Here is a 522,975-nt window from a genome sequence, read left to right as displayed (position 1 = left end):
GGTTTGATGTTTGGTCTTTCTATACCTGTAGGTATGCAGAAGTGATGTCACATTATGCAAATTAGATGGGCGAATTTATTCCCATCAGATTCCTCTTCCTTCATTTTGAGGAAGACATGACAAAAACAACACAAAACAAAATAAATCTACTGTGTAAATGTGTTCAAAATGTTTTTTGACTGAGATTTATGAAATCCAATATGGCTGCCTGCTGGTGATGCCACAATATGCAAATTGGATGAGTTAATTTACTCCTATCACAAACTTTGAGTCACGATGAATAGTTTTCTCATTTACAGTATGCCTTTATCTGTCACCACTTTAAAGCCACAGCCTTTTGAAATGTTGAAATGAAAATGGAATATTTTCCTCAATTAACTCTGGCACCTAAAGGGTTAAAATGGAGATGCTGCCCCTGTCATGTCTGAATGTAAGATGTAGACACACGCACAGACATCATGTTTCTGTGAGTTTGTGTGTGACAGCGGTTGCCATGGTAATTAAGTAGGCGCACCTGGCAGAAGAGCAGAGAGAGACAGACACCTCTTTTAGTGGAGATTTAACTCCTCGAACAAGTTCTTCCCATTCCCAAACCGTTGGTCCAATCATGAAAATAATGTGATGATGAGAGAGATAAAGTTATACAGAAGATCTGTTTAGTAGCAGTTGAGGTGGCATGTGTGCATCTTTAAAACTGATAAAATAAACGGTGTAGGAGATGTGTTTTCTTGAGACCACGTTTGAGGCGAAATCTTACTTTGAAAGGTCAAATAGCTCACTTCCTGTTGGAATCAGGTCATGGGTGTCAATGCGTGATTTGTAAGTCAAACACACCAGTTTTGGTTTGATCTTGATACGACATTCCTACGGGCTGTAGTGGCCATTTTAGTGCGTCTAGGTGGCGCCAGAGAGCCCATTTTGGCACTGTAAGGGTTAATAATGTGTATTTGCTGTTTCAAATGAAGTTTCTGCTGCTGTAATCTGTCCTTTAAAGATTGTGAGACAGACAGAGAGAGCTGTGTGTCTGTGTGTGTGTGTGTGTGTGTGTGTGTGTGTGTGTGTGCAGCCGTTGTCATGGCGATTAATGACTTGCCTGCGCCTGTGGCACACACAGACAGCTAAGGAGAGCAGCTCACCAAAGGCTGTTTATAATGGGTTTGAACTCCTCAAACAAGTCCTTCCCATACCCAAACCGTTGGTCCAATCAAGAAAATAAAGTGATTGTGAGAGACAGCCACTTCTCGTGAGCATGCGTGTCGCGTTTTATATTTCTACAGTCAAAAATGTGGTCAGAGGAGCGAGTTTAATATGTGTTGCACCTAAGCTGTTTCCAGAAATTTCTCCTCTGAGTTTACATGGGAGTGAATGAGAAAAAAAATCGGTGCTCCCTTCGCTTTGGAGCCACTCAGCAAAAATGTGTACGTGTGAGAGATTCCATGTCAACATATCTGCGAGCAGGACAAATTTTCCTACGTTTTGTGGTATAAATTGTGTCTGTACAGTGAAAATTGTGGCCATGGCAGCGAGTTAAAGACAAAAGTTTTAGACGATTTTTAGAGCCCTCTCCACTCTAGCTCACAGCATTCCATGCAATACACACCCATTGTAAACTGAGAATTTCTCCACTTTTGCTCATGGTACTTTGAGAGGCACAGATCAAAAACGGTAAAAGATATGAAAAAGATGAAAACATGAGTGAATAGATGAGACCTGTGGCAACATTTGAGAGTTGGAATGGAGTCTGTAGCACAAAGTATGGAGACGCTGTAAATGCTAGAAAAAGCCCGAAGATTGGTCTCTTTCTCCCCCCTGCTGCCATTCATTTCCTATGGGACAGCTTTGGAAGATCGTCAGGACGTTTTTCTGACATCTCACCTTATGGAGGCCACAAAATCCAAACGAAGCGAGTAATGAAAAAGGTACGCACAACTTTTGATTAGAAGGAGTTGATCTGTAATCTGTGCAAGTTTGAAGTCGATGGGATAAACGCTGTATGAGAAGATGATTTTTTTTAGGAAAGGCAGTTTTAAGGCAAAATCTTACTTTGAAAGGGCAAATACGTCACTTCCTGTTGGATTTAGGTCAGGGGTGTCAGCGCGTGATTTTTAGGTCTTGATGAGACGAACACGCCACTTTTGGTTTCATGTTTCTACGACGTTCCTACAGGCCGTGGCGGCCATTTTTGTGTGCCTAGGTGGCGCTAGAGAGCCCATTTTGGCATTTTAGGGGTTAATGTCACCATTTTATAAAATTTTTCACCGGTTCTGATGTGCGTGCCAATTTTGGTGAGTTTTTGACCATGTTTAGGGGTTAAATTCCAGTTCAAAGAGGCGGTGGAAGAAAGAATAAAGAATAAAGAATAATTAAAGCTGCAAGCAGCGTTTGGCGGGACCTCGCACTCGCGCCCATTTCCGCCCCCAGCTTATGTCGACATATTGCCACAAACATCAGAAAATCCTTACAGAGCTGAACGTTTTGATGTTTGAATGCTTTCTGCAGCTCTAGGTATGTACAAGTGATGTCACATTATGCAAATTAGATGAGCGAATTTCTTCCCATCAGATTCCTCTTCCTTTATTTTGAGGAAGAGACGACAAAAACAAGACAAAACAAAATAAATCTACTGTGTAAATGTTGGTCCAAACTGTTGGTCCAATCATGAAAATAATGTGATGATGAGAGAGATAAAGTTATACAGAAGATCTGTTTAGTAGCAGTTGAGGTGGCATGTGTGCATCTTTAAAACTGATAAAATAAACGGTGTAGGAGGAGATGTGTTTTCTTGAGACCACGTTTGAGGCGGAATCTTACTTTGAAAGGTCAAATAGCTCACTTCCTGTTGGAATCAGGTCATGGGTGTCAATGCGTGATTTGTAAGTCAAACACACCAGTTTTGGTTTGATCTTGATACGACATTCCTACGGGCTGTAGTGGCCATTTTAGTGTGTCTAGGTGGCGCTAGAGAGCCCATTTTGGCACTGTAGGGGTTAATAATGTGTATTTGCTGTTTCAAATGAAGTTTCTGCTGCTGTAATCTGTCCTTTAAAGAATGTGAGACACACAGACAGAGAGAGCTGTGTGTCTGTGTGTGCAGCCGTTGTCATGGCGATTAATGACTTGTCAGCACCTGGGGCACACACAGACAGCTAAGGAGAGCAGCTCACCAAAGGCTGTTTATAATGGGTTTTATCTCCTCCTACAAATGCTTCGCATTCACAAAGCGTTGTTCCTAGCAAGAAATTAAATTGATTTTGTGAGACAGCCACTTCTCGTGAACGCACGTGCGCGTTTATATTTCTCAAGTCAAAAATGTGGTCAGGAGCGAGTTTAAAATGTGTTGCACCGAATCTGATTCCAGAACTTTCTCCTCTGAGCTTACAAGGGAGAGAATGAGAAAAAAATGGGCGCTCCCTTCACTTTGGAGCCACTCAGCAAAAATGTGTACATGTGAGAGATTCCATGTCAACATATCTGCGAGCAGGACAAATTTTCCTACGTTTTGTGGTATAAATTGTGTCTGTACAGTGAAAATTGTGGCCATGGCAGCGAGTTAAAGACAAAAGTTTTAGATGATTTTTAGAGCCCTCTCCCCTCTAGCTCACAGCATTCCATGCAATACACACCCATTGTAAACTGAGAATTTCTCCACTTTTGCTCATGGTACTTTGAGAGGCACCGATCAAAAACGATAAAAGATATGAAAAAGATGAAAACATGAGTGAATAGATGAGACCTGTGGCAACATTTGAGAGTTGGAATGGAGTCTGTAGCACAAAGTATGGAGACGCTGTAAATGCTAGAAAAAGCCCGAAGATTGGTCTCTTTCTCCCCCCTGCTGCCATTCATTTCCTATGGGACAGCTTTGGAAGATCGTCAGGACGTTTTTCTGACATCTCACCTTATGGAGGCCACAAAATCCAAACGAAGCGAGTAATGAAAAAGTTACACAACTTTTGATTAGAAGGAGTTGATCTGTAATCTGTGCAAGTTTGAAGTCGATAGGATAAACGCTGTATGAGAAGATGATTTTTTTAGGAAAGGCAGTTTTAAGGCAAAATCTTACTTTGAAAGGGCAAATACGTCACTTCCTGTTGGATTTAGGTCAGGGTTGTCAGCGCGTGATTTTTAGGTCTTGATGAGACGAACACGCCACTTTTGGTTTCATGTTTCTATGACGTTCCTACAGGCCGTGGCGGCCATTTTTGTGTGCCTAGGTGGCGCTAGAGAGCCCATTTTGGCACTTTAGGGGTTAATGTCACCATTTTATAAAATTTTTCACCGGTTCTGATGTGCGTGCCAATTTTGGTGAGTTTTTGAGCATGTTTAGGGGGTCAAATTCCAGTTCAAAGAGGCGGCGGAAGAAAGAAAGAATAATAATAATTAAAGCTGCAAGCAGCGTTTGGCGGGACCTCGCACTCGCGCCCATTTCCGCCCCCAGCTTATGTCGACATATTGCCACAAACATCAGAAAATCCTTACAGAGCTGAACGTTTTGATGTTTGAATGCTTTCTGTAGCTGTAGGTATGTACAAGTGATGTCACATTATGCAAATTAGATGGCGAATTTCTTCCCATCAGATTCCTCTTCCTTTATTTTGAGGAAGAGACGACAAAAACAAGACAAAACAAAATAAATCTACTGTGTAAATGTTGGTCCAAACTGTTGGTCCAATCATGAAAATAATGTGATGATGAGAGAGATAAAGTTATACAGAAGATCTGTTTAGTAGCAGTTGAGGTGGCATGTGTGCATCTTTAAAACTGATAAAATAAACAGTGTAGGAGGAGATGTGTTTTCTTGAGACCACGTTTGAGGCGAAATCTTACTTTGAAAGGTCAAACAGCTCACTTCCTGTTGGAATCAGGTCCTGGGTGTCAATGCGTGATTTGTAAGTCAAACACACCAGTTTTGGTTTGATCTTGATACGACATCCCTACGGGCTGTAGTGGCCATTTTAGTGTGTCTAGGTGGCGCTAGAGAGCCCATTTTGGCACTGTAGGGGTTAATAATGTGTATTTGCTGTTTCAAATGAAGTTTCTGCTGCTGTAATCTGTCCTTTATAGATTGTGAGACACACAGACAGAGAGAGCCGTGTGGTTATGTGTGTGTGTGTGCAGCCATTGTCATGGCGATTAATGACTTGTCAGCACCTGTGGCACACACAGACACCTCAGGAGAGCAGCTCACCAAAGGCTGTTTATAATGGGTTTTAACTCCTCGAACAAATGCTTCGCATGCCCAAACCGTTGGTCCAAGCAAGAAAATAAAGTGATTTTGAGAGACAGCCACTTCTCTGAGCACGCGTGCGCGTTTTATATTTCTCAAGTCAAAAATGTGGTCAGGGAGCGAGTTTAAAATGTGTTGCACCTAAGCTGTTTCCAGAAATTTCTCCTCTGAGTTTACATGGGAGTGAATGAGAAAAATCGCGCTCCTTCGCTTTGGAGCCACTCAGCAAAAATGTGTACGTGTGAGAGATTCCATGTCAACATATCTGCGAGCAGGACAAATTTTCCTACGTTTTGTGGTATAAATTGTGTCTGTACAGTGAAAATTGTGGCCATGGCAGCGAGTTAAAGACAAAAGTTTTAGACGATTTTTAGAGCCCTCCACTCTAGCTCACAGCATTCCATGCAATACACACCCATTGTAAAGTGAGAATTTCTCCACTTTTGCTCATGGTACTTTGAGAGGCACAGATCAAAAACGATAAAAGATATGAAACAGATGAAAACATGAGTGAATAGATGAGACCTGTGGCAACATTTGAGAGTTGGAATGGAGTCTGTAGCACAAAGTATGGAGACGCTGTAAATGCTAGAAAAAGCCCGAAGATTGGTCTCTTTCTCCCCCCTGCTGCCATTCATTTCCTATGGGACAGCTTTGGAAGATCGTCAGGACGTTTTTCTGACATCTCACCTTATGGAGGCCACAAAATCCAAACGCAGCGAGTAATGAAAAAGTTACGCACAACTTTTGATTAGAAGGAGTTGATCTGTAATCTGTGCAAGTTTGAAGTCGATAGGATAAACGCTGTATGAGAAGATGATTTTTTAGGAAAGGCAGTTTTAAGGCAAAATCTTACTTTGAAAGGGCAAATACGTCACTTCCTGTTGGATTTAGGTCAGGGGTGTCAGCGCGTGATTTTTAGGTCTTGATGAGACGAACACGCCACTTTTGGTTTCATGTTTCCACGACGTTCCTACAGGCCGTGGCGGCCATTTTTGTGTGCCTAGGTGGCGCTAGAGAGCCCATTTTGGCACTTTAGGGGTTAATGTCACCATTTTATAAAATTTTTCACCGGTTCTGATGTGCGTGCCAATTTTGGTGAGTTTTTGAGCATGTTTAGGGGGTCAAATTCCAGTTCAAAGAGGCGGCGGAAGAAAGAATAAAGAATAAAGAATAATAATAAACACAGCAAAAACAATAGGGTCCTTGCCTTCGGCGAGGACTGCTCTGTGAGCAGTCCTCTGCCTTAGGGCTCGGTCCCTAATTAAAGCTGCAAGCAGCGTTTGGCGGGACCTCGCACTCGCGCCCATTTCCGCCCCCAGCTTATGTCGTCACTGTGAATTATTTAGAAATATTAAACATATTGCCACAAACATCAGAAAATCCTTACAGAGCTGAACGTTATGATGTTTGAATGCTTTCTGTAGCTGTAGGTATGTACAAGTGATGTCACATTATGCAAATTAGATGGGCAAATTTCTTCCCATCTCGCCCGTTTCGGCCTCCAGCGAATTAATTAGAAAGATCACACATATTGCCACAAAGTGACAAGTGATGTCACAATATGCACATTAGATGAATCAATTTATGCCTAGCAGAGTCCTCTTTATTTTGAGGAACAGACAACAAAAACAGCAAAAAACAAAAGAAATCTACTGCGTAAATATCCTGATTTACTGATATGTATGAAATCCAATATGGGCACTGCCTAGTGACGTAACAACATGCAAATTAGATGAGTTAATTTACTCCCATGACTAACTTTGGGTCATGATGAATAGTTTTCTCATTTACAGTATGCCTTTATCTGTCACCACTTTAAAGCCACAGCCTTTTGAAATGTTGAAATGAAAATGGAATATTTTCCTCAATTAACTCTGGCACCTAAAGGGTTAAAATGGAGATGCTGCCCCTGTCATGTCTGAATGTAAGATGTAGACACACGCACAGACATCATGTTTCTGTGAGTTTGTGTGTGACAGCGGTTGCCATGGTAATTAAGTAGTCGCACCTGGCAGAAGAGCAGAGAGACAGACACCTCTTTTAGTGGAGATTTAACTCCTCGAACAAGTTCTTCCCATTCCCAAACCGTTGGTCCAATCATGAAAAATTAGATGGGCGAATTTATTCCCATCAGATTCCTCTTCCTTCAAGACATGACAAAAACAACACAAAACAAAATAAATCTACTGTGTAAATCTGTTCAAAATGTTCTTTGATTGAGATTTATGAAATCCAATATGGCTGCCTGCTGGTGATGCCACAATATGCAAATTAGATGGTCATGGGTGTCAATGCGTGATTTGTAAGTCAAACACACCAGTTTTGGTTTGATCTTGATACGACATTCCTACGGGCTGTAGTGGCCATTTTAGTGCATCTAGGTGGCGCTAGAGAGCCCATTTTGGCACTGTAGAGGTTAATAATGTGTATTTGCTGTTTCAAATGAAGTTTCTGCTGCTGTAATCTGTCCTTTAAAGATTGTGAGACACACAGAGAGAGCCGTGTGGTTTTGTGTGTGTGTGTGCAGCCGTTGTCATGGCGATTAATGACTTGTCAGCACCTGGGGCACACACAGACAGCTAAGGAGAGCAGCTCACCAAAGGCTGTTTATAATGGGTTTTAACTCCTCGAACAAATGCTTCGCATGCCCAAACCGTTGGTCCAAGCAAGAAAATAAAGTGATTTTGAGAGACAGCCACTTCTCGTGAACGCACGTGCCGCGTTTTATATTTCTCGAGTCAAAAATGTGGTCAGGGGAGCGAGTTTAAAATGTGTTGCACCTAAGCTGTTTCCAGAAATTTCTCCTCTGAGTTTACATGGGAGTGAATGAGAAAAAAATCGGCGCTCCCTTCGCTTTGGAGCCACTCAGCAAAACTGTGTACGTGTGAGAGATTCCATGTCAACATATCTGCGAGCAGGACAAATTTTCCTACGTTTTGTGGTATAAATTGTGTCTGTACAGTGAAAATTGTGGCCATGGCAGCGAGTTAAAGACAAAAGTTTGAGACGATTTTTAGAGCCCTCTCCACTCTAGCTCACAGCATTCCGTGCAATACACACCCATTGTAAACTGAGAATTTCTCCACTTTTGCTCATGGTACTTTGAGAGGCACAGATCAAAAACGGTAAAAGATATGAAAAAGATGAAAACATGAGTGAATAGATGAGACCTGTGGCAACATTTGAGAGTTGGAATGGAGTCTGTAGCACAAAGTATGAAGACGCTGTAAATGCTAGAAAAAGCCCTAAGATTGGTCTCTTTCTCCCCCCTGCTGCCATTCATTTCCTATGGGACAGCTTTCGAAGATCGTCAGGACGTTTTTCTGACATCTCACCTTATGGAGGCCATAAAATCCAAACGAATCGAGTAATGAAAAAGTTACGCACAACTTTTGATTAGAAGGAGCTGATCTGTAATCTGTGCAAGTTTGAAGTCAATAGGATAAACGCTGTATGAGAAGATGATTTTTTTAGGAAAGGCAGTTTTAAGGCAAAATCTTACTTTGAAAGGGCAAATACGTCACTTCCTGTTGGATTTAGGTCAGGGGTGTCAGTGCGTGATTTTTAGGTCTTGATGAGACGAACACGCCACTTTTGGTTTCATGTTTCTACGATGTTCCTACAGGCCGTGGCGGCCATTTTGGTGTGCCTAGGTGGCGCTAGAGAGCCCATTTTGGCACTTTAGGGGTTAATGTCACCATTTTATAAAATTTTTCACCGGTTCTGATGTGCGTGCCAATTTTGGTGAGTTTTTGAGCATGTTTAGGGGGTCAAATTCCAGTTCAAAGAGGCGGCGGAAGAAAGAAATAATAATAAACGCACCAAAAACAATAGGGTCCTCGCCTTCGGCGAGGACTGGTCAGTGAGAATAAACGCGGCAAGAAGTATAGGGGGGGTCCTCGCCTTTGGCGAGGACTACTTTGTCAGTAGTCCACTGGTGTTGGGCCCGGTCACTTATAAACGCACGCAGCAAAAACAAGAGGGTCCTCGCCTTCGGCGAGGACTGCTCCTTGAGCAGTCCTCTGCCTCTAGGCTCGGTCCCTAATTAAAGCTGCAAGCAGCATTTGGCGGGACCTCGCACTCGCGCCCGTTTCCTCCGCAGCTTATGTCGTCAATGTGAATTATTTAGAAATATCAAAAATATTGCCACAAACATCAGAAAATCCTTACAGAGCTGAACGTTTTGATGTTTGAATGCTTTCTGTAGCTGTAGGTATGTATAAGTGATGTCACATTATGCAAATTAGATTGGCGAATTTCTTCCCATCAGATTCCTCTTCCTTTATTTTGAGGAAGAGACGACAAAAAGAACACAAAACAAAATAAATCTACTGTGTAAATGTTGGTCCAAACCGTTGGTCCCATCATGAAAATAATGTGATGATGAGAGAGATAAAGTTATACAGAAGATCTGTTTAGTAGCAGTTGAGCTGGCATGTGTGCATCTTTAAAACTGATAAAATAAACGGTGTAGGAGGAGATGTGTTTTCTTGAGACTACGTTTGAGGCGAAATCTTACTTTGAAAGGTCAAATAGCTCACTTCCTGTTGGAATCAGGTCATGGGTGTCAATGCGTGATTTGTAAGTCAAACACACCAGTTTTGGTTTGATCTTGATACGACATTCCGACGGACTGTAGTGGCCATTTTAGTGCATCTAGGTGGCGCTAGAGAGCCCATTTTGGCACTGTAGAGGTTAATAATGTGTATTTGCTGTTTCAAATGAAGTTTCTGCTGCTGTAATCTGTCCTTTAAAGATTGTGAGACAGACAGAGAGAGCCGTGTGTCTGTGTGTGTGTGTGTGTGTGTGTGTGTGTGTGTGTGTGTGTGTGTGCAGCTGTTGTCATGGCGATTAATGACTTGTCAGCACCTGTGGCACACACAGACAGCTAAGGAGAGCAGCTCACCAAAGGCTGTTTAATATGGGTTTGAACTCCTCAAACAAGTCCTTCCCATACCCAACCGTTGGTCCAATCAAGAAAATAAAGTGATTTTGAGAGACAGCCACTTCTCCTGAACGCACGTGCCGCGTTTTATATTTCTCGAGTCAAAAATGTGGTCAGGGGAGCGAGTTTAAAATGTGTTGCACCTAAGCTGTTTCCAGAAATTTCTCCTCTGAGTTTACATGGGAGTGAATGAGAAAAAAATCGGCGCTCCCTTCGCTTTGGAGCCGCTCAGCAAAAATGTGTACGTGTGACAGATTCCATGTCAACATTTCTGTGAGCAGGACAAGTTTTCCTACGTTTTGTGGTATAAATTGTGTATGTACAGTGAAAATTGTGGCCGTATGAGCGAGTTGAAGAGAAAATTCAAGTATGAGTAGAGGGCTGTGTGTGCGTGTCTGTGTGTGCAGCCGTTGCCATGGCGATTCCTGACTTGCCTGCGCTTGAGGGGCACACAGACAGCTCATGAGAGAGAGGATCAGCAAAGGCTGTTTTTAATGGGTTTTCACTGCTCGAACAAATTCTTTCCATCCCCAAACCGTTGGTCCCATCATGAAAATAAAGTGATGGTGAGAGACAGCCACTTGTCGTGAACGCACGTGTCAAGTTTTATATTTCTCGAGTCCAAAATGGGGTCACAGGAGCGAGTTACAAATGTGTTGCACCTCAGCTGTTTCCAGAAATTTCTCCTCTCAGATTACATGGGAGTGAATGAGAAAAAAATCGGCGCTCCCTTCGCTTTGGAGCTGCTCAGCAAAAATGTGTACGTGTGACAGATTCCATGTCAACATTTCTGTGACCAGGACAAATTTTCCTACGTTTTGTGGTATGAATTGTGTATGTACAGTGAAAATTGTGGCCGTATGAGCGAGTTGAAGAGAAAATTTCTTGATTAATTTTCAGCTGCTCTTCACTCTAGTGATGACATCACCCACTCTAGCTCACGCAATACACACCCATTTTAAGTCTGAGAAGGGCTGAAAACTTCATGGATTTTAAACTGATTTTGTAGAAAAACTAAAAGAGATACTGAAAATTTGAATTAGTTCCTGAAAGTCGACAACAGCGTCAACATTTGAGAGTTGGAATGGAGTTTCTACGTCAATGTATGAATTCGTGATGTGTGGGTGAACATGAGTGAGTTTGAAGGATTTTCTCATTGACTTCCATTATAACAAAGTTTTAGAAAACGCTGAATATTTTTGAAAGTTTAAATGGTATTGAAAAGTTGAATCATATGTAAAATGTCAGCAAAATGACATTCACACCCAATAATAAACGCTCCAAAAACAATAGGGTCCTTGCCTTCGGCGAGGACTGCTCTGTGAGCAGTCCTCTGCCTTAGGGCTCGGTCCCTAATAAACGCTCCAAAAACAATAGGGTCCTTGCCTTCGGCGAGGACTGCTCTGTGAGCAGTCCTCTGCCTTAGGGCTCGGTCCCTAAAAATAAACACAGCAAAAACAATAGTGTCCTCGCCTTCGGTGAGGACTGGTCAGTGAGAAAAAATGCGGCAAAAACTATAGGGAGGGTCCTCGCCTTCGGCGAGGACTTCTTTGTGAGTAGTCCACTACTGTTGGGCCCGGTCACTTATAAACGCACGCAGCAAAAACAAGAGGGTCCTCGCCTTTGGCGAGGACTGCTCCTTGAGCAGTCCTCTGCCTCTAGGCTCGGTCCCTAATAATAATAATATATAGGCTATTTTAATATGATATATTTTAATGCTAAAGCAGTAATCAGTTCTGATATAAATGGTCCAAGAGGCCATCTATATATATATATATAAATATATATATATATATATATATATATATATACAGTACAGGCCAAAAGTTTGGACACACCTTCTCATTCAATGCGTTTTCTTTATTTTCATGACTATTTACATTGTACATTCTCACTGAAGGCATCAAAACTATGAATGAACACATGTGGAGTTATGTACTTAACAAAAAAAGGTGAAATATCTGAAAACATGTTTTATATTCTAGTTTCTTCAAAACAGCCACCCTTTGCTCTGATTATTGCTTTGCACACTCTTGGCATTGGAGGAACATGGACAGGACCGAGCTGGAGGCATCTTGATGCATCTTGATGCTAGGTCCCGGAATGAAAGCACCCGCAGCCTCTGGAGCCCTGAGTCTGGTCGGAGCATCTTGATGCATCTTGATGCTCTGACCAGACTCAGGGCTCCAGAGGCTGCGGGTGCTTTCATTCCGGGACCTATAAACCCCTGCCAAAAGGAGCAGGCCGAGCAACGCCTCCAGCTCGGTCCTGTCCATGTTCCTCCAGTGCTGAATGTTTCTTTGTCCATGGAGATTTGTCATCTCCAGTATGACCTCCATGATCTCATCCGTGAAGAAAAGATCCCACGTTGATCTCACTTCATGGGTGACTCTATTGACAGCGTAGCGTGTGGGTCCTGGAGGCAGACAGGGTCCAGGGAAGAAACGGAGGGTTTCATGATGTGAGGCTGACCATGTTACCTGCCCGCTCTTTGACCGCCACACTGGAGCTGCTGTCTCCTCTGGCTCCTCACTGACCACTGAGCTGGCAGACTCAGAGCTGTCCGACTCCAGGGGGGAAGCACAGTCAGGGGTGGAGCTCTCTTCATCAGAGAGCTCCACCCCTGACTGTGTGTCTCTTCATCAGAGGTGGAGTAAGGAGAGGACTCCGGCGTGGTGGCATCCTCCATCTCTTCCTCATTTTCAAGGACTAGTTTCAAGGCCTCAAACTGGTCAAACCTACTCTGTCTGTGTGCCATGACTGAATGATGAGAAATGAACACACAGCTCTTGAGCTGGTTTAATCCAGTGGTGTTCACAGGCTATGTTTACATTTTGCTTTGCTGTGATTTGTGGGTCACATTATTGTTATTAGTTCATGGGAGCAGGAGGGGGGGTCATGCTGGTATCTGCACTGCCTTCTATGTAAACAAGGACTTTTTTGATCCTTGCTTCAAAGAGACACCTGGATCAGAGTGAATTTAGAAATAATGTACAGTAGCTCATGAGAGCAGTCTTGTTGAGGTGTGTGGGTGTGAGTGTGTGTGTGCTTGCGTGAGTGAGTGAGTGAGTGAGTGATAGTGTGTGTGTGTGTGTGTGTGTGTGTGTTTGTGTGTGTGTTGAGATTTATTGTATTTTTATGTCACTATTTCCTCATTAACAGTCAATGGGGAAATACTCATGTATTATAATGGAAGTCTATGGGAGCTTTTCTTTTAATCTGACATTACCAAAAAACAAAAAATTCCTCCAAATCAATATTGTTGCTAATCATTGACATGTCCAAGCCTGAAATAATCCCCACCCAATAAATCCAGTTTGCATTCAGTATATTGAAAATATCAGCCTTTTTGTGTGCTTTATTAGCCATTTTTTGTCATAGGACCCTATACACTGGCATTTAAAGGGTTAAAAGTCTGAAAGTAATTGAATATTTGGTATGGATCATCAGAGGAGAAGTAGAATAGAAGATCTATGCAAAAAAAAACTGGAAAAAAATATTAACGGATACTATTTTTATGGCATTTTTTCCGTGGACATTTTTGTCCTCATCGGGTAAGAGTGTGCATAAAGTTTGGAAAATGGGATTGCAAAAAAACTAAAAATCCATCCAAATCAAGTGTGTTACTAATCAATGACATGTCCAAGACTGGTATAATCCCCACCCAACATATCCAGTCTGCATTCAGTATATTGAAAATATTGGTCTTTTTGTGTGCTTTTTTAGCCATTTTTTGTCATAGGACCCTATACACTGGCATTTAAAGGGTTAAAAGTCTGAAATTAATTGAATATTTGGTATGGACCATCAGAGGAGAAGTAGAATAGAAGATCTATGCAAAAAAAACTGGAAAAAAAATATTAACGGATACTATTTTTATGGTGTTTTTTCCGTGGACATTTTTGTCCTCATTGGGTAAGAGTGTGCGTAAAGTTTGGAAAATGGGATTGCAAAAAAACTAAAAATCCATCCAAATCAAGTGTGTTACTAATCAATGACATGTCCAAGACTGGTATAATCCCCACCCAACATATCCAGTCTGCATTCAGTATATTGAAAATATTGGTCTTTTTGTGTGCTTTTTTAGCCATTTTTTGTCATAGGACCCTATATACTGGCATTTAAAGGGTTAAAAGTCTGAAAGTAATTGAATATTTGGTATGGATCATCAGAGGAGAAGTAGAATAGAAGATCTATGCAAAAAAAACTGGAAAAAAATCTTAACGTATACTATTTTTATGGTGTTTTTTCCGTGGACATTTTTGTCCTCATCAGGTAAGAGTGTACCTAAATGAGGACCAGACACAAGGGTTAATGGATTTTCACTGCTCGAACAAATTCTTTCCATACCCAAACCGTTGGTCCCATCATGAAAATAAAGTGATGGTGAGAGACAGCCACTTGTCGTGAACGCACGTGTCAAGTTTTATATTTCTCGAGTCCAAAATGGGGTCACAGGAGCGAGTTACAAATGTGTTGCACCTCAGCTGTTTCCAGAAATTTCTCCTCTCAGATTACATGGGAGTGAATGAGAAAAAAATCGGCGCTCCCTTCGCTTTGGAGCTGCTCAGCAAAAATGTGTACGTGTGACAGATTCCATGTCAACATTTCTGTGACCAGGACAAATTTTCCTACGTTTTGTGGTATGAATTGTGTATGTACAGTGAAAATTGTGGCCGTATGAGCGAGTTGAAGAGAAAATTTCTTGATTAATTTTCAGCTGCTCTTCACTCTAGTGATGACATCACCCACTCTAGCTCACGCAATACACACCCATTATAAAGTCTGAGAAGGGCTGAAAACTTCATGGATTTTAAACTGATTTTGTAGAAAAACTAAAAGAGATACTGAAAATTTGAATTAGTTCCTGAAAGTCGACAACAGCGTCAACATATGAGAGTTGGAATGGAGTTTCTACGTCAATGTATGAATTCGTGACGTGTGGGTGAATATGAGTGAGTTTGAAGGATTTTCTCATTGACTTCCATTATAACAAAGTTTTAGAAAACGCTGAATATTTTTGAAAGTTTAAATGGTATTGAAAAGTTGAATCATATGTAAAATGTCAGCAAAATGATGAATATTTTCCATTTTGAATGGAGTTTCTAGCTGAAAGTATGAATGGGTAGTCACAGTTTGAAAAAAGGTGAAATTTTTAGATTTTTGAGGATTCCGTAATGCATTCCAAATGGGAAAAGGATTTGGGAAAAATCGTAAATATCTCGGAAAGTATGAACGTTAGGAAAAAACTGAATACATCCGTGAATGTCCTAATTCAGCTGAACGTTTTCATGTTTGAACGGTTTTAATCGGTTGAAGTTTGTGGAACTAGTAGCGGTCCAACCGTTTTCGCTCCATCCGCTTTAATAGAAGTGGGAATTTTAACGTTGAATTCCCGGGAAAATATGAACGTAAAACATAACGAAAAATTTGAAAGTTTCCGATAATGTCCTAATGAAGCCGAATCAGAAGAAGTTTGAATGGTTTAAATCGGTTGAAGTATGTTGAAGATAATTGATGTTGAAAAACGCGGTGGAAGAATAATAATAATAAGAAAAATAAAGAATTTTGGTAGTAGAAGAACATAGGTTGTGAATGCTTGCAGCATTCACACCCAATAAGAAAAATAAAGAATTTTGGTGGTAGAAGAACATAGGTTGTGAATGCTTGCAGCATTCACACCCAATAATAAACGCTCCAAAAACAATAGGGTCCTTGCCTTCGGCGAGGACTGCTCTGTGAGCAGTCCTCTGCCTTAGGGCTCGGTCCCTAATAAACGCTCCAAAAACAATAGGGTCCTTGCCTTCGGCGAGGACTGCTCTGTGAGCAGTCCTCTGCCTTAGGGCTCGGTCCCTAATAATAAACACAGCAAAAACAATAGTGTCCTCGCCTTTGGCGAGGACTGGTCAGTGAGAAAAAATGCGACAAAAACTATAGGGAGGGTCCTCGCCTTTGGCGAGGACTTCTTTGTGAGTAGTCCACCACTGTTGGGCCCGGTCACTTACAAACGCACGCAGCAAAAACAAGAGGGTCCTCGCCTTTGGCGAGGACTGCAGTCCTCTGCCTCTAGGCTCGGTCCCTAATAATAATAATATATAGGCTATTTTAATATAATATATTTTAATGCTAAAGCAGTAATCAGTTCTGATATAAATGGTCCAAGAGGCCATCTATATATATATATATATATATATATATGTATGTATATATATATATATACATATATATATATATATATATATATATATATATATACAGTACAGGCCAAAAGTTTGGACACACCTTCTCATTCAATGCGTTTTCTTTATTTTCATGACTATTTACATTGTACATTCTCACTGAAGGCATCAAAACTATGAATGAACACATGTGGAGTTATGTACTTAACAAAAAAAGGTGAAATATCTGAAAACATGTTTTATATTCTAGTTTCTTCAAAACAGCCACCCTTTGCTCTGATTACTGCTTTGCACACTCTTGGCATTCTCTCGATGAGCTTCAAGAGGTAGTCACCTGAAATGGTTTTCCAACAGTCTTGAAGGAGTTCCCAGAGGTGTTTAGCACTTGTTGGCCCCTTTGCCTTCACTCTGCGGTCCAGCTCACCCCAAACCATCTCAATTGGGTTCAGGTCCGGTGACTGTGGAGGCCAGGTCATCTGCCGCAGCACTCCATCACTCTCCTTCTTGGTCAAATAGCCCTTACACAGCCTGGAGGTGTGTTTGGGGTCAGTGGTTTCCTAGCAGCTATTTGACCATGAAGGCCTGATTCACGCAGTCTCCTCTTAACAGTTGTTCTAGAGATGGGTCTGCTGCTAGAACTCTGTGTGGCATTCATCTGGTCTCTGATCTGAGCTGCTGTTAACTTGCGATTTCTGAGGCTGGTGACTCGGATGAACTTATCCTCAGAAGCAGAGGTGACTCTTGGTCTTCCTTCCCTGGGTCGGTCCTCATGTGTGCCAGTTTCGCTGTAGCGCTTGATGGTTTTTGCGACTCCACTTGGGGACACATTTAAAGTTTTTGCAATTTTCCGGACTGACTGACCTTCATTTCTTAAAGTAATGATGGCCACTCATTTTTCTTTAGTTAGCTGATTGGTTCTTGCCATAATATGAATTTTAACAGTTTATCAGGAGTTCTTACCTGTCGGGATCCTTCGGGAAACGGTAGAAGGCCAGGTGTGGGGTGTTCCTCTTTGGTAAGGACAAAGAACATGCAAGATGTGAAGGAGAGAGAGGAAAAAAGTAAAAGAAAACGGTGTAGTGCAATTAACTGCAACAACTATCAGTGGAACACCCCGCACCTGGCCTTCCACCATTTCCCAAAGTATCCCAACAGGTAAGAACTCCTGAGGTGTAAGTTTTAAGGTGTTTTAATATCCATTTAATATGCCAGTTTTGGAGGGAAGACAACACTTATAGAAGATTAACTTAATTAGTCCTTCAAAATCACCCCATAAACCAATCTACCAAATATATATATATATATATATATATATATATATATGGCCTATTGGACCATTTATATCAGAACTGATTACTGCTTTAGCATTAAAATATATCATATTAAAATAGCATATATATTATTATTATTATTATTATTATTACTGTCCCCTTACTGTACAAACTGTAAATAAATCTTTATTCCTGACTATGTGATGTTGCCATTAATGTGTTTCTAGCTAAAATATTGATTTTTTTTTTTTTTGTCTGCTGCGGTCTGCTGACAGTCCAATATGGCGGCGGTAGGACGAAACCATGGGCGAGTCTGTTGCTATGGGGCATTCTATTGAGCTTCGCCTCTTGGTATCCATGCTCTTTGTCCGTACTGGCAGGAATAAGAGACATGAGACGGCCTTAGAGATGAACGACTTCCGGTTCAAGTCAGGAGTTAGGAGTTAGCAGTATAAAATAAGAGACTTGGGACGTACCCAGACAGTTTCCAGCAGTCCTACAGGAAGTCAGAGAAAAACTCACATCCTGATAGATTAGTACGGAGACCGGGAGGTAACATGGCATATGTTATTTTACTTTAAAAACACGCGCGCTATGGGGCGTTCTATTGAGCTTCGCCTCTTGGTATCCATGCTCTTTGGTAAGGAGTTAGCGTTAGGAGTTAGGAGGGATCTGTTAGGTGTGATCATAGACTGTATAAAATACTGGATGTAGTCACCGTGACGTCATCCATCCGTTTCTGAAGAGTGGATCTGAAGCTCAAAATACTCCGCTCTGGACGTCGCCATCTTGGCAGTGCCTAACTCCGCCCAACTCCTGGATAATCAAAAATGGGCAAAGAGGCGGGCCGAAGGAAGCCTGGTTGCTTCAACACGCCCACCTCGCTCGGCGCTGCTAAGTTAGCTAAGGCTAATAAGCTAGGCTAAGAAGCTACGCTACTTTGGCTAGCCCTGCCAGCTCCCTCACGAAACTTGAGGTAAGTTGAGTTTAGCTGAAACTAACGTTATACAACAAACCTTGAAACAATGATCCAGCTGTTATCTTAAAAAAAACGCTTCAACTTTTTTTAAAATATATAACGCTAATTTTTTATTCCACTCATTTTACTTTCATATGCACAGTGTGGAGCACTGGTGACAGCTATGTCCGGCGTGGTGTCCAGAGAGCTGCAGAGAACTTGGGAGTCACCCTCTGAATGCCTACTGCCGGGCGTCCGTGTCTGTTGGTTTGGCTGGGGTGGACTGCAGTGGGGAGGCCTTTTCTCCTTCTTTTCCCACTCCCTGCAAGGAAGAGCAGCACCAGATGTCCTCATCATCCACTGTGGCGGCAGTGACATGAGGAAGGTCAGCAGTGTCAAGCTGGTCAGCATGATGAAGGAAGACCTGCACCAGCTTCACCTCCAGCATCCTGGCATTAAGATAATATTTTCTTCACTGGCCCAAAGGTGCAGGTGCAACCTGATCTCACAGAAATACGTGAAATGACCACGACCTCTTAACACCGCATTCCATGGTGGCAGCACGTAATGGGTTGAAATTACGTGCTGCCACCACGAAAACAATGTCAATGTAAAGTCAATTAGGGTCCTCTCCCGTGGTGGACACAGGGATTCCCTGATTCAATCACGTCACATCAACCTCGTTTTCCTCAATGATATCTTGAACATTCCTGTATACACACAAAAACGCGGAAGTGTCCTTGATATTAAAACGGCAAATACATTCCTCTGTTATAATTTCCCACCAATAATAATAATAATGATAATAACGTGATAGTTCGGCTGTTCTAGATATTTGTTATAGCCTATTCAAATATTCAATCACAAAAATGCCGTTTCTAGAGAACTTGCTAAAATATCTGAAATGAACCATCATGCCTACTTTTTCTTAACATATTTCATCTAGGTGCAGTGTCATTACTAGTTCAGCTTTACTAGACATTTGATATATTCAGTAGATGTATCTTTTTACGACCCTGTTTTACAACAAGCCGCAAAAAAACCTACCGTCCCAAAAACGCCGTTTTTAGAGTACTATCTAAAATAGCTACGATTAGCCAACATCCTTGCTTTTTTTCTTAACATAGTTCATCTAGATGCAGTGTAATAACTACTTTGGCTTTACTAGATATTAGATTTATTCAGTAGATCTATCTTTTTACAACCCTATTTTACAAGCCGCAAACGAACCTACTGTCCCAAAAACGCCGTTTCTAGTGTATTAGCTAAAATATCGAAAATTAGCCGACATCTTTACTTTTTCTTACCATATTTCATCTAGGTGGAGTGTAATAACTAGTTCGGCTTTACTTGATAGTAGATATATTCAGTAGATATATCTTTTTACAACCCTATTTAGAGCCCTACTTTGCAAATCAGAAGAACTACAACTATGTTGCTGATATGTATCAAACTGCATGGCGCGGTCCCAGGGAATTGTAGTTTTTTAAAAATCTAAGCGTTTTTCCCAGATTTGGAAGTTGTAAATACTGAATTGAGAGTACACTGTGGACTTTAGGGGGATGGTAAACACATTTGTGAGATCAGAATTTAAATATCTAATTTCTAAATGGGTGAAAATTAATTTTATCCATATCTTATCCATATCTGACAGCACCCTCAGTTGTTGACTACACTCACATGATAGCTGAGGTCAAGAGCTCTCTATAACAGTTGGTCCCATGTCTGTACCCCCTTTAGTTGCTGAGTTATAAGCCCTCAAACATGCACTGAGGTCAAGGTTCAAAGGTCAATGGCTGAAAGCAGGAGCCATGTAGAATCTTCATACTGACATATGTTACTCTCCAGGTTGAGACCTTTCCAATGATGGATTTGGTTTAGCTCTACGACAAAGTTTAGATTTTTTCATTTTTTGGACACAAGTCATGCCAGGTGTAGTTTCAGAGAGCACTTTGAAGGCCCAGTGTATAAAATGAGTTTTGTTTGTTTCTTTGCTTGTTTTTTCTTTTTTTTTTTTTTTTACTGTAGATAGTTATTAACATGAGTCATCCTCAGACAATACAATACTACTAAAAAGTAAAACCAATAATAACAATAATGAAATAAGCAAAAATAATATTAAAATTATATTGAAATTTTAAAATCTATTTACAGAGTGGAATGGTAGCCTAATAGATAACTTAGATAATATTTATTATTGTTTAGACACTTTATTATTGCTTAGATACTATTTAGCCTATTATTGTATTTACTTTTAGCATGTTCTACTTTTGAGTAATTTCTGAGAAGTTATGATAAAAAAAAAAAAAAAAAATTCAGACTATAGGAGACAACCTCTTCAGTGTCTCACGTCAATTAATATATGTATATAGCCTACCTGTATCAAAACATAGGCTATAATTTTCAGCAGCGGTTTGTGTGACAGCTGCCACGGTCGGTGGTATAACCAGCGGGGTCCGCTCTCCCCTGGTGGAGTGGAGGGTGACCGGGTTGCCAGGGGCAGACGGCTCCATGTGATGGTGTTTCCTCTCTGGTTCTTCCGTGCTCAGCCTTATTTTTATCTTCTTATTTATTTATTTATTAGTGGCGTTTGGATTCAGTTATGGCAGACGGATGGCAATCTGAAATGGCATTAAGCCCACAGACGGCAGAGAGCAGCTACAAAACAGTAGTGGAACGCGCCCCATTCGCCCACAGCACAATGCTCTTAAAGCCCTACGCTATCAAAAGCTGGCAAAATACATTTATTTTATTTTATGGCCTTGACATTAACCTGTCATATTGTTGAGTTATCAAGGACACTTCCGCGTTTTTGTATGTATACAGGAATGTTAAAGATATCATTGAGGAAAACGAGGTTGACGTGACGTGATTGAATCAGGGAATCCGTGTGTCCACCACGGGAGAGGACCCTAATTGACTTTACATTGGCATTGTTTTCGTGGTGGCAGCAAGTAATTTCAACCCATTACGTGCTGCCACCACGGAATGCGGTGTTAAGAGGTCGTGGTCATTTCACGTATTTCTGTGAGATCAGGTTGTGCAGGTGGGAGGCTGGTGGCAATCCAGCAAAGATTGATAAGGCCAGGAAATGTGTTTACAGTTAGAAATTATATGTTTTTAAGTAAATTAGTTAATTGTCTTAAAGACCACCTCCAAACGCAGTGAGCTGCTTACTGTTGGCAGTGTCACTGCTTTTGAATTTGGGCTTTAGGACACATTTTGTTAGGCCTGATCATAGCCCAGGCTGTCAAGGCTAATGCTGAGTTTTTGATATTCATCTATAACTTGTTTAAAATGTCAATAAATTCTATTTATATTTGCACTCCTTTTGTCTTAGTTACTGACTGAATGTTGTATTTCACAATCAAATCTGACTGTCAGTTGAAAGGGCAAACAAATCATACACTACAGATAAAGTATTAAGCATTAATGTTTAACATTGTCACTGACAAAAAATTAAGCAGTCCATTTCTGTGTGGGCCTGATTATTTTAACTTTGTACTTGAAGATAACTAAGCACCTTACACCCAGCAGCAGAGCCTGAGAAGATTTTGCAGAGTAACCTTTGTTTGCTGCTCTGTTAGAAGTCTAGTTTTAACACAGAAGAATGTGACTGGATAAAAGGGTTCAGAGTGAAAAACAAAGAATTAGCTGGACACAATAGTTTTGAAGCCTCCAAGGAGGTATCACTTGTTCGCTATGTTGCCAACTCTGAGAGGGTCTTCCTCAGGCAAAGGTACTGTGACGTTTTTATAGTGAGGCAAACAGAAAGATAATCAGCCAATTATGTGTTGTTTTTTTTAGCCTCACTATATAAGCCTCAATACCGAGCAATGCCCACAGAACCTTCTCATATGTCACAACGTCACAAATAAATAATACCTCCTACGGGACTTAAAACTATTCAGTGTGCAGATATTTCCTTGTTTTTCACAAAAGGACAATCGTTTCTCAGTGAATTTTCTTCATTTGTCTTAAAGAAATGTCCAAACAAAACCAGCACATAACATCAGCTTTTCATTTTTTTTTTTACATTCTGCTAAGATAAATGCAAACTTGGGTAAATGTTAAGACATAAATGAAAACATTAAGATGCCATTAATAATGATTATATTTTGTTAATGGTTTAAATCACCACTATATTGCCAATCATCACAGGAAACTGATGAATGACAGCTTTCAGAAAATTTGCTTTTACTCTAAAGTAAATTTTGTTTGATCCATTTTATATAGCAAAAGTTATAACCATTACACAAACAGTTTAACAAAATTAAGTCAAATTTTATTTATAACAGTAATTATAAAACATATGGATTAGGACCCAGTGTCATAATTTGCAAAATCTTAATTTCTTGTGAAACAACCTCTTTACTGTGGAGTAAACATCACATTGGTTGAGGCGTTGTAACTTTCCTCAAGTGTCCTACAAGAGAGAAAGATGACAGGTTAGAAACACAGGTAGAAAACATTGACTACAGCCTGTCTTGGTTAAAAGTCCACTCACCACCAAAATGATCTTATTGCTGAGTAAGTGGCTGTCATTCATAAAATAGTTTTGTGTTTAAGTTCTGTAGATATTCGACTTTATATTTGAATGTGATTTTAAATTTAACGGTACTATCAAGACAAATGGAGTATGAATGTACAGTATGCAATTCATCCACATTAAAATAATTGTTGCTATCAAAAGGAAACTGAACTGTTCTCAAAGCTCACTGCCACTGTGGAATCATGCTATGTTCGGCTGTCTCATTATGAGAATATTTTTTCCATTGGTTTTTCACAGACTGTGAGTGGGGAAAAAGGTAGTAATTCTCACTTTGATAAAGGGTCTTTGCATAAAAGGCACTAAAATGTTAAAGTCGGTAAATACATGTCATGTTCCTTGATTGATAAAATCTTCATTTGGCCTTTTGCATCATGGGAACACTAAACTGCACTGGTGTGTCAGTAATTTCACCTTATCAGTAATAGTACAGAGCAAGCTGTGCCCTAATCGAGTACTTAGTAATGTATGACAATTAGTAATTTATGTAATGCATTTAAATGTATTATGGACAATAATTCATCATTTTAAACTAATAAGTTTCTTGACTCTTTGTGAGGTACCGTATAAAAAAAGGTGTCTTTATCCTGGAGTCAGTGCTGAAGTGATGACTCTCAAAGTGTTCACTGCACAGATGGAAAGTCTTGTTTGGAGTCCAGTTCTGTCTCCTCGTGTTGAGTGTCCACTGGTCCAGTCTCTCTGGGTCACCTAGAGGAAAACTTTACACAGACAAATAGATATTAAAAGTAATATATGTGTTAGGCTACCTACTTCACAGACACCTTTACATGCAAACAATACAACTTAAATTACTTCAGTGTTCAACAGATCATAATCAATTTATTTTAGCAAAACAAAAAGGTGGTGGCCATCACAGTCCTCATATTCTGTCTGTGCATTATCTTTTGTTGTGTAACTACACGCCTACAGGCCTATATCATACACTAGACTTCTTAATATTTTATATGTGACAGTCAAATGTCACATTAGTTTTTTTAATCATGTTACACACCTTATTGTAATTTCACAAAGTTCGCCACTTTTTAATTTACATAACGTTACACAAGTATAGCCTTAATGTTACGTTAACGTTACACTGCTCATATGACAACATTAACATTGCAACACGTTAGCTAACTAATGTGGTGGACCTTTATTTTCAAACCTCACACAGCCTTTTGTTCAAAAATATTCTCCCCCTAAATGCCTACATCCTAACACTTCTCTGTCAGGCTCTGACTTTGATGCATCCCCGGACTGGCGTCTTGCTCGAAGGCTAACCGTTATCTGGCTGGTTAGCTCGTTAACGAGCTAAGCTTGTGTTGTATTGTCTGTGGCTCTGTAACTTGATGTGGACGTTGCTGCTGTGATACAGGTCGCACTTGAAAATGAGACCTCTGGTATCAACATGATTTTACATGTATTAAATGAAGGCTTAATAATATAAGCTGACAAGCTAGGTGGTGACCGTAGTGACCGCAGACACCGATACCCGCTAATTAGTGCTAACATATAAACATAAATAAAATAATACTAGAATTTCTGAATTTCATTTACCGAAAAACCTGGAGCACAGACTTCTTGGACGGTCTGTTGGTATAATTAATCAAACAGCAAGCCATATTACTCCAATATTTGCCTGAAAAAATATCCAAAAGGCACAAACACCGCTGAGAGGACAGGTTCAATGCCTTGAACATGGGCACGAATTGGCTGAGATGATGCCGAGCAGACGGCCGAGTCTGAGCTCAGCTCCGCTGAGCTCTGCACAGCAGAGCCAGTGGCTAGTTAGCATGCTAGTTAGCCACCCGTGATGGTGCGACCTGTCACTCAAAGTGACCACGCCCTTAATTATGCGCAATTTCAAACCTTAATAACATTTAAACGGAAGAGTTAGAAAAAAATCCCCCCCTCACTTCTGGAGCCAGCCTCAAGTGGACAGTCAGTGAACTGCAGTTTTTGGCACTTCCGCATTGGTCTCACTCATCTCCCCCGGAGGCTGGGGCTTGGGTGTGATGAGTAAGGTAACATGAGAGGTTCCTAACAGGAAGTCTTTTTCAGCTTGAGGCTCTGACGTATAAATACCTGCCCCCTACATCTGGCTCATTTGAACGAGATGGCAGAGAAACAGTGCAAGTGTACCCGTTACATGCATTCTTTGCAATGACACACTGTAATTCACATGCCTACATGACTACAGTAACGTTAATGATATTTTGTGCAAGACTGTCATGTTGTAATTAAGTTTATTTCATTCACAACCCGTTGCGTTGTTCAGCAGACTGTCGGTGATGTGTGGCTGTTAGATGTGCAGCTGCTCATGTCCAGAACCACACGTGTTGATATAACACTACGCACGCACACACACACACACACACACACACACACACACGTACTATGTATGTATGTATGTATGTATGCTGGTTTTGAAGCTTGCCCATTATTAATTGTCCTGCATGTCATGTGAGTGGAATGTTTAATAGCTCGTAGGTAATATTAATTAGCCTATTAATATTAATTAATGTTATTACTTTCATTAATGTTGTTGTAAGCTACTGTCATTACCATCTGTCCTGCATCTCTCTCTGTCTCTCTGTCTTCCCCCCCCCCCCCCCCCCCCTCTCTTTCTCTCTCCCTGTCTCATTGTGTCATACGGATTACTGTTGATCTGTTCTGTACGACACGTCTGTCCGTCCTGGAAGAAGGATCCCTCTTCAGTTGCTCTTCCTGAGGTTTCTACCGTTTTTCCCCGTTAAAGGTTTTTTTGGGGAGTTTTTCCTTATCCGCTGTGAGGGTCCTAAGGACAGGGGGATGTCGTAAGCCCTGTGAGGTAAATTGTGATTTGTGATATTGGGCTTTATAAATAAAATTGATTGATTGAGGTAGACTGACAGGTCTGACGTCTTATTCACTCAGCAGCTGACTTGTTGAATGATGGCGAGTGGATTTAATAACAGTGATAATAATGATGATAATAATAATGAACACGATGCTCATCACAGTGACAGTGGCAGGGCTACAGGTTCTTTAATTGCGACAAACTTTGGCAAATGGAATGTGCTCCGTTATGAAGCAGATCCAGCTGTGCCGCCCATAGGTGCCGCCATCATCTGAAAAAGGACGTCGCTTTACGTGAAGCTTCAGAGTAAGGCCGTCTCATGTCTCAAATCAGCAATCCTAAACAGTTAGATAAGGTGGCTAGATAAGATGGTTAGCAGTAATTTTAAGGAATTGGGACGTACCCTCTGACATGACTGCGTTTTGTTGTGACTGCCCCCCTGCTGCTGCCGCCGCCTGATCTCGCCTACTTTCCAGGGGAGGCGCAGTTCATCGGGAACCAGCCTGTCGGAATGAACCCCTTGAACCCAAGCAGAAAGCATTACTTCCTCCTCAACACTGAGGGGCGATGTGGCTGACTGGGTGCGAGCAAGTACCCCCCCCCCCCCCGCTCTCTTCCCGTGTGTGTGTGTGTGTGTGTGTGTGTGTGTGTGTGTGTGTGTGTGCGCGCGCTGATAAGCTTTCAAACTGCAGCTGCTAATCAGTCAGCACCGGACTTAAGGTTACATAAAACGATGCCTTCTCCAATCCCCGTGACCCGCCTACAGCCCAAAGATATATACCCTTCCCTGGAATTCGGGACTTGCAGCAGCCCGCTGACCAAATCCTGCTTCGGCAGCACCTTACAGGTCCCCGTTCAGCGGTTCCACGGCAGAGTTGCCAGCCGACTGTGGTCCACTGTGATCCACTGGAAGGAACTGCGCTCCGTGCAGCCTGTAGGCTCCGGAGGGTTCGGCTCCGTCTACAAGGCAGAATACCTCGGGAAGCTTGTCGCGCTGAAGAAAGTTAAGAAGTGCACCAAGAACAAGCTGGCGTCACGGCAGAGCTTCTGGGCCGAGCTGAACTCAGCACACCTGCGCCACAGAAACATCGTGCGCGTCTTCGCGGCGACCACCTGCGTCCCGCCAGATTTTGGAGATGAAAGCAGCATCGGAACGATCCTCATGGAATTTGTGGGGGACCGAAACTTGCAGCAGATCATTTACGGATGTGTAGAGCCGCTAGAGACAGACAGGTGGCTCAAGTACTCCGCAGACATTGTACACGGCTTGCGGTTCCTTCACTCCCACAGCGTTGTGCATCTGGACATAAAGCCAGCCAATGTGTTGGTGTCCAGTGAAGACATCTGCAAAATTGCAGATTTCGGCTGTTCTCTGAAACTGGAACATGGATGTGAAGTTAGCGTTATCAGCCCGCATCTGAGCCACGTAGGCGGCACGTATACACACAGAGCCCCGGAGCTGCTGAGAGGCGAGGGGCTGTCTGCTAAAGCGGATATCTTCTCTTTCGGGATCACATTGTGGCAACTGATCACCAGAGAGCAGCCCTACACCGGCGACAGGCAGTACGTGCTCTACGCGGTTGTTGCGCACAACCTGCGGCCGTCTGTTGAGAACCATCCGGTGTTTCGGTCGGAGCATGGGCGGCTGTGTAGGAGCCTGCTGAGCCGGTGCTGGAGCGGAGATGGCCGCCGCAGACCTACTTCCCAGGAGCTACTGCCTCACCTGGAGCAGCTGCGTTCCCACATATGAGTTTGTTTTATAGCTGGTGCACATGTGTACTGACAGCTGTGGACAAGGACATGTTTTAGGTACATTTTAGAAGCTACTTTCAGGACCAAACAGTAGACTATCAGTGTCTTATGCTCACAATAATATCAAATCTGGTTTAAAATAGCAAACAATTCAGTGCTGAAAAATATGGTGATCTTAAGTGACCATAAGGAGATGTAATCTTTACCATGACAAATCACTTGTGGTAAAAACTGCTCTGAAGCTGACTTATGCTCACTCCGCCTGGATTGATGCATTTTTGGTTGCATAACAGTCTGAAGTTGAATTACTTGTATAAAGTCTCTGTAATAATGTGCCTAATTGAAGGGGCTCCTAATGATTAAGCATAGACACTGTTGTTTTCCTAGCAGTATGAGGCTTAATTGTGCTGTGTGCTGAGTAAGGCATCTTGAAAATAATTGAGTGGAATTTGGTGAAAAGTTCCTTAAAAACTCTCTATGCTGCTCCAGGTAAAAATATTCATATCTCATCACTTTTAGTCCAAGAGGATTACGTGAAAATAAGTGAGACAGTAAACCATCGGGCTGGTGCATTTGCACATTTTTTTTCAATCTAGATTTGCTATTAGTGTCTTTAAAAAAGACACTCCTTTGGTATCAAGAAAACCAACTTTGACTCAAGGAGGTACGCATCTATCCAAGTTGGTTTGGACCTTTTTTAGAAGCATATTTGAGAGTCACTGTTGGTTAAGGTGTACACTTTGCCAGCACATTATATTACCAGTCCCTAAAATGGTTTAAAATGTATTTAGCCTTCACTGTAAACATATCATTTGTCTTTTCATTTGACAGCTCAAACCTTCCACACTAAGTTACTGTGAGAGCTCTGACTTTGTTTTAGCAATTTTTCTTAAACTATGGAATCAACATGTGTTGTGAATTGAATTTGATTTGCCATGATGAGATTGTAATGTGAGATTTAAGTGTGATAGGTTTTCATTAAAATTATTTTTATACTACATATGTATTTTGCTTCTCAGCTCTTCCTTGCACCATGTTCACAGGTCACTAGTTCATCTCAGGCTAACATGTATAGACAGATATTTTAGAGTTTCTTGTTAACCTGACCTGCATTCAGACTGTGGGAGGAAATCCACACAGCCACTTGAAGAACATAAGACTGGCTTTTCAGATGGGCTCTACCTCCCTTATGTCATAATAATGAGAAGTAAACAATAGCACGAACACTTGGGTTTCCAAGAAGCAGTTCTACAGAGCCATTTAGATCTACTTCACAGAGAAAAACCCAGAGCTCTGTTTAATCTAGAATAATGTAAAAAGACCTACCTGGGTTTCACCTAGCAAAGTTATATGGACAACTCAGTTGACCTGCCTCTTGTAATGGGCGTGATGATCATATTTAATTGATAGTCTTTCTCCCCCAAAATAAAACCTAAAAGAAGGGTCAACCTAAAAGTTTAACATTTCAATAAAATGTTTACTGGTAAATGTATATATTTAGAATAAGCTTAACTGTTGTATTACAGCCTAGCCAATACAAATATTAACACATTTTAGAAATAATATAGATGTATTAAACATCAAGAGGAATCAAATTTACATGTGAATATTTTCATTGTCTTAATGCCAAGTCCATCATGTCAAGACTTTGATAATTCTATCTTTTTATTATATTGTGTGGGTGAGATGGACCCTTTTCATTATTTTTTCAAATCAACTTTTCATAAGATATTTGCAAAAAAAAAAACTTTGTTAAAAAGTGTGCATCCTCTGACATTGTGTGACATCTGAACCTCTGGAACAGTTAGGGAGTGGAGAACTGTCTTAACATTTATGAATGTTTATGCATGCATAAAAATGAAAATTAAGCTTTGTTGAATGCTGTGCTGCTGCCATGACACGATACCTTCCAGAGGCCTATTGGCTGATTTACTACCTGAGGGAGGGAATTATGGGTAGACATGAGTGTAGTTGTTATCAGATTCGTTTAAAGTTACCTTAAACATCTTCATACAAAACTCATCTGATCTACCTCTTACTAAGATTTCTTTCTGACTCACAAGTCAAAGTTTAGGACCATTCTTAAAATTGGCTCAGGCCCAGTCAGTCAATGTATGCCTGTGGATATTCTCATTTATCCAGGTCATAGTTATCTCAAGGCAATTGAATTGAACGCAACTGGAGTTAGTTTTGTCTTAGAAGACATTTCACCTCTTATCCAAGAGGTTTCATCAGTTCATGCTTGACTGACTAGAACTTGTCTGACAAACTGGTGTGGAAACCCAGGTATTTAACCTCTGAGGAGGTTTTCACAAGGCCACTGATGTCATTGGTTCATTAGTGCTCCAAGGTGTGTCAACAACGGTCGTTGAAACTCCTGAGCATGTATATGGTCCTGCAGCACTCCTGGCATGAGGCACGCAGCATCACTACAGTATAATTCCTTAAAATGTTCCTACAGAAGGTTTCAAATATACAAGATTACATATCTAATACTGTGATAGAATATATGTTTAGCATGATCATATGTATAACACAGTAATATATACATACATTTGGTATTTAGAATAATTCCCCATTTAGCCTGGTATGTTTCATTTATCAAAATTACTTAATCTTGTGTTTTAAATCTCATTCCGGTCCTCAAACTTCCCTCTCACTTTGCTATCAACGTAATATCAGCTGAGCTGTAATATATTATAGACAGGTATACTCAACAGAATCACAAAGCCTAAAAAACAGGCCATAAGTTACATTTTTCTTTCATTTCACCTCCTCCACTCAACAATCACGCAGCAATGTCATATTTAACTGAGCTAATATCTAACTCATACTGGCTCGCACAAAATCAGGACTGGAAGCACTCTAACTTCTCAACGTTAGATAAAATGGTTTAGGAGAAGACAATTTAAAACTAACAGGCTGTTCATGGTTAGCATTACCTGTATGGTGTGTACAGTATGTACAGTGTCCTAGCCTAATCTGTTGTCTTATCTTTTAACATTACATAAATCTACTAATTTAATGGGGGATAATCCACTAACAAGCTTTAATGCACGTTAATTTAGATAAATTGTGCTAATAATGTAAAATTTGAGTCTTTGGACATCTTACCCGTTAAAAGTACATCAGAGCCTTTTCTGCTGTAACTCCATTGCGCTGCTAGCATGTGCCGCTTACTTCCGGGAACTACTGAGAGGCTCCGCGATCCGCCATTGCTGTGAAAAAAATGGCCCATTGGAGTCAGTGAACGGAGATGACGCGACTCTCTATTCAAGGGCTCTGGTTCCCAGGCAGCGGCGGACTTACCATTAGGCAAAACTAGGCGGTTGCCTGGGGCCCCAAGTTTTTGATGGCCCCATAAAACTCCTTATACATTTATGGTTAATAGAATTCTTTTTCTTATTTGCACACATTATTTATATTTTTGATTAAAATCCTTTACCTAAAATGCCAGCAGAATGCTTATTGTATTATGTGTGTCTCGGGGCCCCCCCTTCAATCCCCACTATATTGGACTAGTCCATTTTACTGCACATGTGCCGAAAGGATTCAGGAAGACAGCAGCAAGAGAAACGGCTTGTAGTGATGGGAATTCCGGCTCTTTTTAGAGAGCCGGTTCTTTTGGCTCGGCTCACTAAAAGAGCCGGCTTTTTCGGGTCCCCAGTGGCTCCTCAGATTTTTGTTGCTTAAATTAATTTATTACCAACAATAATATAAAATTATGTGTAAAATAAATTACTAATGTAAAAAAAAATAGATTGTATCGAATGTTTAGCCTATTTATATGGCATTATATACTCTACAGAGTGCTACAAAAAATAAATTATAAAGTACATAAAAACTTTTAACTATTTTAAACTTTTAGCTTTTTACTATTAAACACTTAACTATCTTAAACTTGTAACTATTTACAGTGAAACAACATAGAGAAGTTTACAGAATCACACAACAGAATATAACTAAAACTGCAGCAGCAGTTGCAGTAGACACACTGGTAGCTTCATTAATAGCAGGTTTGCTTGCTTCCAATTGCACTGATGGATGAACAGTTCTCATGTGCCTGTGCAGGTTGTTGGATATGAGATTTTAATCTTGCAGACTCTACACTCTGCCCTTGTATTGTCAGTGTAATTGAAATGATTCCAAATTTTACTGCTTTTCCTGCTGTATTCATTTTCTCATCTTTTTACCTTTCCAGCATGTTGTCTCTCTCTGTAGTGCCTGCTCTCTTTCTCTCTCTGTCTCCCTCCCTCCTGTTCATGTGCTCACTGTGCTGTGTGTGCCTGTAACCCCCGCCCCTCCCCCTTCTACTCACCCGGACACACAGAGGACACCACACATACTGACCAATCAGGTGCAGCTTGAACAGAACAAAAAATAAAACCAAAGGGAACCGGCTCCCATCGTTCACTTCAAAGAGCCAGCTCTATGTGCTGTTTCGTTCGCAACCGACACATCACTAACGGTTTGGTGCAGAGGAGAGAAAAGGAGAAAAGAAGACGACAACGATGAAGTTGAGAGAGGCGGTTTTAAAAGAAAGTTACCAAATTTAGGGCTGAATTTATATGGGCTACAACTGGAAAAGGTGAAGGTTTTTAAATTTTTGGGTGTTTGGTTTGAGGAGTGCATGTCAAGGGCTGTGCACATAGGTAAAACAGTGGAGAAATGTGGAAAAAATCATTAACATCTTAAGAAGTCTGGCTGGGTGTGAGTGGGGAGCAGTCAGGGAAACATTGCGACTAATTTACCAGGCCATGATTAGATTGGCTCTTGATTATAGGTGCTATGTGTATGGTGCTGCTTTAAAAACTGTGCTGGCTAGGTTGGACGTCATACAGGCAAAGGCCCTGAGACTCTGCTGTGGAGCCTTTAGAACCTCCCCAATCCCTGCACTAGTTATTGAAATGGGAGAAATGTCCCTATGGTTAAGGCACATTAAGTTAGGATTACAGTACTGGATAAAAAATTAGTAGTAGTACTCAAACCTTCGCTGCTAGGTGTCTGTTACAAGGGGTGGAAGGAGGCAACAGGCATGAGCCATATATTGCCAGAATTAATCAGTAGGCAAGGAAACTGGGCATGGAACAGGATGGCATAGTGGAACAAACAAGCTGGTTATCAATACCACCGTGGGTAATGCAGGAATTAAACATCAAGCTGTGCTTTATTCAAGACAAAGAAGAGGTGAACATAATACAAGAATATCTCAATTCAGTCAGGGAGGAGAAGCTGATAATATACACAGATGGTTCTAAGGATTCAGAGAGTGGGAAAGCACGATTTGGGGTGTACGGAGATCAGTTAAGACTCAAGTTTGATCAGCGTATCTTAGATAGAAGTTCTATTTTTACTACAGAATTACTGGCAATTCTCTGGGCTCTGAGGTGGACTGAGGAAGAAGGACCAAAATCAAATCTGATTTGCTCGGACTCAGCAGCAGCTCTAATGGCTATAGGAGGAGGTAAATCGAAAGCTTGGCCGGATCTTGTTAAAAAAAAATATTGTCTGTATTGTTTCGAGTAGAAAAGAATGGGTGTGAAGTCATGTTTTGTTGGGTTCCTGGACATGCTGGAGTTGAGGGAAATGAAATCGCCGATACTATAGCAAAGGCAACCCTGCAGAAAGAAGTAGTAGACTTCAATATATCTCCAGGAAGAGTGGAAGTGAGAGAGAAAATCAAAGAGGGTGTGGAAAAAGAAAGGCAGGAACTGTGGGAAAAGGAGTCTAAAGGAAGGTATTTTTCTTTACAGCCTTTGGTTAGAAAAATTAGTTATAGTTCTGGAACTCGAAGTGAATCTGTTAAAATCTGCAGACTGATGTGGATTAAATCATTATCTGCATATTATGGGGAAGCATCCTGATGGATTATGTGAATGTGGGCAGTCAGAAACAATTAAACATGTTTTTATGGAATGTCAGAAGTATAGAATAGAGAGGACGTCTTTCTGTAAGAAGCTGGCAGATCTGGGTGTGGAGACATTTTCTATTAAAGCTATTTTTGGCCAGGTTGAGAACCATTAGATGATTACAAAAGCAGCCTTACAGTTCCTGCGTGAAGCAAGGCTGTATATGAAGATTTAAATAGACTCTGTCCAGTGGAGGGCAGTGATATGCCAAGTAGCAGTATCAAAACTGCCGGAAATCGATAAGCAGAAGAAGGAGAAGAAGAAGTTGAGAGAAAAGAAGTTACCCCAGCGGAGCTGAGAAAAGGAGAAAGGAGGAGGAGAGCAGAAAAATTGTTACAAAATTGACAAAAGTCACAAGTCACTAGTTTTTTTTAACTTGTAACTCTGTGGTTTGAATGTTATGTGTTGTTTGTAATTAAGCTGCCGTGACATTTTTAATTTCCTGTAAAGGATTATTAAATTTCTATCTATCTATCTATCTATCTATCTATCTATCTATCTATCTATCTGTCTTTTTTCACTGTCACCACCACCAACAATCAACCGGTAGCAACGACGTCGACATCCGTTCAGGAGGGTCGTGTGGAGATCAAGATGAACAACCAGTGAGTAACGTTATCAAAACTGTACAAGGGGTAAATTTTTTCTATATCGATAAGTATTCCTTTACGGTTATGCATTGAAAACATTATAAAGTATTTAAGTAAATTATTAACAGCTACTCACTCTGGAAAAAGGAAAAATACGAGAGAAAAGGAGAGGAAGACAACAAGAAAAAGGGACAGAAGAAGAAAAAATGGAGAGGGAGACAACGAGTAAATGGGACAGAAGAAGAAAGAAAAAAGGGAGAGGAAGACAATATGTAAAAGGACATAAGTATGAAAAGGGGAGAAAGACAATGACAAAAAGGGACAGGAAGAGAAAAAGAAAAAAGGGAGAGGAAGACAACGAGAAAAAGGAACAGGAAGAGAGAGGGACTAAAGGTAAAAAATAATACACGTGTATTCTGTTAAAATGTATGTATCTGTATAACTGACCTGTTGTTGTTTTGTGTGTTATCTTCTCATTTCAGCACCACAACATAGAGGACAGCATCTACTGGCTGAACCTGCTTGCTGCTGCTGCCCATATTTGAGCTGTGTAAAGGTAAATCATCTCTGTCACATATAGAGTCATGAAAGTACAGCTTATCTAGTGAAATCAATTCTCTGTATTTGACCCATCCTAAATATTCTATCAGAGAGCATGCTAGTAAAAAATAATATGTGAATATTCTGTTAAAATGTATGTGTCTGTATAGTTAACCTGTTGTTATTTTTTGTGTTATCTTCTCATTCCAGCACCACAGCAATGTGTCAAGGCAACACACCTGAGACAAAGAGCAGCTGCCACAAGCAGGTTCATCCTCTTACCCATTCTGTTTGTTGTTGGTTATTTCCTTAAAAACTACGACTACGATGGGCCAGTCTGAGGCATGAAACTCCAGGGCTGAAAATGAGTCCCACTCCGGCCCTCCTTTTTTTTCTTCAATGTGGCCCTAATACTCCTTGTTTTTATCTCTCTTTTGAGGATAAGAGCAATGATCCACTTAAATTTCATGAACATCAAACAACCTTTATCCTAACTCTTGCATGCATCTGGAGGTGCAGTGGAGCCCACTGTAATCAAGAGACCCCTCCCCATAGGGTTTTTTTGGAGTTGGAACATGAAAATTGGTACACATGTGTATGTTGTCCAGACGCACATAAAAGTCTCTGGCACCAATGGTCTACTCCAAACAGGAAGTCGCCCATTTTGATTTTGACTTGTCATTTTGGCATGATTTCCACATGTTGTATTTTAACGAACTAGTCCTTGGGATTTCATGCAATCGACTTCAAATTTTTTACAGATCAGCCACAGACCATGCTGATTAAAAGTTGTGCTCTGCATGTGTGTAGGTCAAAGGGCGTGAGGACCCTATTGTAATCGCGCTGTTTATTATTAGGGCCTGAGCAGGTCACAGACCTGCAAGGTCCCTATTGTTTTTCGAATGATTATTAGGGCCCGATCACCTAGGGGTGTGAGGACCCTATTGAAATGCAAGGATTTTTTATTATTATTATTATTATTGTTAGCGCCCGAGCAACGACAAAGTCGTCCGTGAGGACCCTATTGTAATCGCACTGTTTATTATTATTATTAGGTCCCGAGCACCTAGCGGTACGAGGACCCTATTGAAATGCAAGGATTTTTTAGTATTATTATTATTATTATTATTATTAGGGCCTGAGCACCTAGCAGATTGGCTCCAAACTTGGTGTATGTAAGCATGACTACGTTGTGACCAAAAGTTATCACAGGATTTGCCCAATGTTGAATGGCGCACCTGCTGCTGAGCGTTGAATCTTGAGGTCTCGCCATGAAAAACGAAATTGTTGTAGCTTTGGCAAAAATGGTCCAATCTCCACCAAACTCCACATGATTCATATTAGTCCCACCCTGAACACATTTTCATTACCATATCGCCTGATACTCATAGACCCACCGAGTGGCAACAGGAAGTAGGTCTCATCAAACATGTATCTGAAAGTTACATGCTGTGGTGTATATTTGATGTACAAAAACATGATGTATAATTAGTGCGCTCTCCAACTCCCCCTAGTGGAAAGAGGAAGTGATACAAAATGTGAAATATGTTCTTCCAGCACTGTATCAAAGATATGCTGAGTCACTCCTGCATGCGATATCTAACTTTGATAGAAATGAACTGACGCGTCAGAAGGCATCCTGCCAGCCCCCCCGAGTTGCGTGAAGGTGCGAGGGCCCGTTCATCGCTGCTTGCAGCTTTAATTATCATTATTATTATTATTATTATTCCTCCAAATGAATTGCCTTTTTGGGAGGCTTAACATACCCGAAAACTTTGCACACATCTCAGAAGTGGTGAAAAATTTGATATTTTAAGGGTCTCGTGTGTGGGTTCCAAAAAATGGCTCAGTAGCACCCCCTACAAAAGTTTGAGGAAACAGCCCTTGAAGCTAGTTTAACCTACATGTATGAAACTCGGCAGGCTTATGTAACGCCCAGAGATGTACAAAAAAGCCTGTTGGAGGCATGCTCTAAACCCAGCAGGAAGTCAGCCATTTTGAATTTACTGTGCAATTTTGGTGCATTTTTGGCCATTTTCAGGGGTCATAAATGAACAAACTAGTCCTAGAGATTTCATACGATTGACTTCAAACCTTGGTCTGTCCCATCCCAAGACCTTGAAGATGAAAAGTTATCAAAAGCTTGAGTTTTCGTCAATGCGTGTGACCGTGGGATGGCGTCAAAGTTAGGGGTCTCGCCACTAAACAGGAAGTAGTTTATAACTCCAGCATACATGGTCCAATTTTGGCCAAACTTCACAGGATTGATGACAGTCCTGCCCTGAACACATCTACATGTCAATAATTAGAGATAAACATAGCGCCCCCTACTGGCAATGGGAAATGTCATGTTTTAGACTTTAATGTACATCTCCTACAGACTTGACCAGATCCACTTCAAACTTGGTGAAAAAAAGTCATAAGACGCTGATGATGCTTTATTGTGGAAACTGTGAGTTTTCGTCAAAGGGCATGGCCATGGCCTGGCGGCGAACTTTGATGTTTTGCCGTGATGATAAACGTTGTTGTAACTTGACTCCACGTGGGAATAACTTGCCAAAACTTCACACATATGATGAAAGTCCAGCCCTGAACACATCTACAGAGGAATTTTGAATCACCGCCATAGCGCTACCTACTGGCAACAGAAAGCTACTTTATACATTCTTTGATGTCCCTCTTCTAGCAGGTTAATCAGACCCACCTCATGCAGCAAATGGTTGCAAGCCTACAACCGCTGCGGCGAGGCATTGCCTCTGTACATGGGGCACCGGCACTATCCACTCCACTAGTGACGTCCTCTATGTTTCATTTTTGTTGATGAGATGAGATGTGATGAAAATGTTAGTGGTGGACTTTCAGACATTGAAAGCTGAGAATGGCCGTGCTTGTAATTATCTTCAAATGAGCGTCAGACTGGTAACTCTGCTATTAGTCTGTGCAAGGATGTTTAACTAGCCAGCAAAAACACACACAGTGGAGCAGCAGCTGTTGGTGTGAGTTGTGAGCTGTAATTCAGGAGTAAATAATCAGCCATGTGTGTCTGACTGTGGACGGTGGAGCTGCTGAATGGATTTGTGGAGTTTGTTAGTTGCAGTGGTGGCTGTTGGCAGTTAGCTCCCCTTGTTAGCTGCTGACAGTCCAGACTGTCTCTGGAAGCTTTAAGGTTTGATGCTGTTTGTCAGGCACGTAGGAGGCTCAGTTATCTGTGAGTGTAGCTGTGTTGTAAGTAAACAGTCTGAACTCAGATCAGTTTTCTCTGACAGAGATAAAAGTTTAGTTTTAATCACCAACTCTGAGACATGTGACTTTAAACCTCCAGACTAACATGTTGCAGATTAAGAAGGAATACTGCCACAAATTTCCACATGCTCTGCATTAAGTGTATTGAAATGATGAATGGTGTGCTGGCACCATATTTTTCTAAACAGTTGGTGGATGTTGCTGGTGACTAGAAATACACTTTTCTCCTTGACAAATTAACTGAAATACGCATGTCAAAATACCTTGGTGTTTTGACTGCTACTTTGATGAAGAGAAGGGAAAGGTGCTCTCCACGATTTTAGGGTGGATTGAGTTGTAGATTAGAAATGTCAGGTCAATGACCAGAGTGGTTTTGGCTTTCCTTGAGAAACGTGCCCTCAAAAAACAGAAACAGAAAACTAGGGCTGGGTATCGATTCAGATTTTCCAGATCGATTCGATTTTCAAGGACTCAGTTCGATCCGATTCACGATTCGATTTGATTAAATTAAATTCAGTTCAGTATCGATTCAGTCAAGTATACTTCAATTACGATACAAAATTTGCTTGGATATTAAAATATTTTCTGAGAACTAACGAAGTATATTTAACAAGGAACCCTCTGACCTGGTGCAAAAAATTGAAAATCTTTGCTTCCCAGTTTGTTTCTGGCGGCAGAGCAGAGTGAACCGTCTTTCTTCTCAGAGGATCTTTGTCCCATGATAGCAGGCACGCTGCTCTCCGTGTCTGTGTAAACAACTTTTGCTGGCGATTTGACAGTCACTAGAAGCACATGATGACCCTTTGTAAAAGTTTCTGTGTGGTACCTGTGTTGTACATGAGCTAACGTTAGCGGCTAAGGAAGGACTGAGAGGCTGTCCGGTATGTGTGTGTGTGTGTGTGTGTGTGTGTGTGAGTGTCTGAGGAGCGTCATTACGTTAGCTTGTTAGCTGTAACGTTAGCCTTGTTGTTTGTCATGTTAATGTTATCGTCAGCAGCCCTGAATAGCTTGTAAAGCTTTAGCATAAGTAGTTAACACATTTGTTATCTGCCCATGTATTTACTGCTACAGAAAAATAATAAATCTTTGGGTTTTTTTGCACAACGTTGCCTCTCTGCCGTCTTTTATCACGCTTGCTAACGCTAAGTTAACTTTACCAGCAGATCTGTATGAGGTAGCCTACAAACTGAGACTACAGTTAGCAGTGTGCTGATGCTTAGTGGTATTTCTTAATCTTTTCTGTGAAACTAATGTGCATTTAACAAACATGCGTACATTATTAGCGTTAGCCTATATTTTTAGGGGAAAATGCGAGTGAGAAAAATGTACTGTAGACCCATGCCTTCAGTGGACGTGCTCCCACCGTTATTTGCTGCTCTGTCTTCATTCAGTGTCTGGCCATCTCGCGAGATCTCTTGGCATGACCTCAAGTGCTAAATGCTGATCTCGCGAGACTACCTGGGTTGATAGTACCGCAGGCTGCTGCAGGCTGCTACCGGCTGTACAACACATACACGGAGGAAAATAGTTATAGTAAAAGATCGATTTTTTAATTAATGAATCGATATTGTGCCATTTAACGGAAAATCTATTCGAATCGATTAAATAGATTTTTTCAACCCAGCTCTACAGAAAACCTCCTGGCCACTGGCACAGATAATGCATCTGTGATGACAGGGGTGCACAATGGGGTACACAAAATTCTGAGTTAGATAGAAAATAAATAGTTGGCCCTTTATAAGCTGATAGATGCACAGTATAGAACAATATCTTCTCAGATTCCTTTCTGATATATGCATAAATAGTTTCTGCTTCTCCCTCACTCTCTTTCCAACACACTCTCACTTTGACCTCATATTCACGTTTTAGTTTTGGTCATGGACTTTTCACATCCACATTCGATGTACAAGGTACTCTTGGTGCGTTGGTTGTTGATGTTCTGGGACATTGTGTGAAGTTCTGCCTGTTACATGCATCGTCTTCGTTCAATATACACTTGTGTTTTCACAGTAAATTTAACATTACATACAATCTCTTTCAAAATAAATGCACTATGTTGGCACAACACTGCGAGTTGACTTCTTTTTTTTCTCCGTCAAACACATAACTTTTGTCCTTGTCCCGCCATGTTTCCCCCTGACGCCGCCAGGTGCCATTAAACTATAACAGCAACTGGCTGCGTATCATGCCGATGTTAAAGGAGCCCTGTTTTTGTTGGTTTCTGACGCCGCAAGTCACTGCCCAAACGCTGGGTTTCGATGACTGGGCTCCACTTTCTGGTTCTCTAAATGTTCCTATAGTTTGTAAACATGCAAATAGTTCATTTTTTCAGTAGGAATGTGGATTTATAGGTCATTCTATTTTTATGGTTTGATCTTATACATAATTACATAGTTGGTTTGAGCTTGTAAATATTTATATAGCTGGTTTGATTTTCCCCTCCCTTTTTAGTTTTTCTTCAAATATACTAACAGTGTGTCTCAAATTGCATACTTTTGTACTAAGCATTTTGAGTGTGGTAAGTGTGTTCACACTGCATAGTACAAGAAAGTGCAGTGTACTAATACTAATGCACTCAAAACGGTCCAAAAGTTGAGTGTGGAATGATGGACACTTCTCACCCTCAACGGTCGACATCTTTGTGATGTAGCAAACTTCTCACCTTTTGACAAGGCAGCTGGGGATAACAAGGAGCCTTTTAGATATATGTTTTTTCCAGTACTGTCATCGTTCACATGGGTACTGACGTGCTGGGGGGTATTCCATCAATGTAGCTAAGAATATCCAGATTAGGGTGTAATCTTGAAGTTTACCTAAATGCCAACTCCCAATCTACCCCCAAGCCGTTCCATCAAGTGAAATCAGCTGGCTCCAATTGACTCTAATTCAAGCCTCACCTGTTAAGCCTCAACTCATGCACGCACCCAGGGAAAATAAAAAGCCCAAACTGGTCGAATGCCGAAAATGTTGCAAAATGTCAAAAAGCAAAGGAAAGGAGCGAGTGGAGGCTTTTTCTACGGCGGAGCAAACGCTCCTTATGGAAGTGTATGAGGACTATAAGGACATAATTAAGAAAAAGGCAATACTGCAGCAATTAATAAAGCAAGGCAGGTGGTGTGGCGGAATATTGCAGACAGGCTTAATGCGCAAGTGACAAACAAAATTCAGCATTTCAGCATAATATCATGTTATATAAATCCCGCATCAAAGGGACAAAATATATGTAGATAAGAACACCTATTAAATCTAACAGTTCAAGTATGCCTAATGAAATTCACCAAATGTGTAAATTAATATTAGTGATAGACTATTTATCACATTTATCTACTGATGTAAGCATACATTTCAGATGATGCATTTAATCAAACTATTTTATATCAGTCATCGCATTTATCACATAATTGATTGTAGATTGACATTTCCGAAATGATCAGTTTATAGCAAATAATCACATTACATTAATCTATTGATTGTAGAAAATTCCATTTAGCAAAGCCATCAGTTCAGTGGAGATGAGGAAAACTATTAAGTGAATGCAGGTGATAGTGAATCAGTTATCTATTTCTCATCATTTGGGAGTCAATTGTAAGCTCTATCCTTTATTATATCAAAATAAGGAAAATCCCCTTAAATGTATGGAATGTGCTATAGGATGAGGAACAGACAAACCACAATGGTGTGTGTCATGGTTAATTCATAAATATAAAAGATAACCATATGTTAATGTGAACAAATCAAGCCCTATGCATGATGTATGGTGATGCTAGAAATCATCAAAATGAATAGAAAATACACCCTTTTTACCTCTCTGCAAACAGTTGCCTTACTTAGCCTCTCAGCATCACCAACACTATACAGGAATGTACCGCTAGAAAAGAACCTCAGTGCAATACAGACTGACTGCACAGTTGTCAGAGACTGGCTGCGGCGTGTGACCTTTATAATGTGTGGTTCCAGCTAACTGCATAGATACACTATGCTTTGCTTGCTGAACCGGTACCTCTCCCACAGATAGGAGTCTGTCTGTATCAATGGTTTGGTCCTGTCCTGGAAGACCCTTGGAGCTGGTGGTGGTTGGAAGGCCCTCTGGACAATGTGGGCCTCCTCATCAACAGGATCCTTGATGAAGGGGCATGCCATTATTTCCTAATTTATTCTCTCTTGCTCTGTCTCTGTGTCTCTCTGGGTGTGTCCCTCTCCTCCTCTGGCCGTTGTCAGTTGACCATAATTGGCTGTGAATTTGCTAGCCAATTGGAAACACAGTGGGGTGGGGATGGGAGGGCAATCACATATTCATGTACAATCTTTTTTTTAATGCCTCAGTTTCATTTTATTATAGTTTTGTTCTTATTAAATTGATTTTGGCTTTACTGTTGTAAGTGTTTTTTTTTAATTATCTTATTTTTATTACATTTTAATTTGTTTTTTAATAGTTAATTTTTTATTAATTATTTTATATATTTTATGATCTACATATTATTTTATCATTACATGACAGTTGTGAGTGTGTAAAAGCACTGGCAGAACTGTCTTTTAGGTGTCTGTTCTTGTCTATTGAACTTTTTTTGATGATAGATGGAGCTAATCCACACCTTAATCCTGCTACAGACCAGGATTGCCCAGCAGCATAAGCTACCACGGTTACTAGGCTGGGATTCAGGTTAACCACCTTGATGGAACGGAGTTGTGGCTCAGTTTGATGGAATGGAAACCGGAGTTTAGCTCTGTGTATCAGGCTTAGCCAGAACCATGGTTTCCATGGTTACTGATGTGAGGCTAATCTTAGCCACTTTGATGGAATAGAACTCTGGCTCACATTAGCTAGACTTGGCCATTTAAGCCTGGATTTGCCTTTAGCCTGCTTGATGGAATACCCCCCTGATGTACTGCGGTAAGCGTGTTGTGTTATTTACGATGTTTCTGTGATAGCATCTCTGTGCTGTTCTACCGAACTCTTACCAGCTACTTTTCTGATTTTCCTCACTTCAGCTGCTAAACACCTACTTCACTTTTTAACCCACACTAGCTCCATTTAAGTACTCATAGCTCTCCTCTTCTTTCATCAACTTTATTGCTAATCTTAGCTGTTGTTTACACGCTATTAGCCTTGTAAGCTATGTTAGCTTAACAGTTGCGATGGCTTCTTTTCCTGCTCTCTCTTGGTTGGTGTGCCAGCTGTTTAGTTATTCCTCTTCCTCCTTTAGCGACAGTGATACATGTAACAAATGTTGCAGCCGGGAAGCTGGGTAACTGTCCGAGAGAAGTGTACCACTAAGCCGAAGCCCATGGTTCACCATGAGCCTCTTCACGTTTCCAACCGTTTTCCCCACTCAGTGACGCACCCGCTGAGGAGAAAACTCTGGTCATTGGCAGCTCTATTCTGAGAAATGTGAAGTTAGCAACACCAGGAGCCATAGTCAAATGTATCCCTGGGGCCAGAGCGGGCGACATTGAGTCAAATTTAAAACTGCTGGCTAAAGCTAAACGTAGATTTAGTAAGATTGTTATTCACGTCTGCGGTAATGACATGCCAATCGGAGGTCACAAAAATTAATGTTGCCTCGGTGTGTACATATGCAAAGACTATGTCGGACTCCGTAGTTTTCTCTGGACCCCTCCCAAATTCGACCACTGATGAGATGTTTAGCCACATGTCAGCAAACGACGTGGGCTTCATCGATAATTGGCAAACTTTTTGGGGAAAACCTGGTTTGATTAGGAGAGATGGCAGTCATCCCACTTTAGATAGAGCTGCTCTCATCTCTAGGAACCCTGACAACCCAGAGTTGAGGCCAGGAATCAGAGTCGCAGTCTTAAACGCTTCTCTGAGCTTCTAGTGCAGTTACCCATCCATAGTTTTATACAAATGCTGTCTGTCCCCAGACCACTTAAATGATTTAAATCAAAAGTTAAACAAAGAGGAGGTGTGCATAAAAACCTAATAAAACCTCTTCTGTGACAGAAAGACAAAACAGGAGAATTAAATGTCGAGTGTTAAATATCAGTTCTCTCTCATCTAAAGCAGTGTTAGTAAACAAATTAATATCAGATAAATATACTGATTCACTCGGCCTCACTGAAACGTGACTGTGTCACAATTAATATGTCAGTCTAAATGAATCCATTCCTCCTAGTCATAATAATACCCACATTCCTCGAGGCAGCGGCCGAGGAGGGGGAGTTGAAGCCATTTTTAACTCTCGTCTATTAATCAGCCCTAAACCTAAACTAGATTATAATTCCTTTGAAAGCCTCGTCCTTAGTCTTTTACATCCCACCTGGTTACCTCTAGGCTGGATTACTATAATTCCCTATTATCAGGTAGCTCTAATAAGTCTGAAAACTCTCCAGCTAATCCAGAACACGGCAGCACATGTACTGACAAGAACTCAGACACAAGATCACATTTCTCCTGTTTTAGCTTCTCTGCACTGGCGCCCTGTAAAATCCAGAATTTAATTTAAAATCCTTCTCCTAACTTACAAAGCTCTAAATGGTCAGGCTCTGTCATATCTTAGAGAGCTCATCGTGCCCTATTATCCCACCAGAGCACTGCGCTCTGAGAATGCAGGGCTACTTGTGGTTCCTAAAGTCTCCAAAAGTAGAACAGGAGCCAGAGCCTTCAGCTATCAAGCACTTCTTCTGCGGAATCATCTTCCTGTTTCTGTCCAGGAAGCAGACACCATCTCCACATTTAAGACTAGACTTGAGACTTTCCTTTTTGATAAAGATTATAGTTAGGGCTGGCTCAGGCCTAACTATAATCTTTCCTTTTTGATAAAGATTATAGTTAGGGCTGGCTCAGGCCTGTTTTGGACCAGCCCCTAGTTAGGCTGACATAGGCCTGGTCTGCTGGGGACCTCCTATAATACGCTGAGCACCTTCTCTCCTTCTCTCTCTCTCTCTCCTTTGCTAACATTCATGTCCTGTTACTGCATCTCGCTAACTTGGCTCTACTGCATGTCACTAACTCAGCTTCTTCTCTGGAGCCTTTGTGCTCCTCTGTCTGGCAGGTTAACTCGTATTGTAGCTGTGCCTGGATCGTGTGACGTGGTTGTGCTGCTGCCGTGGTCCTGCCTGATGCCGCCTACTACTGCTGTTATTATTAGTCATACTTCTACTATTATTATACACATATGATTATTATTGTCCCATACATATACTATCATATATATTAACATATACTTACAACATATTGTACCACAATAGTCGCAATTATTATTATAATACTATTATAATAAATTAATGTTGTTGTAAGCTACTGTCTTTACTGTCTGTCCTGCATCTCTCTCTGTCTCTCTCTTAAGTCTCATTTTGTCATACTGCAAATGTATTTTATTGATCTGTTCTGTACGAAATCTATTGCATGTCTGTCCGTCCTGGAAGAGGGATCCCTCCTCAGTTGGTCTTTCTACCATTTTTTTCCCCTCGTTAAAGGTTTTTGGTGAGTTTTTCCTTATCCGCTGTGAGGGTCCAAAGGACAGCGGAATGTGGTTTGCTGTAATAAAATTGAATTGAATTGAATTGTTGAATAGAGGCTGTCAGTAATGTTTGTTGGGTCTGGAATGATTTGGTGCTGCCAACAATAGTGTGAATACTGACCTTTGCTAGCTAACTTACTTGCTCCTAGCTACAGTAGTACATTTTAATTAGCATTGACATTGTGGCATAAGTTTAATTTATTTGTGGGTGGAGATGGCGGTCAAATGTTGGTGATAATGCTCCACCATCTGCAATTAGACTTTTAAAAAGGTGACGAAGAAGAGGTGGTTTGAAAAAAAAAGCTGTTGTCACATCTAGTAAGTGGAAAATGGCAGCGCACGATATGGGACAGTACTACTGTTGCAATTAGTGCACCACGCAAAAAGTAGGTAGTCTACACAGTGCACTACAGTGAAATTTACTAACATATGTATGCAGTTTGAGACGCACTCTAAGTTCCTGTAGTGAGATAGATACATTTATCTACTTGTTTGTATGGCTGCTCTTGATTTCTCCCTTGCTAAATCCAATGTACAGTGACATCATCAATATGTAAATGAATGTGCAGTGTCATCAATAAGCAAATGAGTGTAAGATGCCTTCTGCTGACTTTTGAAGCTAGCGCTAGCTACTGTCATTGGAAAAGAGTTGGCAACACAAACCCAATATTGTCAGTCTCAGTGTCCTGACCTGCTTATGTTGGACAAACAATCCCAATTAACGGCTATAAGCTGTTATTGCAGTAATCCAGATATGTATCTTGAATATAAATAATATTACAGAATATATATCTACATTATTTTGTTATTCTAAATGCTACATTTTTTCATCAGAAATTCTCTAAGTGACCTCCTGATTTTTTGTCTTTTCTACTAGGATTGAAGGCTCCTGTCAAATCACTGTCAAGTCAAAATGTACTGTATGTGACCCCGTTTTTCTAAAAAAAAAAAAAAAAAAAAAAGTACATTTACTGAGAAAGAATGGGTGGGTGGGCTGTTCTTGTCATAGACATATATATGTAGACGCCGCATCAAGTGGGTTTGCCCGCTGCTGCGATACGTCAACGTGGCTGCCATATTGGATGTGGCAAAGCTGCGCTGTAAACTAATACAAGTTCGACTTAATTTCAAAAAGCGCCTTTCTACAAAAACAATGTATTTGATCTTCTCAGATGGCTAAGATAAGAACTTTATTGATCCCACACAGGAGCAAGTGTGTGTGTGTTTGTGTGTGTGTGTGTGTAGTACAGTAGGCCTACAATAAAAATACAAGACACAATAAAAAGACAGACAGATACAAAAATAGCAAATATTTGCATATAAACTAAAACGCCAATGGTTCCAAAGCCTTGAGGTGATCCTAACCGTACTCATGGCAGGATTTGCAAGTACTGAAATTAAGCTGTTTGGTGACTCAGATATCCTACACAATTACACTTTCTGGGGCTTCTGAGGCTTGTGCTTCCCTTCCTTCAGAACGGTACTCCATGCTGGGGAGAGGAGTTGGGGGCATGCTGTCACCCCCAGTGAATGCCAAGCAGGCTCCATCGACCGGGTGCTTCCCTCTCCTGCGATCCCGACTCAGCAGCACCAGCCCCAGCCCCACGGGCCCGGCCGGGCGATCCATGGCAATGGCACCTCTCTAAGTCCGTCATCCAGCGATCCAGAGCCGCAGCCGTTCCCTGGTCTTCGATCACGCTTGCCTGTGTTTCCAACGCTTCTCTCAGAGTGGCAACTTCCTGACTACATATATGTATATATATATATATATATATATATATATATATATATATACATACATGTATATATCTATCTATCTATCTATCTATCTATATATATATATATATATGTATGTATGTATGTATAGGCTACTGTGCATTGTTTTTCGGCACCACCTTGTTCTCTATAGCTGATGTAAGGCGACTTACTCCTGTGTGGGATTAATAAAGTTCTTATCTTAGCCATCTTTGTTTTTGCATGTGTGAATGAATAAACGACAGGCATTAACGTACATTTCTTTGAAGAAAGGCGCTTTATGAAATTAAGTTCATTCACTTGTATTAGTTTACAGCGCAGCCTGCCACATCCAATATGGCGGCGACATTGACGTATGGCTCAGCGCTCAATGCGGCGTCTTTTATATGTCTATAGTTCTTGTCTTACGAAAACCAATGATCCAGTGATCTACGTGGTCATTCTTGTCCTGCGCGGCAGAAACGCCCCGCCACATAGATATATATATATGTATACATAGATGCCGCACCCTGGCTTGTGGGATGCGTCAATACCGCCGCCATCTTGCCTAGGTGCTCTGACGGATTCAGACCCATGTCAGACTCGGCAAAAATACCACATTTTTGCTCTGCATTTGGGTGTATGAACGAAAGAAGTGTTAAAACCAAGCAGAAGGGAATAACATTCCACAGGTAAGAAGTTGTTTTACAATATTTTACTGTTACGAACATGTTTAATGAGATATATATCTCAAAAAGTGATCCTTCTTTTAAGCTAATCAAGTAAAGTAACTGTCCTGATCTGGTCCTAACGCCAAATTAAGCTAACGCTATGTCACACAACTTAAAGACAAAAGGTTAACATTTATATAATATTACTTCTAAAATTATGATGCTTTGTCAAACAGCTATGTCGGTGTATGTGTTATTCCAAATTGTAAACTATCTGTTTCATGGCACCAATGTGACTAATGCAGTATAACGTTAGTAGTTAACTTGTGGCCTGAATTGTAACTACAAATTATGTTGAACTGCGTTTTTCTGACACACTTATTTTGTGTGTAGTTTCCCAAAAAACACAGATCGGAGACGGGCATGGGTAGCAGCAGTGAGGAGAAAGGACTTTGTCCCGAGTGACTCCTCAGTCATCTGCAGCTGTCACTTCAGACCTGAGGACTTCGACAGGACTGGGCAGACTCCTAAAAATAATACTAGCTACTGTACACTGCATTGTTTGTAAATATGACCTAATAATGTAAACAGTTCTGTGTCCAGGCTCCCATGAGCACTGTGGTGTTATGAGATTAAAGCAAAATTTTGTGTAAACATGCAGCTCTAAGTCATTTATTTTCACTTGTACAAAACCAACATTTGTTAATCAGAGTCTACACTGCAGCTCGGCACAACCCTGCTGATACACTGTTTTTTGCACATTGTGTGAAATGTGAATAAACATGTATAGTCAAAATTAATTAAATGACATCATGGTGGGCATTGTACATCTAGTAAGAAAAAAGAATATTTATTACATGGGGAAAGTTTAAATGTGTTGTAGAACTATTACTGTTACTTTATCTACATAAGGTCAAATATTTTGGTATGAAAAGCTGCATTTTTTATTTAACCAAGTATCCTGTATCATAACTACATGTCTGACAATTGTAACAAACCAAACCGCATGAAAATCGGTTGAGAATTCAGTAAGTAATGATGATTTTAATCATAAACAGTCTCCTGCCTCAATAGACATACATGCATTAGGCAGCGCGGCACCACCTGGGCAAGATGGCAGCCGCGTTGACGTATCGCTCCAATGAGGAGCACCGTTGAATGCGGCATCTACGTATATATATCTATGCCCCGCCATGCGCGGTTGTAATCAGACACCGCTGCTGTACTTTGCGGAGTGTAATCTACGCAGAAGACGTTCTTACAGGAAAGCTGCCATCTCCGACCTTCCACACGGGACATGAATGTAGCATGCGTCCAGTCAACGAGAGGTTGAACAGGATGAGAATGGGCGGCTAGCAGCTGGTCTGCATCTCAACAGCACAGTAGCATCCCTGTGAAGCTCGATGACAGGTCGGTAACATATCGTCACACTCAATGTATGCAGTCTCACTGGGGCCGTTCATCTCTCAGTCTGTGAATGTGTGTTCTTGCTGTGTTTGATGTGTTGTTGTAGGCTGTGTGTTCTATGGCTGCTGCAGCGCTACAGGTGCACACAGGCTGCTTGTGCACACACACGGCCGTGTCCTTCACAAGATCACTGTCTCTGCAGACAGAAGGTCATTAGAAGACGCAGCTCCTCTCAGTGGTCTCATGTCTTCTGATCGGCTTTTACCGGGCTGTTTCAGCAGATGATAGACCACACAGCAGCCCGCCTTTTCACCTTTGCGACCCAAAATGTGTTTTTATTGATACAGCCTAAATGATCTATGAAGTATTAGTAAATAATATATTAATCATACAGAAAGCCGTTACTTACAACTTATAAAGCCTTTGTAAGTGGTCCCTTATCAGAGAGTGGCCAGTAGCCTACCAATGTTCTTACTTCAAAACCACATATTTAACCACAACATCTACTGAGTGGACCTTATGCTGAGATTGTCTTTGCTGTTTTCAATATAACATATTTTATTTTTATCAGCTGACAAAACTGGCCACACCTTAGGCCTACATCCTTGGCTGACTGCTGCTGGAAAGATGGTCTTTTCATAAAAATGGGCTGTCTATACAGCAGAAGGCACTAACACTTTTGAAATGGGTGGGGATGCACAACAATATTGGAACATCATTGGTATTGGCCGATATTGGCCTTAAAATGAACTATCAGAATTGGCCAGCATGCTTTTTCTTACTTTGCACAATGAATTAATATGACATACATTGAAAAGCATTCTATTTCATGCCTCCAACTGCTGGCCATCATGATAACAGTATGCATGCATAATATGATGTTAATTCCACTTTAGAAGAGACTTGATGAGCACTAAAATTAGGTGGGGAAAAAGTGGATATATTCAGGGCTTGAAGCAAGAAAATTTTTTTAGAGGGCATGAAGGCAGGGGGGGCTTCTGCGCTAGGGGGGTCCAGGGGCAAGCCCCCCGATAAAATTTTGAACATTTGACATCTAAATGAATTAATCTGGTTGGGGCCCGGCAATTTTAGTCAATTCTGAGCAACAAGAGGCAGAATAGGAAGACAACAAAAACGTCTGCATTAAAATATACATTTTACATCAGTTGAGGCTTGAACTCACGACCTTTGACATCAAGGAGCATCTTCTATCTCTCTGAATTGCAGCCCCCAACCTGTAGCCATTTTTCTCTCTCTCTCTCTCTCTCTCTCTCTCTCTCTCTCTCTCTCTCTCTTTCTCTGTGTGTGTGTGTGTGTTTTCATCTCTCTCGTGTCTAGACCAAACTGAACAAATATTTATAGACGGACAAGCAACATCATAATTAAACAGGCTTTTATTTTTAAAATTTATTTTATTTTGAAAATTGGCTGGATTCTCTCGTCTTTTCTGTGTCTGACTTCCTGTTTGGTATGATCCGCTCTATCCAGCTTAACAGAAGCGCTCGCAGCTCGCGTGAAAAATAGACCAGACGCCGAACTGAAGCACTGCAGTGCGCGAGCCTCCGTGGGTGCTCCGCTTTGCTCAGCGGCCTGTGTGGACAGTCAGTCAGATAGGTTAACATGGGCACCGATTGAAAACTGCCTCCGCTGCTGGGCGCTGCGCTTCGAATATTACTGTGCCGGAAATCCAGCACCGTGCCGGAGATCTTGAATATTGGTATTGGTCACTAGCCAAATCAGTTGTTATATATCAGCATATCAGATATCGGCCAAAAAAATCCAATATCATGCATCCCTAGAAATGGTTGCTTCATGATCAGGGAAAACTGAAAAAAAGGGCTATGGCATTTTTCTTAAAGAGGTTGAAACCTGCAACTACCGGAATACTCTGCGCCACGCCGGACAAATAAACACTCCTGTTGGTGGGTGACATAATGTGAATTTGGCATTTTTTTACACGAAACATATTTCAGCCAGGCGGTAACAAATGATCTAGAATTACAGTTAAAAACCAAGTTAAAATATGTTTTTGAAAACATGGGGTGAGTTGAGAAATAGGCAACGCAGTAACAGAGCTTGGTTCATATTTGATCAGCACTGCTTAGTTCTACCATTTGATCTGTTTTTTCAGCCTTCACTTTTACAATACAAGAAACAGTACACTCTAAAAATGTAAACTATGATTTCAAATATGGAGTAAATTTTGAAGCTGTGAAATTATTTATCTTGTGAAACGAGTTAATGTAAGTTAAAAAAATAAAATAACCATGACCCATAAAACTGAGTAGATATAGTTAGTATTATCTAAAGCCCCCTGCAGACTGTGAATTTTAGCAATTTTGTATGTTTAGTGCAGTTACACTGTGCGACATGGATCTAATGAACTTGGATATGACATCAAGTTTGATGCATGCAGACTGACAGCGCCTACTGAATCACAGACTATGATGTACAATGCAGTAGCTTCCCATACTGAGTGCACAAGGATGCTGCATGGGTTATTACTTCTCCAACTGTGAAGTGCAATATAGAGGGTCACATTATTGAATAACCTAAACTTATTGGCACTATATACTGTGGTGTGTCTGTGTGTGTGTGTGTTTGCTAGCTGCTTGATTGCTCACCTGGCAGCTGCAACTCCGCCTCTATTTCCTTCCATTCTTCGTCCTTCTTGATGTGATCATGGTAAGAGCTGGAGGACACATCATACAGGCAAGGCCTCTGCTGCCACAACTCCATAAGGTTTTCCTCTCTGCTGGAATCCCACATATTTCTTTTAGCGTGTTTTGCCTCCATGGCAAGCTGTTATCCATCTGTTTGTTTGGCCAGTGCATCATTTCATACTGCATTTCTATTTGTTGCTTAGTAGACATAGGTCATAACAGCAGTCACACAGTGACATGGTCATCCCAAATTTCTGACACTGTCAGAATTTTATCCCAAGATTGCAAGACCATGACAACGGCCAAAACTTTATCGGCTGTTTCCAACAGAGAACCAGTAGGCTATTATTAGTGAGGAAGAAGATGTAATAGCCCTATATATACCTACTACTACAGCGCGAACACTGGCTCAGGCTCACGACACACCCTCGTCAGCTTCTGTAGGTAAACAGAGGAATACCAAAATGGTGCAAACTTGTGATTTCCCCAGCTGTGGGAATAAAAGCATCGCCGGCTCGCAATTCCATCGGTTTCCTGTTACAGATGTAACCCGTAGGCAACTTTGGTTAACCCACCACCAGAACAAAGCAGAGACTGGTCATAATCACATATGAATTCACATTTCTATGTGATTGATTACTCATGTCATGGATTTAGCAGTTAGCCTAATACAATAAACTAAATGCCGTGTGCAATGTACTCTCCACAACACAACAGGCTATTAGTTCAATCAAACATTTTGTTTTACAGACAATCAGCTACAGACATCGTTATATAGATTGATATTAGGTAATATATCTCTTTGGGCACAGCAGTGCGGAAATTGCGTTTTCTCTGTCCGTCGGGATCTGTGGGCAGCTGAAGTGAGCTTGACATACGCGCAGTTGCTTCACCCTCGCCAGCTTGGTAGCAAGGTTCATCCCAATTGACACAAGCCCAAGTTGCCTACAGGTTACATCTGTAACAGGAAACCGATGGAATTGGGACCCGCAATGTTTTTATTCCCACAGCTGGGGAAATCACAAGTTCGCACCATTTTGGTATTCCTCTGTTTACCTACAGCAGCTGACGAGGGTGTGTCATGAGCCTGAGCCGGTGTTCGCGCTGTAGTATAGGGCTAGTACATCTTCTTCCTCACTAATAATAGCCTACTGGTTCTCTGTTGGAAACAGCCGATGTAGTTTTCGTTAGCCGTTGCTATCCTGCGCACCGGCACGGCGTGGTGATAAACTGTCTAATTGATTTCTGTTGGCCACTCCACATAAATTTTATCCCGCTCCACTTGCTCACCACTCCGCTCAAAAAAAATGCGTCGTACTACCCTAACCTGTAATCTTCTATTCACAAATAAAACATGAGCTTGGTAGATTCTCCGGGGAAGCCCTCTCCCCTCTCCCCGCAGTTAGGGACCGTTCTCCACGGTACCGCTGTCGGCAGGGTGGAAATAAGTCAAAGTGTGGAGGAGACGGACCAGGTTAAGTGGCTGACCTCCGGGGAAGCCCTCACTTAGGAGATCGGAAATGTATACCATTTCATACAATGAGAGTATATTGTAGGTGGGCCATCTTGTAGTAATCCAGTATCTTTGGTAAAAGCACACACAGAGGCACATTTATGCTGGGGGGCCGACGACTATTTATGCATTGGATTAAAATGTGCTATATCGTGATATGTATCGTTATCGGGATATGAAATGACCTATATCGTGATATGAGATTTTGGTCATATCGCCCAGCCCTATAGTAAGATAGGTTAATCACGGTGTAGCCATGGTTTCAACATTGGCGAAAATTTTGAACATTGTAAATTAAAATGCATCAATCTGGTGCACTCTGAGAGCAAAATCTCAATACCTAGCACCTCATTTTTCAGACCTAAAACTGAAATTTAAGACCTTTTTAGGCCTTAAAAATTGGATTGTTGGATTTTAGACTAAGTCTTTTGAAGACCTGTGTGAGTAGTAGCCTAGATAGCAATAAATAATCCAAATTTTATTTTACATCCTTTATTGATTTGTGTCATTCTTGTTGCTGCTTGTGTGCCTCCAAAACAGACATGATAGCCTACACAAAACAAAGCACTGACTGGACAACCAAATAAGTGCTTGACAATAAAACTAATGAGACAGTAACCAAAAGATAAGACATAAGCCTACAACATGAACAGGATGGGATACAGTACATATGGCTTCAATGAATATAGGCCCGCAACTAGATGGCACTGTAGAGAAATTTCCTATTACAACTGGCACTGTGTACAAATTTTCTATTACAACTAGATGGTATTGTATATAAATTGGAGATGGAGAGAACTCCAGTACTCAAAAAGGCAGCTTCACATTATAAAGTGAGATTTTGCAGGGGTCTTAGAAATAAACAATTAAATCAAGCCTTTGACATTATAGTTTTACTCAAGATCTCCAAGCCTACCGTGATGACTACAGTATAAGTCCCAGCCAAAAGTGAATGAGTGTGTGTGTACACAGGCTGAGAGTGTGTGTGTGTGTGTGTGTGTGTGTGTGTGTGTGTGTGTGTGTGTGTGTGTCATAGACTGTATAAATAATGGACGTAGTCACCGTGACGTGAAGTGGCAAAACTCGGTGCCTGGGCTTGGCCTAGAGGCTCCCGACCTTGTCCACAATGTTGCTTCTCAGTTGTCCTCTGATGTTGATCTGGTACCTTGGATTCAGCTAAGTAATACGCTTCAAGCTTCAACACATACAACTCATCGAGTCAAGCCCCGGAGCTGGACTGAAAACCGCTTCTCAGCACGTCTGCTTTTATGCTGGGTAGTGAGACTGGGTAGTCTCCACCTCTTTCTGCTAATCCATCCTACTTTAATCCAAATGTATTGGTGGAAACCTTTTTCTTTTTGTCCAATCATGAGCAGGCCCGTTTTTAATGGTGTATTACTTTCATTTTGAGCCATTTTCCACCCTTAGCTCCGGATTCGCTTTTAGGGACTTTCTTTATGCAGCCCCTTGTGCTCTCATATGCTCTCATGCAGTATGAACCTTTAATGTGCATGAGGTAATACAGACAATTGAATGTGTGTGTGTGTTATCATTATACAGAACTTGATAGTTTATATGTGTGTTCTTTTAGTGTGGATACAATATCAGCTCATAACTCTATTATTACTATATTGTGAATACTTTGACATGTATAACAGTGTTTTAACACATATGGATGCATCTCACTCAGTTTTATAAGAACTTATCCATAAAACATAGTTATATGATGGTTATATGGCTTTGTTTCTTAATCAACTTATGCAGTATAACACTTTTACTTGATTAGGGATTAACTCTTTAGACTACAGACATCACCCATCCGTTTCTGAAGAGTGGATTTGAAGCTCAAAATACTCGGCTATGGACGTCGCCATCTTAGCAGTGCTTGACTCCGCCCAACTCCTGGACAATCAAAAATGGGCAAAGAGGCGGGCCGAATGAAGCCTGGTTGCCTAAACACGCCCACCTTGCTCGACGTTGCTAAGTTAGCTAAGGCTAACAAGCTAGGCTAAGAAGCTACGAGGCTAACAAGCTACGCTACTTTGGCAAGCCCTGTGGTGTCAGCTTGGTGCCGCTTGGTGCCAGCTCCTTCATGAAACTTGAGGTAAGTTGAGTCTACCTGAAACTAACGTCATACAACAAATCTTGAAACAATGCTTCAGCTGTTATTGAGATTACACAATCTTAAAAAACGCTTCAACATTTTTAAATATAGAATGCTAACGTTAATTATGGTAACGTGACATTGATAAAAGTCGAAGGGGACTGAAATGTATCTGTAACGTTACTGTTATCAACAGCGCATTGCGAGATTATCATCTAGAACATGATAAAGAAATGTAGAAATTGTGAAAGAAAGGCAGTGTTATACTTGTTAAAAGATGTTAATTTCTTTCAGTACATCACCGGTGTTGAGGTCATGGCCACTTGTTAACATTATGTCTCCACCACGCCTGCTACACACAGCAGAAACTGTAAGTACCAGTTTTGGCTACTTGACTTTAGACAGCTAATATTACATTGTCTTCCAAGGACAGAAAGAAAGCATTTAAAAGACTGTCATCTACATTTTGAGGTGTTGCTCCCTGTTTTATTTTATCCTACAGATGTGACATAATAGTATTGTCAACAAAAAGAAGCGATTCACCCTTTATAGTTAACTGTCTGTTTTTAATTACCTAAAGCATTTATTACACTTATTGTTCTTTCATATGCACAGTGTGGAGCATTGGTGACAGCTATGTCCAGCGTGATGCCCAGAGAGGTGCAGAGACCTTGGGAAGCACCCTCAGCATGCCGGGCATCTGTGTATGCTGGTTTGGCTGGGGTGGACTGCAGTGGAGAGGCCTTTTCTCCTTCTTTTCCCACTCCCTGCAAGGAAGAGCAGCACCAGATGTCCTCTTCATCCCCTGTGGCGACAAAGACATGGGGAAGGTCAGCAGTGTCAAGCTGGTCAGCATGATGAAGGAGGACCTGCACCAGCTTCACCTCCAGCATCCTGGAATTAAGATAATATTTTCTTCATTGGCCCAAAGGTGCAGGTGGGAGGCTGGTGGCAATCCAGCAAAGATTGATAAGACCAGGAAATGTGTTTACAGTGTTACAGCTACATTTGTTCATAGTTTAAATGGTGCCATAATTGAGCACCCTCACATCAGACACATTCATCTCACACCTAGGAGAATTTATATGTTTTTAAGTAAATTAGTTAATTGTCTTAAAGACCACCCCCAAACGCAGTGAACTGCCTACAGTTGGCAGTGTCACTGCTTTTGAATTTGGCCTTTAGGACACATTTTGTTAGGCCTGAACATAGCCCAGGCTGTCATGGCTAATGTTGAGTTTTTGATATTCATCTATAACTTGTTTAAAGTTTCAAAAATTCTATTTATATTTGCACTCCTTTTGTCTTTGTTACTGACTGAATGTTGTATTTCACAATCAAATCAATTGAAACGACAAACAAAGCATACACTACAGATAAAACATTATGCATTAATGTTTAACATGGTCACTGACAAAAAATTAAGCAGTCCATTTCTGTGTGGGCCTGATTATTTTAACTTTGTACTTGAAGATAACTAAGCACCTTACACCCAGCAGCAGAGCCTGAGAAGATTTTGCAGAGTAACCTTTGTTTGCTGCTCTGTTAGAAGTCTAGGTTTAACACATTAGAATGAGACTGGATAAAAGGGCTCAAAATGAAAAACAAAGAATTAGCTGGACACAATAGTTTTGAAGCCCCCAAGGAGGTATCACTTGTTGCTATGTTGCCAACTCTGAGAGGGTCTTCCTCAGGCAAAGGTATTGTGACGTTTTTATAGTGAGGCAAACAGAAAGATAATCAGCCAATTATGTGTTACCTTTTTTTAGCCCCACTATATAAGCCTCAATACCGAGCAATGCCCACAGAACCTTCTCAAATGTCACAACGTCACAAATAAATAATACCTCCTACGGGACTTAAAACTATTCAGTGTGCAGATATTTCCTTGTTTTTCACAAAAGTAGAATAGTTTCTCAGTGAATTTTCTTCATTTGTCTTAAAGAAATGTCCAAACAAAACCAGCACATAACATCAGCTTTTCATTTTTTTTTTACATTCTGCTAAGATAAATGCAAACTTGGGTAAATGTTAAGACATAAATGAAAACATTAAGATACCATTAATAACTATTATATTTTGTTAATGGTTTAAATCATCACTATATTTCTAATCATCACAGGAAACTGATGAATGACAGCTTTCAAAAAATGAGCTTTTACTCTAAAGTAAATTTTGTCTGATCCATTTTATATAGCAAAAGTTATAAAACAAAAAACAGTTTAACAAAATTAAGTCAAAGCTTGCATTCATGAAAACATCCATATTAAAAGGTTACAAAAAGTACACATAAAATAAATGAAAAGATTTATAACAGTAATTATAAAACCTATGAATTAGGACCCAGTGTCATAATTTGCAAAATCTTAATTTCTTGTGAAACAACCTCTTTACTGTGGAGTAAACATCACATTGGTCGAGGCGTTATAACTTTCCTCAAGTGTCCTACAAGAGAGAAAGATGACAGGTTAGAAACACAGGTAGAAACCACTGACTACAGCCTGTCTTGGTTAAGTCACGGAGTCCCATGTCAGTCTCATTCACTCTATTGTGAAAAAAATGTTTCAAATGGAGCTGTCTGAAAAATTTGTAAGAGTCAACTTTCAATTTGAAAGCATTAACTTTATTAGTGGGAACAAAAGATAGCCCACGGCTCAAAACATTACTTTGGAGGGTGGTGAGTGGATAATGCTGATGCTGATGATGATGATACTGACAAAGTTTATTCTGAAGTCTAATTACTTCATGTTTGATAAAAAATATTATTTGCAATCTCAAGGCACGAGTATGGGGTCACCTTTTGCCCTTAACTATGCAAATTTGTATATGGGACTGTGGGAAGAAAATCATATATTTAATAACAATCCATTTTCTGGTAACATGTTGGGTTTTTTTGCAGATTTATTGATGACATTGTGATGGGATTTGTAGGCAGTGAAGATGACCTGAAGCATTCAATGTTTACATTAATGGGACATATCCTAACTTCACTATGGAATATAGTCAAAAAGAGACTCATTTTTTAGATCTACAGTACAGGCCAAAAGTTTGGACACACCTTCTCATTCAAAGCATTTTCTTTATTTTCATGACTATTTACATTGTAGATTCTCACTGAAGGCATCGAAACTATGAATGAACACATGTAGAGTTATGTACTTAACAAAAAAAGGTGAAATAACTGAAAACATGTTTTATATTCTAGTTTCTTCAAAATAGCCACCCTTTGCTCTGATTACTGCTTTGCACACTCTTGGCATTCTCTCGATGAGCTTCAAGAGGTAGTCACCTGAAATGGTTTCCACTTCACAGGTGTGCCTTATCAGGGTTAATTAGTGGAATTTCTTGCTTTATCAATGGGGTTGGGACCATCAGTTGTGTTGTGCAGAAGTCAGGTTAATACACAGCCGACAGCCCTATTGGACAACTGTTAAAATTCATATTATGGCAAGAACCAATCAGCTAACTAAAGAAAAACGAGTGGCCATCATTACTTTAAGAAATGAAGGTCAGTCAGTCCGGAAAATTGCAAAAACTTTAAATGTGTTCCCAAGTGGAGTCGCAAAAACCATCAATCGCTACAACTAAACTGGCACACATGAGGACCGACCCAGGAAAGGAAGACCAAGAGTCACCTCTGCTTCTGAGGATAAGTTCATCCGAGTCACCAGCCTCAGAAATCGCAAGTTAACAGCAGCTCAGATCAGAGACCAGATGAATGCCACACAGAGTTCTAGCAGCAGACCCATCTCTAGAACAACTGTTAAGAGGAGACTGCGTGAATCAGGCCTTCATGGTCAAATAGCTGCTAGGAAACCACTGCTAAGGAGAGGCAACAAGCAGAAGAGATTTGTTTGGGCCAAGAAACATAAGGAATGGACTTTAGACCAATGGAAATCTGTGCTTTGGTCTGATGAGTCCAAATTTGAGATCTTTGGTTCCAACCGCCGTGTCTTTGTGAGACGCAGAAAAGGTGAACGGATGGATTCCACATGCCTGGTTCCCACTGTGAAGCATGGAGGAGGAGGTGTGATGGTGTGGGGGTGTTGTGCGGGTGACACTGTTGGGGATTTATTCAAAATTGAAGGCACACTGAACCAGCATGGCTACCACAGCATCCTGCAGCGACATGCCATCCCATCCGGTTTGCGTTTAGTTGGACGATCATTTATTTTTCAACAAGACAATGACCCCAAACACACCTCCAGGCTGTGTAAGGGCTATTTGACCAAGAAGGAGAGTGATGGAGTGCTGCGGCAGATGACCTGGCCTCCACAGTCACCGGACCTGAACTCAATCGAGATGGTTTGGGGTGAGCTAGACCGCAGAGTGAAGGCAAAGGGGCCAACAAGTGCTAAACACCTCTGGGAACTCCTTCAAGACTGTTGGAAAACCATTTCAGGTGACTACCTCTTGAAGCTCATCGAGAGAATGCCAAGAGTGTGCAAAGCAGCAATCAGAGCAAAGGGTGGCTATTTTGAAGAAACTAGAATATAAAACATGTTTTCAGTTATTTCACCTTTTTTGTTAAGTACATAACTCCACATGTGTTCATTCATAGTTTTGATGCCTTCAGTGAGAATCTACAATGTAAATAGTCATGAAAATAAACAAAACGCATTGAATGAGAAGGTGTGTCCAAACTTTTGGCCTGTACTGTACTTATTTCTGTGAATGTCAACAGGAGATTGGAGACATCTATCTATCGTAAAAACACTGATAGAAACACTATTTTACATGCTACTAGTTTCCATCCTCACCACCTCATTAAAAATATCCCATACGGGCAGTTCATAAGATTGAGAAGAATATGCAGTAATGAAGAGGATTACATCATTAAGACTAAAGAAATGGCTGAACGGTTCAAACAAAGAGGATAAGACAAATCCCTTATTGACAGGGCTATTGAGAAGGCCAACAAGAGGGAGAGGGATAAATTATTATATCCTCCACCTTCTCAGCATGAAAATGTAAACAGAACCGCCTATGTGTCAGAATATTCTACAGTTTCGAGGCAAGTCAAACAAATTATTAATAGACATTGGAAAGTACTAGAATGTGACCCGAGCCTAAACAATCTATCTGCCTCCAGACCTCTATTTTGTTTCAAGAGAGGCAGAAATGTGAGAGACACTGTTATCAGTTCCATGTATAGTGAACCAAAACAAACCAACTGGCTTTCTCAGCAAGTTTATGGGAATTATAGATGTGGAAAATGTGCACATTGTGCCAACACATTTGATACAAAAACATTTAATCATCCCCATTCCGGAAAGAAATATAATGTAAAAGAATTTATCAATTGTCTTTCCACTCATGTAATTTATGTGCTTATTTGCCCATGCGGCTTGATGTATGTTGGCCAAACAAAGCGTAATCTTAAGTTGAGGATTGCTGAGCACAAAGCGGCTATCAGAAATAATAATTTTGATTACGCCATCGCAAGATATTATAAAGATAAAAATCATGGTTCTACAGCTTCCCTTAGATTCATTGGAAATGAAAGAGTGTTGCCTAATCCGAGAGGGGGGAACATCATTAAGCAGCTCCTGAGAAGGGAAGCGTTTTGGATTAATGAACTGTCTACTGTTGAACCTGATTGATTGAATGATTCACAGGATTTGAGTTGTTTTCTTTAACCTGTTTTTTCTTCTTTTTTGCCCTGTAGGATACATAAAGGGAAAGCTCAGGAAAGCTGTACTGTCCTACGTAGGGAAAGTCGAGCCTGCACTATCTGCGGAGTAGTGAGTAAAGGAGAGACTTGCAGGATATATATTATTAATGTATATTATTCATGTCCTGTTATATGGTTCCTCTGCATAAAGGTATTTGTATATAGGTACTGGTGGTCTCAAGCTAGGATAGAGTACTTTGTAGTAATTCTACCTCTTATCCTCGCTTTGTGTAATATTGATTATGTAAGTAGACTTTGCTATTCATGCATTGAAATCCTTACGTTTTTAACTTATACCATGGTTGATACATACTTTTTCAACGTCATGATGTATGTAATTGTATTGTTTTTGTATATTTTTTTGAGTCTTGCTTAGACAAACAGAGAAAAAAAGAAAAAACGAAATTGGTCATGTGACCAGCAAGCATTTAAACACACCTGAGAATGCTTAGGTCAGACCTGATGAGGTGAATCTGATGACGCTAAACGCGAAACACGTTCCCTTCATTAAATTTCGATAGTAAAGTTTATGTCAGTGTGCGGAGGATTTTTTTTTTTTTTTTTTTTGCATATCTTGTGATTTTACATGTATTACATAAAGGCTTAATAATATAATAATAAGCTGACAAGCTAGGTGGTGACCGCAGACACTGATACACGCTGCTGACAAGCTAGGTGGTGACCGTAGTGACCGCAGACACCGATACCCGCTAATTAGTGCTAACATATAAACATAAATAAAATAATACTAGAATTTCCGAATTTCACTTACCGAAAAACCTGGAGCACAGACTTCTTGGACGGTCTGTTGGTATAATTAATCGAACAGCAAGCCATATTACTCCAATATTTGCCTGAAAAAATATCCAAAAGGCACAAACACGGCTGAGAGGACAGGTTCAATGCCTTGAACATGGACACGAATTGGCTGAGATGACGCCGAGCAGACGGTCAAGTCTGAGCTCAGCTCCGCCGAGCTCCACACAGCAGAGCCAGCGGCTAATTAGCATGCTAGTTAGCCACCCGTGATGGTGTGACCTGTCACTCAAAGTGACCACGCCCTTAATTATGCGCAATTTCGAACCTTAATAACATTTAAACGGAAGAGTTAGAAAAAAATCCCCCCGCCCCCCACAGTTGTCATGAAAGGGGACATTATGTTGACAACATGTTTATTTCTGCTCTAAAGTTGGGCATTTTAACATGGGGGTCTATAGGAACTGACTCACTTCTGGAGCCAGCCTCAAGTGGACAGTCAGTGAACTGCAGTTTTTGGCACTTCCGCATTGATCTCACTCGTCTCCCCCGGAGGTTGGGGCTTAGTGTGTGTGTGTGTGTGTGTGTGTGTGTGTGAGTGAGAGAGAGAGAGAGAGAGAGAGAGAGAGGGAGAGAGTTCAGTCTGACTTCCGAGCTTCCTTGATGAAGTTGAGCTCGTAGCACCAAATCTCCTAGCGGTAGGCCATGCAGATCTGAGCCACATTGGTCTTGCCGATGTCATTCCCCATTGAGCCCTCTTTCAGGTAATCTGCACTCAAGAAACGGGTCTTCTCCTGCAGACAGAGAGCAATCAATGTATGCTTAGGAGCCAACAACACCACCAATATGTCTTGACAGATATTCACCATCATATCTTGGTCACATTTTGTAATAAACACCTTATTTTGTAGTCTATTAATCTACATACAACCAGTGTGTGTGTCACACGCACGCATATGCATGTGTTGATATAACACCATGCACGCACGCAGGCAAAAGCAAAAGCAAAAGCAAAAAGGAAAAGGAAGAAGGAAGCCTGGTAGAGCTTGACGCATGAAATTCCTGACCTGTAAATAATGGACAAATTACGTTTTGGGCAAATTAAATTTCTTTGAAAGTTCCTCAAAGGAGGAAAAAATGCAACCTTTGAATAAGTGAATGAAGTGATGTCTTTTTTGAAATGGTTGGAGGCAATAGGGCTGAGAATGTAAAATTCTGCATAACCAAATGTTTGTAATAAGCAACTTATTTTGTAGCCTATTAATCTACATACAACCAATGTGTGTGCCACACGCACGCATATGCATGTGTTGTTATAACACCACGCACTATGAGGGGTGAAACGTATCAGCGAACACACACACACTGCATTCACTGCGTTCTTGATACGTGTACATTACATGTGCAACCATCACCGTGTACTTGCTTTGTGTGCACTGCGTGTGCATTCACCGTGTACTTGTTACACATGCAATGCGCGTGCAATGCCTGCACACGCCTAGACGTGTGGTTATTAGACATGCGTGCGTTGACACGTCATGTGATCGCAGGGGTCAAAAGTGTCAGCTTGAAGCAACAACGCGTTGTGTGACAGGTAGCATGTCATACGAAAATTATTATAAATTTCAATAGAATAAACTTGCCTGATTAACTGAAAACAATTATACAATAACGAAAAAAATAGCCTATCGAAAATATAAGTCAAGTAAATTGATCATCTGAAAAAAGCCCATTTTACTGCACTGAGAAGTGCCCAAAATGCGTGTGACAGATCATCTGTTATAATACTTGCAGCTTTATATCAAGGAAAAAATGTCATGAAATTGTTATATTTTTAATGTAAACTGTAAATGTATGTCTATTTAACGTTTAGAGTGATTCCAGCATATGTTAGTCTGAGTAGACTGTTAGCATTGTGACTGAAAATATTTCCCCATAATTTATATGGAGTATTAGATTTTTCAAAGGTATCAAACTATTTGAATGCATTGCAGAGTAGAGAGTTTCACCCTCCTGGTCACAGGTTGAGGTGGAGGTTAATTCAGCACCATAGACAGCTCCACAGATTTATCATTAAACAGTGACCTGCTCCACCTCAACCTGTGATATCCACGGATTTGGGTCATTCAATTTTAACTATTAATTAATAGCGTAATAGGGTACGGGCGGATTAAAACCAGCGGACTTCTGTGTTATACTTTCTCAAACTATAGGCTTTATTGTGTGTAGAACCACTTTCTACAGGTGGCAGCTGGTTTAACTCGCCAATAATGCGCTGAGAAAAATGTTTGAAGTCCAAAAAAAGTAATTTATTACAAAAAAAGTCAACAAAACAGGTTTAAAAATTCAAATTATACTTTGTTCAAACGAAATCTTCAATATGACACCTATCTTTGGTTAATTTTCTGTCAAACATTTTTTTAAAGATGTGAACTCCACAGACAGAAAGCACTGCACGGAGCGAGGATTTTGAGCGCGCTCGGCTTTCAGTTATAACTGACAGGACTGCAAATATAACACAAACACTTAAGATGTCATACTTTAAAACAAACTTTTAACTGGCCGGATCAACGAGACCCTCCCCCGGGGTCTAGGCTTGTGGCGCTGGTCCGACAGTGCAGTGGAGGTTCCAGTGCTGGAACACTGAGCTTCTGACAGCGTGACAGATGCCCGCACACACAATTCTCCACCTATGCTGGCTGTCTTCGCCCCCCTTCCCGGCCGTGAATGCAATAAAGGTGGCTTCGTCGGGCACTTTACAGCAGCTCCGCTTCCCAGAGCCAAACTGTCGCTCCTCGCTCGGATCTCCTTTCTCAGTTCGTGCCCTGCAATCAAGTCCAGCTGTGAATGTCAGATCCACAGGTGACACATTGTCTTTGATTACTTGTCGCTATGGCAACCGGTCCGCTCAACCCCAGTTCATTAGCCTGCAATATGAATAAATATTGGACGGTGACTGGAAAATCCTCCAACATGGTGCAGGTAAACTATTTTTCGGATCGACCTGGGAGCAGTAGCATCGCTATGCTAACTAGCTTGCTATGCTAATCAGACGTGCGTGCGTAGACACGTCATGTGATCACAGGGGTCAAAAGTGTCAGCTCTTGAAGTAACAACGTGTCGTGTTACGGACGTGTGACACATAGCATCGCTATGCTAACTAGCTTGCTATGCTAATCAGACGTGCGTGCGTAGACACGTCATGTGATCACAGGGGTCAAAAGTGTCAGCTCTTGAGGCAACAACGCGTTGTGTTACGGACGTGTGACACACAAACCAGCGGACTTCTGTGTTATATATATATATATATATATATATATATATATATGTGTGTGTGTGTGTGTGTGTGTGTCACACGTCTGTATGTATTTATGTATGTATATATAGCAGCGGAGAGCGCACGTACAAAGACCTGAAAAGCGTCTCCTTTAAATGTGTTAGCTGCTAGAGAAATTATACATAATAAATAATAATAATAAATGAAGACAGTGACATATATTCAATAAAAAACAATGAGTTGAACGTTCATTTCAAGCTTTTGTAGTACAACGAATTTCAGAATTGTGCGAGTGACGGAGAGCGGGCGGCAGTGTTTGATGCAGGAAACACTATATGAACTTGAAAATCAATTTCGGAGTGGGGGTCGTTCAGAACGGCGGGGATTCGGAATGTAACATAATGTGCACGGGCTCGGGCTGAGTCGGGCTGGATGTTTTGGGCCCGATCTAAGCTCTATTAGCCGCTCTCGTGGAAAGGGGGTCAGTTCTGGGGAACCCACATCCACTCGTGTCCCCTGAGCCACCTCAAGAACTGCCTGCTCTCGCCCTGGAGCTACGCGAGTCCCTCCTGATCAAAACGCCGTTCCACCTCTGAGCGCAGCAGGTCCAGGGCCTCTGTATGTAGTCAGGCAGGCTGCATATCACATCAAAAGCATAGATCTATGCATTAATGATATGAAAGAGATAAATGTAAGTCAGAGAAATTGAGCTTAAATTCAGATTCTTTATTTTTTTTTTAAGCTTTTTTAGGCTGATGGGGTGCGGGGGTGATGGATGGGAGGGGGTGCAGCCGCACCCCCTGCAGTCTATGCCCTGATGCGCGATGTGGGCAGCAGGGTCCACCCACCGCTGCTACTGCTGCCAAGTACTAACGGCTGCTAGCCCCACCCGTTGGAAAGAATGTGGGATACTAGGAATGGGAGGGGGGGACTAAATCTATTAAGATTTTAAGGATGTCTAAAAAGCTGTTTCCATAAACAGTCAAATTCGCTAAAGGGCAAAATGCGAAAAAAATATTTATGAAAACACAACCATTGATTAAAATGGTTTAATGATTAAAAACATACAGATGGAGGTTTGCAGCATTTAGGATCCAATTCAATGTGAGGGACATAGGCTATATATTCACAATTAGGCTTTTGTAGCCTATATATTATCTTAGTTAAATATTTTTAAACCACAGCCAGACATCGAGGGTGGTCAGTAGCTCTGATCTGTGAGGATAAAATAAAAATTAAAAAAAATCTTGTGTCTGTGTATATGCAGGCGTATGTCTGCAGCGACTTGATTCATTTATTCATTCCACTCTTGCGAAGCACACACACACACGCCTGCCTGCACGTATAAACTATGGAGACAGACAGTTTGCCAAAGTAATTTGACGCGTTCAGGTGTTAATGATGTGTACATGCACTGTGTGTGTGTGAGATTCACACGCACACGCAGGTGTAGTGTATGTGTAGCGTTTGTAACGCGCTGTGCACGTGTACTGATAAGACGTGTGAGCGCGTCATGTGAGTGGAGCGCACAACGCCTGCGCGTCATGTAGCGGGCGTGTGTGTAACACTCGTGTCTCCAGAGTAACCCTATGTAAAATGTAGGCGTGCGCTCACGCGGTTTGATTAGATCTGATGTGTCCTAAGTAGGCGCAAGTGACGCATTGTAGTGTGGTTGGGTGAAACATTTGACCCCTCATACACGCGCACGCACGCACGCATGCATGCATACACACACACACACACACACACAGACACACACACACACACACACACACACACACACACACACACACACAGAGCCAAACTTTGAGGGAGGGCTGGCTAACATGAGATTCTACTACCATCCTTACCTCTCTTCTCCTACTCCCACCAGAGTCCTGCACTGGGTTCGGATCTGGGTGGAAAAATAACATGCGGGTCGGATCGCGGGTTTTAGATAAACACATCAACACATCAAACACATCAAAATAATAATAAATAAAATAAAAACATAAGTTAGTTCGGTAAACTACAGATAACTATCTTGGTTATTATTTACTCTCTGAGGATCGCTGCCGCTATTTCGCAACGGTCATTGGTTCAGCTGTTTACACGCGTTTCACCATCTAATAACACAGTTTGTGATTGGACGAGAGAATCAACATGGCTGCCACCGTCTAACAAGCGCCGCGTCCAAAACAGTAAATAATTACTTAGGTATTTGAGAAATAAGTGGATAAAATGTACAACTATCACTTTATAATGTTTCTGAAGTGTTTCCCTGATGGATTACTTCTCTCCTCGATGGATTCTAAAAACGTGACGGCTCGTAACTGCTGAATGTCGCTCTGGACAGAAAGTAAGTCTATTATTTGTGGGACTTGGGGCTCATCCTACTCTCCAGTGTGCTATGTGTGAGCTCAGTCCTGCGTGTTCTTTAATGAAGCAATAGGAGAAGATATTCGGTCTCAGTTAATGTAGTTTATTAAGCAGTAAAGGAATAAAATTACAGAGCTCTGGGTCTCAACTTCACGTCCCTGACGAACAACAAAGGTGTGTCAGTTCACGAAGTCTGACCTCCTGTCCTTCCCCTGACCCAGTACATTTGAGCGTAACAGAGTGTCATTGTGCACGCGAGGTGTTGTCCTCTTCTCATTGGCGGTTCCACTTCCTCCTTCGCCACACCACGCCCCTGCCTCGTGTTAATCTGACTCCTTCCCGCTGACGGTGAGGGCGTGGTTCCTGTTTTGAAAGACAAGAGAACAACACAACTCCTTACACGTGCTGTACCTTACTATCTGTACATCACTTTCTATTCTTTTTACCATACATAAAACTAATTATCTAAGCATTGTGGTATATGCTCCTCAGACTTCATGTCTCTTCCTCTCCTGTACTTCTCCACTTCTGCAAAGCAAACACATTCAGATCAGCTGAAATCATCTCAGTATTCTTATTGTTCACACATTTAAAACTTAAATAGTGAAACACAACTTATAGTAAAAACATTAAATCATTCTATTCGATTAAAAGTTTAAAAGCATTAAACGTAACAAACGAGTGCTTTTACACTCAGAGAAGAACACAGAGGGTTGATGATGGAGCTGAAGTCAGGTTTTTATTGTGAGAGCTGCTTCATTCAGGTCGTTGTTCACTCACTGGCACCTTAACTGTGGCGATATGCTGTTCAATATTCAGCCAATATGACCCAAAATGATTACTTTAAATCCGGGTTACAGGTCGGGCTGTGGGTCGTGTTTCAACGGGTCGGACCGGGTTGCGGTACTAATTGGCCTGATGCACGGGTTTGCGGTTTGGGTGCGGTTTTGTACGTCCCTGGGTCGGGCGGGGCGGATCTTGAAAATTGGACCCGTGCAGGACTCTGACTCCCACTCCCTTGACCTTCTCCTCTCTTCCGTTCTCCACACCTAAAGAGATTGGTGAATTAACTGAAACCAACAAAGCTTGCTAATGCATATTTCTAACAGCTTCCTAACACCTTTAATGTCACTGGCATTTGGCTGGGATACTGACGTTACTAGCAAGCTAATACTTAACTTTAAATCGCCACACTGCACACTCAGTAGCTAATGTTAATTTGGGGCCACCGTCAGCTAGCTGGCTTATTACATAGCTAGCTAGCTAACTTAGACATGTCAATCAGTTAAAAAAAACCAGTTGACTATGACAGCAAGGTCAGACAGTATCATACTGATTTAGCTAGCAAGCTAACGCTAGCCAGACATTAGCGATCTGCGAACGGTAACATTAGCCTGGCAAGCGTTAATCATGGCTAGCATAATGTTTAGCTAACGTTAGCTAACTGTTGACTGTTGAAATATAGATGGCTAAATGGCTGGACTGTTGAAATATAGCTAGAACGTAGCTAATGCCGCAGCTCGCTAGAGACACGACACCACCAATGTGTGTGGAAATTTGAAAGACACTATCAACAGCTTCATAACTTACCTCTGTTAGCGACCGTTTGTCACACGCCATTCACTCTGATGATGAAAAATGCAATACGAGTGACCGTGACGAGTCACCGAGCCGCGCGTGCGGGGATGGATCTATAAAGGGATGAATTCCCATTGACTGCAGATGGATTCAGTCATTCAGGGTGTGCAGAGATGCGTTCAGTGAATGGAGCGTGTACTTTAGGAAAACTGTAAGTGTAAACAAACAGATGTAGTGAATATATTGTGTGTGGGGGGGCATTTTGGGCCTATCTGAACATTTGGGGGGGACTTGTACCTCCCAATGTATATGGCGGCTACGCCACAGGGTTAATGTAACTGAAAATAAGACTATTGTTTACTCAATCAGTTGTGTTATATTTACAAAATGTTTTTAACTGAAGTTTTTTAGTTTCAGATCTTTTTTATTATTCTTTTCACAATGAAATACATGTATGAATACAAGTAACAATGTTTCATTGAAGATGAATATCACAACAATAACAAAAATGCCCTCCACAAGACATCCCCAAGGTTGGGCTAGAGTAAGTACAGATGTTGTCAGAAATTTGTTATCCTACAAAACTGACATAGAAAAAAAAAAAAAAAAGATTTGCAGAAATCTTGAGGTAGAACATTGAAACCCCCCCATCATATGGCGCTCAGTGGAAGTCATTTGGGGATCATCATCCCTAGAGGCACCAAACAGAGCAGTCATAGGGTTTGGATCTAGTTTACACTTCAGAATTTTCGAGAGGGTATGAAAAACTTCATTCCGAAAAACTTGAAATCGAGGGCACAGCCAGTACAAGTGAAAAAGAGTGGCGTCCCCTAATTTGCATTTGTCACAGGTGGGGCTGATGTCCGGGTATGTGCTGGCTAATTTGAACTTTGACATATGAGCTCTATGAACTACTTTAAATTGTATAAGGCAGTGTCTTGCGCACAGTGATAATTTTTAGATCGACTTCAGGATCGAGTCCCAGTGGTCAGCTGCTATTGAATGCCCTAGGTCCTGTTCCCATGCAACTTTGGCCCGGTCCAATGACAAATGCGGCAACATGGTGATGTTTCGGCACAATGCTGAGAGGGTGCCCTTTGATGCAGGATTAAATGAGAAAAAAGTGTCAGTTGGATTGGGACTAGGTTTATTGGGGAAGCCTGGTAGAGCTTGACGCATGAAATTCCTGACCTGTAAATAATGGACAAATTACATTTTGGGCAAATTAAATTTCTTTGAAAGTTCCTCAAAGGAGGAAAAAGTGCAACCTTTGAATAAGTCTGTGAATGAAGTGATGCCTTTTTTATGCCAGTCTATGAAGGAAGTATCATGTTGAGATGGGGTAAAGAAATGGTTGGAGGCAATAGGGCTAAGAATGGAAAATTCTGCATAACCAAATGTTCTCCTAAATTGGGTCCACACCCTCAGAGTGGAACGTATGACTGGGTTTTGTATTTGTTGGGGTATTGGATGGTTGAGTGGTGCACCGAGTAGTGCAGAAAGTGACATGTTTTGGACTGAGTTAAGCTCCACGGTTGTTCATTCTGGGTCACCCCAAACCATCTCGATTGGGTTCAGGTCCGGTGACTGTGGAGGCCAGGTCATCTGCCGCAGCACTCCATCACTCTCCTTCTTGGTCAAATATCCCTTACACAGCCTGGAGGTGTGTTTGGGGTCATTGTCCTGTTGAAAAATAAATGATCGTCCAACTAAACACAAACCGGATGGGATGGCATGTCGCTGCAGGATGCTGTGGTAGCCATGCTGGTTCAGTGTGCCTTCAATTTTGAATAAATCCCCAACAGTGTCACCAGCAAAACATCCCCACACCATCACACCTCCTCCTCCATGCTTCACAGTGGGAACCAGGCATGTGGAATCCATCCGTTCACCTTTTCTGCGTCTCACAAAGACACGGCGGTTGGAACCAAAGATCTCAAATCTGGACTCATCAGGCCAAAGCACAGATTTCCACTGGTCTAATGTCCATTCCTTGTGTTTCTTGGCCCAAACAAATCTCTTCTGCTTGTTGCCTCTCCTTAGCAGTGGTTTCCTAGCAGCTATTTGACCATGAAGGCCTGATTCGCGCAGTCTCCTCTTAACAGTTGTTCAAGAGATGGGTCTGCTGCTAGAACTCTGTGTGGCATTCATCTGGTCTCTGATCTGAGCTGCTGTTAACTTGCGATTTCTGAGGCTGGTGACTCGGATGAACTTATCCTCAGAAGCAGAGGTGACTCTTGGTCTTCCTTTCCTGGGTCGGTCCTCATGTGTGCCAGTTTCGTTGTAGCGCTTGATGGTTTTTGCGACTCCACTTGGGGACACATTTAAAGTTTTTGCAACTTTCCGGAATGACTGACCTTCATTTCTTAAAGTAATGATGGCCACTCGTTTTTCTTTAGTTAGCTGATTGGTTCTTGCCATAATATGAATTTTAACAGTTGTCCAATAGGGCTGTCGGCTGTGTATTAACCTGACTTCTGCACAACACAACTGATGGTCCCAACCCCATTGATAAAGCAAGAAATTGCACTAATTAACCCTGATAAGGCACACCTGTGAAGTGGAAACCATTTCAGGTGACTACCTCTTGAAGCTCATGGAGAGAATGCCAAGAGTGTGCAAAGCAGTAATCAGAGCAAAGGGTGGCTATTTTGAAGAAACTAGAATATAAAACATGTTTTCAGTTATTTCACCTTTTTTTGTTAAGTACATAACTCCACATGTGTTCATTCATAGTTTTGATGCCTTCAGTGAGAATCTACAATGTAAATAGTCATGAAAATAAAGAAAACGCATTGAATGAGAAGGTGTGTCCAAACTTTTGGCCTGTACTGTATGTTTATTTTTATGGAGTTTATAAGGCCAGCTCGAGTCAGTGCGAGGGGTGACCACTGTTGTAAAGAAGTTCTAACCTGATTTTGCAGAACTGTCGTCTCTCAATCATCAATGGTATGTTACTATAATCAGCGTCTAGGGCCTCATCGTTTACCGGGAATAGCTTTGTCTTGTGTAAGTTAATTTTGTAGCCTGACAGGGGTCCGAATATGCCAAACAGAGATAGCGCCGCAGTTAGAGCGGCTCTATAGCTATATCAAAAAGAATTGGGCTCAGTGGGCAGCCTTGACGTGTTCCACGGCCTAGTGTAAAAGGTTGGGAAGTTATGCCATTTGTCTGAACCGTTGCAGTGGGGGCAATATGGAGCACTTTGATCCAGCCTATAAACATAGGGCCAAAGCCAAACTTATTAAGAACTAAAAACAGATACCTCCACTCGACACGATCAAACACCTTCTCGGCGGAATTTGGTCGTGAGAAGACGTATATAGCACATTGAGAAGGCGTCGGATATTAAAGAACGAATGGTGGTCTTTGATAAAACCTGTTTGATCAGTGGAAATTATGTGAGGAAGGGCCTCGTCTAGTCTGAGGGCTAGGGCTTTCGCTAGGATTTTAGCATCTGTGTTGAGCAGCGAGATAGGATGATAGGAGGTGCAGTCAACTGGGTCTTTCCCTTTCTTCGCTATAAACGTTATAACTGCCTCCGTCAACGATGGTGGAAGTGAGCCACGTTGGTGTGATTCGAGTAGAGCAGCTGCAAATTGTGATGAAAGGGGCTTTGAAAACTGCTTAAAGAATTCAGTGGGAAATCCGTCTGGCCCTGGTGTCTTCCCAGACTGCATTGAGGAAATGACTTGGGCTATTTCTGCTTGAGTTATAGGAGCCTCTAGCTTCTTAATTAGGTCTGGCGGAATAGAAGTAATGGGTAGTAGGTTGAGAAAGGTGTTAATCCTTGACTCATCTCCATCAAATTCAAAGGAATATAATCGGGAGTAAAAGTTCCTGAAAGCGTTGTTGATCTCAGTAGGGTTGGAAGTGACTTCACCATTATCAGAGCAGATTCCAGCTATAAGTTGTTTGGCTCTGCGTCCTTTTAGCAAGTTAGTAAGTAACTTCCCTGATTTCTCCTCGTGTTCATATATTATGCTGTTGTTTTTTAATAGGATATTTTGTGTTTGATGGGTTGACAAAAGGTCGAATCAGTAGGGCTGTACCCAAATATTTGGATATTCAAATATTCGTTTCTATGGGTAGGTATTCGTTATGAAAATTTGGTATTCAATATTTGTTTTTTGTTTTTTTTTTTTAATTTAAATTTATTTATTTATTTTTTTTACATTTTTTGGGGGGCTAAATGTAATCTTTTTGTTGTTGGTAAATGTAGGTTATCAATAAAAATCAAAACTTTTAAATTGCATTATTAAAAATGTGAAAATATAGTATAGCCTACTGAGCTTGTGCGCACAGCATGCTTGAGCGCATCCGTCTGAGGCTGTGGATCAATGCCAAGTTTTACCACTTCATCACTATTCCCTCTAACTTGTAGCTGTTTTTTCGTTATCTTTTGAATTTAATATGATTTATGGAACCGTTTTTGTCAACGTTTGTTTCCCCCATTTTGTACAATAAATTATTGTTTAAAATTTCAACAAGTTTCTTTTGGAGTGCGTGACACAAGTGTGTGCGGACTGTCACCTGCTCAACGCATCAGTACCTTCGAATGCCATTACAGTGATAGCCAATAATGTCAAAATATCATTTATAGACTGATTTCACTGCTGCCGACCCGCAGGTCCATTTGCGGGTCCCGCGGGTTATGGGTTGACCCGGACATCACTACTCAGCTCAGTCTATAAGGCTGTACACAACAGTAGGCTATAGACATTATATTCTGTTCAGGCCGGCAGAACCAGCAGCGCATCGGCTCTACAGTGCACGGCACTGCTGATTAAGCATTTTATTGCAGCACAGTGTCTGCCAGCAACCAATTACTTGCAGAGGCTTCCTACAACTTGTTTCAACGGTTCCGATTTAATCAGAAGACAAATTAAACAGGATGACTAGCCAATGTGAAAATCAAAAGAAAGCATAGAATAATGTACTGAAGGAGACTGTTGTGCCATCACATCTTTTGTGGTTTGAGAGCAAAGATCCGGTCGCCGCTGTGCAATACAATTAGGTCCGAAAAAACCCCGGAGTCCCGGTAATCACATGAGCTGATCTGAACAATCCTGTCGTCAACAAACAAGTGGTCAATCCTGGTGTACGTATGCTGAATGTGGGAAAAAAAGGAGTACGTCCTATCTTTAGGGTGAAGGAGGCGCCAGATGTCAGAAATTCCGCACTCCGACAAAAAGGATTGGATGTATGAGGCTGACTTAGTTCTTGTGGCTAGTTTGGTAGAAGAGCAATGTAGTTCTGGGTCAAACCAGCAGTTAAAATCCCCCCTCCCAAGATTAAAAAACGTGAGTCCAGCTCGGGGAGCTTGGAAAGCACCTGTTCAAAAAAAGTGACGTCGTCCACATTTGGAGAGTAAATGTTAGCCAAGACAACATTTGTATCAAAAAGTTTCCCAGACACAATTACAAACCTGTCATGAACAAAACCAGAGACAGGACCCAAATGCAAGACTCTAAGACGAGAGTTTCCCAAAAAACGTTGTTTAATAACAGACCGGGTACGGTACACAGGAGGGCAGTCAGACGAGGCAGAGGTATCCAAAAACGAGAGGCAAAAGGCAAGGTCGATAAACAAACAGGATCAAAAAAACTAGAGAGCAAGACAGGAACAATGCTGGAACGTGACATGAAATTCAACGAACTGGCGACGAGACAGAGTGAGACAAGAGGTAAAATACAAGAGGTAATGGGGAGTGATTGGAGACACGTGTGGGGAGACACAATCAGGGGCAGGTGCGCACATGACGGGGGGAAGGGACAGGACACAAACCGAGACATGACAGTACCCCCTCCTCAAGGGCCAGCTCCCGAGGGCCCTGGAGCTTCAGGATGAGAGGCATGGAAATCCTGGATGAGAGTGGGGTCCACAATAAACCTGGAGGGAATCCAAGAACGTTCCTCAGGACCATATCCCTCCCAGTCCACCAAATACTGCATCCCCTGACCACGACGACGAGCTGACAAGAGTTTCCTCACCGTGAAGACAGGGCCCCCATCCACAAACCGGGGGGGAGGAGGGGGTCTGGAAGGAGGGACCAGTGGAGACTCTTTGGCTGGTTTGAGCAGACTGACGTGAAATGCAGAATGGACCCGCATTGACCTTGGAAGCTTGAGCTTGACAGTGACCGGGTTGATCACCTTGGAGATGGGGAAGGGTCCAACGAACCTGGGAGTGAGCTTCCTAGATTCCACCCGGAGTGGGAGATGCTTTGTGGAGAGCCACACCTGCTGTCCAACCTTGTAGTCCGGAGCCGGAGCCCTCTTGCGATCTGCTGCAGTCTTATAACTCCTGGATTGGCGGAGCAGCATCCGACGGGCTCGCTCCCAGGTCCTCCTGCAGCGTCTCACCAAGGCCAATGCCGACGGGACGGAAGAATCAGGGGCTAAGGCAGGAAACAGAGAGGGTTGGTAACCATGAACGATGTGAAAAGGTGACAGACCAGTGGATGAAGAGGGAAGTGAGTTATGGGCATACTCCACCCAAACTATTTTCTGAGACCAGGTTCCTGGGTTCTGGGACGCGAGACACCGGAGACCAGTCTCCAGCTCCTGGTTGAGTCTCTCAGACTGTCCATTGGTTTGGGGATGGAATCCGGAGGACAGGCTGACTGTAGCTCCTAGCTGGTTACAGAATTCCCTCCAGAATTGAGACACAAACTGAGGGCCTCTGTCCGACACCACGTTCCTGGGAAATCCATGGATTCTAAACACATGATTAATCATGACCTCAGCCGTTTCTTTGGCTGAGGGAAGCTTGGGTAATGCAATGAAATGCACCATTTTAGAAAATCTGTCAACAACAGTCAGGACTGCAGTGTTACCTTCTGAGGGAGGCAGCCCCGTAACAAAGTCCAGCGAAATGTCAGACCAGGGGCGTAGAGGTATTGGCAAGGGTTGTAATTCTCCAGGGGGTCTCTGGTAAGAAGGCTTGTTAGCGGCACAAACATGGCATGCATTCACATACTCTGAGATGTCCTTCCTGAGATTAGGCCACCAGAATCGCTGTTCAACTACAAACTGAGTCTTAGCAATGCCAGTGTGGCAGACAGCTTTGTTAGTGTGGGCCCAATGAATAACGTCCCCCCTCAAGTGGGGAACTATAAAGAGTCTGTCATCAGGACAATCCTGGGGAACCTCAAGGTTGTTAATGGCTTCCTTAACCCTAGCTTCAATTTCCCACGTTAAGGCCGAAACAAAGCATGACATGGGTAAGATTGTTTTAGGCTCAGACACTGATTTATCAGAGAATATGCGTGATAAGGCATCAGGTTTAACATTTTTTGAGGCAGGACGGTAAGACAAAACAAAATCAAATCTGTTGAAAAACAGTGCCCACCTAGCTTGCCTCGCATTCAACCTTTTAGCAGTTTTCAGGTATTCTAGATTTTTGTGCACAGTCCATACCATGAATGGACACTGAGCTCCCTCCAGCCAGTGCCTCCACTCTTCCAGAGCCACTTTGACTGCCAGCAGTTCCCGATCACCAATGTCGTAATTCCTCTCTGCCGGGGAGAGCTTCCTGGAGAGGAAAGCACAAGGATGCAGCTTCCCATCTCTGAGGCTTTTCTGAGAGAGGACAGCTCCTACCCCGACATCTGAGGCATCAACCTCCACAATGAACTGCTGGCTGCGGTCCGGAAGAATGAGGATGGGGGCTGAAGTGAAGTGAAGCTCTTCTTTAGTCTCTGAAATGCAGAATCACAATCAGAATCCCACACAAAAGGTTGGTGAGGAGAAGTCAGGTTATGCAAAGGTGAAGCCAGTGAGCTAAAGTTTCTAATGAACTTTCTGTAAAAATTGGCAAAACCTAGAAACCTTTGGACCTCTTTGCGTGACATGGGAGTGGGCCAATTGGCCACTGCTGTCACCTTCCCTGGATCCATCTTTATCTCCCCCTCAGCTAGCACAAACCCCAGAAAAGAAACTGAGGATTTGTGAAACTCACATTTTTCTGCCTTAACATAAAGCTCATTCTCCAGCAACCGCTGAAGCACAGCACGAACATGGCAGGTATGAGTTTCCTCATCGGGGGAAAAAATCAGAATGTCATCCAAATAGACAAAAACATAAACATTGAGCATGTCCCTGAGTACATCATTTACAAGGTTTTGAAAGACACTTGGAGCATTAGTAAGTCCAAAAGGCATTACAAGGTATTCATAATGCCCTGTATCTGTATTGAATGCCATTTTCCACTCGTCCCCCTCCCTTATTCTGACAAGGTGGTAAGCGTTTCTTAAGTCAAGCTTGGTGAATATTTTGGCTCCATCCAGGAGTTCAAAAGCAGTTGACATAAGGGGGAGGGGGTACCTGTTCTTAACTGTGATGTCGTTGATCCCCCTATAATCAATACAGGGCCGAAGGGACTTATCTTTTTTCTCCACGAAGAAAAATCCTGCTCCTGCTGGCGATGAGGAAGGGCGGATGATGCCTGCTGCGAGAGATTCCTCCACATACTCCTTCATGGCTTTTTGTTCAGGAGCTGAAAGAGAGTACAGTCTCCCCCTAGGGGGTGTTGATCCTGGCAGCAGGTCAATAGCACAGTCATAAGGTCTATGGGGGGGCAGAGACTTGGCTTTGGCTTTGGAAAATACCTCCTTAAGATCATGATAGCAGGTGGGAACAGATGAGAGGTCTGGATCTTCGGAGGGAGATTGAAGATTTTTGGTCTGGATAGGAGCTTTAACATTACATGGGTGCTTGAGACAGCTAAGGGAGCAGTTGCTTCCCCAGGAAACAACCTGTCCAGAGGGCCAATCAAACTGAGGATTGTGTAACTTAAGCCAAGGGCGCCCTAAAATAAGGTCATGGTTCATGGAGGCAAAGACATGAAAACTAATTAGCTCAGAGTGAGAGTCTGGAAAACTTAGCCTTAGGGACTGAGTGCGGTGAGTTACGTTGCCCAAAAAGCTGCCATCCACAGCATTAACTCCGAAGGGGCGGTTCAGACGAAAGGTTCTAAGACGGAGCTTCCTAACACGGAGAGAGTTCATGAGAGTAGCGTCTGAACCGGAATCAATAAATACAGGCAGTTCAAGGAGTAGTTGGCAGAGCATAGTTCAATTTTGGGTAGAACATGAGCAGGATTATTAATGACCAAGTTCTGACTCACCGCTACCCGCCCTTTAATGCTGGAAGTGGCACCCTTGGCGTGGCAGTTACTCACGGAATGGCCCAGCTGTCCACACCTTCCATCTCTCAACCTGCGATGACGTTCCTCAGGGGAGAGCCGAGTTCTGCCCAACTGCATGGGTTCCTCCATGCCGGCGGTAGGTGGGATCAAATTGGCGGCTGTCTGTCTGACGTGGCTTGGTCGGTCTGTAGATCGGGTTCTCCATGCGCGCGGTGGGGAGGCGCGCTCCCTCGGGCGGCCTCTCTCTCTCTCTCGCTCCACCAGTCTCTTGTCGATCTTGATAGCGAGGGAAATAAGCGTGTCCAGGTCCCCCGGAAGGTCTAAAGGGACCAAATGGTCCTTAACATTGTCAGAAAGACCTTGAAAAAATGTGTTCATTAATGCATTACTGTTCCATTCACTCTCAGCCGCGAGTGTGCGGAACTCGATGGCGTAATCTGACACCCTGCGTTTACCTTGCCTCAGTTGACGAGAGTTCGTGCTGCCTCACGGCCTGGGGCTGTATGCTGAAAAACTTGCTCAAAAGTTTTGACAAACGCAGCCAGTGAGTAACAGGTGACTGAATTGCGGTTCCATTCAGCGGTGGCCCACGCCTCAGCGCGGCCGGTCAGATGCGAGATAATAAATGCAATCTTCGCTCGCTCTGTGGGAAAGGCCGCTGCCTGCAGTTCAAAATGTAACTCACACTGCGTGATGAATGGCCTGATGTCTCCCGAGTCCCCAGAGAACTTCTCCGGACGAGAGAGCTGTGAGAAGGCTGCCGGTGACGCGTCAGGAGACTGTGTGGAGGCTGGCGTGTCCGGAAGCGGCACCGTGGTGGTGTCAGAGACAGTGGCTGCAGTCTCCCCACTCTGCAGCGCCTGCATCAATACATTTAACTGTGAGCCCAAATTCCTCATCATTGAGTCCTGACGCTCTGACAGTTCTCTCAGACTTAGAAACAGAGCACTGAGCTGCTTGTCCTGCTGGGCGAGCCGCTGGCCCTGCGCCTGGAGGGCTTTGCGCACGGAGTCGGAGTCTGCTGGGTCCATCAATGGCCAGTTCGTTCTGTCATGAACAAAACCAGAGACAGGACCCAAATGCAAGACTCTAAGACGAGGGTTTCCCAAAAAACGTTGTTTAATAACAGACCGGGTACGGTACACAGGAGGGCAGTCAGACGAGGCAGAGGTATCCCAAAACGAGAGGCAAAAGGCAAGGTCGATAAACAAACAGGATCAAAAAAACTAGAGAGCAAGACAGGAACAATGCTGGAACGTGACATGAAATTCAACGAACTGGCGACGAGACAGAGTGAGACAAGAGGTAAAATACAAGAGGTAATGGGGAGTGATTGGAGACACGTGTGGGGAGACACAATCAGGGGCAGGTGCGCACATGACGGGGGGAAGGGACAGGACACACACCGAGACATGACAAAACCTGCCATTACTGTCGGCTGTGATTTGGATTGGTTCGAACAGTACATCTCTTGATATAAGGATGGCCACTCCCCTTGCCCTGGCCTGGAAGGTAGAGTGAAAGCACTGCCTCGCCCACCCCGAGAGAAATTTAGAGTGCTCAGACCGCACTTGTGGTCGCAAGTGGGTTTCCTGTAAAAAAAAAAAAAAAAAAAAAAATATATATATATATATATATATATATATATATATATATCTGCCTTTAATAGTTTAAGTTGGGTGAACACTTTCTTCCTTTTAACAATATTGTTCAGACCCTTGACATTCCAGCTCAGTATATTAGCCTGTCTAGCCATTGCCATTTAGAAAAAGAAAATGCTGAAAGGAAACAAATAGTCTTAAATTTGTGCCTGCATTTAGAAAATAACGATATCCCCACTCATTCCCATAACCCCGCAAGACCAAAGAACAAAGAAGATCAACAACAAACCACCTCAACACGTCCCCAAATGCTGCTAATTTAAACTGCAGTCGCAAACTCTTCCTGATTACTTTCCCATGCATATACTTCTCTGGGTATTATCTCCTCCCCCTGAAATTGAAAGTTTCTGAGAATACTAATAATAATAATAATAATAATAATGATGATGATGATGATGATGATAATAATAAGAAGAAGAAAATAAGATTGGGGACTAGGTTAACTGATAACTCTAAATTGTCCATAGGTGTGAATGTGAGCGTGAATGGTTGTTTGTCTCTATGTGTCAGCCCTGCGATAGTCTGGCGACCTGTCCAGGGTGTACCCTGCCTCTTGCCCGATGTCAGCTGGGATAGGCTCCAGCCCCCCCGCGACCCTCAAGAGGATGAAGCGGTTAGAAGATGAATGAATGAATGAATAAATAAATATTTTTTTTAAAAAAAAGGAAAAAGGGGTAGATTGGAATCTGACGTATAGATAAATAATTTCAAAGATATCAAAAGGAAATGTTTGGACAATTTAGCATCACTCCAGATTTTCCCCTTTCTCCCTTTCCAGAAGTATTCCACTGCTGGAAAGATGGTCTTCTGGCATAACTAGGCTGTCTGTTAGCAGTGTTCAACATAACATTTTTTCCCCCACTGGCCCCCTGGGCCAGTAGTTCAGAGTTTTACTGGCCCCTTGTATATTCTTACTGGCCCAAGTAAAAATATAAAGAGAGAGAGGGAGAAAAATGTCTATAAAACTTCATCTCATTTAACTCCATTATACCTCACTGTAGTGTGTGATGTTATACAGCAGTCCTCACAGAAGCTGATGTATGATGGCAAAGCCTCTGTGTACTCATCCAGACTATTGGTGGCGGTCCTGAAAGCATCCCAGTTAGTCCAAACACGCCTTACAGAGCTTTAACTTCTCCCTGTATGAGGGAATCAGATGGATGGTAACGTGGTCAGCGTGGCCCAGTGCGGCGGGTCAGGGTACCTTCAGGCAGAAACTGAGCCGTTTTTCCGTTTTTGTTGTCAGAATCAAAAAACGACAAAACCAAATTCAAATAACAGCCCGATTTTGTTTTTTTTTTGCAGATTCATTTTTTCATTTATTGTTTTGGACAAAAAGTAGAATGGCGGTGACATCAGAGGCAGAAGTGACTTCAAAATAAAAGACAGGAAGATAAGATTACCTATAAAACTTATATATATCCTATAAAACTTTCCCATGTATCTTTTATTTCCACTTACACCTGATGTTGTGCGCATTTTGAAAAGCTGCCTGCCATTGCTGTGAGGACTTTTTATTCATAAAAATAGAAATAAAATGTTATGATAGCAAATTTTATGGCTACAGTAAAACTTGTTGTTCAACCATAACGTTGCTGTTCAGAAATCGTCATGCATATTGTTCCCATGAAAGACGTATAGGGATTCCCTTAAAGGTTGTGTTTTAATATTCATTCGCTGAATTGTTTGCAATAAAGTAATCGAGGATATAATAAATTATTGTGTGTGCTGCATTGTTAACACTGGTTTTCTTCGTAACGCATCATCGCGTCAGTAAAGTGTCAAGCTGATGTTTGTCCTTCTGCTGGTAGCAGATGACAGTAGGCCTATGGCTTTATTTGCTGTCATTGAATGCCTGGTTTTCTCTGTTGGATTATACAGACCTGCAATTCTTCAGGTTATTGATACGGACAATTCAAATTATATGCAGCACATATTTACTATAGGCCTATGCACTGATGGCAGAGATGGGCAGCATTTTAATTACATGTATTTAAAATGTTCACCTACTATGACAATAGAAATGTCATACAAAAATACATCCTGTCTTTTTTCAAAATCTGATTAATCGAATAAAATAATCAATGATTAATCGATTATTTTTTAAAACAAATATATAAGTTAGTGGCAGCCCCAACTGTATGCAACTCATCTGATTCATGTTATTTTAACCTGTTAATGTTTCTTGCAATGTCCCTCACAAATAAACAGTCAGAGCTACAGGCTACAGTGGGGCTAAAAACAGAGTTCATATGACGTTTTTCGAAACAACTTTTTATGTTGCGGCTGCAGCACACTTGGATCACTATGGATGAACAGTATGGAGGTACTCTGTGGATTCAATTTTGTGTTCTTGGACGTTAGTCTGGGGCGCTGTCTACCATTAGGTGTGCTAGCCGCTCCACCCGCTGATCTGGAGGACTCTAAAACTTCATCAGGGCCTCCGTCGGCATATGGGTGAGTAGATAATGGCTGAATTTTCATTTTTGGGTGCACTATCCCTGTAAGAGGGGCCACGTCAAGGGCCTGTAAAGAATCCTTGCATTTCTGCCAATTTGAAATGAGCGAAAGGGTTGCAGGTATATGGACAAAGTGGACCTGTGCTGGGATAACATAGTCTTGCAACAGTGAGCCTCGACAAATATCCACTTCATGAAAACTGGGATTAAAAAGTACAACTATGTTATCATTTATGACACGGATGTGATTGCAAGTCCATAAAACCAAGCAACTGTATTGATGTGTTGTATTTGTTTAAATAGTCCTATAGAATGATGCTAGAAGCATTGTCACCCTTACGTTCCTCAGTTTGTTTATACTTTGAATATAACTAATCTAATGATTCAAACTGAATAATATTGAAGTGGCACAGTAATGACAGATTCAAAATGTAGTGTGTACCAGTTAAAGTTACTAGTATTAAGGCCAGGCTTATGTTGACCACAACATGCATAAAGTGGGGACCACAAGCAGTTTGATAACAAATCTTTAACAAATCTTTACTTTTCAGTGAGCACAAGAAAAAAAAAAAACTCCTGTTTTGTCCTGGCTGGAATTAAAAATGAAACGGTCAGGAGACCCTCGCTGTGCTCAACGTTGCCGGGGACGTGTCGGCTGGGAGGTTTGGACCGGTGATTGTCAGGAGCAGCACATACTGCGTGGAGGCCCCATCTTCATCCTGCCTGAGCCATGATGACTAGGGATGTGAATCTTTGGGTACCTCACGATTCCATTCGATTTCGATTCTTGGGGTCACGATTCGATTCAAAATCGATTCTTGATGCAAAACGATTCCCGGTTTAAAAATTGATTCTTGATTAATTACATAGGGGTGTTTATTTTCTACTCCAGTCTGCTGTGCACGAAGAGAGACAGTGTGGAAAATTATGGCATGAAAGCAGAGTAAAGTATGTACAAAATTATGTCATTTTTATATTTGAAAAAGTCAACTCAACTGATTGCAGTACTCAAACATACAAAGGCAAACTTAAGACAAAAGGTAACATTTATTCATGCTTAACTTGCACAAATGAAAACTGAATTCTGAGTGACTTCAAGAATAATAGATTCAAGTTATCAAAAAATAAATTAACAGTGCTGCTTAGGGTTGGGCATGGAGAATCGAATTGAACCCGTTCTAACATTTCAGTTTCATCAGATTCATTAAGAAGTTTTAATTTCGATTCCCCTAAACGGTTTGTAAACAATTTTCATTCATGCTTCGTCTTTGGTTTGCGGTCCGTCGACTGCCAGTAAAACAAGGAAGAAGCAGCCACCGAAAACAACGAAGAAGCCGCCGAAAAACAACTCACCTCATTTAGACAATGCAAACTTTTTTGAACCCACCTCTTAAAAGAATCAGAATCAGAATCTCCAGTGATCCAGGCACAGGCCCAGCAGTAAGTCAAGTCAAGTCAAGTTTATTTATACAGTGGTGGAAAAAAGTTTTCGGGCACCCTTAAAATTTTACACAATCTCAAATATTATCATGAAATATTTGTGGAAAAATCTTTTTTGTGTTTCAAAAGGTGTGGCTGCACTAGACAGATACAAACAAATACAAATTATATTTTTTTGTTTATTGTTTACAAGAAAAACTAACAAAACTGTTTCAATATGTCAGTTCTCAACATTGTCGGTATCAAAGTCAACAAATAACAGCGAATGTGTTCAAAACTGAACAAAAAATAAATAAACCATCACATCATCAAATTAATATTTAGTAGTCCTGCCATTGGCACGTAGTAGAGCTCTAATCCTGGCTGGCATGTTCCCCACGAGCCTTTCACACTGTTGAGGGGTAATCTTGTCCCATTCTTCTTGAATTACTGCTTTTAATTCTTCTAAATTCTTTGGTTTATGCTTTGAAACAGACCTTTTGATAATCCACCACAGATTTTCAATGGGGCTCATGTCCGGGGATTGAGCTGGCCACTCTAAGACCTGGATACTGTGCTCCTGCAGCCAAGCTCAACTGGCCTGCGATGTGTGGCAAGGGGCATTATCTTGTTGAAACATCCAGTTTTTACCTTGACGGAACAGTGCACGCGCAGAAGGGAGCATGTGGGTTTCGAGAATGGTACAATACTTGGTAGAGTTCAATGTGCCATCACAGACAGTGAGATGACCAACACCAGCAGCACTCATGCATCCCCAAACCATGGTACTGCCTCCACCATGCTTGACAGTAGGTACTGTACATGCTGGAGATAATGCTTCGCCTGGCCTTCTGCGTACCCTCACATTAGTAGGAGGAAGATAAAGCTGGAAACTGGACTCATCTGACCACAAAATCTTCTTCCAATTCCTGGCTGTCCAGTTCTTGTGTGCCTGGGCCCAACAACGCCGGGCTATCCTCTGTCTCTCATTGATCAGGGGCTTCTTGATAGCCTTGTAGGACCTTAAGCCATGATCTAAAAGTCGGCCACGTACAGTGCGGGTGGAACACTGGACACCAGTTTGGTTTGACCACTGCTGCTGAAGCTCCTATGATGTCATTCGGCGGTTTTGCCTGCACATGCGGATCAGGATGCGGTCATTTCTTGCTGAAGAAAGCCTTGGATGCCCAGATCTGGGTTTGTCTTCCAAGCTGTTGGTTCGTCTGTATTTCTGCAGAGTGTATCCAACTGCTGAAGGACTGCATCTGCACTTCCTGGCTATCTGGCAGCAGCTGTACCCTTCCTGGCTGAAAATCTTTATCTTCAGGCGTGTTTCCTGCGTTAGGTTCCTTGTTTTAGCCATTTTTGTGTCTGAAGAACTTTCAAATGTGCTGGCTTTATGTAGACACGAAGCTTGGCAACAAAAATTGTGTCTTTTAATAAAAAGAACGACCTTCATCACTGGTACCAAAATGACCCAATACCCCAAATTGGTAACGCTTCCTTTTACGGTACTGTAATTACCATGTATTGACATGGTAATTACAAGGTAAGTACCATGTAATAAGGAGTAGTTACTATAAAATTACCATGTAATTACGAGGTAACTATATAGGTAATTACCTAGTACTTTTAAAGTAATTACCAAGTCAATTCCAGGCAAATACCAAGTAACTACCTGGTAATAAGTATTAATTACTGGGTAATTATAATGTAATTATATACTAACTATTTTGTTAATTGCCAAGTACTTACTAGGTAATTGCCAAGTGGTACAATACATGGTAAAAACCTTTTTATTCACACTGTATTTACTTAGTAAATATATAACACTTACCTAATAACTACTCATCAAACACCATGTAATAATAATAATAACTACTAGGTATTTATTTAACAATTACAATCTTACTAGCTTGATCATTGCCAATTACTTACTCAGTAATTAGTATTTTCCTAATAACTACATGGAAACTACAATGTATTTTAAAGTACTTATCAGTCACTTACCAAATAGGTACCTGGTAACTACCAGATAACATACCCAGCAATAACTGCAAAATTACCATGTGAACTACCATGTAATTATCAGGTTATTGACTGTATTTATTTCATAACTACACAGTAACTACCCTTTAATTGTACCTGACCACTACCGAGGAAGGCTATGTATTGTATTGGTAAATACACAGTAAGTACTGTGAAATTTACAAAGAAATTATTATGACACTACCAGTTACTTTCCTATTGGCTACCAGGTGTAATTACCAAGACATTATAAGTTTCTATTAGATAATTACCATGTAATTACTAGGAAATGAAGAGTATTTACTAGGTATTACTAGGTACTACTAGGTATTTACGCCATGTATTTCCCTAGTAGTCAACTGGTTTTTACTACTTACCTGGTAACTTCTTAGTATTTACCCAGTAACTACAACATTTACCTGGTAATTACGGTTGAACTGTACTGCAAAAGGAAGTGAGGCCTGTTTCCATGCTATTACCTGGTAATTACTTATTTGTTACCCAGGAACTAGAAAAATACCTACCTAGAAGGTACCTAGTTATTAAAGTGGAATTGTACTGCAAAAGGAAGTGAGGTCTGTTTCCATGCTATTACCTGATAATTACTCATTCGTTACCCAGGAACTAGAAAAATACCTACCTACAAAGTACCTAGTTATTAAAGTGGATTTGTACTGTAAAAGGAAGTGAGGTCTGTTTCCATGTTATTACCTGATAATTACTCATTCGTTGCCCAGGAACTACAAAAATACCTACCTACAAAGTACCTAGTTATTAAAGTGGATTTGTACTGTAGAAGGAAGTGAGGTCTGTTTCCATGCTATTACCTGGTAATTACTCATTCGTTGCCCAGGAACTACAAAAATACCTACCTGGAAATTACATAGTTATTAAAGTGGAATTGTACTGCAAAAAGGAAGTGAGGCCTGTTTCCATGCTATTACCTGGTAATTACTCATTTGTCACCCAGTAAATAGAAAAATATCTACCTGGAAATTACATAGTTATTAAAGTGCAACTGTACTGTAAAAGGAAGTGAGGTCTGTTTCCATGTTATTACCTGGTAATTACTCAGTATTTAGCCCATAACTAGGAAACTATCACATTACCCAAGACACTTGGACCGAAAATGCCGCAAAACCGACCAGTGTCTATGATACAGTGTCAGAGTACACTGATACAGATACAGAGTCTGATTCTCCCCCTGAACAGCACACTGTATCTGTCAGGAGATAAGAGTTCCCATCAAAAACCACCATCACCAGCCATCAAATTACATTAAGATGAATGCATTATTTTTACACTTCCTCACTCAAAACACCTCGCTGTGACAGATATGCAAAAACAAGTGAGCTGCCAAAGATAAACGTTTTAATCCAATGGATTTCAAATTCTTATAAAACAATTTCAAAAACTGTGCAAATTTTTAACAGTCAGGCACTTTTTTTTTATCAGAATAGACTTCTTTTTCAAAAAATAAATAAAAATAAAATAAAAATAACAGTGATAAATAATAGCTATAAATAATAATTACTAAGTAAACAGTCCCAGTCTTGGGAATTCACATCATCATGTGTTTTCTGCAGACCAGTCTGGCCCCAAGCACTGGGTGGGCATTCCACTTTTTGGTCTCTGAAAAGTGAAAACACCCACCTAGTGCAAGCACCCACATGGGCCAGACCGGTCTGCAGCAGACACATGATAATGTGATATCACCTGGCTGGTGCTTCACCAGGCCCCCTCATTTCGGCTTACACTTTGTGACATGCTCTTATATCTTTAAACAAGCGGCCTAAGATGCCCTCTCTGTGCTCTTTCCCCAGCCACTGGTTTCATTCAATGAACTTCAAGTTCATCTTGAGAGCACTTTCTGATAGGTTCCCCCTGTAGCGGTATATGTTCTCCTTACAGCTCCTCCATGCACGCTCAATGTGTTGTGTATGAGCACCATTCCCAGGGTGAACAAAGTACCACCGATGATTCACCTGGTAGTGAATATATCCATCCCTGGCCAACCTGTCGTATGCACGCCAACAATCACTGATTATTTGGCTTCCAGGTCTAACGTATTTGAGAATTATCGGGTGCAAGATTCTCCTCGATTGGTTTTCTACAAGTTTCAGCACCGGGCATCTACGGGACCCCTTGACCTCCATCATCCCGAATACCCAGGACCGCCGTCGCCAGGTGTTGCCACGTCGTCCGCGTCCATACTCAAAATAAACAAAATGTCATGCTTAATGGCGGCTGTCCACCTAAAATGCACCATTTCTGAATGTTCAAATTAAATTTAAATACATAAAAATACATAAATAAAATACATTTATTTGGGGACTTTTCAACAATTTCGAGGGTCTTCTATTCAAATTAACTGCCCCCACATGGCATAGTTTGAGACATGGATCAAGAGGTGGTATATGAATGTAGTCATGGGTAATGTCAAAGAAAGCCAATAATGCCCCTGATTTCTATATCTCACACACCCAGTACCTGCAAGACTTTTGTCTGAAGACAATGAAGAACAGACTCACTGTTCTTCACACAACATTTTAGCAGCTAAATTGAAGCACTTTAAAGGATCCATTTATATTTTCATAACGTTCTGGCAGTTACATCACCATGGAGATTAACCTTTTATAGGTTGTAGATGTTTTGTTTTTTTCTTCTTTTTAAGATTTGTTTTTGGGCATTTTTGCCTTTATTGGATAGGATAGTAGTCTGACAGCAAAGGGGGAGGGAGATGGGGGGAGAAGTGCGGCAAATGTCTGGCTCGGGAATCGAACCAGTGATGCCGCCTGGGCATCACAGCCCATATAGAATGCGCCTGGACCGGTAACCCAGCAGGCACCCCCCAATCCAACCCTTTGATGCTGAGTGCCTGTGTTTAAAACCTATTGTCCCTGTTTTAGTAGCGTATAAAACCTTACTTTTCTTTTGTGTCGAAACTTGCTCTTGTCTATTGCAACGAACGCTGTTCTCCCTCCGATCCTCATCTTCCGGTTTCTCTCCATCCGCCTCACTGCTTTACAGCATATTTCACGGAGTAGGGTTGTCACCCTGGTGAGAGACTTGGGGCTCCCACACACACCATCTTCTATCATGTCCACATGTCTTCGCCTCAATCCCTGTGCCAAGCTGAGCCAAAAAAGGAGGACAACTGCTATCAACATATTAGCTACAGGGATAGGATAGTTTTGTAGACAGGGAGGGGTCCTTATATAAATAGGTTGTTGCTACAATATCCATTGTGCATATTGTAAATGTTGGGATGGATGAACGTGCGTGATTTCTTGAATTTCTTTAGAATGTGTACTCTATGTCAATGGTTCCAAAACATTGGATCAGGACCCATTTGTGGGTCACGAATAAATACATGGGTCCCCTAATTATTATTATTATTTCAAAACCTTTTCAAAAACATTCTTCAAAAAAGCATACGTAAGTTTTCATGATTTTAAAAAACAAATAAGCACTGATTTCTCATTAACTTACTTAATACATGAAAGAAAACTAAGATTCCATAAATTAGATAACCAATAGAAGTAGTAAAAATAGCTGATCTACAAGTTCACATTGCGGTGCGAACACATTCAGAGCTTGTAAATCTGCTATGTTCATAAGTTTGCGATCTGGGCAAACATATAATTTGGCTTTTGGATTTTGAGATACAAGGTTTGGGGACCACTGCTCTATGTAATATGTCAGTATGCATTTGGCTATTCATGTTAAGAGACACTGTTTACATGTGTTATTTGCATGTACTGTATTAGGTCTACCTGATTGGAATGGTCAAAGCTAAAATGAAATGCACAAAATAATTAATTATTGTGTACACAGCTTATGAGAGAATGAGAGACCATTTGAATTGAAGTGAGGGAGAGAAACATCCAACCTGTGCATAATCTGCATCCATGATTGTAATGGGATGTGTGATCCAGAGAAAATGGATCCATCTCTGATGGACCTCGTTATTGCCCTGCCCCCGTGTGATGACCTTCTGCAGCTCCTGTAACATAACATACCACACCTGTAAATATAATTTTAAGTAGTAACATAGATTCTCAAGAGTAAACCTATATGAGATTGTAAACATGGTCATGACCCTTGTTAGGAGGAAAACATTTACCCCTTTCTACATTTGCCCCTTACATCTACATAAACGTTCATATTGAAATATAGAGTGCTTAACCCCCGGCCACGGAATGTTACAATATTGTACGCTCCCACAGGACTACTCGCATCTAAAGTATAGCTCAATAAAAACAAATTTAATCTGATGGATGGCCATTTTCTGTTCTCCATTTGCTTTCAACAATGAGACTATAGATTGGGAGGTGTATTGCACACTGAAACATTATAGCTTTTTTAGAAAATGGCCAGTTTGGTCACAGACAGGATTATTTAAAATGTGTTATTTTGTGCGATTTTGGCTATTGAATGTCTCCAGAGCGTAATGACGTATGCACATGCGTATGCAACGTCACCAACGTGAAGGGGAAACACGGAACCACAAGTTGTAATCAAACAGCCGGTGACAAGCTGTGTGCGACTGTTTATTTCTCCTCCACTCCTTTCAACCGCGCTACTTGCAACATATCCTCCAACTCATACGACCAGATAGGACGTATGTGGACATACGACCCACGAAGAGCGTTTCAAATGACCAAAAAGAGTGTATTCCTACCGCCAATTTGCGCCCCCTGGATCCCCAGCTATATATTACTTACAAGCGAAACCCAAGGTAGTGACAGTGTGGCGTAACGGGGACGGTGTCCGCCGTCGGTGCGGGAGAACCGGGTTCGAATCCTAGTATGACGTTTCTATTTTCGGGGGTTAGGTGCTGTCAAAAACGATGTGCCTGGTCGTTTGCAGTTTGAGGACAGTCTGGCTACTCGAGTCGTCACAGAAACCCACATTCTCCCGGTGTGTGCTTCGCTTTCCCAACCACGGAAGAAAAACACCTTGGTAAGTGACACGTTGTACCCGAGAAATAACTGTAACATTAACAGTTAATATAAGCTGACTGTGGTTTGCATGCCATGGTTGCTAACGTGAAAATGGCTAAAGCTAACAACATTGGGGAACGTTGGTAGGCTAGGCTAGATCTGAGCACTGGGCCGACTGTTCTAGATTGCTGAACGCCTGTTAATGCGAGGTTAATTTATTCGTGTGTAGGGTTTTACAATTTAATGTGTTTTACAATTTAATGAACACATCAAATGTTACCCCATTGCACAGAGAGTTTGGTTAAGCACTACCGAGCTTTACTTTTAGATCAGTATTTGTGTCATTTGAATGCTACTTTCTGCATAGTACTGCGTTCTTTCTGTATGTTTCTCAATGTTATGAATTTAAAAAAATGTCAATTGAAACAAGCTCAGGCTTTCTTGTGTAATCTCCTTTTAGTTGACCTTGTACCAGTGGGTCTGTACTGTGATGAAACTGTACCTTTTTCTCAATAAACTTTTCAATCAATCAAACAATCAATCAATCAAGTGGTTCTCAACCTGTGAATCGGACCCCCAGGGGGTTCTCAAAAGAGCTTGGGAGATTTAAGTTAAATGTTAAACATTGTTATTTCACTCGATTTATTTATTTCTGTGGTTACAATTCAAAACATGCAAACATGACCCTCTATTACTTCAGTCTATATTAATGCCTATTATATATTTTTTGTTTATTGTATTTGAATTGAAGAAATGAATAAATGTAAATTTTCCCAATTCCAATTCAAAAATAGTAAAAAGAAAATAATTCAGGATTCAAATTAAAAAATGTCAAAAGAAATAGCTGATCTACAAGCTTAAAACGCGTCGACAGTATATGCATTTGAGTGACTGAAAATATTCATGTGGTTAATGTAGATCAAACAAAAATGACAAATATTTGGTGGCCCCCCTGTAGTAACTGTGACGGCCCCCTAGGGGTCCCAGACCACTTTATGAGCCATAAATCAGCTCAAAGTTGATTTATATATCATACTGTATAACAGATACAGCTTTGTTAAATTATCTTAATTTGGTTATTTTACCCCACAGAGTCATGTCTCAAACACAAACCCGAAGAGGGAAAAAAAAAGAAGAAAACAAGAAGAAGACTTTGCCAGTCGAAAACAACTTGGAGGAGGTGGAGTCAGATATCGAAGGTAAGAATTTTATTCAATCATGGTTATACATAGAGTGGTCTCGTATAGCACAAGGTTGTCTGGTGGGGCCCCCCCACCACCACCACAATCATTCCATACCAAGGTGTGTGTGTGTGTGTGTGTGTGTGTGTGTGTGTGTGTGTGTGTGTGTGTCTGTGCGCGTGCGCGTGCATGCGTGCAAACACACACGCCTTGGTATTCTGTGCACCTACAAAGTTCAATGTCCTTGTGGTTAGTCCGCCCTCAGACTGGGAGGTTGATGTTCGACCCTTGGTCAGGACATAACAAATAAATATCCTGGCACTCTGCATCCCGGGTTGGATATAGATTGAGTCCCTGCGACATACTAGCATCATGTCCAGGGGGTGGACTTGTAATGTACACAAAGCTGCCTCATGCTAAAGAAACAGGAAATAGGCTCCTGCCCTATGGGCCTCGTGGCTCGGCAAGGCTTAGTTACAAAGCTTTGTCTAACTGAAATAGAACAGCCTATGACTGTTAACACGTTGAAACAAATACAATCCTAAGTATTTAATACATCTTTGCGCATCTTTTTCAGTTGAAGAGGTTCGAGGCGGTTCTTGTGGAACCATGGAAAAATTCAAGTCGGACTTGAACCAGCTAAAGGGAGAGAACCAGCTCCTCAAAGAGGAGATTCGTCTCCTTAAGGAAGAGAACAGACTACTAAAACAGGAGCGGGATCTCCTAAAGGAGAAGTCTCGTTCCTCTGAGGCCGGTTCAAAAGGTAACTAGACTGTTCCTCCCAAAACCTACATGTCAGGCTCAAACTACCATCTAAAGCAGGGGTTTTCAGCTGATTTTGACCCAGGGACCACCATTCTGACTAGGAGCAACCTGGGGACCACCACTATTGTCAGGTGGGTCCATCATAGACCCATCCAACAATATATTGTCCGTTCTCAAAGCATTTTATTACCAGAAAAGAGCAGTTATATCATTCTATCAAGTATTTTTTCCCCTCAAAATATTTTTATTCACCTGCAAACAAGAAAAAAAGAGTAGCAAATTGAACTAAAAGGAAAATTTAAAAAGGAAAAGTAACTTTTCTTTTCAATGAATGCATGGCCAGGGACCACCTGCAATGCCACCAGTGGTCCACGGACCACCAGTTGAAAACCCACGATCTAAAGCAATGGTTCCCAAACTGTTAAGCCTGTGACAAAAAAAGAGGTATTTTACGTTTGCCTGGGACACAAAAATAGTGAAAACAGCAGACCTACAAACTCACAACGTGTCGCTTCACGCCGTGTTGTGAGCTTGTATATAGGCCTTTTACTTTCTAATTTATGGAATTTCTTCGATTTTCTCATATTTATTCATGAAATAAAATTGCAATCACTGCATTCTTATTTTTATTTTTTTGCTCTTTGGTTCTCTCTTTATATATTTGCTGACTTTAAGGTTCACAGAAAAGGAGCCATGACCTTGGTGAGTCCTCCGACTCCTCTGAGCCTGAGTCCTCCTTTGAAACAAAGAAGGCTGCCAAGAAGAGAAGAAGGAAGCCAGCATCGTCATCATCATCAGATGAGGACTCCCCAAAGAAAAAGCCAAAGAAGGCTTCATTTGGAAAGCGAGGTATCTGGGAAAATAAAGATTTTCATATTGCTTCTGTAACAATGCACACACAAACAGTGCTTTTGCTTACATCAGTGGTTATCAAAGTGGATTTCAGGGACTCTGGGTTTACCTTAAGCGTTCTAAATCGACCCCTAAGAGTATGTAACTCTTGACACAAAACTCTGATGTACAGATGGAACCAAATGAGCCCTAACCAGTCCATTTGTGCACTGTCAGAGTTAAGGGGGGGACCTTGAATTTTTAAATTTTACATCACACTGCAGCATGAAAATGCACTGATTTATTAAGTGACCCCAAAATTTGGTAAATGCACCCCTTTTTTATCGACTACATTGGGGAGCTTTCAGACTCCGTTCACCTTAGCAAGGCCTATGGAAGATTTTCGTCTTAGTAGGAGCATCTCTGCTAAGAGTACTCTCCCTTCCACCCACACACAATCTCTTAACGGCAACATTTGGCATAGTCAGGCTGGCCCTATTATGAAACTGTTATGTATAGACTATCAATTAAACCCTGAAGTGAAAAAGAATAGTTTAAGTACTGATCATCATGTATACTCGGATTGTACAATATATTTGTAATTATGAGTGTGTTTTTTTCCCTTTCTTTTTTTTTCTTTTTCTTTGATCTGTCTTGTAGTCAGTAGCCCAGAGGATGTGGTCCACCGCTATAAGAAGTTGGTGAGGATGTACAAGAGGACCAGGAGCATCCCAGAAACCTGTAGGGCCTTTGACTTGGACCGCAACACCATCGCAGGGACTGCGGTCATCGCAGATGTCCTCATTGCCGGAGAGGGTGGGGATTTTGGAGAGCTGCCCATAATTGCTGAAAAGCAGAGTTTGGCTAGCTTTGCCAAAGTATGCAAGGCATTTTTGGATGCAAACCCCACCCTAAAGGAGAAAGTGGATAAGATGAGGAAGGCCAATGAGCTGCTCACCATCAAATACAAATTTCAGAAATGAGGGGGCCTGGTGAAGCACCAGCCATGTGATATCACATTATCATGTGTCTTCTGCAGACCGGTCTGGCCCATGTGGGTGCTTGTGCTAGGTGGGTGTTTTCAGAAACCAAAAAGTGAAGAATCAACCAGTGTCTGCACTGTCTTAAAGTCCTGACAGACACATCACTTTTTGGTTTCTGAAAAACGGCCACCCAGTGCTTGGGGCCTGACCAGTCTGCAGGAAACACATGATGATGTGAATTCACACACAGACGCACGCACACACACACACACAGTTGGAGTTAATACGTCGTTGTTTTCAGTAGTTTTGTGTCCCGGGCAAATGCCAAATACCTGTTCTTTTTGTCATAAGGTTTAACCGTTTGGGAACCATTGCTTTACAGGAGGGATTTTACAGGTTTTATAATGATTTTTTGCACTATTCTTCTCATTATCATGTGTCTACTGCAGACCGGTCTGGCCCATGTGGGTGCTTGCACTAGGTGGGTGTTTTCACTTTTCAGAGACCAAAAAGTGGAATGCCCACCCAGTGCTTGGGGCCAGACTGGTCTGCAGAAAACACATGATGATGTGAATTCCCAAGACTGGGACTGTTTACTTAGTAATTATTATTTATAGTTATTATTTATCACTGTTATTTTTATTTTATTTTTATTTATTTTTTGAAAAAGAAGTCTATTCTGATAAAAAAAAAGTGCCTGACTGTTAAAAATTTGCACAGTTTTTGAAATTGTTTTATAAGAATTTGAAATCCATTGGATTAAAACGTTTATCTTTGGCAGCTCACTTGTTTTTGCATATCTGTCACAGCGAGGTGTTTTGAGTGAGGAAGTGTAAAAATAATGCATTCATCTTAATGTAATTTGATGGCTGGTGATGGTGGTTTTTGATGGGAACTCTTATCTCCTGACAGATACAGTGTGCTGTTCAGGGGGAGAATCAGACTCTGTATCTGTATCAGTGTACTCTGACACTGTATCATAGACACTGGTCGGTTTTGCGGCATTTTCGGTCCAAGTGTCTTGGGTAATGTGATAGTTTCCTAGTTACGGGCTAAATACTGAGTAATTACCAGGTAATAACATGGAAACAGACCTCACTTCCTTTTACAGTACAGTTGCACTTTAATAACTATGTAATTTCCAGGTAGATATTTTTCTATTTACTGGGTGACAAATGAGTAATTACCAGGTAATAGCATGGAAACAGGCCTCACTTCCTTTTTCAGTACAATTCCACTTTAATAACTATGTAATTTCCAGGTAGGTATTTTTGTAGTTCCTGGGCAACGAATGAGTAATTACCAGGTAATAGCATGGAAACAGACTTCACTTCCTTCTACAGTACAAATCCACTTTAATAACTAGGTACTTTGTAGGTAGGTATTTTTGTAGTTCCTGGGCAACAAATGAGTAATTACCAGGTAATAACATGGAAACAGACCTCACTTCCTTTTACAGTACAAATCCACTTTAATAACTAGGTACTTTGTAGGTAGGTATTTTTCTAGTTCCTGGGTAACGAATGAGTAATTATCAGGTAATAGCATGGAAACAGATCTCACTTCCTTTTGCAGTACAATTCCACTTTAATAACTAGGTACCTTCAAGGTAGGTATTTTTCTAGTTCCTGGGTAACAAATAAGTAATTACCAGGTAATAGCATGGAAACAGGCCTCACTTCCTTTTGCAGTACAGTTCAACTGTAATTACCAGATAAATGTTGTAGTTACTGGGTAAATACTAAGTTACCAGGTAAGTAGTAAAAACCAGTTGACTACTAGGGAAATACATGGCGTAAATACCTAGTAGTACCTAGTAATACCTAGTAAATACTCTTCATTTCCTAGTAATTACATGGTAATTATCTAATAGAAACTTATAATGTCTTGGTAATTACACCTGGTAGCCAATAGGAAAGTAACTGGTAGTGTCATAATAATTTCTTTGTAAATTTCACAGTACTTACTGTGTATTTACCAATACAATACATAGCCTTCCTCGGTAGTGGTCAGGTACAATTAAAGGGTAGTTACTGTGTAGTTATGAAATAAATATAGTCAATAACCTGATAATTACATGGTAGTTCACATGGTAATTTTGCAGGTATTGCTGGGTATGTTATCTGGTAGTTACCAGGTACCTATTTGGTAAGTGACTGATAAGTACTTTAAAATACATTGTAGTTTCCATGTAGTTATTAGGAAAATACTAATTACTGAGTAAGTAATTGGCAATGATCAAGCTAGTAAGATTGTAATTGTTAAATAAATACCTAGTAGTTATTATTATTATTACATGGTGTTTGATGAGTAGTTATTAGGCAAGTGTTATATATTTACTAAGTAAATACAGTGTGAATAAAAAGGTTTTTACCATGTATTACTTAGTAATTACTCAGTAATTGCTATTTATTACCTTGTAGTTACTTGGTAGTTGTCAGAAAATTACTTGGTACTCATGAAATAAGTACATTATTAAATACTATGCAATTACCTTGTAATAACTTTAAGAAACACCCAGTAATTACTAATTATTATATGTAGTTGTTAGGAAATAATATAATAATTACTTAGTGAGTACCTAGTAATTAATCACATACAAAACCCAAAACCAGTGAAGTTGGCACGTTGTGTAAATCGTAAATAAAAACAGAATACAATGATTTGCAAATCCCTTTCAACCTATATTCAATTGAATACACTGCAAAGACAAGTTACTTAATGTTCGAACAGGTAAACTTTGTAATTTTTTGCAAATATTAGCTCATTTGGAATTTGATGCCTGCAACATGTTTCAAAAAAGCTGGCACAAGTGGCAAAAAAGACTGAGAAAGTTGAGGAATGCTCATCAAACACTTATTTGGAACATCCCACAGGTGAACGGGCTAATTGGGAACAGGTGGGTGCCATGATTGGGTATAAAAGCAGCTTCCCTGAAATGCTCAGTCATTCACAAACAAGGATGGGGCGAGGGTCACCACATAGTGAACAAATGCGTGAGCTGATTGTCGAACAGTTTAAGAACAACATTCCTCAACGAGCTATTGCAAGAAATTTAGGGATTTCATCATCTACGGTCCGTAATATCGTCAAAAGGTTCAGAGAATCTGGAGAAATCACTGCGGCGTAGTTTACAAGGCGAAAACCAACATTGAATGCCCGTGACCTTCGATCCCTCAGGCGGTACTGCATCAAAACCGACATCAGTGTGTAAAGGACATCACCACATGGGCTCAGGAACACTTCAGAAAACCACTGTCAGTAACTACAGTTTGTCGCTACATCTGCAAGTGCAAGTTAAAACTCTACAATGCAAAGCGAAAGCCATTTATCAACAGCACCCAGAAACACCGCCGGCTTCGCTGGGCCCGAGCTCATCTAAGATGGACTGATGCAAAGTGGAAAAGTGTTCTGTGGTCTGACGAGTCCACATTTCAAATTGTTTTTGGAAACTGTGGACGTCGTGTCCTCCGGACCAAAGAGGAATAGAACCATCCGGACTGTTATAGGCGCAAAGTTCAAAAGCCAGCATCTGTGATGGTATGGGGGTGTATTAGTGCCCAAGGCATGGGCAACTTACACATATGTGAAGGCACCATTAATGCTGAAAGGTACATACAGGTTTTGGAGCAACATATGTTGCCATCCAAGCAACGTCTTTTCATGGACGCCCTGCTTATTTCAGCAAGACAATGCCAAGCCACATTCTGCACGTGTTACAACAGCATGGCTCCATAGTAAAAGAGTGCGGGTACTAGACTGGCCTGCCTGTAGTCCAGACCTGTCTCCCATTGAAAATGTGTGGCGCATTATGAAGCGTAAAATACGACAACGGAGACCCCGGACTGTTGAACAACTTAAGCTGTACATCAAGCAAGAATGGGAAAGAGTTCCACCTGAAAAGCTTCAAAAATTGGTCTCCTCAGTTCCCAAATGTTTACTGAGTGTCGTTAAAAGGAAAGGCAATGTAACACAGTGGTAAAAAGGCCCCTGTGCCAACTTTTTTGCAATGTGTTGCTGCCTTTAAATTCTAAGTTAATGATTATTTGCAAAAAAAACAATAAAGTTTCTCAGTTTGAACATTAAACATCTTGTCTTTGCAGTGTATTCAATTGAATATAAGTTGAAAAGGATTTGCAAATCATTGTATTCTGTTTTTATCTACGATTTACATAACGTGCCAACTTCACTGGTTTTGGGTTTTGTAGTTACCATATGAATACTTTATAATTACTGAGTAATTACTTCTTATTACCTGGCTGTTACCAGGTACTTCTTAAGAAATTACTTGGCAATTACCTAGTAAGTACTTGGCAATTAACAAAATAGTTAGTATATAATTACATTATAATTACCCAGTAATTAATACTTATTACCAGGTAGTTACTTTGTATTTGCCTGGAATTGACTTGGTAATTACTTTAAAAGTACTAGGTAATTACCTATATAGTTACCTCGTAATTACATGGTAATTTTACAGTAACTACTCCTTATTACATGGTACTTACCTTGTAATTACCATGTCAATACATGGTAATTACAGTACCGTAAAAGGAAGCGTTACTGCATGGGGTGTCCGAAAACTTTTTTCCACCACTGTATAGTACATTTCATGCGACAAGTGCAGACTCAATGGGCCTCATTCACTAATATGTGCGTGGAAATGTTCTTACTTTGCGCACAAAATAAGTGCGTACGCAAAATCCCCGTGGGATTCATGACACCTGCGCATCGGCAATTTTTGTTCTCACCACCTTGCGTAGTATGTATGTGAATCAGAATCATTCTAAATTGACAGGCGCGTGCTGGCAATTTTTGATTAGCATACTACCACGCCCCCATTTCTCTATATAAGGAAACCGCTTGCCTAGAGTTGATTCATGAATGAAGGAAGCAGTTACGCGAGGAGAGAAGTAGTAAATTTCACAGTTTGTTAGAAGCGATGGCGCCGGGTCTTACAGGAATGCCATGCCATTGCAACATTGTGGAGGACACAGCATGCCAGGATGATCTTGCCCACCTTTTCAGGTGTATAGCTAAAGTAGTTTGCCACCAGCTGTATCCAAACACATCCAACGGCCCTTAAGCACGCCAAAAGTGCGCTCTATTACGGCACGTGTGTGGGCACGTATGTTATTATAGCGCACCTCTTGAGGGGTTTCAGGGTTTGCGTATGGTGTCATCAGCCATGTTTTAAGGCCATATCCTCGGTCACCTAAACACTATAACATTTTAGCATTAACGGAATAGAGACTTACCAAAAATGCTAACTAAAAACAATTGAAATAAAAGACCAGAACAAAAAATGCTCACCAACAAGCCATCCACTTCTCATAGCCCCTGCCTCCAAACGCATTCCTACTGTATGTTTTGCAAAATAATGAGTCATGCGTGTCTCCTGGCCAGCGGGCTACAGCGTTAAGGATATGGCAGTCAGCATTACAGATCATCTGCACGTTGATGGAGTGATAGTTTTTTCTGTTCATGTATTGGATTGAGTCAATCGATGGAGCTTTGATGCGCACATGGGTACTGTCTATTGCGCCAATTGTATTTGGCATTCCAGCTATGCCATGGAACCCCCTCTTCACATCGGTCTGATTGTGTTCATCAATATGGGAATTTGATATATTCAGGCAATAGCCTTAGGATGCCATTTAATACCCGTGGGATGACACGGCTCAGGGAGGGTAGTGAAATCCCAGCCCGGTCTGCTATTGTGGCATGGGCTGCAATATCCTCTAGCAAGACTAGATATGCCATCTTAACACTTGCACAGGTGAATCAGAATCATTTATATACCCCGCATGCCCTTTAACATGCTACCAATTAACCAGTTGCCTTTGGCCACAGATGTGTAATTTCATGACACAAGAAATCGTTGGGAGTGGGTGATCATTATAGGCCAAAACAATTAAATGAAAGCCAAAACTGTTCGGCCTACATTTCGAAATGTACATTCTCATATACTCCTTTGTAAACTAGGACTGTTGTTATTGTTGAAAATTTTAATTGTCACAATGATGAAGGTGAAAGTGTATCAATTTCATGGTTATTTAATACATTTGGCCAATATATTAGTAGATTAATGATTTAAAAAAATGTTAATTAAATCTCTTTTTAATGAATGTGGCTTTATAGGCTCTGCATGTACTTAAAATTAGTGCTGCACGATTTGATAAAAATGTGTGATTGCGATTATGGTGGACAATATCGCGATTTGCGATTGCGATTACAATATAATTACAATAAAATATAATAAATAAATGGTATCATGAGTCTTTTTGCTTGATTCAGTGTTTCCCCTACATTATATTAGGGGGGCACTGACCTGACATAGTTATTGTTATTGACGGACAGTGTGTCAATGACCATCAACAGACTGAGCACCATCAAACACGCTGCTCACACAGCAGCGCAGCACGGAACTGTACACACGGCGGAGCAAGCCTGTGTTGCGTTCAGGCTTTGTCATGTAAATGACAAATTCCAGCACGCCATAGCACAACACAGCAGCATGTCAAGTGGGCCGAACCCGAGCAAAATTGCTCAATTTTTCATTTGTTATGGAGTCCATGATTTCCTTGTGATACTTACAAATGTTTGCTTAACTGTGCTTGGATGTTGTTTTATGAGGCTCTGGCGGCTTTCAGTTGTCTCTTTGTCTTTAACGTTACACTGCTCGGCTTTCTCTCGCATGCACTCTTCCTACTTTTCCCTGTGCTGTGCTGTCTCAAGTATTGATATACCCTGCGTTCCAAATCGCATACTTCTGCTATATACTTTTAGTATGTACTGCAGCTGCCCTTAAAAAGTATGTAGTGTAGTATGCAGTATGCATGCAGTATGCATACTATTGGGACACACTACATCTGCTCCCTGAACTCTGACCCTCTTGCTCACTTCCACCGCCGTCCGTAGCGCCACATTTGAATATTTTGTGTTGTTGTACTTCAGAGATGCAGCAAATCTTCTCTCGTCGAGCTCGCCAGAGTCGTGCATACCGTCGGAGGTGCCAGAGAGCTGTGTTGCTGTTATGTCGTCATGTATGTTGTTGTTTCTAATAAACAGTCCCAAGCCTATTATTAGTGACCTGTCTACTAGTCACCAGTAGGCATATTAACCCCCTTCACACACAGCTCTCTGTTGCTGGCAGATGTTTGATGTTAAATATATTTACAGCTATGCAGCTGCTGGCACTATATTCTGTCTGCATGTGAAGCAGCCTTACATTCACATTACTTTTATTTGTAGTGTAACATACTTGCACATTCTTACTACATTACTTAATATGTATTTGACTTTTACTATTTATATATTTACTAGTCTATAGTGCTCATACCTGGCCCATAGTGTATTCATATTTAGTCATATTCATTCATTATTTATACCACACTTACACCACTGCCTGTACTGGTAGAATCTTCTATATTGTAGTCATAGTTGAACCCTAACATTGATTATACTATAATCACAATAAAGTTGAATGTTGTAACCGTGTTCTTGCAAAACTGTATGATATGTGACAGTATATAATCAGACCATTGCAGTCCTAATATCTAGTGTCTTAGTATCTCAAATTAAATAAACCATGTATGAAAGGAAGTGTGGGCGTTGGTTGTACACGCAGCTCAGTAAGTGTGACGTAACTTCCGCTGCGCAAAGGATTGTGAGTCAGAATGGCCAAAGAAGCATGCTGACATGCATACTGCGAAATGTGACCGGATGTAGTAGAACATCCTGGTACTTTTGGCATACTGCATCTGACATACTATGTATTGGGACACACTAATTCTTTTTCTGGCGTACTAAATAGTATGGTAGTATGGGTATTGGAACGCAGGGATAGACTGGTTGTGTTGCCGCGGGACGTGGCGACTTTAACTTTTAAACTTTAACACTCCACGTCTTTCAAGTATGGCGACGTTGGACAGAAAGACGTGCTGTGTAAAAGTTTAAAAGTTAAAGTCGCCATGTCCCGTCTCAAGTGCTGATATAGATTGGTCATGTTGCCACGGGATGTGGTGACTTTAACTTTTACACTTACAGAGCACGTCTTTCTGTTCAGCGTCGCCATACCTGAATCCAAAGTATCGCCATGTAACAGACGTTTTTTTCGCCACCAGCACAGGCTGTTCTTAGTCGAGCTCATGCTCTTCTTCAGCATCTGTGTTGGTTACTGCTGCACGCTGGCTGCACGCACCAAGATAGCTTGTGGGCGTGATGTCAACAAACTCCACACACTACAGGAGAGGCAGTCACGTTCACAGGCACACACGTTAATATTTATTTAGCCTACATTAAATCGCAAATTGCAGCCTTTTATGCGGTTATGTAATCGCACAGCCTGACATCGTGATTGCGATTGCGATTAGATTAATTGTGCAGCACTACTTAAAAGGTATGTGTTTGCATTTTCTCAGTTAGTTCGGCCTTCCTCATTTGTGCGTATGCATGGGGGTTGAGGCAGTTCTAAATTTGTTTGCAGAGTAAGAACAAATTTGAATAAGAAAATATTGATGAATCCCGGATTTGTACGTCAAACGATCGTACGCACAGTTTAAGCACAGATTTGTGCGTATGCACTGTTTGTGAATGAGGCCCAATGTGCTTAAAAACAGAAACAAAGGTACATTGTACATGACAAAACATAAACATTATAATAAGAGTGACTAACATTTATAAAAACACACAATCAAAGGTGTTAGTTAAACAAGATAAGAGGATATCTAGCCTTTTCTCCAGTTCAATAGTAGCTAAGGTGTTTCTATTCATGTATTTATTAGTTTATTTGTGAGGGACATTGCAAGAAACACTAACAGGTTAAAGTAACATGAATCAGATGAGTTGCATACAGTTAGGGCTGCCACTAACTTATATATTTTTTTTAAAAAAAAAAATATATATTTTATTCAATTAATAAGATTTTGAAAAAAGGCACAGGATATATTTTTGTATGACATTTCTATTGTCATAGTAGGTGATAAAACATTTTAAATACATGTAATTAAAATGCTGCCCATCTCTGCCAACAATGCATAGGCCTATGTGATACAACAATATAAAAGAATACTAGTAAATATATGCTGCATATAATTTGAATTGTCCGTATCAATAACCTGAAGAATTGCAGGTCTGTATAATCCAACAGAATCTAAGAGAAAACCAGGCATTCAATGACAGCAAATAAATCCATAGGCCTACTGCCATCTGCTACCAGCAGAAGGACAAACATCAGCTTGACACTTCACTGACGCAACGATGCGTTATGGAGAATACCAGTGTTAACAACGCAGCACACACAATAATTTACTATATCCTTGATAACTTTATTGCAAACAATTCGGCGATTAAAACACAACCTTTAAGGGAATTCCTATACGTCCTTCATGGGAACAATATGCATGACAATTTCCCTTATTAGTCTCTGAACAGCAACGTTATGGTTGAACAACAAGTTTTACTATAGCCATTAAATTTGCTATCATAACATTTTATTTCTATTTTTATGAATAAAAAGTTCCTCACAGCAATGGCAGGCAGCTTTTCAAAATGCGCAAAACATCAGGTGTAAGTGGAAATAAAAGATACATGGGAAAGTTTTATAGGATATTTATAAGTTTTATAGGCAATCTTATCTTCCTGCCTTTTATTTTGAAGTTACTTCTGCCTCTGATGTCATCGCCATTCTACTTTTTGTCCAAAACAATAAATAGCCATTTCTCAATACACAAGTTCAGCAGTTCGGACTTGTGGACTTGGCAAGTTCAGACTTGGCAAGTCCGCGCGAGAGTCCGGACTTTCCAAGAACTGGAGGACGGGAGGACGGGAGTACAGTCATTTCTGCTTTTGGAACAGCAGCGAACTTGATGATGTCACCACCTTGCCTTGGCTGTTGTACTGTGTTGTATACATGCATTTAGAATAAAACAATATAAACACAGCCCAGCCCTGCGTCTTTTCATAGACATTGTAAGACTGTAATGTGTATATGTTTTTAACGTTTCAGCATATATAACTGACACACAAAAACATATAAATAGCCAAAATAGTTTCATAAAATGTCATATAAAACCTTTTTCCCGCAGCTTGATCATATTTAATCTATAGCCTATCCAATTCCCGCACCTGGCCTCTGATAATCAAAAGTCAAGTGCGGGGGGAAAGTTTGTGGAGAATTGGTGGTTATTGTGATCGTGAGCATTGGCGAGATGGAAATCAATAACGGACATGGATTGGAGAAGCTGTTTTGGTGCATGTAATTGCAGCAGGATTGCTGTACCTGCAGGCTGAGGAGGAGGCTGCCCAGCTGAGGAGGCACATCCGAGAAAGACAGCGGAGGATGAGGATGAGACGTGATGAGACGAATGAAATGAATGAATGAAAAGTTAAAAGTACTCATTATGCAGAGTGACCCAATTTCAAGTGTTGTTATCATCATATACATTCTTAGTTACTGTCCATCACTGCATTTGCCTCATCATTATGCTTTCTGTCTACATTTTTATGGAGACTTGACAGTTTACTTGGTAAAAAACAAGAAAAAAACAAGCAGTTTAATCATGTATTAAGTCTAACATTTTACTGAAGTGTTGAGTTGTAGATTGTGGTGCTGTTGAAACGTACTGGATTATACTGACAGCAGTTTCTCATTTAGTCTATCCTCACCAATATAAATGGGATCAAACAGGTCAGATGTTAAGAGGAAAATTTTATTCAGCCACACTTCAGACATCAGGTATACAATTCATATCAGATAATCAATATTTAAAATGCGGTTGAATAAATACTACAATAAATACAATTAATCTTTAAATACAATAAATTAATTACAATAAATTAAAATCATTATTGAATGGTAAAAAACATAAATAAACAAAAGAATACATACAAAGAACAATTACATTAACAATGTTACAACATTTAATAATAAAATAATATATCTTATATACTGAGACTGAATATTACCCATTAGACATTCCCCAAACGAATTACATATTTGTATTCTTCATATTTAACCACTACAGAGATATCAGTGACGAATTTAAATGTACTACCCGAGAGTGGCTGCTCTCGGTGGGCAACACAACAGTAACATATCGGTAATTATGGCTTACAATTGTGCGCCTTGCCCTCACTTACCATTTCTGAAGATTGTTGCAAAATGCATGCTGGGATACTTGGCTGTCTGAAGTCCACACAAGTCTGCTCCGATGCATCCCCGGTAAAAGGGGCATGGCGAGAACACATCCGGGCATTTGGACTGAACTTGGCTAGATGTGAACTTTGAATTGGAACAGTACTTGAGCTGTGACTGATGATGTGTCACAAGAACACAAGTCTGCACAAGAACGCATATTGAAAAACGGCTAATGAAAAAAATGAATTTGCAAAAAAACAAAATTGGGCTGTTATTTGAATTTGGTTCTGTCGTTTTTCGTTTTATGATTCTGAGGAAGCGCTTTATTTTAAGGTCCTTGTAATAAGCGTTAGTTAATATGTAATAAGGCAATTATAACTCCTTATAAGATGCTTATTAAAATTATTAAATGTATAATAAGACTAGGGGTGGGCGATATATATCGTTGACGATAATATCGTCATTGTTTTAACGATGTGCAAATTTACGTTACTGAGTATGCAAATGACACAAAAACAACTGAAAACACACGTTGAAACCAGGTTGAAACCCCACACATTCACTGAACAAGAGTTACGTAACTTGCGCGCAGCAGCACGCCGCACTACGCCTAGGAGGTCACATGATCTCTCACTGGCACGGCCGGCAGGTTAGCCTGCTGCTATAAACATCAGCGAGACAGCATGGAAACACCGCCCATGGATACTCCAGCAGCTTCAGGAGATTTAATCCCAAGACGTGGGTCAACTTCAGCTGTATGGAAGTACTTTGGGTTTGAGAAGACTGATGTTACTCAAAAGACAGTAATCTGCAAAGTTTGTTGAAAAAATGTTGCCGTTTAAAGTAGCTCGACAACCAACCTGTTTCACCACTTGCGGACAAACCACACGAAGGAATACGAAGATTGTCAAAAGCTAGCTGCCCAAGAAAAGCCCAAATCGGCGAAGTAACGTTGCTATCACCAATTATATAGCAAAAGAAATGATGCCATTCAGGTGGTGGAGAGAGAAGGCTTTAAACAACTTGTGAATACACTGGACCCGAGATATACAGTGCCTGGTCGGAAATATTTCAGCAAAACTGCTCTGCCCAACCTGTATGATTCATGTCGCCAAACTCTGATGAATGAACTGCAGAAGGTGCCACATTTTGCAACAGCTACGGACTTATGGTCCAGCAGGACATCTGAGCCATACCTCTCCTTGACGGTGCATTTCATCGACGAATACTGGCAACTTAAGAGCAACTGTTTACAAACTTCATACTTCCCAGATGACCATACTGGCCACATCATTGCCCAAGGTCTGAAAGATGCCCTCGCGTCATGGTTGCTGAGTGAACAACGAATGGTTTGCATGACGACAGACAGCGGAGCAAACGTTGTCAGTGCACTCCGGCTCAACAGTTGGATGAGGCTACCATGTTTTGGGCACAGGCTGCACATTGCCATTGGTGAGTAGCCTAATTTGAATATTAAATGCGGTTGATGTTGAATAGTTATATTGTTTATTTGAACAACAAAAATATGAAGAGAAACAATGAAAATAAGCTAAGCTTTTGCTATAGGCATATTAAGATAAGATAAGATAAGATAAGATACACCTTTATTGATCCCACAATTGAGAAATTCCAATGTTACAGCAGTCAAGGGGATAGAGTAAGATTAAAGATTTCAAAATTTAAACTTAAAACTTAAAAACTAGGCATGCAAAATAAAGTACAAAAAATACAAGAAACGATGATAAATAATAATAATAATAATAATAATAATAATAATAATAATGATAATAATAATAATAATAATAATAATAATTATAAGATAATGAGCAGTGAATACAAACCAGCAGTGGATTAAAGAGCACATTTAGTGTAAGTGATTGTATGTGCAAAAACAGCTGTGGTGTTTATAAATATTAAATTTACAATTAAGCAAATACTACAATAAATTAAAGCTGCAAGCAGCGTTTGGCGGGACCTCGCACTCAAGCCCGTTTCGGCCCCCAGCTTATGTCGTCACTGTGAATTATTTAGAAATATCAAACATATTGCCACAAACATCAGAAAATCCTTACAGAGCTGAACGGTTTGATGTTTGAATGTTTTCTGTAGCTGTAGGTATGCAGAAGTGATGTCACAATATGCAAATTAGATGAGTTAATTTCTTCCCATCAGATTCCTCTTCCTTTATTTTGAGGAAGAGATGACAAAAACAGCACAAAACAAAATAAAATAAATCTACTGAGTGAATATGTTCAAAATGATGTTTTACTGAGATTTATGAAATCCAATATGGCCGCCGCCTAGTGATGTCACAGAATGCAAATTAGATGAGTTAATTTACTCCCATGACAAACTTTGGGTCATGATGAATAGTTTTCTCATTTACAGTATGCCTTTATCTGTCACCACTTTCAAGCCACAGCCTTTTGAAATGTTGAAATGAAAATGGAATATTTTCCTCAATTAACTCTGGCACCTAAAGGGTTAAAATGGAGATGCTGCCCCTGTCATGTCTGAATGTAAGATGTAGACACACGCACAGACATCATGTTTCTGTGAGTTTGTGTGTGACAGCGGTTGCCATGGTAATTAAGTAAGCGCACCTGGCAGAAGAGCAGAGAGAGACAGACAGAACACAGAGACACCTCTTTTAGTGGAGATTTAACTCCTCGAACAAGTTCTTCCCATTCCCAAACTGTTGGTCCAATCATGAAAATAATGTGATGATGAGAGAGATAAAGTTATACAGAAGATCTGTTTAGTAGCAGTTGAGGTGGCATGTGTGCATCTTTAAAACTGATAAAATAAACGGTGTAGGAGGAGATGTGTTTTCTTGAGACCACGTTTGAGGCGAAATCTTACTTTGAAAGGACAAATAGCTCACTTCCTGTTGGAATCAGGTCATGGGTGTCAATGCGTGATTTGTAAGTCAAACACACCAGTTTTGGTTTGATCTTGATACGACATTCCTATGGGCTGTAGTGGCCATTTTAGTGTGTCTAGGTGGCGCTAGAGAGCCCATTTTGGCACTGTAGGGGTTAATAATGTGTATTTGCTGTTTCAGATGAAGTTTCTGCTGCTGTAATCTGTCCTTTAAAGATTGTGAGACACACAGACAGAGAGCCCTGTGGCTGTGTCTGTGTGTGCAGCCGTTGTCATGGCGATTAATGACTTGTCAGCACCTGTGGCAGACACAGACAGCTAAGGAGAGCAGCTCACCAAAGGCTGTTTATAATGGGTTTTAACTCCTCGAACAAATGCTTCGCATGCCCAAACCGTTGGTCCAAGCAAGAAAATAAAGTGATTTTGAGAGACAGCCACTTCTCGTGAACGCACGTGTCGCGTTTTATATTTCTCGAGTCAAAAATGTGGTCAGGGGAGCGAGTTTAAAATGTGTTGCACCTAAGCTGTTTCCAGAAATTTCTCCTCTGAGTTTACATGGGAGTGAATGAGAAAATAATGGGTGCTCCCTTCGCTTTGGAGCCACTCAGCAAAAATGTGTACGTGTGAGAGATTCCATGTCAACATATCTGTGAGCTGGACAAATTTTCCTACGTTTTGTGGTATAAATTGTGTCTGTACAGTGAAAATTGTGGCCATGGCAGCGAGTTAAAGACAAAAGTTTTAGACGATTTTTAGAGCCCTCTCCACTCTAGCTCACAGCATTCCGTGCAATACACACCCATTGTAAAGTGAGAATTTCTCCACTTTTGCTCATGGTACTTTGAGAGGCACCGATCAAAAACGATAAAAGATATGAAAAAGATGAAAACATGAGTGAATAGATGAGACCTGTGGCAACATTTGAGAGTTGGAATGGAGTCTGTAGCACAAAGTATGGAGACGCTGTAAATGCTAGAAAAAGCCCTAAGATTGGTCTCTTTCTCCCCCCCCCTGCTATTCATTTCCTATGGGACAGCTTTGGAAGATCGTCAGGACGTTTTTCTGACATCTCACCTTATGGAGGCCACAAAATCCAAACGAAGCGAGTAATGAAAAAGTTATGCACAACTTTTGATTAGAAGGAGTTGATCTGTAATCTGTGCAAGTTTGAAGTCGATAGGATGAACGCTGTATGAGAAGATGATTTTTTAGGAAAGGCAGTTTTAAGGCAAAATCTTACTTTGAAAGGGCAAATATCTCACTTCCTGTTGGATTTAGGTCAGGGGTGTCAGTGCGTGATTTTTAGGTCTTGATGAGACGAACACGCCACTTTTGGTTTCATGTTTCTACGACGTTCCTACAGGCGGTGGCGGCCATTTTTGCGTGTCTAGGTGGCGCTAGAGAGCCCATTTTGGCACTTTAGGGGTTAATGTCACCATTTTATAAAATTTTTCACCGGTTCTGATGTGCGTGCCAATTTTGGTGAGTTTTTGAGCATGTTTAGGGGGTCAAATTCCAGTTCAAAGAGGCGGCGGAAGAAAGAAATAATAATAATTAAAGCTGCAAGCAGCGTTAGGACCTCGACTCGCCCGTTCCGCCCCAGCTTATGTCGTCACTGTGAATTATTTAGAAATATCAAACATATTGCCACAAACATCAGAAAATCCTTACAGAGCTGAACGTTTTGATGTTTGAATGCTTTCTGTCGCTGTAGGTCTGTACAAGTGATGTCACATTATGCAAATTAGATGGGCGAATTTCTTCCCATCAGATTCCTCTTCCTTCATTTTGAGGAAGACATGACAAAAACAACACAAAACAAAATAAATCTACTGTGTAAATGTTGGTCCAAACTGTTGGTCCAATCATGAAAATAATGTGATGATGAGAGAGATAAAGTTATACAGAAGATCTCTTTAGTAGCAGTTGAGGTGGCATGTGTGCATCTTTAAAACTGATAAAATAAACAGTGTAGGAGGAGATGTGTTTTCTTGAGACCACGGTTGAGGCGAAATCTTACTTTGAAAGGTCAAACAGCTCACTTCCTGTTGGAATCAGGTCCTGGGTGTCAATGCGTGATTTGTAAGTCAAACACACCAGTTTTGGTTTGATCTTGATACGACATCCCTACGGGCTGTAGTGGCCATTTTAGTGTGTCTAGGTGGCGCTAGAGAGCCCATTTTGGCACTGTAGGGGTTAATAATGTGTATTTGCTGTTTCAAATGAAGTTTCTGCTGCTGTAATCTGTCCTTTATAGATTGTGAGACACACAGACAGAGAGAGCCGTGTGGTTATGTGTGTGTGTGTGTGTGCAGCCGTTGTCATGGCGATTAATGACTTGTCAGCACCTGTGGCACACACAGACAGCTAAGGAGAGCAGCTCACCAAAGGCTGTTTATAATGGGTTTGAACTCCTCGAACAAATGCTTCGCATGCCCAAACCGTTGGTCCAAGCAAGAAAATAAAGTGATTTTGAGAGACAGCCACTTCTCGTGAGCATGCGTGTCGCGTTTTATATTTCTCGAGTCAAAAATGTGGTCAGGAGCGAGTTTAAAATGTGTTGCACCTAAGCTGTTTCCAGAAATTTCTCCTCTGAGTTTACATGGGAGTGAATGAGAGAAAATCGCGCTCCCTTCGCTTTGGAGCCACTCAGCAAAAATGTGTATGTGTGAGAGATTCCATGTCAACATATCTGCGAGCAGGACAAATTTTCCTACGTTTTGTGGTATAAATTGTGTTTGTACAGTGAAAATTGTGGCCATGGCAGCGAGTTAAAGACAAAAGTTTTAGACGATTTTTAGAGCCCTCTCCACTCTAGCTCACAGCATTCCATGCAATACACACCCATTGTAAAGTGAGAATTTCTCCACTTTTGCTCATGGTACTTTGAGAGGCACAGATCAAAAACGGTAAAAGATATGAAAAAGACGAAAACATGAGTGAATAGATGAGACCTGTGGCAACATTTGAGAGTTGGAATGGAGTCTGTAGCACAAAGTATGGAGACGCTGTAAATGCTAGAAAAAGCCCGAAGATTGGTCTCTTTCTCCCCCCCGTTGCCATTCATTTCCTATGGGACAGCTTTGGAAGATCGTCAGGACGTTTTCTGACATCTCACCTTATGGAGGCCACAAAATCCAAACGCAGCGAGTAATGAAAAAGTTACGCACAACTTTTGATTAGAAGGAGTTGATCTGTAATCTGTGCAAGTTTGAACTCGATAGGATAAACGCTGTATGAGAAGATGATTATTTAGGAAAGGCAGTTTTAAGGCAAAATCTTACTTTGAAAGGGCAAATATGTCACTTCCTGTTGGATTTAGGTCAGGGGTGTCAGCGCGTGATTTTTAGGTCTTGATGAAACGAACACGCCACTTTTGGTTTCATGTTTCTACGACGTTCCTACAGGCGGTGGCGGCCATTTTTGCGTGTCTAGGTGGCGCTAGAGAGCCCATTTTGGCACTTTAGGGGTTAATGTCACCATTTTATAAAATTTTTCACCGGTTCTGATGTGCGTGCCAATTTTGGTGAGTTTTTGAGCATGTTTAGGGGGTCAAATTCCAGTTCAAAGAGGCGGTGGAAGAAAGAAATAATAATAATTAAAGCTGCAAGCAGCGTTTGGCGGGACCTCGCACTCGCGCCCGTTTCCGCCCCCAGCTTATGTCGTCACTGTGAATTATTTAGAAATATCAAACATATTGCCACAAACATCAGAAAATCCTTACAGAGCTGAACGTTTTGATGTTTGAATGCTTTCTGTCGCTGTAGGTCTGTACAAGTGATGTCACATTATGCAAATTAGATGGGCGAATTTCTTCCCATCAGATTCCTCTTCCTTCATTTTGAGGAAGACATGACAAAAACAACACAAAACAAAATAAATCTACTGTGTAAATGTTGGTCCAAACTGTTGGTCCAATCATGAAAATAATGTGATGATGAGAGAGATAAAGTTATACAGAAGATCTCTTTAGTAGCAGTTGAGGTGGCATGTGTGCATCTTTAAAACTGATAAAATAAACAGTGTAGGAGGAGATGTGTTTTCTTGAGACCACGTTTGAGGCGAAATCTTACTTTGAAAGGTCAAACAGCTCACTTCCTGTTGGAATCAGGTCCTGGGTGTCAATGCGTGATTTGTAAGTCAAACACACCAGTTTTGGTTTGATCTTGATACGACATCCCTACGGGCTGTAGTGGCCATTTTAGTGTGTCTAGGTGGCGCTAGAGAGCCCATTTTGGCACTGTAGGGGTTAATAATGTGTATTTGCTGTTTCAAATGAAGTTTCTGCTGCTGTAATCTGTCCTTTATAGATTGTGAGACACACAGACAGAGAGAGCCGTGTGGTTATGTGTGTGTGTGTGTGTGTGCAGCCGTTGTCATGGCGATTAATGACTTGTCAGCACCTGTGGCACACACAGACAGCTAAGGAGAGCAGCTCACCAAAGGCTGTTTATAATGGGTTTGAACTCCTCGAACAAATGCTTCGCATGCCCAAACCGTTGGTCCAAGCAAGAAAATAAAGTGATTTTGAGAGACAGCCACTTCTCGTGAACGCACGTGTCGCGTTTTATATTTCTCGAGTCAAAAATGTGGTCAGGAGCGAGTTTAAAATGTGTTGCACCTAAGCTGTTTCCAGAAATTTCTCCTCTGAGTTTACATGGGAGTGAATGAGAGAAAAATCGGCGCTCCCTTCGCTTTGGAGCCACTCAGCAAAAATGTGTATGTGTGAGAGATTCCATGTCAACATATCTGCGAGCAGGACAAATTTTCCTACGTTTTGTGGTATAAATTGTGTTTGTACAGTGAAAATTGTGGCCATGGCAGCGAGTTAAAGACAAAAGTTTTAGACGATTTTTAGAGCCCTCTCCACTCTAGCTCACAGCATTCCATGCAATACACACCCATTGTAAAGTGAGAATTTCTCCACTTTTGCTCATGGTACTTTGAGAGGCACAGATCAAAAACGGTAAAAGATATGAAAAAGACGAAAACATGAGTGAATAGATGAGACCTGTGGCAACATTTGAGAGTTGGAATGGAGTCTGTAGCACAAAGTATGGAGACGCTGTAAATGCTAGAAAAAGCCCGAAGATTGGTCTCTTTCTCCCCCCCGTTGCCATTCATTTCCTATGGGACAGCTTTGGAAGATCGTCAGGACGTTTTTCTGACATCTCACCTTATGGAGGCCACAAAATCCAAACGCAGCGAGTAATGAAAAAGTTACGCACAACTTTTGATTAGAAGGAGTTGATCTGTAATCTGTGCAAGTTTGAAGTCGATAGGATAAACGCTGTATGAGAAGATGATTTTTTAGGAAAGGCAGTTTTAAGGCAAAATCTTACTTTGAAAGGGCAAATATCTCACTTCCTGTTGGATTTAGGTCAGGGTGTCAGCGCGTGATTTTAGGTCTTGATGAAACGAACACGCCACTTTTGGTTTCATGTTTCTACGACGTTCCTACAGGCGGTGGCGGCCATTTTTGCGTGTCTAGGTGGCGCTAGAGAGCCCATTTTGGCACTTTAGGGGTTAATGTCACCATTTTATAAAATTTTTCACCGGTTCTGATGTGCGTGCCAATTTTGGTGAGTTTTTGAGCATGTTTAGGGGGTCAAATTCCAGTTCAAAGAGGCGGCGGAAGAAAGAAATAATAATAATTAAAGCTGCAAGCAGCGTTTGGACTCGTGACTCGCTCGCTTCCGCCCCAGCTTATGTCGTCACTGTGAATTATTTAGAAATATCAAACATATTGCCACAAACATCAGAAAATCCTTACAGAGCTGAACGTTTTGATGTTTGAATGCTTTCTGTCGCTGTAGGTCTGTACAAGTGATGTCACATTATGCAAATTAGATGGGCGAATTTCTTCCCATCAGATTCCTCTTCCTTCATTTTGAGGAAGACATGACAAAAACAACACAAAACAAAATAAATCTACTGTGTAAATGTTGGTCCAAACTGTTGGTCCAATCATGAAAATAATGTGATGATGAGAGAGATAAAGTTATACAGAAGATCTCTTTAGTAGCAGTTGAGGTGGCATGTGTGCATCTTTAAAACTGATAAAATAAACAGTGTAGGAGGAGATGTGTTTTCTTGAGACCACGATTGAGGCGAAATCTTACTTTGAAAGGTCAAACAGCTCACTTCCTGTTGGAATCAGGTCCTGGGTGTCAATGCGTGATTTGTAAGTCAAACACACCAGTTTTGGTTTGATCTTGATACGACATCCCTACGGGCTGTAGTGGCCATTTTAGTGTGTCTAGGTGGCGCTAGAGAGCCCATTTTGGCACTGTAGGGGTTAATAATGTGTATTTGCTGTTTCAAATGAAGTTTCTGCTGCTGTAATCTGTCCTTTATAGATTGTGAGACACACAGACAGAGAGAGCCGTGTGGTTATGTGTGTGTGTGTGTGTGCAGCCGTTGTCATGGCGATTAATGACTTGTCAGCACCTGTGGCACACACAGACAGCTAAGGAGAGCAGCTCACCAAAGGCTGTTTATAATGGGTTTGAACTCCTCGAACAATGTCCTTCCCATACCCAAACCGTTGGTCCAATCAAGAAAATAAAGTGATTTTGAGAGACAGCCACTTCTCCTGAGCATGCGTGTCGCGTTTTATATTTCTCGAGTCAAAAATGTGGTCAGGGCGAGTTTAAAATGCGTTGCACCTAAGCTGTTTCCAGAAATTTCTCCTCAGTTTACATGGGAGTGAATGAGAAAAAATCGGCGCCCTTCGCTTTGGAGCCACTCAGCAAAAATGTGTGTGTGAGAGATTCCATGTCAACATATCTGCGAGCAGGACAAATTGTCCTACGTTTTGTGGTATAAATTGTGTCTGTACAGTGAAAATTGTGGCCATGGCAGCGAGTTAAAGACAAAAGTTTTAGACGATTTTTAGAGCCCTCTCCACTCTAGCTCACAGCATTCCATGCAATACACACCCATTGTAAAGTGAGAATTTCTCCACTTTTGCTCATGGTACTTTGAGAGGCACAGATCAAAAACGATAAAAGATATGAAAAAGATGAAAACATGAGTGAATAGATGAGACCTGTGGCAACATTTGAGAGTTGGAATGGAGTCTGTAGCACAAAGTATGGAGACGCTGTAAATGCTAGAAAAGCCCTAAGATTGGTCTCTTTCTCCCCCTGCCATTCATTTCCTATGGGACAGCTTTGGAAGATCGTCAGGACGTTTTTTCTGACATCTCACCTTATGGAGGCCACAAAATCCAAACGCAGCGAGTAATGAAAAAGTTACGCACAACTTTTGATTAGAAGGAGTTGATCTGTAATCTGTGCAAGTTTGAAGTCGATAGGATAAACGCTGTATGAGAAGATGATTTTTAGGAAAGGCAGTTTTAAGGCAAAATCTTACTTTGAAAGGGCAATATGTCACTTCCTGTTGGATTTAGGTCAGGGTGTCAGTGCGTGATTTTTAGGTCTTGATGAGACGAACACGCCACTTTTGGTTTCATGTTTCTAAGATGTTCCTACAGGCCGTGGCGGCCATTTTTGTGTGCCTAGGTGACGCTATAGAGCCCATTTTGGCACTTTAGGGGTTAATGTCACCATTTTATAAAATTTTTCACCGGTTCTGATGTGCGTGCCAATTTTGGTGAGTTTTTGAGCATGTTTAGGGGGTCAAATTCCAGTTCAAAGAGGCGGCGGAAGAAAGAATAAAGAATAATAATAAACACAGCAAAAACAATAGGGTCCTCGCCTTCGGCGAGGACTGCTCTGTGAGCAGTCCTCTGCCTTAGGGCTCGGTCCCTAATTAAAGCTGCAAGCAGCGTTTGGCGGGACCTCGCACTCACGCCCGTTTTGGCCCCCAGCATATGTCGTCACTGTGAATTATTTAGAAACATCAAACATATTGCCACAAACATCAGAAAATCCTTACAGAGCTGAACGGTTTGATGTTTGAATGTTTTCTGTAGTTGCAGGTATGCAGAAGTGATGTCACATTATGCAAATTAGATGGGCGAATTTCTTCCCATCAGATTCCTCTTCCTTCATTTTGAGGAAGCCATGACAAAAACAACACAAAACAAAATAAATCTACTGTGTAAATGTGTTCAAAATGTTTTTTGACTGAGATTTATGAAATCCAATATGGCTGCCTGCTGGTGATGCCACAGTATGCAAATTGGATGAGTTAATTTACTCCTATCACAAACTTTGGGTCATGATGAATAGTTTTCTCATTTACAGTATGCCTTTATCTGTCACCACTTTCAAGCCACAGCCTTTTGAAATGTTGAAATGAAAATGAAATATTTTCCTCAATTAACTCTGGCACCTAAAGGGTTAAAATGGAGATGCTGCCCCTGTCATGTCTGAATGTAAGATCTAGAAACGCACAGACATCATGTTTCTGTGAGTTTGTGTGTGACAGCGGTTGCCATGGTAATTAAGTAGGCGCACCTGGCAGAAGAGCAGAGAGAGACAGACACCTCTTTTAGTGGAGATTTAACTCCTCAAACAAGTTCTTCCCATTCCCAAACCGTTGGTCCAATCATGAAAATAATGTGATGATGAGAGAGATAAAGTTATACAGAAGATCTGTTTAGTAGCAGTTGAGGTGGCATGTGTGCATCTTTAAAACTGATAAAATAAACGGTGTAGGAGGAGATGTGTTTTCTTGAGACCACGTTTGAGGCGAAATCTTACTTTGAAAGGACAAATAGCTCACTTCCTGTTGGAATCAGGTCATGGGTGTCAATGCGTGATTTGTAAGTCAAACACACCAGTTTTGGTTTGATCTTGATACGACATTCCTACGGACTGTAGTGGCCATTTTAGTGCGTCTAGGTGGCGCTAGAGAGCCCATTTTGGCACTGTAGGGGTAAATAATGTGTATTTGCTGTTTCAAATGAAGTTTCTGCTGCTGTAATCTGTCCTTTAAAGATTGTGAGACAGACAGAGAGAGCCATGTGGCTGTGTGTGTGTGTGTGTGTGTGTGTGTGTGCAGCCGTCGTCATGGCGATTAATGACTTGTCGGCACCTGTGGCACACACAGACAGCTAAGGAGAGCAGCTCACCAAAGGCTGTTTAATATGGGTTTGAACTCCTCAAACAAGTCCTTCCCATACCCAAACCGTTGGTCCAATCAAGAAAATAAAGTGATTTTGAGAGACAGCCACTTCTCCTGAACGCACGTGCCGCGTTTTATATTTCTCGAGTCAAAAATGTGGTCAGGGGAGCGAGTTTAAAATGCGTTGCACCTAAGCTGTTTCCAGAAATTTCTCCTCTCAGTTTACATGGGAGTGAATGAGAAAAAAATCGGCGCTCCCTTCGCTTTGGAGCCACTCAGCAAAAATGTGTACGTGTGAGAGATTCCATGTCAACATATCTGCGAGCAGGACAAATTTTCCTACGTTTTGTGGTATAAATTGTGTCTGTACAGTGAAAATTGTGGCCATGGCAGCGAGTTAAAGACAAAAGTTTTAGACGATTTTTAGAGCCCTCTCCACTCTAGCTCACAGCATTCCGTGCAATACACACCCATTGTAAAGTGAGAATTTCTCCACTTTTGCTCATGGTACTTTGAGAGGCACAGATCAAAAACGATAAAAGATATGAAAAAGATGAAAACATGAGTGAATAGATGAGACCTGTGGCAACATTTGAGAGTTGGAATGGAGTCTGTAGCACAAAGTATGGAGACGCTGTAAATGCTAGAAAAAGCCCTAAGATTGGTCTCTTTCTCCCCCCTGCTGCCATTCATTTCCTATGGGACAGCTTTGGAAGATCGTCAGACGTTTTCTGACATCTCACCTTATGGAGGCCACAAAATCCAAACGGCGAGTAATGAAAAAGTTACGCACAACTTTTGATTAGAAGGAGTTGATCTGTAATCTGTGCAAGTTTGAAGTCGATAGGATAAGCTGTATGAGAAGATTTTTTAGGAAAGGCAGTTTTAAGGCAAAATCTTACTTTGAAAGGGCAAATACGTCACTTCCTGTTGGATTTAGGTCAGGGGTGTCAGTGCGTGATTTTTAGGTCTTGATGAGACGAACACGCCACTTTTGGTTTCATGTTTCTAAGATGTTCCTACAGGCCGTGGCGGCCATTTTTGTGTGCCTAGGTGACGCTATAGAGCCCATTTTGGCACTTTAGGGGTTAATGTCACCATTTTATAAAATTTTTCACCGGTTCTGATGTGCGTGCCAATTTTGGTGAGTTTTTGAGCATGTTTAGGGGGTCAAATTCCAGTTCAAAGAGGCGGCGGAAGAAAGAAAGAAATAATAATAATAAACACAGCAAAAACAATAGTGTCCTCGCCGAAGGTAGTCCTTCAGTAGTAGTCCACTACTGTTGGGCCCGGTCACTTATAAAGGCACGCAGCAAAAACAAGAGGGTCCTCGCCTTTGGCGAGGACTGCTCCTTGAGCAGTCCTCTGCCTCTAGGCTCGGTCCTTAATAAAGAATAAACGCAGCAAGAACAATAGTGTCCTCGCCTTTGGCGAGGACTGGTCAGTGAGAAAAAATGCGGCAAAAACTTTAGGGAGGGTCTTCGCCTTTGGCGAGGACTTCTTTGTGAGTAGTCCACTACTGTTGGGCCCGGTCACTTATAAACGCACGCAGCAAGAACAAGAGGGTCCTCGCCTTCGGCGAGGACTGCTCCTTGAGCAGTCCTCTGCCTCTAGGCTTGGTCCCAAACTAGAGAAGCAATTTCTGAAGAAATTGCGGGTGTGAATGCTGCGAGCTGAAGCCACGCTGCAATGCTGCCTTGAATACAATGAAGTTTGAATGATTTGAATGTTTGAAAGTTTGTTGAAAAGCTAACTCCACACTGAATAGCTGCCTTTGATAAAATAAAGTTTGAACAATTAGAATATTTGAATGTTTTACTGAGATTTATGAAATCCAATATGGCCGCCGCCTAGTGACGCCACAATATGCAAATTAGATGAGTTAATTTACTCCCATCAGATTCATCTTCCTTTATTTTGAGGATGAGATGACAAAAATAGCACAAAACAAAAGAAATCTGTTGTGCAAATAAAATGCTGTTTTACTGAGATTCATGAAATCCAATATGGCTGCCGCCTAGTGACGCCACGATATGCAAATTAGATGAGTTCATTTACTCCAATCACAAACTTTGGGTCATGATGAATGGTTTTCTCATTTACAGTATGCCTTTATCTCTCACCAACTTTCATGCCAAGCCTTTTGAAATGTTGAAATGAATATTTTCCTCAAATAACTCTGGCAACTAAAGGGTTAAAATGGAGATTCTGCCCCTGTCATGTCTGCATGTAAGATGTAGACACGCACACACACACACACACACATCATGTTTCTGTGAGTTTGTGTGGCACAGCGGTTGCCATGGTAATAAACTAGGTGCACCTGGCAGAAGAGCAGAGAGAGACAGACAGAACACAGAGAAGAGAGCTCTTTCAGAGGAGATTTAACTTCTCGAACAAATTCTTCCCATACCCAAACCGTTGGTCCCATCATGAAAATAAATTGATGGTGAGAGACAGCCACTTCTCGTGAACGCACGTGTCGTGTTTTATATTTCTCAAGTCCAAAATGGGGTCACCAGAGTGAGTTACAAATGTGTTGCACCTCAGCTGTTTCCAGAAATTTCTCCTCTCAGACTACATGGGAGTGAATGAGAAAAAAAACGGCGCTCCCTTCGCTTTGGAGCCGCTCAGCAAAAATGTGTACGTGTGACAGATTCCATGTCAACATTTCTGTGAGCAGGACAAATTTTCCTACGTTTTGTGGTATAAATTGTGTATGTACAGTGAAAATTGTGGCCGTATGAGCGAGTTGAAGAGAAAATTCAAGCATGAGTAGAGGGCTGTGTGTGCGTGTCCGTGTGTGCAGCCGTTGCCATGGCGATTCCTGACTTGCCTGCGCTTGAGGGGCACACAGACAGCTCATGAGAGAGAGGATCAGCAAACGCTGTTTTTAATGGGTTTTCACTGCTCGAACAAATTCTTCCCATACCCAAACCGTTGGTCCCATCATGAAAATAAAGTGATGGTGAGAGACAGCCACTTCTCGTGAACGCACGTGTCAAGTTTTATATTTCTCGAGTCCAAAATGGGGTCACAGGAGCGAGTTACAAATGTGTTGCACCTCAGCTGTTTCCAGAAATTTCTCCTCTCAGATTACATGGGAGTGAATGAGAAAAAAATCAGTGCTCCCGTCGCTTTGGAGCTGCTCAGCAATAATGTGTACATGTGACAGATTCCATGTCAACATTTCTGTGAGCAGGACAAATTTTCCTACGTTTTGTGGTATGAATTGTGTATGTACAGTGAAAATTGTGGCCGTATGAGCGAGTTGAAGAGAAAATTTCTTGATTAATTTTCAGCTGCTCTTCACTCTAGTGATGACATCACCCACTCTAGCTCACGCAATACACACCCATTATAAAGTCTGAGAAGGGCTGAAAACTTAATGGATTTTAAACTGATTTTGTAGAAAAACTAAAAGAGATACTGAAAATTTGAATTAGTTCCTGAAAGTTGACAACAGCGTCAACATTTGAGAGTTGGAATGGAGCTTCTACGTCAATGTATGAATTCGTGATGTGTGGGTGAAGATGAGTGAGTTTGAAGGATTTTCTCATTGACTTCCATTATAACAAAGTTTTAGAAAACGCTCAATATTTTTGAAAGTTTAAATGGTATTGAAAAGTTGAATCATATGGAAAATGTCAGCAAAATGATGCAATGAATGAAGCAGTAATCAGAGCAAAGGGTGGCTATTTTGAAGAAACTAGAATATAAAACATGTTTTCAGTTATTTCACCTTTTTTTGTTAAGTACATAACTCCACGTGTTCATTCATAGTTTTGATGCCTTCACTGAGAATCTACAATGTAAATAGTCATGAAAATAAAGAAAACGCATTGAATAAGAAGGTGTGTCTAAACTTTTGGCCTGTACTGTATATATATATATATATATATATATATATATATATATATATACATATTAAAAACTAAATAATAATAAAAAAACTAATGGGAAAAATGCAAAACTATAATAACACTGCTACATACTTGATAATGACATTACATCACTAAACTGACTCACAATAAATGATGTTGTTCTGTCTGCATTAAAATGTTTTCCAGAGAGGAGCATGTGTGATCCTAGAGTAGACAGAGCCATTGGAGTTTGCAAAAAGGTTGTTGGAGCTTTTTCCAACAGCTGGAAAATGAAGAGAGCTCTTTGTGAGGCTCAAGATCAGTTCAAGCTTCCATAGCATAAACTGATCACAGAATCGTCAACAAGACGGGGCTCAAGACAGCGCATGATAGAGTGAATTGTTGAGCAAGAAAAGGCCATTCGTCATGTGCTGAGTGAAGACAAAAATTGCAGGCATCTTCTCCCAACATGGCAAGATATTGACGTGCTGGAATCGGTCAGCAAAGCGCTTGGTCCTCTGTTAGAGTTCACAGATGCACTTTCAGGTGAGCAACTTGTAACAGTCTTCTACCTAAAACCTGTCCTGGCATTGTTCATCTCGGAGGTCCTGGCAGTGAAGCCTGATGACACAGACCTAACCAAAAACATCAAAGAAACCATTCTGCAGTACCTGAACACCAAGTACAAAGAAGACAATGTGGGCGACCTGTTAAGTTTGACATCAACCCTTGACCCCCGCTTCAAAAACCACTACAATGATGATGACCAGATTATAGCCATAACGTCAAAAATTACCACTGAACTAATGACTATGGCAACAGAGGAAGACAGTCCTACCCCAGGCCCCTCAACTGCTGCAGCTCAGGGTACAGCTGCAGCTCAGGGTACAGCTGCAGAAGGTGGAGGGAGTGGCGATGATGACACCAGGGAGGCAGCCAAAAAGGCAAAAAAGTCTTTTGGGAGTTACTTCAAAAAGCAAGAAATCAGAGAAGGGGACTCACTGGCCACTTCCATTGAAAATGAGCTGAAGAGCTACCTGATGATACCTGAGGTGGACAGTGATATCAATCCACTTGAGTGGTGGAAATCACAAGAGGCAAATTTCCCCAGACTGGGGAAACTTGCTAAAAAATATCTATGCATCCCTGCCTCAAGCAGCCCTTCAGAAAGGACATTCAGCACTGGAGGGAATGTTGTTACGTGTCACCGGGCTGCACTTAAGCCTGACACTGTGGACAGACTGGTGTTTTTGGCTCACAATTTGAAATAAATGACCTGAAGTTCCAGCATTGGTTCATGCAAGTGTTTCCTGTAATAATAATGTCTGAAAATCACATTTGTTTTTTTTTTTGTTTTTTTTACATTTGTTTACAAACCTCTCTCTTTTTTGTACAGTATTTAAGATAATCTGATTTGAAGTGAACATTTTTGACAAATATTCCTCTTTTGTTTATTTGATTTTTGTGCAATAACTGGACAGTACTTGAAGTTAGACATTGTTCTATATGACTGTAAGCTAGATTTGTTTGTGTGCAATATTTTGCAGAACATGTTGGAGCACGTTGAACTTGAAGTCATTGTTCTATTGACTATAAGTTAGTTTTTTTGTTTGTGCAATATTTTGCAGAACATGTTGGAGCACTTTGAACTTGAAGTCATTGTTCTATATGACTGTAAGTTAGATTTGTTTGTGTGCAATATTTTGGTATGGTGTACCAATGGTGTTTTTTTATTTTTATTTGCTCTTGCAGAAAAATACAAATAAATAAGAACATTTTTCCTTTAAAACATTGTGTCCATTAATATCATCCGTGAGAAACAATTAATGAGCTATAGCTCACACTGTTAAAAACACATATTTAAAAGAATATCGTCTAATTATCGTTATCGTCAAAATCCCCCAAAATATCAAGATATTATTTTTTGTCCATATCGCCCACCCCTAAATAAGACTATATAAGTGTTAAGAATAGCATTATAAACATGTTAATTGTTAGATTATAAGACATTTATAAGCACTTATAAGAAACTTGTTAACAGTTTATAGACTGCTTAAGAACATTAATAAAAGCTTTATGAGCTTTTTACAATTGTTTATAATAGCATTACAAACACATTTATTGAGTTTAACTAACTTGCATATTATGTCATTATTAAACCTTTACTAAGATTTTTTTGTTGCTTTATTAAGATTAAAACATACTTTATTATGCATTTATTAACAGTTAACTATGCACTTATTAACAGTTAACTATGCTTTTTTGGCAGCTCCCGGATCTAAAGCGAGAACAGTGCCTTATTAAGCTTAATAAATCTTTTATTATGCACTTATTAACATCTAACTATGCACTTATTAACAGTTAACTATGCTTTTTTGCAGCTACTGGATCTAAAGCAAGAACAGTGCCTTATTAAGCTTAATAAATCTTTTATTATGCACTTATTAACAGTTACCTATGCTTTTTTGTAGCTACCGGATCTAAAGCGAGAACAGTGCCTTATTAAGCTTAATAAATCCTTTATTATGCACTTATTAACAGTTAACTATGCTTTTTGCAGCTCCCCATTCTGGAATGAGCACTACATGTGGTCAAGGTTGATTAAATGTGAAGAAACAATTGCATAACAATATAATGTAATTTATGCATGAATGGCAGCCACAAAGAGAACATTTTATAAAACATTGCCTAAAGCAGGCCGTTGAAAATAAAAATATAAAAGTACAATCATTAATACTTTCAACATCGAGGTACATTATATATTGTAAAACACATTCTAAAAATGTGATTTAAAACATCAGTAATCACAGCCACCAAAAAGTGCAACTGTAACAAAAAAAAAACAAACATAAACTAATAAAAGAAAAAAAGGACTATTTCGAACTCACTGACAGTCTACTTAACCTATATAGCATGCTGCCCCACATTGATTCCAGTGTGCATTCATGAAAGACTGGATTGCATTTATTTAAAATAATAAAGAAAGAAAACACAAAACAATTACACAAGTACTCATTTCTAGCATAGACTGTAAAAAGTGGACGTAACTACCATGACATCACCCATTGGTTTGTAACATACAAACATACAACAGTTAACTGGCAGATTATCACAGTGATAATACTATTAGACAGTATTCTAAAAAGTGAAAATACTTTGAAAGAATCCTATGTCTTAAATTGAATTTAGTTCAAAAGCATGTTTGCCTGGAAGTTGTTCATTACACTATATGAGCTGTTTCCTTTTTTTGCTTTATTGGTTTGCATCATCACAACAGTACGGGAGAGGAAGAATCAGTGGCACTTGGAGAAGACGGAAATGGGTGTTCGGCATGCTTGGTGTGCAGCAGCAGAGGAGCAAAAGAGCAAAGCCAGTGCTGCGCCTTGTAGAAAGAAGAGGTCGACAAGACCTTCTCCCACTCATTGCACACCATGTCAGGATAGGATCATCTAGGGTGACCATATTTTGATTTCCAAAAAAGAGGACACTCGCCCCGGCCACGAGATAGCCTTCTTAAATGATACTCGCAGTTTACTCAAAGATGCCTTATAATTTTAATATATTTAAAGTCTATATGTATGGATAGAAAATTCAGTTATATTACAAAATAATATCTCTCAAAGACAGAAATTTAGATAGGCTTCTCAGAGGTTACTCAACTTGCTTTTATTATGCCTAAAATAATAATCTTTTTACAAGGTTCAATTGTACAAAAATAAATATAAATGTAAAATAAATGTAAAATCTCTGGAATGAAATAATGATAGAAATAATGTCTCTTCTGTATTAGAAAAATCAACTTGTAAAATAATAGCTATCTTTTCAAGTCTTACTGGACAAATAAATAAATAAATAATATGAAATAATGTTCTAAATAATACCTCTTCTGTATTAGAAAATCCAACTTTGAGGTCCCCGGCACCTTTATTAGACACAGAATCATACAGTGGTGGAAAAAAGTTTTCGGACACCCCATGCATTTGTGAAATATTGCATTAAGAATCACTCTTAGGTCTTCAAGTGCAATTTCTTTTAGTACAGTCACAGCCAAAATACTAAATAAATCCTAAAAAAGCCATTAAAAACTTAAAATTGATTGGTTCCATAAAAATACATAAGAAATTTTGAGTATTGGGTCATTTTGGTACCAGTGATGAAGGTCGTTCTTTTTATTAAAAGACACAATTTTTGTTGCCAAGCTTCGTGTCTACATAAAGCCAGCACATTTGAAAGTTCTTCAGACACAAAAACGGCTAAAACAAGGAACCTAACGCAGGAAACACGCCTGAAGATAAAGATTTTCAGCCAGGAAGGGTACAGCTGCTGCCAGATGGCCACGAAGTGCAGATGCAGTCCTTCAGCAGTTGGATACACTCTGCAGAAATACAGACGAACCAACCGCTTGGAAGACAAACCAAGATCTGGGCGTCCAAGGGTTTCTTCAGCAAGAAATGACCGCATCCTGATCCGCATGTGCAGGCAAAACCGCCGAATGACATCACAGGAGCTTCAGCAGCAGTGGTCAAACCAAACTGGTGTCCAGTGTTCCACCCGCACTGTACGTGGCCGACTTTTAGATCATGGCTTAAGGTCCTACAAGGCTATCAAGAAGCCCCTGATCAATGAGAGACAGAGGTTAGCCCGGCGTTGTTGGGCCCAGGCACACAAGAACTGGACAGCCAGGAATTGGAAGAAGATTTTGTGGTCAGATGAGTCCAGTTTCCAGCTTTATCTTCCTCCTACTAATGTGAGTACGCAGAAGGCCAGGCGAAGCATTATCTCCAGCATGTACAGTACCTACTGTCAAGCATGGTGGAGGCAGTATATCATGGTTTGGGGATGCATGAGTGCTGCTGGTGTTGGTCATCTCACTGTCTGTGATGGCACATTGAACTCTACCAAGTATTGTACCATTCTCAAAACCCACATGCTCCTTCTGCGTGTGCACTGTTCAAGGTAAAAACTGGATGTTTCAACAAGATAATGCCCCTTGCCACACATCGAAGGCCAGTAGAACTTGGCTGCAGGAGCACAGTATCCAGGTCTTAGAGTGGCCAGCTCAATCCCCGGACATGAGCCCCATTGAAAATCTGTGGTGGATTATCAAAAGGTCTGTTTCAAAGCATAAACCAAAGAATTTAGAAGAATTAAAAGCAGTAATTCAAGAAGAATGGGACAAGATTACCCCTCAACAGTGTGAAAGGCTCGTGGGGAACATGCCAGCCAGGATTAGAGCTCTACTACGTGCCAATGGCAGGACTACTAAATATTAATTTGATGATGTGATGGTTTATTTATTTTTTGTTCAGTTTTGAACACATTCGCTGTTATTTGTTGACTTTGATACCGACAATGTTGAGAACTGACATACTGAAACTGTCAAGAATTTAGTTTTGTTAGTTTTTCTTGTAAACAATAAACAAAAAAATATAATTTGTATTTGTTTGTATCTGTCTAATGCAGCCACACCTTTTGAAACACAAAAAAGATTTTTCCACAAATATTTCATGATAATATTTGAGATTGTGTAAAATTTTAAGGGTGTCCAAAAACTTTTTTCCACCACTGTATGTGCCAGTTTTGCACACAGTGCACTCAGCCTCCCATATATCCCGACCGGGTCGGGACAATAAGTTGAGAATTTTTTCTTCAGTTCATCTGTGAAGCTGCACTTGCGCTTCGGCATCTTGGAAGCTTAGAATAATGCTGCGCCACAGGTGTCTGTTGCTTCCTCGTTGTGAGTGTTGGAGATCCGCCGATAAGGCAGCTTCTCGGGGATTATGCGCACACACACACACACACGCACACACACACACACAAGGAAAACCGGACATTATCATCAATTTATAAACACCCCCCAGACGCCCTGGATAGGACGTGAAAAGTGGACATGTCTGGGCAAAAGAGGACGTTTGGTCAGCCTAGGATCATCCATCATTAGCGATAAATGGTGTGCTTATCGTGCCCTACCTGCGCTTGGCTACAATCACATGACTGTAAATCATACAAGATGGTATGTAGATCCCCAAACAGGCGCCCACACACAACACATAGAAAGAGCCTGGCGTAGCATTAAGGAGCAAGTTTGGAGACAAAGAGGCAATCAAACTGAGTGCATACTGTCTGACCATCTTTGTCTTGTTGAGTGGACTGAATAGCTGGGCAGGAAACACAAAGATGGTCCTCTTGGTAGGCTACTACATGATGTAGCTAAGAGGTACAGAGTAGGCTAGAATGAAGGCCAGAAAACAAGCGGGTAGCTCCGTGTCTGAAAAGTGAAGCCAATGCGAAGTGCCTTAAACCTGCATTCTTTCTAATGGCCAGCAGGGGGCGACTCCACTGGCTCCAAAAAGAAGTCCGTTTGTATAGAAGTCTATGATAAAATGACCCTACTTCTCACTTGATTTATTACCTCAGTAAACATTTTCCTGGTGTGTTTATGATCTCAATTGCTTGTTTCAAGTCTTCAATACAGCATGATGTTCATTTTGTAAATTATGGTCCCATTTAGAGTAAAATACACGATAAAAGCAGGGTATGTTTTAGGGCGTGGTTACCACTGCAGCAGGTGATGTACATTACATATCACAACCCCAGATCAGAATAGGAGCGGGTCCCTTCTGGCTCCAAAAATCCAAGATGGCGGCAGCAAAAAATCGCCAGACTTCTGGCTTCAAAACGGGAGTCCACAAACCAATGGGTGATGTCACGGTAGTTACGTCCACTTTTTACAGTCTATGCTAGATAGGAGTACTTGTGTAATTGTTTTGTGTTATTTTTCTTTCTTTATTATTTTAAATAAATGCAATCCAGTCTTTCATGAATGCACACTGGAATCAATGTGGGGCAGCATGCTATGTAGGTTAAGTAGCCTGGCAAATACCTACAGACTGTCAGTGAGTCCAAAATAGTCCTTTTTTTCTTTTATTAGTTTTTTTATGTTACAGTTGCACTTTTTTTGTGGATGTGATTACTGATGTTTTAAATCACATTTTTAGAATGTGTTTTACAATATATAATGTACCTCAAGGTTGAAAGTATTAATGATTGTACTTTTATATTTTTATTTTCAACGGTCTGTTTTAGGCAATGTTTTATAAAATGTTCTATTTGTGGCTCCCATTCATGCATAAATGATATCAATTAAAAAAAACTTTTTTTCAAAAAAGCTGTGTTAAAGTGTGTTTTTGTGTTTCACTGCTGAAACATTATATTGTTATGCAATTGTTTCTTCACATTTTATCAACCTTGACCACATGTAGTGCTCATTCCAGAATGGGGAGCTGCAAAAAGCATAGTTAACTGTTAATAAGTGCATAATAAAGGATTTATTAAGCTTAGTAACTGTTACACTGCACTGCTGTACTGTTCTCGCTTTAGATCCGGTAGCTGAAAAAGCATAGGTAACTGTTAATAAGTGCATAGTTAACTGTTAATAAATGCATAATAAAGTATGTTTTAATCTTAATAAAGCAACAAAAATCTTAGTAAAGGTTTAACAATGACATAATATGTAAGTTAGTTAAACTCAATAAATGTGTTTGTAATGCTATTATAAACAATTGTAAGAAACTCATAAGGCTTTCATTAACGTTCTTAAGCAGTCTATAAACTGTTAACAAGTTTCTTAGTGCTTATAAATGTCTTATAATCTAACAATTAACATGTTTATAATGCTATTATTAACACTTATATAGTCTTATTAAACATTTAATAATGTTAATAAGCATCTTATAAGGAGTTATAAGCACCTTATTACATATTAAGTAACACTTATTACAAGGACCTTAAAATAAAGCGCTTCCGATTCGGACAAGAAAAACGGAAAAACGGAAAAGCATTTTTTCGTTTTTTTCATTTTTAACCAAAAAGGAAAAAACGGGAAAACCATGGTATTTCTGTTTTCTTTAACAAGAAAAAAAAAACGACCTGCCTGAAGGTACCCTGACCTGGAATCCGTGTATCATTCGTTCATTCGTTTTTCAAAATAAAACCAAAAATAAAAAAAATGAAAAAATGACTCATTTTCTCAGTATTTGTTTACAAAACCAAAATGAAAAAATGGATAACAACTCGTTTTTTCGATTTCCGATTTTGTGCTCAAATGAAAAATGGAAAAATCGGATAATGGTCGTTATCTGTTTTTTCCATTTTTGATCTAAACTAAGTTGAGTGACCCGGATATGACCGCAACACCGGAAGTGACCAGACCGCCAAACATCACGTGACCAAACCAGAAGATGTTATGACTGAATTCCGGTGTGCGCAGTGAGTGCAGTCTGTCAAATGAAATGGCGCAGACATTCAATTTGCTTGATAATTTTTAACATTTCTTCTAACGTTCAATGAGCTAAAACGCGATAATCTGGTAATTAAGAGGACCATGACTGTCTGCAGTAGACATTGGCTGCGGTCGGAAAGTCTGTTTTGCTTAGGAAGGTTCCTAGCTGAGTGAAATGACCTGGAAGTATTTTAGTGGCCGCCATGATAAGAGCTGTTCGAATTCTCTAAACACTAAGGAAAGGAGGTTCAATGCTTCCTTTCAGATCTCCTTTAGCATAGGATACATCGGACCTTCCTAAGTGATATGAAAGGAGATAATTTGGCTGACTTATCCCACAACTTTGATGATGCTGACTGGACTGAATTATGTGAAAAGGCCCAACGCTTTTCCCATAATAGCAGACACATATTATCCCAATGCAATTTGATACATAGCACCTATCTCACCCCGGAAAGGCTACATAACATAAACCAGACAATCTCTCAATATTGTCCAAAATGTAAATCTGAAGTCAGCTCTCTCATTCATATGTTCTGGTCATGTACACAGCTGTCCAACTACTGGGAAACAATACTTAGAACTATATCCAAGATAACAAAGATAAATATTCCATTTGAACCAAGGTTAACACATTACCCAAGGTAATGTGTCGATGCTACCTGTGAGGGGCAACAAAATCAGATTCATAAGAATAGCTTTGACAATAGCCAATAAGTGCATAACTCTTAAATGGAAGAATGAACATTCACCTCCACCCTCTCTTTGGCTCAGTGAACTAATCTGTTGTACTACCAGTGAGAAAATAATGTATAATCTAAAACAACGGCTGGATAAATTCGAGGGAATATGGGGTAATCTGATTGAACATCTGAAAACAGCAGACATAGAAGACTGAAGAGTCATACCAGTTGCTGACTAGAGAAATCCAACTGATATTTTTATTTACAAAACCCAAAACCAGTGAAGTTGGCACGTTATGTAAATCGTAGATAAAAACAGAATACAATGACCTGCAAATCCTTTTCAACTTATATTCAATTGAATACACTGCAAAGACAAGATGTTTAATGTTCAAACTGAGAAACTTTATTGTTTTTTTTGCAAATAATCATTAACTTAGAATTTAAAGGCAGCAACACATTGCAAAAAAGTTGGCACAGGGGCCTTTTTACCACTGTGTTACATCGCCTTTCCTTTTAACGACACTCAGTAAACGTTTGGGAACTGAGGAGACCAATTTTTGAAGCTTTTCAGGTGGAACTCTTTCCCATTCTTGCATGATGTACAGCTTAAGTTGTTCAACAGTCCGGGGTCTCCGTTGTCGTATTTTACGCTTCATAATGCGCCACACATTTTCAATGGGAGACAGGTCTGGACTACAGGCAGGCCAGTCTAGTACCCGCACTCTTTTACTATGGAGCCATGCTGTTGTAACACGTGCAGAATGTGGCTTGGCATTGTCTTGCTGAAATAAGCAGGGGCGTCCATGAAAAAGACGTTGCTTGGATGGCAACATATGTTGCTCCAAAACCTGTATGTACCTTTCCGCATTAATGGTGCCTTCACATATGTGTAAGTTGCCCATGCCTTGGGCACTAATACACCCCCATACCATCACAGATGCTGGCTTTTGAACTTTGTGCCTATAACAGTCCGGATGGTTCTTTTCCTCTTTGGTCCGGAGGACACGACGTCCACAGTTTCCAAAAACAATTTGAAATGTGGACTCGTCAGACCACAGAACACTTTTCCACTTTGCATCAGTCCATCTTAGATGAGCTCGGGCCCAGCGGCCGGGCGGTGTTTCTGGGTGCTGTTGATAAATGGCTTTCGCTTTGCATTGTAGAGTTTTAACTTGCACTTGCAGATGTAGCGACGAACTGTAGTTACTGACAGTGGTTTTCTGAAGTGTTCCGAGCCCATGTGGTGATGTCCTTTACACACTGATGTCGGTTTTTGATGCAGTACCGCCTGAGGGATCGAAGGTCACGGGCATTCAATGTTGGTTTTCGGCCTTGTCGCTTACGTGCAGTGATTTCTCCAGATTCTCTGAACCTTTTGACGATATTATGGACCGTAGATGATGAAATCCCTAAATTTCTTGCAATAGCTCGTTGAGGAATGTTGTTCTTAAACTGTTCAACAATCAGCTCACGCATTTGTTCACTATGTGGTGACCCTCGCCCCATCCTTGTTTGTGAATGACTGAGCATTTCAGGGAAGCTGCTTTTATACCCAATCATGGCACCCACCTGTTCCCAATTAGCCCGTTCACCTGTGGGATGTTCCAAATAAGTGTTTGATGAGCATTCCTCAACTTTCTCAGTCTTTTTTGCCACTTGTGCCAGCTTTTTTGAAACATGTTGCAGGCATCAAATTCCAAATGAGCTAATATTTGCAAAAAATTACAAAGTTTACCTGTTCGAACATTAAGTAACTTGTCTTTGCAGTGTATTCAATTGAATATAGGTTGAAAGGGATTTGCAAATCATTGTATTCTGTTTTTATTTACGATTTACACAACGTGCCAACTTCACTGGTTTTGGGTTTTGTATTTTTATTTTATTTTATTTTATTTTTTCTCTCTCTCATTCCTTTCCCTTTCTACCAATGTATCTATACATTCTTACCATGCATTTCTTATTTTTTAGGTTATTCATTTTTGGTATCCTTTTTTTCTTAATTTTATTTTATTTATTTAGTCATTTATTTATTTTACATCTTATATTTATGTTGAGGTATATTTTTCAGGTTTCAATGAAACTGCTTTAGTTAAGTAAGTAAATATGTAAATGTATTTCTATAAACATATGTACCAGTAATGGGGTGTGTGTGTGTGTGTGTGGAGGGGGGAGAGTAACGGATTGTGTTCACACTGTTCACTGTTGTATTACCTAAATATTTGTAACACAAAAAACTCAATAAACACAATGTTAAAAAAACAAAAAGGAAAAGAGATAATTTAATCCCACAATGCTTTGCGGGAGCAATATTTAAAGCGACCGATTGTTCACGGAGACAAACAAATAAACCCGAAGAAGGAGGAGAAGAGGAAGAACGAAAGAAGCGACGAAAGGAAAAGAAAAAGAACAACTGGCTCTCAACATGACTGAAAAGTCACGGAGATTACCATGTAAGTCACCGTTACATGAAGCTTTGCCCATCTCATGCCATAACTTGATAATATGTGTAACATTATATGTTCCAAACTCTCAACAATATGTTAAACCCATACGAACTATAAACATCACGCTACTGTTGTAAAATTACCCAATTCAAGTTCATACTGTGGTGTAAGATATGCTCAGTGTGCATTAATCATGTCGCTATTTGAGCGTTGTTGAATTGCCAGCTTTTAGCAATATCATTAATTAATTTTTCTTCAGTCACAGATGCTGACATCTCTGCACTCATACGGGCACGTGTGCGGCTGGAGCACCTCTTCAGCAGGAGGAGGAATGCGGCCAAAGCCAGCTGGGAGTAAGTAGTCATACTTGTGGGTCAAAATGTTGATATAGCCCAATGAATGGTGGTAAATTAAGCTAATCCTGACCTACAGGCAGGTGGTGAAAGAAGTAGGGTTGGAGGGGCAGGTGTCACCCATCCAGGCGGCAAAAAAATGGGATAACTTAAAGACAAAATACAAGGTAAAGCAAATCAGGTGGCTGGGAACTGTGGTAGGCCAGTGTCTGTGGGTATTATGTTGCACAATAAATTGCATTTCTTGTACACTTTGTATAGTATTTTGTTCACACTTCTTAGCTATATTGTAAGCCCATATTCTTTACATTTCTACTTCTTACTATTTCTCACTGTTTCCATATTCATTTATTGTTCATTGCTGCCACAACAACTGACATCTCTGTCATGGGGCTAATAAGGGAATCTTTAAAACTTTAATGGCTAGTAACAGTTAGATTATTCCATTATAGGTCACTATACGTTCTGCCCCAACTGCCCTTTCACTAACATTGTGTTAATCATGTTAATAGGAGCTGAGAAACCCACCCACAGACACGGGCACAGACGGGTGAGGCAACAGCAGCTACCTGGCCATGGTTCAGTGACATGCATGAGGCACTTGGGGGGAGGCCATCCATTCAGCCTCCCACCCACCCTTGTTGCCTCATGCTCAATGCCACACCATGGCCAGGCTGCTGCTGGAGCCTCATCCCTGTCTGTGCAGAGGCCTTGCCAGCCTCCCTCCCCCCTGAGATGGAGAGTGAAGAGGAGGAAGCGTCTTCACCACCATCCACATCCACCTGCTCCCAGCCACCAACCAAGAGGCCAAAGAGGGGTGGAGCCTTCCTGAGGGAGCAAGCCCTCAAAGATGAGGCGAGAGACCAGGCTCTCTATGAGCAAAATGAAAGATTCCTTGCAGCCCTGAAAGACGTGCATAATAATAAAGACAAATAAAAGAAAAGTAAACCTTTGAGTCCTGTTGTGTTAAATGCAAGTGAAAACAAAGGTGTTCAGTTACTGAAAAGATGGAATAGTAATGACCAACACATTGCATCAATCCCCATAATGCCACTTTATTATTGAGGTTCTAGTGGGTGTTGCTGGTGTACTGTACATTATATTGTAAGGTGTTAAATATTTTACCCACTCTGTTCCTAATGTTTTGCCCCCCTCATGTTAATGGAGTGGGCAATATATTGGGAACACTGTTAAATCTAGCACACTCCAGTACACCACCACCACCCACTGTGACCTCAGTTGTAAACAAAGTAGAATTATAACTTTCTGACAATGTCAGAACTGAAAATGTATAGCCTAAGCTTAAGAATAGATTGAGTTAAATTCTGGTTTAAATACTCGGCATGATCTTAATACCTATGAATTATGTCATGGTGTATACTGATTTGGAGAGACTTTAGTTTTCATTGTATCCTCTTAATATCAACTTTATTTTATTTGATGTATTCCCTGTGAAGAAATTTGATATGTGGGGATGTGAGTTCTATGTATGTATACTCCTCAAGCTGGTGATCAAAATATGAAAAATATAAGAAAAAAATAGACTATGGCAGAGTTGTATTGGTTTGCACAGGTGTACCTGATAAAGTCACAGAAAGATCTACTATAATACGACAAACACTGTGTGAAAAAAACTGAAGATGGGTTCACTGGGATGGATAGTACTCAGCTGGGAAGGTGGGTGATTGCCCAGAACTGAATGCAGTGGTGTTGGGCTCTTAATTGCCTGATAGTAGCCTGGGGAATCAACTGTCACATTACATATCCACAGTCTGTATCAGCCATAATAACTTCAAGGCACAATCATGTCAACATGTCAAGGTGTTTACTGAGTTTTGTGGTCATTTTTAAACTATTGTAAGCAAATGACAGATGATGATTGATTGGCATATTAACACAGAAGGTTGTGTTTCAAGAAAAAGGGATATGAAACGTTTTTATTTAGATGATGTTTTTAACAAGTTTGCAACTTAAGAATGATATGTACAGTAGTAGATTTGTAAGCCTAACATATTTGCCTCTCTTGCATACACTTGAACATTTGTCATAAATAATCACAATGATTCAGGAGGGTGAGTGTGAGCAACCATTTTCAGCGTTTCAGTTTTGTGACTGCCTATCTATCTTTTTTAATTCAATTCAGACGTTGGTAATTAAGTCATATTTTTCACTGTGCTGTCCACGTTTATATAGCCTGCATGAAGCAACATGGTAAGTAGGCACAGGGCGGAGTATCTGAGATGCGCTTTTTGTAGTCCATCTTCGGTAAACTGTAGTTTCACCACGGTCGACCTACGTCACTGACATCCGCCGTCGCATGATGACGTAGCCCAGCGTAAGTGCGGTTGGATTCTCTCAGCTCCACGGTTCTCTTTTCCTAAGTCCTTATGAATTCTCCTACTCATCTTTCCTTGACCTTGTGATGTTTCCCACCGAGGTCAAGGAATAGTGATTAGGAATAGATGATAGGGGGAACTTTCCGACCGCAGCCCTGGAAAAAACGGATAACGACCATTATCCGATTTTTCCATTTTTCATTTGAGCACAAAATCGGAAATTGAAAAAACGAGTCGTTATCCGTTTATTCATTTTGGTTTTGTAAACAAATACTGAGAAAAGGAGTCATTTTTTCGTTTTTTTATTTTTGGTTTTATTTTGAAAAATGAATGAACGAATGATACACAGACCGCGGGAGTAAAAAGGTTTGCAGTTGATGAAAAAAGATTCCAGATCAGGAGAGCAGTGCTGCTGGATCACTGTCACGTCATTACACCAGCCACTGTTAGTATAAAAACTGTTACCTCCACCTTTAGTTTTGCCGGAGAGTTCCATGTTACGATCCGCTCTAAAGAGTTGGAAGCCTGGCAGCTTCAGCGCAGAGTCGATCCACACAGCCATGTCTCCATGAAGCACAAAACTGCAGATGTAGAAAAGTCCGTTTTTTACCATTAGTAGCTGAAGTTCATCCAGTTTATTGGTCAGGGAATGCACGTTGGAGAGAAATATAGGCTACCTGGCAGTGGTGTGCGGTGTCTGCGTTGGCGGAGATGCACAAGTGCACCGGCACGTTTCCCCCTCCTCCGGCGTTTCACTGCACGGGCAAAGGTGAGGGCACCTTTGGCCAAAAAGCCCAATAAATCCACTGAAGGCTTGAGAAAAGTGGGATAAAAATCCGCTGGAGTTGTTCCCCTGACATAAAAAACCTTACAGTGTCACTGGCCCGAGTGGGCCTGCAACCGGCCAGTCAAATTGCCTAACATACTTTTTGATTGGCCTCGGGCCATCGGGCCATTGCTTATGTCAAACACTGCTATTAGGGGTGGGGGAAAAATTGATACAGCATAGTATTGCAATATTTTGCGTGGTGATATTGTATCGATACATAGACACCAAGTATCAATCTTTTATTATATGTATTATTCATTTTTGCAAATACAAATTTTAATACAAATTTTTGTACAAGAATAATAAAATCAATTGCTTTTTCAGTCCACTAAATGGTGGTGATGGAGGCACCAGAGTAAGAAATCAGAAATGCACTGTCTGCGTTTGAATCAAACATCTGGACTTATTTTGGATTTTTAAACACTGAAGGACAGGAGGACTCAGATATGACACATGCAGTTTGCAAGCAGTGTCATAAGAGAATAAAATACTCCAGGATCACTACAAGCATGAGGACTAACCTCACACTCCAACATCCAGAGATAGCGTAAGCTGCTGACAGCCAAGCTAATGCTTAACCCGCTCTGCTGAAAAAATCAAACACTGGACACACTTAGCTTGACAAAACTACCATCCAACTGTGTGAGAGCGCTTTTGAAAATAAAGGTGAAAACAAAGGCTTTTGTTACATGCTGAAAACACTGAAACTCAGGTATGTGACTCTGTCCCAACGTTTTTTTCACCGACACAGCCATACCCAAGCTCGACAGAGAAGTAAAAAAAAAAAGTTGAGGAATCTTTGAGCAGGAAGGGTGGCATTAACTTGTGATGCCTGGACTTGAAGGTCAGTGGATTCATATGTGACTATAACATTATCTCACAGACGACTGGCAACTGCTGTTTCACGTTCTCCAAGCTAGAGCTGTACACAAAAGCATTGGAGCAAACATTGCAGACCTCCTGCAAAACACAGCACAAGAATAGGGGCTAGCCTGTCTGAATGAACTGTATTCTGCTAAGTGTGGAGACTATTTTTGTTATCTGTAGGTCTACATCTTTTGTGTGGATTGCATTTAAATAATTTTTATTTGCTTTTTGCAAGCAGGACTTTTGTTGCATTTGCAGTGGCATGATTACTGGCTCTCCGCCACTGTCTGTCTCTCATTCGAGCAGGGTCTGGGCCTTGCAACCTGATCTCACAGAATACGTGAAATGACCACAACCTCTTAACACTGCATTCCGTGGTGGCAGCAAGTAATGGGTTGAAATTACGTTCTGGTACCATGGAAACAATGCCTCTGTAAAGTCAATTGGGATCTTTTGTTGTGGTGGACACACGGATTCCCTGATTCAACAACATCCTGTATACACACAAAAACTCGAAAGTGTTCTTGATATTAAAACAGCAAATATATTCCTCTGTTATAATTTCCCACCAATAATAATCATAATAATAATGATAATAATAATGATAACATGATAGTTCGGCTGTACTAGGTATTTGATATATTCCAGTAGATTTACTTTTTTACGAAACCATTTGACAACTCGACAACCGGTGTCCCAAAAACGCAGTTTCTAGAGAACTTGCTAAAATATCTGAAATTAACCATCATCCTTACTTTTTCTTAACATATTTCATCTAGGTGCAGTGTTATTACTAGTTCGGCTTTACTAGACATTTGATATATTTAGTTGATGTATCTTTTTACTACTCTATTTTAGAACAAGCCACAAAAAACTACCGTCCCAAAAACGCTGTTTCTAGAGTACTATCAAAAATATCTGAAATTAGCCAACATTCTTGCTATTTCTTAACATAGTTCATCTAGGTGCATTATCATTACTAGTTCAGCTTTACTAGATATTAGATACATTCAGTAGATCTAACTTTTTACGACCCTATTTTACAACTCTATTTTACAAGCCACAGAAACCTACCGTCCCAAAAACGCAGTTTCTAGCGTATTAGCTAAAATATCCAAAATTAGCCGACATCTTTACTTTTTCTTAACATAGTTCATCTAGGTGCATTGTGTTTACTAGTTCGGCTTTACTAGATATTAGATATATTGTATATCTATATCTCTATCTCTATCTATCTATCTATCTATCTATCTATCTATCTATCTATATATATATATATATATCTTTTTAGACACTTGTGTAATCAGATTTTAAATATCTAATTTCTAAAATGGTGAAAATTAATTTAATCCATATTTTACTCATATCTAACAGCACCCCCAGTTGTTGACTACACTCACATGATAGTTGAGGTCAAGAGCTCTCTATCACAGTTGGTCCCACATCTGTACCCCCTTTAGTTGCAGTTATACGCCTTCATACATGCACTGAGGTCAATGTTCAAAGGTCAATGGCTCAAAGCAGGAGCCATGTAGAGTCTTCATACTGACATATGTTACTCTCCAGGTTTAGACCTTTCCAATGATGTATTTGGTTTAGCTCTACGACAGAGTTTTGATTTTTTTCATTTTTTGGACACAAGCCATGCCAGGTCTAGTTTCAGAGAGCACTTTGAAGGCCCAGTGTATAAAATAATTATTTGTTTCTTTGCTTGTTTTTTTTCTTTGTTTTACTGTAGATAGTTACTAAAATGAGACATTCTCAGGCAATACAATACTACTAAAAAGTAAACCAATAATAACAATAATGAAATAAGCAAAAATAATATTAAAATAATATTGAAATTTTAAAATCTATTAACAGAGTGGAATGGTAGCCTAATAGATAACTTAGATGCAATTTATTATTGATTTATTACTATTTAGTCTATTATTGTATTTACTTTTAGCATGCTCTACTTTTATCTACTGTAGGCTATATGTTTTAATTTATTTAATAACAAATTTATTTTATGTTAGGCCTATATCTTAATATTTTATGTCATTTATCATAGTTTAGTTCTTAACTCCAGTGTTTCCTTAGTGGGAGCCGTGTGCGCCGGGGGGCGGCCGTTGGTTCTGTGGCGCTGGCTTGGGGTCCACTCTCCCCTGGTGGAGTGGAGGGTGACCAGGTTGCTGCCTCCCAGTGCGGATGGCTCCATGTGATGGTGTTTCCTCTCTGGTTCTTCTGTGCTCAGCCTTATTTTTCTCTTCTTATTAATTAATTAATTTATTTATTAGTGGTGCTTGGATTCGGTTACGGCAGACGGATGGCAATTTGAAATGGAATGAAGCCCACAGATGGTAGCTACAAAACAGTAGTCGAACGCGCCCCATCCGCCTACAGCACAATGCGCTTAAAGCCCTACGCTATCAAAAGCTGGCAAAATACATGTATTTTATTTTATGGCCTTGATATTAACCTGTCATATTGTTGAGTTATCAAGGACACTTTGATGTTTTTGTGTGTATACATGAATGTTAAAAATATCATTGAGGAAAACGAGGTTGACGTGACGTTGACGTAAAAAAAAAATCAGGGAATCTGTGTGTCCACCACGACAATGGATCCTAATTGACTTTACATTGGCATTGTTTCCATGGTACCGGCACGTAATTTCAACCCATTACGTGCTGCCACCACGGAATGCAGCGTTAAGAGGCCGTGGTCATTTCACGTATTTCTGTGAGATCAGGTTGGGGCCCCGTCTGCTGTGAAACAACACCAAAGAGAAGACACTGAGCTGAAATGAAACCAGTGTTCATAAATAAGCTAAACATAAATAAATAATAATAATACATTATACATTATATACTTACATAGCACTTTTCATGACACTCAAAGACGCTTTACAAATTCAGGGATACAAAAAAAAAAAAAAATGAGGAGAAGAAACTTTCACTGATTGTAAGCAGCGTTGAACAGGTGAGTCTTGAGTGATTTTATTGAATATGGAGAGAGTGGGGGAGTCTCGGATGGGTTTGGGGAGTGAGTTCCAGAGGGTGGGAGCAGCAATGGAGAAGGCCCTGTCCCCCCAGAAATTGTGCTTGGTCCGGGTAGGTGGGACAGGAGGTTGGCATCGGCAGAGCGGAATGATGATGGAGGAGCTCAGACAGGTAGGGTGGGGCCTGGTTATTCAGCGCTTTGTATGTTAGGAGGAGGATTTTGAAGTGGATTCTCTGGGGGATGGGGAGCCAGTGGAGTTTATGGAGAACAGAGGTGATGTGGTCACGGGTGCGAGAGTGGGTGAGTAGCCGAGTAGCAGAGTTCTGGATATACTGTAGCTTATTGAGGGTTTTTGAAGATGAGCCATAGAGTAGACTGTTGCAGTAGTCCAGATGGGAGGTTATGAAGGTGTGGATGAGGGTTTCTGCAGCTGAGGAGGAGAGGGAAGGACGGAGGGGGGTAATATTCTTGAGGTGAAAGTAGGCTGTTTTGGTTATGTGTTTAATGTGCTGGTCGAAGGAGAGGGACTGATCGAGACCAGGAGATTTTGGATTTGAGGGGAGGTGGATACTGTGGAGCCGTTTGCTCCAATAATGATAATTTCAAATTTGTTGCAGTTTAAGTGGAGGAAGTTGATTTGAAGCCAGGATTTTATTTCATGTATGCAGTTTGTCAGGGTTGAGTGGGTGGCAGTGGAGATTGTCTTGGTGGACAAGAGGAGCTGGATATCATTGGCGAAGCAGTGGAACTGGAGACCATGACGGTGGATTATGTGACCAAGGGGGAACAGGTACAGGATGAAGAGGAGGGGACCGAGGACTGAACCTTGGGGGAGGGGAGCAGTGGGGGATTTGCAGTTATTGATGGAAATGAACTGAAGTCTGTCAGAGAGATATGATTTGAACCAGTTGAGAGCAGTGCCAGTGATGTTAACAACCGTTTCAAGTCAGGTGAGAAGGATGGAGTGATTGATGGTGTCAAAGGCGGCGTTGAGGTTGAGGAGGATGAGGATTTTGAGGTTTCTGGCATCAGAGGAGAGAGGAGGTCATTGGTGATTTTGAGGAGGGCAGTTTCAGTACTATGGTGTGATCAAAATCCGGATTGAAATGTTTCATACATGTTATTGACTGCAAGGTGGTGTTTCAGTTGGGAGGCTACAGCATGTTCCAGTAGTTTGGACAGAAAGAGTAGGCTGGAGATTGTTATTTGGGATATCAGGGTTGAATCAAGGTTTTTTTAGAATGGGGGTGACAGCAGTGTTTTTGAAAGATGGTAGGACGATGCTAGTAGACAGGGAGGAGTTTATTGTTGCAGTGATTAGTAAGGAAAGAGCTGGAAAGCAGGCCTTGACAAAGTATGAGGGGATGGGGTCCAGGGTGCAGGTGGCAGTTTTCATTCCAGTAGTGGGCTTGGAGAGGTCTGAAGGGGAGACTGGGGTGAACTCAGACAATAGCCCTTTTTAGATAACAGTTGTGCAAATTTGCAGGAAAGGCCAATCAGTCTTTTTTCAGCATTGGCAGTATGAAAACAGAATCGGGGAGTGCGGCAAAATGCCGCCTGCCTACTTTCGTTTATACAGAATGCGCCTTTTTCAGGGCAATGGGGGGCGTGAGCAAGTAACAAAACATGTAGCTCAGCGTGTGATGTAAACAGTGACGTGGGACAGAAGCCACGGCTAGTCAGTCCTTCGGCGATTCTCTCGTAAGTCGGCCCGTTCTTCACCGTTCCTGTTATCTGACGGTTAATGGCCTCTTCATTTGCAAAGGCAAGGAGGGCGTGCAATTCTTTGTCTCCCCAGTTGCTCATCTTTACAGCGACTGTCAGGTTTGTGTTGCCCTCTTGCTACTGGCTGCTCGGTAATTCCTACTATCAGCTGTTTCCTGTTTATCCATCACCAGTTGGTCACACGTGTGGCGTCATCAACAGCTCTCTATTTTAGTTTGGAAAAATGAGAGGAAGGAGGTGCATTTGTGAATTGTAAATGACTGGGTGCTGCTGTCCAGACGGTTGAGGAGTTTGTTGATAGTGAAGAAAAGTGCTTTTGGTTTTCCGGAGCCAGAGTGACTAGGGATGCACAGATATGGAAATTCTGGGCAGATACTGCTACCTATTGTCAGGGGTCGAGTACAAACCCAAATGCAGCACACTGGGGCAGGCAGAAAGTTGGTAATTAGCTTTAATGCACACACCAATATACAACAGTTCTGGGGTCTTTGGGTTTAGCTTGCTTGTAGTCTCTGTGGTGAGTGAGTGAGATGAGAGCAGGCAGCCAACACTCAAGAGCAGTCTGAAAGCTGGGGACTGTACCGTGAGTGCAGGTGGGTTATTTCTTGTGAGGCTGGTAGTGGAGTGAAGACTGAAGTAGCGAGCCGAACCAGGAGAGCTTAGGGAAGCAGGATTGGTGTAGCATCGTGCAGCCACAGAGCTGAGCAAAGAGAACCAGGAAGGAAGCACAGGCAGCATTGGTACTGGGGAATCAAGCCAAGGGTGAATGCTTGAAAGTCTTGCATGAAATCGCACTGAGGGGAAGGCAGCAGCTGCTTATATGCAGGGAGTGCTCATAAGAAACAGCTGCATGCACAAGTGAGTGGAGTTGTCTTGATGAGGGGGATGTGGCTGGCTGGCAGGGTGCAGGTGAATGGAATTTTACCAGGAGCAGGTCAGGGAGAGGAGCAGACTGTGACACAGATGTTTAAAATAACAACTTGGCCAATAGCCAATACTAACGTTTTTATATTGTTAATTTTGTTTTTGTTGCATTTATTCCCCCTTTTGTACCAGGGAAACAAAGACATCTACACTATTAAAAAAAATAATAATAAAAAATAAATAAAAATGGAACAGAACATCTCTGTTCATCCCAAATTTGTTTTTCTCTGTCCTACACTGGACCACGGGCTGCTACAAGCCATCCTGTCACACAACAGTGAGATCACAGAGCCCATTTGTCAAACAGTCATTGGATTCTTCTTGTACCTGCTCATTAATTTAAGTTTGTGGGTGTTTCTGCTTTTAAGCCTCCACAAAATTAATGTGACACAACAGAAAAACAGCCACTGCCACTAAATGTCATCTATTTGCTGATAGGCTGATGGCAGTCAACAAGGTGAATATTGGCCGATACTGATGTTCAGCCGATGAATCAGCGCATCCCTAGTAAAAACACCTGTGTGACAACTGCCATAAAATGAAAGGATTGGATCAGGCTCTATATAGCTCCACTATATAACGGATCACGATCAGATAAAAATTGCCTTGATCAGCCCTAACACTAATCTTTGAGTTCAGGTCAGGACGTCCAAGTAATTAGCTTTATATAAAAGAGGAACACCACCTAAATTAAGAATTCCAATGTTATTTCCATGGCCTAGGAAAGTTTAAACAATATTTTTGAACATCAGCTCCTCTCTCTCAAAGCCAGAAACCAGGGAGGGAAGTGTTACATTTGTGATGTTAAAGAGTATAAAGGCTGAAGCTGCCCCATAGACAGTCAATGGGATCCTGATTTTGTGGAGCCACTGAATGTTTTTTTTTTCTTTTTAGACCCAGATGAGCTTTATTCTATTGTAGTGTTCTCACTTCTGAAACAGAAAATGTATACATATACTCAGAATGTTCCCCTGGGTGTTCTCAGTGCCAGCTATAACATTTTCCCCAATTCACTGTCTGTGGATCAGCTGCAGACTTTATATCACAAAAATCATCACAAAAATGAGTTTTTGGATTTGTGAGAGAGTTCTTCATTTCTCCTCATATTTTTTGGGCTGTCTTAGACTAGGAATAAAATGTATGATTTTTTTTTCAAAATGGGTGAAATTCCCTTTTGATCTGTTCAGACTTGCTTTGAAAGTAAACTAAGATTCAAATATGAACTAGAAAATGTATTTCCCTGCAGAAAATGCAGTGTGAATGCTGACAGCTAAAATGTACTTTAAAAGCATTGCTTGAAATGCAGACATGTGAAATAAATTACAAGAAAAATCTTACAGCCCAAATTCACTGCACTGCAGGAGTCCAGAGTTGAGCCACTGACCATGAATGGTGTGTAGACGTGCTCTGTTGTACAGTAACAACTGCTGCTTTTGTATAACTAACTATATATATAACTAACTCCCCTATGAAATTAGGACAACCCTTTGACACCCTGATATATCATTCATAGTCATCAATGGTGTTAATGTAAATAGACGCGATGAGTGTTGCTGGACTTTGCGAATATGTCTTCTGCTGTGGTGATTCTCTTGTGTGGGCTATGAGCATCCTTTTGCAGTTGTCAGGACGTTTGTGATTTGTTTACAACTTATGTTTCATGCTATTGGTCGATCTAACAAGTCATCAAACAAAAAAGAACACTGCTTCATTAACAAACCACTAGTGGGGCTCTGTAGATCAATGTTAGCAGCCCGTGCTCCTGCCCTGCAGTCTGCAAATATTAGAGTAGCGGTAACAAACAGGGGTATAAATCATGACTTTCATCACGATAAGATATATAGATTCAATATGAACTTTGTCAATATTTCAAAGTCTGCCGTGATACAATTACATTTCAGTGCAATTCAGGGGCTTACGATTGAAAAGAGACAATAGTATCTGCTCAACACAGTCTACTACAGAAGAAGCTGCCACCCCTTTCTTTTTTACATGTGAATATAAAAGATAAATATAAATAATTGTAACTGATTACATGCAGTAACATTTACTTTATACTTCAAAATATGTCAAAATGCAGAACTGAATTCACAAATCAGTAATAAAAATGTAATGTTAGCTTGCTAGCTAGTAAGCTCATGCCCGCTGTCAGGGAGGGTTAAAGGGCAAAGATGACCCTGGCCCAAGGCCAAGGGGTTCCTTGAAAAGGTCTATGGTCGACCTTTAAATGGGATCATGTACAACAATTTACTTACTGACTAATATCACTGACAATACAAGTTATATGTATTTACATGATAAATTAATGTAATTTTATCAGTCGTAGCTAAGGCTTACATGGATGACATGACACTGGTGACCACAACAATGCCATGTACAAGGAGGCTACTAGAGAAGGTAAATAAGAACCTAAAGTGGGCCAGCATGAAGATCAAGCCAAGTAAGTCTAGAAGCATCTCAATATGTAGAGGGAAGTTAAGTGATAGGAAGTTTGTCATAGACGAAATGACAAAATCAATCAATCAATCAATCAATTTTATTTATAAAGCCCAATATCACAAATCACAATTTGCCTCACAGGGCTTTACAGCATACGACATCCCTCTGTCCTTAAGACCCTCACAGCGGATAAGGAAAAACTCCCCAAAAAAACCCCTTTAACGGGGAAAAAAAACGGTAGAAACCTCAGGAAGAGCAACTGAGGGGGGATCCCTCTTCCAGGACGGACAGATGTGCAATAGATGTCGTACAGAACAGATCAGCATAATAAATTGACAGTAATCCATATGACAGAGAGAGAGAGAGAGAGAGAGAGAGAGAGAGAGAGAGAGATGCAGGTAATGACAGTAGCTTACAACAACATTAATGAAAGTAATAATATTATAGTTATAGTTCTGGTTACTGCGGTACAATATGTTGAAAGTATGTATTAATACCTGGCAGTATACATGTGTGACAATAATCATATGTGTATAATAACAGAAGAAGTATGACTAATGACTAATGATGGCAGCAGCAGCAGGAGGCATCTGGCGGGACCACGGCAGCAGCACAACCACACACGTCACGCTGTCCAGGCACCACTGTGATATGAGTTAATCTGAGAGACATTGGAGCACAAAGGCTCCGGAGAAGAAGCCGAGTTAGTGACATCCAGAATGGCCGAGTTAGCTAGATGCAGTAATAGGATACGAGAGAGAGAGAGAGAGAGAGAGAGAAGGGGCCCGGTGTATTATAGAGGGGTCCTCCGGCAGACTAGGCCTAAGTCAGCCTAACTAGGGGCTGGTACAGGGCAAGCCTGAGCCAGCCCTAACTATAAGCTTTATCAAAGAGGAAAGACTTAAGTCTAGTCTTAAATGTGGAGACGGTGTCTGCCTCCCGGACCGTAACAGGAAGATGATTCCACAGGAGAGGAGCCTGATAGCTAAAGGCTCTGGCTCCTGATCTACTTCTGGAGACTTTAGGGACCACGAGTAACCCTGCGTTCTCAGAGCGCAGTGTTCTGGTGGGATAATATGGCACTATGAGCTCTCTAAGATATGACGGAGCTTGACCATTTAGAGCTTTATAAGTTAACAGTAGGATTTTAAATTCAATTCTGGATTTCACAGGGAGCCAGTGCAGAGAAGCTAAAACAGGAGAGATATTATCGCGTTTCTTAGTTCCTGTTAGTACACGTGCTGCTGCATTCTGAATTAGCTGGAGAGTTTTTAAGGATTTACTAGAGCTACCTGATAATAGAGAGTTACAGTAATCCAGCCTTGAGGTAACAAAAGCGTGGACCAATTTTTCTGCATCTTTTCAGGTCAGGATAGGCCTAATTTTCACAATATTACGCAGATGAAAAAATGCAGTCCGTGAGGTTTGCTTTAAATGAGAATTAAAAGACAAATCTTGATCAAATATTACTCCGAGGTTTCTTACGGTAGTGGCAGGGGCCAGAGCAATGCCATCTAGAGAAACTATGTCATCAGATAAAGAGTCTCTGAGTTGTTTGGGGCCAAGAACAATAACTTCAGTTTTGTCTGAATTTAACATCAGGAAATTGGTGCTCATCCAAGTTTTTATGTCTTTAAGGCAATTATGGAGTTTAGTTAATTGATTGCTTTCTTCTGGCTTCATTGATAAATACAACTGAGTATCATCCGCATAACAATGGAAATTTATAGAGTGATTTCTAATGATGTTACCTAAAGGAAGCATATATAGAGTAAACAGGATTGGTCCGAGCACAGAACTCATGGAACTCCAAACAAACTTTAGTACGTAAGGATGGTTCATTGCTAACGTCCAACAAATTGAAAACGATCAGATAAATAAGATTTAAACCAGCTTAGTGCTGAACCTTTTAAGCCAATTAAGTGATCCAGTCTCTGCAGTAGAATTTGATGGTCAATTGTGTCAAACGCTGCACTAAGATCTAATAAAACAAGTACAGAGATGAGTCCTTTGTCTGAAGCAATCAGAAGGTCATTTGTAATTTTAACTAGAGCTGTCTCAGTGCTATGATGCACTCTAAATCCTGACTGAAATTCCTCAAATAAATTATTATCCTGGAGAAAATCACACAGCTGGTCTGCGACTACTTTCTCAAGGATCTTTGACATAAAGGGAAGATTAGATATTGGTCTATAATTGGCTAACACCTCTGGATCCAGGGTGGGCTTTTTTAGTAGAGGTTTAATTACAGCTATCTTAAAAGACTGTGGTACATAGCCTGTTAATAAGGATATATTGATCATATCTAATATATGAGTGTTAACTAAAGGAAAGACCTCCTTAAGTAGCCTAGTTGGGATGGGGTCTAAGAGACACGTTGATGATTTGGATGAAGAAATCACTGCAGTCAGTTCTTGAAAATCCCAACAATTAGGGAAAAGTCAGTAAAGAGCTTAGGTAGGTGGTACAATGTGGAGTTGAATGATGAGAAACAGGTGGTGAAATTAATAAAGGACTGGATAGAATAGATAAATCTGAACTTTCAGGAAAGCTGAAGTTGTGTTTGCAGTTTGGGCTATATCCTAGGTTAATGTGGCCACTGTCAATTTATGAATTCCAATATCCGTTGTGGAGAGAATTGAAAGGTCGGTTAGCACCTATATTAGGAAGTGGTTGGGCACTCCTAGGTGTCTAAGTGGTGTTGCATTGTATAGAAAAGAGATACTTCAGCTGCCAGTATCTAGTTTAACAGAGGAATTTAAATGTACCAAGGTCAGGACAGAGCTGCTCATATCTGGGCATAAGGACGTGGTAATTAGGAGTGTGGTTCCAAATCCAACCAAGGGGAGGAAATGGAAGCCAAGATCGGCAGTTCAGGAGGCAGAAGCAGCTCTTAGGCATGCAGAGATCGTAGGTAATGCTCAATTTGGCCGGGGAGCCCTGGGGCTTGGCTCAGGCAAACCGGTATGGAATAAAGCAGGTCTCAAAGATAAAAGAAAGCTGGTTTTGGAACAGATACGTAGACAGGAGGAGATATTAAGGGGTACAAAGGTAGTGTCCCAGGCTAAGCAGGGACAGTGGTTGAATTGGGAAAGTGTAGAGAAGAGAAAGCTTAGTTGGAGGGACCTGTGGAGTATGGAGGAGAATTGTGTTAGATTCCTGGTAGGGGCTACATATGATGTGTTACCAACCCCCCAGAACCTAACACTGTGGGTAAATGAGGACCCATCATGTCCATTGTGTTCAGGTAAAGCATATTTTGTCAGGCTGCAAAGTTAGCTTGTCACAAGGCCGGTATGGCGACATAACCAGGTGTTGAAAAGTTTAGCTGCAGGCATCGAAGGGAAATGAAGACAGGCAAATTCAGAAGGTTTTAAGAATAGGAGTTTGGCAATTCAGTTTGTCTGTGAGGGGGAGAAATACAGAAGTGATAAGTTAGTAAGGAGGCAAGGGCGTGGCCACCTAGAAGGTGCTTGTTATTGAGAAATGCAAGTAGATTTAGGGGGAAAGCTTGTTGTTCCCCAGGAAATTGTTTGTACCAAGCAGAGGCCTGACATAGTGTTGTGGTCAGTGAGTCAACGGATAGTTTATTTCACTGAGCTGACAGTTCCTTGGGAAGACTCAGTGGAAGAAGCCTATGAAAGAAAAAAGCTTAGATATGCAGACTTAGGAGCAGAAGCTGAGCAGCGAGGATGGAAAACTAGGATTCATCCAGTGGAAGTGGGGGGTAGGGGATTCATAGCAACATCAGCTGTCTCGCTCCTGGGGGAACTCGGAGTGCGGGGACAGAGTTTGAGGAAGACAGTGAAGGAAATGTCAGATGAAGCAGTTAGATGTAGCCAATGGATCTGGAAGCGAAGAAATAATGTCAGTTGGGGGCCAGCAGGGGGAACTACTAAGCAGGGTACATAACTCCTTGAGATCAGGTGGAGAGATCCACTTCCTCTCAGGAGGAAATCCAGGAAGAGGAAGGTTATTTAAGTGTGGGACTGGCCTATTTGAATCCCTTTTGTTTGAGACCATGCTGCAAGGTGAGTGTGTTTGCTGATCCTGTAAGTTTATTTAGCTCCTTGAACTTTAGCTTATATTGTAGTTATGCTATGTAGCATGTGAAATAGAGTATGGTGAATGTGCTAGGAAAGGTAGTATCAGCACTGCTTCTACCTGGAGCTCGCATGTACGGAGCCTGGGTTTGGTTGAAGGTGGCAGTGCTGTTTGGGCTGAGAAAGCCATGTGTAAGTAAGGTAAAGGAGGTTATTGGGTTGGTGGTGAAAGGAGGTTCCCACCCGATGACCCCAAAGACATGTTAGTTATCACTGCTCACTGGTCGAGATAGTTAAACCTTGCCATAATAGCTTATCATAGGGCTTAGGAGGTGATTCACTGAGTGCTGATCCTTTCTCTAGAGCACAAACTTCTTGTGTTTATTTGAATTCAGAACTAGCCTAGCTAGTGACTGCTGTGAATAGGGCAGCTGACAACAGGGGAAAGATCATGTGACTGCTTGGAAAGACAGCTGAAAGGAGGGAAAAGACCCCAAAGGTGCTGGCATGGGTTAGCAACCCATGGTAGCAGTGGTGAGGCCTAGCAGCCTTACTACAACCAAAATTAGCTACAGCCAACATAGGGAAAATACCCCAAGAGTCAGTGAGAGCAGGGGTGGAAGATGACTCACAGGTGGATTACATGGTAACAGACATTGAAACAGACACGACTATGCATTGGATCTGTGACTCAGTGAAGGATAGGGGCACGGACCTATCCACCAGGCCTAGAATTAGCAGCACTCAGGGCAAGGCGAGCGCATCTGTAGAGGATAAAAGTAGCACAGTTGAGAACAACATGCTTCAGATTTGTCCTTGCGGCTGGCAGAAAGTAACATCAGTGAAAGGCCTAAGAACTCAACAGGGAAAGAAGAAGTGTGTGGCAAAGAAAGGGCAGAGTAGCCGCATTGATCAGTGCTTCATAAGAAGTCAGTTGAGTCAGTTGGATGAAGTCCAGCGGCAGGTAGAAAACTACAGTTCGCAGGATATCAGTAACACTGTCACCGAGGAGGAGGAGGAGGAGGAGGAGGTAGTAAGAGAGGATGCAGGTGACACTGAGGCCAGTATGCCAGTCAGAGAGAGAACCATGGAGCAAAAGGTTAGAGTTAGATGGCCTAGGGCAAATGACAGTAAAGAATGGGAGATAGTTAATAGAGATTTGTCAGTAATCTTAAGTAGGCTTAGAGGAAATGCAATAGAAAGGTTAGAACAGATGGGAGATATAATTTACTCATATGATGTAGAGAGGTTTGGGGTGCATGAGAGAAAGAGGAGCGAGAGCGTACAATCAGGTAAGTCTAGGCGGCAAAGAGAAATAGAGAAGTTAGTTAATGAAAGGAGACAGTTAAGAAAGCAGTGGGAAAAGGCTACAGAAGAAGAAAGGGAGGGAATTAAGGTGTTGCAAGAGGAGTTGAGAAGCAGGCTAGCAGTTCTTAGAAGGGCAGAGCATCTCAGGAAAAAGAAGAAGAAGAAGGAACATGCTAGGACAGGTTTTTTTCAGGGACCCTTTTAAGTTTGTTAAAGGATTGTTCAGCCAGGAAAAGGGAGGACAGCTTAAAGCAGAAAGGCTAGAGGTTGAAGAATATTTGAGAAATACATATCAGATTTAGAGAAGAATAGGATAGTAGGTTTCCCACACGATATCCCTCCATTAGGAGGGATAGAGCATGAGATGGATGTCAGGCCACCTAGGTGGAAGGAAGTTCAGGAGGTGGTCAGGCGTGCAAAGGCTTCTTCGGCCCCAGGGCCTAATGGAGTCCCCTACCGGGTTTATAAAAATGTGCCTGATATCCTTACATTTTTGTGGAAACAGCTAAGAATAGTTTGGCAGAAACAAATTATACCAAGAGCATGGCGTAGGGCAGGGGGTGTCCTCATTCCTAAGGAGAAGGAGTCTGTGGACCTTAGCCAGTTCCTGATGATTTCTCTCTTGAATGTGGAGGGGAAGATTTTCTTTAGTGTAGTTGCGCAGAGATTAGCTAGCTACTTAGAAAGGAATAGCTTAATAGATACCATGGTGCAGAAGGCAGGAATACCAGGTTTTTCAGGGTGTTTAGAGCATACTAGCATGATCTGGTACCAGATTCAGGCAGCGAAGATTAACAAAAGAGACCTGCATGTAATATTTTTAGATCTTGCAAATGTGTTTGGTTCAGTACCGCATAGCTTCATTTGGAGTGCTTTTGACTATTTCAGAGTGCCACAGGTAGTTGTTCACTCAAGATATTAGGTTGTGTCCAAGTACGGCAGGTTTCACAACAGGTTGGCAGAGGCTAAAAATAGGCATCATGGCAGGGTGTACATTTTCTCCGTTAGCATTTACAATGGCGATGGAAGTAATTATCAGGGCTTCTAAGTGGGTGGTAGGTGGGGAGAGATGGCAGAACGGCTTGCATCTTCCACCAGTTAGGGCTTACATGGATGACATGACACTGGTGACCACAACAATGCCATGTACAAAGAGGCTACTAGAGAAGGTAAATAAGAACCTCAAGTGGGCCAGCATGAAGATCAAGCCTAGTAAATCTAGAAGCATCTTGATACATAGAGGGAAGTTAAGCGATAGGAAGTTTGTCATGGATGATGAGGAAATCCCAACAATTGGGGAAAAGTCAGTAAGGAGCTTAGGTAGGTGGTACAATGTGGAGTTGAATGATGAGGAACAGGTGGTGAAATTTAGAAAAGATGTGGCAGAAGGATTGGATAGAATAGATAAATCAGAACTTCCAGGAAAGTTGAAGTTGTGGTGTTTGCAATTTGGGCTATATCCTAGGTTAATGTGGCCATTGTCAATTTATGAAATTCCAATGTCCGTTGTGGAGAGAATTGAAAGGTCAGTTAGCTCCTATATGCCTAAGTAGTGTTGCATTGTTGCATATTTCATGAATATATACATACATGTCATAGGAAGGATCTCTCCCTTGGATGAGGTCGGCGTCATCTCCACTGTCGGCAGAATCCGGACCAGATGAGTGGACTGAATCTTCATCCGACGCTGTAATTAGCTTAAAAGCTCTGCGCTGGGAGAAAAGCCATTTCGCGCGTCCGGGTTGTTGCGGTTCCATAAATATATGTGTGCGAGTGTGTGGTGAGCATCTGGTGTGTGTGTGTGTGTGTGTGTGTGTGTCTGTATTGTTGTGAAAGAGTAAAATACAAAATGAGAGCGAGTGTGTGACTGCAAGCTGAGAGAAATATTTACCGCGGAAGACAGAGAGGAATTTCCTGGGAAATGATGTCACTCCTTGTTGCCGCGGGTAGTGTTGCGAGAAAGACACACAAGAAAATAACGTGACAGTTCATGCTCACAACGTGATGACGTTTAGTCCAACATAGGAAGTGCTGTGAATACCCGCGATCAGGATTATAATGTTTTTGTTAGCGCTTTTTACTGTTTTTCTACAAACCTGTCAGTGCAAGGAAACAGCACTCTGGGACATGATGAATGCATGGTAAGTTAGAGTAAGGTTTTAAATGCAAAAAGAATTATTGCTCTATCTTATTTGGTAGCAATTCTACCGGCATTTAAAAATCAATATGCAAATGGGATCGCGGGCGCTTCCGCTGGTTTTAAAGGGTTAAAGCATATTTTGTCAGGCTGTAAAGTTAGCTTGTCACAAGGCCGATATACTTGGCGACATAACCAGGTGTTGAAATGTTTAGCTGCAGGCATCGAAGGGAAACAAAGACAGGTGAATTCAGAAGGTGTTAAGGATAGGAGTTTAGTAATTCAGTTTGTCCGTGAGGGAGAGAAATACAGAAGGGATAAGTTAGTAAGGAGGCAAAGGTGTGGCCGCCTAGAAGGTGCTTGTGATTGGGAAATGCAAGTAGATTTAGGGGGAAAGCTTGTTGTTCCCCAGGAAATAGTTTGTATCGATCAGAGGCCTGACATAGTGTTGTGGTCAGTGAGTCAACGAATAGATTATTTCATTGAGCTGACAGTTCCTTGGGAAGACTCAGTGGAAGACGCCTATGGAAAAAAAAAGCTTAAGTATGCAGACTTAGGAGCAGAAGCTGAGCAGCAAGGGTGGAAAACTAGGATTCATCCAGTGAAAGTGGGGTGTAGGGGATTCACAGCAGGATCAGCTGATCAGATAGATGTAGTCAGTGGATTTGGATGAAGAGGAATAATCTCAGTTGGGGGCCAGCAGGGGGAACTACTAGGCAGTAGTGTTGTCACGGTAACAAAAATTGGGACCCACGGTATGATACTAGTGCAAGTATCACAGTTCTGAGTAGTATCACATTACCACAGCAAAAATTAGGCATATGTGCCTTTTGTCATTTATAAAAAGATAAATCACTTTTCCATAATACATCAATGATATTTCAATGGAATAAATTGCTTACTGACTTATTCATACTTAAAAAACAGCATCAATAAGTGATTAACATAGGGGGGGATCAAAATAAAATAATTAAAAAAAATAAAAATCAACCAAAAATCAACCAGCCACCCTCATCCCCTGACAAGTTAAGAACAGTCCATTAAGTGCAGTGAGGTTTGTGGACCGTTACCTGCCACAAAGAGAGAAATGTGAATGGCTTGTTTCTCCTCCTTCATGTCACATACCTGTGTGCCGCCATGGCTCGGCTGATCAGGTACTACTAGGCAGTCGTGACACCAACAAAGAGGAAATTATTGGACCTGGAGCCGGGCATCTCGGTCGCCGGTAAACCATGTTATCTTCCGGTGGTGTTCCGCCATATACCTGTCTGTGACCCCTGTTCAACCCACAACTGGCAGGATTCGCTTTTCGTTTCTGCTGCTGGTTTAAGTCTGTACTCACACAGCATGCTCCTGAATAATTTCTTTTGCTTGTACAAAACTATTTTTAGTCGCAAATGCGAGTAAAATGCTTGCACCGTAGAGCTCTGTGGAAAACAATTCCATGTAGCATATATAAACAAATCTAGCCTACAAGTAAAAAGAAATAAATAATAACTTTCACTGCTCAAAAATACTCAGTAGCTCAGCTAATACCTGAAATATCACTGGAAAACAAACCATTGCAGCAGCATATTGAGTGCCAGGTGGCCAGCACATGCTGTTATTGGCCAGTGCGTACCGTTATTGGACGGCACATAGACACTCACCCTCTTGCGATTGGACTTTGAACTTATCCCACAGTAGGCCTAGTGGTACCCTGAGGTACTGTAGTACTACGGCACTCCAACATTATGGTATCATATGGTGTTTAAGTACCGCGGTCTACCGTTGGTACCAGTATACCATGCAACACTACTAGGCAGGGTACATAACTCCTTGAGATCAGGTGGAGAGATCCAGCAATCAGTCCTCTCAGGAGAAAATCCAGGAAGGGGAAGGTTATTTAAGTGTGGGAGTGGCCTATTTAAATCCCTTTTGTTTGAGACCATGCTGCAAGGTGAGTGTTTGCTGATTCTGTGAATTAATCTTTTCTATCCCCTTTAACTTTAGCTTTAGCTGGAGCTTGCATGAACGGAGCCTGGGTTTGTTGAAGGTGGCAGTGCTGTTTGGGCTGAGAAAGCCTGTGGGTTTATCTTCTCTATCTCCCTTAACTTTAGCTCATATTGGAGTTATGATATGTAACATGTGAAATAGGGTATGGTGAATGTGCTAGGAAAGGTAGTATCGGCACGGCCACTACCTGGAGCTCGCATCAACGGAGCCTGGGTTTGTTGAAGGTGGCAGTGCTGTTTGGGCTGAGAAAGCTATGTGTAATGTAAGGTAAAGGAGGTTGTTGGGTCGGTGCGGGGAGCAGTGAGGGCTGGCATTAGGGGAGTGTCTCTGGGATGCCAGAGATCACTGTTTAGCCTCCTGGAGGTGTTGTGGGACCAACTAGATGAAATGCTGGTGAAAGGAGGTTCCTGCCTGATGACCCCAAAGACGTGTTAGTTATCACTGCTCACTGGTCTGTATAGTTAAGCCTTGCCATAATAGCTTATCATAGGGCTTAGGAGGTTATTCACTGAGCGCTGATCCTTTATCTAGAGTACAAATTTCTTGTGTTTATTTGAACAAAAATGAAACAAATTTCAATTTGCTGTCTGATACTCCCACCCCCTGCAGGTATTATGGAATGGTGCTGTTGGGAACATAGTTTTAGGTCTCACGTGATCACGTCGTGATCAACACATTAGGGCATGACACGGAGGCACCAATTATGTTGGGGTCAATTGGCTATCGGAAATAATTAATAATTATTAATAATTATTAATAATTATGTTAAATAATGTGACTTAATTAATATTAAATCACCTTGTGGGGCACCATTCCCAGAAAGGGAAAATGATAGCCAGTTAAAGATATCAGTCTCATAAAATACGCTAAACTATTAATTTGGAGTTTTGATTAATAATTAAATTAATGACAACAACCAAAATTAACAGTAACGCCTGAAGGATTTCGGAGTTCTTGATGCAGCAGAGGTTGACTATTCATTCACTCTTGTGCAACATTAAACAGACAGCAGGTATGATTCCAAGTTTCAGTTCCAGTTTGGCCTACAAAACAAAATGGCTGACAACAGAGAACTACAAAATGGCCGAATCAAAGTTGGCTTCAGGTCAGGGGAGGTGTTTGTCTGACTGTGTGGTCAGGACAAAGACAAAGGAAAAGAAGCGGGAACTTTGAGATGCCTGGTTGGGTGTAGCTTTGTTGAAAGCCTATTTGTTAATGAGTCTATGTCAATGTGATTTGTGTTGCAAACAGTCTAGATTAGTGCAGAGATTGTTTAGTTGTGTGCAAGAATCTGTTTGTGAACAGTATTAGCAAACTAAACACTTAGCTTTGGTGAAGCCAACTAATCAATGACCTAACTGCAAACAATCACAACAATAACTCAATGACAGCATTAAACCACATACAACAAGTTAAACAGTCTTGCTTAGCCTGTAAAGCTGTGATAAAGCTATTCCTAGTTGTTACTTTACCTATCCTTGAGTGGATGGGAGAAAGAGTCACTTGGTGGTGTACTGCTTTGTTAGCCGGCAAAAGAAGGCTGGGAAGAGCTGTGGTTCTAGCTGCAGTCTTTGCTGTGTCCTTGTTCCCAAGGTTCTGATCCGAGGAAACCAGTCGCTCGGGGTCCTTGCAGAGTTAGACGCTGGGCACTAACTCACTTCGTTCCTAGTTGCTGGAAAGCTAGTTGCAAACCTTGAGCTTGCAAGTCTAATTTCTCTGGTTCAGGTTTGCCTCAGCCTTGAGTGTGGGCAAGTCATGGTCCAGGAAAAAGAGTCTATAAGCAATTGCCCCACCTTTGATGGTTCAGGGCAAGGAGCAAGGGCCTGAACATCTGGGCTGTTCCAGGCCCAGCAGGAAAAAGGTGTGGGCTGCTCCACAGTTCCAGAGTAAGAGAGAGATTTGTCTGAAGGGAGCAGACCTTCTACAGTTGCTTGTGACATCGCAGAGTCAAATGTCACTGTAAAAGTCCTGTCCAATCAAGTTGTGAGACTTGTGTCTCACTGAGGTGTGAGGTGAGACATCCTGGAGATGGGTGTCAAATAGCTGTCTTTGTTTGGAGAACAAAGAGCATGCAGAGAAGGAAGCCTTTAAATGTCCAGTTTAGATTTTAACAAATGACAAATAATCTGTGGTCCTGTGAATCCCAACAGTGCGGTCCATCTGATAGAGGGGGTGAGATGCCCAATGCACAGAAATCAAAAGTCCTGCTAACAAGAGCAGGCAGCCAACACTCGAGAGAAGCCCAATAAGCCAGAATGCCTCATCAAAAATCAGGAGCTCCTAAAAGAAAAGACAGAGTACAGAGAGAACAAGAAAATGAAAGGAGCAGAGAGGTGATGAACAAATGTCTGGTAAAAAAAAAATTAAAATGTGAAGAGGCAGCAGGTATGACAGGCAGAGCTGATGGTGAGATGCCGACTAATGTCAGTGATAAAAACCTGCTGCATCGGCTCAGCTACAGTGAAGACATAGGTATCACATTAAACTAGAAGACATAAGGCATCCATTGGTACTAACCATGTCTTTCTGTCTTGACAGAAAAGGGGCCAAAAAATGCTCCAAAGTTACACTAAATTTTGGTGAGGGAAAAAGGAATATTGCCATTTTTCAAAATAGTGTTTTTTAAATATTTCTGCATACTGGGGTCCCTAAACAGTCCTGGCATTACATTAATTGGGTATAACTGGCAAACTGAGAGTTGACAACCATAAACTGTTGCCACTATTTTAGTCCTCCAAACAATTTGACCAAAATTTGAATAAATTAGCCTCAAGATTGAATAAATAAATGGAGAAAAAATTATATGTTCACTCCTCACTTGATCTTATGATTTAATTATGCTCCAAAAATCTTTACTAGTTAGACGTTTTGAGCATGTCAGCTCTTCATCAGGTCATCTTACATGTAATGTGTTTTTCACCCATATATGTAGACTCCCACTGGTGACCTCATAAATCATGGGTGGTCATTCACAAAAATATTTACACACATTATACTTAGGCTATTGTAAATGTCTACAATTGATCACTGATGATAACTATATCAAAAATATATTAGGCAACATCAGGTTAAAAAATAATACATATATCACATCAGGTGTTAACAATTATCAACTACAGAAAATGATGAATGGGGAAGTCCTCATTCATGCTTTTGGGGGACAGGGTATCCAAAGGCATGAATGAGGACTTCCCCATTCATCATTAAAACCCCATGTTTTCTCTCTTCCATCTTATGTAAGAGACTCCATGGATATGATAAACACTCTTAAAGGCATTGACAATGCTGATGGGGAGATTATCATGGTTACTCTGGTTGTTGAAAATTTATATACCTGTATCCCCCATGAAGATGGGCTTCAAGCACTCACCTACTTTCTAAATAAACGTGCCCCGCAGTCTTCAACCACCACACTGTGTCAGAGAATTGGCTGAACTAGTCCTCACTAGGAATTTTTTCATGTTTGAGAGTGATTATTTTCTCCAAGTGCGTGGCACGGCAATGGGGAGTCGGATGGCTCCTAATTATGCTGGTCTATTTATAGGTTTATTTGAACAAGACATGGTTTTTGGTTCCAACAATCCTTTCTTGTCCCACATTAAACTATGGCAACGTTATGTTGATGATATATTTTTATTGTGGATTGGAAGTGAACAAGATCTGAATGAATTCTTCCAATGGATCAATAGTTGTAATCAATCATTAAAATTCACAATGTCATTCAACAGGAGAGAAATTAATTATCTCGACATTTTGATTACAAGAGAGGAGACATGTTTCAAAACAATTGTATATAAAAAACCCATGGACAGAAATGTGCTATTAAGAGCCGACAGTTTCCATCCACCTTCTTTAAAACAAAGCCTCCCCATCAGCCAACATAACCGCATTCGGAGACTGTGCAGTGAGGACGCGGACAATGAAGAACAAGCGGACCTTCTGGATATGTGCTTTAAAGAAAGAGGCTATCCGCAGGACTGGCTGAGACAAGCACGGGAAAGATTTAAGAATATAACACAAGGTCAGCGCCTGCAATCCACAAGGAATAACTCTTCCAACAACAGTCCTTTATGCATCCTACAATACATGACTCTAGGAAGGGAGTTTGAACAAGTTATAAAAAAATATTGGTATCTCCTGAGCAGTGATCCAAAGTTATCTACAACATTCAAAGACATGCCCAGAGTGGTATACAAATGCCCCTCTAACATCAGACAAATTGTGGTAAAATCAGATCTTCTCCCCCAAAGATAAGAAACTTTTTTTCAAACGTGTTCCAGATGGAAATTACAGATGTGCAAGTTGTGCACAGTGTAACTTCACCACGAAGAGCCACACTTTTACGCATCCCCTCACGGGGAAGCGTTTTGACATTAAAGGCATTATCACATGTGCCACTACTAATGTAGTATACTTGCTTAAATGTCCGTGTGGTTTGGGATATGTGGGGAACGAATCGAGCATTAAAAACACACATCGCAGAACACAGATGCAGCATACGCAATCAGGACCCCAAGAGTGCAGTGGCTATGCATTTTCTGCGGGCAAAACACAGCGTGGCATCCCTCACATACCAAGGATTTGAACACGTAAAATGTCCGAGACGAGGAGGAGACACAAACAGACTGTTGTTACAACGAGCATCCTTTTGGATTTTTACATTGGATACCCTGTCCCCCAAAGGCATGAATGAGGACTTCCCCATTCATCATTCCTGTAGTTGATAATTGTTAACACCTGATGTGATATATGTATTGTTTTTCAACCTGATGTTGCCTAATATATTTTTGATATAGTTATCATCAGAGATCAATTGTGTATGTTTACAATAGCCTAAGTATAATGTGTGTAATATTTTTGTGAATGACCACCCATGATTTATGAGGTCACCAGTGGGAGTCTACATATATACAGTACAGGCCAAAACTTTGCACACACCTTCTCATTCAATGCGATTCTTTATTTTCATGACTATTTACATTGTAGATTCTCACTGAAGGCATCAAAACTATGAATGAACACATGTGGAGTTATGTACTTAACAAAAAGGTGAAATAACTGAAAACATGTTTTATATTCTAGTTTCTTCAAAATAGCCACCCTTTGCTCTGATTACTGCTTTGCACACTCTTGGCATTCTCTCGATGAGCTTCAAGAGGTAGTCACCTGAAATGGTTTTCCAACAGTCTTGAAGGAGTTCCCAGAGGTGTTTAGCACTTGTTGGCCCCTTTGCCTTCACTCTGCGGTCCAGCTCACCCCAAACCATTGGGTTCAGGTCCGGTGACTGTGGAGGCCAGGTCATCTGCCGCAGCACTCCATCACTCTCCTTCTTGGTCAAATAGCCCTTACACAGCCTGGAGGTGTGTTTGGGGTCATTGTCCTGTTGAAAAATAAATGATCGTCCAACTAAACGTAAACCGGATGGGATGGCATGTCGCTGCAGGATGCTGTGGTAGCCATGCTGGTTCAGTGTGCCTTCAATTTTGAATAAATCCCCAACAGTGTCACCAGCAAAACACCCCCACACCATCACACCTCCTCCATGCTTCACAGTGGGAACCAGGCATGTGGAATCCATCCGTTCACCTTTTCTGCGTCTCACAAAGACACGGCGGTTGGAACCAAAGATCTCAAATTTGGACTCATCAGACCAAAGCACAGATTTCCACTGGTCTGATGTCCATTCCTTGTGTTTCTTGGCCCAAACAAATCTCTTCTGCTTGTTGCCTCTCCTTAGCATTGGTTTCCTAGCAGCTATTTGACCATGAAGGCCTGATTCGCGCAGTCTCCTCTTAACAGTTGTTCTAGAGGTGGGTCTACTGCTAGAACTCTGTGTGGCATTCATCTGGTCTCTGATCTGAGCTGCTGTTAACTTGCGATTTCTGAGGCTGGTGACTCGGATGAACTTATCCTCAGAAGCAGAGGTGACTCTTGGTCTTCCTCGGTCCTCATGTGTGCCAGTTTCGTTGTAGCGCTTGATGGTTTTTGCGACTCCACTTGGGGACACATTTAAAGTTTTTGCAATTTTCCGGACTGACTGACCTTCATTTCTTAAAGTAATGATGGCCACTCGTTTTTCTTTAGTTAGCTGATTGGTTCTTGCCATAATATGAATTTTAACAGTTGTCCAATAGGGCCGTCGGCTGTGTATTAACTTTACTTCTGCACAACACAACTGATGGTCCCAACCCCATTGATAAAGCAAGAAATTCCACTAATTAACCCTGATAAGGCACACCTGTGAAGTGGAAACCATTTCAGGTGACTACCTCTTGAAGCTCATGGAGAGAATGCCAAGAGTGTGCAAAGCAGTAATCAGAGCAAAGGGTGGCTATTTTGAAGAAACTAGAATATAAAACATGTTTTCAGTTATTTCACCTTTTTTTGTTAAGTACATAACTCCACATGTGTTCATTCATAGTTTTGATGCCTTCAGTGAGAATCTACAATGTAAATAATCATGAAAATAAAGAAAACTCATTGAATGAGAAGGTGTGTCCAAAGTTTTGGCCTGTACTGTAGGTGAAAAACACAATACTTGTAAGATGACCTGATGAAGAGCTGACACGCTCGAAACGTTGTCTAACTAGTAAAGATTTTTGGAGCATAATGAGAGTGTGCGGGCTTTTTCTCTCTTTTTTCTTAAGTTTTTCATTCAGCCCAGCACCCAAACTAAGTGATGTGCGTGTATTTCTATATCTCATGATTTAATGCCATGCAGTAATTTCTTCAGTCAATGTTTGATTTGACTTTTCTTAATCATTCACTGGAGGGCTTTTTTTTTCAGCCTAGGACACATATGTGACTACCTCTGCTTTTCAAAATATGAGGTTTTAACACAGATTGGATACAAAATACATGTGGAAACATGATCAATAGGATATTCAAAGGATGTATAGAATTTTGCATAGTGGTGTGTTGTATATGTTTGTTGTGCTTGTTATGAAGAAAAGGACCAAAATACATTAAAACAACATTAAACAAAGACAATATTATGGTTATCATAGTTTTAAAATGTATTAATGACAAAAGTACATGTGTGGTCTATTTTGTTCCTTGTGCAGTCATCTTGCCAATGATTTCTCATAACTCTTTGTCTCTGAAAAACCTTTGTTTGGTGAACTGCGTAGCCCAGACACTTAACCCCCTATCCCAACAAGAATCGGGAAAACCAGATCCCTAGACATGAACAGCATAATAGAGGGGTAAGGGCTAAGTGGTAGGGGCAAGGGGTGCATTGCAAGACTTCTCTGAGGGTTCTTGCCTAAGACAGTAAGGATTCTTCTTGATTTTACTGTATCATAACATTAAACTCAGTTAAACACAATTTAAAATGGATGAAATAACTGGTGATGTAACAGTTATAAATTTTAAGTTCTAGATTACGAGTGATGTCTAAGAGGTTACATCTTAATACATATAAATGTACATGTGCTATCTGCACCACTGAACACACTGGTAACAAGGTGTAGCTGTACCTGTAGCTGTCGTAGTTGCAGTAGTTAAAATCTGAGCATGTGTAGAGCTCATCGTAATTTGCTGAGATGTTTCATTTTAACATTTGTGCCACAGGAAAATAATTAATGGCTAAAGCTGATGCAGAGTCATTCTACTGTACCCCATGGGATGCCAAACATAAATGCCCAAGAAAACCAATTATTTAATTGTGCTTTAATCCTGCCCCTCTTTTCTTTTCCTCTTACCTCACTTAGACCCACTGAAATCCTCCTAAGCAGAAAACCACAGAAGAAGTGAGAGGAAAGAAAGATGGACTCTATCTCTATGATGGGCAGCAGGAGCCCTGTGTTCCTCACAGCCCCATCCTCCCACCACCTCCGACACACGCAGACCTGTTTCCTGCCCAATGGCACAAAGAGCCGAATTGGAGATGCAGAGACTGCCCATCTGCTTGCCCAGCCCACAGTGGCCATCCTGGGCTCAGGTGACTTCTCCAAGTGCCTGACCATCCGTCTGCTGCGATGTGGCTTCCATGTGGTGGTGGGAAGCCGCCATCCCAAACTGGTAGCCCAGTCATTTCCTCATGTGGTGGATGTGACCCACCATGAAGATGCTGTGGGGAAGGCCAGCATCGTTTTCCTGGCAATCCACCGTGAGCACTACTCTTTCCTGTGGGACCTCAAGCATCTACTGGAAGGTAGATAACAACATACATACACACTTAGGACACTACCAGTTCATTTTAACTGTCATTCATTTTAACATTTTCTCTTCATGTTTATCCTCTAGTCAAGTGACGACTCAAATGCATCACCATACAACATAACTTTAAGAATAGTAAAAGTAAACCTCATGTTCACAGTGATGACTGTAGCACATCTCAGTTTCTTCAAACTTATTTTTATATTGCACAAAACAGGAAAGCAGTGGCTGACTGACAGATAAGTATTTGTGTGTAAAAAGTAAAACATATTAAAGGGTCTTTTAAAGGGAAAATACAATGTAGTGTAAGGGCTCTGTATTGTTCCCAGTATAATGACAATAAAGGCACTTTGACTTGACTTTTGACTTTGACTTGACACACCAGGCCGACTGTTGGCTGTAAATCAATGTCGGGCCATGGGTAACCATATGCAGTGTGCTGCAACACTAGAACTATCAATCAAAAAATCAATTTTTTATTTTTTATTATACATGAAATCTTATGAATACATTTTCAGTGAAATGTAATCTGTCAGTTCAATCAATACGAGCATTTAATAATAATAACGATTATAATAATACATTTTATTTATAGAGCACTTTTTAAGGTACTCAAAGATGCTTTACATTGGTTAAAAAATCATGAGATAGAATACAACAAAATACACACAACATCATTCACACATTAAAAGCCGTTTTGAAAATATGTATTTTTAGTAATGATTTGAACTTGGAGAGGTCAGTGCAGTCTCGAATGTGTTTGGGGAGAGTGTTCCAGAGGGAGGGGGCAGCTATGGAGAAGACCCTGTCACCCCAGGTCCAGTGCTTGGTGCTGAGTGGTGGAGTCAGGAGGTTGGCATCAGAGGAGCGGAGGCTGTGGGAAGGAGTGTGGCGGTGGAGTAGGTTAGTGAGTTAGGAGGGGGCCTGGTTATGGAGGGCTTTATAGGTGAGGAGAAGGACTTTGTATTGGATGTGTTGTGGGACAGGGAGCCAGTGGAGGTTCTGAAGGACAGGGGTGATGTGATTGTGGGATCGGGAATGGGTGAGCAGACAGGCAGCAGAGTTCTGGATATACTGGAGTTTCTTCAGGAGCTTGGATGGTGTTCCGTAGAGAATGCTGTTGCAGTAGTCAATTCTGGATGTAATGAAGGCATGGATGAGAGTTTCAGCAGCAGTGGGGGAGAACGATGAGCGGAGATAAGCTATGTTTTTTAGGTGGAAGAAGGCAGTACTGGTAATGTGATTGATGTGTTTTTCAAATGAGAGGTTATTGTCGAAAATGATTCCGAGGTTGCAGATATGTGGAGAGGAATGCAGAGTGGAATTGTCAGTGGTGAGGCAGAAGTTGTGAGAGGTTTTGGTGAGGGATTTGGGACCGATGATGATCATGTCTGATTTTTCACAGTTCAGTTTGAGAAAGTTGGCTTGCATCCAGGACTTGATGTTGTTTGAGGCAGGTGGTCAGTGTACCAAGTTTCAGTGGTGATGTAGAGCTGGATGTCATCAACGTAGCAGTGGAAGTTGAGACCATGGCTGTGAATGATTTTGCCAAGGGGGAGCATGTAGAGGATGAATAGGACGGGGACCAAGCATCAAACCCTGGGGGACGCCTTGGGACAGAGGGGCAAGGGAGGAAGTGCAGTTGTTAATACTGATGAACAGATGTCGGTTTGTGAGGTATGACCTTAGCCAGGAGAGGGCAGTACCAGTGACACTGAGGGAAGATTCGAGACGGGAAATGAGAATTGCGTGGTTGATTGTGTCAAAGGCTGCTGTGAGGTCAAGAAGGATGAGAACTGAGAGGTGACCAGAGTCTGAGGAGAGGAGGAGATCATTGGTGACTTTGAGGAGGGCGGTTTTTGTGCTGTGAGTGGAAGCCAGGTTGAAATGTTTCAAACACACTGTTGGAGGAGAGGTGGGCTTTAAGTTGAGAGGCAACAGCACGTTCTAGTATTTTTGACAGAAAGGGGAGATTTGAGATGGGTCGGAATTTATTCATGTCGTCAGGATCTAGTCCAGGTTCTTTTGAGAATAGGGGTGACAGCAGCCAGTTTGAGAGTTTGAGGGACTGAACCGGAACTGAAGGATGAGTCGATTTTTCTGTGATGATAGAGGAGATGGCAGGGAGGCAGTCTTTAACAAGTTTGGTTGGGATGAGGTCAAGAGCACAGGTGGAGATTTCCATTCCAGCCATCAACTTGGGCAACTCCACTGGGGAGATGGGGGAGAAAGTGAGAGGCTGAGTGGTGAACTGGGGAGAGACAGGTGGAGGGGTGAAGAGAGTCGGGGCTGGGGTAGAGGACAGGTTGCTGTAGATGGAGTCAATTTTTGTCTGGAAAAATTAAAGGAAATAGTTACACTTGTCAACTGTGAAGGACGTGAAGGTGTTCTCGCAGGGTTTGAGAAGTTAGTTTATGGTGGAGAAGAGAGCCTTGGGACTGGTGGAGCCAGAATTTATGAGCTGTGAGTAGTAGGTGGACCGGGCTGTAGTGAGAGCAGTTTTGTACTGCTGAAGATAGTCTGTATAGGCTTGGAGATGTATTGTTAATCCAGTTCTCTTGGAGAGTCTTTTGAGCTGCCATTTACGGAACTTCATTTTGTGGAGTTCAGGAGTATACCAGGGGGCTGAGTGTGTGAATGAGACTGTTTAAGTTTTGAGAGGAGCTAGCTGGTCGAGACAGGAGGAGAGTATGTCGTTGTAGGAGCTGACAAGGTTGGAGGGATTATCAGACAGTGGGGGAGGGGAGGCAGACATTACACTAGCAAGAGAGGCTGAGAAAGCTGAGGGGGAGATGGATTTCAGATTTCTGAATTTAGCATTTTTCTTTTGGGGTAGGGATAGGGAAGTCAATGTCCAAGGTAAATGCCAAGTGGTCTGCAATATGGAGGTTGAGGCTGGAGAGGTGATGTATTGTAAGACCAATGGAGCAAGTCCAGAATGTGACCGCGACTGTGGGTTGGGAAGTTGACATGTTGTGTGAGGTTGAGGGATTGCATCAGTTCCATGAAAACTATGGCAGATTTACAGTTCATGTTGTCAATGTGGAAATTAAAATCACAGAGGAAGAGAATGGAAGGTGAGATGGCACATAGCTGGGTCAAAAAATCAGAAAAGTCAGATAGAAAAGAGAGGTTTTGCTTTGGGGGGTGGTAGATAATGGCTGTTACTAACAGAGTGGGACCAGAGATTTTGAAGGTGATGTGTTCAAATGAATTGGTGGAAGGAATGCTGATGGTGGTTACTTTAATATCCTTTCTATAAAGAGCGGCAACACCACCGCCCCACCCCTCAAGGCGAGGTTGTTCAATGTATGTGTATCCTGTGGGAATGGTTTGATTGAGTGAGAAATTGTCCAGCGGTTTGTGCCAGGTTTCAGTAAGACAGGCTGTTACAAGCGATGAATTCATTCAGAATGAGGCTTTTATTGTTAAGTGAGCAGATGTTAAGCAAGGCCAGTTTCAGGTGACGTTGCTTTGTGATAGGTTGTGAAGACTGAGGAAGGGGATGGAGATTGGACGGATTCACGTTTTGTTGTTTGTTGTGATGATGTAATGAGGAAGTTGCGGTGCGCCAGGACCATAGAGATGGAATGGAGTTTGGGAATGTAAAGTGATATGTAAACTCACAGCCAGAGCCTCTATGTGGAGGACAGCATCTGCGTTGTATTCCAACTTTTGTGAGAATGTCCATGCAGTCTGAGTGCTGGCGGATGTTGTAGAGTTGGAGTTCTATGGCAGAGTACAGTGGCGGCATGGTGTGGTGGTGGCTAGCAAAGGAGAGCATCCAGATTCCGGCGGGTACTGCGGTAAGTGTGTTGTCTCATTTCCGGTGTTTCCTGTGATAGCATCTGTGTGCTGCTCTAGCGAACTCCTACCAGCTAGTTTTCTGTTTTTCCTCACTTCAGCTGCTTAATATCTACTTCACGTCTTAACCCACACTAGTTCTGTTTAAGCACTTACAACTCTCCTCTTTTTAACGACTTTCTTGCTAATCTTTGCTGTTGTTTGCACGTTATTAGCCTTGTTAGCTACATTAGCTTAACAGTTAGCGATGGCTTCTCCTTCTCCTGCTCTCTCTTGCTCGGTGTGCTAGATGTTTAGTCATTCCTCTGCCTCCTTTAGCGATAGTGATAAATGTAACAAATATAGTTTATTTGCTGCATTGGAGGCAAGGCTTAGTGTTCATATTTCCAACCATTTTTCCCCACTCTGTGGCACACCTGCTAAGGAGAAAACTCTGGTCATTGGCAGCTCTATTTTGAGAAACGTGAAGTTAGCAACACCAGCTACCATAGTCAAATGTATCCCTGGGGCCACACTGAGTCTAATTTAAAACTGCTAGCTAAGGTTAAACGTAGATTTATTAAGATTGTTATTCACGTCAACAGTAATGACAACTGGTTACGCCAATCGGAGGTCACTAAAATTAATGTTGCCTTGGTGTGTGAATATGCTAAAACTATGTCGGACTCCGTAGTTTTCTCTGGACCCCTCCCAAATCGGACCACTGATGAGATGTTTAGCCACATGTCATCATTCAATCGCTGGCTGTCCAGGTGGTGTCCAGCAAACGATGTGGGCTTCATAGATAACTGGCAAACTTTCTGGGGAAAACCTGGTCTGACTAGGAGAGACGGCATTCATCCCACTTTGGATGGAGCTGCTCTCATATCTAGAAACCTGGCCAAGTTTATTATGCCTGTGGATATTCTCATTTATCCAGGTTATCTCAAGGCAATTGAATCAAACGCAACAGGACAAAACTAAGTCCAGTTACATTCGATTCAGTTGCCAAGTTTATTAGTAATTCAAAACCCTGACAACCCAAAGTTGAGACCAGGATTCAGAGTCGCAGTCTTACACGCTTCTCTGAGCTTCTAGTGCAGTTACCCACACATAGAGTAAAACAAACGGTGACTGTCTCCCGACTACCTAAATTATCTAAATCTAAAATTAAACAAAGAGGAATTTGCTGATGTCCAGGAGTAGCATTTTGTCCTCACACCAGCAGGTTAGGTCCTCTACTTCTTTCAGGTAGGCCTTTTCATTGTTATCTGTGATCAGGCCCACCACAGCTGTGACGATGATGGTGTTGGAGTCTGAAGGGGCAAAACAGTCGTGTGTGTATAGGGAGTACAGCAGGGGACTAAAAACACATCCCTGGGGTGCTCCAGTGTTAGGGATGAGGGTGGAAGAGGTGTGTCTGCCCACTCTCACCACCTGGGGTCTGCCTGTCAGGAAGTGGAGAATCCACCTGCACAGTGAGGCGTTTTATCCCTTCTTGAGCTTTGTGACCAGCCTGGAGGGAACTATGGTGTTAAACACCGAACTGTAGTCAGTGAACAGCAATTTGACATGGTTTTCCCAGGTGAGTCATGGTGGTGTAGAGGATGTGTGCTGTGGTGTCCTCTGTAGATTGGTTGGGACAGTAGACAGACTGTAGTGGGTCCAGTATGCTGGTTACTGAGGAGCAGATGCAGTCCTTAACCAGTCACTGAAAGCACTTCATCACTACAGAGGTGAGAGCCACTGGGTGGTCGTCGCTCCAGACTCATTGAGTTCAGTGATGTCATCAGTGACACTGATGGTTTTGTCCTGGAACTCTCTCCAGGCTGCATCATGTAGTGCAGACTATAGGGCAGCCTCTTATTGGTCTGACCATTTCCAGACCTCTTTTGTCACTTGGGGCATACACCATTGTTTGTTTACATTCTTTGATCACAGAGCGGGTCGTCCACCAATCGGAAGATCAGTGGTTTGATCCCTGGCTCCTCCAGTCTGCGTGACGAAGTATCCTTGAGCAAGATACTGAACCCCAAATTGAGTGTGTTAAAAACTGAGTAGCAGGTGGCACCTTGTATGGTCGCCTCTGCCATCAGTGTATGAATGTGTGTGTGAATGGGTGAATGTGACTCGTAGTGTAAAAGGTGCTTTGAGTGGTCGGATGACTAGAAAGGTGCTTAGGCTATGCAGTTAATTGTCTGGTGATCGCGATTACGATTTTGAGGTCAAACGATTACAAAATTAATGAAATCGAGGGTAAACGATTTTTGGTCACGGACGCCTAGAGATGTTATTTTGTCTTATACGGAAGCAATTCCGCCCCCTTCTCTCCTCTCCTGTATTCACTCCACGGGCCAGTCAAGTAGATGAACTACGAATAATGCGAAGGGCAGGTGATCGCAGAAGATTTCAAAAACAGCGTGCATGCTCCTCCGAGAACCGTCAGCTTATCGTGGTGGAGGAGTTTGAGTGCCGTAATGACCCTAGGAGCTATGCTGTCGGGGGCATTTTGCCCCTGGTAGGGTTTCCCATGGCAGATTGGTTCTGGATGAAGGGTCAGACGAAGAACGGTTCAAAAGACCCTTCATGATGGATACAAACAAGAACACATGTACCCGGCACGGAGGGTTACCGGGGCCCCGCCCTGGAGCCAGGCCTGGGGTTGGGGCCCGTGGGCGAGCGCCTGGTGGTCAGGCCTTCGCCCATGGGGTCCGGCCGGGCCCAGCCCGAACTGGCTACATGGGCTTGTCGCCCTGCAGGCCCACCACCTGCAGAGGGAATCCAGAAGGGTTCGGTGCAATGTGGATTGGGCAGCAGACCAAGGCGGGGGCCTTGGCAGTCCGATCCTCAGTTACAGAAGTTGGCTCTTGGGACATGGAATGTCACCTCTCTGGCGGGGAAGGAGCTGGAGCTTGTGGAAGAGGTTGAGCGCTACCGGCTAGATATAGTCGGCCTCACCTCGACACATAGTTCCGGCTCTGGAATCCTAGTCCTTGAGAGGGGTTGGACTCTCTCCTTCGCTGGAGTTGCTCCGGGTGAGAGGCAGAGTGCCTGTAAGTTGGGGTTTACCCCGGTAGACGAAAGGGTTGCTTCCCTGCGCCTTCGGGTCGGGGAACAGGTCCCGACTGTTGTCTGTGCTTATGCACCGAACAACAGTTCAGAGTACCCACCCTTTTTGGAGTCTCTGGGACGGGTGCTGGACAGTGCCCCGACCGGGGACTCCATTGTTCTGCTGGGGGACTTCAACGCTCACATGGGCAATGACAGCGGGACCTGGAGGGGCGTGATTGGGAGGAACGGCCTGCCCGATCTGAACCCGAGTGGTGTTCAGTTATTGGACTTCTGTGCGGGTTGCAGTTTGGCCATAACTAACACCATGCTCAAACATAAGGATGTCCATTGGTGCACGTGGCACCAGGACAGCCTAGGTCACAGGTCAATGATCGACTTTGTAGTCGTATCATTTGATCTGCGGCCATATGTTCTGGACACTCGGGTGAAGAGAGGAGCAGAGCTGTCAACTGATCACCACCTGGTGGTGAGTTGGATCAGATGGTGGGGGAAGACGCCACGCAGACCTGGCAGGCCCAAACGAACAGTGAGGGTCTGCTGGGAACGCCTGGCGGAAGAACCTGTCCAGATGACCTTCAACTCCCACCTCCGGGAGAGCTTCGACCGCGTCCCGAGGGCAGAGAGGGACTTTGAGTCCGAATGGGCCTTGTTCCGCACTGCCATTGTCGAGGTGGCAGTTGCGAGCTGTGGCCGCAAGGCCGCTGGGGCCAGTCGCGGCGGTAATCCCCAAATCCGCTGGTGGACACCAGAGGTGAGGGGAGCCGTCAGGCTGAAGAAGGAGGCCTACAGGGCATGGTTGGTCTGTGGGTCTCTGGAAGCAGCTGACGGGTACCGGTGGGCCAAGCGGAGCGCAGCGGCAGCAGTCGTGGAGGCAAAAACTCAGGCGTGGGAGGAGTTCGGTGAGGCCATGAAGGAAGACTATTGATCGGCTCCAAAGAGGTTCTGGCAAACCATCCGGCGCCTCAGGGGGGGAAGGTGGCAACTTGCTCACACTGTTTACAGTGGGGGCGGGGAGCTGCTGACGTCAACTGGGGACATTGTCGGGCGGTGGAAGGAATACTTTGAGGAGCTCCTCAATCCCACCAACACGTATTCCAGTGAGGAAACAGAGACAGGGGTCTCGGGGGTGGGTTGTCTAATTTCTGGGGCAGAAGTTGCGGAGGTAGTGAAACAACTCCGAGGCGGCAGAGCCCCAGGGGTGGATGAGATTCATCCTGGATATCTCAAGGCTCTGGATGTTGTAGGGCTGTCCTGGCTGACACGCTTCTGCAACATTGTGTGGACATCGGGGGCAGTGCCTCTGGAGTGGCAGACCGGGGTGGTGTTCCCCATTTTCAAGAAAGGGGACCAGAGGGTGTGTTCCAACTACAGGGGGATCACACTCCTCAGCCTACCCGGTAAGGTTTACTCCAGGGTGCTGGAGAAGAGGGTCCGGTCGATAGTTGAACCTCAGATTGAGGAAGAGCAATGTGGTTTTCGTCCTGGATGCAGAACCGTGGACCAGCTCTTTACCCTCGCCAGGGTGCTGGAGGGGGCATGGGAGTTTGCCCAACCAGTCCACATGTGTTTTGTGGATTTGGAGAAGGCTTACGACCGTGTCCCCAGGGGCATCCTGTGGGGGGTGCTCCGGGAGTATGGGGTTGGTGGCCCCTTGCTAAGGGCCATCCAGTCCCTGTACCAAAGGAGCATGAGTCTGGTTTGCATGGCTGGCAGTAAGTCGGACCTGTTCCCGGTGAGGGTTGGACTCCGCCAGAGCTGCCCTTTGTCACCGGTTCTGTTCATAACTTTTATGGACAGAATTTCTAGGCGCAGCCAAGTGGTGGAGGGTGTCAGGTTCGGTGATGGGAGGATCTCGTCCCTGCTTTTTGCGGATGACGTGGTCCTCCTAGCTCCATCGCTGGGGCGGTTCACAGCAGAGTGTGAAGTGGCTGGGATGAGAATCAGCACCTCCAAGTCTGAGGCCATGGTCCTCAGCCAGAAAAGGGTGGATTGCCCACTCCAGGTCAGGGGGGAGGTCCTTCCTCAGGTGGAGGAGTTTAAGTATCTCGGGATCTTGTTCACGAGTGAGGGTAGGATGGAGCGGGAGATTGACAGGCGGATTGGGGCGGCGTCAGCAGTGATGCAGGCGCTTAACCGGTCCGTTGTGGTGAAGAGGGAGCTTAGCCAGAAAGCGAAGCTCTCGATTTACCAGTCGATCTACGTTCCAACCCTCACCTATGGTCACGAGCTCTGGGTAGTGACCGAAAGAATGAGATGGCGAGTACAAGCGGCCGAAATGAGTTTCCTCCGCAGGGTGGCTGGGCTCAGCCTTAGGGTTAGGGTGAGGAGCTCAGACATCCGGGAGGGACTCGGAGTAGAGCTGCTCCTCCACATCGAGAGGAGCCAATTGAGGTGGTTCGGGCATCTGGTAAGGATGCCTTCCGGACGCCTCCCTTGGGAGGTGTTTCGGGCATGTCCAACTGGGAGGAGACCTCGGAGCCGCCCCAGAACACGCTGGAGGGACTACATCACCCGGCTGGCCTGGGAACGCCTCGGGGTTCCCGCGGAAGAGCTGACGGAAGTGGCTGGGGAGAGGACTGTCTGGGCTTCTTTGCTGAGGCTGCTGCTCCCGCGACCCGGACCCGGATAAATGGAGGACGACGAGTACGAGTACGTGCGGAAAATGGCAGAGGGAGAGAGAGAGAGGTTGGTCTGTGTGTGTGTGTGTGTGTGTGTGTGTGTGTGTGTGTGTGTGTGTGTGTGTGCGCGTGCGCATTGGGGCCGAACTCCACCATGCACAACAGAGGAGAACTGTAAACACGCGACCATGTAGAGACAGAAATGACATGCTGTTGTGTAAACAATATAAGTCATCACGTGCGCCGCATAATCATTTGCATAATTGTGATTTCAATTTTGACCAAAATAATCGGGATTATGATTTTTTCCATAAGCGAGCAGCCCTAAAAGGCGTTATACAAATGCAGGTCCATTTACCATTTACCAGGTCCAACAGAATGGCTGTATTGTGGCTCTTACCGAATGAGGGTATAATAGTGGTCCAGAGTGTTTGTGTCAGGTAGCCTGACTGAAGCAACAATGAGCATGAATTTCAGGATTACTGGTTTGGGAGCAGTTCAAGTCTTTGCAGAGATCTGACAGAGCAGCATCTGTATTTGCTTGTGGTGGAGAGTAGATTGCTGTGATAATGACTGAAGTGGATTCCCTCAGTAGAAAGTGTGATTTGCATTTGATTGACACTAACTCCAGATTAGGTGAGCAGGAATGGGATAGCATTTTAATATTCCTACTGTGGGACTAATTGTTATTTACCACAAAGGTCACACCTCCTTCCCATATTTTTCAAGGAGTCCTCTGTTCTGTCACATCAATATATGGAAAAAGAGACACCCAGTTAAATGGTGCTGGTTGAAAGCACATCACAATTCTTGATATCCTGCTGGAAACTGATAGGGGCATGGACAGGGTTGGGCTGGGAACAAAATTGGCATTTTTCCTTTGGAATACGCCTCCCATTACTCAGCCAGGGCACATACACATTTTTCCCTCCACCACACATTTACTTGTATCAGGATGTAACAGGATTTAAAGGAATCAAAGCCTACAGCACAATAAGTGGATAGAAATTCACCTGCTTGCCCTCTGACATTACATGATGGACAGATCTACTAAAAGGGATGGGGGGAGGTGATGACTGCCGGTACCACTGAACCTGCCTTACAGTGGGCCTATCAGTAGGCTATTTACAATATTGGGACCGTGTAACTGGGCTGTTCCAACATCAGGTAGGCCGCAGCTGGCGGGTCTTTTTTTTTTCCATACAATTTTTTTGTCCCCAACAGCACTGTTGTTGACTCTGCATGCCACAAGATGGGCTGGCCCATTTGGAATTTGCCAGAATTGCTCAATGGCCAGTTGAGCCAGGCAATCCAGTGCCTGTACGCTGGCTAGCAGGATGTTTGGCAGAGAGTATACATGCATCTAAGATCTTATGTGATGTTAGCTAATGGCTGATGTTAGCTAATATCTCAAAGACCTCCTTATATAATATCAGAAATATATCTAAAGTAAGATGCTTTGTGTCACGGTCAGTTTCTGAAAAGTTGATTCATGCATTCATTTTTAGTAGGCTAGATCATAATGCACTTTTTTCTGGACTACCAAAGCAGGTGTCAAATAAACAACAACTTAATCAGAATGCTGCAGCCACAGTTTTGACTAAAACCAAAAGGTCTGAAGACATCATTCCTATTTTTAATTCTTTTCACTGGTTCCCAATTTAACAAAAAAAGAAGAAGAAGGAAATACTCCTCATTTTAAAATCTGTGAATTCCATAGCTCCTTCCTGTGTTGTTGAAATGCTCACTGAGTACAAACTAGACAGATCCCTTAGATCATCCAGTAGAGATTTCCTCACTATACCTAGAATGAGGTCTTAATCAGCCCGTGCTGCTTTCAGTTACTGTGGTCCTACTCTTTGGAATTCTCTACCACAACAACTGATGTCTGCTATAACAGTGTCTTCTTTTAAAAGCAAACTAAAAACATATCATTCTGAACAAGCTGTTGGCTAGATATTAAATGATTTTCAAAGCTGGTGGCACTTTATTTAAGAATCAGTAATGTTACTGTTATAGTAACTACTATTTTTATCATTAGTATTTTTGTTACTATTATTGGTCAGTTTAGTTCACTTCAGAAAACTTTATTTATGCCCGAAGGGCAATTTAGTTTCTACAGTCCACCAACCATATACAACCATTCATACAAACATAAACATAAATATAAATAAAATAAATACAAATGGATGTATTACACATAATTATATTCTGCTAAAGTACCTCTGTTAATGTAAACCAGTTCAAGACAAGACTGCATTCAACAGCTTGATAGCAGAAGGAACAAATGACTTGGAGTAGCAATTGGTCTTCCTAGGAGGCTGCCTATAACGCCGTCCTGATGGCATTAATGCAAACTCTTTGTTAAGGACATGATCCTGGTCAATAATAGGGGTGTGTATTGGCAAGAATCTGGCGATACGATACGTATTATGATACAGGGGCAACGATACGATATATTGTGATATATTGCAATACTACAAACAAGACAGTATATTGCGATTTTTTTTAAAAGATTTTAATCTTATGAAAACTGTCAGTGTTAAAGCTGTTAGATGCTTAACATCTGGGTGAATGAATACAGCTTACTGGGATCTGCATTTGTATTTATAGAACTTAAGTAAAAAAAAACATTCTTGCAGTATTTCTTAGTTTAGAAAATATAAAACTCTGTAAACAGTGTTACATACAGACAAACAGTTATCAAAAAGAAATGCATAATATGCAGTCCCCGTACCATCAAACATAGCTACTTATTGTGCAATCTCAACAAAGGAATTAACGTACCTCTACATAAGTCAAAAATAAAAGTGCATGTAGCTTTAGCTTAACATGAAGAAAATAAAATTATGTAAACAACATTACATTCATATTTTTAGATACTGCTACTGCAGAGGTCCACAATCAGTTGTAGTATAGAGGAGTTTTTGGTTTCCAAGTAGTTATCAAAAGAAAATAATGGTCTCTGCACCATCAAACATCACAACACTTCTCTGTTATCTCAAAGAAATGAACATGTACCTCTCTATGTCAAAAATAAAAGTGCCAGGATTCTTAAAATAAACATTAACAAAAATGTTCACTGTTATTAACAAAAGAAAATACAAAGCCCTCCAACTAGTGATGGCAGAATGAGGCCTCAAGAAGCATTTTCTTTATTTTTTGAGCCCACTAGATGGCGCTTTTTGTTCATCAAAAGGTTGAAAGCACACTCAATTGCTATTCTTTGAGCCTCTCTCTTTAAACCAAGAGCACCATCTAGTGGGCTCAGAAAATAAAGAAAATGCTTCATGAGGCTTCATTTGACCAGCAACTTCCACCATCATAACACTTTTTCTGTGCAATCTGAATAAAGGAATTTACCTGCATATATAAATAAAAGAGCTTGCAGAAGTCCTAAAAAAGTAAACAAAAAAAAAAAAAAAGCTGCGACAGTCATACTGGATGCGTTATCTGTAACAACAACGGGATCCTTTGCACCCAATCCCCATTCAGTCACAGCCTCATTTAGTAACACTGCAATGTTTTCCCCTGTGTGACTGACATGCATGGCTCGGGTTTGCAGAACATGGGACTTCCACTCGTCAGTTATGTGATGTGCTATAAGAGTTAGGTACGACTCAGTGGCCCTTGAAGTCCAGGCGTCGCATGTCAAAGCGACTCTCTCTGCTGAGCTGAGAGCCCAGCACCGTCGCTTTGACTTCGTTGTACAACTTCGTTAGGGTGATGTCCGTGATGTGTTGTCGGGAAGGTATGATGTAGCGGGGCTCCAGTGTTGTAATCATAATACGAAACCCCTCATTCTCCACAACACTCAGAGGGCGCATGTCTTCACAAATGAAACAGTACTGACTGCGTTGTTTTGGTAGCATGAGTTGAGGTCGCTGGTAGTTGCAAAAAGTGAACCTCTTCCATAGTCCGCTGACCTACATCCACTCGTTGTTGTCTCACGTTAGCATGTAATGCTACGTTGCCATGGTGCCTCAGATATGCTCGCAAATTTGTCGTGTTTGACTCTGGCATTGCAGAGTTTACAGACTGCATGGCTCTTGTCGAAGTCTTTACTGCCTTCCTTAGTTTTGAATCCAAAATGCGTCCACACGTTGGCTTTGAAAGCTGCGGGAGCCGGCTGTAACGTTGTCCCTCTGTCTTCTGCCATGTTTAGCTTGAGCTTGAGCTTTAGTTCTTCTTTTGGAGTGGAGGAGTCAATGGCTGAAGACTGCTGCCATCTAGCGGTGGGAGGTTTAAATGCAACACAAAAATGAACAACCGCTGTGAATATTTGCATGTAAATTGTTAATAAAAAATCAACACTGTACTTTTGAGTATCCATACAATATTACGAAATGAAATATTGTGATATCTCAGTGTATCGATATTTTCTTACATCCCTAGTCAATAATACATTTTGCCTTTTGGAGGACACGTTTCTTGGGGCAGACTTTCACAATTTAGTAGGCCACTGTAATTATTATTATTATTCCCTTTTCACATGAATAATGATAATACCCTTTTTATCTGCCCTGTTTTTAATTGTCCTACCTTCTCATTTTATGTTTTACTTTATGTTTTTATTGTCTTTATACATTTTGTTTTTAAGTGATTTTTGTCATTTATGATATTTACTTTTATCTTAAGGACATTATGTCTACGCCTGTCGCATGAATTGTGCTATATACATAAATTTGACATAACAATAACATCAGTTCACTGTAAATGCAAACATCAGCTGCTGATTCCTTAACTGTAACGTTACTGTAAAAATCAAACAGTCTAATGTTAGCTTACTGGTAACATTAACATGAATACTAAATAGCTAACCTTACTGACTTAGGTTGAATTCCCCCTTGCAGTTGTAGCTGTCATGAGGTCAGAGACTGGCGGCTCTGTGTGTGTGTGCAGCCAGTTTCATTTTCATTGCTGTTCATTTTCATGTTAGCAGGGTGTTTTTATGCCTCCGTGCTGGTGATAATAGTGGTTGTAGGCATTACGAGTTTGGGTTGTCCCTATGTCCTTCGTTCGTATGTACCTAAGTCTGTCCATCCATATATCCACCCATCACATCCTTGTGAACACGATATCTCAAGATGTTTATTTAACTATATATTTGTAAATACTATTGTTTAAATTTCTAATTTTCTTAAATTTTCAGGTATCTTTCCTCTCTGGCAAGGAGCACCTGTAACATAAATAATTTCCCCTGGGGGATCAATAAAGTATTTCTGATTCTGATTCTGACTCTGATTTCTGAATGCCTCAAGGGAATTTCTTCAAATTTGGCACAAATGTCCACTTGGATTGAATAATAAACTAATGAGAATTTTGTGGTGAAAGGTTGAAGGTCAAGGTCAGTGTGACCTCATAAAATATGTTTTTGGCCATAGCCCAAGAATTCATGTGCTAATTATGACAACATTTCACACAAATGTCTGACAGGATAAAATGATGGAGTGATGATATTTTATATCCAAAGGGTCAAAGGTCAGCTTCACTGTGACATCATAATGTTCTGCATAAACCATTTTTTCTAGCCATTATTCAACATATCTCAGGAAGAGAAGGGGAGACATTTGGTCAGATACTGAATTGGTGACACTAATCTTGGATGTCCACCTTGAAACTGTGCTGACTGTATAGATCTTCTGTGTTTGTAGCATCCATGTTTTTATAGACATGGATGTTAACTGTAAGAGAAACTTGACCAGTGTGCGGGGCATTAATTCTAGTTTTGACCTGCGAGGCTACTTGGTTTTGTTTAAAAAACATTTTGAAAATTCATTTTTAAAGAATCCACTGTGATTTAGCCTAGATGGATGCTCACTTAAGGCTTGGCCATGGCCTGGTTTGCAGTAGAGGTGCTCCTCACATGCTTTCTCCCCGACACTTGATCACATTTAGAGCAGACTCATTGTAACGAAGGTAAAAATTGAAATAAAGTAAAAACAGACCACTGACTCAAAAATATACGTAACTAAAGAGCAGAAGTACAGTTTCAAAAAAGGAACGTGAAAAGTACTCACCCACTCCTGATTGTAGCCGATAGTCCAAGCTTAGTATGTATTTAATGTCTTTAAATATGGTGTGTTTGTCTTGTTTTTATGCAGGAAAGATCCTTGTGGACGTGAGTAACAACAGAAGGGTGAACCAGTATCCAGAATCTAATGCTGAGTATCTGGCTTCACTGCTGCCAGACTCTATTACGGTCAAAGGCTTCAATGTCATCTCAGCCTGGGCCATGCAACAGAGCTGCCCCAAAGATGCCAGCACACAGGTGAAATTAAACATATTCTGTTCATTGAAAGAAACAAAAACAACCAACAAACTTAAGGTCCACTTATGAGCTTTTTCTGGAAATTCCAATAAACTACTAGAGTTGTTTGTTCAGTCATTGCCCAGTTATCATCAAGTCACTTAATGACTTGGCAGTGAGGACCCTGGACAGGTAACTGGACGAACAGTCTGTGAATATCAGACCAAAACCACTCTCAGCATCCTTTGGGAAGAGGTCAGAGGTCATTGACCAGGAGTCAGTGGATGGCCGGAGAAAGATCAAGGTCATTAACATTTGACGCCAAAGAATAGGAGTTACCATCTTCACACATATACGACCACTTCCTATCACGTAACTTAAGCTCCACACTTACTGTAGGTCATGTGATGACCCCTTAGCCAGCTTCATGACAACTGAGCAAGCTCCATTTCCAGAAGGAAGCCACAACTTGTGGTTAAAAGTTCCAAAACAATATAGTAAATGATAGGGCTGTAGTCTCCTGGTCGACTAGTCGATTATTTGGTCGCTATGCTCTCGTCCGATCAAATTCTCATTAGTCGAATAATCGCCGTGTTACTTTCATAAGGAGAAAAGTGCTACATCAACAGCTTTCCAGGATTAATCCATTATTTCCTGCGGTGGGGGGACAGATTAAGTTACCTGTGAAAATGGGGGTGTTTTCAAAACACCCCTGTTGTTGACAGAAAGTTGAACTCACCCACCCTCACACTCAGCGTTGTGGCGACGCAGACCTCCTTGTCTGTTTCTGTAAGCTGACACCATTTCCCTCAGTGGAAACGAAGCTTGTATATACTTGTGTTTCACAGATAAGAAACAATAAATTGTGAAGACAGTGAAACCTCCACTAAAATAGCATTTTAAGTCTTGTGTGTGATTTATCCTTCAGGATTTATGGCTTCTTATGAACAGAGAAAATCTCCGCTCATCGCTAGGCTATGTATACCGTTACATAGCCTACCTTTGTTACATGTTGCTGTTGTCCCTGGTTTTATATGAGAAGAGGAAAAGACCTAGATGCTAGGCTAATTTATACAATGTAAAACGCCATAGACTTGTGCTAATAACGTTAGCATGCTGTATTGGTGGGGGAAATGTGTGCAGATAAAGACAAGTGTTTGTCAGTTCTGCGATTTACAGTGATTTGCGTACTTGTGTTTGAAATTGTCCCTATTAAGCCATATTTAATGTGTGTTTTAAATCAACTATATAAATAAAGTATGATTTGAACTAAACTTTACAGCACAACACAGTCCTCCACCGCCGACTGGTGTTTTGGAGGTGTAACTGCAGAGTGACACAGACACACCACAGCAGAAGTAAAAATAACGTGCAGATTTTGTTTTTCCCACGACTAATCAATTAGTTGAAGATTATGTGCGATTTAAGTCGCCCAAGATTTTCTTTGGTTGACTACAGCCCTAGTAAATGAAGTTCTGATTATTTTGTCAGACTTCTTTCCCAATGGTCAAGAATGAATTTGCATAATCAAATATTGCTTTAAAGAATACTGTAGCTGGTTTGTCGGTGTCTAAGCGGGTAGCGCAGGCGTCCCATGTACAAGGCTGCTGCCGCAGCGGCCCGAGTTCGAATCCAGTCTGTGGCCCTTTGCTGCATCATGTCATCCCCATCTCACTCACCCCCCTTCACGCTTACCTGTCCTGTCCATTAAAGGCAAAAATGCCCCCCCCCCCCCCAAAAAAAAATTAAAAAAAAATACTGTAGCTCATTTTGTTGAGGTTTAATGTGTTTGGTCTGAGTAAAAGTTACAAGCAGTCAGTATGCATTGGAAAGAAGTGCAACAGCCTTAGTATATTTCAAGGCTACAAGACATCCTAATATGTTTGGATCTGCGTCTTCTATTGTACTAGGAATTGGAAGCCAACATGCTGTATGTTACAGAGACCAGAGTCCTGCACAGGTCCATTTTTGAAAACCTGCACCTGCCTATAACCGTAAAGCTCTGTACTAGGACCAACCCTTTACCCATCATCATGTCTAAGTCAAAGCCGTACCTGCCCACACTGATTTTGATTTGAAAGTTTATTTTGAACATTTAAAAAGAAAAGAAAGCAACAATTTAATTGTGACGTCAGCTTTAAGCTTTACTGTAGCATATATAACGTTATGACAAAGAAGACCAATTTATCAGACACAATGATGTTAGACGATAATTGTAATACACGCAATTCATCTGCGCAGCATTGATTTCATGGTATTCAAGGGTGTGATCAGTGTCAGATGTACAGGTACAGGTACTGTAGCTACTTGAACCAGTGATGAGTAATTTAACCTACACATCATTTTATTTGCTACCTTGTTTTGTCTTGATTTTTCCCTCTCTCCTCCTCTGTTTCTTCTTTCCTGACCCGTTTTTTTTTTCTTCTCTATTATGTGATTTCATTAGTCAAGGAAAAGGAGACAGTTAAGAAAGCAGTGGAAAAAGGCTACAGAAGAAGAAAGGGAGGGAATTAAGGTGTTGCAAGAGGAGTTGAGAAGCAGGCTAGCAGTTCTTAGAAGGGCAGAGCATCTCAGGAAAAAGAGGAGGAAGAAGGAATATGCTAGGACAGGTTTTTTCAGGGACCCTTTTAAGTTTGTTAAAGGATTGTTCAGCCAGGAAAAGGGAGGGCAGCTTAAAGCAGAAAGGCTAGAGGTTGAAGAATATTTGAGAAACACATATTCAGATTTGGAGAAGAATAGGATAGTAGGTTTCCCACCTGATATCCCTCCATTAGGAGGGATAGAGCATGAGATGGATGTCAGGCCACCTAGGTGGAAGGAAGTTCAGGAGGTGGTCAGGCGTGCAAAGGCTTCTTCGGCCCCAGGGCCTAATGGAGTCCCCTACCGGGTTTATAAAAGTCGCCTGATACCCTTAAATTTTTGTGAAACAGCTAAGAATAGTTTGGGAAAAACAAATTATACCAAGAGCATGGCGTAGGGCAGGGGTGTCCTCATTCCTAAGGAGAAGGAGTCTGTGGACCTTAGCCAGTTCCGGATGATTTCTCTCTTGAATGTGGAGGAAGATTTTCTTTAGTGTAGTAGCGCAGAGACTAGCTAGTTACTTAGAAAGGAATAGCTTAATAGATACCATGGTGCAGAAGGCAGGAATACCAGGTTTTCAGGGTGTTTAGAGCATACTAGCATGATCTGGCACCAGATTCAGGCAGCGAAGATTAACAAAGGGACCTACATGTAGTATTTTTAGATCTTGCAAATGCATTTGGTTCAGTTCCGCACAGCCTCATTTGGAGTGCGTTTGACTACTTCAGAGTGCCACAGGTAGTTGTTAACTTAGTGAAAGCATACTTTCAGGATATTAGGTTGTGTCTAAGTACAGCAGGTTTCACAACAGGTTGGCAGAGGCTAGAAATAGGCATCATGGCAGGGTGTACAATTTCTCCGTTAGCATTTACTATGGCAATGGAAGTAATCATCAGGGCTTCTAAGTGGGTGGTAGGTGGGGAGAGACGGCAGAATGGGTTGCATCTTCCACCAGTTAGGGCTTACATGGATGACATGACACTGGTGACCACAACAATGCCATGTACAAAGAGGCTACTAGAGAAGGTAAATAAGAACCTCAAGTGGGCCAGCATGAAAATCAAGCCTAGTAAATCTAGAAGCATCTCGATATGTAGAGGAAATTAAGTGATAGGAAGTTTGTCATAGATGACGAGGACATCCCAACAATTAGGGAAAAGTCAGTAAAGAGCTTAGGTAGGTTGTACAATGTAGAGTTGAATGATAAGGAACAGGTGGTGAAATTTAGAAAGATGTGGCTGAAGGATTGGATAGAATAGATAAATCAGAACTTCCAGGAAAGTTGAAGTTGTGGTGTTTGCAATTTGGGCTATATCCTAGGTTAATATGGCCACTGTCAATTTATGAAATTCCAATAACTGTTGTGGAGAGAATTGAAAGGTTGGTTAGCTCCTACATTAGGAAGTGGTTGGGCGCTCCTAGATGCCTAAGTAGTGTTGCATTGTATGGAAAAGGGATACTTCAGCTGCCAGTAACTAGTTTAACAGAGGAATTTAAATGTACCAAGGTCAGGACAGAGCTCTTGTTAGCTGGGAGTAAGGATGTGGTAGTTAGGAGTGTGGTTCCAAATCCAACCAAGGGGAGGAAGTGGAACCCAAGATCGGCAGTTCAGGAGGCAGAGGCAGCTCTTAGACATGCAGAGATTGTAGGTAATGTTCAGTTTGGCCGGGGAGGCCTGGGGCTTGGCTCAGGTAAACCGGTATGGAATACAGCAGGCCTCAAAGATAAAAGAAAGCTGGTTGTAGAACAGATACGCAGACAGGAAGAGATAGTAAGGGGTGCAAAGGTAGTGGCCCAGGCTAAACAGGGACAGTGGTTGAATTGGGAAAGTGTAGAGAAGAGGAAGCTTAGTTGGAGGGACCTGTGGAGTATGGAGGAGAATCGTATTAGATTCCTGATAGGGGCTACATCGATGTCTTACCAACCCCCATAACCTAAAACTGTGGGTAAATGTGGCCCCGTCATGGCCATTGTGTTCACGTTCCGGAACTTTAAAGCATATTTTGTCAGGTTGCAAAGTTAGCTTGTCACAAGGCCGATATACATGGCGACATAATCAGGTGTTGAAATGTTTAGCTGCAGGCATCGAAGGGAAACGAAGACAGGTGAATTCAGAAGGTGTTAAGGATAGGAGTTTAGTAATTCAGTTTGTCCGTGAGGGAGAGAAATACAGAAGGGATAAGTTAGTGAGGAGGCAAAGGTGTGGCCGCCTAGAAGGTGCTTGTGATTGGGAAATGCAAGTAGATTTAGGGGGAAAGCTTGTTGTTCCTCAGGAAATAGTCTGTACCAGGCAGAGGCCTGACTTAGTGTTGTGGTCAGTGAGTCAACAGATAGTTTATTTCATTGAGCTGACAGTTCCTTGGGAAGACTCAGTGGAAGAAGCATATGAAAGAAAAAAGCTTAGATATGCAGACTTAGGAGCAGAAGCTGAGCAGCGAGGATGGAAGACTAGGATTTGTCCAGTGGAAGTGGGGTGTAGGGGATTCATAGCAAGATCAACTGTCTCACTCCTGGGGGAACTCAGAGTGCGGACAGAGTTTGAGGAAGACAGTGAGGGAAATGTCAGATGAAGCAATTAAATGCAGCCAGTTTATCTATTACAGAAGAAATAATGTCAGCTGGGGGCCAGCAGGGGGAACTACTAAGCAGGGCACATAACTCCTTGAGATCAGGTGGAGAGATCCACTTCCTGTCAGGAGAAATCCAGGAAGAGGAAGTATTTAAGTGTGGGAGTGGCCTATTGGAATCCATTTTGTTTGAGGCCATGCGGCAAGGTGAGTGTGCTTGCTGATCCTGTAAGTCCAGTTAGCTCCTTTAACTTTAGCTTATATTGTAGTTATGCTATGTAGTGTGTGAAATAGAGTATGGTGAATGTGACAGGAAAGCTAGTATCAGCATTGCTTCTGCCTGGAGCTCGCATGTATGGAGCCTGGGTTTGGTTGAAGATGGCAGTGCTGTTTGGGCTGAGAAAGCCATGTGTATGTAAGGAGGAAATCCAGGAAGAGGAAGGTTATTTAAGTGTGGGAGTGGCCTATCTGAATCCATTTTGTTTGAGACCATGCTGCAAAGTGAGTGTGTTTGCTGATCCTGTGAGTTCATTTATCTCCTTTAACTTTAGCTTACATTGTAGTTATGCTATGTAGTGTGTGAAATAGAGTATGGTGAATGTGCTAGTAAAGGTAGTATCAGCATTGCTTCTGCCTGGAGCTCGCATAAACGGAGCCTGGGTTTGGTTGAAGGTGGCAGTGCTGTTCTGTTTGGGCTGAGATCACTGTCTAGCCTCCTGGAGGTGTCATTGTTGTGAGGGCTCGTCTTGGGGAGGTAGACTGTACAGCCTAACCCGGCGGGGGAGTGTGATAGCCTAACAAGGCTTCCTTCCCTGGGTCTACCTCCTCTGTGGTAGTATAGGTAAGGTAAAGGAGGTTGTTCGGTTAGTGTGGGGAGCAGTGAGACCTGGCATTAGGGGAGTGTCTCTGGGACGCCAGAGATCACTGTCTAGCCTCCTGGAGGTGTCGTGGGACCAACTAGACGAAACACCGGTGAAAGGAGGTTCCCACCCAATGACCCCAAAGACATGTTAGTTATCACTGCTCATTGGTCTGTATAGTTAAGCCTTGCCATAATAGTTTGTCGTAGGGCTTAGGAGGTTATTCACTGAGTGCTGATCCCTTTTTATTTATTTATTTATTTATTTACTTATTTATTTATTTTTTTTTTAGAGCACAAACTTCTTGTGTTTATTTGAATGAATGAATGTTTTGACAGGGGAATTTCTTTGATAAGCTTTTAGTGGCTTCTAACCTCTCCGGCACTTTTCTTTTTTTCATCTTGTAAATTTTATACTGTCTGTTTTTAACATTATGTACAAATAAACTAATCTAAACTAAAACTAAACATTATTCATCCCGTTATGCGTTGCAACGCATGTTTCCTCCTCCTGCAGCTGCCACAGTGTTGGCCTTTTCTGTAATGTTGCTTTTCTCCTCCTCATATTTTAGTACAATTAATCTCTGATCCTCACATGAGAAATACTTTTTTTTCCCTCACATACGGTCAGTGACACTCGGTGACGCTGCGCTTCTCTCATGATTGTGATTGGTCCGCTGCATACGCGTTCACGGCTCTTGATAAAGCAACCCTGGGTTGAGTTACCGAGTTGATATCCAGCGTCGTGATACCGATTATCCTGATTGCCATTGTTAGGGTTAGTCAACCCAGGATAGGTCTGGGTAACCCATGTGCCAAATGTTCAAGTTAAGTTCAGGTATTTCATTAAGGGGCCCAGGCTTCTTCCCATTTATGCTGACAGTTTCGATTATTAAATCACAGATTTTCCATGTGAATGACTGAAACAAGTTCATATAGCCAGTTTCTAAAGCACGGTGGAGTAGGTCCCTTCCAGTCTTTGAGGATAAGTGTTTTTGCTAATGTTGTGCCCAATAATTAAACAGTCTGGATGTGTGGAGGAAGAGATAGTGAGTCCTCTGAACATCCAACAAGAGCCAAGTCTCTGTCTGGGGGGAGTGTCTGATGGTATACGCTAGAAAAAAAATGAAAAAATACTTGACCAAAATGAAAAGATTAATAGGCAGTTCCAGAATAGATGCAGCAAGGTACCATCGTCTGATTTACATTTGGCACAAATAGGAGATACAGAAGGATAAAACCTGTGTAGCATGACCTTAGAATAATGGTAACAATGAATTACTTTGAACTGTATTAACCTGTGTCTACTATTTATTGAGCACTTGTGAACACAGGAGATTGCGGTCTTCCATATTTTGTCAGGCAGTACAGCATTAATTTCTTTTTCCCATGCATTCTTAATACAAAATGATGATTCAGATTCATTGGAAAAGAAATTCATAAATTTAGAAATAAGTTGATTTCTGTGTAGAGAAAGAGAAAGCAGGTCCAGAAGAGTATAACTCTCACATGTACATTCCAACTGGGGGATGTTTTCCCTTAAAAAGTGCCTGAGTTGCATATAACGAAAAAAAAATAGAATGAGGCAAATTATACTTCTGACTTTATTGGCCAAAAGATGCAAATTTTCTGTCTAAATAGAAGTCTTTTATACATTTAAGTCCTTGTACACTCCATGCAGCAAATGTACTGTCCAGCAATGCTGGGGTGAAGGCATGATTATGGCAGATTGGTGTGTAAATCGATACATTAGGAACTTTGTAAACATGCTTAATTTGATTAAGAATCTTGAGTGAATTTCTAACAACAAAACTGTGACTTAGTAATTTCACAGGTGATGTAGTATTCGTGAACAGAAGGGAAGATAGTGAGGCATGTGGCTTTATTAAGGACATAAGTTCTAGTTTTAGCCACAGGGGGGCGGAATTGAATGATTCATGGTCTGGAGAACCCAGTTGCCAGTATGTCATCGCCCGAGCATTAGCTGCCCAATAATACTCTTTAAATACTGGGAGACACAGAACCCCATCCAAAGTGGGCCTAAACAAATTATTAATTGTATCTATTTTTTTTTTTTTAAATAATCCGCCGGTATAGATAGAGATACCATCTTTATAGCATTTACTCTGCCGATCATGGACAGTGGCAAAGTCCTCCAGTATTCTATGCTGCATTTTAGTTTATCAGTGGCTTCAAGGGGATTCAATTTGAGCAAAGATTTGGGATTTTTTGGTATCTTAAGTCCAAGGTATGTGATGTAGTCTTGGACAGTTTTTACTGGGCAATTATGTAAGACTGTATTTTCTCCAATTGACATTAGTTCACTCTTGGCTTAATTTATTGTTTAGCCAGAGATTTTACTAAATACACTGATGTATTTGCGGAGATGAAGGATACCCTCTTCAGGGTTCATTAAAGTGACAAGTAAATCGTCCGCATACAGATTAATGAGACATTCTATTGTATCAGTTGGAATACCCCTAATATAAGGGTGACTTCTTAACCCAGTTGCCAAAGGTTCTAATGCTATGTTAGATAATAATGGGGACAGGCAATCACCCTGTCTCACACCTCGATGCAGACCAGTTGGCTCAGATGATAAATTATTTGTTATGACAAGTGATTTAGGAGAATGATAAATCATTGCGATCCACTCCACAAAAGTCTCTCCAAATCCAAACCTCCTCAAAGAAAGTTTCCAGTAAATACGGCCATTCAATAGAATCGAAGGCTTTTTGAACATCCAATGTCAAGACGGCTGTTTTATTTTTTTTTATCCCCTGTCAGAGTATAGTATATTCAGCAAACGTCGCACGTTGAAAAAGAAAAGCCTGCCAGGGATGAATTCAGCTTGATCTGGATGAATAATTGATGCTAAATGCTTATTTAGTCTGGTGGCCAACACTTTTGTTAAAATTTTGTGATCAAGATTGAGCAGGGATATGGGCCTGTAATTAATAGGATCCATAGGATCCTTTCCCTTTTTCAATAAAACACACACATTTGCCTCATAGAAAGAATGTGGAAGTGTTTTTTGCCATTGAATCATTAACCATCCTGAGTAATAAAGGTGTTAAAATGTCATGAAACACTTCGTAAAATTTGGCACCAAACCCATCTGGTCCAGGGCATTTACCTGTGGGAAATGATTTAATGGCTTCATTTAATTCGGCTATAGAAAATGGTCTTTCCAAAAAGGACTGACTACTCTCATTTATCTGTGGCAGAGTTAAAGAACTAAAGAACTGTGAATAAACCTTCTCTGTTGCAGTGGAGGTAGAAGTATAACGATTGGAATAAAATTCTTTAAACTGATTGTTAATGTCTTGTTGGTCTGTGAATATTTGTCTGACTGTATTTTATGGATGTCAGTTTTTGCCAACTCCCCTTTAAGCTGTCTTGAAAGTAGCTTTTGAGGTTTGTCACTTAGTTTCAAAATGTTTTTGTTTTGTTTTTAACAGTAAACTACCTCCAAGGATTGAGTTGTATTCAGATTTTAATTTCAGAATCTTATTGTAGTCAGACTGAAGTAATGATGTATATGTTTCTTCTATGTGAGTAATTTCCTGTTCAATTTCTTTCATTCTTTAAATTTTTGCTTTTTTCCTTGACGATTTGAAAGAAATAAAAAATCCTCTCATGGTGCATTTAAGTGCTTCCCAGAGGGTGGAGTCTGAAGCCTCCCCATTATCATTAATCTCTAAGAAATCACTCAACTTCTTAATCATGTATTCTTTAAAACCAGGTGATGATAAAAGAAGAGGGTTACATCTCCAGTTGAATTTTGGTTTGAGAACAGATGATTGCAGTTGCACACGGTGGTGTGGTGGTTAGCACTGTCGCCTCACAGCAAGAGGGTTGCCGGTTCGATCCGGGTGTGGGAGCCCCTCTGTGCGGAGTTTGCATGTTCTCCCCGTGTCAGCGTGGGTTCTCTCCGGGCACTCCGGCTTCCTCCCACAGTCCAAAGACATGCAGATTGGGGACTAGGTTAATTGATAACTCTAAATTGTCCGTAGGTGTGAATGTGAGCGTGAATGGTTGTTTGTCTCTATGTGTCAGCCCTGCGATAGTCTGGCGACCTGTCCAGGGTGTATCCTGCCTCTCGCCCGATGTCAGCTGGGATAGGCTCCAGCCCCCCCGCGACCCTCAAGAGGATGAAGCGCTTAGAAGATGAATGAAGATGATTGCAGTTGCATTGTAACAGGACTATGATCAGAAATAAGTCTGTTATGATATTGTGTGTTACTTATTTTGGAGATTGCACACACGTTGGTGTAGACGTGACCAAGATGGCGGAGTAGGTAAACTCAGCTCCTCTCCCCCGCAATTGTTTAAGCAAACTTTCTATTGTTAACTAAACAGACTCCGCTTAGCTTTAACAGTGGTAAATTTAACAAGTTTCATTGTATGATGTGGCAATGACAATAACGCAATTGCGTGGCAAGAAAGAGAAAACGACGAACAAACAAATGGACCCGGTGGAGACTAATAACAGCCAGCTGACAACGGCATCTCTCGAAGCCACACTACAAACATATTTCAACTTGGCCGAGAAAAATACCAATGAAAGATTCGATCGCTTGGAGTCTAAGCTGGTAACAATGCAAGCAACCTTAACCATACACAATGAAGAAATTAAAACCTAGCGTGCAATTACGTCAAAGATGCAGGAGCGCTTACAGAAAATGGAAACAACGGCCACTCAAAACAGTGAACTGAGGAATCAATTTGAAGCTAAAGTTACAGATATGGAGGACTTTCTGCTAACATCCCCAGGTGGTTCCCAGCCCTCGCTAATAATCCTCCTGAGATCATGAGAGCGCATCGCATGGGACGCCAGCGAGAGCATTCATCTGCTACTCGAGTCCTGATCTTCAGATGCCTTCGTTTCATGGATAGAGACCGCATCCTGAAGGAGTCCAGGAAGAACCCAGTGGAGATCGCCAGCCGCACCATCCTCTGTACCGCGGACTTCAGCGACCACACTATGAAGTGCAGACGACCCTGCGAGTGATTATGAATGTGTGACAGTTGTCAATCAAGGAAATAACCAACTAATCAGATAGGGTTAACTTTAAGGGAGGGGGATGGGTATCTGCCTATCTTCTTACACTGTCACAACAAAATGATGGGGGATGGACTTCGGATGGACTTGTTTTTCCATCTGATTTTGGGGTGGGAAGGGCGATACGGGATATGTTTGTTTGATCCTATGTGTAGTTTATTGTTTTTGTTGCTTGGGTTGGTATGGGTTGCCAATTGTGGGGTGGGACCGGACCTTTTTTATGGACAACGATATGCTGCATTAAACAATGGAAATGAAAGCATTTGCAATCAAGGTTTATCTATGTTAGAGAGGAGTAGTGACAGCTGCCTATGTTCTCCTTTTAGTTTGATTCCAATGCACTTTCTACAAATCATCTATGGCTGAGTTGAATATTTTATCTTTGAATGTGAGCGGCCTTAATATCCCTCATAAAAGGGCGAGTATATTAGAGATACTTCGGAAAAAAAGAGCAGACATTGCCTTACTGCAAGAGACCCATCTGGTGACCAAGGATGCAGCTAGATTGAGTAATAGATTATATCATGTTATAGGTTTTTCCTCAGCAAACACAAAGTCTAAAGGAGTAGCAATTGTGGTAAGATGTAACCTTACTATTGGAATTATAGAACAAACCCAAGATACTCAAGGAAGGATTGCGATAGTTAGAGGAACTTGGGGCAGGATCAAGAAATGAGACTCACTGGTGACACGACGACCGCTGCGGGTAACTGCAGCCACCAGCGAAGCCGGCACGGGAGCGCGCACAAACTCTTCACTGTAGTGCAGGTGATGCCTTGACCAGGCTGTGACACTGTTTACTTGACGCTGTTCACGTGACTCCGCTCGTGCCTCATGCAAGCAAGCATCACGTCAAGCGACGAAGTAAGTAACAAACAATATTTATTTTAGTCTAACTTTAGTAAATTTCCTTGACAACATTAGCGTATTCATTAAGCAAAATGACAGTTGTAATGTAAAGTAAGTTTACCTTGCATTGCCCAAATGGTCACTAAATGTTCAAATTTCACCAGCCACTCTAGCAATAGCCATTGTTTTGTTACTGGCGAGTGAAGCTAATTTACCTGCCACTAATGTGATGGTATTTTACGAGCATTTGGCTTTGTGGCTGCAGCTAATTTCTGACTGTGGTAATTACCAACATAGCTAGTATTTATAACATTGGATAAAGCTTGCTAACAAGCTGAAGTAAATGTGCAGTCATTATCATGTAACAGCAATAGTATGATTCAGTGTTTCAAGCCTAACTGACTTGTATGCACATATGTATGTACGTGGGTGCATGCATGCATGTATGTGTGTATGTATGCATGTATATATGCATATGGAAGCATAGGAGCATTATTCCCCGTATTTTTTCTCTTTTTAGTGTGTTTTGTAAGGCTCCTGTATTTTTGTTCTAAGTGCCTTGTAAGCCCATGAGGGCTGCACCTTCAGTGTATGACACTATGATAATAAAAAAAAATAACTAACTCAAGCCACTGACATAATTTATGAAACCATTTCCATTATAAGACAATATGAATGATACGAATATCACTGTGTTATAACAATGTAAATACAAGAAAAACTGAAATGTCAGTGTTGAATCAGAATAAAACCATTACATCAAATAAAATCATAACATCCCTTTGAGGGTAATAAAGTTATTTTTATTATTATTGTTCTCATTGTTTTTGTTTCAGGATTTGGAATCAAGGGGTGAAGGCAGCAGGTCGTGGTCCAGAGCTCCTTCCAGAGCACCAGGGTGCCGGGGCAGGCAGCACACCGAAGCTCTCAGGGAGGAGGACAGAGTCCGGCTCGCACAGCTTAGAGCTGCCAGTATAGCTGAGATGCAGGTTGTTTATAGCTATTTGGTTAAAAAAAATCTTGTTATATGAATGAATGAGTAAAAGAGGACACAGACTTGAAATATGAATCTAGCCATGTAAACATATTTCCTTGATCAGTTTCTAGATGGCTTTACAACATCTGAGCCAGGAGGAGAAAGATGTCATTCTACAGTCAGTGGTGACCCACCTACCAGGGGTGATGCTGGACATCCTGGAGTTCTGGGAGCAGACACCAGGACCACATCTTCCAGATAGAGGGCAGCCTGCGTGGTGCACCTGCCTGAACTGCCGACGCATGCCGACCCAAATGGAAAACCTGTGCTGTCGACAGGCTCCGGACAAGTGCCTGAGCAGGAGTGCCCACCTGGAGATGTACTGTCTGGATGAGGGTATGCTGCGTCTGGTGAGGATGACGTGGGACGACATCTTTGCTCTGGAGGACAGCCAAGATGTGGGAGTCGACAACAAAGAGTTTCGGTTTGCTGCCTACCGCCAGTTCACAATCTGGCAACATGGGCGTCTGGGAAGAGGGAACTGGAGGCCGATCCCAAGCTGCTATGTACTTCGCATCCGTGCAAAATTCCCTGACCCCTTTGGAAACTATACAGGCTACAAAGAAGCTCCATTTAGGGTGGCAGAGTGAAATTTCCAACTGTTCTATTTATCTGTGACCTCAAAATAACAGACTCCACTTTTATCCAAAAATAAAAACAATTTATGTGCAATATATATTTATTTTCAAAGTTTTCAGGGAGTATTTTTCAAATTTGCATTATGTACATAGTTTTATTTTGTTTTTTGTTTTTTACATGTTCCTAATAAAAATGTTTGGAAAATAAGCAGGTCTTGTCTTCTCTCTTGTCTCCTCTCTTTTCTTGCTTCATGAGGCCTTTATGGAGAGAAGAGAACAGTAGCGTTAGAACATATACCAATGCTCCATAATCAAATCTGGTAATTGTTATTTTCAACTCGACCTTGGCATAACAGATGTAAGTAATGGCTTGATGCTGATAGTTTGACTATTACAAATAGAAGTTCCAAACTTTCAAATGAATTAGCAGTGTATTATAATTGGTGATAGTGAGCAAAAGATCTAAACTCTTCTGCAGTATTAGACCTTAGTACAGTACAGCCGGCTTTTATAGAGAATGACTTGTGAGACTGACTTCTATTTTTTTTTATTTCAAAGAGGTATGTTTTGACTTGACCTACACAACAATAACAAACATTATTTGAAATTGATCAGATATGAAATGTGGGATGTAGGTCCATCCATACGCTTTTTTAGGATGCAACAATGCAGCTCAGGGATGTAGCCATAGTCCTTTGCAACCTTTACTGCTTGGACACGGTAATTGTGTGACTTCTTGCTGTACAGTCTCTTGTATCTAAAAGACAACAGTTTAAAGATTTACTGCATGTCCCCCCCTCTCCCTTACCTTTTCTGTCAACCAACAGTACAGCCCAATAATTTATGTAGTGACAGATTATACTAAATCAGCACATTTGACAAGTTATTTTGTAGTACAGATCATGTTCAGTTGTCTTGAAGATCAATAAAATGTGAGACTTACGATTTCTCGTTATTCCAGCCGATGTAATCTGGTCGATGGTTGTGGTGGTTGTAGTCCAATGCAGCGAGAAGGCACCTTGCTTCATAGACAGGAGGAGAGAAGGCAAACCTGTGTGTGTGCATGGAGGGGGGGACAATAGAGGTAAAAAAGTTTAACCAAATAAAATATGCAAGGGACTCCATCCTCTTGGGCATAAGACTCACTTGAAACATCTCTTTTCATTTGTATGGGACCAGGATAACTCAATATTTGCAATAAGTAATTATAATAAAGAGTGAATAATCAAATAAAAATCAAATTACTTTTTTCCAGCAGACATGAGAATGCAATTCTGGAAACTCTCAAGTTCCGAAGTTGACCTGTAATGTAAAAAACAGTTAAAACTTTTGAGGAATATTTTTATGATTTTTTTTACATTCCCATTTTATTATTTGTAATGTGCCAGGTTTCATATTGATACTATAACTGTTCTGCTAATGGAAACAATGTTAATTTACCGAAAGGTCAGATACTTCGCAACATCCTTCAACCAGCGTCTGTTGAACATGACTCGTTGAAGAGCCTCATGTGGTGCAGAGCCTGGCACCATGAGCTCTTTATCACGGGTCGCCTCATCAAGTGGTCCATGGTCACATTTGCCACGGGTCCATTCATGCTTCCCTGTGACATGATAAAGCACCCCCACCCACATATCCTACAACAAAACACAATCAAAACATGTGACAGAAACGCTCCTCCACCACTAGAAGCAAGTAGGGTAGCAATCATCCGAGCAGAAAGATAATTATTTCAACATGTATTGTTGTTGTGTTGACCAAATGATGTCACACTACTTACACTGAACATATCACGATGTTGCTTTCTGGCAAATATACCAAAATTGGTTGACGATGTCCCTCAGCCACACAAGTATGATGGAATGACCCTTTTGAATCCCAGCCTGTGACTCAAAAAAGGAAATAAGACAACAACAAAAAATGTTTTTTCATTATCATTCACAAAAAGTAAAATCGGTAACATCCACTTATAGTATATTTAGCGCATGAAGTTTCTTGGTCAAATTTTTGACCGCATGCCATATGTCCAATGAATGTAGCACACCTTTGTCTTTGTATCTCCCTTTCTTAGGATCTGCAATAAACAAAGATGTAGTAAGGCTTGTTCACAATATTCGATTATTACGTTTTAATTTTGGCAATTGTTATTCAGAGATGAGCAGTGACAGTCTCCATAACCAGTCGTGCAAGTGTCTAATAATCTTTGTAATAAATATACTCACCCATCAGTGCTGCAATCTGCATATGTGCATCAGTGATAATCTCAGTGAAGTTCAGGTTCTCCAAAAGGCTGTCAAACATCTGTATGAAGGCATGCTTCTCCATGATCACACTGTTACGGTTGGTTTGTCTCTTGTCCACAGTGACAACACTGATGATGTCCTTGGACTCATTTTCCATAGTAGTGTAAGTGCAGTACTGGGCAGTGTGTCCTCTAGATATAAATGAGTTGTTATAATATGAAAATCATTTTTGCTTGCAGAAAATGTGTTTAGACAAATTTGATAAATAGAATACTTACCTGGGGAGTCCATCCTTCCATCAGCTGAAACAGATAAAAGCAAGCAAATTATGACCTTTGCAGCTTAAACCAGGGCCATTACATATCCTGGAAGTGTATTAGCATTTATATTTTACTTTACACTAATGTTACACAGACATATGTTGAACAGAGTAATACCTTTCAAAAGCTGGGAAACAATCGTTTCTCAGGGACAGTGAGAAGATATGTCCAGTTGTTTTTTCTCTCATAGGTTTTGCCAAATTGCTTTTGCAAAGATAAATAATGTATGCTGCTGTTATGTACAATGCAGTTCCATACTTACCTAGGGCAACAACACTGTCCTTTGCACGCAAACGGTCAATGATGGCAGCTCTCTTCTTCTCCCAAAACTCTTTTATAGAGTCAATGAAGTAATGGCTCTGCATTAGTCGGAATGATTTTTGAGACACTACGCCGATATTCATATACCGGAAGAAGAGGGCAATCTTTGAAAAGTTATTGCCAGAGAGGAGTATGTTTGTGTGTATTTTTTCACAAATCCTGCCCCAAGTTCCTTTAAAATGCAGGAACATTGCATTGATATCAGTATATGCTCCCAAATCTTTTGATAAGAAATTCTATGATACACTTACAAAAATCCTTTTAGACCTCAGGGATTACTCTCTCATAATAGGAGCAGATTTTAATGCTGTGTGGAATCATAAAAGGACTGGTATATATGAAAGTAGTGAGCAAAAATCTGCATCAGCGCCTCTCTGTCAATGGGCATTTGATCTGGGGGTAATAGACATCTGGCGTTACAAAATAGTTATTCAGATAGCATAGCCATACAAAGAGAGACAGTTAAAAAATAAATAAACTCCCTAAACAGGGCTCAGTCAGAATTTCATATTCAGAGTACAACAGAAATATTATTTTCATGGATCCAGACCGAGTCATTTATTAGCTATGAAAATTCGATCCAGCGATCAATTTGCTGACATTCTAACCATTAATCTAAAGATGGGATGTTGGTAACAGAACCCAAACAAATAAACTCAGTATTTCAATCATTTTATGCTGAACTTTATAAATCAGACGTAGTGTATAATAAATCTGCCTGTGATGCATTTCTTAATAAATTAAATTAGAACTACCTTGCTTATCTGAAGAAGAAGCTAAGAAACTGGCTGATCTTATATCATTAGAAGAATTAGAACAATCTGTGAGAGAAATCACAGACAGGAAAATCACCTGGAATAGACAGGATCACCTGGAATAGATGGGATTCCACCTGAATTTATTTTAACGTTTTGGAATACTCTTGGTCCACTGCTTCTAAATATGATAAATTATTCTATAGGAAAGGGCTCATTCTCTAGGAATATTAATAATGCTTTAATATCTCTATTATTAAAAAGAGATAAGGATCCAACTGAATGTAGTAATTATAGACTGCTGTCATTACTGAACAGTGATGTTAAGATCTTTGCCAAGGTCCTTGCCCGCAGACTACAAGCTCATATGACTACACTTGTTCACTGTGATCAAACAGGTTTTATTAAATCCCGCCTGGCCTGTGACAATGTTAGACGGCTACTACATATTTTGGATTAAGTAGGGAAGAATAATTCAGCAGCAGTGTTGTCTTTGGATGCAATGAAAGCAGTTGATCGCTTAGAGTGGTCCTACTTGTGGTCTGCACCAGAGAAAATGGGATTAGGAGAGGGGTTTATATCAATGATTAAAGTGCTGTATACCAATCCATCTGCAATGGTCTTGACAGGCAAAAATTGCTCTTCTTTATTTGATGTTTCTAGGTCCTCAAGACAAGGTTGTCCTTTGAGTCCACTTTTATTTGCTTTATCACTTGAAACAGTAGCTCAAGCAGTGCGCCAAGCAGACAATATTTGCCCAATCTCAATTCACAATTCTCAACATTCTATATCTCTATATGCTGACAATATATTATTATTTTTGGAGGACATAACTAACTCTATTCCTCCATTGCTTACTATTTTTGATCAGTTTGGTAGAATATCTGGTTTTAGGATTAACTGGCAGAAATCAGCATTGCTACCATTCTCATTAAATAATTCTGGTGTAGCGGCTAACTTACCCATCTCGTTACTGGTAGTGCAGCACTTCAAGTATCTTGGCATAGAAGTATATGCTTCTCTGGAGGCTATCGTCAAGAACGATTTCATAGATACCTTTAAGAAAATTAAATATGATTTGGATAGATGGATGAATCTACTGAACTCATTACAGGCTCGTATAGCTATTATAAAGATGAATGTGCTACCTAGAATTAATTTTGTAAGTTTCATGTTACCGCTTGCTCCCCCAGCGGGAAGTTGGGAAAAATTACATAAAGACATTAACAAATTTATCTGGAAGGGCAAGAGGCCTCAACTGAAAACTCCTACTCTCCAGCGAAATAGAAGGGATGGAGGATTGTCATTGCCTAATTTTAAATTCTATTCCTGGGCTTTACCCTTCGCCCACTCACTATATGGTTTAATCCCACAGCTAATGTCTCGTGGCGTACACTGGAGGAAAACATAGTGCATCCTTGGTCTCTCAGAGAGGTGCTGTTATCTAATTTACCAACTAAAATCTGCAAATTACAATTTGGTTCAATCATAGCTCACCTGATCTCAACATGGCATTGTGTGGAAAAGCTATGTAATATTAAAACTCAGTGGCATCTGAATACCCCAATTTTTAACAATTTTAGCTTACGAATTGGGGGCAGACCCATCCAATTCCCACAGTGGAGAGAGGGGGATTCATCTGCTTAGGGACATCTATGATGGAAATGGCCTGCACACATTTCAAGACATCAAGTTTAGTTTTGATTTATAGAATACATCTTTCTTTTTTCACTTGCAGATTAGGGCTGCACTTAAGGCGCAAGGTGTACCTAATGATGTCAATTTATCTGAACATCTCTTGTTTGTGCTAATAGACAAGTTAAAAACAAGGGGCGTGGTCACTACTATATACCAATATATTTTTAAAAAACCAGAAACCCAGATCACCAGCTTATACATTACCAATTTGTGCACAGAACTTATTTAACACCCTGTAAGCTTTACTGTATGAAGATCCTGGATAATTCTTTATGTACACTATGCCCTCAGAATAAACCAGGGACTTTCATGCATATGATCTGGGAATGCCAACCTGTTGCCAACTTCTGGCAGCAGGTTGCAGCAGCACTATCTTCAATAACAGCATAAATTATTCCAGTTAACCCTCAAATACTTATTTTAAATAACTTATCCACAATTAATACATAACAATGTAAAAAACGAATATTACTGGCTAGCCTAACGGCAGCAAGAAAAATAATTGCAGTAAGATGGAAACCACAACACACACTTAACGTCTCCCACTGGTATTTAACTTTCCTTGATATTATCTATCTAGAAATATCTACAGCCCGAATCCATGGAACACCTGAGACATCCGACTGGCCTTTAATTTATATTCAGTACCTTTAACCTACCTTAAATATCAGACTTAAATGAATTCAAATGAGAAAAAAACCTTTGCACATTTTACATTGTTTCCAAGGCCCCTCACATTCCACGAGGTTATTGTAATTTTATATTTTATGATTTTAGACATTTCAAAAAGCAATACAAATCATTGATGATCAGATGCCCCAGAGTATTTTTATATAATACAGTGGGCCCTGGTTGGTCATGCACAAATAAGGTTGCATTAAGACAGACAAACTGAGCTGAAACTAAACAAAGCGCCTCTCCCCACACATCCACACTCACACACACACACCTACACAACAAGCAAAAAAAAAAAAAGCTGAAAACCGTTCAGAAAAACAGTTCAATGTGAAAACGAAATAATTTGCTGCACAGCAGTCACTCCAGAGTGGAAGGAAAAAGAAATAATGTACTTGATTTGGAACTTAATCCGCCGTCATCAATTCAGATTAAATCAAGAGTAGCCGTAATGAAGTCTCGTAATAAAGTTAATGCTCTCTATGTTTTCCAGTGAAGAGGCCTACATCCCGTTACACCTTGAACTCTTGCTCTATGAAAGATTGAGCCACTCGTGGGGAGGTAAAGACTTTTACCTGATCCTTGTGATGGACATGCAGCTTGGCTGGGAAGTGCAGGCTGTACTTTATGTCCCTCTCTCTGAGCGTTTGGGTCACTTCACGGAAACCTCTTTTCTGTGCCATCACATCCGCGGTGTGGTCAGGGTAGTAAATGTTGACTCGGTGCTCGTTGTTCATCATCTGTTGCTGTCGGCTCAGCCGTAGGATCAGCTCCTTCTCCAGGTAGAAGTGAATCCTTGTGATGATGCTCTCTTACCATCCGTGGGTTTAGGCACAGGGATGCGGTGCGCCCAGTCCACCGTCACAGGCTTTGTAAACTTGCTTACCCCAAGTAATTTAGGCAGCAATCCAGCGACGAACTCAGTGGGTCTGCCGCTCTCTTCGCCCTCCGGTATTCCCACAATCTTAATGTTGTTGCATCTCGAGCACCCCTCTAGATCATCAATCTTTGTTAAAAGTTTTTCATTGGCCTTTTTCATGTCTGTAACTGTGCATTCACACCAAAATCGTCATGAGCGTCATAAGCGGCTGACCAGAAAAATGCACAAATTTCTTTATTGCAAAAGAAAACATAGCCTATTTCAGGAGAGAGTCTGTGTTCAAAGTTAAAAAGATAATATTTGAATATATAGGCTATACATCCTGTTTTCCTGTTCTGTTTCTACATTAATATATGGACAGTTTCATTGCTATTCTGTTGCTAGGACAACTTTGGTCCCTGTTTACTTCCTGTGAGCTTCTGCATTAACATAACATTCAAACGGGAATTACAAAGGGACCCATTTAGAATGTTTATGTTGTCTGGTTTGAAATGGTCTATAGCCATTTTTACCAGCTCAAGAAAAATACATTAAAGTGAGTAATTCATTTACAGTGTGTGTGTGTGTGTGTGTGTGTGCACGCGTGTGTATGCGTGTGTGTGGCGCTTTTGTTATGTTGATTTTTATATTGTAGGCTATTTGTGTTCTAACACTGTGAATTCTTTGCAAAAGTGCTATAACGTTTATCATTGTTGCTGTTATTGTTATTATTAGCTGACAAGGCCAGTGTCAGTCGTGGAGTTGATCGCTACTGTCACAGTGAGGAGGAGGAAGAGACAGATGAGGAGGGACAGGAGAAGGAGAAGGGGGAGATGGAAGAGGAGGTGGAGGAGAAGAAGGAGGAAGAGGAGGAGGAAGAGAAGGAGGAGAAGGAGGAAAGTGGAGCAAGAACCACCAAAAAAACAGTGCCAGGTACAAGTGCAGTGTGCAGGACTGGGTTGGCAATAGGTCTTTGCATAGAATTATGTTATATTCAATACATTTTACTGACTGACTAATCTGGGTGTGTTGTGTTTAATATCATTAGATTGTTTTTATACTGCAAATAAAGTATTCATGTTAAAATTACAGTTCCACTTGCGTCCGTCGTGCGATCAGAAAAAAGGCCTCTCCAAATCAAGCTCCCAGGCTGAATTTCAACCCCAGCCCGCCCCTGCCACCAGTAACACCAAGTTTTAAGGGAGAATAATAACAATATTATATGAGTCACACTGAGCTAAACTGTTTTACATAAACAGTTGTTTTTGTGTCAGTTTGTTAGTAACAAGTTGCCATTAGCTGGAAAGTGCTCTGTGCTTGTTTATAACATAATATTGCTGTGGTGGATGAGAGACTTTGAGACTGATTGAAATATCACTTTTCTACTTGTTTATGTGTTGCTAAACAGGTGTTTTGATAAAGTATTGGCTTTTTCCTCAAGGAGGTTTTATTGTACTCATAGCAACAAGCGTAGCTGTCAGCTCAAGTTATCTCCACCTCTCTTTCTCCACCACGGCATCTTTACTACCTGAGACAGTAGGAGGAGACCCCGCAGCATGATATACACCCAAATGTATAAAAGGTTACAGATAAAAGAGCCGGTAATGTCAGAGCTTCTAAATACTATGGTCGTTCATAACTGGAAAAAGCGTATATTAAAAGATCAATCACGGATTTTATGAATTGATCATTCGGTCATTCCAGTGAAGATCAATTTGAATTTTTAACCCCGCTCTATTTCATAACTCATCTGGCCTAGAAAAGCCTTGGGGTCTGAAAGCGGTGCTGGGTAGACAGACGTCTGGGTGCTTTGTGCTTTGCTTTGCCTGCTGCCCCTGCGACCCGGCCTCGCATAAGTGGATGACAATGGAAGGATGGATGGACATATTTTTACTTGTTATACAGCTTTTCATTGGGTTACCTGACCCAGGGCAGGACTCTGCCTCACAGTTCTTCTCAAAGGTCAATATAGAGTCTACGACTTTCACTTGATAGTTGTAGCTTTCTACACAGTCAACAGTCTGGTCTGTAATTTTACTCTCATGGTTTGAATGATGTGTTCTGAACTCTTTGTCTTGGATATGTTTAGCCCCAAGAAAGACAGAAAATAATACAGAACAATGAATATATCTTTAATAAAAAGTTGGTTCTTCTTCACTTCTAACATTCACCTCCTTTTACTGCATATCGCTAACTCGGCTTTACTGCATGTCACTAACTCAGCTTCTTCTCTAGAGCTTTTGTGCTCCACTGTCTCACAGGTTAACTTGTATCGCAGCTACGCCTGGATCGTGTGTTGAGGTTGTGCCACTGCCGTGGTCCTGCCTGACGCCTCCTACTACTGCTGTTATTACTAGTCATACTTCTACTGTTACTATACACATATGATAATTGTCACATACATATACTATCATATATTAATATATACTTACAGCATATTGTACCACAATTACCGTTACTGTTATTGTAATATTATTACTTAAATTAATGTTATTGTAGCTATTGTTATTACTTTGCCACCTCTCTCCCAATGTATCATTTTGTCATATGGATTACTGCAAATTTATTATGTTGACTGTTCTGTATGACATCTGTTGAACGTCTGTCCGTCCTGGAAGAGGGATCCCTCCTCAGTTGCTCTTCCTTAGGCTTATACCATTTTTTTCCCTGTTAAAGGTTTTTTTTAGGGGAGATTTTCCTCATCTGCTGTGAGGGTCCAAAGGACATTGTAATTGCCACAGGAACTGCCTCCAGCAGCTCAAATTACCTGAAATTTGGTCACACCAGGTGACAAATGTTTTATATTTTTAATAGTTAGTGTTAATAGGGGCTCTATGGTAGAATAATATGTCATACTGTCTCCCGTCTCAGTTCCAACCTTCCTGGTTGTCTTCACTGTATGTCTAACCATCTTCTTCTTGATGTAATCCTGGATCTGTGTAGGTGTTCATCTGCAGTGACTCAGTGGATGCTCGACAGCAGGTTATGGAATTAGCCCGCCAGCTCAACTTCCAGCCGGTGGATATGGGCACCCTGTCCTCTTCGCGGGACATTGAGAACATTCCCATGCAGTTATTTCCTGGCTGGAAGGGCCCTGTCCTTGCTGCTGTGGCCCTGTCCATCTTCTTTTTTTCTTACTCATTTGTACGAGATATCATCCACCCATATGTGAAACACAAGCAGAGTGACTTCTATAAGATCCCCATAGAGATGGTGAACCGGACACTGCCGACTGTTGCCATCACTCTGTTGGCCTTGGTGTACCTGGCAGGCCAGCTGGCAGCTGCCCACCAGCTCTACTATGGTACCAAGTACAGACATTTCCCACACTGGCTAGAGGGCTGGCTGCAGAGCCGCAAACAGCTGGGCCTCCTGAGCTTCTTCCTGGCTGCTGTCCATGTACTCTACAGCCTCTGTCTGCCCATGAGGAGGTCTGAGAGGTACCTGCTGCTCAACACTGCCTACCAGCAGGTCAGAGTGAAGGAAGGCTCCCAACACCATGTCCACACATACTCATACATTTGACATTCCACTCACACAAAGCTGGCATTTTTTAAACCAAAATTAAAGGAATAGCTCAACATTTTGAAAAATATGATTATTTGCTCAAGTTAGGGGATCAACATCAATCTCTTGTCTGTGCTTTAAGTACAGAGTGTTTAGGGTAGCTCAACATAAGGGTTAGGTATCATTTGAATTTTACAGATTCTGATTCTGATTCTTCTTATCAAATCCGCTATTCCAATACTGATAACAAAACATCCTTTTTCTTTTAAGTGTTAACTAAACATTCACAAAGTAATTAGAAATGTATGATCCACTTCCACACGGGCATTTAAAAACATTGTGAATGTCAGCCTGCACTTATTGAACCAATGATGACTTGAGCTTTGATGGACACGCAGTAACTGTATTTTGTGTTACACTGGGGCAGCAGCATTGTGGTAGACAGGTAACGTCACAAAAGGAAACCCACATTCACTCACTCTGGTCATCTTTCTCTTGAATGCCAAAATGAACAATGGCTACGGTTACATGATGGCTTCTCATTCGGAATGAAATAAATCTGAATGAAATCATTCGGAATTAAAGTTTTTCCAGGTAGTTTACATGAGAAATATTCATTCCAAATGAGGGTTTACACGGGAGATCAGTTTAATCACCTTTATTCAGGTCTGTGCCAGGTTTGGGGCAGGGAAGGTTTCTGATTGGATAGGCGGCAGGGCGGATGTTACGTGTTTACGTTTACTGGAAGAAAACACTGTAGTCCTCGCTCCGGATAACAAGATGCTTGACGACGCTGTTCTTAGTGCCTTTTTCGGGTGTGTTTTGCTTATATTCTTGAAGCAGCAGTATGACAACAACCTTGTTCTGCTAATGCTTCATCTGTTGAGGAGGAGAAGGGAGGTAGAAGACCGTGCTGTGGCGAATGGAAACCGGTGAGTGCAACAAGTCCGACTGCTTTATCTCAGCCCTTTGCTATACAGCCCGTTGCTACGCGCGCTATATACGTCATCGCGCCAGAAGGGCAAGGAAACGAGCATGCACAGAGAGACCGGAATAAACTTAAAGAGGAATGAGTGTACATGCACACAAAATTCTTTCATTCGGAATGACAAATGGAATAAACCACCCCCTTTAATCTGATTTAATTTTCAATCGGAATGACCGTTTACATGACCACTTCTAATCGGAATGGCCTTTCGTTCTGATTAAAAGTGGAATTAAACTGTCCATGTAAACGTACTAAGTGTGCCGCATCTTGCTGTCCCTAGCACTACTACATGTGCTTGCAATGTGCAGGTGCTGGTTGAGGCTGACATACTCGGGTTTGGAGACCGCAAGACATGAAACATGGTACACTCTAGGTAGGGCATTAACGACTTTGATTTTTTTCAGGTCGACTTATCTGTCAATAAAGTCAAAGTCGAGTCGACAAGTCATTTGATGACGTCATCACATTGACACGGCGGAGGAAAGTGAAGTATCTTTACATGTGTGATGTGTGTGGCCCGAACATACTCGGGCGGAACGTACACGGAACGGACTCTGTGGAGATCCGCGCGGACTCAAAGTAGACGTCCGCAAGCCCTGTGCGTGCAAAGCTCAGATTTTTTTCACGGACATTTTTACAGGAAGCTACAACGCGGAAGTGCGCTCGACTATACTATATTATCCTTTTACTGATATATTCACTATCCGGAGGGATAGTGAATATATCGGTAAAAGGATGCTGATGTTGGAAGTGCCTGAACATGTCTGAACATATCCAAACCATCTCACTCCCAAAGAGAACCTCACCATCTTCATCTCTGCTACTTCTGCTCTGCCTCCTGTCTTTTCCTCAGTGCCACTGTCTCTAAACCAAACAACATCGCTGGTCTCACCACCGTCTTGTATACTGTTCCTTTTAATCTTGCTGGTACTTTTCTATCACACATCACATCTGACACTGTTCTCCACCCGTTCCAACCTGCTTGCACACATTTCTTCACTTCTTTCCACACTCTCCGTTGCTCTGGACTGTTGACCCTAAGTTCTTGAAATCCTCCACCTTCTTTATTTCTACTCCCTGTAACCTCACCATTCCACTTGGGTCCTTTACATTCACACAGTATACTGTCCTGCTACGACTAACCGTCATTCCTCTCCTTTCCAGGGCATACCTCCACCTCTCTAGATTTTCCTCCAGCTGCTCCCTGCTCTCACTATAGATCACAATGTCATCTGCAAACATCATAGTCCATGGAGATTCCTGTCTAACCTCATCTGTCAACCTGTCCATCACCATAGCAAACAAGATGCAGTCCCACTTCCACCTTAAACTCCTCTGTCACACCTACAGCACACCTCACTACTGACCTACAGCTCTGATACATGTCCTGCACCACTCTATCATACTTCTCTGCCACTCCAGACTTCCTCATAAAATACCACAGCTCCTTTCTCAGCACCCTGTCATATGCTTTCTCTAGATCTACAAAGACACAATGCAGTTCCCTCTGACCTTCTCTATACTTCTCCATCAACATCCTCAAAGCAAGTACTGCATCTGTAGTACTTTTCCTTGGCATGAAACCATACTGCTGCTCACAGATGCTCACTTCTGCTCTTAGCCTAGCTTCCACTGCTCTTTCCCATGGCTTCATCGTATGTCTCATCAACTTTATCCCTCTGTAGTTGCCACAACTCTGCATGTTTCCCTTGTTCCTAAAAATTGGCACCAGCACACTTCTCCATTCCTCAGGCATCCTCTCACTCTCTAAGACCTTGTTGAAAAACCTAGTCAAAAACTCTACTGCCATATCTCCTAGACACATCCATACCTCCACAGGTATATCATCAGGACCAACTGCCTTTCCACACTTCCAGTCATTTGGGAGCACCTCCTGGCCACCCAGAGCCTGTCTCAACTCCTCCTTGAAAACTACACAACTCTCTTCCTTTTCAGCTTCCACCACTTCATCCTCTGCTCTGCCTTTGTCCTCTTCATCTTCCTCACCACCAAAGTCATCCTACACACCACCATCCTATGCTGTCTGACCACACTCTCACCTACCACAACTTTGCAGTCACTGATCTCCTTCAGATAACATTGTCCACACAAGATGTAGTCCACCTATGTGCTCCTACCTCCGCTCTTAAAAGTCACTTTATGTTCCTGCCTCTTCTGGAAGAAAGTATTCACTATAGCCATTTCCATCCTTTTTGCAAAGTCTACCACCATCTGTCCTTCCATGTTCCTATCCTGGATATCAAACCTGCCCATCACTTCCTCATCACCTCTATTCTATGCTCTGACATGTCCACTGAAGTCTGCACCACTCACCTCTCTCACCTCCAGGGATATTCTGCATCCCTTCATCTAACTCACTCCAGATTTTCTCCTTCTCTTCTAACTCATCTCATACCTGTGGGGCATAACCACTAACAACACTGAACATCACACCTTAAATTTCTAGCTTCAGACTCATCACCCCATCTGACACTCTTTTCAACTCCAGAACATTCCTAACAAACTCCTTCTTCAGGATAACTCCTACTCCATTTCTCTTCCCATCCACACATAAAACAGCTTGAACCCTGCTCCTAAGGTTCTAGCCTTGCTACCTTTCCACCTGGTCTCCTGAACACACAGTATATCCACCTTCCTCTGCATCATGTCAGCCAACTCTGTAGCTTTCCCCGTCATAGTTCCAATAGGGAAATAGAATGAGTAAGCAGGGGAAAAATTAAATAATCAGTCAAGATACTACTAATAAATGAACATTGATTAATTGTGCCTACATAGTGAAAATAAATAAATAAAGGATACATAAACATACATGATTGTATGGTTAGGTGTACTGTGATGTTTAGAAGATGGTTGTCATGGCTGGGACATGAGGTCATGTACTTGGCTTTGGTTTTGAGGTGAGTTTTGTCATAAGTATAGCGATATAGGGAGGTTTTTTGAAAACAAATAATTCATCTAAGGTTTTCATTTTAACTGTAGCGGTATGCTATATTGCTGCTGCGAGCTGAATGAAAACGGCGAATAGAGATGGCTAAAGTGGGCATCCTTGAGTGGTGTCTTGGAGGAGTGTGAGACTTGGTGAGGTGACCTCAGGGCAATTGAATCGAACGCAACTGGACTTGGTTTTGTCTTAGAAGTCTTATCCAAGAGGCTTCATCAGTTCATGCTTGTCTGACTAGGCTGGAACTAGTCTGACAAACTGGTGTGGAAGCACCCAGGTATTAACCTCTGGGGAGGTCTTCACAAGGCCAATGATGTCACTGGTTCGTTAGTGCTCCAATGGTGTGTCAACGACAGTCGTTGAAACTCCTGCTGCAACGGTTGTCACTGGAGTCGTTAGAGTCACATGAGGCCATTTGTGAACGACCATTGTTTTTAGAGGTGAAGTTGTTAAGCCTCCTGGGCAAAGATGAAAGGACAGCATTATAGGTGGGGGATAGGTGGTGTCGCAGACCTCCTCCTCTATTGAGAGATGGCTTTTCCATTTTCACATAGATGGCTTCTTTTACACCTTGTTCAAACCATCGGTCTTCCCTGTCCAAAATGTGCACATTGCTGTCTTGGAAGGAGTGTACTTTCTCCTTGAGGTGTAGATAGACAGCTGAGTCTTGCCCTGACGAGTTAGCCCTTCTATGTTGGGCCATGCGTTTGTTTAGTGGTTGTTTTGTTTCACCAATGTACAAGTCTGGACATTCCTCACTGCACTGGACAGCGTACACTAGGTTGCTCTTTTGAGTGTGTGGTGTACGGTCTTTTGGGTGTACCAGTCTTTGTCTGAGTGTGTTACTGGGTTTGAAATACACAGGGATGTGGTGTTTGCTGAATATCCTCCTGAGTTTTTCAGATACCCCAGACACATAGGGGATGACAATGTTATTGCGCTTGTTCTTTTCTTCCTCACCCACCTTGTTCTTTCTGGAACAGGCTGCTGATTTCACAAAGGTCCAACTGGGGTAACCACAAGTTTTTAGAGCCTCCCTCAGATGTTCATGCTCTTTCCCTTGGGCCTGAGTGCTGGTAGGTACGTTATCAGCTCTGTGTTGTAGGGTCCTGATAACACCTAGTTTGTGTTCCAGTGGGTGGTGAGAATCGAACAGTAAGTATTGGTCTGTGTGAGTGGGTTTCCTGTATACTCCAATGTGGAGGCCTCTGTCCTCTGTAATGTGCACGTCACAATCCAAGAAGGGCAAACTATTCTTCTTAACATCTTCTCTTGTGAACTGGATGTTTCTGTCCACTGAATTGATGTGTTCAGTGAAAGCTTGTACCTTTCATCCTTGCCCAGGAGGCTTAACAACTTCACCTCTAAAAACAATGGTCGTTCACAAATGGCCTCATGTGACTCTAACGACTCCAGTGACAACCGTTGCAGCAGGAGTTTCAACGACTGTCGGTGACACACCATTGGAGCACTAATGAACCAGTGACATCATTGGCCTTGTGAAGACCTCCCCAGAGGTTAAATACCTGGGTGCTTCCACACCAGTTTGTCAGACTAGTTCCAGCCTAGTCAGACAAGCATGAACTGATGAAGCCTCTTGGATAAGAGGTGAAACGTCTTCTAAGACAAAACCAAGTCCAGTTGCGTTCGATTCAATTGCCTTGACATAACTATGACCTGGATGAATGAGAATATCCACAGGCATCTTGGTGAGGTGACATATTTGTTGAGCAGCGTTTGGGCACAATCATTGGGGAAAATGTCATGTGTCTGTGATAAACCATCTCATGGGAATGTGCAAAAACATAAATAAATTGAAAAAATAAATAAAGCTTCAAGCAGCAATGGGCAGGGTCAATACTGAAAACATACCACATGCATTGCTACATTGTTTGCAAGTGGGACTTGGCACCCTAGGGATTGGAATACTGAATCTCTGTATCCCCAGAGGAGGTGACTTACTGAATGCACCACTTGGAAGACATTGTTTTTCATATACCTTCTCACACACTGAGGCAATGATATAGAGTATTTGTGCCAATTTAAACTTAAAAAAACTGTAAAAAAAAAAAATGTTGGTTATGAAATTTTGAAAAAAAACCAACTAATCACATCATTCTGATCTGTTTGATGAAACATTTGATGAAATAAAACAGGTGCCTATAGTACTAATTACAGTTAGACACTGAAAATTTAAATTTTGGTAAAATTTGAAGGAAGACCTAGGTTACCAAATTTTGCATTTTTTGAAAAATATAGGATGTTGTTATCTTTCTATAGGTTGCAGTAAGGCAAACTTTTGTCGCAATTCAGTGGATCTGCTGAAAAACCTTCAGTTCTGTAGGTTTGGAATGTGATATATTTAGAAATTTAGATTAGATTTAAGAATTTTTTACCAAATTTTGTGAATGGACTGAGTCTTGACCCTTGGATGTGTAAACCATATTTGGTACAAATCCCTCTTGCTGATTACGACGTATGAACTTTGCATTTGTGGCACAGTGTAATGGCAGAATATCCCAAGACTAGTAGAGGAGCTTGGACCTAGCAACGGTAAACTTGCACCGAGTTTTGTTGCAATCGCTTTAGCCAATTTTGATTTCTGAGCATTTATCTAAAATTGAACTTAAATACACAGATCTAAAAATGTGTCATTTCAAAACAGATTGATGTATCAAGATGTCCTTAATAACTTTAGATCAGCAAAGTCTGTAAATGACAGTTTCACCACAATTTGACTGACTTTTTTTTTCTTTTTTTTTTGAGTTCTCAAAAATAGGAAAAAAGTCATGAAATTTAACATTTTTATAGTGGAAGGCCATTTGAGCAAAAATTATAATAAATTTGGATGACAGAATATTGACTCTATGCCAAGCCATTTTTGACTTTTGGTCCTACAGTTTCGCTGCATGAACACTTTTAGTGGAGAAAAAAAAATAATAAGGTGAAAGCAGAAGAAGAAGAGAGCAACAACAATAAAGCTCCAGCAAGGCGAGCTTAGCTGTTTGGATCCCTAATGACAATGAAAACAATAAGGTTTCAGGCTTCCAGGCCTGAATCTCTAATGATGGAATAGAGTTGAATTATACAGTTATACTGAATTATACATCCATATGGAAAGGAAGTCCACCCCTTTCAGTGGAAACAAATACACGCAGTGTTTGAAATACTCCAATGCATAAACAGTACACATTATTTAAACACAATCCAATTCTGTGCACAATATATTAGATGTCTAGCATACATGGACATCTTCAATACATGCAATCAGCACACTAGTAGGCCTTCCCTGTAGGTACTGTGATAAATCTCTGCAGTCATAAATTCTGTTCCTGAGGGCCCATGTAATGTCTGTAGAAACTTATTCATTGAGCATTTGTGTGGGAATATAAACCACTGAACTGCAATATCAGGTGCACCGGCATCATAATAGCTTTAAGGTGGGTCCAGTTTTAGAGTATTGGGGTAATAAAGTCCAGCTTAAGGACCTCAGTATTTCGCACTTTCATGTTGCATATTCCAGAATATTGTCAAATCAAGTGTAACATGATGATTGTGATGAAATTTATCTTGAGCATCCTCTCTGTTGGCAGGTCCATGCTAATGTGGAGAATGCATGGAATGAGGAGGAAGTGTGGAGGGTGGAGATGTACATTTCCTTTGGGATCATGAGTCTTGGGCTCCTGTCACTTCTGGCCATCACCTCCATTCCCTCTGTCCACAGCACTCTCAACTGGAGGGAGTTCAGCTTCATACAGGTATGAGATAGTTTCGCTCGCCAGACCTTTCTCAAGAAAAGAAAGGCCAGACCTTTCTCAAGAAAAGAAAGGTCTGGCTGGGCCGACTCTCACTGTGAGATTGGAGAAAAAAACGCCCCAGCTGTTTGTACTTCTTTCAACCAATCACAATCGTTCTGGGCGGTGCCACAGCAACGGTGCGCTTGCAAAAATATTGCCAGGGGGAAACAGGTTTTGGTGTAACACGCCCACAAAAATATCACCTACAGGACGCGAACCATGACAGAAAAATGGCTACATCCCCACAAGATCAAACACCACAAAAGTTAGTAAAGGACATGTTGAAAACTGCAATCGGAGGTGGTAGGGCGGGACTTCAGCTGGTGGCTCGTTCCACCCAATGAGAGGCCGATCTCTGCAGCGGACTTCCGCCCACTCAGACTAGGTATGAGATAAACCAGGGCTTTTGAAACTGGATTACTTTGGTACTGCAGAAAACCTAAAACCGTGAGAGTTCTCTGACAAGTTCTGGGGTTAGAAGGACAGTCTTTTTCTATGATTTCAAGTGGATTTCCGCAATGGATACTACAGAAAATGATATCCTCAGATAGGGTAGGTCACTAAGAATATGTTTATCACATCTATATTTTAAGATTTGACTGAGCCGACAATTCATTTGACTAAGGTGGAAACTCACGCGTCTAACATAGCAACCAACTGGAGTGGCTACTGGAGCTGCTGGTCAGACAAGGACTTAATGGTGCATTCAGGTGCACAAAAAATATATATATAAAAAATATATACTGGAATAACCACACATGTTGAAAAGTTCCCTTTTTTCTTCCCATTTTTATTTGTTTAAATACATACATCTGTCATTATTTCTTGTTCTTTGAGTACAGCATTTTTAATAATTTTATGCTGAAAACCAAAATGTGTGGAAAAATCTCAGCACACCCCAAAACAGCAGGTGTGTAGGAGAGAGGCTGCAACCCCAAAATATATAAAAATCAAAAAAGGCTCCCGCACACTGTATCTGAAAAGAATTGTTAGGGAGAAGTGATGCTGATACTTAGTTTCTGGTGGCAACCTCTACAGAATGTCCGATCAGAACACAAAAAAGAAACGGCATCCAGAGAAATGTTTATTGAGTCTTCACACCCACAACACAGAGTAATGAACTGTATGAATGGAGATACAGTGCTTATGTCAGGTACATTAATCCTTGTCTGACATAGATATGATATGTGTGGTTCTGTAATAAAGAAAAGAAAGGAAAGACATTTGTCTAATGTAAATAATCTAAATAACCTTGTATAAACTGGTCTTCAGCATGGGCTATTAGCTTAGCAGTTCTACATGTGACCTTAAACAAAGCTAAACATGTTTAAACAAAGCTAAACATAAAGCTAACACATAGCCCGCACACATACAGCATGAATGAGGCTACACATAGCATTAGCTAGCCCATATGAGGCTAAACTGAGCCAAATCAATATTAGCATGCTAATCGCAATTAGCATCAATTAGCATAAATTAGCAAGTGAGCTAATAATAAAGATTAACTTGGTGCATTCAACTGACAGGATTACAGACTTAAAACTGACATATTAATCATTTCTATGCACAAAACTCACCTTTAGATGCACGCACACCATCTTTAACAGTCAGCCTGCAGCGGCTTGACTTTGACCTTGCTCTTGCTGTAATGACACCGGAAAAGGAAGGGGTCCTAATGAGAGCTTCAACTATATAGTGCCAAGAGATAGGTGGCCAATTAACTGCCTGACCAAATCACAATGAACAATACAAAGAAATGACCAGAAATAAAACAAATGGGCTTTTGTACAGTCTCATTCTCTTGTTTTTTTATTTTATTTAAAGTTACAATGTGTGTTTTTACTTGGTTGTTTAGCAAATATCAACTATTGCTTTCATAAATATATATTTACTAAAGTGTAATGCAATTCACATACAAATGGAAGCTTTCTCATAGGCTTAGAATGATTTCTCTATATATACGCAGGCAGGGCGCGGTCTGCTGGAGGCTGCCCTCTTGCGTCGCCATATTTGAATACAGTGGCCGAAAGGGATATACGCACTTCGCCTTTCGCGTTTACCTAGAACTTGTCGTCACTGGAGACGGTTAAGGTGAAGGTCAATCCAGCGTGCTTCTGCGTGAACCTGCTTTGTACTTTTATGATTCTGTCGCACTTTAAATGGAGGACCACACATATGTTTTGCCCCGTAAGAGGGAAACCACGCCACCAAATAAAAGAAAAAGATCAGATAAGCGAGGACGGGACAAAACGCGAGCGAATATTGGCGTTGCTTATTCCAGGTGGAAAGAACTCCTGAAGGAGAAGGATTTCACAAGGGATGCGGAGGTTGCCTGCTTTCTGAGAGAGGTAATTCAATCTGATATTTTAAAATCATTTTGGCTTCATGTTTGCAACTGCTTTTCCCTCTCGTCTAAGTTCCAGTGACGGCTACATTTACGTGCTAACGTTATCCTAGCCTTGGCTAACGTTATCCCAGAGCTACAGATAAATGGTTAGCCTAGCCTACAGCCTAATCTGTTGATTCCTCTCACGCTGCTGCGAAGGCTGCCACCCTCTCCTCCTTCTCTTCCCTCTAGGTAGCCGAGACACACCTCTTCGCCTGGCCGTTCCTGCAACGCCTCTAACGTTACCCCCTCACCCCCTTCCTCTCCCTGGTCTTCCTCCTCTCCCTCTCCCTCTTCCTCATCTCCCTATGTCTTGTGGAAGAACACTCTGGAAACGCATATATTATAATCGTACCAACCTATATTTGCCGCACTTTGCCGTGACTATCACATAAAACGTGTTATTTTAGCATTACTGTGCTAATGTTTGCTCGTGTTACCAAAACAATTAGACATAAAACACTCCTAACATATATCTCACAGATAATTTATGTCTCACTGGTAAGCTATAACATATCGTGACATGGTTTAGATTCCTAAATAAATATTCACCTCGTCGCTAGATACTCCTGAAAAACTCGAAAAACTCTGCTGTCTGCTCAAGGCTTTTTGTCCTACGTGGCCACCGTCACTTACCTGACGGGAGGGGTGAGTGAGTGAGCACGAGTGAGCGCTGCAATCTAGAATTTGACCGCTGATGTCACTGTTACTCACCATTTTTACACACTGAGGCTTTAAGCAACGTTTTGGTCGGTGTGACCAATCAGAGGACTGGAGGGCTCAACATTTCTGATGAGCATCACCTGTCAGAGAACAACAGCAATCATTAATAAACAGCCACATCACAGTGTCTTGACTTACATTATATGAAAGCATTTTTAAAAAACAGTGTCAAATGACAAAAAATAGAAATATACAAATAAGGGCATTAGTGCCAATTTTCAAAGTTTTTATAAAAACATTAATAGTTTAAAGTACAAAAATATTTTAGATTTTCTAAAGACTGTTGGCAATAGAACAAATAGCAAATATCCACATACTTGTAAGTGAAAAAAATATATGTATCAAGGCTGAAGAAAGGAGAGAATTTTTTCAGCATTTCCAACAGCCCCAGAATGCACCAGGCGGGAAAACAGCAAAAATGTTCCAAATGGCTGACTCTCCCTGCAGTAGACCAATACCAGTTGTACAGACACTACCTGCATACCTAAGAGATTCTACAGATTTCCTGAATAAAATCTCTTCTGTAACTGATTTACCTGAGAATGTTTACCTGTTAACACTAGATGTTTCCAGTCTCTATACCAACATACCACACAGTGAAGGTCTGCATGCATTGAGCGCCTATTTGGAGAACCGAGATAATGCAGAAAATCCTCCTCATCAGTTCATCATTGACCTAACTAGTTTAGTTATGAAGTACAATTATTTCAGTTTTGATAACGATTTCTTTCAACAGACCTCTGGGACAAGTATGGGCACTAGGGATGTAATGATACCAGAAACTCCCGATACGATATGATCACGATAAAGAGTCCACGATACCATATATATCACGATATTTATACAAGGGGAAAAAAAGAGACAATTTATTGTTAAAAATAGCTATTTTATTCAAAAATATTGCATGTACACTGTACAGCATGTTATTTTTAATTTGGAAGTGTATCATAAAGTATCATAAACAAATCAACACAGTTGAACGTGTGCTTTCATCAAATAGAAATAATGTAAACTCAAAAACACACAAAAGACCCTTCATGATGGATACGAACAAGGACATGTGTACCCGGCCCGGAGGGTTACCAGGGCCCCGCCCTGGAACCAGGCCTGGGGTTGGGGCCCATGGGCGAGCGCCTGGTGGTCGGGCCCTCGCCCATGGGGTCCGGCCGGGCCCAGCCTGAACCGGCTACATGGGCTCGTCCCCCTGTAGGCCCACCACCCGCAGAGGGATCCAGAAGGGTTCGGTGCAATGTGGATTGGGCAGCAGACCAAGGTGGGGGCCTTGGCGGTCCGATCCTCGGTTACAGAAGTTGGCTCTTGGGACATGGAATGTCACCTCTCTGGCGGGGAAGGAGCTGGAGCTTGTGGAAGAGGTTGAGCGCTACCGGCTAGATATAGTCGGCCTCACCTCGACACATAGTTCCGGGTCTGGAACCCTAGTCCTTGAGAGGGGTTGGACTCTCTCCTTCACTGGAGTTGCTCTGGGTGGGAGGCGGAGGGCCGGGGTGGGCTTCCTGATAGCCCCCAGACTCTCTGCCTGTACGTTGGTGTTTACCCCGGTAGACGAAAGGGTTGCTTCCCTGCGCCTTTGGGTCGGGGAACAGGTCCTGACTGTTGTCTGTGCTTATGCACCGAACAACAATTAAGAGTACCCACCCTTTTTGGAGTTCCTGGGACGGGTGCTGGACAGTGCCCCGACCGGGGACTCCATTGTTCTGCTGGGGGACTTCAACACTCACGTGGGCAATGACAGCGGGACCTGGAGGGGCGTGATTGGGAGGAACGGCCTGCCCGATCTGAACCCGAGTGGTGTTCAGTTATTGGACTTCTGTGCGGGTCGCAGTTTGGCCATAACTAACACCATGTTCAAACATAAGGATGTCCATCGGTGCACGTGGCACCAGGACAGCCTAGGTCGCAGGTCAATGATCGACTTTGTAGTCGTATCATTTGACCTGCGGCCATATGTTCTGGACACTCGGGTGAAGAGAGGAGCAGAGCTGTCAACTGATCACCACCTGGTGGTGAGTTGGATCAGATGGTGGGGGAAGACACCGCGCAGACCTGGCAGGCCCAAACGAACAGTGAGGGTCTGCTGGGAACGCCTGGCTGAAGAACCTGTCAAGACGATCTTCAACTCCCACCTCCGGGAGAGCTTCGACCGCGTCCCGAGGGCAGAGGGGGACATTGAGTCCGAATGGGCCTTGTTCTGCTCTGCCATTGTCGAGGCGGCGGTTGTGAGCTGTGGCCGCAAGGCCGCTGGGGCCAGTCGCGGCGGTAATCCCCGAATCCGCTGGTGGACACCGGAGGTGAGGGGAGCCGTCAGGCTGAAGAAGGAGGCCTACGGGGCATGGTTGGTCTGTGGGTCTCCGGAAGCAGCTGACGGGTACCGGCGGGCCAAGCGGAGCGCAGCGGCGGCAGTCGTTGAGGCAAAAACTCGGGCGTGGGAGGAGTTCGGTGAGGCCATGGAGGAAGACCATCGATCGGCTCCAAAGAGGTTCTGGCAAACCGTCCGGTGCCTCAGGGGGGGAAGGCGGCAACTTGCTCATACTGTTTACAGTGGGGGCGGGGAGCTGCTGACGTCAACTGGGGACATTGTCGGGCGGTGGAAGGAATACTTTGAAGAGCTCCTCAATCCCACCAACACGTATTCCAGTGAGGAAACAGAGACAGGGGTCTCGGGGGCGGGTCGTCCAATTTCTGGGGCAGAAGTTGCGGAGGTAGTGAAACAACTCCGAGGTGGCGGAGCCCCGGGGGTGGATGAGATTCGTCCTGGATATCTCAAGGCTCTGGATGTTGTAGGGCTGTCCTGGCTGACACGCCTCTGCAACATTGCGTGGACATTGGGGGCAGTGCCTCTGGAGTGGCAGACCAGGGTGGTGGTCCCCATTTTCAAGAAAGGGGACCAGAGGGTGTGTTCCAACTACAGGGGGATCACACTCCTCAGCCTACCCGGTAAGGTTTACTCCAGGGTGCTGGAGAAGAGGGTCCGTCGATAGTTGAACCGCGGATTGAGGAGGAGCAATGTGGTTTTCGTCCCGGACGCAGAACCGTGGACCAGCTCTTTACCCTCGCCAGGGTGCTGGACGGGGCATGGGAGTTTGCCCAACCAGTCCACATGTGTTTTGTGGATTTGGAGAAGGCTTACGACCGTGTCCCCAGGGGCATCCTGTGGGGGGTGCTCCGGGAGTATGGGGTTGGTGGCCCCTTGCTAAGGGCCATCCAGTCCCTGTACCAAAGGAGCATGAGTCTGGTTCGCGTGGCTGGCAGTAAGTCGGACTTGTTCCTGGTGAGGGTTGGACTCCGCCAGGGCTGCCCTTTGTCACTGGTTCTGTTCATAACTTTTATGGACAGAATTTCTAGGCGCAGCTGAGTGGTGGAGGGTGTCAGGTTCGGTGACGGGAGGATCTCGTCCCTGCTTTTTGCGGATGACGTGGTCCTCCTAGCTCCATCGAACAGTGACCTCCAGCTCTCGCTGGGGCGGTTCACAGCCGAGTGTGAAGCGGCTGGGATGAGAATCAGCACCTCCAAGTCTGAGGCCATGGTCCTCAGCCGGAAAAGGGTGGATTGCCCACTCCAGGTCGGGGGGAGGTCCTTCCTCAGGTGGAGGAGTTTAAGTATCTCGGGATTGTGTTCACGAGTGAGGGTAGGATGGAGCGGGAGATTGACAGGTGGATTGGGGTGGCATCAGCAGTGATGCAGGCGCTTAACCGGTCCGTTGTGGTGAAGAGGGAGCTTAGCCAGAAAGCGAAGCTCTCGATTTACCGGTCGATCTACGTTCCAATCCTCACCTATGGTCACGAGCTCTGGGTAGTGACCGAAAGAATGAGATCGCGAGTGCAAGCGGCCGAAATGAGTTTCCTTCGCAGGGTGGCTGGGCTCAGCCTTAGGGATAGGGTGAGGAGCTCAGACATCCGGGAGGGACTCGGAGTAGAGCCGCTGCTCCTCCACATCGAGAGGAGCCAGTTGAGGTGGTTCGGGCATCTGGTAAGGATGCCTTCCGGACGCCTCCCTTGGGACGTGTTTCGGGCATGTGCAACCGGGAGGAGACCTCGGGGCCGCCCCAGAACACGCTGGAGGGATTACATCAGCCGGCTGGCCTGGGAATGCCTCGGGGTTCCCGCGGAAGAGCTGACGGAAGTGGCTGGGGAGAGGACTGTCTGGGCTTCTTTGCTGAGGCTGCTGCCCCCGCGACCCGGACCCGGATAAACGGAGGACGACGACAAAAACACACAATCCCTCACTCACAGATACAGAGAGAGAGAGAGAGGTGGGTAGAGATGTATGTAAAAGAAAATCAAAATAAATAAAGCCCAGCCATTTCCCTGGAAGTCATAGAAAAACTCAAAAACACACATTCACTCAGTTTGTTCACGCCAGGTTGACAATCTTGACATCAAGGAGACCCTAACACTCAGAACAGGAGATAACACACATTCACTCAGTTTGTTCACGCCAGGTTGACAATCTTGACACCAAGGAGACCCTAACACTCAGAACAGGAGATGAGAGGAAAGCTCTGGCAACTGCTTGGCCTTGTCGAAAAGCTACGGTTTTGCTGATTCACTTGATATGCGTGGCTTCTCGCTATGACGAATGGTCGCGGAGAAAATCCACAGAGAAGAACAATCAATCTCCTTACTTTGTTCGCCATTCTAGCATTTTTGTTCACTAGTCTTGTTTCCTCTGGTCACGCACGGGCAGAGTCAGAGGCTGAGATGCTGAGCTGTAGGAGTCTGCTCTCACCTGCGTGCACAGTTGCATGCAAAGGATTATGGGGAATGTAGTCACAGTCATATTACCGGCTCTGTAGGAGAACGCAGCTATATAATTACCGTGGCATTCCCACGACGGTATCGAGAATTTATTTTATCGCGAAATTTGATATATCGTTACATGCCTAATGGGCAATGCCCCAAATTATGCCAATCTGTACATGTTTTTTTTTTGAGAAAAACTTTATTTTCAACCCTGACACCAACCGGCATCTTCCCAAACTGTTAAAATATTACAGATACATTGACGACATTTTCTGCATTTTCCTTTCTTTTTTTTTTTTTTTGTAAATACCTGTCTGCATTAGTCTTCGTAGCTTAGCGCCACAAAAGGGTGTAAGCTTTTTATGAAGATTGATGCGCTGTTAGTCTTGCAGTCAAGTATTTTATACCCATACTGTGCGTGATTGTGACCGTCACCCACCCTCCTTGGAGACTAGCCTATCAGCCCCGGAAAAACTTCCTAATATGAGCCAGAGAGGGCCATGATACACCATAGTGTGTCAAGGGGAGAGTAAGGGGCAAGCAGGGGGGAATTAGGGACAGGTACTTAAGTCCTGAGTTATATAGCGACAGTGCATGCGGAGAAGAAGGAGAAATAAAAAAACAAACAAAAAAAAACACACAGGAGAAACAGGCAGTGTAGCTGATGTATTGTGGCCTTGAGGTTGTTGTGCTCCATACAGATTACCGAAAATAAACAAATAAATGTATAATAAAGAAAAGAAAAAAAAAAGAGAAGTCTATATTGAACACCAGAAATGTGAGAGTCCTGGTGGTGGAGGAAAGCCCGATTGTGGAGAAGAGTTACCAGAGCAGTGTGGTAGGTTTGAGAAGCAGCTAAGCCCCTTTTGAGTGATCCCATCGGTTCTTTGCAATGCGTCACGGAGCTGAAGTATCGAACATGCACGCATGTATTTGAACAATCCCAGTGTGTTTATGAGAACCATCACCAGGGTCCAGGGCCAATGTCCCAGTCCAGCGGGGGAAGGCAGGCGGTAAGGCACCCCAAGGCTGCAGGAGCGACCAGACTCCACGCCCAGGGAGCCACAGAGGCCGCGGGACACCACGCAAGCCCAAGGACCCGGGGTGGCAACGGCCAGCACCCCCAGAGAGCCAGAGACACACCCCAGATGGGCGGGGGAGGGAAGGCCCGCCCACCCACCGCCCAACGCAGACCCCTAGCGAACCTAGCGACACCACCATGATGTAAAGGCCGCAGGAGCGCCCAGACCCCACGTAATAAATAGAAGAGGAAGGACCAGTTGACCTTGTCGAAGGCTTTTTCTGCATCAAGTGACAAAATCATTTCTTTTGTGTTGCCGCGTTGTACTTTACTCATCATATTAAGAACTCTTCTGACGTTATTACTTGAGTGTCTGTCATTAACGAATCCCGTTTGATCATTATGAATTATTGATGCGATTATTTTCTCCAGTCTAGAAGCGAGTGCCTTTGAGATAATTTTGATATCACTATTGATTAGTGATAGAGGACGGTAGCTAGAAGGAAGTGTGGGGTCTTTGTCTGGCTTTAGTAATAATTTGATTGCTGCTGTATTCATGTGAGGTCTTATACCTCTGTTCTTTTTGATCTCTGTCACTGTCCTGAAGAAAAGCGGTGCTAATATTGTCCAGAAATGTTTTATAAATTCGGCAGGGAAGCCGTCTGGTCCTGGAGCCTTACCTGTTGGCATTTTGTCTAATGCGCTCTCTGGGTCATTAATAGTCAAGGGAGCGTCTAAGATGTTTCTGTGTTCAGTGGACAATTGAGGTAAATTTAGGTTATTGAGAAAATCCTGAATCTCTTCTGGGTTTGGATTGATTACTGTTGAATATAAGTTATGGTAGAAAGTATAGAAAATCTGATTAATCTCCTGAGGAGATTGTGTGTAATTGCCAGACGGCCCCTGGATTGTTGGTATCAGAGATTTTTCTTTATTGCGTTGGAGCTGTCCAGTTGCGATTTTGTACACTGTAATTGGCTCCATACTTGATCACTTGGATTGTTTGCATATTCCTGTGTTAGTTGTTTAATTTTTTTCCTCAGTTGTTTTTTCTGCTTGCAATTCCTGTTTCTTCTTGTAGGAGGAGTATGATATAATTTTTCCTTTGATTACTGCCTTCCCAGCTTCCCATATTAAAGATGGAGATAAATTTGGAGAGTCATTATCTTCAAGAAAGTTTGCCCACTCCCGTCTCACCATTTTGTCAAAGTCTGGGTCTTTAAGTAAAGAGATATTAAAGCGCCATGTTGGGGACCGTTTATGGATGGTTTCTATTTGCAGACTGAGTGATATTGGTGCATGGTCGCTGATAATGATCGGGTGTATTTCTGTGGTAATTTTTTGTGAGATGGAGTTATTTAAGAGAAAAAAGTCAATTCTTGAAAATGAGCGATGCACAGGAGAGAAGAAAGTATATTCCCTCTTCGATGGGTATTTGAGTCTCCAGCCATCGCCAAGCCCAAAATCATCCATATATAATCATCAATCAATCAATCAATCAATTTTATTTATACAGCCCAATATCACAAATCACAATTTGCCTCACAGGGCTTTACAGCATACGACATCCCTCTGTCCTTATGACCCTCGCAGCGGATAAGGAAAAACTCCCCAAAAAAACCCCTTTAACGGGGAAAAAAAACGGTAGAAACCTCAGGAAGAGCAACTGAGGAGGGATCCCTCTTCCAGGACGGACAGACGTGCAATAGATGTCGTACAGAACAGATCAGCATAATAAATTAACAGTAATCCGTATGACACAATGAGACGGAGAGAGAGATGCAGGTAATGACAGTAGCTTACAACAACATTATTGAAAGTAATAATATTATAGTTATAGTTCTGGCTACTGTGGTACAATATGTTGAAAGTATGTATTAATATCTGGCAGTATACGTGTGTGACAATAGTCATATGTGTATAATAACAGTAGAAGTATGACTAATGACTAATGATGGCAGCAGCAGCAGCAGGAGGCATCTGGCAGGACCACGGCAGCAGCACAACCACACATGTCACGCTGTCCAGGCACCGCTGCGATATGAGTTAATCTGAGAGACAGTGGAGCACAAAGGCTCCGGAGAAGAAGCCAAGTTAGTGACATCCAGAATGGCCGAGTTAGCAAGATGCAGTAATAGAATACCAGAGAGAGAGAGAGAGAGAGAGAGAGAGAGAGAAGAAGAAGAAAAGGTGCCCGGTGTATTAAAGGGGGGTCCTCCAGCAGACTAGGCCTAAGTCAGCCTAACTAGGGGCTGGTACAGGGCAAGCCTGAGCCAGCCCTAACTATAAGCTTTATCAAAGAGGAAAGTCTTAAGTCTAGTCTTAAATGTGGAGACGGTGTCTGCCTCCCGGACCGTAACAGGAAGATGATTCCACAGGAGAGGAGCCTGATAGCTAAAGGCTCTGGCTCCTGATCTACTTTTGGAGACTTTAGGGACCACGAGTAACCCTGCGTTCTCAGAGCGCAGTGTTCTGGTGGGATAATAACTATCTATTAACTATCTAACTATCTGTCTACTATCTAACTAACTATCCTCTATTACCTTAGCCGATTGTGATTGCTTTGTGTGTACTGAGTTACTAGATTGGTCTAATGATGAATTTAGGACTGTGTTAAAGTCTCCTCCAATTATAGTTGTCGAGCTGTCTGATAGGTTAGATAGTAGAGAGAAGACTGTGTGAAAGAAGGCTGGATCATCATTATTAGGGGCATACAGATTAACAATTGTATAGAATTTGTTAAAGATTGTTGCCTGAATAATGATGTAGCAGCCTTCTGGGTCTGTTACTGTGCTGTTTAAAGTAAATGGTAGTCTCTTGTGGACCATGATAGAGACACCTCTTTGTCTGCTGTTATAGCAGGATGAAAAAATTTGATTAAAATTAGGATCTTTAAGAGATTTTTCTTCTGACTTTAGTAAGTGGGTTTCTTGTAGGAGAAAATATGTTTTCAATTTTGTGACAAAGTCCATCACTATAATTTTTTTCGCCTGTGAGCGAATGCCGTGTACATTCCAGGATATCAAGTTTAACTGTGACATTAACAAAGTGGGGGTTCTATCATACTGTGTGTGGATATGGAGAATAATCTGTGTGTGTTTCTATGTGAGTTTCTATCTGCATGGATTTTGCATGAGTAGATGTAATTGTTAAGTGTATGTATTACAGTCGACCGATGTGTCATGGTGAAGCACCGCAGAGTTATGGAGCAGAGCATTAGAATATATACAAGCATGTTAAACAACCAGAAGTACCTGAGCCTTGAAGTATTCACAAACCTGAAAAACAAAGGGGTTACATGGAGTGAATGTGCGTGTGAGGTGATGGAGGGGGATTGAGTGAGAGGGAAAGGGGGAGGGAGAGGGGGAGGGAGGGAGGGAGACATGGAGGAGGGAAAAAAGAGAGAGGAGAATTCTGGGTGGAGTATGTGAAGTGTACGTTCACACCTTGTGAGGTTTTTTTTTTCTTCCTTTTTCCTTTTCACTGCTTCAGTGTTGTGTTCATTATATATACATATATATCCATATATCCACATGTACATACATATACAGTACAGGCCAAAAGTTTGGACACACCTTCTCATTCAATGCGTTTTCTTTATTTTCATGACTATTTACATTGTAGATTCTCACTGAAGGCATCAAAACTATGAATGAACACATGTGGAGTTATGTACTTAAATAACTGAAAACATGTTTTATATTCTAGTTTCTTCAAAATAGCCACCCTTTGCTCTGATTACTGCTTTGCACACTCTTGGCATTCTCTCCATGAGCTTCAAGAGGTAGTCACCTGAAATGGTTTCCAACAGTCTTGAAGGAGTTCCCAGAGGTGTTTCGCACTTGTTGGCCCCTTTGCCTTCACTCTGCGGTCCAACTCACCCCAAACCATCTCCATTGGGTTCAGGTCCGGTGACTGTGGAGGCCAGGTCATCTGCCGCAGCACTCCATCACTCTCCTTCTTGGTCAAATAGCCCTTACACAGCCTGGAGGTGTGTTTGGGGTCATTGTCCTGTTGAAAAATAAATGATCGTCCAACTAAACGCAAACCGGATGGGATGGCATGTCGCTGCAGGATGCTGTGGTAGCCATGCTGGTTCAGTGTGCCTTCAATTTTGAATAAATCCCCAACAGTGTCACCAGCAAACACCCCACACCATCACACCTCCTCCTCCATGCTTCACAGTGGGAACCAGGCATGTGGAATCCATCCGTTCACCTTTTCTGCGTCTCACAAAGACACGGCGGTTGGAACCAAAGATCTCAAATTTGGACTCATCAGACCAAAGCACAGATTTCCACTGGTCTAATGTCCATTCCTTGTGTTTCTTGGCCCAAACAAATCTCTTCTGCTTGTTGCCTCTCCTTAGCAGTGGTTTCCTAGCAGCTATTTGACCATGAAGGCCTGATTCGCGCAGTCTCCTCTTAACAGTTGTTCTAGAGATGGGTCTGCTGCTAGAACTCTGTGTGGCATTCATCTGGTCTCTGATCTGAGCTGCTGTTAACTTGCGATTTCTGAGGCTGGTGACTCGGATGAACTTATCCTCAGAAGCAGAGGTGACTCTTGGTCTTCCTTTCCTGGGTCGGTCCTCATGTGTGCAAGTTTTGTTGTAGCGCTTGATGGTTTTTGCGACTCCACTTGGGGACACATTTAAAGTTTTTGCAATTTTCCGGACTGACTGACCTTCATTTCTTAAAGTAATGATGGCCACTCGTTTTTCTTTAGTTAGCTGATTGGTTCTTGCCATAATATGAATTTTAACAGTTGTCCAATAGGGCTGTCGGCTGTGTATTAACCTGACTTCTGCACAACACAACTGATGGTCCCAACCCCATTGATAAAGCAAGAAATTCCACTAATTAACCCTGATAAGGCACACCTGTGAAGTGGAAACCATTTCAGGTGACTACCTCTTGAAGCTCATGGAGAGAATGCCAAGAGTGTGCAAAGCAGTAATCAGAGCGAAGGGTGGCTATTTTGAAGAAACTAGAATATAAAACATGTTTTCAGTTATTTCACCTTTTTTTGTTAAGTACATAACTCCACATGTGTTCATTCATAGTTTTGATGCCTTCAGTGAGAATCTACAATGTAAATAGTCATGAAAATAAAGAAAACGCATTGAATGAGAAGGTGTGTCCAAACTTTTGGCCTGTACTGTACATCTACATATACACATACATACATATATACCAGGGCCACATAATTAATCGTATTGCAATCACCGGAATGCTTAATTATTTGTTGCAGGAGAAATGTGTCAAAATACCATTTTGAATTAAATATTAGATTAAATATTGTCATGCTGCAGAGATGTTGTGGGTTATATATTATATTCTGCAGACTTAAGAAGATGTCTCTGTTTTGTACAGATCCCCGCAATAGTCGCACCTTAGTCATTTTGATATGTTTTTCAAAGATAATGAAAATAATGATGTAAAAGTTGCCATTCGCCTTAATATTGCAGATCATATCACTATCGCAATATCAAAGTAATAGCAATTATATATTTTTTTCAAAATAGTGCAGCCCCAATATATATACATGCATACACACATCTTTTGTTCTTTTTTTTTTTATTTTTTATTTTTTATAATACAATTAAGCCATGATTCTACTTTGATTTGTGGTTTTTGGGGTACTTATCTCATTTAGAAGAGCCATGGGGTGGTGGTAGAGTGCCGGAACAGCTGCCCATCTATGTGTAATTTATCGACCACAAGAGAGGTCCTTTTCCCCCTCTGCCTGTGCTCTTTTAGGATGGGATATAACACTTTCCGCCTCTCGTTGATTTCCCTGGGGAATTGATCATATGGTATATATGATATGGTCAATGAAAGGAGACTGGTTACTACTTTGTATCAAAAAGAGTTCTCTGTCACTTGTATCACTACTTACTCTCCTCGTAGTGATATTGTTAAATCTACATTCATGAAACACTGGCATATATTAAAATCAGACCCGGAGCTCAGTTTCATTTTTAAAGATCCACCTTTATTTGTGTACAAAAGAGGACAAATCTTAAAAGTTTGGTTTGGTTCTTGCTAATTTTTCTAACAAGATTAAACATAATCAGCCACAACAAACTCGTTTAAGTCCTCTTCCGAATGGGAATTAGACATGTGGAAATTGTGCACAGTGCAACAACACTTTTAAGTCAACATACTTTGGTCATCCTCTTACCGGAAAAAAGTTTCCTATTAAGAGTATCATCACATGCGCGTCCACTCATGTTGTGTACATGATTCACTGTCCGTGTGGCCTCGCCTACATAGGTAAGACCACCAGGAAACTTAAACAGAGAATCAGTGAACACAAGAGTGCGATACGTCGCAAGGATGAAGATTATCCAGTGGCAGTTCATTTTAATGAGATGCGACATGACGTGGCCTCCCTCCGCTTTTGTGGGATCGAACAGGTTTCGCTGCCACCTAGGGGTGGAGACCATGACTTGCTCCTAAAAAGAAGGGAGGCTCCAATCTTTTCGTAGCTACTAACAAAATCTACTCCTGCTCCTGACCACTTGTAGTGCTTGTGTAAATTTAGTAAGGCACATAAATATTGCTTGTCACTTTTGGAAATTACAATTTTAATTCGTACTACGCTCTGTTATGTACACAATACACAGATGCCTTTGAAACACGTAATCTAAACATGACAAGAATATTAAAAATATAACACATTTAGTTAAATTAGCAATTAGCAGGTTTAAGATCCAGATTAGGTTCATGATTGTGAATTATCTATGTAAATCAACTCAATAGATTACACGTTCTTTCTACATGTTGAATGATGATAATAAAACTATCTGTAAGGACAGCCGGATCACAGCCTCTTCGGCCTTGGTACCTGGGTTCAGCAGGGGCAGAAGGAGCAGCAGGTGGTGGAGCCACGAAGACACGTGCCAGCTCAAAGAATTATCTGAGACAACACAGGGTTTTTTTGTTTGTTTTTTGTGGCTTTTTGATCATTTGAATGAATAAATCTGATTTGAAAAATGTTTAATTTACGTTGTATAAAACAGAGCTTTAGGCTATTAAGATTCAAATAATTTGAAGAGGATGCATACAAAACTGCTATAGGCTATATGTTACCCGTATCATTTGTTAAAATAAATGTTAAAGAGCTCTACATTCCGACAGCCATCACTGATTTAGAGTTTATCCATTACGCACAAAACATCTCTTGTTTCCCTTTCCCACTTCATTCAAAACCCCACAAATGAATCTTCTGTTTGTTTGGTGACCGTTGTATTTTTTTGTGTGTGCTTATTCGTTTCTTTGCCTCCAGTTTCATATCAAACCATTTGCGTTTCACCTCTGACATGGTTCTTTGTACTACAGAGACAACATTAACAGCATCTGTCACCTCCCTCCAGGCCTTCGCTTTGCCTGTCCCTGTCACACCACTACTAACTGAAGAAAATAAAATGTTTTTTCTTAAGTCCACTTCACCCAAAATTATTTCGTTCTCCGCTTCGGAAAAATTCTTTTTTTCCCCCTCTCTTTCTTTCTTTGCGCCATGACTGACAGGTAGCCTGGATGCACCTACACTTCCTTATATGGTGGTCATTGGCTATTCATGGGCAGGGATTTATGCTAATGGATGGATTCATGGATTGGCATTCATGATCATACACACGTGTTTATGATCGAATCTGAGTTTCCTGCGGCGTTCCTGAATCCAGAGTAGGTTTTTAGTAGCGTAGGCTTTTATGTGTAAATCTACACACAGATTTACTAACTTTTCATGAATGAACCCAATGTCTCCAAAAGGACTGAATGATGAGTTATTGTTGAATGTAATGTTGTAGATTTATTGCTTATCTGCTGTCTTACCTGGTTGTTGTATTGGTCTACTGCAGGGAGAGTCAGCCATTTGGAGCATTTTTTTTGCTGTTTTTCCTCCTGCCCCGGTTGGTGCATTCTGGGGCTGTTGGAAATGCTGAAAACATTCTCTCCTTTCTTCAGCCTTGATACATTTTTTTTTCCACTTATAAGTATGTGGATATTTGGTATTTGTTCTATTGCCAACAGTCTTTAGAAAATCTAAAATATTTTTGTACTTTAAACTATTATAATATATATATATATATATATATATATATATATATGTATATATATGTATATATATATAAACTTTGAAAATTGGCACTAATGCCCTTATTTGTATATTTCTATTTTTTGTCATTTGACACTATGTTTTTTTAAAAATGCTTTCATATAATGTAATGATTGCTATTGTTCTCTGACAGGTGATGCTCATCAGAAATGTTGAGCCCTCCAGTCCTCTGATTGGTTAATTGCATCCACTTTGGATATATGTGTGTATATATATATATATATATATATATATATATATATATATATATATATATATATATATATATATATATATATATATATATATATATATATATATTTATATATACATATATATATAAATATATATGAAATGTTGTGATGCTGCCTGAAATGCCTGATGAAGGTCACACTGACTGAAACGTTGCTTAAATAAAATGAAAACAAGAGAGTGAGACAGTGTGCGGGAGCCTTTTTGATTTTTATAATAATTATATGCTAAAATCATAATGATATCCTCTTCAGTTCTACACAAGCAGCAGCCTCTGTAGCTGAAAAAATGAAGCCAACACGGAAGTGCCAAGAACTGCAGTTTTTTTAGTTTTTTGGGCTAAGGAGAGCCCTGCACAAAATGCGATGCCCAATATCTATTTCACTAACGCCAGATCGCTCTGCAACAAGATGGATGAGCTGGAGATGATCATCGCGGCACAAAAGTTGGTTCTGGACTGCTCCCTGATGGTAATAACTGAGACCTGGCTCCACAGTGGGATGAGGCTATCATGCTAGTGGGCCGCACAACGCATTGAGCAGACAGGAACAGAGACTCCGGTAAGAGCAGAGGAGGGGGGCTGTGTCCAATAACCAGTGGTGTACGAATACAACCATCACTAACACACACTGCTCACCAGACCTGGCGAATATTACAGTGAGATGCTGGCCCTTCTACCTGCCCCGGGAATTTACAGTTGTTGTTATGACTACATATATCCCACCTAGTGCCAACACCAAGCTCGCCCTGGACACTCTGCTGTCTGTCATTAGCAAATCAGAGACTGCCTATCCAGATGGGATTTTCATCATGACTGGAGACTTTAATCAAGCCAAATTGAAATCTGTCCTCCTAAATTCCACCAGCATGTGACATGTCCCATGAGAGGTCTAAACACATTGGATCATCTTTACAGCAACATTAAGGTAGGATACAGTCTCCACACTCCCCCACTTAGGCCTGTCTGATCATCTTTCCCTTTTTCTCACACCGGCAGACAGACCTCTCATCCACAAAACTCCATCCACACAAGCCCTGTGTGAGACTGATTAAGACATGGCCTGAGGGAGCTTTCAGCCAACTCCAAGACTGTTTTGAGCGCACACACTGGGATTTATTTGCTATTTACATCCACTGTCCTATTTTGCATCAAGAGCTGTACTGACTGTGTCACTGTGGACAAGCGCATCAGGTGCTTCCCTAACAGCAAACCATGGATGACTAGGGACATCAAACATCTGCTGCAGGAAAGAAATACAGCCTTCAGGTCTGGCAACAGGGACCTATGCAGTGCTGCCAGGTCCAACCTGAAGAGAGGCATCAAGGCAGCCAAGGAGAACTTCAGGCAGAGAATAGAAGGGCATTACAACAAGGAAGACCCACGGAAGACATGGCAAGGTATTGTAGAAGCGAAAATCGGTGCCTGGAAGTGGGCCAGATGGCACCCGACCTCGTCTCCTACTTCTCCTTGCAGATCGTCCTTTGATGTTGATTTAGTACCTTAGGTTCAGCTGGCAAACACTTAGGGAAACACTGGAGTCGAGTAGAATCAGGTGCAATCGAGTTTAATGTGTTCACAAGCAACAACACATACAACTCATTGAGTCAGGCTCCGGAGCATGACTGACATTTCGCTCTCTGCGTTCTCTCTTTTATGCTGGTGAAGATTCGAGAGAATCTCCACCCTTTTCCTTTAATCCTGCCCACTTAAACCCAAACCTATTGGTGGCAGATCCTTTTCTTTTTAGCCTTTTCCCATCTGGTCCAAATCTATTGGTAGCAGGCCCCTTGGGCCGTTGTCCAAACATGACCTAGGCCTGGAAGTCCCCAAACTCTCCCACCATTAGATTCGAGTTTAGTTTAACTTTATTTTTTAAAAATATATAAAACCTGGGGACTTTCCCCTGTGCTTTCAAATAATGTGGGCTTAGAATGTGTGTCATGCAATCCAAATATTAAAGAGTGTGTGTTATTATTAAACAATACATGGTGTGGTGTATGTGTGCTCTTCAATGTGAATGCATAACCTTGTGTTGTGAATACATAAACTTGTGTAACATTGTTTTATCACACATAGATGCATAACAAACAGTTTTATAGGAACTGGTAATATAAAACATGGTTATATGAACTTCACTCTTAATCAACTTATGCAGTTTAACACTTTTATCTGATTAGAGATTAAATCTTACACTACAGTATTCAGCACCTCACTAAATACAAATACGGCAAAGACAAATCCACCACCAGTGACTCTCAAGCAGAGGAACTGAATCACTTCATTGCACACTTTGAGATGACTGATATAGCCACCGGAAACCTGCTGCCTCCAGCCTCAGACAGCCTGGTGCTTACTGTGAGCACAGAGGACGTCAGGAAGGTGCTGCGAGGTGTTAACCCCAGGAAAGCTGCTGGTCCTGATGGCATCCCGGGGTGGACATTTAGAGGCTGCACCGACCAGCTGGCAGAGGTATTCAGCAAAATCTTTAACCTCTCCCTGTCTACATGCACTGTCCCCAAATGCTTAAAATCTGCCACTATAGTCCCTGTCCCCAAGAAAATATCCATCAACAGCCTCAATGACTTCAAACCAGTAGCACTCGCCCCCGCTGTGATGAAGTGCCTCAAGAGGCTGATTCTGAAGCACATCAAGGCACTCCACCCACCCTGGTCTAGCACCAGTTTGCCTATAGGGCAAATAGGTCAACAGAGTACACCATAAACACAGCCCTGCATACTGCACTGTCTCATCTGGAACACCCAGGAACATCTGTGAGGCTGCTGTTTTTGGACTTAAACTCTGCATTTAATACAATCATCCCCAGCAGAATGGAGACCAAGCTGCTGGACCTGGGTGTGAACCAGCACACATGCAAGTGGATTACAGACTTTTTAACCAACTGGTCACAGATGGTCAGGCTGGGGACCCACCACTCTTCCTCCCTGACACTCAACACTGGGGCCCCACAGGGTTGTGTGCTGAGTCCTCTTCTGTTTGCCCTCTACACACATGTACACCAACACACAGCACCAACACAAACACCATTATTAAGTTTGCAGATGACACCACTGTGGTCAGACTGATACAGAATGGAGACGAGTCTGCCTATAGGGATGAAGTCTGTAGACTGACTGAATGGTGCTCCACAAATAATCTGACACTATACACCTCCAAAACAACACTGTTTCAGGAAGCAGAAGGGGGTCCTGCTCTATTATACATCAAATTGTGGAGAGAGTGCCTTTCTTTAAATTCTTGGGGACACACATCTTCCAGGACCTCACACGGACTCACAACACCACTGAACTTGTAAAGATGGCACAGCAGCGGCTGTACTTTTTGAGGACACTGAAAAAATCTGCCATCAGGGAGTACTGTTGCTGTGAGAGGGGGTTACTTAGCCCACAGCATTTAGGTGGATGGAGGGCGTCAAGTGATCATCTTTTCTCCACCATCCGTCCTCACTTATCTATTCCGAATGACATTCTGATGCCATTTCTGTAGATCATGGTGTGGTGGATCAGTGAGCCAGTGTCTCGCTCACTCCTGGCATACAGTTTGATGTCATCCATGTAGAAGAGGTGACTGATGGTTGATATACTTTGGAACAGGTATCTGTAGCCACACGTTGTGATGAATTGGCTGAGGGGGTTCAGGCCTATGCAGAACAGTGGCGAGGACAGCGCATCACCTTGGTATATGCTGTACTTGATGGTAATTTGTCCACAACCCCATTGATTTCTTGATGATTAGTGTCCCGTTGATGTAGATAAGATAAGAGATAAGATAAAACCTTATTAATCCCACACTTGGGAAATTCACGTCACAGCAGCTCAAAGCACAGACAGAAAAAGGAGTGTGACAATGTCACTTTAATAAAAGAAAATTAAAGATTAAAAAATAGAAAATAGACAGTATATATATATATATATATATATATATATATACATATAGGTAAAAAAATAAATATAAAAAAAGTGAGGCACTAAATTGAATTACTGTACGCACAAGACTATTTACAATATATACACAGTATAATATAGATGTGGGATATTGCACGGAGTATGTAAATTGCACAGGGTCTTAGCAGCAATGATTTAAACAGTGTTATGCAGCAGACATGACAGTGCTACATTACATCAGATGTTGCTGTTATAGAGTCTGACAGATGATGGGATAAATGACCTGTGGTAGCGCTCCGTCTTGCACTGTGGGTGCAGCAGTCTGCTGCTGAATGAGCTGCTCAGTGCACGGACTTGTAGGACTTGTCTCATGTAGGGGGTGAGAGGTGTTGTCCATGATGGATATCAGCTTGGCTAACATCCTCCTCTCACCCACCTCCTCGATGGTCTTCAGGGGACAGTCCAGGACCAATCCAGCCCTCCTGACCAGCTTGTTCAGTCTTTTACTGTCCCTCTCCGTGCTTCCATAGCTCCAGCAGACCACTGCATAGAGGATGGCAGATGCTACCACAGTGTCATAAAAAGTCCGTAGCAGTGCCCTGCACACTCCAAAGGACCTCAGCCTCCTCAGCAGGTGGAGACGACTTTGGCCCTTCTTATGCAGGATATTGGTGTTTGAAGACCAGTCCAGTTTATTGTTGAGGTGAACACCCACGTATTTGTACTCCTCCATGACCTCAATGTCCAAACCCTCGATGTTCACTGGAGTAGTCTGGGGTGCTTTCCTGCGGAAGTCAGTAACTAACTCCTTTGTCTTGCTGGCGTTGATGTGAAGACGGTTGACCTCACACCAATTGACAAAGTCCGTGATGACCCCCCTGTACTCCAGATCATTCCCCTCTGACACATGCCCAACAATGGCTGTATCATCAGAGAACTTCTGGAGGTGGCAGCTGTCCGTGTTGTATCTGAAGTCTGATGTGTACAGGGTGAAGAAGAAGGGGGCGAGGACTCTCCCCTGTGGAGCCCCTGTGCTGCAGGCTACCACATTGGACACACAGTCATAAACCTCACATATTGTGGTCTGCTGGGGAGGGTGGCGCAGCCAGGTGGTGGTCCACTCCAGCTCCTTCCAGCTTCCCCCTGAGATGGCTGTATTGTATTGAAAGCACTGGAAAAATCAAAAACATGACTCTCACAGCACTTCCAGTGTTCTCCAGGTGAGACAGTGATCGGTAGAGCAGGTAGATGACTGCATCATCCAGCCCAATGCCTATCTGAAATGCGAACTGCAGGGGGTCCAGTTCTGTTCTAACCAGGGGTCAGAGGTAGTTCAGTATAATCCTCTCCATGGTCTTCATCAGGTGGGAGGTCAGGGCCACAGGTCTGAAGTGGTTGGGCTCCCTGGGGTGTGCAGTCTTTGGTAGAGGAACCACGCAGGGAGTCTTCAACAGGACAGGAACCTTCTCCAGACTGAGGCTGAGGTTGAAGATGTGCAGAACCACCTGACAGAGCTGAACTGCACAGTCCCTCAGCAGTCTGGAGCTGATGCCATCCAGAACAGTAGCCTTTCTCGCTTTGATCTTCATGAGCCCCCTCCTCACCTGGTCAGCTGTTATGGAGAGGCTGCAGTGGGGGGCGGGGGGTGACTCCAGCTGAGGAAGATGGGGGGGGGGGAGGAGGTGTGAAGTGGAGGGGGGTAAAGAGGTGAGGGGAGGGTGCAGCTGATGTCCCTGATGTCCTGAGGGAGGGGGAGGAGGTGTGCTAGAGAGAGTGAGAGGGCCCTGGGTAGGGATGGGTACCGAACTCCGGTATTGAACGAGCCCCGGGGCTACATTCTCCAAGACCGCATTATTGATAAGCTCTGACCTTAACAGTTCTGCTATTGGTCGCGTTTTTTTTTTTTTTTTTTTACAAGATAAACGTTATCTTGCACATATATCTCACCAACTCCGTCCATTATCCGTCATTGTGTCATAATTTTCGCTATTCTCCCTGAAGACGAGAGAAGGGGACGGGGCTGTTGTTCCAGTGACACACACGCACACACACACACACACACAAGACAGCGCACACACCAACTCAAGCTCATAGCATACCTTTAGATAGATAACGGTGGCGTAGAGAGCCAAACGGTCAAAAGTGTGGCTTTACATTATAAGAGGTGATACAGACACAGCGCGTGGTGGCAATGCAAGTAATTTGTCAAAACACCTTGCGAAAGTGCATCATGTTCAGATGTACAGGGTTTCACTGCCCTAGCACATTTACGTCCAGTCCAGGTTTGTAACATTATGCTAGCAGCCAACATGTGGAGTTAATAACCATTAGCTAATTTGCGACCCTATTTACCAAATAGGGTTTCCGGCACAAGATAACGGCTTATCGGCGACGGAGAAGCCTGGCTCCAGGTCCAATATTTTCCTCTTTGTTGATGTCATGACTGCCCAGTAGTATCTGAACAGCTGAGCCGTGGCAGCACACAGGTATGTGGCGTGTCAGAGGAGAAACGAGCCGTTCACATTACTCTTTGTGGCAGGGAACGGTCCACAAACCTCACCGCACTTTAGGGACTGTTCTTTACTTGTCAGGGGAGGAGGGTGGCTGGTTGATTTTTATTTCATTTTTTTATTTTGTTTTGATCCCCCCTATGTTAATCACTTATTGATGCTGTTTTTGAAGTATGAATAAGTCAATAAGTAATTTATTCCATTGAGATATCATTGATGTATTATAGAAAAGTGATTTATCTTTTTAGAAATGACAAAAGGCACATCTGCCTAATTTTTGCTGTGGTATTGTAATACTACTCAGAACCATGATACTTTCACTGGTATCGTACCGTGGGTCCCAATTTTTGTACTGTGACAACACTATTATTTTACCTATTTTACATTTCAAGTTGTAAAAAGTAAAATGTTTTGTTAAAAAACTATTTTGTTGCATAATGAGAATTGAGAAAATAAAGCAATTTATGATCTTAATTTGTTTTTTTCTTCCTCAAAAAGTATCGATAAGAGTACCGTTAAAATACCGGATTGATAAGCAGTATCGATAATCAATCAATCAATCAATTTTATTTATAAAGCCCAATATCACAAATCACAATTTGCCTCACAGGGCTTTACAGCATACGACATCCCTCTGTCCTTTGGACCCTCACAGCGGATAAGGAAAAACTCCCCCCAAAAAAACCTTTAACAGGGACAAAAAACGGTAGAAACCTCAGGAAGAGCAACTGAGGAGGGATCCCTCTTCCAGGACGGACAGACGTGCAATAGATGTCGTACAGAACAGATCAGCATAATAAATTAACAGTAATCGGTATGACACAATGACGGTAACGACAGTAGCTTACAACAACATTAATGAAAGTAATAATATTATAGTTATAGTTCTGGCTACTGTGGTACAATATGTTGAAAGTATATATTAATATCTGGCAGTATACATGTGTGACAATAATCATGTGTATAATAACAGTAGAAGTATGACTAATGACTAATGATGGCAGCAGCAGGAGGCATCTGGCAGGACCACGGCAGCAGCACAACCACACACGTCACGCTATCCAGGCACCGCTGCAATATGAGTTAATCTGAGAGACAGTGGAGCACAAAGACTCCGGAGAAGAAGCTGAGTTAGTGACATCCAGAATGGCCAAGTTAGCAAAATGCAGTGATAGGATACGAGAGAGAGAGAGAGAGAGAGAGAGAGAGAGAGAAGGAGAGAAGGAGAGAAGGAGAGCAGGTGCCCGGTGTATTATAGGGGAGTCCTCCGGCAGACTAGGCCTAAGTCAGCCTAACTAGGGGCTGGTACAGGGCAAGCCTGAGCCGGCCCTAACTATAAGCTTTATCAAAGAGGAAAGTCTTAAGTCTAGTCTTAAATGTGGAGACAGTGTCTGCCTCCCGAACCATAACAGTAAGAGTAGTAGTACCATTAAAATCTTAACAATACCCATCTCTAGCCCTGGGTCTGTGCTCTGGTGGGTGGGGGAGGGAGATAGAGCAGAATCAAACCTGTTGAAAAACAGATTCAGTTCATTCGTCCACCCCGGTCTCCGGACTCTGGGCCCCTTCCGCTGTTGTTGTTGTGGTCAGAGATTGTATTCAGGCCTCTCCAAACCTCTCTTACGTTGCTGTGTTGAAGGTGCCCCCCCCAGCTTCCTCCTGTAGCTGTCCTTGCCCCTCCTTAATTGTCTTTTAAGGTCCCTCTGGACCGTCCTTAGCTCTTCTTTGTCCCCTGGTCTAAAAATCCTCTTCTTCTCGTTCAGAAGCACTTTCAGATCAGGGGTAACCCACGGCTTGTTGTTGGAGAAGCACCGTACCTTCCTGGTTGGTACGGTGTTCTCCACGCAGAACTTTATGTAGTCTGTGATGCAGTCAGTCAAACTGTCAATGTCCTCCCCATCTGGACTTCACAGCACTCCTCAGTCAGTTGTTCCAAAACAGTCCCTCAGTGCCATCCTGGTCTCCTCAGACCATTTTCTCACATACCCAATGGTGGGTTGTTGTCTGCTTACCACAGGTATGTAAGCAGGGGACAGATGAACCAGGTTGTGGTCTGAGCGGCCCAGTGGGCAGGGGGGATGAGTTGTATGCATTCTTGATGTTTGCATACAGTAATTTGTATGTATGTTGTACATTTCCAAGCATTCCAATATCAATACATATATATGTATTTGGGACTGAGTCATAGTGTTTCTTGTAGTCAATCCAGGTGGTGCACAGCTTGGTCTCCCTGGTCTTGCAGTCTTGGGTGACTGTTCTATTGACCAGTAGCTGGATGGGACCTTTTGGGGATCCATCTAGACTTGGACGTTGAAAACGAACCCCGTTTTTTGTGTGGGGGGTTCCCGGTCTAGACCGATTCATGTCTCCATAAACGTTCAAATCAAACATGTAATGTACTCACCTCATAGGCACAGATGTTAGGAAGGTGTACGCAGTGTTATTGTTCAATAAACATGCATTTTATCTCGGATCTTTTTAAATTTTCTTCACCCCTTCTTTGTCTTGCAATGAATAAGTGCACCGGCTTTCTACTGCGCCACAGGGCCACTATAGCGGTTGGGAGGTGTATTGCACATTGGTAGTAAGAGGCTCTAGCCTTGGACCTTACTACCAGTGTGCAATACACCTCCCAACCGCTATTGTGGCGCTGTGGTGCAGTAGAAAGCCAGGGAACTCATTCATTGCAGGACGAAGAAGGGATGAAGAAAATTTCAAGACATCTGAGATAAAATGCATGTTTATTGAACAATAACGGATATACAAACACACGGCAACCCCATGTACACCTTCCTAACATCTGTGCCTATGAGGTGAGTACATTACATGTTTGATTTGAACGTTTATGGAGATGTGAATCGGTCTAGACCGGGAACCCCCACGCGAAAAACGGGGTTCGTTTTCAAGACAACCATCACATATCTACCCTCTTTATCCTCAATTGTTTTTTCCCGACTAAAATAAACTGATTTATTTAGCAGGATGGCGACTCCTCTTTTCTTCCCGTTTTTAAAGGAGGAGCTATGTATCTGATCCACCCATTCTGTCCTTAATTTTAAATGCTCTTTTTCTGACAAATGAGTCTCCTGTATCATTGCTATAGAGCAGTGCAGTTTTTTAAGTTGGTTGAATATTTTTTTTCTCTTAATTGGACTACTTATACCCTTTACATTATAACTTATATAATTTAAACTATCCATGTATTATTAATTTGTGCTTGTTGGTATGCTCTTCTCTCAGCATTTAACAAATACACATAAAATCGAGAACAACTGAAATGATGCATAATGACAATGACCCAAATCCAATCTCAAGGCAGAATAGAACAAATAACATTGAAAAAACAAAATAAAGTGAACTTCCAAATACCCAACTGGATATTTCAGTGTTATTTTGTTGTTCAACTACTTCAAACCTGAACATGAACCAGTCCCTGGTGTAACTGGAGCACAGGAGGGTGACTGCTCCTCTGTTTGGAACACACACACACACACACACACACACACACACACACAGTGTTGGAGCTGCTGACATCCGGCTGGTGAAGCGGTCGTTGCTGCTTGGTATGCGGGTAATACTTGCGGCTTACTGAATTCCGTCCATTGTAGTAGAACTTGGTATTCATCCTAACGTTGATTGTTCATTCATCTCCAATGAGGAAAGCCTTGACATCCATAGCCGGAAGCACCGCTGGGTCTTTCCCTCGTCTCCCGTGGTGCTCCACCTGTAGCGTGACAGCTCGCTCTCCATCCGCTCCCTCTCATCCACCCGGACCCGAATTCCGAGCTCCTGTAGCGCCAGGAGAGCATGTGTTAGCGTCGAGTAGGTCTTTTCACCATCACCAGTGAAGATCCTTAGCTGTGCTGGGTAGATGCATTTGGCGCTGATGTTTTTTTGTTTTAACTGTTTTACTGTATCCTGCACCTGGGCTCTCTTCTTTTGCAACTCCGGGGAGTAATCAAGGTCAAAGAATATTGGCTCTGCTTTGTCGAGGATCTGCCTTTGGCTCCAGGGTTGTCTTAGAATAGCGTCCTTCACGGAGTAATCCAGAAACTTGACAATCAGTGATCTCAGAGTGGCATCGGGGTTCTTTGGCTTGGCTGGTAGGGATCGGTGGGCTCTCTCTATTTGTGAATTCACTTCAGGCATCGGTTGAAGGACTGATTGAATTAGCTCCTTCACAAAAGCCTTCGCATCCTTTCCTTCACTCCCTTCGGGCACCCAGTAAATTCTTAAATTATTCCTTCTTGACCTGTTCTTCACACCTGGCCGTCAGTTCCATCTCTCTATGTAACAGGTACTGTATTGCTCTCTGCTGTCTCATCCCGATATCCTCCGCAGCGCTAATACGTCCTTCTGCTTCTGTAGTTCTTTTTTCAAGTTTAGTCATTTCGCCTTCGAGTTCTTGCATGTAAGATTCAAGTTTTGTCTGCGATAATCTGGTCTGCGTGTGTCTGTCTAGATTTTCTTTCCTTAACTTCTCCAGTTCAGCTAATATTTTGGACACAGGGTCACATGTGCTAGCATCCACCGCACCACTCGGAGTCTATATTAAAGTTAGCTGATTCAAATTTTTGTTTTTGTCCTTCGTGTGCTCCTGTTTTGAGCCTTTGCCTTTCAAAGAAGTTGCCATGCCGAGTTTGTGCAAGTTTGCCGATTTTTAAGTATTTTTGTTAGGAAATTAACAGTTGAACCGACGGAGCTCCGTTTTAAGCTGCTGCCTCCAACATGGCGTCACCGGAAGTCCAGTTTGGAGTGATTTTCAATATGATAAATGCTTAAGACTAAGAGTAAGTGTACAGTATGTTTTTTATTTTTAATCTTAGCGATAAAATTGAGGTACAGTGTGACAAAAATTTGTGTGGCCCCCGGCAACAATCAGGGTTTCTCATGTGACCCCCTAGGAATAATAACTGCCCACCCCTGCTTTAGCCGGTTAGTGTGGATCATGTCAGGGTCCGGTGGCTGTCCAGCTTGTCATACCTGATACTCTTTCTTGGATGTCTGCTGTTGTAATGTTAAGTGGCTCTTGTTCTGGGAGATTGCCGTGGTCTGCTCTTAGATCCACTAGTCACTGAGCATTGGTGTTATGTGATGCCTCCTTCCCCCATATGCTCCTCCAGTATTTTTCAGTTTGAGCCCTGGGTGGATCTGTTCTCGTGTTGTTACTCTGCCACTGAGAGTACACTTTGGATGGTGTGGTGGAGAACATCCTTTCTGTTCTCCTGGCTTCTGCTTCTCCTGTCTATCTCGTCAGGTAGGTAGCCAGAGCTGTGAGCCTTTGCTTGGCAGTCTCCAGTGCCTTATGCCCTCTATACACTGTGCGATTTTAGCAATCTTATAAGACTATTGCCTGACACACTGTGAGACGTGGATCTAATAAACTTTGATACGACAAGTTTGATGTGTGCAGATTGTACAATGGCTGTTTACTACTGAATGGCAGGTTACAACTTATGTAATGTAATATGCAACGTCATCAGCGTGCACCGCATCAGTGTACGTCATCCATCGATGCCACCATAGGTAGCTTGCTCACCTGGAAGTTGCAATTCCTCCGCAATTTCCTTCCATGCAGCATCTTTTTTCTTGCGGTCATGATAGCAGCTGGAGGAAACATCAAATAAACAAGGCTTCTGCTGTCACAGCTTCTGACGCCATCAGAATTTTATCTCAGGTTATCTTTGGTTGCAAGACGTTGACAACGGCCATCCTTGAACCTGTCTCACAGTGTGACGTAAGACCACCATTTCAGAGCCACGACCAAAGATATCGCCACGTTTCTCCCACGATGGTCATCTTTTGTCTGGGACAGCCGAAAATTGCACAGTGTATACCAGCCATTATAGACAGTTTGTTGTACTTATGTATAAATACACACAAATGTGTGTTTATAATGATAATTAAATGAGATGAAAGAAAAGAAAAGGGGTATAACTATACATTTTTATTAGATAAAAAAGGACAGCTTGTGAGAATATAAATTCTTAGTGGCTTAAAATGAGAAAGTGGGAGAACAGGGAAAAGAAAGAGAGAAAGGACACACATAGCATCGCTGGATGTCATATATAAGTTTTAATATTCAGCCAGTGTAATTGTCCTTTTAACGGACAAAAATCTTTGAGCAAAGGTATAAAAAACATGTCTGTCACCACTCTGAAATTCCAGGACAGTTTCAAAATCTGCAGCTTCTTCTGCTGGTGTCACAGCCTGAATATGATTGCCCGAAGATACTGTATGTAGCATTTTCCTTAATTAGCCCAACATGGTGTGCTCTTTCAATGTCCCCTTCCTTAAGCCCTAGGCTCCATTTTTCTTCAAAGATTTAAACTAAAAAGGTTATAATTAATAATAATAACAATAATTACAATAATTTGTATATTCTTTTTTTCCTGCACATTTAGGAGTCTCAAATTGTTTTGATGGTGCAGGTTATCAAGCTGATCAATGTATGTGTGTGCTGTAATTTCTTGTCAACTCAGTGCTTCATTTTCCTGAGAGTCTAACTTAACTCCCTGGTTGTGCATTTTGTCCATCAGGGTCTAGATTCTTGTATGAAGAGCATCCACTCTCTGAACTACAGAATGCAACAATATATTAGTTGAGGAGTTTTGATTCTATTTCATTAAATCTGGCATTGTAGCTGGATCCTTTGCCTGAGGCTTGCATTTTTGTTTGTTGCCTCGTATTCATCAACCACACAGTGAACACATAACATAGCCTAACCACAAAAGAAAATCATTTTTCTCAAGGTTTTCTGAAAATAGCCAGACAATAAAAATACTGTAAATATTATTCAGAATCAAAGTGGACAAATTAAATTGGTCTCAATACCAAATAATGACCTAACCACTTGTTGTGTATATTGCCCTAAAATATACAATCACAACCACATACCAAATTATGTATCAAAACATAGGTATATTTCCTTTGATATAGCTCAATTACTTTGACAGTTGGCTGCTGCTGGATGATGCTGCTAAGGGATGCACACTTAATTAATTTATCTCTTTTCTCTTGTTGTCCTGAAAGCTCCTCTTTCCTCTGTCACAATCCTGAGCCGTGCAGAGAAAATGGTCATCCGTGGTCTTTCTGGTGACCGCTGTCGCAAAGATTCTGTTGGCTCTGGCCTTTGCTGTCCCCTTACTGCTGTGTTAGAGTAACTACTTGTAATTGACAAAAGTAATCGAGTTAATTCAGTAAAAGAAACATTAAAACAGATCCACTTACTGCACTGGGTGTGCACTGGGTTGCTAAAGACCAGCCACTCCAGTAGCCTCTCCATTGGGTTGCTAGGTTAGGCACAAGTGTTTTCCCCTTGGTCAAATAAATAGTTGGTTTCTCATTTCTCACCACCTCTCAGTCACCAGCACTGTCTTATGGCTAGGCAAGGATATAGCCTCTAGCCAGCAGCTTCACAAAGTCTTAATTTGTCAAATCAGTGGGCTAAACTTCAATGACTAACTTCCACCAGCATGCACCTGTCCATTTTAGCTCACAGCATCATTGCCTGACATCAATCAATCAATCAATCAATCACTTTATTTATAGAGCACTTTTCATACATAAAATGTATCACAAAGTGCTGTACATTACAGAACACAAGCAGGAAAGGATCAGGGGGTACAAAATAAAATACAAAATGAAATACAAAACCCCACTCACCCACCCTCCCAGCCCACATTTAACACAGACTTTGGGAACTATTAAAAGACCACTACCTGAGGACCTGAGGGCTCTACTGGGCTCATATGGTAAAAGCAAATCAGATAAATAAGAAGGACCAAGACCATTAAGAGATTTATAAACTAATAAAAGAACCTTAAAATCTATTCTAAAAGATACAGGTAGCCAATGCAGAGATTTTAAAATTGGTGTAATGTGAACTCTCCTTCTGGTCTTCATCAGCATGCGTGCAGCAGAATTTTGCAGCAGCTGAAGCTGTGAGATATTCTTTTTAGGAAGACCAGAGAGGAGGGCATTACAATAATCAATTCTGCAGGTAATAAAAGCATGGATAAGAGTCTCTGCATTAGCTTGAGAGAGAAACTGGTGCACTCTGGAGATGTTCTTAAGATGATAAAAAGCCTTTTTGGTAACATCTCGTATGTGTGATTCAAAACTGAGATTAAAATCAAATGTAACACCCAGATTTTTAACTTGTTTGCAGGGATTAAAAGACAGTGCCTGGAGTTTGTTCTCCAGTTTCTCTCTCTCTGGACCTGTACCGATGACTAAGACCTGAGTTTTGTCCTGGTTGAGCTGCAAGAAGTTGTCTGCCACCCAGGACTGGACGTCTAAAATGCAGTTAAAATGGGCATCACTGGGCCTGGTGTCATCAGGAGACCCGGCCATGTAACGCTGTGTGTCATCAGCATAGCTGTGAAAGTTAATGCTGTGTCTCCTGATGACATCTCCTAACGGTAACATATAGAGATTAAAAAGTGTAGGACCTAAAATTGAGCCCTGGGGAACGCCACATTCCATTTCATAGGTTATTGATGAGCGTTCCCCAGTGCTCACATAAAATTTCCTACCATTCAGATATGTTTTAAACCAGTTAAAAACAGTACCAGAGATGCCAATGTAGTTTTGGAGTCTGTTTAAAAGAATTGTGTGATCCACTGTGTCAAAAGCTGCACTCAGGTCCAACAGGACTAAAACAGAGATTAATCTTTTATCCATGTTGGACCTGAGGTCACTAACAATTTTGACCAGTGCTGTCTCTGTACTGTGATTTTTTCTAAAACCTGACTGAAATACATCACCAATATTTTTAGAAATCATAAAATCATTTAACTGGTTAAAAACAATCTTTTCTAAAATTTTGCTTAAAAATGGCAGGTTGGAAACAGGTCTGTAATTATCAGGTACCGCTGTATCCAAATTGTTTCTCTTCAGAAGGGGTCCGACACAGGCTGTCTTAAAGGCAGTGGGAAAGACCCCTGTCTGAAGAGAATAATTAACAATATTAATAACATCATCCTTAAAAACACTAAAAGAGGTCTTAAAAAGGGATGTGGGGATAGGGTCTAAAATACAAGTCACTGGTCTAAGATGGGAGACAACCTCTTCAAGCTCTGCAGCATCAACCAGGACAAACCTCTCAAGTGTCTCCCCATTTATAAGCACAGGCTCAGAGGAACTAAAATTATCAGGCTTACGGTTTAAAAAGTTTGACCTGATAAAATCAATTTTATTTCTGAAGTGGACAGCAAGGTTTTCACATGATAAATCTGAATTAAAAGGTTGCTTAAAAACAGGGTTTGTTAATTGGTCAATGGTTGAGAAAAGGATTTTGGGGTTATTGTAATTGTCAGCAATTAATTTTGAAAAGTGCTCCTGTCTTGCTTCTTTTACTGCTCTGTTGTAGGTGGTAATATGTTTCCGAAATATCTGATAATGTACTTGTAATTGGTTTTTCCTCCATCTTCTCTCTGCAATTCTGCATTCTCTCTTTAATCTGAGAACCTTGTTTGTTCTCCATGGTGGTTTTATGTTTGGTTTAGTCTTTTTCACCTTTAATGGTGCAACAAAATCTATTGCTGACTTAAGTTTCTGGTTAAAATGATCAACAATGAAATCACAAGAAGAGGGTAAAACAGCCTTTGGAGCATCAGTTAAAATCTCACTAAAATTAGCAGCCACTTCAGAAGTAAGATAGCGTTTCCTGACAGTACGCTCCGGGATGTCCTGCTGGATAAAATCCATTACATTAAAAAACACACAGTGATGGTCGGACAAGCCCACATCCACAACAGAGGACACAGTGGCTGATAACCCAAAGGTTATTAAAAGATCTAATATATGTCCTCTGTTGTGGGTGGACCTTGATACATGCTGGTTAAAATTCATAAAATTAATAAGATTTAAAAATTCAGAGCTTAAAGAATCAGACGGATTGTCAACATGAATATTAAAATCCCCTACAATAATGATTTTGTTGTACTTCGAATGAATGATTGATAACAATTCTGAAAATTCACTGATAAAAGCAGAGCATTTTTTGGGTGGCCTGTAAACAGTTATACAAAATATAGGGGGACTGCTAAAAACAAAGGAATGATACTCAAAAGAAATAAAATCACCAAATAAAACCTTTTTAAAACCATGTGAACTTAAAAGAATTGTTGCAGTCCCCCCACCCCGTCTACCATTTCTAAAAGAATGTAAATAATTAAAACCAGGCGGGGATGCTTCATTAAGTGCTGCAGGTCCATCTGAGCCAAGCCATGTCTCAGTTAAAAACATAAAATCAATACTGTTATCTAAAATCAGGTCATTAATTTAAAAAGTCTTATTTAAAAGAGAGCGTACATTTAAAAGTGCCATGTTGAGTTTTCTCTCTGGTGTTTGTGGGGGATGAGCGGGGGGATGGTGTATTTTTAGGGACCCCGGCCTGAAAGGGCGAGGACCCTCTTGTTCTTGTAGTGTTTATTATTATTATTATTATTATTATTATTATTATTATTGTTTCTTTCTTTCTTTCAGCGTACGCGACTTTCAACTGGAATTTGACCCCCTAAACATGCTCGAAAACTCACCAAAATTGGCATGCCTGTCAGGACTGGCGAAAAATTTTATAAACTGATGAAATTAATCTGAAAAGTGCCAAAATGGGCTCTCTAGCGCCACCTAGAAACACAAAAATGGCCGCTGCAGCCAGTAGGAACGTCGTAGGAAGATCAAACTAAAACAGCCTCGTTCGTCTCATCAAGACCTACAAATCACGCGCTCGCACCCATGACCTAACTCCAACAGGAAGTGAGATATTTCCCTTTCAAAATAAGAGTTTTCCTCAAAAAAAAAAAATTCCTTTAAAAATCAACTAGTCCGACACCGTTTATCGTATCGGCTTCAAACTCGCACACATTAATCTTCAACGTGTCCTTATCAATTATTGTGCGTAACTTTGTCAATCCTCGACTGGTTTGGATGTTATGACGCGTTTCAGGTGATGTGCGCCAAAACCTCCTGAGGATTTGTTGTGCCACCTAGACACACTAAAATGCCCGGTGCGACGGGTAGGAACCACATAGAAAGACCAAACCAAAACTGTCTCGTTCGTCTCATAAAGACCTACAAATGTCGCGCTGCAACCCCTGACCTAACTCCAACAGGAAGTGAGCTGTCGGTCTTTGAATGTAAGATGGCGTTTTTGACAAATTCTGTCGATCAAAAATTATTTGCTCCTACACCGTTTATCATAACTGCTTCAAACTTGCACAAATTACAGCTCTACCCCTGCTGAACATTACTTGTGAAGGACTTTGTCATAACTTGAACGGTTTGGATTTTAGAAGCGTTAGAAAGTGCAGGACACAACTCCTCATGATGATCTCTGGAAGAAAAGATGAGGGCCAACACACTGTAAACTTGTGATTAAGGTGACATTTTTCAGTCCATAGACATACAAGCTTTATATGTTTGCGTTCAGAACAAATTTATCTATCTGGTGATGTTTTCAGATTGAAGATGGGACCCACGGTTTGGCATCTGGAAGCATTTGTTTGAGAAAGTTTCAAGCCATTCTGCTCTGTGTCTGAGCTGCATGCAGTCCTTAATTAGCATAACAAAGGCTTCACTCTGACAGTCTGTGTGTCAGAGTGAAGTGTGTATGTGTGTGGTCACACACACATGAGGTTTTAAATTACTTTAAAAATGACCTTAAAAGTATTTCCATGTATTTTATCAATTTTATATCTCTGAACCCAAGAGACTGACCTGGAGGGTTGCAGTAAATCACCTCATTTCAAGTACAAGTCAGTAACAGTGTTACAAAGATCAGGAAAGAATATACATCTTTGAGGAAATGTAACATTCAACAACACAGTAGTCTCATCAAACACCTTTCTTTTGATGTAACTGACAGAAAAATTAAATGCTGTGTTTTTGATGCATACAACATTATGTATACTTCGTGCAATCTGTAACTTTGTCTGCCACAAACAGGAAGTATGTGAACATGTGAGATATGTCAATATGTCAGCAAACTCTCTCTCTCTCCCTGTCCCCATCTCTCTCTCTCTCTCTCTCTCTCTGTCCTGTTACTGCATGTCAGTATCTCGGTCTCTTCTTCAGAGCCTTTGTGCTCCACTGTCTTGCAGGTTAACTTCTATCACAAACTGTCAAAGTTTCATTAGGTCACATGTCTTATGTCTACAAATTGCAAATATATCACACCACCTTCATAAGAACCCTTTACAGTTTTTAAAATTGAGTTTGACTTATGATTCTGGCTATTGTGGTACAACATGTGGGAAGTATATATTAATATCTGATGGTATACATATGTGACAATAATCATATGTGTGTAATAACAGGAGAAGTATGGCACACACAGACAGAAACGGACACACACACACACACACACACACACACACACACACACACACCAGTCCCTAGCCTCCCTCTCTCTCTCTCTCCCCCCTCTGTCCTCTTTCTCCCTTCTCTCCCTCTCTGCATGTTGAGAACTCGGCCGTCTATGTCTGTCTGTCTGTGTTTCTCATACTTCTACTGTTATTATACACATATGATTAGTGTCACATATGTATACAATCAGATATTAATTCAACATATTGTACTATAGTTGCCAGAATTATAATTATAATATTATTACTTTTATTAATGTTGTTGTAAGCTACATTATGTGCAATAAACATTTGGGAGCTGCTATGACAGATTGCCAGTCTGATCCTTGTGCACAGTGTTATTAAATCAAATAAATATAAAACGACAGAGGTTTGATTTGAGCTGAGGATGAATTTGTGCAGTGTAATATTTGAACGTTAAGACAAAAAGTGATGCTCAAAGAAATGACTGATCTGCAAAAATTCAGTAACTTAAGACAGTCCTGAGTAACAAAGAAATGTGCAGCAGGTTAACTTCTATCACAGCGGTGCCTGCCTGGTGACATGTGAGGTTGTGTTGCTGCTGTAGTGTGAAATGCCTGCTGATTTTGTTATCATTACTTATTAGTCAAACTGAGCTTGAAGTCACCTAATGACATGGTCATTAATTAGCATAACAATGGCTTCACTCTGACAGACACAAGCCTGTGTGTGTGTTTGTGTGTGTGATGTTATTTGAATGTAAGGTGACGTTTTTCACAAATTCTGTCGAACAAAAGTTATTTGCTCCTACACCGTTTATCATAACTGCTTCAAACTTGCACAAATTACAGCTCTACCCCTGCTGAACATTACTTGTGAAGGACTTTGTCATAACTTGAACGGTTTGGATTTTAGAAGCGTTAGAAGGTGCAGGACACAACTCCTCATGATGATCTCTGGAAGAAAAGATGAGGGCCAACACATTGTAAACTTGTGATTAAGGTGACATTTTTCAGTCCATAGACATACAAGCTTTATATGTTTGCGTTCAGAACAAATTTATCTATCTGGTGATGCTTTCAGATTGAAGATGGGACCCACAGTTTGGAATCTGGAAGGATTTGTTTGAGAAAGTTTCAAGCCATTCTGCTCTGTGTCTGAGATGCAGCTCTCATCAATTAGCATAACAAAGGCTTCACTCTGACACACTGTCACTGTAACATTTACCAAACTCATTCCTAAAACTTTGTCATACATATGTGACAATAATCATATGTGTATAATAACAGTAGAATTATGGCACACACAGACAGACACGGACACACAGAGACACACAGACAGACAGACAGACACACTCCACTCCCTTTTATTATACACATATGATTAGTGTCACATATGTATACAATCAGATATTAATTCAACATATTGTACACACACTCCACTCCCTGCCCCCTCCCCCCCTCTCTTTCTCTGTCTCTCTCTCTCCCCCCTCTGTCCTCTTTCTCCCTTTTCTCCCTTTCTGCATGTCTAACTCGGTCATCTATATCTGTGTGTGTTATACTTCTACTGTTATTATACACATATGATTATTGTCACATATGTATACTATTAGATATTAATTCAACATATTGTACCACAATTGCTAGAATTATAATTTTAATATTATTGCTTTCATTAATGTTGTTGTAAGCTACTGTCATGATCATCTTTCCTGCATCTCTCTCTGTCTCCCCTTCTGTCTCATGGGGTCCTGAGGATAGAGGGATGTTGTATGCTGTAAAGCCCTGTGAGGCAAATTGTGATTTGTGATATTGATTGATTGATTGATCGATATTTGTTTCTTGACTCAACAGCATTCAGTGACAGTATTTCAGTTACAGATGTAGTAAATTTAAAGACTCTGCAATGTTGCACCATTGCTCACTCAGAAATATTAACAAATAATTTGCAATATTAGGCTATAGGAATTATGTTCCATCAGTGTGACTAATAACATCATTGATAGAGATTATTAGTCACTGATAGTACGTCTTTGAAGCGTCATAAAGATTTTTAAAATGTAAACAATAAGACCTACATATTATGAGCATTAAACATTTCAGAGCTGATCTGACAGACTGACAGTCTGGTCCTTGTGCACAGTGTTATTAAAACAAATAAATATAAAAATGACAGAGGTTTGATTTGATCATCACACATGTCAAAGTTTCATTAGGTCACATGGCTTATGTCTATAACTTTCAAAATATACGCTCACACCACCTTCATAAGCACCCTTTACAGTTTTTAAAATTGAGTTTGACTTATGATCCTGGCTATTGTGGTACAACATGTGGGAAGTATATATTAATATCTGATAGTATACATATGTGACAATAATGATATGTGTGTAATAACAGGAGAAGTACAAGGACACACACAGACACACAGAGACACACACACACACACACATACACACACTCCACTCCCTAGCCCCCCGCCCTCTCTATCTCTCTCTCTCTCTCTATTCCCTAAGCTTTATTGGCATGACTGTAGATTAACAATATTGCCAAAGACATTAAAATTTACAAATAAAGTACAATAATAAAAGTAAGTCAGAAAACTATAAAAAAAGATTAAATATATGATATATAATACAAAATACACCAATCTACAATACAATACACCAATATATAATATAGAAAAAAAATGAATAAAGAAAAATGTAGATTGTGAGTTACAAGGACTGTAAATATAGACAGGTGTGTCGGGTGTTGTGATGGTTGTCCCTCAGGCTGTGGCATAACCTGACATATGTTGCTGCTGCTAAGCTGCTCTCTCTCTCTCTCTCTCTCTCCTCCCTCTGTCCTCTTTCTCTCGTCTCTCCCTCTCTGCATGTTGAGAACTCGGCCGTCTATGTCTGTCTGTCTGTGTGTGTCATACTTCTAGTGTTATTATACACATATGATTAGTGTCACATATGTATACAATCAGATTTTAATTCAACATTTGTAGGTCTTAGTATATATTTGTGTCTGTTTGCTGCACTTAGATCCTCAAAGCAGCCAGTACATATCACTCAAGCTTTCACTAGGTCACATGATTTCAAATGAATATGGATGTGTAGTTTGTGTGTAGATCATCACACATGTCAAAGTTTCATTCGGTCACATGGCTTGTGTCTACAAGTTTCAAATTATAAGCTCACACCACCTTCATAAGAACCTTGCATTTTTAACCCTGCGGGCCCCCTTATAAAAAATCACACCTGTCCCCTTCGGAACGGTGTGAACAACAGAAAAATATTAAATATTAACATATTTCTCTACATTTTTTTGCTTAAATCTTTTAAGCAACTTGTTCTCAGATTATGCATATCTAATATTCATTCCTTTTGAGGATTTTCACAATATATTTGCCATTTTATTTACATGAAGTCACTGTTACTTTAATGAAAAAACATGAATTAAGATTAACTATATAATAAATGTTGGATGGATTTTTTTATTTTATTTATCACAGTCTGTGATATGTGAATGATAAATAACAACACCAATTTTGATGCATTATCATTTTTGTGGGCAGTTTCTATTTTTCAAATAAAATAGACCTTGTTCCCTTCAGGACTTTTTGTCTTTGTTGAAAAACAACCATAAAAATATTAATTTTTTTTTTCTTTTTTTTATCTCATTGTCAGATTATACATAAAAAATATTGATTGTGTGTGTTTGTTTGAGAGAGAAAGACAGTGAGATATATTATATATATATATATATATATATATATGTAGAGAGAGAGAGAGAGAGAGAGAGACATGGAGAAAAAAAATAATGTAACCTTAAAGCAACCTGCAGTTCATAATTTGCAAATTTTAGCGACACAATTACACTCACACACACACAGACACACACACACTCCACTCCCTGTCCCCCCTCTCTCTCTCTCTCTCTCTCTTTCTCCCCCCTCTCTCCTCTCTCTCCCTTCTCTCCCTCTCTGCTTGTCACTAACTGCCGTACTGCATGTCAGTAACTCGGCCTCTTCTCCAGAGCCTTTGTGTTCCACTGTCTTGCAGGATAACTTCTATCACAGCGGTGCCTGGATAGTGTGGTGTGTGTGGTTGTGTTGCTGCTGTGGTGTCAAATGCGTCCTGCTGATTCTGTTATCATTAGTCATTAGTCAAACTGAACTTGAAGTGCCTGTGCTGTCACCTAAGTACGTGGTCATTAATTAGCATAACAATGGCTTCACTCTGACAGACACAGGCCTGTGTGTGTTTGTGTGTGTGTGTTGTTTGATCATCGCACATGTCAAAGTTTCATTAGGTCACATGGCTTAGGTCTGCAACTTGAGCTGGGGGACGACGGCGGGGGGCCGAGGTCCCTCCCAACGCTGCTTGCAGCTTTAATTATATGTTTGAGGTTGTAATGATTGGGTCCGGAGTATGGTTTTATGGTGTGAGATCTGGTGTTGGTGATTACGGTGATAGGGAGTCCATGGGTGGAGGAGGATGGTGCTGTGGGTGCTGTGGGTGATGTGGGTGGCTGAGGGGCAGAGTCTACAGAAAGATTGTTTGGTATGGTATTTAAAGTGATTTCCTGGTGTTGGGATCAACAGTGTGGGACGGGTCCTGGCTCCTCATAATCAGTTACTGGTGAGTATGAGGAACCAATAATGGTGGTGCTAGGACCGGGGGGACATCAATAGTAGATGGACTGATTGGAGGGGGTTGACGGTGGTGATGTTGATTGTTTACTGTGGTGAGATACACGTGGGTGGTGGACGCTGTGGAAAATGTTTCCTGTGAGCATTTTTGCCCCTAGCCAGTTAGGATGGACTCCATCGCCCCTGAAAAGTTCTCTCCTGCTCCAGAACAGGTTAAAATTGTCAATATAGTTGACACCATGAGCAGTGCAGGCTGACAACAACCAGGTATGCAGCGCCAGCAGCCGGCTGAAGCACCCACAGCCGCGGCCACAGGAGGGGATGGGGCCGGATATGTGGACGTGATTTACTGCTCTCTGGAGTGTAGTGATTAGGTGGACAAAATCGTTTTTGAGGAGCTCAGACTGCTGGATGTCATTTGTACCTGCGTGGATTATTACTGTTGTGATTCCTGGACTGCTTGTGATGAGCTCCGCGGCTTTGGTGGTGATGTCACAGACTGTGGCTCTGGGAAAACAGCACGTTAATGCTGAGCGGGATCGGACGTTCCGGATGATGGAGTCCCCTATCACCAGAGTTGTCGGCTGCAGACGCTGTGGCTCACCTGGCGGCGCGGGGCTCCTTCCCCTGGATGAGCTGGGCCGTAGCGGTGCGCGGTGTCCAGCTGCTCCTGAACGGCGGGCAGAGGCTCCGGCTGGACCCGACGGGAGGCGCCTCGGTGGTGCACGGACTGGGCTGGCGGGAGGCTCAAGGCCGTTGGGTGGGTTCTTGTTCAGCTTTCCCAGCACCTCGAACCTGTTTCCCAGCTGAATGGTCTCTGAGGGAGGAGTAGAGCAAGATGGAGGGGACTGGGAGTTGTTACGGCCGGACTTCTTACCCCAAATGACAGTCCAGGGCTCCGCGGAGGCTGGTGTGGAGCAGTTCCGAACTTTCGGCTTCGCACCGAGCCGAGGCCAGTCCTGGTCATACTCCTGGATGGACCCCACGATGGGCTGCACCGTGTCGGAGAGGTGAGCGGGTCCAGGCCAGGGCAGAGTGGTGTTATTGTCGGCTAGGCAGGAAGCCTCCGCGGCCAACGAGTCCAGTAGGCGTTCAGAGTCCTGGATCTGGTAAAGGGTTGAGATCTGACCCTCCAGTTCAGTTATTTTCTGGGATAACTGAAGGCATCCAGCACAGTCCGGTGGAGAGGTAAGAGGAGGCTTATTTTGTGGGAATTGTTACCGGTTGTCAAGGTAAACAATCAATCTGTCCCTCTGCAAGAGGTCCGCTCCGTGTGTAGGGTCAGATAACTTTAAATCGCGGCATAGATAAAGTGTCACATTTAGTGTCAGAACAGGACACACTATAAGACACTTAGAAAATAACAAAGACCAGAGGATGCTCACTTCAAAACTATTAAAAAGAGCTCAGATTCCGGCACGATCTGTCGTCAGCTTAAACGGCGTGTGACGGCGTCACAGGAAGTATCTGCTTCCGGCTTCAGCAACCCTCTGTAACTCACAACTCATAATTTAAAAGCAATTCATAATTTGAAAGCCCCTGATTTAAACATTAAACGCTGAGAATGCAACAGGAATAGCTTAAATAGAGTAAATGGGTTATGTAGGATGTAGGGTATGGTCACACATGCACAAAACTAACATTGGCAAATATACATCTCCTGTCACCTTCTACTTAATGCAAGCAAAGGGATTAATAAAACATCTGCTTCAAGTGGCAAAGCAAATTTGTTTCTTTGCATGGTAAACGCACCATTAACATCATATTTCGCAATATTTATTTGCAAGCTTGCTAACATTATCTAGCCAGCTAGCTTTCTGTGTCCCTCACACCTGGCACTGCCCACAATCAATACAAATATCGCCTCGGCTGGTGATGGTAACTTGCCTGCATTCACTCATGTGTGACCTTGTCCTTCTACAGAGTTAAATTTGTCACATGGCATTATTAGTGTAGCTGGTGCTGTGTGTCTGACCTGGTTCTTTGCTGTATGATCACATTAGTTGTTACTGTGTACCATCATGAGTCTTCCTGTCTTCGACCAGTCCACGCTAGGCTACATCGCTCTGCTCATTGCTACTTTCCACGGCCTGCTGTTTGGATGGAAGCGAGCCTTTGAGGAGGAAGCCTACCGTTTCTACCTGCCCCCCAGCTTTGTGGTGGCCCTGGCCCTGCCGGTGTGTGTTATCCTGGGGAAGGTGCTGATGCTGCTTCCTTGTGTGGCCAGCAAGCTCCACAGAGTCCGCCGGGGCCTGGACAGCAATCACCACCGGTGCCAGCGCCTGGAGCCAGTGGGCTCAGCTGCCCACGTTTCACCTGAGAGAATTACCATCATGTGATTGCTGCAGCACAGAGCTGTTTGCTCACTCATTGTTTTGATTTACCAGTACTGCCATAATTAGTTGTTTTATTGAAGGAAATGAACAGTATTTATTCATGATTCTCAATTGGGGGGGGGGGGGGGGGGGAATTGTTAATATGTTATAGTAGACAGTTTTTGCTGATGTGAATTGTGTAGTGATTAGCTGCTACTATTCACTTAAACTCCTGACCTTGTGTTGTTATTGCTGGTGTGTTACAGTTTGTCAATCTAAACTGTAAAATGGAATATTCTTCACTTGATTGTATCTGTATTTCACAAATTCTTGTTTTAGACATTACACTGGGCTACAGAGTTTTTGTCATGACTGAACTCTAATTTTATTTGTTCTACTCGGCAGGGGAAAACAGATGCATACAATACATTCTCACTCTGACCTCGTCACATATCAGCGTTTGGTCATGGACTTTCCACGTCGACATAACACATGCAAGGTACCCTGGGTGCATTGGTTGTTGACGTTCTGGGACACCGCGTAAACTTTAGCCTGTTACATGCATTGTCTGTTTTAAAAATACACTTCAGTTTTCACAAGATTTCTTTTCAGTATTGTTTGTATTCTCACAGTTCACAACAAAATAACTCAATTTGGAAATGGGTAAGTCACATAGGAGAAATTATATCAAGTTAGATCAGATTGGGGCACATTACTAGTTTCTGTTACATCCTTTAGTGTTTGAAATTGTTCCTATTTTAGTTAAATTGAGCCTCATGCAAGAGGCAATATAAACAAATTTTCTCTTATTTTTGTTTGTATTTACTGTTTGTCCTTATTTGTTAGTACCCATTAATTTCAGGGATTCATCAATGTTTTATTATTTTGGCTCTTCTCTTTGGTATGAGAACATTTTACAAGTGGTCGTGAGTACTCTGACCAAGACAAGAGAAAAAAAAATCTATTTTTCACAGTGCACAAATTGTCCAATGCAAGAAAAAAAATGTTTCAAATTTAAGGAACAGAAAAAAATGAATGAAAATCATATAATCAAATTTAGATTATTATGTTTTAGGGTAATTATAATGATTAGATTATCAATAAATTCATGGGCCAAATAAAAATTACTATAATTGGTTCACTGATCCCAGTGACTGCATTCTCAGTTACTCCCTCTGCTGTCCGGTGCTGGAATGTGACTAAGTACATATACTCAAGTACTATACTTGAATACAATTTTCTACTTCTACTCCACTATTATTTGATAACTTAAGTTGCTAGTTACTTTACAAATTAGGTTTTTGCACACAAACCATACACAAGTGCAGCTTAAACTATTACTCAATTGGTTAGAAAACTTATTGGCAACTAATTTGATTCATTCATTCATTCATTTATTCATCTTCTAACCGCTTCATCCTCTTGAGGGTCGCGGGTGGGCTGAAGCCAGGTCCATGTCATTGGTTCGACAGCCCATTGGTTCGACATCCCATTAGTCCGACTGTCTGCGGTGCTGAACGGCTCGCGGCGGGCGTATGCTGCACCGCGACCGGCTTGAGGCGGAGCAGGCTCGCGGCTTATGTGTTTGTCACTTTCTTTTTCATTTTAACCCACACCATGATCTTTTCCTGACCCTAACCAAGTGGTTTTTGTGCCTAAACCTAACCAGACCTTAACCACAGGGCATCATGATTATTTCAGAACGGACTTAGGAACAATGAGTTTAATATGGTCGGAACAATGGGATGGCGAACCAATGGGCTGTCGAACCAATGGGCAGTTCCCCTGGAGCCTATCCCAGCTGATATCGGGCGAGAGGCAGGGTACACCCTGGACAGGTCGCCAGACTATCGCAGGGCTGACACATAGAGACAGACAACCACTCACGCTCACATTTACACCTACGGACAATTTAGAGTTTTCAATTAACCTAATCCCCAATCTGCATGTCTTTGGACTGTGGGAGGAAGCTGGAGTGCCCGGAGAGAACCCACGCTGACACAGGGAGAACATGCAAACTCCGCACAGAAGGGCTCCCACACCCAGGATCAAACCGGGAACCCTTTTGCTGTGAGGCGACAGTGCCAACCACCACACCACCGTGCCGCCCCAACTAATTTGATAATTGTTTAAATTATTTTTCCATGAAAAAACATTTCATGGCTCCAGTTTCTCAAATATGAGGACTTGCTGCTTTTCCTTTTACTAAGTTTATTTTTGATTGATTAAATGGATTCAAAAGTTTCTGCATGAATATTGTTACTTTTGATACTTTTGATTGTACTTACATACCTTTATTATTCATTTTTATTATTAATATTTTCAATGCAAGACTTTTACCAGTAACAGAATATTTTTACTGTGTGGGTATTAGTACTGTTACTTAAAGGTCCAGTGTGTGGGATTTAGGGAGATGTATTGGCAGAAATGTAATGTAATATAATAAATATGTTTACTTTAGTGCAGGGATGTCAAACTCATTTCAGTTCGGGGGCCACATACAGCCCACTTAGATGCTAAGAGGGCCTGACCAGTAAAACCACCGCATAATAACCTTATAAATAACACCTCCAAATTGTTTCTTTTCTTTTAGTGTAAAGAATTACAAACACAATATTGAACAATCCATTTACAAAACAGATGATAAGCAGCCTGAGATGTCTTCACAAAAATAACTGCAGTTTCAACAATGTGTCTTATTATTTCCACATTCCGTCAATCTATTGTTCACTTTTAGTTTACATGTGCATTACAATTTACAGATCACAGTGGATCTAAAAAGGCACAAAACATTAGTGCAAAAACATTCTGAAAAATTCACAATTACTGAAAATGGCATTTACAAAACAGATAATGAACAGCCTGAAATTTCTTAAGAAAAATAGTGCAATTTTAACATGTCTCAGTTTTTCTACATCTAGTCGGTCTACTGCTCACAGTCATTAAATGTGCATTTTTACATACATTTGTGCAGTTATGCTGGCTTCACCACACCAAACTAAGTGGAAGCTGTTGAAGAAGCAGGTTGAGTTATCTCCTGCCTTACAGATCAAAAGCTTTGGCAGTACCTTAGCAATAGATTCTTTGACCTAAACCTGCAAATTGACAACATTTTGCACAGTGTTCCATATCTTTAAATATAACAACAATAAGTATTCACTGTATTTTGGTCAGGCTGGAAAAGCCTCTGAAGCAGAATTTTACATGAAGTAGGTTACTCACTACTTAACTTGCTCTTGAGATCTGGCATCTCTTAGCCTTCACAAGTGCATCAATGTTAGGTGTCAAATCCTGAGCTGTTACCATTTTCAGAATTTCATAAGTGCGTGTGTGTGTGAGTCTGGAATGCAGTTTTGTTTTATTGATGCTCATCACAGAAAAAAGTTGTTCTCAAAGGTAAGTGATCCCAAACATTCACAAAGCCTTTGCAGCCAGGGCTGTCAATTTTGGGTACCCTGGTAAAAGATATTGATAAAAAAGTGTCCAAGCCCACCGAGGCAAATCTGTTTTTCAAATCTGAGTCACGCTGCAAGTCAGTTACCTCAAGTTGGATATCTATGGGGTCAGATCAGTCTTATAATGAATGAATTCACGCAGGGTTTTTCACAAATGCACATGCTCTGGTTCACAGTTGTATTTTGGACTCACTAATGCACACGATCTGTTTCACAAATGCACATGCTCTGGTTCACAAATATCATTTTTATGCAAACTTGTAATATAAATTCGGAAATGCGCACGCTCTGCTTCACAAATATTATTTTTATGCAAACTTGTAATATAAATTCACAGATCATGCAAATCGCTGAATGTGCATTTACGAACTGCTTCTCATTTGTGAACCTCTACATTTGTGAGAGAAATCTGTGTGGTGAATTCTGAGACTCCCCTGACGTCACAGGTCAACGAATGTCACCATTGGCTGATAAATCTGTCAATCAAATTTATGATTCTGATTGACAGATTCATCAGTTAATCAGGTGTGTTCGCTTTCAGCCAGTCGTATGGCTCCTTAACATGTTACTTGGCTAAGCAGAACGCTTCAACTCATAATTCAATAACATTGCATGATATACAACGAGGGGATAATAAGATAAATGTGTTACTTACAGGTTGAGACTGATCCATGTCTCTTCCACCGTTTCAGTCTAGCGCGTCTTGTTTGAACACTGCAAACAGTAGCTCAGTAGCTCTGTGATTGGTTTAAAAGTGTGGAGAAAATGTAAGGAGCCATACGACTGGCTGAAAGCGAACACGCCTGATTAACTGATGAATCTGTCAATCAGAATCATAAATTTGATTGACAGATTTATCAGCCAATGGTGACATTCGTTGACCTGCGACGTCAGGGGAGTCTCAAAATTCACCACACAGATTTCTCTCACAAATGTAGAAGTTCACAAATGAGAAGCAGTTCGTAAATGCACGTTCAGCGATTTGCATGATCTGTGAATTTATATTACAAGTTTGCATAAAAATAATATTTGTGAAGCAGAGCGTGCGCATTTCCGAATTTATATTACAAGTTTGCATAAAAATGATATTTGTGAACCAGAGCATGTGCATTTGTGAAACAGATCGTGTGCATTAGTGAGTCCAAAATACAACTGTGAACCAGAGCATGTGCATTTGTGAAAAACCCTGCGTGAATTCATTCATTATGAGACTGATCTGACCCCATAGATATCCTGCAGCTCTGGCACTGGTTTTCCTTTTTGCTCCATAAATTGTCCAATTTCCTCTTGTAATTAAAAAATGTATGAGCACAGCTCCTCACTTTAACCACTGTACTTTGGTGTAGTACGGCGGGCCATGGGTAATGTGTTTATCATTAAGAAGGCTGTCAAACTGACAATGGTTCAGTCCTCTGGCTCGGATGAAATTAACAGTTCAGACAAACCACTTCCATGACGTGATCAGTTCATAACGACTTGCAATACAATGCATCTTTGTGCAAAATACAGTGAAAAGTCCAAAAACTGTGCTCTCCATTTGCAGCCAAATGTCAACATTTTTTCTTTTTCTCTGAATTTTGTCACAACACCTGCCTTTTTACCGATCATTGATGGCACACCGTCCGTAGCGAGGCTGGCAGCATGGGCTCAGTCAACCCCGATCCTGTCCAGCGCTCCAACCAGAGAGCTAAAAATGTAAAAAATTAATGTTAAAAAAATTTGCTGTTGTGGTGTCTGCCATCGGCACCAACTCAAGGAACTCCTTGGTGACAGTCAAATTCTCATCAACACCACAAATGAATCAACACCAGGAATAAATATGGCCAGTTGAGCAACATCAGTAATGTCCATGCACAAACCAATTGCAACTGAGAATGCAACAAATCAATCAATCAATCAATCAATCAATCAATCAATCAATTTTATTTATAAAGCCCAATATCACAAATCACAATTTGCCTCACAGGGCTTTACAGCATACAACATCCCTCTGTCCTTTGGACCCTCACAGCGGATAAAGAAAAACTCCCCCCAAAAAAAACCTTAACGGGGGAAAAAAAAAAACGGTAGAAACCTCAGGAAGAGCAAGTGAGGAGGGATCGCTCTTCCAGGACGGACAGACGTGCAATAGATGTCGTACAGAACAGATCAATATAATAAATTAACAGTAACGCGTATGACACAATGAGACAGAAAGAGACAGAGACAGAGACAGAGAGAGATGTAGGACAGACGGTAACGGTAATAGCTTACAACAACATTAATGAAAGTAATAATGTTATAATTATGATTCTGGCTATTGTGGTCCAATATGTTGAAAGTATATATTACTATCTGATAGTATATGTATGTGACAATAATCATATGTGTAACAGCAGCAGCAGGAGGCATCTGGCAGGACCACGGCAGCAGCACAACCACACACGTCTCACTATCCAGGCACTGCTGCGATATAAGTTAACCTGCGAGACAGTGGAGCACAAAGGCTCCGGAGAAGAAGCCGAGTTAGTGACATGCAGTATGGCCGAGTTAGCAAGATGCAGTAACAGGACATAAGAGAGAGAGAGAGAGAGAGAGAGAGAGAGAGAGAGAGAGAGAGAGAAGGTGCCCGGTTTATTATAGTAGGGTGACCATATTTTGATTTCCAAAAAAGAAGACACTTGGACCACCCACGAGATGAATGATACTTGCAGTTTACTCAAAGAGGCCTTATAATTTTAATATATTTAAAGTTTATATGTATGGATAGAAAATTCAGTTATATTAAAGACAAAGACAGAAATTCAGATAGGGGACACATACACACACTAGAGTGTGGCTACTCGATCCGAGCCCGGCGGTAGGCCTACCTGACGGGTCGGGCCGGTTCGGTCAAAAATGTATAAATTGTATTTGGGCTTGGGTCGGATTCGGTCAGCTTTCAGTGAAAATGTAGTGTAAAAATAAATAAAATCCTATTGTCTGTCCTGTTTATTGCTTGGGGACTGTTATTTACGTGACAACACCTGAACAGAACACACACACACATTGGCTGTTTCTTTCTACCTCTCCCCTCGAAGCCTCGGACCTTCTGTCGCCCGCCTCTGCCTTGATTAAACGCTGAAAATAAAATAAAAGAGGGAGACAAGTTTTCCTATTTTATCTTACTTTGTTATATTTCTCCCTCTTCCCTTGCCTTGGACCTCCTGCCGCCCGCTCCCGTCTCAAACACGGAGGTCTCCCTCTCTGCGGAGCACCCACAGCGCACGCCCGGCCTGTTAAATAGCCTGTAACCATAACAACTGTGTGACACAAACTCAGTGCTTTAATCATTAAATAATGTCGGGCTCAGTTCGGTTTTGGACCTAACAAAACAGAATGACTGTCGGGTTCGGACAGAAATATGCAGCCCGTGCTGCATTGTAACACACACACACACACACACACACACACACACACACACAAGGAAAACCGGACATTATCATTAATTTATAAACACCCCCCGGACGCCCCGGACAGGACGTGAAAAGTGGACATGTCCGGGCAAAAGAGGATGTTTGGTCAGCCTATATTATAGGAGGTCCCCTGGCAGACTAGGCCTAAGTCAGCCTAACTGGGGCTGGTACAAGGCAAGCCTGAGCCGGCCCTAACTATAAGCTTTATCAAAGAGGAAAGTCTTAAGTCTAGTCTTAAATGTGGAGACAGTGTCTGCCTCCTGGACCGCAACAGGAAGATGATTCCACAGGAGAGGAGCCTGATAGCTGAAAGCTCTGGCTCCTGATCTACTTTTGGAGACTTTAGGGACCACGAGTAACCCTGCATTCTCAGAGTGCAGTGTTCTGGTGGGATAATATGGCACCATGAACTTTCTAAGATATGACAGAGCCTGTCCATTTAGAGCTTTATAAGTTAACAGTAGGAATTTAAATTCAATTCTGGATTTTACAGGGAGCCAGTGCAGAGAAGCTAAAACAGGAGAAATATGATCTCGTTTCTTAGTTCCTGTTAGTACATGTGCCGCTGTATTCTGAATTAGCTGGAGAGTTTTTAAAGACTTATTAGAGCTATCTGATAATAGGGAGTTACAGTAACAATTGACTTAACTTTGTCCTTAATTTAACTGTCCAAATCTCCAGCAAGATCCGAAATCCAGTCTGTCACTGAGGTTCTTGTCAGATTGATGTTGACGAAGCCTGGCACTTGTCGGGGCACACGATTCCTGCCACCTTCAGCATGCATGTCTTCACATACTTGCCCTCGGAGTACTGCTTTGATGCCGATGCTATTTTGTTAGCAATAAGGTAGCTAGGTTTTACAGCTGCATCATGGATCTCTACAACTCTACAACTTTAAACAGACTGCTGTTTCCTCAAACCTGCCAGCAGTTCATTTATCTTCTCTGTCCTCAGTTGTCCTTGCAAGTTGTCGTATTTTTCACTATGATTAGTTTGATAGTGTAGTCGAATATTATATTCCTTCAGCACTGAAAGTACTGTGAACACACCAAGCACACTGGCTTCCCATTTAGCTCTGTGAATAAATACAAACTGGTCCATTTACGTCCACTTTTCTCCTTTTTGATGAAGACATTTTCCACCGGAGGCTTCTGCATGTAATGTTTGCTTTATCATTTGAAGAGCGATCCACTGCACTGACTCATCTGAGGGGTGAAACAGGCTGTGAATCCTCTGGGCTTGTATGGATGCGACGACCCTTGTCAACCTGGGGATGCCCAGTCTGCCACTAGACCTCCGCGAGTACAGCAACCCATCGACATGTGTCACCAAACACACCGAAGGAAGGTGTAGATCGCTGGACATGCCTATCACCAGCACATGCGCAGCTACGGAGGGGGCCCGTCGATACACCGCCACTATCAGTGTGTGTCCGGCCAATGTATGCTTTGTTTTAAGTAAACAGTTGGATTCCCCTGGTTTGCACCAGTTCTAAGTCAGCTGCTAAGTGCTGTAGCTGGGGAGATCTGCAAGAAAGGCCCAGCGTGCGTCCGTAGTCGCCGCCACCAACCGCCGTACCTGATCCCCTCTGCCGCCCCGCCTTCCGCATGGCGTCACACACCGCCCCGTGAAAACTTACGGCCGGCGCCACGCGAGGCACTGCGGACGAGGGCCCCGCGAGACGGGCCGCGCACCGCACCTCTGGCGGCGGAGAGAGGTGGGCGACGGGCCGACTGCTCCCCAGCCGTGACTCAAGCCCAGCCCCGCTTCGCACCCCAGCCTGACCGACCCAGCCCTTAGAGCCAATCCTTATCCCAAAGTTACGGATCTGATTTGTCAACTTCCCTGAACTACCTTGATCTAACATGCCAGAGGCTGTTCACCTTGGAGACCTGCTGCGGATATGGGTACGGACTGGCACGAGATTTACACCTTCTTCCCTGGATTTTCAAGGGCCAGCGAGAGCTCACTGGATGCCACTGGAACCGCGATGCTTTCCAGGGCGCGGGCTCGTCTCTCAGGGCAAACCCATTCCAGGGCGCCCTGCCCTTCACAAAGAAAAGAGAACTTTCTCCGGGGCTCCCGCCAGCTTCTCTGGGATCGTTTGCTTTACCGCACTGGACGCCTCGCAGCGCCTATCTCCACCACTCCAGATTCGGGGATATGAACCCGACTCCCTTTCAATCAGCTGGGGGCGACGTAGGCCATCGCCCCACCCACCCATCCATTTGCCCATCTCTTAGGACCGACTGATCCATGTTCAACTGCTGTTCACATGGAACCCTTCTCCATTCGGCCTTCAAATTCTCGTTTGCATATTTGCTACTTCCACCAAGCGGCTCCACCAAGCGGCATATTTGCTACTTCCGCGGTGGCTCCACCCGGGCCCTCACCCTAGGCTTCCGTGCTCACCACGGCGGCCCTCCTACTTGTCGCACCGTAGCCCTCGTGGCTCCTGTCGCCAGCGACGGCAGGGTATGGGCCCGACGCTCCAGCGCCATCCATTTTCAGGGCTAGTTGATTCGGCAGGTGAGTTGTTACACACTCCTTAGCGGATTCCAACTTCCATGGCCACCTTCCTGCTGTCTATATCAACCAAAACCTTTTCTGGGGTCTGATGAGCGTCGGCATCGGGCGCTTTAACCTGGCATTCGGTTCATCCCGCAGCGCCAGTTCTGCTTACAAAAAGTGGCCCACTAGGCGGCTCGCATTCCATGCCCGGCTCCAAGCCAGCAAGCCGGGCTTCTTACCCATTTAAAGTTTGAGAATAGGTTGAGATCATTGAGATCGCCCCAAGACCTCTAATCGTTTGCTTTACCAGATAAAACTGCGAGATTCTGAGCGCTAGCTTGAGGGAAACTTCGGAGGGAACCAGCTACTAGATGGTTTGACCGATTTGAATGTCAGGACCGCTACAGGTCTCCACCAGAGTTTCCTCTGGCTTCGCCCTGCCCAAGCATAGTTCACCATCTTTCGGGTCCTATTGCATGCGCTCACGCTCCACCTCTCCGGCGGTGCGGGCAAGATGGGCCGGCGCACCCGGGGCCCCGCGGGACCGGGATCCCTCCTCAGCCGGCGTGCGCCAGCCCTCACTTTCATTGCGCCATGGGGTTTCGACCAGACCCTCTGACTGCTTCGGACCCCGCGTGACACTCAGCTAAGAGCTTCGAGGGGGCGCTGAGAGACAGGGGTTGGGACAGATGGTAGCTTGCCTCGTGGCAGGCCGTCAGCTCGATCCCGAGATCCAACTATGAGCTTTTTAACTGCAGCAACTTTAAGATATGCTATTGGAGCTGGAATTACCGTGGCTGCTGGCACCAGACTTGCCCTCCAATTGATCCTCTTTAAAGGATTTAAAGTGTACTCATTGCAATTACAGGGCATCGAAAGAGTCCTGTATTGTTATTTTTCGTCGCTACCTCCCCGAGTCGGGAGTGGGTAATTTGCGCGCTTGCTGCCTTCCTTGGATGTGGTAGCCGTTTCTCAGACTCCCTCTCCAGAATCGAACCCTGATTCCCCGTTACCCGTGGTCACCATTGTAGGCACAGAAAGTACCATCAAAAGTTGATAGGGCAGACATTCGAATGAGACCACAAGGGCCAGCGATGGGCGCGAGATTATCTAGAGTCACCAAAGCCGCCGTGGTGCCCCAGGGGACAACCCTCATGGGTTTTGGGTCTGATAAATGCACGCATCCCCGGAGGTCAGCGCTAGTTGGCATGTATTAGCTCTAGAATTGCCACAAGTAATGCTAGAGCGATCAAAGGAACCATAAGTGATTTAATGAGCGGCTGGAGGTCGGCCGCTTGCCCCGGGCCCTTCTCCCGTCTGACAGTTTGGTAAAAATTCTCTTTTCTTTTCCCCACTCCAAGTGTGTTCGACGGGGAGAAGGTCGGGGGGGAGGTGGCTGGAAGTTGGCCGCTTCCCCCGGGCCCTTCTCCCGTCGGACACCTTGGTAAAAATTTTCGTACCCCTGGTACTCCTGCTGCCTTGGTTAAACACTGAAAATAAAATAAAAGAAGGGGACAACTTTTTCTATTTTATCTTATTTTGTTATATTTCTCCCTCTCCCCCGGCTGGCTCAAGTCAGCTTTGGTATGAAGCACTTTTACTTCTGACTGAGTTTTTGTTCTTTGTTGTAATATCACTACTTTTTCTGGGTACTTTGTCCACAACTGGACAAACATACCAAACAATAGAGACATGCAAGCATAGCAGGTCTCATCGTTATCCTCCGCCTCATTCTCTGCTGTCTCTCTCGGATCTGCCTCCTCAGCTGGGCAGCCTCTTCCTCAGCCTGCAGGTACAGCAATCCTGCTGCAATAACTGCACCAAGACGCCTTCTCCGATCCATGTCAGTTATTAGGGACCTCGGCTGAAGGGCGAGGACCTTATTGTTCTTGTAGCGTTTATTATTATTAGGGACCTCGGCTGAAGGGCGAGGACCCTATTGTTCTTGTAGTGTTTATTATTATTATTATTATTATTATTATTATTATTATTAGGGACCGAGCCCTAAGGCCAAAGGCGAGGACCCTATTGTTTTTGCTGCGTTTATTATTAGGGACCGAGCCTAGAGGCAGAGGACTGCTCAAAGAGCAGTCCTCGCCAAAGGCGAGGACCCCCCCTATACTTTTTGCTGTGTTTATTCTCACAGACCAGTCCTTGCCGAATTGTACCGGTTTATTAGGGTTCTAACCCCGAAGGGGTAGAACCCTTCTAAGATTGTACTGGTTTATTATTATTATTATTATTATTATTATTATTTTTTGTTGTCTGCTGCTTGAGCTCAAATTCCCGTGAGCTGGAATGAGCCAGAAACCTGAAACTTGGCCCAATGATTGGAAATGATGTGCATCAACTTTTATTAAAATATGAGCCCAGTCGGCCACATGGTGGCGCTGTAATTAAGGCTTAAAAATGACTTTTTTGGGAGGCCACGCCCCTCACACCATAAGTCTGATTGAGTTGAAATTTGACACACAGGTCCAGCTCAATGTTCTCTACAAAAAAGCCTCTAGGACCATTAAGCTCCGCCTGACTAGATTTTTTGCTAATTTGCATAATTTGAAAAACAGTAACATGACATAAACTTTTACAATTTTGACTCCATCAACACCAAATTTGGTACACCGCTTTGGGGGATGACACGACACATTTCTATTACAAATGAGCCAGATTGGTCAAAAAACATGGCCGCCACGGACCAATGAATCTTGGCTGTGGGCGGAGCTTAGAATTGATTGGCCATAACTCCCACACCCTTTGACCTATCATCACCAAATGTGGTGGGTGGGTCCACAATGAGACTTGAAAGCTGCCTACCAAAGCATTTTGAGCTCAGCCTATAGGGGGCGCTATAAATGCCACACATCTGTATGTCAAAGACCATTCGATGGAAGTACACCAAATTTGGTATGCATGCTCTAGGAGTGGCTATTAACTACTATCTTGAGTGCCATGTTGCTAGGTGAAAGTGGGCGTGGCCTATTCGTCATTAACCCTCATAATTTGCGTTTTATTAATTTATGACCAGCTGGAAGGACCTAGGGACATGAAACGTGGTACATGGACAATAAATGACATCCAAATACTGCTCAAAAAATTTGGTCCCAATCGGCCTTATGGGGGCGCTATAATTATCTCCAGATTTCTCCCAAAATGATCATGATCATGGAACTGTGATTGCTTAAACATTAAAATACCTATTGAAACTTTGAAATACGCATCAACAGGTAAAATTTCAATTTATGTTTTGATGTTCAAATGGAGTCTCTATGTGAAAGTATACCACAAATGTTATTAGCATGTAGGCGAGCTGAAAACCCGATTTCAAGAAATGTGTGACTTGGAAAGAGTATGTATTGCTTGGAGCTTTCAGGGACAGAGTGGGGAACGTCTTGCACTATGGCAGATGAGGGTCACGGTGGGTGGTGAGGGTCACGGTGGCTGGTTTGGGGCGGAACAGGTTAGAACCCGCAGATTGCCGCTCGTGGCTATATTTAGGGTTCTAACCCCGAAGGGGTAGAACCCTTCTAAGATTGTACTGGTTTATTATTATTATTATCATTATTATTATTATTATTATTTTTTGTTGTCTGCCGCTTGAGCTCAAATTCCCGTGAGCTGGAATGAGCCAGAAACCTGAAACTTGGCCCAATGATTGGAAATGATGTGCATCAACTTTTATTAAAATATGAGCCCAGTTGGCCACATGGTGGCGCTGTAATTAAGGCTTAAAAATGACTTTTTTGGGAGGCCACGCCCCTCACACCATAAGTCAGAATGACTTGAAACTTGACACACAGGTCCAGCTCAATGTGCTCTACAAAAAAGCCTCAAGGACCATTAAGCTCCGCCTGACTAAATTTTTTGCTAATTTGCATAATTTGAAAAACAGTAACATGACATAAACTTTTACAATTTTAATTCAATCAACACCAAACTTGGTACACGGCTTTGGGGGATGACACGACACATTTCTGTCATAAATGAACCAGATTGGTCAAAAAACATGGCCGCCACGGACCAATGAATCTTTGCTGTGGGCGGAGCTTAGAATTGATTGGCCATAACTTCCACACCCTTTGACCTATCATCACCAAGCTTGGTGGGTAGGTCCACAATGAGACTTGGAAGCTGCCTACCAAAGCATTTTGAGCTCAGCCCATAGGGGGCGCTATAAATGCCACACATCTGTATGTCAAAGACCATTGGATGGAATTTCACCAAATTTGGTATGCATGCTCTAGGGGTGGCTATTAACTAATATCTTGAGTGCCATGTTGATAGGTGAAAGTGGGCGTGGTCTATTCATCATCAACCGTCATAATTTGCGTTTTATTAATTTATGACCAGCTGGAAGGACCTAGGGACATGAAACGTGGTACATGGACTATAAATGACATCCAACTACTGCTCAAAAAATTTGGTCCCAATCGGCCTTATGGGGGCGCTATAACATAGAGTGTAAAGCTTGAAAGGCTCTGCCCGCCGCACCACAAGTGCTATTGACTTGAAACTTTACACACACATCCTTCTGATAGTCCTCTACAAAAAAGCCTCTTGCACCATGAATGCCGCCCTTACAGAATTTTTGCTAATTTTAATAATGTTAAAAACAGTAAAATGAATAAGCTTTTGAAATATTTGTGCTATCAACACCAAACTTGGTATGAGGCATCGGGGGACCGAGACACTCATTTCTATTACAAATGAGCAAGATCGGACGAAAAACACGGCTGCCGTCAAGCAAAGTGTCCTTGGAAAGGGCGGTGCTTAGCGAATATCGGCTGTAAAATGTTAACCGTTTCTCCCATCGTCACAGAACTGGGTAAATATCATCAGAAGGGGACCAAGAACACACCCAAAAAAAGATTTTGAGATTGGCACATAGGGGGCGCCACCGCCATTCCCAGATATTCCCGTTTTTTCCCCAAACCGTTTTCCCATTGAAAATGAATTACGGAATCTTCAAAAATCACAAAATTTCAAACGGTAACTACCGATTCATACTTTCAGCTCGAAATTCAGCATTTTCTGAAACTTGGTTATAATGGAAGTCAATGAGAAAATCCTTCAAACTCACTCATCTTCACCCACACTTCACCAACTCATACATTCACGTAGAAACTCCATTCCAACTCTGAAATGTTGACATTGCCATCGACTTTCAGTGACTGATTCATATTTTCCATATCTCTTTTAGTTTTTCTACACCAGCTGTTTAAAAATCATGAAATTTTCAGCCCTTCTCAGAATTTATAATGGGTGTGTATTGCGTGGAATGTTGAGAGTTAGAGTGGGTGATGTCATCGCTAGAGTGCACAGCACCTCTGAAATCATCAAGAAATTTTCTCTTAAACTCGCTGGTGCGGCCACATCGTTCACTCTACATACACAAATTGTACACCAAATTGTAGGAAAAGCCGTTCCGGTCGCAGAGGTGCGACCGCTGAAGAAAATGGATTTAGGGTTTTGGCTGCAGGTGGTCTAAAAGGACAACAAGTCCAACCAACTGCCCCATTCACTCCCATGTTAAGTGAGAGCCCAAATTTCTGGAAGAAAGCAGACCATTCCACTTATGTCCATCATGGCTCTGGCCTCATTTTTCACACCACCGAAATAAAATTTACACCTTTGTGATCCGCATCCTGTCCTCTCGCTCACGGTGTGCTTTTTGTAGCTGCAGCACTTACGGTTTTTCATTAAACAGTTGGAGTTTGAGAGGAACTTTTGGCTCAGTTTCTGCCTTTTCTTGGTGTATTTAAATTTGACTGTGCCATTGCCAACTGGTGATTAGCTGTTAAGTTAAGCTGTTTTTCTATCTGTAAGTGAAAATTTCATTCATGAAAATTTCAAATGCTCTGCAGAGATCAGATTAAGGCCACGGGATTTGTTTAAAGCCAATTTCCCAATTGCATAACTTATATCATCAGGCCTTATGACCACATTATCATGAGATACATCGCCAACAGTAAAAACATCACTTTTAACACAGTTAAAAAGCTCCATGTAATGTCTTCTCCATAATTCCATAATATGTACACTGCCACTTACCCCCTCCATACTGGAGGACAAAGGTATTTTACTATGATTCATAATCTTGACTTCATTCCAAAAATCATTAACATCATTTTGTTGCATACTCCTAGCCAATGCATTTGCTCTCAGAGTCAGTTCATTCCTCTTAATATAATGTACTGCATTTTTGAACCTAGCAACAGCTTTCTTTTTAATTTCACTCTCAGGTTCATGCCTTGATTTACCAGCGAGAACCCAATTTTTAGAAGCTTCTCTGGCTTGCTGGTGGAGTTCATCCACATACTCATTCCAGCCTGGCCTGAAGCTGTACTTCTTTGCTTTTCTCTGAATGAGTGGTTTACTAGCCTCATTCAGACCCTGCACAATTCTGTCATATAGTACACATAGCTCTTCTTTGTGATTTGGCTTACCACAGTTGAAATTATCACACATTATGGCATCATATGGAATTTCAGTGTTACCTATGGTCTTCTCAGTCAAGTCATGATAATGTAGCAGGTCGTTTTCTGAGAGTTTAGCCCACTCAGTTTTCCCACCATGATTACCCTGATTATCATCCATGGTCATTGTAGGTAGGTTTTCTACATTGAGCATAATGGAGACAGGCATGTGGTCCGTTGTTGCAAACCCATACAAAATCTCAACTTTATCCACACATTCATGGGCATCAGCTGTGCTTACACGATGATCTAGCCAGAATGTTGTATTCCAAGCCTCACTGACATATGTATAGCTATCTGTTGGCAAATGGATCTTACTTGTTAACAAGAGCTTATTATCATGACAAAATTCAACTAGGTATCGGCCAAACACAGACTTCCTATCAGAGATATCTGCAGTCAAATCACCCATTACATAAATACGGGTACATTCATTTTCCTCAATAAAAGAGCCAATAAAAGCAAGCTTTTGAAGATATTCGTCCTCGTTACTGGAACATTCATAAGGTGTGAAAACATTCAAAATGATAAGAACATTACCATTATAAGAAACTTTTATTGCAACACACCAGTCTACTCTCAATCTAATCACACTGATCAGAGGGTCATATTTTTTATGCCACATAATGGCCACACCTCCAGGTATTCTGCCTTGAACTAACCCCAAGCTCAAATCTGTGGTTGACTCTGTGGAAGTTACTATGAACAGAGTTAAGCTTGTCCAGGTCCTGTTTAGCAAGAAAAGTTTCTTGTAGACAAAGAATGTCAGTTTCCTCAAGGAGTTTGTCAACAACAAGTCGCCGTGCCTTATCCGCTGCATTGTGTCCTAGACGCAGGCCGCGTGTGTTATATGACACAATTCTCATGAGAAGTAGACAAATCTTATGCATGTCACCCAAGTAAAAAGCGATGGACAAAATGATTACTGCATGTCATTTCCCCAAGCTTTCTCTTTACATTATGTTTCTCTCCACTCTCCTTTCTGCTTACATGTATAACTCCTTGTATGTTCACACAGTTGATCCTGGGTTCCAACTCCAATGTAGTTACTCAGTCTTGTTAATCATTAATGATATGGTGCAGATTTTAAGTTTAATACTATTATGGCCAGGACAGTCTGACAGACTGACAAACAGACATTGCAGGTCTCTCTCACTCTGTGAGTTTTGCTAATAATTGATGACTTCCCATCCTACAACATAAGTGAAACAAACATGATGTCAGGACATTTTTTACCCTTGAAGAGGGCGGCACATGTAGGCCTATTTTAGATTTAGTAAAATGCCACAGATTAGCCTATGTTTTTGGAACTTCACCTGGTTGAACAATATGGTAAATAGGCCTACTATCATTTTGATTTCATTTGATTTGGAAACATAAAACATTACATAACATTTTTATAGACTAGTGGTTGTTCAGGTGGGGTTAAGAAAGATAAACACAAAAAGCAATGTTGTAGGAATTGAGCAGAGAAAACAATGACATAGAGTACTGGGCCTATCCTATTTGTACCTAGCTAATGTATCTGGGTCTCGTAATAAAGAAAAGGAGGACACTTTGCTTTTTTTTGGATGTATGGACTGTTCTCTTTAATGCCAGCATTTGCACACAACCACTGCTTTCTGTTCATGTATCCTATATTCGCCACATCGTGGATTATCTAAATATTCTCCATCAGGGGGCGCCATATGAACACAATAGTGTCATAGACCACAGCTCTCCTAGATCTGCTGCTGACATTACACTATTTGGGTGCAGCTCTTAAAAGACTAACCCAACCTAAAAACGCCTGGAAATAGTTCTATATTTTGTCCATATTGAGCTTATTTTTTCAGGTAGTACCAAGTATTATACACCATATTCAGGAAAATCTACCATTTTATCTGATGCAGTGTAAAATCACATTTATGCATGACCTTTGAATGAGCATGCCATATTTCACAAAAAAATTAAATTTCCCAGTAAAGAAAACTTGTGTTTTGTTGAATATTTCAGTCAACCAGGGCAGTTTTTTTTTCAATGTGAAAAGTTGTAATTCGGTGTTTTGAAGCTACATATGAAGTTTTGTGCAAATACCCTTTTTCTTCTGTGAGTTACAGCTAATTGAGGCAGACTTTACCACTAAAGACTTCATATAGACACACAATATACTAAACATCAGCAACTAACAGGAACAATAAATGTAGATTTTGTCAACATTTTCATATACCAACAATAATTAATGACTTAAATGACTTGGGCTCTCATAGAAGTGTTATATATATGTTGGAAAATGGCTAATCTGTTGATAAATGGAAGACCAGATTTTTTTTTTTTTTTGTCTTGAAATGGCAACTTTCTGAAGACAAATGATTCATCATAATGAAGATAGTAATAATAAAACAAATAACAAACAGGTAACAAAGTGCTTCAGAATAGTCACATTAATTATTATAAAAGATGAAATAATAATATTAATGATGATAATAACAATAATAATAATAATAATAATGATGATGGTGATGAACGGAAAAGAGGCCAGCAGAGGATTATCTCACTCCCGTGCCTCTGGCGTCACATGATAATCACGTGATTACACACAGGCTTTGTTGTCAAAAAGGCATAGTTCAGTGACCCTCGGAAAGCAGAGAATCTCACGATTCAGATGCTGTTTATAGCTTGTTTCTATCATAAACGGTTCGGAAGTTGTCATGTTTTGTTGACGTTTTGTGAGACATGTGCAAGCGTCGCGTCGATACCGCGTGCGATCTAGCGTCGGTGTTATGCTTGGTTAGCTCTGTTTCCGTACCACGGAAATACACGGACCCTGTGCCGATACTTCCGGTCGTAGATGCAACATTCAAGGACCCTTGGAAAGCGGAGAATCCGGCGAATCAAATGCCGTTTACAGCTTGTCTCTATCATAAACGGTTTAGAAGTTGTTTGATGTTTTGTCAAACATTGCATCGGTGCAACATTCGTCTTTTGAGGGTTTATGTTTTTCCAAAAAATCTACTCAGCCATTTGGCTACTTTTGCTACAATACCCACTGTAATTAGGAGATTCCACAGAAAAATTGAGAACAGACAGCTTTTGGATGTTATCAAGATGAACTATGCTGTTTTTTGACCAACAAACAAAACCCTTACAACATTTATTTTTACATGTTCTGCTACTAAAATTATCTGTGGAATAATCTTTTTGAGTGAATAAATGTAAGTTTTTCCCACAATAAATTATTATTATTATTATTATTATTATTATTATTATTAGTAGTAGTAGTAGTATTAGTAGTCTTCTATCCAATTAATCTAATTTGACTAATTAAATAAAAATTTGTAAGAAATACAAAATGTAACATGAAAGTAAAAAGGCTCCAAATCCTGATATAATTTGTTCATTGTACTATTGACTAAGGCAATGTTTTAGTATGTAATATTTTAAGTTGAACAGAAAGAAAGAAAGAAAGAAAGAAAGATTTTATAAATAAGATTTTATTTACAGTTTATTAACAGTCACGTGTGGTCTGGATAAACTGTGGCTACAGTCAGATCAACTTCCTTTTTGGACTTGACTTCGAAGAGGTAAGTCGCACATGGCAGTCTTTGCTCTCACAAGATTATACATTTAACCATGCTTGACAAAAATCGCTGGAAGCCACCTATATGATAACGGAGTGTGTTTATGGTGTGTATGTGATGACACTGAAGTAAACCAACGCAGTTGTAAAGACTGTGACGCAGTTTTAACATGTACGACTGCGTTTATTAGCGATAGCATTAGCTTCCTTGCTAACCTAGCTTTATCTTACGTGCTAATCCAGCGTTAGCTTACGTGCTAACCGTAGCATTAGTTTACGTGCTAGCGGTAGCATTAGCTTACGTGCTAGCGGTAGCATTAGCTTACGTGCTATCCGTAGCATTAGCTTACGTGCTAGCGGTAGTATCGCTATGCATACGCCCTGCGAACCGAGTGTCTTCGCCTGGGCAGCTGCCTTTTTAGCCACAGCATCGCTATCCCTCAGTCAGCCCAATAGCTTCACTTAGCAAAGCAGCTGTGGATTAAGCAATAGCATTACCCTGTACCCCCCCCCCCTCCCTGCGAGCAGAAGAGTGTTACCTACAGTGTAACGGAGGGTGGCAGAGAAACAAGCTATGCCAGAAAGCATCAGTATTATTCAGTTAGCTTAATAAGGTTTTTGCTCGGTTATTCAGAAAAAAAACATACAGTTCCAAATACACTTGGGGGAGAAATATTAACTCTTTGTTGAATTAGAATATCAAGATGTCAGCATTTTATAATAGATACCCACTTATGTTATTGTGCCTTTTACTTATTAATGGTAAATAAACAATGTAAGCAAGTGGCTAAATGTTTGTTCCAATAGGGAATGGCTTAACTCAAATAATCTCAATATGTGTTATGTCTCCAAATCATTACACATTCAGTTTATACTTAAATTATAATACATTATAATTATATTAATATGATTATGCACAATCAGCGTTGACTGTGCTTGTCACTTTTGTGTCAACATGTTTTAATCAGTCTTCTTGAATGTGGTGTGATTAAAATGTTACTGTTTCTCATGCTGTTTAATTTTTCAGTTGTGCATCATGTATGGGCTGAAATATGTGCCACCAGAAACTGAATTTGAATCATTTATATCTGAATTTGAATTACATAATTCAAATTTGTATTGTTTAATTTGAATCATTGCATTGTAAAACTGAATCTGAATAGTATAATTTGAAATTGAATTTATTAGTTTGGAACTGAAATCCAATAAGCTTGAAACTGTATGTAAGATTATGAAAGTTCAACTCTATATATTTTCACATTCAGTTCTCAAAATTCAAATTCAGTTCTCAAAATTCAATTTCAATTCACTGTGACCGACATCCGGGTAGTTGAGGAAGAGCAATCGAGCGCAGATACACAGCAGAGCTCCTCTTCGGCCAGTCAGCACCTACGTTTTTGGTCACGTCACTTTTTGCCACCTGCCATGAAACGGAGGAAGAAGCGCTTGACCCACAGACTAGCTTGACATGGATGAGGCTGAGACAAATACGGTAAGTATTAAGTAAGACAGTTTTCCATATATTTTAATGATCTTTTGTTTAACTGTTGTTAATGTTATAGCTATTTTGTAGCATCGTTTCCTTTTGCCAGCGAGCATAAACAACCCTAAAGCAACATAGGCTAACTACGGTTGCTACCTGACTCCCAAGTCTGTCTAAAAAGCGAATGAACAGAAAATATCTAAACATATGGATGCTTGTGTATACACATCTGATTTCAGACCGGACTAGAGTAGTTGCTACTTCACGCCAGTAGATGGTGGTAGTGACTGGTAGTGTGACGGTTGCTGTTTTCCCCATTGTCATGGTGACCACTGTAGTTTAGAGAAAGTCCAGTCAGGGTCAAAGTCGCTACAGTTTACAGTGCACTCACACTAGGGTCAGTTGCTCCATACCGTGGTGAAGTACGAATGTCCCCCCTCCCCAGTCGCCCGCTGGCCTGCACTGACATTACCCTGACTTCTTCTAAACTACAGTGGTCACCATGACAACGGGGAAAAAGTTGCTACCGTGATCTACTGGCGTAAAGTAGCAACTACTCTAGTTAGGGTTCTAACCCCGAATGGGTAGAACCCTTCTAAGATTGTACCGGTTTATTATTATTATTATTATTATTATTAGGGTTCTAACCCCGAAGGGGTAGAACCCTTCTAAGATTGTACCGGTTTATTATTATTATTATTATTATTATTATTTTTTGTTGTCTGCCGCTTGAGCTCAAATTCCCGTGAGCTGGAATGAGCCAGAAACCTGAAACTTGGCCCAATGATTGGAAATGATGTGCATCAACTTTTATTAAAATATGAGCCCAGTCGGCCACATGGTGGCGCTGTAATTAAGGCTTAAAAATGACTTTTTTGGGAGGCCACGCCCCTCACACCATAAGTCTGATTGACTTGAAATTTGACACACAGGTCCAGCTCAATGTTCTCTACAAAAAAGCCTCAAGGACCATTAAGCTCCGCCTGACTAGATTTTTTGCTAATTTGCATAATTTGAAAAACAGTAAAGTGACATAAACTTTTACAATTTTGACTCCATCAACACCAAAGTTGGTACACGGCTTTGGGGGATGACAAGACACATTTCTATTATAAATGAGCCAGATTGGTCAAAAAACATGGCCGCCACGGACCAATGAATCTTGGCTGTGGGCGGAGCTTAGAATTGATTGGCCATAACTCCCACACCCTTTGACCTATCATCACCAAACTTGGCGGGTGGGTCCACAATGAGACTTGGAAGCTGCCTACCAAAGCATTTTGAGCTCAGCCTATAGGGGGCGCTATAAATGCCACACATCTGTATGTCAAAGACCATTGGATGGAATTTCACCAAATTTGGTATGCATGCTCTAGGGGTGACTATTAACTAATATCTTGAGTGCCATGTTGATTGGTGAAAGTGGGCGTGGCCTATTCGTTATTAACCGTCATAATTTGCGTTTTATTAATTTATGACCAGCTGGAAGGACCTAGGGACATGAAACGTGGTACATGGACTATAAATGACATCCAAATACTGCTCAAAAAATTTGGTCCCAATCGGCCTTATGGGGGCGCTATAATTATCTCCAGATTTCTCCCAAAATTATCATGATCATGGAACTGTGATTGCTTAAACATTAAAATACCTATTGAAACTTTGAAATACGCATCAATGGGTAAAATTTCAATTTATGTTTTGATGTTCAAATGGAGTCTCTGTGAAAGTATACCACAAATGTTATTAGCATGTAGGCTAGCTGAAAACCCGATTTCAAGAAATGTGTGACTTGGAAAGAGTATGTATTGCTTGGAGCTTTCAGGGACAGAGTGGGGAACGTCTTGCACTACAGCAGATGAGGGTCACGGTGGGTGGTGAGGGTCACGGTGGCTGGTTTGGGGCGGAACAGGTTAGAACCCGCAGATTGCCGCTCGCGGCTATATTTCTTTATTCTTTATTCTTTCTCCCGCCGCCTCTTTGAACTGGAATTTGACCCCCTAAACATGCTCAAAAACTCACCAAAATTGGCATGCACATCAGAACCGGTGAAAAATTTTAGAAAATCATGAAATTAACCCCTAAAGTGCCAAAATGGGCTCTCTAGCGCCACCTAGGCACACAAAAATGGCCGCCACGGCCTGTAGGAATGTCGTAGAAACATGAAACCAAAAGTGGCGTGTTCATCTCATCAAGACCTAAAAATCACGCGCTGATACCCCTGACCTAAATCCAACAGGAAGTGAGGTATTTGCTCTTTCAAAGTAAGATTTTGCCTTAAAACTGCCTTTCCTAAAAAAATCATCTTCTCATACAGCGTTTATCCTATCGACTTCAAACTTGCACAGATTACAGATCAACTCGTTCTAATCAAAAGTTATTCGTAACTTTTTCATTACTCGCCTAGTTTGGATTTTATGGCCTCCATAAGGTGAGATGTCAGAAAAACGTCCTGGCGATCTTCGAAAGCTGTCCCATAGGAAATGAATGGCAGCAGGGGGGAGAAAGAGACCAATCTTCGGGTTTTTTCTAGCATTTACAGTGTCTCCATACTTTGTGCTACAGACTCCATTCCAACTCTCAAATGTTGCCAGTGGTCTCTTCTATTCACTCATGTTTTCATCTTTTTTATATCTTTTACCGTTTTTGATCTGTGCCTCTCAAAGTACCATGAGCAAAAGTGGAGAAATTCTCAGTTTACAATGGGTGTGTATTGCACGGAATGCTGTGAGCTAGAGTGGAGAGGGCTCTAAAAATCGTCTAAAACTTTTGTCTTTAACTCGCTGCCATGGCCACAATTTCACTGTGCCCAGGAGGTGAACTGGCACCTCTCCAGCTACCAGTCAACGCTCCATATTTTGGTCTGGACGGGGACTTGAACAGGCGACCCTCCGGTTCCCAACCCAAGTCCCTATGGACTGAGCTACTGCCACTCCCTCTGTCCTTAAGACCCTCACAGCGGATAAGGAAAAACTCAAAAAACCTCAGGAAGAGCAACTGGGGTGGGATCCCTCTTCCAGGACGGACAGACATGGAATAGACTGCAATAGATGTCGTACAGAAATCGAACAGTTACCTTTTGAATATGGTTGATATTAACAAAACACAGTTTCAATCACATGCAAATAATCAAAAATCACTAAATGTATCAGGGCTTGACGCTAACTTTTTTCCCAAGGAGCACATGTGCTCCTAAGTTGAAAAAGTAAGGAGCGCACAAAGAACTTTAGGGGCACAATGTAAATTGATCAAATAATGTGTTTTCCGTAATAAACGTGATGCAAATAGACATTTACAAGCAAAATTATTTAATGAATTTGTATACAAAATGTACAGAAAGGTAAAAGCATCAGGTTTTGAAAAAGTAGACTTATTGCAATTTAATTTTGTCTTTAATGTTATTATCTTATATATATTATCTTTGCAATATGATTATCTTATATAATGTTATTACTATCCTAAAACATTCTCCAGGTCCTCTGAAACTCTGCAGAACTTAAGCCTCTTTCACACAGAGCTTTCGCGGCGCCCACCCCAGGGTGGGAACTGCCCATTGGTTTGACTGCCCATTGGTTCGACAGCCCATTGGTTCGACATCCCATTGTTCCGACCATATTAAACTCATTGTTCCGAAGTCTGTTCCGAAATCATCATGATGCCCTGTGGTTAAAGTCTGTCGGACTAATGGGATGTCGAACCAATGGGATGTCGAACCGATGACATGGACCCCTGCAGGGTAGGGTGCAAAGGACAGGATTTTTTTGCGCCGCGGTAGCACATACGTAATGAATGGGTTCATTGGCGGAGGTCTGCGCTTTGCGCGCTCTGTGTGAAAAGGACTTTATTTCCACCCTGCCCAGCAGCGGTACCGTGGTGAATGGTCCCTAAAGACCTCTACACATGATCATCTGTAAAACCGCTTTGCGCTGGCTGTCCCATTGTTTGTCTATGGAGAGGGCAGCAATGCCTGACAAAGCGGCACCGCTCCCCTTGACGTCGTGCACCGCTCTGATTTTCCGCCCGAGCGCTGTGCTCAGAGTTGAAATTATTTGAACTACAGGGAGAACGGAGCAGGCTTCCCCGGAGATCCACCCGGTCCATCTCCTCCACACTTTGACTTATTTCCACGCTGCCGACGGTGGGACTTATATTCATTGTGTCGACAGTGGCTTGGAAAACCGCCCATAACCGTGTCACACGGTGAAGAGGGAAGAGGGAAGGCAGCTGGAGTTCCTCCAACATTTGCGGTTAGAGTATCATATATTTTTACTGACAAAAATATAGGCTGCTTTGGCTGATTTTTTTTATGCGCACATGTGCCCCTAAATATTTTTTACAGTTCGCACACACCTATTTTTAGTCGCAAATGCAAGTGAAACGCTCGCACTGTCGAGCCCTGTGTATAACTGTGGGCCCACACACACACATTCACTCCTTAATCACGAGATCTAACCCTGTTGCAGGCCTGATTTGAAGTTAGGGTGCGGTGAGGCCTAAAAACTTTAATGGCCGCTTCACTCTGACATGAGCAGAAACAAAAAAGCACGTGCAAGTTCAGTTAGTTCAGTTAGTACTCACGAATCCCAAACGAATTGTTAGTGGGGACAGCAGTCACAGGGCCAATGGCAGTCACAGTTGAGCAGTTAGTACACAGCATCACAGGAATCACAGGAAGAAAACAGCAGAGTCCGTCCACTGGGAAGACCGGGAAAACCACTCTGACTACTCTTCATTTCGCCACATCTTCTTTAAGCCTATTAACTCAGTTAAGCCACAATACCAAACGCTATGTCATGGCGAATTAACATGAAGTCTGTTTTAATTGGGAAGCATTACAATGCTACAGTAACAGTATGATATCAAGGCACATTTACATGGTATGCTAAGCTAACTAGCAGGTCGCTAACTAACATCACACATCATGTCTTCACTACAACAGTTAGATACAGCACAGAAAAGGAGGCACACACCTATGTACCTTTTTTCGGATTTTAAAGAAGTTATTATCAGGACCACGAGTAGTCGACCTTGCAGATAAAACTTGAAAATACTCTAAGCAACTCGCAGCCTTATCTCTTTCTCCGGACAACAACACGTCTGCTAGCGAAAACCCAAAACTACCCTGGCCTGCGCCACTTGTCCCGCCTCTTAACGAGGGAATGGCTTGGATTGGCTGTTAATTTGTTAAAGCCCTAATGACAATACAGAAAGGTTAGGTTGCAAGGCTGATTACACAGGCTTTAGATCCAACAAACTCCTTTTCTCCTGAATAACGGATTTTTTAAATGGAACGTAAATCTTTTAACAAATATTTAACTTTTTAAACTGTAACTAGCACAACTTTTTAAACTGTACATATGATATTTATGCATTTTTTAGTATATATTTTAACCAGTTTAGTATTATTAACTTTGGGGTTTTAATACAACTATTTATGCTGTGTTACTGATTTTATGCACTGTAGACTGATTTTACACAGGGCTACACAAGGATGCAAACGCATGTATGATTATCAAAGAGTACAGGATTCTTAATTACAAATGTTTGTCTACCTGACTGTAATGATGACAAAAACATACTGTGGAATAGATATGGTCGGTGATATTTCAATGAAATCACAAATATAGATGAGAACATATATGAATTATCTAAAATGAACAGTAAGTTAACAAATCATGTACTGAAATGTAGTGCATGTGATATAATATAATGTGGTGTGTGCCATCTGCCATGGGTTCATGACTCCTCGGAGTCATCCTGTGGACTCCTCTCGTTGAATTCATACCTACAATGTGCTGCAACATTAGAAGTTCATCTTTTTATTTTTCAAATTTCTCTGAGCTCATTTCACAACTCTTAATCATCTTCTACTTCCAGAGGATCATCAGAATCATCCATGTAGGCAGGGATGGGGAACAAATCTGAATAACTCTCCCCATTCTCTGCCTCCTCCTTCTGATCAAGGTGGATTTGCAATATTTGTCGTGGTGTCATCACGTTCAACATGTGAGCCCATTGGAGACCAGTCACAAGAGTCATCTGTTTGTCCAGAGCCCTCTGGCACTGCCTCCTCAGCATGGGGATGATGCAACATGCCAAAAAGGAAACTAGTATTAGAACTATGAATGCACTGATTCCTGCTTTAGCCAAAACGGCTCCCCATTTCCCTGAAAGTTGGTCTAACCAATCTCAAGACATGCCCCCTTACCAGCACTCTTCCTAAGTTACACTCTCAATTTTGCTATAGAAAATATACCATCAGGTGCAGTGTTATTAGGCAACAGTATTTTCCAAACAATCTCCTCCTCTGTTCTTAGCCATCCCAGGATAGATAGATAGATAGATAGATAGATAGATACTTTATTAATCCCCGTAAGGAAATTGTTGTGTCCAGTGGCTAATGCACATACAAAGTACAACTACAGGTAGGTCAAGTAAAAACCAGGGTATAAATGAGTAATATAAATATAAAATAAAATAAAATAAAGTAAAATAAGAATAAAAATAATCTACATGTAAACAGTGTACACAATAAACAAAAGTAGATGTAGTGTAGTGTAAGTTAGATGGAGTAGAGGAATGAGCTATGTGCTCCCTCCCCCAACTGAGTGTCAGGTTGAAAATTTTTATGACGTTTTTATGGATTTACATTTCTGAGCTTACGATTAGGCCAACTATACCCAAAAAATAATTTAAAAAATGCATCTTCACAGATAAAAAGGGCAAAAATGTGGTGAAAATTGTGGGTTTCTGAGGCTCGCGCCAAGTTTTTTTCATATTTACAGTGATGACGTAGCATGGGGGAGTCGTCCTGACCCTGCAGCATACAGTAAACTGTGAGTAGTAGTTTGGCGGTGTATCAGGGTAGTCATTTGGTAGTCAGTAGTCAGTTGTCTAGTCAATAAGCTATTATTTAGTCAGTAAGGAGTCAGTGTCAGTCAGTATTTAATAGGTTAGTCAGTAGTCTGTCAGTATTCAGTGTCATAAGGTCAGTCAGACTCAGCAACGTTAGCAAGTCAGTCGGGCAGCTGGCAGTTCTTAGCTAACGTCAGTGTGTCAGCTAGCTAGCTCTCTGTTTGTTTGTTATTAGCTAGTTTTGTCCGCCTTTTCACATAATGGTGAAATACTGCGTTTGTGGAGGCTGCACAAACTCTAGTCTATCTGGACACAGTTCATACTTTTCCCACGAATAAGAAAAGTGCCACTTTTCGTGCGTGGGTGTGTTTTGTCCAAGTGAGAAGACGGGACTTCACTGCGGCATCAGCAGCGAACAACGTGGTTATTTGTGGAGCGCACTTTACACCGGACGATTAACGTTATATTCCTGGGGACATGATGGAGTGTGAAATGGGATTTCACCACCACAACTGGATGAGACTGAGAGTGGGTGCTGTTCCCTCTCTGCACACAGCAACATCGTCGGCTCCACCATGAGCAGCACTGCCAACCTGATCTCACAGAAATACGTGAAATGACCACGACCTCTTAACACCGCATTCCATGGTGGCAGCACGTAATGGGTTGAAATTACATGCTGCCACCACGAAAACAATGCCAATGTAAAGTTAATTAGGATCCTCTCCCGTGGTGGACACATGGATTCCCTGATTCAATCACGTCACGTCAACCTTGTTTTCCTCAATGATATCTTTAACATTCCTGTACACACACAAAAACGCGGAAGTGTCCTTGATAACTCAACAATATGACAGGTTAATGTCAAGGCCATAAAATAAAATAAATGTATTTTGCCAGCTTTTGATAGCGTAGGGCTTTAAGAGCATTGTGCTGTGGGCGGATGGGGCGCGTTCCACTACTGTTTTGTAGCTGCTGTCCGCCGTTGTGGGCTTCATTCCATTTCAGATTGCCATCCGTCTGCGGTAACTGAATCCAAACGCCACTAATAAATAAATGAATAAGAAGATAAAAATAAGGCTGAGCACGGAAGAACCAGAGAGGAAACACCATCACATGGAGCCGTTTGCCCCTGGCAACCCAGCCACCCTCCACTCCACCAGGGGAGAGCGGACCCCAAGCCAGCGCCACAGAACCAGCGGCTGCCCAGCTGGTTATACCTCCGACCGTGGCAGCTGTCACACAAACCGCTGCTGAAAATTATACATTTTGATACAGGTAGGCTATATACATATTGCAAAACTCTGTAAAAGTACACCAAAGCATATTTCCGTTTCCAAATATTTATTTGAAAATGAAACCATTCATACGGTCAATATAAAACATTTTGTTAGTAATAAAAAACAAATGTAATCTCAATGTGACCGCGCCAGCTGGCGGGACTGCGGCTGAACCACTTCCAATGTTCATTTATTCATTCATTCATTCATTCGTTCATTCAATCGCGTGTTCACTGTGTGTGTGTGTGTGTGTGTGTGTCAGAGGAGTATCAATAAAAAAAAGTAATTTCGGTGTTTATTTCTTTTATTCTTCCGTTTTTTTTTTAATTAAAATGCGTAATATAGCCAACAATATTATAGACCAAATGTTAATCTAATTATTATTGTAGAATGTATTTAGTAAATCACCACTCTCAACTGGAGACAGCAGCAAAAAACAAAAAAAAGGCATTATAAAAAGCCGACAAATAGTGTTAATTAATTGACGTGAGACACTGAAGAGGTTGTCTCCTATAGTCTGTAATTTTTTTTTTTTTTTTTTTGTTAATCATAACTTCTCGGAAATTACTCAAAAGTAGAACATGCTAAAAGTAAATACAATAACAGGCTAAATAGTATCTAAGCAATTATAAGTGTCTAAACAATAATAAATATTATCTAAGTTATCTATTAGGCTACCATTCCACTCTGTAAATAGATTTTAAAATTTCAATATGATTTTAATATTATTTTTGCTTATTTCATTATTATTATTGGTTTTACTTTTTAGTAGTATTGTATTGTTTGAGGATGACTCATTTTAGTAACTATCTACAGTAAAAAAGATAAAAACAAGCAAAGAAACAAACAAAACTCATTTTATACACTGGACCTTCAAAGTGCTCTCAAACTGCACCTGGCATGGCTTGTGTCCAAAAAATGAAAAAATCTAAACTTTGTCGTAGAGCTAAACCAAATACATCATTGGAAAGGTCTCAACCTGGAGAGTAACATATGTCAGTATGAAGATTCTACATGGCTCCTGCTTTCAGCCATTGACCTTTGAACCTTGACCTCAGTGCATGTTTGAGGGCTTATAACTCAGCAACGAAAGGGGGTACAGACATGGGACCAACTGTTTATAGAGAGCTCTTGACCTCAGCTATTATGTGAGTGTAGTCAACAACTGAGGGTGCTGTCAGATATGGATAAAATATGGATAAAATTAATTTTCACCCATTTAGAAATTAGATATTTAAAATCTGATTTCACAAATGTGTTTACCATCCCCTTAAAGTCCACAGTGTACTCTCAATTCAGTATTTACAACTTCCAAATCTGGGAAAAACACTTTTTAAAAAACTACAATTCCCTGGGACCGCGCCATGCAGTTTGATACATATCAGCAACATGGTTGTAGTTCTTCTGATTTGCAAAGTAGGGCTCTAAATAGGGTTGTAAAAAGATATATCTACTGAATATATCTAATATCAAGTAAAGCCGAACTAGTTATTACACTCCACCTAGATGAACTATGGTAAGAAAAAGTAAAGATGTCGGCTAATTTTCAATATTTTAGCTGATACACTAGAAACGGCGTTTTTGGGACAGTAGGTTCGTTTGCGGCTTGTAAAATAGGGTTGTAAAAAGATAGATCTACTGAATAAATCTAATATCTAGTAAAGCCAAAGTAGTTATTACACTGCATCTAGATGAACTATGTTAAGAAAAAAAGCAAGGATGTTGGCTAATCGTAGTTATTTTAGATAGTACTCTAAAAACGGCGTTTTTGGGACGGTAGTTTTTTTGCGGTTTGTTGTAAAACAGGGTCGTAAAAAGATACATCTACTGAATATATCAAATGTCTAGTAAAGCTGAACTAGTAATGACACTGCACCTAGATGAAATATGTTAAGAAAAAGTAGGCATGATGGTTCATTTCAGATATTTTAGCAAGTTCTCTAGAAACAGCGTTTTTGGGATTGAATATTTGAATAGGCTATAACAAATATCTAGAACAGCCGAACTATCACGTTATTATCATTATTATTATTATTATTGGTGGGAAATTATAACAGAGGAATATATTTGCCGTTTTAATATCAAGAACACTTCTGCATTTTTGTGTGTGTACAGGAATGTTAAAGATATCATTGAGGAAAACGAGGTTGACATGACGTGATTAAATCAGGGAATCCGTGTGTCCACCACGGGAGAGGATCCTAATTGACTTTACATTGGCATTGTTTTCGTGGTGGCAGCACCTAATTTCAACCCATTACGTGCTGCCACCACGGAATGCGGTGTTAAGAGGTCGTGGTCATTTCACGTATTTCTGTGAGATCAGGTTGGCACTGCCGACCTCGCCTTGGCCAGGACACAGCTCAGCTCAACGAAAGCAGGATCTGCGCAGAGTGAGTCATTTTCTAACCATTGCCAACTTCCAAATTGCCAGCAAAATGTAACATTAATGTTAGCTACTAATTGTTGTAAGGCGTAATTGGTAACCGTAGTTTGCTAACATTGGTATAGACTGGTAAACGTCTGTAACCTATACATGTCATCCCCTCAGGCATGCCCGTAGATTATAGCCCAAATGACATGACACCCGTTGGACTGGAAAGCTTGCGAAAATATTGTAGCTAGCTAGCTATATGAGACAACGTGTGCGAGCGAACCCTCCTCCGTCTGTCAATAGGCCCTTTTCCACCGCAGGAACTTCGGGGTAATTTTACAGGGCTGAGGTCGTTGGTGCGTGTCTCCACCGCAGGAACCACACCCGAAGGACAGAGTTCCGGAACTTTTACAGGGGCTAAACAAGTCCCTGCCTCGGAGTAGGTACTCAGAACGTCCCCGAGAAACTCCTGGCTGGGGCTTGGGGATTATTTGATGCTGACTGGATATACTCAGGGCGGGATGTGACATTTTGTAAATAACAACATGGTTATCGTAGATTAGCTGGGCTAACCGTTAGCTGTTAACGGTGCTGTAATAACTCCGGTCACGGTCCGTGAGAAAAATATTTTTTCAGCGGATATCTTAGTTACAACATGATTGAGCTAGCAAAGCAGTTTTGTGTTGCTATGTGTGGTATTTATTCAGTTTTGGGAAATCACAATGTCTCCCGTTGTCGGATACGACATGAAACTACTCCAGTTAGCTCAATCATGTTGTAACTAAGACATCCGCTGGAAATAATATTTTTTTCATGGACTGTGACCGGAGTTACTACAGACACCGCTAAGGGCTAACGAGGTCCCTACGCCTCTACGTTGCCCCGGTCAAAATGGTCGCCCAACGATTACGTAACATAAAGGGGAACTGCCCATTGGTCCGACATCCCATTGTTCCGACCATATTAAACCCATTGTTCCGAAGTCTGTTCGGAAATCATCATGATGCCCTGTGGTTAAGGTCTGGTTAGGTTTAGGCACAAAAACCACTTGGTTAGGGTTAGGAAAAGATCATGGTGTGGGTTAAAATGAAAAAGAAATTGACAAACACATAAACCGTGAGCCTGCTTCGCCTCAAGCCTTTCCCAGCTGACCCAGAGCCGGTCGCGGCGCACCATCAAGGTACGCCCGCCGGGAGCCGTTCAGCACCGTGGACCATCGGACTAATGGGATGTCGGACCAATGGGATGTTGGACCAATGACATGGACCCACATACAGAGCCTGGTAACTTTATAGGAACCTTCCTCCTACTCTGCTCTCTCAGTGGAGACACGGCGATTGAGAGGGCCGAGCGAGAGGACGTTCCTGTAGTAGTTCCTGCCCCCTAAATAGTACCAGGAACGTCTTCAGTGGAAACGGGCCTAAAGGCGATAAGGCGGTGCTACGAATGTGCACGAAGGGCAGGCTCGTGTTTGCTGCAGAGACTAGCGGGTTGCACGGGGCTTTATAGGCTCTATGCACACATCACTTCCGCGTTTGAGATCAGGCCGCCCATCCACATCCGGTCCGCGAGATTGAAAGCGGAAGAAAATGGCAGGATAGCAGAATCGCTCCAGTTCACTCGTTGTTTGCTGGAATTACCTAAATTTACCGTCAATGACGTACAGAGATTAGTCCGGAGGTGCAGTACAACACCGCAGAGCAAACTTGAGAAAGGTTTTGTGTGTCCTCGTATCTCTGTAATTGTTAAAGGAGCTAAGTCTACTACTAGCCACTGAGGTATTTGACCAGGGTTGACACGCCTGTTGCTGGACACGCTACCTTAGTTATCCAAATACTGAATCAAAGTCCATGAAACTTCTTGGGTTGCATCACCGTAACATTTATTCCACAAGTGCATGGCAAAGTCCATCTGTTACATTAACGTTCAGTACAAAACAAACAAACAAAACTGTAGTGTTCTGCGCCATTGTGGTCAAAAACCATTTGCCCTTCCTGGCCAAACACCTGATGACCGCAGTGAGGTCACATCCTAAATACCTGAACTCACCAGGTGACGGTACAGTGCCCCCCAATGCCCACACAGTGAATTACACAGTTAAACACAAAATCTCCCAATAACATATTTGGCTACTATAGTAATTATGAAGGTAAGTAGCGAATACTAGCTAACCGTTGCTACCTGGGCTAATGCCAGGCTGTTCTCTTCATGATCTATCCATCAGCTTTCTAAGTTGAGGCTGCCCATATGAATTGCGTGAATTGCATCACCTTAATCAGTTTAATAGTACTGTCACCCATTTAATGTACGTGTTTGTATTTTTGTCTTGAAGTGTCAGGTAAAAACAGGGCTACAAATGAGGTCTCTGTTAGAGCTAACTGCTACCGCTCTATGAAGAAAGCAGAGACACCATCTTCCCTTTATGTCAAAGATCCTTGAGAAAGTAGTCGCAGACCAGCTGTGTGACTTTCTCCATGATAATAATTTATTTGAGGAATTTCAGTCAGGATTTAGAGTGCATCATAGCACTGAGACAGCACTAGTTAAAATTACAAATGACCTTCTGATTGCTTCAGACAAAGGACTTGTCTCTGTACTTGTGTTATTAGATCTTAGTGTGGCGTTTGACACTATTGACCATCAAATTCTACTGCAGAGACTGGATCACTTAATTGGCCTAAAAGGTTCTGCACTAAGTTGGTTTAAATCTTATTTATCTGATTGTTTTCAGTTTGTTCACGTTCATAATGAATCATCCTTACGTACCAAAGTTTGTTTTGGAGTTCCGCAAGGTTCTGTGCTTGGACCAATTCTATTTACTCTATATATGCTTCCTTTACGTAACATCATTAGAAACCACTCTATAAATTTCCATTGTTATGCGGATGATACACAGTTGTATTTATCGATGAAGCCAGAAGAAAGTAATCAATTAACTAAACTCCATAACTGCCTTAAAGACAAAACCTGGATGAGCACCAATTTCCTGATGTTAAACTCAGACAAAACTGAAGTTATTGTTCTGGGCCCCAAACAAATCAGAGACTCTTTATCTGATGACATAGTTTCTCTAGATGGCATTGCTCTGGCCTCTAGCACTACCGTAAGAAACCTCGGAGTAATATTTTTCAAGATTTGTCTTTTAATTCTCATTTAAAACAAACCTCACCGACTGCATTTTTTCATCTGTGTAATATTGCGAAAGTTAGGCCTATCCTGACCCAAAAAGATGCAGAAAAATTGGTCCACGCTTTTGTTACCTCAAGGCTGGATTACTGTAACTCTCTATTATCAGGTACCTCCAGTAAGTTCTTAAAAACTCTCCAGCTAATTCAGAATGCAGCAGCACGTGTACTAACAGGAACTAAGAAACAAGATCATATTTCTCCTGTTTTAGCTTCTCTGCACTGGCTCCCTGTAAAATCCAGAATTGAATTTAAAATCCTACTGTTAATTTAAGAAGCTCTAAATGGTCAAGCTCCGTCATATCTTAGAGAGCTCATAGTGCCATATTATCCCACTAGAACACTGCGCTCTGAGAACGCAGGGTTACTCGTGGTCCCTAAAGTCTCCAAAAGTAGATCAGGAGCCAGAGGCTTCAGCTATCAGGCTCCTCTCCTATCATCTTCCTGTTATGGTCTGGGAGGCAGACACCGTCACCACATTTAAGACTAAACTTAAGACTTTCCTCTTTGATAAAGCTTATAGTTAGGGCTGGCTCAGGCTTGCCCTGTACCAGCCCCTAGTTAGGCTGACTTAGGCCTAGTCTGCCAGAGGACCCCCCTATAATACACCGGGCACCTTCTCACCTTCTCTCTCTCTCTCTCTCTCTCTCTCTCTCTCTCTCTCTCTCTCTCTCTCTCTCTCTCTCTTATTCTATTACTGCATCTTGCTAACTCGGCCATTCTGGATGTCACTAACTCGGCTTCTTCTCCGGAGCCTTTGTGCTCCACTGTCTCTCAGATTAACTCATATCGCAGCGGTGCCTGGACAGCGTGACGTGTGTGGTTGTGCTGCTGCCATGGTCCTGCCAGATGCCTACTGCTGCTGCTGCCATCATTAGTCATACTTCTACTGTTATTATACACATATGACTATTGTCACACATGTATACTGCCAGATATTAATACATACTTTCAACATATTGTACCACAGTAGCCAGAACTATAACTATAATATTATTACTTTCAATAATATTGTTGTAAGCTACTGTCATTACCTGCATCTCTCTCTCTCTCTCTTTCTCTTTCTCTGTCTCATTGTGTCATGTGGATTACTGTTAATTTGTTGTGCTGATCTGTTCTGTACGACATCTATTGCACGTCTGTCCGTCCTGGAAGAGGGATCCCTCCTCAGTTGCTCTTCCTGAGGTTTCTACCGTTTTTTTTTCCCCGTTAAAGGGTTTTTTTGGGGGAGTTTTTCCTTATCCGCTGTGAGGGTCATAAGGACAGAGCGATGTCATATGCTGTAAAGCCCTGTGAGGCAAATTGTGATTTGTGATATTGGGCTTTATAAATAAAATTGATTGATTGATTGATTGATTGACAGAGTTCCTGGAGGAGGTGGTGAAACTCACCGAGCTGGATGCGCTAATGCACGATAGGGTGAACCCAAAAACAACGGCGATGGTGGTTATCTCAGACCATGGTCGTCAGTGACGTCTTGACGCCCTGACGTCCAGTTGTTGATGCCGAGATGGAGGAGAAACTTTGTGCGGCTACCCGGAGCTATATGATACTACGTATCTACTCTACAGTGTTGAGAACACTGGGGGAACCCACACGCAGGACACAAACAGTTGGTGGAAAAAATAAGGATTTATTCCAACAAAAGGAAAAAATGGTGAATGGTGGTGAGCAGGGTCCAAGGGTCAAGTGAGAAGGGTGAGGGGGATGATGAGCAGGGCTGGCTGGGGAGCAGATGGGTGGATGGCTGGCAGGTTGGTTGGAGAACGGAGAGGCAGATGCGTACTGGTCCTGGAACATACGGAGAATCAGGATTAACAATAAGGCGGAAACAACACGGGGAATCACAAGCAATAAATTGTCCTTTTTTAAAATCTGGCCTGAGAGAACTACCACAGAGGGTTGAACAACATTCTGGCGATGAGTGGGTGAGAACCAGGGGTAGATATAGACTGGAGGTTGATGAGCTTGATGGAAGGCAGGTGTGTGTAATCAGCCAGGTGAGTGTAATCAGCCAGGAGGCAGGGAAGGGAAGCCACAAGACACAGACAGACATTGGGGAAAGGGGCGGGGAAAACACTGGGAACTGCAGTCCAACAGCACACAGCTGCAACATACAGAGACCGCAACAAAAAGGAGCAGGCTTGGGTGAAAGTCGCCGAGGCAACTGGTCTACTTGTTAAGTTCTGTAAATATGTGTCCTTAACGGTACACAAAAATCTCAGTTCGGTACATACCTCGGTACACAAGTCACGGTTCACGGTTTTTTTTCGGTACAGTAATGGAAAAAAATAGACAACTATAAAATATCTTTTACTTATTGGTAACCTTATTAAAACATACCACCACAACAGTTAACTATTTTTACACAATTTTTGAATAAAATAAATATATATATATATATATATATATATATATATATATGCATATATATAAAATTCTGCTTTTTCATATTGTTTGAATGAAAATAGAAATATAAAAGTGAAAAATAAAATCCTGCTGTTTTTTTAACACATTTTTTGAATGAAAAATATAAATATAAATTTCTGCTCTAACAGTTTTACTCAATTAAAATAAAAAGTATAGTGCAGCTGGTCAGCTTTAAAGCCTGTTCAGATTCGGTTTTACTAGGATCTTACTTAGCTTTCCCACTTTGTTAGAGTGCAGTAAACAAAACATGCTTATATCTAAAGTGCAGCTTAAACAATTTTACTCAACTCCAATGGCGCTGGTTATTTCTTTAGCGCGATGGTCAGGGAAACGCTCTTTCTTTTTAAACGATGACGATATCGTAGTTTGCACCAGATTACTTTTTCTAGTTGTGCCGGTTAACGTTCAAACTCGGGTGGTGTCGCTTTAGATGCGTCAGCATGTTGGACGTGTTTCCAAGTACATACCCGACCGCTGTTCTGCAGTGCCGGCACACTGCTTTTGTTTTCTCCACTTGTTTATTTTCCATCTTCGTATTTTACCCTGAAACCAAAGTGTTCCCAAACGGAGGACTTAAGGTTTGCGGGTGGGTCTTCAGGTTCGTCAGGCTCACTTGCCATGTTGTCAAAATGCGAGAATGCGCTGCACAAAGTGAAGGCGGAGATTTACGGGACTCAGTCCGTCACTCAATTATGTCCATCAGGGAACTAGATATTTTAAATGGTTCAGCTCGCAAAAACGGAATTAAAATAAAATAAAACAAAATAATATCCTGCGCCCAATAATTCGGTACAGGGTTGTGCCGAACCCAAAGTCGCGTACCGAATGGTTCGACACAAATACATGTACCGTTACGGCCCTAGTCCTTAATTAGTTCGAAGAATGGTTGTACTATGAATGTTAGCACTAGCCTAGCTCCAGTTAGCGCAGCCGGCTTCCCCGCTACTCGCGCGAATGACGCGATAACGCAAATTAACAAAATGGTCAGGCGTCTAAACTCACTCGTTACGCATGGTGCGTTACTCGCGTTATGAGTGAGTAATTCGCTTTACTAGTACCTGGTGTGAACGCTACATAACAGAGGACGTAGAGACATCAACTGAGGCATTCATCTGCAGGCTGTATGGTGTGCCTGAGGTGGACACTTGCATCAAAGCAAGAGTGAAGTTGTTTTGTGCAAGCTGCACACAGGAGATTCTGCCACCATCCTCAGATGCAGCCAAATTCCACATCATACGGGCACATTATCAGGCCTATGTATGGAATCAAGCTCATGTGCCACGCCCCGACCTCCCTCCAGTGACTGAAATGGAATGGATGCTATTGGATGGTCATTTAGTGCCTCAGCTACTCTCTGTACCACCTTTCCAAAAGCTTGTACTGAGATCACCTTCTGTGCTTGTATCAAGGGGTGCCTGAGTCGACGCTGCAGCTGCAGGAGAAGCGGAATGCAGTCCATACTGCAGGAAATTAGGCAACGGCTGCCGGAACACCAACGACAATGATAGTGAATTGGAATAAATTCTACATACTAAGGGACTGTAATTTTAGCAATATCACACGAGAGGGAGTGACGTACTGTATATCGTCATGGCTGTGATTCAGTCATAGATACGAGGCTGCAGGCCGAGTGCCGAAGACAGTTACAGCTGTGACAATATACAGTACATCACTCCCTCTCGTGTGATATAAGGAAATGTTAACAAAAGGTGATGAAATAAATTATTTAAGTACGTTATGTAGCTCTGCGAAAAAAAAACAGTTCCCCCAGTCTGTTGCCAGGCAACACAGCACACATGCCAGGAACTCACAAGCAACTTTGTATTTACGTTGATCTGCAACTGTGTAACTTCGTCCAGTTTGGCTGATGAAACATTGGCAAACCTGGATGTTGGCACGGCCGGATTCAAACACACCTGGAGGTCTGCACAGAAGAGTCCTGGCTTTCCTTTTCCTCGTCCTCTCCCGACGACCACTCATAATTTAATTCAAATCTAATTTTGACGAAAATGTCTATCTTCTTGGTGTAACGCTATAGTGTCAGTTTGCGTCAATGTAGCGAGTGTGACAGTTGGTTAATTAATGGTTGTATTTGTATTTATAATATCTGTGAGCGGAGTGATTTTACTGCTACATGTCCCAGTGATGTTGTACTCTATATCAGCACTCATGGAATGCCTCTCGTCCAATCAAATTACTCAGTCAGAAGTAACTGTTGAATAATTAAGATATATTAATCATCAGATAGCTTATTATTAATTATTATTTAATTTAATTTAATTAATAGTCAAAGAAAAAGTAAACTTCATTTTTTCAAGGATTTTTTCACAATAGCATGAAAATTGGCAATAAATTATTCAGAATTTAAAAGAAAACATTTTAACTACAAACACTTTCAAGCAGTTTCTTTATAGGTGATTATAAATCTGAATATACAACAAAAAACATTTCACTACTACATATCTATTACACCATTTTAACAAAAGTCCTGGTGTTATTTTAAGACTTTACCTGTCAACTGTTATAGTTAAGCTTCCTATAACAAGAGCAAGATGTCAGGTGCCTCTACTGGTGTTGTAGGTCTGGACTGGGCACAGTGGGATTATGCATGCATAGGCCAATTTGTGTGCATGTGTGTGTGTCTGTGTGTTTGTGTTTGGGGTAGGGGTATGGGGCAACATTTTACCATGGTATAACACATTGAAAATACAAAAATAACACCCAGAAATTAAATATTCCAGTAATAATCAGCAAATTATTCGCCACCCCCCCCCCCCCCCCCCGAGATTTTTACCTACATATATGAATTTTAAGCAGTTTTTCTACATTATATCATAAATTTGAATATGGAATTGAATTCCCCATATATGTAAACCCTAAAAAAGACATTTTCCCTCTGTTTTTTTTTTTATCTTGTTTAGGTCAAAAAAAAAAAAAGATTCCTTAATTAGATTTCAGCCTGGTGATGGCGGCCATATTGGATTTTTCAATTTTGAGTCATTATGGGACATTTTTAAGATGGGCATGCAGCAGATTTGGATTCAGCGCCCCTGAAAAACCCTAAAAACGCTGTATGCCCAAAATTAACATGAAGGCCTCTAGTTTCCTGGCGCGGCGCAGGGTGGTGCAGGGTGGCAAACCCTGCGCAGAGCGTGTTTCGAGCAGGGCAACCCGAGGCATGCTCAATTTGGTAGTTTGGCAGACTGAGGTGTGCTGAGATGGGTGTGGCGGCGCAGCAAGGGGAGGTGTCGACAGATCCAGCTTGGCACAGTGACAGTTTAGTGCCCAAAGGCTTCGCCAAAGGTGTGCTAAAAGCTCACCAGCTGAAACCAGGTCTACTGTCAGCACAGGGGGAGCACAGCCGGTGTAAGCCGAAGTTTGGCTGACTGGCAGACAGTGTGCACACGTCACCAAAACCTCACAGGCAAATTTCCAGAATGTCAGGCACATTAACAATGCAATAAATACCCAAAAAACACTATTCAATGCAACTATCTGCAATCAGCACATAAATGTATCTTTATGTCAATTGTCCCGTCCCATCTGATGTCAGATCAAAGGGGATTGGCACCATTTGGCACGTTTGGCAGGCGTAATGGAAATCCAACCTGATTTGATTAACACAGCTACAAACTAATGAGTTCACATCCCTCTCAGCCAACCACAAACAGCCACAGCATCAGATAGGGAGTATATATTCAGCATCTGTCAGAGGTGGGGCACTCGAGTCACATGACTTGACTCGAGTCAGACTCGAGTCACAAATTTGAGGACTTGAGACTTGCTTGACTAACACTGATAAAAGACTCGACTTGATTTTGACTTGTTCTTCATGACTTGAGACTTGACTTAGACTTGAGACAGATGACTCGAAAGAAATTGACTTTTTTAATTGAAATATTTGCATTTTTTGCAACTTTTTTTAAAGGTAGATTACGTTAGAAATTATGTTTTATTTTGAAACATGATTGGGTGATTTTACAGTGCAATGCACGCAGCACGCTGCATGGACCAACAGCGGTCAGCAGGTCAACACAGGAGCAGCAGTCATGGCGGCGGCTAGACCAAGGATAATTCAATTTGGGTTCAAGGATTATGTTGTCGATGACGGTATGAAGAAGAGAACAGCAGTATGCAAGGTCTGCAGCTCAAAAATCAGTGACACGACCACCACAACATCCAACTTCATCCGTCACTACAAAACCCACAAAGAAAGGTAAGCTATGTGAATGTATCCTTTTAGCTAGCTGTTACGGCTGTTAGAAAGCCAGCATTTGCTAACACTAACATAGCTTAAACTGAACATGGCTAAAAAGCTACCTAATGTATATGTCTTCTCAATAAAATGCGCAGTTGAAGTGTCTTTAGCTAACTTATCGGCTGGTCAAATGGGTCAAACGTTAACTAGAAAGGTAATGTTTGCTAACATGACTGCTAATATAGCTTATTAAGCTAACATTACGTTTAAGATATGCATAAGATTAACGTGACGTTATATGAAGTAATATACAGTTTGATATGATGACCAGGTGGACAGCAGGGCACCAGACACCTGATTTTATCATGGCAGACATTGCTTCATTAATAATTACATACATTATTTTCTGATGATCAAATTCATTGTTAAAAGTTTTTTTTTTTTTTTTCTGAAAGTTTCTGAAAGCCATGAAATGCAGGCCTTGTTAAGGGTCACTTAATAGCATACACATGCACAATAATAATCATCAGGTTTGTAAATGTTTAATTTGAATATGTAATATTCACATATCAAGCTATTATTACATTATTACCTTACATTGTAAAGCAGCCTCAAAAAAGAGGAGTCAATATTTTCTAGGGACACTTAACTTGCAATATTGTTTCTTTTAAACTTGCCATTATGAGCATTTTAATTTGACTTGCCATAAGCCCTATAAAAGTATGCCTATAATCATCTTTGGATAATAATGTAAAAGGACTTATTCAGTGGAGCTCACAGGGGAACGTTGTGACAAACTGTGACCATTTGTTTCACATGCTACCATCTCACATTGCATATTAACAGATTTTGTTTGATGTATGAAAATTTCAGTGCATTTTAAAACAGCCAATTCACAGAAATTGAACAGACTTCCTGATTGTGTCCTAGCTATATTGTCTGCAGTTCCAGGATTAATATTAATCTGATTTGATTCTTGCATTCATAGATCTAAACTATATTTCTAATGATTTACTATGTAATGAAGATCATAATGTAGGCTAAAAATATTTCTCTCTCTCTTCTTTTTACTGTCTACAGATTTGAAGAGTACATCCATACCAAAGCAGCTTTGGATCTTAATCAGCCTCCAATCTCCCAATTCATCGAATGGAGGAGTGTGCAACTATACAACTGCAACCATCCCCAGCAGAAAGCCATTACAAACTTAATACTGTCGGACCTCATTATAAATTGCAACATGCCATTGTCTATCGTTGAACATCAAAGTTTTCATCAGTTTTTGTTAATAGTGGACAACAAGTACTCTCCAGTGAGTCGAAGAACAGTTACTTCAAAGCTTGACATTCTGGTGGCAGATAGGCAAATCAAGCTGAAAAATGAACTAGCAATGGCAGATAATGTGTCAGTGTGGTCAGACCGCAGAATGAAAGGCTTTCTTGGAGTCACAGGACATTGGATCAACAGCGAAGATGACAGTCTTAAGTTGAAATCCCAGTTGCTTGCATGCAACCGCTTCAAAGGTTCCCATACAGGGGAGGATTATTGAGGTTGTAGTGGGTGATAGTGGTGTACTGGAATGTGTTATATTGAAAAGTGTTCCTAATATTTTGCCTCCCACATTTGTGTTAATGAATTTGACTATTGTTTTTGCTTGTTTATCAGACTTGATTCTCAGAGAAGCGGGCACGACCAGTCCAACCACCGATGAGCAGGACCAAATGACACCATCAGAGCCAGAGCATCAGTCTGGGCTGTTCTCAGCATACCGCAAAAAAACAGAGGATGGATTCAAGTTCCATTCCCCAAATTCAGTTGAACCACTGTTTGGACATTTGTGATGGAAGGAGCTGCCTTCAGTTTTGGGCCATGAACAGGCGCACCTTCCCCTCTTTGTTCAAGGTGGCAGTAAGACTTATGGCAGGCCCTGCATCAAGTGCACCTGTTGAACGTGTGTTCAGCCATGGCGGGGTGATAATGCGACCCCATCGTTCACAACTCTGACAAAGTACTATGAAATTTATTTTTTTGCAAATGCAGTGCATTGTAAGTTGACTTATGTTTTGAGGCAGCAAGATTGTTACCAGCTTTGAGGCTTGTGTAATTCCACTTCCTACAGTATGTGTGTGATATTGCTTTTGAAATATTCCTTTTTTTCATGTCCGAAGCCATGTGTGGCAAATAATGTTCTACAACATATAGGGTGATTGACTGATTGACTTGATCTGTTCTCATTTGTATACGGCCACCTAGAGGTCCTGATTGATTCTGTTAATAGGTTGCAGATAATAATCATAAAAACGTATTCAAACGATTCACATAATGGTTTTAGTATGCCACATGCTATTCTTGTTGTTTTGTTCTGTTCATATCTATACTATTTAGCAACTTTGCCACACAGTTAAAAGGATATTTCACGTTAGTATAACTTGTCAAGTTTAAGCAATCTTATCTCCATCTAAGCATATCTGTCTACAAACAAGCTAGCAACTAGTGGTGGCGAAATGAAGCCTCATGAACCACTGTCTTTATTTTCTGACCCCACCAGATGGTGCTCTTGGTTTAAAGCTTTCAGACCTTTGTTGACCAGACAGCGCCATCTGGTGGCTTCAGAAAATAAAGACAGCAGTTCATGAAGCCTCATTTAGCAATCACTGCTGCTAGCAACCACTGCTGTCCCTGTCATGAGGAGCCTGACACCTGGGAGGAATGGTGGTGTTGACAGCAGATGACAGGGACATCTAGCATACTTGTAGATACACTTAGATAAAGATAAGATTGCTTAAACTTGACAAGTTAAACTAAAGTGAAATAGTCCTTTAACGTTGTGGCAGCGATGCTTGCTAGTGTGGATATGAACTGGACAAAATAACATGAATAGCACGTGGCATACTAAAACCATTAAGTGAAAAAGTTTTCATGGTTTGATGTAATGTTTAGTCATGTCAGTAATGTTTACATTTCAGGCAAAATGTTTTTATTTGTTTTTATATACTTATTTTTATTTTATGTACTATTCAGTTGATGATGCAATACTTTTTTGTGCACAGAAATGTGAATGAGAAGCACCTTAGACAGATGCTTAGCAGGCCATGGAGAAATGGCGTGACCCTCCTGAAGGTGGAAGTAAGCAGTTAAGTAAAGCCCTATTTGGACGGGATTAGTTTGGGGTAAAGTAATAATTACCAGAAATTTTAGTCCCGTCCGAATGTGCCATGTCAGTAAAGATTACCGTGACTTTTACCTCCAGGAAAGGGTCCAGGACAATTACCTCAGGTAATACTAATCCCGTGCAAATAGACCAGCAGTAAGTATGTGTGTTAGGCCTGTCAAAAAAAAAAAATCTTAGTTAGAAATATATTCGAATATATATATATATATATTTTTTGTTAACACTTCTTAAGTCAGTCCGCGTTTTAGATTGTACCTCTCGCCCACTTTCCCGGGAGTTATACGCTAACTCCCAGGAACTTACATGTACTTTAGAGCATAATTCCTCCCAGTCACTTACCCCATACTTTGCCAGGAGTTAGAGTATCTCTCGCGGTCACTTAGCACATACTTTCCCGGGAGTTAGAGTATCCCTCGCGGTCACTTAGCATACTTTCCCAGGAGTTTCCCAAAACTTATGGTTTAATTTCCTCATATGAATTTGTATGAAGTGCAATAAAAACAAATGCTTTTGCCCTTTGTTCATGGCAGTTGATTCAGTCACTTTTATGTAGCCTATGTGTCATCAGACAATTTCACCCACACTCCAGGGTTTTAACATTTATGTTTTGTTTACATTTCATTGTATGAGTTTGAATATGACTATGTCAAGAAATGGGTCTATATTCTGAAAATTGCCTAATTAACGGGCAGGCTGGAGTACAAAGCTAACTTACCTCTCTCAAGTGCACATCTATGGAAGTCTGTAGTGCCATCCGAGGACAAAACACAAACAATACAGTAATGTAATAATATAGCCTACATATATCTTAAAATACACAATAATGAGTCATTAAAAGTTATAAAATGTTTTTATTATTTAATTACACAGAAACCACATGGTAGGTGCTGTTCTCACATCAACAGCGTACTTTCACCAAAACTTACAGGGAAACTAGGCAGTACTTTCCGCCTAAGTATATACTAACAAAAGAGACCGGGCTAGATTATGAAGTTTGCACTGTTTGCCTGTCTTTAGTCTGAAAGTACTAGGTAATTTCCCCAAAACTTACAGGGAAACTAGGCAGTACTTTCCACCTAAGTATATACCAACAAAAGGGACCGGGCTGGATTATGAAGTTCGCACTGTTTGCCCGTCCTTAGTCTGTAGCTTGGCACTCAGATGTTAACCTTTTAAAAACAGTTAGTTCAATGCTTCACAAGGTAACAATATTACCAGAAAATAATACACAGACGAATCAAAGTGTCCCTGACAAAAAATAACAGAGTTCCACTGGTTGTCTTATTCAAATTCAGTTTTGTTCCTTCTGTTATAAACTGTTCAGTTTAGTTTTAATCCTTTATTGTGACAAATGCACTTTTTAAGTCACAAGTCAAGTGGAAAAGGTTGTTGTGATACTACTGCCACACTGGAGTGTGATGCTCAAGTGATGGAGACAGAAGAATGGATGGGCTCCTGCAGATAATAGGTGATCTTGATCCAACTCCTTGGGTCAAGGCAGAGATCAGGTTCATGGGTGGCTCGCCTTCTCTCTCGTCAGGTAGAATCTCAAATCCACACGTAATTTTCCATAGGATCTCAAAAACCTCACCTGTGTAGAAACAGAGCTATTACTATTTTGCATCATCAACTTCAATTGTTTTATGGCCATAATCAATATCACATAAATACATCACAGTTACACAAAGTGAGCAGATGAATAACTTTTAACTGTACAGTTTTTCTCAGCATGGAATACTTTATCCTGTCTTTACATTTCACATCATGAATTATTAGCCTTTTAATCCATAACTTGTGATTATTAAGCATATTAATCAATTACAAATAATACGTATTTCCTTTTGAACTACAAAGTTAATGTTTTTAACCATTTGTTTAACATTGTTCAACTTAACTATGAATAACAAAATCATGTATGCTATTAATACACATATTTCGAAACTGTGGGCTACACCAGTACACACACTGTGTTACCCTTGACTATTCATCATTAATAACATCCATAACCAACTCTAATAGTGCAGATGTGTTCAGTACACTACTAACACAAATACAAACGGCAACGACCTCGAGGCAAAACAACTGTAGCACTTTACTGTTAGGAGTAGGTTGCAACGCCACAGTTAGAGGGAAGCACACACTTTACTTTATAAATAAAATAACACTAATAGTAATACTACTACTACTACTAATAATAATGAATTCTAATATTATTTGTTTACTAAATTAATTTGAAAATATTCTAACTCAATTTCATGGTGCTTTGGACAGTCCTATCATACGCACATGATGGCAGGAGGGGACGGCGGAATGCGTGAATGGATTTACCCCTCCCACTTGTGGTAGTTTTACTGATATTTCTTATCCCGTGTGAATCGGCCATTAATATTACTGACGTCCTATGGTAAAGTGACATTACCCCACGTGCCCATGTAAAACTAATCCCGTCCGAATAGTGCTTTTGTTAGGTAATTGTAAGCAGGCTGCAATAGTTTGAGTTATTATTGATGTTGAAATAAACCTCAACTTGTGTACCACTGTCTTTACTGATTTAAATGTGGAAACTGGGGTGGATCATCAGATTTTTGTATGACTTGACTTGTGACTTGCTTGACCTGAGCAATGACTTGACTTGCTTGACTTATAGCAGGGACTCGACTTGACTTGCTTGATTCTCACCACAGAGACTTGGAACTTGCTTGACACTTGAAGGTTATGACTTGAGACTTGCTTGTGACTTGCACATGAGTGACTTACTCTCACCTCTGGCATCTGTACATCTTAGAAAAGTCAAAAGAAAAGAAACAGAATGAGACTGTGAGAGAGAGAAAGAGAGAAACCCAACATTGAGAGAAACCCAACATTGATTTACAATTGTGGTGACCTCCTCCCAGGCTACCTTTGCATCATCAGCCTATGGAGGTCTGCTCGCAGTTCTGTATATTCGGACACTGCGAGCTTGGACCTCCCAGACCAAAACATCAGTTTCCTCCTGGGAGAAGTTTGGCTGTCTGACGCTGCTGCCCACTTCTGCCATGGCGAATTGAGTAAATTCTCATTATGCCTCCGCGCGGCGCATTTAAGGGCGAGGAGACGGGCACATGTGATTGGTGTGATGTGAATCGGCTGTGTAAAACGCACTCCACGCCTTCTCTCCTCCCTCTTTCCGGAGTAGCTGCGCCAGTGTGCACGGTGTGCCAAACTTGCAAAATCCGCCTGGCCACACCCAGTTGGCGAAGCGCAGGTGTGCTGCACCTCCACCTCGCCCAGTCTGTGAAACTAGAGGCCGAAATGCCTTTGGGGCTCACTTTTTGGGGAACTTGACCCTAACTGTTAATTGTCCAAAAAAACAAAAAACTTCAAGTTCTGCTCTAGACTTGCGAGCGCAAAGGGAGGGGGGATCAAGAGAGCTGCAGCTCTAAAAATAACTGTCTATGTCTATGTACTATGAGGAGGAGGACTGACTCCACCCCTCTAACGGCCTGATGGCCCGACAGCTTTTCACACACATATCTGCAACAAACTCAGTCTGCACTGACATTCAGCTTAATACAGCACCCTTGAAAAATTCGTGTTTACATGTTCACGACAACCACTGTCAAATTGGACCAAATTAAAAGTGAACGAGACTTAAACCACACTCTCAACTCACACTTACACTTATAACTTTATCCATGTCCAGAATATCAATACTGTCTGCATCAAGCTTGGCAAGGGTGCCATTTCATTTGTCAGTTGCACACACACACACACACACACACACACACACACACATAAAAACAACAATTCCACACATGGGTATGGTCTTATGTATTGATAGATTATCAAATATGGAATTTATTTCTTTCATTGTTTGTTCTGTTTAGAAGGAGATATTGACTCGGGCCATGCTTACATGTATATACTCATCCACGCTGGCCTACACTACTCCCTTTGCCTATCGTGACTTGTATGGGGGAACCCTGAAGAGGTTGGTGGTGTAATAATAGGATTGTTGTTCCTAGTTGTGTTGTTCCGGGGAACTTTTAGAGTGTGACACACCACACTGAAATGCTGGCTAGAGCTGTATATGCTGTGAAGACTTTCAGCTGTAAAAAAGTTACAAGTGAGCAAGTTAAATGTTCTAACCATCCATTCTGTATGGTTTATTGAAAACGGAGCAGAATGAAACACGGTGGCAGTGGTGTCAATTCAATCAATCAATCAATCAGTTTTGTTTATAAAGCCCAATATCACAAATCACAATTTGCCTCACAGGGCTTTACAGCATACGACATCCCTCTGTCCTTAAGGCCCTTGCAGCGGATAAGGAAAAACTCCCCAAAACAAACCCTGTAACAGAGAAAAAAAACGGTAGAAACCTTAGGAAGAGCAACTGAGGAGGGATCCCTCTTCCAGGACAGACAGACGAGCAATAGATGCCGTACAGAACGGATCAGCATAATAAATTAACAGTAATCCATATGACACAATGAGACAGAGAGAGAGAGAGAGAGAGAGAGAGAGAGAGATGCAGGTAATGACAGTAGCTTACAACAATATTATTGAAAGTAATAATATTATAGTTATAGTTCTGGCTACTGTGGTACAATATGTTGAAAGTATGTATTAATATCTGGCAGTATACATATGTGACAATAGTCATATGTGTATAATAACAGTAGAAGTATGACTAATGACTAATGATGGCAGCAGCAGCAGGAGGCATTTGGCAGGACCATGGCAGCAGTACAACCATACACGTCACGCTGTCCAGGCACCGCTGCGATATGAGTTAATCTGAAAGACAGTGGAGCACAAAGGCTCTGGAGAAGAAGCCGAGTTAGTGACATCCAGAATGGCCGAGTTAGCAAGATGCAGTAATAGAATACGAGAGAGAGCGAGAGAGAGAGAAGGAGAGTAGGTGTCCGGTGTATTACAGGGGGGTCCTCCAGCAGAGTAGGCCTAAGTCAGCCTAACTAGGGGCTGGTACAGGGCAAGCCTGAGCCAGCCCTAACTATAAGCTTTATCAAAGAGTAAAGTCTTAAGTCTAGTCTAGTAGGTAACAAAAGCGTGGACCAATCTTTTCGGGTCAGGATAGGCCTAATTTTCGCAATATTACGCAGATGAAAAAATGCAGTCGGTGAGGTTTGTTTTAAATGAGAATTAAAAGACAAATCTTGATCAAATATTACTCCGAGGTTTCTTGTGGTAGTGCTAGAGGCCAGAGCAATGCCATCTAGAGAAACTATGTCATCAGATAAAGAGTCTCTGAGTTGTTTGGGGCCGAGAACAATAACTTCAGTTTTGTCTGAATTTAACATCAGGAAATTGGTGCTCATCCAAGTTTTTATGTCTTTCAGGCAGTTATGGAGTTTAGTTAATTGATTACTTTCTTCTGGCTTCATCAATAAATACATACAGTCATTTGTAATTTTAACTAGTGCTGTCTCAGTGCTATGATGCACTCTAAATCCTGACAGAAATTCCTCAAATAAATTATTATCATGGAGAAAATCACACAGCTGGTCTGCGACTACTTTCTCAAGGATCTTTGACATAAAGGGAAGATTAGATATTGGTCTATAATTGGCTAACACCTCTGGATCCAGGGTGGGCTTTTTTAGTAGAGGTTTAATTACAGCTACCTTAAAAGACTGTGGTACATAGCCTGTTAATAAGGATATATTGATCCAGCGTTTCCCACAGGATTTTGGGAAACTATTGGGGGGGGGGGGCATCCCCCCCAGAAGAAAATTTTGAACATTGTAAATTGAAATTGAAATGAATTTGTATACAAAATGTACAGAAAGGTAAAATCATCAAGTTTTGAAAAAGTATTGCAAGTTCATTTTGTCTTTAATGTTATTACCTTATATTATCTTTGTAATATGATTATCTTATATAATGTTATTACAATCCTAAAACATTCTCCAGGTCCTCTGTAACGCTGCAGGACTTATTTACACCCTGCCCAGCAGCAGTACTGTGGCGAATGGTCCCTAACTGCGGGGAGAATGGAGCAGGCTTCCCGGGAGGTCCGCCGCTTTTCCCGGTCCCTCTTCTCCACACTTTGGGCTCTAGTTTCACAGACTGGGCGAGGCGGGGGCGCAGAGCACCTGCACCACCTGGGTGTGGCCAGGCGGATTTTGCAAGTTTGGCACACCGTGCGCGCTGGCGCAGCTACTTGTCTGTCCCACCTCCGTCCCTCCTACCTGCGCAAGTCGGAAAGAGGGAGGAGAGAAAGCATGGAGTGGGTTTTACACACATCACACGAATCAAATGAGCCCCTCTCCTCGCCCTTAAATGTGCCGCACGAAGGCGTAATGACAGTTTACTCAATTCACCATGGCAGAAGAGAGCAGCAGCATCAGACGGCCAAACTTTTCCCAGGAGGAACCTGATGTTTTGGTCTGGGAGGTCCAAGCTCGCAGTGTCCAAATACGGAACTGTGAGCAGACCTCCATGGGCTGATAATGCAAAGGTAGCCTGGGAGGAGGTCACCACAATTGTAAATCAATGATGCGTTTCTCTCGTGCGCGCGCTCTCTCTTTTTCTCTCTCACAGTCTCACTCTGTTTCTTTTCTTTTGACTTTACTAAGATGACAGATGCTGAATATATACTCCCTATCTGATGCTGTGGCTGTTTGTGGTTGGCTGAGAGGGGTGTGGACTCATTAGTTTGCAGCTGTTTAATCAAATCAGGTTGGGTTTCCATTACGCGTGCCAAACGTGCCAAACGGTGCCAATCCCCTTTGATCTGACATCAGATGTGACGGGACAGTCGATAGAGAGATACATTTATGTGCTGATTGCAGATAGTTGCATTGAATAGTGTTTTTTGGGTATTTATTGCATCGTTAATGTGCCTGATATTCTGGAAACCTGCCTGTGAGGTTTTGGTGACGTGTGCGCACTGTCCACCGGTCAGCCAAACTTCGGCTTACACCGGCTACGCTCCCCCTGTGCTGACAGTAGACCTGGTTTCAGATGGCAAGCCTTTAGCGCATCTTCGGCGAAGGCTTTTGGCACGAAACTGTCACTGCGCCAAGCTGGATCTGTCGACATCTCCCCCTGCTGCGCCACCAAACCCATCTCAGCGCACCTCGGTCTGCCAAACTACCAAACTGAGCGTGCTCCGGGTTGCACTGCTCGAAACTAGCTCTGCGCGGGGTTCTCCACCCTGCGCTGCGCCGGGAAACTAGAGCCCTTTGACTTATTTCCACCCAGCCGACAGTGGGACTTATATTCATTGTGCCGACAGTGGCTTGGAAAACCGCCGTGCGGGCCGCCATAGTTTCGTTAATTAATGGGAAACACTGTGATCATATCTAATATATGAGTGTTAACTAAAGGAAAGACCTCCTTATGTAGCCTAGTTGGGATGGGGTCTAAGAGACACGTTGATGATTTAGATGAAGAAATCACTGCGGTCAATTCTTGAAGAGAAATTGGGAAGAAGCAATCTAAATATATATTAGGTTTTACAGCTGTGTTTGAGGTTAGATAGGTACTATCTGAGGACAGGAGGTCATGAATTTTGCCTCTAATAGTTAGAATTTTGTCATTAAAAAAGCTCATAAAATCATTACAGCTAAGGGCTAAAGGAATACAAGGCTCAATAGAGCTTTGACTCTCAGTCAGCCTGGCTACAGTGCTGAAAAGAAACCTGGGGTTGTTCTTATTGTCTTCTATTAATGCTGAGTAATAGTTTGCTCTGGCATTGCGGAGGCCCCTCTTATAAGTTTTGAGACTGTCTGTCCAGATTAAACGAGATTCTTCCAGTTTGGTTAATCACCAATTCCTTTCAAATTTTCGCGATATTTGTTTTAACTTACGGGTTTGAGAGTTATACCAAGGAACAAACTTTCTTTGGTTTTTTGACTTCTTTTTAAGAGGAGCTACAGAGTCAAGTGTTGTTCGCAGCGAGCCTACGGCGCTATCAACAAAATGATCAATTCGGGAGAGGTTAAAGTCGGTACAGGAAACCTCTGTTACTGAGGGACTTGGTATTGAATTTAATGACGGAGTAATCTTTTCCTTAAATTTTGCGACAGCACTATCTGATAAACATCTAGTATAGTAGCTCTTGCTGAGTGGTGTGTAATCGAGTAAAAAGAAATCAAAAGTAATCAGATAATGATCCGATAGCGAGGGATTCTGTGGAATGACTTTTAGGTTATCAGTTTCAATTCCATACGTCAGAACTAGATCGAGGGTATGGTTAAAACAATGAGTAGGTTCATGTACACCCTGACTGAAGCCAATGGAGTCTAATAATGAGATAAACGCGGTAGCCAGGGAGTCATTATCAACGTCGACATGAATGTTAACATCGCCTACAATAATAACTTTATCTGATTTAAGAACTAAACTGGATAAAAAGTCTGAGAATTCAGATACAAATTCAGAATACGGGCCAGGAGCACGGTACACTGTAACAAATAAAAGTGGCTGCGAGGTTTTCCAGGTCGGATGTAAAAGACTAAGAACGAGGCTTTCAAATGAATTATAATCTAGTTTAGGTTTCGGGTTGATTAACAGACGAGTTAAAAATGGCTGCAACTCCCCCTCCTCGGCCGCTGCCTCGAGGAATGTGGGTATTATTGTGACTGGGAGGAGTGGACTCATTAAGACTAACATATTCATCTTGACACAGCCAGGTTTCAGTGAGGCTGAGTAATATGATTATCTGATATTAAATTGTTTACTAACACTGCTTTAGACGATAGAGACCTGATATTTAACAGTCCGCATTTAATTCTCCTGTTTTGTCTTTCTGTCACAGAAGAGGTTTTAATTTTTACGAGGTTGTTATGCACAACTCCTCTTTGTTTAATTTTAGATTTAAATAATTTAGGTGGTTGGGGGACAGACACCGTTTGTATAAAACTATGAAAACTATGGCTGGGTAACTGAACTAGAAGCTCAGAGAGGCGTACAGGACTGTGACTCTGAGTCCTGATCTCATCTCTGGGTTGTCAGGGATTTAAATTATTAATAAAGTTTGCCAGGTTCCTAGAAATGAGAGCAGCTCCATCCAAAGTGGGATGAATGCCGTCTTTCCTAATAAGACCAGGTTTTCTCCAGAAAGTTTGCCAATTATTAACAAAACCCACATCGTTTGCTGGACACCACCTGGACAGCCAGCGGTTAAATGATGACATGCGGCTAAACATGTCATCACTGGTCAGATTTGGGAGGGGTCCAGAGAAAACTATGGAGTCCGACATCGTTTTTGCATATTCACACACCTAGGCAATATTAATTTTAGTGACCTCCGATCGGCGTAACCGGGTGTCATTGTCGCCGACGTGAATAACGATCTTACTGAATCTACGTTTAGCTTTAGCCAACAGTTTTAAATTAGATTCAGTGTCACCCGCTCTGGCCCCAGGGATACATTTGACTATGGCCGCTGGTGTTGCTAACTTCACGTTTCTCAGAATAGAGCTGCCAATAACCAGAGTTTTATCCTCAGTGGGTGTGTCGCTGAGTGGGGAAAAGCGGTTGGAAACGTGAACAGGCTGGTGGTGAGCCGTGGGCTTCGGCTTGGAGCTGTGCTTCTGGTGAACCGTAACCCAACCTCCCGGCTGAACGGGAGTTACCGGAGGACAGTTAGTAGAGGCTAAGGCTATGTGGCTCTGCACCGGCTACAGGGGGCTAGCTAACTACCGCAGCTACTGAATGGTTTTCCATGGTGCGGAGCCGCGCTTCTAATTCACTAAGCTTCGCCTCCAACGCAGCAAATAAGCTACACTTATTACAGTTACCACTGTCGCTAAAGGAGGCAGAGGCATAACTGAACATTTGGCACACCGAGCAAGAAAGAGCAGAGGGAGAAGCCATCGCTAACTGTAAAGCTAATGTAGCTACCAAGGCTAGTAACGTGCAAACAACAGCTAAGAGATTAGCGAGAAAGTCGTGGAAAGGAGGAGAGCTATAAGTGCTTAAACAGAACCAGTGTGGGTTAAGACTTGAAATAGACGTTAAAGTTAAAGCAACTGATGTGAGAAAGCAGGCTAGTAGAATTCACGAGAGCAGTACAAAGACACTGTCACAGAAACACCGGAAATAACACAACTCGCTTACCACAATACGTCAGCACAGCCACATCAACCTGTAGAGTGTAATTGCCGTTTGCTGTGGAAGAGTGCTGCTAGCTAGCTGATTAGCCATGACAAGTCGACCAACTGACCGGATCATCACAACCAGATTGCGGTGACAATAGCTGACGTCGCAATGGAAGGACTCAAACCTCCGTCAATATTGGATTTGGACTCCAGTAACTTAGCGAAGACATGGAAGAGTTGGAAGGAGGAGTTTACACTGTACACGGACCTCACCATGCCAGAGGCGGAGGAAAGTACAAAGGTCAAGCTATTCTACTATCTCATAGGGGAGAGCGGGAGAGAGCTACTGGACACACTGGCGAGTGACGGCGCGTCAGCGAGGACTACAGTGAGTTCAATGATGAAACGGTTTGATGAACACCATAACCCGAAAGTGAACGAGACTGTCGAGAGGTACAGATTCTTTGTGCGAAACCAGGGATTGGATGAAAACATTGACAAGTATGTCACGGACTTGAGAGTGCTGGCCAGTAGTTGTAACTAAAACTGACGCTGGAGAAATGCCTGCAAATATGTAGAGCTGCAGAGCTGTCTAAGGAGAACAGCAAAACACTGCAAGGGCAAACAGTGGAGGAAGTTCATGCACTTAAACAGACTGCAAGGAAAAGCAAAGAGGACAAAATTAACTGTAAGTTTTGTGGCAAAACACACGAGAAAAACAAAAGCAAATGTCAGGCTTTTGGCAAAAAGTGCAAGAAGTGTCGAAAAGAAAATCATTTTGCGGTAAAGTGTAAATCAAGAACACTGAACAGCAGTAAACAAGTGCATGTTGTCTCAGAACAGGATAGTGACATATATGAGGACATCATGACCGTAACAGAGGTAAATGGGGACAATGAGACAGTGAACCAAGTGAAAGAGGGCCACAGCCCAGGCCAACAGCTCTTTGCAGGAATGATGATAAACAGAACACTAGTTAAAGCAGCTATGCAGAACTTTTTACCATCAATAAAACTGTCCCTAGTTCGTATCACCCCCCCTTGAAGATCCGCATATTTATTTGAACCCAACAGCGACAAAAAAGCCTTTCTCTATATGGCTATTTAGCGTAGCCTCACTCCAGTCGGACACACAGCGGAAGTCAGCAAACCAGAATGCGAATATGCTTTTCGTAGGTGGAATCTGGGAAAAATTCGCAAAAGTCCCGCCCTCAAGCACTAGGATTGGACAGGCAGCCTGACAGTCAAACTCGCACCCCAGCCAGTGCTACGTCATCATTCTTTCATTCATATCTTCTCTACAGCTAGTCTGCCGCTGCCACTTGGAAATGAAAATGTATGTCAACTTCACGCACCAATCGTTAGGCTGTGTTAATAGGCCTACATTGTAAATAGTTCATCGTTCTTCTTAATTAAGCCATTACTATAATTCTATTATGTAGAAATTATTAATAATTACTTGCATTACTATAATTTAATTATGTAGAAATTATTTATATATTGAATACTTGCATTACTATATTTTGATTATGTAGAACTTATTTATATATTGAATAATTACTTCCATTGCTATAATTCCATTATGTAGAAATTATTTATATATTGAATAATTATTCTAATGTGATTGGCTTAGACCTCGGCTATTTGAATTGTTGTAGGTGATCAGATCAGCCCGCACAGCATTGCAAAACTGGATAATATCATGTCAGATCAGACTCTGAAGTCAAACTAGTAGCCTACATCATGGATATATATAGAACACGGCCTACACAGTCCAACTTCTGCATCACAATCGTGGGTAGAAGGGTAGAATGTGTTCCACCTAGGCACATATTGGCTTCCACACAGTGAGCCAAGCTGTGAGGAGCGGCTGGCTTCCTCCCTGTCCTCTTAGAGGGGTGGTCACACACGCCAATCAGAGAAATTCGTCCTCCCTGTCCTCTTATAGGGGTGGTCTCACACACGAATCAGAGAAATTCGTTTGACTAACGTTAGTTTAATAATAAATATTCATTTCAATCTCCTTACAATCACAGTCTCCTTCCCTGCGATGAAGCGCGAGCCGGCAGGGAAGCGCGAGCGAGCAATGGAGTCACGTGACGGATTTTGGCCTCTTTGGATTGGATCAGGGACTTAACCAACGTGATTGGATAATCTCCGGCTATCCCCTCATTAATATTCATGATTTTCCCAGATTCCATCTACGAAAAGCATATTCGCAACCAGAATACGGCACCCCAGGCGGAAGTGATTCTGCTCGCCCGCAGCAGCCCGCAGCGATTAAAACACAGAAGAAGGAGCCGTGTTTACACAGTTTTTCGAGTAAGCAATATGCAACGGGCATTGCTGAACACATAACACCTAACAGTTTTACCAGAGATGTATCTATGAGGACTTGGTTGTACTTTTGATGTCATGGCGGATAACAAAGAAGCATCATCTAAAATTATCTGTGACTGTGACCATGAACACAAATTTACAGCAGGCAGTTGTCCTCAGTTTATAAGAAATTCAGAGCTACACCAGAACATTTATGAACAGGTCTTACTTTACTACTAATTTGTGTGTAACGTTAGCATGTTAGCATGTTTCCACTAATTACTTGGACTGACCTAACTTTAGTAGCATTAGCTTTGCAAGCGAAGGCTGCAGGTAACAGCTTTGTTGTGTTAGTAATATGTTATGTCTTCACTGTGTATTTTCACATAAAAGAATACTCCGATGATTTGAGAGTTATGCCCTTTCTCTATCATTTTCATATTGAGACAACATGATCGATATTTTTTTTGTGTCTGTACGTCCAGAGGCTGGGTCTCAGCGTTTAGCATTGCGCTTATAGGGGGTCAGTACGTCCTGCTCTGTGATCCGCGGAGGGATACACTGGTGAGCAGGCAGGCACAGACGTAGCTTGCAAACAAAACTCAGCTGTTTATTTAGCCTAGCGATATCTCTGGATTTTAGTAGCTGCAATGGACAACTCTGAACGTGATTTTGAAGAGTTTCTTGTAGCAGACACAGATCCAGAGCCATACCTGTTTGAGCCGGAGTACACAGATGAGGAACTCCATGTGTTGCATGCTGAGCAGACGAGAAGAGAGGCTGAATCCTCCGCTCCCATTTTGCTGCACAGAATGGGACTCGGTGCTACCATCGTTGGGGAGATATATCATCAGGAGGAAAACCGCCGCAGAGAGTGCATCACAAGGAATGAAAATGTTGCAGCAATCACTAATCCTGGCGTGATTTAAACTTTCTTTCATGTTCCTAAGATGAACTGGAAAAAACGCCCCAGGCCTGCAGGAGCTGATGGACAGCTTTTAGTCGGGTGAGTAATATCGTCCGTGTCGTCTCTTTGTTTGCTTATACCGAGTGACCTAGCGTACCTGTCGCAGAGCCAGCTGCAGCTGTTGCTCACTGGTGTATCCCTCCGCACAAGATGTACTGACCCCCTACAAGTGCCATGCTAACCGCTGTCTCAATATGAAAATGATAGAGAAAGGGCATAACTCCCAAATCGTCAGAGTATTCTTTTCACATAATAATGCGGACTCAGCAGATGACTTGTTAACTGTTTATTTCTCCTTACACCGAACGTACATGGCTGCTTCTCATTGTTTCCAGTAGCACAACAACAGTTACTACATTACCCAGAATAACTTGAGGCTCACGCTACTATGGTAGCCTTAGTAGCTCAAAATACACAACAGATTAGATTAGATCAGAACAGAAACACGACAGGAGAATTTACTGAGTAATTTTGCTGTTTCCAGTAATTACTTGGACTGACCTGACGTTAGTTAATCCTCTCGCTCTCCAAAACAAATGCATGCAGTAATTGCTGGCTGCAGTCGGAATTTTACGACACCAGGCTGTGGGTGTCATACCGCTTCGACCAAAGGGGCGCTATAATCAACGAAAACAAAAAGTTCTGCACAGCTGCTTTAACTTCCAGATAGACTGTGGAGCCACCTGCAACATCATCCCCATACATCTCCTAAACCCAGGCACACAGCTGGAGCACACAGAGAAAGTGCTTGTGACGTATAGTAAGACCAGGTTGTGCCTGCTGGGAAAATGTAAGGTCAAAGTCAGAAACCCCAGAAACAACAAACTGTACAGACTGGAGTTTCAAGTGGTGGACCAGAATGGCAAAATCCCGATACTGGGCAGAAAGGCTAGCGAAGCCATGAAGTTAATAAAAGCACAGTACGAGAATATCCTGGCCATTGATGACATAGTGAGAAAAGAACTGAGTCCTGTGACAAATGAGGAAAAATATGACAAACACATGACAATGGATAAAATCAAGACAGAGTTTGAGGATGTGTTCGCTGGTGATGGCTGTATGGAGGGGGAATACAGCATTGAAATAGATAACAGTGTGCCGCCAGTGAAACTACCAAAACGCAGAGTGCCAGTTGCTATGATGACACCCCTTAAAGAGGAACTCAGGGATCTGGAGAAAAGAGGGATCATTGCACCAGTGGAGCGCAGCACTGACTGGATAAGTAGCATGGTCTCAGTGACAAAACCGAATGGGAAACCAAGGATCTGTATAGACCCAAAACTACTGAATTGGGCACTTAAAAGGAGCCATTTTCCCCTCCCGACAATTGATGACATACTCCCAGAAATGTCAAAGGCTAAGATATTCACAGTGTGTGATGTAAAGCACGGCCTCTGGCATGTCAAATTAGAAGAGGAGTCAAGCTACCTCACCACATTCGCCACCCCATTTGGCCGGTTCCGTTGGCTGAGAATGCCGATGGGAATAAACCCAGCACTAGAAGTCTTCCAAAGGAAGCTCACACAAGCACTAGAGGGCTTACCTGGAGTTTACATCATAGCAGATGATGTGTTGGTCACGGGTGAAGGTGAATTGGCAGTAAAAAAATCCAAATGTCTCATGGTGAAAGCAGCAGCTGCAGGACAAGATCCATACTTGGCTATACTGGACCATCACAATACACCAAGCCAAGGTCTTAATATAAGCCCGGCACAGAGACTTCTGAACAGGAGGACGAGGACCCTCCTTCCTACCAAAGACACGCTTTTGGAGCCAGAGATGAAAAAAACAACACACAAGGACTGATACACAATAAACAGAGACAGGAAAAATACTACAACCGCACAGCAAGGGACATGGTCACTCTGAAACAGGGAGACTCTGTGAAAGTTCAGCCGTTTTAGCCACATGGAGTCTGGAAAGCAGCAGAGGTGATTAAACCTGTGAGCCACAGATCTTATGAGGTGAAACTGGAATCTGGAGGTATTCTGAGAAGGAATCGTCGTCACCTCAGACGGAATCTGTGCACGCCCACCTCACCAACACAAACAGGGACTGTTTTACACACACCAAGAGTGGTGGCGGAGCAATGCCCAGTAGGGGACCAACCAACTGTCACTACCAGGTCAGGTTAACAGACCTTGCTACCTGAAGGACTTTACTCACTAACAAGTGATGTTTCAGGACTCTTACAAAGTCATGTGTCATGTTGAATATTTGTGTCATGGAAAAAAATGAAAAAAAAAAAAAAACAAGGGAAAAGGGAGAGAAATGTAATGTATATGCACATTTGTTTTTTTGTTTGATGGGATAAAATATTTTGGTTAGTCATATTGGTATGGAGAACTCAAGAGACAGGAGTCCAGAGAGATACTTTTCTTTTATTTGATGTTTAAGTTAATCTTGATAATTTGATTAATTAATTGTGGTAATTTTATTTGGTTTAAATTGCTAAGGGTTTTGATGTCTTTACTAACATTGAAAATATCGCTGAGATTAAGTGATGTGTTAAGAGTAAGGGAAGTTACTTCAAGAAAATAAAGAAAGATGTAACAATAGGATTGTTGTTTCTAGTTGTGTTGTTCCGGGGAACTTTTAGAGTGTGACACACCACACTGAAATGCTGGCTAGAGCTGTATATGCTGTGAAGACTTTCAGCTGTAATAAAGTTACAAGTGAGCAAGTTAAATGCTCTAACCGTCCATTCTGTTTGGTTATTGAAAACGGAGCAGAATGAAACAGGTGGTACCCCTAACCTTTCCTCATAAATCTCTTTCAATATCTCCCATGCCAGTTTAATTATGTGCCTAATTAACTATTTGAAAACACAGTTTATTTATACTGCGAGGTTCCCCACATCTCTGTGAGGATTATATAGTTATGAATATATTCTAATGCATAGATTATTTATACCCTTCTGGAGACCTTTTGGAGTCCCACAGTCAGTGCAATTGTAACCTTTGTGTTTTCTTACAGTCTGGTCACCTGCCTTTCAACTGCCTTCTCCTTTCTAGTGATTTTCATCACACTGAAATCATTCACTGAAATCTGTTGGGTATTCACCTTTCAGAGCCCTTTAAAGGAGTGTTTAGGATAACAGGCTTAACATAAGCAGACTCTTGCCAGTTCTTCTGACCTTTCAGAACTCCGCTCTGCTCCACAGTGAGCACGTATCCCAAATTTCAGCCTTGACTCCGGCCTCACTGTCGGGTCCACACACAGCTCGGACCAAGCACCGCGGTCATCAACAACAAAATCTGCCAGCACTCAGCTGGCCTGAAACACTCACCTACTGCCAGCCTCCAAGTTCCACGGACATCAACAACAACACTATCTGCTGGCACCCGGCTGACTTGAAACACTCCTAAACTGGGAGATGACCCTGCCGACCTTATACTCTACCCTACTGTCAGCCTCAGGGTCCACACTTGGCCAATTGTTCAGCTGCCCTTAACACAGATTACACTCCATTCTCTAATTAGGCTATCTCTCACAATTTAGGCAATGTGTAGGTATAAATTTTCGCAATGCGATACTCTGCAATGCCAGCAGCTGCTAATGTGCATGAGTTGTTGGCTGTGACTGACCCCCATCATATACAGATTCTTTGTTTTGAGAGAGCCAAAAAACCCAGCCATGTCTCAGCACACAGTGAAAACACATTTTCACCTGTGAGAATCAATGTCTCCTACCTTTAGGTTTGCCATGGCTTGAAGCTTTCATCTGCACTCAGAGACGGACGGGCCCCAGGCCCCCTTCAAAACTGGCTTGCTCGCCACTTTTCATGAAGTGCCTGCCTTACCCACACCCTGATTACACGTATGATTAGAACTGCAGCACAGTTTGGTAAATGCTTGTTATTGCAGCTGCTGTTACTGTATCTGTCTGGCAATCAACTTTTAGTTTTAGTATGCATGCACAGAGTGGCAAATCTCAATTTCAATTGTAACCAATTGTGAGACTCATATGTACTGTGTCACTTTCAATTTCAATTTTATTTATAAAGTCCAATATCACAAATTACAATTTGCCTCACAGGGCTTTACAGCATATGACATCCCTCTGTCCTTAGGACCCTCGCAGGGGATAAGGAAAAACTCCCCCAAAAAAACCCTTTAACGGGGGAAAAAATGGTAGAAACCTCAGGAAGAGCAACTGAGGAGGGATCCCTCTTCCAGGACGGACAGACGTGCAATAGATGTCGTACAGAACAGATCAACATAATAAATTAACAGTAATCCGCATGACACAATGAGACAAAGAGAGACAGAGAGAGATGCAGGACAGGCGGTAATGACAGTAGCTTACAACAACATTAATGAAAGTAATAATATTATAATTATGGCTATTGTGGTACAATATGTTTAAAGTATATATTAATATATGATAGTATACATATGTGCCAATAATCATATGTGTATAATAACAGTAGAAGTATGACTAATGATAACAGCAGCAGGAGGCATCAGGCAGGACCACGGCAGCAGCACAACCACACATGTCACACTATCCAGGCACCGCTGCGATATAAATTAACCTGCGAGACAGTGGAGCACAAAGGCCCCGGAGAAGAAGCCGAGTTAGTGACATTCAGTACAGCCGAGTTAGCGAGATGCAGTAACAGGACATGAGTGTTAGCAAAGGAGAGAGAGACAGAGAAGGAGAGAAGATGCTCGGTGTATTATAGGAGGTCCCTCGACAGACTAGGCCGAGTCAGCCTAACTAGGGGCTGGTACAAGGCAAGCATGAGCCAGCCCAAACTATAAGCTTCATCAAAAAAGAAAGTCTTAAGTCTAGTCTTAAATGTGGAGATGGTGTCTACCTCCCGGACCGCAACAGGAAGATGATTCCACAGGAGATGATCCTGATAGCTGAAGGCTCTGGCTCCTGATCTACTTTTGGTAACTTTAGGGACCATGAGTAACCCTGCCTTCTCAGAGCGCAGTGTTCTGGTGGAATAATATGACACTATGAGCTCTCTAAGATATGACGGACCCTGACCATTTAGAGCTTCATAAGTTAGGAGTAGGATTTTAAATTCAATTCTGGATTTTACAGGGAGCCAGGGCAGAGAAGCTAAAACAGGAGAAATGTGTTCTCACCTCTTAGTTCCTCTTAGTACACGTGGCGCTGCATTCCGAATTAGCTGGAGAGTTTTTAAAGACTTATTAGAGCTATCTGATAATAGGGAATTACAGTAATCCAGCCTAGAGGTAACAAAGGCATGGACCAATTTTTTCTGCATCTTTTTGGGTCAGGATAGGCCTAATTTTCGCAATATTACGCAGATGAAAAAACACAGTCAGTGAGGTTTGTTTTAAATGTGAATTAAAAGGCAAATCTTGATCAAATATTACTCTGAGGTTTCTTGTGGTAGTGCTAGAGGCCAGAGCAATGCCATTCAGAGAAACTATGTCATCAGATAAAGAGTCTCTGAGGTGTTTGGGGCCAAGAACAATAACTTCAGTTTTGTCTGAATTTAACATAAGGAAACTGAAGCTCATCCAAGTTTTTATGTCTTTAAGGCAATTTTGAAGTTTAGTTAACTGACCAGTTTCTTCTGGCTTCATCAGTAAATACAATTGAGTATCATCCGCATAACAATGGAAATTTACAGAGTAATTTCTCATGATGTTACCTAGCATATATATAGAGTGAATAGGATTGGTCCGAGCACAGAACCTTGTGGAACTCCAAAACAAACTTTGGTACGTAAGGATGTTTTGCTTTGTTTTTTCCCGGTTAAAGGGATTTTTTTGGGGGGGGGGGTTTTCCTTATCCGCTGCGAGGGTCCTAAGGACAGAGGGATGTCGTATGCTGTAAAGCCCTGTGAGGCAAATTGTGATTTGTGATATTGGAATTTATAAATAAAATTAATTGACCAATTGATTGATTCATCGTGAACATGAACAAACTGAAAACGATCAGATAAATAAGATTTAAACCAATTTAGTGCAGAACCTTTTAGGCCAATTAAATGTTCCAGTCTCTGTAGCAGAATTTGATTGTTAATTGTGTCAAATGCCGCACTAAGATCTAATAAAACAAGTACAGAGACCTTTGTCCTTTGTCTGAGGCAATCAGAAGATCATATGTAATTTTAACTAGTGCTGTCTCAGTGCTATGATGCACTCTAAATCCTGACTGAAATTCCTCAAAGAAATTATTATCATGGAGAAAGTTGCACAGCTGGTCTGCGACTACTTTCTCAAAGATCTTTGAAAGAAAGGGAAGATTAGATATTGGTCTATAGTTGGCTAACACCTCTGGATCCAGGGTGGGCTTTTTAGAAGAGGTTTAATTACAGCTACCTTAAAGGACTGTGGTACATAACATGTTAATAAAGATATATTTTCTTATATTGATCAAGTCTAACATATGAGTGTTAACTAAAGGTAAGACTTCCTTAAGTAGCCTAGTTGGGATGGGGTCTAAGAGACACGTTGATGATTTAGATGAAGAAATAACTGCGGTCAGTTGTTGAAGAGAAATTGGGGAGAAGCAATCTAAATATATATTAGGTCTTACAGCTGTGTTTGAGGGCAGATAGCCACTATCTGAGGTCAAGAGGTCAAGAATTTTGCCTCTAATAGTTAGAATTTTGTCATTAAAAAAGCTCATAAAATCATTACTGCTAAGGGTTCAATGGTGTTCATTATGTCTTTAGTTTCTGATAATGACTTTAGTTCTTTTATCTCAGACATGAGATGGGATGTTATACACAAAACTACGGCAAATTCTGGTACACCCAAAAGACAAGATCGAACAAAACAATAAATGCAACGCCATATACGAGATACCATGCCAATCATGCAATAAAACATACATTGGGGAGACAGGGAGGAGTTTCAGCACATGTAAAAAAGACCATCAAAAGGAATGCGAGAAGGAGACGAAAATAAGACAAGATCAATTAAAGAAAAGGCACAACAAGAAACCTACAAATCAGCTGTAACAGATCACTGCAAAAGGTAAAATCATCTTATGGACTGAGACAAGGCCAGAGTCATACACATGGAGGACAACAAATACCAGCGCTGGATCAGGGAGGCTATTGAAATAAGGAAGCGGGGCCCAGGGATGATGAACAGGGACGGGGGGCATACATGCTCTCCCACACCTGGAGTAGCGTCCTGGAGAGGTGGTAGATGACAGCAGGTGGCGTGACCATCCTGTCAAAATGTCACGCCTCCCTAATATTGGCTGACTGACAGATCAGCTGATAAAGACGCGTCACAACCACCACCAAATGACACTTTGAGGAAGGCGGAAGTTTCCGCCAAAACATGACAAGGTATGTCACATCCTGACATGTCTGTTGCAGCTGTGTGCTGTTGGACTGCACTTCCCAGTGTTCTCCTGTGTTTTCCCCGCCCCTTTCCCCAGTGTCTGTCTGTGTCTTGTGGCTTCCCTTCCCAGGCTCCTGCCTGAGTACACACACCTGCCTTCCATCAAGCTCATCAACCTCCAGTCTATATCTACCCCTGGTTCTCACCCACTCATCGCCAGAATGTTGTTCAACCCTCTGTGGTAGTTCTCGCAGCCAAACTTTGAAAGACAATTTATTGCTTGTGATTCCCCATGTTGTTTCCACCTTTTGTTAATCCTGATTCTCCATGTGTTCCAGGATGAATACTCATCTGCCTCTCCGTTCTCCAACCAACCTGCCAGCCATCCACCCATCTGCTCCCCAGCCAGCCCTGCTCATCATTCCACTCACCCTTCTCACTTAACCCTTGGACCCCGCTCCCCACCATTCACCGTTTTTTTCCTTTTGTGGTAATAAACCCTTATTTTTTCCACCAACTGTTTGTGTCCTGTGTGTGGGTTCCCCCAGTGTTCGCAACAATGTCTGAGATAAAAGAACAATTAAAGTCATTATTACTGCAAGGGCTAAAGGAATACAAGGCTCAATAGAGCTGTTACTCTCAGTCAGCCTGGCTACAGTGCTGAAAAGAAACCTGGGGTCATTCTTATTCTTCTATTAATGCTGAGTAATAGTTTGTTCTGGCATTGCGGAGTCCCCTCTTATACATTTTTGAGACTGTCTGCCCAGAGTAAACGAGATTCTTCCAGTTTGGTTAATGGCCAATTCCTCTCAAATTTTCGCGATATTTGTTTTAACTTACGGGTTTGAGAGTTGTACCAACTTTCTTTGCTTTGTTAACTTCTTTTTAAGAGGGCTACAGAAGCGAGTGTTGTTCGCAGCGAGCCTACGGCACTATCGATAAGATAATCAATTCTGGAGAGTTTAAAGTCAGTACGGGAAACCTCTGTTACAGAAGGACATGGTATTTTTGCTTCAGCACTATCTGATAAACATCTAGTATAGTAACTCTTGCTGAGTGGCGTGTAATCAAGTAAAAAGAAATCAAAAGTAATTAAATAATGATCTGATAGTGAGGGATTCTGTGGCAAGATTGTTAGGTTATCAATTTCAATTCCATATGTCAAAACTAGATCAAGGATATGGTTAAAACAGTGAGTGGGTTTATGTACACCCTGATTGAAACCGATGGAGTCTAATAATGAAAAACGCAGTAGCCAGGGAGTCATTATCAACGTCAACATGAATGTTAAAATCACCTACAATAACAACTTTGTCTAATTTAAGAACTAAACTGGATGAAAAAATTCAAAATCTGGGCCAGGAGCACGGTACACCATAACAAATAAAGTGGCTGTGAGGTTTTCCAGGTCGGATGTAAAAGACTAAGAACAAGGCTTTCAAAGGAATTATAATCTAGTTTAGGTTTAGGGCTGATTAATACACGAGAGTTAAAAATGGTTGCAACCCCCCTCCTCAGCCGCTGCCTTGAGGAATGTGGGTATTATTATGACTGGGAGGAGTGGATTCATTTAGACTGACATATTCATCTTGACACAGCCAGGTTTCAGTGAGGCTGAGTAAATCAATATGATTATCTGATATTAATTCGTTTACTAACACTGCTTTAGATGATAGAGACCTGATATTTAACAGTCCATATTTAATTCTCCTTTTTTGTCCTTCTATCACAGAAAAGGTTTTAATTTTTATGACTCTGTTATGCACAACTCCTCTTTGTTTAATTTTAGAATTAGATAATGTAGGTGGTTGGGGGACAGACATCGTTTGTATAAAACTATGGGTAGGTAACTGCACTAGAAGTTCAGAGAAGCGTGTAGGACTGCGACTCTGAGTCTCAACTCTGGGTTGTCAGGGTCAGTGGCGGCTCCTGCCAAATTTCTCAGGAGGGGCAGTTGTTGTGATGATGGCTGAGGTGACCCGTTCAATGGGTAAATTTGAATTAATTTGGCTCTACAATGACTGAACAATCCACTGTGGTCATCAACAGACTACTTTTCATCAGTTTGCCCACATAAATACCTTTGAATATAAACAGAGAACTGTTTTACCATTAATCAAATAAAACTGAGTAAGGTATTCACTGAGTCACTGTCAGTCTTAATCAGAAAACATTTTATTATAGCTAGGTGGAAATTAATTTTGTGTTCTGATTAAATGCAGGCATACCCTACAACTTAATGCAATGCTCATCACATAGTATCACTGCTGTTTGACCTGACCTGAACAGGTTTTTTTTTTGTTGTTTTTCAGTTTCAGTTATATATTGGGGGGCATCTTGGGCATTGGGGAACGTGTCCCCCTCAATGTATATGGTGACTACGGCCCTGTCAGCATGCATAATTAGGCTGTAGTTGTCTGGGTGCGCAAAGGTGAAGTGGCTGGTCTTGTCATACAAAGTTTGATGGAGTGCCAACTGGACAATATGGAGATATTTGCATCTTGAAAGCCGGACTACAAATGTGGATAGAGAGGGAGAAACACACGCAAGCCTAAGACGTGGTAAGATACGATATTCTTCACTATATGAAGTGACTGATAACAAGATCTGTATAATGGATTGTAAAGAAATTCCTCAGGTTTTTATTTTGTAGACAATTGGTCTGGATTCATAGTGTGATGGGATGACAGCACAATGATGATCACTGGAAAGCCGCGTCCTGCGCTCCGGTTCCGCTGTTTGACGTGATGTGTGGCTTCTCGCTAATGGTCGCGGAGAATATCCATAGAGAAGAACGGGTGTGAATTTGGGCACACTATGCATCGTTTTAACCTATAAGGTTAAAAAGCCTCTTGGATCAGCTGGAAACGTTAGCCATGTTGATCTTGGATGTGACCGCTACGCAGTGGTGCTGCCTCATATGATATTGGAAAAATTGGAAAATTGAGTTTCCAACCGTAAAGCAATATTTCAGTGGAAACGGTTGACGACGTGTTTTTTTTTTTTAAACATTTTGAGTGATAAAATATAACACATCTTCTTTGTAATTTCCATGATGTCGCCACATTAGGACTTTAATGCTCATGAACACACAATGAAGTAAGAACGACTTCCCGACATGGGAAATCAGACCATCCGAGGAGCACATGAATGATACTTGGTGGTTTACGTATGACGAAAACACGTTGGGGCAAGCCCTCCCGGAACACATAGAGATTGCATTGGAGTGCCTGCATTTAGAAAAAAAAAAACATTTTACATGGAAGTCTATGAGGGTGAGTTGGGGCCATTTCCAGCCAGGCTGATATCGCCCCAAAAGGCCGGAACGTGGCTTCACACTGCCTCTGATTGGATATTCAGAGGCAGGACGAGCTGTTTCAAGTGAAAATGATCAGAATAATTAATATATTGTGTGTATATATGACAATAATGATGATGATGATAATCATACATTTATTATCATCATCTTTCTTTTCTTTTGTGGCTCAAGGAGGGGCGGCGCCATATCGCCTTCTATTGGCCAGCCACCCCTGGTCAGGGTTTTGAATTACTAATAAACATAGCCAGGTTCCTAGAGATGAGAGCAGCTCCATCCAAAGTGGGATGAATGCCGTCTCTCCTAATCAGACCAGGTTTTCCCCAGAAAATTTGCCAATGATTAACGAAACCCACATCATTTGCTGGACAGCCAGCAATTAAATGGTGACATGCAGCTAATTACCGCAGCTACCGAGCGATTTTCCATGGTGCGGAGCCTCGCCTCCAATGCAGCAAATAAACTACACTTGTTACATTTACCACTGTCGCTAAAGGATGCAGAGGCATGTCTGAACATCTGTCACACTGTGCAAGAAAGAGCAGGAGAGGGAGAAGTCAAGCTAAGTGTTAAGCTAATGAAGCTAACAAGGCTAATAACGTGCAAACAACAGCTAAGATTAGCAAGAAAGTCATTAGAAAGAGGAGAGCTATAAGTGCTTAAACAGAACTAGTATGGGTTAAGACGTGAAGTAGATGTTAAGCAACTGAAGTGAGGTAAAACAGAAAGCAAGTTGGTAGGAGTTTGCTAGAGCTGCACAGAGATGCTTTCGCAGGAACACTGGAAATGACACAACTAGCTTGCTGCAGTACGTCAGCATGTCTCTCCCAGTAACTCTTAAGGCCGAATTCCCCAAACCAAAAAATAAGCTTTGCAAAAAACTGCCTTCTACTGAGCAGTGAGGCCACAGAGGCCATTTTCTAAGAGGGCTGAACATACAACACATGCTTTGTGTGTCCAGTATACAGTGGCCCAAATGACCAAAAATTATCTGGAGTCCAGTGATCCCAACATGCTTAATTACACTTACTGGGTGGATAGTTGCCTATTAGGTCCCTGTGGTCTTGGCCTTCTTTTCCAGCACCAGGTCGTTGAGATGCCCATGGATTTCTAGACTCTGGCTGCAGTGAGTGGATGGAATAACAAGGCCCTGCAGGGGGCCTTCCAGAACCAATTAAATGAGGTAATAAAAGATGAACTTGTTTCTCATGATAAGCCCAATTCCCTAGACCAACTCATTTCCTCTGCCACTAAAACTGACAACCGACTCTGTGAACACCGGCGGGAGAGGGCAGCAAAACCACCATCAGCACTCACCTCCGAGACTCTCTGAACATTCCTGAGCCCCGCTGAGTAATCCCGAGCCTGAGGCTATGCAGATTGGTAGAGCCCATCTGACACCGGAGGAGAGGGCTCGTCGCATTAACTCCAAGTCCTTCCTGTACTGTGGTCAAGTGAGTCACTTCATCTTCTCCTGCCCTGTTCACCCAGTAAAAGAGCCAGCTCACTCGTACAGCGGGAGAAATACAAGGGAGCCAAGTTACTAGTGTTTCTCCCTTCCGTCTTCAGCTCCCTGCCACCCTCTTGTGGCGAACCCAGTCATTACCCCTCTCTGCACTTGTTGATTCAGGAGCTGACAGAAATTTCATTGATAGAAATGTGGCCCAGCAGATGGCGCTAGATCTTGAGCCCTTTGACACCCCTCTTAGTGCCAAAGCCTTAAATAGTCAGCTGCTGGCCCAAGTAGCCCATCACACTGTCCCCATCACTCTCTGCTTATCTGGAAATCATCAGGAATGGATCAGGTTTCACATCATGGACTGCCCTCAAACCCCCCTGGTTCTCTGAATTCCCTGGCTCAAGGCACACAACCCGTACATTGAATTGGATTAAAGGTAAAATCATCTCCTGGAGCACATTCTGTCATTCTAACTGTATGCATTCTACCCATACCCCAGTCAACCCAGAGTCAGAGCCTCCACCTGAGCCTCCTGGTCTCTCCTTGGTCCTGGAGGTCTATCATGACCTCGCTCCAGTATTCAGTAAGCACCATGCACTGTCCCTGCCGCCTCATCGTCCATATGACTGCGCCATTGATCTTCAGCCTGGTGCCCCTCTTCCCAGCATTCAGCTATACAACCTCACTCGACCGGAACACTAGGCCATGGAAAAGTATATCCAGGAGTCCCTCGCAGTGGGAATAATCCTTCCTTCCTCGTTTCCGGTGGGCACTAGTTTCTTTTTTGTTGGGAAGAAGGATGGTACATTAAGATGCTGCATTGATTTCCGTGGCTTAGATAACATAACTGTTAGAAACAAGTACCCCTTACCTCTCATCAGTTCAGCATTTATCCCCCTCCATGGTGCCACTCTATTCACAAAGTTAGACCTACGTAATGCATACCACTCGGTCTGCATGAGTGGAAAATGGCATTCAATACTCCGCTGGGCCACTTTGAATATTTGATGATGCCCCTGCAGTTTTTCAGGCCCTTTTGAATGATGTTCTCCATGACATGCTCAACAGGTTTGTGTTTGTATACCTAGATGACATCCTGATCTTTTCCAAGACCCCCTCTGAGCATGAGCAGCACGTACGTTTGGTCCTTCAGCATCTTTTGGAGAATAAGTTGTTTGTGGAGGCTGAAAGGGTGAATTTCATGTCCCTAAAGTGTTTTTTCTGGGCTATATTATTGCACAGAGAAAGGTGCAGATGGATCCTGCCAAAGTTTCACTTGTAACTGAGTGGCCAACCCCCTCCAGTCTCAAACAGCTGCAGCACTCCCTGGGCTTTGCAAACTTTTACCAGTGATTGATCAAGAACTACAGCCACATTGCTGCCCCCCTCACAGCCCAAACCTCCACTTCTGTCCTATTCTGTTGGTCTGCGGAGGCCGACGCAGCCTTCATAGACCTCAAGCGCCGCTTTTCCTCTACTTCCATCCTCATACAAGAAGACCCATGCCAACAGTTTAGGTGGATGCTTTGAATACTGGGGTAGGTGCAGTCCTCACTCAGTGTGTCGCTTCTGACAACAAACTCCACCCTTGAGCCTTTTTCTCCCGCAGACTCTCCCCTGCAGAGAGAAATTATAATGTTGGCAACCGGGAACTCCTCACAGTGAAACTGGCTCTGGAAGAGTGGTGTCACTGGCTTGAGGGAGCAGACCAGTCCTTTGTGGTGTGGACAGACCTTGCCTTGCCTTCATCCAATCTCGCAGTTTGAACTTCACTTCAACCTATTGCCCAGGCTCTCGCAACTTTGATTCTCCTCTTTGGATGTGGCTATGTTGAAAGCCAATCTGTGAGTATATACTGTATGTAAATGAACTATGATGTAAGGCATCTGGATTAGTTGAAACGATGTTTAGTTGCATGCAAGACTCTGTCTGTGTAAAGCATTAGCAAAGTGACTTAGCTTTGGAAGGGCCAACTAAGATAACAAAATAACTCACTGAAAACATCATATTGTGGCAACAGGAGGGGGTGATTATTAATTTATATATTAGGGGATCTCTTTACCGACAACACCACCTTAGGGTAGGGCCCAAGGACCCATATTACAGGTCTCTTTACCGACAACCAGAAAGACACTCAGGTTCGTTCACTCAGGGAGGGCAGGAGATGGAGTTCAGTGATCATAAAAAAATCTTTTATTAGTTAAAACATTGGGGTTTGGCACAATAACCAAAAAGGAGCAGAGAGCCCAACTAAAGGAAGGGGACACAGACTGAGACTGACCGGCTGGAGGAGGGGGTGACAAGGGGGAGTGAAGTCCAAAAGAAAAGGGAGAACACCCCAAACACACAGCAAAAACGTGAAGTGCACACAAAGCAAATCTTGAACAGGGGTCACACTGCACACAGGGGATCCCCACCACCCAGGGAAACCACCACCACCACCGTCGGCCTTCAGCTGTAGGGGAAAAAAGGAGACACAGAGTCAAGGCTCAAGGACAAGAAAGAAAAAAAACAATCTCCCATAACATAAGGAAACAAATTGTAATGAATTAATAAACTGACAAATATGGATTTAGATCAATAATGAATCAACCAAACAAAAGAAACACAAAGAAAACTAAGGAGTCTCTGGCCAGAGATATCAACTCAACAGTTAATCATCATAACTGATATAACACAAATAACTGAGAACTCAAACTGAGGAGTTCCCCTCCCAAATGAAACTTAATTACAATAAATTCCTCAAAACAAAACAAGGAACAAGGTCAGCACGAGCGGCAGCCACACACATCCAGCAGCACCACACTCGCAGAAGCAGGAGAGCGAGCCGACAGCAGGAAGCAGGTTGACACACACGCAGCCGACAGGAAGCCCAGTCCAAGCCGGCGAAGCAGCAGCAACAGCGAAGCAGCAGTAGCCGCGGTAACAGTAGTAGCAGCGGCAGCAGCAGCCGTGGCTAAGAGTAGTAACAGCGGCAGCAGTAGCCGTGGCTAAGAGTAGTAGCAGCAGTAGCAACGGTAGCAGTAGCCGTGGCTAAAAGACCATAATTAAACAGCAATGCTCCTACTTAGCTTAGCGTCCGTGTGTTCTGGTGGCCAGCTGGGTAGAACTGGCATCCACCCAAAGAGGGAGAGGGTTGAAGAGAGTCACTGCAGCAGGGGTAGGCAGCCACCGCGTATCCCATGTGCAGCAGGCTATGCTCCGGTTGGCAGCGATAGACCACCCTGGATAATCACCTCGACTGCAGGTGAGACGCCAGACCTGTGTTCTGCAGCGAGCAGCGAGTGCAACGACCTGGAAGTGGGCGGGGCGAAGAGGCAGGAAGCGAGGGGTCAGGAGGAGGGACACGGCCTTCCTTTATCCCCTTCGCCTGAACAATGATAGGCTAATAGCCCAGAAAGGGCGTGGTGAAGCCGCGACTTGTGTTCAGTGTGGCAGTGGTATCTCATACCACTACAATATCATCATATCAGTACATGTAACACATGCCTTTAGCCCAGCATGAATTGATAGGGCTTAACAGTCCTGCTCTGCTTGTACATCTGCACTAGCTTGCTATGCCCAGTGGTTACATTACCAATCTTTGAATGGAGGGAAGAGTTGCTTTGTGGTGTGCTGCTTTTGGTAGCCAGCAGTTGAAAGCTGGAGAGCACTGTGGTTCGAGATGCAGTCTTTGCTGTGTTCCATGAGGAGGTCCATAAGCAAGAACCTTCTGCAGCGGTTCAGGAGCTGGAGCCCAATACCAAACCAAGAAGCTGAGGTTTGTTGGCCTGGTGACATCACAGGGTCATATGCCACTGTGACAATAGTGCCCAGTAAAGTTTGAAAACTGGGTCGACTGATGGTGTTGATTTTCCCCACATCGCAGCTCATTACATAGCTGGTGGCTCCTGCAGACCAATTTCAAAAGTTGTTGTTCAAATCTGTCACCTACCCCAAAACACATGGGAAAAATGGGTGCATATTGAAAAATGCCAGTTAAGCTTTAAATGTTACTTTAAATACTGGTATGTGTCCATTTTTGGAAAAGAAAACACGTATACATCTATGACCATCTGACATTGTTGGCAAATGTGAATGTCGTCTTCTATATGTGGCATATGTTAACTGTAGATGGTAGATGATCATAGTAAACTGGTGATAGTGTATGGACTAGTGAAACCAGAAGATTGCAGATTCGGCTGGGGAAGAGAAATTACAATGATGGCAAAATTAAAGAAGACTCAGGAGACTGGAGTGTGATTTATAGGTACCATGTATTGACGATATAGAAAAAGGGAAAATAAATAAATTAAACAACAAAAAGAGTGGCCATACAAAAAAATATATTCAGTACAAAAAAATTATAATAAATCAGATTATGCAAAATACCAGTGTGTGTGTGTGTGTGTAACACACTAAAGTTGTCACTGTACAAAGATAGCTTAACATCTGATCAGAAATCTGATTGTTAGAATCTGGTGCACCGATGATTAAATTCTTTGGATCCAACAAGATAAATGTTCAAGGACCAGTATTTTTTTTCTTTCCACTAATTCAATAGATTATTAAACCAGAAGAAAACAAAATGTAAATGCAACCAAAACAACCAATACTCCAACTCAAGATTACTTTGCTTGAGTGGACCTCCTCACACTTCCCCTTGATCAACACAGTCCATATGGGGGAAAAGTCAATTAGTCAATCAGTCACTTACTCCAATTAGTCAATTAGTCAGTCAATGAGAGGTTAATGTGTTGATCCAGGAAATGAGTGTGTGCGTGTGAAGGGGGAAAAGAGATGAATGGGGCTGGCTGCAGTCTGGCCTACCGCCTTGGCAGGTGAGATGCTGGTTGCAGTTCTTCTTGGTCCAGATTAGGTTGGGATTAGCTTGCCATCATGCGTTCTTCATGCTCAAGTTTCTCCATTTTCAAAAAGCCTGGCCAATTTCCCCCTGTCAAGAGCCCTCATGCAACCAGAGTTCCTCGCAGGATTTCACACAGAATACACACAGGATAGCCGTTTGCAGACGCTCCGCTTCCAGCCTCCCCATTCATCTGACAAACAACGCAGCTGCTTCCTGTTTGTAGTGTTGAGCGTGGGTCTGATTGGCTACTGAACCCATGTGATTTTCATTCACCGGGTTAGACTTTAATATTCAAGTTAGTATATATAGATACTCTGAATATAAGGATAAGACACTTAGTTTGACTTATTTCATTTTATTTACCCATTAGAGACCTGGGTTACATATACAATATTGACTCCACAATGGAAAAGCTGCACAAGAGCCAGGGCCCAAAGCTATTGAACCATCTACTGCTGCCATCTGAACAAGGACATGGCAGAGGCGCTGTAAGATAAAAACATAAACGTGGCAAACAAGTCAGTATTCATGCTAGGCTAAAGACTTTGCAGATAAACTCAACTATTTTCTTCACTAATGTCTGTTCCCTAGACAATAAAGTCAGACTACAGCTGACCAGCTGACTAACCTCTTTTCATGTGGACAGGGGTGTCTCATTCCTCTAGTACAATCTGAGAAGTGTTGAAACTCTTCAACAGTCTACAGCCACTGTTTACTGTTTGTAGAACATACGACTGTAAATGCCATTCCACATCCTGGCTCTCTGACCTCACTTTACTCCAGTTTGCATTTGCCCCTACAGGTGAACATGTGATGCCATTTCCTCTATTCTCCACCATCTCTGTCACACCTAGATAAAAAGAACATCCATGTGAGAATGCTGTTTATTGTTTTCAGTACAGCATTTAACACAATAATTTCCCAGAAGCTGATATGGAAGTTTGACCTCCTGGGCCTGAACACCTCCCTTTGTAGCTAGGTCCTTGATTTTCTTACAGAGAGAAGCAAGGAACATCACCTCTGCAGACACCTGCAGTAGATAAATCATGAGAAATAGCCATCTATGGTGGCCCAGTGAGCAATGACAGGTGACACAGTGCCCTCCAGTGGTTGAAACTTTTTCTTTCACAATAACATTGATTTAAGAATATGATGTTTTTTTTCTATTAAACCAGTTTTTACAAAATAAGCCAAACTTGAGATATCCAGTAGTGTTTAATTTTGTCTTGACAAAAAGCAGCTGTGCAAGAACTTTTCTAAAATAAATTCTAGTCTAAAAATATGCAAAATTATCATGCAATTAATGCCATAATGCCACTTTTCTGTATTTGACAATTGCTGATACCCTGCGTTACGGACATTTTTCAGTCAGTACCCCAAAAGTATTGAACTTTGATACCCAGCCCTAGTTGTGGGGGCTGATGTAATTTAAACAGAGTATTGTTAGAATATAATTTCCAGTATTTAAAGGAATCATGTCCATATGGACAACTCTGCACCACATGGTTACCTCCAATGCTGATGTTCAGAAACAATACAGGTAGTAGTGTTTCCTTTATGTAGCAAGGCAAAAAGTACAGGTGTGAAGATTAGGGTGGTAGATGGACATTTAGCACATCTGACTTACATGCTTGACTTTCATCCCATCACAGACCTCCAATCAGCAATTGTATTTTATCAATCACAAGAACAATGGGCCTCATTCACAAACAGTGTGTGCTTACACAAACATCTTAGTAAAAACCAGGGGTTTTACCAGGGGTTCTTACCGGAATTTGTTCCTACTCTTTGAACAGATTTAGAACTGCCTCTGACCATACATATGCACAAATAATAAACACTTGGCTGTTTCACAAAACACACAACACAGCATACACCTTTTAACTAAATGCATAACATATTAAAGCCATAATTATTTTAAAAGGCTTTAACAGACAGTATTTAAAACTGTTAATTGACTAATGCATTGGTCAAATGTATTAAATAACTATGAAACTGACACCCTTTCATCCTCATCAGTTATTAATTCAAAAATCTAAATATGAAAACAGAGTGTTCCTGTTTTTATTTAACATAAATTGCACTTATGTTCATTTGTAGCCAAATAATTAATTGGCAGCCTATTAATAGGCATGCATGGTATATATGCAGGGTATATAAAAGATAATGATTTACCTCAAAGCTGGCCAGCCATTAGGAAATATAGGCAGGGGACAACATTTTCCAAATGGCCTCCTCATCCATGCCCACTGTGAAGTTTGTATCAACTCTGTGTTGAGATCTTATTTTCCTTTTGTGAAAAGCAGAGGTACTCACATGTGTGTCCAGTTAATGATTAGAGAAAATTCATTCATGCATTCAACCACAAGAGGGCTACTTTGATTAAATATTAGTCAAATTGTGTGCAGAACTTACATAGTGTAAAGAGTAAATGGCTGTCATCTCTCAGTTTTCCAGTCATACCCACTTTATGTAATCCCAAGACTGTTTAGGGACCACAGATTGCAGAAATATTTAAATATACTATTTTGAAAAATGACAATACTCCTTTTTTCCTCGCCAACATTTAGTGTAACTTTTGAGCGGTATTTGTCCCCCTTTCTGACAAGACAGCATAGACAAGACCTCACTTCTCACCTTTAGCTTTGCCTGTTTTATCTGGCAACACTTGTGAGCTCTGCGTATTGCACATCTGAACCCCTCTGTCAGGTGGACAGAGTGGGTCAGATGGGACATTGAAATGTGTTTCAATTATAAAATTATATTTATTTAGCATATGAATACACATAACTTGCATTGTCAATTATTTAACTCTAAGTTAATTGTTGTACTTGTTCCCATTTAAGGGTCAACCATAGACTTTTCATAGGCCCCCCCTTGGCCTTAGGCGGGGTCATCTGTAGCCTCAGCTAGTATTGTAGAAAGAAATCAGATTTGTACAGTGTGATGGATGACACAATTTCATCTTCATACTGCACAGAAAAGAATAGGGTATGACAATCTTGATAGGAAAAAAATATAAAAAATGTACTGCATGCTAATGAAAACTGTTTAGGAGGTTACACTTACAAAATCACTGGTATGGCCCTTTAAACCTCACTTGAATATCATGTGTAAGTTCAACATGAAAGTTAAACCCTCAGCTAAGCTAATGACAGAGCTTCATCACAATGTGCCTACACTTCGCCGTGATGTCTGCCGAACAGTGCAATACTTCAGTGTGAAAATATTGTAATAATCACCCCGACTTACAGTCACAACTGACAGCATAGGAATGTTTAATATTCCTTATTGTCGGAAGCTAAAACATTTGAACGTAAAGGTTAAAAGGAGCATATTTCGCTGACTGCACTGACAGAGTGGGCTGCATTTATACTGGAGACCAGATACACAGATCAGGAACACTGGCTGTCAAAAGGAATGGTAGATAAAAGCGTGTGTGTGTGTGTGTGTGTGTGTGTGTGTTGTGTGATGCCGTCAACCTAGTAGCACGATGACACTTCAGTTCCTGAACAGGATTCTTCACAGATAAATAATATTCTTCACAGTATTTTTTCATCACATCCATGCGTGTCATTTTAAGTCATCCATTACACACTTCAAATGACACTTAAAAAGAAAGAAAGAAAGAAAGAAAGAAAGAAAGAAAGAAAGAAAAAGAAAGCAATAAAGAACAGATTGTTTTCATTAACATGGTAGTGTTTAAGGAGGTGTCATGGATCAGATTCAAGGAATGTGTGTTGCCACCTAGTTGTGTTTGTGGGTTGCTGCTGTTTGTTTGAATATAAAATTCCCAATCAGTGATGAGTTGAGTATTTTTGTGGGGGGGCAAATACCATAAATGCACCAGAGGCATACAGAACTAAACCCTGGCAGATAAAAACTTAAGGCCTGTTTCCGGGGGTCGTTGGTGCGTGTCTCCACTGCAGGAACCACCCCCAAAGGACAGAGTTCTGTAACTTTTACAGGGGCTTAACAAGTCCCTGCCTCGGAGTAGGTACTCAGAATGGCCCCGAGAAACTCCTGGCTGGGGCTTGGGGATTACTTGGTGCTGATTGGATATACTCAAGGCGGGATGTGACGTTTTGTAAATAACAACATGGTTATCATAGATTAGCTCGGCTAACCGTTAGCTGTTAGCGGTGTCTGTAATAATAACTAAAGATAATCATAATAATAATAATAATAATAATAAAAATATTTTTTCCAGCAGATATCTTAGTTACAACATGATTGAGCTAGCAAAGCAGTTTTGTGTTGTTATGTGTGGTATTTATTCAGTTTTGGGAAATCACGATGACATCAGGACGTCATCTGTTAAAAGCCTCCTGTTGTCGGATACAACATGAAACTACTCCAGTTAGCTCAATCATGTTGTAACTAAGACATGCGCTGGAGAAAATATTTTTTTCACGGACCGTGACCGGAGTTATTACAGACACAGCTAATGGCTAACGGTGTCCCTACGCCCCTACGTCACCCCGGTCAAAATGGTCGTGCAACGATTACGTCACGTACAGGATCCTTCCTCCTACTCCGCTCTCTCAGTGGAGACACGGCGGTTGAGAGGGCCGAGCGAGAGGACGTTTCTGTAGTAGTTCCTGCCCCCCAAATAGTACCAGGAACTTCTTCAGTGGAAATGGGCCTTTATAGAAAAGCACAGGAAAGTACCCCTGTCTTTCCCCTTTTTTTCATAAACAGACACATAACAAACAAATAAAAACAAATCATCCGACACTGTGAACGCTTGGCAACTGTGAAATCGTAAAACAATACAACAGTGGAAACAAATGACATAATTTTGTTGACAGCCAACGTCTTCATAGAGGCAACACAGTCAGGAGTCCCAAAGTCACTCATAGCAGTACAGTAGTAGTAGTAGTAGTAGTAAGAGTAGGAGTAGGAGTAGGAGTACTAATAGTAGTAAGTTAAGCAAGAGTCCACTCTCCCTGTTTCACTCAGTGTCTACAGGAGACCATTCTAAAGTCTGATTGTTAACCAACCTATAAAGTGCTTTCAAAAAAGAATCTCCTTAACATTATAACCATCCTCATCTGTACAATAAATCAGTTTGTCATTAGAGCCATGTTAGGAATAGAAAGAAAGAAAATAGATCATTAAAAAGGGTCTATTGAGGCATGAACAGAGAGCTCCTCTCTTCCTTCTCCTTTGTTTCTTCTCTCCACAGCTTCCTTTTCCTTTCTGATTTTTTTCTTTACTTCTTGAAAGGTGTCAATCTGCCAATGTTGTGCCAGAAGGTGGAGGTTTTGCGCTTGGGCTCAGCCAGCATGAAGACCTGCTGCTTGGGCAAAGCAGTGGGGAGAGAGGGGTGCTTCTGTCGCAGAAGGAAATCGTAGTAAGGTCTGGTCACTGCTGAGGGGGATAAACAGAAAATATCTTTCTGAAGAGATCTCATATACATTATATATTCCACATCAGTATTTATTATGTGTCTCATAGGCCTAAAATGATGCACATTGTAAATTCTAGAATAAAAATAGGCATTTAAATAATGACAGTAATAAAAGTCAGTTGCTATAGCTTGTCTGCAATCATATGACAATGATAACAAAATTCAAAAGGAGGGCAGGAAGTGATAAAAATATATACTGTGTGGGTTAAAAATAGAGGAAAGTGACAATAAAAAGGGCTGTATGAACCTGAAGGTAGCAAGTATCGTCACAAATTGAAACTGTTGTTCTGTATGAAACAAAGTGAAGTGATGTTTTTTTCCATAACGTGCTAATTTCATTGTGTGGATACAATCCTTATTACAAATACCTTGTTCTCCAGACCTCCTAACGTTACTAACGTTACAAGATGAGCCGATGAAATTGTACAAAAGTCTTGTGGACTATGATTATTTTGTGTGTGATTAGGTCCACAACTGAAACAAGTGCTGTCTTCCTTTTGGTTGGGTAACTGTCATTTACATTTCCACTAATAATATGGATGCACTGCTGTCAGGCTAATGTAACTAGCTAACGTCGGCTACTTTTAGCTACCATTTTCTACCTACTAGGTCAACTGTTCCCAGAGTCTGTTGACATTCTCTTAAAAACACAGAGAAGTTGTCACAGCACATTGTAATTGCATCCAACTTGAGGCATGTTTAACACAACTTATACTTGTGATCCCTGGGGGGAAATCGTGATTCATTACAGTTGCTCTGGTGTCAAGCATAGGGAATTATAGAAGCAGAATAAGAAGTATAGGTACAAAGTATGTAAAAATGTAAACTTAACGATGTACAATATGGTACAACATTTACACTAGTATGTCAAATATTTAAAAATATAAATAGGCAGGAATGACTTCCTGTTGCGACCTGTAGTGCATATGGAGGGAATGAGTTTACACTGAACGCATTCTTGTGTTTCTCCAGCACATCATGGAGTGGGTGGGAGACATTGTCCAAGATGACATGTATCCTAGACAGCATCCTCCTCTCTGACACTGCCACCAGAAAGTCCTGCTCCACCCCCACATTACTGGCCTTATGAATTAGTTTGTTGAGTCTGCTGGCATCTGCTGCTCTCAACCTGCTGCCCCAGACACAACAACAAACAGAGTAGCACTGGCAACCACAGAATCATAGCCAGTGCTATCCTGTTTGCTGTTGTGTGCTGGGACAGCAGGCGGAACATCTGCTTACGTTTCTTGCTTCCAGTTGCCTGCCCTCCATCTAGACAGCACACTAATGTGTGATGTTGTGCAAAAAAGTTATTGAGCATTGGCAAAATTACCTATTCTGGTTTACATTCCCACGGAACTAATACCATCAGTAAAACAACAACAGCAGAGTCATGTCATGGTCACCACATAAAACTGTTTTCTCTTACTAAGGAATTGCAATCATTTCTACTTTGCTGTTCCTTTGCTGTTATTCTATATCATCAATGAAACTAAATACTTCACATTAAGGACATACTAAGGAAGGGGAGGACATTTTCTTTAAGCGGATTTGTGAAACAACTGTGCAGAAAGAGTGAAGTTACAATGGGGTCTGCCCATTGGTCCGACAGCCCATTGGTCCGACATCCCATTGTTCCGACCATATTAAACCCATTGTTCCGAAGTCCCGTTGTTCCAAAATCATCGTGATGCCCTGTGGTTAAGGTCTGGTTAGGTTTAGGTACAAAAAACATTTGGTTAGGGTTAGGAAAAGATCATGGTGTGGGTTAAAATGAAAAAGAAAGTGGCAAACACATAAGCCGTGAGCCTGCTTCGCCTCAAGCTTTTCCCAGCTGACCCAGAGCCGGTCATGGTGCACCATCAAGGCAGAAATATGCCCGCCGGGAGCCGTTCAGCACCACGGAGAGCTCCCCACACAACCCCGACCCCAGAGTTAATAACAGGATGTTATGGTGTTTCACTCTCTTCTCTCTATGGTACTTGTATCTCGACCAGTAACCTACTTTTGTTGCGTTTGCTGATCCTCTATGGTACACAAATACAGTATAGCCTAGTATAATCACATATCGGAACAACGGGACGTCGGACTAATGGGATGTCGGACCAATGGGCTGTCGGACCAATGACATGGACCCGTTACAATAACAGCAACTCTACTCTGATCCAAAGAGTGGCAAAGAAGAATCAACTGAAAATAATTAGTGAATAAAAGCAATATTTCTGTAAGTGAACAGCGTGATAAGTTTGGTATTACTGTTGTGGAAAGATGTGGAAATGCACATGATGCTAAATTTAGTACAGAAAGAATGAGGATTTGAGTTTGCAGTAAAACCAATAGCAGAAGGTGGAGTCTGATTCAGGAGAAAGACTTTCGATCATAAAACTCCAAACCCAAACAAACACAGGTCCTCTTTCAGAAGCTCTGCCCCCAAATTCATGGACGCACATTGCCAAGGCAATAACACTAAATACTTTGTAAGCCAGCTGACCGAATGAGCAATATGGCAAAATCCACAGCCTCACTAAGTAACGCCACACAGGCAAACACATTGCCTGATATTAAACAGGACTGTCAACTCATTACACCCTGTTTCCATCTTCAGTCTGACCTTGCATCCACTCGCGTCCAACTGATTTCCAAGGGGAAGTGGGATTCAATTTTCCCTAACCTAGCAGTAGAGACAAATGTATCCGCCTAAATCTGACAACATTTTAAGACCTCACTGAAGCATAGCCATGCTAACATACTTGTTTTGCTGGGGTTTTAAGAGTGGGGTAAAGTGAAGTAAAAAAACAAGGTTGGGCGGTATTGAGAGGACATGTTGATTTAGAACAGCCTTGATAGCAACATCAATCCTGCAAAGCAAACCCCAGCACTGGGTTCTGATCCAGTAGGACTTCCCTCCTACTGGATCAGCAATTTTCCATTGATGGTGCTGGGGTCTCTGGAGCTGCCATCTGCTGTCCTCCCAGCCAAATCAGTTCAAATAAACACAAGAAATTTGTGCTTTAGATAAAGGATCAGCGCTCAGTGAATAACCTCCTAAGCCCTATGATAAGCTATTATGTCAGGGCTTAACTATACAGACCAGTGAGCACTGATAACTAACACGTCTTTGGGGTCATCAGGTAGGAACCTCCTTTCACCAGTGTTTCTTCTAGTTGGTCCCATGACACCTCCAGGAGGCTAGACAGTGATCTCTGACATCCCAGAGACACTCCCCTAATGCCAGCTCTGACTGCTCCCCGCACCAACCCAACAACCTCCTTTACCTTACATTACACATGGTTTTCTCAGCCCAAACAGCACTGCCACCTTCAACAAACCCAGGCTCCATTGATGTGAGCTCCAGGTAGTGACCATGCCGATACTACCTTTCCTAGCACATTCACCATACCCTATTTCACACGCTACATATCATAACTCCAATATAAGCTAAAGTTAAAGGAGATAGAAAAGATTAACTCACAGAATCAACAAACACACTCACCTTGCAGCATCGTCTCAAACAGAAGGGATTCAGATAGGCCACTCCCACACTTAAATAACCTTCCTCTTCCTGGATTTTCCTGAGAGGACTGATTGGTGGATCTCTCCACCTGATTTCAAGGAGTTATGTACCCTGTCTAGTAGTTCCCCCTGCTGGCCCCCAACTGACATTATCCCTCTACATCCAAATCCACTGACTACATCTAGCTGCTTCATTTGACATTTCCTTCACTGTCTTCTTCAAACTCTATCCCCGCAGTCCGAGTTCCCCCAGGAGCGAGACAGCTGATCTTGCTATGAATCCCCTACACCCCACTTCCACTGGACAAATCCTAGTTTTCCACCCTCACTGCTGAGCTTCTGCTTCTAAGTCTGCATACCTCATATCTCTTTGCTAATTTGCCACACGTCCAAAACCTACTTTTTCGAACTCCTCCCACAGTTTAAGCACCACCTGCATGAAACTTTGCACATAGAATCTCCAGATGTGTTTGATCAAAAGTTATCAAAAGATAAAAACCCACAAACATCAAGTCTCAAGAACAAGATTTGAACAACATTTGGTGAGTATGATGTGGGGTCACTCCTGAGGCTGGACATAAAGTTAAGTAATGATTGGTCAAAGTGGGCATGATTTATTACAATAAATCCAAATTGCCACACATTCAGCCTTTCACACTTCCGGCACATCTCCCATTACAGCAAATACCACGGCTCGGACGTCGGCCCGTGTCCCTGCGCTCGCCCTGACCCCATCGTGCTTCGGGGCCGACTTCCATGGGCTCCGTGGGGCACAGGGGCCAAGTTGCACAGGGAGGCTTGGCCCCCGTTCATAACTGCTTGCAGTTCTAGTTAGGGCCCGAACAACGACCGAAGGCCAGGTGAAGTCCCTGTTGAAACTGAAGGAATTAATATTAGGGCCTGAGCGACGACAAAGTCGTCCGTGAGGACCCTATTGTAATCGCGCTGTTTATTATTATTATTATTATTATTATTATTAGGACCCGAGCGACGACAAAGTCGTCCGTGAGGACCCTATTGTAATCGCGCTGTTTATTATTATTAGGGCCTGAGCACCAAGCGGTGCGAGGACCCTATTGAAATGAAAGGATTTTTTATTATTAGGGCCCAAGCACCTAGCGGTGCGAGGACCCTATTGAAATGCAAGGATTTATTATTATTATTATTATTATTATTAGGGCCCGAGCACCTAGCGGTACGAGGACCCTATTGAAATGCAAGGATTTTTTATTATTAGGGCCCAAGCACCTAGCGGGGCGAGGACCCTATTGAAAAGCAAGGATTTTTTATTATTAGGGCCCGAGCACCTAGCGGTGCAAGGCTTATGTAACGCCCGGAGACGTACAAAAAAGCCTCTTGGAGGCATGCTGTAAACCCAACAGGAAGTCAGCCATTTTGAATTTACTGTGCAATTTTGGTGCATTTTTGGCCATTTTCAGGGGTCATAAATGAATGAACTAGTCCTAGAGATTTCATCCGATTGACTTCAAACCTTGGTCTGTCCCATCCCAAGACCTTGAAGATGAAAAGTTATCAAAAGCTTGAGTTTTCGTCAATGCGTGTGACCGTGGGATGGCGTCAAAGTTAGGGGTCTCGCCACTAAACAAGAAGTAGTTTATAACTCCAGCATACATGGTCCAATTTTGGCCAAACGTCACAGGATTGATGACAGTCCCGCCCTGAACACATCTACATGTCAATAATTAGAGATAAACATAGCACCCCCTACTGGCAATGGGAAATGTCATGTTTTAGACTTTAATGTACATCTCCTACAGACTTGACCAGATCCACTTCAAACTTGGTGAAAAAAGTCACAAGATGTTGATGATGCTTTATTGTGGAAACTGTGAGTTTTCACGGCCTGGCGGCGAACTTTGATGTTTCGCCGTGATGATAAACGTTGCTGTAACTTGACTCCACGTGGGAATATCTTGCCAAAACTTCACACATATGATGACAGTCCAGCCCTGAACACATCTACAGAGGAATTTTCAATCACTGCCATAGCGCCACCTTCTGGCAACAGAAAGCTACTTTATACATTCTTTGATTTCCCGCTTCTAGCAGGTTAATCACACCCACCTCAGTCTTGCTGGTCTAAGTCCTTAGACCTTGATGATGCTTAAAAATGAAGCTTTTGAGTTTTCATCAAACGCTGTCACCGTGGCGCCGCCTTGTTCGCCATCAAACACGATGTTGTTTTGAAGGGACAAGGGATGCTTGAAAACTCACCAAACGTGGCATACACATCGCAGGTCGCAAGTCCTGTTGTCTGATGTGATTTTTGTGCTTTGATGCACCAAGATGGCTCAACAGCGCCCACTAGAACATTTCAATTAAGCAGCCCCCAAAGCTGCTTTGACCTGCATGTATGAAACTTGGTAGGCACCTGTGACACTCTATTATGTACAAAAAAGACTCTTGGAGCCATGCTCCAAACCCAACAGGAAGTCCGCCATTTTGAATTTACTTGTGCCACTTTTGTGCGTTTTTGCCCATTTCCAGGGCTTGTAAATTAACAAACTTGTCCTACAGATTTAATCAGATTGGCTCCAAACTTGGTGTATGTAAGCGTGACTACGTTGTGACCAAAAGTTATCACAGGATTTGCCCAATGTTGAATGGCGCGCCCGCTGCCGAGCGTTGAATCTTGAGTTCTCGCCATGAAAAACGAAATTGCTGTAGCTTTGGCATAAATGGTCCAATCTCCACCAAACTTCTCATGATTCATATTAGTACTGCCCTGAACACATTTTCATTACCATATTTCCTGATAATCATAGCGCCACCTAGTGTTGAAAAGAAGAACTTCTTATCAGACACTTATCTTTGGATTAACCTGAAATTTCAATGCTGTGGTCTATATTTGATGTTCACAAACATGACATATCATTAGTGTCTACATGTGCTGCAGAGGGTTTAATTTTGATGTCTCGCCATGAAACAGGAAATTGCTATAAATTTGGAGTAAATGGTCCATTGTCCACCAAACTTGACATGATTCATATTTGTCCCACCCTGAACACATTTATATGACAATATTCCGTGATAGTCATAGCGCCACCTAGTGGTGAAAGGAAGTACTTCTTACCAGACACTTATCTTTGGATTCACCTGAAATTTCAGTGCTGTGGTCTATATTTGATGTACACAAACATGACATATCATTAGTGTCTACGCGTGCTGCAGAGGGTTTACTTTTGATGTCTCGCCATGAAACAGGAAATTGCTATAAATTTGGAGTAAATGGTCCGTTTTCCACCAAACTTGACAAGATTCATATTTGTCCCACCCTGAACACATTTATATGACAATATTCCGTGATAGTCATAGCGCCACCTAGTGGTGAAAGGAAGTACTTCTTACCAGACACTTATCTTTGGATTAACCTGAAATTTCAGTGCTGTGGTGTGTATTTGATGTACACAAACATGACATATCATTAGTGTCTATGTGTGCTGCAGAGGGTTTAATTTTGATGTTTCACCATGAAACAGAAAATTGCTATATTTTTGCCGTAGATGTTCTGATCTCCATCAAACTTCAGATGATTCATATTAGTCCTGCCCTGAAAACATTTATATGACCATATTTCCTGATAGTCCTAGTGCTACCTAGTGGTGACAGGAAGTAGGTCTCAAACACTTATCTTTTGATTTATTTGAAAGTTAAATGCTGTGGTGTATATTTGATGTATAAAAACATGATGTATAATTAGTGCGCTCTCTCCCCGGCTGGCCCTTGTAACTCACACACCAAAAATGACCAGCAGGTGGCGCTATTTTCAATGCAAAAGCGTTTTTGGCTAATAACTCCCACATAATATGTCGCACATTGTTAAACCTTCTATTTATGTGTTCTTTCAATTCAGCTGAATTGTGTGGTGTAAGCCACGCCCACTTCCGCGGTAACTTTCCATTTGCTAAATTGCGACAAATGAAAAACCTACTTTTTCGAACTCCTCCTAGGCGATTTGACTGATTTGCACCAAACTTTGCATGAAGCATCTGAGTCCAAAAAACGCCCAAAATATAAAACAACAAATTCATGCACATTGTTTTCAAAACAGACAGTCTTTCATATCTTGACCAAATACAGTCCAATTACCACAATACTTTTGCTCATTGTATTCCATGGCCCGACGAGAGTTTGTGCAAAATTTGGTGCAAATCGGCCAATAGGTGGCGCTCTGGTGGCAGTCTAATTAGTGTGAATGGAAGTAAATTGGAAAATCTTCAAATCCTCTTCAAAACTCATCGACTTTCAACCGCTTCTTGTCCCTCATACTTTGAGCTAGAGACACCATGTCAACTTTTAAAGAGTCAGAAGACCTTGAACGCATTAATTATCTATCTTTATCTTTATTTTGGCCATGACCAATATTCGAACTGAGCCCGACATTATTTATAACCAAAGCACTGAGTTTGTGCCACACAGTTGTTATGGCTGAATTATTCATAAATGGTTGTGTGTTGACGTTCACCACGCTATCCCGATGTGCTTTAGGTAACTTATAATTTGTGGTTTATTAGCGTTATAAGCGTTCAGCCTCTAATGTGTGTATAGCGCATCTCACTCGGTTAGCACTCGGCTAACTCCCGGGAGCATTCTCGGTGGTTGATGTTAGCTGAGACATGCTGGTGGTTGAACACTCGCTGAGCTAATGTGGACTAATGTTTGACTCCGTGGTCTGTTGTAGAGCATTGTGTTGTGTTTCGTGCACGTGCAGGTGTACGGGGGTTGCCATGTGTTTGTATATCCGTATTGTTCAATAAACATGCATTTTATCTCGGGATGTCTTGAAATTTTCTTCACCCCTTCTTCGTCCTGCAATGAATGAGTGCACCGGCTTTCTACTGCGCCACAGCGCCACTTTAGCAGTTGGGAGGTGTATTGCACATTGGTAGTAAGTGTGAAATCTGTGACTATGCGGTTAGGAAATTAACTTTACATGTTTGATTTGAACGTTTATGGAGATGTGAATCGGTCGAGACTGGGAACCCCCAAATGAAAAACGGGGTTTGTTTTCAAGACGTTCATGCAATGAATGTATTAGTCCAAGGCTAGTGCAGTATGTAAACACAGGCCGTGTCTTCACATGTCCGTGCTGCCCTCTCGAGACTGCTTCGCGCATGCTCCCAGAGCGCTGGGCTTTCTGGGAGATGTAGTCAATGTGGTTGCTTTGGGTCTTCTGTGTTGTGTTTGTCATTGTTAAATATGTAAATAATGTGGTAGATTCATGTTATATGTATGGCAACAGTCTTGTTTAGAATGATAGCTGATGGAGAAAATATTAACCAGCTTAAAGACTTGTGTTCTATTTATTGTGTGGCAAGTGGAAACAGCTGGCATATGATGCCTGCTTAGGGTGTGTAACCATCTTTATCTATGGAAGCCCATTTTTGCCAGTAATGGAAAAAAAGAAATTGCCATTCCTAATGAAAATTGTGAGATAAGAAGTCATTATCACGAATGTAGCCTAGTTTTAAAATTAATTTGTGGCATGTTGTCTTGAAAGGTGTTTGGCATCACAGTGGCTGCAGATGGGACAGAAGATGAGATGATTCACTGTTTCAAGGCAGGACAACTAGTACACTGTGGTGTAGTCAATAATAAATATTGGTGATTTACAAAAACACCAAAAACTATTTTTACTGTTAATGTAAACGTTGTTACTATAAATAATACAGTACTTTCTTTGTAATACTATATAGAAAATATTCCTTTTTACTGTAAAGATAGGTTTACATAAATATTTTTTGCTGTTTAAATTAAAAAAAATACAGTATTTGTATTTTCAAATTTGGCTGTGATTTTTTTTTTTTTTTAATTTTTTTAATTGAAAGTCTCCTTCAAATAGTAGCCTGCCCCTATTTGTAGCCTGGTCCCAAACTAATTTTTTTTGTTAATAGTAGCCCCGGCTACTATTTGAGGAAATCAGTATGTATATAACATACAGTCACTGGCCACTTTGTGTACACCTGTGTAATCTAATGCAATCCAGTAGAACAACTATACCATGATTTTTATTCCCTGAAGCTTATAAATTTTCAGTTATTGTTGACATCATCTAGAAAGTGGTGATTCTACTTTGTTTATTATTGAGGTCATAGTGAATGGTGGTGATGGACTGGGGTGGCCTCCTAATTTTGTATAATTGAGGAGGACAAAATATTAGGAACACTTTTAAATATATTGCACTCCAGTACACCAACACCACCCACTACGGCCTCAATAATAAAGTAAAATAATCACCTTTCTGACAAAAGCTGAAAATGTAAAAGCTTTGCAAACGTAGAATGTGTGGCAGAGCTGTTGTATTGGATCGTATTAGATTGCACAAGTGTACCTAATAAAGTGGCCAGTAAGCCCCACATTTACACCACCAATCCATGCCTGCTCTGGGTCTCCCCGCAGCCCCTGGTTGCTCGGCAGCCTCAGCCCCTGAGACCATGCTGATCAAAAGTTATTAAAAGCTTTTCTCTATGTCAAGGGGTGTGGCTACTATGATGTTGCCCTCGCCACCAAATATGTTTGGCTTTTTGATGGCTTCAGCGACATCATATTCACATGAAATTGATACACAGGTCAAAAATGGCAAGCTCATACATCTGATAGGGGCGTCGCCCATGGGGGGTGACAAAATGCCTCTATAGCGCCCCCTTGAAATTTTCAACACACCCTTCCCATAGGGGGTGTTTTGGAGTAGGAAGATGAAATGTCACATCACGTCAGGGTTAACGTACTCTGAGTTTTCACATAACCGCTTCAGTGATGCGTGCTGCTGGCCCCCCACAGTGGCGAGGGAGAGCGAGGGCCCGATCACAGCTGCTTGCAGCTTTAATTATTATTATTACTGTTCTTTACCTGACTTCGTGCCCCAATTTCACCCCTTTCCCAAATTTCAAAATACTTCTAACTTTCCACATTCGTCCAGCCGCATCCAAAATTTTTGGGAGGTTGCACATGGTCGACGCGAAATGCTGAAATAGCGCCCCCTACAAATTTTAAAAAACCCCTCCCCATTGGGGTTATTTTGTCGTAGGCCAACGAAATTTGGTACGCACATGTATCATACTGAGACGCACAAAGTCTCCTGACGTCATGGTAAAATCCCAACAAGAAGTCAGCCATTTTGTTTTGAATTTTGTCATTACGGCGATTTCCCCAACTTAAATTTGAACGAACTCCTTGTAGGGATTTTGTCCGATCGACTTCAAATTTGCTACAGATCATTCTGAGAACATGTTGATCAAAAATGATTAAAAGCTTTTCTCTACGTCAAGGGCAATGGCCGCTAGGGCATGACAAATTTTGGCGACTTTCCGTTTTCTTGCCATTGAATTTCGAACGGCTCACCCACCCACATACTTGATTTCAGCAGCTTCAAACTTGCTGGACATGATGATGACTCCACCCTAAACGCCCCGATATGTTAATATCCCACCTTACTCATAGTGCCCCCGGTGGTAACAGAAAGTGACCAGTTTTTACTTTAACATGTACTAATGCCACAAACTTGACTGCATCAACTTCATTCCACTTCTAATGCATGCAGAACAAGTTGATGAAGCAACTTTATGAATGCTGTGAAGCTACGTCTAATGGTGTCAATGTGGTGGCGTGGCGACTATCGATCCCTCGCCACTAAATACATTTGGCATTTTGAAGACACCATGCTGATCAAAAGTTATTAAAAGCTTTTCTCTATGTCAAGTGGTGTGGCCACTATGGCGCCACCCTCACCAGCAAATACGTTTGGCTTCTTGATGGCTTCAGCGACCTCATCTCCTCATGAAAATTGATACACAGGTCAAGAATGGCGAACTCTTTCACCTGATAGGGGCATAGCCCGTGGGGGGGGGGGGGCAAAATGCCTCTTTAGCGCCCCCTTGAAATTTTCAAAAACACCTCCCCATAGGGGTTTTTTTGGAGTAGGAAGATGAAACGTCATGCCACATCAGGGTTAACTTAATCTGAGTTTTCACATAACCGCTTTTGTGATGTGTGCTGCTGGCCCCCCACAGTGGCGCGGGAGAGCAAGGGCCCGATCGCAGCTGCTTGCAGCTTTAATTTAATTTGAGTTTGTCACTATCCAAAACCAAACAGTCACATGTTATGTCCTACCGCAACATAAAAAACATTAATTTAACAGACCTCACAACAGGCACTGACAGTTTCCCCATCATCAATCACCTATGCACCCTGAATCAGCTGGTCTCCTTTTACAATGATGGTCTCCTTTTACAATGATGGTCTCCAAACTCTGCTGAACTCACTCGCTCCCCTCAAAACCTGGACTGTCTCATTCCCCCACTCTGCCCCTTGGTTCTCCCCTCACCTACATCAGCTGAAAGCCAAAGGACGTCAGCTGGAGTGGCTTTCCAGAAAATCTAGACTCACTGTTCACAAGCAGATGTACCACGCTCACATTTTCCAATACAAAGATGCCCTCTCCTCAGCCAAATCTCAATACTTTGCTGAAATAATCTCTGCTGGTGCTGGGAACACTAGGGCCCTGTTCTCAGTTGTCAACAACACACTGTACCCCCCAGATTCCCTTCCCCCACACTTCTACTCCACTGACCATTGTAACTCCCTGATGTCATTTTTCAACTCAAAAATAACTACTATCCACCAGCAACTGACCCCCCACATGTCCAGCTGTTCACCTCCTCTAGTTCTCCACTCCCCCCTCTCTGTACCACTCTCATGCTTCCAACTCCCCTTTGCCGCCAATTTATCAGAAGTCATCCAGAAATCCAAGCCATCCACCTGCCAACTTGACCTCCTGCCATCCTCCCTGGTTATAGCCTCCCTTCCCTCTCTGCTGCCCCTGATAACCGCCATTATCCATTCCTCCCTGACCACTGGTTCTGTCACAACCATCTATTAAATCTGCTGCAGTGACACCGATACTGAAAAAACCTGGTTCAGACCCCAGCAACTACAACAACCTTTGTCCCATCACCAACCTGCCATTTCACTCTAAAATACTGGAAAAGGTAGTGGCACAGGTTCAGGCTCATCTCTCCAACAATAACCTCTACGAACAGTTCCAGTCCAGTTTTTGCCCCCGCCACAGCACAGAAACGGCCCTCCCTAAAATCACAGATGACCTCCTAATGGCAGCTGACTCCGGATTATTATCCATCCTCATCCTCCTTGACTTGAGCACAGCCTTTGACACCATATCACACTCCATTGTCCTTGACAGACTAGCTTCCATTGGTATAACTGACACACCCCTGGACTGGTTTCACTCATATCTCTCTGGCTGTACTCAGTTCATCCAGTTGAAATCATACACATACCATCCATCCCCCCTCTCCTCCAGTGTTCCCCAGGGCTCTGTCCTTATTATCCTATTTATTATTTACCTCCTCCCACTTGAAATGTAATATGTGTATATATATATATATATATATATATATATATATATTAAACATAATATCCATTTCCACTGTTACGCAGACGACACCCAGCTCTACGTTTCCTCCAAACCTACTTCCACCTTCCCGCCCTCCTCCCTCTGTGTAGCAGTAATTACTGCAATTCCCTTCTCTTTGGTCTCCCCCACAAACTCCTCCATAAACTTCAACTGGTCCAGAACGCTGCTGCCCGTATCATCACCAGAACACCATTCATCAGTCACATCACCCCCGTTCTACATCAGCTCCACTGGCTTCCCATCAAACACCGTATTAACTATAAAATCCTCCTCCATACATTCAAGGCCATCCATAACCTCGCTCCCTCATTCCTCTCTGCCCTCCAACACATCAATATCCCCACCTGGTCTCTCAGGTCTGCTTCCTCCATCAGCCTGACTGTCCCCCCAGCCCGTCTGTCCACCATGGGCCCCTCGTCTCTGGAACTCCCTCCCCCCTGACATCAGGAACATTGACTCTATTTAAGTTTTCAAGTCCCACCTCAAAACCTACCTGTTTAGGCAGGCGTATGAGTGTTAATGTTTCCTCTGTCTTTTAATGTTCTGCTGCAAACTCTGCACTGTTTTTCTGTTGTATTTTAGATGTGTTTTAACTGTGTGGAAGGGAAGGTAGCAGGAAGTAGGATCCAGGCAAGGGGCAGAGTCTACAAATGGGGGCGGGAAACTCACCTGGGCCTTTCTTCCTGCACTGAGACACACACCTGAATGTGCAGCTTAGCCTCACATTGTTTATTTTCTTTGTCCTATTGTTGTTGGCTTACTGACTGACACTAATTTAAGCTTTTTATTAAATTACCTTGCTTGTTGTACATTGTCAATAAAATCTCTATTTTTTTGGTATAGCAGTCTCTGGTTCCAGTTTATTCTGAGTTTTAGGTACCTACTATCACTTGGTCACAATTGGCGTTGTCGGCAGGGCTTATTAGCTGTTTTTTTTTTTTTCTTCAGTTTTCTTTGTTTTTGGCCCTGAGTTGTATAGTGTTAACCATAGCTAATTGTAGTGGGAAAAACAGTGGTGGCAGCTGCAATCACGACCAACAGAGGAACAGCTTAAACAACTCCAGGACCTTTCAAATCCTCTCCAGTTAAGACTATTTTGTGGTATGGAGGATGTTGAAGCCATTATGGACCAGGTATGGCAACTTCAGGCTGAAAATGAACAATTCAATCAATCAATCAATTTTATTTATAAAGCCCAATATCACAAATCACAATTTGCCTCACAGGGCTTTACAGCATACGACATCCCTCTGTCCTTATGACCCTCACAGCGGATAAGGAAAAACTCCCCCAAAAAAACCCTTTAACGGGGGAAAAAAACGGTAGAAACCTCAGGAAGAGCAACTGAGGAGGAATCCCTCTTCCAGGACGGACAGACGTGCAATAGATGTCGTACAGAATTGAAGTCACAGGTGGCAAACCAAATGACTGCTTCACCTCAAGTAGGGCCATCTAATGAGCCTGATGCCTCCACCTCAGCAAGTGTCAGCATACCTACTCCTGTTGTTGCTCCAGTACCAACTCAGTTTGTGTATGTTCCAAGAGAGCGAAAGTGTCCAAAATTTTCTGATAAACTGTCGGTTAATTTGATAACTGTTGAAAAAAGGATTGAAGAGGCTCTCAGGTGCCTGGCAGTTAGACAAATGTCCCAAGCTGAATAGGTTCTTTTCCTTTATGACAACTTAGATGGGAGTGCTAAAGCAGAGCTTGATTTTCATAGTCCAACAGAGACAGTTCTGAAAAGATATTTTCCATACTGACTGAAAATTATGGTTGCTCCCAGTCTTATGTTGCTGCACAGCTTCAGTTTTTCCAGCGCAATCAGAGGGAAGGTAAATCTTTGAGAGACTATTCTCATGTTTTGTAGTCACTTATGGATGTGGTCATTTGTAAGACACCTGGTGATGTTCCTAACTCTGACCAGATCTTGTGCAGGGTATCTGCAGGTTTCAGTAAGTTAAGTTTAAGACTTTTTAAGACCTTTTTAATGCCACCTTGAATGGAATTTAAGACCGAAAAAACTATAAATATAAGCGATGGTTGGGGGATCCCGCTGTACTATAACCAGTGCTTAATTTGTAAAATTAGAAGTGGCAGAACACTTTTTTAAAGCGACACCAGAGCCGCTTCACTGCGCAACTCCAAATGGAATGGTTGTGACATCTAGTGTTGTCACAGTACCAAAATTGGGACCCACGGTACGATACCAGTGAAAGTATCACGGTTCTGAGTAGTATCATGATACCACAGCAAAAATGCAAAAATGAGGCAGATGTGCCTTTTGTCATTTATAAAAAGATAAATCACTTTTCTATAATACATCAATGATATTTCAATGGAATAAATTACTTATTGACTTATTCATAGAAAAACAGCATCAATATGATTAACATAGGGGGGATTGAAATAAAATAAATAAATAAAATAAAAATCAACCAGCCACCCTCCTCCCCTGACAAGTAAAGAACAGTCCCTTCATAAGAACAGTCCCTAAAGTGCGGTGAGGTTTGTGGACCATTACCTGCCACAAAGAGAGAAATGTGAACGGCTCGTTTCTCCTCTGACACGCCACATACCTATGTGTCGCCATGGCCCGGTTGTCCAGGTACTACTGGGCAGTCATGACACCAACAAAGAGGAAATTAGGCTACTGGAACCGTTTTTGTCAAAGTTTGTTTCCCCTGTTTTGTACAATAAATTGTTTAAAGTTTATTTTGGAGTGCGTGACACAAGTGTGTTTTGAAAACGACCGCGGACTGTCACCTGCTCAACGCATCAGTACCGTCGGATGCCATGTCAGTAATAGATTATAGATTAATAGATTATAATAATAATAATGTCAAAATATCATTTACAGACCGATTTAACAGATGATCACTGCTGCCCGACCCGCAGGTCCATTTGCAAGTCCCACGGGTTAAGGGACGACCCGTGCATCACTACTCAGCTCAGTCTATAAATGCTCCTACACAACAGTAGGCTATAGACATTATATTCTATTCAGGCCGGCAGAACCAGCAGCGCATCGGCTATACAGTGCACGACACTGCCGATGAACCATTTTATTGCAGCACAGAGTGTCTGCCAGCAACCAATTACTTGCAGAGGCTTCCTACAACTTGTTTTAACGGTTCCGATTTAATCAGAAGACAAATTAAACAGGATGACTAGCCAATGTAAAAATCAAAAGAAAGCATAGAATAATGTACTGAAGGAGACTATTGTGCCATCACGTCTTTTTGTGGTTTGAGAGCAAAGATCCGGTCGCCAAAACGCAATATAATTAGGTCCGGAAAAAAACCTTGGAGGAGTGCTTCGCAAGGAGTCTTTTAAAGGAGCCGAGCCTGGCGTAAAACCGGAGAGAGCAGGCAGCACGGCCACAGCACGCACCCTGCTCGTTTCTGCTGCTGGTTGAAATCTGGACTCACACTGCGTGCTGAATGATTTTTGCTGGCACAATTTTTAGTCGCAAATGCGAGTAAAATGCTCGCACGTAGAGCTCTGTGGAAAACAAATCACTACCGACAAGTAAAAAGTCATAAATAATAACTTCCACTGCTCAAAGATACTCACATGTCTGGAAAACAAACCACTACAGTAGCATATTGAGTGCCAGGTGCCCAGTGCGTGCCGTTAAGCCTTTTTCACACAGAGCGCGCAAAGCGCAGACCTCCGCCGACAAACCCATTCATTGTGTATGTGCTACCGCCAGCGCGCGCCGTTATTGGACGGCGCATGGACACTCACAGAAAAGTGCCGCGAGAATAAAAAAAAGAAAAGAAAGAAAGTCAGATTAAATATTCCTTCCGCAACAATTTTAAGACCTTTGAGTAATGAATTTAAGACCAATTTAAGACATTTCTAATGAATTTAATTTAGGCCTTACTTTTAGATACATGAATTTAAGACTTTTTAAGACTTTTCAAGGATCCGCGGGTACCCTGTTGTGTGATCAGTTCATAGAATACGTACATGATGACATGCTGCGGAGGGAGCTTAAACAGAGCATCAGTAAAAACTCTACTATGTCATTCACCATGCTCCGTAGTATTGCCATCAGGTGGGCAGAAGAGGGATGAAATGGGAGTAGGCAAAGGTCTCGTGCTTTTTCCTGCAATATACACACCTATTCAGGAGACAGGGATGTAGCTGAGACCAATGCTATGACTGTGCCACCTCATAATGACCTAGCTGAGCTCAAAGAGTGCCTTAGGAAACAGTAGGAACACCTAGATGCCATTATGAAACATATAGGCATCTTAAATACAACCCCACACATGCAAAGTTCACAAAAAGAGGGGAGAAACTCAAAACCCTATCGTTTTCAAGCAGATGGTAAATCAATTTGTCTGTGATGTAACAAGGCAGGACACATAGCACAGTTTTGTAGGGCCCAAATGCAGTCTGCTGTAGGTTCCACCAAAAGCTCAGGACACCAAGCAACACTACAAATGAACGATGCTGTGGCCACCTCAGTTTGGCCGCAGGAAAACTAGTGCCCTCTGGTGTGGGGAGCCAGACACCAGGAGGGGGAAGCTCAGGCTCAAGTAACCAAGATGAACGTCCACCTGAACTGATGTCCAGAATGTCCAATAGTGGAAGTTAGCATGGGAGGTTTCACAGTTTACTGGACACTGGGTCTATGGTCTCCACTATTACAGAAGATTTCTTTATAGAGCACTTTCAGTCACAAGGTGAATATAAGTTGCGACAGTGCAACTGGCTGCAGTTGAAGGATGCAAATGGACTGGGAATCCCCTATATAGGTTACTTGGAACTCAAAGTCAATCTCCTAAGTAAGAATCTTCCCCGGATGGGGGTATTGGTCATGAAGAGCCCAGAAGACCCTCGTCATAGGGAGCAAAAGTTGTCTTTGCCTGGCTTGCTTGGCAATCTCATTACTTTCAAACTTGCATGTTGTGTGTATAAGATCTTGAACGGACTTGCACCCCCACCCTTGAGTCAGTTTTTTAAACGTAAATCCATCAACAGTACCAACACTAGAGCAACTACAAGAGGAGACTGTGAAATTTCATTTAGGCACACTTCCTTCTCACAGACTGCTCTATCAGTCAGAGGCAGCAAAATCTGGAACAGCCTGCCAACCTCCATGAGAGACTGCTCTACTTTTCTAATTTTTAAAAGGCATTTGAAAGACTGGCTCAAGGCAAATCAGACGTGTAATCACTGTTAACTGACTGTATATACCCCCCCCCATGTCAATGCACATGACCACCCCTGGACATGTGCAGTGACATGGGTAAAATCAGCACACTCCAACAAGAAATCCTGTTCTGATCTTTGCATTGTTGAACCTTCATTCCATCTATCCACCTTTGACAGCTCATTTCTCCCATTCTAAATTACTCAAATTCAACTTAAACTTAACCCTTACAGTGAAAACTGTTGTGAGCACTGCAGCACTTATATGAGCACTGCAGCACTTTATTACCTCACTAATTATATTCATATGATACATTATGTCAATGATCAACTGTATTATTTTGCACTGTATGTATTGGTTTCGTTGTGTTTCTCAATCCATCTTAGCACAGCTCCAACAAGAAATCCTGTTTCTAGTCCTTGCATTGCTGCACCTCCATTCCATTTATCCACCCCTGACAAGTTACAATAAGTTAAATTGGGAGAGATGAAACTAACAAAATTTTGACTTTTACTGTGACGACTTTTATGGGCACTGCAGCACTTCATAACTTCATATAGGCCTATCATATACACTATGCCAATGATTCATGGACTTGCATTGTTTCGTCTATTCACTATCCATAGCCTGTCGATCAACTATTTTGCATTGTATCACATTGCACTGTACATATCGGTTTTTCGCTATGAATTATTAGCTATCTGTTTGTTATTTGTTGTTTTACATATTATGACTTCTGTGTTCCTGTTTTTGTTTGTTGTTTTATATGTTATGACATCTGTGTTCCTGTTTTTGTTTGTTATTTGTTGTTTTATATATTATGACTTCTGTGTTCTGTTTTTGTGTTTTTTAATGGCCTGAGGTCTTTTTAACATCATGCTGGAGGACTACAGTTGAAAATTAGCCTTTGGCTAACACTGGCACATTTACAGCAATGTTCATTAATGTGCACTGTTCTCTAAATCAATAAAAAAACAAACAAAAAAACCCCCAGCAGGGGTACTTGGGAAAAACCTGTACGCATTCCCGCAGGCTCAATGAAATTTATCTCTGTTGTTTGCCCGAGTTCTGCTACCACCACTCTTCCCTCAGTTTTACTGGAACCTCTTGAAGATGGAAACTGTCTGCCTCCAAGTGTGCTGATTTCTAAGGCCCTGTTGACTGTAAACAAGGGCATAGTGGAGATACCTGTTGTCAATGGGTCCGTCCCAACTCTCTTAAATTACTGCTAGTTATCTTACCTAACCGACTTTGCTAGCTGTTTAGCCCCTCCCACCTAGGAAAAAATGCGAGGAGCTAGCGCTAGGAGCGATGAGCGAGCATTGTCGCTTTAAGAGACATGAGACGTCCTTTCCACTGAAGCATCACATGAAGCGACGTCCATTCCTGATGACGGCAGCACCGCTGGATCTGCTCCGTAAAGCAGCCAGCATCTGGCGTTACTATGGGTACATCCCAAGTCTCATTATATTTGCTGACCAAAACAGTAGCCCCCACCCCCTGCCGTCATGACTCTGGTCACACACTTTTGCATGTATTACCATTGTTATTGAGTCATTTGTCAAAGTTTGTGCAATTACAGAACGGTCTGTAGTCCTGCCACTGTCACTGTGATGAGCATCATTATCATTATTATTATCATCATCATTATTATCACTATTATTAAATCCACTCGCCATCATTCAACAAGTCAGCTGCTGAGTGAATAAGACATATCAGACCTGTCAGTCTGCCTCAATCAATCAGTTTTATTTATAAAGCCCAATATCACAAATCACAATTTGCCTCACAGGGCTTTACAGCAAACGACATCCCTCTGTCCTTAGGACCCTCACAGCTGATCAGGAAAAACTCCCCAAAATCCCTTCAATGGGGAAAAAACGGTAGAAACCTCAGGAAGAGCAACTGAGGAGGGATCCCTCCTCCAGGACGGACAGACGTGCAATAGATGTTGTACAGAACAGATCAACATGATAAATTAACAGTAATCCGTATGACACAATGAGACAGAAATAGAGAGAGAGAGAGAGAGAGAGAGAGAGAGGGAGACAAAGACAGAGACAAAGAGAGATGCAGGACAGACGGTAATGACAGTAGCTTACAACAGCATTAATGAAAGTAATAATATTAGCTAATTAATATTACTTACAGGCTATTAAACATTATTCCACTCACATGACATGCAGGACAATTAATGATGGGCAAATGTGTTTGTGTGTGTGCGTGTGTGTGTGTGTGTGTGTGTGTGTGTGTGTGTGCACGTGCGCGTGCATGGTGTTATATCAACAAGTGTGGTTCTGGACATGAGCAGCTGCACATTTAACAGCCACACATCAACGACAGTCCGCTGAACAACGCAACGGGTTGTGAATGAAATAAACTTAATTACAACATGACAGTCTTGCACAAAATATCGTTACGTTACTATTTGTAGTCACGTAGGCATGTGAATTACAGTGTTTCATTGCAAAGAATGCATGTAACGGGTACACTTGCACTGTTTCTCCACCATCTCGTTCAAATGAGCCAGATGTAGAGGGCGGGTATTTATACATCATGGCGTTCAGCTGAAAAACTCTTCCGGATAGGAAGCTCTCGACCATCCTAGCTTGTAGCTGCTTAAAGCTTGCTGCTATCTCCTAGTGCTAGCTCCTCGCTGCACAAATAAGAGACTTGGGACAGCCTAGAAGATGGCGGACCTCGAATGACTTCCGGTTCAAGCGAGGAGCTAGCAGTAGCACTATAAAAATAAGAGACTTGGGACGGACCCAATGTCGGCTTGCAGGATGCATGGCTTAAACCTAACACCCCATTGGGTCCACTGCATGTGGTCCAAGCAAAGTCTCCTCTGTGTTCAGTTACCTTGGAGGATGAGGATGGAAGCCAGGTGGCTGTGGTGCAATCCATTACTGCTGACTGTAGCTCAACTTTTGATCTCTCTAGTGCCTCATGGCCTACTCTCTTACCAGAGCAGCAGCAGCAAGGGAAAGAGCTATTGGAAAAATATGTAGGAGTCTTCAGCCAAGGAGAGGGAGATCTGGGTTGCACCACACTGGTGGAGCATGAGGTCCCTTTGATGAATAGCATCCCTATTCACCAGTGCTATAGGCGGCTATCCCCTTCTCAGTGTGAGCAAGTCAAGGCTTACATTCAGGAGCTGTTAAGCAGTGGCGTCATTTGGCCAAGCTGCAGCCCTCATGCCTCCCCTATAGCTGTTGTCCAAAAGAAGGATGGGAGCATAAGGCTGTGTGTGGACTACAGGCTCCTTAATGCAAATACAAGGAAATATGCATATCCACTGCCACGGATAGAAGAGTCCTTGGATGTCTTGGGTGGAGCAGAATGGTTTTCCACACTTGACTTGGCCAGTGGGTATAACCAGGTGCCCATTGCCAAGAAGGACAAGGCCAAGACAGCATTTTGTACCCCATTTGGGCTTTTCGAGTTCAGTCGAATGCCTTTTGGTCTGTGCAATGCACCCAGCACCTTCCAGCAATTAATGGAGTGCATTTTTGGTGATCAGTCTCTTCAGTCACTTTTGCTATATCTTGACGACATTGTTATCTTCTCATCCACCTTTGAAGATCACCTACAGTGCTTGGAATTGGTCCTGGAAGTTCAAAAAATGTCAATTTTTCCAACATGAGGTTAAATACCTGGGGCATATAGTGTCAGCAGCTGGTGTAGCCACCGACCCAGACAAGATCAGTGTGGTATCACAGTGGAAACGACCCACTACTGCAACAGAGCTTCAATCATTCCTTGGTTTTGCATCTTATTACTGCCGCTTTGTTGAAGAGTTTTCAAATCTTGCAGCATCCTTACACCATCTTGTGGCAGATGTAATTAGAAGCAAGCATAAGCCCAAGGGCCATGGAAAATGCTCCATTGTGGAGAGATGGAATGAAGAATGTGAGCAAGGGTTCCAGTCCTTCCAGAAGGAGTGATTAGTCAGTGCCCCAGTCCTTGGCTATGCTGACTTTGCTAAACCCTTTGTGCTTGAAATTGACACAAGTCATGCAGGACTTGTCTCAGGATCATGAAGGCCAACAGAGATCTATTGCCTTTGCCAGCAGGGGCCTTACACGCTCAGAACATAATATGTCCAATTATAGCTCAAGGAAGCTGAAGCTTTTGGCCCCTTAAATGGGCAGTAACAGACAAGTTTAGGGAGTACTTGCTGGGGAATAACTGTTTTTACTGATAATAATCCCCTGAGCTACCTGAAAACAGCCAAGCTTGGGGCTGTGGAACAGCGTTGGGTTTCAGAGCTGGCTGCGTTTGACTTCGAGGTCAAGTATCACCCTGGCAGTACCAATAGGAATGCTGATGCACTGTCTCGACAGCCCACAAATGACTCCATTTTCTCAGTGACCCCTGGCATCCAAGTACCCGATATGATCCGGGAACAGAGTGGACCACAGATTCTATCTCAGGACCTTCCTATTCCCTGTCTTGTCACTACAATTCAAGCTCTCCCAACACGGGAAAAAGCAGACTTACAAGCACTCCAGCAAGCTGATCAAGTGATTGGTGCATTTGAGTTCTACTGGCAGCGTGCAACACGTCCATCAAAACGGGAATTGATGACAGGCCCTAGAGATGTCCGCAAACTTGTCCAACAATGGGATAAGATTTGTATGAGAGATGGACTGCTGTATCGCCGTATCTGACCACCAAAAACCGGTGGAGAAGTTTTTCAGCTCCTCCTCCCCAAGTGTCTTAAGGGTGAGGTGCTCAAACATCTCCATGATGATCATGGTCACCAAGAGGTCGAACGGACCATACACTTGGTGAGAGAGAGATGTTTTTGGCCCAAGATGTGGCAAGATATTGAGAGATACTGCCACAGTTGTAATCGCTGGTAGCTAAAGCCAATCAACCCAAAGTTAGAACTTTTCCTGGTAACATGATGGCGTCACAGCCCCTAGAGATTTTGGCCATTGACTTTACTGTCCTGGAGAGAGCAGACAATGGGTGGGAGAATGTCCTTGTCATCACAGATGTTTTCTCCAAATTCACCCAAGCATATCCAACCTCGGACCAGAAAGCTAGCACCACAGCTCAGATTCTAACAGAAAAATGGTTCTACAAGCATGGAGTCCCCAAACGTATTCACAGTAACCAAGGCAGAAATTTAGAAGGAGAGCTGCTAAAACAGTTGTGCAAAATATATGGCATTGAAAAGAGCCGCACCACACCATACCACCCTGAGGGTAACGGGCAGTGTGAGAGATTCAACCGTACCTTGCATGACCTATGTTGGTCACCACAGACAATGACTTGGCCACAGGCTCCACCAATGATTGGGTAGTTGAGCATCAGAAAATGTTGAAGACTGCATACCACCATACTAAGGATCAACTAAAAATGTCAGCTGAATGTAAGAATAGGCAACTTGTTCCAAATATAACAGAGATACTGGCACCAGGAACCCTTGACCTCCGAAAGAACAATCCATTTGGACGTAATAAAATCCAGGATGTCTGGGACCATGCAATTCATGAGATTGTGCGCTGTCTGGATGACAAAGGAAGGGTTTATACAATTCAACCAAGGAACGGAGCTGGTGCAGAGAAAAATATTAATAGGACAGAGTTTAAAGTTCTCCCTTCTACTGCCAGAGTTTACACCCCTGACTCTCCATCTGAACTGCACAGGTTACCCCAAGAAGAGGAAAATGACCTTGATATGTCAGAAGATGAAAGGGGCAGTATGATAATGGTCGACGTGCAGCCTCTAAACTCTGAAAACCCCCAAGTCACACCTCATGACGGGATACATGAAGATCCACCTGCTACAATATCGCCAGAGCCCCAGTTAAATTGCCTGGCAGATCCATTACATGATGAGCCTTCTATGTCTTTGTCTTTCTTTGTTTATTTTTTTTGTCCTATTGTTGTTGGCTTACTGACTGACACTAATTTAAGCTTTTTATTAAATTACCTTGCTTGTCGTACATTGTCAATAAAATCTCTATTTTTTTTGGTATAGTAGTCTCTGGTTCCAGTTTATTCTGGGTTTTAGGTACCTACTATCACTTGGTCACAACTGTATTACCTGTAATTTTTATTGATTGTTGTACGGCGACCTTGAGTGCCATGAAAGGTGTCTTATAAATAAAATGTATTATTATTATTAATTACTAAACTCCTATTCTTAAAACCTTCTGAATTTGCCTGTCTTCGTTTCCCTTTGATGCCTGCATCAATCAAAATAAGATTGTGCAACCTTTTTAGGTCGTTGTGGCTATAAAATCTTTTGCAAACACTGCACAGCATACATATTGAAAAGTGATACGGAGCGTCGGTGGCTTAGTAGTAGAGCAGGCGCCCCATGTACAAGGCTGTTGCCGCAGTGGCCCGGGTTTGTCTCCAGCCTTTGGCCCTTTGCTGCATGTCACTCCCCCTCTCTCTCCCCCTTCACGCTCTTCTGTCCTATCGATTAAAGGCTTCAAAATGCCCAAAACATATCTTAAAAAAAAATAAATAAAAGTGACACAGCAAGTGATGTAACTAATATTAATTAAGCTGTCTGTTAGCATTAGCAATCACACTGTCGCTACAGTTGCTGCTGCGAATATCACATGCTGAGAGGACGAGACGGTTTCCCAAAACCAGCACACCAACTGCATATAGCGATTCTCACAGGTATTCTTTAAAACACCAAAACTAATATTAGCCACCTGTCTAACAGAGCAACCTCTGCATCCATCTTCATGCCTTTCAACTCACTGAGCTCTCTCACTGATTATAAATCCTCTTCAAACTGCACTGTGGATTTCAACACATCAGCATGTGCTGCCAAACACACCGTTCCTCTTGCTCCAGCTGCCTCTTTCTCTTTTTCCACACCCTTTTTCTTGTTGTCTGCATAAGCATTAACACTGTTTCTGTTGGCTACAATAGTGTTGTGTGAACCGGCCTGAGGTACTTTATTTGTTTTCCGTTTACAGCGCCAGGGCTGTGTATGAACACTGAATTTTTTTTAGTGCACCCAGACAGCCAGCAGATTGTGAGATTGTATAATTTGATTTCACAAAAAGTGTCTTGGACTAGAATCACAGACGGATGTGATTCTAGTCCAAGACACTTTATAATTAAAGTTACTAAAGTTATTTTTTTTAATATAGTCAAATTACATTATATATATATTCTCCTCACAATTTGCTAGCTGTGACCTTCAACACAGTAAAAGGTCACAACAAAGACTTACTGTTTTCAATCAGTGTGTATAAATGTATGTGGATAACCCATTTATGAGGCTTGTCACTATTATGGTCATATTCAGGATATGATGTTTACACGAGTACAGAGAAATCAAGTTATTTTTATTCCCTGTAAACATGATAAATATTAATATTACTTTTACTAATTACTGTATTCTATTTGCACAGGCACAATGATGTTTACAAAAGCAACCGGCAATTTTGTAACGATTAATCTGACATTCTCGCATCCAGTAACTGTTACACTTTAAATATTTTCACTGTAGCTTAAAATTAATTTACTCAAGCTTTTATCGATTTAATTTATTCAAGCTTTTATCGATCTTAATACTATTAAATGCCAACAGGGCCTTGTGGACTTGGCTCCTCCACCTGATTGCCGGCAATGTGATATGAGAGCAACAAAAAAAATACACAGGTCCTCAACTTTAAACCAGTGTCTGTCTGTCATTTTTACTGCCACCCCACAGAGCAAGGGAGCAATGGATGAAGACTGGTGGTAGAGAGTTGTCATGACAGAGTTCACTTATTCCGAGTGGAGAAAAAAATTATAGTACAGACTTGAACAGATCAGTATTTTGATACCTTCTCCCATCCAAGCTACCCACTATATTTAAATATTTAATTACAGAAAGACAAAGCTCCTTTTCCTCATCACTCCAGAAGTGAGACACTTTTGCTGCCTCCATTGCTGTTACCATGTAACCAAGGTAACAGCCGCATCTGCAAAGATAGTTGGCAGCCCTCAATAACCGGGTTTATGTGTATATAACCAGAAAAAAATAGATTGAAGAACTGTTATCTTTGTAGTAGTACACAATCATGTCATCAGCAGCATTTCATTTTTGGTTTGGTGGAATGTTCTGGTGTTATAATCCATACTCTGCTGCTCTGCTCAGTTACTCTTTTAAACTCAAATATTGTTTTCATTCACTAATTATTGCCATTTGCCTCCACTTTGCCATTTTCGTCAAGCACAGTTGATGATGATGATGATGATGATGATGATGATAATGATGATTAAACCTAACACTTTCTGGAGATGTTTAATATTAAATCCCTACAAGGAAAGGAGGGGATTTTTGTTGTTTTCGAGTCATTTGAAATCTTTTAATATGAAAACATCTTGCATAAAGTGTTGAGTCAAATGAAAGTAACTTGACATTAATCAAAGTACTGCAGAGTACAGTAACGGGAATGCTGACACTTATTTTCAAAAGGGATAACTATCTTGTTGAGACAGTGTATAGGAATCTTTATAAACAACTGCTGTCCATTTCTGAAAGAGGAAGAGTATATTTAGCCCTAGTCAAACCTTTACATGATTCCTAGAAGTGATTCTGAGGTGCTTTAAGAATACAGGTCCTGATGACATCAGATTTCAATACAGTGCAGATGTATGCATTATAGATCAATGCTTATATGTTATTCATAGTGAGGTTACCCATGTCCAAGCCCAGAGAGAAAGGAATACATCTTAAGACTTAGGGCGACTGAGGGGTATTATATTAGCTGACAAAAGGAAATCAAACTTATGAACAATAAAGCAAATGTAAAGTCTACACTGATACAAACACTACACTGAGACAACTACACTCAGGTACAGGTGCTTGGAATCTCATGTGCCATGACTCAAATCTATGCAATCCAATTTTTTGCCTGACTCTGAACCCTTGGGTGCATACCTTTAGGTTTCCCAGCTGGATGACTTTTGCAGGCATTAAGCATGGCCTGTTTCTTCTGGACTTCTGTGAGAGAGAATCCTAAGAGGAGAAAAAGAAATATATTACTAAGTGAAGTCTAGTCAGTTGTATTTATATAGCCCAGTATCACAAATCACAAATTTAAAGCATACAACACCATATGTCCTCAGACCAGACTTGACTGGACTATCAGTTTTCTTAATTATCTACTCTTGATTTTGTTTGTTTGTTTGTTCTAAAGGGTGTATCCAACAGACTGTCCATCCTCTCACTATAACCCAACAAGCATTTAATGTATGGAAATGTGCAGGACTCAACGTTAGTGAGGGGCAAGTTACTTTAAGGTAACAAGGTACTTTACCATTTTACTGTCTGTGTCGAGGAATATGTTACTGATTACACTACTTTTGTGTTACTCTCACCAAAATAATCTCAGGTGGCATTGTAAATTGGAAGAGGGTCATAGGATATTGTTTCATAGCAGGTGATCAAAGCACAGAAGCTCCTGCAGAGTGCAGATCTGACATGCAGTGAATCCCCCTCTTATTTTAACAACAGTATGATGATACCGAACCCTTAAAAAGCCTAGACCTTTTGAAATAAACAAATAAGTCTTGAACACAGGGAGGGACGGGCAAAGAAAGGATCAAAGTCTGATAAAGCATGACGTAGGGAGAAATATTTGTAGGCCTATCATATGAAACACAAGAAACAAATCCTGAGGCTAGCACAACAAGCAGATAGGTGGGAGAAGCAGTCACACTATGGCAAGCACAAATGAAACACCAGGCCACGCCTGTGGGTTCCCAGTCAGCTACAACAGCAACAGTGAGAGAGTTGTGTATAACGAGGATGGTGTTGCCCCAGCAATTGGACAGGGGCCAACATGCTAATGCACATTTGACTCCAAATGCTTTTTCCGACTGCTTTCAAGCAGCATTTAGACGCAAGAGCAGGATAGGATATGTAATAGGTATGTGAATGGAAACACACTGATCATGGTAATGCACGTTTGGCAGCATCACCCAGCCTAAAATGAAATGATAAGAAACAGAACCCTGAGGGGGATTTTTTTATGGTGGTGCACTGGCTGAAGTGGCACAGTGGATGTAAATGAATGAAAAAAACAAAACAAAACACATAATTTCAGGTGGTAACATATTACATACATAGTAACTGCAATGATATCAATGACTGTGTTTACAAGGTCTTTAGTATCCCGGTTTTGATTGGGTTTTTTAAGTATCCCGTTTTTGTGTTTGTGCATGTAAACACCATATCCCGAATTCAGAAACCGGGTTATGCCCTTTTCCCGGTTTCAAGAAACCCGGTTTTGCCACCTGGAGTACTCCGATAGAAGCCGGGATACTGGAGCATGTATACGCCTTATCCCGGTTTCATGAATGGTTCAACTACGTCACACAGCCGGCTGAAGGATGCCCTACTCATTCTGAAGTTTTCTCTCTACTCTGAATCTGTAAACTCCATGAGAACGATCCTATCCTACCAGTCACAGCTACGTATTTTCATCCACTGTTGCCTTGTACTGCGTGGTGGCAGTGACAGCCGAATACTAGAGCTTGAGATTCTCTGCGCGCCCGGCCTAATAATGTCAAAATATTATTTACAGACTGATTTAACAGACGATCACTGCTGCCACGATCACTGGAAAGTCTGGGTGAGAGGCTTCCACAGAGGAGCGCCCAGTTTGCACCAGCTTTAAACACGTTATTTACTTCACTCAAACTGCGTGTGGCTATTAGCGCTGGTGTTAGTGAATTAGACCTTGTTTATCAGTGAGAATCATTTGCATAGAAATGTCCAATTTTTTTTACAATATTTATTCACAGCCCTTCACCACCTGGATCCTAAAATAAACACCTGTTTTATTACATAATCATGCTTCCGTGTTGCGCCATTCATTAAGATCCTATGTTTCTGTCATTCAAATAACAAGACTTGTGGTTTAATACTCTTAATTATAACAGCCAACTTATTGAAAAATGTCGGGTTTAAATCGGGCTCGGGTCCATAATTACAGTTAATTGGACGGGCCGGGCCGGTCCGGACATAACGTGCACAACGTGCATAACGGGCTGGATTTTTTGGGCCCGATCTAAGCTCTACCAAATACCTATCAAAGTTGGTGACGTATTCAATATTTGTTGTCGCTCTCTCCTCCCATTGCTGAAGATGAAGTGGATGAGCCATAGCTGTAATGCGACGTGAGTATTTACTAACGCTAAGCCCACTAGAAGCCACAGAGGTGTCATTTTTGTCTTACTTCTAACTATAATAAATATATCACATTTCCCGCTCAATCTGTTGTAAACAAAAGACGTAAAAGATGTAACACACGCCTGCGCAGATAGGATGCAGTGATCAGAAAACGGGTTACTGGTATTTATCATGTATACAGGGATATGAATAACCGGGTTTCTCTGTGTTCCATGTAAACATCATATCCCGGATATGCTCAAAACCGGGATAAGCCTCAAAACCGGGATACTAAAGACCTTGTAAACACAGTCAATGATAAATGCTGTTAGAAATTTCTAGTTTAATTAGTTTAATTTCTAGTACTATTCTACTGTTGAAACTAACAGAGCAGTAATCCTGATGCTGTTCTCGTTGTTGCTGGAGACTTCAGTCAGGCAAATTTTGAGAAAGTTACGCCATCAACACATTGGACTCTAGTTTCCCGGCGCAGCGCAGGGTGGCGAACCCTGCGCAGAGCTAGTTTCAAGCAGCGCAACCCGAGGCACGCTCAGTTTGGTAGTTTGGCAGACCGAGGTGTGCTGAGATGGGTGTGGCAGCGCAGCAGGGGGAGGTGTCGACAGATCCAGCTTGGCGCAGTGACAGTTTCGTGCCAAAAGGCCAAAAGGCTTCGCCGAAGGTGTGCTAAAAGCTCGCCAGCTGAAACCAGGTTTACTGTCAGCGCAGGCGGAGCGCAGCCGGTGTAAGCCGAAGTTTGGCTGACCAGCGGACAGTGCGCACACATCACCAAAATCTCACAGACAGGTTTCCAGAATGTCAGGCACATTAACAATGCAATAAATACCCAAAAAACACTATTCAATGCAACTATCTGCAATCAGCACATAAATGTATCTCTATATCGGATGTCCCGTCACATCTGATGTCAGATCAAAGGGGATTGGCACCATTTGGCACGTCTGGCACCGTAATGGAAACCCATGGTTCCCTCCAGGCTGGTCACAAAGCTCACAGAGCAAGGGATTAAACACCTCACTGTGCTTGTGGATCCTTGACTTCCTGGCAGGCAGACACAGGTGGTGAGATTGGGCAGAGACACATCTTCCACCCTCATCCTTCACACAGGAACATCCCAGGGCTGTGATTCCCCTGCTGTACTCCCTGTACACACACAACTGTGTAGCCACTTCAGACTCCAACACCATCATCAAGTTTGCTGACAACACAGCTGTGGTGGGCCTGATCACAGATAACAATGAAAAGAGGATCTGACCTGCTGGTGTGAGGATTACAACCTACTCCTGAACGTCAGCAAAATTAAGGAAATGGCAGTGGACTTTGGGAGAAGCAGCAAAAGAACTACACCCCCCTTAATATCAACGAGTCCTCAGTGGAGAGGGTGGACAGCTTCAAATAATTCGGTGTCCACATCACAGAGGGCCCAACCTGGGTGCTGCATACTGACTCAGTGATGAAAAAGGCAAGGCAGAGACTGTTTTATCTGAGATGCCTGAGGAAATTCTGGGTATCCCCTCAAATACTGAGAAATCTCCACTCCTGCACCATTGAGAGTGTCCTGTCAGGGAACATCACTACCTAGTATAGCAACAGCAGTGAACAGGACCACAAGGCCCTGCAAAGAGTGGTTCATGCAGTTGAGTTCACTATACACCTATAGTGTATAGTGAGCTCTACCCAGCATAAAGGATGTTTATACCAGGTGCTGAAAGAATAAGGCAAGGAGAATCATTATAGATCCCAACCACTCAGATAACTGCCTTTTCACCTTGCTGAGGTGGGGAAGATGGTACCGGTTAAACCAGGCAGTAGTGAGAGGCTCAGGAGGAGCTTCTACCCTCAGACAAAAGGATCCTTTTGTAATGCACACATCAATGGAACTGAGAGGATTTCATTTCACCGAGATTGTATTTTATATAATTTCATGTGATAAATATATTGATTAAGTGAAGTAGCCGGATAATACAGAACAAACAACTGTGGTCAGAAGCCTGGCTGACATTTTGCCTCTCTATTCTTTGGATCAGCATCATAGAAATCCATTTACTGCTGGTAGGCCCACAGTTCTTGACACACCACAAAGTGGGGATATTAAAGTAGTAATGCAGATGTAGTGGAGGAAGAAGAAAGGAGGGCATAGATCATATAGAATCAGCTCTGTGGTTTGCAGAGAATGAAGCATGGCTGAAAGGTTATGGAGACAATGTCAGTTAACTACAAGATCACAGATTTGTGTATCAAACGGTGTTTTTCTTTAAGCATGATCATGAACTGTGCATATATCTGACCTGTCTCGCGGTCATGCTGGACCTGAATCCTCTCATCAGCAAAGGCTCGCAGCCAGCGTTGTTTCTGCTCTGGCTTCTTGGCACACAAGAGGTGGACTTCGTCACTAGCCAGTGACCGCAGCTTCAGGGCATTCCTTATGCTGATGTTGAAGTCCTTCTCCTTGCCATCCTCCACATCTATCACCTCCATGTGGTCCATGTCCATCCGACCCTTGTAGTACAGCATATCCCGCCGCAAGAGGTCCTGCCATGACAAGGATGACAAATTCAGCCAAGAATCCTTTTGAAGAATCCAAAAACTAAGTAATCCACGGTACCAACAAGAGCTAACAGGGCTCACAGATTACAGTAGTAAATGCTGTGTTTCAGTCCACAGATATGAACAAAGAGAGGAAAAAGTGATAAATACAATATAGCCTGTAACTGTGTCTGAATAAAGCCTGTTGTGCTGCAGTAGAGTTGTGCAGTATGTTTTAAGTTTGTTAAAACGAGGGAGTTTTACAAAGTCATTGCTAGATTTTTACACAGCCAAAGTAGCCAACTGTCCTTGAGCCCCAAGACCTTCAGGGTCCAGAAGCACCAAGCTTACACAGTCTTGAATCAAATCTAGTTTTACACATTACAGTGCATACCATTATCCAAAACTATTACTAATTCCTACCTAATACATATACAGTGCACACAAGATTGTGGGAGAAACAGAGAGGTTCTGTAGGGGCCTACAGCTTATTTTTGCACCTTAGTGGGTTAATTCAGCCCAGGTCATTGTGGCTGTTAGTCAAACTGAGTACTATGAAAGAAAGCAAGATAGACGAGCTTTGTAATTAGATACGTGGCCTTATACTGCCATCTGAGTGCTGTTACTCAGACTCAGACATTTTAGAACACCACTTTGGGCCTTGCAAACTATCCTTATTTTTCTCTTTTAACATTAAAAATAATGTAATTTTTAAGGCACATTTTTGACATTATCAAAAATACAAACACTTTATATACTTGGTTAATATTTGGATAATGCCCTAAGGTTCATAACACGTGATTCTTACAGCACCCATCACTGCTACCTTTACTTAAAGGTCGGTTTGCCACATTTGGCTTTGGGGCGGGAAAAGCATTGGTATTTATTTTATAAAGCTTTGATACAGATGTTTCCACCGTATATTTCATCCCATTTAACCTCACATAATCTCACTCACAGAATAGACTGTTGCTTCACACTCCCTTAATCAGAAGAATGTCATTCTCTTACAGTGCTCTATACATGGAATAATCTGCAAGACCTTAAATCTGGATTCTCTGCTATCCTTATGGCTGTTTAAATGCCTTATTTGTAATCTTGTTCTAACTGAGTGTAAATGCTTATAACTACACATCTACAACATATCATGTTTATTATCCTGTATTTCTACTTTTAGCAGTCATTTATTGCTATTATTGTTTGTTTCATTTCATGATTTAATTTCTGTTTTAATTGGTAATGATGGTTCTTTGCTTATTGATTGTTAGTAATGTCTTTGTTCATTCTTGACATCATTGAAAATGCGGGTCTCTTGATTTCTCGAGTCTTAAATAAAGGTTTGGATGAATTAATAATTATTATTATTATTATTATTATTTTCATTCAAACCTTTTTTTCCTTAAAAATGTTAGGTCATTACCACTTAAGGAAGCAATGCCCACTCATGACACCAATACAGCTCTGCAAATGTGAAACTGTGCACAGTCAAAACTGATGGAAGGTGGCCAACAGACTGACAAGTATTTGGAATTTTAGGACTTTTTTTAAACCCTGTTGCACATAATGTGACTAAACGTGAAATACTGGTCTGAACGATCCTGGGAGGAGTCTAAATGTGTCATTAAACATACAGGTTCAACCCCCCCTCCCCCCCCCCGGATGATTCTTCTGTCATAACATCATCAGTAGCAAATAATGTCAGATACAATATGAATTGATAAGGCACCTTTTTGCAGTACACCATCTGATGGTCAAAGAGAAAGAACATTCTCTGTTGACTCTTAGTCTGAGGCTGGGACAGCTTGCTTAACTCCCCTGAAAAGATGAGATCAGAACTCCTGCTGAGGATGTCTTCTCCCTGCATGGATTCACACACCCACATACACACACACACACACACACACACACACACACACACACACACACACAGCTGTTACTTGCTAACCAGCCCTGCTGCTGTTCTATCAAACTGTACAATGTCAGAGACTATTTCAGAACAAAGATGCTTCTTGCCACACCTCCCAGTCTTCTATAGAGCTCTGCCACTGGGCAATCTTGTCAATGTTCTCGAGACGCCGTTTCCTCTCATTGATTAGCCTGGCCACATTCTTCATGGCATTTAAGGCTGCCTCCACATCTTTGTAGTCTCTAAAGATCAGAAAGGGGCATTCAGTCACAGTGTAAAGCTGACGCTTAAAGGAAGCTTAAAGACTTATATATTCTATATTTCTTGTGTAGTCAAGAAATTGGAAAAGACCAACACTAACAATAAATGTATCCTGGTAAATATGTATTCATTGTGTATCTCCAAAGCCTGATATGTCTTCTTCCTTTGTGCCATCAGGCTTTATCATTGTTGAAAAACTATTAAAAACACTTCAGTGAATCACACTGTCACTGGATGACATGCTTCATCATTACCATAAACACACACTGTTGTTTATTTTCACTCAGTCCCACAGCTTGCTGCCAAAAATATTCACTAGCACACCAAATGTGCATTAATCCACTGTTGTAAATAGTCCCCGGCAAATGCACTGTTTTTGTTTTCTAAACACTACAAAGTTCTGCTGTTTTAATAAATCACTGAACCTTTATAAAAAAAACATAAAACTACATTGAGCTGTTCTTGAAAATCTTCAGGAGGAAGTCACAAGGTATTGAAAGACTTTTTTTTTTTACGATGAGAGTTTTGGTGTTTTCATGTAATGTTTGACAGTGAGAGTAACACCAGCTCTATGCGTTAATGAGGTTGCCATTACCTACAAAAACACAATATAACAGTAACAGCAACACAAATATGACCTGGGATGCCACAAGACCCTGTATGAATTAGGCACATTTGTTGAAATTTACCAAATTGTACATAATACACAATTACTTAAGAGATCAATGTCAGGAAGAGAAAGGGGTTTCCAATTGGGATTTATTATCTTACAAAAACATACCTGGAGTATATGATCCTATCAGCCGCAGCAAAATTTTGTAAAGTATTTTAGCTAAGGGCTGCTGTCAATGATTACTAATTGTGTACAGACAATAACTATTGTGTGGGCATATACACTGCTTATGATCTGAATATTCATGGCCTTTGTTTATCGAAGTATTGTTTATTACTATGTGTAAAACATTCTAACGTAAAAAAAAAACTTTATTCATTCAATTTATTGGCTTTTTTCTTTTAAAGTGCATCTTACCATTTTCCACAGCGTCTTTTTTCTTTTCAATATTTTTTATCACCTACTGAAGATAGACAGTTGTGAAGTTGTTGTGTGAAACGCTGACCATCTGTAGCTCTGATGTGACAGTGTCACTACTCTCAACGAGCCTCCTGCTCTGAGAAATCGCCCGGAGGGCACGTAACCAAAAGGTTTTAAGCTACAAAAAAGTATGCATGTGTTTTGTTAGACTATTTCAATAATTTTAAAACATCCCCGCATTACGTCAGACCTTGCTATCAATTGGGACTATTTTCTGGCCAATATCACTCCACTGTGCAGGCCCGCAAGACAGCATGGCAACAGAAATTAGTGTACTAGATGTACTAGCCCTATATATACCTACTACTACAACGCAAACACCGGCTCAGGCTCACGACACTCCATCGTCAGCTGCTGTAGGTAAACAGAGGAATACCAAAATGGTGCAAACTTGTGATTTCCCCAGCTGTGGGAATAAATACATTGCCAGCTCCCAATTCCATCGGTTTCCTGTTACAGATGTAACCCGTAGGCAACTTTGGCTAACCCACCACCAGAACAAAGCAGAGACTGGTCATAATCACATATGAATTCACATTTCTATGTGATTGATTACTCATGTCATGGATTTAGCAGTTAGCCTAATACAATAAACTAAATGCCATGTGCAATGTACTCTCCACAGCACAACAGGCTATTAGTTCAATCAAACATTTTGTTTTACAGACAATCAGCTACAGACATCGTTATATAGATTGATATTAGGTAATATATCTCTTTGGGCACAGCAGTGCGGAAATTGCGTTTTCTCTGTCTGTCGGGATCTGTGGGCAGCTGAAGTGAGCTTGACATACGCGCAGTTGCTTCACCCTCGCCAGCTTGGTAGCAAGGTTCATCCCAAGCAGAGACTGGTCGTAATCACATATGAATTTACATTTCTATGTGATTGATTACTCATGTCACAGATTTAGCACTATAACAAAATAAATGCCTACGGTAAAATGAGGCCGCGTATAATACTCTCCACAACGCAACAGGCTATTAGTTCAATCAAACATTTTGTTTTACAGACAATCAGTTACAGACATCGTTATATAGACTGGTATTAGGTAATATATCTCTCTTAGGGCACAGCAGTGCAGAAATTGCGTTTCCTCTGTCCGTCGGGATCTGTGGGCAGCTGAAGTGAGCCTGACATACGTCAGTTGACACAAGCCAAAGTTGCCTACGGGTTACATCTGTAACAGGAAACCAATGGAATTGGGAGCCGGCGATGTTTTTATTCCCACAGCTGGGGAAATCACAAGTTCGCACCATTTTGGTATTCCTCTGTTTACCTACAGCAGCTGACGAGGGTGTATCATGAGCCTGAGCCAGTGTTTGCACTGTAGTAGTAGGTATATATAGGGCTAGTACATCTTTTTCCTCACTAATAATAGCCTACTGGTTCTCTGTTGGAAACAGCCGATAAAGTTTTCATTAGCCATTGCTATCCTGTGCACCTGCACGGCGTGGTGGTGAACTGTCTGATTGATTTCTGTTGCCGTGCTGTCTTGCGGGCCTGCATGGCGGAGTGATACTGGCCAGAAAATAGTCCCAATTGATAGCAAGGTCTGACGTTATGCGGGGATGTCTTAAAATTATTGAAATAGTCTAACAAAACACATGCATACTTTTTTGTAGCTTAAAACCTTTTGGTTACGTGTCCCCCGTACATCTTCAGAACTACTTTTTCTCCGGTAAGCTACGGGCGATTTCTCAGAGCAGGAGGCTCGTTGAGAGTAGTGACACCGTCACATCAGAGCTACAGATGGTCAGCGTTTCACACAACTTCATGTCCAAAAACCTGAACTATCACTTTAAGACATAATGTGCTGGATGAGTAGATCTCCTGAAATCCTTTCCTGCGGGACCACAGAAAGAGCCTATAGTCACCTGTGCTGTGGATTGGTGTATTTGAGCAGCTCAGCCAGTTGCAGTGGGTACTTGCAGATCTTCTGAACTGGAGTGAGTAGGAAGCCATCCAAGGAAATGTCAATCATCTTCTGGAGGAGTCGGCAGGCCTCAAAGAAGAACACGTATTTGTTGACCTTCATGAGCTTAGAGAGCTGAATGCAGGCATTGGGGTGGTTGTTGCAATACTCTGAATAGATCTGGAAATCTGTTTGCTAAACATTAAGGACAAAAAAAAAGAGAGGCAAGAAAATCAATTAACCCAGAGTAATAAAAGTATGCACTCACATTACTGTAAGGAAATTGTTCACATATGAGACAAGATAAGATAAGATAAGATAAGATAAGATAAGATAAGATACACCTTTATTGATCCCACAATTGAGAAATTCCAGTGTTACAGCAGTCAAGGGTAAAGAGTCAAATTAAAGATTTCAATCTTTAAAAACTAAAAGAAAACTAGGCATGCAGAAAAAAGTACAAAAGATACAAGAAACAGCAATAAATAACAACAATAATAATAATAATAATAATAATAATAATAATAATAATAATGAGCAGTGAATAAAAAAAGTGAGCAATGGATTAAAGTGAACATATTTAGTGCAAGTGAATATTGAATGTGCAAATAACAACATGGGGGACAGCAATGCTTATAGTGGTGTCCATAAAGTAAAGTGTCCATAGTGTCCCTAAAGTGTCCATGGTGCAGTTTGCTGTGAGCAGTGCTGGTTATGAAGGCTGACAGCAGCAGGCAGGAAGGACCTGCGATAGCGTTCCTTCACAGTTCCTGAATCAGTCTATTGCTGAAGGAGCTCTCCAGAGCTTTTATCTCCTCCTGCAGAGGATGGGAGTCATTAGTCCTCAGAGACGACAGCTTGGCTGTCACCCTCCTTTCTCCCACCACCTGTACAGAGTCCAGAGAGCATCCCACGACAGAGCTGGCCTTCTTGATCAGCTTGTCCAGTCTCTTCCTATCTGCAGCCGAGATGCTGCTGCCCCAGCAGACCACTCCGTAAAAGATGGCTGATGCCACCACAGTGTCAAAGAAGGTCTTCAGGAGCGCCCCCTGCACTCCAAAAGACCTGAGCCACCTCAGCAGGTAGAGCCTGCTTTGGCCTTTCCTGTACAGTGCTGTTATGTGGTTAGTCCAGTCCAGTTTATTGTTAAGATGAACACCCAGGTACTTATAAGATGTCAGCATCTCAATGTCCTTTCCCTGGATGTTCACCAGTGTTGGGGGGAGGAGACTGCGCCTGCGGAAATCCACCACCAGCTCTTTGGTTTTACCCACGTTGATCTGAAGGTGGTTCCTCAGGCTTCAGTCCACAAAGTCCTGGTTCAGTTCTCTGTACTCACTGTCGTCCCCATCTGTGATGAGGCCAACGATGGCAGAGTCATCAGAGAACTTCTGCAGATGACAGGTGTTGTGTGAAAAGTCTGCAGTGCAGAGGGTGAAGAGGAAATGGTGCCAGCACTGTCCCCTGCGGGGCCCCCGTACTGCAGACAACCAAGTCTGATACACAATCCTGGGTCCTGACATACTGCGGCCAGTCCGTGAGGTAGTCCACGATCCAGGATGTGAGGTGATTAGTCACCCCTATGTGCTCCACTTTGTCCCTCAGAAGTGCAGGCTGTATGGTGTTGAAAGCGCTGGAGAAATCAAAGAACATGATTCTCACAGAGCTTCCGGGCTTCTCCAGGTGGGAAAGAGCTCTATGCAGGAGGAAGATGACGGCGTCGTCCACCCCAATGCCAGGCTGGTAGACAAACTGCAGCGGGTCCATTGAAGGGCCTACTGCGGGGCGGAGACAAGACAGGATCAGGTGCTCCAGAGTCTTCATGAGGTGTGATGTTAATGCCACTGGTCTGAAGCTGCTGAAGTCCTTGGGGTGTGGAGTCTTGGGCACAGGTACCACACAGGATGTCTTCCACAGCTGTGGTACTCTCCCCAGCCTTAGGCTTGGGTTGAAGATAGTTTCAACTATCCCGCACAGTTGGTCTGCACAGGACTTCAGGAGCCTGGAGCTGATGCCGTCTGGACCCGCAGCCTTCCTCTTTATCCTCCTCAGCTGATCTCTCACCTGACAGGTAGTGAAGGACAAGTTGGAGCAGGGGGGCTGTGTGCTGGGGGTGGAGGTGATGAGGTGGGGGGTGGTGAGATGTCTGGGGGAGCGGGGGTGGGGGAGGTGTCGAAGTAGTGTGCCAGGAGTGTAGGTTGGGTGAAGGTGAGGATGAGGGGGGTTGCAGCCATGATGTCTGGGCCAGGGGAGGGGCAGACTGATCAAATCTATTGAAGAACAGATTCAGATTATCCACCCACTTCTGGTTGCCTCTGGCCTGGGAGTCTAGCTGTTTGTGTCCTGAGATGGTTTTCAGACCTCTCCAGACTCCGCTGACGTCACTCTGCTGCAGCTGTTCCTCCATCTTCTTTTTATATCCTTCCTTTCCCCGCCTGATGTTTCTCCGTAGTTCCTTCTGCACGGCTTTCAGCTCGTCTTTATTTCCAGAGTTAAAAGCTCTCTGCTTCTCCTTCAGGAGAGCTTTTATATCTGGAGTAATCCAGGGTTTGGTGTTGGAGAAGCAGTGTACAGTCCTGGTGGGTACGATGCGTTCCACACAGAAGTTAATATAATCAGTAATGCATGATGTCATACTGTCAGTGTCCTCCCCATGGGAATCACTGAGTACCTCCCACACAGTGGTCTCGAAGCAGTCTTTCAGGGCCTCCGCGGCCTCCTCAGACCATCTTTTCACAGTGCGGGTGGTTGCTGGTTCTCTCTGCACTAGAGGTCTGTAGACAGGCAGAAGATGAACCAGGTTGTGATCAGCTCTTCCCAGGGGGGCAGGGGTGGTGTGGGTGGTATGCCTCCTTGGTGTTGGCATAAAATAAATCCAATGTTTTATTGTCTCTGGTGTGGCAGGAAACATACTGGGTGAAGGTGGGCAGGGTGGTGGATGGACAGGCGTGGTTGAATTCCCCAGAGATCAGAATGAGGGCGTGATGGTGCTGTGTCTGCAGCCTACTTGTAACAGAGTGGAGAATGTCACAAGCAGACTCAGCCTTTGCAGATGAGGGGACATACACTGCTACCATAATGACATGAGAAAACTCCCTTGGTAGATAATATGGTGTCATGCCAACAGCCAGCAGCTCAATGTCCCTGCAGCAATGCTGCTCCTTGATAGTGATGTGCCCAGAGTTACACCACCTATCATTCACAAACACAGCCAGCCCTCCTCCTTTCCTCTTACCGCTGTCCACTGTCCTGTCATATCTGATGAGCTGGAATCCGTCCAGCGCGGCGATCGTGTCCGGTACTTCCGCATTCAGCCATGTCTCGGTAAACACCAGCACGCTGCTCTGCCGGTACTCCCTCTGATGGCGAGTCAGCGCTGACAGCTCATCTTGTTGGGGAGCAATCTTACGTTCCCCATGACGATGGACGGGAGGACGGGTTTGTACGGGGTCATCCCTATATTCCCTGGGTTCTAGGTTCCCCGATCGGGGAACATAGGACCCTTTAAAAACAAAAGGGTCCTATGTTCCCTGCTTTCCCCAAAAGGAAATATGTTCCCCGCTGTTGCCGGGGAACATAGGACCCTTTTGAGAAAACGAGGTTGGGGTTAGGGTTCGGAGTTAGGGGTTAGGACCCTTTTTTAAAAAAAAAAGGGCCTATGTTCCCCGGGTCCTTTTGGGGAAAAGTGGGGAACACAGAACCCTTATTATTAAAAAGGGTTCTATGTTCCCCGGTCCCATACAAAGCGGGGAACATAGGACCCTTTTGGGGTCCCATACAAAGCGGGGAACATAGGACCCGGGAAACATAGAACCCGGGGAACATAGGTACGCTCCCGTTTGTACCGTGTCCTCCGGTGTCGGCGCTGCACTCCGGCGCGACATCCCTGTCTCCTTCTCTGCAGCTCGCCGGGAATGTCGTGCCTCTCCTCGGGCCGCACCGCGGTGTGTTGTGGTGCTAACAGCTGGTCCCGGGTGTAAACAATGGAGGCACGGCTGGGTGCCAGGTCCCCGCACACGATCGTATCCATAGCAAAAAGGGAGAAAGACCACTATGTGCTAAGTGCTAACTAGCCAAACTTAAAAAAAAACACTCAAAGTGAGAAAGTTAAAAAGGAAAAATAGAGAAAAGCTCGGCATGAGCAGGAGCTGCTGTAACAGGCGTCCGCACTAGAGGCGCCATCTTGCCAAGTTTATATATATGTTTTTATATATATGATATAGTAACTACACCAAACTAATATAGTAACAGGAAGAGCAGGATCTCTAGGCTCTTGATGTTTTGATTGATTTCTGTGACCACTGTTGGTGAGTAATTTGTTACATGTAATGCAATTACGTATTTAAATTACAAAATTAATGTTATTGTCAAGGGTTGGCACAGCGGTATAGTGGTTAGCACTGTCGCCTCACAGCAAGAGGGTTCTTGGTTCAGTCCCAGTTTGCATGTTCTCCCTGTGTCAGCGTGGGTTTACTCCGGGTACTCTGGCTTCGTCCCACAGTCCAAAGACATGCAAGTTGGGGATAGGTTAATAGACTAGGCAGAATTTCAGAAAATGTGCTTATTTAAGGTCCCGAAGGCATTTCATGTTAATTTTTGACATACAGCGTTATTTGGGGTTTTCAAGGGTGCTGAATCCAAATCTGCTGTATGCCCAGCGCAAAAATGTCCCATAATGCCTCAAAATGGAAAAATCCAATATGGCCACCATCGCCAGGCTGAAATCTAAGGACTTATCTTTTGACCTAAACAAGATAAAAAACTGAGTAAAATGTCTTTTTGGGGTTTTCATGTATGGGGAATTCAATTCCATATTCACATTTATGATATAATGTCAATAGTATGTCTCTGCAGACCCGAAGACTGCAGATTCAGACCCGCAGTTCTAGACCCCTTGTTTTTCGCAACAGTGTCTCCTACTGGACGGCTGTATAACTGCAACTAAATCAGCATCTCACCCAAACACCACTGTTTGAAAGAAGTTACACTTTTAATGCGTTATTACAATTTACAGTTTTAAAATTTTATTACACCCAAATAAAAATACCAAGATTTAATTGTTGATTAATGCCTGGGTGCTGTTCTGCATTATTATTGTTTGCTGGTTGTTTTGTATGGTTTGATCCAACTATTTTAGTTCTTTATTTCTTAATATTCATCAGACTGCTCTGACTGGCACGCCAAAAACTTACACTGCATTGATCAAACCCGCTACAACATATAATAGGAAATGTCTGGTCTTGAGTGTCCAGTCCTCACTTTTGTTGTGGGAATTTGAAACAAAGGCTGTGAAATACTGAAATGGTTTGAAATGTTTTATTGTGTGCAGTGGTTACATCACACATCAGGGAGATCTGTAGAGAAAAAAAAGAAATCAAACATATCACAAAATTGAAAACAGAAACACTTAAAAAAAAATTAAATACCTATCACAGTCTACACTGAAATACTGAAGATTCTGGAGCATAGTAAATACATTATTATATCAACATATTAGCAACATTACCTACCATTTGAATAGTGCCCCTTCTTTCCTCATCTGCCTTTCGATCCTCCGACAAAACTCCTCCACTTCACTGTAAAGGTAAACAGACAACATAATAATAATACTCAGAAATTACTGCTTGTAAACGTGTGTAGGTGTATTACATGATATACATGAATACAAAATTAACTTTTAGCATAAAGTACACTAATTGCCAGTATGTAAACAGTTTCATGCTTGTATGAAAATGTACATCCACTTCATTGCTTTAATCATTTATTCATGTTTAATTTAAAGCACATGCTAAAATTATTCGTCATCACGCTTCGGTTTCATGAAACAAAATGTGCAGGTCAAACAGTTCATTGCTAACAAGCTAAACTATTACCTACTACTTTAACCCATATTTGACGTGCCTTTCAGACTATCGTGGTAAAGACAGTCATATCATTTTAAACGTATCACTGTAAAACATCAATTTCACTGTCTAATTGAAGTCAACAAAATAGTTTGATGGCATTAAACAAATAATGTGATTCACACTGAATACTCACACTCGGATCATCATCGTCCATATTCAATAGTTGTAATAGTATGTTGGCTTCCAATGAAACAGAGGGCGCTGTCGCGAAACACAAGGGATCTAGAACTGCAGGTCCAGATCTGCAGGTCTGAATCTGCAGTCTCCAGGTCTGCAGACACACCCTCCTCTATAATGTAGGAAAACTGCTTAAAATTCATATATATAGGTAAAAATCCAGTTTTTTTGGCAAATAAATTGCTGATTATTACTAGAATATTTTAATTTCTGGGTGTTATTTTTGTATTTTCAATCCATCAATCAATTTTATTTATAAAGCCCAATATCACTCCCCCAGAAAAACCCTTTAATGGGGATAAAAACAGTAGAAACTTCAGGAAGAGCAACTGAGGAGGGATCCCTCTTCCAGGACGGACAGACGTGCAATCGGTGTCGTACAGAACAGATCAGCATAATAAATTAACAGTAATCCGTATGACACAATGAGACAGAGAGAGAGATACAGAGAGAGAGACAGAGAAAGATGTAGGACAGACAGTACAAATTGGCCTATGCATGCATAATCCCACTGTGCCCAGTCCGGACCTACAACAGCAGTAGAGGCGCCTGGCAGCCTATTTTTTGACCTAAACAAGATAAAAACCTAAGTGAAATGGGTCTATAAAGGTTTTCATGCATTGGGAATTCAATTCCATGTTCAAATTTATGGCATAATGTAGAGAAACTGCTTGAAATTCATATATATAGGTAAAGTCGTAGTTTTTTAGGCAAAAAAAATGCTGATTTCTGGAATATTTTGCTTTCTGTGGCTTATTTATAATTTTAAATGAGCTATGTCATGATAAAATGTTGCCCCCAAACCCTTTTCCCAACCACAAACACACAGGCACTCACACACACACAAATTAGCCTGTGCACACATAACCTGTCTTTGCCCACTCCCATCTTATGACCGCAGAAGAGGCACCTGACTTGCTCTTGTCACAGGAGCTCAACAACAACAGTTGACAGGAAAAATCTTAAAATCAAACCAGGACTTTTATTAAAATGGTGAATATATATATGTAGTAACATGTTTGTGCCATAAAATAACTGTACTCTGTACACTGTTTTATCACTGAATAATGTTTGCTTGCTAACTTTCACAGTTAAGAAAGCGTTAACTAGCTTAGCTACCATTAGCTTGTCATTTCATAAGAAGGTTGATCCACTACAATGGTCAGCAGGTTATGTAGCCAATAAACTAAACCATCATTTGTTTTGTCAAAACAATGATAGAAACATCATATGACATTTTGTATTCATGAGATTGCCAAAATGAATTTGGGAGTCTACCAATGAGTTTGAGTTTGTTTATATTAGCTAGTTAGCTAGGTGTTAGCTAACATAGCTACTCATTGCTAATTGCAAACCTGGCTAATGTTAGCCCACCAGGAAAAAAGTGTAATCGCCTATGTTTTTGAGTAGTGTAACAACTATGTAATAACTTGCCCAATCCACTATATGATATAATATGTGAAAATACCTTTTCACTACTATGAATTGAATGTCGTTTGAATGTGAACAGAGACCTGTTTTACCATGAATAGTGAGTAAGTGAGTCATTGTCAGTCTTCATCAGAAAACATTTTATTATAGCTAAGTGGAAATTCATTTTGTGTGGCATGTCCCCCTCAGTGTATATGGTGACTACTGCCCTGTCACGCATGCATTATTAGGCCACAGTTGTCTGGGTGAAGTGTGCTGGTCTTGACATACAATGTTTGATGTCAGCTGGACAATATCGAGATATTTGCATCTTGAAAGCTGGACTACAAATGTGGATAGAGAGGGAGAAATACACACAAGCCCAAGACGTGATAAGATACGATATTCCTCACTATATGAAGTGATTGATAACAAGATCTGTATAATGGATTGTGTAATATATGATGTGGAGGATGCCATGTCGAGTCAACAACTTTTTTATTCTGTCCTCTCAATGCCAACACAGTAACACAACTGCAAAGTTACAGTGCCACCTAGCAGTCACACTGAGTAATGCACTTCCATTAAAATACACTACATCTCCCTTTCTCAAGTTTGTTTCTTCTAATAACAGTTTCCATGTATAATATGGGCATGACTGCTATGAAAACAAGTGACAGCTTGCATTAAACCTGGCTGAAGCAAAAGGCACTGTAAAAAACATAGTACAGTCCTAATGAGACTCAATTTACCAACCAACGCATATACACAATGGATGCGCATATGCACTACCGTGAGGCGCGCGTAGAGTCAGCTCGAGGAAGGAGAGAAGAGACCTCTAATCTGACCGCGCATGCATCGCTGCAATGATTGACAGCACTTGACATCTGACCAATCACAGGGGTGCGCCGGCAGGCACTTGCAGAGCTGCAGCAAGAAGAAAAAGAGTTGTCAACATGTCGTCCAAAAGACGTCACGAGTCAGGAGCGAGCAAGAGGAAAAAAAGGTAAACAAGAGGAAGCTCATGCTTCACTTGAAGGTAGGTATTTTGTTGAAATAAAACTTTGTGGCACAAACACCTAAGCTGCTACTCATTAGATAGGAATCTCTGCCTCCAGTCTCTGTCTAGACTGGAGAATTTTGTACTTGACCTCAAAACTGTACTTTGTAGACTCATGAGCATTCTTTGTAGTCTGGCTGGGGCACTGAGGAGTGATTTTTTTAAATATTAATTCCAGTGGCTTGTGATCACTTTCTACATGGACATGTCTTCCATATAGATACTGATGGAATTTTTCACAGCCAAACACGATTGCAAGCAATTCTTTTTTGATTTGGGCATAATGTTTTTGACAGTCAGTTAATGCCCTGGGGCCATAAGCTACTAGCTGTCCATCTTGATGTAGCACTGCTTCCAGACCCTCAGAGCTTGCATCAACAGATAAGGTAACTGGCTTGCTGACATCATAGTACTTGAGTACTGGTGCTTGGCTGACAAGAGCTTTTAGTTTGTCAAAACTCTGTTGTTGCTCTGACCCTGAGTGCCATTCCACATTTCCTTCCAACTTCCTCAGAGAGGATCTGAGAGGTTGGGGATGAATTTAGAGAGGTATTGCAGTAACCCTGTGAACCTCTGGAGGGCGGCTTTGTCCTCTGGTGCAGGAATGTTTTGTATGGCTCTGACCTTTTCAGGATCAGGCTTAAGTCCCTTCTCACTGAGCGCATGAACAATGTAACTGATTTCTGTCATCCTTATCTTACACTTACTTTTGTTTAGTTTCAGGTTGATGCTTCTCAGGCGGTCCAGCAGTTGTCTCAAACGACAATCATGCTGCTCTATGCTCTCTCCCCAGACCAGGATGTCATCTATTACGTTGACTACACCCTCTAGCCCTTCTAGATGTCTGGCTGTGCATCTCTGGAACACTTCAGGTGCTGACGCTATACCAAATGGAAGTCTTTTAAACCTGTATCTCCCAGATGGTGTGTTATAAACGTACACAGGTGAGAGCTTTCTTCATCTAGTTGGATTTGCCAAAATCCATGGTTAGCATCTAAAACTGAAAAGAATCTGGTATTTGGCATGTCAGCTACCACTTCTTTGATTGTGCGCAGCAGATAATGTTCTCTTTTGGTGGCTGTATTCAGGTCCTGTGGGTTGATGCAGATCTGAACTTTGTTAGGTTTTGTTACAGTCACCATACTATTCACCCAACCAGTAGGCTCTGTCTGTTTGGTTATTACACACACATTTTCCATTCTTTTCAGCTCTGTTTCAATTTTGTCTTTTAGGGCGACAGGCACTTTCCTGGGAGCATGAACTACTGGAGTGACGTCTGGTTTTGTCTCAATGTGGTATACTCCTGGTATGCAGCCTAATCCAGTGAATAAATCCTTATATTCACTTAGAATGTCACTCTCAGTTTTAAATGCATGCAGTCTTTTGACAAGCCCCATTTCTTCACATGACTCTCCTCCTAGAATTGCAGTTGCATTGTTCCTTATGACCTCAAACTCCAAATCATACTTTTTATCTTTGTACTGACATGTCAACATGATTTTGCCTTTAGCTGGAATGTGGTTGCCTGCATAATCAACAAGCTTGGAGAAAGATCCACCCTCCTTTTTTTCCAGTCTCAGCTCTCTGAGGTCTTTCATGGAAATGACGTTGCAATCGGCTCAAGTATCCAGCCTGACTTTCAAAACTTTCTTGTTGACAATCAGATCTTCATGCCACTTTTCTTTCTTTACATTCACTGCATTGATTTGTGAAACTGAGTGGTCTTGTTTTTGCCTTGTTTATATGGTGCACTCTATGGTTGTTTGTGTGCTTACATGAGTTGCACATTTTTGCATAATGATTTTTGCCGTGGCAGGCTTTGCACACTTGTCCGCAGGCAGGACACTTCCTTGGCTCATGTTTGTAGCCGCATCTTGTGCAATTTCCTTGATTTCTCATCTTTACACTGTGTGCTATGGCACCACTGTCTTTCTGTTTGTCACATTGTTTTTGTTTGGTGATTTTATTAACAGGAATCTCAACCTCTTCATGTAGACTTTTTAGCTGACTCCGACTCAACTCACTGGATCTGCAAATGTCTATTGCTTTGATTAGCGTGAGGTCAGGTTCTCTCAGTAGTCGTCCTCTTACTTGGTCATCTGTGATCCCACACATGATTCTATCTCGTATCAGTGAGTCGGTAAGGTGCTCAAACTCGCAGTCTTTAGCTTTATTCTTTAAATCAGTCACATATGCATCAACAGTTTCAGATTTTCCTTACACCCAAGTGAAGAAGAGGTGCCTTAAATATGTCACATTTTTCCTTGGCTCACAATGTTGGCGGAATTGCTCTTTCAATCTATCATAGTCATCTACATCTTCATCAAAGTCAGGCGTGTTATATACCTTAATTGCTTCGTCTCCAGCCACATGCAGGAATGTGGCTCTTTCACTGCATCAGACTTTTCATCAATTCTGCTGGTGACAAGAAACAGTTTGAATCTCTGCATCCAGACTCTCCAATCTTCCACTAGATTTCCTTCTAGACTCAGTGAGTTCGGAGGTTTCATCCGCTCGATTTTCTTCCTTTCTTTGGTTTCTTCAAGTTTTATTCTGACACCATGTAATATATGATGTGTCGAGTCAACAACAACTTTTTTATACTGTCCTCTCAATGCCAACACAGTAACACAACTGCAAAGTTACAGTGCCATCTAGCAGTCACACTGAGTAAAGCACTTCCATTCAAATACACTACAGATTGTAAAGAAATTCGTCAGGTTTTTATTTTTTTTTAGACAACTGATCTATAGCATGATGGGATGACAGCACAATGATGTGTGTGGTATCACTGGAAAGTTCTGGTCCTGCGCTTTGCGTTCAGAAGAACGAGTGTGAATTTGGACGCACTTTGCGTTGTTACTTTTTAACCTATATGGTTAAAAAGCCTCTTGGATCAGCTGGAAACGTTAGCCATGTTGATCTTGAATGTGGGGCTACCTCATGTGATGTCTGAATAATCGGAAAAATGAGTTTCCAACCGTAAAGCAATATTTCAGTGGAAACAGTTAACGACGTGTTTTTTAAACATTTTGAGTGATAAAATACAACACATCTTCTTTGTAATGTCCATGTTGTCTCCACATTATGACTTAAACGCTCATGAACACACAATGAAGTGCAGAAGAACGACTTTTATGGCTCAAGGAGGGGCGGTGCCCTATCGCCCTCTACTGGCCAGCCGCTTCTGTTTATAGGTCTAATTCTGCTGACGAATGGAAACGTGGCCGGAATGGCCCATTCTCGGAAAACACCAGTTCCACTGGAGCCACAGTTGTGCATCATCTGCTAGAAAGACAGCGTCCAAAAGCTCATGACAGTAAGCAATGAAGGACTCCAGTCAGTTGATACTGTTAGACGACTCTTAGACGACAATTATCAAGAGGCAACCGATCGACTCACTGAAATATTTCAAGCCAATGGTCCCCAGCAGATGTTCTCATGGCACAAAGACTGCCGATCGAATTATATGAGTAGAAGTAAAATCGACAAGTTAATGAGGACTGGATTTAAAGTAAATAAAGACCACGGTTCCATCAAGTCAAATATCAATCAAAATATGTCCATCAGATTGGAAGAAGTACATCTTTTGTCAGCAAGATCAGAAAGAAGCACTTCATCTCATACAAGAGATGAAAGTGAGCACTACTCAAAGACAAAGGCGATTACACTTTTTTCCTGGTGGGTTAACATTAGCCAGGTTTGCCATTAACAATGAGTAGCTATGCTAGCTAACGCCTAGCTAACTAGCTAATATAAACAAACTCAAACTCATTGATAGACTGCCAAACTCATTTTGGCAATCTCATGAATACAAAATGTCATATGATGTTTCTATCATTGTTGTGACAAAAAAAAAAAAATGGCTTAGTTTATAGGCTATATAATATAATTTTAAGATTTTACCTGTCAGCTGTTGCTGTTGAGCTCCTGTGACAAGAGCAAGTCAGGTGCCTCTTCTGCAGTTGTAATATGGGAGTGGGCAAAGACAGGTTATGTGTGCACAGGCTAGTTTGTGTGTGTGTATGAGTGCCTGTGTGTTTGGGGAAAGGGTTTGGGGGCAACATTTTATTATGGCATAGCTCATTCAGAAATAAAAAATAAGTCACAGAAAGCGAAATATTCCAATAATAATCAGCTTTTTTTTGCCTATGATTTTACATATGAATTTCAAGCAGTTTCTCTACATTATGCCATAAATTTGAATGTGGGATTGAATTCCCAATGCATGAAAACCTTTTTAGATCCATTTCACTTAGGTTTTTATCTTGTTTAGGTCAAAAAATAGGCTGCCAGGTGCCTCTACTGCCTTTGTAAGTCCGGACTGGGCACAGTCGGATTATGCATGCATAGGCCAATTTGTGTGCATGTGTGTGAGTGTCTGTGTGTTTGTGGTTGGGGTAGGGGTGTGTGGCAACATTTTACCAGGGTATAGCGCATTGAAAATACGAAAATAACACCCAGAAATTAAAATATTCCAGTAGCCAATTTATTTATTTTTTATTTATTAACCCTAACCCAAAAAAATATGAGATTTTGGTAACACTTTATATTAAGGCACTGTAATAAGTGTTAATTAATGCTTAATAAGCACCAATTAACAGTTAATGAGCACTTATAAGACAGAATAAGATGTTTATTACCATTAATAAGACTATATAAGTGTTAATTATAGCATAATTAACACAGTTATTATTTCATATAGGAACATTGTAAACACTTAATAGAAACTTGATAACAGTTTAAAAAGCTATCCTAAATATTAATTAATAAGATGTCTATTTTCATTAAAGGAGCTATATGTAAGAAATCTAAAGCAAATATTCATAAAACTAAATATTAATTAATAAGATGTCTATTTTCATTAAAGGAGCTATATGTAAGAAATCTAAAGCAAATATTCATAAAATCCTCCTAATATGTCACAGAGACTAAGGAATAATGTTCATATAACATACTGATCTCACCGACAACAATAGTACGGCCAGAATATTCGCATTTAAAATATTTTACGGTCCGCAAATCATGTTTATGTTTTGAATTTGTGTTTTGGCCTGTTGCGCCACCCACCGCCATCTACCAGTCACACAGTCAGTAGAGCCTCAGCATCAGTTACAGTTACGACTGAGCTACAGCAGCACAGCAAGCAGCATTAGCAGTGTCCCAGTACATAACATTAGCAGCTGGCTCCTTCGCTGTATCCCGGCAGCAGTGTTAGCAGCAGAGAAGACTTGCTCGAACGGTCCGCTGGAAAACCGAAGATCACGGACACGGTGACACGGCCCTGCCACGGCAGCCGTCCGTGGGCAAACAAATCAGTCTCCAGTGTGCCGCTGTCCAGCAACCTCGAATCTGTAGGGGAAGGGGGACGGACACGACTCGCGGCAGTATTTTGAATTTGAGTGCAGAATACCGTTTTGGCCACATTCTTACATACAGTGCCTTTAATTATGATTTATAAAGGTTAATTATAGAACAATAACCACATTTATTACTGGTTTATAAGACGCTATAAGACCCTATCAGACCCTATCACCCTATCAGATTAAATTAATAAGGTGTTATCAGAGGTGGAAAAAGTACTGAAAATTTGTACTCAAGTACAAGTACTGTTATATTGCTTAAAGTGTACTCAATTACAAGTAAATGTACTGGTGTTTAAAAATTACTTAAGTAAAAGTACAAAGTACTCTTCTCAAAAACTACTCAGAGTATTAATTACTTTTAACCGATGGATGTTTTACTGTGTCGTCAATAGCAGGCATTCGATTCCATTCACCTGTATAAAATATCAAAAACAGCTCACCTTATACAGTGAAATTACTGCAATGATATGACTATTATGAGGCAAGAGTGTAAACACATGGCACACACATGAATACGCTGACTCTACAACAGTGGCGGTTCTAGGCCAGTTTTAATGGGGGAGCCAAGCTAGGGCCAGTCCTTTTGATACAGGGGCACATACATGTAGGGTCAAATATCTAAGTCTGAACAATTAGATATATATATGTACATATATATGTGTATATCAGTGTTTCCCACAGGATTTTTGGAGACTACACCCAACCCCATAGGGGGGTCCGGGGGCAAAATTTTGTATCTATTTGAATTAAAGGCAACAATCTGATGTATTCTGAGAGCCAAGTTATGATTGCAGAACATGCCTAGATTTCAACATATTTGTGCTTTTTATGTGTGAAAAATGTTCTATTTTTATTGATAAAAACACTAGTGGTATGCTATGGTGATGGGTTACACTTAAAATACGGCTAAGGATTAGTGGTTTAACATTTCAGTAATCAAAAGAAAAATGACTAACATACTAATGGAGGGCTATTTTATTATTTTAAATCATGTGCAGACAAAATCGCGCGTCGAGATTACACACAAAGTCAATGCAAAGATGCGATTAGACGCGAATTCACGCCTGGCGGCACGATGGACCCGTCTAGCGCGATGCGATGGACACGATAGACGCGTAGGCGTGGCGCAATAGCCGCGAAATTCGCACCCATTGCCTCATCGCTCAAATTGAAAATATTGAACTTATGAGGCGAATTCGCGTGACGCTGTGCTGCGAAAGCCAATCAGCGTTGAGATTCTCCTGGCATCATGACGTCAGTGACGTCTTGGCTCCCTGAGGGCCACAACAATAAACTGCTACTCACTGGAGACAGATGGACAGGCGCTCCGCAGCTGAAATAGAGCGCCTGTAGTTGGTGTCCTGCCAGGAGATCCTGGCGCCAACCCTCGCCAACAGGTCCTCAAACTGGGCCCCAGTCAGCCTGATGTACCGCTGAAAGCGGCTATCATCCAGACAGAGTTCCTGGAGGAGGTTGTGAAACTCACCGAGCTGGATGCGCTTCTGCAGGATAGGGTGAACCCAAAAATGACGGTGTTTGGCCCTCTGAGGCATCTGGGACTTCCAGAGCAGGTACAAAGCAGCGATGGTGTGTATCTCAGCCATGGTTGAGGAGAGAATGGCAGGCTAGATGTGATAGTGAAAATGGGCGGGCTCGCTACTCGCGCGACTGACACGATAACGCAAATTAACAAAACGGTCCAGCGTCCAAACTCACGCGTTACGTGCGACGCATTACACGCGAGTAATTCGCCTCACTCGTGCCCGGTGTGAACACAACATTCAGCAGGGGGGTCACAGCGGGGGCCGGACTCCGAGTTACGGGGGCACTGGCCCCTGCTGGCCCTCCCCTAAAATTTTACTCATACTTGAGTACAATTTACACCATGTAATCTACTTTCCTACTTTTAAAATCATAAGTCGCTTCTGAGTACGCCCACAATTTGAATTAATATTCAAACTTTTCATCTGCATCTTTGTAGCCAATAAGGCTGTCCAATCATGACCGTGCCAATTAATCTATGACGTAAGGAAAGGACAACTCCGCTGCAGCAGGCACAGGTGTCTGGCGGTAACATACCTACACAGCGGAGTAGAGACTAATTTATGGACTAAAGATTTGGAGACAAAGAAGCCAAGGGTGAGTGTCCATACGCTCCGCGCAAATCCTGTGAGCTCCGCACCGCAACATAACGGCTTACCAGCGACAGAGAAGTCCGAGTCCAGGTCCAGTAATTTCCTCTTTTGTTGGTGTCATGACTGCCCAGTAGTACCTGGACAACCGAGCCGTGGTGGTACACAGGTATGTGGCATGTCAGAGGAGAAACGAGCCATTCACATTTCTCTCTTTGTGGCAGGTAACGGCCCACAAACCTCACCGCACTTTAGGGACTGTTCTTTACTTATGAAGGGACTGTCAGGGGAGGGGGGTGGCTGGTTGATTTTTATTTTATTTATTTATTTTATTTTGATCCCCCCTATGTTAATCACTTATTGATGCTGTTTTTGAAGTATGAATAAGTCAATAAGTAATTTATTCCATTGAAATATCATTGATGTATTATAGAAGTGATTTATCTTTTTATAAATGACAAAAGGCACATCTGCCTCATTTTTGCTGTGGTATCGTGATACTACTCCAGTAGGGCCAGTGACCCCGTAACGGAGTCTGGCCCCCGCTGTGGCCCCCCTACCGAAGAGTTGGAGGGGCGGAACTAAATGGTCTCAACCAGTTGCCGGTCAGACCACTTAAAACGGCGTACCCACCGAAAACATCAGAAGAGAATTGTGTGGCTGTATTTAAGACAACTCTTAGCCTGCACGGCAACACACAGCACCATTGAAGTAAGCTCTGAAAACTTTTTCTGTCTCATTTGGCGTTTGAGTTTTCATGGGTGTTTTATTGTGAAAATTGACCGGATACTCTCGTCGTTTCTGCACCTGGCTTCCTGTTTCACTCATCTGGTCTGTGCAAATTGACGTGCCGTCGTGCGGCGTCCATCAGAAATAGACCCGGCGCATGTTTTTAGCGGAGCGGAGCACCGAGCCACTTCTAGGCCACGGCTGGTGGAGCTTACAGCTTACATGGACTTGAATGGCCACTATTAGTGCCGGCACCCACACCTCGGCCGGATTGAGCACACCATGGATCCAGTGGGTTGCCATAAATGGGCCTGTCCCAGAGGCATTCAACTACCAAAGGGCTTTTGAAATCTTCTTTTCGAAGCAGTGTAAAATTAAATGCTCTGATTCAGGGTGCCATAGCCTACTTGCAAATCGTGAGGGAAGGAGGAAAGCAGTAATTTGTGTCTGTCGTGTGTAATTAATTGAAGTCTTACCACTGGATTTCTTTTCGTATTGCGTGTTTTGTATGGTTTTGCGTATCTGTAACTGTGTTTGTGGGTGAGAGAGTTTTAAAAGAATATTTTGTCTGTACATGATTTAAAATAATAAAATAGCCCTCCATTAGTATGTTAGTCATTTTTCTTTTGATTACTGAAATGTTAAACCACTAATCCTTAGCCGTATATTAAGTGTAACCCATCACCATAACATACCACTAGTGTTTTTATCAATAAAAATAGAACATTTTTCACACATAAAAAGCACAAATATGTTGAAATCTAGGCATATTCTGCAATCATAACTTGGCTCTCAGAATTCACCAGATTGATGCCTTTAAATCAAATAGATACAAAATTTTCTCCAGGGGGAGCATTCCCCCGGACCCTCCTACAGGGTTGAGTGTAGTCTCCAAAAATTCTGTGGGAAACACTGATATACACATATATATGTACATATATCTTACTGTTCAGACTTAGATATTTGACCCTACTTGTATGTGCCCCTGTATCAAAAGGACTGGCCCTAGCTTGGCCCCCCCATTGAAACTGGCCTAGAACTGCCACTGTTACACACTTGAAAAAAATACTCATAAAAGTACAAGTACCCAAAAAATCTACTTAATTACAGTAACGTGAGCATTTGTAATTCATTACTTCCACCCCTGGGTGTTATTAATAGTTAATAATGATGATGATAATGAGGTTAATAAATTATTAATATGCTCTTAGGGCTCGAAACTAATGGTGTCCCAATGTCCCAGGGACTATAAAAATTGCTACTGGGACACAAAGATGATGTGTCTGGGACAATTCCGGGACAGCAAGAAAAAGTCAAAGCAGTATCGAAATGGATGTTATTTACAACGTCATTACGTCTGGGTATCTGGACGTCGCTTTTGTCGCTTGAATAATTTCAATAAAAACTTATGAACAGCAAAAATACAGTGGCTTTTGCTGCACCTGATCTCGCTCCACAACTCAACTCACTGCATGAAGGTCACGCTGGGTGCCACTCACCACCTATACTTGCCACTCCTCATCAGAGCACAGAACTTAGCAATGCTGAGATGGTTGAAATAACTGATGCAAGCCCCTCCAGTGCAGGTCCAGTTGGAGTAGGATGCGACAATTGGCTTTGGGACTCTGAAGACGATGTTTCATCTGTTTCTGCCCCTGTGGTAAGTTAGTTTGTTAAAGTAGGCTATAGGCTACCGTTAGCTTGTTGATTTTTAGTTCTAGTTCTTTGCGATAGCTAACACTAGCAACTCAGCTAATCTTGTACATGATGGCCTTACAAAGTTATAAAATGTGACAGTGTGTTCTAAATTTTGATGTTTATGATAATGACGGTAACGTTACAGTTAATCAGAAGAGGTGTAACAGTTACTCGGTTCATTCAGTCAGTAATAATTAGGCTAGCAACTTTAGCTACAGAGATGAAGGTCATACTTGAACTAGCAGCCAGTCATGTTTCTAAATTTCCTACAGGTAAGCTGAGTATAATGAACACCCACATAACAGTAGTATGTTTTAGCAGAACCTTAGTGTGGAACTGTGACACTGAGACATTGACTTTGACCGCGATTAAGAGAGTCTGTGTGTGTGTGTGTGTGTGTGTCGCGGCTCATGGAGGTTGCCGCTAGAAATAGCTTCAGTAGCTAAGTGCGTCGCTAATGACATTCTGTGTGAGTTAAAGTGAGTGAAATGTGTGTGAAGATGCATATGGTTGAGATACAAGAGTGACAGTAAATGTGTGAAGCAGGATGAGCAGAGTGAATGTGTTAGGAGCATCGATGAGCTGTCTGTTATGTTGAGCAGGCTAATGGATATAGGCTGCTTCATGTTCATGCTAACTCCTGCTGATTTGCTAACACCATAGCCTGACTTCATTCCTCCCTGTCAGAAAGGTTAAAGGAGCATTTCATAAATTTTGGCAATTGAAGTTTGTATCAGGCTCAGTGTGTAAGTGTTTTATTATCACTCTTGTAAAACCATTGTGAGAGTAATTCAGTACTACGCTGTGGATTAAAAACAAGGGAAGTTAGATTAAATGTGTTTATGGGTTTAATTCTGGGCCTTCTCTTTGAGAGGGATGGGCTAACATTGCAGATGGTGTCAGATGGACTGCAGAAGACGACCCTGGCTCTTGTAGCCATGCAGGTAAACAAACCAAACCATCCACCTCCATCACCCTCAACACCGGCTCCCCCCAGGGATGCGTCCTGACCCCCCTGTTGTACACCCTCCTCACGTATGACTGCTCGGCCACTCACTCCAGCAATCATATTGTGAAGTTTGCCAACGACACGGTCGTGGTGGGACTAATCTCCAACGATGATGAGTCTGAGTACAGACAGGAGGTGGGACTGCTTGAAAAATGGTGCAGAGCAAACAACCTCTTCCTCAATGTAGCAAAAACAAAGCAGGTAATTATGGATTTTAGAATAGGTGGTCACACTCCCTCCCTCCCTCTGCACATCGGAGGATCAACTGTGGAAGTGGTCTCCTGTTTTAAATACTTGGGGGTGCACATTTCACACAACCTCACCTGGACCAATCACACTGCCTGTGTCAGGAAGAAGGCCCACCAATGCCTCTACTTTCTGAGGAAGCTGCAACATGCTGGCCTCAGTGCAACCGTCCTGACTGCCTTCTACAGATGTGTGGTGGAGAGCATCCTCACATCCTGTATCACAGTCTGGTACGGGAACTGCTCCGCCGCAGACAGGAGGGCTCTGCAGAGGGTGGTTAAAGTAGCGCAGAAGATTACAAACTGCTGCCTCCCCTCCATTGAGGACATTTACATCAGCAGGTGCAGGAGCAGAGCCTCCTGCATTATGAGGGACTCCACCCACCCTGCTAACGGATTGTTTGCCCTCCTCCCCTCTGACAGGAGGCTGAGAAGCCTAAAAGCAAAAACATCAAGGCTGAAATCCAGCTTCTTTCCCGAGGCGGTGAGGCTGGTGAACTCCCTATCCTCCCTACCTGCAATAAGCCACTGACTATGTCACCTACCCCCCCAAACTGCACTTTTTAACATGGACACCTGCACTCTTATATTTATAAGCTGCCAGCAACTGACTCACTATATGCACTTTATATATATGCTACTGCACTTTATTGTTATTTGCTGCCATCTTGTGGACACTAGTCTGGACCATCCAACTGCACTGTATGTTTGTATGTGTTTTTAATCCTCTTTAATATGGAGCTTTATCCCTATCTTTATTCAAGAGAGTGGTCTATCAGTTTGAGAGCATTATTTATTGATTTCACATTCAAAAACCCTGCCCTCACACTCAAATAGTCTCTGCTTGCACTTGGATCTACTCTGTTTCTGCTCAAACTGTGTGCTCGTACTGAGACACCATGTTGCTTGCACTCAGATACCATGTTGCATGCACTCAGATACCATTTGCTTGCACAGATTTCCTGCTCGAGCTTCGGCTTTTCTCCTCGCGCTCAAACTGTTTCTGTGCGCTTGTGGAATTTCTGCTCTCAGATTTCTGCCCTGCACTTGGATTTTTTTGTGTAACAACCCTGTCAAAATCCCCCAACCAATAGAATGCCAGATTTACTGCTGACCAATGAAATGATCCCTGCCTCCTTGTGGGCGCGCTCGTCTTAGTTTTACAGCGTCCCGGCCGTGCAGGTACTCTTTAACCGGGTTCATCCACTCCCACCCTCTTCCCCTGTCGGGAGTTATTTTTCAACAGTCATCGACTCACCGTTATCCCTTACATGTATATATATGTATATATATATATATATATATATATATATATGTATTTAATTAAGCAATATCTCACGAGAGGGAGTGACACTGTATATCGTCACGGCTGTGATTTGGTCATGGGCACTGTGGCACGAGGCCGCAGGCCGAGTGTCGAAGACAATTACAGCCGTGTGACGATATACAGCACAACGTCACGACCTCTCATGTGATATTGCTTTTATACAACAGTTCAACAACAGCTTAAACAGCAATGCTGAGTAAGGAAATGTTAACAAAAGGTGATGAAATAAATGATTTAATTATGTTATGTAGCTCCACGAAAAAAAAAAAAAAACAGTTCCCCCAGTCTGTTGCCAGGCAACGCAGCACACACGCCAGGAACTCACAAGCTACTTTGTATTTACATTGATCTGCAGCTGTGTAACTTCGTCCATTTCCGCTGATGAAACGCTGACAAACCTGGATGTTGGCACGGCCGGATCCAAACACACCTGGAGGTCTGCACAGAAGAATCCTGGCTTTCCTTTTCCTCGTCCTCTCCTGACGACCACTCATAATTTAATTCAAATGTAATTTTGGGGAAAATATCCATCTTCTTGGTGTAACGCTAGTGTTAGTTTGCGTCAATGTAGCGAGTGTGACAGTTGGTTAATTAACGGTTGTATTTATATTTATAACACCTGTGAGCGGAGTGATTTTACTGTTACAAGTCCCAGTGATGTTATACTCTATATCAGCACTCACCCCAGATAGCACATCTGGCCGATGTTGGCCCATTGTATCAAGTTTAGATCGTTAACGCATAGCAGGGAGAACGTTTGCTCATTGCCAAGACGTCGCTGAGACGTTGGCCTTTAATCGAAAATGACCACCACACGACGTTCAAACGTATTCATATGCTTCGTTGTCTATGACCATTATTCATTTAGGTCGGACTTTTCAAACTACAAATAGGCTATTTCACCATTCAATGTGAGAAATAAATGCTAACATTCAAAACTAGCTTGACTGTTAACATATTTCGTGTGTAAGTGTGCACAATGAAGAGACAAAAGTCAATTTGACAAACTTTATTTTCAAATTTCCACAAACAATATCTGATGGCCAGTCCACTTCTCCTGGCAGCCTGCAAGACACAGAAAAGATGATGAGCACATAACATCAAGAAACAAATCCCAACTTCACCACTGTATTTTTATTTTTTTTTGTTAGCATTTCAGCTGTATTTTAGCCAGATTGAAGGCTTTGGGTCCATCACTCTCCTTAATTTATTGTTGAAACTGTTAAATAATGGGATCCGGCGTTAACTCCATTAACTGTTAACAACAGCTCAACAATCAGTCCTTCATCTTGGAAAAACAGTGGTTTCAAAACTGCGCTATTACCTGTAGCCACCGGGTCAGTTTGCTTTGCAGAGGGGGAGACCTCAACTGATAAATTGCCCATAAAATCACATTAACAACATACCGAAGGCATCCTTAAATTTCACTATTTGACCTCTGTGGTCCTCTCCGTTCCTCTCACCCACAATTGCAGCAGTTCTAGGATACACAGTGTCGGCCTGCCCGGCCTGACCTCCGCGCTCCTCTCCGCTCCTATATGCCACACTTGAGCATCCGTCTAGGCCGCGGAGGTCAGGCTGGGGGGCTGCGGCGGTCAGGCCCGGGCGGGACCATAGGTGAGTGGATCCCAAGTCTCGAGCCCTGCCCGGGACCACGGGTGGCAGCTCCTGGCACTTCCACTTTAACCCAAAAGGAGTGCTCACGGTAACCGGATGAGCAGATAACGTCAGCTAGGGAAAATAAAATGAAAACACCACAGTTGTAGCCTGTTAGCTAACACGAGCTAAACTAGCTAACAGCTAACGAAAGATAACGTTAGCTGGTGGGGTCCTGTGCTATATACACCCAGTCGTGCCTCACCACTCACCAGGAACCTCTTTTAACAGTCACAGAATAAACAGCAAAGCTATTTTCTGCCAATTTATTCCAGTTAGCTTACCTGAAACCAACTGAGATGAGATGCTGTGTCCCGCGAGCTCAGTTCCAAACAAACACCGCAGAGATGAAATTCCGGCTTCTGTGGCGACTTCCGTATGTGGGCGGGTATATTCTACGGCACTGGGCCGACCCAAAGCCGACATAACAGAAACGTTTGATGAGCTGGGCCAAAAGAGTATTAAATTTAAAGATATCATATATATATATATATATATGTATATATATATATATATATATATATATGGTGCACGTGTGTAAATGAACAGTCCCTTTATTCCAGAAGTGGTAAAGAAAGCAAGAGAAGAACATTTAATTTACAGGGCTTTCCCTGGAGGGTGGGAGTGGATGAACCCGGTTAAAGAGTACCTGCACGGCCGGGATGCTGTAAAACTAAGATGAGCGCGCCCACAAGGAGGCAGGGATCATTTCATTGGTCAACAGTAAATCTGGCATTCTATTGGTTGGGGGATTTTGACAGGGTTGTTACACAAAAAAATCCAAAAATCCAAAATCCGAAATCCAAAGTCCAAGCGCAGGGCAGAAATCTGAGAGCAGAAATTCCACAAGCGCACAGAAACAGTTTGAGCGCGAGGAGAAAATCCGAAGCTCGAGCAGGAAATCTGTGCGAGCAAATGGTATCTAAGTGCGTGCAACATGGTATCTGAGTGCGTGCAACATGGTATCTGAGTGCGAGCACACAGTTTGAGCAGAAACAGAGTAGATCCAAGTGCAAGCAGAGGCTATTTGAGTGCGAGGGCGGGGTTTTTGAACGTGAAATCAATAAATAATGCTCTCAAACTGATAGACCACTCTCTTGAATAAAGATAGGGATAAAGCTCCATACTTTAATTGCCTTTTTTATTGTATCGGGACTGGAGTACACATTTCGCTCTGTAGTGTGCAGACATGTACTGAGTGACAATAAATGAACCTTTGACCTTGATTGAAAATAAACTCCCTAGAGAGGAATTAATATGCTACGGTGTATGTTCTAGCAATCGTGACGGTGAAAGTTTTTTTCTTCTGTATTTCAGACAGTCCCAGGTCAGCATCTGAAACAGGTCCTGGATGAAGTGGGACCTTTTCCCGGAAACACCTTCTCTGGTGTAAAACTGAACAGGAAATTATAGCTGCTGCGCAGCGATGGGTCGGGTCCAGGCATTTTTAGGCAATTCTGAGCAACAAGCAGAAGAATTGGAAGACATTTAGGAATTTAGCAACACAATCTGCCTTTTGCATCAGCTGAGGCTTGAACTCACAACCTCTGAGACTAAGAATCAATTTCTATCTCACTGAGCTAATTAGTCAGTGACAATTCATGTGTAGCTTCATAAATTGACTAAGCCAGACGTGCAGGTTTAGCAGCCGTCCATGCATGGAAAAGCAGATTTCAAACCACTGTAAAAAATTCAATTATCGAAACAAAAATCTGAAAATACACATATTGCATCTAGACAGCATGGAGATGTTGGTAATTTGTTTGTAACAATGATTGATTTGCTCCATAAGTGAAAAACTGATGTTTAACTAGTTGAGCTATGTGCAAAGTGAGAAGCCTCAGATGGTTTCACACTGAAGTATTGACACTGGATCTTTGTGCAAAGTTTGTTTATTTTCAAGCATGAGAAGGCAGATTTTCTAGTAGAAAAACGACTTGAAGATGCTGCACAGTGATCAGTCATTAACAGAAGTCGATTTGTCGACGTGTCGACGTCAGTGGCACAAGTCGACACCCCCCGGGAGGAGTCGACAAGTCGTGTGTTTTTCCCTCTCTCTCTCTCTCTGTGTGCTTATGTACGGAATGCAATCGCTGCCTCTGATTGGCTTACACTGATACTTTTATCCTTGAAGTGAACATACTCGGGCGTACTATTAGCGGAGCAGACTCCGCGAGGAATGTCGGCAGTCATTTGGGCTTTCATAGTCGAGCGCATTTCCGCGTTGTAGTTTCCTGTAAAAATGTCCATGAAAAATCCCCGCGATGTGAAAAATACATGTCGAGCAGTTACTGGTGCGCAGAGCAGAGTCTGCGCGGACCTCCGCAGAGTACGTTCTGCATACATTCCACCCGAGTATGTTCGGGCCTTGAGAGACACACATCACATGTGTTGAGATACTTCACTTTCCTCCGCCGTGTCAATGTGATGACGTCATCAAATGACTTGTCGACTCGACTCGACTTTATTGACAGATAAGTCGACCTGAAAAAAATCAAAGTCGTTAATGCCCTAGTTGTAGCACGTATGGTTGATTTGTTTTGAATTTTCAAAGTTTTGAACTTTAGATGCTTGCTGTAGCACCACCATCAGGACTATTGGATTGAGTTTATAGCTGAGGATATCTGGCATGAGACTGGACCTTTGTGCAAAGTTTGGTGAGTTTTCACCCATGGGAAGTATGATTTCCTTGGAAGAAGAAAAAAGAAGAACAACAAGAAGAATACTTAGGATTACAATAGTGTCCTGGCAGCTTAGCTGCCTGGACCCTAACAAGTGGATGATGATGACTTCCACAAAGTGAAAGATAAACTAATCAATGGCTTCTGTGACAACCTCACCACGTGGTTTGGCAACCTTGATGAGGGTGTCTTGAAGGCCGCTGCCACCATGTTTGACCTAAGCAACTGGCCTGAAGACATCAGTGACGTGGCCACCTTTGGCCTGGCTGATGTAGAGACTTTTGTTACTCACTTTCAGTAAACTGATGGGTTACAGGGAACTTTGTGGAACACTGTATTCACTAACAGTCAATCTAAGTAACAAAACTTTTGAAAAAGCCAAATGAACTCAGATCTGTCTATTTCAATGCAACCACAATAGTGGTTGCATTAAAAATCAATATGAAAAGGAAATATGTCCTTATGTTGTGTTTTCACCACCATTGGTAGGCTTAATTCTCATCAAGAGTGAATAAAGCAGCTAGCTCTGAATCAATCTGCTCAAATTTTTAAGTTCAAATAACTCATGTTTGTCTTAGTATGCCATTTTGAGGAAATGAGATTCCCATGATCCTTTGCTAAAGAAAATAATAACATACTAGAGTAAAAATAACGCATCAGAATTCTTTAATGTTGAAATAATGATTGATATCTGGATGTTGCAATAGGTGCATAAGTAATAGAATTATTAACTTCAGTGAGTGCATAATAAAGAGTTTGTGAATGTCAACAAGTCACTGTTCCCACTTTAGATCCAGTAGCTGCAGAGATGCATTATGAGCTGTTAATGAGTGCATATTAAGAATTTAATAACGTTTATGCGACACTGTTCCCACTTTAGATCCTGTAGCTGCAAAGGATCATTATTTACTATTAATAAGTGCATAAATAAGCATTTATTAACCGTAATATGGCATTTATATTAAAGCCCCTACAAAGAACTTTAATTTTGAGTTGATTTTGGTGACCCTGTGGACAAAAGTGGTAGTGTTTTGCCGGAATGAAGCCTATGTTTCCCATGAGCTCTAGTGCGTATTGTCATAAAGACGCTTACCTGGCTCGCGCATGGGTTTGTTTTGGGGATGAATGAAACAACAAGATGGGAAAACTTTGCCCCCGCTCCTATCGGGGATCCCAGCTCACCTCTGCTGCGCCCCAGCTCCACCTCTCTGGCGTAAGCGCCACCGCCACCGGGGTAAACGCAGCAGTCGGCTGGTAAGGTTGAAGGCCTGTTTGGTAAGCACTTCCACGGCTTCTTGGACTGAGTATGGAGTGGTGCCTCGCCACTTTATTTCTCAGCACTCGCTGGACCCTGTCGACGCCTGGCTGGTACCTGTCATTGTCCCAGACTCTGTGTGTGGCTCCCTGGACAGCTAACGCTGTGGACCCGCCGGCTCCTGCCAGGATTGGGCTGGTAAATGCTAGATCACTAGCGAACAAAACGTATATCCTGAAGGATTTCCTGACTTCCCGAGGATTGGATTTTCTCTGTGTGACTGAGACATGGCTGACTATTGGTGAGTCCAGTGCTTTCACAGAACTTTTACGCGATGATTGCTACTATTTTAACTCCCCGCGGATGTCGGGTCGAGGAGGAGGAATAGCGACTATTTATAAGAGTCTCTAAATGTAAGCAGCTAGGTAAGATAAAGTGTGCTGTCTGAGTGCCGTAAATCGTCCTGGAAGCGAACTGCAGCGGACCCGGACACAGTTTCCTAAAAGTATGGATAAACACTATATAGAAATAGCTTATCTTCACACCGATGGTGCCATTTGCTGTTGTAGGTCATGCATAGACATCAGCAGAAACGAGAGACTTTTGCATATCCAGTTAAAAGTTCCTTGTAGCGGCTTTAACTTTGTATAGTCTCATTAATGTTAATAAACACCTTATTAATTTCATCTTATCGGTCTTATAGTGTGTCATAAACCAGTAATAAATGTTGTTATTATTCTATAATTAACCCTTATAAATTATAATTAATGTAAATAGACACCTTATTAATATTTAGTATAGGTTTATAAACTGTTACCAAAGTTTCTATTAAGTGCTTATACTGCTCCTATAAGCAATAATAACTCAGTCAGTTATGCTGTAATAAACACTTAATCTAGTCTTATTCATGTTAATAAGCATCTTATACCCTATTAGTGCTCATTAACTGTTAATTTGTGCTTATTAAGCATTAATTAGCGCTTATTACAGTACCTCAATATAAGGTGTTACCAAGATTTTTACCTATATATATGAATTTTAAGCAGTTTCCCTACATTATATGATAAATTTGAATATGGAATTGAATTCCCCATATATGAAAACTGCAAAAAGACATTTTACTCTGTTTTTTTAATCTTGTTTAGGTCAAAAGATAAGTCCTGAATTAGATTTTAGCCTGGCGATGGTGGCCATATTGGATTTTTCCATTCTGAGGCATTATGGGACATTTTTGTGCTGGGCATACAGCAGATTTGGATTCAGCACCCTTGAAAACCCCTAAAAATGCTGTATGCTGAAAAATTAACATGAAATGCCTTCGGGGTTCACTTTTTGGGGAAACTGACCCTGACTATAACTGGTGACTCTAAATTGGCCGTAGGTGTGAATGTGAGTGCAAATGGTCGTCTGTCTCTATTTGTGAGTCCTGATGTGATAGTCTGGCAACCTGTCCAGGGTGTACCCCGCCTCTCGCCCATTGTCAGCTGGGATAGGCTCCAGCCCCACTGCAACCCTCAAGGGGGTAAGCGCTTAAGAAAATGGATGGATGGTATTATCATCTGTTACAGTCACTGAGAAAAAAATATATAATGAAATCACAGTTAGTAATGAGATGCCACACTTAATCAGATGCACAGCATCTGCAGTGATGTGGGCGCTGCACTGGACTGTCATGGTAAAGAGAGCTGAGCATGAGGGCAAAGCTTTGGATTTACTGGTCCATCTATGTCCCAACCCATGCCTATGGTCATGAAATATGGGTAATAACTGAAAGAATGAGATTGTGGTTACAAGCGGCCAAAATGAGTTTCCTCCATGGAGTGACTGGGCTCAGGCTTAGAGATAGGGTGAGGAGCTCAGACATCCAGAGGGATTTTTAACAGGGTAACTTGTAAAGTTCAAACACCGTCTATGACTCAGCTTACATGTTCGAGGAAGCAGCAACCAATCTCACTGAGGTGCGCCTGCTCCTTGTTAAATTTCTTCTCCAGGTCTTTCAGGAACTTCCTCTGGAAACGGTAGATCTCTTCAATATTGCCAAAGATGGTACGAAGCTGCTCTTCTGTGAACATGTCTGTCCGCTTGCGGCACTGTTTGATGTAACCCTAAGGGGAAACACAAAATGTATTATAACATGCTGCTTTTTTGTTTGTTTTAACAATAAGCAACAAAACATGACGTACCACAAAACATAACATGAATGAATACATTTAAACATACACCACACACAGTACATATACAGCAACAACATATCATGTTTTGGAGGCCATAAAATGCTTGTTCTGCTGCTAGTATGCCCACACTCTTTAAGCCAGGTATTTCTCAATTGTTTTGCTGCCACTTACAGACATGTAATAAGGCACTGTCTTTGCTTTACATTTACATTCTCAAGTGGTTTTCCAAGTGAATATACCGCTTAACAAGGGAATATGTACATTAGTTATCTCACAGAACAAGGTTGTGTTGGATTTGAACCCAAAAGTTCAGACTCTCAAAGACCACCTTCATAGTGTTGGGGAAGTGGATTGATTTACATTTGCACACTTCTATAATAGTTAATAATAAAGTTTGTATGGACAGAAGGACAATTTCATTGTCTCATCTTTACCATCCCTTGAAATGTGTGATTTAATGTCCTCCACCTCCTCATAAGATCAGATAGAAAATTAAAACTCAAAGTTATGGTTAGGTCGGTTTCAACAGTGAGCTCCTAGTTAATGTGGCATTCAGTCAAAGGTGGTAAAACAGTGGTTACATTGTTGACTAGAACTAGAAAGTTTGAGAGCTGACAGCCAGTCAGAAAAAGGAAATTTGCTGGAGGGATGCCTTTACTGGAGCTTGTGTGTCACATTCATGTGTATTTATCATGAGATCTAACCCAGACCTCACAGATGTCTTTCAGGTGCTTGATGTAGTCTCTTTCTGTGCTCATGATCTCATTGATGACATTGGTTCTCATCTGTTCTTTGCAGGGTAAACCAGGTCCCAGCAACAAGCCCAGGCCTGTGCGGTTCTCCTCTCCAGGCTGAGCCTCCTCCAGGTGGGCCAGATACTCCTCCATGGGCTCATCCTGGTTCACACGTAACTGAGGAGGACACAGGTAACTGTTAAACCCCCAGCAGGGATTCAGCTTTTCCTGCCTCTGCATCTATTTTATTTTCAATTGACCCTTTGCTAAGCCCGCCCCTTTGTGATGGTCTGTAAGGCTGTCAGAGTTACCATGTAGCCCACATTGTAACTAAACTAAATATTATCACTTTTTTTTTTTTTTAAGTGATCTCAGAGAGAGGCAGCCAGGAGGGTCTATAATATGAGTCTAAAGGATATATCCAGGCTGTCAAACTCACTCAGCAGCAAAAACAAAAACAGGTTAAAAAGATCAAGATAGATAGAAGCTAAAGCCTAACTATTGGCTACAGATCACAGTATAAAAGTTGACCAAAACATTACTGGAGATTGAGACAGAAGACAATGAATACAAAGGGAAATGTTGCTGATATTCAACCAGCTGTGTGTCATAGCATGTGCAGTTTTGCTTCCACTTGTGTTGCCAGCTCCTGGACCTAAGCTGACAGATAGGCAGGGTGCTCTGGGGAAAGCTAAACACTGTTCATCCACACACAGTGTAATGACACAGAGCTGGTTGAATATTAGTCAAATTTACCTGTGTCCCTTCACTGTTCCTGTAAAGCAGTTTTGGTGTTTATTTACTGTTGGAATCATTAAAAAGCAAAAGAAGCGTGTGTATAACATTCAGTAGGCCTCCATCTTCAGGGTCTGATTATGGTTTTGGAATGTGCATCTCCTTTCAACCTCTCCAGGTTACTAGTATCATTAATACACAGTGGGTCTCATTCATGAAAAGTGAATAAATCTGTGTTTAGATTTGCATATAAAAGCCTGCTCTTCTAAAAACCTACTCTGGGTTCAGGAACGCTGCGGGAAACTCAGATTTGATCGTTAGCACGTGTGTATGATCATGAATGCCAATCCATCGTAAAGTGACAGCGCGCTCCTGGTAATGAGCAATTAACATAAATCCCTGCCCATGAATAGCCAATGACCACCATATAAGGAGGTGTAGGTGCATCCAGTCGACCTGTCAGTCATGGCGCAAACAAAGAAAGAGAGGGAAAGAAAAAAGAATTTTTCCGAAGCGGAGATCGAAATAATTTTGGGTGAAGCGGACTTAAGAAAAAACATTTTATTTTCTTCAGCTAGTAGTGGTGTGATAGGGACAGGCAAAGCGAAGGCCTGGAGGGAGGTAACAGATGCTATTAATGTTGTCTCCGTGGCACAAAGAACCATGTCAGAGGTGATGCGGAAATGGTTTGATATGAAACTGGAGGCAAAGAAACACATAAGCACACACAAAAAAATACAGTGGTCACAGGAGGAGGAGGCTCACAGTCACAACTATCTGCTGGGGAGACCGGGAACTGCTCATTGGTTCAACAGCCCATTGGTTCGACATCCCATTGTTCCGACCATATTAAACTCATTGTTCCGAAGTCCGTTCCGAAATCATCATGATGCCCTGTGGTTAAGGTCTGGTTAGGTTTAGGCACAAAAACCACGTGGTTAGGGTCAGGAAAAGATCATGGTGTGGGTTAAAATAAAAAAGAAAGTGACAAACACATTAGCCGTGAGCCTGCTCCGCCTCAAGCTGGTCGCGCACCATACGCCCGCCGCGAGCCGTTCAGCACCGCAGACAGTCGGACTAATGGGATGTCAAACCAATGGGCTGTCGAACCAATGACATGGACCTGGGGAGACCTCTCTGTCAGGAATTATTCCTGACAGAGACAGTGACATGCCTCCACTGGAGTCAACATCAAACCCAGACTGTAAGGTGTTGTATCATAATACATTCTGAAAATCATCATTGATAGCGTAGTGGTCACCAAACAAACAGAAGATTCATTTGTGGGGTTTTGAATGAAGTGGGAACGGGAAACCAGAGATGTTTTGTGCATAATGGATAAACTCTAAATCAGTGATGGCTGTCGGAATGTAGAGCTATTTAACATTTATTTTAACAAATGATATGGATTACATATAGCCTACAGCAGTTTTGTATACATCGTCTTCAAATTATTTGAATCTTAATAGCATAAAGCTTTGTTTAATACAACGTAAATTAAATATTTTTCAAATCAGATTTATTAATTCAAATGATCAAAAAGCCCCAAAAAACCCCCCAAAAAACCCCAAAACGTGTTCATTCATTCATTCATCTTCTAACCGCTTCATCCTCTTGAGGGTCGCGGGGGGGGGGGGGGGGCTGGAGCCTATCCCAGCTGACATCGGGCGAGAGGCAGGGTACACCCTGGACAGGTCGGCAGACTATCGCAGGGCTGACACATAGAGACAAACAACCATTCACGCTCACATTCACACCTATGGACAATTTAGAGTCACAAATTAACCTAGTCCCCAATCTGCATGTTTTTGGACTGTGGGAGGAAGCCGGAGTGCCCGGAGAGAACCCACGCTGACACGGGGAGAACATGCAAACTCCGCACAGAAGGGCTCCCACGCCCGGGATCGAACCGGCAACCCTCTTGCTGTGAGGCGAGAGTGCTAACCACCACGTCACCGTGCCGCCCCCCCAGAACGTGTTGTCTCAAATAATTCTTTCAGCTGGCGCGTGCTCCTTCGTGGCTCCACCACCTGCTGCTCCTGCTGCCCCTGCTGAACCCAGGCACCGAGGCCAAAGAGGCTGTGATCCGGCTGTCCTTACGGATATTTTTTATTTTTTATTATCATCATTGTAGAAAGAACGTATAATCTACTGAGTCGATTTACATAGATAAGTCACAATCATGAATCTAATCTGGATCTTAAACCTGCTAATTGCCAACTAATGTAACTAAATGTGTTATATTTTTAATATTTTGTCATGTTTAGATTACATGTTTCAAAGGCATCTGTGTATTGTCCTACATAACTAAAATTGTAATTTCCAATAGTGCAAAGCAATATTTATGTGCTTTACTAAATTTACACAAGCACTACGAGTGGTCAGGAGCAGGAGTAGATTTTGTTAGTAGCTATGAAAAGATCGGAGCTACTAAAATATTGATGAATGCGGACATGCACGTAAATGCGAACAGTTTACACACAAATTCCTTCTGCTCACGTTTCATGAATGAGACCCAATGTTTTCCAGGCACAACGTTCAGTCAGAAAATGAAGGAAATCTGAAACAATTGCATTACAGTCTGTGGAGCATAGCTATCTACTTGTCAAATTCTTTTCTTGGAGCTAGCCAATGCTAGGCTATGACTAGCCAGTCTGTGTTTAAGTGAAGGGTCAACCGAATGTGAGCTGCAGCTCCAGTTTTCTAAAACCTTCTGCTTAACAGTGTTCATGAGACGAAAAGGCATGTCATGACATTTCTCTCAAGTTTTTTTCTCTCATGCTTATTATGAGCCAGGTCTTGGTAAGGATTCACAAAACAATAGAGCCCTAATTTTGCAGAAATATTGATATTGTTATTACTCAGTCTGCCAGTACTGCAGCAGCTGCAGTCATTAATCAAACTGTGCAATTAAAATCTATATGGCCAATAATTTCTGTCTCCTCCAGCAGCCTGGACAGAGTTTATCTCACCCGTACAAAGCTGGCAGGGAACCAGCCCTCGCTGTCCATGATGCGACCCCACCACCACTCCTTGTTAGTGGCATCCACTACTTCAATGACATCACCAGCCTTGAAGCCAAGCTCCTGGTCGTCCATGGTGACATGGTCCCAAAGGGCCTCAGCATACACCACGCTGCCATCACTGATCAGCTGCAGAGGAAGCACCACACAAGGGTCACAGATCAAAATATGCTGTAACGTCATCGTTGCCATAGGGGCACTTGTAGTCATACAGTCAACTTCAAGAGAAGTTAACCAGCCACTAAAAAGACCATGGGTGGACTTTACTGATGCAGAAGTTTAACATATTCTTCAAACCTTATAGTTTAACCAGTTATTTTCTTCAGTCATTTTTAACACAGGTTGACACATGCTGATAAGTGTGTGATCCCAGAAAGTGAGACATCTGTGCCTTATGAGTAGGCTGAATGATGGCATTACATTACAATGACTTTCCCTTGGAAAAGAAGCTGAATAATACTCAAATCAGGAGGCTAACCTGCTGATGTGCTGTTTAGCTGCTCTGATACCTACCATTTTCACCATCTTATTTTATTGTGTTACTAACATTTTCTAATTAGCATTAAACACAAAGTACAACTGAGGTTGATGGGAATGTTTTATAGGCATTTTATCATGTGCCAAAGTATTAAAAACAAAAATTTTGACCTTATGAAAAATCAGAGGACTTAAGTTCTTACAATTCATCCTGAGGGGAAAACAAATGATGAACCACATTTCATAACATTCATAACCACATTTACATGACATTAGAGAAAATTGATTTATTGTGTTAGTCTGAATGAACCCAGGCTTGATTTAATTTTCAGGGCAACTGAAATCATACCTGGTCGAATTTCTCAAAGTCGGACCAACACACCCAGATAATGTGACTGGGAGTCAAATTACTCTTGCATGTACACAGTCAGTTGGACCCAGACTGAACAAGGTGCTCTACGCATGCTCCAGTTTCTGCCCCAGGCTCTGACCCAGAAGTCAAATAGCATTAAATAGATAACAGACAAAAAAGAAGCCGGTAACAACATGCAGTAATCTACATCCAGAGCTGTGCATTTTTGGATGGACGTAATGTACAGAGCTGTAAAGTTGTCCACCATGGTACCAGTTTGCTGCTAGCTAACCATAGCTAACTTGTTTGTCAGTTGTTTGGTCTGTGATGTCAATAGATCAACCACAAAAAGGTCTAATACTAACAAGCTGAAAGGGGGCATATGAAAACGTATTGTAGCAGAGTTGGACAAACTGCGGTTGATGAATCTATTCTCCTCCCATGCTTGTATACTGGGACAAGGATAGTAGGTCCAGTTAAATAGCCTATTCCAGCTATAACCCTAACTTGACTTTACCATGCATGTAAATGTACTGAGTGAAACAGAATATTTGAGCAGTGCAGAGTTACAAGAGGGATTTTTATCAAATCATTTGCATTTGATTGGACCGTTAAAAGTGAGCAGCCTTAGAATCTAGCAGGATAGGGAGTGACAGCAGAGTCTGCTGCTGAGCAGACTGTTGATTTTATACACACCTCCCTCTCTGTTAGAGCAGGAGGAGGACAAGGCAGTGTGTCACAGCATATTGTGCACCATTTCCTCTGAGTACAAAGTATAAATGTTACTAACATCAGCTGGCCCATTCATCGTCAAATAATGCACCGTCAACACTGGTACATAGTGTATGCTTAACAGAACTGGGATCAAATATGGGTTCAGACACAGTCAAGGTGTGTTCAGTGAAGTCTGTTTTGATGTAATTAGGTCAAGGCTGGCCCATAATTCAGCACACATAGTTCACTTTGTATCTTCTAACTTTATCAGTAAGTTTGGATGTAGGCTTAAAAGGCAAAGTTCAGCAGACATTGAGGGCCGAATTCACAAAAGAATTGCGTGGCTTTTGAGGCCGCTAAACCGGCAAAAATGGAGCAAACAGATACCGTCTACTCCACAAAGCATGCGCAGAGGGTGAAATGCTCCACTAACTGTGCTGCCAAGCAGATTGTGTCTCGGTGCTCCGGTGTTATTTGTACATATTTAAATGAGGTAATATGCATATATTTGGCGGAAAACTGGCCCATTTCTATGCAAATGAGCCTCATTGATAAACAACGTCTGATTCACTAACACTAGCGCTAATAGCACACGCAGTTTCAGTGAAGTAAATAACATCTTTAGAAAGGTGCAAACTGGGCGATCCTCTGTGGAAGCTTCTCGCCCAGACTTTCCAGTGATCGTGGCAGCAGTGATTGTCTGTTAAATCAGTCTGTAAATAATATTTTGACATTATTATTATAATCATTATTACTTCAATGGCATCCGAAGATATTGATGCGTTGAACAGGTGACAGTCTGCGGTCGTTCTCAAAACACACTTCTGTCACGCACTTCCAAAGCAACTTTCAATAATTTATTTTACGAAACGGGGGAAACAAACGTGAACAAAAACGGTTCCATAATTCATATTAAATTCAAAAGATAACGAAAAAACAGCTACAAGTGAGGGGGAATAGTGATAAAGTGGTCAAACTTGGTCAAATCCACAGCCTCAACCCATCCAACACTGTTAGACTGACTCACCAGCAGACATCACTACATGAGGGTATACAGTATTCAGTACTTTGCCAAACAAAGTCTGCCATTATTCCAGCATTTATACTTTGCCATGTGTGGCTTATTGCAATCAGGGGCATATCAGGGGCAAACTGCACTCAGCTGCCAAACTTTGTGAGTGTGTTTGCGCTGGTATATCATTAGCGCAATATCCTTTGTGAATAGGACTTTAAGACGGAGCAAACTGCGGGTGCAAATGAAGTGCAATTCAAGGTGCTATCAGTGGCCGCAGTTCATTCTTTGTGAATTCAGCCCTGAGTGTATTTATGTAGTTCTATGTAGAGGACTATATAGCCAGATAGCACAAATACATCTGGCCAACGTCGGCCTAAGGACAACACATGGGCCCTTAATTTATAACGTTGGCCGCATGGGCAGATATTTTTAAATTTAATACTCTGTTGTCCCAGCTCATCAAACATCTCTGTTACGTTGGCTTTGGGTCGGCCCATAACTGCTCACATACGGAAGTCGCCATGGAAGGTGGAATTTCATCTCCACGATCTTTGTTTGGAATTGAGCTCGCAGGTCGCAGCATCTCATCTCAGTTGGTTTCATTCATTCATTCATCTTCTAACCGCTTCATCCTCTTGAGGGTCGCGGGGTACACAGGTCGGCAGACTATCGCAGGGCTGACACATAGAGACAAACAACCATTCACGCTCACATTCACACCTATGGACAATTTAGAGTTACCAATTAACCTAGTCCCCAATCTGCATGTCTTTGGACTGTGGGAGGAAGCCGGAGTGCCCGGAGAGAACCCACGCTGACACGGGGAGAACATGTAAACTCCGCACAGAAGGGCTCCCACGCCCGGGATCGAACCGGCAACCCTCTCGCTGTGAGGCGAGAGTGCTAACCACCACACCACCGTGCCGCCCTCAGTTGGTTTCAGGTAAGCTAATTGGAATAAGTCAGCAGAAAATAGCTATGTTGTTTATTCTGTGACCATTAAAAGAGGTTCCTGGGGAGGCACGACTAGGTATATATAGCTTAGCACAGGTCCCCACCAGCTAACGTTATCTTTCGTTAGCTGTTAACTAGTTTAGCTCATGTTAGCTAACAGGTTACAACTGTGGTGTTTTCATTTTATTTTCCCTAGTTGACGTTATCTGCTTATCTGGTTATCCTGAGCACTCGTTTTAGGTTAAAGTGGAATTGCCCGGAGCTCCCACCCGTGGTCCCGGGCAGGGCTCTAGACTTGGGACCCACTCACCTATGGTCCCGCCTGGCCTGACCTCCGTGGCCCTCCCTGGACGGATGCTCAAGTGTGGGTGAGAGGAGCAGAGAGGACCGCGGAGGTCAGGCCGGACGGTCCGACACTGTGTATCCCAGAACAGCTCAAGTGTGGGTGAGAGTGGCGGAGAGGACCGCGGAGGTCAGGCTGGGCGATCCGACACTGTGTATCACCTGGCATGTGGCAGACGTATTCACCTTCCATCTCATGGTCTCACTCTGCCCAACCAATTCTCACGCTGGAAAAAAGGCTGGCACCTGAGTATTTTAAATTAATTTCCAGGTGGGCGGAGTTGAAGTTTGCAGCCAGACTTAAGAGAGGGGAGAGGAGAGGAGAGGAGAGGGGCAGACTCCGCCTGACCGGCATACCGGTTGAGTGAAATGGAGTGAAGCCAAATGTTTCTGTGGAAAACTGCTCTCTGAATCGCTTGTTTGCTAGTTTCAAGGGAAAAAAACCTCCTTCTTAATAAGACCTTGTGCTCACCATTGCTTTGCACATATTTTTTTAATCTTTATTGCTACAATAGAAAGAGCAGGTTCAGGGAGGACAAAGTGGACCAATAAGATAATAAGATAAGATATACTTTATTGAGGCCAACAAGGATGATCATGCAGGGTCTTCACAGGTGAGGAGAGATTATAACTGGCTGAAAGAAAATATCTATAGCATAAAAGTGACTTTGAGGTTAATTTTCCACAGCGATTTCACTACTACTCTTCCTAATTCTATTTCAAAAGGGTGACTTTGAATGAATGTAGGTATTGCCGATCTCCAGAATGCTACCCCTAAACCCACCAGAATGCAGAAAATCACATCTACCACATCCAAAATTTTCTGGGGGAGGTCCCCCACACCCCCACTATACCACCATTGTCTCTCTATGTACAGTATTTGTATGTAAGGTTTTAGGCCCTATCCATCTCCAGCAGGCACCCCAAAAATCCATTAGGATGTGTAGGGATCAGGATCACATCTGTCAAATCAGTTGACAAACAAAAATTTTATGTGTCGGCTTAAACAACGAAATTGTGGTTGGCCCCGCTGAATCTCACTCCAAGGTTTTTTGAAAAGTTGGCAACCCTCTACTGGAAAAGATCGACTGCTGATATATTTTTATCTCTTCAGGGACTGACAACTACACATTAAACTGACAGTTTATTACATGGCAAAAAAATGGTAAAACAAACTTCAATATGTCATTGGAAGTTAAACATGTTGCTCTCTCTCCTCTTGTCCATCTCGGTGCCCGTCCTATACAGTCCTGTCGTTTGCTGCATTGCATGAGGGGGAATAGTGCTTGGTGAGTGACCATCGGTTGTACGCTACTTTTCATGCTGTATTGTGGGATATTTTGAGTCCACTATATAGGGTATAATAACTCCCACTATACACTGGGACAGCACTACAAAATGGCAAACTCACTATATAGTGAACTATTTAGCAAATACTGAGTGATTTCAGACATAGCCATGGACCTGAATAACCCATTTATGACTGGGTTTTTTGGAGTATACAACATATGTGTTTGAGCAGTGTGTTTGTAAAAAGCCTCATTCCAGTTATGAGAAACCTGAATATGCTGGTAAGAGTACTCCCAGAGGAACAGCACACTATTACATGTTAACATGTTACCCCAGTTATTGAGGACTGCCACAGTTGCAGCGTCTCACTTGTGGGGTGATGAAGAAACAGTGTTCAGTCTTTTGGTAATGAAAGAGACTGTGTATGTTCATGCGCTTCTCCCTTGTCACAAGCAGTGATAGTGACTGGCCTCAGTGTGGATGACAGTGTCGTGAGAATACCGTAACTGCTTTCAGTAATAACATTAACTCTGCATGTATGTACGGTAAGTGGGTGTTGAGAGAGACATGGATTCACTCAACAGAGAGATGCTGGTGATTGGAGCAAAGAAAAGAGTAGTGTCACTGAAAAGGGGTAGGAAATGCACAATACAGTGTAGACTTTAATATTTCTTCCAGCACTCATCTACCACTGTCACCTTGTTTTTGTAAACATCACAGGTGCTGGCGCTGGGCTGTGAATAACCTGATTGCTTTGTGCTCATGTAAACAACATATCCTTAATAAGATCATGACCAGATAAGCCTCATAATGTGTTTATTCATGGTCATGTAAATGCACTCATTGATTGTCCTGAATTATGAGTGCAGAAGGAGAATTGAATGAGGACCTAAGGTGGACGTTTATTGAGACAGAGATACAACAGGAAAGAGGAAGTGTGAGAGACAGAGGAAAAGAAAGCATAAACATGGAAAGAGCAGAAGGAAATGAAGCCAGTGTTATTGATGAAGACACTGCAGTGGTCATATTTCACAGCACCCTGTACACACTGCTAATTTCACTGCGTCAACATGGCCCCAGGCTCTACAGAGGCCGACCATTGTGCTGCTCAGCCTCTCAGTCCTGCAGAGACAACAGTCTTTCGCACTACCTCACCCGTGTTGCTAAAGACAAAGTGGTTTTAATTTTCTGCCTGCGATCTGGCTCTTAGCTCAACTGATCCATCATGGGGATGAGGAAAACAGACGATATGGCTGTTGCTAAGCAACACACCCACACCATCTTGCCTCTCTGCTGCCCTTCTCTCCAGAATCCTGTTTGACTACATGACATCACAATATCCTCGCATTAATGTTATGATAGGAAATGGCGACATGCAGCTTGGTGTAAACAGGTCAAGCATCATGACAGCACTCACAGAGCATGACTAAGGGTCACTATGGCAACAGCAATGGCTAACACACACACACACACACACACACACACAATCAAACACATACTTTTGCAGATCTGCTGCCCTGTGCATCACTGAAATCCAGCTTGGTGAACAAATTCTGGACACTGCCACTCCATCTACCAGGCTACCAACTCCTACAAGCGCACCATGTCAACAACAGGAGAAGTGATCTACTTCTACATAAACAAAGGTAGGTGTATAGATGTCACAGTGTTCAAGAATATAGCAGGCCTCATCTAAAAACTCATTTAATTGAATGTATACCCTTTTATTCAATGTGGGTATAGAGTATCTCTTGTTAATATGTTAGTGTTACAACACCTGGCTGACCAGATTACTACCATGGAAAAAAAACATACCAACTCTGTGCTCATTGTTATTGGGGTCTTTAACAGAACAAACCTCAGCCACGAACTGTCAAACACAGACAACATGATAAAATGATAAGTGTCCCACCAATAACACATTGGACCACTGCTTCATCAGATTAAAGGATGCAGCTTTGGGATTCTCTGGTCACTTTCTTGTTCATCTCCTCCTGATCGACAGGCAGAAACTAAAATCTGCTAAGCCTGTGGTAAAGACTGTGGGGAGATGGACCAATGAGAAGAAGCTAGAGTTACAAGTCTCCTTTCACTGCACTGATTGGAGTGTTTTTGAGGTTGCAGCTACAGACCTGGATGAACTCACTGACATATAAGACAACTCATACAACAACAACAAAACTTTTTTTTACACCAAAAGCCAAACAGCTTCATTAGGCCAAGGAGGAGGCCTACAGAAATGAGAACAGACTTCTGTACAATTGGGCCACACACATTCTAATGAAGGACATCAGAGGAGCTACTCCAAAAACAGGTCTTCAGCCAGTGACCCTGCATCAGTGGAGGAGCCTGCAGGACACCACCAGCTACAGGAGAACATGGCTGACAACCCCAGTGTTTCGTACTGCAGGTTTGATAAGCCCACCTTCACACCCCTCAACTGACATCACACAACCACCATGAGGATCTGTGAAGAGGATGTGTGTCCACTATATCACAGACAGGAGATCAAGTGGGCACCCAGACCAGACGATGTGTCTCCTTCTTGTCTGAAAGTCTGTGCTCACCAGCTGGCTCCGATCCTCACACAGCTCTTCAACAGATCACTGGAGCTGTGTCAAGTCTCCTCCTGCTTCAATCACTCCACCATTAACCTGGTCCCAAGGAAACCTACCAAAACAGGACTAAATGGCTACAGGCCTGTTACCTTGACCTCTGTCGTCATGAAATGTTTTGAGAGACTGGTGTTGGTCCACCTGACGGACATCACAAGACCCCTGCTGGACCCCCTGCAGTTTGCCTACCTGGCAAACAGGTCAGGGCTTATGGGGTCAACATGGGACTGCACTACATCCTGCAACATCCCGACTCCTCAGGGACATATGTAAGGATCCTGTTTGTGGACTTTACCTCAGTATTCAACACCATCATCCCAGACATCGTTCACACCCAAACTCAGCCAGCTGACTGTTTGGACCTCCACTTGTCCGTGGATCACTAACTTCTTGACAGACCAGGGGCAGCAGGTAAGGCTGGGGAAAGCACCCGGTCCATGAGCACCATGGGTGTAACGCCTCACAAAATTCATGGTTTGGTTCCATTCAATACAGTGGTGTCATAGTTCAGTATATTTATGATACAACAAAAATAGAAACACCAGAGAAATTTCCTTGATGAATGAATAAACATCTTTGTGAAATGCCACAGTCATATCAACACAAGCAAAACAGCCATCACCCTAAGGTACCTTCCAGTATTTCTGGTCGAATCGGCTATGCGGCCCGCCAGCATTTACTGCTCACTGCTATGGGTGAGGTGCTTTGTGCTAACCTTAGCTGCTATTAGCTGGCAAACAAGCGGCTATAGCCACACAGTGGCTCGTTCCTCAGCTCAGGGATCGTATGTTACTGGGCTATTGTGTTAGCTGCTAAGGAGAGTCTTCAGCTGTGCAGCGGCTTGTTCTTCGGCTTGCTGTGTTGTCATCCACCACTCTCTGTCTCCATCATCCCTCGTGGGTGAAACCAAAGTGTCTACAAACAGCAGAACTGTAGGTTATGAGACAATCTTCTATTTTTGGTCTGGTAATGGTGTTACTAACCATCTTGTAATGAGCTAGCTTAACATAGCTGCCTCCCAGTGTCTTTCACTGGAGTAGAATGTTCTGGTTTGGCGAAGGGAGGGGCAGACAGCATGTTGCCTGTTCCATCCTGTGGGCTGCTTTGTTGAGCGCAGTGACACTGAGAACATTAAATCAAACACAGTTTAAGCTGTATATTTTGTTTTTCAAATGTAATAGGATAGTTAATTGTATAGTTCAGTTTGCAGTGTGTACCAAACTGATAGCCTCATACCAAACAGTTCAATATGAATATATGTACTGTTACACTCCTAATGAGTACTGGTGTCCCTCAGGGATGTGTGTTTTCCCCACTGCTCTTCTCCTTCTACACTAGTGATGGCACCGCAGGAGATTTGTCAGCTAAACTCAAAAAATGTGCAGACAACACAACAGTCATCAGCCTCATCAGGGATGATGAGTCTGCATACAGACAGAAGGTTGGACAGCTGACCCTCTGGTGTGGTCAGAACAACCTAGAGCTGAACACTGTTAAAACTGTGGACATTACAATGGACTTTGAGATGACCCCTCTAACACTGCCCCCACCCCCAGCCCCCCACTGTACTCAGCAACACTTGAAGCCATCAGGTTCTGGGATCCACCATCTCCCAGGGACTCTAGTGGATGTTCAACATTGATGCCATCACGAAAAAGACTTAGTAGAGGATGTGATTCCTGCACCAGTTCTACACTGCAGTATTCAGTGTTATTTAAATCATCCACCAAACAGGACAGGGACAGACTACAATGCACTGTCAGGTCTGCAAAAGAAATTACTGGTACCAGCCTGCCCTCCATCCAGGACTTCTACACCTTCAGAGTCAGAAAGGCCACAGGTAACATCACTGCAGACCATCACACCCTGAACACAACCTGCTCCACCCTCCCCTCTCCCCTCTGGGAGGTGCTACAGAACACTGTACATAAAAAAAACAGACACAACAAGGCTGTCACTATGATTAACACTTAGCACCAGTCCATAGCGTCAGGAACACTCTCTGTGCAATAGCCCTATAACCCTTTAACACCAAGCACCCACCCTTTAAATTCCATATCGTCAAAGTTGCCATATCCACCTACCACCTATCTGTACATAAGGCAATGTTACATCTGTCCTTCCATATTTATTCCAGCACCATTTGCACTTTGTACCACTGTTTTACATTACATAAACGGTAAATGGACCTGCATTTGTACAGCACCTTTCTAGTCATCCGACCACTCAAAGCGTATTTTACACCACATGTCACATTCACCCATTCACACACACATTCATACACCGGTGGCCGAGGCTACCATTAAGGTGTCACCTGCTACTCGGTTTTTAACACACTCACACACCGATGGAAGCATCATCAGGACCAATTTGGGGTTCAGTATCTTGCTCAAGGATTGGTGGATGACCCACTCTACCTCTGAGCCACAGCCACCCCACATACATGGTGTTGTAGATGTTTCTATAGTAGTCAAATGTTTATGGGAGTAAAGTGTTTGTGTTTACCTAGTTCAGCTTTATTGTTCTTGTTTTCAGCTGTATGTCTATTTTGTATATGAATGTTGAAAGCAAAATAAGACCAGAGTCAAATTCAAATTTACATATACTTGGCCAATAAAGCTGATTTTGGTTCCTCTGATTGCCAAATTCCCTTTCTAGCATTAAGCCCTGAAGGCACATTTCTCCCAACAGTGCATCTGCTGCTAGCTCACCTAGCACCACTGAGCTTCCTTCTGCACCGTAATCAAGTTGGTGGGTGTAGTTTGGCAAAAAGAAAATAGTTCCTACATGAAACTGCTCACAACAAGATCTATGGATTATCTTGACTAACTGGGTCATGATTTCTGGAAAGACACGTGAATTTCCCAAGTGTAGGATTAAAGTTTTTTTTCTTTTTTTTTGCGCTTTGGGCACGACAAGCTGAGTGCCATCTAGCTCTATTGTATTGGAGGGAAGGCAGGCATCTTTAATGCAGATATCTCCATCGATGGGCAACTAACACCAAAACAATCTACAGTGGACTGATTAGCAGTACTACAGGTGAGAGTTCAAATATGTATTTTTGATTTTGGATGAACTGTCCCTTTAAAGCAGCCTCCTCTATGTGACAACACCTGATCAGTGGCCAACAAGCAAATCTAAGACCCCTGATTTACTGTAGCTTAACTATCAGAACAGTTGCTATTGTTGCTGCAGTCTGTGCATGACATTAGAGAAAACAGATTTATTGTGCAAGTCCAACCAAAAACGGACTTTTACTCCTGCATGTATACAGTCAGTCAGACCCAAACAGATAAAGAAGCTGATAACAACATGGGGAAATCTACATCCAGAGCTGTGTTTTTTTAGACAGACAAGGAAACAGAGTTCATACTGTGTCAGCTGAAAGAGTTAAATATTTTTGGGAGGAAAACAGGGAATGGCGACCTATTCAGCAAAGGGGTGGAACAGCTGGGTGACGCTCGATTGTTTGGTCTGTGATGTAATAGGTCAACCAGAAAAAGGTCCAATACTGAAAAGCTGAAAGGGGGCATATCACCACCTATCGGAGTAGTGGAGTCAGACAAACTTCAGTCAATAAATTGATTCGATTCCTCTCCCATGCTTGTATACTGGGACAAGGACTGTAGTCCAGTTTAATGGACTACTTGAGCTATAACTGTAGCTCGATCTAACTGTGCATATAAACGCACTGAGTATCATCATGTCAAATTCATGTAGAACAAACACCTGTGTCAGAGGAGAGAGGAATCAAATCAGTTGTAGTTGGTAATAAAAGCAGATAAAACATCTTTGGAAGGTATTATGGGCATTAGTCCACAGCACTACTTTCATCAGTACAACAACAGAGTCATGTCATACTCACTAACAGGTTGAATGATATTACATTATGTTACATGTTTTACATTAATGTTATAATACATGACACTAAATTAATCATTGTAAAATAGGTAGATCAAATCAGCACACAATAACCCTGTCTATGGTGTTCAGTTGAAACAATTGTATGTTCAGAACACAATTAGTTCTAATTGATCATCTATGAGTTGAGATGCCACAGAGTGTTAGATCACCTGAAAGCTCTCTGTTATATTACTGCTGCTTCTCAAAGGGTCCCATCGTCCAAACCAAAAAAACATTTTCTCAAACTAGAAGTGCTCCATATCAAAGTGTGTTCTGTGGATCATCCAAACTAATTGTGGACACCATGTGTAGAAGATAATCAAACAATAAATTAATCCTGCAAACAATTCTTATGTGTGCATCCAACGCCTAATCTATCTTATTTCTTCGTGCCAGAGCTCCACTGTGAAAAAAACATCTATTAAATATACATCAGTAAGCCCACATCCACATGAATGTTTCCTGACATGCGCACTCTAACACCAGATGTGTTTTCATCTGCCACTGAAAATAGACCCCATCAAATTTCTTCCTGTCTGAATAATGCTAGATAAAGACTACAGCCACAGACAGGATAGGGAAATCAGAGGGTATTAAGAGACAGACTAATTGTTGGTTTGGGTCTTTTTATGGAATTTGTTGAAAACTAGTAAAACATAGAATAACATAAGCTACCTTCAAGCATCACAACCTGAAGTGCATCACCATCATTATATTGGGGTGTCTAAAATCACAGAGAGTGATACCTGAAAACCTGATGAATGAAACCATCTGCATTAGTACACATCACTTTTGGTATTAAAGAAAACAATGTTTCTCTACATTCTGACAAACTCACTCTTTACAGCTCATATACAACAAACAGCTCTGGTGTCTCTCATGTTTCTGATGACATAAATATACACAATTTACCTATTTTCAAACAAAATTATGTTGGTTCTCCTCCTGATTGTACCTGTGTTCTGCTTCTGCAATGTTGGACCCCCATCAATCTCAGCCCCGCTCATCAACAGGGCAGTCCTCCTCTGCTTCTTGGTCCTTCTGTGTTTCACTTCATCTGGTCTTTGTGTGTGTGTGTGTGTGTGTGTGTGTGTGTGTGTGTGTGTGTGTGAGGAAGAGAGAGAGACAAAGAGAGAGAGACAGAGAGAGTATTGGTCTGTGTGTGTGCGCTCTACTGGAAGGCCAGCAGGAACATGAGCACCACATTGATGATGATGAGCAGCATCATGATGAGGAACACCACCACTTTCTGGGTCTCTGGGGGGAGGTTGCAGCGCAGCATAGTGTTGAAGAATCCCAACCTCTGCCTGCTCCACCTTCCTGAGCCGCTGCCGCGAGCCATCAGTCCCCTGGCTTCCTCCTCTTCCTCCTCCTCAGCACCACTGCCCCTCCCCCGTCGTCTTTCCCTCAGCGCCGAGCCTCCACACCACACCACGTCACCTCGTCCTCCTCCTCGGCTATCTCCGTCGTTGTCCTCTAGTGTTGCTCTCCTCCTCCGCTCTGCCCCAGCGGTTGCCTCCTCTGCTTCTCCTGCCACTTTGCCAATGCCCAGTGTTGCCCCGGCCTGCCAGTGGAGGCTGGGTGCCTATCTGTGTCAGCGTGTGTGTGAAGCTGCGCGCTGTGAGGCTTCTTGTGTTTTATGTGCTGAGCACCCCAGCCTCCCCTCCCCAAACCCCCTTCCTCCTTTACTCCTTTTCTCCTCTTTGAGGAACAGGCACCTCCCCTCTCTTTCTACTTTCGATCTTCCACCACTCTAGTTTTTTTTCCCTTTGGTTCCTCCTCTCCGTGTCTTAGTCAGGATGTCAGAATAAAAAGCAGAGAATGGGATGCTGCATCTCTGTTGTTCGTGCTCATGCCTCCTTGTCTTTTCCTTCCTCCCCTTTTATCCCTCTGTCCCTTTGTTTTCCGGTCCGCTCTTCTCTCACTCTTACCTACATATACTCAGTCATTTTTACCTCTCAAACCAACTGGCCATCTGTTCTTCCTCTGGTTTGTTTTTTTCCTCTTCTATCACTCCGTCTCAGCCCACGTTTTCCCCGCTCAGAGCTCTTGCTAAAATGGTGCTCGCTGCTCTGCCTGGAGCTGTGCTGCCTCAGCCATCCATCTAAGCATCAGAAACACCCTCTTTTATTTTTTTCCCTTCCTTCCCTTCCTTTTTTGTGTGCCCACCCTTGCATAGCTGGCAGCCAATCAGGATGCAGAGTGTGTCACCGTATCCTGGATACCAGAGTAGTTGAGGCAGGGCCATAGCAACCCCTGGGTGGGTGGGGGATTGGAATGTTTGAATGAGAGGAACAGAGGGTGGAGGCCATGCAGAATAATGGACAGATGTCAAGAATAAATGGATTGTGTGCATTTGTGTGCATGCATTTGCAGGGCTTTAAGGTTGAGTGCTGTTTGCTGCATTCACATACTGTTCATTTGAACTGATCTAGCAAGGAAATAGCAGATTGATATGAAATCTGGCAATAGTCTCAGAAGAAAAATCTAATTACAAAGTAATTTATACATAAGACAAGATAAGAGATTAGAGAGAGGTGCAGTGCTGTACTTAGAGGGAGGAAACTGTTGCTTCTAATCTGTGGTGCAAAACAAAGAGAATGAATGATGCAACATTCAGTGGGAGTGAAGGAACCATTCAGACAAACAACAACATACAAAACAATGTACAAACATGCCGTGCATGGCTCTGTACTTGTCATGTTGAGCTGATGGACAACGGAGTGTGGAGCAGTCTGACAGTCTGGGGGGAAAGGCGTTTGCTGAGTCTGGAGGATCTTGCCTGGAAGCTCTGATACCTTTATTCAGACAGCAGAATGAGGGTTCCATGGGAGGGGTCCTTTATGATCTAAGTAGCACTTTATTGATCCCTTACTGGGGAAATGCAATTTTTAAAATTTGTTATTATTCATTACACACACACACACACACACACACACACACACACGTGCCTGGAGTCTTTCTGATGGGTGTGTTGTTCATGGCTACCCAGGGTGCACTGAGGTCAGTGCCTCAACAGTGTCAACAGTGATGGCCTACAAGCCCTGTCACATCCTGCACGTGTTGTTTTTGTTAGCTCCATATTGTCTGTGCATATGTGTGTGCCATCTCCCTGGATTCAAGGCACTACCATGGGTTTTTAGCCAACATATTCTCACTCCAACGTTGTCACATACAGACATTTAGTCATGGACTTTCCCATAGGCGTAGCGGACGCAGGGTACACGTGGGACATGTCCCCTGCACTTCCTGTATCTGTGCCCTCCGTCCCCTGCACATTTTACAGCTGTTCCATCGTTCAATTTGTTTTTAATATGTATTAACATGTTTTTCTGAGCCCTCTTTAAATGTTTTGTCGTTAAATGTCTTATTTTTTTAATCTTTATTGCTACAATAGAAAGAGCAGGGTCAGGGAGGAGACAGTGAAGCAGAGGCCAGCAAGGATGATCATGCAGGGACTTCACAGGGGAGGAGAGATTATAACTGGCAGAGAAAAAAATATCTATAGCATAAAAGTGACTTTGAGGTTAATTTCCACAGCAATTTCACTACTGATATTCCTAGTTCTATGTCAAAATTTTGCTTTCCTCATATTTTTTTTTAACCTTTATTGCCACAGTAGAAGAGAGGGAGGAGACAGTGGACCAGAGGCCAGCAAGGATGATCATGCAGGGTCTTCACAGGTGAGAAGGTGATTTAACCGGCTGAGAAAAATATCTAGAGCATAAAAGTGCCTTTGTGGTCAATTTCCACAGCTATGTCACCACTGCTATTCTTAATCCTATTATAAATTTTACTTTGCACATTTATTATCTATATCACTGCAATAGATAAAAAAGGGACAGGGAGAAACCAGGCAGGTATCAGGACAGGGACCTGACAGCAACACCAATTATCAGCCCAAGGCTTCACGGGTAAGGAGAAATTATAACTGGCTAAGGAAATGTCTATAGGATAAGAGTGACTCTAAGATTAGTTTTCACAGCTATTTCAGAACTACTTTTATTTATACTCTAAAACATTTTTGTCTGTATTGCAATAAGTAGCACAGGGAGAAGGCTTAAAAATATTTGATTAATTTTGCACATCTGTGCTGTCATATTTGACTAAAATGTAAAATACATCTTGATGTTGATATGTTTAGTGTTGTGTCACTTTCTGTCTTCATGCCATTAAATTAAATTATGTGGCTTATTACCCTTGTCACTTCCATTCCATTTTGTGTGCTAATAACTTGCTAACAGGAATGGTGTTTTACTGAACTTTACGTGTTCAGTGTTGTCATTTGGCACTTAGTTATCTGGCTACTTACCCTGTAGATGCTCGAGGGTCATTCTGTGTCAACTCAACCCAGAGGCGGTCCTGGCTAGTTTTACGCCCTGGGCGAACCATCCCTCGGCGCCCAAGTAAAGAACAGTCCCTCCATAAGTAAAGAACAGTCCCTAAAGTGCAGTGAGGTTTGTGGGCCGTTACCTGCCACAAAGAGAGAAATGTGAACGGCTCGTTTCTCCTCTGACACGCCTAGGGTTGGGATCCAGATCCCGTTCTTTTTTGGAACCCGGTCCAAAGTTCCGGTTCCGGAACCGGTTCCATCACATTTGGAGTAACAGTTCCTGCAAACGGTTCCTAGATTGTAAAAAACAAAACAAAAAAAAAAACTCACGTGCATTTCCATTAGAGTGCGGCACTGGCCGCATATTTCTGTCCGAACCCGAGCGAGCCAAACGTTATTTAATTACTAAAGCACTGAGTTTGTGTCACACAGTAGTTATGGTTACATGCTTTAACAAGCTGGGTGTGCACTGTGGGTGCTCAGCGGAGAGGGAGACCTCCGTGTTTGAGATGGGAGCAGGCGGCGCGAGGTCGGCTTCCAGCGAGGGGAGAGGGAGAAATATAACAAAATAAGATAAAATAGGAGAAATTTGTCTCCCTCTTTTATTTTATTTTCAGCATTTAATCAAGGCGGAGGCGGGTGGCGGGAGGTCCGAGACTTCCAGCAAGGAGAGAGGGAGAAATATAACAAAATAAGATAAAATAGGAGACACCAGTCTCCCTCTTTTATTTTATTTTTAGCGTTTAATCAAGGCGGAAGCGGGCGGCGGGAAGTCCGAGACTTCCAGCAAGGGGAGCGGTAGCAACAAACAGCCAATGTGTGTGTATGTTCTGTTCAGGTGTTGTCACGTAACTAACAGTGGTCAAGCATTAATGCATATAAGTATTTTTTATTACATTGCTGTGGTTAATTTGAGGTAATAGTGTTACTGTAGAAATCAGCGAATCACTTTTTGTTGTTATATATTCTCAGGGAGGAGATATAAGTTCTAAATCTGAAATACACACCACACACAAATGTGTATCCTCATCTAACTGTACTGTGCAACAGTCAGAATAAAGTTTTTGTATTTGTATGATTGCATTTGTGTTTATTATATACTTGTTTAAGTATAGCAAGTATAATGAATATAATGTAGGAATCGGTAAGAGGAATCGGTAAGGAATCGTACCGTTAAGAAGGAATCAGTAAGGAATCGGAATCGTTAAAATCCTAACGAGTCCTAACCCTAGACACGCCACATACCTGTGTGCCACCACGGCTCGGTTGTCCAGGTACTACTGGGCAGTCATGACACCAACGAAAGAGGAAATTACTTGACCTGGACTTGGACTTCTCTGTCGCTGGTAAGCCGTTATCTTGCGCCACAGAGCACTATGAGCCTCCGCTGTATTCCTGTCTGTGACCCCCGTTCAACCCACAACCGCCAGGATTCGTCTTTCCTTTCTGCTGCTTTCCCCTCTTTTTTTAAATTTTTTTTTAATTAACCCCAAAACATATTTCAATTACTTTTTACTCTCATGTATTATTCAGTAATTAGTTATCATTTACTGGGAGGTGTGGTTATTTTTTCCTGCTAAGCATATCATTATTAGCAGATAGCCCTCTAGAGCATCAGTAGCTAATGCCATGTAGTCAGTAGGCAACATGATGAGTAGGCTACAGTATGCACAAGTGACGAGACAGAGAGCGGACATAAATATCCTACCAGGTAAACTGACTGACTATGTACAGACAATGGCCACGTTTCCCAGTTAAGAGTGATCTTAAGACTTAAGAGCACAGTTAAGAACATTTTTGGTAAGAAGGGTTGCTAAGATACGAGTGTTTCCCAGATGCGTTCTTAATGCCCTTAGGATCGCTCTTAAGATCGCTCTTTAAGAAGCTCTTAACAGGAGCTGGCCACTACCGCGGTGCTGAAACTATCGATGTTAGGCAAATGGATCACCCAGCACTTAATCAGCGCATAAGTCACACACAGTGCTGCTACCTAATGCACCAGTTCCCTGCTGCTGTGTATGTGTGTTCTAATAATTCTAATGAAAAACTACGATAAATATTTGTTGATGACCTATTTTCATGATGAAAACAAGATAAGAAGTAGTCTTGGTAAGAGAATCATGAGGAAATGTATTATATTTAAACAACAAAACACAGACGCCTTGCTGAGGCTGGTGCTGTCTCCCACCACGTCCAAGAAGCTCCCCACTGCGTAAAAACGCAGTGGCCAGGCATTGCACCTCCGGGCTGAGGGCAAAATTGCACCGGGTTGCCCTCTGGATGCGTGGAGTTGATGAGGCATTGTATCTCGGTACTTCATTTGGACAGCCCCGTCTGACAGCATGTCGAGTGGGCTGAAGTGCTGACGCACAAATGCATTTACATGTATGGTTTGGCTTTGCAGGCCTTTATATAGAGTAGCGGGTGGAGCGTCCCTTGATGAGGTTCCAGCTGAGCTTAATTACACCTGTCAGTTGCCTGATATCTGTGAAATGTCGCAGGTTTGGAGGGTCGATGTGTTTTTGTTGTGCCCTGACACATTTTTTGGATGCATGATGATTCATTTTATTTGTGTGCCTGATGTGTACAGCACATACAGGAACGCACTTGTTATTCCTAATACTTATTTTTCTTCTTATTATTATTTTTCTTCCGCCACATTTCGGTGCGTAACTTGTGCCACAGCTTTGAGTGCACATAGGGTCTTCATAAAACATGGATTCAAGATTCAAAGTGTTTATTGTCATATGCACAGTAAGGACATGCGTTTCCCTGCAGAATGAAATTCGTTCTTTTCTGTCACCAATTAATGCTAAACAATATAAATCTGATCATTGACCACTGACCATTGATCATTGACCAGGTCAATGATCGACTTTGTAGTCGTATCATTTGACCTGCGGCCATATGTTCTGGACACTCAGGTGAAGAGAGGAGCAGAGCTGTCAACTGATCACCACCTGGTGGTGAGTTGGATCAGATGGTGGGGGAAGATGCCGCGCAGACCTGGCAGGCCCAAACGAACAGTGAGGGTCTGCTGGGAACGTCTGGTGGAAGAACCTGTCCAGATGATCTTCAACTCCCACCTCCGGGAGAGCTTCGACCACATCCCGAGGGCAGAGAGGGACATTGAGTCCGAATGGACCTTGTTCCGCTCTGCCATTGTTGAGGCGGCAGTTGCAAGCTGTGGCCACAAGGCCGCTGGGGCCAGTCATGGCGGTAATCCCCAAACCCGCTGGTGGTCACCAGAGGTGAGGGGAGACGTCAGGCTGAAGAAAGAGGCCTACGGGGCATGGTTGGTCTGTGGGTCTCCGGAAGCAGCTGACGGGTACTGGCGGGCCAAGCGGAGTGCAGCGGCGGCAGTCGTGGAGGCAAAAACTCGGGCGTGGGAGGAGTTCGGTGAGGCCATGGAGGAAGACTATCGATCGGCTCCAAAGAGGTTCTGGCAAACTGTCCGGCCCCTCAGGGGGGGAAGGCGGCAACTTGCTCACACTGTTTACAGTGGGGGCGGGGAGCTGCTGACGTCAACTGGGGACATTGTCGGGCGGTGGAAGAAATACTTTGAGGAGCTCCTCAATCCCACCAACACGTATTCCAGTGAGGAAACAGAGACGGGGGTCTCGGGGGCGGGTCGTCCAATTTCTGGGGCAGAAGTTGATGAGGTAGTGAAACAACTCCGAGGTGGCGGAGCCCCGGGGGTGGATGAGATTCGTCCTGGATATCTCAAGGCTCTGGATGTTGTAGGGCTGTCCTGGCTGACACGCCTCTGCAACATTGCGTGGACATTGGGGGCAGTGCCTCTGGAGTGGCAGACCGGAGTGGTGGTCCCCATTTTCAAGAAGGGGGACCAGAGGGTGTGTTCCAACTACAGGGGGATCACACTCCTCAGCCTACCCAGTAAGGTCTACTCCAGGGTGCTGGAGAAGAGGGTCCGGTCGATAGTTGAACCTCAGATTGAGGAGGAGCAATGTGGTTTTCGTCCCGGACGCGGAACCGTGGACCAGCTCTTTACCCTCGCCAGGGTGCTGGAGGGGGCATGGGAGTTTGCCCAACCAGTCCACATGTGTTTTGTGGATTTGGAGAAGGCTTACGACCGTGTCCCCAGGGGCATCCTGTGGGGGGTGCTCCGGGAGTATGGGGTTGGTGGCCCTTTGCTAAGGGCCATCCAGTCCCTGTACTGAAGGAGCATGAGTCTGGTTCGCGTGGCTGGCAGTAAGTCGGACCTGTTCCTGGTGAGGGTTGGACTCCGCCAGGGCTGCCCTTTGTCACCGGTTCTGTTCATAACTTTTATGGACAGAATTTCTAGGCGCAGCCGAGTGGTGGAGGGTGTCAGGCTGGGATGAGAATCAGCACCTCCAAGTCTGAGGCCATGGTCCTCAGCCGGAAAAGGGTGGATTGCCCACTCCAGGTCAGGGGGGAGGTCCTTCCTCAGGTGGAGGAGTTTAAGTATCTCGGGGTCTTGTTTACGAGTGAGGGTAGGATGGAGCGGGAGATTGACAGGCGGATTGGGGCGCCGTCAGCAGTGATGCAGGCACTTAACCGGTCTGTTGTGATGAAGCGGGAGCTTAGCCAGAAAGCGAAGCTCTCAATTTACCGGTCGATCTACGTTCCAACCCTCACCTATGGTCACAAGCTCTGGGTAGTGACCGAAAGAATGAGATCGCGAGTACAAGCGGCCGAAATGAGTTTCCTCCGCAGGGTGGCTGGGCTGAGCCTTAGAGATAGGGTAAGGAGCTCAGACATCCGGGAGGGACTCGGAGTACAGCCGCTGCTCCTCCACATCAAGAGGAGCCAGTTGAGGTGGTTCGGGCATCTGGTAAGGATGCCTTCCAGACGCCTCCCTTGGGAGGTGTTTCGGGCATGTCCAACCAGGAGGAGACCTCGGGGCCGCCCCAGGACACGCTGGAGGGATTACATCACCCGGCTGGCCTGGGAACGCCTCGGGGTTCCCACGAAAGAGCTGACGGAAGTGGCTGGGGAGAGGACTGTCTGGGCTTCTTTGCTGAGGCTGCTGCCCCCGCAACCCGGACCCGGATAAGCGGAGGACGACGAGTACGAGTACGAGAATATAAATCTGAAGTATAAAATAGATCAAAATATATACGGTGCGCACTACTTCAATATCTCCTTGCTTAGTGTAATATTAATGTGCCTGCCGCGGCTGGAGCTATGAGCATTTGGTCGCTAAAAAGACTGTTAAGAGTGGGTCAGCTCGATCTTACAACTCCTTCTTAGTGAAAGATCTTCTTAAGCTAAGAGCGATCTGAAATGCGTTTTTCTTTCACAGGAGGCTTAAGAGTGTTCTTAAGAAGCTCTTAGTGCTAAGAGCGATCTGGAAAACGCAGACCAATATAAGTATACTTGAGTAGAGCCTTAACATGCAAATTCATTGAATTTGATTGTAGCTGGGAATGAGTCTGCCTAGTTAGTTAGCTAGCTAGCTTCTCTGGTAACAAAAAAAAAGCACTGATCAAAATAATTCTACTAGCTAAACTAGAAGACAGTCTGGAACATACATGAGCTGAAGTCAGTTGAATGATTGAACAGTGCATGTTCTAGAGATTTCAGCTCCGTAATTTGTGTGAAGTAGGACTGTAGCTGAATTAATGGTAATAGCAAAGTAGCCTAGTTCAATACTGTGTCGCCGGTATCAAACAGGCTTGAGAGCTAATAGCTGGCATGTAAATGTAGACGTGTTATTACTGATTTCAAAGCAAGTTTCAGAATAAGAAGCATAGTAGGTCTATTGAAATATTGTAAGTAAATACATTTTTAATGATCATTATCATTACTGTTATTATGTTGGAAATAAACAATCTTTTTACACCCTTTATCTCACTCCATCTGCATAATTTGGCCATGACTTTGACCTAAATGCATTTTCTTGATTTCTGGTGATTTCAAAAGTATCATCAACTGAAGAGGCACCCTAAATTTAGTTGGAAATGACACCTTAAATGTTTTCTACTGTGTTTGGTTCCAAAGTTAAGCATATTTGAATATTATTGGTGGCCATCTTGAATTTGACCTCTCCTGGGCCTCACAATCAAATCTGACTTCCCTCCACATCTGAAAATAAACCTTATGGCATGTACTAACTATGGTAGAAATTTCATGCTTTTTTTTGCAATTTATCTCCTAATCCGCTATACTATCAGGTCTTCAGGCAGGCTGTTCCACAGATGTGGACCATCGTAATGAAATGATGCCTCACCGAGGGTTTTTGTTCTATCTTTGGGAATGAATAAAAGGCCACTGAGGGTTCTAGTGGGTTCATACGATAAAAGCAAATCTGATGAATAGGTAGAACTAAGACCGTTAAGAGCTTTATAAACCAATAAAAGGATAAAATCAATTCTGAAGCTCACAGGAAGCCAATGCAGAGACTTTAAAATTGATGTAATATGTGCTGACTTTCTGGTCTTTGTCAGCACACACTGAAAAAAACGATTTTGAGGTGTAGTAATATTTATTAGGTTAACTGTCACATTTTATTTTCTAACTGTAAGTATCAGTGAGAACTGGAATTATTCAAGTAAAACTATATATGTCATTCATGTAATAAATAAACTGTGTGGGAAGAGTAAGTTTTATTATGTATTTTCATATAATATTCAAAGGTTTCATAGTCATTCACATGAACTTAGAAATACCAAGTAAGTTTCAATAGTGGTGTGCGTGTTTTGAATCCGCGCATGCGCATTGTGACGTGCACTTCGTTGTCCGCCAAAACACACAGTGAAGAAGAAGAGGACAACGGTGGTCAGGTTTAATGGAGGCAGGAGCAGCAAAATCATCTTGAAGGTAAGTCATTCAGGGTTTTTCCTGCATAGATGCGGGGAAGGGAGGAGAAATAAACATTTCAAATATCCGCGGCGTTTCTAGGTCGGCTTGGAGAGGCCGAGAGCTTCACAGCAGCCTCCGCCAGACCTCACCGCTTTCCCGCAGTCCGCTGACAAACTTGAGCATCTGGCTCAGCTATAAACTAGAAAGCTAACGTTAGCAAGATTCAGAGTCAGTAACACAGCGTATGGTCAGACAAACAGTGACCATAATTATAATTTGACAGTATATTTAAATTGAGAGGGGCAGCACCTTTCCTACAACGTGTTGTGTGTTAACGTTACGCTACTCTGGCCATCTTGCGGTGTTCTTAACAGTATGTTGTGTGTTACTCAGCACTGAAGTAAAGTAGGAAAAGCCTGACCCAGATGAGGCTTTGATGTATCCCTTTTTATTACGGAAAACACATTATGTGATCAATTTTCATTGTGCCCCTAAATTTCTTTCTGTGCTCCTAACTTTTTCAACTTGGGAGCACATGTGCTCCTTGGGAAAAAAGTTAGCGTCAAGCCCTGACTTACTCACTACCACAGTCTGCCAGTCAGTCTGGTGACAAGCGAGATGACTTTAATCTTGTTAACTGCATAGCCAATATCAAATGCAGTTATGCTTAATACATTTGCATGATCTGTAAATGTATATCCCCCAAATTTTGCGACGCGTGTGCCACAGACATCACCGCCAAATCCCCTTTCTGAGCCAGGAAAAACCCTGATGCTAATTATTATAATTAAGCTAATGAGGAAGCTATCATTTTTGTTATTTTGCAGAGTACTCTTAGTTTGCCACAAATCTAAAATCTTACTGAGACAGACAGTCCATGCATCTGCAGAGCAAACAGAAGACAAGAGAAATGTTCATTCCCACAAAATTTCACTGGGTTTATCAAGTTAAATATGATTTAATTTATTGGCATTTCAGATTTGTTTCTTACTGTGGCTGTATATTTTTATTCCATATATGAAAATAATGTCTGTGTGTTGCATTTATAAATCCATTAAGAAATAGTGTTTGTGAAAAAGAAAAAAGAAAATAGCATAATCATACCTCCTTTTTTCAGATCAAGGAGGAATTCAAAAGAATCACAACGGTTCTCTTGGAAAGAACTTTTCTTGCTATGCTGGACCTCTACACTCCAAAAATGCAGGAGATATTCAGCAAAAAAGGCGGAGTAGCTGGGACCAAAATACGACCACTTCTGGATTCACTCAGCCAGGTAAAGCAGCAAGACCAATTACAGAAATTTGATGTCTTGCTGGGACCCAAACCTGATCTTTCTTTGTCACATGTGCACACATACACACGCACACAGGGAGAGAAAGAGAGAGGGGGGGTGGGGGGAGGAAAGAGAGAGGGGGAAGAGAAAGAGGGAGAGAGGAGAGAGAGAGAAGGGGAAGAGAGGGCGAGAAATACAGGGAGAGAGAGAGAAAGACAGGGAGAAAAATGGAGAGAGGGCAAAAAAGAGCGGTAGAGAGAGATGCACGTGAGCTGAACAGACAGTGAAAAATCATGCTCTCTGTCTATTTTAATTTGGAAAATAAATTCACAAAATTGACATTTCACTCTGCTAACTGGCAACCCAAGCAAAATCGGTCGGCGACCGACTTTGGATCCTGACCCAAAGTTTGGGAAAGGCTGAGGTAAAGTTTCAAATGCATACAGTTACTTTGAACTGGATTAATCTACAGCAGTTAAGATTGAAGCCCTCAGAAGACCAACCAATGTAGATCCAGGATATCATAGTTTTGTATGAAGTTTGATGTTGCTTCTATTGACAACATGTATAGATTAGTGAATTCATATGGTACTTCCTACACAAGTATCTTCTGTCTGTTAAAACAGCAACACGTTGAAGCAAGACAGGAGGCCATTACTCGCGCCCTGATTGAATTCCTGGGGGAGTCTTCAGGGGAACTTATCAAGGACTACAAGGTAAATTCAAACATTTTCAGATCACAAAGTTCACTTGCGTACATTATATTGAATTCTTATTCACTTCCCCTTTAAATACAATTTGCTTGAACCATCAAATAATTGTCAGAAAATTCAGATTTTTGAAAATTTAGCCTTTATTGGTCCCTTTGAACAAATTTTTTTTTCTTCAAATATTTTCCATGATGAATGATAAAATAAAATAAAAAGACTATATCGCTTGATGAAATTTTTTTGGATGCTTGAAAAGCAAAACAATGAAAATTGACAGAATTAAGTGAAGTACTGGATACCTAAGGCTGATCATTGGCTTTTTATAACAACTCAGTAAAAGAAGCAAAATGCATCCTTTCACTTAGTAGTCTTTATTGTAAGTGCATTCTGGTGGTTCTTTCAGTTGGAAATGACGAAAAAGATATTTTCATAGATGTAATTAAACTATATGGCTGTCAAGTAGGGCTGTCAAAATTGCTCAAAAATGACGTTCGAATATTCCTTCTAAAAATAACTCATAGGTTCGAACCATTCAATTTTTTTTTTTCGCATTATGTCCACAAGAGGGCAAACTAATACAAGGAAACATACTTGTATATGTATTAATACAAGGAAACATAACTACTTGTAGGTATTTTTATTTCAACATAAACGTCTTTGAAAACATTTACATACCTACACATTTAAACACATACAACAATTATCTATAACATTAGGTTATAAACGACCGCGGACCTCTCACTCGCCCCCCCTTTCTGACCCATCACGCCAGGGCCACACCGCCCACAGAAGCGCTGCGAATAGCCTCGAAGTGCCGAGAAGCGAAGCCAGTTTCCTTTCGGCGCCCATGTTAACCGATTGTGTCATCCACACCGGCTGCACTGCGCAGCTCCGTGGCCGACTCATGCCCTGCAGCGATTGTTTCGGCATCTGGTCTATTTTCTGCGCAAGCCGCGAGCGAATGTGTCGGGTGCCGGAGACAACAGCTGGGAGCAGAACCGCTTGTCAAACAGCGTGGAGAAATGCGCGTCTGATGTGAACGGAAGTGCTCCGGCTCGTGCAAGACTTTCGGTGCGCTGTGCTGCGCAGCACTTCCGCGGGCAGTGTGGCCTTATGCAGTGCGTTCAGTGCAGCGGCCCAGGCCAACACCCACTCACAAAGAGGACAGCTGCGGTAGTGTTTTTTTTCCCTCCACAATTGAATATCAACTTTCACATTCAAAGGTCCATTGTTTTTTTTTCAAATTTAAATTTGAATTTAGAATATTCGTTGACAGCCCTGTTACAAAGTGCATGAGTGGGAATGCATTCCTAAATGTCTCTAAATTAACTTATAAGAAATAAATCTAAAATGTCAGTGAATTAAATCATATTCCTGGCATGAAAAACGGAGTGAAATTTGAGGTAATGATTATCTCTCCTCGCTTCTCTTTTCCCCTCTCTCCTACCTTTTCCTGTGTTCTTTTCTCTCTCCTCCCCTCTCCTTTCTCCTCTTCTTTCCTCTCCCCTCCTTTTTCTTCCACTCTCCTCTCCTTGATTCTCTCTTCTCTGCTCTCCTCTCCCATTTTCTCTCTTCTCCTCTGTCCTCTCATCTCTGCGTGCTACATGCATCTGTATTATTCAGTGTTTCCAATAATGAGAAACAGGAAATAAAGTTCAGGAATCACTAGAGTTCTGCATAAGGTCCATAAGGCCTGATTTACTACAGGTTGTTTGTGTGTGTAAAAATGAGTGCAAACTTCAGCTGTTATTGGTACTGTGGAACAAGAATATTTTCAGAATCAGAAAAATTTATTTAAAACTGAATATTCACAAGACACCAAATTCCGCAGCAGACAGTACATAGTACTACAGCAATTTGAAAAGGGGTTGGAATAAGCAAAGCTTATGTTTCCAGACCCTAACAACACAAATGCATACACAAAAGAGACGAATAACAACAACATCATCATCATATAGGACGCACTCTCTAGTTCTCTGCTACCCCCTTTCCTCCTCAGTTGGCAGTCTCCTCATTTTTGTATGATTGATAGACTCAGTTTCTAAACTTCCTAAACTTAGTGAAATTATTTCAAATGTTTAGGATCGATAGGTATTGAAATATTGATATTTTTGACACTAGTCTATAACTTGAATAAAAAAGAATGCTGTACTATGCACCTAAACATGGATTCACATATATTTTACAGGATATTAGCAGAGAGGCAGCTCAAGAGGACCAGGCTGAGCAAGTCCTGAGGATCTATGTCTTTCACACAAGTGAAGAAGATGAAGGTGCATCCGACGCTGATGTGTCAATTGTCGTTGAAGGGACTGAGGTACCAAAAGCGAAGTACACTTTTGAAGTCGAATAATAAGCATGTCTTTTAAGATGCACTGAAGGTTCTTGAAGCATGTAAAATGTTTTTTTTTGTTTGTTTGTTTTTTTTTTTTAGTTTAAGGTTAAAAAGGATTCAAAAGATAGGCTATGTATGCTCTACGCAAACAGTTCCTGAACCTGTCCTTGTGCCTTTAACAAGTTTGACGAGATATGGATCTGGATTTTGTGGATCTGGATCAAACTTGTTGTAAAATGTTTTAGTGAAAACACCTTTTTTAAGGTTTAGTTGTGAACAGATGTTTTTTCACTTAAGAAAAATAAAGATGTTAAATTAAACAGTTGCCTCATTTTTTTTAAAGTCATTGTTTCAATAAACAAAAACATTAAGAACAAATTTAGGCAATTTAAACTGCAGAAAAATTATGTAAAATGTTGTGTAAATGTTACTTAAATATAGTCCATAAATAAAAGTTAGAAAAGGTATTTTAAAATTACCTTGAAAAGCCATTGGTTTTAGGTGAGATTTTTCAGTTTGATGCAGTCAAGAGTCTAAGTAAAACTTACAAAAAGGAGAGAGTAAAATTCAGTGACCATATTAATAATCATCAGTATATTACCTGAGGTTTGCTAGTAAAAGAAACTTATTTTTAACTGTAAGTAAAGTTTACTTGATGTTCGCCCTTGTAGAATTTACTTACAGTTTCTAAGTGCAAAAACTTTCCTAGGTTTTCCCAAGTAAATAACACTACAAATTTTTTTCAGTGCACGTGCATCTGAGTTTTGTAATAACTGTAACTGAGCAATGTTTTTCTTAGGAAGACCAGAAAGTAGAACATTACAGCAATCAATTCCGCAGGTAATAAAAGCATGCATTAGTGTCTCTTTGTTGGCTTAAGAGAGAAACGATCGCACTCTGGCAATGTTCTTAAGATGATAAAATCCAGTTTTTTCTATACCTCTAATATGTGTTTCAAAAGTAAGTTTTGAATCAAAGATAACTCCAACATTTTTCACTTGCCGATAGGATTTTAGTGCCAGTTTTTGGAGTTCTGTGTTGAGTTTCTCTTTCTAAGCTTCAGGACCAATAACTAAGACGTCATTTTTGTCCTGGTTGAGTTAAAGAAAGTTTTCTTCCATCCAGGACTTGATATCTAAAATACAGTTCAACATTCATCCACTGTTACATAAAATTCTCTATCAGAAAGATAAGATTTAAACCAGTTAAAAACAGAATCAGAGAGGTCAACCAGATTATGAAGTCTAGCTAAAAGAATAGAGTGGTCGACTGTATCCAAGGCTGCAGTGAGATCGAGTAGTACTCGTATGGAGAGTTTTTTCATATCCATATTTGACCTCAGGTCATTAACATCCCTGACCAGCGCCGTCTCTGTGCTGTGATTAGCTCGAAAGCCAGACTGGAATTTTTCAAAAATGTTGCAGGAGGTCATAACATCATTTAACTGAATCAAAACAAGCTTCTCTAAAATATTACTTAAAAATGGCAGATTGGACACTGGTCTGTAGTTGCTAAGTACTGAGGCGTCTAAGTTATTCCATTTCAAATGAGGCTTAACCGTGGCAGTTTTAAAAGCAGTGGGAAAACACCCATCTGAAGCGAATAATTTACAATGTTGAGAATGTCTTCATCTATAAAGCTGTGTTTTCAAAAAAGGCTGTGGGAATGGGGTCTAAAAAGCAAGTTGCTGGTTTTAATTGAGAAACTAATTTTCCAAGCATTTCAGCATCAACCAGGACAAACTTCTTTAGTGTTTTCTCACATAAAAACAAGGGGTCGGGGGTGTTAAAATTCATCAGCTGGGATTGACTTAAATTCGATCTAATTGTTTCTATTTTGCAACTGAATTGGACTGCGAATTCTTTACATTTTAATTTGCTTGACATACTGCTGGACTTCATAAAAACTGGGTTGATTACACGATCAATGGTTAAAAAAACAATTTTTGGGTTGTTGCGGTTCTCAGTGATCAATCGAGAGACGTGTGCCTGTCTTGTATTTTTAACTGCTTTATTGTAGATGGTGAGTTGATTTCTGAAAATCTGGTAATTGATCATTAGCTTATTCTTTCTCCATCTTCTTTCTGCTATTCGAAAGTTTCACTTTAACCGTTTAATTTCCTAATTTCTCCAGGGGGGGTGTCGGATTGGTGGCAATCTTTTTCAGTTTTAGTGGGGCCACTTTATCCAGAGTTAATCTAAGTTTACTGTTCAGCTCTCTGAGCTTGTTCAACAGCACCCTCTACGGGTGCCTTTGCACATTACTTACCCTAATAGTATTTTCCTTTCAGTTTCACTTTCGTTTTTGGCCATGCAACAACAAAGCCGTGTGCAGCTCTCATTTCTAGTCGACAAGGCCGGGCAAATATACGTCTGTAAGTAGTAATTCATTGTCTCATTAATGTTTATTGATGGTACCTGTTTCAGAGTCCAATTGCCTTTTCACTCTGTGTTAGAAATGTCATGTTTGCTGCTAATCAGCTCTAGTCATGTAACTCATTCTGTTAGCCTTTAACATTAGGCTGCATTTTACTGTTTGTGATGCTGGCTTATATGCTTTTGTTGTGAGCTAATGCTGATTTAGTTCTCCTGTTCACTCGCGTGATTTATTTGTGCACTTTGAGAGTGATTTGTGCATTATTATTTTGGGAGAATTTTCAGTTCATGCCCATTACAATTCATGTGATTCATAAAAACGTTTTATTATATTTGGGGTAAATTAATTACATGTCTTGTGCACTTTATCTTTAAGTTACATTTCTAAGCAATTCATGTGGTTTATCTGCAGTACTCATTCCATTTCATTACAACTGTGTGAATGTTTAGCAGCTAAATTCATGTTGGTGTTAATTCATGTCTTTAAAAAGTATTGTTAAAAAGGTTAAAATATTTACAGTGGAAGACATTATTTAGTTCACATTATAACATTCATTCTATGTGCATTTCATGTCATTGCAGTTCTACAAAAAATTAAAAGGAGTAAAGAAAAGAGAATCAAAAAACTAAACAAGACTTTGCCTTCAAACGGAAATCAGTCTCCTCCTGGTCTTTTTTCCCCACCTTCTGATGTTAACTGTCTGCCTAGCTTTGCAAGGGTGGCTTTACGCACAGTGAGGGCACAACATTTACTGTTAAAACTATCTACAATAAAATCAAAAATCAAAGCCCAATATCACAAATCACAATTTGCCTCACTGGGCTTAACAGCATACGACATCCCTCTGTCCTTAGGACCCTCGCAGCGGATAAGGAAAAACTCCCCCCCCAAAAAAACTTTAACAGGGAAAAAAAAATGGTAGAAACCTCAGGAAGAGCAACTGAGGAGGGATCCCTCTTCCAGGATGGACAGACGTGCAATAGATGTTGTACAGAACAGATCAACATAATGAATTAACAGTAATCCGTGTGACACAATGAGACCGAAATAGAGACAGAGAGAGAGAGACAGAGACAGAGAGAGAGATGCAGGACAGATGGTAATGGTAATAGCTTACAACAACATTAATGAAAGTAATAATATTATAATTATAATTCTGGCTATTGTGGTACAATATGTTGAAAGTATATATTAATATGTGATAGTATACATATGTGACATAATCGTATGTGTATAATAACAGTAGAAGTATGACTAATGATAACAGCAGCAGCAGGAGGCATCTGGCAGGACCACAGCAGCAGCACAACCACACACGTTACACTATCCAGGCACCGCTGCGATATAAGTTAACCTGCGAGACAGTGGAACACAAAGGCTCCGGAGAAGAAGCCGACTTAGTGAAATACAGTACGGCCGAGTTAGCAAGATGCAGTAACAGGACATGAGAGAGAGAGAGAAGGAGAGAATGTGCCTGGTGTATTATGGGAGGTCCCCCGCCAGACTTGGTCTAAGTCAGCCTAACTAGGGGCTGGTACAAGGCAAGCCTGAGCCGGCCCTAACTATAAGCTTTATCAAAGAGGAAAGTCTTAAGTCTAGTCTTAAATGTGGAGACGGTGTCTGCCTCCCGGACCGCAACAGGAAGATGATTCCACAGGAGAGGAGCCTGTTAGCTGAAGGCTCTGTCTCCTGATCTACTTTTGGAGACTTTAGGGACCATGAGTAACCCTGCATTCTCAGAGCGCAGTGTTCTGGTGGGATAATATGGCACTATTAGCTCTCTAAATTTTCACAATATTGCGTAGATGAAAAAAATGCAGTCCGTGAGGTTTGTTTTAAATGAGAATTAAAAGACAGAACTTGATCAAATGTTGCTCCGAGGTTTCTTACGGTAGTGCTAGAGGCCAGAGCAATGCCATCTAGAGAAACTATGTCATCAGATAAAGAGTCTCTGAGTTGTTTGGGGCCAAGAACAGTGACTTCAGTTTTGTCTGAATTTAACATAAGGAATTGGTGCTCATCCAGGTTTTTATGTGTTCAACTGTGCGTTCACACCAAATGCATTGGACGCAATGTCATCGCTCGTAACGCGAGTATCGCATCGCTTGATCACAAATGTCACCTTTTTGATCATCACTTTATCGCTTCAATCGCGATGATGCAACCCTCCTCCCACAATTTTCTTCACCTACCGCTATTTTCTCGTCAACCATGGCTGAGTTAACTACTGTAGCTGCTCTTTATCCGTTGTGGACATCTGATTTGGATCGGAGACCCAAACGGCGACTCCAGAAATGCACACAGCTGGGTGAATATCATCACCTCCTGCAAGAGCTGCATCTGGATGACGGTCGTTTCCAGCGGTACTTCAGGCTGACGCTGGCCCAGTTTGAGGACCTGTTGGCCCATATTGGTGCGAGGATCTCTCGCCTGGACACCAACTACAGGCGCTCCATCCCAGCTGCGGAGCGCCTGTCCATCTGTTTCCAGTTAGTTGCCTATAATTTCTTTATGAAAATGAACGAAATACATAGAATAAATTCAATGTAACAGGTGCTAAGTGTTTCTAATTAAAGAAACTGTTGAATTTTTTTTTTTGTTTGTTTGATTTTAGTATTCTCTGTTTTCAAAGCACTTTGCAATTTTCTGGAAACATGAACAAATCACAATAACAAAATATAGCCTATAGAAAAAAAACAACATAGATAGTATATGAAAACAAAAGAAATGAGTGATTTCTGTCTGTTCAGAAAGTATAAACTGAGTCCTACCCCTAATTTTTTATCATATAATAATAATACTAATACTAATAATAGTTTTTCATGTATAAATTACTTACCTTAATTATATAAGTCCCTATATATATGTAAATATATTGCTAATGTTTGTAATTTTTAATTTCATATGGTGCTATAGGAAAAAAGTTAATATATCATTATTTTTGTGTTGCAGATATCTAGCCACAGGTGACTCATTCAGGACCATTGCGGACAGCTTCCGTGTTGGAGTCTCCACTGTCTCCAGAATAGTGGAAGATGCGGTCAGTGCTATATGGGACTGCTTTGTGGATGACTTCATGTCTGTGCCCACAACAGAAGAGCGGAGGTCCATTGCTGGGAGGTTTGAGGAGCGGTGGAACTTCCCTCTCTGCTGCGGAGCAGTGGATGGGAAGCATGTTGTGCTGAAGGCCCCAGCAAACTCTGGATCTCAGTTCTTTAATTACAAAGGAACTTATTCTATAGCTCTCTTGGCAGCTGTGGATGCTGAGTACCGGTTCCGGGTCATTGATGTCGGAGTCTATGGGAGGAGTAGTGATGGTGGCATTCTGGCCAACTCAGCCTTTGGTCAAGCACTGAGATCTGGCACCCTCCATTTGCCTGTTGACCTGCCCCTACCAGGAGCTGAGGACAGAGGACCACAGCCACATGTTTTTGTTGTGGATGAGGCCTTTCCTCTGCGCAGAAACATGATGAGGCCATTTCCCCGGGCGACTTCTTCCCAGAGAGCGTCGCATCTTCAACTACCGTCTCTCCAGAGCACGGATGGTTGTTGAAAACGCATTTGGAATCCTGGCATCACAGTGGAGGATGTACCGGCGTGCTGTGGAGGTCCAGCCAGAAGTCGCAGAGAGGTGTGTAAAGGCAACCTGTCTTCTCCACAACTTCCTGCGACGGACAACTCCAGCAGCGTCCCAGGTGGTGAGGTGGAGCCTCTGCCAGGGCTGGGAAGACTTGCGTCCAACAATGCAGCAAGAGAGGCCATCAGGGTGCGGGAGACCTTCACCTCCTACTTCACCAGTGAAGGAAAAGTCCCCTGGCAAGAGAACGTCTAGTGCACAAGCACCCCAAAACGGCTCTTTTAAGAGCCACCCAACATTCTAATAGAGCAAAAGTCCTGCAATATCAAAATATTATTTTCCGGTCCCATTTTTGTTGTTGTAATAAACTATATTCTCATAATTATAAAAAAAACTTTACTTAACCAATGCATGCCATATCTTCTATATGAGACAATAATTTGTTATTATAGGAGGTGTTCCGGCCATGTCCTGCCGGGAGTTTATTATACAACATACAAAATACAGATGATTATTTATATACACACCAGCCTGGTTCCTTCCCTGAAGAATACACACACACACACACACACACACACACACACACACACACACACATACACACACAAACCTGGTTCCTTCCCTGAAGAGGTTGTCAACCAATTAGCTAATCAGCTATAGGTTCCAGATTGAGAGTGTATGTGCCTGCTTCGAAAATAATTTTGTGAATTTGAAATTTTACATATTCTTTTTGTGTTGGTGACAACCTCTTCAGGGAAGGAAGCAGGCTGTTGAGGAACTGCGCATCCTCACACGCTGGTGGAGGAGGAGGAGGTGGAGGTGGCGCCTGCTGCCTCTCAAGAGAATGGATGAGGAGCTCCTCTATCCTCATCCTCCTGTCCTCGTCCCTCTCCCTGGCTCTCTTCCGGGACCTCCAGCCAACTGTAAATTGAAAAACATTACTTGTGAAAACACAAACATAGGAATCAAAAAGTCTAAACTTGATTCTGCTCATGTTATATGCATACCGTTGGCAGATCTGCCTTGTAATGAGGAGGAGCCAGCAGCAGGGCCTCTGGCAGCAGCAGAAGGGCCATCAGCAGGAGGGTCAGGAGTGGCAGGAGGAGCACTGTCACTCTGCTCATCTGAGGACTGATCTGTAGTTGTGACATACATAACTTACTGTATTTTTATTTAAAACACGTGAATGATTTAGATCATTCCAGTTTATGACACAGTGTTCAACATTTTGCGATACCACAATATAATTTTCAAGTATCTTACCAATTTATAACATATCCTACTCTAAAATTAATGCAAGGTGTCTCCTAATCCTCCAGGGTTATAAGATATTGGGGAAAATACAGTGTTTTTTTGTGTGTCATATACTAGTCAACCAACCTTGGTGCTCAGTCTCGACTGATGATGGCCCTGCTGCTGCCTCATCATCTCTGTCATTTCCCTCCAACACCATGCTTTCCTCTGCGGCCCCGTCTTCCTCGACCCCCGGAGCCATATTGCTGCTCGTTTCCCGGGGTGTAATGAAGGGGTCGAGGAAAGACAGGACCGCAGAGTACTTCCACTTCTTCACCTGCCCAGCTGCTGACCCACTCCTTTTCTCTCCCTCTTTCTTCCTCTCCCTGAGGTAAGTATCCTGGAGGCTTTTCAATTTCCTCCAACATACGTCCACTGACAATGCATAAACAAATCAACAAACGTAACAGTCTGCTGCAGTGTGAATTCATGCTAGTGGTAACCGTTGCTAACATGCTCCATGGTTACTCACATGATCTGATAGTTGTAAACAAGCTAAATATTCACAACTTACCAGGAAGTTGCACCTCCTTGCTGACCTTCTTCCAGGCCATTTCCTTTCTGTTGCGGTCCCGGTAAAAAGGTGATGTTGAGTCATATAACACGGTGTACCCACACACAGCCACAATGATTCTTTCCTCCATTTTTTGAAATGTGCGTCTGACGTAACTACGTCGGTGACGTGGTTGGATATCAACGCTGATTGGATGTTGCGGCAGAGCGTCACGCGATGTCGCTTGAAAAGTTCAAATTTTTCAACTTCAAGCGACACACACAATGAGGCGATGGACGCTTCATCGCGTCGCTCTTATCGCCTGAAACGCGTCGCCCGAAGCAACATCGAGTGTCATCACGTCATTTACATTGATTTTGAATGGAAACTTGTGGCGTTCATCGCGTCCATTGCGTTTGGTGTGAACACACAGTAAGGCAGTTATGAAGTTTAGTTAATTGATTAGTTTCTTCTGGCTTCATCGATAAATACAATTGGTGCTGACGTATTGCGGTAAGCGAGTTGTGTCATTTCCGGTGTTTCTGTGACAGCGTCTCTGTACTGCTCTGGTGAATTCTAGTAGCCTGTTTTCTCACTTCAGTTGCTTTAACATTGCTTTAACGTCTACTTCAAGTCTTAACCCACACTAGTTCTGTCTAAGCACTTATAGCTCTCCTTCTTTCTACGACTTTATCGCTAATCTCTTAGCTGTTGTTTGCACGTTACTAGCCTTGGTAGCTACATTAACTTTAAAGTTAGCGATGGCTTCTCCCTCTGCTTTCTCTTGCTCGGTATGCCAAATGTTCAGTTATGCCTCTGCCTCCTTTAGCGACAGTGGTAATTGTAATAAGTGTAGCTTATTTGCTGCGTTGGAGGCGAGGCTTAGTGAATTAGAAGCGCGGCTCCGCACCATGGAAAACCATTCAGTAGCTGTGGTAGCCAGGCCCCTGTAGCCGGTGCGGAGCCACATAGCATAGCCTTAGCCTCTGCTAACTGTCCTCCGGTAACTCCCGTTCAGCCGGGAGGTTGGGTTACGGTTCGCCAGAAGCACAGCTCCAAGCCGAAGCCCACGGCTCACCACCAGCATGTTCACATTTCCAACCGCTTTTCCCCGCTGAGGATAAAACTCTGGTTATTGGCAGCTCTATTCTGAGAAACGTGAAGTTAGCAACACCAGCGACCATAGTCAAATGTATCCCTGGGGCCAGAGCGGGCGACATTGAATCTAATTTAAAACTGCTGGCTAAAGCTAAACATAGATTCAGTAAGATTGTTATTCACGTCGGCGTCAATGGCACCCGGTTACGCCGATCGGAGGTCACTAAAATTAATATTGCCTCGGTGTGTGAATATGCAAAAACAATGTCGGACTCCGTAGTTTTCTCTGGACCCCTCCCAAATCTGACCACTGATGACATGTTTAGCCGCATGTCATCATTTAATTGCTGGCTGTCCAGGTGGTGTCCAGCAAACGATGTGGGTTTCGTTAATAATTGGCAAACTTTCTGGGGAAAACCTGGTCTTATTAGGAGAGACGGCATTCATCCCACTTTGGATGGAGCTGCTCTCATTTCTAGGAACCTGGCAAACTTTATTAGTAATTTAAATCCCTGACAACCCAGAGTTGAGACCAGGACAGAGAGTTGCAGTCCTAAACGCCTCTCTGAGCTTCTAGTTCAGTTACCCAGCCATAGTTTTCATAGTTTTATACAAACGGTGTCTGTCCCCCGACCACCTAAATTATCTAAATCTAAAATTAAACAAAGAGGAGTTGTGCATAACAACCTCATAAAAATTAAAACCTCTTCTGTGACAGAAAGACAAAACAGGAGAATTAAATGCGGACTGTTGAATATCAGGTCTCTATCGTCTAAAGCAGTGTTAGTAAACGAATTAATATCAGATAATCATATTGATTTACTCAGTCTCACTGAAACCTGGCTGTGTCAAGATGAATATGTCAGTCTAAATGAGTCCACTCCTCCCAGTCATAATAATACCCACATTCCTCGAGGCAGCGGCCGAGGAGGGGGAGTTGCAGCCATTTTTAACTCTAGCCTGTTAATCAGCCCTAAACCTAAACTAGATTATAATTCATTTGAAAGCCTCGTTCTTAGTCTTTTACATCCAACCTGGAAAACCTCGCAGCCACTTTTATTTGTTATAGTGTACCATGCTCCTGGCCCGTATTCTGAATTTGTATCTGAATTCTCAGAGTTTTTATCCAGTTTAGTTCTTAAATCAGATAAAGTTATTATTGTAGGCGATTTTAACATTCATGTCGACGTTGATAATGACTCCCTGGCTACCGCATTTATCTCATTATTAGACTCCATTGGCTTCAATCAGGGTGTACATGAACCCACTCACTGTTTTAACCATACCCTCGATCTAGTTCTGACGTATGGAATTGAAATTGATAATCTAAAAGTCTTTCCACAGAATCCCTCACTATCGGATCATTATCTGATTACTTTTGATTTCTTTTTACTCGATTACACGCCACTCAGCAACAGTTACTATACTAGATGTTTATCAGATAATTCTGTCGCAAAATTTAAGGAAAAGATTACTCCGTCATTAAATTCAATACCAAGTCCCTCAGTAACAGAGGTTTCCGATCGACTTTGATCATTTTGTCGATAGCGCTGTAGGCTCGCCAAGAACAACACTTGACTCTGTAGCTCCTCTTAAAAATAAGTTAAAAAAGCAAAGAAAGTTCGCTCCTTGGTATAACTCTCAAACCCGTAAGTTAAAACAAATATCGCGAAAATTTGAAAGGAATTGGCGATTAAACAAACTGAAAGAATCTCGTTTAATCTGGACAGACAGTCTCAAAACTTATAAGAGGGGCCTCCGCAATGCCAGAGCAAACTATTACTCAGCATTAATAGAAGACAATAAGAACAACCCCAGGTTTCTTTTCAGCACTGTAGCCAGGCTGACTGAGAGTCAGAGCTCTATTGAGCCTTGTATTCCTTTAGCCCTTAGCAGTAATGATTTTATGAGCTTTTTTAATGACAAAATTCTAACTATTAGAGGCAAAATTCATGACCTCCTGTCCTCAGATAGTACCTATCTAACCTCAAACACAGCTGTAAAACCTAACATATATTTAGATTGCTTTTTTTCCCCCAATTTCTCTTCAAGAATTGACTGCATTGATTTCTTCATCTAAATCATCAACGTGTCTCTTAGACCCCATCCCAACTAGGCTACTTAAGGAGGTCTTTCCTTTAGTTAACACTCATATATTAGATATGATCAATATATCCTTATTAACAGGCTATGTACCACAGTCTTTTAAGGTAGCTGTAATTAAACCTCTACTAAAAAAGCCCACCTGGGATCCAGAGGTGTTATCCAACTATAGACCAATATCTAGTCTTCCCTTTATGTCAAAGATCCTTGAGAAAGTAGTCGCAGACCAGCTGTGTGATTTTCTTCATGATAATAATCTATTTGAGGAATTTCAGTCAGGATTTAGAGTGCATCATAGCACTGAGACAGCACTAGTTAAAATTACAAATGACCTTCACAGTTGCGCTTCAGACAAACTTGTCTCTGTACTTGTTTTATTAGATCTTAGTGCGGCGTTTGACACTATTGACCATCAAATTCTACTGCAGAGACTGGATCACTTAATTGGCCTAAACGGTTCTGCACTGAGCTGGTTTAAATCTTATTTATCTGATTGTTTTCAGTTTGTTCACGTTCATAATGAATCGTCCTTACGTACCAAAGTTTGTTTTGGAGTTCCGCAAGGTTCTGTGCTCGGACCAATCCTATTTACTCTATATATGCTTCCTCTAGGTAACATCATTAGAAATCACTCTATAAATTTCCATTGTTATGCGGATGATACTCAGTTGTATTTATCGATGAAGCCAGAAGAAAGTAATCAATTAACTAAACTCCATAACTGCCTTAAAGACATAAAAACCTGGATGAGCACCAATTTCCTGATGTTAAATTCAGACAAAACTGAAGTTATTGTTCTTGGCCCCAAACAACTCAGAGACTCTTTATCTGATGACATAGTTTCTCTAGATGGCATTGCTCTGGCCTCTAGCACTACCGTAAGAAACCTCGGAGTAATATTTGATCAAGATTTGTCTTTTAATTCTCATTTAAAACAAACCTCACGGACTGCATTTTTTCATCTGCGTAATATTGCGAAAATTAGGCCTATCCTGACCAGAAAAGATGCAGAAAAATTGGTCCACGCTTTTGTTACCTCAAGGCTGGATTACTGTAACTCTCTATTATCAGGTAGCTCTAGTAAGTCCTTAAAAACTCTCCAGCTAATTCAGAATGCAGCAGCACGTGTACTAACAGGAACTAAGAAACGAGATCATATTTCTCCTGTTTTAGCTTCTCTGCACTGGCTCACTGTAAAATCCTGAATTGATTTTATTATCCTACTGTTAAGTTATAAAGCTGTATATGGTCAAGCTCCGTCATATCTTAGAGAGCTCATAGTGCCATATTATCCCACCAGAACACTGCGCTCTGAGAACGCAGGGTTGCACAAGTAGTCAAAGTCTCCAAAAATAGATCAGGAGCCAGAGCCTTCAGCTATCAGGCTCCTCTCCTGTGGAATCATCTTCCTGTTACGGTCCGGGAGGCAGACACCGTCTTCACATTTAAGACTAGACTTAAGACTTTCCTCTTTGATAAAGCTTATAGTTAGGGCTGGCGCAGGCTTGCCCTGTACCAGCCCCTAGTTAGGCTGACTTAGGCCTAGTCTGCCGGAGGACCCCCCTATAATACACCGGGCACCTTCTCTCCTTCTCTCTCTCTCTCTCTTATTCTATTACTGCATCTTGCTAACTCGGCCATTCTGGATGTCACTAACTCGGCTTCTTCTCCGGAGCCTTTGTGCTCCACTGTCTCTCAGATTAACTCATATCGCAGCGGTGCCTGGACAGCGTGACGTGTGTGGTTGTGCTGCTGCCGTGGTCCTGCCAGATGCCTCCTGCTGCTGCTGCCATCATTAGTCATTAGTCATACTTCTACTGTTATTATACACATATGACTATTGTCACACTTGTATACTGCCAGATATTAATACATACTTTCAACATATTGTACCACAGTAGCCAGAACTATAACTATAATATTATTACTTTCAATAATGTTGTTGTAAGCTACTGTCATTACCTGCATCTCTCTCTCTCTCTCTCTCTTTCTCTGTCTCATTGTGTCATGTGGATTACTGTTAATTTGTTATGCTGATTTGTTCTGTACGACATCTATTGCACGTCTGTCCGTCCTGGATGAGGGATCCCTCCTCAGTTGCTCTTCCTGAGGTTTCTACCGTTTTTTTTCCCCCGTTAAAGGTTTTTTTTGGGGGAGTTTTTCCTTATCCGCTGTGAGGGTCATAAAGACAGAGGGATGTCGTATGCTGTAAAGCCCTGTGAGGCAAATTGTGATTTGTGATATTGGGCTTTATAAATAAAATTGAATTGAATTGAATTGAATTACAATTGTGTATCATCCACATAACAATGGAAATTTACAGAGTGATTTCTAATGATGTTACCTAAGGGAAGCATATATAGAGTAAATAGGATTGGTCCAAGCACAGAACCTTGTAGAACTCCAAAACAAACTACTAGTACGCAGTACTCAAGTTGTAAAAACAAAAAATCAGGGGAGATGGTGGATTTTATCCCATGGGGACATAATTTGTGCTGATGACAGCGCAGAGGGTCTGCCATAGCACCACTGCTCTTACATAGTTAGTGTGTGTGTTAGTGCGTTAGCGTTTATTGTTTTCAAGACTTTGTATGATGACAATATTTTCCAGTGTAAATGGATTTCCAAAGTTAAAAATATTCTTGATGATTGTGGTTTATCGTACTTATGGCATGACGCTGGACGGATGAACCCTAAATATTTAAAATTAATGACTGAACGTAGATTATCCAACATGGAACTACAGAGATGGCATGAGAAATTACAAAGTAACCCTCTATGTGATAGTTATAAATTGTTTAAAACTGATTTCACTTTTGAACCTTATCTGATTATGTTTAGACCTGCCGAAAGAGTTTGTCTAAGTTTTGGTGTGGAAATCATAAGTTACTTATCTCTGAGCGCAGGTATGATCGTGAAAATGTCCCCCGGAAATGTATTCTTTGTTTGACTGGCAATTTAGGAGACAAATATCATTATGTACTTGTGTGTTCTTTTTTTGATAAAGAGAGAAGAGAGTTGGTCGGACAGTTCTATAAAGCAAATCCAAATATTTATAAGTTTAAAAGTTAATGTCATCTTGAAAAGTAAAGGTCTTGTCAAATTTGTTGAAACTTTTAAAGAAAATCTTGAATAGTTTCTCTTGATTTGCTTTGACTTGTATGTATGTACACAAATTCTGTTTTATTTATTTTGTTGGCATTGGCTGATGCCTGTCTTGATTTCTTTATGTTATTTTTTTTGTCTGCCCCTTATACTCTGGGGAGGGGTCAAAAGGAATAAATGAAGTAAATGAAATGAAAAAGTTAGGGTCAAATGCACAGGACAAGTGCAAAATCATTTCTTCTTCTACTTGGGTCAACCAATGATACTAATAATAATCAAAGTCAATTTTGCTTTTAGAATATTGAATTATAGTGTATTTTTCAAAAAAGCAGTTAGTGGTATATGATCAAAACTGGTATATAAGGGTTAATTTTTAATTGTGATTAATTAAATCATGTAAATTAAACAAGAATCCCTTCATGAAAAAAATGAAAAAGAAATTGGGAAAAATGTTGATCTTTATTGATAATGTAGGTTAAAATTCCCAACTTCAGGGCATGGAGTGCAAATTGAAACTTAAAATATAAAAATATATTATGCAAGCACATGACTTTACTCTTCCAGTTGATTTTTAAGAAAACTACATATTTTCTTGAAAATGCCGAACATTCAAGTGTGGATTTTTTAAAAACAAAAAAACACTGAAGATAAAATAGTTGTGGGACGGAAAATAATTTCTCACCTTCCTTTTAATAGGAAGGCCTAGGCCTTTTTTGGGGTATTTTTACTGCCTTTACTTTTAAGCTCATATCATAGTCATTATGAAGGCTACTGTTGGGATTCACAGGACCACAGATGGTTTATCATTTGATAAAATCACCACTGGACAATTTAAAGGCTTTTTCCTCTGCATGCTCTTTGTCTTCAAACAAAGAGGGCTATGCGACACCCATCTCCACAGGAGATCTCACCTCACACCTCAGTGAGACTCAAGTCCCAAAACTTGATTGGACAAGACCTTTTACAGCGACATGTGGCTCTGTGATGTCACAGGCATCTGTACAAGGTTTGCTCCCTTCAGATCTCTTCTTCTTGCTCTGGAGCTTCAACAGCTCACATCTCTCTCCGGTTGGGCCTGGAACAGTCCAGAGGCCTAGACCCTGGCTCCGTAGCCCAAACCACTAAAGGGAGGGCAACTGATCACAGACTGTGTTGCAAACACAAGGCCATTGAAACTAGCTTTCCAGCAACAAGGAACTAAGTGAGTTAGCACCCAGTGTCTAACTCTGCAAGGACCCCGAGCGACCAGCTTCCTCGGATCAGAACTTTTGGAACAAAGGACACAACAAAGACTGCAGCTGAAACCACACCCTCCCAGCCTTCTTCTGCCGGCTAACAAAGCAGCACACCACCAAGTGACTCTTTCCCCCATCCATTCAAGGATCGGTAATGTAACAACTGGGCATAGCTTATCACAGCTGTACAGGCTAAGCAAGACTGTTTAACTTGTTGTATGTGATTTGATGCTGTTCATTGAGTTATTGTTGTGATTGTTGGCAGTTAGGTCATTGATTAGTTGGCTTCGCCAAAGCTAAGTGTTTAGTTTGCTTATACTGTTCACAAACAGATTCTTGCACACAACTAAACAATCTCTACACTAATCCAGACCATTTTCAACACACGTCACATTGACATAGACTCATTAACAAACAGGCTTTCAACAGAGCTACACCCAAACAGGCATTTCAGAGTTCCTGCTTCTTTTCCTTTGTCTTTGTCCTGACCACACGGTCAGACAAACACCTCCCCCGAAACTGAAGCAGTCTTGATTCAGCCATTTTGGTAGTTCTCTGTTGTCAGCCATTTTGCTTTGTAGGCCAAACGGCTCCTTGATCACCACACCCACCTCTGTCTTTCTCCTCTCTCTCTCTCTCTCTCTCTCTCTCTCACACACACACACATACACACACACACACACACACACACACACACACACATACACACCAAGCTTGTACATAGTTAGTTAGAATTTGTTTGTTTTGGTTTGCTTTGCTAATTTGTGAATAAATATAATTCTTTGGAATCATACCTGCTGTCTGTTTAATGTTGCACAAGAGTGAATGAATAGTCAACCTCTGCTGCGTCAAAAACTCCGAAATCCTTCAGGCATTACTGTTAATTTTGGTTGTTGTCATTAATTTAATTATTAATCAAACTCCAAATTAAAAGTTTAGCGTATTTTATGAGACTGATATCTTTAACTGGCTACCTTGTTTCCCTTTACGGGAATGGTGCCCCACAAAGTGATTTAATGTTAATTAAGTCACATTATTTAACATAATTATTAATTATTAATAATAATTATTAATTATTTCTGATAGCCAATTAAATCCCAACATATTTGATGTCTCTGTGTGAAGCCTAATATGTTGACCCCAACATTTATGGTGCCGCCGACTGAGGTAAATGTATGTTGACCCCAACATATTTGGTGCCCCATAGTGAGGCGTAGTACTGTTGACATTCATTCATATTTGTGCAATATTAATATCAGCATACATTTTTGGTTCACACCAAAAATTTTTGATTCCATTCTGGGACTACCCAAAAGTCTTTACATTCACCACTAGTCTGCTACAGCAGTAGACATTCAGCTGTACTTATAAACAAGTACATTATGGTGAGAATTATTTTATTCACAAAGACAAAGCAATTTGAGAGACATTGTGTAACTGATCACTGCTATCTTAAGCCTCATAGTGTTACACTAGAGTTGCCATTGCTGCTAGCTTTTAAAGTTGACCTACCCTGTAGAAACTTGTAAGATTTTGGTTCAGCATTTGAATACCACATATTCAATGCAGTCTGGTCAAGCTGTCAAACTTTGCAGTTGATTCTATTGTTCCTATTTTCCTTTGACATTCATCACGGCGTGCCACCGGCCCTGTGACACAGAGAGTTTATGTGAGAACTGGCTGTTACTGCCAAGCATTTCAGCCTAAGTAAAGAGAGAGCATAACAGCCACAGTGTGCTACCAACCCTGTGAAGTTTTGTACCTTGCTGTTACGATCTAAGTTCCAGCTTGAGTTAACTTTAAGAAACAACCCTCTAACTGATACTGCTACGCATTTTAGTTAGTGCATGTTGTTATCTTTGGAGGCGAATTTACTGTCGTAAATTCCTGTCCCTAATCTTTTGTGCCTGTTTGTGTTGTAGTTACCCCTCCTCCATGCTACCCCCACAGTAAGGCCAGTACATTCTTTTGTTAGGCTAGTGTACTCACAAGTTACACTCAAAGGTGTCTGCCAAGCAACACCACAGCCAACTTAACATTTGACTTGTACTAAGACAACCTGTTTTAGCCCTACCCTCCTCATAAGACCTAACAATGGAGAACTCCTGTTTAGAACAGTTTATCTCTTCCATTGCAAGGAGCCTAAACTCTGGCTATCAAGAACTCATCAGCAGATTGGGTCCCAGTGAATGCAATGAAGAGATTAACTCTATACTCAGCGCTAACTGTGATGCACAGACTGCATTCAGTAGTACATTGTTAAAATGCTTGCTTCTGATCTTTACAGGCATACCACCCTTGCCTTTCAGAGCAAAGCAGCCTTAGAAAAGGAGGTACAAAGTCTAAGAGCGCAAAATGCTTCCCTCCTCCATGAAGCACAGATGGCTAACAAGAAAGCCATGTGCTATTTAGATGATTTACATTCAGCAGAGTTAGACCTCTGCTCACATAAAGAAGAACTGTTTAGGCTCAGATCAGAACATCTAGCCCCAGCACAGTCTTACAGCCAGTGTGATTCCGGCTTCTCTGATTCACACTCTTCCCTTAATGAGTTAGCACCTCCTCCACTCAGTAAGTGGAAATCTTTCCCACCAGACCCTAAGTCTTTGGGAATGAAGTCAGCTCCCCAACCTCCACCAACAGACAGAGGTAGCAGTGACCTAGCTTCCCATGTCTCAAACAGACATTGAGGAGACATGTAGTATATCTTGTACAAGATTTTCTGTCCCATGTCCATCTCAGACACTGTTGTTTGACAATTTCACCCATGCGCAGGAGTAAAGGGGGGTCAAAAACCATTCAACCTCTGCCTTTCACCCTCAGAGACCTGCAGCATGTGATTCACACCTCTTTAGGAATGCTAATTTAGTCTTGCCTTCACCAGACAGAACATCTGACTGCTCTCGCTTTGAAGTGCTTGAGTTTTTAGCTACAGGCATTGAACTGTTTTATCCAGACAACTGTGATCAACATATTGATGATTATTTGAGAGAGCTTGACAACTGTATAGTAGACCTGCACCAGGCAACTGAAAGGGAGAAGATTAAACTTTTGTGGAAGACCAGCTCCAAAGCTGTCCACAAGTTTATTCAGTGCCAGCGTCCCAGTGTCAGAAGTAACTACACAAAGCTCTGTCAAGCACTGAAAGAAGAATTTTCTTCCAGTGCTGACGAGATTGATTCTATAGTTGCAGCCCTCCAAATTAAACATGCACGTCTTGAGAATCCTAGAGAGTATTACAAATGTTTGAGACACACATACTTTCAGGGCAAGAATGCACCAGGCTTAGATGAGAACCCAAGCTTCAAGTCTTTGTTCTTGCGTAACCTGCATCCTTGTGTACATACTCATGTTGTACTCATGACGTGTAAAGGTATCCCATCCATGCACGAGCTCAGGAAGTTGACACAGGTAGCTTGGGAAACTGCTGTCCCTTCCAAAGCCACAGGGATACCAACTGGACCTGCTAGTTCAAATCCTGCAGTGTCACAGATCTTCTGCCCCAAAACAGCACCCTCACAACAGCTCGAAGGGGGGTGTGAAAAGACACCAGGGAGACAAGAAGTGTAGCCGCTATGTCCCCCAACTGTGTCAAGATGGCCATTCACAGAACAGAAGCTGTAGAAGGCCATACTCAGAGATTCTGGCCCAGAACTGTGACCTGCCAGTGACCAGTCAGATGATAAGCACAGCATCTCTGACATGTCTGACCGTAGTTCAGATGACAGTCAAAATCTTTCAGATAGTGACAGCACCTCTGAATGCCTCTCTGCCTCTAGCTACCGGGAGCGTTACAGTCCAGAGCCACCAGCTAAGCACAGGCACTCCAGAGCCCGCTCCTTGTTTAGTCCACCCCTGTACTGACGCTAACTGCAAGAAACAAGGTACTTTGGATTAGCATTTGTGTAAATGCTAATATAAAGTACCTTGTTTCTTGCAGTTAGGCAGACTTGATTTGCCAGCAACAGCAGCACTCTCAGTAGTTCTAAACAGTAATAGCCAGACACCCTGCTAAATTAGTTTAGGTAGCCTAAATTCTGATTGGACTGAGACACCACTGTCCAACTTTGCAGGTACACTTGGATTATTTCTGTAAGTTCTTGTCAGTTACACCCCTAGTCTCAAAACACTAGGTTAGGACACCATGATATGACTTCACACACACAGTCATACACATGCCCTTATCATTATAAGTGACACTCTTTCCCCATCTCACCTAACACCTTTACATAACTAACATTCCTTTTCTCACTAACACCTTCTGAGAAACTTAAGTTAGTTATTTTACTCCATGCCAGTGTCATTGTTGTTTATCTGGAGTTTGTTCTGTAACCTGAAGGTTTTGTTTTGTACTTAGAGACTATTCTTGCTTAGCTGAGATAGATAGTACCAACAAATGCCCAGTTGGTTAATAAACTGCCCAGATGTTACAATGTGAATGGACTAACAAATGAACTTTTCAAGTGTGGACTGAAGATGTTTTACCCTCAGGATCACACATCAAGTGAAATCCTCTGACCAAAAGGGGGATGTTGGGATTCACAGGACCACAGATGATTTCTCATTTGGTAAAATCATCACTGGACAATTTAAAGGCTTTTTCCTCTGCATGCTCTTTGTCTTCAAACAAAGAGGGCTATGCGACACCCATCTCCACAGGAGATCTCACCTCACACCTCAGTGAGACTCAAGTCCCAAAACTTGATTGGACAAGACCTTTTACAGCGACATGTGGCTCTGTGATGTCACAGGCATCTGTACAAGGTTTGCTCCCTTCAGATCTCTTCTTCTTGCTCTGGAGCTTCAACAGCTCACATCTCTCTCCGGTTGGGCCTGGAACAGTCCAGAGGCCTAGACCCTGGCTCCGTAGCCCAAACCACTAAAGGGAGGGCAACTGATCACAGACTGTGTTGCAAACACAAGGCCATTGAAACTAGCTTTCCAGCAACAAGGAACTAAGTGAGTTAGCACCCAGCGTCCAACTCTGCAAGGACCCTGAGCGACCAGCTTCCTCGGATCAGAACTTTTGGAACAAAGGACACAACAAAGACTGCAGCTGAAACCACACCCAGCCTTCTTCTGCCAGCTAACAAAGCAGCACACCACCAAGTGACTCTTTCCCCCATCCATTCAAGGATCGGTAATGTAACAACTGGGCATAGCTTATCACAGCTGTACAGGCTAAGCAAGACTGTTTAACTTGTTGTATGTGATTTGATGCTGTTCATTGAGTTATTGTTGTGATTGTTGGCAGTTAGGTCATTGATTAGTTGGCTTCGCCAAAGCTAAGTGTTTAGTTTGCTTATACTGTCCACAAACAGATTCTTGCACACAACTAAACAATCTCTACACCAATTCAGACTGTTTGCAACACATGTCACATTGACATAGACTCATTAACAAACAGGCTTTCAACAGAGCTACACCCAAACAGGCATTTCAAAGTTCCCGCTTCTTTTCCTTTGTCTTTGTCCTGACCACACGGTCAGACAAACACCTCACCTGAAACTGAAGCAGTCTTGATTCGGCCATTTCGGTAGTTCTCTGTTCAATCAATCAATCAATCAATTTTATTTATACAGCCCAATATCACAAATCACAATTTGCCTCACAGGGCTTTACAGCATACGACATCCCTCTGTCCTTATGACCCTCACAGCGGATAAGGAAAAACTCCCCAAAAAAAACCCTTTAACGGGGAAAAAAAACGGTAGAAACGACGTGCAATAGATGTCGTACAGAACAGATCAGCATAATAAATTAACAGTAATCCACATGACACAATGAGACAGAGAGAGAGAGAGAGAGAGAGAGAGATGCAGGTAATGACAGTAGCTTACAACAACATTATTGAAAGTAATACTATTATAGATATAGTTCTGGCTACTGTGGTACAATATGTTGAAAGTATGTATTAATATCTGGCAGTATACAAGTGTGACAATAGTCGTGTATAATAACAGCAGAAGTATGACTAATGACTAATGATGGCAGCAGCAGCAGGAGGAGGCATCTGGCAGGACCACGGCAGCAGCACAACCACACCGAGTTAGTGACATCCAGAATGGCCGGGTTAGCAAGATGCAGTAATAGAATACGAGAGAGAGAGAGAGAGAGAGAGAGAGAGAGAGAGAGAAGGAGAGAAGGTGCCCGGTGTATTATAGGGGGGTCCTCCGGCAGACTAGGCCTAAGTCAGCCTAACTAGGGGCTGGTACAGGGCAAGCCTGAGTCAGCCCTAACTATAAGCTTTATCAAAGAGGAAAGTCTTAAGTCTAGTCTTAAATGTGAAGACAGTGTCTGCCTCCCGGACCGTAACAGGAAGATGATTCCACAGGAGAGGAGCCTGATAGCTAAAGGCTCTGGCTCCTGATCTACTTTTGGAGACTTTAGGGACCACGAGTAACCCTGCGTTCTCAGAGCACAGTGTTCTGGTGGGATAATAAGGCACTATGAGCTCTCTAAGATATGACGGAGCTTGACCATTTAGAGCTTTATAAATTAATAGTAGGATTTTAAATTCAATTCTGGATTTTACAGGGAGCCAGTGCAGAGAAGCTAAAACAGGAGAAATATGATCTCGTTTCTTAGTTCCTGTTAGTACACGTGCTGCTGCATTCTGAATTAGCTGGAGAGTTTTTAAGGACTTACTAGAGCTACCTGATAACAGAGAGTTACAGTAATCCAGCCTAGAGGTAACAAAAGCGTGGACCAATTTTTCTGCATCTTTTCAGGTCAGGATAGGCCTAATTTTCGCAATATTACGCAGATGAAAAAATGCAGTCCGTGAGGTTTGTTTTAAATGAGAATTAAAAGACAGATCTTGATCAAATATTACTCCGAGGTTTCTTATGGTAGTGCTAGAGGCCAGAGCAATGCCATCAAGAGAAACTATGTCATCAGATAAAGAGTCTCTGAGCTGTTTGGGGCCAAGAACAGTAACTTCAGTTTTGTCTGAATTTAACATCAGGAAATTGGTGCTCATCCAAGTTTTTATGTCCTTAAGGCAATTATGGAGTTTAGTTAATTGATTACTTTCTTCTGGCTTCATCGATAAATACAACTGAGTATCATCCGCATAACAATGGAAATTTATAGAGTGATTTCTAATGATGTTACCTAGAGGAAGCATATATAGTGTAAATAGGATTGGTCCAAGCACGGAACCTTGCGGAACTCCAAAACAAACTTTGGTACGTAATGACGATTCATTATGAACGTGAACAAACTGAAAACGATCAGATAAATAAGATTTAAACCAGCTTAGTGCAGAACCTTTTAGGCCAATTAAGTGATCCAGTCTCTGCAGTAGAATTTGATGGTCAATTGTGTCAAACGCCGCACTAAGATCTAATAAAACAAGTACAGAGACAAGTCCTTTGTCCGAAGCAATCAGAAGGTCATTTGTAATTTTAACTAGTGCTGTCTCAGTGCTATGATGCACTCTAAATCCTGACTGAAATTCCTCAAATAAATTATTATCATGGAGAAAATCACACAGCTGGTCTGCGACTACTTTCTCAAGGATCTTTGACATAAAGGGAAGATTAGATATTGGTCTATAGTTGCTTAACACCTCTGGATCCAGGGTGGGCTTTTTTAGTAGAGGTTTAATTACAGCTACCTTAAAAGACTGTGGTACATAGCCTGTTAATAAGGATATATTGATCATATCTAATATATGAGTGTTAACTAAAGGAAAGACCTCCTTAAGTAGCCTAGTTGGGATGGGGTCTAAGAGACACGTTGATGATTTGGATGAAGAAATCACTACAGTCAATTCTTGAAGAGAAATTGGGGAGAAGCAATCTAAATATATATTAGGTTTTACAGCTGTGTTTGAGGTTAGATAGGTACTATCTGAGGACAGGAGGTCATGAATTTTGCCTCTAATAGTTAGAATTTTGTCATTAAAAAAGCTCATAAAATCATTACTGCTAAGGGCTAAAGGAATACAAGGCTCAATAGAGCTTTGACTCTCAGACAGCCTGGCTACAGTGCTGAAAAGAAACCTGGGGTTGTTCTTATTGTCTTCTATTAATGCTGAGTAATAGTTTGCTCTGGCATTGCGGAGGCCCCTCTTATAAGTTTTGAGACTGTCTGTCCAGATTAAACGAGATTCTTCCAGTTTGGTTAATCGCCAATTCCTTTTAAACTTTCGCTTTTTGTTTTAACTTATGGGTTTGAGAGTTATACCAAGGAGCGAATTTTCTTTGCTTTTTTAACTTCTTTTTAAGAGGAGCTACAGAGTCAAGTGGTGTTACTTGGCGAGCCTCACGGCGCTATCGACAAAATGATCAAAGTCACGGAAACCTCTGTTACTGAGGGACTTGGTATTGAATTTAATGACGGAGTAATCTTTTCCTTAAATTTTGCGACAGCACTATCTGATAAACATCTAGTATAGTAACTGTTGCTGAGTGGCATGTGATCGAGTAAAAAGAAATCAAAAGTAATCAGATAATGATCCGATAGCGAGGGATTCTGTGGAAAGACTTTTAGATTATCAATTTCAATTCCATACGTCAGAACTAGATCGAGGGTATGGTTAAAACAGTGAGTGGGTTCATGTACACCCTGACTGAAGCCAATGGAGTCTAATAATGAGATAAATGCGGTAGCCAGGGAGTCATTATCAACTTCGACATGAATGTTAAAATCGCCTACAATAATAACTTTATCTGATTTAAGAACTAAACTGGATAAAAACTCTGAGAATTCAGATACAAATTCAGAATACGGGCCAGGAGCATGGTACACTATAACAAATAAAAGTGGCTGCGAGGTTTTCCAGGTTGGATGTAAAAGACTAAGAACGAGGCTTTCAAATGAATTATAATCTAGTTTAGGTTTAGGGCTGATTAACAGGCTAGAGTTAAAAATGGCTGCAACTCCCCCTCCTCGGCCGCTGCCTCGAGGAATGTGGGTATTATTATGACTGGGAGGAGTGGACTCATTTAGACTAACATATTCATCTGGACACAGCCAGGTTTCAGTGAGACTGAGTAAATCAATATGATTATCTGATATTAATTCGTTTACTAACACTGCTTTAGACGATAGAGACCTGATATTTAACAGTCCGCATTTAATTCTCCTGTTTTGTCTTTCTGTCACAGAAGAGGTTTTAATTTTTATGAGGTTGTTATGCACAACTCCTCTTTGTTTGATTTTAGATTTAAATAATTTAGGTGGTCGGGAGACAGACACCGTTTGTATAAAACTATGAAAACTATGGCTGGGTAACTGAACTAGAAGCTCAGAGAGGCGTATAGGACTGCGACTCTGAGTCCTGGTCTCAACTCTGGGTTGTCAGGGATTTAAATTACTAATAAAGTTTGCCAGGTTTCTAGAAATGAGAGCAGCTCCATCCAAAGTGGGATGAATGCCGTCTCTCCTAATAAGACCAGGTTTTCCCCAGAAAGTTTGCCAATTATTAACGAAACCCACATCGTTTGCTGGACACCACCTGGACAGCCAGCGATTAAATGATGACATGTGGCTAAACATGTCATCACTGGTCAGATTTGGGAGGGGTCCAGAGAAAACTATGGAGTCCGACATCATTTTTGCATATTCACACACCGAGGCAATATTAATTTTAGTGACCTCCGATTGGCGTAACCGGGTGTCATTGCCGCCGACGTGAATAACAATCTTACTGAATCTACGTTTAGCTTTAGCCAGCAGTTTTAAATTAGATTCAATGTCGCCCGCTCTGGCCCCAGGGATACATTTGACTATGGTCGCTGGTGTTGCTAACTTCACGTTTCTCAGAATAGAGCTGCCAATAACCAGAGTTTTATCCTCAGTGGGTGTGTCGCTGAGTGGGGAAAAGCGGTTGGAAACGTGAACAGGCTGGTGGAGCTGTGCTTCTGGCGAACCGTAACCCAACCTCCCGGCTGAACGGGAGTTACCGGAGGACAGTTAGCAGAGGCTAAGGCTATGCTATGTGGCTCCGCACCAGCTACAGGGGGCTGGCTAACTACCGCAACTACTGAATGGTTTTCCATGGTGCGGAGCCGCGCTATAAGCTACACTTATTACAATTACCACTGTCGCTAAAGGAGGCAGAGGCATAACTGAACATGTGGCACACCGAGCAACAGAGAGCAGAGGGAGAAGCCATCGCTAACTGTAAAACAAATGTAGCTACCAAGGCTGGTAACGTGCAAACAACAGCTAAGAGATTAGCGAGAAAATTGTAGAAAGGAGGAGAGCTATAAGTGCTTAAACAGAACCAGTGTGGGTTAAGACTTGAAGTAGACGTTAAAGCAAATACCGGAAATACCGGAAATGACACAACTCGCTTACCGCAATACGTCAGCACGTCAGCCATTTAGCTTTGTAGGCCAAACGGCTCCTTGATCACCACACCTGCCTTTGTCTTTCTCTTCTTTCTCTCTCTCTCTCTCTCTCACACACAGACACACACACACATACAAACAAATCTGACCAACAGTGCACTATTGAGTTACATTTGCCAACAGTGGACTTCAGTTTCTGGGCTTTTTAAAAATACAAAAATAGAATTGAACATTAACTTTTAAGCTCTTTTACCATAATATTGCTGCAAATGTGCTTTTTAATTTTTTTTTAAAAGAAATTGCCAAGAGGGGACTTGGGACTTGTATCCTTGAGCGATGTCTACCTCTCAAAGAGGGGACCTCCATATGCTTCACTGTAACTGTCTGTGCTCAGTTTTTCACAGTGTTTGTTTATTGCAAAGACTTTCTTTGTTTCTTTCAAAAACAGATTTCACTTTAATGGTATCAATATTTACACATTTCTCTGTGATACACATATTAAAACAATCATGAAGACATTTTTTAATTTCAATTTCTACATGTTTTCCGTTCCTCATGACAATGGTGTTTTAAATTTTAAGTATATATATTTACTCATCTCAGTGGTGAGGATCAAATATATAATGATGAATTTAATATGGATATGCACTAGAGACTTTCTGTGTATAAATTTTTTTGGACAGACACTTTAGTTTTGGCCTGAAGCTTCCATGTAATAACTGTGATTGGTTTTTGTTTGTTTGATTGTTTTATTTTTTTCTTTTCTGCTCCATACATGATTTGTACCATTTTAAAGTCAACCAAGTCTTCAAAGTATGGAGACTTAAATTTCCACAGCACCTAGACAATATCTTTAACTAAGACAACTTATTCACCTGATCGCCTATGTCTCAGTCACTCTGAATCAGAAACAACATCTTGTCTATGAGAGGCTAGCAAACCTGAAGCCCAAGGTGAAAAGACTCCAACGACCATCATTCACAACAGGAGACCATCCCCCACACCGCAGACAATCCAGGCCTGATACTGATTGTCAGAGATTCAGTGTCACAGAATTACACCCCCCCCAGTCCATTCACTGATCAGAGGTAGTTTTATGTTCACATCATCAACTGAAACTAAAACATGTGTAACTTCCTAAAAAGCAGTGTGTGAATGTTACTGGATGAAATGTGTAATCATAAATGTAAATATATAATAAAGAATCTACATGCATAGATGCACTGTAGCAGGCTATTGACTAGGGTTGACAATTTTAAGCACTTTCCTCAATTGATCACTGGTAACATTAATGATCAATTAATTGATTAATTAATTTAAAAAAAACTTTAGCAAATTTTGCTTATAGCAAACAAGACCAAACATTTTCCATATTCCCATGGCAAAACATATCATTTTCTCTGACAGCATAATGTAGCCTATCAAACCTGTAGACCGCTACGTATTAAACACATATACTTAAATATCTGAGAATTTGGAGTACGTTCATAAAATTCATCTTTGTTGGGGCGTCGGTGGCTTAGTGGTAGAGCAGGCGCCCCATGTACAAGGCTGTTGCCGCAGCGGCCCGGGTTCAAATCCAGCTCGTGCCCCTTTGCTGCATGTCATCCCTTTTCATACTTACCTGTCCTGTGCATTAAAGGCAAAAATGCCCCAAAAATATACTTAAAAAAATCATCTGTTATATTTCAGATCTACATCCATGAGGGAGTGTGAATATCGCTCGATAGTAATCAACAGTGGACCTGTGTCGTTTTGTTCAAACAAAAAGGGGATTTCAGTCCATCTATACAATGGTTAACTCCATCATGACAGACACTGAACCTTTCAGTGCTCATCATTACCATAACACAAACACAAGACAAGTTAAATGACATAGTGCCTGAATTTAGAAAATTAAGTTTGTGTTTCTTATAATGACAGACTGCAACAATATTTCCTTGTCCTTGGTAGTAGATACGCTAAGATATCAGAAGTAACTGTTGTCAGTCAATGTCAACAGAGTGTAAAGATTCACTCATGCATCAGCCTTTAATGTGTAAGATGTGAGTGCATCACTTCAGACAGCCTTTATCTGTAAAAAAAAAATGAACGTGAATCGGAAAAAAAACAATCTATGCAGTATTAGTGTATCGATACATCCCTCCCTCCGATGTGTCTCCTCTTCATTTCCTCAAAACACCTAAAAACATAAATCTTCTTTGTTTGGTCATGCAGGCTTGGGTGACATTTCCTGCAAATCTTACATCTTAAATCATTCATTTTAACTTCAATATTGTTCACAGGAGCCAGACACTTTATTCACATCCATGAAGGAGTGTGTATGTCGCTGCATCATATTCAAGCGCGGACCTGTGTCATTTTGTACAAGCAAAAAGGGGACTTGAGTCAATATATAAAATCTATCTTTTTTGTTATAGAGTCAAACTTCAAAACAAGATTCCATAAATGAAGTCTTCTTTAAAGGTCTGCATCCTGTTGTTTTGATTCTGAGAGAGGATTAAGGTTAACTCCATCAAGACACTGAATATTTCAGCGCCCATTTCATTAACTCAAACTCCACACAATTTAATTGACACAGTCCTTGAATTAAGAAAAGTTAGTGTAAATATTACATTTTTGACTACAGTATGGGATCTGTGATTCATATCCAAATAGATTAGTTTTTCTCTTCAAGATAGATTCATGCAATGCAAGATTTCTACATAACGTGTATTTTCAAGAAAATTCATTGTATACACAATTCATACAAATACAAACATACAAATACAAATCAAAGTGTATTCCTATAAATACAGCTTTTTTTAAGTCTTCCTTTCTTCAGATTTTTAAGTATGTATTCTATTATCCTATAGGTTTCGGTTAAGCACAGTCACTTTCAAAAAATGACTTAATTGACATCCAGTGCTTGTGAAAAGTAGGAAGAGGAAGGTTTTCCTTTTTGACTGAAAAGTTTTATATGTCCACTCTGATGTCCACTTAAAGTCTGTCATTCTGTGCCAGCAAATAGTGGACTTGTTGTGGACCTGTTGTTTCATAAAGTCATAATGTACAAAACAAAGTGTATTCTTATAAATACTGCTTTTAAAAAAAAATCCTTTCTTTTGATTTTTTTAGTATTTATTCTGTTATCCTATGGTTGTAGGTCAGCACAAAGTCACTTTCAAAAATTGAGTTGATTGACATCCAGTGCTTGGGAAAACTAGGAAGAAGAGGGCTTTCCTTTTTGACTGACAAGTTTTAAATGTCCACTCTGATGTCCACTAAAAGTCTGATAAAAAGTCTGAAGCCTGGCTATTTTATTTCTATCACTATTGTGGTTGTTTTTTTCCTTTGTTTTTTAAAGTAAAATTGTTAATTATTCTGCTGTCCTCTGGATGCCCCTTTATTTTAATATCAACCAAAGTATGAAAGAAGTTAGTAAACAAATTCACCAAAGTTGGGCCTTCATGATTTGTTACAGAATTAAAACATATCATGGTTCAAGAGGCTATTATGTAGAGATTTTTATATCTTTCTCATAAGTATTGCTAATTTGACATATTTCTTTAATTCATCCATGCTGGAGTGTGATTATCGCTCTATGCTATCCAAGAGGGAACTTGTATCATTCTTTGCCAGCAAATAGTGGTTCTCTATCGTAAGGAGGCTTCCCCTCCACCTCAGAGATATTACATATATCTCTACGGGAACCCTGATCCATCAGGGTCAGGTGTGTGGATAATTACTTTAAGACAAACCACCTGTGGAGTGGACGTGGCTATCAATCAGATCGGTTATTTAAACCCCTGTCAACCACGCCCACGTTGATTTTTCTTTTCCACTGGAGCAGCGTGTGTGTCGCTCTGCTTTGAGACAAATCAATTCTGTATCTTTCTGTCTTACTAACTAACAACATTAGCAGTCTGTGCCACTTACCTGATGGTATGAGAGAGTGAGATTTTCGGCTCTCGTGGTGGCTGTTGATCCAACGTTGATCCTTTATAAACGTTTGTTGGCGTCTTCCTCGGTGTTGGCATATTGCTTCCGTGCGGGGGTTCACGTGCCATTTACACCAGGTCCTGTCTCTCGGTCCCGTTTGGGCGATGAGAGCAGGCTCCGAGTGGTTGGTGCCAAGCTAAGTTTTCCTGTACTTAGCATTAACGTCCAGTGTTGTGCGTGTTGTCTCCGTGCGGAGGTCGTCACGTATCAGCACAGGTCCTGTTTCTCGGTTCCGTGCGGACGGTGAGAGCAGGGCTGCGGACTTTCTGAGCTGTTAACTTCACTATCTGTCCTGTTGTTCTGTCGCTCTTGACACCATGTTGCGGTTGCAACGCTACACCAAGCACACACGTCTCATTACACACATATCGCCCCGCAACAGTCTCGTGGTGTGTATAGCCGGATTGTTTTTCTGGGTTGGGATCTCGCGAGGGCGGTACCTATCGCGAGATTTGGTCATGAGTCATAATTGTGTGGCGTGTGGGGTCCAGTTGCCCATTGAGGATGGACATGATGTGTGTGTACGTTGTCTAGGCGAGGAACATGCCTCTGAGGCTGTCTGTAATCCCTCCTCCTGTATGGATTGCTCTATTTTGCCAGCACGAACCTTAGAGACTCGGCTTTGTGTGTTTGGTGTAAAGCGCAGGATGACTGTTCCACCTGATGAGCCCCAACAGACTAAGCGCCGTATGGCGGGAGAATTTGGGGGTAGCTCCTCTGCGGATCTCCGCCCCAGTCCCCCACCCAGGTGTTTTTTGCCTGATAATACCAGGGCTCAGGAGGAGGAGGAGGACGACATTGATGTGGAAGGGGTTTCAGATGATGGCGAGGAGGTCCTGCATGACCACGCCAAAGAAAGCGATAGACAGCAATTCAGGGGTCTAATCGAGAGGGCCTCCCGCGTTTTGGGGCTGGAACTGGGGACGGGTCAGGCCCCTCCCCCTTCACGCTTTAACGATGAGGATGAGGAGGGGTCACTTGACACAGAGCCATTTACAGTGCCTCTCCCAGAGGTGGTGAACCTTATGCATAAGGGATTTGAAAAGCCCACAGCTAAGTTAGTCTTTTCCGCTACCAACAGACGTTTGTCTGCCATGAAGGATAAGGACAAAGTAGGCTGTGGTTCACCACCTCAGTTGGACCAGTCTGTGTCTGCTCTTTTGTTTCCGGCCAGCTCAGTACTGGGTTCAGTTACTCTGCCGGGGGACTGTATGATGCTAGACGCCTCGCTAGTTAAAGTGTATAGGCCTATGGCGATACAGACGCAACTGGCCAATACTGGCTCTGTGTTAGCACTGTATCAGCGGCGGCTGGTGCGTGAGCTACAAGGTGAGGCAGATGCTCGTCTCATTAATGAGATTCAGCTCGTCTCCAAAATCTTATCTAAGATTATGGAAGAGCAGGTGGTGACTGCTGGGAAGGGCATGTCGGCGCTCTGGGTTGCTAGGCGCCAGCTGTATTTGTCCCGATCCAGGTTACAGCCAGAGGACAAAGGAGCTCTCTTGAAATTGCCGGTCGTGCCAGGTGCCATGTTTGGTGCTGGTGCCACTGCGATGTTACGGCAGGCTCAGGAAGCCCGTAGTTGTGCTAAGGAGGTTTCCGGTGCACTGACCCCCAAGTGGTCTGGTCAGTTCAGGGGTAAGAAGAAGGAAGCCCCCAGGATTGTGGGGCCACAGGGGTCGGGCTGGGCCTCTAATGATCTAAGGGTCACCTTGAATGCGCGTCGTGGGCGCGGAGGGGTGCCCACAGGCAAGGGCAAGCAGAGTCGAGGCAGGGGCACCCCGCAGCCCTCGTCTTCTTCCTGACGCTGGGTCACATCCAGCCTGCCTCCAGCCAGCCCAACCACAGGTTGTGGCTTGGAGGGCACTGCAGGCGAGCCCCTGGGTGTTTTCTACCACGACCCAGGGGTTTTGTATTCAGTTTGTTCGTCGTCCGCCAACCTCGAAGACCCCGACGGTTTTCACAGTGGTAGACTCAGAACACAAGACAGTGCTCCAGGCCGAGGTTTCTACCCTGCTAGAGAAGGGAGCGATCAGGGAGGTGCCTCAAGGCAACAAGCAGGCTGGTTTTTACTCCCGCTATTTTCTTGTCCCCAAGAAAGATGGGAGTCTACGCCCCATTTTAGATCTCAGGGGTCTCAACAGACATCTCAGGCGTCTGCCATGCAAGATGCTGACCGTCCCGAGGGTGCGGCAGTCCATCAACAGAGGGGACTGGTTTGTCACCATCGATCTGATGGATGCCTACTTTCAGATTCCGATCTGGGACAGGCATTGGCGGTTCCTCAGGTTCGTTTTCGACAGCAAGCAGTACGAATTCCGGGTTCTGCGGTTCGGAATTTCCCAGGCTCCTCGCACCTTTACCAGGTGCATGGAGGCGGTTTTGTCGCCTCTGCGACAGAAGGGAATACGGATTCTGAATTATCTTGATGACTGGCTCCTTTGTGCACACTCGCAGGCTCAGTGTCGGGCTCATTTGGCTTTCCTCCTGGAGCACATAGAGCACCTCGGTCTGCGGCTCAATTTGAAGAAGAGCAGACTGGAGCCTCCACAGCAGACGCAGTTCCTGGGCCTAGTGATAGATTCCTGGGCTGCGCTCCTGTCACTGACGCAGGACAGGCAGTTGTCCCTCAGGGCTTGCCTCTCCCATTTCAGGCTGGGGGCAGGAGTCACATGGAGACTGTGTCTCCGTCTTTTGGGTCTGATGGCGTCCTCAGTGCAGGTCGTTCCACTGGCCCTCCTGCACATGCGGCCGGTACAAAGGTGCCTACTGGGGCTGGGGTTGGGCCCCAGGAGTCGCCTGGATACCAGGGTACTTGTCACCAGACGATTGCGGATGGCCCTCCGTTGGTGGGAAGACGGCGGGAATCTTGCCAAAGGGAGTGTGCTAGGGCCGGTAACGCATCGTTTTTTTCTCCTGACGGCTTCATTGACAGGCTGGGGCGCAGTGTTCAGAGGAAATGGCGCCAGCGGTCGTTGGAGTGGTCCTCAAGCCACCCAACACATCAACATGTTGGAACTGACAGCGGTCCATCTTGGTCTTCGCCATTTTCTGCCACACCTTCAGGGCCAGCACGTGCTGGTTATGACAGACAGTGTGACGGCAGCTGCATATGTCAACAGGCAAGGAGGGTTGGGTTTTCCACGCCTCTGCGAGCTGGCTCGTCGCTTATGGCTTTGGGCGTACCCGAGGTTTCTCTCACTGAGGGCAGTCCATGTGCCGGGGGTGCAGAATTGTGCAGCGGATCGGTTGTCCAGGGGGGAACCGGACCCAGGCGGATGGAGACTCCACCCTCAGGTGGTAGCAGGGATTTGGCTCCGTTACGGACGGGCTGAGGTAGACCTGTTTGCGTCACGGGAGAACACCCACTGCCCACTTTTCTTCTCCCTGGGGAAGGACGATCCTCCCCTCGGAGCGGACGCCCTTGCTCACCCTTGGCCACAGGTCCTGATGTACGCCTTTCCCCCATTTGTCCTCCTTCCGCCTCTCCTGAGGAGGGTGCACGTGGAGGAAGTGAGGCTGATCCTGGTGGCTCCACACTGGCCGCACATGACCTGGTTCTCGGACATCCCCCCAGTACTGGGCGGGACTCCATGGGAGCTTCCAATTCGTCTGGACTTGCTGTCTCAAGCACAGGGGACTCAGGTTCATCCCTTTCCCCAAGGGCTCAGGCTCTGGGCATGGCCCCTGAAGGGCCCGAGCTGCTAGCCATGGGGTTGTCACCTTCGGTGGTCAGTACGCTGCAGGAGGCGCGCGCACCGTCAACGAGAGCACTTTATGCACACAGATGGAGGGCTTTTGTGGCCTGGTGCAGGGTACACCAGACGGACCCACTTACATGCTCGGCCCCAGCTGTCCTGCGGTTCTTACAAGGACTCTTGGATGCTGGGAGGGTGCCCTCTACCCTAAGGGGTATGGTGGCGGCAATCAAGGCAGCTCGGGTTGGGAGGTACCAACTGCCTGAGGGTGTGGACAAATTGGTATTCCGATTCCTCAAGGGTGCTTGCAGGCTCTGGAGCGTCCTCCTTTTGAGCCCTTAGAGTCGGTGGACCTGAAATGGCTGTCCGTCAAATCTGCCCTCCTGTTGGCGCTAGCCACGGCCAAGAGGGTGGGGGAGCTCCATGCTCTCTCCGTACATGAAGATCTGTGCAGGTTCTTGCCGGAGGGGGCAGGGGTGGTCCTGCGACCCAACCCTGCATTTCTTCCCAAGGTCCTCTCTGCATCGCAGCCAGGTCAGGAGGTCGTGCTCCGGTCTCTTTACTCTGTGCCAACGCAAGAGGGGGAGCGCGGGCACTCACTTGTGTGCCCTGTCAGGGCCCTTAGGGTGTATTTGCACCGGACGCAGGTCCATAGGCGGACTGACCAGTTGTTTGTGTGCTTTAGACAGGACCTTCTGGGTCAGGCACTGTCTAAGGCCCGTCTTTCCCACTGGATTGTGGAGGCTATCCAGCAGGCCTATGTGGGGACTGGGGCGCCCTTCCCATCAGGAGTGCGGGCGCACTCAACTCGGGGTATGGCTACGTCTTGGGCGTCATGGCGCGGTGCGTCTGTCGATGAGATCTATGCAGCAGCTACCTGGTCGGCCCCGTCCACATTTGCTCGCTTCTACCAGTTCAATGTGGCTGCAGGCACTTCGTTCGGTGAGCGGGTGCTTGGGGTAGCCCAGCGGTAGTGACTTTTTCATTTTTCCTGTCAGTCAGCCTCGTGGGGGCTGGTCTGAGTGGCCACTCCACCCCTCTGATTGAGCCTTTGCACCTTGCTGGGCCATCTGGCCCTTGGTTGTGTCTTGGCACCAGGGCTGGGGCGCCAGCGTCCTGCGTCTTGCGGAGCTGGCTAGCTTGGGGGATGTGTATATAGTGTACATTTGTATATAGTTGGTTTGACGCACGGGGGTTTTTCTTTTTTGTAGAGCACTTTGGTGGCGGTGACGTCTCATTCGAAAGCCACGCCATACGTGTGGGGTGGTGCTGCTCTGTCCCTTCGCGGTGTGTCTTAAAGTTCTCCCGTAGAGATATATGTAATATCTCTGAGGTGGAGGGGAAGCCTCCTTACGATAGAGAACGTAAGGTTACGTGTGTAACCATGGTTCTCTGAGTAGGAGGCTTCCCCTCCAGCACGAGGCTGCTCAGGGATTCGTTCCAAAGATCTATATCAACGTGGGCGTGGTTGACAGGGGTTTAAATAACCGATCTGATTGATAGCCACGTCCACTCCACAGGTGGTTTGTCTTAAAGTAATTATCCACACACCTGACCCTGATGGATCAGGGTTCCCGTAGAGATATATGTAATATCTCTGAGGTGGAGGGGAAGCCTCCTACTCAGAGAACCATGGTTACACACGTAACCTTACGATTTGTGTTGTTTCATAAAGTATAATCCTATATGTGTAGAGTGAGCACAAAATTACATTACATTCTTTTTTAGTTTTTAGTTTTCTACCACTGAATAGTTTGTGATTACTGAAAATAATGTAAAGTGGTGTACAATTGTATTGAAAAATTATTGACATTGAGTGCCTGTGAAAACGAGGTCAGGTGAGTATTTTTGGACTAAACTTAACAGGTCTAGTCAAAGTGTGATGTCAAATTAGTTTTTAGTTATTAATTAAAAGTGAAAGGAAAGGATTACTGTTGGCCATTTCATACATAATTGTTTTTTGTTGTTTTTTTGTTTTGTTTTGTTTTGTTTTTTCTATTTTTCATCCTTTTTAGATTCATAAATATTGTGCTGCCTTTTGGGTAGCCCTTTATTTTAATAGTTCTTGAGCATAAAACTTCCACCAAAGCTTAGCCTTTATATTTTGTTACAAAAACATAATGTAAAAAATCATGTTTCAGGGGACTAGTTGCTTCACCAAGTTGCCAGTTTAATAGTTCATTTACATACTAATAGACTTTCTGTGGCTGCAAGCCATTCACACTATGGGGAGTGTTAAAAAGCGACGTGTGTGGCTAAGGCGTTAAAATCCCGGCTCCAGCCAGCAGAGGCACTGCTGAGTATGCACTTAAACACTCACACACCTTCAGGTCCCCTCTTGGCAAAAGTTAAAAAAAAAATTTACCAGAGGGGTTTAGACTGATTCATGACTCATGACTCATGACTCATGATTCATGATTTTATCATGATTTAAAGCATGACCAAAAGGGGACTTAAAAATTGTCCCCTGTTGGCCATCAAGTCCACTGTTTGTGAGTGTGGAACGACGTGGTACTGTTAGATATGTTGGCAAGAGCACACACACACACACACACACACACACACACACACACACACACACACATACCAAGCTTGTATATAGTTAGTTAGAATTTGTGTGTTTTGGTTTGCTTTGCTAATTTGTGAATAAATATAATTCTTTGGAATCATACCTGCTGTCTGTTTAATGTTGCACAAGAGTGAATGAATAGTCAGCCTCTGCTGCATCAAGAACTCCGAAATCCTTCAGGCGTTACTGTTAATTTTGGTTGTTGTCATTAATTAAATTATTAATCAAACTCCAAATTAATAGTTTACCGTATTTCATGAGACTGATATCTTTAACTGGCTACCATTTTTCCCTTTACGGGAATGGTGCCCCACGAGGTGATTTCATGCTAATTAAGTCACATTATTTAACATAATGATTAGTTATTAATAATAATTATTAATTATTTCTGATAGCCAACATTTATGGTACCGCCGAGTGAGGTAAATATATGTTGACCCCAACACTACATACACATGCTATATCTTGTTTAGTTTTTTTTCAGCACAATCTGGGCTACCCAGATTTACCATCACCACATGTATATTAATTTTTATATCAATAAACACTTAAGTGTATCACGGCCCTCTCTGGCTCATATTAGGAAGTTTTTCCAATAAAGGCTGATAGGCTAATCTCCAGGGAGGTCGGGTGACTGTCACAACCACGCACAGTATGGGTATGAAATACTTGACTGCAAGATTAACAGTGCATCAATCTTCATAAGAAGCTTACACCCTTTTGTGGAGCTAAGCTACGAAGACCAATGCAGACAGGTAGAAAAAAAAAATTAGCAATGAAAAAAAAAACAAATCTGTTTTACTAAATTCTTACAATTTTTACATGTATCTCACCATAGCAAGTTGGAAGTTGACATATTCTGCCATATATGAAGAGGGGAGACTCTCTGGAATCTGGCAATATAAGAACCATGATGGTGGGGCATTCTGTCACTTCACAGCTGTCCAAAACATGTGGTTTGTGCCAGGCGGACATGATCGCCAGTATTTTTTCATTATTGCAAGAAATTCCATTGACTTATTCACCAGTCAAAAATGTGTTTTATCTGAAATAAACATGCAATATTTACATCTAAGATAATAGAAAAATAGTAATAATAATATAGCCGCGAGCGGCAATCTGCGGGTTCTAACCTGTTCCGCCCCAAACCAGCCACCGTGACCCTCACCACCCACCGTGACCCTCATCTGCCATAGTGCAAGACGCTCCCCACTCTGTCCCTGAAAGCTCCAAGCAATACATACTCTTTCCAAGTCACACATTTCTTGAAATTGGGTTTTCAGCTAGCCTACATGCTAATAACATTTGTGGTATACTTTCACATAGAGACTCCATTTGAACATCAAAATATAAATTGAAATTTTACCTATTGATGCGTATTTCAAAGTTTCAATAGGTATTTTAAAGTTTAAGCAATCACAGTTCCATGATCATGATAACTTTGGGAGAAATCTGGAGATAATAATGGATGTGTATGGGAAAGGCTGTAAAATATTATGTAAGGCTAAAGACACAGATGTGAGTGTACTATTATGATTTGACCAAAATGAAGGTAAGTGAAAGTTTAGACAGGAAGACCATCTCTTTACATAAGTATACCTCAAAGCCACTTCTCTGTTTTCCCACTATCCTCTTGCTCCACCCTTCTTCACATATTTCAACAAGTCACAGTCTGCCAGCCTCTCCCTGTTCTCTACCAATCCATCATTAGCTGTCATATTTCTCTCTCTGCTGTGTTGTGGTGCGGCGTGCAGAGCCTTTCAAGCTTTACACTCTATGTTATAGCGCCCCCATAAGGCCGATTGGGACCTAATTTTTTGAGCAGTATTTGGATGTCATTTATAGTCCATGTACCACGTTTCATGTCCCTAGGTCCTTCCAGCTGCTCATAAATTAATAAAACGCAAATTATGACGGTTGATGATGAATAGACCACGCCCACTTTCACCTATCAACATGGCACTCAAGATATTAGTTAATAGCCACCCCCAGAGCATGCATACCAAATTTGGAGAAATTCCATCCAATGGTCTTTCAGATACAGATGTGTGGCATTTATAGCACCCCCTATAGGCTGAGCTCAAAATGCTTTGGTAGGCAGCTTCCAAGTCTCATTATGGACCTGCCCACCAAGCTTGGTGATGATAGGTCAAAGGATGTGGGAGTTATGGCCAATCAATTCTAAGCTCCGCCCACAGTGAACATTCATTGGTAGTGGCGGCCATGTTTTTTGACCAATCTGGCTCATTTGTAAAAGAAATGTGTCTTTTCATCTCCCAAAGCCGTGTACCAACTTTGGTGTTGATGGAGTAAAAATTGTAAAAGTTTATGTCATTTTACTGTTTTTCAATTTATGCAAATTAGCAAAAATTCTGTAAGGGCGGCATTCATGGTGCAAGAGGCTTTTTTGTAGAGGACTATCAGGAGGATGTGTATGTAAAATTTCAAGTCAATAGCCCTTGTGGTGCGTGGGCAGAGCCTTTCAAGCTTTACACTCTATGTTATAGCGCCCCCACAAGGCCGATTGGGACCAAATTTTTTGAGCAGTATTTGGATGTCATTTATAGTCCATGTACCACGTTTCATGTCCCTAGGTCCTTCCAGCTGGTCATAAATTAATAAAACGCAAATTATGATGGTTAATGACAAATAGACCACGCCCACTTTCACCTATCAACATGGCAATCAAGATCTTAGTTAATAGCCACCCCTAGAGCATGCATACCAAATTTGGTGAAATTCCATCCAATGGTCTTTGAGATACAGATATGTGGCATTTATAGCGCCCCCTATAGGCTGAGCTCAAAATGCTTTGGTAGGCAGCTTCCAAGTCTCATTGTGGACCTACCCACCAAGTTTGGTGATGATAGGTCAAAGGGTGTGGGAGTTATGGCCAATCAATTCTAAGCTCTGCCCACAGCAAAGATTCATTGGTCCGTGGTGGCCACGTTTTTTGACCAATCTGGCTCATTTGTAATAGAAATGTGTCTTGTCATCCCCCAAAGCCATGTACCAAATTTGGTGTTGATGGAGTAAAAATTGTAAAAGTTTATGTCATTTTACTGTTTTTCAATTTATGCAAATTAGCAAAAAATCTAGTAGGTGGAGCTTAGTGGTCCTTGAGGCTTTTTTGTAGAGCACATTGAGCTGGACCTGTGTGTCAAATTTCAAGTCAATCAGACTTATGGTGTGAGGGGCGTGGCCTCGCAAAAAAGTCATTTTAAGCCTTAATTACAGCGCCACCATGTGGCCGACTGGGCTCATATTTTAATAAAAGTTGATGGACATCATTTCCAATCATTGGGCCAAGTTTCAGGTTTCTGGCTCATTCCAGCTCACGGGAATTTGAGCTCAAGCGGCAGACAACAAAAAATAATAAATATAGCCGCGAGCGGCAATCTGCGGGTTCTAACCTGTTCCGCCCCAAACCAGCCACCGTGACCCTCACCACCCACCGTGACCCTCATCTGCCGTAGTGCAAGACATTCCCCACTCTGTCCCTGAAAGCTCCAAGCAATACATACTCTTTCCAAGTCACACATTTCTTGAAATCGGGTTTTCAGCTCGCCTACATGCTAATCAAATCAAATTTAAAGCTGCTGGCTAAAGCTAAACGTAGATTCAGTAAGATTGTTATTCACGTCGGCGGCAATGACACCCGGTTACGCCAATCGGAGGTCACTAAAATTAATATTGCTTCGGTGTGTGAATACGCAAAATCGATGTCGGACTCGTAGTTTTCTCTGGACCCCTCCCAAATCCTGACCACTGATGACATGTTTAGCCGCATGTCATCATTTAACCGCTGGCTGTCCAGGTGGTGTCCAGCAAACGATGTGGGTTTTGTTAATAATTGGCAAACTTTCTGGGAAAACCTGGTCTTATTAGGAGAGACGGCATTCATCCCACTTTGGATGGAGCTGCTCTCATTTCTAGGAACCTGGCAAACTTTATTAGTAATCTAAATCCCTGACAACCCAGAGTTGAGACCAGGACTCGGAGATGCAGTCCTAAACGCCTCTCTGAGCTTCTAGTTCAGTTACCCAGCCATAGTTTTAATAGTTTTATACAAATGGTGTCTGTCCCCCGACCGCCTAAATTATCTAAATCTAAAATTAAACAAAGAGGAGTTGTGCATAACAACCTCATAAAAATTAAAACCTCTTCTGTGACAGAAAGACAAAACAGGAGAATTAAATGCGGACTGTTAAATATCAGGTCTCTATCGTCTAAAGCAGTGTTAGTAAACGAATTAATATCAGATAATCATATTGATTTACTCAGTCTCACTGAAACCTGGCTGTGTCAAGATGAATATGTCAGTCTAAATGAGTCCACTCCTCCCAGTCATAATAATACCCATATTCCTCGAGGCAGCGGCCGAGGAGGGGGAGTTGCAGCCATTTTTAACTCTAGCCTGTTAATCAGCCCTAAACCTAAACTAGATTATAATTCATTTGAAAGTCTCGTTCTTAGTCTTTTACATCCGACCTGGAAAACCTCGCAGCCACTTTTATTTGTTATAGTGTACCGTGCTCCTGGCCCGTATTCTGAATTTGTATCTGAATTCTCAGAGTTTTTATCCAGTTTAGTTCTTAAATCAGATAAAGTTATTATTGTAGGCGATTTTAACATTCATGTCGACGTTGATAATGACTAACTGGCTACCGCGTTTATCTCATTATTAGACTCCATTGGCTTCAGTCAGGGTGTACATGAACCTACTCATTGTTTTAACCATACCCTCGATCTAGTTCTGACGTATGGAATTGAAATTAATAACCTAAGAGTCTTTCCACAGAATCCCTCGCTATCGGATCATTATCTGATTACTTTTGATTTCTTTTTACTCGATTACACGCCACTCAGCAACAGTTACTATACTAGATGTTTATCAGATAGTGCTGTCGCAAAACTTAAGGAAAAGATTACTTCGTCGTTAAATTCAATACCAATACCTTCAGTAACAGAGGTTTCCCGTGCCGACTTTAACCTCTCCCGAATTGATCATTTTGTTGATAGCACCGTAGGCTCTGTAGCTCCTCTTAAAAAGAAGTTAAAAAAGCAAAGAAAGTTCGCTCCTTGGTATAACTCTCAAACCCGTAAGTTAAAACAAATATCGCGAAAATTTGAAAGGAATTGGCGATCAACCAAACTGGAAGAATCTCGTTTAATCTGGACAGACAGTCTCAAAACTTATAAGAGGGGCCTCCGCAATGCCAGAGCAAACTATTACTCGGCTCTAATAGAAGACAATAAGAACAACCCCAGGTTCCTTTTCAGCACTGTAGCCAGGCTGACTGAGAGTCAAAGCTCTATTGAGCCTTGTATTCCCTTACCCTTAGCAGTAATGATTTTATGAGCTTTTTTAATGACAAAATTCTAACTATTAGAGGCAAAATTCATGACCTCCTGCCCTTAGATAGTACCTATCTAACCTCAAACACAGCTGTAAAATCTAATATATATTTAGATTGCTTCTCCCAGATTTCTCTTCAAGAATTGACTGCAGTGATTTCTTCATCCAAATCATCAACGTGTCTCTTAGACCCCATCCCAACTAGGCTACTTAAGGAGGTCTTTCCTTTAGTTAACACTCATATATTAGATATGATCAATATATCCTTATTAACAGGCTATGTACCACAGTCTTTTAAGGTAGCTGTAATTAAACCTCTACTAAAAAAGCCCACCCTGGATCCAGAGGTGTTAGCCAATTATAGACCAATATCCAATCCCTTTATGTCAAAGATCCTTGAGAAAGTAGTCGCAGACCAGCTGTGTGATTTTCTCCAGGATAATAATTTATTTGAGGAATTTCAGTCAGGATTTAGAGTGCATCATAGCACTGAGACAGCTCTAGTTAAAATTACAAATGACCTTCTGATTGCTTCAGACAAAGGACTCGTCTCTGTACTTGTTTTATTAGATCTTAGTGCGGTGTTTGACACAATTGACCATCAAATTCTACTGCAGAGACTGAATCACTTAATTGGCTTAAAAGGTTCAGCACTAAGCTGGTTTAAATCTTATTTATCTGATCGTTTTCAATTTGTTGACGTCGAATGAACCATCCTTACGCACTAAAGTTTGTTTTGGAGTTCCAAGGTTCTGTGCTCGGACCAATCCTGTTTACTCTATATATGCTTCCTTTAGGTAACATCATTAGAAATCACTCTATAAATTTCCATTGTTATGCGGATGATACTCAGTTGTATTTATCAATGAAGCCAGAAGAAAGCAATCAATTAACTAAACTCCATAATTGCCTTAAAGACATAAAAACTTGGATGAGCACCAATTTCCTGATGTTAAATTCAGACAAAACTGAAGTTATTGTTCTTGGCCCCAAACAACTCAGAGACTCTTTATCTGATGACATAGTTTCTCTAGATGGCATTGCTCTGGCCTCTGCCACTACCGTAAGAAACCTCGGAGTAATATTTGATCAAGATTTGTCTTTTAATTCTCATTTAAAGCAAACCTCACGGACTGCATTTTTTCATTTGCGTAATATTGCGAAAATTAGGCCTATCCTGACCCGAAAAGATGCAGAAAAATTGGTCCACGCTTTTGTTACCTCAAGGCTGGATTACTGTAACTCTCTATTATCAGGTAGCTCTAGTAAGTCCTTAAAAACTCTCCAGCTAATTCAGAATGCAGCAGTACGTGTACTAACAGGAAATAATAAACGCGATCATATCTCTCCTGTTTTAGCTTCTCTGCACTGGCTCCCTGTAAAATCCAGAATTGAATTTAAAATCCTACTGTTAACTTATAAAGCTCTAAATGGTCAAGCTCCGTCATATCTTAGAGAGCTCATAGTGCCATATTATCCCACCAGAACACTGCGCTCTGAGAACGCAGGGTTACTCATGGTCCCTAAAGTCTCCAAAAGTAGATCGGGAGCCAGAGCCTTTAGCTATCAGGCTCCTCTCCTGTGGAATCATCTTCCTGTTACGGTCCGGGAGGCAGACACCGTCTCCACATTTAAGACTAGACTTAAGACTTTCCTCTTTGATAAAGCTTATAGTTAGGGCTGGCTCAGGCTTGTCCTGTACCAGCCCTTAGTTAGGCTGACTTAGGCCTAGTCTGCCGGAGGACCCGTCTATAATACACCGGGCCCCTTCTCTCCTTCTCTCTCTCTCTCTCTCTCTCTCTCTCTCTCGTCTCCTATTACTGCATCTAGCTAACCCGGCCCTTCGGGATGTCACTACCTCGGCGTCGTCTCCGGAGCCTTGGTGCTCCACTGTCTCTCAGATTAACTCATATCACAGCGGTGCCTGGACAGCGTGACGTGTGTGGTTGTGCTGCTGCCGTGGTCCCGCCAGATGCCTCCTGCTGCTGCTGCCATCATTAGTCATACTTCTTCTGTTATTATACACATATGATTATTGTCACACATGTATACTGCCAGGTATTAATACATACTTTCAACATATTGTACCGCAGTAACCAGAACTATAACTATAATATTATTACTTTCATTAATGTTGTTGTAAGCTACTGTCATTACCTGCATCTCTCTCTCTCTCTCTCTCTCTCTCTCTCTCTGTGTCATATGGATTACTGTTAATTTATTATGCTGATCTGTTCTGTACGACATCTATTGCACGTCTGTCCGTCCTGGAAGAGGGATCCCTCCTCAGTTGCTCTTCCTGAGGTTTCTACCGTTTTTTTTCCCCGTTAAAGGGTTTTTTTGGGGGAGTTTTTCCTTATCCGCTGTGAGGGTCTTAAGGACAGAGGGATGTCGTATGCTGTAAAGCCCTGTGAGGCAAATTGTGATTTGTGATATTGGGCTTTATAAATAAAATTGATTGATTGATTGATAATAACATTTGTGGTATACTTTCACATAGAGACCCCATCTGAGAGCAAATGCATTGGCTAGGATTATGCAACAAAATGATGTTAATGATTTTTGGAATGAAGTCAAGATTATGAATCATAGTAAAATACCTTTGTCCTCCAGTATGGAGGGGGTAAGTGGCAGTGTACATATTATGGAATTATGGAGAAGACATTACATGGAGCTTTTTAACTGTTTTATAAGTGATGTTTTTACTGTTGGCGATGTACCTCATGATAATGTGGTCATAAGGCCTGATGATATAAGTTACGCAATTGGGAAATTGGCTTTAAACAAATCCTGTGGCCTTCATCTGATCTCTGCATAGCATTTGAAATTTTCATGAATGAAATTTTCATTTTCAAGAATGAATGAATGAGTGAATGAATGAACTAGAAAATTTCACATGAAATTTTGAGTGTGCCTGATGCTCGCTGCCAACTAGTATCCCCATACTAATATGCTAATTATTAAGAGCAGTAAATGTATCACTGTGTGTCTGTGTGTGTGTGCATGCCTGAATGTTTGTATGTTCACGTGCTGTTGCGTGTTTGTGTATGTGTGAGTCTGTTTGTCTGTCTGTGTGTATGTCCACTTACAGATAGAAAAACAGCTTAACTTAACAGCTAATCACCAGTTGGCAATGGCACAGTCAAATTTAAATACACCAAGAAAAGGCAGAAACTGAGCCAAAAGTTCCTCTCAAACTCCAACTGTTTAATGAAATCCGTAAGTGCTACAGCTACAAAAAGCACACCATGAGCGAGAGGACAGGATGCGGATCACAAAGGTTTAAATTTCATTTCTGTGGTGTGAAAAATGAGGCCAGAGCCATGATGGACATAAGTGGAATGGTCTGCTTTCTTCCAGAAATTTGGGCTCTCACTTAACATGGGAGTGAATGGGGCAGTTGGTTGGACTTGTTGTCATTTAGACCACCTGCAGCCAAAACCCTAAATCCATTTTCTTCAGCGCACCTCTGCAACCAGAACGGCTTTTCCTACAATTTGGTGTACAATTTGTGTATGTAGAGTGAACGATGTGGCCGCACCAGCGAGTTTAAGAGAAAATTTCTTGATGATTTCAGAGGTGCTGTGCACTCTAGTGATGACATCACCCACTCTAACTCTCAACATTCCACGCAATACACACCCATTATAAATTCTGAGAAGGGCTGAAAATGTCATGATTTTTAAACAGCTGGTGTAGAAAAACTAAAAGAGATATGGAAAATATGAATCAGTCACTGAAAGTCGATGGCAATGTCAACATTTCAGAGTTGGAATGGAGTTTCTACATGAATGTATGAGTTGGTGAAGTGTGGGTGAAGATGAGTGAGTTTGAAGGATTTTCTCATTGACTTCCATTATAACCAAGTTTCAGAAAATGCTGAATTTCGAGCTGAAAGTATGAATCGGTAGTTACCGTTTGAAATTTTGTGATTTTTGAAGGTTCCGTAATTCATTTTCAATGGGAAAACGGTTTGGGGAAAAAACGGGAATATCTGGGAATGGCGGTGGCACCCCCTATGTGCCAATCTCAAAATCTTTTTTGGGGTGTGTTCTTGGTCCCCTTCTGATGATATTTACCCAGTTTTGTGACGATGGGAAAAACGGTTAACATTTTACAGCCGTTATTTGCTAAGCCCCGCCCTTTCCAAGGACACTTTGCTTGACGGCAGCCGTGTTTTTCGTCCGATCTTGCTCATTTGTAATAGAAATGAGTGTCTCGGTCCCCCGATGCCTCATACCAAGTTTGGTGTTGATAGCACAAATATTTCAAAAGCTTATTCATTTTACTGTTTTTAACATTATTAAAATTAGAAAAAATTCTGTAAGGGTGGCATTCATGGTGCAAGAGGCTTTTTTGTAGAGGACTATCAGGGAGGATGTGTGTGTAAAATTTCAAGTGAATAGCACTTGTGGTGCGGCGGACAGAGCCTTTCAAGCTTTACACTCTATGTTATAGCGCCCTCATAAGGCCGATTGGGACCAAATTTTTTGAGCAGTATTTGGATGTCATTTATAGTCCATGTACCACGTTTCATGTCCCTAGGTCCTTCCAGCTGGTCATAAATTAATAAAACGCAAATTATGACGGTTGATGACGAATAGGCCACGCCCACTTTCACCTATCAACATGGCACTCAAGATATTAGTTAATAGCCACCCCTTGAGCATGCAGACCAAATTTGGTGAAATTCCATCCAATGGTCTTTGAGATACAGATGTTTGGCATTTATAGCGTCCCCTATAGGCTGAGCTCAAAATGCTTTGGTAGGCAGCTTCCAAGTCTCATTGTGGACCTACCCTCCAAATTTGGTGATGATAGGTCAAAGGGTGTGGGAGTTATGGCCAATCAATTCTAAGCTCCGCCCACAGCGAAGATTCATTGGTCCGTGGCGGCCATGTTTTTTGACCAATCTGGCTCATTTGTAATAGAAATGTGTCTTGTCATCCCCCAAAGCCGTGTACCAAGTTTGGTGTTGATTGAATTAAAATTGTAAAAGTTTATGTCATGTTACTGTTTTTCAAATTATGCAAATTAGCAAAAAATTTAGCAGGCGGAGCTTAATGGTCCTTGAGGCTTTTTTGTAGAGCACATTGAGCTGGACCTGTGTGTCAAGTTTCAAGTCATTCGGACTTATGGTGTGAGGGGCGTGGCCTCCCAAAAAAGTCATTTTTAAGCCTTAATTACAGCGCCACCATGTGGCCGACTGGGCTCATATTTTAATAAAAGTTGATGCACATCATTTCCAATCATTGGGCCAAGTTTCAGGTTTCTGGCTCATTCCAGCTCACGGGAATTTCAGCTCAAGCGGCAGACAAAAAAAAAAAAAAAAATAAATAAATAAATAAATAAATAAATAATAATAATAATAATAAACCGGTACAATTTTAGAAGGGTTCTACCCCTTCGGGGTTAGAACACTACTACTACTAATAATAATAATAATTATAATAATAATAAACTGGTACAATTTTAGAAGGGTTCTACCCCTTCGGGGTTAGAACCCGACCCGCTCTACCTCTGAGCTGTGGCTCAGAGGTAGAGCGGGTCGTCCACCAATCGAAAGATCAGTGGTTCGATCCCAGGCTCCTCCAGGCTGCATGTCGAAGTGTCCTTGAGCAAGATACTGAACCCCAAATTGCTCCCGATGACTGTTCCATCGGTGTGTGAGTGTGTTAAAACTGAGTAGCAGGTGGCACCTTGTATGGTAGCCTCGGCCACCAGTGTATGAATGTGTGTGTGAATGGGTGAACGTGACTCGTAGTGTAAAAAGCGCTTTGAGTGGTCACTAGATGACTAGAAAGGCGCTATACAAATGCAGGTCCATTTTAAACCGGTACAATCTTAGAAGGCTTCTACCCCTTCGGGGTTAGAACCCTAATGATAATAATAATAATAATAATAATAAACTGGTACAATCTTAGAAGGGTTCTACCCCTTCGGGGTTAGAACCCTAATAATAATAATAATAATAATAATAATAATAATAATAAACCGGTACAATTTTAGAAGGGTTCTACCCCTTTGGGGTTAGAACCCTAATAATAAACCAGTACAATCTTAGAAGGGTTCTACCCCTTCGGGGTTAGAACCCTAAATATAGCCGCGAGCGGCAATTTGCGGGTTCTAACTTGTTCCGCCCCAAACCAGCCACCGTGACAGATTATGAATCATAGTAAAATACCTTTGTCCTCCAGTATGGAGGGGGTAAGTGGCAGTGTAAATATTATGGAATTATGGAGAAGACATTACATGGAGCTTTTTAACTGTGTTAAAAGTGATGTTTTTACTGTTGGCGATGTATCTCATGATAATGTGGTCATAAGGCTTGATGATATAAGTTACGCAATTGGGAAATTGGCTTTAAACAAATCCTGTGGCCTTCATCTGATCTCTGCAGAGCATTTGAAATTTTCATGAATGAAATTTTCATTTTCAAGAATGAATGAATGAATGAATGAGTGAATGCATGAACTAGAAAATTTCACATGAAATTTTGAGTGTGCCTGATGCTCGCTGCCAACTAGTATCCCCATACCAATATGCTAATTATTAATAGCAGTAAATGTATCACTGTGTGTCTGTGTGTGTGTGCATGCCTGAATGTGTGTATGTTCACGTGCTGTCGCGCGTTTGTGTATGTGTGAGTCTGTTTGTCTGTCTGTGTGTATGTCCACTTACAGATAGAAAAAACAGCTTAACTTAACAGCTAAAAAAGACTGCAGTCTAAAATGTCCAAGATGGACACGGAAAGACAGAGACAGACAGACCCAGACAGGCAGACTGACACATATGTAATTACCTCTGTATGATGAGGCTTTCACTGCAAAGAAGTCAGGTTGCTGAAATATTCAAATTTGACTGTGCTGTGACACACAGACGATTGGCCGAACGGCTGGAGTTGATTCAGCCAATCACCAGTTGGCAATGGCACAGTCAAATTTAAATACACCAAGAAAAGGCAGAAACTGAGCCAAAAGTTCCTCTCAAACTCCAACTGTTTAATGAAAAACCGTAAGTGCTACAGCTACAAAAAGCACACCGGGAGCGAGAGGACAGGATGCGGATCACAAAGGCGTAAATTTCATTTCTGTGGTGTGAAAAATGAGGCCAGAGCCATGATGGACATAATATACAGTACAGGCCAAAAGTTTGGACACACCTTCTCATTCAATGCGTTTTCTTTATTTTCATGACTATTTACATTGTAGATTCTCACTGAAGGCATCAAAACTATGAATGAACACATGTGGAGTTATGTACTTAACAAAAAAAGGTGAAATAACTGAAAACATGTTTTATATTCTAGTTTCTTCAAAATAGCCACCCTTTGCTCTGATTACTGCTTTGCACACTCTTGGCATTCTCTCGATGAGCTTCAAGAGGTAGTCACCTGAAATGGTTTCCACTTCACAGGTGTGCCTTATCAGGCTTAATTAGTGGAATTTCTTGCTTTATCAATGGGGTTGGGACCATCAGTTGTGTTGTGCAGAAGTCAGGTTAATACACAGCCGACAGCCCTATTGGACAACTGTTAAAATTCATATTATGGCAAGAACCAATCAGCTAACTAAAGAAAAACGAGTGGCCATCATTACTTTAAGAAATGAAGGTCAGTCCGGAAAATTGCAAAAACTTTAAATGTGTCCCCAAGTGGAGTCGCAAAAACCATCAAGCGCTACAACGAAACTGGCACACATGAGGACCGACCCAGGAAAGGAAGACCAAGAGTCACCTCTGCTTCTGAGGATAAGTTCATCTGAGTCACCAGCCTCAGAAATCGCAAGTTAACAGCAGCTCAGATCAGAGACCAGATGAATGCCACACAGAGTTCTAGCAGCAGACCCATCTCTAGAACAACTGTTAAGAGGAGACTGCGCGAATCAGGCCTTCATGGTCAAATAGCTGCTAGGAAACCACTGCTAAGGAGAGGCAACAAGCAGAAGAGATTTGTTTGGGCCAAGAAACACAAGGAATGGACATTAGACCAGTGGAAATCTGTGCTTTGGTCTGATGAGTCCAAATTTGAGATCTTTGGTTCCAACCGCCGTGTCTTTGTGAGACGCAGAAAAGGTGAACGGATGGATTCCACATGCCTGGTTCCCACTGTGAAGCATGGAGGAGGAGGTGTGATGGTGTGGGGATGTTTTGCTGGTGACACTGTTGGGGATTTATTCAAAATTGAAGGCACACTGAACCAGCATGGCTACCACAGCATCCTGCAGCAACATGCCATCCCATCTGCTTTGCGTTTAGTTGGATGATCATTTATTTTTCAACAGGACAATGACCCCAAACACACCTCCAGGCTGTGTAAGGGCTATTTGACCAAGAAGGAGAGTGATGGAGTGCTGCGGCAGATGACCTGGCCTCCACAGTCACCGGACCTGAACCCAATCGAGATGGTTTGGGGTGAGCTGGACCGCAGAGTGAAGGCAAAGGAGCCAACAAGTGCTAAACACCTCTGGGAACTCCTTCAAGACTGTTGGAAAACCATTTCAGGTGACTACCTCTTGAAGCTCATCGAGAGAATGCCAAGAGTGTGCAAAGCAGTAATCAGAGCAAAGGGTGGCTATTTTGAAGAAACTAGAATATAAAACATGTTTTCAGTTATTTCACCTTTTTTTGTTAAGTACATAACTCCACATGTGTTCATTCATAGTTTGATGCCTTCAGTGAGAATCTACAATGTAAATAGTCATGAAAATAAAGAAAACGCATTGAATGAGAAGGTGTGTCCAAACTTTTGGCCTGTACTGTACGTCACATACATCACGTGACATACGTCACTCGAGAAGCAGGCTATGCAAACTGGGACACCATATTGTTACTAAAATAACTTCATTGATGTTCTGCTTTCACCTGGAAATGAACAGCAGTCTCCGGTCTGGAATTCGTTTGATCCATTCACCTCCACTTTCAGCCCAACCTATGCAGACTTTCTCACTCTTTATAATACGGCAGTAGTGTGTCTTATATCACTGCTAAAGGGTGCTTATGTATCTGATGCCGAGGGCCGCTGACCAAGTACTGTTATTTGATGAATTTGGAGTGAGACCGGGTTGCATTGGAACCTTGTTTGTAAACAACGCCATAAATTTAACAGGAAAATTGCTTCTCTCCAACCTTTGCTGCTCAAATAACATTTGGTGTAAATACATATTTACCTTAAAATAACCATTATAACTTTTACATATAGCTTTACCATATCAAAACTCAAACATAAACTCAACAAAAAAAACTACTCTGAGGCCCCCGGGTGGTAGAATTATTAGGGACCGAGCCCTAAGGCAGAAGACTGCTCACAGAGCAGTCCTCGCCAAAGGCGAGGACCCTATTGTTTTTGTTGCATTTATTATTATTATTATTAGGGACCGAGCCCTAAGGCAGAGGACTGCTCACAGAGCAGTCCTCGCTGAAGGCGAGGACCCTATTGTTTTTGCTGCGTTTATTATTAGGGACCGAGCCTAGAGGCAGAGGAATGCTCGAAGGCGAGGACCCTACCTATAGTTTTTGCTGCATTTTTTCTCACTGACCAGTCCTCGCCAAAGGCGAGGACACTGTTGTTTTTGCTACGTTTATTATTAGGGACCGAGCCCTAAGGCAGAGGACCCTTTTGTTTTTGCTGCGTTTATTATTAGGGACCGAGCCCTAAGGCAGAGGACTGCTCACAGAGCAGAACGAGAGAACCCTAGGCGAGAACCCTATTGCTTTTGGTGCGTTTATTATTATTATTGGGGACCGAGCCCAAAGGCAGAGGACTGCTCACAGAGCAGTCCTCGCCAAAGGCGAGGACCCTATTGTTTTTGGAGCGTTTATTAGGGACCGAGCCTAGAGGCAGAGGACTGCTCAAGGAGCAGTTCTCGCCAAAGGCGAGGACCCTCTTGTTTTTGCTGCGTGCGTTTATAAGTGACCGGGCCCAACAGTAGTGGACTACTCACAAAGAAGTCCTCGCCAAAGGCGAGGACCCTCCCTATAGTTTTTGCCGCATTTTTTCTCACTGACCACTATTGTTTTTGCTGTGTTTATTATTATTATTATTATTCTTTATTCTTTATTCTTTCTTCCGCCGCCTCTTTGAACTGGAATTTGACCCCCTAAACATGCTCAAAAACTCACCAAAATTGGCACGCACATCAGAACTGGTGAAAAATTTTATAAAATGGTGACATTAACCCCTAAAGTCCCAAAATGGGCTCTCTAGCGCCACCTAGGCACACAAAAATGGCCGCCACGGCCTGTAGGAACGTCGTAGAAACATGAAACCAAAAGTGGCGTGTTTGTCTCATCAAGACCTAAAAATCACGCGCTGACACCCCTGACCTAAATCCAACAGGAAGTGAGATATTTGCCCTTTCAAAGTAAGATTTTGCCTTAAAACTGCCTTTCCTAAAAAATCATCTTCTCATACAGCGTGAATCCTAACTACTTAAAACATGCACAGATTACAGATCAACTCCTTCTAATCAAAAGTTGTGCGTAACTTTTTCATTACTCGCCGTTTTGGATTTTGTGGCCTCCATAAGGTGAGATGTCAGAAAAACGTCCTGACGATCTTCCAAAGCTGTCCCATAGGAAATGAATGGCAGCAGGGGGGAGAAAGAGACCAATCTTCGGGCTTTTTCTAGCATTTACAGCGTCTCCATACTTTGTGCTACAGACTCCATTCCAACTCTCAAATGTTGCCACAGGTCTCATCTATTCACTCATGTTTTCATCTTTTTCATATCTTTTATCGTTTTTCATCGGTGCCTCTCAAAGTACCATGAGCAAAAGTGGAGAAATTCTCAGTTTACAATGGGTGTGTATTGCACGGAATGCTGTAAGCTAGAGTGGAGAGGGCTCTAAAAATCGTCTAAAACTTTTGTCTTTAACTCGCTGCCATGGCCACAATTTTCACTGTACAGACACAATTTATACCACAAAACGTAGGAAAATTTGTCCAGCTCACAGATATGTTGACATGGAATCTCTCCCACGTACACATTTTTGCTGAGCGGCTCCAAAGCGAAGGGAGCGCCCATTATTTTCTCATTCACTCCCATGTAAAGTCTGACGAGAAATTTCTGGAAACAGCTTAGGTGCAACACATTTTAAACTCGCTCCCCTGACCACATTTTTGACTCGAGAAATATAAAACGCGACACGTGCATTCACGAGACGTGGCTGGCTCTCAAAATCACTTTATTTTCTTGCTTGGACCAACGGTTTGGGCATGCGAAGCATTTGTTCGAGGAGTTAAAACCCATTATAAACAGCCTTTGGTGAGCTGCTCTCCTTAGCTGTCTGTGTGTGCCACAGGTGCTGACAAGTCATTAATCGCCATGACAACGGCTGCACACACAGACACAGCTCTCTCCGTCTGTGTGTCTCACAATCTTTAAAGGACAGATTACAGCAGCAGAAACTTCATTTGAAACAGCAAATACACATTATTAACCCCTACAGTGCCAAAATGGGCTCTCTAGCGCCACCTAGACACACTAAAATGGCCACTACAGCCCGTAGGAATGTCGTATCAAGATCAAACCAAAACTGGTGTGTTTGACTTATAAATCACGCATTGACACCCATGACCTGATTCCAACAGGAAGTGAGCTATTTGACCTTTCAAAGTAAGATTTCGCCTCAAACGTGGTCTCAAGAAAACACATCTCCTCCTACACCGTTTATTTTATCAGTTTTAAAGATGCACACATGCCAGCTTGACTGCTACTAAACAGATCTTCTGTATAACTTTATCTCTCTCATCATCACATTATTTTTATGATTGGACCAACAGTTTGAACCAACATTTACACAGTAGATTTATTTTGTTTTGTGTTGTTTTTGTCGTCCCTTCCTCAAAATAAAGGAAGAGGAATCTGATGGGAAGAAATTCGCTCATCTAATTTGCATAATGTGACATCACTTGTACATACCTAAAGCTACAGAAAGCATTCAAACATCAAACCGTTCAGCTCTGTAAGGATTTTCTGATGTTTGTGGCAATATGTTTGATATTTCTAAATAATTCACAGTGACGACATAAGCTGGGGGCGGAAACGGGCGCGAGTGCGAGGTCCCGCCAAACGCTGCTTGCAGCTTTAATTAGGGACCGAGCCCTAAGGCAGAGGACTGCTCACAGAGCAGTCCTCGCCAAAGGCGAGGACCCTATTGTTTTTGCTGTGTTTATTATTATTCTTTATTCTTTATTCTTTCTTCCGCCGCCTCTTTGAACTGGAATTTGACCCCCTAAACATGCTCAAAAACTCACCAAAATTGGCACGCATCAGAACTGGTGAAAAATTTTATAAAATGGTGACATTAACCCCTAAAGTGCCAAAATGGGCTCTCTAGCGCCACCTAGGCACACAAAATGGCCGCCACGGCCTGTAGGAACGTCAGAGAAACATGAAACCAAAAGTGGCGTGTTCGTGCTTCATCAAGACCTAAAAATCACGCTGACACCCCTGACCTAAATCCAACAGGAAGTGAGATATTTGCCCTTTCAAAGTAAGATTTTGCCTTAAAACTGCCTTTCCTAAAAAAATCATCTTCTCATACAGCGTTTATCCTATCGACTTCAAACTTGCACAGATTAAAGAGCAACTCCTTCTAATCAAAAGTTGTGCGTAACTTTTTCATTACTCGCTGCGTTTGGATTTTGTGGCCTCCATAAGGTGAGATGTCAGAAAAACGTCCTGACGATCTTCGAAAGCTGTCCTATAGGAAATGAATGGCAGCGGGGAGAAAGAGACCAATCTTCGGGCTTTTCTAGCATTTACAGCGTCTCCATACTTTGTGCTACAGACTCCATTCCAACTCTCAAATGTTGCCACAGGTCTCATCTATTCACTCATGTTTTCATCTTTTCATATCTTTTACCGTTTTGATCTGTGCCTCTCAAAGTACCATGAGCAAAAGTGGAGAAATTCTCACTTTACAATGGGTGTGTATTGCATGGAATGCTGTGAGCTAGAGTGGAGAGGGCTCTAAAAATCGTCTAAAACTTTTGTCTTTAACTCGCTGCCATGGCCACAATTTTCACTGTACAGACACAATTTATACCACAAAACGTAGGAAAATTTGTCCTGCTCGCAGATATGTTGACATGGAATCTCTCACACGTACACATTTTTGCTGAGTGGCTCCAAAGCGAAGGGAGCGCCGATTTTTCTCTCATTCACTCCCATGTAAACTCAGAGGAGAAATTTCTGGAAACAGCTTAGGTGCAACACATTTTAAACTCGCTCCCCTGACCACATTTTTGACTCGAGAAATATAAAACGCGACACATGCGTTCACGAGAAGTGGCTGTCTCTCAAAATCACTTTATTTTCTTGCTTGGACCAACGGTTTGGGCATGCATTTGTTCGAGGAGTTCAAACCCATTATAAACAGCCTTTGGTGAGCTGCTCTCCTTAGCTGTCTGTGTGTGCCACAGGTGCTGACAAGTCATTAATCGCCATGACAACGGCTGCACACACACACACACACATAACCACGGCTCTCTCTGTCTGTGTGTCTCACAATCTATAAAGGATAGATTACAGCAGCAGAAACTTCATTTGAAACAGCAAATACACATTATTAACCCCTACAGTGCCAAAATGGGCTCTCTAGCGCCACCTAGACACACTAAAATGGCCACTACAGCCCGTAGGGATGTCGTATCAAGATCAAACCAAAACTGGTGTGTTTGACTTACAAATCACGCATTGACACCCAGGACCTGATTCCAACAGGAAGTGAGCTATTTGACCTTTCAAAGTAAGATTTCGCCTCAAACGTGGTCTCAAGAAAACACATCTCCTCCTACACTGTTTATTTTATCAGTTTTAAAGATGCACACATGCCAGCTCAACTGCTACTAAACAGATCTTCTGTATAACTTTATCTCTCTCATCACCACATTATTTTCATGATTGGACCAACAGTTTGGACCAACATTTACACAGTAGATTTATTTTGTTTTGTGTTGTTTTTGTCGTCTCTTCCTCAAAATAAAGGAAGAGGAATCTGATGGGAAGAAATTCGCTCATCTAATTTGCATAATGTGACATCACTTGTACATACCTACAGCTACAGAAAGCATTCAAACATCAAAACGTTCAGCTCTGTAAGGATTTTCTGATGTTTGTGGCAATATGTTTGATATTTCTAAATAATTCACAGTGACGACATAAGCTGGGGGCGGAAACGGGCGCGAGTGCGAGGTCCCGCCAAACGCTGCTTGCAGCTTTAATTATTCTTTATTCTTTCTTCCGCCGCCTCTTTGAACTGGAATTTGACCCCCTAAACATGCTCAAAAACTCACCAAAATTGGCACGCACATCAGAACCGGTGAAAAATTTTATAAAATGGTGACATTAACCCCTAAAGTGCCAAAATGGGCTCTCTAGCGCCACCTAGGCACACTAAAATGGCCGCCACGGCCTGTAGGAACGTCGAGAAACATGAAACCAAAAGTGGCGTGTTCGTTTCATCAAGACCTAAAAATCACGCTGACACCCTGACCTAAATCCAACAGGAAGTGAGATATTTGCCCTTTCAAAGTAAGATTTTGCCTTAAAACTGCCTTTCCTAAAAAATCATCTTCTCATACAGCGTTTATCCTATCGACTTCAAACTTGCACAGATTACAGATCAACTCCTTCTAATCAAAAGTTGTGCGTAACTTTTTCATTACTCGCTGCGTTTGGATTTTGTGGCCTCCATAAGGTGAGATGTCAGAAAACGTCCTGACGATCTTCCAAAGCTGTCCCATAGGAAATGAATGGCAGCGGGGGGGAGAAAGAGACCAATCTTCGGGCTTTTTCTAGCATTTACAGCGTCTCCATACTTTGTGCTACAGACTCCATTCCAACTCTCAAATGTTGCCACAGGTCTCATCTATTCACTCATGTTTTCATCTAATTCATAACTTTTACCGTTTTGATCTGTGCCTCTCAAAGTACCATGAGCAAAAGTGGAGAAATTCTCACTTTACAATGGGTGTGTATTGCATGGAATGCTGTGAGCTAGAGGAGAGGGCTCTAAAAATCGTCTAAAACTTTTGTCTTTAACTCGCTGCCATGGCCACAATTTTCACTGTACAGACACAATTTATGCCACAAAACGTAGGAAAATTTGTCCTGCTCGCAGATATGTTGACATGGAATCTCTCACACGCATACATTTTTGCTGAGTGGCTCCAAAGCGAAGGAGCGCCTGATTTTTCTCTCATTCACTCCCATGTAAACTCAGAGGAGAAATTTCTGGAAACAGCTTAGGTGCAACACATTTTAAACTCGCCCTGACCACATTTTTGACTCGAGAAATATAAAACGCGACACGTGCGTTCACGAAGTGGCTGTCTCTCAAAATCACTTTAATTTCTTGCTTGGACCAACGGTTTGGGCATGCGAAGCATTTGTTCGAGGAGTTAAAACCCATTATAAACAGCCTTTGGTGAGCTGCTCTCCTTAGCTGTCTGTGTGTGCCACAGGTGCTGACACATCATTAATCGCCATGACAACGGCTGCACACACACACACACACACACATAACCACACGGCTCTCTCTGTCTGTGTGTCTCACAATCTTTAAAGGACAGATTACAGCAGCAGAAACTTCATTTGAAACAGCAAATACACATTATTAACCCCTACAGTGCCAAAATGGGCTCTCTAGCGCCACCTAGACACACTAAAATGGCCACTACAGCCCGTAGGGATGTCGTATCAAGATCAAACCAAAACTGGTGTGTTTGACTTACAAATCACGCATTGACACCCAGGACCTGATTCCAACAGGAAGTGAGCTGTTTGACCTTTCAAAGTAAGATTTCGCCTCAAACGTGGTCTCAAGAAAACACATCTCCTCCTACACTGTTTATTTTATCAGTTTTAAAGATGCACACATGCCAGCTCAACTGCTACTAAACAGATCTTCTGTATAACTTTATCTCTCTCATCATAACATTATTTTCATGATTGGACCAACGGTTTGGACCAACATTTACACAGTAGATTTATTATGTTTTGTGTTGGTTTTGTCGTCTCTTCCTAAAAAAAAAGTAAGAGGAATCTGATGGAAGAAATTCCATCTAATTTGCATAATGTGACATCACTTGTACATACCTACAGCTACAGAAAGCATTCAAACATCAAAACGTTCAGCTCTGTAAGGATTTTCTGATGTTTGTGGCAATATGTTTGATATTTCTAAATAATTCACAGTGACGACATAAGCTGGGGGCGGAAACGGGCGCGAGTGCGAGGTCCCGCCAAATGCTGCTTGCAGCTTTAATTATTCTTTATTCTTTCTTCCGCCGCCTCTTTGAACTGGAATTTGACCCCCTAAACATGCTCAAAAACTCACCAAAATTGGCACGCACATCAGAACCGGTGAAAAATTTTATAAAATGGTGACATTAACCCCTAAAGTGCCAAAATGGGCTCTCTAGCGCCACCTAGGCACACAAAAATGGCCGCCACGGCCTGTAGGAACGTCGTAGAAACATGAAACCAAAAGTGGCGTGTTCGTTTCATCAAGACCTAAAAATCACGCGCTGACACCCCTGACCTAAATCCAACAGGAAGTGAGATATTTGCCCTTTCAAAGTAAGATTTTGCCTTAAAACTGCCTTTCCTAAAAAAATCATCTTCTCATACAGCGTTTATCCTATCGACTTCAAACTTGCACAGATTACAGATCAACTCCTTCTAATCAAAAGTTGTGCGTAACTTTTTCATTACTCGCTTTTGGATTTTGTGGCCTCCATAAGGTGAGATGTCAGAAAAACGTCCTGACGATCTTCCAAAGCTGTCCCATAGGAAATGAATGGCAGCGGGGGGGAGAAAGAGACCAATCTTCGGGCTTTTTCTAGCATTTACAGCGTCTCCATACTTTGTGCTACAGACTCCATTCCAACTCTCAAATGTTGCCACAGGTCTCATCTATTCACTCATGTTTTCATCTTGTGCATATCTTTTACTGTTTTTGATCTGTGCCTCTCAACGTACCATGAGCAAAAGTGGAGAAATTCTCACTTTACAATGGGTGTGTATTGCATGGAATGCTGTGAGCTAGAGTGGAGAGGGCTCTAAAAATCGTCTAAAACTTTTGTCTTTAACTCGCTGCCATGGCCACAATTTTCACTGTACAGACACAATTTATGCCACAAAACGTAGGAAAATTTGTCCTGCTCGCAGATATGTTGACATGGAATCTCTCACACGTACACATTTTTGCTGAGTGGCTCCAAAGCGAAGGGAGCGCCGATTTTTCTCTCATTCACTCCCATGTAAACTCAGAGGAGAAATTTCTGGAAACAGCTTAGGTGCAACACATTTTAAACTCGCTCCCCTGACCACATTTTTGACTCGAGAAATATAAAACGCGACACGTGCGTTCACGAGAAGTGGCTGTCTCTCAAAATCACTTTAATTTCTTGCTTGGACCAACGGTTTGGGCATGCGAAGCATTTGTTCGAGGAGTTAAAACCCATTATAAACAGCCTTTGGTGAGCTGCTCTCCTTAGCTGTCTGTGTGTGCCACAGGTGCTGACAAGTCATTAATCGCCATGACAACGGCTGTACACACACACACACACACACACACACACACACACACACACACACACACACCAGTCCCTATCCCCCCCCCCCCCCCCCTCTCTCTCTCTCTCTCTCTCTCAATTCAATAAGCTTTATTGGCATGACTGTAGATTAACAATATTGCCAAAGACATTAAAATTTACAAAGTACAAGTACAATAATAAAAGTAAGTCAGAAAACTATAAAAAAAAGATTAAATATATGATATATAATAAAAAATACACAAATCTACAATACAATACACCAATATATAATATAGGAAAAAAAATGAATAAAGAAAAATGTAGATTGTGAGTTACAAGGACTGTAAATATAGACAGGTGTGTCAGGTGTTGTGATGGTTGTCCCTCAGGCTGTGGCATAACCTGACATATGTTGCTGCTGCTAAGCTGCTGACTCTGTTCTCTCAAAGGATGTGTTGCATTTTAGTTTGATCAGGCAGAGAATCAAAGTCAGTGACTTTATGTTTTATTTTTGAGAGGAAGTCGGTTCTGATGTGTTCATACTTGCTGCAGTGCAACAGGAAGTGTGTCTCTGTCTCCACTTGTCTGTGTGGACAGAGCTCACACAACCTGTCCTCTCTGGGCAGCCAGGTCTGCCTGTGTCTGCCCGTCTCTATGGCCAAGCTGTGGTCACTGAGTCTGTACATGGTCAAAGTCTTCCTCAGTTTCTCATCAGTCACGGTGCTCAGATATTCTGCCACCGTGTACTGTCTATTTAGAGCCAAATAACACTGAAGTTTGCTTTGCGTTTTTGTGGTCGATGTCCAATAGTTAATGTAATGTTCTTTTTGTTTCTCTATAATTTGGTGGGTCCAGATTGTGTGAGGGCTGTGCTGAGGTCTTGTATTGTTAGAGGAGCTGAGCCTCAGGACTAGCTGGCTGAGGGGGCTCTTCTCCATGTTCTCCTCTTGGCATTGCAGAGCTTTGTAGTGGTAGGAGTTGGGGTCACTTGTTTTAAGGTGTTTATAAAATTTGATGGCTCTTTTTTGAATTCTAATTAAAAGGGGAATTGGCCTAGCTCAGCTCGGCACCCGTTGTTGGGGGTGTTCCTGTGCACTCTGAGGATGCTCTTGCAAATCTCTGTATGCAGGATTTCGATGGGGTGTTTGTCCCATTTTTCAAAATCTTGATTTGCAAGAGGACCCCACACCTCACTGCCATACAGAATAATTGGTTCAATTATAGATTTGAATATTTTGAGCCAGATTCTAATGGGCATATTAATGTTTGAAGATTTCTTTATAGCATAGAAAGCCCTTCTTCCCTTCTCTCTGAGATCACCAACAGCCAGGTTAAAGTTTCCCGTGGACGTGATGTGTAGTCCTAAGTATGTGTAGTCGTGTGTGCTCCACCTCATGAGAGCCCAGGAAAAACCTGGTTTGGTCTCCCTGACCCCTGGGTCGTTTCTGGAATATCATAATTTTGGTTTTGTCCAGATTAACTGTCAGGGCCCAGGTCTGACAGAAGGTTTGCAGATGATCCAGTTGCTGTTGTAGTGCTTCATGTGATGGAGCCAGCAATATGAGATCATCTGCAAACAGTAGGCATTTAACCTGTGTGTCAGACAGAGTGAGACCAGGGATGTCAGATAGTTCTAGTGATTTGGCCAGTTCATCGATATAGATGTTGAAGAGGGTGGGACTGAGACTGCAGCCCTGTTTTACTCCTCTACTCTGGGGGAAGAAATCTGTTTCCATGTTGTTAATTTTAACAGCACATTTCATATGACTGTACATGGTTTTGATGATGTCATAGACCTTCCCCCCTACACCCTTCTCAATTAATTTTAAGAACAGTCCATCATGCCAAATTGAGTCGAATGCTTTTTTGAAGTCTACAAAACAAGAGAAGATTTTCCTCTTGTTTTGCTGGACGTCTTTATTAATGAGGGTGTGAAGGGTGTAGATATGGTCTGTTGTTCTATGTTTGGGTGTGAATCCTATCTGGCTCTTGCTCAGGACATCATGTTCTCTGAGGAAGTCTTGCAGTCGGCTGTTTAGGATGCTGCAGAACAACTTCCCCAGGTTGCTGCTGACACAGATGCCTCGGTAATTGTTTGGGTCGAATTTGTTTCCACTTTTAAAGATTGGTGTGATGATTCCTTCACTCCAGAGGTCAGAAATGTCCGACACCCAGAATAAGGTTAAATAATTTTAATATGGCAATGTTAAATTTATGGTCATCAAATTTTAGCATTTCATTTAAAATGCCATCAGGACCGCTGGCTTTCTTTGGCTGCAGTGCCTGGATTTTAGCCAGCAGCTCTGCTTCAGTAATTTGGTAGTCTAGGGGGTTCTGGTTGTCTTTAATGACTGATTCTAAAATTTGTAATTTGTTGAGGAGATTGTTTTGGGCGAATTCAGGGGAACAGCAGTATACAGACTTTCAAAGTGATTTTTCCAGATGTCACCATTTTGAATAGCCAATTCTTCTTTTCTGGTTTGCTGAAAGAGTGCCATTTCTTCCAGAAGTCATTGGAGTCAATGGACTCTTCAATTATTTGTAACTGATGCCTCACATGCTGTTCTTTTTTAGTTCTGAGTGTTTTTCTGTATACTCTCAGTGTTTCCCAGTACTGGAGGCGGAGCTCAGGGTTGTCAGGTTGTCTGTGTTTTTGATTTGACACATTTCTGAGAGTTTTTCTTAGTTGTCTGCATTCTGTGTCAAACCACTGTCATTGGTCGGGTCTTTTGGTCTGTGGTGCTGGCGCTTTTTCAGACTGGATAAGTCTGCCACATGGTCAAATATGTTGTAGATGTCCTGTACAGCCTGTCTGAGGCCGTCCTGATTGAGGGGATACGAGGTGGAAAGAAAACAGTCTAAATGGGATTGAAAGATTGGATTTTTGATTGCTGTCTGGTATTCGCTTTTGTTTGTCCATTTATAAGGTTGTTTTCTGTAGGTCAGATTGCAGGGTTCTACTGTGTGAGGGTCGTTTGCTGTCGTTTTAAAGTATAGTGTTATTTTAATATGGTCTTAAAAGGGGGTTAATGGGCTGACTTTAAATGCACTCAGGTAGAAGGTGTATAGGTCGGTGAAGCCAAAGTCTACAGTGCTGTTGCCAAGAGGAGAGCTATGAGTGTAAAGACCGAATGAGTCCCCTCGCCGACCGTTAACCATGTACAGACCCAATGTTCGGCAGAGCTGTAACAGTTGCTGCCCACTTTTATTGACAGTTTTGTCAAAGTTGTTTCTGCGGGGTTGTGAAGGGAGGGGGATGCTGACTTGACCAGGTATATGTTTGTCTCCCTGTGTGCTGATAAAGTCTGGTTCTGTACCAGTCCTGGCATTCAGGTCTCCACAGATCAGTACACTTCCCTGGGCCTGAAGTAACTAATCTCATCTTCGAGAATGGAGAAACTGTCTTCATTAAAATAAGGGGATTGTGATGGGGGGATATATGCTGCACACAGGAATACATCTTTATCTGTGGTGATAAGGTCTTTTTTGATTTTGAGCCAAATTGAAAATTCTCCTTTTTTGATTAATTCAATGTATTGTACAAGGTTTGCCTTGTACCAGATCAGCATTCCCCCTGAATCCCTTCCTTGTGTTACTCCCTTTAGCTTGGTGGACGGGGGACATTATCTCTATGTAGCCTGAGGGACAACCAGTGGAGACATCTCCTCTACACCAAGTCTCTTGCAATATAAACACATCTGCATTTTCTAACTCTCTAATAAAGTCTGAGGTCCTGCTCTTAAGGCCAAGAGCAGAAGATCTCAGACCCTGAACATTCAAACAAGAGATGACAAAAGATTTAGATTTCATTTAAAACTCAAAAGGCTGCATTTGGTGATCAAAATGAGATAAACTACTAAGTCAAAGAAAATAATTTAAGAGTATCTACATATATTATAAAAGGTAACAAATCAATAACTGGTATATTAAATAATCAATACTTATGTACAGTGTAAATGTCCTTTTTTTTTTTTAAACTGTATGAGCACAAGAAATACTCTAATAATAATTCATACAGTGTCTATTGTGGTACCTGTCCAATCAGATGAGAGCAAAGCAGGCTGAGCATCTGCTGAATGTCCTCAGTTCATTGTGTGGGGGTGAAGGTTGGTTCTGCTGCTCTCCGGACCACCTGGGCATAACTCAGTGGGCCAGAGTGTGGCTCTTGTCGCTGTGGTTGGGGTGGGGCCCTGGGGACAGGAGTGACTGTGGTCTGGCTTGAGGGGGATCATGGTTGCCTTTGTGGGGTCTGATTTGGACATGATGTGGGTGGGGCTGAGGGTGGTCTTGTCTCCATTGTGTTGGTCTGGATGTTGGTTGAGGATGTCTTGGTGTTCTGTGGGAGTTGTGGGCTGATGTGCTCCTTCTGCGGGCCGTGGATTGGTCTCTGTTGAGAGCGACGCTTTTCAGTGTTTGGGCGAAGATGGGGACTGTGCTTTTAAACAGATGGACGTGGTCGTAGAGACAGCTGATGTCCAGGGTGGGGTGGTGGGCTAGGTGGACATTGGGTCTCTGTGCACAGTCTCTGGACAGGCTGCTGTTGATCCTGTGGATGGTGTCAGGTGGAAGTCTTTCTTGGGAGCAGAGTGGATATGACCACTCTGCTGTTGGGGAAGGTGGTGGAGGCTTTCTCTGTCACTCTCTTGAGTGACTCTGACACCCTCTCCTGCTGGCTCCGCAGATCATTGGTGCCAGTGTGGATGATGATGTGACTCGGAGATCCAAGCCGCTCCTCTGACAGCAGGTCTATGGCTTGGTGGGTGTTTGGACACCAGATTTTAGCCACTTTGTGGGTGGGGAAAAGTTCCTTTTCATTAAGGAATTTTCCATTGAGTCGATGAGGAGGACAATGTCTGTCTTCTCTCTCTGTTGTGCTGGTCTGGTGGAATGAGGAGGTGCTGGTCTGTGGGCTGGATGTGGAGCTGGGGTGGAGGTAGGTTCTTGGATTGGTGGGTCCTGGCTGCTCACAGGGTCCTGGTTGTGGTCTAGTTTTTCATCCAGGTCCTGTGTAGCTCCACCTCTCTCTCCTGAGGCTGCTGACAGAGTGGTGAGTGCTCTGCTGTGCTCCTCTCTCTCTCCTCTGAGCGCCTCCACCTCCTTTGAGAGAGAGGTAAGTTCTTTCCTGTGCTCCCCTCTCTCTCCTCTGAGCTCCTTCACCTCCTCTGTCAGAGCTGTCAGTGCTGCTAGATGCTGCTCTCTGTCCTGATGCAGCTCTCTGATCTCAGTCCTGAGCAGGCTCAGCTCTCTCCTGCAGCTGTCCCTGTCCTGCCTCAGCATGCCCAGCTCTGTGCTGATGGTACAGGGATCAGGCTGAGCTGTGGTGGGCTGGCATGGCTGTTGGCTGATCAGCTCTCTCAGTTGTACAAGTTCTCTCTACAGCTCTGTGAATTTCACCTTCAGTTCGGTGATGGTGCGGTTCAGCTGGGGGTCCTGGGACTGCTCTGGGCTGGTGGGCTCCTTCTCTTCAGGGGGCTGCTCAGTAGTTAGGCAGCTGGGAGCTGGGACCTGGGAACTGTGAGTGGAGCTAGATCTCTCCTGCTGGGCTCTTTCCTTTATAAGGAGGAAGTCCATCTCAAACAGTTTGAGGTTACCATGCACTATGATAGTCCAATTCTTGTATAAGTTTACTGTCATCATGAAAGTATCTGAATCCTCTGCTTCTTTTATTTTTATTTTCCAGGTTACAGATCCCCTCTTTTTGACAGAGGGGTAGTGGGCACTGATGGCAGAGTGCCATGCTAGCGGCTGGTCTGTGAAGAGGATCAGGTTGCTGACCTCCCGGTCTTGTAAAGATCAGAAAACAGGGTTTCTGGTCTTTCTTTAGCAGTTTTTGTTTAAATGCCTTCCTGGCAGTCTCATTGGTTACATCAGGAGGATAGAGGAGAGGAACAGCCTCTGTACAGCCTTTGGTGGACTCCATCAGGCTCTGCTGCTGTTGAACTGCTGCTATTTAAATTCCTTGGCAACAGTTGCTAAGGGTCTTGTTTACAGCTAGCTGTGTTATGCTAGCTTAAGTTTATTTAGTGTTCAGCAATTTTTTGTTTCCTCTTTTTAAATGTTATATTTTCTTTCTGATGGTTTCACTCACTTGCGTCTTCAGCTGTTTTCCTCCTCTTTGCTTGACCTTTTTTTTTGTTGCTGGTTGGACAGTTAGGCTAACTGTCAGTTTGGCAGTTGGTTCCGTTGTCTTCCAGTCTATCACTGTTTTCTGAGGTTTTTGCTGTTTTTTTTTTTCCTTCTTGGTAGATTTTTTTTTTTTAAACAACGGTTTTCTCTTCTGTTTTCTTCCAGCTCTTAGAAGAATAGTAGTTTATCTCACTTTAAAACATCCAAAAAAGTAAAAATATTCAGGAGCTCATGTTCATGCTCATCTTCATGCTCATGGAATCTCTCTCTCTCCCTCTGTCCTCTTTCTCTCGTCTCTCCCTCTCTGCACGTTGAGAACTCGGCCGTCTATGTCTGTCTGTCTGTGTGTGTCATACTTCTAGTGTTATTATACACATATTATTAGTGTCACATATGTATACAATCAGATTTTAATTCAACATTTGTAGGTCTTAGTATATATTTGTGTCTGTTTGCTGCACTTAGATCCTCAAAGCAGCCAGTACACATCAGTCAAGCTTTCACTAGGTCACATGATTTCAAATGAATATGGATGTGTTGTTTGATCATCACACATGTCAAAGTGTCATTAGGTCACATGGCTTGTGTCTGCAAGTTTCAAAGTATAAGCTCACACCACCTTCATAAGAACCTTGCATTTTTAACCCTGCGGGCCCCCTTATAAAAAAATCACACCTGTCCCCTTCGGAACGGTGTGAACAACAGAAAAATATTAAATATTAACATATTTCTCTACATTGTTGTGCTAAAATCTTTTAAGCAACTTGTTCTCAGATTATGCATATCAAATATTCATTCCTTTTGAGGATTTTCACAATATATTTGCCATTTTATTTACATGAAGTCACTGTTACTTTAATGAAAAAAACATGAATTAAGATTAACTATATAATAAATGTTGGATGGATTTTTTTATTTTATTTATCACAGTCTGTGATATGTGAATGATAAATAACAACACCAATTTTGATGCATTATCATTTTGGGGGGCAGTTTCTATTTTTCAATAAAAATAGACACTGTTCCCCTTCAGGACTTTTTTTTGTCTTTGTTGAAAAACAACCATAAAAATATTTTTTTTTTTTTTTTTGATTTTTAACTCCTATTTTTTTTTTATTTTTAACTCCTATATATATATATATATATATATATATATATATATATATATATATAGGAGTTAAAAATCAAAATATATATATATATATATATATGTAGAGAGAGAGAGAGACATGGAGAAAAAAAATAATGTAACCTTAAAGCAACCTGCAGTTCATAATTTGCAAATTTTAGCGACACAATTACACTCACACACACACACACACACACACACACACACACACACACACACACACACACACACACACACACACACACACTCCACTCCCAGTCCCCTCTCTCTCTCTCTCTCTCTCTCTCTCTCTCTCTGTCTCTCTTTCTCCCCCCTCTCCCCTCTCTCTCCCTTCTCTCCCTCTCTGGATGTCACTAACTCTGCCGTACTGCATGTCAGTAGTATACATACCAAATATTCATTGTGGGTGTATGTATGAGAGAGAAAGACAGGGAGAGAGAGATAGACAGAGAGAGAGAGAGAGACAGAGAGAGAGAGAGAGAGAGAGAGAGAGAGAGAGAGACATGGAGAAAAAAAATAATGTAACCTTAGAGCAACCTGCAGCTCATAATTTGCAAATTTTAGCGACACAATAACACTCACACACACACAAACACTCCACTCCCTCTCCCCCCTCTCTCTCTCTGTCTTCTTTCTCCCCCCTCTGTCCTCTTTCTCCCTTCTCTCCCTCTCTGCTGGTCACTAACTGCCGTACTGCATATCAGTAACTCGGCCTCTTTTCCAGAGCCTTTGTGTTCCACTGTCTTGCAGGTTAACTTCTATCACAGCGGTGCCTGGATAGTGTGATGTGTGTGGTTGTGTTGCTGCTGTGGTGTCAAATGCGTCCTGCTGATTCTGTTATCATTAGTCATTAGTCAAACTGAACTTGAAGTGCCTGCGCTGTCACCTAAGTACGTGGTCATCAATTAGCATAACAATGGCTTCACTCTGACAGACACAGGCCTGTGTGTGTTTGTGTGTGTGTGTTGTTTGATCATCGCACATGTCAAAGTTTCATTAGGTCACATGGCTTAGGTCTGCAACTTGAGCTGGAGGATGACGGCGGGGGGCCGAGGTCCCTCCCAACGCTGCTTGCAGCTTTAATTATTATTGTTTCTTTCTTTCTTTCAGCGTACGCGACTTTCAACTGGAATTTGACCCCCTAAACATGCTCCAAAACTCACCAAAATTGGCACGCATGTCAGGACTGGCGAAAAATTTTATAAAATGAAAAAATTAATCTGAAAAGTGCCAAAATGGGCTCTCTAGCGCCACCTAACTGTTCAGACCACTAAAATGGCCGCTGCAGCCAGTAGGAACGTCGTAGGAAGATCAAACCAAAACAGCCCCGTTCGTCTCATCAAGACCTACAAATCACGCACTCACACCTTTGACCTAAATCCAACAGGAAGTGAGCTATTTCCTTTCAAAGTAAGATTTTTCCTCAAAAAAAGAAATTCCTTTAAAAAACATCTCCTCCTACACCGTTTATCGTATCGGCTTCAAACTCGCACAGATTATTGTTCAACATGTCCTTATCAATTATTGTGCGTAACTTTTTCAATCCTCGACTGGTTTGGATGTTATGGCGCGTTTCAGGTGATGTGCGCCAAAACCTCCTGATGATTTGTTGTGCCACCTAGACACACTAAAATGCCCGGTGTGACGGGTAGGAACCACTTAGAAAGACCAAACCAAAACTGTCTCGTTCGTCTCATCAAGACCTACAAATGTCGCACTGCAACCCCTGACCTAACTCCAACAGGAAGTGAGCTGTCGGTCTTTGAATGTAGGATGGCGTTTTTCACAAATTCTGTCGATCAAAAATTATTTGCTCCTACACCGTTTATCATAACTGCTTCAAACTTGCACAAATTACAGCTCTACCCTGCTGAACATTACTTGTGAAGGACTTTGTCATAACTTGAATGGTTTGGATTTTAGAAGCGTTAGAAGGTGCAGGACACAACTCCTCATGATGATCTCTGGAAGAAAAGATGAGGGCCAACACACTGTAAACCTGTGATTAAGGTAACATTTTTCAGTCCATGGACATACAAGCTTTATATGTTTGCGTTCACAACAAATTTATCTATCTGGTGATGTTTTCAGATTGAAGATGGGACCCACAGTTTGGCATCTGGAAGGATTTGTTTGAGAAAGTTTCAAGCCATTCTGCTCTGTGTGTCAGCTGCATGCAGTCCTTAATTAGCATAACAAAGGCTTCACTCTGACAGTCTGTGTGTCAGAGTGAAGTGTGTATGTGTGTGGTCACACACACATGAGGTTTTAAATTACTTTAAAAATGACCTTAAAAGTATTTCCATGTATTTTATCAATTTTATGTCTCTGAACCCAAGAGACTGACCTGGAGGGTTGCAGTAAATCACCTCATTTCAAGTACAAGTCAGTAACAGTGTTACAAACATCAGGAAAGAATATACATCTTTGAGGAAATGTTACATTCAACAACACCGTAGTCTCATCAAACACCTTTCTTTTGATGTAATTGACAGAAAAATTAAATGCTGTGTTTTTGATGCATACAACATTATGTATACTTCGTGCAATCTGTAACTTTGTCTGCCACAAACAGGAAGTATGTGAAGATGTGAGATATGTCAATTTGTCAGCAAACTCTCTCTCTCTCCCTCCCTGTCCCCCCATCTCTCTCTCTCTCTCTCTCTCTCTCTCGTCGTGTTACTGCATGTCAGTAACTCGGCCTCTTCTTCAGAGCCTTTGTGCTCCACTGTCTTGCAGGTTAACTTCTATCACAAACTGTCAAAGTTTCATTAGGTCACATGGCTTATGTCTACAAATTTCAAAATATACGCTCACACCACCTTCATAAGAACCCTTTACAGTTTTTAAAATTGAGTTTGACTTATGATTCTGGCTATTGTGGTACAACATGTGGGAAGTATATATTAATATCTGATAGTATACATATGTGACAATAATCATATGTGTGTAATAACAGGAGAAGTATGGCACACACAGACAGAAACGGACACACACAGACACACACACACACACACACAGACACAGACACACACACACACCAGTCCCTATCCCCCCTCTCTCTCTCTCTCTCTCTCTCTCCCCCCTCTGTCCTCTTTCTCCCTTCTCTCCCTCTGCATGTTGAGAACTCAGCCGTCTATGTCTGTCTGTCTGTGTTTCTCATACTTCTGCTGTTATTATACACATATGATTAGTGTCACATATGTATACAATCAGATATTAATTCAACATATTGTACTATAATTGCCAGAATTATAATTATCATATTATTACTTTTATTAATGTTGTTGTAAGCTACATTATGTGCAATAAACATTTTGGAGCTACTCTGACAGATTGACAGTCTGATCCTTGTGCACAGTGTTATTAAAACAAATAAATATAAAAACGACAGAGGTTTGATTTGATCATCACACATGTCAAAGTTTCATTAGGTCACATGGCTTATGTCTTCAACTTTCAAAATATACGCTCACACCACCTTCATAAGAACCCTTAACAGTTTTTAAAATTGAGTTTGACTCATGATCCTGGCTATTGTGGTCCAACATGTGGGAAGTATATATTAATATCTGAGAGTATACATATGTGACAATAATCATATGTGTGTAATAAGAGGCGAAGTATGGCACACACAGACAGACACGGACACACACACACACACACACACACACACACACTCCACTCCCTATCCCCCCTCTCTCTCTCTATCTCTCTCTCTCTCTCTGTCTCTCTCTCTCTACTCCCTCTGTCCTCTTTCTCTCGTCTCTCCCTCTCTGCATGTTGAGAACTCGGCCATCTATGTCTGTCTGTCCGTGTGTGTCATACTTCTAGTGTTATTATACACATATGATTAGTGTCACATATGTATACAATCAGATTTTAATTCAACATTTGTAGGTCTTAGTATATATTTGTGTCTGTTTGGTGCACTTAGATCCTCAAAGCAGCCAGTGCACATCACTCAAGCTTTCACTAGGTCACATGATTGCAAATGAATATGGATGTGTTGTTTGATCATCACACATGTCAAAGTTTCATTAGGTCACATGGCTTGTGTTTACAAGTTTCATATTAAAAGCTCACACCACCTTCATAAGAACCTTGCATTTTTAACCCTGCGGGCCCCCTTATAAAAAGTCACACCTATCCCCTTCGGAACGGTGTGAACAACAGAAAAATATTAAATATTAACATATTTCTCTACCTTTTTTTGCTTAAATCTTTGAAGCAACTTGTTCTCAGATTATGCATATCTAATATTCATTCCTTTTGAGGATTTTCACAATATATTTGCCATTTTATTTACATGAAGTCACTGTTAATTTAATGAAAAAAACATGAATTAAGATTAACCATATAATAAATGTTGGATGGATTTTTTAATTTTATTTATCACAGTCTGTGATATGTGAATGATAAATAACAACACCAATTTTGATGCATTATCATTTTTGGGGGCAGTTTCTATTTTTTCAATAAAAATACACACCGTTCCCCTTCAGGACTTTTTTTTGTCTTTGTTGAAAAACAACCATAAAAATATTAATTTTTTTTTTTTGATTTTTAACTCCTAGTCAGAGTATACATACCAAATATTCATTGTGGGTGTATGTATGAGAGAGAAAGACAGGGAGAGAGAGATAAAGAGAGAAAGAGAGGAGAGAGAGAGAGAGAGAGAGAGAGAGAGAGAGAGAGAGAGAGAGAGAGAGAGAGATGGAGAAAAATACTAATGTAACCTTATAGCAACCTGCAGCTCATAATTTGCAATTTTTAGCGACACAATTACACACACATACATACACACACACACACACACACACACACACACACACACACACACACACACTCCACTCCCTGTCCCCCCTCTCTCTCTCTCTGTCTCTCTTTCTCCCCCCTCTGTCCTCTTTCTCCCTTCTCTCCCTCTCTGCATGTCGTTAACTTGGCCGTCTGTGTCTGTGTGTGTCATACTTCTACTGTTATAATACACATATGATTAGTGTTACATATGTATACAATCAGATATTAATTCAACATTTGTAGGTCTTAGTATATATTTGTTTGTGTTTGCTGCACTTAGACCCTCTCAACAGCCGGTACATATCACTCAAGCTTTCACTAGGTCACATGATTTCAATTGAATATGGATGTGTTGTTTGATCATCACACACGTCAAAGTTTCATTAGGTCACATGGCTTATGTACACAACTTGAGCTGGGGGATGACGGCGTGGGGGGACGACGGCGGGGGGCCGAGGTCCCTCCCAACGCTGCTTGCAGCTTTAATTATTATTATTATTATTAGGGACCTCGGCTGAAGGGCGAGGACCGTCTTGTTCTTGTAGCGTTTATTATTATTATTATTATTATTATTGTTTCTTTCTTTCATCCGCCGCGACTTTAAACTGGAATTTGACCCCCTGAACATGCTCCAAAACTCACCAAAATTGGCACGCATGTCAGGACTGGCGAAAAAATTTTTAAAATGAAAAAATTAATCTGAAAAGTGCCAAAATGGGCTCCCTAGCGCCACCTATCTGTCTAGACCACTAAAATGGCCGCTGCAGCCAGTAGGAACGTCGTAGGAAGATCAAACCAAAACAGCCGTGTTCGTCTCATCAAGACCTACAAATCACGCACTCGCACCTATGACCTAAATCCAACAGGAAGTGAGCTATTTCCTTTCAAAGTAAGATTTTTCCTCTAAAAAAGAAATTCCTTTAAAAAACATCTCCTCCTACACCGTTTATCGTATCGGCTTCAAACTCGCACAGATTATTGTTCAACGTGTCCTTATCAATTATTGTGCGTAACTTTTCCATTACTAGAATGGTTTGGATGTTATGGCGCGTTTCAGGTGATGTGCTCCCAACCCTCCTGAGGATTTGTTGCGCCACCTAGACACACTAAAATGCCCGGTGCGACGGGTAGGAACCACTTAGAAAGACCAAACCAAAACTGTCTCGTTCGTCTCATAAAGACCTACAAATGTCGCACTGCAACCCCTGACCTAACTCCAACAGGAAGTGCACTGTCGGTCTTTGAATGTAAGATGGCGTTTTTCACAAATTCTGTCGATCAAAAATTATTTGCTCCTACACCGTTTATCATAACTGCTTCAAACGTGCACAAATTACAGCTCTACCCCTGCTGAACATTACTTGTGAAGGACTTTGTCATAACTTGAACGGTTTGGATTTTAGATGCATTAGAAGGTGCAGGACACAACTCCTCATGATGATCTCTGGAAGAAAAGATGAGGGCCAACACACTGTAAACCTGTGATTAAGGTGACATTTTTCAGTCCATAGACATACAAGCTTTATATGTTTGCGTTCAGAACAAATTTATCTATCTGGTGATGTTTTCAGATTGAAGATGGGACCCACGGTTTGGCATCTGGAAGGATTTGTTTGAGAAAGTTTCAAGCCATTCTGCTCTGTGTCTGAGCTGCATGCAGTCCTTAATTAGCATAACAAGGCTTCACTCTGACAGTCTGTGTGTCAGAGTGAAGTGTGTATGTGTGGTCACACACACATGAGGTTTTAAATTACTTTAAAAATGACCTTAAAAGTATTTCCATGTATTTTATCAATTTTATGTCTCTGAACCCAAGAGACTGACCTGGAGGTTTGCAGTAAATCATCTCATTTCAAGTACAAGTCAGTAACAGTGTTACAAACATCAGGAAAGAATATACATCTTTGAGGAAATGTTACATTCAACAACACAGTAGTCTCAACAAACACCTTTCTTTTGATGTAATTGACAGAAAAATTAAATGCTGTGTTTTTGATGCATACATTATGTATACTTCGTGCAATCTGTAACTTTGTCTGCCACAAACAGGAAGTATGTGAACGTGTGAGATATGTCAATATGTCAGCAAACTCTCTCTCTCCCTCCCTGTCCCCCCCTCTCTCTCTCTCTCTCTCTCTCTCTCTCTCTCTCTCTCTCTCTCGTGTCCTGTTACTGCATGTCAGTAACTCGGCCTCTTCTTCAGAGCCTTTGTGCTCCTCTGTCTTGCAGGTTAACTTCCATCACAAACTGTCAAAGTTTCATTCGGTCACATGGCTTATGTCTACAAATTTCAAAATATACGCTCACACCACCTTCATATGAACCCTTTACAGTTTTTAAAATTGAGTTTGACTTATGATTCTGGCTATTGTGGTCCAACAAGTGGGAAGTATATATTAATATCTGATAGTATACATATGTGACAATAATCATATGTGTGTAATAACAGGAGAAGTATGGCACACACAGACAGAGACGGACACAAACAGACACACACACACACACACACACACACACACACACACACACACTCCACTCCCTATCCCCCCTCTCTCTCTCTCTCTCTCTCTCTCCCCCCTCTGTCCTCTTTCTCCCTTCTCTCCCTTTCTGCATGTCGCTAACTCGGCCGTCTGTCTGTCTGTCTGTGTGTGTCATACTTCTACTGTTATTATACAGATATGATTAGTTTCACATATGTATACAATCAGATATTAATTCAACATATTGGTTTGGATTTTAGAAGTGTTAGAAAGTGGAGGACACAACTCCTCATGATGATCTCTGGAAGAAAAGATGAGGGCCAACACACTGTAAACCTGTGATTAAGGTGACATTTTTCAGTCCATAGACATACAAGCTTTATATTTTTGCGTTCAGAACAAATTTATCTATCTGGTGATGCTTTCAGATTGAAGATGGGACCCACGGTTTGGGATCTGGAAGGATTTGTTTGAGAAAGTTTCAAGCCATTCTGCTCTGTGTGTCAGCTGCATGCAGTCCTTAATTAGCATAACAAAGGCTTCACTCTGACAGTCTGTGTGTCAGAGTGAAGTGTGTGGTCACACAGACATGACAGTATAACATTTACCAAACTCATTCCTAAAACTTTGAAAGAAATGCCTGATACCAAAAACCTGTAAATACAAGATATCCTGGTGAAACTCTTTCACCTCATGAAGAACTGGAATACATGCAGTCCTGCTCACTTTCTCCACTGACATTAACTAGTATATATTAGTGTGTGATTGCTGCACTGAGATCCTCAAAGCAGTTAGTACATATCAGTCAAGCTTTCACTAGTTCACATGATTTCAAATGAATATGGATGTGTTGTTTGATCATCACACATGTCAAAGTTTCATTAGGTCACATGGCTTTTGTCTACAAATTGCAAAATATACGCTCACACCACCTTCATAAGAACCCTTTACAGTTTTTAAAATTGAGTTTGACTTATGATTCTGGCTATTGTGGTACAACATGTGGGAAGTATATATTAATATCTAATAGTATACAAATGTGACAATAATCATATGTGTATAATAACAGTAGAAGTATGGCACACACAGACAGACAGAGACACAGACACACACTCCACTCCCTGCCTCCACCCCCCGCCCCGGATCATGTGACGTGTGAGGTTGTGTTGCTGCTGTAGTGTGAAATGACTCCTGCTGATTCTGTTAACATTAGTCATTAGTCAAACTGAGCTTGAAGTGCCTGTGCTGTCACCTAAGTACGTGGTCATTAATTAGCATAACAATGGCTTCACTCTGACAGACACAGGCCTGTGTGTGTTTGTGTGTGTGTGTTGTTTGATCATCGCACATGTCAAAGTTTCATTATGTCACATGGCTTACGTCTGCAACTTGAGCTGGGGGACAACGGCGGGAAGCCGAGGTCCCTCCCAACGCTGCTTGCAGCTTTAATTACCATGGCAACCGCTGTCACACACACACTCACAGAACATGATGTCTGTGCATGTCTACACCTTACATTCAGACATGACAGGGGCACAATCTCCATTTTAACCCTTTAGGTGCCAGAGTTTATTGAGCAAAATATTCCAATTTCATTTCAACATTTCAAAAGACTGTGGCTTGAAAGTGGTGACAGATAAAGGCATACTGTAAATGAGAAAACTATTCATCATGACCCAAAGTTAGTCACGGGAGTAAATTAACTCATCTAATTTGCATGTTGTTACGTCACTGGGCAGTGCCCATATTGGATTTCATACATATCAGTAAATCAACATATTTACGCAGTAGATTTCTTTTGTTTTGTGCTGTTTTTGTTGTCTGTTCCTCAAAATAAAGGAAGAGGACTCTGCTAGGAATAAATTGATTCATCTAATTTGCATATTGTGACATCACTTGTACATACCTACAGCTACAGAAAGCATTCAAACATCAAAACGTTCAGCTCTGTAAGGATTTTCTGATGTTTGTGGCAATATGTGTGATCTTTCTAAATAATTCGCTGGAGGCCGAAACGGGCGAGGTCCCGCCAAATGCTGCTTGCAGCTTTAATTATTATTAATATTCCATCAGTATAATTTGAAGGATGATACAGTGACATATGTCTACAAAAAGCAGCTTTAATAATCAACCAAAAGTCATTTATTCTGGGCTGATCATGGTCAGGGCTTCAACCGTAACCCTGGCAAACTCCATCACTTGGTGGTAAAGACTACAGGCCCTATCTCAGACCTAGCAAACAGCACAGCCCAACCTTCTCTGCCAGTTTTAGACTGATGCAGTTGCCACTTCCACAGCCAGCACCCAGGTTGTGTAAGTACTTGTGCCCATCTGTGCCCCAATGGGTGTGTAAGTCTTAAAATGAGGTGTGGTCAGATGCATTGTTGGCGTGTTGCTATTTTGAGGCAGCAGAAAGTGACTGATCCATTGAATGGTGCAGTATTTTCCAGCTATTTAAAGGTCACATTATTCATTATTCACATGCGGATGGGTTGCTGGTGGGTGAAATACATCATCAATGTGGAAAATATGAATGACTTTGTGTAAAATGTGAATGTAGCAGAGAGCAGAGCAGAGCCACTGGCTGACTTAATGCCCTTTGTTGAGCTTGACCTGGACTCTTCCTGATTGAACTTACGGTGAGCTTCATTTCAATCAGGAGAGACACGTTTTTATAGTGAAAGAATATTTATCAACATAAGAATGCAAAATGTGGGGGCGCTGGTGGCTTAGTGGCAGAGCAGTTCGACTCCAGCCTGTGGCCCTTTGCTGCATGTCACTCCCTCTCTCTCTCCCCCTTTCACGCTTGTCTGTCCTATCCATTAAAGGCTAAAAAGCCCCAAAAAATATCTTAAAAAAAAAAAAAGAATGCAAAATGTGAAAACTGTTTAGTGATTAGACCCTGTAGAGATGGTGTGATTTGAGGAGGGTGATGAATCCATAGTCGAATAGGGAACCCCCCCCCCAAAGAAGAGTAAGTAAGTAAAGTAAGTAATAAGTAAAGAGAAAATTACGGGGAGATGCGCAGCTAGAGAAACATGTGTAAAGCAAAACATGAAAGACTATGGAATGGATATGTGCATAGGTGCATAGTTAAGTATATGACCGAAATAAGCCCTGGATGAAATTAGTACAACTCTGATGAGAAATGTGTGGTAGGAATATGTCTGGGATGACAGCTAGGGCACCACAGACTGGTAGATGATGATAGATGCGAAATGAGTGTAAGGGTAAGCAGCAAGGAAACGTGTTAAGATCTAACCACCAAATAATATAAAAGCCAGAGATGAAGTTAGCTGTGACAACAGAAATGATGTGATATGCCAGAAAGGAAGGCTGTAAAGTGCATGGTTCCACAGATCATGTAATAAAAGGTCAAAGAGGACCAACTGAAATAAAAGGTCATAAGACCAAACACAAATTAAGGTCAGAAGATCAACTTAGATAAAATGTAAAAGGAAGACAAAGGTCTGGTGACCAAATGTAAATTAAAGTCAGCAATGTTCAGCATGACAGCAAAAGAAATTAAGGGTCTGATGACCAAACTGAAATAACCATGACCAGTGTGAGGTCCTAGTGACCTGGGCCTATATCTAGATCATAATAAAAGGTCAACGAAAACCAAACATAAATAAAAGGTCATAAGACTGAACAAAAACTAAAGTCACAAGACCAACTCAAATAAAATGGTGAAAGTAAAATAAGGTCCTGCGACCAAACAGGAATTAGAGTCATCATTGACAAACAGAAATTATGGTCAGATGACCGAAAAGAAATTACTGTGTATGAGCATGAGGTCCCACAGACCTTGGGTGAGACTGGGGTCCTAAAGACCATGTGTAGAACAGAACAAAAGGTCAGAAAGACCAACGACAATAAAAGGTCATAGACCAAACAGAAACTAAGGTCAGAAGACCAACTTAAGTAAAATGGTTAAAGTAAAATAAGGTCCGACGACCAAACAGAAATTAAGTCCGCATGACAAACAGAAATTAATAGTCGCACGACCAACAAAAATCAAGTGTTGCATGGGGTCCCAGGGACCACGTAGGAGCATTCAGTGGGTGGTCCCAGAAATCTTGGGTGTTGGTGCATATAGCATGAGGTCCCACAGACCATGATGGAGCATTGCAAGAGGTCCCGAAGACCATGAGTGTTAGAGCATACGGCATGAGGTCCCACAGACCATGACTGCGCATACAGCTTGAGGTCCCGAAGACCATGAGTGAGCAGCATGATAAATGCAAGCAAGGTAACAAAAAGAACTAATCTATAGAATTATGTTAATTTATGACCAACTTGAACAAACCAGTACAGCAGAATAGGTCCCAAGACCAGCGGATAATAAATCAGCAAGACAGAAATTGTGATAAGATAACCAAGAGGACATAATCATGGATGATGTACGATAGTGGATTATAAAGTGATAAAGGTGAGGAATCGGCAGACAAGCCGGAGTTAGTGCATGCAGCATGTAGTTAGAGGACCATGGATGACTGTGCATATGGCATGAGATCATGTAACAAATGACAGCAAGCCAAATTAAATCGAGGCAGACAGAATTAGAATAAATATTAATGAGTGCAAGGAAAAGAGGTCTGAACAGCAAGTGTACATAGCACAAATAGCAATGTGACAACCAAAGAGAAATGGCAAATGACTGAAGCACGACTGTGACTACATCAGATATGAAGGTGTGCAAAAGGACAAACTGTGAGAACTATGAGACTTGATAGAGAGGTAGCAGATGAAAAGACCACAAAAGACCACTGCCAGCTATATGAATGACTTAGCAAGAAATAAGGGCACAGACACTTGATTCATGAAACAGTGATAACATAGGGCCATACCTGCCTCGCCCTAAAAACCCACAGTGGGTACTTTGCTAATCCGGTAATAGTAGAAAAATTCTGCCCTGGCAATTATTGTGACAGTTGAGATTTATGATGATTGAGAAAGGGTCACCAACGGCCAAAACAGCTTGAAAAGGGTCAGATGGCTGTGCTACTGGTTTATTTGGTAGGAATGACTATGTTAAATGCTTCTGTTGGCCCTGGCTTCATATGATTGAAGAGAGTCCACTAGCCGCCAGGCTAATTTATACAATTTAGAATGCCATAGGCTTGTGCTTAAACATTAGCATGTAGTATTTGTAGGGAAAATGTGTCCAGCAGAAGACAAGTGTATTGTCTGCGAATGCTGTAAGTTATAGTAAAGCCAATGTGTACTTGTGTTTGAAATTGCTTCTATTAAGCCATGTTTAATGTGTTTTAGGTGTGTTTTGAATGAACTAAACTTAACAGCACTCCATAAAACCCTGCTGCTGACTCGTGTTTTTGAGGAGCAACATTGTGCAGCTGTATGTTTCCAAATGGGAATGAGATCCCTGTCTCTGCATTTTATTTTGATTAGTCTGTTTTTTTTTCTTTAAAAAAAAAAACAAAAAAACGTCGCTATATGCGAATGGAACATCTGTGGCGCAGTGATGCCATTCACATACGAGAGGGCAACAACACAGCCATCTCGTTGCATGCCTTTAATGTGCCTTAGATCGGGAAATAGTCAGGCTGATTAGAGGCTGCCCTACAGATTATACATGACGCGGACTGACGCCAGAATTCCACTGGATGCGTGTGCGTTGCGGAATGGCAATGCTCTTTATCTGCTGCATGCTCTGCCGTCCGTCAACACCCGCCGGGTGCATTTGCTGTGCGGTGCAGAAGCGGAAATATGATCCGCCGTGAACACTGTGTATTTTATTTTGAAAATTAACCGGATGATTGTTTCTGTGCACAACTTCCTGCCCCGCACAATCTGCTCTGTGCTGAATTGCTGCGTTGTGCTCCGGCATCCGGCAAAAAAAGAAGTCCTACGTATCTGTTGCAGAGGGCTCCGAACGCAGCACAGTCGCAGCCGGTGGAAGTTCACGCATTGCCTAGAATTGAAACGTATCAGCTCTGCTGCTGACGCAGACGCAACCAACATGCATCTGGTGGAATTTGGGGGTGAGGCATGTTCAAGGCACTGAGTCATGGATGACATCATAGAGTTAGTGAATCTGTGATGGATTTAATTGTAAAAAGACGGCTCAAAATACATTTAAGTGATTACTACAGGGAACCGTGATTACTGGAACCGAGCGGTGTGTCAGCGTGAAAACATGACAATTGTAAAACAGCGCAAGGGTTGAGAAATCAGCCCAGCGCGCCACCAGGACAGAGCTGCCGTCACAAGGACCTCTTCAAACACTGGTGTAGAATAAGCCCCAGCCATCATAACCACGATGTGCCTGCATCTGGTCCCGCACCACTACTTCCTGTTTGCATGTGGTTAGTCATTAATGGGGGCTGACTGATTTAATTAATTAAATTAATTTAATTTTATATACTTTATTAATCCCCCTGAGGGGAAATTCAATTTTTTCACTCTTTTGTCATTAACACACAGGTCCGAAAGACACACATGCACAAAACAGGACCTATACATCAGAGTGAGGGGGCTGCCTTGGTCAGGCGCCCCGAGCGGCTGGGGGGTCCGGTGCCTTGCTCAAGGGCCACTCGGCAGTGCCCAGGAGGTGAACTGGCACCTCTCCAGCTGCCAGTCCATGCTCCATATTTGGTCCGGACGGGGACTTGAACAGGCGACCCTCTGGTTCCCAACCCAAGTCCCTATGGATTGAGCTATTGCCACTCCAGTATGTAAAGTATGTAACCCTAACCCTAACCCTTTTTTATTTATTTTATTTATTATAATAGTTATTACTATTACCTTTTTTGCAATAATGTCAGAATGTCTTTAATTATTGTTTACATGATCACATTTCTTAGTGTGCATGTTAATTAAGCATGTGGAGGGAGCCCAAGACGTGTCAATGGCTGCTTCTGTATTACTGTGCATATAATAAATGATGGCAGATGGAGATAGGATGACACTGAAATAGAGGCTGTAAGACTTATCCTTTGGGTAATATGAAGTCAAGCAGAGAGAACTCACCGAGAAATTCCTCCGATGCCATGTGAGATATACAGGCCCTGCTGCAAGGGGATTATGGGAGTACAGCAGGTAGAATAAGAAATAAGATGACACAAAATGAAAGGAAAACGTGTCGATTTTTTTATTATTTTTTCAAATTGCTTATTGTTGATGTTATTTTTTTTCATTACTCGTCAAAACCTGTCTCAAAGCCTCTTGCACTCCACCCCCATTTTGTAGCAAAAACGCCTATAATGGCATACCCAAATTAAAATGACTGTAGCCTCTGAACCGCTCTGACTACATGCATGCATGAGGTCTTGCCAGAAAGCAAACTCTCTCAAGTTTCTTGTGAAAGTTTCATGTGAAACATGATACAGAGACAGAGTAATGGGCCTCTGAAGTCAGTAAGAAGTTGAAGATTTTGCCTAAAATGAAATAAAAAAATGATTTTCAGGATGAATAACTGTGGCTTCATCTGAGCAGGTAAATGACACATTGAATTTAAAATCCTACTGTTAACTTATAAAGCTCTAAATGGTCAAGCTCCATCATATCTTAGAGAGCTCATAGTGTCATATTATCCCACCAGAACACTGCGCTCTGGGAACGCAGGGTTACTCGTGGTCCCTAAAGTCTCCAAAAGTAAATCAGGAGCCAGAGCCTTCAGCTATCAGGCTCCTCTCCTGTGGAATCATCTTCCTGTTACGGTCCGGGAGGCAGACACCATCTCCACATTTAAGACTAGACTTAAGACTTTCCTCTTTGATAAAGCTTATAGTTAGGGCTGGCTCAGGCTTGCCCTGTACCAGCCCCTAGTTAGGCTGACTTAGGCCTAGTCTGCCAGAGGACCCCCCTATAATAAACCGGGCCCCTTCTCTCCTTCTCTCCTTCTCTCTCTCTCTCGTATTCTATTACTGCATCTTCCTAACTCGGCCATTCTGGATGTCACTAACTCGGCTTCTTCTCCGGAGCCTTTGTGCTCCATTGTCTCTCAGATTAACTCGTATTGCAACGGTGCCTGGACAGCGTGACGTGTGTGGTTGTGCTGCTGCCGTGGTCCTGCCAGATGCCTCCTGCTGCTGCTGCCATCATTAGTCATTAGTCATACTTCTACTGTTATTATACACATATGACTATTGTCACAAATGTATACTGCCAGATATTAATACATACTTTCAACATATTGTACCACAGTAGCCAGAACTATAACTATAATATTATTACTTTCAACAATGTTGTTGTAAGCTACTGTCATTACCTGCATCTCTCTCTCTCTCTCTCTCTCTGTGTCTCATTGTGTCATGTGGATTACTGTTAATTTGTTATGCTGATCTGTTCTGTACGACATCTATTGCACGTCTGTCCGTCCTGGAAGAGGGATCCCTCCTCAGTTGCTCTTCCTGAGGTTTCTACCGTTTTTTTCCCCCGTTAAAGGGGTTTTTTGGGGGGAGTTTTTCCTTATCCACTGCGAGGGTCATATGGACAGAGGGATGTCGTATGCTGTAAAGCCCTATGAGGCAAATTGTGATTTGTGATATTGGGCTTTATAAATAAAATTGATTGATTGATTGATTGATTGATTGACTGTGGGGCTGTAGGCACACTATCAATGAACATTTGTTTCAAGTTTGAATAAAATTGCTCCAAGTATGACCATTCTACAGTGTTTTTTCCATGGAAAGATCCAGGCGGAGCTCCAAATGACAAAGCGCTCACTCCACTTCAAAACAGTACTATCAGTGATCAAACAACACTCAGCCAGCTTCAAACATCGTACCTTATTGAAATCAGGCGTGATTATGATAGCTGGTGTTGTTTATGACAGAAACACCATAAAATATCACCAAATAAAGCCATATGAAATGTGAAAGTTGAGATCCTACTTTCTAGGCGGTATATCTCAGCCAAAAATAGTGGTAGGACTGAGATCTCACCTTTTATAAACCAGCTATGTGTCCACTGACTGCTCGGCATGAAATCGCAAGTAATCCTTTAACTGTTCCCCTCGAAAAACGGCATGACATGGCTTGTCACCACTCATCGTGATTTTGGACTTCATGTATTTAGGCTGCTCTGTTGCGAAAACCATAAGGAATAAAAGAAAAACAATGATGGATTCAGGAAGCCGAGAGCTCTCTGAATCCGGTGATACCAAGCATCACATGGTTTGATGACCTAGTGCGCCTGTGAGATCCCATTTAACAGAGGAGGGAGGGAGAGCGGACCCCGGCGTTAAAGAGGCTAGGAAAGGCAAGGCAAATTTATTTATAGCACATTTCAGACCCAGAGGGCAACCAAAAGTTCTTCACGGATTCAGTCCGACAAGTTCATTGTAGACTAATCACAGAGCAATCTAGGCACCCCATGTACAGAGGCATTGCCTCACTGCAGCGGCCGTGGTTTCGGTTCCAGCTTGCGGCCCTTTGCTGGGTGTCAGTTGAATGTGAACTCTGTTCTTTCTGCTTTAACTATACACATATCAGTTATTGCCCACGTTATATTATTTATTGATACATTTATCTTTAACCCTTTTTTTTATTTTCAATATACATTTTTTTTTTCATATGAAACATTCATTTTATAACTTATCCATAGAGGCTTGCTGATACACTATAACTCAGCGAATGTAAGATATAAATCAAGAGCAGATTTAAGAATTGCCACCTGATGAACAGCTGACATGCATGTAAACTACACTGAATTTTCCTAAAAGTAGAGAAAGGTGAGTTATTTATTTATTTATTTATACTTTATTAATCCCCGAGGGGAAATTCAATTTTTCACTCTGTTGTCAATTACACACACATTCCGAACACACACACATGCACAAACTGGACCTATACATGCACTAAGTGGAGAGATGTCAGAGTGGGCTGCCCATGACAGGCGCTCTGAGCGGTTGGGGGGTTCAGTGCCTTGCTCAGGGGCACCTCAGCAGTGCCCAGGAGGTGAACTGGCACCTCTCCAGCTACCAGTCCACGCTCCATATTTTTGGACCAGACGGGGACTTGAACAGGCGACCCTCCGGTTCCCAACCCAAGTCCCTATGGACTGAGCTACTGCTGCCCAAGGTAATATGTGTATGTAAATGTGTGCGTTTTTAATTGTTTGTACTAGATAATAGTATATTCTAAGGCTGTCACCTATAAATCCCTGTGGAGGGGGGCGTGATTAGCAGTTGGCTGCAAGAGAGAGAGAGGTGTGGGGGGGATGGCTCAGGAGAGTAGTGGCAGATGAGATGATAGGGACAGCTGCTGCTGATTAATTGGACTGCTCTTTCTCCTCTTTCTTATGCAGTAGTGTGCTGGTCCTGGAGAGAGACGTCTGCTCTCTACAGAGAGGGAACTTCTGCCTGTGTGTGTTGTATGAAAGAGCACAAGCTGCAGGAGCTGGGCAGCTGCGAGCACACGTGTTTATTATTTATTGTATTGATTATTGTTCGGAGCAGACAAACAGGAATAAAAGTCTGTAAACCTGACTGAGGATCTGTGTGTTTTTTCTGGGGCAAACCCACAAATGTAGCGAGATGGCTGCACTGGCGCCCAACATATCCCAGCACGGATGATGACGGATCCACAGCACATTCAGCCGGTGATGGCGTTGGCACAAATGCTGGGGGAAATTGCAGCGATGCACTGGGAACAATGCACAGTATTTGGAGGTACTCCATGCCCAGACAGAGGCAGACACAACTGCTGGAGGGGCTGCTTTCCCGGCCAGGGGCCGCCTCGCCTTCCCTTCCATCTCCCTCACTCCCTGGTGTCACTCTTGTTGGGAATCAACATATATTTACCTCACTCGGTGGCACCAAATATGTTGGGGTCAATACACTAGGTTTCACATGGAGGCACCAAATATGTTGGGATTTAATTGGCTATCAAAAATAATAATTATTATTAATAACTAATAATTACGTTAAATAATGTGACTTAATTAACATTAAATCGCTAAACTATTAATTTGGAGTTTGATTAATAATTAAATCAATGACAACAACCAAAATTAACAGTAATGCCTGAAGGATTTCGGAGTTCTTGACACAGCAGAGGCTGACTATTCATTCATTCTTGTGCAACATTAAACAGACAGCCGGTATGATTCCAAAGAATTATATTTATTCACAAATTAGCAGAGCAAACCAAAACACACAAATTCTAACTAACTATATACAAGCTTGGTGTGTATATATGTGTGTGTGTGTGTGTGAGAGAGAGAGAGAGAGAGAGAGAAAAGAGAAAGACAGAGGTGGGTGTCATGGTCAAGGAGCCATTTGGCCTACAAAACAAAATGGCTGACAACAGAGAACTGCCAAAATGGCCGAATCAAGGCTGCTTCAGTTTTGGGAGAGGTGTTTGTCTGACCATGTGGTCAGGACAAAGACAAAGGAAAAGAAGCGGGAACTTAAAGATGCCTGTTTGGGGTAGCTCTGTTTAAAGCCTATTTGTTAATGAGTCTATGTCAATGTGACGTGTGTTGCAAACGGTCTTGATTAGTGCAGAGATTGTTTAGTTGCATGCAAGCATCTGTTTGTGAACAGTATTAGAAAACTAAACACTTTGCTTTGGCGAAGCCAACTAATCAATGACCTGACTGCAGTCTATCACAACAATACTCAGTAAACAGCATTAAATCACATACAACAAGTTAAACAGTCTTGATAGCCTGTAAAGCTGTGATAAGCTATGCCCAGTTGTTACATTACCGATCCTTGAATGGATGGAAGAAAGAGTCACTTGGTGGTGTGCTGCACTGTTAGCTGGCAGAAGAAGGCTGGGAGGATGGTCCCAGGTGCAGTCTTGGTTGAGTCCTTTGTTCTAAAGGTTCTGATCCGAGGAAGCTGATCGCTCAGGGTCCTTGCAGAGTTAGACACTGGGTGCTAACTCACTTACTTCCTTGTTGCTGGAAAGCTAGTTGCAATGGCCTTGTGTTTGCAACAGAGTCTGTGATCAGTTGCCCTCCCTTTAGTGGTTTGGGCCTCTGGAGCAGGGGTTTGAGCCTCTGCTGTTCCGGACCCAGCTGGAAAGAGGTGTTAGCTGTTCAACAGCTGGAGCAAGAAGAGGAAGTTCTGTGGAAGGGAGCAGATCTTGTACAGATGCCTGTGATGTCACAGAGTCACATGTCACTATAAAAGGTCTTGTCCAATCAAGTTTTGGGACTTGAATCTCACTGAGGTGTGAGGTGAGATCTCCTGTGGAGATGGGTGTAGCATAGCCCTCTTTGTTTGAAGACAAAGAGCATGCAGAGGAAAAAGCCTTTAAATTGTCCCCTGATGATTTTACCAAATGATAAATCATCTGTGGTCCTGTGAATCCCAACACTCTGCATAAGATGACGGCGGCGGACAACCCCCAGGCCTTCCTGGACATGTTCGAGGTGACGGCGGTGGCGTGTGGCTGGCCGGCTGCAGAGTGGGCCGTGCACTTGATCCCCTTGCTGTCTGGGGAGGCACAGACTGCGGCACCTGCTGGCCTCCTTGTGGGGGAGGTTCCACGACATGAGGAAAGTTGTCCTTGACCGGATGGGCTACAGGTGCGAGGATCACCAACGTTGGTTCAGGTCCGCTAAGCTGGGACCTGCAGACCGCCCCTTCGCCTATGCTCAGCAGCTGAGGGATGTGGCAACCAGGTGGCTGCAGCTGGGGGAGTCTATGAGTGAGGGGCGGATTCTGGAGCAGGTCGTGCTCCGTTATCCTTGCGGAGAATCATTTTGCCATCCATCCCAGGGGCCAGGCATCTGAGGGTCGACCCTCACCATCCTCCCGGCCAATTCCGGCACTTTGCCAGAGATCCTCACCCCTGCCCACCCCATAGCACTATACCCCTGCTATGCCCTCTCCTCCTCCTCGCACTAATTCTCCCTCTGTTCTCTCCCCTCCTCAGGGTCCAGCCACTACAGCCACTGCTCTCAACTCACAGAGGAATCCTCAGGCATCGGGGCAGGTGTGTTGGCGGTGTGGCCAACCTGGTCACTTCTGCAACAAGCTCCTGCTCATGGAGGTTGGCCAAGTGGTTCGGGATGCAGGCCCACCAACACCCTCCCCCGGTCCAGGAGGGACATACAGCATTCTGGTAAGGATTCAAGAGGGTGTACACCAAGCGATGGTGGATTCAGGCTATATGCAGTCTATAATCCATCAGAACCTGATTCGTCCCGGGGCTTTGCTGGAGGCATCATGGGTGGACATTAGGTGTGTGGATGGGGATATCCACAGATACCCTGTAGTGCCTGTGGAAATTTAACACAAGGGCAAAAAGCATAGTGTTTAGGCTGCGGTTGGCTCCTGCCTGATGCACCCCTTGATTTTGGGCACTGATTGGCCTGGGTTTAATAGGTTAGTGGGGCAATGTGTGGGGGTGTGTTCACGACCGGTAGGGACATGGGATATGTGTGTGGGAAATGGTTTACCGTTGGTGTGCATCTTGCCTTTGCGCCCCTTACCACTCATTGAGGTTCCATTTGAGCATATTGGGATGGACCTCATCGGGCCATTTCACCGGAGTGCACATGGATATCGCTTTGTGTTAGTCTTGGTGGATTATGCAACGCAATATCCAGAAGCAGTGCCCAGGCGCTGTTTCAGGTCATCTCCCGAGCTGGGATCCCAAGGGAGATCCTAACTGACCAGGACACCTCATTTATGTCACGCACACTAAGGGAACTGTACGGATTATTGGGTATCAAGTCAATTCCGACTAGTGTGTACCACCCTCAGACTAATCTCTCAAGACAGATTCTGCAATCTACATTGTAGAATCTGTCAGCAGTCCTGTGTGAAAGACGACTAGAGAGTGGGGAGGGCGGGGCTTTGAGTTTAAACGATGCTGCGCTTTAGCCAATCACAATGGAGGGGGCGCGGCTGAGACGTGCAGGTGTCCCCAGGAAATGTGTACCTACAGAAACAGCAAGCTCCGCGTCCATAGTGACTGCTCCAGTAATGCCGTCTCGTCAACGTGAAAAAAAATATTTTTTCCAGCGGATGTCTGAGTTACAACATGATTGAGCTAACTGGAGTAGTTTCATGTCATATCCGGCAACGGGAGGCTTTTAACAGATGACGTCCTGATGTTAGCTTTGCTAACTGTCCCTGTCAGCTGCAGCCACTGATGCTTTCTAGACATTGTGATTTCCCATAACTGAATAAATACCACACATAGCAACACAAAACTGCTTTGCTAGCTCAATCATGTTATAACTAAGATATTCGCTGCAAAAAAATATTTTATTCATGGACCGTTTATTGAGTTATTACCTTATTTTTATAGTCTATGGTTATAGACAACGCTAACGGCGAACGTTAACAGCTAACGGTTAGCCCAGCTAATCTACGATAACCATATTAATTACATGCACACAGAAATAGTAACGTTTGTTCAGTCATTGCATTTATAGACTTAACAAACATCAAATTAGTCTACACGGTGATATAGTGACATGAAAAATGTGATATATAGCTAAACTCTGCTGGTTTTCTACCCGAAGTATTTGTAAACAACACAGCGATTCCCTGGGGGCACCGCCGGAAGTGAAGTGCATGAGGCCTCTGCACTTCCGGTTAGTCGGAAAATTCCGGGCTGTGCCTCCAGAGGTAAAGGAAGAAATTTTTTTTTTTTTTTTGGACCAACAGCCTTGTCGAGCGTCTGAACAAAACCTTGAAGTCCATGGTCCATAAGTTTGTACAGGATGATGTCCGCAATTGGGATAGGTGGCTAGATCCTCTGTTGTTTGCAGTGCGGGAGGTAGCCCAGGCTTCCACGGGATTTTCTCCCTTTGAGCTGCTATTTGGCAGAAAACCATATGGTGTTCTGGACTTGGTAAAAGAAAGCTGGGAGGAAGGTCCAAGCCTGAGCAGAAATGAAGTTCAATACGTCCTGGACCTTAGAGCAAAACTCCACACACTCAGGGAGTTATCACGGCAGAATTTGCTCAGGGCCCAGTGTGGGAATTATTAAGGAATCTTTATTGGGGGGCAATTGTGAGGGTCTTAAGGACAGAGGGATGTCGTATACTGTAAAGCCCTGTGAGGCAAATTGTGATTTGTGATATTGGGCTTTATAAATAAAATTGATTGATTGATTGATTGAATTCTCCACACAAAGCTCTGGTTTGGTATAAAGGTCTATAGAGACTGAAGACTGGGAGAGAACTCTGCTCTTCTCTTCATGCTGATTGTATCAAAGAAACTTGATTCCTCACACCGAGTCCATCACTTCTTCAGAGAGGAGGATTTCCCTCACATTTGGCGACGAGGATGGGATGGACCTTCTGCTGATCGATGTCTGTGCCTTGACTGAGGGTTAAACTGCCGGCACGAGACTCAGGGAAAGTTCCGCTCTGACAAACAGAGGACAGGATCCCACCTGAAATCAGGAACTGGTGGCGGACAGCGGACGCTCCATCTACTTTTAAAAAGTGAGTACGATGTTATGAATAATTTTTCTCTGTAGTTATTTATTTTGTAGTAATGTACCAGTTTCCATGTAAATCCTAAAGAGGTTGGTGTTGGAAACGAATTGTCACGTAATTCCAGACAAGCAGTAGTGAAACTCAGTTCATGAGGGTATGTGCGTAGGCCTATATCCATGTTATTCCCTTTGTGAGAGTGAAGCTCGTTGGCATATAAATCCTTTGTGGTACATTCTTGGAACCTATCAGCTGTATTCGGCGTCTGACTTCTGGCAGACGGCGATACAGCCTCTGGGGGCAGAGCCTCAATTTTTTGGCATTCCGGTTTGATTTGGGCGAAGGAGGCAAATTTCCGTTTTCGACTTCCGTTTATATACAAGTAAATATGCTGAACCATTGCGATAGATTCAGAGTTTGCAGTGACGCCAATTATGTTCCGCCTCAGTTCACCACACGGACCGTTTAACCTGACAACAACTGCAGCTGGCTCAAACATGATTGGTCAAAATAACGTGGACTACAAACAGCCTACAACCGAAAACCAGGGCTCTTCCACTCTTCTTCCAGGGGCAAGATCTCCAGGGTTTGCCCACAGACTCTACGTTCACTGAATGTAGAGTCTGTATACAGAAACTATTTGTGGTATTATAGACCAGTTCTATGTAATTCTGGAAAAAAGGTTTTTTAGAACTGACTTGGGGAAAGCAAAACAAATAAAAAGAAAAAAAAGTTTGAAAGAGGGTGGAGGAGTTCTAGATAATCCTCATAGAAGTAAGTATTTGTGGCAGAACAAATCCTGGAATAGTATATGATTATATAATCAGTATATAGAGTACATCATAGTGCCCCATAATAAAATGGGTGAATGTATGAATTAATGAAACAATTATATATATAAACTTTGTGGTGGCTCATTCAGTGTTTAGTATACATACTTGTGTACTACAGGGGTGTGTTGCTCGGGATGAATGTTTTGTACAAACCACCTGGCTGAATGAGTTGCTCAAGGGTAGTGTATGCTTGATAAGATCCGACCATACGTGTATGGGAAGATCAGTATGATTGTGAATTGTGTGTGAATGATAAGCCCATTGGAGGTGTAAGCACATCTGTCCTGGTGAGTCAGTTCAAACACAAAGCGGGGAAACTAAAATCTTTACCTGACCGACTCTGAGGTCCTGCTAAATTAATGGTACATAAATGGGGAAAAAATGTGTTTGAGGATGTTCCACTTGGCACCATATCACCCAGGAGAGGTTCCAATAATGGGTACATAGACTACAGATTGTTTAGGAAGGTGCAGAGTATTGTTAGAGGAAAATGAGAGGGGAAAGAAATTAGGGAAGAAGAAGAAGAAGAAGAAGAAGAAGAAGAAGAAGAAGAAGAAGGATAAATTGGCAAACTTTCCTAAAGTTCCTAAAGAGTAGCTGAAGTGAGGGAAGCTAAATCCTTGGCAGGTTTAATGTTAAAGCAAGAAATGAAAGACAAGAGTAAGTGTTAAAGGAAGGAAAAACAGAAACGCAGGGAAAGAGGTAGGGCTCTACCTCCGCCATATGCTGTCTCCACTGCTGCAGCCCCTCCTTCTCAAAAGGTACATGGCCTTGATGCTGAGCAACTTGAAAAACACTCTGAAAGGGAGGGGGAAGAGGCATAATTTTACCCTGATCTTTCCTGCTCTCAATCTGACCCCCAAGGAAGCAAAACCTAACCTTACTCCTTCCAGAAAGTCTGTTTCTCCACTAGCACCATCTTTCGACAATTGGTTGTGGAGCCAAGGGGACAAAGGGGATGTTCACCAAATGCCCATAACGGTCTTTCCCAACCCCCAGCCTTGACCAACAGGGGACCAGGCACACAGCCACTGGGATCCAGAGTGCTTGTGTACACGCCATGACAGCCAGATCAGCTGAAGAGGTTGCAGAGGAGCTGCCTGATCCACAAAAGACTGGAGGTGAGAAATGGGTCACAGCCATGCAACAATTATTGGCCATGTATAATCCAACCCTGCAGGAAGTGGAGGCTGTCTGTCCCAGATGTTTCAAGCTCTGATGGGCCAACATTTGACCTGCCAACTGGTCCATCAGCCCAGCAGTTGGATCAAAGGATTTCACCACGATGATGGACTGGTTGTTTGAAGCAGTGCACACCAAGAAACGTACAGCAGCACTGATGGCCACAAGTTGAGGTGCTACAGATGTGAAAGCTTTGGGCATATTTCACGTGATTGTGCCACTTGTTGGACTGAGAAACATGAAGGACAAGCTAAGGGGTACTCCTGGCCATATTCACCACCTCAGGGTCTCTCTGTTAATTCTCCAGGATTACCATTGATGCAGCCATAGGAAACAGTGGAGGCAGGTCAGAGCATAGAGCAGCACACAGACACAGACACACAGACACACACACAGACACACACACACACACATCGACACACACACACACACACACACACACACACACACACACACACACACACACACAATTTATTTATGGGGTGGCAGTAGCTCAGTCTATAGGGACTTGGGTTGGGAACCAGAGGGTCGCCAGTTCAAGTCCATGTCCGGACCAAAATATGGAGCATGGACTGGTAGCTGGAGAGGTGCCAGTTCACCTCCTGGGCACTGCTGAGGTGCCCCTGAGCAAGACACTGAGTGAAAAATTGAATTTCCCCTCAGGGATTAATAAAGTATATAAAATTAAAAAAAATGTATTGACTGATGAAGGGGAGGCATTGATATCAACAGTGCCTGATAACTTGTGTGCTGGAAGCAAGTTTGATTTTGGGAATATACAGGGGACAACTCTGGTTAAAGCGGATAATGTCTTTTACATGGTCTAACAGTTGAATTTAGCTGAACAATAACAGAGGTTATTCAAGGCATTGCTCCTGTCATTCAGTCACTCATAAATCAAGGTGCCATTGTGGAATGTCCTAATCAGTGTTGGGTGTAATGCCGCCAAAAATGGCTTTTTTCAGTAACGAGTAGTGTAAGGCACTACTGTCCCTAAATGCAGCAATCACATTACAGTTACTAATCAAACACTTAAGTTGTTACTTGCGTTACATAAATTCATCATTAGATCTTCCCCTTACTTAAGAGTTAGTGACGACGAGCCTCAGGCTGTTGCCAACCGGTCGTCCTCTGTGTCCAGCCAGTGTTGTGCCATATTAAGCACGCCTGCCGTGAAAAGTACTCCTGGTTGCGGGGTGCTTTTCACAGCAGGCATGCTTAATACGGCACAACATCTGTCAGCGGCGAACACAGATGCGGGGACGAGCCAGAGGATAGGAGAGTTTCTGCCGCAAACAAGCACCGAGACCTGGAGAGATGTGATTACCGTCATCGCTTCAGTCATTGCTACAGTTATGCTCATGGAAAAAAACATATGCTTTTATACAAGTGAGGAGGCACAGTGAATGAAGTGGGGGGCACTGCCCTGG

At 42.1% G+C, this 522,975-nt stretch overlaps 4 protein-coding genes and 1 long non-coding RNA gene across 12 annotated transcripts in view; 4 read left to right on the top strand and 1 right to left on the bottom strand.

Moving 5' to 3' along the window:
* Window positions 1–26,585: 26,585 nt before the first annotated feature.
* Window positions 26,586–28,706, top strand: mos (v-mos Moloney murine sarcoma viral oncogene homolog). The gene has a single exon (XM_049565825.1). It carries the CDS (start codon window positions 26,705–26,707, stop codon window positions 27,719–27,721), a length of 1,017 nt encoding a protein of 338 aa, XP_049421782.1. The 5' UTR covers window positions 26,586–26,704; the 3' UTR covers window positions 27,722–28,706.
* Window positions 28,707–32,155: 3,449 nt separating this feature from the next.
* LOC125882145 (uncharacterized) lies at window positions 32,156–40,124 on the top strand. Its single transcript, XR_007448302.1, has 4 exons — window positions 32,156–32,311; window positions 34,183–34,237; window positions 34,705–34,778; window positions 34,973–40,124. It is a non-coding gene; the product is annotated as an uncharacterized LOC125882145 (long non-coding RNA).
* Window positions 40,125–49,076: 8,952 nt separating this feature from the next.
* On the top strand, window positions 49,077–296,972 carry steap2 (STEAP family member 2, metalloreductase). Of its 5 annotated transcripts, none has more exons than XM_049565781.1 (7): window positions 49,077–49,301; window positions 162,631–163,073; window positions 178,656–178,822; window positions 199,942–200,139; window positions 202,150–202,677; window positions 210,257–210,421; window positions 296,306–296,972. In XM_049565781.1, the coding sequence occupies exons 2-7, from the start codon at window positions 162,686–162,688 to the stop codon at window positions 296,309–296,311; spliced, it is 1,452 nt and encodes a 483-aa protein (XP_049421738.1). In that variant the 5' UTR covers window positions 49,077–49,301; window positions 162,631–162,685; the 3' UTR covers window positions 296,312–296,972. The 5 variants fall into 5 exon arrangements, with proteins under 5 accessions (XP_049421738.1, XP_049421733.1, XP_049421737.1 ...); XM_049565776.1 differs by lacking the exon at window positions 296,306–296,972 and adding an exon at window positions 253,134–253,477; XM_049565780.1 differs by lacking the exon at window positions 296,306–296,972 and adding an exon at window positions 244,607–245,810.
* LOC125882261 (coiled-coil domain-containing protein 106-like) lies at window positions 91,981–94,954 on the top strand. Its single transcript, XM_049566046.1, has 4 exons — window positions 91,981–92,083; window positions 92,643–92,828; window positions 93,506–93,679; window positions 94,322–94,954. The coding sequence occupies exons 1-4, from the start codon at window positions 91,981–91,983 to the stop codon at window positions 94,642–94,644; spliced, it is 786 nt and encodes a 261-aa protein (XP_049422003.1). The 3' UTR covers window positions 94,645–94,954.
* A 30,493-nt stretch (window positions 296,973–327,465) lies between the features above and the next one.
* arhgef4 (Rho guanine nucleotide exchange factor (GEF) 4) overlaps window positions 327,466–522,975 on the bottom strand; it is a 377,437-nt gene continuing 181,927 nt past the window's right edge. The window contains exons 1-10 of one of the 4 annotated variants that reach the window (XM_049565771.1): window positions 416,403–417,592; window positions 403,735–403,914; window positions 400,004–400,204; window positions 399,045–399,224; window positions 370,431–370,663; window positions 367,314–367,443; window positions 367,022–367,153; window positions 365,058–365,301; window positions 360,517–360,594; window positions 327,467–333,432 (exon numbers count right to left, since the gene is read on the bottom strand). In XM_049565771.1, the coding sequence (XP_049421728.1) occupies window positions 333,275–333,432; window positions 360,517–360,594; window positions 365,058–365,301; window positions 367,022–367,153; window positions 367,314–367,443; window positions 370,431–370,663; window positions 399,045–399,224; window positions 400,004–400,204; window positions 403,735–403,914; window positions 416,403–416,435 (1,569 nt within the window). In that variant the 5' untranslated portion in view covers window positions 416,436–417,592 and the 3' untranslated portion in view covers window positions 327,467–333,274. Of the gene's footprint in view, window positions 333,433–360,516; window positions 360,595–365,057; window positions 365,302–367,021; window positions 367,154–367,313; window positions 367,444–370,430; window positions 370,664–399,044; window positions 399,225–400,003; window positions 400,205–403,734; window positions 403,915–416,402; window positions 417,593–522,975 lie in introns of those variants that run through there. The other 3 variants (XM_049565768.1, XM_049565769.1, XM_049565770.1) reach the window with 3 other exon arrangements.

This window comes from Epinephelus fuscoguttatus, linkage group LG21, assembly GCF_011397635.1.
Source record: "Epinephelus fuscoguttatus linkage group LG21, E.fuscoguttatus.final_Chr_v1".
Lineage (NCBI taxonomy): Eukaryota > Metazoa > Chordata > Actinopteri > Perciformes > Serranidae > Epinephelus > Epinephelus fuscoguttatus.
Note: the sequence above shows the minus strand (reverse complement) of the source record. Positions and strands in the feature narration are given on the sequence as shown.

Bases quoted from the DNA above. Each gene is read 5' to 3' on its own strand.
- mos (XM_049565825.1), top strand. From the start codon at position 26,705: ATGCCTTCTCCAATCCCCGTGACCCGCCTACAGCCCAAAGATATATAC.
- LOC125882261 (XM_049566046.1), top strand. From the start codon at position 91,981: ATGTCTCAAACACAAACCCGAAGAGGGAAAAAAAAAGAAGAAAACAAG. The intron at 92,084-92,642 runs GTAAGAATTTTA...CATCTTTTTCAG, and splicing joins GGTGGAGTCAGATATCGAAG to TTGAAGAGGTTCGAGGCGGT. The intron at 93,680-94,321 runs GTATCTGGGAAA...TCTGTCTTGTAG, and splicing joins GGCTTCATTTGGAAAGCGAG to TCAGTAGCCCAGAGGATGTG.
- steap2 (XM_049565776.1), top strand. From the start codon at position 162,686: ATGGACTCTATCTCTATGATGGGCAGCAGGAGCCCTGTGTTCCTCACA. The intron at 163,074-178,655 runs GTAGATAACAAC...GTTTTTATGCAG, and splicing joins CCTCAAGCATCTACTGGAAG to GAAAGATCCTTGTGGACGTG. The intron at 178,823-199,941 runs GTGAAATTAAAC...TGTTATTATTAG, and splicing joins CCAAAGATGCCAGCACACAG to CTGACAAGGCCAGTGTCAGT.